The sequence below is a fragment of the Lethenteron reissneri genome, chromosome 23, assembly GCF_015708825.2.
Source record: "Lethenteron reissneri isolate LAM-NWPU_2019-01 chromosome 23, ASM1570882v1, whole genome shotgun sequence".
In the NCBI taxonomy this organism is placed as follows: Eukaryota; Metazoa; Chordata; class Hyperoartia; order Petromyzontiformes; family Petromyzontidae; genus Lethenteron; species Lethenteron reissneri.
In genome coordinates this window covers 16,737,430-17,314,145 of record NC_083801.1, presented here as the reverse complement: position 1 = coordinate 17,314,145, position 576,716 = coordinate 16,737,430, and the positions used below count along the sequence as shown (strand labels likewise).

General features: G+C 48.1%; 12 protein-coding genes across 25 annotated transcripts; 6 read left to right on the top strand and 6 right to left on the bottom strand.

Annotated features, from left to right (window-relative positions):
* Positions 1-34,010: 34,010 nt before the first annotated feature.
* Positions 34,011-78,266, top strand: LOC133346128 (N-chimaerin-like). The gene is given in 14 exon segments (XM_061557564.1): positions 34,011-34,330; positions 35,151-35,189; positions 41,723-41,778; positions 47,461-47,492; positions 48,232-48,345; positions 55,781-56,000; positions 56,002-56,121; positions 61,813-61,890; positions 67,429-67,513; positions 71,378-71,551; positions 73,248-73,325; positions 76,283-76,420; positions 77,154-77,259; positions 78,053-78,266. Coding segments are annotated over 14 exon segments (1,482 nt in total). The 5' UTR covers positions 34,011-34,260; the 3' UTR covers positions 78,225-78,266.
* Positions 78,267-83,757: 5,491 nt separating this feature from the next.
* CHRNA1 (cholinergic receptor nicotinic alpha 1 subunit) lies at positions 83,758-102,262 on the top strand. The gene is made up of 9 exons (XM_061557565.1): positions 83,758-84,038; positions 85,974-86,155; positions 86,773-86,817; positions 87,856-87,965; positions 94,699-94,894; positions 96,031-96,268; positions 97,500-97,723; positions 99,253-99,492; positions 101,217-102,262. The coding sequence occupies exons 1-9, from the start codon at positions 83,996-83,998 to the stop codon at positions 101,346-101,348; spliced, it is 1,410 nt and encodes a 469-aa protein (XP_061413549.1). The 5' UTR covers positions 83,758-83,995; the 3' UTR covers positions 101,349-102,262.
* A 4,097-nt stretch (positions 102,263-106,359) lies between these two features.
* Positions 106,360-109,379, top strand: GPR84 (G protein-coupled receptor 84). The gene has a single exon (XM_061557566.1). It carries the CDS (start codon positions 106,591-106,593, stop codon positions 107,782-107,784), a length of 1,194 nt encoding a protein of 397 aa, XP_061413550.1. The 5' UTR covers positions 106,360-106,590; the 3' UTR covers positions 107,785-109,379.
* Positions 109,380-112,621: 3,242 nt separating this feature from the next.
* LOC133346126 (WAS/WASL-interacting protein family member 1-like) lies at positions 112,622-142,879 on the top strand. The gene is made up of 9 exons (XM_061557562.1): positions 112,622-112,753; positions 127,818-127,943; positions 132,963-133,086; positions 134,137-134,331; positions 134,717-135,563; positions 136,593-136,873; positions 138,110-138,325; positions 139,831-139,932; positions 140,444-142,879. Exons 2-9 carry the CDS (start codon positions 127,878-127,880, stop codon positions 140,491-140,493), a joined length of 1,881 nt encoding a protein of 626 aa, XP_061413546.1. The 5' UTR covers positions 112,622-112,753; positions 127,818-127,877; the 3' UTR covers positions 140,494-142,879.
* A 21,688-nt stretch (positions 142,880-164,567) lies between these two features.
* On the bottom strand, positions 164,568-167,262 carry LOC133346124 (transcription factor Sp9-like). Of its 3 annotated transcripts, none has more exons than XM_061557556.1 (2): positions 167,178-167,262; positions 164,568-165,925 (listed from the first exon to the last, which is right to left on the bottom strand). In XM_061557556.1, the coding sequence occupies exon 2, from the start codon at positions 165,890-165,892 to the stop codon at positions 164,609-164,611; it is 1,284 nt and encodes a 427-aa protein (XP_061413540.1). In that variant the 5' UTR covers positions 165,893-165,925; positions 167,178-167,262; the 3' UTR covers positions 164,568-164,608. The 3 variants fall into 3 exon arrangements, with proteins under 3 accessions (XP_061413540.1, XP_061413538.1, XP_061413539.1); XM_061557554.1 differs by lacking the exon at positions 167,178-167,262 and adding an exon at positions 166,502-167,085; XM_061557555.1 differs by lacking the exon at positions 167,178-167,262 and adding an exon at positions 166,289-166,456 and having other exon boundaries at positions 164,570-165,925.
* An 86,381-nt stretch (positions 167,263-253,643) lies between these two features.
* On the top strand, positions 253,644-262,779 carry LOC133346123 (transcription factor Sp4-like). 3 transcript variants are annotated; one of them, XM_061557551.1, is made up of 6 exons: positions 253,644-253,667; positions 253,908-253,993; positions 254,233-255,712; positions 257,201-257,402; positions 258,794-258,993; positions 260,100-262,779. In XM_061557551.1, the coding sequence occupies exons 1-6, from the start codon at positions 253,661-253,663 to the stop codon at positions 260,363-260,365; spliced, it is 2,241 nt and encodes a 746-aa protein (XP_061413535.1). In that variant the 5' UTR covers positions 253,644-253,660; the 3' UTR covers positions 260,366-262,779. The 3 variants fall into 3 exon arrangements, with proteins under 3 accessions (XP_061413535.1, XP_061413537.1, XP_061413536.1); XM_061557553.1 differs by having other exon boundaries at positions 253,648-253,667; positions 254,473-255,712; XM_061557552.1 differs by lacking the exon at positions 253,644-253,667 and adding an exon at positions 253,785-253,801 and having other exon boundaries at positions 253,844-253,993.
* Positions 262,780-277,269: 14,490 nt separating this feature from the next.
* RAPGEF4 (Rap guanine nucleotide exchange factor 4) lies at positions 277,270-365,883 on the bottom strand. Of its 6 annotated transcripts, XM_061557544.1 has the most exons (33): positions 365,474-365,883; positions 357,529-357,671; positions 356,163-356,251; positions 352,016-352,162; positions 320,610-320,679; positions 319,064-319,128; positions 306,067-306,138; positions 303,799-303,905; positions 301,568-301,689; positions 300,225-300,408; positions 295,747-295,831; positions 295,158-295,218; positions 294,703-294,779; positions 293,131-293,277; positions 292,137-292,252; positions 291,514-291,602; positions 290,493-290,571; positions 289,175-289,331; positions 288,942-289,030; positions 288,795-288,831; positions 288,492-288,567; positions 287,619-287,765; positions 286,621-286,718; positions 285,450-285,575; positions 284,711-284,889; positions 284,044-284,134; positions 283,832-283,882; positions 282,951-283,038; positions 282,776-282,840; positions 282,290-282,344; positions 281,452-281,502; positions 280,413-280,607; positions 277,270-280,380 (listed from the first exon to the last, which is right to left on the bottom strand). In XM_061557544.1, exons 1-32 carry the CDS (start codon positions 365,551-365,553, stop codon positions 280,480-280,482), a joined length of 3,171 nt encoding a protein of 1,056 aa, XP_061413528.1. In that variant the 5' UTR covers positions 365,554-365,883; the 3' UTR covers positions 277,270-280,380; positions 280,413-280,479. The 6 variants fall into 6 exon arrangements, with proteins under 6 accessions (XP_061413528.1, XP_061413529.1, XP_061413530.1 ...); XM_061557545.1 differs by lacking the exon at positions 281,452-281,502 and having other exon boundaries at positions 365,474-365,880; XM_061557546.1 differs by lacking the exon at positions 306,067-306,138 and having other exon boundaries at positions 365,474-365,875.
* Positions 365,884-383,029: 17,146 nt separating this feature from the next.
* BLOC1S1 (biogenesis of lysosomal organelles complex 1 subunit 1) lies at positions 383,030-411,419 on the bottom strand. Its single transcript, XM_061557543.1, has 4 exons — positions 411,303-411,419; positions 409,823-409,895; positions 386,008-386,140; positions 383,030-384,608 (listed from the first exon to the last, which is right to left on the bottom strand). Exons 1-4 carry the CDS (start codon positions 411,361-411,363, stop codon positions 384,501-384,503), a joined length of 375 nt encoding a protein of 124 aa, XP_061413527.1. The 5' UTR covers positions 411,364-411,419; the 3' UTR covers positions 383,030-384,500.
* A 3,178-nt stretch (positions 411,420-414,597) lies between these two features.
* Positions 414,598-450,717, top strand: LOC133346119 (integrin alpha-6-like). Of its 4 annotated transcripts, XM_061557541.1 has the most exons (26): positions 414,603-414,974; positions 427,998-428,125; positions 431,239-431,318; positions 431,804-432,065; positions 432,820-432,951; positions 436,056-436,263; positions 436,835-437,028; positions 437,501-437,589; positions 438,081-438,214; positions 438,326-438,418; positions 438,613-438,674; positions 438,847-439,019; positions 439,525-439,665; positions 440,105-440,217; positions 440,988-441,147; positions 441,856-441,939; positions 442,219-442,298; positions 442,569-442,646; positions 442,775-442,877; positions 443,310-443,486; positions 444,425-444,532; positions 445,239-445,352; positions 446,084-446,191; positions 447,528-447,653; positions 447,860-448,000; positions 448,643-448,811. In XM_061557541.1, the coding sequence occupies exons 1-25, from the start codon at positions 414,811-414,813 to the stop codon at positions 447,968-447,970; spliced, it is 3,222 nt and encodes a 1,073-aa protein (XP_061413525.1). In that variant the 5' UTR covers positions 414,603-414,810; the 3' UTR covers positions 447,971-448,000; positions 448,643-448,811. The 4 variants fall into 4 exon arrangements, with proteins under 4 accessions (XP_061413524.1, XP_061413523.1, XP_061413526.1 ...); XM_061557540.1 differs by lacking the exons at positions 432,820-432,951; positions 447,860-448,000 and adding an exon at positions 433,163-433,288 and having other exon boundaries at positions 414,598-414,974; positions 448,643-450,717; XM_061557539.1 differs by lacking the exon at positions 447,860-448,000 and having other exon boundaries at positions 414,601-414,974; positions 448,643-450,717.
* A 1,189-nt stretch (positions 450,718-451,906) lies between these two features.
* Positions 451,907-485,792, bottom strand: LOC133346117 (neurabin-1-like). Its single transcript, XM_061557537.1, is given in 22 exon segments — positions 451,907-453,675; positions 454,923-455,111; positions 456,095-456,214; positions 457,441-457,482; positions 458,153-458,315; positions 458,608-458,682; positions 459,041-459,140; positions 461,987-462,386; positions 463,403-463,624; positions 463,626-463,690; positions 464,044-464,190; positions 465,159-465,240; positions 465,709-465,802; positions 467,052-467,260; positions 467,699-467,752; positions 468,232-468,381; positions 470,676-470,817; positions 478,570-478,674; positions 480,270-480,390; positions 480,899-481,031; positions 482,935-484,380; positions 485,635-485,792. Coding segments are annotated over 21 exon segments (4,173 nt in total). The 5' UTR covers positions 484,327-484,380; positions 485,635-485,792; the 3' UTR covers positions 451,907-453,507.
* Positions 485,793-489,490: 3,698 nt separating this feature from the next.
* Positions 489,491-506,431, bottom strand: LOC133346118 (N-acetylneuraminate 9-O-acetyltransferase-like). The gene is given in 20 exon segments (XM_061557538.1): positions 489,491-492,269; positions 492,271-492,312; positions 492,454-492,546; positions 492,679-492,756; positions 493,343-493,483; positions 493,584-493,685; positions 494,110-494,189; positions 494,698-494,854; positions 495,819-495,938; positions 496,144-496,233; positions 496,472-496,495; positions 496,497-496,904; positions 497,218-497,438; positions 499,391-499,514; positions 499,825-499,869; positions 500,168-500,230; positions 501,847-501,891; positions 502,522-502,642; positions 503,632-503,728; positions 506,233-506,431. Coding segments are annotated over 20 exon segments (2,421 nt in total). The 5' UTR covers positions 506,378-506,431; the 3' UTR covers positions 489,491-492,044.
* A 13,120-nt stretch (positions 506,432-519,551) lies between these two features.
* Positions 519,552-567,368, bottom strand: LOC133346116 (collagen alpha-1(II) chain-like). 2 transcript variants are annotated; one of them, XM_061557535.1, is made up of 54 exons: positions 567,090-567,368; positions 563,677-563,889; positions 561,276-561,292; positions 560,102-560,134; positions 559,696-559,728; positions 559,522-559,575; positions 555,518-555,616; positions 555,002-555,082; positions 554,752-554,796; positions 554,590-554,643; positions 554,276-554,329; positions 554,097-554,150; positions 553,795-553,848; positions 553,615-553,668; positions 553,454-553,498; positions 553,252-553,305; positions 553,091-553,135; positions 551,419-551,472; positions 545,102-545,200; positions 544,734-544,778; positions 544,066-544,164; positions 543,853-543,906; positions 543,526-543,633; positions 542,203-542,256; positions 540,184-540,282; positions 539,372-539,425; positions 538,811-538,909; positions 537,767-537,820; positions 537,591-537,644; positions 537,064-537,117; positions 536,654-536,707; positions 535,830-535,874; positions 535,591-535,689; positions 535,034-535,141; positions 534,120-534,173; positions 533,724-533,777; positions 533,006-533,059; positions 532,591-532,644; positions 531,068-531,175; positions 530,639-530,692; positions 529,999-530,052; positions 528,966-529,127; positions 527,939-528,046; positions 527,492-527,599; positions 527,313-527,366; positions 525,853-525,960; positions 524,996-525,049; positions 524,742-524,849; positions 524,136-524,189; positions 523,737-523,844; positions 522,910-523,198; positions 522,299-522,486; positions 521,500-521,742; positions 519,552-521,107 (listed from the first exon to the last, which is right to left on the bottom strand). In XM_061557535.1, exons 1-54 carry the CDS (start codon positions 567,175-567,177, stop codon positions 520,961-520,963), a joined length of 4,473 nt encoding a protein of 1,490 aa, XP_061413519.1. In that variant the 5' UTR covers positions 567,178-567,368; the 3' UTR covers positions 519,552-520,960. The 2 variants fall into 2 exon arrangements, with proteins under 2 accessions (XP_061413519.1, XP_061413518.1); XM_061557534.1 differs by lacking the exon at positions 567,090-567,368 and having other exon boundaries at positions 555,518-555,620; positions 563,677-563,801.
* Positions 567,369-576,716: the final 9,348 nt, after the last annotated feature.

Below are 576,716 nucleotides of genomic sequence, written 5' to 3'. Positions count from 1 at the left end.
TGGTCTTGAATGGGGCAGCCCCCTGCTGCTACTGCTGCTGCTGTGTACAGTGTGGCATTAATGAAGCGTGACCCCCTTCGAGGGGACAATGTCACGAGGTGACCTTTGCTCAATTAGACACAGACGAACGCAGGCGATTCCACATCCGCATAATGTGCACGTGGCCTCACCCCCCCCCTCACCCCCCTCACCGATCGTTGACTGTCCCCCGTCAGCCGCATGCATCTCAATATTTGTCCCGACAACAACTATGTTGCAGCAGTTTAAACGTACGCCGTGGTGTGAACGGCGAATGGGCTGCGCAAGTTGACGCTCCCATACACAACGACGCAGGCTATGAAGTCACCTTTATATGGAACCCAAATAACGGTCGCGCACAAATGTCCATCGTTACTTTGTAATATCAGAAGAATATTTGATTGGCAGGCGTTTCGGTCAACGACCTCTTTTTCGGCCGATGTACATTGGCCACAGAGTGTGGACAACTCTGGTGATTGGGTGGTGTGTCAGCGCACTACCCTGTGTCTAGGACATGGTGAGCAGGATGGTTTTTGTCTCCATGCGAGAGCCCCATCAGGTCATCCTTGATCAACTAGGCACCACCAAAGAGAGAGAAGAGAGTCTGTAATGCTGCAACCAAAGGTGGAGTATTATGGCACGGAGAGCTGCAGTATCAGTATTCTAACTCGAAAGCCGGTAGCACCAAAGGCCATTTGGCTGAGCTCTCAGACAATGTTCAGTGCCACAAGCAAGGCCAGATTTGGAGGAAATCACCATAATACTCCAAGATGTTTCGACACACACGCGCCTTGTCTGGGAACAGTGATCAACCGCGTGGTTTCTGAAGTTCCCATGTCACCCATCATCATTGTACTTCAAAGGGGGGGGAGACGCTTCTGAAAAAACTATTTACAGCTTCCGCTGTAAGATGTGTAAATCTAATGGTAGACGATGGCTCTAAGGTTGGGGGTGTACCTGCTGCGTCACGCCGCTTAAGGCGCGCGTATCCTCGGTGTGCTTTGGGAAGTTTCGATGCTGTAGGATTCTTACAGCCAACTCATAGCGTTGGATAGAAATTGTTTCTCTGTGGAACATGTCGTCCTTTTTCCACCGGAATTCAGTGTGCTGCTGATCCTGCATAATGCATGGGCATAATATGACTTTGAAACCCCCCCGCCCAACGCCTACGCATTTTCCATGAATATGCTAAATTCCTCTTCATATGCACATTCTTTTTGTTAAGGCGCTCTTCCACCCCCAACGCAGCTTATATATAAGCTCCTAGTTTGGTAGTGTCTCATTCTTCACCTGAAGACGGCTGCTTGCGTTGTAGCCGAAACGTCGTGAGAATTATTTTATTTTATTATGTTTTATTTTTATTATTTTATTACTTCCCTTCTACGTGACTTTACCGAAAGAACCAAGAAGAAAAAAAAAGTGTTACGATTGTTTCTAGAACAACGGACGCCGGAGGCTAATACTCAAGTGTTAATATTTCTTCTCTTTGTGGTGTTGTACTTTCCAGGGTGCCCCCCGGGTTATTTAAAAGTCGCGCTTATGTTTTGCTGGCGCTGCGTGTTGAATAATAATTAGCAGATGGTCACGGGACGTGCCATTTGCAAGAGATAAGCACAATTCTATCAAACGCATTGTTAGATGAGGCTTCCTCGGCACAGAACGCTGGGGAAATATAATTGTATACGGTCAAAATTAAAACACTGCAGCGAGCTAAAGGGTGTTTCATGATTTAAATCGATGTACGGCAATTCCATTGCGTTGCGTTAAGTTTAACGAACGCGAATGTGGGCACAGGACTTTTGGTTGTGGAGACACGCAGAGTAGGAATCAATTCTCGGAGGTTCGGAGTGGCCGTTTCTACTCGGCCACAGTGAGAATCCTCACACTAATGCCCCCTCGCACGTAAATCTCATCCCGCATTTGCCAATTCTCGTGCCCGGCATCTCCAGGTGGCTTCAGACGACTCGCTTGAGGGCACGCTTTGTGTGCACGCCGCACTGTGCTGGCAGCATCACAATGACAACAGTCAGCGCGTGTTTGGCCCTGATGAGACAACAGAGTAGCTAATGAGTGTGCAGGACGTTGAACTGCACCGAGGGCCCACGGGGTGGAGGGATCCAGACGTCAACAAGGGGGAGGGGCCCATTTCAAACCCTTGCAGCAGGGCCGGTGCCAAAACGTGCTTACGGCCACTTCTATGCAACAACCGCTTGGCAAATCGAGAGCACGTGATGAATGTTGCACCGTGTCGAGCACGCGTGCTTTTGACGCAGCGTCATCGCATTCCATACATTGAGGGGGTAGACGGCAGAGGTACGTTGTAGCACACTCGCGTTCTTGTTTGTGTGGTGCCACCGGTGTAGAGTGGAGGAGGAATCTGCGTCGCCCTCCCCGTGGCAGAAATGCTGCGTGTACATATGCCGCTACTGTAACGCACGGGCATTGCGGAGTCAGACGAGAGTGGGACGATAAGTCACAAGATAGAAACAATGACCCGCTTTCTCTAGTTGGGGGTTTGTTTATAGAGGCACTGTCGACAGCTGCTATGCCGGGTTGAGTGTTCTTGGCTGCTTGGACGTGTGAAAGCCTCGGAGCGTCCTCCGGCTGCGGGCGACTTCGCCGTGATTTACAATGAGAAAAGTTCACTGAATGGCTCCGTTAAATGTTTCAAAGCGTGGGGTTTGCAATTAATCGATTCATCCATTAAGATATTTGTTTTTTTTTACGCTGACGATACATTAATGGTGCATGTAATTAAACTGTTTCAGTGTGTTTTTTTATTCAATTTTTTATGGGTAACCTTTCTTTGGACCAATGATTCTGTGTGAAGTTGACAGAACAAATGAGAAAATACAAACCACAGAGATAGTACGGGTTGGACAACAATGGATGTAACGGGCCATTCGCGCAAGACAAAAATTACGTACGGGCACGCCATATTCCTGTACATATCTATTTATGAAAATATGGCAATTTAGAAAATCCTTAGGTTGATCAAAGATTGCCTTTTTTTGTATGTGCCTCGGCATTGCTGTTTAAAGGCTTTGTTGTGCTACGGCTCAAGTGGATGGGTTTCATGTGCCAAAGAGAGCCGAGTGTAAACACTCAAAGCAGCAGAAACTTCAAGGGCAGTGAACCCAGCGATAATGAGCAAGTGAGAGAAAGTAGCCAAAGTAGCTTCTCGAAAATGTTGAAAGCTCGCAACCCACATGTCTGTTGAAAAAATCACTTGTTAAGTCGAGCCGGCAATATAGTGTACATGTTATATTTATTGAGGTGGCACGTGCGTTGGTCGATCCACAATGTTGTGGGGTTTTTAAATCCTTTATATTAAGTTCACTTGCTTGCTTGCTTACGACCGTGCAAATCTTTCGGTCGTTTTTTAACCCACTTCCCGTGATCCAATCGAGCTGACATTTTGCACACAGACTCGTTGTGCGTTACAATGTATTTTAGTTAAAAAAAAAATCCAAAATTTTACACCTTTTAGGAATTTTTAAAAATTATTTAATTACCAATTGCTTAATGGTGGCAGACAATCATCTGACCCATAGGTGGCAGCCATCTCAAGCCAGAGGACGAGAGGACTCTAGCCGCCCGTTTCAAAGACCAATGTGGGCCGGGTTGTGGCCCATTGAACACGCATATAAAGGATTTATAGTGATAAACTTTGTTTTTACGGGTTATACTTATTTCCTCCTTCAGAGAGGGGGGGGGGGGGTTCGTATTTCAGTTGAATCGACGGAGTAACGCTGAGCGGTAAGTGCGTCTCCACACCCCGTTTGCGTCCAGCTGCCTTGCAACCGCACACGCCGAGGAATTGCTCAGACAGTGATGGTCACATATTTCGTTGACCACGGCAAGGAATAGAAGCATTTAATATTTTGACTATAGTCTGAGTATTTTTTTTCTAAATGCAACAAACATTTTTTTTTTAAACAGTGGCTTGACTGCAACGACTCCTGAAATCTCGACGATTCACTGCCAACGCATCCATTAGGATGATCGATATGCGGCTTGAATTACATATTTGGCGAGAAATTAAGATACTTTTTTCTTGTTCAAAGTAGTGCGCGTCGGTAATTAAAGAGAGAGGCTATATAAGCGGAGTTGAGAACTCTGCCTAAGGAAGACGATTAATCATTAATGAGGTGCACTTGAGGGATGTGGCCTTTCTCGCAATCTGGATATCGAATGTAACGCATTAAACCCGTCGTGCTCTCAAGGAAGCCCGCTCTCGCGTGATAAAGGGATGTGCCCGCTTAAGCCCTCTGCGAAAAACCAACCCCCCCCCCCTCTTCCCGCACCTGTGTTTCCGCCGTGAAATACATCCCAGCCGCGACCCACACACCTCCGCCGCCGTACAGAGGAGAAGCACGCTGCTCGCGCCAACGGTGGGAATTCACCAATTGCAACGATTTTCGTGTTGTTGTGTTGGTGGGTGTTGTTGTTGTTGTTCATGCAAAGAGCAATGCGGAATTTCGCCCGGCAAATTTTAAAAGCCGTTAACAGGGTAAATGTTGACGGTCCCCGCATCGTTTGGCGCCAATGACTCCGTGAGCGTCGTGCGATCGAGGAAGAGTGAACGCACGACGAGGGGTCGTGCTTTGAATGGTGGTGCAGGTGCGCTGGCTAGGGTCTCGCTGAGGGCTGCACAGATGGAGGGACCCGTGGGGTTTTCTTGTGACGGGCTGCGGCGACTCTCACTGGACATGAATTATTCACGGTGTGCGCGCGTGCACACATCGAGATGCCTTCGCATTATCTCCCCCCCGCACCCCCGTCAGAGCTCGAGTCGTAGTCCATATTCCCCCGCACCTCCGATTAGCACGGTTGGCTACGTACGGTGCGAAAGAAGTTCAACACACGTGTGCACAGCGCATACGTGTGTAGGCCGCAGCGACGGCGCGGTGACGCATTTCTCACGGTGTGCGTCGTGGGGTCGTCCATAAATGACGTCACGCACCTGGGGGGGGGGGGGGTCAGGCATGTGTGACGAAGGGGGGGGGGGTTTGAGAAATGTGACGTCACGTAAAAATGCGCAACTTTAATTAAATATAGACAACACGTTCTACTTCATTAAATAGACTTTTTAATAAATGCTTTCTCCTACAACATCAGAGTGCAGCGCCACATTAAATACGCACTACAATGACAATAGTTTAAAGCGGGGGGGGGGGCAGAGCTTTGTGACGTCATATTTGAGGGGGGGGTCTGACTTTTTGTGACGACGGGGGGGGGGGGGGTAAAAAATCGTTCAAAATCGCGTGACGTCATTTATGGACGGCCCCCGTGTCCCGGTGTGCGTCGTGTCCCGGTGCGAGTCGTGTCCCGGTGCGAGGTCTTCGTGGTCTGCTGTGCAGAGCTGATGGAGATAGATGCCTGCTGCGTGGAATTATCTCGGGGGACCTCTTATTTTTTGGTCAAAAAAGAAGTAGAGGCTTCGTCAGAGAAAGTTTTTTTGCGTTTTTTTGACAGCAAGTATGTGTGGCCAATGCAAGACTTGCAACAGGTATTTATTCGGTGTTTGCCACAAAGGGGAAAGCCTTTTCCTATTTTTCATCATGTGTGGAATTACTCGGGTGTCGGAATGAGTTTTTTAATGTTGATTTTACAAGTTCGATGTGACTGACACCGGTGATTTTTTTTTAAATGCTGTGTTTCCTTAGCGTCGGTGTTTTTCTTGTTTCCCTGAAAGCTGCAGTGCAGCATTGTATAAAATCAATACGATAAAGCCACCGTCGGTAGGGCAAAACGTGCGGAGTGTAGTGTGTCTCTGTCGCAAGTGATGTCACTCAAGTCGTCAGCTTGATTTCAGTCTATTATTAGTGCACAGCGAGCCTTCAAAAGCAGGATTCACGTTGCCTCGGTTGGCACAACCATTTTATCTTCTTGTTTCTCGCATGCTTCCTCCGCTCCTGGTATGTTAGAGTCAGATGATACTTCAATCTTGTATCCCCAGCGAGAGTTGTTTAATCAGAGGGCTCTGCAGCTGTCCCACTCGTCACCGCGGATATTTCCAAATTAATCAGCCTGGGATAGTGTGGTTGGGGGCTGTGGCTAGGGATGGCAAGGTTTGCGTCTGCATGGACATCATGGTTATGGGTGCAGGGAGTAGTGCGAAGTGTACGGATGGCTCGTGTTGTTCGGGAGCGGGGCTTGTGACTGCCTGGCAAGTGTTGTTATGGCCAGTGCTAGGGCTGGTGGCTGTCATTGGGCGTAGTGGTAGGGACTGGTGAGTGGGTTGGCGAGTTTGTTCGTAGAAAAGGAACGTTTGAAGTGTGCTCCGTGTGATTTCCTGGTGGACGAGTCGTTAGGATTCGGCGCTCTCAGAAGTGTGCTCCATATTATTGGTTCTTTAGGTAAAGTCACGTCGAAGGGAAATAATAAAATAAACATAAAATTCTCACGACGTTTCGGCCACAACGCAAGGACGGCTGATTGCGTTGTGGCCGAAACGTCGTGAGAATTTTATTATGTTTTATTATTTTATTATTTCCCTTCTACGTGACTTTACCGAAAGAACCAAGAATATGAATCTGTACTATTATCAGTAAATCCGTGATAACAGATGCAATAAGAGCTCAAGATTGTCCAACAATTGGGTTTCAAAGAGGCTTTCATGCAGATACGCAACAATAAAAAAGGACTTGCACTTATCAAGGCTCTTTTGGACTGGAAATCTTGCTCCAGTTCGATAAGGAGCGTCGCTCATCGGCTGTGTCAGGAGCGAAGTTTGCTTGCCAGCTGAGCGGGTGCCTCCGATGGGGGTGGTGGTGGTGGCGGGGGGGGGCTAAGCACGTCGCCATCGTAATTTCCTTGGGCTTAATGCCACGTCATTTCTTAGTTTCTATGCCATTTGATGTCCTTTTGTCCACTCTTGCGTCTGGTACATACGTTTGTTCATTTGTCATATTAGGATGCCTTAGCCGAGCTGTGCGAGACCCCGGGGAACTTTGAGGAGTTAGATGCTGTGCGATGCAGGATGGCAGACCATTTGCCATGCATGGTTTGAGATGGAGATGGGATACGAAATGTGAAAAATAGTCGAGCGTAAACAAATATAAAAACATCCCCAGTGTTAACAGCGGCTGGCGTTAACGCCTTCAAGAGAGTCGTCCACAGCGGCGTGTGGGAAGTTTGAGTCGGGCCCTGCACGTGGGTGGCGGCACATGGGGTGCGTGTTCACGGGCCCTGCTTTGGAAAGCTGTAGTTACACTTGCACGTTGAACTTCTTTTGCACCGTACGTAGCCAACCACGCTGATCGGAAGTGCGGAGGGAAAGGTCGACAAGCTCAACAAGGCAAAAGCGGTTCTCAAGAAATTAATATCGGAAGGAAGAGAGCGTTCCGGACGGCCGCAGAAGCGCATCTGAAAGCGCCACGCGATGCGAGTGACCGTTTTTGTTCAATGAGGTTTGCCAAAAGCTACTGCTGCTGCGAGGATGATCTCACACTTCCGCATAGGCAGAGTGTGCTTATTTAAAGCCCTGGGCCTGGGGCAGTTGTTTTTCATTTTGATGTGGAGGTTAGGGGCCGTCCAGAAATGACGTCACGCGATTTTGGACGATTTTTGACCCCCCCCCCGCCTCGTCACACGGCGTCACAAAAAGTCAGACCCCCCCCCCTTCAAATATGACGTCACAAAGCTCTGCCCCTTCCCTCCCAAAAAAATATATAAAACATGCTTCAAATCGCTTTAAACTATTGTCATTGTAGTGCGTATTTAATGTGGCGCTGCACTCTAATGTTGTAGGAGGAAACATTTATTAAAAAGTCTATTTAATTAAGTAGAACGTGTTGTTTATATTTATTTAAAGTTACGCATTTTGATGTGACGTCACATTTCTCAACCCCCCCCCCTCGTCACACATCGTCACGAATATCTGACCCCCCCCCCCCCTAGGTGCGTGACGTAATTTATGGACGGCCCCTTACGGGCAAAGATCGATGTTTTGTTGTACTTTTTGTGCTTTTAACCGATTCAAAATGAAAGGGTCGCGTTGGCAGCAGAGTACTATCATTGGCGTGAAAGTTGTGCAACTGCACCGCACAGACCTCATAATCATCATCATCATCAGCAGCCATGGTCAATCCACTGCTGGATGAAGACCTCTCCAAGCCATCGCCATCTCACAGGATCCTGCGGTGTACTGCAGAGTACTCATCTGGTCCAACACCATGTGAGACTAGGCTCTAAGGAAAGCTGTCTCGGGTGTGGACCAATCAACTTCAAGGACAGTGCATACATTTCGAAATTCACCGGCCGACTAAAACCACCGCTTCCGACCCTTGCATCCTGGTTTGTTTCTCAGTATCTGCAAGACTCTTTGTCTCTTCTTGGTTTTTTCGGTAAAGTCACGTAGAAGGGAAGTAATAAAATAATAAAAATAAAACATAAAATAATTCGCCTCGACAGACCTGGTTTCACCTGAGGACGGCTGCTTGCGTTGTGGCCGAAACGTCGTGAGAATTATTTATGTTTTATTTTTATTATTTTATTACTTCCCTTCTACGTGACTTTACCGAAAGAACCAAGAAGATGAATTTCTGCAGTCACGAAAGCTTTAAATCGAAAGTGCATACATTATCAGGGTTATGTTTTTTGTTTGCATTATGACTGCAGGTATTGTGGTCTATGCAAACATGACTCCTTGTAAAAAAGGTGTCAGTTTTGTTGGCTGGCAGATGGAAGGGTAAAAAAACAATTATCAGTACTATTCTTGTATATTTAACTTGGTCTTTATTTTAGCCTCCTACACCGGTCTGTGAACGAGCGTCTTGAGGTGAGGCTGCATTTAGATGCCATGAAATTTGTACTATAACAACTCATTTTCCTCTCTGATCCTGATTTTCCGACATGTGATTATTTGTCTCCACGTGACCACCGGCTGTCCACTCCTTCCGCGCGGTCTGAAGAGCTCTGATGTGGAGTCGAATGGTCCTCGGCGATATTTTGAAGGCAGGCGTGGGTTGCGAGATTGTGTTTGTTGTAAAACTGGTTCCACGCGCTGTGGCATGGAAAACTATAGTGTTCCACAGAACGCTATGCCTTGGTGCTATAATTAAAGCATTTGTGAGTCGCTACGGTTTAACACACCTAGTACAGTAATTTGAAACATGTATGTAATCATCATTCTTGACATCATCGTTTTCATCGTCACCATATTTACCAGGCAAAGCCCACTGAGCTGTATAGCTATTTTTCAGAAGCGAGCTGACCACAAATGAAAGCTCAACAAAATGGTTTTTGTGGAGATTGTTTAGCAGCGGCATACTCTAAACGCATGTTTAAATGTGGAGGGAAAAACCAGAGGACCCAAAGAAAAATCCACGCGACCACGGGGAGAACATGCAAACTCCAAATATGCAGGTGTCAGTGTCGGGATCGAATCCACGACCTCCTGTGTCCCGGGCGAGGGAGATAACGTCTCATCACCGCGGCATCCCATCATTGTCGTGTCCCCAAGCACCGCCCGAATCGGTTGGGAGACATCGCCTCTCAGTGCATTTCTCCTTTCCCTCCTCCGTTCTGACTCCATCACTTTTCAGTCTAATCTTTAGTCTCGTGTTAAATGAAATTGAGCCTGAAACCAGTGCCTGAGATAGCATCGCTGTGCAAGCAGAGCTCAACGTTTTGTCGCTGCCTCTGGTGCGTTCTGTGCCAGCGCTCATGCAAACGTCTCGCCGTCCAATGCATGTCCGCTGTGGGTCAGAGGTCGCAAACGGGTTTTGATTCCTTACCCATACCCGTACCCGGCCGCACCAGGGTCGCAAACGGGTACCCGTACCTGTACCCTACCCGATACCCGGCTACCCATACCCGGCTACCCATACCCGGCCGGGTATCGGGCAGGGTACGGGTACAGGTACCCGATTGCGACCTCTGGGATGAAGTCATGTTGCAGGCGCGGGTGGGTTGATTATAGGAACTTGATTTGTGAGAAGAGACAAGACGTTGGGAAATGAGTGACAAACGGTGACTCACCAGTGACTAACGGCCTACCCGTACCCGGCCGCACCAGGGTCGCAAACGGCTACCCGTACCCGGCCGGGTACGGGTAGCCGGGTATCGGGTAGGGTACGGGTATCGGGTACCCGGTTGCGACCTCTGCTGTGGGTGCATTCTCCGTGTCACGCCTGTGGTGTAAAGGGGCGACAAGAAGAGAGGCGGCTGTGGTGTGACCGTTCAAACTCAGCAAGGGTCCGACGGTGCTGGGAAGTCTCGCCCGGGAGCTGTGGCTCTGCCACAAGGGGGTCCTGGCCGGGTTGGGTGAGACGATGGCTCCCCCAGGGCCCTCTTCCCTCACAGCCCTCTTTGCTGCCCACACTTTCCGTTCACACAAAGAACTTTGGAAGCAAGCATTGACCCTCCGTGGTGTTACCTCCTCTACCGGGCACACTGCAGGTCTTGCGTAAATGTTTGCTCCGAGAAATTATAGTAATTACGGGGGCTATTATGGTGATTTGCTTATGATCCTGACTGATAAAAGAGCCGCTTCATATTGCAAATACTGCACAGACGTGGAATAATCCTTGACTTGTTGAGCGTGGCCAACATTTATTCGGTGGCTTTTTTAAATTTTTTGCCGAACAGAGAGGCTTTTTCTTTCGCTCGCATCGTCGGGTGGTGGAGATGGTGGAGGCTCCACTGCGATTCCGCGAGAGGCAGAATGGGCGATGCATTTCATCCTTCACACAAAACCACCATATCTGTTTGCGGACGCCTGTATATCTCTATGCCTGCTCACCTGTTCGCACGCACGTCTGTCCATTTGTCTATCTGTTAGTCGAGCCGCATACGTCTTCTGTCCGCTCGTGTTTTATCGCCAGTATTTTGTGGATATAACGTATTCCTTCAAATAGTTGCTGCTGGATGAAGGTCTCCCCCATGGCGAGCCCTTCTCGGGGGTTGTTTTTACCATACTTTACCACGCGAGCCGGAGCGGGTTGGGCAACTGGGAGACCCAGGAATGGTTCAGGTACCACCACCCCCTCCCAACTGATATTAGCCATTGCCTGGAATTGAACTAAAATAATCAGGTTCATAGGGCATTACACTAACCTCTGCTTCATAGCTCAGATGATTAAATAGAGCATGTATTGACATCCAGGAGTCTTGCTGGTTAAATTAACATGGGGAACTGTTAATCTCAATTGGTGGGCCTGAGATGATAACAAAAATTCCATCTTATGGAAGTTGCTAGCCTCTCTCTATCAGCATGAAATGCACGTGAGTGTTTTGTTGCATTACATGTAATTGCCATGCTTCCGTGAATTAAATAGGCTGCGGCATAATACGCCGTCTGTAATGCGGGAATGTCATTGTGGGACGTATAGTGTTGCATATTTGCTCGGTGTGCCTTTACGCGCGGGCAGGGAAAGATCGCCGGGGAGGATGTCGGTGAACGTGAACGCGTGGCAGCGGCGGCGGCGCGGGCGTTGACGCTGTGTGATTACGCCGGAATGCATCGTTATTGGAGCTCGCCGCGTCTCCACGGCCGACGTCGCAGCTCAGTCCCGGGATCGTCCTCGCGTGTCCGGCCTCCTCCGTGCGCGCCGCTCCCACGGCGCCCTCGGGGAGCAGCGGGTGGGCACGCGCGCGCGAGATCGCCCAAGCGGTGTCCGTGCCTCGTGACCCCGAGCGAACCCTTGGTCGTCATCGTCGTCAAAGGCGCGTTGTGACGCGGCACAGCCATGGTGCGGGTGGTGTAGTGTCGCGGGCCATGTGGTGGTTTCGTGGCGTGGTACCGGTTGTGGGGTGGCGGCATGGCGGGATAGTTACGGTTAAGTCGAGTGGTATGGTCACATGCAGTGGCATAGCGTGGTTGACATAGGCCCTGGTGCAAATAATGAATTTCCCCTCTCTTCCTCTTCATAGCTGATTGCCTGGGCTATTCCGGCCCATGGGCCCTGGTTGTGGCTGCACCGGCTACACCGCCTGCATGCAACAGCTACGCCACTGGTCATGTGGCCATGTCACACAGTGGTACCGATTGGCACGTGCGGGTACAGTGACGTTGAGGTGTAATGGCACATGTCACCGGCTGGTGTGGTGGTGTGATACCGTGATGTGGTGGCACTGGTTGTTGTGTATTTGGCTTAGCAATGGTGGTGAGGTCATTGCGTCCGCAATTTAGAAAATTACACTCCGTCCCGTCGGCTTCTCTCTGCCCCTTTGGTTAAGTTTGGCACGATATTTACCGCGTGTCATGTGATTTAAATGTCGCGTCTGCATCGACAATTGTTTCGTAAGAACAAAAGCTTTCTCAAGCACGTGGTTTTTTTTTATTTGCGTGGTTTGCACCTTGCATCACATCCTCGCCTTGCATCAACGAGTCTCTCCAAGCTACAACAAGGCCCAGTCACCGGTAATGAGCACCTGCTCGTGGAGATAACAATTTGATGTGAATGTTGCAGGGTGGGGGAGGAGGCTGGGGGAGGAGGGTTCTGACTGACGTGATTATTGCGCCGCGCCAGGGCCCCTAATTGCATTAGGCTGCTTTAGCTCACTGGCAGATTAGGGCCTCACAAAAGAGGGGGAGCAGATTGAGGGGGTGCCCTCTTATCAGGGTGTCGGGCCCGCTTGCCCTCCCTTCTCCCCACCCCCACCAATTGCCCTTTCCCCCCCACCCCACCAATATCCCTCCCTTCCCCCACTCAATTGTCCTCAATCCATAGCCCAGCCCCACAGCCTTCAGGGATGCACTTTGTTGCTCATTGTGGGTTGGCGCATTTCATCGCGGTGTCTTCGGTGCACACGGGGGCATCGAATTAAGGTGGTGGTGTTACTGGTAGGAACCTCCTGGTTACGCCAGCCCACAGGGGATTATTGTGTCCGTCCGTCGTGCAGGGAGGGGCTGGGTGGGGAGGGAGGGGCTGGGTGGGGAGGGGCTGGGTGGGGAGGGTGGGGAAGGGAGGGTGGGGAGGGGCTGGGTGGGGAGGGTGGGGAGGGGCTGGGTGGGGAGGGTGGGGAGGGGCTGGGTGGGGAGGGTGGGGAGGGTCTGGGTGGGGGGTGGGGCTGGGTGGGGAGGGGCTGGTCACCCCGTGGTGCCCTCATAAAACTCAACGTTTAACCTACTCACGCCGGCTTGTGCCCGCCCTCACAGTCGGGCATATTTGCGGAATACACCACGCCGCCGTTGACCCTGGCCATTGACCGAGCAACCCAACGTTCCTACCAGCTCCCTCCGCAGGAATGTGTTATTTACCTTCGCTCAGTGGGAGACATTTGTGATAAAGAGCTTCACAGCTCATGGGATTGCTCCGATATAAAATAAATGTTGCGATTCTTGAGAGGTCGCACCGTTTTGCCTCTGCTGCGTTCAGGGACGTGCGGTCAGGGGAGGCAGGGGGAGGCACAGCCTCACCTGTCATAACTCCAATGAAAATAGCTGTTACTAAAAGTAAGAGAATAATGAAATATAATAAATATTCAGATTTTTTCCACTGATCTGTGTTATAAATGTCATTTCTGTACGATTCCAATCATTTTTCTAGTCAAAATCGCCAAATTTGCGGAGCTCCGCTACAAATACAGGAAGAGACGAGAGGTGAGGCAGCGACGAGCTCAGCCTCCCCTCTGATTGCGCAACCCCTCAGTAACTGGATGGAGCGCGGGCAATAAGCGCGTGCCTGTTACTATCTCTGTATGTCACCAATGTAATGTTTGTAGACCCCTTCATTTCATGTCCTCGCCTTCCATACTCCAGGTAACTTATTTCACGTATGTGTATAAAGATATTTAGGCTCGCTGGTCTCGTCATGAACCTGCAATGAAAAAGCACCAGGGGAGGCAGCTATCACACCTGCCTCACTGAGGGGGACGTGTCTAACACGCCCCCCTCCGTGAAGCCACGCCCCCCTCAGTGTGTGAATCTGGCTCTGACACGAGCCAGTGCCTCCCCAGCCATTGACCTCACCGCACGTCACTGGCTGCGTTTGTTATTTGGATTGGAACGCCACTCAGTCCGTCCGTGCTTGTGCACTCGCCGCCCGCCACTGCTCATATCGCAAGCACTTCCTTTTCGCTGTGACGTCCCCATGAAGTTGTCTTCAATCGCGACCTTTGCCTTAAAAAATATATGATGAGATACACCTACCGTACATCGAAACTGGTCAAGAGTCTGCTTGTTATTGAACCACTGGCTGCGTTCCCAGAAGGCCCTGTTGTAGATGGGAAGAGTAAACAATATATACTTTTATTTTTACGTGGAGGGACAGATATTTAGAGGAGATATATTGTCTGCATATTTATTTTGTCAGCTTGCAAATATGCAACATAAACCACTATGTACTTCTGGTGCGCCCCATGATGCACTCCCCCATGTTTGAGTATCTTTGAGATGCAGTTTTTTTTTCTTTCTCTTACAGCTCTTTCATAATCCACTGCTGCACGAAATCATCCCCGTGGTGGTCGCTTGACCGTAGCCTCACCAAGCCGGTCAATGCACATCACTGCGTGATTTTCCCGGCACCGCTCATTCCGTGCCTCAGTTGTGTGCAGACACTGCACAACTACGCCACGTTGTAGCAGCAGCAGCAGCAACTTGTGATCGTTGGGGGAGGGGGGGGGGGTCTCAATCGCTGCCGTCACAACGACCGTCGCGTGCCGATATCACAAGCTCGGTGCCCCAAATCATAAGCCCCTGGTGGGCGTTTCCCGTTGCACGAAAGTTGCTCACTTAACAGCGCGAGGTCTGTTGGCCGATAAAAGTTGCCAGCAACATTGTAAAAAAAACAACTCTTGTCTGTGTGCAGTAAGATTGACGGTGAATGGCACTCACCTGCCCCTTGCACCACCGCCGCCGCCGCCGCGGTCTGTGGGAATAGACAACGGTGCTGGCAGCTCCGCTCAGATTCTCTCACATCCATCCTCAATGCAAATCCTGAGAGCTGTGGTGTCAAGGACTCTTTGTCACCCCACTGCCGGATTAAAAGTATCATTTTGTGTACGCTGAACTTCTTCCGCACCGTACGTAGGCAAGCGGGGGGGGGGGTGAGCGGGAGGGGGTGAGCGGGGGGTGAGCCACTCGTGTGCGTGTCGCATCACCGAGGCAACGGGACGTTACTATTCACTCATTCAGTACAGCGCACTGGACGATGTATTTTTTTGTGATTAGAATTTTTTTTTTTACAACAAATGTCCACTTAGTTGCAGCCGGGGGTAATCGTTAGCCCGATTTTTTTCTGGGTAACAAAAAAAATCCCCACACCCCCCGGGGATCACCGGAGGTCTCGTAACGAGCGGGGGATTTAGCGCCCCCCCCCTCCCCCGTTCCCTTTACAAACAATAACAGCTGGACTTTCAGCAAAGAGAAACATGAGATCATGGTGCACAAGCTGGCAGGGCCACAAGTCCCAGGATTAGCGGGGGGCTTTGAGTGACCTCTTCAGAGCCGCCTGCCTGCACCTGGAGTGGACCCTGGCCCGGTGAAAAAGAACCAACACTTCTTTTTTGACCGACTGCTCCTCGCCTGACAATTGTGGGGCCGTTCTTAACGGCGTTCCGCCTGCCCCCCACTGCCTTTTGAGTTGTGTTCTGTTATTGCAAAGTCAGCCAGTGATCACGAAGGCCACAATACACGAGGGAAAATTTCCAGCAGTTATTGGCAGCAATTATAATCACATGCGGCACATTAAAAAAGTAAACTTTTTATTTCACCAGGTAAGGCCCACTGAGCTATGTAGCTCTTTTTCCCCGAAGCGACCTGGCCGCAAATGGTAGCCCAACGAAGTGGCTTATCGCGTGGAAATTTATAGCGGCCAAATATTCTAAGCGCATGTTTCTAAATGTAGAGGGGAAAAACTGGAGGAGCCGGAAAAAAAATATCCACGCGACATGCAAACGCCAAATGTAAAGGCATTGTCAGAGTTGCAGGTCGAACCCACGACGTCCTGCATACCAGGTGAGGGAGTTAACATCTCGCCCACGCGGCACCCATTTATCTTGGGTAACTGTGGCAGTTCGGGATGGAGTTGTGCCAAGCCGACGATGTCAGGTTCACTTTTGATTAATAACACTGGTCAACACATTTTTTTCTGGCATAAGGTATTCCAAAAGTGTTAAGGTAATTTTGGGGTGCTGATTCCAAATCAGTTTTTGTCTATCACATCAGGTTTTTGAGATATCAAATATTGCATTTTCAATAAAAACTGCAGAAGAAAAATATTTAAAAAATGTGGATATCTACGTAAAAGGATATTATAAACACACTATCCTAAAAATACAGCACCATATTTTAACACTAAAGCAGTCACTGACTCGCAACAACTTGCAATCATAAGTGACAGAGTTCATTTTGGGTAAAATCAATGAAAATTGGGTATGCCGATAGCATTAAAATGAGATGTGATAGAGCAAATCTGAGATCAGATTTGGAATCGGCACCCTGAAATTTGTCTAAAACAGCTGCAAAAGTCCAGGCCAGAAAAAAATGTTTTTTTTGTTGACCAGTGTAATGAATGCCCTACGGAGCTCACAACCTTGGGTTGTCATTTAACTTCTGCCTGCCGTCAGTTTGGAAGTTGCCATCCCAGTCCACTATGGGGACCAGCGATCTTATTGGTCCAATATTTGGGAAACTAATTTTTTTAAGAACAGAATTCTGGTGTGGCGACCATTGATTGCTGGCGGGGATTGTCCTTAAATTCCCCCCGTCTCTCATTGCCTGGACATCTGTGGGGAAAAAAGCTTCATAGCTCATCAGATTCCTCCAGTCTAAATAAACATTGATTCTGATTCTTTAGTGATTCAACATTGATGAATGAACTGTAGGTGTGAGTCCTGTTTATACGATTATTACGTGCACAGCTTTATCGGTCATGCCGGGTCGGTCATTGGAGTAGTTTAACCATACTTCACCACGCTGGTCAGTGTAGACCGGTTCACCAGTCGCCCGCCACTGACGTTCGCCATGGCTAGGAATCGAACTCGGGTTTCCAAGTTCGTAGTGCAAAACATTTCCAGATGATAAGCCACTTTTGTTGAGCTATCGTTTGTGGCCAGGTGGCTTCTGAAAAACAGCTATGCAGCTCAGTGGGCCTTACCTGGTAAAATAAAAAAAAATCGTTTATTACGTTTTATAGTTCAGGCACTTGGGAACAGCATGTGTTAGAGTTACTCTTCAGAGACAAGGCATTAATATGTTCCCAAGTTCCACATTTTTTCCATAATGTATTAATAATGACATAGATACACACGTGGTGAACATGCTTTGGCAGGCTTGTATGTGTAAGAACTACAGGGAATGTTAACCAAGGTGAAGGTGTCTCTTTGCCGGTCTTCAACACGTGGAACCAAATCTTAAATGACGAGAAAACCCCATCGTAGCAGAATAATAGTGCAGGCTTGTAAAAAAAAAAACATGCGGTTCTAACAGCAACACAGAGAAATCTGAAGAGAGCACATGGCGTCCTCTGCGCATATTCCATCAGCACGTCCTAGCGCAGGGCTGTTGATGAAGGCGAGTTTAAGACGCCGCATGTGAGCATCGTGTCTCCTCATTATTCGCGAGGGATATACGTTCCGGAGATGCTCGTGAACAGGAAATTTCACTGATAATGATGATATTGGCCTATGAAAACCTAGATTTTTGTACGAATTACACTGGTCAACACACTTTTTCTGGCATAAGGTATTCCAACGGTTTTAAGGTAATTTTGGGGTGCTGATTCCAAATCTGGCATCAGTTTTTGTCTATCACATCAGGTTTTCTGAGATCAGATTTGGAATCGGCACTCTGAAATTAGTCTAAAACAGCTGCAAAAATCCAGGCCAGAAAAAAAGGTTTTTTTTTGTTGACCAGTGTTACCTTAAATAAATACGTAAATAGCTATTAAATGCAATCCGATTGACGGATAGCCAAAATCGTGGATAGCCAAGTTCGTGAATAATGAATTAATACTGCAGATGAAAGCCCTTTCACTTGATGTCAGAGCAACCTGTTGCCACATGCCACACATCTCGGCGAGCCGACGGCAAGCGTTCAACCAAGCCGACAACACTCGTGCATTGAAAGTGCCGACTGCGCTATCGGTGACAGGTCACGGAAAAAGTGTCCATTCGGATCTCTCACAATGCAGTGCGATCCTTCGTGTTGAAGTGTGACCCCACTTAAAGCGGATGTCACGAAGCTACCTCTGAGATCCCTTCAGGTGACTTCTGATTCACGTAGCCACATGCAGAATTTGAACACTCGCCCCGCTGCAGAGCGTGCTGTTTGTCGCGTGACAGTCACACCGTTGCCGAACCAGATTTAGCGTGATGGGTTTCTTTTTCTGTTGTGTGTTCAGTCATTGGTGCCTGGACCGAGACCATCAACTCGCTGCACTCGAGAACCCGGTTCATTCGCACGCATCTACTACTACTGCTGCCCGGACTCAAACCCAGGGTCTCGGCGTCGCCTGCTCAGCGCTCTGACCACGTAGCCACCAGCTAGGCCACCACTGCACACAGCGGTGTTGCACGTACACGCCCTGTACGCACCTTGGGCTGCCCGATTGTCGCAAACTGAACACTCGACCTTTTTTTTCCCCCTTTCAGTTCCTTTCATCGCCTTTCGTTCAATGTGCCAAATATAGACGCAGACTGTTGACATAAAGCAGTGGCCAACTGACACCAAGCCTGCGCCTTTCCCAGTGACACCTTTGCTTCCGCATGCAGCAGCAGCAGTAGCTGCAGCAGCAGCAGTAGCTGCAGCAGCAGCAGCAGCCGCAGCAGCCGCAGCAGCAGCAGCAGCATGCAGCAGCAGCAGCAGCAACCGCAGCATCCACGTTGCATTCGTAAGGCGCTCTCCTGAGTTCTCTATCCCACATAATAGCTCGTGAGGTTTGTTCCTCGTGAACAGCTCGCGTCGAATGCTTCGAAACTTGGTGATGAGATCCGCAGGTAAAAAGAGTCGGACCTCGAATGCAAATCAGCAGATTGGTGTATTTTGAACTTCTTTCGCACCGTACGTAGCCAACCGTGCCTGGTTGGTCGACCACTTGTTACCAACAGACTGTTGTAGATTGCGGGGCTACACAACAGACAGGGTAGTGCAGCAAAAATCGATTGTTGTACTGTACTGTGGTTATGTGCATCGCACATCTATGCAGTCCCCCCCCCCCCCTCCTTCACCAGCCCACGCCGAGCGGCACGATGGAGTGTTGCTCAAATACTCCGCACGGCGTGGGGAGGCCTCCATCCAGCAGTGGATTGACAAAGGGGCCTGTCCCTTTATTCGTATTCATGAGTCCCATGGCCACGGGGGTGGGGGGAGGGGGGGTGTGCGTTGTGGACGCCTCCGTTGCCGCAAGCCGTTTTCACAGCTTCGGGTCGACGCGAACACCACCACGCGACGGACAATGAAGGTGCGAGTGGCAGTGCAGCAGGGATGACGAGGAAGTCGCTCCTCCGCCCGCGAATTGAAGTTGAACATGCACACACACGCATTGGGCGTGTTGCCTCCTTGGGCTGCCATTCCGTCACAGCCTTGTCCATCTCACCGTGTGAGCTGCCTGAAGCCACTTGCTTTTCTTCACAGTCGATACATCGCACGTGCGTGCGTCTTCTGATGCAAATCGGATCTGAATGAAGATGTGCAGTCTTCGTCCCTTTTGATGGAGGTCGGAGCGCGTGACGGCTAACATGGCGCAGTCTGTCCTCAAGAACACTCGGCACACTTTGCTGCAGCGTAACCACCGGCGCGCCGGCGCGCTCTAAATCAGAGTTTGTTTAACTCTGTCCGCCAGTCCTTTGTGCCGACCGGATGGTAAATGGCGGTGCCAAGACACGAGCGGACACTCGGTCAATCGGATTGTGATTGATCGGTGCCAACGGTGGGTCCCTGCCCCGGCGTGGGCTAACGCACCGCTTCGACTCGCGCGCCCAACTGCCCCACTGGCGCCAGCTCGCATTTTTCATCGAGTTTTATTTTATTTTTTACTTTACCAGGTAAGGCCCCACTGAGCTATATAGCTCTTTTTTCAGAAGCCACCTGGCCACGACTCATAGTTCGAAGCACCAGCGCGTTAACCGCCGTGCCACCCGGCACACCATTTAGCACAAATGGGTCGCCTGGAGCCGGGCTCGGCGTGACCCACGACCGTCGCTGTGACGAGACGGCGCCAATGCTGTTGTCTCCGTGGAAATTGGGCGTCTCGATTTCCTCGGCGATTCTCCGGCGGAGCCTTCGAGCTGCGTCGAGCGTGGGCCGGGCGGCCCGGGGGCCAAGCCCAATGCGAGTGGCTCGCGGCTCGAGTGAAAGTGCTTTCCACATCTTTTTTTGGGGTTTTTCCCACAAATGCTATCCCCATTGTTCTATTGGCGTCATGCCGCGAAACGAAGAATCATTTACTGGAAATCTCTGAAAAATATATTTTTTTATAGCTCGTCGAATTTCTTCAGTATAGAAACATATTCTTAGGTTTTTTCGGTAAAGTCACGTAGGTAAATTTTTTTTTAATTAATAAAAGTAAAATAAAAAAATAAAAAAACCTAAGAATATGAATCCTTGCAGTCACGAAAGCTTCAAATCTAGAATTTATAGAAACATATTCCGATTATTATTTATTCATAGTGCTCGCACAGAGCAGGGCAACCCTTTCTGATCACAAGTTGCCCACGGAAGTGGATATCACAGAACTACCTCTCATTGCATTCAATGAATCTCTGCCAACTGAGAGTAATATTCTTTGCATGACAGTCAAACTAACATTTTTTTAATTCTCAAAGCTGGAATAAAGCCACATTTTGTCACGATAGTTTTAATCTACTTATGCAATTGTTTGTAACTGGGGCTGAGACCTTCAACTCAAGAACCCAGTTTAAGCACAGGTGGCTGCTGCCTTGGATTGAACCCAGGATCGTTGACGGTGCCAGCTCAAAGCTCTGACCTCTGAGCCACCTGGCCACCTCCCCCCTCGCCCCCCGTAATGAAAGTGCCGTTTAATTCATCCTGCGAGTGAGCGCCGCTGCCCGAGTGATTCTGATGAATTATGACGATTGGGGCTGAAGATGATCGTACGCATCATGATGGCGGTGATGGATTTCGTACGTTAAACCGAGCTGACAACACGTGTACAGTAAGTTATATCCGCAGCCAGATTAATTAAATGTCCGCATATCGAACACGAACTTTTGTGTTTGGTAATAAATTCGTACTTTTTCACGATAAAAAAGTTAATATTTTGTTTAATATAAAAAATCACTGTTTGTGTACAAAACATTAGTAGATGTACCCTTCGTGAGGGAACATGTAATGATTTTGCTTCAGGTTAAATCAGGCACGGACTGCTTATTCATTACATCTAATTTACCGATGATTATGGCAACACTACTGAAATGTGTAACGGGTTTTGAAAAACCAATCACTCGGCAGCCACACATTCACGGCCATCGTTAAGGGCTGCTGTGGTGTGTAAAGCCACGATTCGGTGTGCATGTGTGTACAGGTGTTTGCAGGTGTGTACAGCCATGAGTAGGTGTGTAGGTGTGTACAGCTCTGTGTAGGTGTATGCAGGCATAGCTGCTGGCTCCATTCACAGGACCTGCTGTAAGCGTTGGAGCCTTTGCCTCGGTCTGCCACTGCAACATTGACCCCCCCCGTTCTGAAACTCCAAGGATTTAATTTCACCTTTCAGCAGTAGCAGCAAAGTAGTTTATCGAGAGAAACAAAAACATCGTGGCTCTCAGGGAAATTAATTTCCAACAGTGACACCGCGGCCATGTTGTCATGATGCTGAAAATCGACACCTCACTGCTCCTGGGAGCTACTTCGCGCAATCCGTGCCTTGCCACGGACCGTTTACATCTTTCGTTGGTCTTCTTGGTTGTTTCGGTAAAGTCACGTAGAATGGAAATAATGAAATAATAAAAATAGTCGAGTAGACAGAGTCTGACAGACCTGCTCTCCACCTGAGGACGGCTGTTTGCGTTGTGGCCGAAACGTTGTGAGAATTGTATTACTATGTTTTATTTTTATTATTTAATTATTTCCATTCTACGTGACTTTACCGAAAGAACTAAGAAAAGAAGATGAATCCCTGCAGTCACGAAAGCTTAAAATCGAAATCTTTCGTTGGGTTCACAATCACCTGGTCAGACTCCAGTGCGTGATCAGCATCATTTCTGTCTGCTGCTGCTGCTGTCACACGTGTTTGGCTGCTTGAGCGTAGCCACACACGCGTGAGCCTCTCTCTGCGTGTGGGGCTGTTGATGCCGCCCCTGACGGGGTCACAAGCTTGTGACCCCGGGCCTGCTAATGCTGCCAGCTGCCGAGGACAGATGGCACGCTTGGCTCCGAAGCTTCAGAGCGCACACTTGGAGTTCGCCGCTTAAACTGTTCGCGCCGCTCTCGTGTCAGGTTATATCACAAATAGACTTGGTGGTGGGGGGGGGGGGAGACCGCTGCCAAAATTTAAAGGCGATGGAAATTATTTCGATTTTGCAGTTTTTTTTGCCAGCGCTGGTCACGTGGCGTATCAAGCCGTCGCGTTTTTTTTTTGCGGGGGGGGGGGCGGTGGGGGATGATGCTGCTGAATATTTTATTCGTCGCTTTCACGACCGGCGGCGCGATGGTTAGCGGAGGCCACGGAGGGCCCTGTCTGCTGCTCGCTTGGCCGCGCGTTCTCTCCTCATCACCGTCTGGGCACACGACGCTGTTGGCCTTTCCCGTGAGATTCCAGAGTGCTCCCTTTCAAGCGTAAACATCCAGCCCGACCACCCACCGCATTGTGACTCTGCGAAAAGGGTAAACGGTTTATTTGTTAAATGTTTTAGCTGAAAGCTTAGAACATTTTACACGCGAAAATTATTTATGTTGGGTCTTGACACGGGGGCTGTATTATTCACTTTAGGTGCTGTGTTGCTGTTAAATACTTGCACTGCGAGCAGTGTAACTTGCGTGAAATAATTATTGGAGCCACGTGACACTTGATAACGTGGTGTAATGTTTAACGAAATGGGTTGCCTCCACATTGTCAGTGCGCTATACGCTTCATGCAAACGTAGTCAATCACAATAGTGATGTGCTTATTTAGTTTTTGCAGTCTCTGAAAAGTGTCGTCTTCTTCGCTTTATTTATCTCAAGGGGAATACATCACACTTTTTACGACCACGGCGATACGGCGAGCCCGACGCGCTTGATAATGACTCTTTATGTTGGTGCATTTATCAGAGTGGGCGAAATAATGTCTCGCAATCCACGTGAGAAAATGTGCTAGAATGTTTAACTTTAGCATTATCGCGTGCGCTGTCCTCGTGCGGTCTAAACCACAGCGTTCACACTGCCTCGAAGACAACCGACACACAAAAGACAAAGGCCCCCGTATAGCCTGCAACAGACCATTGGAGAAGTGCTGTTAGCGAGCAACTCTGAAGGCCGGAACGGAACACGAGGGGGTGGGTGGCCAACACCAGGTCCGGGCGCAACAACAACAACAACACACATACGCACAGCCACACAAATACGCGTACATTTCTGCACGTACGGCTCTCCACACATGCAGACGCTTACAAACAGGTGCTAATGCAAACAACCGCACAGACATACACTTACACTCGCTCGCGCGGACGTGCATACACCGCACACCTTGCGACGTTCCAAAGGGATCTTAATTAGCCTCGCACAGACCTCACTGACACGTGATGTGAGTGAGGCCTGTGCATCACACTCGGGTGATGTAGCTCGGCTCACGCCCAGCTGTTTTGCAAAACAACCGCAAAGTCAAAGGTCCCCCGCGTAGCCTGCAGAGATTGCCGGGGCAAGTGCTTTTTAGCGAGCGCCCTATTCAGACTGACATGCAGCACGCGCGGGGGGTGGTGTGGCCAGCACCGGTTGATTTTAAGGCTGAGATGACCTAGGTGAGGTTGAGGGATCGGTTCCGATATTTGCAGTGCGCTAACCGCCCGCGTAACAACCGCACGACGCTTGTTCACCGGCACAAGCCCAATACGACGGGACACGGCAACATGCCCACAGTGTGAACGTGTGTACACGTGCCCGAGCTCACGTGCCCAAGCTCACGTGCCCGAAGTTCACAGGTGTGTGTGGGCACGCAAGGAAACGTTGGCTACTGTTCGCGTGACCTTCGCTGCGCGGACCTGGCGTCCGTGGGCTTGTTACGAGCCAGGGATTTCGCCGCTGTTCCTGGCTAATACCATCTGCATACTCTGATTTGTGTTAATTCCCGATGTGAGTTGGCGGGGGTGGGGGGGGGGGTAATTAATTTGAGTTTGCGCATTTCACATCAGCGGGTGTTTTTTTTTTTCCCACCACATCTGTCCCAAACGCATCATGTCTCTCGTTGACACTGATAACCGAGGGCCGCCATAACTGACTCAGCCGGATAGCAGGTGTGCCACGGTGGTAGAGATGTTAACTACCTCGCCTGGTATACAGGAGGACGTGGGTTCAACCCCGACCCTGCCACCTGCTGCTGTATATTTGGAGTTGGCATGTTCTCCCCGTGTTCACGTGGATTTTTCTGCAGGTCCTCCTGCGTTTCTTTCTAAATTTGGAATCGTGCGTTCAGAGCGTCTGGCTGCGACAAATCTCCACGTGATAAGCCACTTTCGTTGCGCTATCATTTGTGGCCAGATGGCTTCTGAAAAAGAGCTGTCTAGCTCAGTGGGCCTTATTTGTTAAAAAATTATAATTTAGACTCAATAATTTCTTCCAGAGAACCTGTCTGAGCGTCAGTGGCGTTTCCAAGGGGCATGGCAGTGTTGCTGATCTGCGGACCGGGCCCGCTCCACCGCACTTTGCATTTCAACCACGTTCGCGATCTGCCCACGATGCGTCGGCGTTGATTACCGCGGAGTTCCGCGTCTACCGCTCAGCACCCGGCTCCCACCGGGCGCGGCGAACGGAGCGGCGCACTTTCTTGGCGAGCGCTCGGTTAGAGAAAGAGAGACAGTTCCAATTCGCTACACCCCCTTCCCCCCCACACACATACGGGGGGGGAGGGGGGGGGTTCACAAGTTTAATGCTAACCGGAAGCACTGCAGACACAGGAACGGGGGGAGCCTGCCAATAATATATTGTCAATACCCGAATAAGGTTTTTAATTATTATTATTATTGAATGTTAATGTTTCATGCAGGCAAATCATTTTGAAGGTTATCCTGGAGCGTGATTGCAGCGTTGGCTTCCGCGCACAATCTTTTGCCCGAGGATGTGAGGGCCCCCTGCGATGATTGTGCGCCGACTGATTGTCTTGGGCAGACGGGCCCACGCGTGGCCAGGAGGGCCCGATTCCTTCCTCCCGAGGAACCCACTCTTTACTCTGCGTACATCCCACACCGCCGATTTCTGCTACCGTCTTTGATCAAAGCACCGAGTCATTCCGAAGGGGGAAACGATACGTCCGCAATTATCTTCTATTGTTGTTCAATTAATCCAACTCGCGATGAGCTAGATTTGAAGCTTTCGTGACTGCAAGGATTCATACTCTTAGGTTTGTCGCGATGAGCTGCTCATGATGTAATGTTTTTCTCCCCCCCCCACCCTCCCCGTGGCAATGTCGCGGACAAGCTTGTGTCTCTTGTTCGTATTGCGCACTTGACAGAGTGGCCTAAGCGCTGTGCGGGGAACGCGGCCATCCGCTGCTCTCCCAGAGTACAATGTGTTCGTGCACGCTGAGATTTAGTGTCGTCCGTGGCAAGGCGAGCGATGCACGGAGCGCGAGGCGTGCCGTGGCGTGGAGAGCGTCGCGACTTTTGCATTCGAGCTGGGAGAGGCGGCCTCTATGCCTGTGGCCTGTGAGTGAGAGCGTGGGGCTGGGAGAGCGTGGGCTGTGAGTGAGAGCGTGGGCTGGGAGAGCGTGGGCTGTGAGTGAGAGCGTGGGCTGTGAGTGAGAGGGTGGTCTGTGAGTGAGAGTGTGGAGTGAGGGTGTGTGGGCTCTGTCTGTGAAGGGGAGCGGTAATGTCGCGCTGCGCTACAAACCCGGCGACCCAAGTTCGATTCCCACTCACGGCCAACACCAGTGACGATTATCTGAACCGGTCCTGGTCCTCTCCTAGGTCGACTTAGCCTCAAATAAGTACCTGATGTGGTGTATGTACATCACCACTAGGGAGACAAAGGCGACCGGGCGTGGAGCTGCCACCCACCCCCTTGTGTGCCATGCCGGCCTTCATAGGTGCTCACTCGCAGCACTTGCCCCCTGCAGTCTGTTGAGGCTACACGGGAGATCTTTGCCTCTGTACTTTGTTCGTGCCTGTGAACCCAGAGTGACTGCGAGATGAAAGAGGCGGCTGCTGATATGAGTTGAGAGCTGCGGCCGCATTCGTTGTGCCTCTGAACAGAGAGTGGCAGCTGTGAAAATAACCCCCAGTATTTATACGCCTCCTTACCCACCACTCATGGCCACGCTTCGCTGCTGCGTACAGATTTTTTTTGGAGATGCGCTGCGATTCGGACACGATACAGAAGTGTTCTTCGCTTAATTTTTAGAGCGGGCAGTGGTGGGGTGTTGGGCACTTTCGCCGATAAGACATCATCAGTGCGAGAGCCGCCACACCATTTGAAACCATTGGGTGTTTGACAGCAGCACGAATATGATGATGGGGGTGGCAGGGGGTTATTTTCACATTTGTGTCTTGCCTGGGGGCCGCACGAAAGGCCACCAGTTGGCTGCCAGTGGCCCACGGGCCTTGCAATGAAGAACACTGCTCTCTGCAGCAAATACAACGGGCAGGATTGTTTGTATCGCGTCGCTAATCTGAGGGCGGTGGTGGTGGTGGTGGCTGCCGGCGAACTGAGGATGGCAGGCAACTGTTTCTGCGAGCTCCGAGGGGCGCCTGTGTCTTCTCGGTTGAAAGCGGTGGCCAGGTCTCTAAGACTTGAACAGTGGCGGCCGTGCCTGTGAGTGGTAGCTGTGTGCATGTGTGTGTGAGACTTGAACAGTGGTTGGTGACCGTGTCTGTATCTGAGACTTGAACAGTGGTGGCCGTGTCTGTGTGTGAGACTTGAACAGTGGCGGCTGTGTTTGTGTGCCTGTGTGTGAGACTTGAAGAGTGGTGTCTGGGTGTGTGTGTGAGACTTGAACAGTGGTGGCCGTGTCTGTGTGTGTGAGACTTTAACAGTGGTGGCCGCGTCTGTGTGTGTGTCTGAGACTTGAACAGTGGTGACCGTGTCTGTGTGTGTGTGTGACTTGAACAGTGGTGGCCGTGGTGTCTGTCTGTGTGTGTGTGAAACTTGAACAGTGGTGGCCGTGTCTGTGTGTGAGACTTGAACAGTGGTGTCTGTCTGTGTGTGTGCGTGACTTGAACAGTGGTGGCCGTGTCTGTGTGTGTGAGAGACTTGAACAGTGGTGGCCGCGTCTGTGCACCATGAGCATGTTGCCATTCCACGTGTCGAGGCTCCCGGCTCCTGGGGAGAGTGGAGGCGGGGAGTGATGCTCCCGTAGTTGGCGCAAACACCCCCTGGTGTTTGCGTCGAGCCAACAACATTCCTGAGCCCAGCGTTCGCTCGACGAGGATAAGGAGGAGGATTTTGTCAGGAGGGTGCTCTCCCTTTGTTTAAGCGAGCTCTCCGCCTACTCTGTAAATATTCAAATCCATTTAAGTTTAAAAAAACACACATTGATCCCAAATATCAGCCGAACGGGCGTACTTGGAACAAGCCCTCCTCCTCTTGCTCCGAACGATGGCCATCGATTACACAATTACCCCTCTGCTATATTTTCGCTTTCGTAAGGCGGAGTGGGAAGGGAAAAGGTGACCATTTGTTTCCTGGGTCCGTCTTCGTAAGCACACGACCGCCAGCACGGGCCCCTTTAGTTTCACCGCCTCTTTGAATATTTATCGGACACACGCCACCCAGACATTGTAGAGTTAAGCGAACGGGCGCTTGAAGCGAAGCCGCCTTCGCCCAACGTCAACATTCCCCGCCTCGCCGTCGCTACGGCGCGCTGGTCGTGGCTGCGTTCATTCGGTGCATCGCCTGGGCTTGTGTCAGCGCCGTCCAACCCCGGCCCGTATCGCCCTGGAAATGTTCCCACCCTCGCCGGCACTCGGTGACCCAGCGAGACCGAAGCCCGTCGTCGCACGGTGCACGCGTGGGGTTGATGCCCTTGCCCAAGGGGGTCTTGCGAGCCACGGCAGCGGGCAGCGGAGGGCAGCGAAGTGTGAATTGTTTTGCTCTACCCTACGCGTGCCCCGGCACTGACCAACGTGGTGAAGTATGGTCAAGTAACGAAAACACCGCCGACCCGCACGGTGTGTGGGGGGTGCCCTCATTGGTTGGACAGAAGGGGCTGTGGATGTGCAGCCCTTTAAAGGCACCTTATCTTTATTGAGACAGGAGAAATCCGATGAGCTGTGAAGCTCTTGTTTACAGATGTCCAGTAGTGGTTGCTGGTTGCCGCTGGCATTTGGTGTGATGTGCCCGTGTGTATGTGTGTGTGTGTGGTCGACTCGGCCTCAAATGAGTACCTGGTGCGGTGTGTAAACATCACCACTAGGGAGACAAAGGCGGTCGGGGCGTGGTGCTGGCCACCCACCCCCTCGTGTACCGTTGCGGCCTTCATAGGTGCTCGCTAACAGCACTTGCCCCTACAGTCTGTTGAGGCTATATGGGGAATCTTTGGTGCTCGCTAACAGCACTTGCCCCAACAGTCTGTCAAGGCTATACGGGGTATCTTTGTCTTTGGTTGGTGTGCGGTGTCCCGGTGTCTGAGCTACACGCCCGGCACCACGGACACCTCGGCCAGCCCGAAACGCGGTCACCGCATCTTCCCTAGCAACAGCCGTGGAGGCATTTAATCCCACACGCCGGTTCCCAAGGCAACCACCACAGCACCTCGGAGGGTCAATGTGAGGGAGGTCACGCGGCGTGACGGAATCTCCTGCGCATGAGCAAATCTCCTGCGCATGAACAAATCTCCTGCGCATGAACAGCAACAAATCTCCTGCGCACGAACAGCGGCGGAGCTATCGAGTGCGCAGGCGGTGCAGCTGCACCGGAAGCCCACGATGTCGGAGGGGGGTGGGGGGCTACGAAGAGGAGGGGGGGCTAGGAAGAGGAGGGGGTGGAATTGGACCTGGATCCTCCTGCCTCCCCCCCATTCTGTTCCGTGCATCAGGTGCCCGTGCCAACCGCGCCATGCCGCTGCTTCCTGCGGCTCGACACGGGCAGGTCACGGCGCAGCACCGACCAAACTCATTGGGCACGCGGCGGAAAATTGAAGCGATCCTCGTTGGTTCTTTCGGTAAAGTCGCGTAGAGAATAAAATCGAATGATAATCGAATGCGACGTTTCAATTGCAACGCAAGCAACCGTCATCGGGTAAGAATGAATTCGAAAACCAAAACATAGTAAACTTAGAAATGTAATGCAATACAACACAGAGAGTCGGCTAACACAGCAGTCAACAACCCCACCTGGTTGATTACGTTCTTCCAAAGATTGCTAAATTTGAGAGCGAGACAAAACACACACCCGGAGACACACAGACGGGCATAATCATGCAGAGAGAGACTCACAGAGATACACACAGACAGACACACAGACAGACACAATCATGCAGAGAGAGACTCACAGAGACACAGAGACACGACACACACCAAGACAAAACAATTTTATTTTCTACGTGACTTTACCGACAGAACCGAGGAGCAATTCCTGCAGTCACGAAAGCTTCGAATCTAGCCTTGTAGCGATCCGGACGTGAACTTGTGGGTTTGCTGTGTTCACGCAGCCGTATGCCAGAGTCGCCATGTGACTGAATCACCCCGAGGTCCCATGTGCTGATGACCACCCACGGTGTGAATGATTGGGCGCCGCGGTGGCTATGAGATGTTAACTCCCTCGCCTGGTATACAGGAGGTCGTGGGTTCGATCCCGACCCTCACGTCTGTTGTATATTTGGAGTTTGCGTGTCTCTCTCTCTCATCATCACGGTGGCTAGGAGATGTTAACTCCCTCGCCTGGTACACAGGAGGTCGTGGGTTCGATCCCGACCCTCACGTCTGCTGTATATTTGGAGTTTGCGTCTCTCTCTCTCATCTTCACGGTGGCTATGAGATGTTAACTCCTTCACCTGGTACACAGGAGGTCGTGGGTTCTATCCCGACCCTCACGTCTGTTGTATATTTGGAGTTTGCGTGTCTCTCTCTCTCATCATCACGTTGGCTAGGAGATGTTAACTCCCTCGCCTGGTACACAGGAGGTCGTGGGTTCGATCCCGACCCTCACGTCTCTTGTATATTTGGAGTTTGTGTGTCTCTCTCTCTCATCATCACCGTGGCTAGGAGATGTTAACTCCCTCGCCTGGTACACAGGAGGTCGTGGGTTCGATCCCGACCCTCACGTCTGTTGTATATTTTGAGTTTGCGTGTCTCTCTCTCTCATCATCACGGTGGCTAGGAGATGTTAACTCCCTCGCCTGGTATACAGGAGGTCGTGGGTTCGATCCCGACCCTCACGTCTGTTGTATATTTGGAGTTTGCGTGTCTCTCATCATCACGGTGGCTAGGAGATGTTAACTACCTCGCCTGGTACACAGGAGGTCGTGGGTTCGATCCCGACCCTCACGTCTGTTGTATATTTGGAGTTTGCGTGTCTCTCATCATCACGGTGGCTAGGAGATGTTAACTCCCTCGCCTGGTATACAGGAGGTCGTGGGTTCGATCCCGACCCTCACGTCTCTTGTATATTTGGAGTTTGCGTGTCTCTCTCTCTCTCGCCGTGGTCACGTGGATTTTTCTCCGGGTCCTCCGGTTTGTTTGCTCCACATTTAGAATCAAGGGGCCGTCCATAAATGACGTCACGCGATTTTGGACGATTTTTGACCCCCCCCCCTCGTCACATGGCATCAAAAAAAGTCAGACCCCCCCCTCCCCTCAAATATAACGTCACAAAGCTCTGCCCCCCCCCCTCTCCTAAAATAAAACATGCTTCAAATCGCTTTAAACTATTGTCATTGTAGTGCATATTTAATGTGGCGCTGCACTCTGATGTTGTAGGAGAAAACATTTATTAAAAAGTCTATTTAATTAAGTAGAACGTGTTGTCTGTATTTATTTAAAGTTGTGCATTTTGATGTGACGTCACATTTCTAACCCCCCCCCCTCGTCACACATCGTCACAAATGTCTGACCCCCCCCCCTAGTACGTGACGTCATTTATGGACGCCCCCCAACGTGATTCTCGAGTATGTGGCTGCTATACATTTCCACATGATAAACCACTTTGTTGACCTATCATCTGCAGCCAAGTGGCTTCTGAAAGAGGGCTATTTTCGCTCAGTGACCCTTGCCCGGTAACATAATAGTTTATAGTTACAAAAAAAAAGTTCAATACTTTTATATATCATCTTTCGATGACGGATTGCAGAGGCCCCTGGTGTCGCGGTGCAGTGCTGGCTGCCGCCAGTGAGTGGCGCAAGACGCCTCGCACTTCGACTGCATGTCGTGCAGAGTCGTGGTAAAGCAAGGTGGGTGGTGGGGGGGGAGGTGTCTTCACGATCGGACCGCTCTGACGCCTGTCTGTGTTGAGCTTCTTTCACACCGTACGTAGCCAGCCGTGATAATCGGAGGCGCGGGGGCAAAGGCAACAACCGGATCGCAAAAAAGCAGTTCCAGCTTTGCGATCTGGATGATTTGAAAGTGCATAGCTCCAGTGGCTTCCGAATACGGTGCCCGAAGGAGGAGCGTTCCAGACGGCCGCAGGAGCGCATCGGAAAAGCGCGCGATGCGGTGACCGCCTTTTGTTCGGTGGCCAGGCAGAAGCCGCTGCGAGGATGACCGGAGTTCGCGCAGTGGTTGATGCTCCTTGACGAAAGGTGTTGCGGTTCATTCCTTAGACGGACGCCAGGCGCCCACGGCGTTTCGTTTGGCAGTGGAATCCACAAGGATGTCCTCTTCTTGGTTCTTTCGGTAAAGTCACGTAGAAGGGAAATAATAAAATAATAAAAATAAAACTTAAAGTAAACGCAAGCAGCCGTCCTCAGGTGAAGAACAGGTCTGTCGCTGTCTTCCCGACAGACCTGTTCTTCACCTGAGGACGGCTGCTTGCGTTGTGGCCGAAACGTCGTGAGATTTATTTAATTATGTTAAAAGGGAATTGGGCTCCCTTTTATTATTTTACTATTTCCCTTCTACGTGACTTCACCGAAAGAACCAAGAAGATGAATCCCTGCAGTCACGAAAGCTTTAAATCGAAGAAAGGATGTCCTCGTGCAATTCTTGTACAATTCCCTTTCCTCATTGAGGTTTCTTGCATCATAAACGGAACGTGACGCGGTGAACAAAGGTCGAGTCTGGCTGCAGCGTTCCCTGTGTGCGTGTGTACAGCACAGTAAAAGTATTTTGTCTTTACCCCCTGGAAGCTAATTATCCAAGCAGCGGGGCGAAGTCTGCGAGCTCCAACTCTATAAATCCCGGGCTCAAACGCACGCCCATAATAATAATAGTACACCAAGGCTCGTATCTAATCCTTATCATGTGCATAAAGGGATGCTAAATAGTTGCCTTCTGTAGCTGTTTTATTCCAAGGCAGCATTAATGGTGAATGTGGTTGACTCTTGATTTGTGCTCGTGCACAACTGCCCATGGGGGGGGGGGGGGGGGGGCACGTGGTTTTTTTCGTGCGCCGCGGTGGCGAGATGTTAACTACATCGCCTGCTGTACAGGAGGTCGTGGGTTCGATCCCGACCCTGACGCCTGCTGTATACTTGGTGTTTGCGTGCCTCTCTCCCCGTGGTCGTGTGGATTTTTCTCCGGGTCTCCCACCCCCCCCCTCCACATTTATAAACTCGCCTTTCGAGTGTTTGGTTGCTATAAATGTCCACGTGATGATCAGTCACTTGGTTGATATTCTTTGGGTCTTTCGGTAAAGTCACAGGCCGGATGACGACCGCTTGTGTTGCGATCGAAACGTCGTAGTTTTTATTTTATTTGTATTAAATTGAACCTATCTACGTGACTTTACCGAAAACATTAAGTCACTAGGTTGAGCCAGGTCGCTTTTGAAATAAAAAAAGGATCGTTTTTAGCTTTTTTGTTCTGCGTAGAATTGGGCTCCCTCTAGTGGCTATTTTCCCTCCTGCACGACTTAGAAACGCGATCCTGTCCCATGACGTTGTGTGCCGGCCGTGGTGATAAAGTCAAGCCTCGGTTATTTGAGCCTCCCCTTATAAAGTGGATGTCTAGACCAGTGTAAATGCTAATGTTTAAGATGTACACGTTCAAAGAAAAATCGCGGCGTCATATGCGAGAAGTTTATTTTCATCCCGCCAATGCAAACTGTCAAAAAAAGGTCACGTCCAAGAATGTGCGCAAAAAAAAAGACAAAACCCGATTGACCGGCTGACGTATTTCATTGCTGAAACCATACTTCACCGCGCTGGTCTGGTGCGGGTTTTTGTTGCAGCGGGGTTCCTCGGACCGTTTCTGATAATCGCTCGCGAAACGATGTCAAACGTGGCCTGGAAATCAAATTGGTGCCACCACCGGGTTGCCGGTGCAGCGCCGCCGCCGCCTCGCCGCGTTGGCATGCCGGCTGCGGTTATTGGCCCTGGTGGTCTGACGGTGTTAAATCGTGCTGGTCGGTGCGCTCGGCAGGGCAGGGCAGGCTGTAACTGTTATGATGTAACTGCAGTTGAATGGAGCGTCAATGGCTGCGGGGCTTTCGGTCCTTTTGTGCCAGTAAAACGGGCGTAATTTACGGAGCAGCACCTTTGTGGTGTGTCGCCACGTACACAAACAGCGACGGTCACGTCCCGTGATTTAGTGCGCGTAACGTGCGCGAGTGACTCCGCGCAGACCATTCGCATCGGGTCACACGTGGTCACTTTTGTCACCGGGGAGAGGCTCCCCCCCCTCCCCCGACAGCCCCCCCCTTCCCGAGCTGTCCGGCCACCGTGAGCAGGAAAACTGGCCATGGCCCTTCACGATGTTAATGCCTTCACTTGTGTCGACTTTCCTTTCCTGTTTGACTTGGGTGCGTGCCAGTGACACACGCCATAAATCTCTTCTAAGAAACCCGCTTCCTTCCACCGCCGGGGTCCCAGGACTCGGAGGCGGAGTGCGGAGAGCGCCGCCTTCGCTGCCGCTCAGAGGCTCCGCTCCAGGCCGTCTGGATTTGCCGAAAGCTTTCGCGAAGCCGGGGAGTAATGCCGGCCTGAAGGTTTCACTCGACGAATCGTCATTAAGGCGATCGCCCCCCTCCCCCGTCCCACCCACAGTCACGCCCGCTTGACAACACAAACATGCGGTGCTAAAAGGCGAAGTTTATTTTTTTTCGTTGTTAAATTCATGCAGCCTCTCGCGGGGCAGATGGCGTCCCGCGCCGTCGTGCTCAAACCCCGACGCAGGACCCGTCCAGGTAACGAGCAGGGCTAGCGTTCGCGCTCGCCTCTTGTCGAAATGCCTTCGCCGGTGCGGCGTGTCCCCCCTTTATTTTTTTCATTGCGGCGTAACGTCCGTGCGCGCCGGCGAGGCTGTGCCGCGCGGGGCCGTTTGCGCTCGCTGTGGGTTCACGCTCGCTGTGGGTTTACGCGCGCGTGTGTTTGCGTCGGTGACAGCACAATGGTAGGAAGCGGTGTCTGTGCGCGCGATTCGGCACGGGGGCCCCTCGGCTCCGCTGCACGCGCCGACGCTCCGCACGGACCTCCGGCGGCTCGACCTGCCGCTGCCACGCTGGTGCCCCCTGGTGCCGTTTGCGCTCGCCTGGAGTTGGGCCGCGCCGCCCACGCTCTCGGTTGGCATTTTAGTTGGCGAGGCGGACGGTTGTCTTGCGCGTAGCTGCAATGCCGTTGTGGCCGGTTGTCTTGGTTCATAGCGCCACGAACGAAATTCACGTGCTGACGCGATTCCCTTTCGTCCGATTGTTGGTGGAGAGTGCGCCAATATCTCTGCCGCCAGTAACGTGGCAAAGTGCTCGGAGGCGGTGATGTGTTTCGGCCGTTTTGTCAAAGCGTTGTTTTACATGTTTTGTGTTAATTGTACGTTGTAACTGTTCGCGTGTTCTCCAGCAATGCCCACCTCAACGTGTGCTTTGCTCTTTGAGTGCCTCAGCCGCTCGACCCCGCGAGTCCACATTGTGTCTGCAGGTAACGTGCGGCGTGTCGTGCAACGGTGAACTTTTGGCCCCCAGCTCAATGCTATGAATAACCAGCGGCTCTCTTCACCTTTGTCTATTGCAGAGAGCGAGGACTACCAGCCGCCCATATGGAAATCCTACCGTGAGTATCTTCACGTTGTCCTCTCTGCCACGATCTCATCGCTCACGCCCGTCGACCTTCATTGCCCTGATTTCATGAGCTTTAATTCCGCACGACAAACAACAACATCGGTTTCCTTTTTTCCTTCTGCGCATAAACCCGAGCGTGTTTTTTTCTGCCAGGAATTCACTATATATATGAAAATAAATACCCTCTTACCCACTGTGGTGGGGCTTCAAGCTACGTTCCTGAGGCCAGGATCACTCACCCTGGACCGGTCTCTGTAGACCGGTCTCCATGTAGACCGGGCATCTCTGGGCGCTGCGGTAGGAGGTGCAGGCTGGGTTACAGATGGTGTAACTTCGCACGGCAATGATGCATCTGGCGCTGCCAAGGCTCGTGTAAGCGTGGGGCGGCCTCCCTGCTCTGTCGATCGTCCTGCCATAGAGTGGCAATTAAAATATCATATTACCGGTCCATCCTAAACCACCGGCAGCACTCTAGAGAGTGTGTGTGTGTGATGGATGGTTTTGTCTGAAGCCTTGAATGATTCATAGCTGTTGTAATCAAATAGCTGGTGCCTGGGCGGGCACGTGGTGAGGCAATGCGTCTAGGTTAGCGCTGTGGCCCAGGGCAGCTGTCTGGACACAGGCGAGTGTTCGGCTGGTCCAGCTGGGGCTGCTGGTGACGTGAGCCGCAAGTGAAAATGGCGACCGAGGGGCGCCCAACACGGGCACCACCACTCTGGATGCCACGCTCCAATTTCTTGGCGGTTGAAACGTACGACAGTGATGAATGAGAAACGGGACGGATTCATCGATTAAAATCGATTTGTGCGCACACGATATGTGAATTGAATGGATCGTTTACAGCTCGTGATTTTATTGATTTATTGTTATTATTTTCTATTATTATAATTTTTTACCGAAAAAACCTAAGAGTATGAATCCTTGCAGTCACGAAAGCTTCAAATCTAGAATTGACACACATTATACGCGATTGTAACTTCAGCCTAAGTAGCACGCGAATGAGACGGAACATTGAGGCACATAGAACTATTAAACAAAATTTTTATTTTACCACTGAGGTTTCTAGCTCTTTTTTTATAAGCGACCTGGCCACAAATAATAGCTCAACGAAGTCGATTATCACGTGGAAATGTATAGCAGTCAAATACCCTAAATGCATGTTTATGAATGTGGAGAGAAAAACCGGAGGACCCGGAGAGAAATCCACGCCACCACGGGGGGAGAGAGAGAGAGAACACGCAAACTCCAAATACAGGCGTCAGGGCCGGGATCGAACCCACATGCTCCTGTATACCAGGCGAGGTAGTTAACATCTTGCCACATAGCACAGGCAAGACCAAAACTAATTTAACCGTGACCCGTGAATTGTTACCTTTGAGTAAATTTCTGGGGGAATTAATCACGTGAGTTACCTGAAAATGAGCCGATTACTCACCTGTCCAGACTTTGTAGATAGATGTCAATGTTGGTACCAGCAAGCACACTTTTTTTTTAAATCATTTACTGAGCCAGGAGTTTCCCCTTCTTGACTCACCAGGAACTGTGAACAAATCTATCCTCTATGCAAATCCTGACAACTGTGAGTGTCAAGGTACTTGGCATGGCAGCTCTTTATTAGTCCAATCCCAGATGAAAGTATAATTGTATGTATGTTGAATTATTTTGCACCGTACGTAGCCAAACCGTGCTAATCGTAGGTGCGGGGGGAAGGACAACGAACTAAACACAAAAAGCACCCACGTGGTGTTGGTCATGAGAGTTGCCTCATCGTGTACATCACCAGTCGGGATTTGTGAAGGGAGGGCCCAGAACTGGTTCAGCTCTCACTCTCACCGGGAATTGAACTCAGGTGGCCGTGTTCATAGTGTGGTGCACTAATAATACATTTTATAACAACACCGTCAGATTTACACCATTGGAACCTCATTTGCCAGTAAAAAATATGATAATTGTTTTTTTACCTTTCTATCTGGCAACAAAACTGACACCTTTTTTTTACAAGGAGTCATGTTTGCATAGACCACAATACCTGCAGTCATGATGCAAACAAAAACCATAACTCTGATAGTGTATGCACTGTCCTTGAAGTTGATTGGTCCACACCCGAGACAGCTTTCCTTAGAGCCTAGTCTCACATGGTGTTGGATCAGAGTTTTGTTTTTTGTTTGCATTATGACTGCAGGTATTGTGGTCTATGTAAACATGACTCCTTGTAAAAAAAGGTGTCAGTTTTGTTTGCCAGATAGAAGGGTAAAAAAACAATTATCAACGTCAGATTTGTTTATAACAAAGTCAGATTTGTTTGTCAGCACCGTCGTTTAGAGCATTGTCAGCCAGAGCAGTAATCGCCCTGTCGTAGAGGCCATGGTTAGGTTGGCAGGTGACCCCCCCCCACCCCCCCATGCCCCCACCCCCGCACCTCCGATTAGCACGGTTGGCTACGTACAGTGCGAAAGAAATTCAACATACATTCATACTAAAGTTTGGTTCAACTAACCATGAATCACCGCGCCACCACTCCACGCCAGGGCGTTTAACACGGAACCCAGTGGACCCTGTTGCACTTTACACACATTTACGATAGCTGTCTTGTGACTAATACAATGCTTATCGATTTCTACCACTCGCACCTACGATTACATGCCTAAGCGAGGTGGGGGTGCCATTGTACAAGCAAACGATAATTTGCACTCATAAAACGATTAAGAGCAACGGAGAGAATGGTCGCAACAGCATGGTTATTCTGTACAATGCACCCTTTGGAATGGGGATTTTTTTTGCAATTATTTTCTGTCATCTGTAGTGTGGAAAAGGACATGGCAGATGACGATTCCGTTCCGTACAGCGCACACGACCGCTGCTGTCCTGCACCATTCCACGCCACAGAATTGCAACTCCCCCCAGAGTCACAACTCTGCCACAACGGCCAGTGCGCAGCGGCTGCTCCCTGTGGCTCAGAGGTCGCAACTGGGTACCCGATGCCCGTACCCTACCCGATACCCGGCTATCCGTACCCGACCGGGTACGGATGTACGGGTAGCCGTTTGCGACCCTGGTGCGGCCGGGTACGGGTAGGCCGTGAGTCACTGGTGAGTCACCGTTTGTCACTCATTTCGGGTAGGGTACGGGTACGGGTAGGGAACGGGTATCCCGTACCCATTTGCGACCCTGGTACGGCCGGGTACGGGTAAGGAATAAAAACCCGTTTACGACCTCTGCTGTGGATAATTCACGGGCCCCGTGGCCTCGTCCCACACGAAGTTCAGTGGCGTGCGCGAGCCGGCAGAGGGCCGAGGAGGACCGCGCTGCACGGAGGAGAGGCGCCCGGGCGGAATGATCGCAATCCAAAACCCCCGGGGGTCTTCCTGCTACTGCTGCCGCTGCCGCAGCTGCTGCAGCTGTAGCAGGCGTCCACTTGGGGCGGTGTGGTTGCACCCCACCCCCCCCTCTTTAAAGTAATCTATGCTGGTTGATGGCCTCAGCCCAGTGTCACCAATGACGACAGCAACATCGCCACCCCCCCCCGCCACATAGTTTTCCCCCGTCTTACGAAATTAGTTTTTTGCACTTAATTTTGGCAAATTCAGGATCTGAGAATGAACAGTATTGCATAATAGAGGTTTTTGGGTTAGATTGCGTAAATATATAAATGTGTCGCTAAAACCCACTACCACCCGACACAGCCAACTAGTAAGGGTTGTCAGATAAACAGAACGTGCCAATTCTTCACATTTATAAATGTTGTGGCTTGGCTCTCCAACACACCGGTGTGCTGTACTAGTGACGAATTGGCATTACGTGACAACCCTTACTAGTTGGTTGTGTCGGTTGTTGGCGGGTTTTAGCGACACATTTATACATTTACGCGATCTAACCCAAAAACCTCTATTATGGATGATATTGGTTGCGAAAGCCTACCTGTTAAAATGAACAGTATCGCTTCGACCGACTGTTGTGTCCTAAGCATCGCACTGTGGCCGGCTGGGTTGGAAAGTGCTGCCTGCTCGCGTGGATACGGGGCCGCTTGAACAAGACTTGAGAAGTAGTTCTATGACATCAGCTTCTGTGGGCCTCGCACTGCTTTGCGAGATTTGAATGGTTTCTTCATCTCATGCCACGGCACCGATATCATGGTTGTGATAAAGTGTGTGTGTGGGGCGGTGGCGGGGGGGGGGGGATATTATTTATGAAAGTTAAAGCAGTACGTGAAGCAGCGCAAATTGCGTGTTTATAATGAGCATTGCAAGTCAAGAGGGGTGACAGGCTATATAGCAAAGGAACGCGGTAAAAAATAGAACATGCGCAGGAAATTAGAAACGTCGCTCGCAGCAAGTGCTGTGTGCAACACTGTTAAGACTGGCGGGATCCTGCCATAGCGATGTGGAATTCTCATGTTTGGCCGAACAGTGCCACCGTGCGTGGCCTATGCCCCAGATTTGGCGGAGCACAGAGAGGCTCGCTCATTTTGATGTCTACCATCTGCACAGCACTTCGTTTGCCTCATTGGTGTTCAGCAATGTGAGTTCATTTAAATATTTTCCAGGCCAACATTTCCCGATGCATTTGATGTGGTAAGCCTTTTATGTAATTAAACAAAACAAATCTTCCCATCGGTATATGAAACAAAATGAGACGATTACGAGATCCTTGATGGAAAGCGCTGTCTAAATGTAATTATATTATAAACGTGTTCAATAATACAGTAACTTTTTTTGTTAAAATGTTAGCAGCTTGCACGTACGCTAACGCTAGGTGTACATGTGGGCTTTGCGGGGAGGGGGGGGAATACGTTTTGGTGAAATGCACTGCAGGGCACGGGCACACGCAGTCTCGCAGACGCCGTGCTTTATTTAGCATCGCGCCCTGCCCCAGCTGAGCTCCCGATGGAGTTCGCGGAGAAGCGGGATGCTCCTGGCCCTAACGAGCTGACACGTGAGCTGCCGGGGCGGGGGGTGGAGAGTTTCGTGCACAGAGAACACAGAAACACAAAGCGTCAGACATCGCCGGAGCACAGGCCCAGCGGACTGAGCCGCGGAGAAGACGGCGCTCGGTGTTTGGTTGTCATCAAAGAAACAAACTGTTGGGTCCTGTTGTTAAAGTGCGGGCGGCAGCGTTGTAGACGTTGATGCTCGGCATCAGCAGGCAGCGAATGACATCAACTGTGCCCTTACAAATGCCAGACCGGACAGCTACTCAAGACGATACCAACAACAACAACCACCATTCACCACTCAGTGGCGGTGATGTCGCCACGGCGCTTGTGCCAGGCTATGTGCATTTTGAGGCCACGTGAAGTGTCGAATGCTCGCTGGCAGGAGGTCATGGGACAGACCCAGGTGCCATGGGTTGGAGGACTGAGATGATTGGCAGATGCACCACCCGTGTCCCCCCATGTTGTGCCAATTTGCTGTGCTTTAGCCGCCCGTCGCCTCTGCACGTTGTTGTGAGCGTTGCTCACTGCCCGCTGACACCGAGTATCAACACACAACCGCTGAACACAACGACCAAATCTCACAGCCAATGAAGCAGCGATGACGTTCCACAATTATTGGGTTACGATGAATGATGAAGATGATGATAATAATCACACGAATCATAACGCGCACAACTCTGAGTGGATTAAAGTTTGAGCGCGACTCGCGGGTGCGGAAATGATCCTGCACACGGAATTCCACGTGACCCAAACACACACTTCATAGTTAATCTTTTAATCTTTGAAAACATTGCAAGAAAATATTTCACACGCTTACAGGGAAAGTTCGCAGAACGTCCGCGTGGGCTCACTTTGTCGTGCGATTGTTTGTTCGTTATTTATGGTAGACTTTCGTAAATTTCCCCGGGCTTCTGAGCAGCTAATTAAAAATCCTTCGTAATTCTCTATGGAATGCTTTTTTTTATCCCCACCAAATAATGAGCGTCGCGCTTATTTAATATCCGCGGTGTGCGTGAGTTGTAAGTGCTCGGCTTCACGTTTCAATTAATGAAACGCGGTTTTCAAAATCTTAAGAGCAGCGTGGCCAGAGAGTGCAAATCATAAATACAAACGACAACAAAATAAAAGACAAAGCTGAATTTACGTTCCAAAAAGAGTTAAGATTGTCACTGGAACACAAAACATCTATTCTACAGGGCATCATTACAAAAATTATCGCGTTACATGAATTAATTTAGCGGCGGAACAGCATAAACTGTAATTCTTCCGTTTTATGTCTGTCTGGAGTGGAACGCTCACATGCACAGGGGCTTTATAAACGGGGCAATAAAATTTTACTCTCCTTTAACTTTCACGCCACAGATGCATTTTGCCAATTATGCTCGCGTGCTTTAATCACTTCCGCTCTCCCGCTGTCACGATGCCGTGGTGCGTGCCGTCTTGTGTGGCGTGACGCGCGGTCGCGTCGCACGGACGATGAACTTCTTTCGCTCCGTACGTAGCCAACCGTGCCAATCGGAGGCCGTTTGTGTGCTGTATCGTGTGGTGTGACGCGCGGTGCCACGGTGCGTTGTGTCGTGTCGTGTGTGCAGTGTACCAGTTGCAGCAAGAGGCTCCTCACCCCAAAAGGATCACGTGCACACAGGAGGTGAGATTACTTTGGCGTGTGTTCTGCTCGTACATTCCTTATAATTTATTACGAGCATCATCACCGACAGTCGTTGTCTATCCACTGCTCTGTGGAGGCTCGACCGCCACCATCCGTCATGGTCACGTGATGCCACAATCTACGTCACTCCTGAGCGTGAAGTAATCTCATTGCTCCATCTCCATGGTAGACGTATACTTTTTGCCGAATGAATAAATGATTATAACGTCGCACTCATTACACACAAATTGCTTGCCGCAAATGAACCGTGATACCTTGCTCATCTCGTCAAGGAGCATAAACCACGACACAAACTCCGGTAATCCTCACAGTGGCTTTTTGGCTAGCCATCGAATAAAGACAGTCGCAGCATCGCTGGCTTTCAGATGTGCTTCTGCGGCCGTCTGGAACGCTCTTCTATCGGATATTAGGACGCCACTGGCGCTATGCAATTCTAAATCTCGATTGAAATCTAATTCTTTATAATTTCTTTTTGTGTTTAGTTTGTTGTCCTTCCCTTCCCCCCCGCACCACCGAGTAGCACAGTTGGCTACGTACGGTGCAAAAGAAGTTCACAGTAAATGCATACGTTGGGCATGTTCTCGCCTTTGGCTGGCATTCCGTCACAGTCCTTGGCCTTTGACCATCTCGCCATGTGACCTGCCCAAAGCCGCTTACTCGTCTTAACAGTCGATACATTGCACGCGCGTGCGTCTTCCGATGCAAGTCGGGTCTGAATGAAGACGCGCCGCTTCATCATGTTGATGGAGGTCCGAGCGCGTGACCGTTGACATGGCACAGTCTGCTGTGATATGGCGAATCTGTCCGATCAAACCCTGGACACGAATGAACCTGCTTCCTATCAGTCAGACGTTTATTTAAAGTCACTTGATAGCCGTGCGAGACCTAAGAAGTCTCTCTTTAATGGTGACTCGGTTCACAATTGTCGCACCGTACATATGAAGGGCGGGTCGAAAAACGAAGCAAATATTAATGCAGCATGAAAGTTAAGCCAATTGTTCGATGCAATAAGAAAGAGATCAAACTCAAAAAAGCACTCCATTGATATTGCTCAAGCCGTCAATCCGATTTTGTTTTCAAACCACAATTGGGGAGAAGCGCTTTACAAGTGTAGAGCAGAGAAATATTAGTTCTGTGTATGTGGGGGGCGGGGTGGGGGGTAAGGATTACGGATTAAGGGAAATGAGTGCCCCTAGCAAGGTTAGCTGGGTGAGCGGTCAGCTGATTGTCACTGGAACCGGATTCCGCGTGGAGCGTCTCGCTCGTGCGCCCTCCGTTTGGCGTGTGCACCTCGCACGAGGCAATCCACCGGTCTCCCGACGCGGTCCTCTGCGTACGACCACTGGGGCAGCGAGAGCCGTGAGTTTGAGGGCCTCGTGTTGCCTCATGCCGGCTGCTTCGCTATAATAGCCGCTTGCTGCTCTTTGTAAGTTGTGGCACGTGGATGTTGAACTTATTTCGCACCGTTTCACACGTAGACTTTCGCAACCAATGTTTTTCACAACGGAGGTGTTTTGGGGTTAGATCGCGTGAATATAAATGCGTCGTTAAACCCGCCACCGTCCTACACAGCCAGTTAGTAAGGTTTGTCACGTAAACAGAACGTGCCAATGTGCTGCTAGTTCAGCACACCGGTGTGTTGGAGAGTAAACCCACAACTCTGGCTGTCCGCCTGATGATGCTGGTTGTAATTACTGGTGAAACGTCGGACTCGAATTGTAAATCTTTTGGGTTTACTCTCCAACACACCGGTGTGCTGTACTAGTAACAAATTGGCATGTTCTGTTTTGCGTGACAAACCTTACTAATTGGCTGTGGTCGGGTGGTGGCGGGTTTAACGGCACACTTATATTTCTTCGCGATCTCACCCAAAATTCTCTCGTGGACTATTTTGCACCGTATGTAGCCAGCCGCACTAATCGGAGGTGCGGGGGATGAAATCCTCGCGGCTAGGCGGAGACGAGTTGGAGCTGTGAGATGGGTGCGAGGCCGTCGCCAGCGTGGTGCCCGATGCGCGTCACCGCACGCGCTGCCTTGATGCCCCCCCCCCCCACCTCCCCCAAGGGGGCTTGCACCGCACAGCCCAGAGAGCAATTCAAACGTAATCGCTCTCCAACAAATTGCCGGCTCCATAATTAGACGAATTAGGTACGTCATGGTTTATAAAACCTTGAGGGCTATCCAGGGCAATGTGGCCCAAACATATTATGCCCTAATTGTGCTCGGCCGTGATAAGAAAAAAACAAATCGTGCAGCAACCGGTTCCTCATTCATGGGATGATCATGAAAATAATTGTTTAACACACAAAAGGATGAGCCTCGCTGACTGAAGATCTTCTAACCCAGCTGAAATTCTGGAGCTCTTTTTAGCTACTTTTAAGGCATCATAGAGTGGGTTTGTTTCACTAATTAAAACTTGACGAATCTGGTTTTTTTACCCCTTCCCGTGCCACATTCACACTCAGCATTGCACTTCGTTAAAAGCAAAAAACAAAACTGTGTAGGCTTCCTTCGGGTCTTAGCCTCGAGATTATTGTGAGCATTTGAGTATACATGATTACGCCTAATTTGCAAGACTCGTTGATGAGTTGGCCAGACATGTGAATGCAGAAGCTCTCTGCAAAGCTGCAAATTAATGGTTCCGATTGTACACTGGGTAAAGTTAATTGAGCACGTATGTACGTACCTATGTGTCCGTTGAACTTCTCTCGCGCCGCACGTAGCCAGCCGTGCTCATCGGAGGTGTGCAGACTGGCGGTATGGTCACCACGTTGTCGCGTGAGACTTCATCGGCGGCGAGCGTGGTGGCGTCGGTGGAAGCAGGGCTGCGAACGGCGACTGCCATCGCCACGCGCCGGCGACTTCTTTACACTTTGCCGCCTGCCATGGCCCCTGCGCGGAGCTCGGGGGCGGAGTCCCCGCGACCGTCCCCCCGCGTGCGCTCTCAGCTGCCCTCCCCCCGGGGGTGTAATGGAATTGGCTGTGCTCACGTCGGTTTTTATTCGATAAGCGAGCGGGCACGAGCTGCGAGATAAGACACGGTGGAGTATACAGGAGGTCGTGCGTTCGATCCCGACCCTGACGCCTGCTGCTGTATATTTGAAGTTTGCGGTGTCTCTTTCCCCGTGGTCGCGTGGATTTTTCCTCCGGGACCTCCCTCCACATTGGGAATGAAAAAGCGTTTAGAGTATTTAGCTACTATAAATTTGCACTTCATTGAGCTATCATTTGTGGCCAGGTCGCTTCTAAAAAAAGAGCTATATCGCTCAGTGGGCCTTACCTGGTCAAATATGTTTATATTTTTATAGATTTAACGACGTTGGCTGCTGCCTTCGTGGACACATCGTCCCTGAGAGCAGGCCCTGCCCTCTCTGTCCGTTCGCAACCGAGCTTACAATTCGCCCCTGGGCACGACCCGCCACGGAAATTAATCGTGTACACACAGGCGAGACTCCTGGCGCATCAGAGGCAGCGATGCGCGGGTGCAAAGCAAAAAAAAAATCTAAATAAAATCCACAAAAAATCGCCCGGGTGGAATTGTGAACAGAATTCGCCTCGCTTGTCATCGTACCGGAAGAAATAGCGTGAGGCTGTCTGACATTGTCAAACTGATCCGCAACACGAAACCATAATGGATGTTGCCCATGTTCCGGGCCGTCACAATCCCCGAGTGCATGCGGGTGTGGGGGAACAGTTCGTCCTGTCGCGTTGAGCGTTAGCGCGTGGCTTGCTGCTTCCATCTGGGAGCGTCGTCAATCCAGCAGCAACCTGAAGCGAGGTGTCCCCTTTTGTCGTTGCCATGGATAAAATTTTTTGGAAGCAAGCGAACTCAGAATCCACCTTGATTTTCTGCAGCTCATCAGCAGAGGCAGGCCTGTTCGGCAAATGCTGCCGCGTTTTCTGACGTTATTGGCGAGATCACTCTACAAAGCGCATGTTTAATATGTCTCTCTCAGTGCTTAAGTTTGAGTCGGGCTTTGGAGCCCAGGGTTTCAGAGATGCCTGCACAAATCTGGCACAATTATAGCATCAACCCCTTGAGCTACCCAGACAGACCCAGTGTCAATGTCCCTGTCTTTGCATGACCTATTTTACCCACAGTGCTGCCGGCGTCGTCTTTCATCATCAGGTGCTTCTGGACGTGCGCATTTATGACCCTTTCTCGGTCCACTGCAGGACGAGGGCTTTCCTCTTCAGTGGACAGTGTTTGGGTCAGTCGTACGAAAAGAAGATCTACCCATCGCTTTCAGATGCGCTTCTGCGGCCATCTGGAACGCTCTTCCTTCTGATATTAGGAAGCCGCTGGGAGCTATGCACTTTTAAATCGAAATGGAAAACTAATTTCGTGAGAACTGCTTTTCGTGTTTAGTTTGTTGTCCTTCCCCCCGCACCTCCGATTAGCACGGTTGGTCACGTACGGTGCGAAAGAAGTTCAGCGTACATACAGTGCATACATATAACCATTCTATGCATTTATGCACGGTTATCTGTGGACAATTATTCTTGGACGGAAAAAAAAATCAACGCCACTGGAATGTATTCTGTATCGTTTACAACCTTTTCCCTTCGCGACCCACTCCCACCCCTCCTCGTGCGTAGACCCGTCACGACTGTCATATTCAAGACCGATGAGGGCCACGACCTCCATACTGCAGAGTCTTGTTTAGTCAAATCTAGGCCGCTGTACCTTGCTCTGCTTGTTTCCGCAGCTGCCGGGTCTGTACTCGCGTGAGCGCCGAATGTTCCCGTGTGCAGCGAGTGCAGCGTTCGCAGTGTATACAGCGTGTGCATGCAGCGAGTGCAGCACATGCAGCGTTTGCAGTATTCGTAGTGTGCATATCAAGTGCAGAATGTGCAGCGTTCGCAGTGTATGTAGCGTGTGAAGCGTTGGCAGTGAGTGTAGTGTATGAAGCGTTGGTAGCGAGTGAAGCGTTCGCAGTGAGTGCAGCATGTGCAGCGTTCGCAGTGAGTATCGTGTGTGAAACGTTGGCAGTGAGTGTAGCGTGTGAAGCGTTCGCAGTGAGTGTAGCATGTGAAGTGTTCACAGTGAGTGTAGCGTGTGCAGCGTTCGCAGTGAGTGTAGCGTGTGCAGCGTTCGCGGTGAGTGTAGCGTGTGCAGCGTTGGCGGTGAGTGTAGCTTGTGAAGCGTTCGCAGTGAGTGTAGCGTGTGCAGCATTCGCAGTGAGTGTAGCGTGTGCAGCGTTGGCGGTGAGTGTAGCGTGTGCAGCGTTCGCAGTGAGTGTAGCGTGTGCAGCGTTGGCAGTGAGTGTAGCGTGTGAAGCGTTGGCAGTGAGTGTAGCATGTGCAGGCTGTGTAGCGAGTGCAGCTAGCGCAGATCCCCCGCTGGTTAGCGCGGTGTCACGCTCGTCACTCGTGACCCCGTGCTCTCTCGCCGCTCCATTACTTGTCCTATTTATGTTACATTTTCAATCGGAGTGAGCGATTGAAGCCACTGCAAAGAGTGTAATTAATTTCCCTCGGAATTCCGAGCGGCCCATCATATTTTGCATCCGAGCGGAGTGACGGCTGCGTTATACGGAACGTTGCCTGTCGCCCCCCTCCTCCTTCTCCCTGGGCTTGATTGCTTCATTTCTCATTTGAGGTGCAAATTGCTGTGTCCTGTCTTTAATCACTGGGATTGTGCTCTCTGTCTCCTCCCAGGTCCCCAATCGCCCCAAGCACTACGGCCGAGAGTGAGTTGCCATTCGCGTTTCACCCGCACAGGAGCCACGGTGGCGAGATGTTAACTACCTCGCCTGGTGTACAGGAGGTTGCGAGTTCGATCCCGACCCTGAGATGCCCGCCGTATATTTGGAGTTGTCTGTTTGGTCTCATTTGTTCCGTGCCATTACGGAATTTTTCAAGGTAATATAATTTCACATAAATGTAGTCTCACACGTGCAAAGTGTCGCACGCACAAATGTATTTTAAACAGATCGTTGCGTCGTCGAATCCTTACATGCACGGATAAGGTATAAACAAAAGCCAAGGGGGAACAAGATAAAAGGTAGCACATCGCCATCGGTAGCACACCGTGGAGTTCAGAGAGCATCGCACGAGTCCTGGAAATGCATTTAAAATGTGATTGATTTAACGGTTCAAATAGCTTCGCTGCTTCTGCATAAAATCCGTCTCCATTGCAGCGGGGCCTTTGCCTCGCCCGATGTTGTGCAAAATGCGTCGCCGTTGGTTTTATGCTCCACCGAAGCAAGCAGAACCCAAATAATGACTTCATCTCAGGAATCTGACCCTCGGCTCTCTGACAGACAGAGGTCATTTTCTCAAGACAAAATGCGCGACGTTTATACGAGTGTGGTAAAAAAAAACTGTAACGAAATTGTCACGTCGTTTATTTTCTCTCCCTCTCTCTCTCACGCTCGCTGTCCCCTGCACGTGTAATCTGGGTGCCTGCACCGCTTGCCTTGCCCCAAGGTTCCACGGGATGGTCTCGCGAGAAGACACAGACAAGCTCCTCGGAGGGCTCGAGGGGAGTTACCTGATCCGGGAGAGCCAGCGTCAGCCGGGCACCTACACGCTGGCGCTGCGGTGAGAGGCTCGCGCCCCACATGGGCGCCATACCCCCCCCACCAACACCCCCCCCCCCCCCCCCACCTCTTAAAACTAAACTGGTGGTAAAAACCAGAGGACCCGGAGAAAAAAAAATCCACACGACCACGGGGAGAACACGCAAACTCGAAATATACAACAGGCGTCAGGGTCAGGATCGATCACACGACCTCCTGTGTACCAAGCGAAGGGGGTTAACATCTCGCCGCCGCGGCGCCCCTGTTCTGTATGCATGCACGGTACATTCCGGTGACTTGTGAAATTTGAATACCTTGACAGAGTGTCTTATGAGACCCCCGAGGAGGTATTTCTATCATATTTACAAGAATCACAGCCCTTCCCTGGGAGTAATGTGGTCCACGTTGTAATCGTGTTAGATCTCGGAGATTGATGCTTTGCATGGCATTTAATTATGGTAATTGACAGTGGGAGCAAGCCTAAATCATTGTGTGCTGTTCACACTTGTCACCGCAACAGAAGACCCGGTGTGAGTGTGCGTGTGCATGCGTAAGTGTACACGCGTGTGCGTGTGCATGCGTAAGTGTACACGCGTGTGCGTGCATGTGTACGTGTGCACGCGTGTGTTTTATTGAATGTTTGTTTGGCGTCTGCGGATTTCCCGACCATGGTGAACATTGTTGCTCGTGACGTCTGGACCAGTCCTGGGCCTCCCCTAGGTTGACTCAGCCTCAAGTGATTTTCTGCTCTTACGTGTGAAACATTAGCACTTGGGACACAAAGGTGGCCAGGAATCATGCTGGCCCCACTATCCCCTCGCACATCACTTCCTCCAATAGCCTGCGTAAGCTATTAAGGGACCTTTAACTTTGTGTCTGTGTCTATGTCTACAGTGTGTATGCGTTTGTTTGTGTGTGTGTGTTTGCTCGCTTACAGTACTTTACCCGAAAGTCTTGGTACGACTATGGGGGGAGTGTGGGGGGAGATCTTTGTCTCTGTGTGCACGTGTGAGGAGCGGTGGTGCAGCGGTTAGCACGCTGCGCTACGAACCCGGCGACCCGAGTTCGATTCCCGCTCGTGGCCAACACCGGTGACGACTATCTGAACCGGTCCTGTGACTCCCCTAGGTCGACTCAGCCTCAAATGAGTACCTGTGCAGTGTGTAAAAATCATCACCACCGGGGAGACAAAGGCGGCCGGGCGGGGTGCTGGCCACCCACTCTCTCGTGTACCATGCCGGCCTTCATAGGTGCTCGCTCAAGCACTTGACCCAACAGTCTGTTACAGGCTATACTGGAGATCTTTATCTTGGTGTGTAGATTGACTCTGCCTCAAATTAGTACCTGGTGCAGTGTGTAAACAACGTCACTGGGGGGACAAAGGCAGCCGGGCGTGGTGCTGGCCACCCACCTCCTCTTGCACTGTGCTGGCCTTCACAAGTGATCACTAACAGCACTCGTCCCGAAAGTCTATGAACGCTATGAGGGGTTATCTTAGTCTTTGTATGTGCAAAAGGCTGCCATCATTAGCACTCTTCATTCGGGGGGGGGGGGGGGGGGATGTGTCTCTCAACAATGAATTCGGTTCTCCTGTCGACCGAAGCTCGTGCAGTGCGTCCATGTGCCGAGCACCCAACGAGAAACCTCGACAGGAAGCCAGACGGACGTGCGTGTGCGTCCCGATTTATAGCCCAGTGCTGCTAATGGCAAACGATCACTCGCTGCAATTACGTTATTTAGTAGCACGCCCACAAATGAAATGGTGAGAAAAAAATGATACTTTTAACCAAGTTTTTATAGCTGCCTCACTCCGTAGATCCGAGGAACGCTTTTAACGTGTTGAAGAAAACATGCATTTGTTCATGCATGGTTCTTGCAAATGAGAGTTCAACACAAAGTGTATTTACCAATGGCTTCTCTCCCCATCAGCCCCATCAGTTTGTGCCATGCTCCGTTCTGGTCAGAGGACAAGCGAAAGGCGTGCCCAGAATCCTGCTATGTCCAGCTGTTGCAGAAGTTTTGCCCTTCCCTGTGAGTGGAGAGGTGTAACCTTGGAATTACACCGAGAGCCAGAAAGAGGAATGCAACGATAAGAGACTATACGCAAGTTAAAGGCCTCATGGGACCTCCTTTGCCCGTACCAAAATAAGAGAATAGGTTTTCCCTCTTTTTTCTGGTAACAAAACAGGTTGTTAAGATGTTAAAACACCAAACTGAAACCTTTTACAAGGAATCATGTCTGCGTTAACCGCAATACTTGTGGTCAGAATGCAAACAAACATCATACTCTGATCATATATGCATTGTCATTGACACTGATTGGTCCACACCAGAGACAGCTTTCTTTTGAGCCTCGTCTCAAAAGGTGTTAGACCAGAGGACGTCTAACACCTTTTAAGACTAGGCTCCAAACAAAGCTGTCTCTGGTATGGACCAATCAGTTTCACAGACAATGCATATATTATCAGAGTGATTTTGGTTGGCAGGTATGGTGGTTAATGCAGACATGATTCCTTGTAAAATGTTTCAGTTTGGTGTTTTAACGTCTTAACACCTGTTTTGTTGTAAGAAAAAAGGGGAAACCTATTCTCAAGTTAAAGGCCTCATTTAGACTCTTAATAGAAACTTCGCGGGCCTGGTTTAGGATGCGTCGTTAGCGTTGACAATGGACGGTGAGCGAGAAGAACAACGGAGCGGCAGGCAAGGGGAGGTAATGCATGCGAGAGTACGTCAACCGAGGAGATGGAGCGACGAGATTAGCTAGTGTGCAGTTGTTGGGTGATATTTTGGCAACACGGGGCCATGAGGGATGCGACCGCTTGATGAGGCCTTAATTCCATCATCATCATCATATCGTCGACGACGACGACGATAACGACGATGATGATAGGTAAAACCCTAGACGCGGCCGAGGGGAGTTTCTCGCAGCGCCAAACACTTCCCTGTCAACCAGGTGCCTCCCGCAAATTGAAGTCACGTGACGGGCAATCGCGGATAAACACGTGCGTGCTCGCTCTTGAGTGAATTAATTAATAAGTGAAGGGCACCACTGCACGTGCCGCGTGCCCGGGATGCAGGGGCTTGAATGGAATGGCAGGAACAGGCAGACGTACAATTTCTAGCTTAACGGACCCCTTAATCCGCAGAACAGCTCTCATCTCCAGCGAGGACTTGGACTGGGACCAGAAATCCTCTTTAGTGGCATTAAGTATTAACGGCAAGGAGCGCAAACACTTGCCAGCAGAGTCTGGGAATAGCCGGCCTCTCTCGCGCATTACGCTTCGTGTCATCGTCAAGATTTCCAGTCCAAAAGAGCCTTGATAAGCGCAAGTCCTTTTTTGTTGTTGCGTATCTGCATGAAAGCCTCTTTGAAACCCAATTGTTGGACAATCTTGAGCTCTTATTGCATCTGTTATCACGGATTTCCTGATAAGAGTACGGATTCATCTTCTTGATTCTTTCGGTAAAGTCGCGTAGAAGGGAAATAATAAAATAATAAATAATAAAACATGATAAAATAATTCTCACGACGTTTCGACAGCGGAAAGACAGCGTCTTTCCGACAGACCTGTTCTTCACCTGAGGACGGCTGCTTGCGTTGTGGCCGAAACGTCGTGAGAATTATTTAATTCTGTTTTATTTTTATTATTTTATTATTTCCCTTCTACGTGACTTTACCGCAAGAACCAAGAAGATGAATCCCTGCAGTCACGAAAGAAGCTTTCACTCGAAAGAGTACGGATGTTGTCAGGGTCCCACGATCTGCAGTGTGTCGTTTATCCCGTCATGCGCCGGCCGTGTATTTGGTTATTATTCCCGGCTGTCGACGCATCTTTGTCTCGAGCTGCTCTCACGCCTCTCCCAAGGGTCCTCGGCCAAGAAGCCGCTGGCATCTCCGTTGTTCTTAATAACGACGAGAGGCAGCTGGACTGCTCACAGAGGCAATGGTAATTACTGTACGACGGAGCGCAATTGGGTCTGGATTCATATCGGCGGCAAGATGCTGTGCGGAAACAGTGAGCGCGTGCTTTTTTGTACGTTGACGGAGTAGGTCATCGGTAGTGGGGGGGGGGGGGAAGGAAAATCTTGAGCCTTGACTTAAACAGGGACAGGGAGTTCCCGATTGTGGGGGCAGCAGAGGGGAATTAGCGTCCTCCCGTTGCGCGCATATCCCGTGGTGTTTTTTTTCCGCCCGCAGAAGGCCTTCGTTGCCGGAGTGCCTGTAACGGTATCGTCAAGCTTGCAACGCAGTCGGCGCGCGAGCGGCAGTGACTCGCACTCAAGCAACCACATCGGAAGTTTTCTTCAACCGTTAAGCGCGTGCGCGGAATACAAGTCAGATTCGTAAACCGCTGTTGGCGATGCTCTCCGAAGCCTCGGCGCTGCACGATGCGGTTGTGCTTGGGTTCGTGCTGACGATTCGACTGCGTGCGCTGGGCAACGGCCTCTTAAGCCGAGGCCACGGCCGATTGCGAGCCCCCCCCAGGACTGAGGCGTGAGCAGACGCGCGCTTATAGTTTGTGTACAGAATGCGTACAGTTTATATACACAATGCATATACGGTAATGCGCCCTAATGGCCCGTGACAGGCGACACTGTGCATTTAAATTGCCGTTCCTGTCCTCGCCGTCCAAGGGCAAATTCAGTTGCCTGAGCTGAAGGCGTGAAATTGATCGGATGTTTCTGACTGATGACGGCACGTGCAATTATGCGCGGACCCACACAGTTCAACAGTTGTGTTCGCAATGGGACTTGGCCCGTGCAGAAAATGACCCCGCTCTCTTGGATGGCGACGGGAGACAGCGGCCGTGCGCGCGGAGCCCCTCGCCGCCGGGCGGTGACGCGCTCGCCGCTCGCGTCCACGACCTGATGAGGTCAGGTGCATTCGTGGCCCCGTGGCCAAAATGCTGGCAGCCGCTGAGACGAACTGGGGTTGCGTCCACTGTGCCCCGTTGTCTTTCTCTATCCGCGCGGCGCGCAGGCCCCGGGGATTGCATCGCGCGAGGGGGCGTTCTCTCGTTGTGCGCCCAACACCGGCCGCTCGCGCGTCACGTTCGCCCGCCGCGGACGGCGGTCCGCGAGACGCCGCCAAGCGATTTCGTGGCTTTGTAAGGGGACCCGCTCGAGGGCCAGGCGAACGGGGTTATTGAGCAGGGTAGCAGCGTGGGAATGTTTCATCCCAGGCAGGGAGGGGGGGGGGGAGAAGGCCTCAGCACCTGGTAAAATACGCTCGAGCTGCTTCATACCACCCCCATTGCTCTCGGCAGCTTGGCTGGGCACGAGATCGATATCTGCCCTGGGTAGTTTTAACAAGCCACGATCCACGAGCGCTTTTGAAGACGCATTGTGGAGATTAGGGCAGCCTTGTGCATAGTAGTGCGGCAGTAGGGGGGGCGGCAGATGATAGCTTTTGCGGTTCAATTCGAGGACCTGGCTTTTACGTGACCTTTTTTTTTGTGCTGGCGAGCGGATTTGTGGTCGCTCCGGTAGACGGCGACACGTCTGAGTGGGCCGTGCCTGCTAAGTGCAGGGAGTTTTTTCTTGTATTGTATATATATGACCGCCATAGCATTCGGAGTGCCCGAGCTTTACATCAAAGGTACGTGAGCTATTTTTAGTCATGCCTGGCTTCCATGGGCTGGTTAGTGAGAAAAACCCAGGAGCGATGTAATCGCTCTCCCCTGCTTACACAGGTGTCACGGGAGATACGAGAGCGCGAGCAAAGGTGCCGCGCGTGTTTATTGCGTGCGGCGCCGAGACGAGCGTGGCGTTGATTGCACAATGCGGGAATGCTGCTGATGCTGATACTGCTGGTGATCAATGATGAGTCAGGTGTTTATTTTTACACTGAATATTATTGGCATCTCCAGTCCTATTTTTCGATTTAAAGCTTTCGTGACTGCAGGGAATTCATCCTCTTGGTTCTTTCGGTAAAGTCACGTAGAATGGAAATAATAAAATAATAAAATAAAGCATAATAAAATAATTCTCACGACGCTTCGGCCACAACGCAAGCAGCCGTCCTCAGGTGCTTGCGTTGTGGCCGAAACGTCGTGAGAATTATTTTATAATGTTTTATTTTATTATTTTTATTATTTCCATTCTACGTGACTTTACCGAAAGAACCAAGAAGATCTCCAGTCCTATTCACCACTACGCGGATTGGCCTCACCCGCTGATCACGGTGCCACAGAGAGGCGATACGCGTCCACGACTTCATCGCGAAGGAGCAGTTGAGAATTCTTCAACACGCTCAAAATTCATCCTCCGGTGTTCTTTGAGAGCGGCAGCAGAAAGGAGACATCCCAGAGGTGTTCTAAGAGAGGGCCTCGCGCTCGTAGACCGCTGCCCGAGAGCCGCTGGCCGTCGCCGTCAAACGCCACTAAGCAAAGGTGCGGTGATGCGTCTCGCCGAGCTGGAAGCCGCGTTGATCCCACAAGCGCATTGCGCTCGCAACCAGACCCCGCGGCCGCCCGCGTTTTGAACCGCAAGCCCGTCCGTTGCGTTCGACGCGTCACAGCTTGGAATTGAACCGACTTAAAAAACAACTGAAAGCCGCCGCGTTTCCGCCATTTAATCAAGACGGCACTTATACGAGCGGCAGCTTCTAACATTACGCCTAATTTCACTGCGCATAAGCTGCACGGCGTTGCTTTGATCACCGTGCCCGCCGAGTTTTCTGGCCAAGTGATGGAATGGCGCGAGGGGCTCAACAATTGCCTCCACATGTAGCACAGCATCAGATTAACTCCATTTTCTTAAAACGGCGGGGGGGGGGGGGGGAGGAGGTGGGTTTGAATGCTCGCTGCAATCGTGGGTTTCCTGAAACGGTAGCGTTGGGCAAAATCCGTGAGGCCCCTTCAACAGAAAATGGGAGTCAGAAGCTGCTGTTTATGTCTAGCCTGCGATTCCTTTCATGTGCAGACATTAGAGATGATTGCGTACGTTTAAATACAGGTACTTTTAAAATCACCGTGTTTCCTTTTGACTTTCGTGATCCCAATTTCATGGCCGCCGAGAATGTTGGGCATATTTATTGTCACGAAATATGACGCCAAATTCTTTTTAAATTACTGCTAATTCGCGTAACGGTTACCCAGTGTGAATTACTACTTGCATTGTGAGTTGTGTTGTTTTTAGGGGGTCTATCAAAATTGAAATCCAGCCAAAGGGTTACCCTGAATTTAGAGACAGAAACCATAGCGAAAGGGACACGGCTTGGCTGTCCGTCACCACTAAGCTCGTGCCAGGCCAAGTACACTGCTTAACTCTGTATGTATGTTTGTGTGCATGTATGTTGAACTTCTTTCACACCATACGTAACCAACAGTGCGGGGTGAAGGGACCGCAAACTAAAACAAAAACTAAACGAACCGAGCCGCTCAACTCTCCGTTAAATTGCGAGCGAGCGCGACCGTTACCATCGCTTTAATCGATGACTTCTATGGGCGCCGCAGGTTCGGGAACCAGACGCGCAACTTCCGCCTCTTCTACGACGGAAAGCACTTTGTGGGCGAGAAGCGCTTCGAGTCGATCCACGACCTGGTCACGGACGGCTTCATCACCCTCTACGTGGAGACCAAGGCAGCCGAGTACATCGCGCGCATGACCATCAACCCCATCTACGAGCACGTGGGCTACACCACCGCCGGCTCGGCGGGGCCCGCGGGAGGCGGCTGGTGGCGGCGGCGGCGGGAGCGGGAACTGGCGCGCCGCGCGCTCGGGCGCCGCTCGGGACGTCCGCGCGGTCACGCCGTCCGCGCCCGCGGACAACGAGCTGAGCTCGCCCGGCGACAAGGTAACAACGGCGACGGTGGTGGTGGCGGTGGTGGCGGTGGTGGTGGCGGCGGCGGCGGCGGCGGCGGTGGCGGCGGCGGCCGCTAAGTCAGAATCAGAATTTTGACCTGAAACTTTCGTGACTGGAGGAATTCATATTCTTGGTTCTTTCGGTAAAGTCGCGTAGATAGAAAATATAAATAAAATTTAAATAATAAAATTTTAATACAAATGTTTAATTGAAATTATAAATTGAACATAATGAAAGCAAAAACCCATGACGTTTCGATCGCAACACAAGCGGTCTTCATTAGGCGAACTTTACCGAAAAAACTGGATGAGCTTTTATTGGCTATTTTTCCCGGGCGTCCAGTAAGGGGCGGGTAAGAGCGCTACAACAACAAACAATCCAAAAGCACGAATGTGTAGTGCCAAGCACAGCAGAGGCAAATGCAAAGTTGCGGCGATGTCGCCGCGGAGCTTTTGAGGGCCCGGTCTGGGTGCGCTGCTCCAACCGGCCGTTGTTTAGCGACCCAGCGACGTCCGTACGTGGGAGATGCGCACGCGCGATGATTTGCCCCGTGGCGTTCTCGCGACCGTTCGCCAGTTTTGCGATGGACACATGGTAACGCACGGAGGTTGGCAATCGCCCGCAATGTAATGCTCGCCACGACAAGGTGACACGCTCAAGGTAACGCACGCAATGTTACAGAAGCCAAGGTAGCCTTTAACAGACTTAGGGCAAGTGCTGTTAGCGAGCACCTATGAAGGCCGACACAGTACACGAGGGGGTGGGTGGCCAGCACCACGCCCGACCACCTTTGTCTCCCCAGTGGCACTAGGTACTCATTTGATGCTGAGTCGACCTAGGGGAGGCCCAGGGACGGGTTTAGATTATCGTCACTGGTGTTGGCCGTGAGTGGGAATCGAACTCGAGTAGCCGGGTTCGGAGTGCGGCGTAGCGCTAACCGCTATGCCACCGCTCCCCACACTACACACACGCGCGCCCGCACCGACGATGTAACGCACACATGCAGACAAGGTCAAATGGCAACGTTCTTTGCGCACAGCCACGGCGCCATGCTTGAACGCAGGAGATTTAACGGAGTGTTTACGCGCATCTGATGAATAATCCAAACACAGCAATTACTCTGCGCTTTTTTTTCACATCTTGATGTCTTAAACTTGAAAGTTGCGTGGGCTGCCTGTGTCATGTCCGGCACTGTAAACATAACCACGGGACCCCCTAAACAAACCCCAACGAGTCATCGTCTGGCTTCGCCGGAGCAGAGATTGGAGATATCCTATTTTTAAATCTACCACAGTTATTGCAACGTCAACCAATTATTGGCCCACCGCGGCAGTGACGACATTGAACATTGGCACGTGATGATGTGACGGTGGTTAATTTTAGCGGTAATAACAATTTTTTTTACGTTATTTCATATTTTCAAACACCTATGTTTATGATTGAGCTGGCGAGGGATTGTGTTTTTGTTGCGTTATGGGTTGCGTTGAGGTTGGGTTAGGGTTGGGGTGTATATTGGGGTTAGGTTTGGGTGAGGGTCTGGTGTTGGCTTGGTTATGGTTGTGTTTGGGTTGTACTCGCGTTGGGGTTTATGTTGGGGTATAAATGAGTGGGTCAAATCAGCGATACTTGAACTTCTCACAGATGTCCTTGATTTACCAAAGCCTGCCGCCGCAGGATTTACTGCACCCGAATCCCATTCAAAGTTCCTCCTTTCATTCTTCCACATTCACTCCCCCTTACAAACATAAACAATAGCCCTGACTGTATAATTCCCCATCACAGTTGGCCATTAATCACACCCCTGGTGTCTCCCCCCTCCCCACCCCGCCTCTCCACCCCTCTCCATCTCGGCCGAGTCCAATTATTCCGCACAAATGGGCTGTGACGCACACGAGGCTCCGGTTTGCCCAGAGGGGGGCAAATGCCCCCAGAGGGGGGCAAATGCCCCGAGAGGCAAGGCGACTTGCCTCTCGGGGCACCTCCTCCTCAAGCTCAAGTGAAAGGTTTGATAAAAATGACCTTTGAGAAACGAGTGGACACAAGTGGTGTTTGTGCGTGCCATTAATTTCTGATTCATGGGGCTGCACTAACCGCGTATTGATGTTTGCTCTGCGCGTGCGCGTGTATCTCGATAGCGCGGTAGCGCAGCGGTTAGCGCTACGCTGCGCTACGAAACCCGGTCACCTGAGCTCACGGCCAACAACAGTGACGATTATTTGAACCGGTCCTGGGCCTCCCCTAGGTCGACTCAGCCTCAAATGAGTATCTGGTGCGATGTGTAAACATCGCCACTAGGGAGACAAAGGCGGCCGGGTGTGGTGTTGGCCACCCACCCCCTTGTGTGCCGTGCTGGCCTTCATAGGTGCCCGCTAACAGCACTTGCCCCAACAGTTTGTTCAGGCTACACGGGGGATCTTTGTCTTTGTACCTCTTGTGTGGCGAGCCGCAGTGTTAGCGGTTGACACATACGGTGCGAAAGAAGGTCAACATGCATAAGAGAGTTTTTTTTAGTTACATCGCATAAATATAAATGTCGTTAAATCTGCAACCACCCGACACATCCAATTAGTGAGATTTGTCACGTAAACAAAAAATACCAATTAGTTGCTAGTTCAGCACATCGGTTGTGTTGGAGAGTAAGCGTTTTATCAGTAATTACAGCTAGCGTTGTCAGGCCTACATACATATCTATTGGCAAGCTAATATTCCGGATTCCTATTCAACGTTATCACGTGCTTGAGGGAATGTTAAAATATATGTGTAGAGTATTTCGATTTTTTAGGAACAAAAAATTAGCCTGTTCGTCCGCAGGAGCCGGAGAGCGGAGCGTGGCCATCGTGAGCGCTGTCACGGCAGTCGCGTGGCTCTGTTTGTTTTTTTTTGACGCTGGAACGCAGTCAAGGAGCAAATGTCGCAAACCGATTACACTAAAAGCACAACTGTCCAAATCGGCTTCGGATGACTGCTGTGATCCCAGCGGCTGCATAATTTGATCATGTCAGGGCATTGGTAAAATCCAACATTCAAATAGTGGGTCGGCAAAGTGCACATTTCTCTGCAGCACGATCAGTTGTGGGGGGGGGGGAGGTGGGGGCATGTGGCTGAGTTGGCGCCCACGCTCGCTCAGCTCCCACACGCGCCCACCTTATGTACCCACAAGAATGGGCGGGTTGTTAATCGGTTCACGTTACCTGCTACAGACACGTGGAGCAGCAGAACGTGGACATTGGCAAAGAAGCGCGGGGAGGTGCATCCTTGGAATTGCACTGAGAGACAGAAAGAGAAACACGTGGATTAGGGACGGTATGCAAGTCAGAGACATCATCTGGATTGTGTTGAGAGAAGTAAGTGGGCTCGGGCCGGACGCGTCGCTCGACCCACTCGACGCGTCCTGGTTGAGACTAACAACGGGAGTGACGGCCAAAGGAAGCAACACGCCCCCGAGGAATTCGCCCGCCGTGGAGATGGAGCGATGGAAATTGGCTCGTGTGCAGGATTGTGAGAGATGGAAACGGCTTGGCCTTCGTCCAGCGGCGGATGGGTTCCCGGCTGATGACGCGTTAACTCCGCATCGAGTCTCGTGCGCTGCAGTGCCGTGGGCGGGCTGCGAGGCTGGCGTCTGCAACACCGTTGCGTTCCTCGTAGTCCCTGGCGGATGCTCCGCTGGGCTTGGGCCGTCTATCAGACAAAAATAAGCATGACTTTGTTTCATCAACACAAGGTCGTTCATTAACTAATTCGACCCGCCGTGGGCAGAGATTCACTACGTGTGTTCGTAAACAAAGTTGCGCTGTTTGAAATCATGCTGTCGTTTTTCTTTGCACCACATCGAAATGCATGGTTTGTTGGGTCACCCGTGTTGGCTGGTGCCCTGAACTGATGCAGTGGAAATTACTCCATAGATGGGCTCGGGTGAAGCGTAATTAAACATTCATCTCACACCGTGATCCTGACGTAAATGTGTCCCCTTCGGCACGGTTACATTTCACGTCCAGTGGACAGAATGGAGCAGTGTTCCGCTGTGGTGAGCAGTGGTGATGGTGAGGCTCGCAGCAGAGCCCTGTCAGCAAGCCGTGTTGGCTGGGGTTGGAGGGCCACTTGAGGATGGGGGAGCATCACTCTGGCCTAGATGTACACACTCGCTGCCCTTCGTCAGACGGCAAGAAGCACTTTCAAATTTACCGGGGCGTCCATGTGAACCTTGGCAAGACAATTAAACATTACTGAACATTTAGGATCTCACTCTGCGTAGCAGCATTTATTATTTATTTATTTCCCACTGACAGACGTTACGTATTGAATGCACAAGGTGCGGTTGTTATTCTGTCGAAGAACGCGTGGAAACATGATGGGATTACACGACTGAGTTGGCCGTGTCGACGGTGAACAGCTCTTGCAGTGGTGCAGAAGGGGGCTTGTGTAGGCACTGGCTGCACTTTCAGAGAGCAGAATAGTGAGCTGGATAAAGAGGTCAGACCCAACATTTCCTCTGCATATCCTAAACACAGTATTAACCGTGGCTTGTGCTAACAGCTCACCGTCTGTTAGTCAGCTGAACTAGTACACCCGAGCATTACTTGTTAATTTTTATTTTTTTTCAATGTCCCGGCTTCTAAAGTTAGTGTTTGTGGTTTTAATTGTAATTGGGCCACTTGTTTATTATTCTGGCAAATTTCCACGATGTTTTTGGAAAAAGCCCCTCTTGATTTACAGGAAATTGTTCATCGGGAAACGTGAGTCACACAAGCGATGCCCTGCGTCGTCGCATTGCGCCGTGAGAAAAAACGCAAAATGCGCTTTAAAAGCCACAGTAGTTCCCAGCCTGTGCTGCTAACCCCACGCTGCTCGCTCACGACCACCACCTTTTCCCTACTTTGCCCATGCTCCGAGCCCATGCTCACTTTCCGCCATTGGAATTGGCTGCTCAAAGCCCCTTGAGCCACGTCTCTTAGCGTCGCTTCTGTGTGCGTGCGCGTGCTTTGGGGTGGGGGGTGTCCGATCGGCGCGTCAGGGCGGTGCGCATCACTGCTCGCTCGCTCTCATCCTCCTACGCCACAGGCGGAGGGGGGGGAGAGCGGTGCCGGGCGATGCGCGAGCGAGCAAGCTGGCGCCTGAAATAAATTAATTTATCCGCGTAGAATCGCGCGGCTTCAGAAACGGTGCCGCCGCTCCGCTCCGCGAAGCCGTTGAACCTCTAGCGGAGAATAGAGGCTGCTGTCGGTTATTCGTCGCGCTTGCGGAGGGACCTTCGGACCCAAGTGGGATGGGCTCGTTGGACACTCCGGCCGGCTGACCACCTGTGCGTGCCCTAATCGCCTTTTGTAAGCGAAACGAAGATGTCTCACTCGCGAGCCAGAGACGACATTTAACGAGCCAGAGTCGGAGGTCGCGAGCCAGGCCAAGCGTTGACGAGCCGGCGCCGCGAGCCGGCGTTGCCTTAGGGAGGCAATGCCGTTACGGCGGCTCGGCCCGGGCGGCAGTGGCGACGGTGGCGGTGCTCGGTCGATGCCCGCGAGTTGCTGCTGGCACACGGCCGCACGCAGCGAGCCGGGCTCGCAGCAGGAGCTGCTGGTGGCGGCGCTGGGCGGCCGCCCCGGTGCCGGCGGTGGCAGAGGCGGCGGCAAGCGGAGAGGAGCCGCCCCCTCCATCTGGCAGCCCCTGAAACTGTTGGCCTATTCGCAGCTGTCGGCGCTGGTGCGACGCGCCACCCTCAAGGACGGCGAGCACACGGCCAAGTACGAGAAGGCGCACAACTTCAAGGTAGGGAGACACTCGGAGACGCTCGCACCCAACGCGCCGTTCCTCCGCCGGCCAACTCATTTCTGCGTGTGTTTCTGCGTGTGTGCGTGCGTGTGTGCGTGCGTGCGTGCGTGTGTGCGTGCGTGTGTGCGTGCGTGTGTTGCGTGCGACCTTAAACAATTAGTCATCCCTCTCTCCACTGACAGCACTTGCTCCTACAGCCCACAAGGGGATATGTGGAATATTTGGGTTTTCTAAATGTGTCTGTGTGTGTGAAGGGCTTAATTTCTCACTTGATATATTCTGGATCTCTGGTAGACTGGAGTAGGCACGTGACTAGTAGCTACGGGCATACCGAGAGGTATACTGGATGTGGTGTGCCGGTCGCAGATATATTTTCCAGGTCTCCAAACCCGGACAGAGGCGGCTGAAATTGAGCCCTGAGTGTGTACAGTGAGGGAAAAAAGTATTTGATCCCCTGCTGATTTTGTACGTTTGTCCTCTGACAAAGAAATGATCAGTCTATAATTTTAATGGTAGGTTTATTTGAACAGTGAGAGACAGAATAACAACAAAAAAATCCAGAAAAACGCATGTCAAAAATGTTATAAATTGAGTTGCATTTTAATGAGGGAAATAAGTATTAAAAAAAAAAAAATGTGACATCGTGCCTTTGTATCGCTCTTCAAAGTGCGATCCCTTCCTCAAGCCGTCCGTTCAGTCCACGAACAGGATTAGCGTACGGGGTGATCAGAACCGCCCACCGCCTCTCCCACCGAGGCCGCAGCCCCCAGCATTACCGCGCTCGTTGGTAAGGAGCTGGCATCAGCTCGTGCCGGCAGCCCCCCCCGAGTCCTCCCACGCTCTGCGAGAAACCGCTGCCATCTTCCTGCTCTGCTATGGGAATTCATTTCTTGCTGGGTACTTTCCCTGGTCTCCGGTCGACCGGAGTAGGTGGTACGTAACTTAAACGATGACTAAAACTATTTTTTATTTAACCAGGTAAGGCCCACTGAACTATGTAGCTCTTTTTCAAAAGCGACCCGGGCACAAATGATAGCTCAACGAAGTGGCTTATCACGTGTAAATGTATAGCAGCCAAATACTCTAAACGCACGTGTCTAAATGTGGAGGGAAAAATTCGCAGGGCCTGGAGAAAAATCCACGTGACCACGAGGGGAGAACATGCAAACTCCAAATATACAGCAGGCGTCAGGGTTGGGATCGAACCCACAACCTCCTGCATACCAGGCGAGGTAGTTAACACCTCGCCACCGTGGCACCTATGACTAATGGCCGCAGCCATAGCAAGAGCTATACGGGATGTGGTGTGCCGGGTAACGGAAATATTCTCCGGGCCACTGACCCAGACAGATCGAGATAACGGTGAGAGCCGCCACTTCTGCAGCTGCCTCTACAGCTGCCCTCCCCATTAGCCCGCGGATCCCGTCGGCGGTCCACGATGGTTCGTATTCTATTGCTGCGGTAAATGTTACACTCTGATGTTTAATTTCACGTGTCTCTTGCCGTTATTTTATGCATTTTTCAGCTGCTTTTATGTTTAAAAAATAATCGCTACCACATGTGCGTGTGCGCGCACGCGCGCGTTACCACATTAACAGCAGCGGTCTGCCGCTGGAACAAATTTCCTTTCACCCTGTTGTTTAAGGGAAAAAAATGCAGTTCTTATAAAATCACAGCCACATGGCTTCTCAATTTGCAGACGCGGTCTTTGCATTGCTAAAATTAAACATTCTCCACTTGCACCCGTCACCCTCGTACAAAATCACCCTTTCGCTCCGAGCGAGCCAGCCAGCCGGCCAATGGCAGGGCTCTCGTCACCGAAGAGACCAGTGCCGCTCAGGCACGTGAAGGGGGGGGGGCTCGTGTGTTTTGATGCAAGCACGGTGCGCAGCCGTCGGGGGGGGGGGGGGCACGGTGGGGGGGTTGTATGTGAGTCACGCCAGTCGCCTTCCATCCGGCCCACTTTCGCTGCTTCCTGCTTCCCAGAACCCATTGTGAGTTCGAGGCTCTAGTTTAGGTCAATGTCACGGGCTGCGTGCATGCGTGGGTGGGTGGGTGGGTGGAGGGGGTGGGGTGGCGTGGGGGGGGCAGCACCTCCCGCGTTTGTTCTGTGGCCGTGACCACGGCTCGGCCCGTGCGGCTCATTCTCAGCTGCCTCTCTCCTCTGTGCCTCGTCCGGCCCCTGCTTATCGCACGCGATGCAGGGCACCGCACGTAGCACCGCACGTAGCACCGCACGTAGCACCGCACGTTTGCTCTACGCTGGATTCCCGGAGAGACTACCAATACTAATCCTCCATAATTACGCTCGATTATAATAACAATAATAATCAGCTTTCCACTTTGGAAATCCTCCTCCGTGTGTTCTCGCGTCACCGATGCCAACCGCGTCCCGCTTGGCTCGTCTCAGTTTGGCGCACGTATTTGGCGAAGTTTCGTTTTCTTCAGGGTACACTCGCGGTGTTGTATGGAGCAGTACGGTTGGCTACGTACGGTGCGAAAGAAGAAGAAGCGGTTGCGTCGTGAAAGCGAACACAGAGATGGGAACGGGAGCGATTGGATCGGAGAGCAAGTACATGTTAGAGACATCGCATTGACCATCAAGAAAAGTAGGTGGGCTTGGGCAGGATGCGCCGCTGCAAGGAATGAGGGCCAGTGATGAAGACTGGCGAGATGGAGGAGAGGACACGCCAATCGGATGACCACGCTGGAGATGGAATGATGAGATCAGCTCACGTGCAGGAGTTCCGATGGATTTGTCCATCCTGGGATGCAACAACTTGTACGAAGGCCTTTTATCCAGCAGTGGATAAATCACGGCTTGTGATGATTTTAAGCATTTGATTGCGTGTTTAGTCGAGTACATGTTAAAACTACTTGTGGACAGATACTTTTTTTTGCCAGATTTTTCATACAAGCATCGTTTAGAGAATTTGGCCGCTAGAAATTTCCGCGCGATTAAACCACTGAGTTGAGCTATCATCTGTGGCCCAGGTAGCTTCTCAAAAACAGCTGTTACAGCTCAGTGGAGCCTGACCTTGTAAAAAAATTTTTTTTATTGTTTTAATAATGTGGAACGGGCGCTTACCAGCTCGGTGTGCCTCCTTGGAATACATTTTAGGTTTATGATCTTAAATAAATGCTTAAAGCAGCATCTGCTCCAACACGAAGCCGCGGTGAAACGAGCGACGAGCTGAGGACATCGCGTTCCTGTCCATTCGTCAAAATTCCACGGGCATTTGGAATTCAGACGATGCCATCTGGCACTGCTTTACATCTTCCTACCTACGGGCACGGTGGGAGTGAAGAGTTTTGCGAAGGGGGAAAGAGGGAGAGAGATGGAGAGAGAGAGAGGGGGAGAGAGATGGAGAGAGAGAGTGCGGCCAGGAGTTTTACGATGTAGGCAGAGATGGCGCACGAGGGAGGCCGGCTGAGAATACGAACACTCAGGACGCTAACTTGCGGCACAATCGACTGATAGTTGAACACATGAGTCGTTTGAACTGCAATACAGAGATGATGATGATGATGCGGCTGGCAAAGAGAGTGTGCGGTGGGGGAGGATGAGAGGCTCGAGGGCAGATGGGTCTGCAAGAGCAGCTGTATGGAGATGAGCTGAATGCGCCCAGCCAAGCAAACGGAGGGCTCATATCAAGCCTGCCCAGAGCCGTTCACACGTGACCGGGAGGCATGAATCGAGGCTTCTGTTTGTCTCCTCGGTGGCGTCTCTGGAGCCGCGTGCCCTTTGTCTCCTTTATCCGATTGCGTAATCGCCTATTCGTAGGAATCGATGCGTGCTTGCCCGGATTTTTTTCCTCCACCACCCCTGCGTTTCGTTTGTTTACAAAGGGAACGCCCGGCGTCTCCGCTTTGCCTGAGCAGAGCGTGTTCCCAATTCACCGAAGCGGACGGTTGAGAGCGGCAGTCTCCTTTTTGATTCTCACGTTTTTTTTATTCGCGAAAATTTAACCCACGTTGTTGGCAGATGCGTGCTATTTTATATTAAGTTCGCTTGCTTGCTTGCGTGCTTGTGTGCTTGCTTGCTTGCTTACGACCGTGCAAATCTTTCGGTCGTTTTTTAACCCACTTCCCGTGATCCAATCGAGCTGACATTTTCCACACAGACTCGTTGTGCGTGACAATTAATTTTCGTGAATTTTACACTGTTTAGGGAAATTTTTTCAAATATTTAATTACCAATTGCTTAATGCTGGCAGACAATCATCTGACCCATAGGTGGCAGCCATCTCAAGCCAGAGGACGAGAGGACTCTAGCCGCCACGCCTTTAAGGATTTATAGTGAAAAACTTTGTTTTTACGGGTTAATTTTTTATCACGTACTTTGTCATCTTCAAATGCTTTCATTTCACGACAAACGCCGACTTGCAAACAAGCTTGCACCACCACCCTTCAAGCCTTATAACCTAAGTAGTACAGAGAAGAATGTTAACCTTTTAAGTGTAAAATCATAGATTCGATGTTATTTACCCAATTGCAAGCCTCAGTCTCTCCAGACGCTCAAATAACCATCGTGCAATGCTCATATTTTCTTAGAAGCTCTCAGCCACTGTTGGAAATTCCACATTCTTATGGTGGAGGCCAGTCCCTTCGCAGAACAACGGCATTGTCCAGCGTGTGTTGCGTGTAACGTTCTCCCAGAACTGCACACGTGGTAGATGCAGTGGTGCGAGAACCATGTACGCATGTACGTATGTTGAACTTCTTTCGCACAGTACGTAGCCTACCGTGCTCATCGGAGGTGCGGGCTTGGGCTGCTCGAACTGAAACTGGGAATTTCCCGATGCGCCGACCGTGATTCATGACGGCGACACGTGATGATGATGATGCTGCAGTAATTTCGCTCCCTTATTGTTGGACAAATTACCCTGAGTGGCAGAGGGGGGGGGGCTGGATCTGTCTCCTTGACAGGCACAGCGCCAACTCGTGCATCGCGCATTCACGCGTCGGGAAAAGAGCCAAAGATGAGGCCGACTGTCGTTGGCTCGGTCGTACGAGACGCACTCTTGGTGTTCTCGTCGTTGTTATTTAATCAAGGACAACTATCTGGATAGTTTGCATCCTCGCTTTCGCCCAGCGGAATGTAGACGCGGTTCTTTGTTTCTCAGTAGTGACCGCTTCTTCAGGGTCAGAAGTTTGTTTCCCCGAGTAGAGGTCATTGAGCTAACAAGCTCTTCTCTGCCAAGGGCTTCAAAAATATGACTTTTGATGGCCAGTTCGCTTCCTAAAGAGAGAGAGAGAGAGATACATAGCTCAGTGGGCTTTAAAACCTCGAGTTTGTTTTGAGTAAATGTTACGAAGAGCTTCTCTGCGGTCCCCTCCACAGAAGAGCGACTTTACCCCCCCCCCCCCCCACGTGCGTTGTCGCGGCCGCGGCGATGTCTGACGACTGCTGCCCCCCCCTCCCTCGTGCGTTGTCGTGGCCGCGGCGATGTTTGCCGACTGCTCTCCCCCCCTCCCTCGTGCGTTGTCGTGGCCGCGGCGATGTCTGCCGACTGCTCTCCCCCCCTCCCTCAGGTGCACACGTTCCGGGGCCCCCACTGGTGTGAATACTGCGCCAACTTCATGTGGGGCCTCATCGCGCAGGGAGTCAAGTGTGCAGGTGCGTCGTCGTCCCGCCCTATTCCGTCACGTCTCTGTCGTAGTTGCGCGTGGAGGTCTGCGGCTGGCACCTGGCGTCTACAGGGGGCCATGCGGCTGCTGTTCTCTGGCTCCACTCCCTTGCGTGTCCTTCCGGAGTGGAACGTGTGTTTTGTCGGTGTGGAGGGACAGTCGTGTGTGTGTGTCTGTTGGGGAGCGGTGGTGTAGCGGTTAGCACGCTGCGCTACGTACCCGGCGACCCGTGTTCGATTCCCACTCACGGCCAACACCAGTGACGATTATCTGAACCGGTCCCGGGCCTCTCCTAGGTCGACTCAGCCTCAAATGAGTACCTGGTGCGGTGTGTAAACATCGTCACTAGGGAGACAAAGGCGGTCGGGCGTGGTGCTGGCCACCCTCCCCCTCGTGTACCGTTGCGGCCTTCATAGGTGCTCGCGAACAGCACTTGCCCCTACAGTCTGTTCAGGCTATACGGGGGATCTTTGTCTTTGGGGAGCGAGCGGTAGTGTAGCGGTTAGCGCGCTGCGCTACGTAGCCGGCGACCCGAGTTCGATTCCCGCTCACGGCCAACATCGGTGACGAATATTTGAACTCGTCCTGGGCCTCCCCTAGGTCGACTCGGCCTCAAATGAGTACCTAGTACGACAAAGGCGGCCGGGCGTGGTGCTGGACACCCCCATCACCCCCTTGTGTGCCGTGTCCACCTTCATAGGTGCTCGCTAACAGCACTTACCCCAACAGTCTGTTACAGACGAAAAAGGAGGAGAGGGGGGGGGGCATTTGTCTCTATCTTTGCTGCGATTCAGTATCATGCGCACAATCGTGCGCCACTCCCTGCTCTCCTCGCCCGTGCTTCTCAATTAATCCGTAATTGTTTTTTTTTTGACGGAATAATTTCAACTGAATGAAAGTTGCCCGGAATGAGTCGGTAGCAATTCAATTCGAAGATGTAGATTTGGTCGAGTGTTCATGTCTTTGGGCTGCAGCGCTGACCGAGTTTTGTTGTTTTCCGGCGGGTCTGTGGCCTGCTTTTGGAAACGAGGTCACGGTCTGCGTGGCGGGCGTCCGGGCTGGCAGGCTCGAGGTGTGCTGCATTATGTAAGCGTAGCGCCTCCTGGGACAGCGCGTCTGCAACGGCGGTGGCGGCTGCGCTATTTGAACGTCATCCCTAGATTGAACATTGAACACTCACTTGATTTGGAGCAATCTTTGGAAGGTAGGGTGTTGACTGTTATGTTAGCCGACTATCTGCGTTGTATTGCATTCTATTTCTAAGCTTTACTATGTTTGTTTTCTATTTCATTTGTACCTGATGATGATTGCGTGTGTTGCAATCGAAACGTCGTATGCTATTATTTAATATATTTTTCTTTCTACGTGACTTTACCGATAAAAACTAAGAGTGAACATTCATTTGTTTATAACTGCTGTTTTGATAATTATTTTTTTACCCTTTTATCTGGCAACAAAACTGACACCTTTTTTACAAGGAGTCATGTTTGCATTGACTACAATACCTGCAGTCGGAATGCAAACAAAAAACAAAAAACATATTTTGCTACTGGCAAATGAGGTTCCAATGGTGTAAATGCTTACCCCGAGCTCTCATACTCTGATGGTGCATTGTCTTTGAGTTGTGCGTCTTTTGGCGTCATCTGGTCCAACACCATGTGAGACGAGGCTCTAAAGAAAGCTGTCTCGGGTGTGGACCAATCAATTTCAAGGACAGTGCATACATTATCAGAGTTGTGTTTTTTGTTTGCATTCCGACTGCAGGTATTGTGGTCAATGCAAACATGACTCCTTGTAAAAAAAAAGGTGTCAGTTTTGTTGCCAGATAAAAGGGTAAAAAACCAATTATCACATTTTGCTACTGGCAAATGAGGTTCCAATGATGTAACTGCTGTTTTGTGTTTAGTTTGTTCCTCCACCCCCCCACCTCCGATGAGAGGGAGGTTGGCTACGTACAGCGCGGAAGAAGTTCAACGTGCACGCGTACATACGTACGTGCATCGCTCCGCAAGCCACGCGCTTTGCTGAATCGGCCGATATCGTTTCATCTCGCGGTTTGTGAGCAGATGAAAGAATCGGAGCTTCCGAGAGAGAGAGAGACAAAAAAAATACGAAATCATAATAATTTCATTGCGATGTCTGAAACTCCCCCCCCCGTTTACTCTGTTAGAGCTCAGCTCATTATCAGACGGTTGCGGAAAATAAATAAATTGTAACCACGCAAGCCCAGGTGGTTTGCTCTGCCGAGACGACTCAGCTGTGCAACAGTGCACGCATCTCGTGCGTGAATGCTTGTCCACTCTTAGCAGTGGAGCGATGACAGTTGCCAAGCGACAGAAGGCGACGAACTCCCCGGACCGCGCTCCTGGCGGTCGACAGGCACCGGGAGAAGAGGCTGAGAAAAGCCTCGGCAATCGGGAGAGGGTGTTTATCATGGGACCTCCTTTGCCAATACCTAAATATGAGAATAGGTTTTCCCACTTTTTCTGGCAACAAAACAGCTGTGTTAAGATTTCGATGTAAAGCTTTCGTGACTGCAGGGATTCATATCTTGGTTCTTTCAGTAAAGTCCCTTCTACGTGACTTTACCGAATGAACCAAGAATATAGGTGTTAAGATGTTAAAACACCAAACTGAAACCTTTTACAAGGAATCATGTCTGCATTAACCACAATTCTTGTGGTCAGAATGCAAACAAAAAACATACTCTGATAATGTAGGTATTGTCTTTGAAACTGATTGGTCCACACCCGAGACAGCTTTCTTTTGAGCCTCGTCTCAAAACGGTGTTAAGACCAATCAGTTTCAAAGACGATGCATATATTATATTCTTGGTTCTTTCGGTAACGTAACGTAGAAGGGAAATAATAAAATAATATAAATATAAAACAATTATATATGAATCCCTGCAGTCACGAAATCTTTAAATCACAAGCATTGTGGTTAATGCAGTTTGTTGTTTTAACATTTTAACACCTGTTTTGTTGCCAGAAAAAAGGGTAAAACCTATTCTCGAGATAGTATTTAGAGAGGATGGAAATCAAAGGGAAAGCAACTTTTATCTGGCTTTCTTGCATCAGTTTGAAGATTAATCGGACCAAAAAATAAACGATCTTCAAGTTATGTTATCGAACCCGAGTGACGTCCCATATTTTTTAATACGTTGGCGTAGTGACATAATTGGAGCTTTATGATGGAGCGCTTGATGGTAACTTTAAAGTCTTTTTATTTATGAACTTTCGAGCGCATGTCAGACGGCCTGGAACACACAGCCTGAGTGTGTGTCTACTGGATAAAAGCAATTTGAGTTTGGATTGCATCAGCCTTCAATGCTCTGTATCCCTTTCATGTGAATGATGGTATCTCGATGGCTGAAGCAATGTGTGGTACGTACGGCTGCCATTGCCATTTGTTCACGTTCGTCATCGGAATGGGAGAGGGTTCAGTTCCAAAAGGGGCAAGCAGATCCTCCCCGGGGCTTGATAGAATTTGCACGTGCTCCAGGCATGAAAAAGAAATGGCGCTCATTAGTTCAGGTGGTGCTGCCGGGCGCAGGCTTTACTTGGGAAATAGGCAACCGGTGAAGATAGAACGTTGGTCCAACTGTTACGACCGAGTACCAACTTTTGCCCATGTTTACTGGGCCCCCTGTCCCAGGCCTTGTCGTTAAATGACCCGCACATACAGACACAACTCTATGGTTCGTGCGTGCATGGTGCTGGCCACCACGCACGCACCCCCCACCCCCCCTCGTGTGCCGTGCCGGCCTTCATAGGTGCTCGCTAGCAGCACTTGCCACCGACAGTCTGTGGAGGCTCCACGGGGGGATCTTTGTCTTTGTGCGCGTGTGCAGACTGCGGCCTGAACGTGCACAAGCAGTGCTCCAAGGTGGTTCCCCACGACTGCGAGCCGGACCTGAAGCACGTGAAGAAGGTGTACAGCTGTGACCTCACGACGCTCGTCAAGGCCCACAACCGCAAGCGGCCCATGGTGGTGGACATGTGCATCAAGGAGATTGAGATGCGCGGTGAGCAGCCCTCTCAGGAGGGAGCACTCCACGCACGCCGTCCATGCGGTCTGCTTGCGTGTGCCTACGTTGAACTTCCTTCGCACACCGTACGTTGCCAGCTGTGCTAATCGGAGCTGCGTTGGGGTGAGGGGTGGCGTAAGGAGAACAAACTAAACACAAAAAGCAGTTTTAAAGAAATTCGTTTTCAATGTCGATGATTTAAAAGTGCATAGCTCCAGTGGCTGCCTCATATGGGAAGTGTGTTCACAGATGGCCGCAGCAGCGCGTCTGGAAGCGCGCGATGCAGTCACCATCTTTGTTCGATCGAAAGCCAAAATCCTGTATATATGTGCGCTCCGTATATACACGACACGCACGTGCGCTCAGAATCACAGCGCGTGCGTAGCATGCGCTGTGATTCTCCATACACAGATGCACCACACGCATACAACACACACCACACACACAACACACACCATACACACACACAATACACCACACACACACCGCACACACTACACACACACACCACACACACTACACACCGCACACACTACTCACACACCACACACAACACACACCATACACACTACTCGCACACCACACACAACACACACCATACACACAACACACACCATACACACAACACACACCAAACACGCCACACACACAAGGGCCTCGCTGCCTCTCTCTGCTGTGCGGTCGTTATTTATCCATAATAAAGTTTTTTTAATTAGATCGCGTAAATATGAATGTGTCTTTAAACCCACCACCACCCGACACAGCCAATTAGTAAGGTTTATCACGTAAAAAAAACATGCCAATTAGTTACTACTTCAGCACACCGGTGTGTTGGAGAGTAAACCCACAACATTGTGGATAATATTTGGTCGCGATAGCCGACGCGTCAAATCGCTATTTACCCGTCGGTTTGTCTGGGGGGGGGGACTTTATTTTTCCCCTTTTCGTAAACTCTTGAGTGTTCAAGCCAGCGACGTAGAAACCTCTCCGTTGATTCGTTATTTTACGAGCAGCAGGGGCGCTCTCGAACTGCAGGTCAGCACCGGGAGGCGACGCCGCAGGCAGAGGAGAGACCTCTGTGCAAGTTGAGATGCGAGAGTCGACATGTTTGTTTTTTTGGGAAGTGGAGCGCAAGGACCCATGTGTCTATTTTCAGTGGCACATGCAGTCGTTCCATAGACAATGCTTGATAATAACTAGGGTTGATGTGGAGCTGACAGACACCACGAACCTGCCACCACAGCCAGACCTGAACGAAAGATAGGCGACATACCATCACTTGTCAATTCACCGCTGGATGAAGGCTTCCCCACACGGCGTTCGGGCATGGAGTTGGATCATACTTCGTCGTTTTTGATCAGTGAAGGTTAATGAAATGGGGGGGGGGGTGTTGGCCAAGACCAATCGAGATATCGTTCACCACCGATGTTCGGTCGCATTCGAGTCGCCGGAGGTTCGTGGTGCAGTGCTGCAGCGAGCACCGCTGAGGCTCAATTACGTTTCATTGTCCTCCGGACCTCCCCGGGGAGGCTCGTGTGTGTACGCATGTGAGCATGCCGTCTGCGTCTATTTCTTGTTTACGATCGCAACGGCCTCCCTCCAGACATTGTGGCCTCATCGCTGCCTTCCCGTCTTCCCCCACATCCCCCCCCCCGCCCCAACTCCGCCACCTGCATCCCTCGGTTGAGCTTAGGGCTGCGCTCCGAAGGCCTCTACAGGGTGTCTGGCTTCAGCGAGCACATCGAGGACGTCAAGATGGCGTTTGACAGAGGTAGGCGAGCGTGGGCCCGCGCGGGTCGGAGGCTTCGATGGGGGGGGGGGGGGGGGGGGGGGGGCGCCCTTGCCCTGCTGAACTAAACTCTTGTTTTTTTATTTCACCAGGTAAGGCCCACAGAGCTGTGTCGCTCTTTTTTAAACGATTTTTATTAACTCACTCTCTGTCTGATGTTGTTGTCTCCTCAATTTTTACCCACTTCCCAATGTGGTATCGACTGCAAACTTGGTATACTTTTGTCATACTGATGACAATACTATATTCTATCATAAAAAAAAATATATAAACGATCTTTTTACACGCTTTCTATTCACTCTTGTCTGTTGTCGTATCCTCAAATCTTGTAACGCAATTTTTACCCACTTCCCAATGTGGTATCGACTGCAAACTTGGTATACGTATGTCATACTGATGACAATACTATATTCTATCATAAAAAATTCAAAACATATATTTTACAACATTTTTATATGTTATGGTTCGGCTTGGCTCTAATTGTCCACGGTAAACTGAAGTTGGCTGTAAATGACCACGGTCCCTTACGTTGTGGCAAGCTTCGGGGCCACTTCCTGGAGTCGTGGAGTTCTTCCATTACTCGTACGGTACATTTCATTAAAGCGTGTTTAAAAAAAGTAATATTACTTATTATTATTATTTCAGAAGCGGCCTCGCGACTACAAATGATAGCTCAACAAAGTGGCCTCGGCATGTGGAAACTTACAGCAGCCAAATAATTTATAGCAGCCAAATAATCTGCACCTGCGAGTTGTACGATGCCAATGAAGTTCAACGTACATACATACGTAATCTAAACGCGTGTTTCTATAATATGGGAGGGGGAAAAAAAAAAGGAGGACCCGGAGAAAAATCTACGTGACCACGAGGAGTGAGAGAGACACGCAAACTTCAAATATACAGCAGGCGTCAGGGTCAGAACCGAACCCACGACCTCCCGCGTACGGGGCGAGGGTGACGACATCTCCTAGCCGCCGCGTCGACCCAGTTCCTTCATTGCCCCCGAACGAGCGGTGCCACAGGCGGTAACGGCTGTGAATCTCGCAAACCCACGCCGCATTCTTCTCCTCCGATTACACGCAGCACAGATGTTTCTGCCCCAAGTGGCAAATTAAAGAGTCCTAATGATTCGGTCGTTGTGGCCGATTAGCATAATTGAAGCGGCTGCTCATAACCAGATGAATACCTGGAAGGAATAGCATCGTTACGCTTCGGCGGGCGTCAAAGGAATGCTAAATTGCTGATGGTCTTTAGCGGAATGTTGTTGAATGTCAAAGCAAATTTGAATATTTCGAAATAAAGTCATTCATTATTAACTGCAATTTGGACCCCTCTGAGCTTTGGCAGATGAGCTGTTGCAATGCAACTTGTGTGAGATACGAATCCATCCAAGAAAATTAGATTAATCATCCCACGCCCCCGCCACCCACCTCCCCCTCCCCCCCCGATTTCCATCACGATATTTTACTGAAAACACCTTCGGGGGAAGTGTGTTTTCTGGTGAGAATGAAGGCATTGAATTCGATTGTACCGAACAAATGGGTTGTTGTGGTCGGGTACATGGACTGGTCTTTTTCGCTGCCTTCATTTAGTGACGCATCCTGCCCTCTGCTGGCGGCAGAGAGACCCCCGACGGGAGAATCTCCATGACACAGGTGTTTTTATTTGGGTTAGATCGCGTAAATATATAAATGTGTCATTAAACCCGCCGCCACCCGACACAGCCAATTAGTAAGGTTTGTCACGTAAACGGAACGTGGCCAATTCGTTACCGGTACAGCACTAACCGGTTGTGTGTTGGAGAGCCAAGCCACAACATTTACAATCCGAGTACGACGTTTCGCCAGGAATTACAACTAGCTTCATCAGGTGACAGCCACGTAGGCTTTTGCGAAATCCTACGTGGTAGAATCTCAATACCAAGCAAAAGACTCCGTCTCCGATGGCTTAGGTTACGTCGTTCTCAGACGGCCACAGTTAGGCGCGTGAAAATAAAGTGGTGAAAGTTCGTCTCCTCTGAAACGACGGGGCTCGGCCTCTGACACCACGATGCACTTACTGTTTTTGGCAGAAAATAATATTTTGGATATCTACAGTTCTCCCTTGTGTTTGATCGACATATTTGCGAACGAAACTCAAGCCAAGTCCGTACTTTCCTGCGAGTCTCGATGCAACACAGTCGGGATTCCTAGAGCTCGCCGATGCAACTGCAGCTCAATACACACGTTCCGCCACACGCAACGGTGGAAGGTGTGCATCTCCGGCGAAAAGAGGTGGCGTGTGTGCACTAGTGGTTTTCGTGTGCGTGTGTGCGTAGTGGTCGTGTGGCGGCAGAGCCGGCCCAGCCACTAAGCGACCCTTGCAATTGCAAAGGGCCCCGTGGCCAGCAGAGGGGGCCCCCTAGAGTCACTGCTAGCTAGTGGGTGAAAACAATCATACATCAAAGGGGCCTCCAACCAAATTTTGCTTAGGGCCCCCAAAGGTCTAGGGCCGGTTTTGTGTGGCGGTTAGCGTGCCGCGCTAGGAACCCGGCGACCAGAGTTCGTTTCCCGCTCGCAGCCAACATCAGTGACGATTCTAGATTTGAAGCTTTCGTGACTGCAAGGATAATTAATAAAAGTAAAATAAAATATTTAACTTTTATTAATTTAAATTTTTTACCTACATGACTTTACCGGAAAAACCTAAGAGTATCAGTGACGATTATCTGAACCGGTCCTGGGCCTTGACTCAGACTCAAATGAGTACCTGGTGCGTTGGTGCGTAAACATCGCCACTGGGGAGACACAGGCGGCCGGGCGTGGTGTTGGCCATGCGCCCGCTCGTGCGCCGTGCCGGCCTTCATAGGTGCTCCGACAGCCTGTTAAGGTTACGCGGGGGATCTTTGCGTATGGAAAGGTCATGTCTGCGCTTTGCTGTGCACCTCGCTGTCCGCACAGATGGCGAGAAGGCCGACATCTCGGCCAACTCGTACGACGACATCAACATCATCACCGGAGCCCTCAAGCTCTACTTCCGAGACCTGCCAATCCCACTCATCACCTACGACGCCTACCCCAAGTTTATCGACGCTTCAAGTGAGAGAGCTGTCACTTCTGTCTTCTACTAACTTCTTCTTTTTCTCCATTTATTCCCATCCTGGGCCATCTCTCCTTCCAATCCGTTGCCCTTCGCATCGCGATTCGCCACTTGTGTGGGACCACCGGCCCTTCACATCACTGGCACATCAAACATGACCTGCCCGGGTGCATTTTGGGGTTTTAAATTCATCCCTTCGCCTTAAAATGTAAACGTTCTTGTTCCTCCAGCAGAACAGATTGTTTAAAATCCATCAGTTGGTCCAACTTTCTCCAAAACACTCCCAGTTGTCTCACACCTTGGAATATATTTGCGACCTCTGCCCCCTTACTGGACATCTGTGTAAAAAAAAGAGCTTCATAGCTCATCGGATTCCTCCTCCAGTCTAAACCAAAGATTCTGATGTATGAATTATTCCCTTTAAATAACAATCCGTGTCCGTCAGCACGACGTACCACCACGGTGTACGAATGGCATTCATTGCACTGGTTATTATTATTATTATTATTATCCAAGATAAGGCACTGTTTCTCTCACCTCTGTGGCATGGCCGTGGGATATTTTCACCGCCGGCTCACCGGCCCGGCAGCCGAGCCTTTACCCCGGGCCCACGTGAGAGCGGGGGTGGCCGCCCGGACGACGATGGCCGTTGTACACACGCTTAGAAGTGGCCGTGGGTAAGTTGGTGGCGCGCGACGGTCTCTGAGGAGAGGGATGGCCCCTGTGCTGCAGAGCTGATGGACGCAGACGAGCGGCTGGAGGGGATCCACGAGGCGCTGCGACTGCTGCCACCCGCTCACTACGAGAGTCTGCGCTACCTCATGGCACACCTCAAGCGGTTAGTCTCGCGCCGTGACACCGCTGTGACACTTGCTGCCAAGTTCAACATACATACGTACATGCATACATTCAAGCGGTTAGTCTCGCACCGTGACACCTCGAGCGGTTGTGCGTGCACCGTGCGACGCCATCGAACTCTCCGTGCAGGTTGACGGCCGTGACGCTTCAACCCGGTGGCCAGACGCCGCGTTGTTGCGTGCGAATGTCAGTTTGCACGCGTGCAGCTCGGTGTTCTTAACGGTTTCCAGCCGAGGTCGAAGGCATTCATGCATTATCTCTGGCCGCTTGCCTGGAGTGCAAAGTTACGTCGCCTTGAAGGAAGTACCCAATTTAAAACGCGGCCAAATTGATTAAAAGCGTTCCCCAACACCTGGAGACACAAACCAGAGCACGAGGGACCATTAGCAAATACGCCGATGCACGTTTTGCCCTCTGATAGCTCCCCCCACCGGCTTCCACACCGCTCATCGAATGCGGACGCACGATGGAAAGCGTCACGCGGTCCACGCGTAGCGCATTATTGCCGTGCAGCGGCATTCTTACCCGAGATTGCGTTCGCGCTGGCTCGGCAAGGACGATGGGCGGTAATCTCGCAAAGGCACGCAGCCCCGCGCGCACACACGCACACACACACGCACGCACACACGCACGCACACACGCACGCACGCACGCACGCACGCACGCACACACGCACGCACACATGCACGCACGCGCACGGTAGGATCTGAGCTGTGGTCTGACGGTTGCCGCCCGCGTGTTTGTGCTCTTGGCTGTGGCGCGGCGTGCCGCAGGGTGACACTTTACTCCAAGGAAAACCTGATGAGCGCCGAGAACCTGGCCATCGTCTTTGGACCCACGCTCATGCGGCCGCCGGAGCAGGACGTCCTCGCCACCCTCAACGACATCCGCTACCAGCGCCTCGTCATCGAGACGCTCATCAACAACGAGGAGATCCTCTTCTGAGGAGCCACCTACCGGCGACGCCCTCGCCACCCTGCGGTGGTGGCGGGGGGTGGAGGGGGTGGGGTGGAGGGGGTGGGGTGGAGGGGGTGGGGTGGAGGGGGTGGGGTGGAGGGGGTGGGGTGGGGGGGGGCGAAGGCCGCCCCCTTCCTCCCATAGCAGCGGGGGGCTTGTATTGTCTGGGGGTGGGGGAGGGCCCCCACTTGAAAAACACCCGTCAGCCGCTCGCTCCCTCTGCTCACCTGGCCACCCGACTCGGCGCACAGTGGGGATCTTGCCGACGTTCGGAGTGCGGGACAAGGGCCCGCCTCTCGGGAGAGGAGGAGGCTCACTCCCGGACCTTCGTTCCTTGCGCCCACAACCGGCCACTTTGTCATCGCCGCCACTTTGGGCTCTGCGATCCAGCTGGGCTGGAGAAGGAGGCAGAGGAGGCCACGGGACTCGCCCAGCTGTGGCTGCTCGCTGTCACGCGGCGTTGCGACGATTGCGCTGGAGATAGTTATCTGGGCGGGGTGTCTCTTTAGGTCTCTGCCTGATTAATAATTTGTTGATATTTTGAGTAGAGAAAAAAAAGTGAACTGGTATACTTTGCAGTTCACCATGATCTGGCATCCTGTAGCTTGTACGGTCGCAAGAGCAAATTTCTCGATAAATGTCACTTCACCGCCACACTGTACAGCATTGGTTATAATGCCAGCTGTAATGTGAATCTAATTTTGTGCACATGTGGGGAATTCAATGGTTTACAGTGCTGGGTATTTATTTTTGTGCCACCCCTTTAATGAGATGGGTAAATCTTGAAAGCTCGAGAGCGAGTGGCGTGCTGTCCCAGTGCGCCAGCGTTGCCTTCAGGGCCTCGGCTCAAGTTATCGGGGCCAAACGTCAGCCAAGCGACTAAACGGCTTTTCTGAAATTTGTCTATCAATTTGTTTCCGACGAAATGATGATTTCGTTCACACTATAGCTTTCGTTATTGTTTACATGCCGCTCCACGCATAATTTATTTGAGCTGTGTATGCGTCACAATGCTGTTGCATTGATTTTGGGGGGGGGGGGTGGGTTGGTAATGGGGTGGGAAGGGTGGGGGGGGGGATCCACATTGGATTCCTGTGTGAAATTCCGGGATGAAGTCGTTGGCGCGGCACCTCTGCATGAAGAGGGGGGGGGGGGGGTTGGTGAGGCTGTTGTTGACACCCGACTGAATTATATTCCGATAGCTATCGCTTTCTGTTGTAACGTGTGCGACCCGTGACCCAGTTTCACTTTTTATTTTATTTCCCACCTAAGAATTGGAAAAAAAAAGTTTTGGGTTGCCGTGCCCGTGTTCATTTACGAGAAGAAAAAACCTAGAAAAAAACGCTCGCTTCATCTCGGGAAGTCCGCAAGCGTTGTTGGTTAAATCCCATCGGAGTAACGCGACTGCGAGACCCGTCACTCGTTTCACCGGCGAGAACGTCCGCTCGGCTACCCCCCCCCCAACCATTCTCCAAGCCGCGAGTTCCGACGCTCTTTGTCACCTCGAGACAAGGTGTGCAGTGCACAGCTGTGATATCACCTGACCAAAATAGCCGCGTTGTGATGCTGGTGAAACTGCCCGAGGCAGTTTTTACTTCTGCCCCCTCCCCGCCGCCGCCCTTCCCTCGCTTTCCGCAGCTGTTAATCTTCCGCGACTGCACTGTGCTATGTTTTACACAAGTGTGGCTGTTGTGAAAAACGCCAAAGCAGGCCTTGAATACGCGCAGCCCCCGACGCTGGACACATTTATATATGTACGTGGCTCTCGAGCAGGTGCTTTAACGATCACGTGTTTACCCGAGGGCATTTCCTTTTCACGTGGAATGAAAGCGGAGTACGCGGAGAAAACCACAACGCACAGGCTCTCGACACTCCACGCAGATAGGTTCAGTCCCCTGTCTGCTGCACAGCTTCTTACCAGGGAACCCCTTTGCCCCCCTTCAGGTCGGCGTCGCACGCACACGTAACCACCTCGGCGCAATCCGTCATACCTGCCTGGTGTAGGGCCACCTCGCCCAAGAAACAGGCCGCCACGGTGCCGTTGCTCTCCAAGGCCCCCGGTGGAATGTTCATGTTCCTGCGGCATGGGATGGACCAGACCCAGCCAGGGGTAGCTATCTAAACTGAAAAGTAAAAAACTCAACTATTTATTTTAACGTCTTGGTTCTTTCGGTAAAGTCACGTAGAAGGGAAGTAATAAAATAATAAAACATAATAAAATAATTCTCACGACGTTTCGACCACAACGCAAGCAGCCGTCCTCAGGTGAAGAGCAGGTCTGTCGGGGAGACAGCGTGTCTTGTTTTTGTTTGTTTGTTGTCTTCAGACGCTGTCTCCCCGACAGACCTGGTCTTCACCTGAGGACGGCTGCTTGCGTTGTGGCCGAAAACGTCGTGAGAATTATCTTATTATGTTTTATTTTTATTATTTTATTACTTCCCTTCTACGTGACTTTACCGAAAGAACCAAGAAGATGAATCTCTGCAGTCACGAAAGCTTTAAATCGAAATATTTATTTTAATTTACCAGGTAATGCCCACTGAGCTTCTTTAGCTCGTTTTTTCAGAAGCGACCTGGCTGTGACAATTCATAGCTCGACGAAGTGACTTGTGGAAATTTACAGCGGCCAAATACTCGAAACGCGCGTTGATTCTAAATGTGGAGGGAGAAACCAGAGGGGCTGGAGAAAAATCCACTCGACCGAGGCGAAACTCCAACTATACGGTGACATGCGTTCTGCCCGAGTCCACTTTGCTTTTTTCCACTGCCGATGTGAGGAGAAGTCGTAGTGCTCCTCGTCACACGTGCTATCACACGACCGCGAACCGCTCTCGTGTGACTGATAAAAACAACAACAACAACATATAAAACGAAACTATGATTTTTTTACCAGGTAAAGCGCACTGAGATACGCAGCTCTCTTTCGCAAGCGACCCTGGCTATTACAGATGACAGCTCAAACGAAGTGGATTATTATCAAGGGGAAATGTTTAGCAGCAGACACATCGTACTCTCCATGCACGTCGATGCTGAATGTGGAGGAGAAACACCGCAGGACCCCGAGACAAATCCACGCGACCACGGGGAGCCAAAGGAAACAGGCAAATTCTACACAGACAGCAGGCGGCAGGGTCGGGATCGAACCCACGACCTCCTGTAGACCAGGCGAGGTAGTTAACATCTCACCACTGCGGCGCTACCGCGTATCGAGCATGCAGGCGGTGTGTAACCAATGGGTGAATCGCAGGCCAGGTACTACGAAGGGGAAATTGGACCGGGTGGGTGCCCCATTCATCCCTGACACCGGGGCCCATACCAGTTACACGATGCCACGGGACCTGCCTTGTCTCCATGTCACGTTGGGTGATGCTACACCAAGGCTCGGCCGAATAACCTTTTCAATGCAGCTCACCAAGACATTTTTCTTTGCACTTGTATCGTCATTAAAAAAAAAATCAGCTTTAAAGAGTAATTCCAACACGCAACTGTATTTACAAAAAGATCCCCTCCCCGAGTATTTGAGTTCAAAGATTTGTGTGACACGGTAATGTGTTTTTGTTGGGGACGAAGTAATACTCTGTCAAATGTGAACCAAGGACATGCATGGCGATCCATGCTGTTTGAGCGACTCGCCACTCATTGCAAGCCTCACATCTGTCACATAATGCCTCGGCAGTGTTTGACGAGTTGACATTTCTGAGCCATTTTGGATGAGGAATGCGTCGGAACAAATCGCTTTGGCGTGCTCGAGATCAGCGCTTCCGTCGCTGTCAAAAGCACAGCAGCGTCGTGGTGCTCCAGCGAGCGTTGTCGCGTTGTTGGGCAGCCCGACACTGCCTGCGTGCTCGCGTGTGATGTGCAGTCTCGACAGAGAGGGTTCCCTTGCAGGGCTCTTAAGAGGCGGAGATGCGTGCCGAGTCCAAAGACGCGGCCGACTCGTCGCAAGCAGCGCGCGCCTTGCCCAAAACATCGCCCCGTTCGCACACGTGTCTTGTTTTTGTTTGTTTGTTGTCTTGTCATTCATCACGGAGCGTCGTCTCGTAAACACAAGGGGGCAGGGGGCCTTTTTGCTCATTTTTTATTCCATCGTGTGATGGCAGCGTCGGTTTAAAAAGAAAAGCTTCCACGCGCCCCCCCGAAAGCGGTCTTCAAACTCGCGTCGTGAATTCAAACCGGCTCGTTGAGTCGCAGTCTTCAACCGATTCGAAACAACCCACGAGCGGGGGGTTGGGGGTGTGGCCACTGAACGTTTCCCACGCTCGTGGCCGTCGTGTAACGTTCAAGGTGTCCAGGCTCTGTGCGAGCACGACGGCTCGCTGGTGTGGCCGACGGCAGTGAGGACTGCACGGTCCGTGCTGTACGTACGTACGCATTTTTAACTTATTTTGCACCGTACGTAGCCAACCGCGCTACTCGGAGGTGTGGGGGGGATGACAACAAACTAAACATAAAAATGTACTTTCAAGAAATGAGTTTTCGATCTAAAAGTGCATAGCTTCAGTGGCTTCCCAACATCGGAAGGGAGAGCTTTCTAGACGGCCGCAGAAGCGCGTCTGAAAGCGCGCGATGCAGTGACCGTCTTTGTTCGAGTCCGTCCGCGTGTGCGCGTGTGTGCGTCCCGTCTTCACGAGCGTGCGGATCTCTGGCTCGGCGTGCCGTTAGAGCCGTGACCAATCAACCCGGTGGGGGCGATTCATTTTGTGTCACTTCTGAAAAGCAAACTCAAGATGCGTGCCACCGTTGTGCAGAACTTGGCTGTACATTCACTGTATTGATGTGCTTTACGATGTAAGTTATTAAATGTGTTTCTCAACACGTTGAGTCATCTTATTTTGTATACATGCAAACTACTTTTTTTTTCAAGAATTATATCGGGAGGTGGCTGGATGGCTCAGGTGTCAAGTGCTGAGCTGGCACCGTCGAAATCCTGGGGTGCAAATCCAGGCAGCTTCGTGTGATTTAGACAAGCGTTTTCAGGTACAGTTAAATTGATGGCATCTGCCTGGTTCACCAATGACTGCACACACACACACACAAAAAACCCTCACGTTAAATTTGACCTTGCATTTAATTTGGCTGAATTTCTGGCGCTGAGAATTAAAAGTATATGTTTGACTGCCATGTAACGTCACTCTTGCTCTGTGTGACAGGGTGTGTGGGTAAACTGTTGTCCCAACTGCGTTGAAGGGATCTCAGATGTGGTTCTGTGATATCTTCTTCAATGGGCTGTTCTCTGACACGGGGTGATGCACCTTCTCGTGACTTGACATCAACAGCACAGTCGGGATAACATTCGGTTCGAAGGCAAAAGATATATTGTTTGGGCATTCACCGCATTGTGGGAGGTCGGTAGTAGTGATCCTATAGAGAGACTGTTCCAGACCATGGGAATTCGGATTTGACGACACCAGTTCAGGTCCACCAATGGGGATGAGTGCTGCCCATTGCCCATTTGTGCAGGGATGACCTTTGACCTTTGACTCAACACACCCCCCTCCCCCAGCCGGTGTGGATATGACCCGGCTGGTTTCGGATCAAATCTCACGGAGAGGGTCTTGCTCACTGTAAATTTCCCAGTTGCATACGCACGTGCCATCATCACGGGGCTCAAGATCGGACGCCTGTCACTTGCTCGCTCGACAACTGACGCGCTTGGAGGGGAGGAGTGGACACGTGGGAGGGGCTGCCAGCTGTTCTGTCACTAGTCGCGCTCAGAAGATCGAGGCTCGGGGCGGTCGGGACCGAGGGAGCTCTTCGGGATGGAGTTCTTAAAGTTCTCCGTCTTCTTCGCCGCGTGCTTCAGTGAGTCGAAGCTGCTGTCCGTGTGTGTGTCGTTGTGTGCCTCGAGGTGCCATTACATTGCTCCACCCCCCCCTCCCCTCCCGCCGCTACCCCCTTGCGAGTGAGTGAGAGGCAATGGCTGTAACGGAGTGCGGTCTCCGCTGTTTGACCGTGAACGCATCGCGAGCAGCAGCGCTGTCACCGCTGGTTGCTTTGCCGGAGTGTGGGGGGGGGGGGGGGGCTTCCAGCGGGATCGTAGCCAAGGGTGGGCAAAGCCAGTCGTGATTTCGCTGTTACTCCGACCGCGTCGAGATTTGCGACGACTGAAGACCGATTGTTGCGTTCGCACAAAGAGTTCGCGTGCGCGCGCCGCGCGTGATTGACAGCGGCAAGTGCCGGGGAAACGACGCCCGTGGTTCTATTCTGGACGTTCGCAGCCGGATGTCGCCTGGCTCAGCTTTCCTGGCACAAAAACACACAAAAGAGACAGCCGCTCGCAGTGCCACTTGTCGCACGAGAGTTTACACATTTTAGTTTCACGAAAACACTTTATAGAGCGATTTTTTGATTATCTCTCTCTCGACGAGTTCGTTCCGTTTTTTCTTCTTTTGCCGCACTCCTCGTGGTTATTTTGTCGCGATTTGGAGAGGCTTCTTCCGTTTGGGTACCGCATTGCAGAATCTCACGATGAGAAGCGATCACCCAACTCGCCCTACATCGACGATCTGCTGCTTTCATCCGCGGCGCGGAGTCATCGCTCCGCCGTGCGTCTGCACAGAATAACCACCGCTCTTGTTGCGCGTTCGAGAGGCGTTCGTTTCGTTCGGCCGTGCGCCTGTTTCGTTTCCATCCACACGAGTGGCCGCAGCTAAAGAGGCCTCTCCCTGCGGTGTCTCTGGTATGGCCTCATGTACCCACTAGCGCGGTCTTATAAGGAGATTCTCGATCAAATCTAAACAATGGGGACGGGGGGGGGGCAATATGCAGCAATGTGGCACTGGGAAATCACAAGTAATCTAACTCGGGGTGTTCTTCATTGCAAGGCCCGCGGGCCACCGGCGGCTCTGGGTGGCCTTTAGTGCGGCCGCTGACAACACACAGGCAGGGAAAACATCCCCCATCATCAGCGCGAAGTCAAACCCAAGTGGTTTCAAATGTGTGACGGCCCTCGCACCCGGGAAGTCTCGTCGGCGAAGGTGCCACCCCCTCCCCCCCTCTGCAAATGAGTGAGGAACACCGGTCGAACTCCTCAGCCTTCTTTAGACCCATCATAGATCCTGCCACGCGATGGCCCGATGTCCTCCAAGCACCGAGTGCACATCTTCGGAAGAAAAAAAAGTCCTCTCCTTGTGTCGTGAGTTCACGGTGGAGGCGAGGTCGCCCTGCGTGAATGCGTGCGGCTGTGCCGAAGGGGGGGCCGGTGGCGCAGTGGGTTATCGCAACTGCACGTGTGTACGTACTATGTTGAACTTCTTTCGCACCGCACGTAGCCAACCGTGCTCGTCAATAAACGCTGCGCGACGAAACCCAGCGACCCGAAATAAATAACCGTTCATGGCCAATACCAGTGACAATTTTCTGAACCGGTCCTGGACCTTCCCTACGTCGACTCAGCCTAAAATGAGTACCCGGTGTGATGTGTAAGCCATCGCAACCGAGGAGACAAAGGCGAACGGGCGTGGTGCTGGCCAACCACAGCCTCATGCGCCGTACCGGCCGTCATAGGTGCTCGCTAACAGCATTTTGCCCCGACAGTCTGTTGGAGGGAAATAATAAAATAATTAAAATAAAACATAATAAAACATTTATTTTTATTTTATTATTATTTTATTATTTCCCTTCTACGTGACTTTACCGAAAGAACCAAGAAGATGAATCCCTGCAGTCACGAAAGCTTTAAATCGAAAAATCTGTTGGAGGTTTCACGCGACGGGGGTCTTTGTCTTGTGCCGAAAGGAGCGGCAGCATCGTCCACGATGCCCGCTGCGGACCTCGGTGAAGTCGCCAACTGGGTGAACGAGACGCGGCTGCTGCAGGATCTCTTCCGTAACTACAACAAAGTCATTCGCCCCGTCAAGAACCACAAGGACCTGGTGCACGTCGTGGTGGGCATGCAGCTCATCCAGCTCATCAACGTGGTGGGTATCACGGAGTCCGTGTGTATGCATAGGAGAGCGGTGGTGCAGCGGTTAGCGCTACGCTACGAACCCGGCGACCCGAGTTCGATTCCCGCTCACGTCCGTCAACCGGTGACGATTATCTGAACAGGTCCTGGGCCTCGCCTAGGTTGACTCAAAATGAGTATCTGGTGCGGTGTGTAAACATCGCCACTGGGGAGTCAAAGACGGCCGGGCGTGGTGCTGGCCACGCATAACCCCGTGGTGCTCGCTAACAGCACGTTCCGCAACAGTCTGTTGCACTTCTTTTGCACCGTACCTAGCCAACCGTGCGAATCGGAGGTGCGGGGGGGGGGAGAACAACAGCCTAAACACAAAAAAACAGTTCTAATGAAACGAGTTTTCAATCTAGATTTCAAAGTGCCGAGCTTCAGTGACTTCCTAATATGGGAAGGGGAAGGGCTTTGCAGACCGCCGCAGAAGCGTGTCTGAAAGCGCTCGATGCGGTGACCGTCTTTGTTCGACAGTTAGCCAAACGTTCGATGGTTAGCCATGGGCGTTGCTGAAACACGCACCGGTGCTGTTGTGTATTTGGTTGCTGCTTGTTGAGAGACTTTTGTTGTTGTTGTGTTTCGCAGGATGAGGTGAACCAGATTGTGGAGACCAACCTCAGGCTCAAGCAGGTAACCCGCTCGTGAAGGATTTGGAGTTGGCCAAGCACTCCCAAATATAGGGCCGCAGAGCTTGGGCAGTGGTCGTCGGTAGCGCCGGTGCTGGATGCCTTCCTGCTTGTCTGCGGTTTTCCGAGCCTCAGCGCGAAAAACTGCGCGCGTTACAAAATTTTACACCGTTTTGAATCGCAATTTGAGAGTATTCGTTGGCCTTCCCCCCACACAGTTCGCTATGTACGATGTGAAAGAAGTTCAACATACATATGATAACATTATTATTCTACATAATGAAGGTTTTTGGGTTAGATCGCGCGAGTAAAAATGTGTCGTAACCCTCCACAACCCGACACATTCTAACTTGCTCCTCTGAATTCTGCCATTGCACCTCTGTGTACATGTCAAAGGTAGTCGGGGTTTATTGGTTACAGAGCTGGCAAAAGTTACCCTTTGTGTGAATTCACTTACGTGTCTTTCACATACTAGTTTCCCTCGCTCTGTGCGGGTTAAGTTTGTGCGATTTCGCGAATATGCGGATAACCTATTTCGACGAAAAATTCTCGATGTTATGCGGTTTGAATTCAGTCACACTCGGCTATGCGCTCGGACGAGGGACAACACTGGAACTCGCTGACCCGCCCCGACATGACATCTGTGAAAAACAGCTTCATAGCTCATCCAATTCTCCCAGGATGATTCTGATTCTGACATTTGTGCGCACTGTGTGTGCCACTCGGCAGGCAGCTGTATCGTGCGGTGCATTGTGGGTTGGGTATGTACGTACGTTGAACGTCTTTCGCACCGTACTTAGCCAACCGCGCTGATCGGAGGTGCGGGGGAAGGACGACAAACTGAGCACAAAAATCAGTTGTAAATAAATGAGCTTTCAATCTAGATTGGGTGACTGTGCGTGCCGTCCACGCTACGCGAATTTGCCTTTTTGCGCGCCCCATTATATATTTTTTTGAAACGCTTCTACCGCACAAAGCGTGCCGGGCCAAAGTTGTCCGGGCGTCATCGCGCCGCCGCTGTTCTCTGCTCGGCGTGTCGCAGCAATGGACGGATTACAACCTGCAATGGAAACCGGAGGACTACGGCGGCATCAAGCAGATCCGCGTGCCTTCGCTGGACATCTGGCTCCCAGACCTGGTGCTGTACAATAAGTGAGGGCTGATGCGCACGCGCACGCACACGCACACGCCACGTCGTTTACGCACCGCCCGAGCTCTTCACACTCACGTCACACGTGGTGGTGGCGGTGGTGACACACGCCGTGGAGGTCGAGGGGTTTTGGTGGGTCGCACAAAATACTCTCTCACCCCCTTCCTCCCCCCACCCCCCCTCCCCCGTGTAGGAGTCGCGGTCACCATACCCTGGCTTGCTAGGAGAAGGTGGGACAGCATTCCCCTCGTTATTCGCGAGGGATACGTTCTGGAAATGCTCATGAGTAGAACATTTCTCGGACAATGAGATAATGATATTGACCAACGAAAACTGATCCTTTTGATGAATGACCTTAAATGAATACGTAAATAAGCTATTTAAATGCATGCAAATTATATCATGATATTATCTCTCACAACTTTATCTAATCACATTACCTCATCACTTTCCTTCTCAATCTCTCTCTTTCCGGGTGCTCCAGTTTGCTACCATTATCATTAATTGCACGAGAACATCATAATATAGAGAGGACCTCGGAGCTTGGGCAATCGTTGGTGCCGGCTCGCCGCCTGACTACCTTTCCCACCCCCCTCAACATTAATATAATACTCAACACATTATTATAATACTCAACATCATTATAATGCTGAACACATTATTATAATACTCAACACATTATTATAATACTCAACACATTATTATAATACTCAACATCATTATAATACTCAACACATTATTATAATACTCAACACATTATTATAATACTCAACACATTATTATAATACTCAACACATTATTATAATACTCAACACATTATTATAATACTCAACACATTAATATAATACTCAACACATTAATATAATACTCAACACATTATTATAATACTCAACACATTAATATAATACTCAACACATTATTATAATACTCAACACATTATTATAATACTCAACACATTATTATAATACTCAACACATTATTATAATACTCAACACATTAATATAATACTCAACACATTAATATAATACTCAACACATTATTATAATACTCAACACATTAATATAATACTCAACACATTATTATAATACTCAACACATTATTATAATACTCAACACATTATTATAATACTCAACACATTATTATAATACTCAACACATTATTATAATACTCAACACATTATTATAATACTCAACATTACTCAAGGTGACGGGCAGTGGCGTGTAGCGCCATGAAGGGCTGTGCACAAACGAAGGCGAGCACTCCCGGGTGCAGCACCACGTGCGTAGTCATTACACGTAAATTACAGCCCTCTGTCAATCCACTGCTGGATGAAGGCCACCCCACGCCGTGTCGCTCATCGGGGTTGTTTGACCATACTTCGCCACTCTGGTCAGTGGGCGTCGGTGAAACCGGGAAGAAAGGGGGAGCTGAGGACCGTTTCATGTCACTCATCGCTGATGTTAGCTGTAGCCTGGAATTGAACTCGGCATGTCGCTGTGGTGAGCGCGCAGTGCGTGAAACCGCTGCTCACCCGCTCCGCCTCGCATTGAGACAGCAGGTCTCCTTCGACGCAAGGAAGAGCTGGGTTCTCATAGCACCAATGCTAAAAAACAAACCAAAGAGAAAATAAATATCAATGGAATTGAGAAGAACAAGAAAAAACCCCACGCGTCTCAGCAAGATAAATATACAAGTAACAAATAATGACGCTGTCACAGAAGTTCCAAAATCCCTGAGTCCCTGTTGACACGAGACGTTGATTTCGTGCGGCTCGAGGCTACACGAGTCCAGTTCATCGCTTGCACGTTTCTTAGCCGCACTAATTGGCACCTTAAGGGCAATATTCTCAAGCTGGGAAAACACGCTTTCTCATTTTATCGCCGCTTAGTCACTTCTGTCAAGGGCCTTCTTATGCTGGGTCAACAACAGGCACATTTTCACACGTAGGCTTTCGCGTCCAATGCTATCCCTAATAGAGGTTTTTTTGGGGTTAGATCGCGTAAATAGAAATGTGTCGTTAAACCCGCCACCACGTGACACAGCCAATTAGTAAGGTTTGTTACGTGAACAAAACGTGTCAATTCCTTACGAGTACAGCTCACCGGTGTGTTGGAGAGTAAACACACACCATTTATAACTTACACAAGACTTGCACGTCGTCTCTGAAGCTTCCACACTTGCTGGGATGCTATAGATGGCCAGGAGATGGCAGTACAGCAAATGCGGCTCCTCTGAGTCGTGATCTCCTTATCAATGGTAGGTCCAAATGTCTTGTGTCTCCCATTTCATTCTCTAAAACGTAAAAAAAAATTAGTACACCAATGGGTGTGTAATATAAGCAATATATATTTGTTAAACAATGTTAGCGGTCAATTAATTTGGGGGTCACAAGACCTCTGAACCTCCTTGCACTGTGGGATTTCTCTGCGTTCTCCACCGGTTTCCTGACACGTGTGCAGAGAACTCGCTAGAAACGAATTGGGCCGTCAACCCAAACATCCCTTCAGAAAAAAAATTCTAACCCTTTGAGCATATGCTGGGTAGTTAAATGACATTACTGTCATGATGATTGTCAAAGTGTATGTCGAGGTTGTAAAGTAATAACACGACTAGAACATATTGATAATGTTACGACTGCGTTTTGTGTTTAGTTTGATGTCCTTACCCCAGCACATCCGATTCGCACGGTTGGCTACGTACGGTGCGAAAGAAGTTCAGAATACATACTGAACACACATAATGTCATCTTCATGCTTAAATAGCTTATAGGGAGTTCGGTGGATTAACTTTGATGATAAATTGTACGGATTGCCTTGTCAAAACTGCTTCATGTTTACCTTGGACCTGGTCAAGTCTCATCCATGTTCACGGTGAACCTACGGCTGTCAATTTGACACGTAGCAGGCTTTCGCGACCAATATTATTCATAATATAGGTTTTTGGGTCAGATCGCGTTATTTATAAATGTGTCATAACCCTCCACCACCCGACACGGCCAAACAGTAAAAATTAACCCGTAAAAACAAAGTTTTTCACTATAAATCCTTTATATGCGTGGCGGCTAGAGTCCTCTCGTCCTCTGGCTTGAGATGGCTGCCACCTATGGGTCAGATGATTGTCTGCCAGCATTAAGCAATTGGTAATTAAATATTTAAAAAAATTTCCCTAAACAGTGTAAAATTTTGGAAAAAAATGTTCACGAAAATTAATTGTCACGCACAACGAGTCTGTGTGCAAAATGTCAGCTCGATTGGATCACGGGAAGTGGGTTAAAAAACGACCGAAAGATTTGCACGGTCCTAAGCAAGCAAGCAAGTGAACTTAATATAAAGGATTTAAAAAATGAACCCGTTAAAACAAAGTTTTTCACTCTAAATCCTTTATATGCGTGGCGGCTAGAGTCCTCTCGTCCTCTGGCTTGAGATGGCTGCCACCTATGAGTCAGATGATTGTCTGCCAGCATTAAGCAATTGGTAATTAAATATTTTAAAAAATTCCCTAAACAGTGTAAAATTTTGGAATTAATTGTCACGCACAATGAGTCTGTGTGGAAAATATCAGCTCGATTGGATTACGGGAAGTGTGTTAAAAAACGACCGAAAGATTTGCACGGTCGTAAGCAAGCAAGCAAGCACGAAAGCACGCAAGCAAGCAAGCAAGCGAACTAAATATAAAGGATTTAAAAATGTGTCACGTTTTTCAAAGGACAAAATAATTCACTTCTTTAGCCCACCGGTGTGCTGAAGAGAGACTCAACAGCATTTTAAAATTTGAGTAGTACGACGTTTCGCTGATTATTACAATCAGCTTCATCGGGCAAGAATGGTGAAGCTCTCCTGTTGCTTCCGGTCTTAAATAGAGCAGCATCAGGGTGACGTCATCATTTAATTCAATTCAATCTGGTGCAGTGATTCGAGGCAAGAGGGGGAGGGTATTGTAATTATATAGATTGGTAATCATTCAATTGTTATTCATTGATATTTGTTTCCCTTATAAGGAATTGTAATTGTATGTATTTAATAATACGCTTCCAGGCCGTACGAAGCCTGTAGCTGTCAGAGCGATTGAAGTTATTTCTGTTTCTCTCAATTTCAATGGATTCTCTAATTAGTCTTGGCCAGTAATAATTAGTTTTACCTGTTCCCCCCGGGTTTGACCAGGGGAGTCTGGGAATGGTCACCTGTATTTAGGTGGCCGACATTGATTTCTACCTCTTAAGAGTTAGTGCCATTACGTTGAACTTCATCAGAGTGCACTGCAGTTTTCGTAGACCTGGGATGACTTAAGAAAACGAGTCGAGGTTTGATCTGGGAGCACTCAGCCGTACAGCTGTTGGGCTGTGGCATGTGGCTTGTAAATTGAATGTTTAGCTCATCTCACGAGGCACTGTGAAACATGACATTTTGCACGCGCTTCTGTTATACGTGTGTAGAGGTGATACGCGCTGGGATTAGGGATCGTATGCCAGCGCGTAATGATTGGCTGTGTAGGTGGTGACGCGCGCTGACGGTGGAGGATCAGGGGTCAGCGCGGGGTCGTGGGTTACGGGGTACTGATTGGCTGTGTGCCGGTGACGCGCTGAGAGGGAGTGATCGGGTGGCAGCGCGGTGTGATTGGTGGAGTAGTGTTAACACGCGTTGGGGAAAACGGATCGTAGAAAGAGTGCGTCGTGATTGGTTCATTAGGGAACGATGCTCACGTCGACGTCCGGATCAGCTCCGTCTCTCGTGAGCAGGGGCTATAAAAGGGGATGCACACAGGCGTAAGGGCAGTATGTAACCAGCGAAGAATGAAGACGGGGATGAAGACCTAGGGCCCTGCGGTACCTAGTCCCGCTGTCCTAACGGGACCGGGACTCTGTGTAACCCAGAGGCGAGTGTAGTGTGTGTAGCCATAGGCATAAGGTCTACACGAGCCGGATGCATTGTGTGTAGCCAGAGGCGTAGGGTCTACACGAGTCGAGTGTAGTGTGTAGCCAGAGGCATAGGGTCTACACGAGTCGAGTGTATTGTGTAGCCAGAGGCATAGGGTCTACACGAGTCAAGTGTAGCGTGTGTAGCCAGAGGCATAGAGTTTACACGAGATTAGTGGAGTGTGTAGTCGGAAGAAGGGAGACCACACGTTGTATTGTGAACCGTAAAGATTTAATAAAAGTGTGTTACCCGTCAAGAAGTTCCTGCCGTCAATTCACATACTTCACGTGTAACGCACATCTTTGTATGGTGCTAATTGCCTTGCTTGTTGTAGAGTTGAACAAAACCGACGGCAAGGACTTATTTGTGTCGTGCGCGATCATGCGAGCCCTGGCGTTATTCGTACAGGACATGAATGCCTTTTTACTGGAGCTGCTGTGCCACTATCATCAGTACGTGTGTGGGTTGCGAGCGAATGATGATGAATCTAGGGCGACAGTTTGGCCCGGGCCTGACTGCGTTAGTATCCTTACGTGTCTCAGCCATAATCCACAGCTTCCATGCGACAAACCTTCCATGCATATTGTGTGGGTAACTATGTGGGGAGTGTGATCTCACTGAAGTGTGTGTGTGTGTGTCTGATTGTGATGTCCCAAATGTGACGGGGTCAGGGGCCTTAACATTTATTGGTTGGCTGGATTAAACAAAGTAATGTATTATTACGAGCAAAGAACTTTGCTCTGCAGCAGAAAAATAAGAGCCGTCATTTTCACTCTTCTCACAATCTCGGAGAATTAAAAGTAATCTGTTTTATTAAATGCAAGAATTGTCAACAATAGGTATTGTGAGGTTTTTATTTATGCTGTCAAGGATTTAAAGAATATTCCACCGAAGTCATTGCGTTAATAGGAGCACAAACGTTAGAGCAATATTCAATGAACCGTGCCAGTTTTCTGCATTCGTTACTCCCACCTCTTTAGTGTCTCTATCTATGATCTCGTCTTCTGAACTTTCTTTCGCCGTTTCAATGTGATGTTTGTTACACGGAATATCCCGTTTTGGCCAGTTACCCAGCAAGTTTCGGTGGTAACGGCGCGCAACAGCCACCAACAACATAGTTATTCATGATACAGGTTTTTTTTTGGTTAGATCGTGTAAATATATGTGTCGTTAAACCCGCCACCACAGCCAGTTAGTGAGGTTTGTCACGTAAACAGAACATGCCAATTCGTTACTAGTACACATTTATATATTTACGCGATCTAACCCAAAAAAGCTGTACTCTGGATGATATTGGTCGCCAGCAGCCAGCCAGGAAACTTGAGGCATACATTATGTTAATAGTACAGTAGAACCCCTCTTAATAACAACCCTTGTTAACGACTAATCGCTTAACTCCGGCCTCCTTAGAGCCCAATATGTTCACTTACCCACCACTCCCCTGTTAACGATGGGCTTACGATGAGCACGCGGCCATCAATTTCGGCCAATCGGCGAGCTCCAAAGTGATCTGACCAGGCCTCGGCCAATCAGCGACGTCCATTCATGAGCGTCGGGGCATTGTTTGCATTCGGTGTCTGCTGCGCTTTGAAGTGGAAACATCTCTTTTTGAATTCTTGGTGTACCATATTGTCTATACTCGCTTAACGACCGGTTTCGTGGAACCAATTACCGTCGTTAAGAGGGGATCTACTATACTATAGTGTACATTATCACAGCCACATTAGTTTGTGTTCATGTCGCTGATGTTCAACATCGGTGTGTGTGTGTGTCTGATTAATTGCGTTGATGTCACCGGTGTGATTTTTGCGATTGTCCGCAGTGCGGATGGCGACTTTGCCGTTGTGCACATGACCAAGTTGCTGGTGCAGCACACTGGCAAGGTCGTCTGGATGCCACCGGTTATCTTCAAGAGCTACTGCGAAATCGTCGTCTCCCACTTCCCGTTCGACGAGCAGAACTGCAGCATGAAGCTCGGCACCTGGACCTACGACGGCAGCAAGGTCACCATCAAGCAGGTGTGTGGGTGCAATCCTGTAGATCGTCGTCGTCGTCACGAGGGCACAACGACCGATTAAACCAGGGACTGATGGCAACGTGCTCCGGGTGTCGACGCAGATCCTTCGCGCGGTTCACACAGATGCGTGGCGAGTGATTGAGCAAGCGAAGAATGGTTGGAACCATTGATCTCTTTGTGCGCGGTGGTCACCCATCACGACGGTTTGCCAGTGGGCTTGCGGGGAGCTAACACGGCAGACAATGCAGCAAAATGCATTGTTGTACTGCACGTCTGTGCTCCCGTGTCTTAATTCCCCCCCCCGTATTCACTAACCCACGACTCATGACGAGACCCTCATCCAGTCGTGGAGTGATTAAGATGACGGGTACGTGCACAGTATGTGCAAGACACGTGCCCATACCAGGGAACGCTGGGGCGAGGTGGGTACAGGAGGCTCTACCGCAATGGGCCCCGTGCCGTGCACGAGCACTGCCCTGCGAGGCACCCCAGGGCTTCACTTCGAGCCAAGTTTGTCCGAGTCAGCAACCTGGAAAGTTTTTCCCGCAGCCGGCACACCACGTGCAGTATACCGTACCTCTCACCACGGGCTGTGTCAACGATTCGCGTGCCTACAGCCAGTCTGCTTGTGACCCAGAAGATTCGTCGGTGATAAGTGTAAGTTATAGATCAGCGGTCGGGAACCTATGGCTCGCGGGCCATATATGGCTCTTCCAGTGACGGCATATGGCTCCCAGACAATTTTGAGTAGAAAAAATAATTTTTAAAAAATCTGTTTGTAACTGATTTTAAAATACTTGTGATATTACTTAATAATACTGTGTCATTTTAAAGTGAACAGAAATTAGTTTTGAAGATAAATTTCACGGGTCACGCCTGCATGAAGCTCAACCTCACCACGTATGCACCAGACTACAAGGCCATCAGCAAAACCATGCAGCACCAGACGTCGCATTAAAAGTAAGACATATTTAATTTATTATACGTTAAAAATACTATATGGCTCTCAATGAAATATATTTAGAAATATTTGGCTTTTATGGCTCTCCCAGTCAAAAAGGTTCCCGACCCCTGTTATAGATTGTTCCTGGTGTGCCGAGACCTGTCCTCCCCCCCGCCCGCCGAACCTCTGCCCAGGAGAGCGTCCACCAGGACATGAGCAACTTCATGGAGAACGGAGAGTGGGTGATGAAGGAATACCGCGGCTGGACTCACTGGGTGAACTACACCTGCTGCCCGGGGAAGCCCTACCTCGACATCACGTACCACTTTGTGATGCAGCGGCTGCCCCTCTACTTCATCGTCAACGTCATCATCCCCTGCCTGCTCTTCTCTTTCCTCACCGGACTCGTGTTCTACCTACCCACGGACTCAGGTGTGCAGTGATAGCACCACCAGACGCATCATGATCCCGCTGGGTGATGATGATGATGCTGGATTTGGTGGTAATGTATTTATGATGATGGTGGATGTGGTCTTGATGTAGTATTGAAGATAGTGGTGATGTTTCGATTTAAAGCTTTCGTGACTGCAGGGATTCATCTTCTTGGTTCTTTCGGTAAAGTCACGTAGAAGGGAAGTAATAAAATAATACAAATAAAACATAATAAAATCAAATAATTCTCACGACGTTTCGGCTACAACGCAAGCAGCCTTCACCTGAAGACGGCTGCTTGCGTTGTAGCCGAAACGTCGTGAGAATTATTTGATTTTATTATGTTTTATTTTTATTATTTTATTACTTCCCTTCTACGTGACTTTACCGAAAGAACCAAGAAGATAGTGGTGATGGTTTTGGTTGTGTTGGTGATTTATTGATGGTCGTAGTGTTGATAGTGATGATTATGATGGTCATTCTTCGGTGGTGATGTAATGATGACGGTGATGATGGTGATCGTGATGGTGCGTGGTTGTGGTGGTGATGTATTCTTCATGATGATGATAAGGGTGGTTTCCGTGGATTTAGTCGTGTTTCTTTTGAGAATCTATTAACAGTGGTTGCAGTGGTGATATATTGATAATTTATGATGACGATGGTAGTAGTAGTAGTGGTTGCAGTTGGTCGTGGTGATACACTGTTAATATTGATCATGATGACGATGGTAGTAGTATTGGTGGTTACGGCTGGTAGTGGTGATACACTGTTAATATTGATCATGATGACGATGATAGTAGTGGTGGTGGTTGCGGTTGGTGGTGGTGAAACACCGTTAATATTGATCATGATGACGATGGTAGTAGTAGTGGTGGTGTTTGCGGTTGGTGGTGGTGAAACACTGTTAATATTGATCATGATGAAGATGGTAGTAGTAGTGGTGGTTGTGGTTGGTGGTGGTGATACACTGTTAATATTGATCATGATGAAGATGGTAGTAGTAGTAGTGGTGGTTACGGCTGGTGGTGGTGATACACTGTTAATATTGATCACGATGACGATGGTAGTAGTGGTGGTAATACACTGTAAACATTGATCATGATGACGATGATAATAGTAGTAGTGGTGGTTGTGGTTGGTGGTGGTGATACACTATTAATATTGATCATGATGACGATGGTAGTAGTGGTGGTAATACACTGTAAACATTGATCACGATGACGATGTGCAGGCGAGAAGATGACGCTGAGCATCTCCGTGTTGCTGTCCCTCACCGTGTTCCTGCTCGTCATTGTGGAGCTCATCCCGTCCACGTCCACGGACGTGCCCCTCATCGGGAAGTACATGCTCTTCACCATGATCTTCGTCATCATGGCCATCATCATCACCGTCGCGGTCATCAACATCCACCACCGCTCACCCAGCACCCACACCATGCAGCCCTGGGTCCGCAAGGTGAGCACATCGCGCTTGGTTCGTCATCGTCATCCATGGTCTATCCACTGCTGAATGAAAGCATCATCGTTCCATGGTTTACCGCTACTGGATGAAGGCATCATCATCATCACCATCATATTTCATGGTCTATCCACTGCGGTGTATGTACTGCACATTGAACTTCATTCGCACCGTACGTAGCCAACCGTGCTAATCGGAGTTGAGGTGAAAGCATCATCATCATCATCATCGTGAGCCATGATCTATCCACGGCAAAGTGAAGGGTTGCCCGCACCATCATCATCCTTCACAGTCCCGTGATGCCACATCCAGCTCGTCGTGCACATGAACTGATCCCGGTGCTCCATCTCCGTGGTCGTCGTCCTTCACATCAGCCATCCTCCTTTCGAGTCGTGGATGTTTCCTGCCCAAGCCCACTTACGTTTCTCAACAACCAACACGAGTGCGCTGGTTCTGTATGCAGGAGAGTATTGACCTTGAGCTTGACATTGACCGTCGTCTCGGCCAGAGATGATGAATTCATTACCGCATACGATTGATTAGATGATTCAGTTACGTTGTCGTTATGCCTTACAGACAAATCCCCCCCCCCCTCCCTAAAGTGCTCCAATATCATGGATCTCGTAAGCGAAGCAGGGTCGACCCTGCTTCATTCGACGAGGTTTTGCCTCTGTAATGACAATACCGCGGCGTTGTGGACACCGACGGTGGTGGAGTCTGGGCCAGAGGGCGACAGTGCCAGGTTGCTTCCAGCCAATCAGCTCGTCCCTGAGGGCAGACTGATTGGTGGCACGTGATGAGGTTGGCTTTTTAGTGTCCCTAATGGGGCCTACTTCAAAGAAATGTCAACGCTGAACCATAGAGGCATCCGTCGGGTATTCGTGTAAGTATACAGCAGTAAAGTGTCCCATGGTAGAGAACGACAACAGTGACAGCAGCTACAGAGTTGGATGCAGAGCTGCTACAGGTACCGTTTGTATTGTATAACTACTGACCAATGGCCAAATTAGACTTGACAATAACAAAGACAAAGATCATCTTTATAGCCTTAACAGACTGTTGGGGCCAATGCTGTTGGCGAGAACCTATTAATGCCGGCACGGCACACGAGGGGGTGGGTGACCAACATCACACCCGGTCACCTTTGTCTCCCTTTTGGAAACACACCACACCAGGTACTTATTTGAGGCTGAGTCGACCTAGGGGAGACCAGGGCCAGTTCAGATAATTGTCACTGGTGTTGGCCGTGAGCGGGAATCGAACTCAGGTCACCGGGTTCGAAGCGCAACACGCTAACCGATACACTACCACTCCACACAATGACCACTTTGTCACTTGCCGTTGAATGTGGCGTCGGTCTTCATGACTTCCACTCCTTGTGAGGCGCCCTTCCTTCAGTGACGCTCAGACAAACGCCTCCCACGTTACGGGCGAACTTTCAAACTTTCGAAGATCGCACCCACGTGGAGCCGCGCGGCGCTCGTCCATGACGCACCCTTTTCCTTTTCCCCCGTGCACTCTGACAGCTCTTCATCGAGACCATCCCCGGCATGATGTTCTTCTCCACCATGAAGCGTCCCTCCAAGGAGCGCCAGGACAAGCGCATCATGGGCGAGGGGCTGGACATCTCGGAGATCTCGGGGAACCAGGAGCCGCCGGGTCAGGTGTACCACTCCGCGATCACGCGCAATGCCGACGTGCGGGCCGCCATCGAGGGCATCAAGTACATTGCGGAGCACATGAAGGGCGACCAGGAGTCGAGCAACGTGAGTGTGTATGGGTGTATGTTGAACTTTTTAAACACCACACGGAGCCAGCAAGCGCTCATTGAAGGTGCAGGGGAAGGACAACAAACTTAGTACAAAAAGCAGTTCTAAAGAAGTGAGTTTTCAATCGAGATTTAAAAGTGCAAAGCACCGGTGGCTTCCTAACATCGGAAGGAAGAGCGTTCCAGAGGGCCACAGAAGCGCATCTGAATGCGCGCGATGCGATGACCGTCTCTGTTCGACGGCTAGCCAAAAGCCGCTGCCGCGAGGATGACCGGAGTTTGCGTGATAATTTACGTACCGTGATGAGATCAGCGAGGTATCGTGGTTCGTCTGTGGCAAGTGTGACGAGCGTGACCGTACAGCGATGTCACAGCGCACCGTCCCACGCAGGCACCACCAGCCCCGTCCCCCGTTGCCAAAGCCCGCTTCTCTCACTGGGTTGTTGATAGGGCTGGGCACTCCGATTGACTTACGTGATCGATTCCTCTACCGATCATTGGTTCCATTCATCAGTTTGATTATTCAACTAATCGGATACCCTCGAACATAGTCGTGGGAGGCGAAATGAAAGTCGCAATTCTGTTCCGGTACGTGTCGCTGGACGGGAGGTGATACCGTCGGTATCATCAGCCGCGTCACCCTGGGCGTGGCTTGCAAGGGGTTTCCTGCCTACGGGAGGCAGGGGATGTTTGGGGCACCGCAGTATTTAAAGGGTTCTGAGTAATTGACGATAAAGCTGTCGATTATATCATTTATAATTAATTAATCAAGGAATTGCCCCAGCTCTGGTTATGAACATGTGTTTTAATCGGTAAACTTGACGCTGATAAACTTGTGATGGAATTTGTTTAGAAAATCCCACCATGGGACACTTTCATGGCCTACGTTTTCTATTTAGTAATAATCACAACAATGACCCTAACGTGCATAGCAATCGAGTCCAGACCACCCTTAAAAAAAAGTGGATGGTTCTGATACAGGGGCTGAGGAGGCTCTAAAAGAGATACGAGTTGTTCAGAGGGTGAGATCATTCGCAGCAGCAGCAGCAGACAGTGTGGCAATGTATGGCTCAATGGGGGGTCAATGAAGCTGCGATCAGGAGAGAAATTTCAGCAACGGAGAAGTGAAAGAGCCAGATGTCGAGTGCGGAGGAAGGAGATTTGGGATCCAGAGGAAGTTGGTAGCAGAGAGGCAAATGTAGACGTATGAGTATACGGTGGTCGCTTAAGTGATGGGCAAAACGGTTGTAAGAGCGACGGAACTCAATGTCAGGAATTACGACGTCAAATGTTTGGCCATGGGATTATGTGGGACGTGAGATTAGTTGGGAGAGATCCATAGATTCCAGCAATTACTCAACTCCTTATCTCACTGAAACACAATGGGGCACTGAAACACCTGTGATCAGGGCTTAATTTCTCACCGAATTACTTCTGAGTCACCTTTAGAATGAAGTAGACACGTGACCAATAGCCACAGCCGTAACGAGAAGTGTAATGCGGTGCAGTGTCCTGGATGCATAAATACCTGCTGGGCCGTGTCCTGGACAGACCGGGTTAAAATGAAGCCCTGCGTGTAAACGACTGACCAGGGCACGTGTAGCGTGTCTTCACGAACAGCGGCTGTCGAAACGCCTTGGTGCCGCCACTCACGTTGGCGACCCTCTGCCCCGCGTTTTCCCCTTTCCGTGCCCCCCCCCCTTCCCCCGCCACCCGCCACAGGCAGCGGAGGAGTGGAAGTTCGTGGCTATGGTTCTGGACCACATCCTGCTGGGCTTCTTCAGCCTCGTGTGCGTCATCGGCACCATCGCCGTGTTTGCGGGACGCCTCATCGAGCTCAACATGAACAAATAGAGCCCCGGCCCTGCAGGGCGCCAGCAGCAGCGGCAGGGGTGGCGGTGGCAGCAAAAAAATCCGTGTACGACCCATGCGGCGACGAGTCGGCTTGGTTCCGAGCACAGCCGTGGCTAATGTGGACTGTTGAGCTGATTTCGAAACGAGAGTCTTGATCTAAATGCACTGGTGTGGTGTGTGTGTGTAGTGGTTGTTGTGCGTCCTCCGGTGAAACACCTGGATTTCCACGGTGTTGGGTGGCTTGTCGATGTAGATTATTACCTGGGTTGATGAACAATCAGCGTGAAGACCCTCCGAGCGATGAACTGCTCACTGGGATCATGTCCTGTAACTGTGCAGGGGACCTCACAGATGAATAGCAATAGCCCGTTGCTCCTGTACGCTCAGCTGTGCTGTGTGAATGGTGCGTCCGGGCGTTTGTGCCATTGTCTCAGTGTCCACAGTTGTCGTTGAGGATTGACATTATGAGCCTAACATTACCCTGTAAATTCACCTCTTTATCCTATGGTTCATTTCAAAACCAAAAAAATGTGTTAATGTGTTTTCCCAAGAAATAAACAGATACTGTAAATGTGTTTACGCAATCCGTGTGGAAATTACTTTTGCTAAGTCGTGTAGGGTCACGCAGTGTCACCCACATTTAACAAGAATTCTTGTAAATCCAGTAATTGAGGACACCAGCTTAAACGGAACGCGTGTTGCAAGGCAGAACCGGATGGTGTGGGGACAGTCATGAGATAAACGTGTGGGGAAATAATCACGCGGTGAAGAAAGCCACCTGCAGTTGCTCACTTCCCCACGCGTGTCTGCGTGATGTTGTTGCGTCTCCTATGACGAGCAGGGATAAAGCAATTCCAGCACTTTCTGCCGATGAAGAGAAACTCACCAAAACAGAAGAGGGATTCATCTTCTTGGTTCTTTCGGTAAAGTCACGTAGAAGGGAAATAATAAAATAATAAAAATAAAACATAATAAAATAATTCTCACAACGTTTCGGCCCTTCTATGCAGTCACGAAAGCTTCAAATCGAGAAGAGGGCTTGTTGGAGGCTGGAAACAAATTCGCGTGATGATGGTGATAATAATATTAATAAACGTAAACATTGTGACCATAGGATTGGCCCCTCCATCGTGCTTTGCATGTTGTCACTTGACATCACCACACTTTGTGTGCAACGCACACAGCTTTCGTTTAGCATTTGCAGTGTTTATTGGGTTCTTAAATTCTGCACCGTCGCAAAGTGCCATACATCACCCGTTAATCATTCCGATACCTAAATGTAGGTTTTATCTTTTTTTCTTCTAGTCGATGAGATCCCGTTTTGACAGCTGTAAAACATGCATCTAATCATCATTCTTGACATTATAGTTGACATCCTCACCATAAACTAAACTATTTTATTCACCGGGTAAAGCACACTGAGCTCTTTAGCTCTTTTTTTCAGAAGTGACTTGGCCACAAATGACACTCAACGAGAGGTGGCTTAAATTTCGATTTAAAGCTTTCGTGACTGCAGGGATTCATCTTCTTGGTTCTTTCGGTAAAGTCACGTAGAAGAAAATAATAAAATAATAATGTTTTCTTTTTATTATTTTATTATTTCCCTTCTACGTGACTTTACCGAAAGAACCAAGAAGAAGGTGGCTTATTCAGTCGAAATGTACAGCAGCCAAATGATCCAAACGCATGTTTCTAAATGTGGAGGGAAACACCGGAGGACCCAGAGCTAATTCCACGCGATCACGAGGAGAACATTCAAACTCCACATACATAGGCGCCAGTGTCGGGGTCGAATCCACGACCTCCTGTATACCAGGCGAGGGAGATAACATGTTGTCAACGCACCTCCGATTAGCACGGTGCGACAGAAATACAAGATACACATACACACTTTTTGGTTCTTTCGGTAAAGTCACGTAGGTAGAAATAAAAGTCACCTACGTGACTTTACCGAAAGAACCCAAGAGTACGGATTCCTGCAGTCACGAAAGCTTCAAATCAACACACACACACATGTGTTTATTTATTAATCCATAAGTCGCCGGGTCTGCGTGTGTGTGTTTGCGTCACTCGATACGTGTCCTGTACACCATTGTCCTTCATTCGTCGTGCACATCGCTCGTGCGAGTCCCGTTGTAATAAGAGGTGCGCCTGTGCCGAGTGTGTGACTGGGTGTGAGTGCGCTCTTCCTGCTGCGTGCTGAGTGTGCACCTGATGAGGCCACACGCAGTGCCGTGCCAGTTTATTGCTCCTCTGTCTGGCGATGCGACTCGGCTGACGGGCTTCGTTGTGACGCTCTCGTGGTGTCGTTCCGAGAGAAACGGACTCCGACGATGAACACATGACCCGGACCCGCGGCGCAAGCCATAAATAAGCGTTTGCGTTACAACCCCCAAATCAAACAACTAATATCGACCCATCCGCCCACTCGCCGATCACCCGCGGGTAACCGAGCAGATGCAGGACTCTGACCCCCCCCCCCCCCTGTTGTGCTCGTGTTTAGACTCCCTGAATATCAACGACCAAGGGTCAGCACCCCCACCCCCCCACGCACAGACGCACACAAGAACTCCGCCGTTGAGCACACGCAGCGCTGTGATTAACACGTTGCCATCGGACTGCCGCGGTTCGAGAGCCGATCGGTGATTTGACCGCATGTATCGTAATCAGAGTGACATACAGAGTCAGTATCTTTATCCGGGAGATCCGATCAGCTGTAAAGCTCTTTTTCGCAGTAGGGGCGGGTCAGAAATTTCCAACAAAACAAACAATACAACAACAAAAAACGATAGGAGTGCAAAGTATAGGAAAGATAAGCAAATCACAAAAAATAAATACATTTCAACTAAACAATTCGCAATTTGTTTAATTTGACCAGGTACAGCCCACCGAGCTATTAGTTATTTTTTAGAAGCGACCTGGCCATAAATGATAGCCCAACAAAGTGGATTACCATGTGGAAATGAAAACCAACCCATGATGAATCTGAATACGATAGTGCGCGCACTCACAAACAAAACAAGAGATGGCTTTTGTTTACCCATCCTGGGTGCTGGTAGTTGGGATTAACTCGGAGGGTACTCAAGCGAGGCACTGAGACATGTCCAACTCCCAAGGGAGTAGGGAGGGGATGTTGCAGAAACGCCCGGAGGCGGTTATCGGCCACCCCACAAAGCTGCCTCGAAGCAAAGATGTTCCGGGATTTCAGGTGCTGTGTCACCGAGGAAGCCTTACATCATATTCTTAGTTTTTTTTCCGCTAAAGTCACGTAGGTAAAAAAATAGCTGTATCAAGTACAGGAATCGTGCTGTAACGGTTCCACCTGAAGAGGGAAGCTTGTGTTGCCTCCGAAACGTCGTGATTTGTATTTAATTTTTATTTTACTTTTTATTAATTTTAATTTTTTACCTACGTGACTTTACCGAAAATAAAATCTAAGAATATGAATCCTTGCAGTCACGAAAGCTTCAAATCTAGCCTTACATCATCCCTGCCACTCTCAAAATGAAGAAACGGGAGCTATTAAACGATGAAGCTACTTTGATTCTAAGTGGATTTTTGTTCTTTTCCAGTTATGAACTACGACGTTTCTGTTGAAGGTGCTGACATTTTTTTCAAGGGTGGGGGGGGGGGGCGTAAAGGATCTAACACGTGGACAACACCAATTTAGGAATCGGTTCATGTTTAATATTGTGATTAATATAGCAGCCTCTGGAGGCTGGAGAGATCACGCGAAGCCATTAACTTACACCATATTCGATTTGCATCGAACGCGAATTTAAAAATCGGTATTGATCGATGCATTTGCATATCGTCACAGCATTCCAATGCACTGTCCGGCACCGCTATATCCAGTAAAAAAAAAACAACAAGAGTAACTTGGACACATGTCAAAGCAGGTATTGTACACACTGATTAAAATGTTGCTTCTTTAGGGACACTGGTCTGTTGGTTTTCATTAGGCTCATCCACCTTGATCTCATGCACCTTAATCTCATGCACCTTTATCTCATGCACCTTTATCTCATGCACCTTTATCTCATGCACCTTTATCTCATCCACCTTTAGCTCATCCACCTTAATATCGTCCACCTTTTCCTGGCATCATTTTGATCCCGGTTCCCCTTCAATGACCGCCCTTAGTGGTATACAGATTATTTTGTTTTCCAATTGTGTTCCTCTGACAGATATCTTCAATATGTTTACAAACTATATAAACTGAGTTTAACACGTAGGCTTTCGCGACCAATATTATTCATAATAAAAGTTTTTGGGTTAGATCGCGTAAGTATAAATGTGTCTATTATGGCAAATCACCCGATGATGCTGGATGTAATTGCCAGCGAAACGTCGTACTCAAATTGTAAATGTTGTGGATTTACAACACACCGGTGGGCTGAAGTAGTAACTAATTGGCGTTTTGTTTACGTGACAAATCCTCTACTAATTGGCTGTGTCGGGTGGTGGAGGGTTAAGACACATTTATACATGCGATATAACCCAAAAACCTTTGTTATGAACTATATTAAAAAAATTTGCCACTTCGTTGAGCTATCATTTGTGGCCAGGTCGCATAACTCAGTGGGCCTTACCTTGTAAAATTAAAAAGGAGTTAATGTATTACTTTAGTTTGACTGTTAATAAATGGGCTTGGGCAGGACGCGTCGCTAGAAGCGAGGATTGTCGGCGGTCAAGACTAACAACGGAGTGGCTGCCAGGGTAGTAGTAGGTACACGCCCGGGGAAATGAACCACCGCGGAGACGGAACGATTAAATCAAATAATGTGCAGTAGCCAGATGGCGAGTGAAAGCCTCTATCTAGCAGTGGATAGATCGTGAATGACACGTCTCCTGCCAAGTATCTGAAGGCAGTGATGAATGCTCATTTGGCCCAGGTGTTCAGACTTCTTCGCTTTGGTGTAAAATAGCAGAATTTCGCAAATTATTAACGCGGGTTTCCCCGCTCACGCGTTTATTTTGCTCACTACGTTTTCCGGGCTGTGGTCAGCCCACAGTTCCAGTGGTCTGCGTGTGTGATTAGCACGATATGATAAATAATGATGGAAATTCTAATAAAGAATATGTGTTTACTGTTAGTGTGTTTTTTCGAGAGAGAAAGAGTCGCAAAAATAATCGAGTCGAAGCTTTAACCACAGGAATGAGGAAACTCACACCCAGCTACCAGGGTTAGAGTCCAGCAGCTTTGCACTCGGGACTCCGTGCTGGCGAGACGACGCGAGCCATGGAGAACTTCACCTGCAGCGACCCATCCATCGAGAATTATCGCTACTTTGGAGCCGCGCTCGGCGTGCTGGTCACGGTGGTGGGTACCCTGGGCAACTGCATGACCATGCTGGCGTTCGGCATCGAGAAGAAGCTGCAGACCAAGCTGAACGCGCTCATCGTCAACCTCTCGCTGTCGGACCTCCTCTACTGCGCCTTTCTGCAACCGATCACCGTGGACTCGTACATCCACTTGAGATGGAGGATGGGAGCGGACGGCTGCAGGGTGTTCGGCCTGCTTCTCTTCATGTCCAACGCCGTGTCCATACTCAACCTGGGCTCCATTTCGGTCAATCGTTACTTTCTCATCAGGGACAAGCGCCTCTTTGACCGGATCTACACCAGGTACACGATGCCCGCGTTCCTGGGCACCCCGTGGCTGATGGGTCTCGCTTCGTTTGCGCCTCTCTGGACGAGCTTTGACTTCTTGAAGCAGGTGTGCACGTGCAGCTTCCATCGCGAGAGAGGACGCCCGTACACCACCGTCCTGCTCGTGTTCTACTTCGTGGCGGGCATCGCCTCCATCACCGTCTTCTACTGCCTCATCCACAGGAGGGTGGCCGTGTCCGCCAAGGCGCTCCACAAGTACCGAGTGCGGATGAGCGCGCATGGGCCGCCCGGAGCGCAGGGGAGGGAGACGGCGGTGGTGGCGGCGCCGCAAGAAGCGAGCACCTCGTGCAGCCTGGACGCAGCGAACAGCGCCACCGACACCACCGCGGCCACGTGGACGGAGGCGCTGCGGGACGAGCCCAGCGCGAGCAGAAGTCACGACGAGGCGTCGGCGAACTCGAGCGACCTCGACGCGGGTGAGAATGTCACCAAAAAGAGGAGGGATAAGAAGAAGAAGAAGAAGGAGAAGTCGGCGGCTTCTGCGGTGAAAAAAAATCTGGACGGCGAGTTTAAGAAAGTCACCAAGATGTGTTATGTGATTTTTTTGGTCTTTGTGGTTTGCTATTTGCCGTTCTGCGTGCTCAACGTCATCGATCGAAAGGGAACATATCCACCGATTTGGCACATGATGGCTGCCAACTGCACGTGGCTCAACAGCGGCATTAACCCCATCCTCTACGCGCTGATGAACCGGCAGTTCAAGGACGCCTACAAGGCGATCGTTCTCTCTCCGCTGCGTTTAATGCGGAGAACTCGGCACTGAGACCCGCGTGTCTCCCTGCGAGGTGTTCACAAGAAGTGTCAAGATGACAGACAGCCGCGCACGTGTGTGTGTGTGCGGTGTTGCGAGCCAAGAGCGTCAGGGCACGCGTCTCGTGGTTTTGTACAGACTTGTATTCACAATTTAGAAGCAATGTGTGGTTTTTAGAAGCAAAGTAGTGCGTGTGAAAGCTTAACCAACGTTGGTTTTTTTTTTCTCTCTCATTAGTTTAGAAATGTAGTCGTGGTGATGTCTCAGCAAAGTTGTCGCCATAACTAGATAAAGACTACGATGCAGGGAATAAGTAAAGCATAATAATAATGCCTGCGTTATTATATTGTTCACGTGTGCTCTGCATTGCTATGCAATCACACGTGATGAGTAAGTTGCTCTCACGTGCACGACAATAGGCAACGTTTCGGGCAATGGCCCTTCTTCAATAGCACATCAATGCAAAGTGCTATGAAGAAGGACCATTTGCCTTGAACGTTGCGTATTTTATATATATAGTTTCCTATTAAGGTCAGAGTGTTGTTGACGAATGTTTTGATTTATGTTATCAATTGTGCGTGTTCACCATGTGCCAACACAGCAGTAGCAGCATCACCAAATAATAATTAGTTTTAAGTTGAACACAATTAAACGATTTCTCTCTCCCCCTCTCCCCACGGCGCGTCTCACGCCATCACGAGTCAATCTCACGGATTCTGATGGGCACTCGCACGCACCCCCATCTTGAGAGGTCCGGTGGTCAATGAAGGGGTTTTAAACCACTTATGTGCAGCGTTTACATTCGTGGGTTACAGTAGTACTATTAAAGTAATTAGCTCAGATCTTTTTAAAATTCCCCAATAAAAATTCTTTCTCTCACCAGCACGAGACTCTACACCGTGGTTGGCTACTAACATACGTGGTTATTGGTTATGATCGTGAACCATGAACGGGCTCTAACGGGGAAAGTCACATAGCCATTAATAGGTACATATGGTCATTCAAAACGTAAATCTTGCACGCGCGACACGTTTGGAAATGGTGTTAGTTACGTTATTTCAAGATATGTATTTATACGGAATGGCATTACTCTTACACTTGAAACGGAATTGTGTTTTTTTTTCTTCCTCCAGGGACATGTGGGCCCCCGTTGTAAACCAGACACGTTGTACGTGCAGCGTCAACGAAACATAGCGGCTGTTATTGCGCCAGGCACGAAATTAGATCCTTTTTCTCGGTTATTCAAACTGCGTCTGGTTGCTGTGGCCGTCGCTGTAACACTGTGACAGTCCTCACTGTCGTTTGGAATCATAACAGGAATAAATAACTCAACAAATGTGTTAAATAACACTACCTTAAAAAAGGAAAAACGCATCATAGGCAATGGTCATTTTTCCTATACATTATATATTTGTTTTTCTATTCAGACCACAATGTTGTTGACAAGTGTGTTGAGTTGCGTTGTTATCTGTGCACCGCTGCCAACGCAGCAACATGCTCACCGTAATGTTTTGTGCGTGGTATCGTTTTTTTAATAAACACTTTTTGTAATGAAAAACACTGCACGTGATCTCGTATAGCTCGGAGCTGATATCTACACGTGTGTGTGTGTGTGTGCTGGGTCAGCAATGCTGTGGTCGTTGGTTTGAGGTCTGGCTTTCCAGGTTGTGCGTGTACGCGGATACGAGAGTCTCATTTTGCCGAGGGCCGAATTACGAAATAAATACACAGATAAAGCGGGCAAGAGCAACAGCGCGCCGCGTCTGAATGTCAAGCAAACCAGGAGCATCTTTGAATGGATACATTAACAATTCAGTTTACAATTCATCTCTAGACTGATTTTAAGTAACGTATTTGATTGTATTCTTGCGTATGACAATACAATGTAAAACACTCTTGATTTGAAGCTTTCGTGACTGCAGGAATCCATACTCTTTGGTTCTTTCGATAAAGTCACGTAGGTATAAAATAAAATAGATCACGACGTTCCGGGCGCAACACAAGCGTCCGTCATCAGGTGGGAAAGCATGGCCTGCTGCTGACTGCATCAGCAGCAGAAACCTTTTTAAAGAAGTCTGCATCAGCAGCAGACCAAGCTTTCCCTCCTGATGACGGACGCTTGTGTTGCGCCCGAAACGTCGTGATCTATTTTATTTTATACCTACGTGACTTTACCGAAAGAACCAAAGAGTAATGTAGAACACGTGTATACTCCCTTGCAGTTTGCGTGTCTCTGCGGACATTTCGTGGCAGACTGTTTGGCAGAATAGGTTACCAGAGGAAGAAGGGTGTCAGTTCCAGTGTTCCAGTTACGAGGCGCATTGCGTTTTTGAATTGTGCATCTACCAGTTGTGTATAAGAGCTCCTGGACCAGGCTGGAGCGCAATGAGTAGATAAGTGATAGGGTGGCGGTTCGCAGCACATAAACTAAAACTTAATTACTTTTCATTTTACCAGGTATGGCCCACTGAGGTATAGATGAGCTGTTGAAGTCACTGGCGGAGCTAGTGGAAGGGGTGGGGGGTGGCACGTACCCCCCCCCAATGATCCGATTGAAATCCCTAATTTCGATCGGATCATTGGGGTTTATTAGTAATAAATCGGCATTTTGCGACCCCCACTGCCACTGTGTAGCATATTATTACGTGCCAGGGACTCTATGAGATGAAAGGACAATAGTCTGAGTCCATAATTGGCAATAAGTAATGGCAAAGCGGTTATAAGTGACTCATAGAATTGTGCGCAGTTGCGTATACAGTCCACGACTTCCCTGAAGGCATTCACCTTCAGCGAGCGCGATGCCGATCACACAACGCGGTTCGAATTCGACCCTCGATCGATGGCTGCACCATCGCCGCACACGCGTCGGATTAAAAGCAAGGGGCAAGTCCTCACTTACTAACAACTCCTCTATCATTTTTCATTGCTGGAGGGTTTGCCACCTCCTCCCTGAAAATCCTGGCTCCGCTATTGGTTGAAGCCACCCACTTATATCAGAATCTTTATCGGAATCTGTCTGTATCCTGGAGGAATCCGGTGAGCTATGAAGCCCCTTTCGACAGACATTCAATGGGGGGCGGGCCATCAAATTGCAACAACAGCGGCTGCTGGCAGCGGTCGAGATGTCCATTCATCATTTGGGGACTTACGCTGTGTACACTGATGACTATGAGCGCGATCCAACTGTGACGGTCAACGACATTGAGGTGGTGGTGGTGGCCTTCAAAAGCATGGTCCTTTAGGCCTTGCCTGATGAACGTGGCGAGGCCACGTTTAGGCGGATAGAATGCAAGCAACAAGGATAAATATATCAATTCATCCCGTGGCGTGGCATCGGCGTGCACTCCTCAACGCGCGTCTGGTGTGAGTCAACGAGGTCAACGTTGGTCAGCGCCACGAGACCCCCACAAAGCAAACACGTGGTAAATTTCACCAGCAGGAGGCGACAAAGCTACTGGAATTTCCCACGTGGGGAATTCCAGTTGTTACCATCAGAGGGCCCCCACAACTCACCAATAGAAACTCCAGAGTGACAATTCCCATCACCACGGGACATCCAAACCTCACCTCCAGGGACATGACACCTCGTCGTCAGGAGGGGGCCCAGACCTCACCACCAGAGACTTCAGATCTCATCGTTCGGGGCTTCCAGAACTCACCACTTTGGTGCACCCAGACCTCACCATCAGAGTTTCAGTTTTCAGTTTTTCATTTATTTCGTATAGCCCTGTGAGCCATTCGGCTCTTGAATCGGGTGCAACCGCAACAAACAAAAAACAAAAACATGAACAAGAAAACATCTTAAAGTGACTATGCGCAAACAGAAAAATCCAGGAAAAAACTGCAAAGTCTTCCAGAATAAAAGCACCGTACACCAACGCTGTGCAAAAATCCCAGTGGGATGCAAGTCAAACAACAACAACAACCACGAGAGAACTTAGATTAAAGCCATCATTTTAACTCCGTACTACAACACACATGGCCAAACCAAAACACTTTTCAAAATCACCAAAATAAATCCATAAGCAATGTAAGAGACCTCAGATCTCACCACTAGGAGGGGTCCCCAGAACTCACCACTAAGGTGAAGTAACCCAGACCTCACCCCCATGGGCCTCAGATCTCACCACTAGGAGGCTCCAGAACTCACCACTAAGGTGAAGTAACCCAGACCTCATCCCCATGGGCCTCAGATCTCACCACTAGGAGGCTCCAGAACTCACCACTAAGGTGAAGTGACCCGGACCTCACACCCATCGGCCTCAGATCTCACCACTAGGAGGCTCCAGAACTCACCACTAAGGGCTACTTGGACCTCACTACCAGAGACCTCAGATCTCACCACTAGGGGGGGGGGGGCTCCAGAACTCACCACTCAGGGGTAGTAACCCAGACCTCACCCCCATGGGCCTCAGATCTCACCACTAGGAGGCTCCAGAACTCACCACTCAGGGGTTGTAACCCAGACCTCACCCCCATGGGCCTCAGATCTCACCACTAGGAGGCTCCAGAACTCACCACTCAGGGATACTTGGACCTCACTGCCAGAGGCCTCAGATCTCACCACTAGGAGGCTCCAGGACTCACCACTAAGGGGTAGTAACCCAGACATCACCACTAGGGGGGCTCCTGAACTCACCACTAAGGGGTACCCAGACGGCCAGACCTCACCCCCAGAGACCTCAGATCTCACCACTAGGAGGCTCCAGACCTCACCACTAAGGTGCAGTAATCCAGATCTCACCACTAGGGGGGGTAAGCTCCAGACATCACCACCAGGGGGCCCCAGACGTCACCCTTCATGCCGTCCCCCCCACACTAGAGGGCAGTACGCGCGCCGGTGGCCACGCTAAAGTGCCGCTCAAAGCAGTGACGGAGCGCAGAGAGGAACAGGAGGAGGAGGAGGTGGTGGTGGTTAGCAGTGAGTGTGGAGGCGAGCGAGCGAGCGAGCTGTGACCGGCTGCAAGAGCCCCGAGGCGAGGTAAGAGACCCGGGGGCGGAGGGAGCGAGGGAGGGAGGTGGGACCCCGGCCACAGGCCACAGAGGGCCCCGCAGACCCGAGGCAGCCCGGGGCGGCCCGGGGCGGTCGCTGTCGGCCGGGTCGGGGCCGGGCAGCCGCGGCCGCGCAAGGCGGACAGGGCCGGGCAGGGCCGCCGTGGGGTGGGGGGGGGTCTGGTTATTTGCTGGTTATTTGCTGGTTATTTGCTGGTGATTTGCTGATTATTTGCTGGTTATTTGCTAGTTATTTACTGGTTATTTACTGGTTGCTTGCTGGTCAAGTATGGGGGGCACACACACACACATACCCAGTCTGGGTAACCCGAGTACAAGTGTCGTTTGCGTGGAGGTGGTGATCGGTGCGGGTCTCGGGGTTCTGTTTTGATCTTAAAAGTGTATCTCATTCCTCGCTTTCGGTTCCCTAATATGCTGTTGCGTGGAGTGTGCTGTTGCACGCCTGATGTGTGTGGGGTCACTGTGCAGTATGTGTGTGGGGTCACTGTGCAGTATGTGTGTGGGGTCACTGTGCAGTATGTGTGTGGGGTCACTGTGCAGTATGTGTGTGGGGTCACTGTGCGGTATGGAGGCTTCCAGGTTATCTGGGTGTGTGTACCCTGAGCCCCTCCAACCTCATCCTTCACTGGGGCGAAGGAGGCCACATTGCTTGTCAATTGGGCCATCATTATGCTCCTTCCCTGCCTCCCAACCCATCCACCCATCCATATCCCCCTGTCAAAAAAGAGCGAGCGCCTTTTCTCGTGAGATCTGCATGAATGTTAAGTGGTGTGTTTATCCGGGAAACCTCGCAGAGTCTCAATGATGATTGTGCAGGAGGGTCATGCGTCGGGATGCTTGGACGGTGACGTTTGTAGGTTGTTTCGTGTGTTTGGCGAGGCAGAAAAACCGGAGCACCTGGAGGAAACCTCACGCTAAACGTTGGGCTAACACTAAAATATGCTCATGAACCTACTTGTTGTACTGCCATGTCTTGGTCACTACGCGGTTCATGCGGTCGGTGGGGCTGGTAGGGATGGGTCGTTTAATAAATCTCGATATTGTACCACCAAGCTCTGCCTCCAGAAGCCGAGGGTCACAGGCGTATGCCACCCACACCTGATTGGGTCACCAACTCCATCCCAAACTGAGGCATTGAGGTCCATGACCTTTAGGGTTGAGGGAGGAGAAATCCCATTTCTAAGCTCCACCTACCTGGACGTGTTCGTGCTCCGTTGGAGCTGTGTTCGTGTCAGATTTGAAATGCGACATTCGAACCCTGTTGGTGATGCGGTCTCCTCAATATTCACCCGTGGCTATTTTTTTCAGTGACAGTTGCACCCTTATAGAAGTCTGCTCAATGTGATGTTCTGCAACATTGAAATCATTGGCTGCAATAAGCGCCTGTATCTACAAACAGAACGTGTGCTGAACCAGAGAGTGTACCCTCTCCCGAGACTTGGAGTAAACACATGTCCGGGTGTTTGTTGGGATTTGCGCTCAAGTGAAGGAGAGACATGGCCATGCTTGAAGGCCCCAGTGTGCGTGGGTGATCCAGCATCTGGACATCAGACGTACGCCACGTTTATATAAATGATAGGCATGTGGGGGCACCAATAGCACAAGCTATGTTTTTGCACAACACACACAAACTGCTTAGTAACATTTGAAAACTAACAGTGAAGCCGTCTGTTCGGGTTAAACCAATCATACAAATTATTAAGTTTCCATTGGCAATTCACATGCTGCTGCGTTCACGTCTACGGTGTTTATTGGTTCATGGATGCGTGTGTCTGAACGTGTTTGTGTCGTGTTGGCCGGCTTAGGTGCTCGCTAACAGCACTTGCCTTGACCGCCTGAAAAAATAATACACGGAGATATATATTGTTTTTTTTATTGCGCACACACACACAGCCGTTTCATGGCAATATGCCTCGCAATCTTGTCTAGTATTTGTTCCGGACACCATTGGGTTGTGCGCACAGCTTCCATATTGATCCGACCTGGAGCACATTTGTTGAGGAATCTTGTCAGATCAGAATAATATGAAACACGTGCCACTCCTTCATGAGCCATGTCGTAGGCAGGAGGATAGTATGAAGGATCTCTGCAATGGGAAGTGAGCTTGGGGCACCCTGCAAGCACATGTTACTTATCAGGCGCGGTGCGGGAAGCCCGTCACGGGAACCGCACCTGCTCGCTTCTGTGCCGACCTCGACAGAACGCTGGAGTAGGTCCCAACAATGACTCGATTATTAATAATACCAAGGTAGTTGGAAAAAATATAAGCTAACCTCTGCGCTCGGCATGGCTTGTAGGAGTTTCCCCACCTTCATGGGACAGGATTTGGGGATGGCCAACAATTTTTACAGGGGTCCAAGTATAATGGACCAACAAAAACCAACTCTATTCCACTTTTAGTCCATTGATTGACTTAAGCGTATGATCGTCCCGGCTCTCCGTTCGTGTTGGTGATGCTTGGATGACTTGCAACAGTCCAATGATGTTGTGTCAGCTGCGGTGTCGTCGCTGCCCAAAGAACTGCGTTGACAAGATTTGTCAAAAACTTGGTCACAGGAGTCGACAGGAGCCGTTCGCAACATGTTTATGCGAATGTGGTACGCAAGAAAAGTGCCACTACTCTCATTAATTTCCTGCACTTTTGAGGAAGTGGAATAAATGTAGTCACTTTACGATGTGTCACTTCTGTGTTTATGGCGAGGATTTATGGTTCTCGGACAACGCGAACACTCATTTTTAGACTTCATTCAGTAATCTTAGGACGTTTTCTCTCGATTTCAGAGAATCCTCCCCCACTCTGCGTCGGTGACCATGTGTGTACTCGTTTCCTGTCACCCCCTACCCAGAGAGAATTACTGCTTTTTGACCACAACCACTCATATTTTCTCTCCTCCAACACAAGTGATCACATTTTTCTCATGGTTTTATATATTTTATTTTGTAATGCTTCCGGAACATGTGAGGTGGCTGGGCTCAGATAAAAAAACTGGTCAACCGGAAGTCAGTATAGTAATAGGGTTTTACCCAGTTAAAATGCAAACAAAAAGAAAGAAACAACTCTGATAATGATATGCACTGTCCTTGAAGTTGATTGGTCCACACCCGAGACAGCTTTTCTTAGAGCCTAGTCTCCATTGGTGTTGGACCAGATGACGCCAAAAGGCGTACAACTTTTTTTTGCATTTTGACTTCTTGTGTTGTGGTTATTGCAAACATGATGCCTTGTATAAAGGTGTCAGTTTTTGTACCAGTTGAAAGGGTAAAGACCTATTACTATATTTTGCCACTGGTAAAGGAGGTGTTTCATAGCGGAAATCAGTAGTCACATGCACTGTCACTACGACTGGCCCATTTCGGCATACCAACTGTAGTTGTGTACTACACTGAGAAGCACTTTAAGATTTTCAATGTTTTTCGGTGAATAACTGATCTTAATAATTACTGTACCGGACTGAGAGTATTTGCCAAATCTCACAATGTTAGTTGAGTAACCAGACCGGACATGATGCTGGTAATTTGTGAAGTTGAGTGCTAGAAAAGGAAACGTATCTCTTATTTTCTTTAAAGATAAGGAAGGCACAATGTTTATGTTAAATGGTGTTAACACTGCAAGTTATTGCACACTTGCGGTCGTGGTGTTTGTGGGTGAATGTAGCCAGTATATTGAGCACGGGTTCTCACTGACAGCATTGCGATGTGACCGTGTATGGTTGGGCAGCATAGCTGATTGGTGGTGGCGTCGGCCCTGAAATCTCTGCCACGTATTTGCTTGCGTCCGCTCTGGTCAACATGTTTGATTGAGGTGCCACAGCGATTAAACGTACGCTATGTTTATTCTAAGTCGCTTGAAATGTGTGTGCGCGTTGCACGGTTGGCTACATGCGTTGCGAAAGAAGTTCGGCATGCATACATGCGTACAAATATTTATCAAGAATATTTCAGTACGTTTGGTATTCAAGCCCTATTATCATCACCCAAGGCTATCAGTAATATAATCACCGTATTCGAATACTTCCTGCGCGTAAACAACGTTGAGCGTTTCGGTATGTACCGACGCATGGGGTGTGGACGGCTATTGACGTGGGGTGGGCCCCCTTTTGGTCACTCTGATGAGAGAGGCCCTCTGTGGCCGGTCTGGCGTCTTTCTACCCGTGGAGAGCCGAGTTACATCAACTACTTAGGGAGGAGGTCTCCTGGGTGAGGTGACGACGTGGAGGTGGCAGGCCAGGCATCGTCTGGGGGCACGAAGGGCCTGCGTCGCTTGCAAGCAGCTCGTGGAAGGTGATGTTTGCGTGAGTGGCGGTCGTCTCTGGCATTGTCTGCGTGGCTGCTCGAGGGAGGGGTTGGTATTGTTTACTGGGAGTTTGGAGGGTGGCTAAATGCGAGAGCGAGCTATATATATCGTGGGGTGTTGCTTCCTTGCACGCGTGCCTGTGACCTGGTTGAGAATCTGGCCGATCGTTTTTATTCATTCCAATTGCATGTGTTTCGTTTAGAGAGAAAAAAACATTGCAGTTTGTAACAAGCAGGGAATGAGGATGAATAATGTCGTGAATTTTTCACATTTTTCTCAACGCGTGTTTAAAAATGTATGAGACTGCATGCTGGTGAGTGTGGGTTGCTGATGGCATGAGAGCATAGTAGTACTGTACAACAACGGATACTGCCGCGTTGCTTTACGGTGCCCACGGCAGAATCAACCTTGCTTGACCTTCGGAGATCTGACAAAGTCGAGCACGTTCCAAGCGATTTGCTCATAGATGGGGGGGGGGGGGCGCATATACAGTGCACGCGAATTTGTCATTCACCCCGGCGAGAATAAGTGCGGTAACAGCCCAACCATTAAACACGCTTTTATTTTCACTGGCAACAGCCAAACAAGTGTTTAAATGAAAATCTACTGAAGTGGCAAAACAGTATAAGGAAACAGGAAACTGTTTAAGGATGTGGAAACCTTAAAGGAAGGCACGGAGAGTGGATTTTGTACATGGCTGCCACTCCGCCTGCAACACCGCTGCTGTGATCATTGGCCCCTCGTTGGCGAGAGAGATCTCCGGTTTGACGCGCAACCCGTGGAGATCGTCGTGATTAACGAGCACGGGAGGACACCTCGTTTGAGATCACGGTGGCGTAAGGCCCCCCCCCACCACCCTACCTTCTATCAGGTAATACAAAATATGATGATGATCACGATGTAAATGGTGGCATTTACCGAATGCCCTTTTGCGGTGGGAAATATTGACCTGTCACGACGAGAACATGTCAAATTAAAACCAAATGTTTTTTTTATCGTACAGTATTTTAAATGCAACAATGTCTCGGCGTTATTGGCGGTACATTCATTGTCATGATCATCATTTTTTGAGCCGTGCTCTATCCACCGCTGAATGAGAACCTGCCAAAGCTGCCGCCTATACCTGACGGTCCCGCGGTGCAACAGTCGATCGAGCCGCTGCGCACGATCCGATTGAATCGCTCCATCTCCACAGTGACAAACAAACCTGACGGACGCGTCCTCTCATTTTGGCTTCCCACTCCTTCTTCATTTGTCTGAACCAGCAGCAGCAGCAGCCATTCACTCCAGTGACACGTTCACCCAAGGACCACTCGTCTTAACAGTCGCGTGAACGCGTTTGACTTGCCTATGTTTTTCTCACGCAGTCATAATTTAACGTCTATGGCGCTTTTCAGTGCATGCCGTTTTATGATATATGCGATGACTGTAAAACGTGTAGGAGCAGCAACGCCCAGTGAGTAGTGAAGCACCCACCAAGTACTGCTGTTACTATAAATCTGCGATGCGGTGAACGATTGTGGCTTCAGAGCCCATGTTGATCATGAATTCTGTTTAGAATTTAGTAGATCCATGTGTCCTGCTGTGGACCACCGTGTTCAGTGTGGCTGGGAGATGGGATCGTGACGTGTTCACAAACACACTTTCAAATGTCTCCCTAATCCACCAACCTCGCGCGGTGATCATCCCTTTGGGCGGCTCTAAGCTAGCAGCGAAAATTCCACATTCCTATGGCAGAGGATAGTCATCACCGGACGTGTAGCAGCGCTGACTTCTGAAATGTGGTACTGCTTGTATCGATCCTGGAGGCTATGATACGCACTAATACAGCAGGAGTGCATTATTACATACTTTGTCGTTTTTTATTTCTCGCATTGTGTGCTATCGCTGTGTGTAATTGGATTGAGCAGAGTCGGACGTGGTTGATATTCATAAATGGGATTCTTTCCAGGAGCTAATTCATTTGGCGTGTGTGTATATACCAGAGGCGACCGGTGTAAATTCAGTCTCGTTGTATCGGTCTTCTGTTCGGGGCGATATTTTTTTTCGTCCTTCCGTGCAAATTGCTCACGAATCAATGCGATGATCACGTTGGCCGGCGTGCCACTGGTCGATATTGTTCGGCAGGCCCCCCCTCCTGACTGTGCTCGCCGCGGTGTGTCGATACCACTTCGCTCGTGTGTCGTGCGATAACATGGTCCGTCGCGATAGTCGTACATTTACGACGAAGGCACACAAGTATATTGATGCAGGTTTTTAGCATCTCGTAACTGCCTGAAGATGCCTCCGACGCTGGAGGCGAAACGTTCGCTGAAGGAGACTGATCAGCAGGCAATCCCAAAAGATTCGCTTTTCACAGCATATCTTATAACTTGCTCAGCAAACATGTTTTATAATGTAGAGATGGTTTACCTGTTAGACATGCTTGTTTTCCCGCATGAAAAGCTGCAGTAAGCCTAGATTATTGTACAGTAGAAGTTACGTCGATTATTTCTTGTGAAACTGAAAGCTTGCGCGCTGTGGAGCGTTATAGATTGTAAAGTCGCAGCGATTAAGAAGACTTGAGAGACATGATTTGCGTTGAGTAATCTGCAGTTGAAGAACGCTTAAGTCATCCTTATCCCGTACTTGAAGTCCATGCAAGCCACAAACAACAAATCAGTAGACCCGTGACGTACAATCACAAAAGTTATGGTGAAATCGATATCGCCAAAATCATTATCGATATCACGACAACGCTACTCGTGGGGGGTGTGTAGTGGAGGTGTGTGGGTCCACGTGTACAACACAACGAAGTTGTTTCGTTGCCACTGCTGATGAGCTCAGCAGAGTGCAGATGTCGCTGGTGGGATGGGACGTAGCAGCACAGGGAGCGCGCGTCCGTGCGGGTGCCGTACGACAGCCGTCAACCACGGACGACCCCCCCCCCCCCTGCTGCCCCTGCTGCTGATGCTGCTTCTGATGCTCCTGCTGTTGATGCTGCTTCTGCTGCTTCTGCTGCTCCTGCTGCTGCTGCCCCTGCTGCTACTGCCTCTGCTGCCCCTGCTGCTCCTGCTGCTGCCCTTGCTGCTGATGCTGCTTCTGCTGCCCTTGCTGCTGATGCTGCTTCTGCTGCCCTTGCTGCTGATGCTGCTTCTGCTGCCCCTGCTGCTGCCCCTGCTGCTGATGCTGCTCCGCGTGCGATCGCGCTCGAGGCTGGGGGTCGTGCACCGCCCACCGCCCGTGCCCTGCCGCGGGGCGCACTGTTGTCCATCAACGAGCTCCCGCGCCTCTTGGCGGCGTCTTCCTGCCGAGGAATTCCCACGTGGCGCCGCTCCCGGGAGCGGCGCTCGCCCAGCCTCGTCGCATAGCAACACGCACTGTCAGGAGGGGGGGGGGGCCGCACTGTCTAGAGGGGAGGGCCCGCACTGTCTAGAGGGGGGGCGCACTGTCTAGAGGGGGGGCCCGCACTGTCTAGAGGGGGGGGGGGCCGCACTGTCTAGAGGGGGGGGCGCACTGTCTAGAGGGGGGGCCCGCACTGTCTAGAGGGGGGGAGCGCACTGTAGAGGGGGGTTGGGCGCACTGTCTAGAGGGGGGGGGCGCACTGTAGAGGGGGGGCCCGCACTGTCTAGAGGGGGGGGCCGCACTGTCTAGAGGGGGGGCGCACTGTAGAGGGGGGGGCGCACTGTAGAGGGGGGGCCCGCACTGTCTAGAGGGGGGGCCGCACTGTCTAGAGAGGGGGGCGCACTGTAGAGGGGGTTGGGCGCACTGTCTAGAGGGGGGGGCGCACTGTAGAGGGGGGGCCCGCACTGTCTAGAGGGGGGGCCGCACTGTCTAGAGGGGGGGCGCACTGTAGAGGGGGGCCCGCACTGTCTAGAGGGGGGGGGGCCGCACTGTCTAGAGAGGGGGGCCGCACTGTAGAGGGGGGGGGCGCACTGTAGAGGGGGGGGCACTGTAGAGGGGGGGGCACTGTAGAGGGGGGGGGCGCACTGTAGAGGGGGGGGGCACTGTAGAGGGGGGGGGCAGTGTTTCTACAGAATCTGCGCTGCTGCCTCTTTCTTGGTGCTGACGAGTTCGGGGCAGGAGGCTGTGTGTGGATCGCCGCCTGCTGCTGTTGTTGTTGTTGACTCCACTGCTGGAGGGGCTACCTATCCGGCGAGCCTCGTTCGATTCCCGGTCGCGACCAACATCAGTGATGATTACCCGAACCAGTCCTGGGCCTCCCCTAGGTCGACTCAGCCTCAAATGAGTACCTCGTGTGGTGTGTCAACATCGCCCCTCTCGTGTGCCGTGCCGGCCTTCATAAGTGCTCGCGAACAGCTCTTGCCCCAGCAATCTGTTAAGGCTGTACAGGGGGGGGGAATCTTTGTCTTTGTGCTCTACATCACAGCGCTCTGTGTGTGTCCTCTCGTGTTGTCGGGTGAGAAGAGCTTCACAGCTCATCGGATTCCTCCTGCAGTGTGAATGGTGCTTCTGATCCTGCGCCCCTTGGGAAAGAGGAATTGGAGCGCCTTTGCCCCCCCGCCCCGCCTCTCCTGCATATCCGTGAACCCGTCCGGTTTGTCCGTATTCATGTACAGGGGAATTGAGTTTCAAAAAAAATTGTGTTTGTGTTTCTCCCTTGTGCTGGGACTTTGTAGGGTGAACGTTGAAATTTATAAGGACACGGGTGATCAATAAGGTCTGAATTGGTCTAATAAGGTAGGCACTGGTAGTAGTGTAGTGTAAAGTGTAGTGTATAGTGTCGAGTATAGTGTAGTGTATAGTGTAGAGTATAGTGTAGTGTAATGTGTAGAGTGTAGTGTCGAGTATAGTGTCGAGTGTATAGTGTCGAGTGTAGAGTGTAGTGTATAGTGTCGAGTATAGTGTAGAGTATAGTGTAGTGTATAGTGTAGTGTATAGTGTAGTGTGTAGTGTATAGTGTCGAGTATAGTGTCGAGTGTAGTGTGTAGTGTAGTGTATAGTGTAGTGTCGAGTGTAGTGTATAGCGTAGTGTATAGTGTAGAGTATAGTGTAGTGTATAGTGTAGTGTGTAGTGTATATCGTAGTGTATAGTGTAGAGTATAGTAGCATACTCGTCAATCCATACGGTTTTCCCGTATTCTCGTACAGGGAAATTGAGTTTTAAAAAATGTCCCTATTTGTTTGTGTTTCTCCCTTGTGATGGGACTTTGACCATTAATGTCTGAATTGGTCTTAATAAGTTAGGGCACTCATAAGGTGTTGACAGGTAAACGCCGTTGTGTCATGCCGATACCAAACCCCCCGCTCTTAGCTTCGGCACTGCGAGTGGCTGTGTGAGTGTTTGTTTTAAAGTTGTCGCCGGTCTTAGTGTGTGCCGTATCGTCAGAGGGTAGGGTGCTGTGTGTGTGTCTTAAATCCAAAGTTTATATTACAGTATTTACATGAATACAATTTGCATGCGTGACTCCGTGTGTCTTGTATTGCCTTCAGGGGGGGTAGTTCATTTTTCTTTTAAGCCACGTGTCCCGTTTTAGCATCAGGGCGGATTGCCATTAGCTGTTAAACGTGTAATTCTGCCCTATGTATATGTCATTGCAGTACAGTAGCAGCCAAGTTATACAAGTGCATTGGGTATTTATACATATTATTAGTAATTAATCACTTCCATAATAGAGGCGTTTTGGGTTAGATCGCGTAAATAAATGTGTCGTTAAACCCGCCACCACCCGACAGTCAACTCGTAAGGGTTGTCACGTAAACGGAACGTGGCCAATTCGTCACTAGTACAGCACTAGTGTGTAGTGTATAGTAGTGTATAGTAGTGTATAGTGTAGTCGTAGAAGGGTGGCCAATTCGTCACTAGTACAGCACACCGGTGTGTGTGTGTTGGAGAGCCAAGCCACAACATTTACAATCTGAGTTCAATAACTTAGCGTGCTCATCTGAGTTCAATAACTTAGCGTGCTCATCCGATGGAGTTTGGAAATCGGAGGGATTATGAGTGGCGGTGGGGCGACACTCCACTTTTAAAACATAACGCTGTTATTTATCATTTAAAGAGAGAGAGAAAAACAATCCCCATCTCGTGGAATTGTTTTTATTATCTTCGTTGCATCCTTTAGTGCGAGTACTGCCCAGCACCCCCATTTTGTCAATCCGCTGCTGGATTAAGGCCTCCCATACCGTGTCAACCCATGCGGTTTACCCTGTATTCTTGTACAGGGAAGTTGAGTTTTCAGGTCCATACGGCGTTCAGCCGTTTCAATACGGGCAAACATAAAATTGTCTCTTTGTTTGTGTATCTCCCTTGTGATTGGACTTTGTAGGATGAACGTTGAGGTTGATAAGGGGTTGACAGGTATGGCTATCCGTGCGTTTATCACAGCCGCTCATTTGCGGGCTTCATTAAGAGATGTTGGGAGCACAGTACAACAACAACAACAACGGAGAGTTGCTGCAACTTGCCCTCTGCTGGCAGTGTTATCCCACCAGCGGCAGCCTATGACAACAACAACCTGCTTGTGCGTGATGGTCACCACCCATCAAAGCACAGTCCAGGATCTGCCTTGCTCTTAGCATAGGCTGTCCCCGTAGGAACCAATTCATTTGTTTTCTCTCTTCCATACAGCACTATAACGTGGCCGCACTACAGGCTGAGTGAGTACATCCCCAGGGCGCGTTACCAAAAACAAACCCCCAAATACAATAAAAAACATGCGTTTAAAGTCTGATGTAATATATGCCATTTGTGCCAGCAGAGGTACACCTCATATTCTTGTTGCCCCCCCCCACCGCCGCACCTCCTGTAAGCCACGGTTTGGTTACTAAGTACGGTGGTGCGAAAGACGTTCAACACCGATACCTCTGGCAGGAGGGTTCAAGAGGCGCGGGGAGTGTAGCGGTTGCGTGTACTGTCGAGGCCCTTTGCCCTCCCTTGCCGATGTGACGAAGGTTGCACACTTCAGACATGCTTCTGTCCTTGTGTTTCACGGTGACTTTCCGACCAAATCGATGCCTCCCGTGTGGTGCTGTTGCCCAATGCGTTTACCTGCTGCTGCTGCTGCCGCCGCCGCCAGAGCAGACAGAGAGGGAGGGCTTCGGGGCTCGCTTCCTGTGTGATTTTTTTGTCTCCAGTGCCCTGCGAGTGTGGCCACGGGGAGCAGTGCGCCAAGACTGACTCTGACAACATCGCCAGTGTGAGACATCGCTCGAGTCTGACTGTCTGAGACATCACTCGAGTCTGACTGTTCTGTCTGTCTGTGTGACACCACTTGAGTCTGACTGTTCTGTCTGTGTGTGACATCACTCGAGTCTGACTGTTCTGTCTGACTGTGTGAGACATCGCTCGAGTCTGACTGTTCTGTCTGACTGTGTGACACCACTTGAGTCTGACTGTTCTGTCTGTGTGTGACATCACTCGAGTCTGACTGTTCTGTCTGACTGTGTGTGACATCGCTCGAGTCTGACTGTTCTGTCTGACTGGTCTGTCTGACTGTGTGTGACATCACTCGAGTCTGACTGTTCTGTCTGACTGTGTGTGACATCACTCGAGTCTGACTGTTCTGTCTGTCTGTGCGATACATCACTCGAGTCTGACTGTTCTGTCTGACTGTGTGTGACATCACTCGAGTCTGACTGTGTGATACATCACTCGAGTCTGACTGTGTGATACATCACTCGAGTCAGGCTGTGATACATCACTAGAGTCTGACTGTGTGTGACATCACTCGAGCATGACCGTTCTCCCTGCGACTGTGCCTGACGGCCACCCTGTCAGGTCGCGTGTGGCTGGTGTCGACTGCTGCACCGTGTGCGACGCCTCAAGGCCCTCCCTGCTGAGTTGCGACCTCGGGCGCTCTCCCCCAGTGCTGGTTTCCTGTGGCGGGGTGCGCTACCGCCACCACCACCTCTGGGTTTTTCCACGCGCTCGACAGCAGCTGAGTCGGCAGTCACCGCATTGATTCGTGCAGCCACCATCTACCCGGGGCTGGACGGAGGCCTCCCTACGTTGTGGTCGTCGTCGTCGTGACCTCGCGATTGCGACAATTCGTCCAGCTGCCGCGCGCACACGAGCTCTTTTACCGCTCCGTCTCCACGGATGTCGTCCCTGCCGGGCCGTGTTTCCCCACCTTTTGGCTGCGACTCCATCGTTAGTCTCGACCACCGACCGTAGAGACAGACTTGCTCTTGCGCATGTTTGTGTCCTCGTTCGTAAATAGAGCAGCTCTTAACGTGCGTGTGTTCTGTTCCACGTGTTGCTGTGTGTGCACTGTACCTTTAATTGTGCGGAGCGGTAGTGTAGAGGTTCGCATGCAAACGCAGCGAACTGAGTTTGAATCGCCCTCACGGTCAACAGCAGTGAAGAATATCTGAACTGGCCCTGGGCCTCCCCTATGTCGACTCAGCCTCCAGTGAGTGGTGCAGTGTGTAAACATCGCCACTGGGGAGACAAAGGCGGCCGGGCTTGGTGCTGGCCACCCACCCCCTCGTGTGCCGTGCCAGCCTTCATAGGTGCTCGCGAACAGCACTTTCCCAAAAAGTATTTTCAGGCTATTACGAGGTATCTTTATTTTTTTACTTGAATTTAGTTCTAAGTCATTATGAATGTAAGGTGAAACCGATGGAGGCTTACTCTCACTCCTACTGTTGCAACAGAGGCAAGGGTAATGGGCCATTATCACTTTTGTATTTCATTATTTATGGGTTCAAACTAGATTGGAAGCTTTCGTGACTGCAGGAATCACTCTTTGGTTCTTTCGGTAAAGTCACGGAGAAAATAAAATCAAATAATAATCGAATACGACGTTTCGATTGCAACACAAGCAACCATCATCAGCTAAGAATTAATGAAAAAAAAACATAGTAAACTCAGAAACGCAATGCAACACAACACATAGAGACGGCCAATACAAGAGCCAATAAAGTCATTCTTTGGAGGAGGAGCGTGGTCAGCCAGATGGGGTGTTGGCAGTTGTGTTGGCCGGCTCTCTGTGTTGTGTTGCATTGTGCTTCTAAGTTTACTATGTTTGTTTTCTCTCATTCATTCTTACCTGATGACGGTTGCTTGTGTTGAAATTCAAACGTCGTATTCTATTATTATTTGATTTTATTTTCTACGTGACTTGACCGAAAGAACCAAAGAGTATTTGTGGGGTATTTAATTTTTTGACATTTGGGTCTTTGACACCGCCCCCCCGTAGCTGTACGACCTCGCCAGTAACGCGGTGAGCACGTCCCTGTGATCCAGCACTTCGGCCGTGAGGGGGATGCGATGTGGGAGTGCAGCAAGCAGATTTGTGAATGCATCTCGGTGAAGAACCTTGGGAATGTTTTCCCCTCGTATGTGGGGTTTTTTGTCTGACTTTTTATCTTCTGATATGCAAATTACACCCTTCAAGCGAAAGGAATGATCCAAAAGTCACAGTTCAGTATTCTCGCTGATGCTTTCCTAGACGAATAAGTGACATTATTGTTAATATAATGAAGTCATAGCAATACAACCCCGTTTCACGGCAGACTTTTATTTCACACCGTCCGTTGCATAGCAATTTTAAACTTTGGGCAATTTCCGTTTGATAAATAACTGGTTGGAAGCGAGAGTAAAACCAATGACCTCGCACAAACGTGGTCAGTGGTGATCGCATCGACCACTTCACTAATCTGCCACTTAAAAACGCCTTACAAATACGGTCTATTAAAGCCTTCCAAATAAGGTTGAATGCGTTCAGCTGTGTCCGTCTGTAACAGGCGGGCAACGATAACTCGAAATGATGATGATGATGATTCAATGGGAGCAAATGCTTCGGATTGCGTTGTGTTACTATGAGGGACTTCCCCGAAGGAAAGGGTTGCCCATAACTAAGAGACACAGTCAGAGTAAAAGCCACTGTATGCAAATATGTAGATACATGTTGCCCTGACAGCTCCATTATGGGCCTCCGCACTGCTAATGAAATACTTCCGAAGACAAACACACATTGGAGAGTGTTCCAGAATTCTTGTGTATGCATAACTGTTCTTTCTTATTCAGCGAGCAACAGTACATGGTTGTTTGTGTTACGATGAAGAAGGGTCAATGCTTGAAATGTCACCGTTTATCTATTTGAAAATTTCAGGTAATGATGTTGACGGATATGTTCAGTTTGTTGTTTTATTGTGCTTGTGTACCACTGCCAACGCAGCAGCATCACCAAATGCATCAAAACCATTCGCGCCAGATTTCTTGAGGCACAGTTTGCCGATCGCGACCCCCGTATGCTCGACCATTCGCGGTTGACCACGAGCTGATGCAGCCGCGGAAGAACACGCACGCACCGTCTTGTCTCCCATGCAGCCCATCGCGGGTCACAGGTCACGTGTTGTCCCCAGCGTCCAGTGAAGAGGCAGTGAGGTTGAAGCTGCCTGCGATTTTTCTAACGACATTTCCGCACCCCCCCCCCCTCCTTCCGCTGCATAAATTGACTATATTAGTTATATTTAAGACCGTAGAAAATACATTATGTAAAAAAAAGCCTTCCTGTTTCATGTTTGGGGTTCATGTACGGTAACTGTGACGCTCCGAAATGCCCGTGTGTCATCCTCCAGCGGATATTTTTTAACCCCACCGTGCACGCTCGGTCTGGCTCCCATCCAGGATGCGCTGAGGTTTTAGTTTGATGAACACGTGGGTGCGCCGCGCCACCACTGGGGGGGGGGGGGGGGGGGGGTCGTGTTTGCGGTGTGGCCCGCGCGGCCGCATCCAACGTTGTTTACGATTCTGTACCCCAAATTCTCTCCCACGTGCTTCGTGTCACAGGAACCGCAGGGTGGGGACGTCACGACTGGAGGAGGAGAATCCTCTCTCTGAGAGACAGCCATGCCGGCTCCTCCCCCGCCCCCGCCGCCGCCACCAGCGGCACCGCCACCACCGTCATTCTCCAAGGTGCGTAGATGTTCTCACCCCAACTTCCAGGTGTGTGTGGAGGGTTCACCTGAACTACAGGTGAGTGTGGAGGGCTCACCTGAACTACAGGTGTATGTGGAGGGTTCACTTGAACTCCAGGTGTGCGTAGAGGTTCTCACCCCAACTTCCAGATGTGTGTGGAGGGTTCACCTGAACTCCAGGTGAGTGTGGAGGGTTCACCTGAACTCCAGGTGTGCGTAGAGGTTCTCACCCCAACTTCCAGGTGTGTGTGGAGGGTTCACTTGAACTACAGGTGAGTGTGGAGGGTTCACCTGAACTCAGGTGAGTGTGGAGGGTTCACCTGAACTCCAGGTGTGCGTAGAGGTTCTCACCCCAACTTCCAGATGTGTGTGGAGGGCTCACCTGAACTGCAGGTGAGTGTGGAGGGTTCACCTGAACTCCAGGTGTGTGTGGAGGGTTCACCTGAACTCCAGGTGTGTGTGGAGGATTCGCTTCTCCTTGATGCGCTCGATGAACCAGCGGGTGTCAATAGCCGCGGCGCAGCTCGTTGTGTTCCTGCAGACTTTGACACAGGAAGGCACCGTAGGGGTTTTTGTGTCTGCACAACGTGTGCGACATGACGGCTTCGTGTTATTCTGATTCATTAAAAATACACGTCGCGTGTTTCCCATTGTAAAGTACGTAAAGGATTTTACAGTCTGCCTTGTTAGGTTCATAACGGTATGTCTCGTGTAAAGTCACAAACTAGGCGCAGCGTCTCCCTGCTCAAACTAATTTGGGATGTCTCTGGGGGGGGGGACAATGGTGTAAATTCTGCATTCCTATGACAGGCGACCGTTTGTGTACAGGAACAACCGCTATGGTTGGCCTCTCTCAAACATCGTTACGATAATCTGCCGAGTGCTCATGCCAACAGACCATCGGCCGCTGCCGCCTGGCCTCGCATTGGCGCAGTGCGACATCCGTGGGAGCAGTTTACGAAATCGGCTCCAGCCCCGAGACGAATCCTCCAGGGGAAACAAACGGCGACTGTTGCAGAAAAATGCATGGGAAAAAAATCCACGTCTATATTTGGAGACGTTTTGGTGTTTAACCTAATTTGGAATGAAGCACAATCATGAGATGATGCAACTGTACAAAGAAAGAACTCGTGAGCAAAAGCAGAAGCTATTTTTGTCTGAAAGCAACAAATATTAGAATAATAAAAGTCTGTTTACTTTTGGATTCTCTTGTCTCTCTCTAAGCCTGTAGGGTCCGGTTTTTAGATGGGCGTGATCTGGCCAAATGATAGCGAGCTCGCTACACGACCGCTTTGTTCACGGTTCGAATTCAGCAGCCGCCCCGATTTATCACCGTCGCCGTAATAACCATTCTAACACGTGCCACTCTGCTTGACAGTGTGGATGTTAAAGATCTCCTAATGTCATTATCAAGAGTAGTGTTGTAGGCCATTCTGTTGTGGCGTTGGGGGTCAAAATTTGCCAAAAGTGAAAATTGCGCTGAAAATCACACAATTGATATCATGCGTAGCAATCGCTACCCCCTAGGGGCAGGCTCATGCCTCAGGTCACTCTTACAAATGAGACTTAACCTGGTCTCTTGCTTTTTCACCGGCCAAATAGTCTTGAACTTGAACGAGTTCGCCTGCATTCTACCATAAGACGGTCTGCGAAAGACCCGTTTCTACGAAGTGACGCTCCGGTGCTAGTGGATGTTTATGTGGTGGACTCGGCCCCAAATGAGTGCCCGGTTTTGTGCGTCAACTTCAACGCTAGGTAGACAAAGACATTAAGATGCGATCCTGGCTACACGACCCCATCGCATGCCATGCTGGTATTTTAAATCGTGCAGTTGTCTGGAATTCTCAACGTAACTTTACGGACGTGCATCAGGTGACCAGATAGACAAGACAATGGGCGGCCACTGACGTAGTGTGTCTACTGACCAAGGAAGATGAACATATGATCATCGCAATCGTTTTGTAGACAAAGATGTGCACTGTGTAGAAGTTTCTAAACATCGTATCGGAAAATATTTCACAGTCATGGCGCGCGTTTTTAGTAAATTTCTTACGTAACTCTTAAGTGTCGGCTATAAAAGTCGTTGTGCATACGTCACTGATACGGAGGTGACTCGCGTTTACGGGGTGAGCCTGCGTTGGGCTTTTATTGCTCACCTTGAGGATTAGCACATCATCAGCCCCTTCTCCGGTCCCTGTCAGGACGTGCATGCCATCATTAAAATGCTATTGCTGGACATTGACCACTCATGGTCACCCTTTTCAAGCCGCGTGTGCTAATGCACGTCGTTCGTTTTTCGGCAGCACGGTTGCCCGGCCGTCAGGTGTCGTTTGCGCTGCATGATTTTTTTATCATCCTACTGTCGAATAAAACATAAAATCAACGGCAGCAGAGAAGCTGCGTCAGTAAATCTCGCCCGCTGCTCTTTCCACGGCTCGTTCGATTGCAATCGCAGGGCGGCGGTAATGGCCACCGTACCACTACTTCCTTCTGCGTGGAAAAAGCAAGTTGGCAGCGGAGCTGGTGCCGCGTGCCAGCGAGCGGGTGGCTTGCCGCCGTCAGCTGACTCGAGGGCCCTAATGAGAGGCTTCCTGCGCAGGGCGCGCCGCCGCGGAGTTGCGCCGTCGGGCATCGACGGTTGACGCCAGACGGAGACCGAGCGCCCACTCGCGAGTGTTTGCTTGGGAATGAAATATGCGCCTTTGGCCCGACTTTCCCCCCCCCCCCCCCCCCCCCCCCAAGGAAATTTCCACAAGTGTTTTTTTTTTTTTCAAAAAAGCCGTATCGTGTCTCACAAAAGTCGCGTTTTTATCCCAGCGTATAAAATATGTATGTGTAAATAATCACGCCGCTACGTTCCATTAAAAGCACGTTTAAATACTGGCTTTCTGGCCCGGTAGGTGGTGATTTCTTTTTTGGTTTTTACCCCCAGAGTGAAGGGAAACAGAGGCCGCATTGTCGCACGTTAAATGTGCTCGTGGCAAAAAAAAAAAACCCTGCGATTTTTAAATAAAGCTGCACTCGCGTTCTCAGGATCTTATTCTCTCCACAGTGCCGAGCCCTGGCTTTTAACTTCCTTCCTGTAGAGTTTCCTTTTCGCTGATGTCTACGGTCCCATCGTGGTGCAAAACCAGAGATACTGACTTAAACCCCGGCAAGTTGTGTGAAGGATTCTGGCTTAGGTTAGGTCCCTACTTATGCCAAGGGTTGTGCGTGGCGCTGTCAGAAACGTGCATCGGTTACTTTTTGTTGCCTTCAGTTTGTTGCCAGTGACCAGTGCAGGCCTTTGCTTCACGTGTCTTCATGTTGTGCAGTGTGTGCGTCCGTGTGCCGAGTCGAGGCGGGGATGTGCTTTGCCTTGCTGCGAGCCGATAGGCCGGCTTGTGCCACGTTTAGAAAGGGCTCGCTGCATGCTGCTGCGCTCCGATAGCGACTTCCTTGGAACTTGAAACCTCGGTGACCTTTGCTGTAAATGAGATAAGGGCAGTACGGGCCGATCTGGTGTTCCTCTGCACGGTGAATCGAACATTGGCCCTGTCGGGGGTTTACATCGGGACATGCGTCCGATCGCATCGGATGATGAGCCTTGGGAAGGGATGACAAATTATTTATTTCAGCATTTTCAGAGGCATACGTCACTAAAAAATATTATCGCCTACTATTTGGCATTTGCCCAATATTAATATACTTATAAATAGCTTTTCTCGTATTTTATTGGCTTTAACATCGCATTCCACGGGAGGCAAATTGTTGACCCTTGCCCGTATGAGTAACACCAATCAACCTCTAGGCTGTAATTTTATGGAGCTAGCATGTGAAAATGTTTGTTTTTGGATTCTTGCGGTCATAAGCGTAGACTCATTTTAGCTCTGTGTAACCCTCCTATAACAGCACAAGAATTAACATCGGTCACCGCCTCCGTCACGGTCGCCTGTGCGCATTTAATATGGGAGCTTGGGGAGAGACCCTTATCCAGCAGTGGATTTGACGGAAAGGCAATCGTGCACACGTACGTGTCTCACGTCGTGAAATCTCACCGCTTTGAGGGTCCTTCTGCTTTACTTGCGGTGTCGAGTTCATCGCAGCCTCCCGGTGGCCATCCACGTCACCAGCGGGACCAGCAAGGGTGGCGGCGTCTGTTTGAGAGGCGCCAGCAGCCTCACCGTGGCCCCCCCCCCCGCACCGGCGGAGCACATGACTAACGAGGGCTGGCGGCGCGTATAAACAGACTGCTGCACCGCAGAGGGTGGCGAGTCACTCCCAGTGGCCTTAAAATGGTATGCGCATTGCGCAATTACAATGATTGAGCAAAATAATACCGGAGCCGGCGGTTTTGTATTTAAACCCGGTAGCTTTGGACTTAGAATTGATCGCGTCACCTCGCAGGTATGTCACTCCTACCCCGGCGCGTTGTGTGAAAGAGGCGTTGTACATCATAGCTGCACGTTCTAGCCAGTCGGGGTGTTACAGCGTGTTACAGACCACTCTCCCCCCCCCCCCCCCCCCACAGTCTGGAACTCCCTGGCCCCAACCATCAATGCTGTCAGCTCCCTACCTCTGATTTAAAGCCCAGGCCCCTTTTAGTTTATCCTCCTCTGCTAATGACTGCTTGTATCCACAAGACAAATCCGCACGAAGATTTCCGCACAGCATCTCGAGGTGCCCGTCACATTTGCAGACACCGGTTAAATACGTACTGAACTGCGTTTGATGGACGGCCTCTGAAAACTGCCCCCTTGCACGGCGCGCGTGGCTCGGCACGCGCAGCTGCGTCCATGCACGTCACCCGCTGTCCACCTGCAAAACCCGTGGGATACGTGGCGCCGCGAATGCAAACATCCGTCCCACCCGCGACATCTCGCCGTGTCGGTCGCGGGCCCTCGGGGGGGGACGCGTGCGAGGATGCGACAACTCTGCCTGGCGGGAGCGAGGCGAGGGTTACGGGCGAGTGACCCCCCCCCCCCCTCCACGTTATGACTCCCGCTTCCCTTTCCTGTGCTTCCCTTTCCGATGGCAGGCAAACGCTCCGAAGCTCTCCGGCTCAGTGCAGAAGGGGAGGGGGGCCCTGCTGTCCGACATCCACAAGGGAGCGAAACTCAAGAAGACGGTGACCAATGACCGGAGCGGACTCATTGTGGACAGTGAGTGACTGGTGACTACCCCGTGCTCCCCGGCACTCCTCGCTGTGCGTGGAGGAACCCGTATGCACCGAGATGCAGATAAGCGTACTGTTTTCCGCTGGGCAGTGGCGGTCACACCCTTACTTTGCCACAAGTTGCTTGCGGGAGTTTGACTGCAGTTTTTCCCGTCGTTCCGATGGGTGGGCAGTAACGGGTAACGTTTAGTTTCGCGCTAGATATTTTCTGGCCTATCCGTGTAGACTGGAAAATTGGCATGTGACTAGTGGCCATCGCCAAGAGGTTTACTGGATGTGGTGTGCCGGGCTGTGGAACTATTTATTGGGTCGCTCACCTGATGACACCTGGCTGAAATTACACACGTGGAGTACAGGGCAGTGGTTGAGCAACAGAGTGGACGTATTAGATTTAAAGAGATGGGTATAGAGGCTCCTCGCCACACCTCTATGCAATACGCACCCATGAAACTGCACCCTTGACGAATGTTGATTTTTAACGTTTGCATTAGCACCACAAGGTGTCGCACATTTGTCGTAGCCCTCGGCATCTAAACGATTTGACATGCTGGATGTGGGTCCCCATATCTCGTGCGGGTCGTGGTCGGTGTAGGTTGGTGAAGGTGGGCAGCAAGGCCGTGGGAGCACAGGAGTACAATACAGCAATGTGTTTCGCTGTACCGCTCTTAACCACCGCCCGCAACGCAGCCTCGCAGCCCTATGACAACGTGTTTGTGCGTGGCGGCCACCCATCGCAGGGGCCATCCAGGGCTGACCCCACTGAGCTTGAGATGCGGTCGGGCAAAGCTCCCCAGTGATTTGGTCATCCGATAGCTCAATGAGCGGGGCTCGTGAGATGACCGATGAGCTCGTTGTCCCGCACGCGACGGCGGTCGCTCTGTGTCCGTGTCCCCGTGGACCGTGGCGAGCGAGAGGTCTGTGCGCCGCTGCCGCCGCCGCCCGTGAAGGAGTGGGGCTTGGGGGCTTGGGGGCTGGGCCTGCCCTGAGCCGCAGCTGTCGAGGTGCGGCTGACGAATTGCAATCCGTGTCGCGGCAGAGCCGAAGGACAGCGGCGGCGGAGGAGGAGGAGGAGGAGGCAGGATGGGGGGCGGAGGCGGGGGAAGTGGAGGTGGGCCCATGGGGGGAGGCGGCCCAGGACTTGGGCCCATGGCGGGGGGCGGCCCAGGACTTGGAGGGCTCTTTGCTGGTGGAGTTCCGCAACTGCGAGGTGCTGGAGGACGCAGCAGCGGAGGTCAGAGACTCGCAGTGACTCTCATCGATACTCTCACACGCTCATAGATACTCTCACACTCTCATAGTTACACTCATAGATACTCTCATACGCTCATAGATACTCTCACACTCATTCACACTCTCATAGTTATACTCATAGATACTCTCACATTCTCATAGATACTCTCACACTCATAGATACTCTCTCATAGCGACTCCAATATAGCTACTCACAATGTAGCACTGCACACACAGGCAGCTCTCGTAGCTACTCTCGCACTCGCACATCCCACGCTGTCACGGCTACTCACACAGCCGCTGCCTACGTGTGCGTGTGTGTGCGCATTTGTGTTGCAATCGGCCTTCCTGTCGGAAATGAACTTAAACCTCCCCGACGTCGGCAGACTCGGGCGGAGCACGGGGCCCTCTGCTGCCGCCCTCTGGGAAGCCGTCCCCCTCGGGGTTCGCTCCCAGAGCCGGTGGGCCCTCCTCCAGCGCAAGCCCACGGCTGCCGGCCTTCGCCCCCTCCCGCCCCAGCTTCAATGCCCGTTCATCGTCGCCGTCGCCGTCGCCCTCTGCGGCCGCAGAGCCTCCGCGCTTTCCCAAGCCTCTGCGCTCGAGCAACCACAGCGGCGGCAGAGGCGGCGCCGCGAGCCCCGAGCAGCCGAGACCTCCGCTGGGCCTCCAGAAGCCGGGCTTCCCCAAACCGCAGCTGCAGCCCCAGCCCCCTCCGCCGCTGGTGCCGTCGCAAAGCTTCAAGCCGACGCCGTTTGGCAGCAGGCCAGGCCTCCCCGCTCAGCCCAACGACAGCGCTTCGGCCACTTCCTCGCCTCCCAGAAGGTCCTCTGCACACAGCAACTACAGATCCCCCGGACATGGGCACACTCCGGAGAAGCCGTCGACGGCGTCATCACCCCTCAAGCCTCCGTCGGCAATGCATGGTCTGTCGTCGGTGCCGTCGCAGTTCGGCGGCAGCCGGCCCGGTCCCTCGCAGCCGCCGTCGTTGCCGGGCGGCCGGGACCGATGCCCGCCCGTGCCCAGCACCAGCCGTCCCCTGCCGAGCCAGGACAGCGTGTCCAGGGAGTGGCCACCGGCGCCGTCGAGGGAAGTGGCCAAAGAGTGGCCACCGGCGCCGTCCAGGGACGGGGGTAGGGAATGGCCGCCCGCGCCGTCGAGGGAGGCGGTGAGCAACCCTCCACCGCTCCCTCCTTCGAGCAGCAAGATGGGACCCCCAGCTGCCTTCCTGCCCAGGCGAGTTTGACCCCCAGAGGTGGCACGGCAGTGCGATGGATGCCAAGTGGCACGGTGGGGAGATTTTAACTACCTCGCCTGGTATACAGGAGGTCGTGGGTTTGACCCCGACCCTTGATGCCTGTATATTTGGAGTTCGCATGTTCTCTCCGTGGTCACGTGGATTTTTCTCCAGGTACTCCTGTGATTTTTTTTATATTTCGAAGCCTGCGTTCAGAGTGTTTGGCTGCGATAAATGTCCATATGATGATAAGCCACTTCCATCGAGCTATCATTTGTGGCCAGGCTGCTTCTGAACAAGAGCTATATAGCTCGGTGGGCCTTACCGGGTAAAATAAAAAAGTGTTCGGCCTCGTGTCCGTTCTGGTCAGAGTCATCGACTGATAATTATAAATGTGCGAGTTTAAATTCCCGTAGGGTGTTGACGCAGCCCATCATTCCTACAGGATCAATAAAATCAGTAACGCTTTATGGCAAATTCAACAGCGGTTGTCCCGTGGGAGATAGGATTATCCCTCCGCTGGCTCTGGGCCACCACTGGTGACAAGTGGCTCCCCCCACTGTTCATGTGAGCAGGGGGACCCTGTGACCTGTGAACATATGAGGCACGGCATTACACTTTACACACTGATTTATACATTCGTTTTCATTATCCAGAAAGATGTGACTCATGGAATGTGTGTTAGGCGTGTTTCATTTGTTGCCCGTCCTGCAATGTTGTCACCTATGCAGCATGAATGTAGCTGAGATTGGAGCTATCTTCCAGCAGCCATTTTACAGGTTTTCTCAATCCACTTCTGAATGAAGACCATCCCTCATACCTTTTCCGACGTGGGGGTTGTTTGACCATACTTCCCCCTGGTCGGTGCGGGTCGTTGAAGGAGAGGCCCAGCAATGGATTTGATATCACTCGCCGCTGATGTTAGCCGTGACCCACAGTTTAAATTCAATTCGCCGGGTTCCCATTGCCGCGCGTTAACCGCTGCACCACCGCTTCCCCATGTGCTGTGTGGAACTCGCGTGACGCAGGTCTGAGAATCCACCCACGCCGCCGTCGCACAGGAACGGACCCCCCCCACCACTGCCCCCCTCCTCAAACAGGAGGAGCAGCGCGGCGCCTGCCATCAGATCGGATCGCTTTGTGCCGAAGATCCCCGACGGGCCCTCGCCCCCCTCCCTGCCTAAGCGGCAGAACTCGCTGCAGATATTGGCCCCGCGTGGAGGGGCGCTGCCTCCCCCTCTGCCCACGAGCACGAGGCCTCCGACTCCCGCCCGGGATGCCCAGAGTCGCGGTGGCGCAGCTCATGCAGGTTGGCATGTGCGACCTCTCGCCCGTCTCCTCCATGTCCCATAATTCTCTAGTCGCGTAATTATGTTAAATCTTAATTTTAGAACTTTCGTGACTGCAGGAATTATTATTTGGTTCTTTCGGTTAAGTCACGTCTAAAGATAAAATAATAAATTAAATTAAATAATAGCATACGACGTTTCGATTGCAACACAAGCAATCATCATCAGGTATAATGAAATAGCGACATAAAATCTAACCAGAAAACTATAGACAGACATATTAGCAGACAGATATCACCAAGATACATAGAGGGAGCAACACAGGAAACAGAGAGGGGTGATCATCTCTGTGGGGTGGCCTTAAATAGACAGAGGGGGGAGGAGGCAGAGAGAGGGAGGGGGTTAGAGAAAACATTTGCATATCAATGAGTGGTCAAAAAACAAGGTTCTGCAAGTGCGATGACACGGCAAGCAAGTCTGAAAATCAGAAGGACAAACTAAAATTCAATAACCTAGTAAAATATCGAAATGTAATGTAATACAACACAGAGGGTCAGTCAACACACAATTAACGCATAGCCTGGTTGATTACGTATTTCAAAGATTGCTAAGTTAGAATTTAAGTGTGAACATTCCAAAGAGAAGACACAGGCAGAGAGAAGAGAGAGAGAAAAAAAAGGATAAGCTCAAAACTTCCCCGTAGAAGTGGTTCAATCTTAATTTTAGAACTTTCGTGACTGCAGGAATTATTATTTGGTTCTTTCGGTTAAGTCACGTCTAAAGATAAAATAATAAATTAAATTAAATAATAGCATACGACGTGTTGTATGTGTGTTGTTAGTATTGTGGTATGTATGTTGAACATACGTAGCCAACCATGCTAATCGGATGTGCGGGGGAAATACAACAAACTAAACGCAAAAACAGTGCTAATGATTTAGATTTGTAAGTGCTTAGCTCCAGTGGCTTCCTGATATTGGAAGGAAGAGCGTTCCAAACGGCCGCAAAAGCGCATCTAAGAGAGCGCGATGCAGTAACCTGTCTTTGTTCGACGGCGAGCCAAAAGCCGCTGCGAGGATGACCGGAGTTCGCGTGATGATTTTTGCTCTTCGACGAGATCGCCAGGGTGTAGTGTGGTTCATTTGTGGCAGGCGCTCTTGTGTGTGATGATCGCCACCATAAAAGATGCCGATGGGATACCGGCACTGAGCGGCTCTGACCTCTGCCCCCCCTCCCTCTCCGCTCTTCCCTTCCAGTCGCGTCCAGCGCCTTCCCCCCTCCGCCGCCTCCCAACAGGAACGGGCAGATGAGCGCGCGCCCGGCACCGCCGGTGCCCACGACGGCGCGTCCCTACGCACCAGGGGACCAGCCTCCCCCGCCGCCCCCCCCCAGTAGGCCCAGCTCCAACTTCCCCTCCGCCGCTCCTCCGCCCCTGCCCTCTCGCAACGGTCATCTCAACTCGCCCACGTCAGGTGCGGTCGGGCATGGCTCTACTCGGACTCGCTTTGTTTCGACATTTGACGTCTAAAATGTAACCGGTGGAACGCGTGTGGGGCCCGATGGCTCAAGAGGTCGGAGTGCGCTGAGGTGGTACCACTGAGACCTGGGTTACAATCTGGGTTTCGTGCCGCCTGCCACGAAATCAAATTCTCAAGTGAGTTGATGGTCTCAGGCTGGTCAACGGTGAGCTCAATTCTGGCTCTTGAGAATAAAAATGTTGGATCGTCCCCCCTCATGTGACAAACATTACTCTGTTTAACACGTAGGCTTTTGCGACCAATATTATTCATAATCAACGTTTTTGGGTTTAGATCCAGCATCATCGGGCATTCTGGCGAATTGCCCGATGATGCTGGATGCAATTACCAGCGAAACGTCGTACTCAAAAATTGTAAATGTTGTGGCTTCACGCTTCAACACACCGGTGGGCTAAAGCAGTGAACTATTTGTCTTTTGTCAACGTGACACTTTTTTACTGATTGGCCGTGTCCGGTGGTGGAGGGTTACGACACATTTATAAATAACGCGATCTAAACCCAAAAACGTTGATTATGAAAAACATTACTCTGTAGCAGGGTGCACGGGAAAGGGCAGCAGCCTCCATTGTGTGGGCCCCCCTATGATGGGCCGTTCTCTGCCATGAAGGGTTGGCACTGCTCTACGATTGTTGAATTTATATAATTTTTCTCATGCCAGGATTTTGATAGCACAGTCGGGATAAAAATGGGCATGTGGCAGAATACTCCATCGGGTTAATGTTTAATGTCAGCAAAATGATTCAGCACCGTTTCTACAGACGAGCTCGCCGCATTGACAAAATTGACGTAATGTCACGGATCATTCTGTCGTGGTTTCATCTCGAGTTTGGAGAAACCGACTGGACATCTGTGAAAAAGAGCTTCATAGCTCATTGGATTCCTCCAGTAGAAATAAAGATTCTGATCCACCCATAGCAGAGGTTGCAAACGGGTTTTGATTCCTTACCCGTACCCGGCCGCACCAGGGTCGCAAACGGGTACCCGTACCCGGCCGTACCCGTACCCTACCCAAACCCGGCCGGGTATCGGGTAGGGTACGGGTACCCATTTGCGACCTCTGGGATGAAGCCATGTTGCAGGCGTGGGTGGGTTGATTCTAGGAACTTGAATTGTGAGGAGACAAGACGTTGGGAAATGAGTGACAAATGGTTACTCACCAGTGACTCACGGCCGACCCGTACCCGTACCCGGCCGCACCAGGGTCGCAAACGGGTACCCGTACCCGGCCGGGTATGGGTAGCTGGGTATCGGGTAGGGTACGGGTATCGGGTACCCGGTTGCGACCTCTGACCCAGAGGGGTTGTTGGAGCTGCCCCTCTGAAGCAGCATTTGGCTGAGGAGGAGGTCGTTTGCAACGGTAGCCTCGGTGCACGGACGGAGTCACGTGCGACTCGTGAGGTTGTTTTTAATTTACGTTCTCGTTTCTTTCTCCTCCGCAGATGATTTCGAGTCGAGATTTAATTTCCACCCCGTCTCCGACTTCCCCATTCCCGAGCGCTTTCAGAACATCCACAAGACGTATCCCAGCCAGGCGATGAGAAGTCAGTAACTTTTAAGACGTATAAAAATTACAGCTTCTGTGTGTGTTTTTTTTTTAATGCGACATGCCTGTAGTTTCGTACGATGTTTAAATTTGCAGTTGCTCTCGATTATCCCTGCGTGGTTCAACCGGGTTGGGGATGAGCCGCGCTCGTTCAAAACGTGGAGCAGAAGAAAACGTCGCGTTCCACGGTCATCCGCGCGTGCGTCGCTTTCATTATTAGCTACCTCTCACTCGTGGCTTGATGAGCCATTACTTTGAGAAAAATAAACAGTGTTCATATTCACATCCTCATTCTACATAAATGTATGTGTGTCATGCGTAATTTATCTATTTATTTTGGCATTATCTGTGTTTTTATTCTATCTCGGCCATCCTCCCCGCATGACCCCCGATAATCGAGAGTTGGCAACATTTCGCTCGGCGTGTTTAATATACATTTTCTTAGGATTTGAACGCTAAATTGAGCCGACCCGACTGACGAACCGTTCACATTTTTCCATTCTTCCCAGACGACTCCGTGAACTCGCGATCGTACCCTCCACCCCTCCCGTCTCGCTAGCCGAGGCCCCGGCGTCTCGCTAGCCGAGGCCACGGGGGGCTGGCTACAACTCGACCCCACCAGAGAGCGGCCTGGCGCTGCTGTGCCGGACATCGCACCGGACGACCCCGAGGGGTGCGCGCGACCTTGCGCTGGAGCTCGCGCGACGTGCCCTGACGGTGCTCCTCTCGGCTCGCACGCTAGGGGAGCGTGCGAGAGGATCCGATCACCAGCCCGCGGCGTTTCCGCGTCGAGTGATGAGGCAGCAGCAGCATCAGCAGCGGGTTGCGGTCGTGTGCCTGGGCAGCCTTGAAATGCCCGGCCTGTGTAAAGGTGCCGCCCTGGGGCGCACAGACCTAGCTCAGACTCCTCAACTCCACGTGCCCAAAGTGCTAAACGTCACATGCATTAATGCCTCCAGTCACACGAGGCATCTTGCTGCATTGAGCACTTGAAATCGCTTTCTTGTTGTTGTATTCTTCTTACATCTTCACAGCTCTTAAAATGCCACTTTGTTTAAAACTGCGGCGTGCTGTTACGAGACACGGCAGTGTCGCGTATAAGAGGGCGCGTTTCTCAGCCAATACAAATGTCTATTGGTTGGTTTGTTTGTGCCTTACCAGTTGAGGTTTCTTCACCGACGTTTCAGGTGTTATTGTACATACAGTATGCAGTCATCCTCTTAGAGTTTACCTTGTAGTTTGCCCGTGGGCATTTTTAATTGATCGTTTGCTGGTTCGCAGCCGTTTACAAAGACACATTGTTTAAAGTCGTAAAAGTAACTTGTATGGATACTTTGAATACTCTGTTATGTATGTTGACATTTTCGTGATTGTTTTTATTCTTAACTCCTCACATTTGTTGTTACCAAAGTACCAAAGGAATGCAGTGGCCATATGTACTTGACGTTTACAATGGGCAGATATTGATATTGATGGATTTCTTTTGATATAAGGAAGAATTAATTGATAAAATGGGGCACTTTTTTGACATATGCATAAAAATCAAATATGAGACAAGGCTCTATGCAGAGTTCTTAATTTCAGTCTTGGAGGTCAGTGGTCGTTATGCCACGGTTAATCAAGAAGGTCAGACAATTTCTGGCAGAATAAGCTGCGTATTTTAAAGGAAACTTTATTTTACTTCATTTGTATATTATATATTTTACAGAGTTGAACTTATTTGCCGAAACAACGGCGGTAAACCCGACGCCTGCATCTCTGTCGCATTGCTGGGTTAGTGCGTAGCACGTGAGGGGCGTAGAGGTGTGGTGCAGGCTTGCCCGTTTTGCACACCCCTGGGCGTACGTGATCATGCAAGGAGATGGCAAGCCTTGAGCATAATGAGCTCGACAATCATGGAAGACGCCTTGGAGAGCAGACAGACCCCCCCTCCCCCCCAGCGCACCACACTCGTGGAGGTGCGAGTCTCTTGACTAAGCACTCCCCACCTCGTGCTAATGTCGGTCCTTTTGTGTGTAGTTAGTTGTCCTTCCTCCGCACCTCCGAGTAGCACGGTTGGCTACGTGCGGTGCGAAAGAAGTTCAACGATCGTACAAACGTGCACCACGTGTCGCGGAGGTGCGGGTCCACCGCGGTACAATCGCTCCACGCGGAATCCGCTCGCGTGCGGAGCGGCGGGGCCGCGCTTGAACTTGTTTGTCGGTTTACAAAGCCCCGCGCATTTACCCTCTCCGCCGCAGCATCGTGCTTGTGGGGCGTCCGTCGTGAAGGATGCGCCTGCGATCATCGTGCAAAATGAGCAACCAAAACTTCAGAGTTCGTCGGACCGTGTTGGCACCGTGCTGCTGCGGGTCGCTTCGTTTCGCTGTCTGTCTTCCGTGCAGAGGTGTCGGGAGTGCGTGTTCGCTCAATCCTCGTCCATTGTAAAACAAAAGCTTACTCCGCTACTTAGTGTATGACGTATGTGTATAAGGGTCGCTTCCCCATGTAATCCTCTCGTTATATCGTCGGGTATTTGTGCGCGAGTCGCACATTCCGAATGAAGTCTTCGTCGTGGGCACGCGTGCGTGTTCCCGCGTGGCCGTGTCTCTCATCCCCCCCCCCCCCCCCCCCCCGGTGCATCAGGTACGGGTGAGTCGAAGGTGCCTCTCGCTCGTGAGCTTGGCACAGAGCAGTGGGCACCTGTCGCCCGCCAGCTCCGTCGATGGCCCTGCCCTCGGTTGGCGGAACGGTTGTGGTGGTTTTGTCAGCCACGTGTCCTAAGTCGAAGTTTCCATTGGGCACGGAGGCGCAAAGCCATCGAGGAACGGTCTGACGACGTCGTCGTGGTGGTGAGGGTGAGCGAGGAGAGTGGAAACAGCGCCGAAGTGACACATCGTCATCCTCGTTGCCCTGCATTGCCCCACGCGGAGAGCACACGCAATAAAGGGCTTCTGCATACTCGAGTGATGTGGTGTGTCGTGCGTTCCTGATGTCTCGTTAATATTTTACTGGGGCTAAAGTCGCACGCTTATTAATCACCGTGTATAAACAATGTCCTTCATTTTGCTACAAACAGAATTGCAAATGTTATTTATTGTTACAAGCTGACTTTTTGTTTTTCAGCGGAACCAACACCGTGAATAATGTATACACATTCAGCTCGACTTGGAGCCAACCAGCAAGCTGGAGCATTGGCAACGATTCCGATTGTCCGCTTGTTAAATCCTTTATATTAAGTTCACTTGCTTGCTTGCTTAGGACCGTGCAAATCTTTCGGTCGTTTTTTAACCCACATCCCGTGATCCAATCGAGCTGACATTTTGCACACAGACTCGTTGTGCTTGACAATTTTTTTTCTTGAAAAATTTTTTCCATAACTTTACACTTTTTAGGGAAAAAAATTATATTTAATTACCAATTGCTTAATGGTGGCAGGCAATCATCTGACCCATAGGTGGCAGCCATCTCAAGCCAGAGGACGAGAGGACTCTAGCCGCCACGCATATAAAGGATTTATAGTGAAAAACTTTGTTTTTACGGGTTAATTTCTTTTTTAGTTAATGCTCTTCCTCCAGTGATGTAACGTTTGGTCTTGTGGCGAGGCTCGTAATCCCGAGAGAAGCTTATGCTGCTCCACTTGTCACCGCCTTGTGTCTCGGAAGGCTTGAGAAGTTGAGCCGTATTCCTCTCCCGCGAATGGAGTGACAACCCCCCCCCCCCCCCACTGTTATTGTCCGAGTCGGAACGATGGCGTGGTTTGCCCGCGGCTCCCGCACGGCGCGTGTCGTTTGTGAGAATACCGGGGCAGGCCACGTGCTCCACTCACAATGCGAAGCATTCGTGTCCCCGGCCTGGAGGCGACTCGGTCCATCATTGGGGGGGTTACTAAAATGAGTGCCCCTTTGTGGGAAGGCAATGTTGGGTTTCCCATGAATATGCTGATCTCTGTCACGGGAATGTGGCATTTTCACCACTGCTTCAGATGAAGGCTGCACCAAGCCCGTTCTATCAGGGAAGATATGTTGACGTTTTTTGCTTTCTGTCATCAGCAGCCATGATCAATCCACTGCTGGATAGTTTTTATAACCCGCTGCAAACTCTATTCTGTGATGTAACAATCCATTCAGCACATGGGTCTGCAACAAAAATAACAAGAAGAGCCTGTTTTTTTTCGAATTATGTATATATAAAAAAAAACTATTTCAAGAGCCGCACTACACGCTAACACCACAATGACGCAGCAGTCCTTAAGAGAGCCGCATGCGGTCCCAGACCCCCAGGCCGCCGGCCCCTGGTCGAGCGCGTGTATTACGAGTTGATTTAATTGCTCCATCTCCCTGGTGGTATTTCTCTCGGGGTCGTTCATTCCACCGCCGCCTTGCTGAGTGGAGTTTTAGATGGATTTAGGTGTGGCTGGCTGCCCGGTCCTCACGAATCCTGACCACATGCCTTGTTCACAGGGCTTGACAATTGGAACATCACAAACCGCGGGGAGGGAGGGGGGGGTATGGCCATTGGGGAGGATAGTTCTCGTCGTGCCTGCTGCGTTGGCCAAACCTCTCCAGGCACTCCTCAAGTGCCGTGTCCGCCTTCATAGTTGCTTGCTGACGTCAACTCGGTTTGTCAAGTTTGGTGACTTTTGGGTAATGCCGATGCGTGACACTGACCGGCTGTGTGTGATTGACGGGCTGTGTGTGTGTGTGTTGAACTGTTTTTTAGCACAGTACGTAGCGAATCGTGCTAACCGGAAATGCGGCGGAAGGACAACGAAGCAAACAGAAAACAGTTCTAAAGAATTGTGTTTTAAATCTAGATGATTTAAAGTGCGTATAGCCTCCAAGCAGTGACGTAGTGTATCCTAGTAGCAAAAGCTACTTCACGTGTAGTAGCTACGGGCCCCGCACTTTCAAGGGCCCCGCGCTAAATGCTTTCAAACTATCAATTCCGGTTCAGTGATTCTGCACTTGCTCTATTACTATAGTACTATACTGCCTTCAACTTTTATGAACGACTGGGTGTTTAAGGTTAGCGTATTATCTGGCTGTATAGCAAATGAAAAAAATGCAAGTACTTTACTATGCAAGCAACAAAATTATGTTTTAATATTTGTGGGTTTTTTTTATTTAGGGCCCCTTTATAACATGCTACAGACACCGTGCTTGCTTAATCCGGCACTGGCCCCAGTTGCTTCCCAATATCGCAAGGAAGAAGAGCGTTTAAAAGCGCGCGATGCAGTGACCGTCCGTCTCTGTTCGATGGTGAGTGCGTGAGTTTGCGAGTGCGGGAGACTTTGACTTTTAAACAACTTTTATTGCCGCCAGCAGCAACATCGAATGCGGGAGAAGCCCTCCCCCGCATGTCGGCGTGAGCGAGCCAGGGAGACGCGGTGCAAATGCTCCCTCCATCCCTCCCCATTAGGGCTGAACGATTTGGGGGGAAATGTCTTATTGCGATTTTTCTGACGGATATTGCGATTTGATTTGCGATTAATTTTTTTAAAAGTCAAGCTTCAGTTCAATATTCACTGTGTAATAGATTTAAAACATGCGATGGAGTATTATCACATGATACCATCAATATGAACTGCTCTATATATTCTAATGCAAGGATGAGAACTTAAAAGATATGAATTGCTTCCAAAATGTATTTATTAAAATGTTTTAAGTGAAATAGAACAATCAAACATAGAACAATTGTTAAGTTAAATAAAGTTATAATAATAAAAAATAAAACAATTCCAATAAGTAATGACTTTTAAAATCGCAAAAAAATCGCAGCTTTTGCCATTTGCTAATCGCATTGTTTCAAATTGCGATTTCGATTTGAAATCGATTAATCGTTCAGCCCCAATCTCCCATCAATCATCCGCGAGTCCGCGCTCTGCCGCGGTGCGATCCCAGCGCCGTCCGCGGGGAGGCGCTGGCGGCGCGGGCATGGAGCTCGACGCTAATTCTCGATCCACCCCTCGTGGTGGAGCTCCCAACTCTCCCAGCTCCACCCCCCTCGTGGTGGAGCTCACAGTTCCACCCCCCTCGTGGTGGAGCTCCCAACTCCCCCCCAGCTCCACCCCCTCGTGGTGGAGCTCCCAACTCTCCCAGTTCCACCCCCCTCGTGGTGGAGCTCCCAACTCTCCCCCAGCTCCACCCCCCTCGTGGTGGAGCTCCCAACTCCCCCAGCTTCACCCCCCTCGTGGTGGAGCTCCCAACTCTCCCCCAGCTCCACTCCCCTCGTGGTGGAGCTCCCAACTCCCCCCAGCTCCACTCCCCTCGTGGTGGAGCTCCCAACTCCCCAGCTTCACCCCCCTCGTGGTGGAGCTCCCAACTCCCCCAGCTCCACCCCCCTCGTGGTGGAGCTCCCAACTCCCCCAGCTTCACCCCCCTCGTGGTGGAGCTCCCAACTCCCCCCAGCTCCACTCCCCTCGTGGTGGAGCTCCCAACTCCCCCAGCTCCACTCCCCTCGTGGTGGAGCTCCCAACTCCCCCAGCTTCACCCCCCTCGTGGTGGAGCTCCCAACTCCCCCAGCTTCACCCCCCTCGTGGTGGAGCTCCCAACTCCCCCAGCTCCACCCCCCTCGTGGTGGAGCTCCCAACTCCCCCAGCTCCACTCCCCTCGTGGTGGAGCTCCCAACTCCCCCAGCTCCACCCCCTCGTGGTGGAGCTCCCAACTCTCCCCCAGCTCCACCCCCTCGTGGTGGAGCTCCCAACTCTCCCCCAGCTCCACCCCCCTCGTGGTGGAGCTCCCAACTCCCCCAGCTTCACCCCCCTCGTGGTGGAGCTCCCAACTCCCCCCCAGCTCCACTCCCCTCGTGGTGGAGCTCCCAACTCCCCCCAGCTCCACTCCCCTCGTGGTGGAGCTCACAGTCCCCCAGCTCCACCCCCCTCGTGGTGGAGCTCACAGTCCCCCAGCTCCACTCCCCTCGTGGTGGAGCTCCCCCCCCCCAGCTCCACTCTTCGTTGAGCCTCTCGGCTTCTGTCGTTCCCAGCTCTCCCTTCTTCCGGAGCTCCCAATTCTGATCACTGAGCTCTCGTCTCCCTCTTCCTGCAGCCTCCATCTCCTCCCCCCTCGTGTACCCCCTCCCCCCCCCGAGTTCTCCCTTCTCTTGCCCTGAATCCCCAGCGATGCACACCTTGCCGTGTGCGGAGCTCCCCGCGGGACTTTGCAAGGTGGTCCGGGCGAGAGACTCCACGCCAGAGGTCGCAAACGGGTTTTGATTCCTTACCCGTACCCGGCCGTACCTGATTGCGACCTCTGGGATGAAGCCATGTTGCAGGCGCCGGTGGGTTGATTCTAGGAACTTGAATTGTGAGAAGAGACAAGACGTTGGGGAAATGAGTGACAAACGTTGACTCACCAGTGACTCACGGCCTACCCGTACCCGGCCGCACCAGGGTCGCAAACGGGTACCCGTACCCGGCCGGGTACGGGTAGCCGGGTATCGGGTAGGGTACGGGTATCGGGTACCCGGTTGCGACCTCTGCTCCACGCAGCTTTCCCCGCGAGTCGCCACGAGGCGGCGTCCGTGGCCCTCTGCTCGCCAAGAGCAGCGAGAGGAACGCGCGTGTCCCTGCCGGGACCCCCCCTGATGATGGGGCGAAGGGTCCCGCCGGGTCGTACACGACCTCCCCCCCCCCCCCCCCACGTCGCAGTGACTAACAGCGGCACCGCTGCGATGCCTTGAGCTGCTGCTGATGACGGTGACGGTGATGCCGCTGAGATGATTAATTTCGTATTTTTGGGGTTTTTCGGTTAAGTCACGTAGATAGGTTCAAAGAAAATAACAAACAAAAAACGACGACGTTTCGATCACAACACAAGCGAACGCCATCAGGAAGAAAATAGAACCAAATTATTTTTTTTCTTCCCGATGACGACCGCTTGTGTTGTGGTCGAAACGTCGTAGTTTTTGTAGTTATTTTTTGCTATTTTCTTTGAACCTATCTACGTGACTTTACCGAAAGACCCAAAGAATACGAATTGAATGCAGTCACGAACGCTTTAAGTCACGATTCATTTCGGTTCGTTCGCATCATCATCATCATCATCCTCGCCACCATCAGCGCTGATCAACACTCGACTGGACGGTGGTCTCCTCCCCGCGTCCCTGCAACGCAACACGTGGATCTGCCTCCGTGGCTCACCAGTGTCGTCGTGTGGTCGCTCCGTCTCCCGCGGCGGACGTTCTCTCAGGCACGTTTCATCACCATCGCACCGTACCTGTCATCAGTGCCCTCCCTACCTTATTACGGACCAATTCAGACCGTATCGGTCACCCCGTGCCCTTTACACATCTCGGCGTTCGGCCGACAAAGTCCCATCACAAGGAGAAACACAAACAAATCGACAATCACCACTAGTACACTCACCACCAGTACACTCACCACTAGTACACTCACCACTAGTACACTCACCACCAGTACACTCACCACTAGTACACTCACCACCACTACACTCACCACTAGTACACTCACCACTAGTGCACTCACCACTACACTCACCACTAGTGCACTCACCACTACGCTCACCACTAGTACACTCACCACTAGTATACTCACCACTAGTACACTCACCACTAGTACACTCACCACTGCATACCTGTCAACCCCTCATCAGTGCCCTCCCTACCTTACGACAGACCAATTCAGACCTTGCTGGTCACCCCGTGCCCCTCATAATTCTCAACGTTTATCCTACAAAGTCCCATCACGAGGGAGAAACACAGACAGACAACAAAAATTGTTTTTCCCGAATTGAAACGGCTGTCCGCTGTATGGACCTGAAAACTCTATTTCCCTGTACAAGAAAATGCGGGGTAAACCGCATGGGTCGACACGATATATTTTACTGACGCGCAATGATTAGTGAACGCCCACTAATTAGTCCGGGTTATTCGCGACAGATGTGTAACATCGCACAAATCTGGCTGCTCTATCGAGGCGAGCGCATTGTGAGCAGACAGATTTCGTCTCGGCAAGAGTTTCGCAATTGGTCAAAGTTTTTTTTGTTGCTTTTTTCAATATTGTTCAGAGGTAATGCGTCGTAAGCGAGTGTATTTACATTCATGCGGGGGGGGGGGGTCCGTAATTGTTGTGCAAATGTAATTCGTGAACTGCTGCAATGGGTGCGTTTTGTGGTCATTGCAACATCCGATTTTCGCACCTGCGACGAGCCCGGTTAACGACGTACGGTGCGAAAGAAGTTCAACGTAAATAAATTACTGAGTGTAGCCTATTGCAATCGATGAAGAGGGTTCATTGGGTCTTTAAATAAACGTAGGTTATGTAACTAGTGGGGTGTTGTAATTAATTCACGAGGGTATCATTAGTGTTGTTGAGGGTATTGTTGTCAGTGAGGACATCGTAATTAGCGAATAATTAGTGAGGATATTATCATCGATGTGTTGCTGCAATCAGTAGGGTTACGCAAATGTGGTGTGTGTGGTGGCCGGCGGGACAGGCGGCCTGATTCCACGTGTGACCGATGAGTCGCTGTTTGTGTGAATGAGTCGTTGAGTGAACGAGTCGCTGTTTGTGTGAACGAGTCGCTACTTGAGTCTGGTTTTGAGTCGCATCAGTGCGCGCTGGAGGAGTTCTCGGCTCGACGCTTGCTACAGGCGAATGAATCCATGTAGGCCACGGGTGCCCCTGTTATTATCCCCATCATCATTATCGTTATTGTTACACTGTGAGGATCGGTAATGTGTTTTTTTAAGTATGTACGTTATAATACATCGTGAACATAATGATCGTGACGATGTCGACAATATATTCATCACGCTCATCAATATCATGAACAGATGATGACGATAATATTGATGGTGATGATGTTTTCAAGGATGGTACTGATGTATATATGTTGAACTTCTTTCGCACCGTACGTAGCCGACCACTCTAATCGGAGGTGCGGGGGAAGGACAACACACTCTGCACAAAAAGCAATTCCAAAGAAATTCGTTTTCAATCCAGAATTCAATTGCATAGCTGATGATGACGACGATGGAAGCGATTGCTGACCATGATATAGACGAAATTCCCCTTGATGTCGATGAAAATGATATTGATGATCGTAGTAATAATAATGATATTGATGACGACGATGTCAATGATGATGATATTGATGATGACGCTAGGATCATGGTAGTGTGGGACGTGTCGCACACACATAGGTGTACAACATTTACACACAGGTGTATCACACACACAGGTGTATCACACACAGGTATATCACACACAGGTATACCAGGTGTATAGCATACACACAGTTATACCACACACAGCTATACCACGCACAGGTGTATCACACACACACACAGGTGTATCACACACACACACAGGTGTATCACACACACACAGGTGTATCACACACAGGTATACCAGGTGTATAACAAACACACAGCTATACCACACACAGCTATACCATGCACAGGTGTATCACACACACACACACAGGTGTATCACACACAGGTATACCAGGTGTATAACATACACACAGCTATACCACGCACAGGTGTATCACACACACACACAGGCGTACCACACACACACACACAGGCGTACCACACGGACACAGCAACACACAGAGCGTTGTGCGTTTCACGCGGTGATGTTCCAACGCCAAACACAACAGAGACTTTATTCCGATGACGGAACCCGGATGCGGCTCACCATGGAGGACTTCCCTCGTTGGCCGGGTGGGACGCACCGATCATCACGAAGAGGAGTATAAACTCCTTGACGGGTACTCTCTGGAGGTCACGAGCTGTCGCCAGAGTGTGCCGTGAGGAGCGATTCTCCCACCCCGCCTCCACGACCCCCCCCCCCCCCCTTGCCGTGCCCAGCAGCTGGTGGTCACCTCGCAAGCCTCGAAAGGCGAATCAACAACGCACGTGGTCGGGCAGCGCGCGTGGGACACGTGGCGTTTGGGATGAAAATGATGATGATGAGATGGTGGTGGAGGAGGAGTGTATGTGTGTGTCTATACATGTGTATGCATGAGTTTGTACTGGACATGTATTATGTATATTGGGGGAGTGGTCGTGTAGTTGTTCGTGCACTGCGCTACGAACGCTGCGATCTGAGTTCCTTCAGAATCAGAATGTGTATTTATACTGGAAGAAGCCGATGTCCAGTTGGGGCAGGTTAGAACGTTACAACAACACCCAATACAAAAAAACACGGCAGGAGTGCAAAGTATAGAAAAATATGTATAACCAGGTCAAGCCCACTGAGCTATTAGCTTCCTTTTCAGAAGCGACCTGGCCGCAAATGACAGCTCAACGAAGTGGCTTATCGTGTAGCAATCTACAGCAGCCAAACGCTCTATACGCGTGTTTATAAATGTGGAGGGAAAACTCAACAGGAGTACCCGGAGACCAAAATCCACACAACCACGGGGAGAGAGACACGCAAACTCCAAACTTTCAGCAGGCGTCAGGCACGAGATCGAGTCCACGACTCTGTCCAATAAAAAGTGGGCCAATATTTGAACCAGTTCTGGGCCTCCCTGAGGTCTACTCACGCCTCGAATGAGTAAATCCGGTGTGGTGTGTAAACATTTCCAACGGGGAGACAAATGCGGTCGGGCGTGGTATTTGCCACGCCACCCCCTCGTATACCGTGCCGGTCTTCATAGCGGTTCGTCAACGGCACTTGCCCCAACAGTCCGTTAAAGGCTACATCGGGGATCTTTGTCTTGCTTATGCGTGCTTTGTTGTGTCCGTATGTGTGTGTTTGTAATTGCGGGTAAGCATGTGTGTTTATGTCGACGTGTATCTCAATCAGTTTCAATGACAATCCATACATATTCTTGGTTCTTTCGGTAAAGTCACGTAGAAGGGAAGTAATAAAAGCAGCCGTCTTCAGGTGCTTGCGTTGTAGCCGAAACGTCGTGAGAATTATTTTATTATGTTTTATTACTTTATTATTTTGTTACTTCCCTTCTACGTGACTTTACCGAAAGAACCAAGAAGATGAATCCCTGCAGTCACGAAAGCTTTAAATCGAAAAATCCATACATAGTTATCAAAGCACGTGTGTGTGTGTGCGTGCATATTGTACCATAAGCACGTGTGGTTAATGCAGACGTAGATGCATTGTGACACGTGTTCATTTGGTGTTTGAACATCTTCTTAACACCTCCTCTATTCTTGCGGCAAAGGGTAAAGCCTATTCATAATCTCCTCGTCTTCATATGTAATGGCATTCTAACGTGCGTGTAATGTATTTATTTTTCCGTCCGTCCATGTACAGAAGTGGGACCATTGTATGGTGATGAAGAACAATTTACGCAGTACAAAATGTATCACACGAACAAAATAAGTTGTCACGGGTCAAGCTTATTCTCAATATTTTGTTTATTTATATACAAAAAATGTGATTAATGTTACAGCAGTTGGGAAATTCTCCTCGTCGTCATGGGCAAGGGCGCTTGTATTTCAGTCATCGATTGCGCGATACACCAGTCAGTCTTTACTGTTCACGATCATTCGGATCGATGGGGTATTTACACAAATGCGTATTTTGTAATCGCGAATCTATAGATGTGTTTTAAAACATTGTGTTGCCACGGCCCATTCTGCCCTGCAAGGTGGTCGCTTCATCGAGCCACTGAGTTCAGTCCACGCTCAGCCTTGACCGGAGGTTATCCTGTGCGCACTTTCTCGCGTCCTGTCGACACTTCTTCAACATCATACCAACACTGGTATATTTAAGTATTGATGTTGAACTTCTTTCGCACCGTACGTAGCCAACCGCGCGGCTAATCGAAGATGCGGGGGTGGGTGGGGGGGGGAGAAGAACGAGTGTGTGAACCTTAAATAAGTGTGTACACCTTAAACACGAGTAAGCAGCAACAGCAGTGGTGGGAAGACAAAGGCGGCCGGTAGTGGAGCTAGGCCGCACAGCCCCTCCCGTGCGTCCTAAAGTCAGCGCTTCGTAGTAGTTCGCGAAGAGCACTTGCCCCAAGCACTCCACGAGGCTACACGGGAGCTGTGTGAGTATTGGTGGGTGGATATAGGTGGCTGCACTGTGGGTTGTGGTATGTGTGTCTTTGTTGGTGTGTGTCTGTGTGGTGTGTGTATGTCTTTGTTGGTGTGTGTGTGTGGTGTGTGTGTCTTTGTTGGTGTGTGTGTGTGGTGTGTGTGTGTCTTTGTTGGTGTGTGTGTCTTTGTTGGTGTGTGTGTGTCTTTGTTGGTGTGTGTGTGGTGTGTGTGTGTGTATCTTTGTTGGTGTGTGTGTGGTGTGTGCATCTGTGATGGGAGCGGTAGGATGGAGGTCAGCGCGCTGCGCGACTAACCCGGTCACCCCGAGGTCGATTCCAGCTCACGGCCAACGCCAGTGACGATTATCTAAACCGGATCGCGGTCTCCCTTAGGTCGACTCAGCCTCAAATGAGTAACCTGCTGCGTTATGCAAACGCCGCCACCGGGGAGACAAAGACGGCCGGGCGTGTTGCTGGCCGTCAACCCCTTCGCGTGCCGTGCCGACCCGCGTGGGTGCTCGCTAACAGCACTTGCCCCAAAGGTTATACGGGGGGTCTTTGTCTTTGTATCTGTGTTGTTGTGTCTCTGTGTGTTGTGTCTCTGTGTGTTGTGTCTCTGTGTGGTGTGTCTCTGTGTGGTGTGTCTCTGTGTGTTGTGTCTCTGTGTTGTGTTTCTGTGTGTTGTGTCTCTGTGTGTTGTGTATCTGTGTGTTGTGTCTCTGTGTGTTATGTATCTTGTGTTGTGTATGTGTTGTGTATGTGTTATGTATATGTGTTATGTATATGTGTTGTGTATATGTGTGTTGTGTATCTGTGTGTTGTGTATCTGCGTGTTGTGTCTCTGTGTGTGTATGCAGTATGTGTTATGGGGCGGGGGGCGGGGGGCGGGGGGCGGGGTTGTCGCGACTTCTGTCGGGAACGAGGCGCGACACCCGCCCGAGGCGACGATGCGTGTAACACGTGTGAGTGTGCACTAGTGTGTGTGTGCTAGTGTGTGTGTACTTGGCCTGGCACAAGCATCGTGGTGACGTCACCGCCACTTAGTGGCGAATGGCGGTTGTTGTTCTAGTGTGTGTGTACTAGTGTGTACTAGTGTGTGTGTGTACTAGTGTGTGTGTGTGTGTGTACAAGTGTGTGTGTGAACTAGTGTGTGTGTGTGTACTAGTGTGTGTATGTGTGTACTAGTGTGTGTGTGTGTACTAGTGTGTGTGTACTAGTGTGTGTGTGTGTGCACTAGTGTGTGTGTGCACTAGTGTGTGTGTGTGTGTGCTAGTGTGAGTGTGCACTAGTGTGTCTGTACAAGAGTAGTGTCTGTACTAGTGTGTGCACTAGTGTGTCTGTACTAGTGTGAGTGTGCACTAGTGTGTCTGTACAAGAGTCTGTGTGTGTGTACTAGTGTGTGTGTACTAGTGTGTGTGTGCACTAGTGTGTGCACTAGTGTGTGTGCACTAGTGTGTGTGTACAAGAGTCTGTGTGTGTGTACTAGTGTGTGTGTACTAGTGTGTGTACTAGTGTGTGTGTGTGTACAAGTGTGTGTGTGCACTAGTGTGTGTGCACTAGTGAGTGTGTGTGCACTAGTGAGTCTGTGTGCACTAGTGTGTGTGTGTGTGTGTCCGCGTGCGTTGGGCGGCGCCCCGCGGTTTGCCGCACGCGTCACGAGTCCGGCACTCCCGGGTTCGATTCCCGTCTACGGCGACGACGTGGTTCGAACGCTCGTGTCAGAAACGCTCGCGGGCCTTCCCCCCAGGTGGAACAGGCCTCGAGAGCGAGTGCCTTGTCCACACATGAGAAGACAAAGGCGGCCTGGCGTAGCGCGTGCTCGCTAACAGGACTCGCCTCTCAGTAAAAGGTCGGTGCGTGTTGTTGTTGTTGTGTAAACACGTGTTGTGTAAACACGTGCTGCAGTGGTGTACACGTGTATAAAGTCAGCAGTGTATAGATGTATCACATCTGGGGGCGCCTCGGTGTCGAGATGTTAACTACTAACTACCTCGCCTGGTCTACAGGAGGTCGTGGGTTCGATCCTGACCCTGCCGCCTGCTGTCTGTGTGGAGTTTGCCTGTTTCCTTGCGCTCCCCGTGGTCGCGTGGATTTGTCTCGGGGTCCTGCGGTGTTTCCCTCCACATTCAGCATCGACCTGCATGGAGAGTACGATGTGTCTGCTGCTAAACATTTCCCCTTGATAATAATCAACTTCGTTTGAGCTGTCATTTGTAATAGCCAGGGTCGCTTGCGAAAGAGAGCTACGTATCTCAGTGCGCTTTACCTGGTAATAAAAAATAATAGTTTCATCTTCTTGGTTCTTTCGGTAAAGTCACGTAGAAGGAAAATAATAAAATAATAAAAATAAAACATGATAAAATAATTCTCACGACGTTTCGGCCACAACGCAAGCAGCCGTCTTCAGGTGGAGAACAGGTGTGTCGAGAAGGCAGAGTCTTCACCTGAAGACGGCTGCTTGCGTTGTGGCCGAAACGTCGTGAGAATTATTTTATCATGTTTTATTTTTATTATTTTATTATTTTCCTTCTACGTGACTTTACCGAAAGAACCAAGAAGATGAATCTCTGCAGTCACGAAAGCTTTAAATCGAAATAATAGTTTCGTTTAATATCTTGTTGTTGTTGTTTTTTATCGGTCACGCGAGAGCGGTTCGCGGTTGTGTGATCGCCCAACGTGTGACGAGGAGGACAACCACTTCTCCTCCCTCGACTCGGAAACCATCGACATCATCGGCGTTGGAGAAAAGCAAAGTGGACCCGGGCAGAACGCGTGTCCACGGCTCGAGGCGACGATGGTCACGCTTGTCGAAGTGACAGTCCGTGAGAGCCGAACCAAACAACCACTTAGAGAACGCGCCACAGAGATGTGGGGGAGGCGATCATTGCGGAGATGGAGCAATGAGTTCAGCTGAGATGTAGCAGGAGGAGATGAAAGCGGCATCTGCGCGTACAGATGCTGGAGAGCATTATTTTTTATTTTACTTTAATTAATTTTAATTTTAATTTTTTACCTACGTGACTTTACCGAAAAAAAACCTAAGAATATGCTAGAGAGCAGCCGGTGCCTGTGGGTCCGTGGAACTTTCTGGTGGGTCCGCGAGGCTACGACAAGGGGGTGAGCGGGGTGGGGGGTGTGGTTCCGCGGAAAATAAAAACAGACGGATAATCATAACCATCCTCACGAAGCAAATGTACAATTTGAGATAACTAACAGTAGCGTGTGGTGGCCCGCGAAATGTTTGGAGGTTGAATAAGGGTGGTAGGGGAGGTGTGTTCCGCACACTCGACAAGATGCGTAACCGCTGCTGTCGAGTAAACATTGAAGGTGGCACCGTCCTGACGCGGATGACCCTCGGCGGCAGTGAGGTGGCATTGTGGCAGCGTCGTGCCCGGCTGCCGTGAGTGGATGGCCGTGCGCTCACGATGAGATGTAGCAGCAGCAGCAAAAACAACAACAACAACAACAACAGCAGCAGCAACAACAACAGCAGCAGCAGCAAACGACGAGCGAGCGAGCGAGCGCACGAGATGCGCCGGCCAGCATTGCACGCGTCCTGTGATCGATGCGAGTGACGAGACGAGGCGATTGTTGTCAGCGAGGCCACGGGGGCCCTGGAGTTGTCCAAATCTCGAAGACATCTCGAGGCGGGGGAGGGGGGCGGGTTGTATCCACGTGCGTTGAACAGATAATGGTGGCGGTGGTGGTGGTGATGATGATGGTGGTGGTGATGATGATGGTGGTGATGACGATGATGGTGGTGGTGATGATGATGGTGGTGGTGGTGGTGATGATGATGATGGTGGTGATGGTGGTGATGATGATGATGATGGTGGTAGTGGTGGTGATGATGATGGTGGTGGTGGTGATAATGATGGTAAATGTGTATATATTTGTGTATGCACGATGTTTGTGTGATAAGTACAAGCCGCGTCACGCTGTGGGTGTTACGTGCATACAATTGTATGTATGTGTGTATGAAGTATACAAATGTGGGTTGTATACGCGGTGTGCAAGTCCACGTGTGCCCATTTATGATTGTTTCGTGTTATTTCAATTGTTTTGGGAAGCACCACTGCAACAACAAACTCAACACATGCATATCATAGGCGACGTTTCGGGCAATGACCCTTATTCATAGCACATGCATGTATAGAAGGTGTACGCGTGGTACAGCATGTACGTGTATATTTGTGTGCAGATGTGTTCCTGTATTTATCTGCAGTACAATAGTAATACTGTTCCGCGTGAGGACGACCGCTTGTGTTGCGATCGAAACGTCGTGATGTATTATTTTTTGTTTTATTTAATGTTTTATACCTACGTGACTTTACCGAAAGAACCAAAGAGTATGGATTCCTGCAGTCACGAAAGCTTCAAATCAAGAATAGTTAATACTGTCGTTATAATCTAGGTAGAAAAACAGCAACTGTTTTACGTCAAAAAGTGACTTCGTAACTTTGAAAAGTGCCGAGTAACTGTAACGACAGCTAAAAAAATAACCCAGTGGCGTTATAATGCAAACGAGTCACTCGTAACAGAGCTCCTCCGCGCTTGGTATCGTCCGTAGAGAACATCTCTTTAAAAAGCGTTGCTGCGTTTTATTCAAAGTATCATTTATTTAAAACGTGACGGCATATTTTGAGTTGCAACCCTTCCAAACACAAACTGTCGTGGGTCTGCGTTGAATAGCGAATGAAATAAACTTTTTTTTTTATATATCTGCCCTATCCCTCATGCCGAGTTACGGTTTACATCTGTGCAACTTTCCTGCTTTCAACTTAATTTGATATGTTTTCATATCAATCACTTGCGACCGGCTTTGCTATCCACACATGTGACATAGGCGTATGCAAGTGTGCCGTGTTCTCGTGTCAAAATCTACATAAGTGTACATCAATGTGCGCGTGTGCAAATCTACGTACTGCGTATGTGTGGTATATATAAGGGTGGTTATTGGCGTCGTTTTGTATCTTAAGTTCTCTCGTAGGTGTTGGCTCACGGAAATGTACCAACAGTCTCGAAATGCCGTACAGAGGAATGTGTGCGTACGTGTACGAAGTGTGTGTGTGTGTGCTAAATCGTTTTGGGTAGATTCGCATATTTACCTAAAATTCATTTTTCAATCAGAGTTCATCGTGAAACTACCCGTTAACCTCCGGTGATAGACACAGATTCCCCGTGCAGCCCGTAACCATAAAAAACGAACATTGGGGTGCAAATGATGTTCGCGAGTAGCAGCAGCTACGAAGGCCAGCACGACACACGAAGGGTGATCGGTGGCCCAGCCCCCACGCACGGCCGTCTTTGTCTCCCGCGTGGCTATGTTCTACACACCACACCCAGGTACTCATTTGAGGCTGAGTCTACCTAGGGGAGCCTCCCCATCCCCCGAAAACCGGTTCAGATATTCGTCACTGGTGTTGGCCGTGAGCTGGAATCGAACTTCGGAGTTGGCCGATTTCGCGGCGCGCTCACCGCTACGATGGGTGGGGAAGTCTCCGTGATTGTGTCCGCGTGCGTTTATAGATGCGTCGAGATGTGTACATTGCAGACACTGCAGTGTGCGTTTCAGTGTGTACACTGTGTGTGTATACAATGTGTGTATGTTCACGAATGATGTATGTTCTTACAGGCTATACAACGGGCGATCTTTGTGTGTTTTTGCGTAAAATGTGGCTATTTTTTTAATGTGTGTGTATATGTATACCGCATATACATAAGTACGCGCGTATGTGCGCGTATGTGCGCATACGCGCGTGCAGTCACGGATACATTTACCCGTGCGTGCATTTAAAATTGTAGGTATGTCGGGTTTGATGCGTGTGTACTATGCGTACATAAGCGTTCGTATCACCGCCGACTTTCAGCCGGCTTTGGCGTCACACTCCGCGGCAGGCGACTTAATTTGCGCACTGACTTGTTCGCATGCTCTGTGTTCTGTAAGTGTTTAGCGCGAGCTTTGGAGAATTGTAGAACTTCGCTGACCGTTTGCTCGTTCCTTTGGGAGCCAGGTTTTAAAGACGTAGTTCTTTTTTTTCAAGTGTACGTCATCGCAATCGGTAGCCAAATGTCAGATGTCTACCTCCGGTCGAGACGTATTAGAATGTAAACAAAAAAAACTCAGTCCCGAACGGGGGAGTTGTGGTGTAGCGGTGAGCGCGCTGCGCTAACCAACACCGGTGACGATTATCTGGACCGGCCTTCCCCTGGGTCGACTCAGCCTCAAATGAGTCACATAGTCACTTTAAGATGTTTTCTTGTTCATGTTTTTGTTTCATGTTTTTGTTTGTTGCGGTTGCACCCGATTCAAGAGCCGAATGGCTCACAGGGCTATACCAAATAAATTAAACTGAAAAATAAATGAAAACTAAAAGTACCTGGTGCGGTGTGAAAAACATAACCGCTAGGGAGACAAAGGCGGCCGGGCGTGGTGCTGGCCACCCCACCCCCTCGTGTGCCGTGCCGGCCTTCATAGGCACTCGCTCACGGCACTTGCCCCAACAGTCTGTTAAGGCTACACTGGGGAAGGGGGGATCTTTGTCTCTGTTTATTTTGTAAAGTTGGAGTGGCGTCCTTCCGTGGCCCAGCGCAATGCGACTGTGCAAGCAGAGACGTTCGCACGAGTTTCACTCCTGGCCACGGCTAGGGCGTCCTCCCTCTACCCCTTCACCATCCCGCACACTGACCGGCGTGGTGAAGTATGGTCAAACGACTGGCCGACACGACGTGGCGAGGCTTTCATCCAGCAGTGGATTGAGAGCGTTATTATTTACAATCGTGTAATTGTAAATGTATACTGCGTGTACAAGTAGTGTACAATGTGTAGGTGCACATCGACATCAATGCTGCGCTACGAACCCTTGCCGCCCGAGTTCGATTCCCGCTCACGGCCCACACCAGTCACTATTTTTCTGAATCTCCCCTAGGTCGACTCAGCCTCAAATGAGTACCTGGTGCGATGTTTAAACGCCGTTACTGGGGAGACAAAAGGGAGGCCAGCGATGGTGCTGGCCACCCACCCCCTCGTGTGCCGTGCCGGTCCTCATAGGTGCCACTCGCTAACTTGCTCTAGAGGGGGGGGGGGGGGTCTTGGCCACGAGTGTCAGCGTGTCACGTGTTAGATGGTGGTGTTGCACCTCTCTCTGTCTCTTGTCCTCGTGCCGCAGTCTCTTGGCTCAGCGGACAACGCTCGGAGACACGGGCTCGTCGTAGAGACACGGGTGGTTTGTGGAGACACGGGTGGTTTGTGGAGACACGGGTGGTTTGTGGAGACACGGGTGAACGTGGGGACACGGTGAATGTGGAGACACGGTGAGTATGGAGACACGATTGGTGTGGGGACACGGTGAGTGTGGAGACTCGGTGGGTGTGGAGACACGGATGAGTAGAGACACGTGCAGAGGCTCGACTCTGTAGATGTTAACATGTACGGGATATGCGTGCCTGTGTGTGTGTGATGCCACGTGGTGCCTGTACGTGCGTGCGTGTGGCGGACAGCGCTACGCTGCGCTATGAACTCGGCCACACGGGTTCGATTCCCGCTCACGGCCAACACCAGTGACGATTATCTGAACCGGTCCTGGGCCTCCCCTAGGTCGACTCAGCCTTAAATGAGTACCTTGGTTGCGGTGTGTAAACATCGCCACTGGGGAGACAAATGCCAGCCGGGCGTGGTGTTGGCCACCCACCCCCTTGTGTGCCGTTCCGACCTTTATAGGTGCTTGCTAACAGCACTTGCCCCTACAGTCTGTTAAGGCTACACCGGGGATCTTTGTCTTTTGTGTGCGATGTAACGGGTTGCCTGTGCGTGTGTGCGCGATGTAACGGAGTTGCCTGTGCGTGTGTGTGCGATGTAACAGGTTGCCTGTGCGTGTGTACGTGTGTGCGTGTGTGTGTGTGATGTAACGGGTTGCCTGTGCGCGTGTACGTGTGTGTGTGTGATGTAACGGGTTGCCTGTGCGTGTGTGTGTACGTGTGTGTGTGTGATGTAACGGCATGCCTGTGCGTGTGTGTGTGATGTAACGGGTTGCCTGTGCGTGTGTACGTGTGTGCGTGTGTGTGTGCGATGTAACAGGTTGCCTGTGCGTGTGTACGTGTGTGTGTGCGATGTAACAGGTTGCCTGTGCGTGTGTACGTGTGTGTGTGATGTAACGGGTTGCCTGTGCGTGTGTGTACGTGTGTGTGCGATGTAACGTGATGCCTGTGCGTGTGTGTGTGTGATGTAACGGGTTGCCGGTGCGTGTGTGATGTAACGGGTTGCCTGTGCGTGTGTACGTGTGTACGTGTGTGTGTGTGTACGTGTGTGTACGTGTGTGTGTATATACGTGTGTGTGTGTACGTGTGTGTGCGATCGTAACGGTTTGCCTGTGCGAGCTGTGTAAAGACCGCCCCGCCGTCTCCGTGACTCCTCCACGCGCCCCGCGCTCGACATCATTGTGAGCCGCGTGCCGGGGCCAACTCCAGCTGATCAATGCTCCGGCTACAAAGTTCCCCGACAGATCAATGCGCCTGTCTTATATTCTGCACAACGACGCTATATCATGATTATTTAGTGTTATACATTGTATATATATATATAATCTTGATTTGAAGCTTTCGTGACTGCAGGAATTCATACTCTCTGGTTCTTTCGGTAAAGCCACGTGGGTAGAAAAAAGAATAAAAGAAAACACGACGTTTCGGGCGCAACACAAGCGTCCGTCTTTATATAGTTTCGACCTCGTCGTCCTTCCTTGTCTATGCACATCCTGGCAGTTAATCAGCATCGGTTTGGAGCAACACCGACTCTGCCGACGAGACACAGCATGTCGAATCGTGGCTCGGAGTTTTCTCGTATGAAAAGAAAGCTGCTCGAAAAATAAAAAGACAGCTCTCGCCCAAGGCCGTGTGGCCCATGGGATATGGGTAAAATAAATATAGATAATGATTGTTATTTAATTGATGTTGAGAGATAGATATGGGAAGGATGTGTTTCGTCTGCCTGTGGATGTTGTTACTCGACTCGTCAGTCCACGGCACTTGTTAGAGCGCGCGTCTGATGGACGCAGCTTAGATTTGTTGTTGTTTAATATATAACTACACCTCGGATCTAAACGTTGCTTAAACCCACATTTTACATGCAGTTGTGCTGTTGCTTAAACCCGAGCGCATCCCAAGATGCGCCGCGCACAAGACGTGCGCGCTCGAGAGGGCTAAACTTCAGGCGAGGAACTGAAGAGGAGGCGGAGGCTACGGCAGAAAGGGAATTGAGAGTGAAGTTTCCTTTGAACGAAGCCTCTTCACGGACACAGAGGGACTCCTCATCCGGGCACGGGGAGGAAGAGTGGAGTCGTTTGGAGCCCCCCTTGGACGGGAACGCAGGGAAGTCGCTCCCCAGAGAGATTGGTCAGAGCGAGGGGCACAGCGCACAAGAAGGGAGCAGCCATTTCCCGCGACGGCTGCGGGTTTGCGTGCACGTCATGTGGAACTTCACGTGGCCTCAACGTGGCCTCGACGTGCACGTAGCATGGCACAAGCGCCGTGGTGACGTCACCGCCACTTGGTGCCATGTAGAACTTCTTTTCGCACATTCGATGAGCACGGTTGGCTGCGTACGGCGCGTAAGAAGTCCACCGTAAATACAAAACAACAACAAAATATCGCGAAAGTACCGTGCCGGTATGATCAATGTACCCGCCATCGCAGCTGGTGTGATCGATGTCTGTGTTAGAATACATCTCGAATGATGTACGCGTTAGAGAAGCCCGTGCAATATAAGCATCAAAGTGACCGTGGCGTATTAGCGTACCTGCCATGAATTGTGCCTATCAGATTGCCCGCGCCACGCACGTGCCCGCTGGAGTGCGTGACACGTCTGCGGCAGACGCGCCACGTGTCCCATAGCCCGCAGGTGACCCGATAGCCACGAAGCAGACGCCGGCACGAGGCACCGTTCTGTCCAAAGTCGCCGAGAAAACCGCAGAGACCGCCCGCGATAGAGCGACGAGTGTTGCGGCTGTCAAGGTGGCCACGAGGCGTGGAGACGGAGGGCACGGTGTTGCCGACCAGAAGACACGCGGAACGCAAGGTTCGGGGATACCGGGAAGCAACCAAGTGTGGGGGAGACGCGGGGAACGCGCAGGCACGAGACATGGGGGCTCGCACATTCGTGAAGACACCGATGAGCGCGTCTCTTCCGCAGGGAGCGCGAGGAGAAACAGGGAGCACGGCGAAGTATGGGAGCAACGCGGGGGGGGGGGGGTAGCACGTGGCCGTGGATGAGCGAATCCGTCCCGGAGTTTCGCGCCTTCGTTACAAATCCGCGCTGTACCCGCTTTTGATCCTCGTGATAGGCGGCGCAGCGGTGCCGAAATAATTAAACGTTATAATTGAAAGGAGGAAAGCCACCCCCCACCACCACCCCCACGCGCATACACAATCAATCGCCTCGCATTTTCTTTTCTCGATTGTCGTTTCGGGTTAAGGGTTCCAAATCCAGACGACCGATGTGGGATTATTAAAATGTACAAGTTCAAGGGCTTTGCTCTTCTACCCCAACACCAGGTGTCGTGTTCCCGCAGACTGGGGCTAAGAAAAATAAGCAACTACACACACGCACACACACGCGCCGAGACTGCGGCCTCGTAACAAAGTGAAATCGGGTGCACCCACAACCCCATCGCGTTGCTTCACCGAAGCGAACACAAAGGCGCCGCGTGGTGTCTTACGCTGCGACGACGGCGTGAACGAGTTGAACATGCGCGTCGTTGTGCGGTTAAAACACACGCACACACACACACGTGGGCGCGCGTGTGTGTGTGTGTGCATGGGGAGCGGTGGTGTAGCGGTTAGCGGTACGCTGCGCTATGAAACCGGCGACGCGGGTTCGATTCCCGCTCACGGCCAACACCGGTGACGATTATCTGAACCGGTCCTGGGCCTCCCCGAGGTCGACTCAGCCTCAACATGAGTACCTGGTGCGGTGTGTAAACATCGCCACTGGGGAGTGGGGAGACAAAGGCGGTCGGGCGTGGTGCTGGCCACCCACCCCCTCGTGTGCTGTGCCGGCCTTTATAGGTGCTCGCTAACGGCACTTGCCCCAACAGTCTGTTAAAGGCTATACGGGGGATCTTTGTCTTTGTGTGTCACCTCACGGAGAGAGACTGGGAGAGGAAGTTCGCGCGGCGCCAGTCGCGACAGCGGATCGCGACGCGACACACGACATGTAAACGGCGTCTTAGTGCACATCTGTGTTTAATTCTTGTCGCCAAATTGATACATACGATTAAATTATAAGGGAGCACAAAATATCTTACATTATTGTTAATTTCCCAGAACTATCGATTACCGCAAAAAAATATACAACTATTGTACAAAGTGCGATATTGAGACTCGACACAGCCTATGGGCGTCACGACCAAGCGAATCTTAATTTAAGGAACGAACCTAAAACAAAAACAAAACTTCGCTATTTTTAACCGAACAGGAAGGAAAAAAAACCCGTCGCAAGCAGCAGCAGTCACCTCGTGAACCCGAAGTCACAACGCGCAGATTTTTTTTGGTCTTCAACTCACGAAGCTCCTCACCTGTGCGCCCAGCCGGCACCGCCGCGGCCCCACGAGTTCTCCAAGAGCGCGCACCGCTCGCGGGAGGGGGCCTCTTCCACCTGCCCCCCTCCTCCTTCTCGGCTCAGAAGCCGCTGCCGCACACCCCCCACCCACCCCCCCCACCCCCGGCTCAGGAGCCGTTGCCCCCCGGCTCAGGCCCGCACGTCTCGGGGGAGTGTGGGTGCGGGGAGCCGGGGTTGCTCGTCTCGTCGCTCTCGCTGCCCGCCTTGCCGCCGCTGTGCGTCTTCACGTGCTTGCTCAGGTGGTCGCTGCGCATGAACCTCTTGTTGCACACGGGGCACGCGAAGCGCTTCTCGCCCGTGTGCGTGCGCAGGTGCCGCTGCAGCTCGTCCGAGCGCGTGAAGCGCTTGCCGCAGAAGAGCCAGTTGCACACGAAGGGCCGCTCGCCCGTGTGCCAGCGCAGGTGCGCCTTGAGGTGCGACGTCTTGCCGTACACCTTGCCGCAGCCCGGGATGTGGCAGTTGTGGAGGCCTTTGCGCCTCAGGCTGGCGCCGGGTCCCAGCCGCTCCGCCTCTTGGCAGTTGGGGCAGTCGCACGTGGCGCGCCCCGGGAAGCGTCGCGCCAGGGCGCGCGAGGAGCTGCTCAGGGTCGGCGGCCCCGAGATCATGGGCCCCGGGGGCAGGCCGCCGCTGCCGCCGCCGGGCGACTCCCCGTACGAGGGTAGCATGGACTTGAAGCCGTCCTGCGCGAGCAGGTGCTGCGTGGCCGGGAGCAGGTGGGGCGAAGAGGCGGAGATGCCCGTGGAGCTGAAGGCCGAGTGTCCGAGGCTCGAGAAGTCGGAGCTGTAGCCGCCGAGCTGCGAGTGCAGCGCGGGCGACTGCAGCGGCGCCGAGTGCAGCGCGCCCTGGAGACTCCCCGCGGGGTTCTGCACCTCGAGCCAGTTCGAGTTGGCGTGCACGTCCCACCAGGCGGACGTCCCCGCGCTCACGTCGTTGCTGACGCCCGCGTGCGCGCCCGCCTTGAACCACGACTCGTAGGGGTGGGCCATGCCCACGCGCGAGTACATGCCCTGCAGGCTCTCCTGCACCGACGTATGCACCTTGGACACGAAGGCCGACTGCGAGCACTCGGGCGAGCTGACGCTCGTGGCGACGACGGGCGGCGCTTGGTAGAGCGCGTAGTCGCCGGGGAAGCCGGGCGAGGAGGACGAGGATGCGGTGGACGAGGAGGAGGAGGCGGCGAGGCTGAAGGCGCTGGGCCCCGCGGCGACGTGGCCGCTCGCGCAGTCCGCGAGGTCCCCGCGCTGGCCCGGGTTGCCCAGGCCCGGGTGCCCGGCGCCGCTAGACGTGGGCCGCTTCCACGGGTAGAAGCCGCCCTTGCCGTACGCGGGGGAGTCCGCGGCGGGGGACAGGGCCCGGGCGCTGCCGATCTTATTGCAGGTGGCGGCCAGCATGGCCAGCGGTGCCGAGGTCAGCTTGTGCTCCTCCTAGGGCCGTGGTGGTGGGGAGGGGGGGTCGGGGTGTGGAGACGCACAGGGGCGGCGGGCGAGCGTGAGTTTCTCGCGGCGCTTACCGTGGCTAGGCGGGGCGGGGGGGGTCTCACTCGCGACCCCGAGGCGAGGGCTGCCGCGGTCCGGCTCGGCGGTGCGGTGTCGTAGCGGTTGTTGGGAATCACGAGATGCAACCGCGAAGTGAAACCGCGTGTCACTCTCTCCACCCGCGTGATTTCACAGAACTCCTCGAGACGCGGATCGCATCGGGCTAAAGTCGCCCCAAACTGATCTGCGCCCGGGACCCGCGTGCAACTCCCCTAGAGGCGGCGACAACTCCCGTGCGCGCGCGGGACGTACCTGGTGCTCTTCGCCGCAGAAACGCTGAACCGCAGCCGCAAAGAGCAACTTGGGGCGCGCCGGAACAACCCGGGCTCGCTCGGGGAAGCCGCGGAGGGTGAAGCCGAGGCGCGCCTATGGGGCCCCGGGGGCACGGGGCAGAGAGGCGGAGAGAGCGAGGCCCGCGACAGCAACGCACACAGCCATGGAGCAGCGGGAGCAGAGCGCACTCACCCCCGGGATGGAAGCTGCCATCACAATAAGTCCGCGCTCCTCCAGCCTCGGGGTTTTTATAGGGGGTGCTGGCTCTCCGTGGAGAGGGACAAAGCGGAGTGGGCGAGGCGCCCCCTCCGCGCGCGTAATGTACTCCGCGTCGCCTTTGAAGAGCCGCCTCGCCCCGCGCGCAGCCAATAGCGCCGCTCTCCCCGCGGGGCCGCGATGGGGAGCGCGGCACGGCGCGTCGCCACGGGGGTGGCCACGGGGGGACCCACGGGGGGCTCCACGGGGGGCCCCAGCTCCACCGGCATCAGCGGCGGCGGCAGCAGCAGCAGCAAGCGGCGGCGGCGTGAGTCCAAGCGCGATCATACAACCAATCAATCGCACGTTTTGCCCGTGGACCCGATATGCAATCGGTGTGTTGTTTTGCCGATGGATGGAGCGAGCCGAGCGCATTGTTTTGTGATGGACGCTACGGTGCCACGCACCAGGTGAGGAGGTGAGGGCTACCCGCTCTGAACGCCGCCCCCCGGACCCTGGAACGAACTCATACAAATCCTCATTTTCAGCTCCACTTCACCCATTACATCCACATCGCCCCCCCCCCCGCCACTCCACTCCACAAGCCCGCACGTTAACTTCTGGTCATCCGAGCTGGGCACTCCGCCCCCTGCAGCCGCTCGTTGAGTCTTACCTGGCGCGCTCACCTCGTCCTCACCTGCTCACCTGCTCACCTGCGCGGGGCTGCTTTCCCGCAACAAGGGCGCGAAGCGAACTCGGGAAACTCGCGATACGTTGCAAAGGTGAGTGGTTGTACGGGGGCGTGTAGTAGTGATGGAGTGATTGGGTAATCGTGTGGAGGAGGCTCGTGAAGGACGCTGCTACTGGGCAGTTGGAGACAGTCGCCCTCCAGCAACAACGGAGGACAGAGGAGCGACGCTCACAACAACGAGCGGAGCGCCGGGCGGTTAAAATACCATGGCATCTGTTGGGTTTGTCCCGTGACCTCCCGTCAGCGAGCCTTCGACACTTCACCTGGCCTCAAAAGTGCACCTGGCCTGGTGACGTTACCGTCACTTCGTGGCGAATGGCGGCTGTATTTGTGCGTGTGCTTCCGTACAAGTTGGTAACACGCTTACCGTGTGTGTAAGGAAGCGATGTGTAGGTATAGGTGTGTCTGTATGGCGGGCGTGTGTCGCACGGTGACCCGCGGGTCGGGGCGATCAACTCATCCCGTGTTTTGCCGCAAGGCGCACTCAGACAGGGGTGCGTGGCAGCGAGGTTCCGTGGTTCCTGTTCTGCGCGTGCTGCGTGTACTCTTACAGCATACGTGCGTGCCAGTCTCGCTCTGTCACGTGCTGGTTTTGGCGATGTTCACCCACGACGTTTAGTTTCGTGTGGCCATAGCGCTCGGTGCAACAACAAAAAAACAGAGTTGAGCGTCTCCCCCCCCCCCCCGCCGCCGCCGCGGACTCCCCCATGGAGGTGGCTCCCCTCTCCATCCCCCTTCCCTCCCCTTCCATTCAACTCCCTCCTCCTCCCTCCTCGTTGATTCTCCTCCCTTCTCCTCCCTCCATCCCGCCCGCTCCCTCCCACTTGCCCGCCCCGGCAATGAATCGCGGGGCGGGCGATTCCCGTGCCAGAGCTGCCCTCTCGCCTCTCGTTAATTTCATTTAAATGTTAAACACGGGACCCTTCGGAGCACGCCCTCTCCACGCGCTTTTACTGCCTTGTTTAGTTCCCCGCTCCTCCCCGGGCGTCTGATGGACTTCATAACCATACAGACTCCCCTGACACCACAGCAGCAGCAGCACCACATGCACTGCCGGCAACTTAACAAATAAAGTTGCGCATTGCTACTGACACGGGTTGATGCCGGTGGCGTCGTGGTGTCCGTGTTGATGTGGCCGCCGTTGGTTGGTGTCGGTGATGGGTAACGGTGGTGATGGGATTTGGTGATGGATCTCCATGGCAATAGCAACAGTGATGATTGGTGTCGGTGATGATGGGATTTTGTGATGATGGGTGTCCGTGATTATGTAATTCTGTGATGATGAATGTCCGTGATGATGGGATTTTGTGATGATTGGTATCCGTGATTATGTGATTCTGTGATGATGAATGTCCGTGATGATGGGATTTTGTGAAGATGGTATCCGTAATGATGGGATTTTGTGATGATTGGTATCCGTAATGATGGGATTTTGTGATGATGGGTGTCCGTGATTATGTGATTCTGTGATGATGAATGTCCGTGATGATGGGATTTTGTGAAGATGTGTATCAGGCAGTAAATGTGTGGCGCTCCTCACTATTCACCAGGGCCATTCTCTCCGTTTTTACGAACGTTCCGCCTCCAAACAGCAAAAGTGCTTTACCGATTCAAGCATCGCGTCCCTCCGTGGCGGTTGAAGTCTGACGCCGATTGCATCATCCTCGCCCCCGCCCCTCACCCCTGGTGATTGTCGTTGCGTCATATCGATCATCATCATCGATCATCAACCACAACCGTCGTCATCGACCGACGCGGTGATTTTGAGATCCCGGCAGTAGCCGTCACCTCCATCCACTTTCAGAGTCGCGGCATTCACGGAGAGCCACGCGATTGAGCCGCGTGACAGGAAATCAAGATTTTAGGAGGAGGAGGAGGAGGAATAAGAAGGAAAAGCCCCGTGCCCGCGTCTTGCACCACCACTTACACAGCAAATCGACAAGTCCCGGCTGTTTCGCTCGTTCGGTCAACACGGCCCCATATAGCTTCTGACACATCTGTTCAAACCCACACTCAATACGGTATTACTATTATTATTGTTATCATCGCCCGCACCTATGTGTGTGTGTGTCTCCACTCGCATCTCTACAGCGGTGTAGAGAGATGCACGGTTGGCTACGCACGGTGCGAGAGAAGTTCAACATACATGCAGTGTTGTCACAACTCCCGCTGTGGCCTCGCGCCGTCTCAACACACGTGGTAACCCCCCCACCCCCCCGAGCGCATCCGCACGCTTTATTAAACGCACCTCAGAAGCTGGTGCTGTGAGTATCGCGTGTAGTGCGCGCGCGTGTGTGTGTGTGTTTGCTCGGCAGTAAATGTGTATTTATTTACAAAGCGGCTGAATGCGACCGCGTGGCAAGCCGCTCTGCATATACGGGAGCGTGGCCATCTAGACTCGAGAGAGTTTCAAGAAGTTGTTGTTGTTCCAGTCAACAAATATTCTTTCGACATGTTTAAATATCAGAGTTCGTATGTATCCAAATCAAGTCGAAATCTGAATGTGTTATTACAGGGTTTTGTGCAGACCACCGTGTAGTCACTGGGTTGAGACCACCAACTCGCTACACTTGAGAACCCGGTAAAAAATCACAGGCGACTGAGTCCCCGGGTGTGAACCCAGAAACTCGGCAACTGGCGAGGTGAGCCACACCACCACACCAGCCTGGCATTCAACAAGTGAGGTACATGTACGACAAGGAGGAATCTCAAATTTCCACATTATAATAATAATGCCCACAGTGTCCTTAACGTGACGGAAGCGTAATCAGGTGGTAAATAGTCGAGACCCCCCCTTCTGGGATTGTGCTGCTGTCAATCATCCGAGAATCTCACCCAGATCCGGAAGAGCGCTGCTGGCTGGTGAACATAGTGGAACAAAGCGGACGTCCAAAATAAACACACACCCCCCCCCTCCCATTCGAGACTCAAACATCGCGTTGCAGGACATTGGCAATGCTCGAAGACGCTGGTGTGACCGTCAACCGCATCGTAACACCGACGTGCCGATGCACCAAGTCTCCTTCATACGTTGAAAATGAATGACAAGCCACATTAGTGCGACTGTGGTCATGCAATCCAAACTATGGGACGGTAAAGTCAACTCATTGTAGTCAGGGCTGGCTTCGATGGAGGAGGGGGAATAGCAACACTCCATGAACTCTCTCCCGAAGCACACCTCGATAATGGCTAGGAGATGTTAACTCCCTCGCCTGGTATGCAGAGGGCCGTATGTTCGATCCCAACCCTGACGCCTGATGAATATTAGATTTCATGTCACTCTCCCCGTGGTCGCGTGGATTTTTCTATGAGTCCTCCGGTTTTTCCCTCGAAATTTAAAATCCATGTGGCTGCTCTACATCTCTACGTGATAAGCCACTTCGTTGAGCTATCATTTGTGGCCAGGTCGCTTCTGAAACTAGCTATACAGCTCAGTGGGCCTTACTTGGAAACCAAAAATATACTCTTTGTTTTTTTCGTTAAAGTCACGTAGGTAAAAAAAAAATCAAATTGTTTTCATCATTTGATTTGATTTGTTTTTACCTACGTGACTTTACCGAAAAAAACAAAGAGTATGAATCCTTGCAGTCACGAAAGCTTCAAATCTAGAACAACAAATATTTATGCTTTATATATTACCCGCCACCTGTCACGTAATTGTAGGAGCTGCCCTTCTTTAACTCGTCCATAGCCTCGGGGGAGGCGAGGTTCGCGCACTTTGAACTCGGAGACCTGAATTCGGTCACGTCTCACAGCAACAACGAGTGACAGCTTCCTTGGTCCTCTTCGCAAATGCGCTCTCACTGACCAGCGTGGTTGAGGAATGGTCAAACAACCGACATGACGAAGGGGGAAGACCTTCATCCAGCAGCGGATTGACAAGGGGTTGCAATTATCCTTAGACACAATACGTATGCTTTTGTATGAAAAAAAATAAGAATATGTTTGACACTTTCCGGCAATAAAATAGCAGGTGTTTAGATGTTCAAACACCAAATAGGAACCTTTTGCAAGGAATCAAGTCCGCGTTAACCGCACGTACTCGTGGTGAACATGCAAACAAAGATGCTCTGATAATGTATGGCATTGTCTTTGAAACTGATGCGGAGACGGGAGGCTGGCAGATCGGCGGTGCGCGCGTCCGAGTCCGTGGGTCCTGCGTTATCGCTCACGCGCTCGCAAAGATAGCATCAGTAACGTACAGAACTTGGTGATGCTGCTTTGGCAGTGGTGCACAAGGACAATTAACAACAACAACAACAACAACTCAACAATGACCCACCCCATCCTCATTGCTGCGAGAGAAGGATCACCGTCCGAAGCGTCGACGATTTATATATTTCTGGAGTGATCATCTCGGGTTGCTTTCTGTTTTTTTTGTTTCTGGAAAAAGAGTCACTGCCCGACACTTTAGCTCACCGCGTTTTGTTTTGGTTATACAACGGTGGTAATGACGAAGGTGGGAGGTGATTTTGATCATTAACTCACGCAGCTTCTATTTACATATATACGCGCGTGTGTGTTTGTGTGTTGGCGTATGTGTGTTTGTGTGTGTAGGAGTGGAGGCTGTGGTGTAGCGGTTAGTGCTACGCTGCGCTACGAGCCTGGTCGACCCGAGTTCGATTCCCGCTCACGGCCAACACCAGTGACGATTATCTCAACAGGTTCTGGGCCTCCCCTAGGTCGACTCAGCCTCAAATGAATACCTGGTGCGGCGCGTAAAAACATCGCCACTAGGGAGACAAAGGCGACTGGTCGTGGTGCTGGCAACCCACCCCCTCGTGTGACGTTCTGGCATTCATAGGTGCTCACTAACAGCACTTTCCCCAACAGTCTGTTAAGGCTATACGGATCTTTGTTATTTGTTATGGAGGGATCTTTGCCCCAATGTTACGGAGAGATATTTGTATTCGTGTACGTACACGTGTATGTGCGTACGTATTCCGAACAGCACTTAACAACTACTACGAAACTATTGTTTTATTTTACCAGGGTAAGGCCCACTCAACTATATCGTGACCTGGCTGCATAGTGGGTCTAAATGTGGAAGGGAAACCCGGAGGAGCCGGATAAAAAATCCACGCGACCACGAGAAAAGAGAACATGCAAACTCCAAATATACAGCAGGCGACAGGGCCGGGATCGAACCCACGGGCTCCTGTATACCAGGCGAGCTAGTTAACATCTCCGAGCCACCGTGGCGCCCCTTGCCACCAAGAGTCCGTGAACATCTCTACAAGAGGGACATTTAATTGTCTACTTGCACGTGTCTCGAATGGCAGCTGTGACCTCGTCGATGACCCAACTAACACTCGCTTGGTGATTCGATCAGCCCGTGTGTGACTGTTGCTTTAAAACGTCGATATACGCCGCACGTGTTCCCGTGACTTTGTCAGGCGACGGGGAGCGCGAGAAGAGTGGGGGGGGGGGGTGTCCTGGCGGGGGAGGGGCTGAGACCCCCCCCCCCCCCAGCTCCGCCTCCCCTTCACCCCCCCTCCCAACCCAGGCTACCCCTGGGCTCTGATCTCACGGAGTTGATCAAAGGCGGCGGGGAACTCCGCAGATCCGGAGTCCATTCACAGCGCGGCGCTCTGAGATCCTGGCGAGGGCTGCTTATCTCCCCGGGCCCGGCTAATCCCTAAATTGCCTCCCCCCATTCAATTTAACGAGCAGCCAGCGTGCGGCCAAAGACAATGAAGGTCGTGCAAACCGCGTGCGCCCGAGCCAGCCGCCTCCAAGTAAAGTTCCTTTCCTCCGCAACCACACAAACACGCGCGGGCCCAGGTAAAGTTCGTCTCCGCGTGGTTCTATGTGTGTGTGGTGGTGGGGAGGGTAGTGGTTAGCGCATTGCGCTACGAACCCGGCGGCCCCGAGTTCGATTCCCGCTCGCGGCCAACGCCAGTGACGATTATCTGAACCGGTCCCTGGGTCTCTCCCTGGGTCGACTCAGCCTCAAATGAGGTCCCGGTGTGTAAGACGTCGCCACTGGCCGAACACGCCCTCGTGCGCCGTGGCGGTCTGAACATGTGCTCGCCAACAGCCTGTGTGGACTATGGGGCGGGGGAGGGGAGGGAATTCTCGCGTGTAAAGTGATAAAGCGTTAACCGAGGCGCAAACCTCTCCATTATATATATACGGAGTGGTATCTCTTGTAATCTCTCATTTACTTGATACAGCTGTCGGGCTGTGACGGTTCCACCTGAAGACGGAAGCTTGTGTTGCCTCCGAAACGTCGTGATTTTTTATTTTTATTTTACTTTTATTAATTTTAATTTAAATTTTTTACCTACGTGACTTTACCGAAAAAACCTAAGAATATGAATAAAAACCTCTACCCGTGAAACTCGGTGCCTTGAGTCAAAATAAAGGAAGCCGTTGGATTTTCCGTCCGCCGAGAGGAAAGTTAATTGCGTGTCAATCTAAGTAGCCTTAAGCGATTTGGAGCGGTTGAAAGTGTTTCTGCTGGGGGCGGGGGGGGGGGAATTCTAACATCGACTTTTAATCTGAATGCTCTCACCATCACCACACAGCACACGAGGTCTGCTTCCACCCAGCAACCCTGCCCCCCCCCTCCCACACCTCCGATTAACACGGTTGGCTACGTACGGTACGAAAGAAGTTCAACATAGATACACACACTAAAATACCACGCCAAACAGCAACTCTCGACTCGAGCGCTAACCCTACCACGAGTCGAACTGCAGTGCACACCACAGTGAACTTACTACCACCCTACCACACCCCCCACGACACCACCGCACCACAATTAACGAGGGCTGAACGATGTGGGGGACATATCTAATTGCGATTTTTCTGACAGATATTGCGATTGGGATTTGATTTGCGATTACATTTTTTAAAGTCAAGCTTCAGTTCAACATTCACTGTGTAATAGATTTCAAATATGTGATGGAGCATTATCACACGGTACCATCAAAATATGAACTGCTCTGTATATTCTAATGCAAGGATGATAACTTAAAATATTTGTATTGCTTCCAACATGTATTATGTTTCAATTGAAATAGAACAATCAAACATGTAACGATTGTTAATTTAAATAAAGTTATAATAAAAAAAAAAAAAATCACAATAAGAAAGTAATCGGGCTTTTCAAATCGCAGCCTTTGCGATTTGCTAATCGCAATGTTTCAAATTGCGATTTCGATTTGAAATCGATTAATCGTTCAGCCCCACACTAAACGCACTCTTCACCCCAACGGCTATTAAGCTTCGATTTAAAGCTTTCGTGACTGCAGGGATTCATCTTCTTGGTTCTTTCGGTAAAGTCACGTAGAAGGGAAGTAATGAAATAATAAAAATAAAACTTAATAATAAAATAATTCTCACGACGTTTCGGCCACAACGCAAGCAGCCGTCCTCAGGCGAAGAATGAATAAAGCTCTTAAGCTACCACCACCACACACCGCTCTCCAAACCGGGGCTATGCCCACTAACCAAACGTGCAGCACAACCACCACAAAGAACTGGCTCCACACCACACCGGGCCCCCCTGACATGTATGAACAATACCACGGCCTTACCCCAGATCCTGCACGGACTGTAACTCAACCAGTGACTGTCACTGTGGCCACCGCGGTGGCTAGGAGATGTTAACTGCCTCGCCAGGTATACAGGAGGTCGATGGTTCCATCCCGACCCTGACGCCTGTTGTATATTTGGAGTTTGCATGGACTCTCTCTCTCCCCGTGGTTGCGTGGATTTTTCTCCGGGTCCTCCGGGTTTTCCCTCCACAGTTATAATAAACTTGCGTTTAGAGTATTTGGCTGCTATACATTTCCACGTGATAAGCCACTTCGTTGAGCTATCATTTGGAGCCAGGTCGCATCTGAAAAAGCTAGAAAGCTCAGTAGGCCTTACCCGGTAAAACAAAGATAGATAGACAGATAGCTTAACACGTAAGCTTTCGCGACCAATATCAGCCATAATAGAGGTTATTTTTGGGTTAGATCGCGTAAATATAAAGAAAAACTATATTATGGACGACAGATGGCTGTTAGTGTCACACTGTCAGGTGTTTTATTTGCTGTTGTTTGTTTACGTGGAGGTGTTCTCGTTGTTGTTGTTGATGTTTGTGGGGCGTGTTCTTTGACCGCCCGTTTCGCGTAAAGTTGGCGCGAGAGACCGCGCAAGTATTTATCTCCAGAGGTGGCCATTGCGAGCCCATGTGGGTGCAATAGGGTGCGGTGGAGTTGTAGCGGTGGAGTGAAGTTGGGTGCAACTGGGTGGAGTTGTATGGAGCTGGTTAGAGTTGAAATGGAGTTGGGTGGAGTTGCGGTGGAATTGGGGTGGATCTGAGTGGAGTTGGGGTCGAGTTGGGGTGGAGTTAGGGTGGATCTGGGATGAAGGTAGGTGGAACTGGGTGGAATTAGGGTGGAGTTGGGGTGGATCTGGGATGAAGTTGGGTGGAACTAGTGGGAATTTGGGTGGAGCCGGGGTAGAGTTGGGGTGGAGTTGGGGTGGATCTGGGATGAAGGTAGGTGGAACTGGGTGGAATTAGGGTGGAGTTGGGAAGAGTTGGGTGGAGCAGTGTGGATTTGCGGTGAAGCTGGGTGGAGTTGAGATGTAGTTGGGGTTGAGTTGGGTGGAGCAGTGTGGAGTTGCGGTGGAGCAGGGTGGAGCAGGGTGGAGTTGGGGTGGAGCTGCAGGCGGGCTCCAACCCCGTGCCGCGCTCCCCTGTGGAAGATCCTCGCCTCTCGATCCGGAAGTACCAGTCAGTGTTACCGGCTACACCTGGGCACACGCGGCCATGGACACTGCATCGGTGATGCACGCGACAAATTTTATTTTTTTAGTTGTTGTTCTCCAAATATTAGATTTTGTTTCTGTTTCATTTACACATTTCAAAATTGTCTTTCCGCTGCGCAAAACGTATTGAAAGCCGAGGTCGAAAAGGGCTCTCACCTGGATGAAATAAAGATGCTCATTAAATGAGCTCTCTCTCACCTGCTCACGTGAACACGTGGCTCTCGACCAATGCAACTTGTAGAACACCAGCTGCTTAGACCGATAAGCACGGGGGCACGGTGGCACTGTGTGTCACCTCGTTACGCGTTACCCGGTCACCACGCTACCTCGTCGCGCGTGACATCGATGCAACTCGTCGCGACCCGGCGCGAAGAGCAGTTGCGGGCGGCATTAGCATGCAGTTGGCGCGAGTACAAATCACGCACACGCACACGCGCGCGCGCGCGCATTTGAATTTCTAATTTAATAAACTAGGAGGCTTTTAATCATCGCGTTTTTATTTGTTTGTTATTAACGGACCAATTGACCCGGTTGTTAACCGTTCTGATCATTACGGCGCGGGAAAGTTAATTAAAGCGAGCGAGCGAGGCGGCTCCTCCCCGCTATGAGCGATTGCTCCCACACATCTCGAACTCCTCATTTCGATTTCTCTCCGCTGATTGCCGATATTTAATTTATGTTCGCGCCTACATCTCCTACATCTCTTACAACCACTCGCACATCTCATGCATCATCATAGGGGGAGGGGTGGGGCGGGCAGGGGGTGGGGGGGCAGCGTGGGGGTTGGGGGGTGGCGTGCACGCGCGCGCGCGCCCGCGGTAGACGGGGTTGTCATCACGTAGGTGCGCGCGCGTGTCCGTGTGAGGTCTGCGCGCGTGTGCGATAGGAGTTTGTGTTTAGCTTGTTGTCCCCCCCCCCCCACGCCTGCGATTAGCACTGTTGGCTACGCACGGTGCGAAAGAAGTACAACGTACGTACATGCATGCAATGTCCACCCCCTCTGAGTGGCGCGGCGCCTGCTCCCCTGTCCGATCCTTGGGGCCCGTGTGCAGTTGCACCGCCTGCACACTCGCTAGCCACGCCGCTGCCTGGAGGCCGTGCGCCCATCTCCAGGGCTCGTCTCCAGCTTCGCGCTCTGCCTCTCAGTGCAGAGCGTGGCCCCCTATCGAATACGAGTCTCCATGGAGACTCGCGTTGGATGGCTACGTACGGCGCGAAAGAAGTTCAACTCACATACATACGTACCCAGAATAAATGGTTCCAAGCAGCGTCTATTAAAACTATTTAAAACGTCTTCTTTTAGTTTACCAGCTAAAGCCCACCGAGCTGTATGGCTGTTTTTCATAAGCAACCTGTGCCGCAAAGGGTCGCTCAGCGAAGTGATCTATGGTGTGAACATTTATAGCAGCCAAATACTCTAAACGCGTGACGTTGATTCTAAATGTGGCGGAAAAACTCGGAGGACCCGGAGAAAAATCTACGCGACCACATGGGAGAACATGCTAACTCCAAATATACAGCAGGCGACAGGGTCGGGATCGAAGCCACGACCTCTTGTATAACAGGCGAGGTAGTTAACATCTCGCCACCGCTACGTCTGCCATGGTGGGTGGCAAGGATTCTCGATGGGGCTCGCGTGTGACCCCCTAACCTCTACTCGGCCCCACCGCTCTGGGTGAAGAGGGACCGCCCAGCACATTAATGAGCGATGCCCAATAATTATTGAATGGCTCTCGCCGCGTGGACCCTGTTTTCTTTCCGGCAGCCCCTGTCCATGGCGTCGATGTTTGCCGCGTCTCCGTGTGCGTGCGCGCGCGACGCAGGTGAGCGTGGGATGAGATAATTGCAAGGCAACAATTAGGTGACTGTAAAACAGAAATTAGTTTGTTCAATGCGCTGTTAACAATCTGAACCGATTTGGTTGCAACAGAATGCGTTCTGAATGGGGCCGTGGCGAGCTTTTCTTTTTTTAGCATTGCCCTCTTGAGAGGGAAGCTCTCCCGTGGTGTTTGGGGTCAATCGTGTTGGACACTTCTTCCCCTTGGGAGGTAATTGTCTTTTTTAGGCGTCGTTTAGTGACATTGTATTTTATACACGTAGGAATTCGTGTTGCAACGTCGTGCTTTGTGATTTCTTAAACCACGAACCAAAATCCTGCAACGGGGCATGGGACAAACTGTGGCCCAGTGTACAAACAGGGTTTTTCCCCTTTTTTCTGGCAACAAAACTGACACCTTTTGCAAGGAATCATGCTTACATTAACCACAATACTTGCAGTCAAATGCAAACCAAAACAATACTCTGATAATTTATGCATTGTCTTTGAAACTGATTGGTCCACACCAGAGACAGCTTTCTTTAGAGCCTAGTCTCATATGGTGTTCGACCAGATGATGCCAAAAGACAATGCATAAATTATCAGAGTATTGTTTTTTGTTTGCATTTGACTGCAAGTATTGTGGTTAATGTAAGCATGATTCCTTGCAAAAGGTGTCAGTTTTGTTGCCAGAAAAAAGGAGAAAACCCCTATTAGTATATTTTGGTACTGGCAAAGGAGGTCCCATGATGTGGCCCAGTGGTTTCGCAAACTTGACGACGATAAATCCATCGAGCCGAGTTTGATTCCCGACCACAGCTCGCATCGGTACCCGTGTGATTTCTGCACCGGTCCTGGTCGCCGCCCGGTCACCAATCCACATTTACCGTTGTGGTGAAGTATGAACAAACAACCTCCATCACTAACAGAGCCTGGGGAGGCCTTTGCCAATTTGTGGAGTAACAACGGGCTGGAAAGGAATACATATTGTCTTGCTAATGGCCACATTGTTACGAAGAAGCCCTGTTATTGTGTTAAGATTTAATGTCACGGTATTTAAAATCCCGTTTGAAATATCGTAGAAAATAGTAACTAAAATAACCGCGCCTTGCTGTGAATACGAGCTTTATCGCTCATCGAATTCCTCCAGTCGAAATGGATATTCTGATAAAGATGAGGTTTTCACACTGAGGGCCATGTTCTGCTTTGGCATCATCGTCACGCCACTTAAGCGGGACCCGGCGTCACCGCTGCGTTCCGGGGCAGATGGGGTTCACGCTTCAGAAGCAAGCACCTCCTCCGACCCTGTGAGCCTCCTCTACACGGTGACGGGAAGCATTAGCAGGGCCACAGAGGTGGGGCAGTCTACCCTGGGCCCCAGGTCTAATGAAATGCCAAGGGGCCTCACAAGGGGGCCTCATCTGGCATTTTGGACCCAGGCCTCTAAAAAATTAACCCGTAATAACAAAGTTTTTCACTATAAATCCTTTAAATGCGTGTTCAATGGGCCACAACCCAGCCCACATTGGTCTTTGAAACGGGCGGCTAGAGTCCTCTCGTCCTCTGGCTTGAGATGGCTGCCACCTATGGGTCAGATGATTGCCTGCCACCATTAAGCAATTGCTAATTAAATATATATTTTTTTACCAAAAAGTGTAAAATTTTTGAAAAAATTTTTCACGAAAAGAAATTGTCACGCACAACGAGTCTGTGTGCAAAATGTCAGCTCGATTGGATCACGGGAAGTGGGTTAAAAAACGACCGAAAGATTTGCACGGTCGTAAGCGCGCAAGCAAGCAAGCAAGTGAACTTAATATAAAGGATTTTAAAAAGGTTTCAGCAGCACTGAGCATGATACATCAATTGATGTGAGCATGCATTAAGGCGAATTAATGGTGACAGGAGCAGGACGTGACAACCCTTACTAATTGGCTGTGTCGGGTGGTGGCGTGTTTTAACGACACATTCATATATTTACGCGACCTAATCTATTATGGATGATATTGGTCGCGAAAGCCGACGTGTTCAAAGGAGCAGGATAACCTGAGTTCAGCCTTATACCCGGGGAAATTTGGTTTTTCTCGCTTTGGAGACACCATTCAGATGCTGTCCTACAAGCCCTGTGCTGCATTGTGCCATATTGTGGCTTAATTAGCGCTAAATTTCAGCTGAGTTTGTCCGGGTGAATGAAACGTAAACAATGTCTGCACCCAGCAAATATCCAGGATGCGAGGAAAGAGGAAAAGTACAATGATCACATGACGCGTACGTTGAGCCCCCTCAAGTAGTTGTCTACATGACCAGGTACTCTGACATGTATGTTATATGTATGTTATATGCATGTACGTTGAACTTATTTAGCACCGTACGTAGCCAACCGTGCTAATTGGGAGTGCAGAGGAAGGATAACAAACTAAACACAAAAAGCAGTTCGACAGGAATAAGTTTTCAATCGAGATTTAAAGTGCATATCTCTGACCGTGGCTTCCTAATATCGGAAGCAAGAGCGTTCCAGACGGCCGCCTAAGGACCATGGTCATTACGGTGTCGTTTGCATTTTCCTTACTAGACTCCTGTCTCGACACCTATGAACATGCATACGTGCACAGCTACTCCAGTCGAGAAGTGACCTAGAAAATATCCCACGAGAAACTTGAAGCCCTGGGCCTAATTAACCAAATCCAATCAGGCAGATTCACCCCGAAGCAAACGGCGCCTTGAGAGCCGTCTTTATGCAGCCATGTCGCGCTGTTCTGTGTAAATATTGAATAATAATGGGAGAGCGAGGGGGGGGGGGCTATATTGTTTAAATACCAAGAATAAATGGCACACAGCTACCCGAGCTTCGGGATCACAGTAGTTTATTAACAGTCGAATTGCCGCACAAAGAGCGTATTAGTCTCGTGTCGAATCGCTCCTTGCTGCGCGCCCCACCACACGGACCTCTTAGTGCTCTAGGCTAATAATTATGACACCATGTGGTAGACTGAAGTCCTGCTGTCATTAGCGATGTCACGCTTAATGATCACGCGCGTGATTGCCGGTCCCGCGCCGCCGCTAGTTTTTTGTGCACAAGCGGCGCCGATGGCGCACGGACAGCACCTACACGGACTCGCAGAGACGCAGCCGACTGGAGACAAGACAAAGATTCCCCACGTAGCTTCGACATACTATATTCTATGGTTCTTTCGGTGAAGTCACGTACATGGAAAAAATAACAACAATAAAAGAATAATCGTCATCGACCGATGACGATTGCTGGTGTTGCGATCGAAACGTCGTGATATTTTTCTCATTTTATAATTCACTTTATTTTAATTTTGATTATTGTTATCTTTTTTTTTCTATCTACGTTACTTTACCGAAAGAACCATAGAATATGAATTCCTGCAGTCACGAAAGTTTTAAGTCAACACTTTAACATACTATTGAGGCAAGTTCTGTTAGCGAGCACCTCTGAAGGCCGGAACGACACACGAGGGGGTGGGTGGCCAGCAGCACGCCCGACCGCCTTTGTCTCTCCAGTGGCGATGTTTACACACCGCACCGGGTACTCATTGAAGGCTGAGTCGACCTAGGGGGAGGCCCAGGACCGGTTCAGATAATCGTCACTGGTGTTGGCCAGTGAGCGGGAATCGAACTCAGGGTCGACAGGGTTCGTAGCGCAGCGTAGCGCTAACCGCAACGGTACCGCTCCGGACACACAGAGGCACCACATCTCAACGGCATCGCAAGAGACGCTGTCTCAAAGAGACACGGTGTCTCGCCCGGCCTCACAGAGATACAATATTCCCACTGCACTTGCTCGCGGGGTTGTCTCTGTGGTTATTGTCGACTTCCGTGGACGACGGAGAATTGTGGAAAGGCACTACGTGTCACGAGTGTCGTCGACACGCCACGCAAAGCGACCAAGGAGTCTGTAGTCGCCAGATCTGCTTGAAGTGCTCTTCAACGTGAGCTGAAACAATAACAATTAATTGGCGCGTTGAACGGCGGTGCAGGTCACGGTTTGTTTCGGTGCGTTGGATGGTGGAGGGTTTTCGACGACACAGATTTGGTCACGTCGTTAAGTGGCGAATCCCAATGGGTTTTTTTTTAATCGAGGAGTCTGTAGTTTACTCACCTCTAAATGATGCAGAGTGGAGCTCCATTGACAAGACTAGCGACATCAACAGGCCGGCAGCAGAATAAACTCACGGCACGAGAGGAGGAGCAGGGGGGACTGCAGGAAGAGAGGGCCCACGCTGGCGTGACTTGGGGAGTAGCAGCTCCTGCTGCTGCCGCTGCTGCCGCTGATGCTGCCGATGTTGAAATATATCAGCCCACGAAATGCAGACGCATTCAGGCAGCATTCTGTTCTTCTGAGTAAAGTTTGCAATTTGCAGCGCTTTCATCAACTAAAATCATCAAGTAAAAAGAAATACCATGGACAGACTGACTCCACTCAGTGTAATTTTACTCCCTATAATAATAACACACAGAGTAATGGCGACAGTCAAATGGTATTTGCAACATGCAAGCAATGTTCGTCCTTCATCGCATGCGGCATTTTTCAAAGGTATTTAATTGACTTATAGCTTTCGTGACTGCAGGAATTCATATTCTTTGGGTCTTTCGGTAAAGTCACGTAGAGAGAAAAAATAATAACAATAAAATAATGCAAATACGAATGAAAATAAAGTTAATAAATTTTTAAAAATATGTTTTATTCATTTTACTAATACTATTTTATTGTTCTCATATATTCTATCTACGTGACTTTACCGAAAGACCCAAAGAAAAAAAATTTCATTGCCGATGCACCATGAGAGTGTCGGGGCAAATCGCGTCTCTTGTGACCTGCCTGTGACCTGCCTCCGAGTTTAACCGCGGGCGCTTGCGCCAAACGCCGCGGCACACGAACCCACAACTTCATCTTTCACGAGGGCTCACAGCCACGTGAGTGCCGACCACTTGGCAAGATGGCCCACAGACGATATTCATCTGTCATGGCAAACATGTTGGTCCGCACCACTCGCGACGAGGTTGTGCACGTTCGTGGTGATTCGATGAGGTCCGCCGTTGGCTACTGCACGTACGTAAGTTGAACTTCTTCCCGCATCGTACGTAGCCGACCGTGCAAACCGGAGATGCGGCTTCGGTGCGTGACCGGGCCCTGCGACGGGCCGGGTGTCACGAGTGATGTTCGCTCCACGTCGCGCGTTCCCCCCCCGCACTGCGGCGTCAGAGTTCAAGTCCGCGGCTCGCCGCCTCTGACCGGGGGGGGGGCTCTCCGAGGAGGTGTTTGGGACGCGTCACGAGGAAGTGGCCAGGAAACGACAGCCCCCAAGCTTCCTTCACTGTGAACGCCGCTCGGTCCGACGCTCGCGCGGTGCGAGACACGACTAGTGGAGAGGTTTTTTTTACACACTTTTATTTAACTCACTCTGTCTGTTGTTGTATCCTCAAATCTTGTAACTCAATTTTAACCCACTTCCCAATGTGGTATCGACTGCAAACTTGTTCTCCTTCGACAGAGTTCTCATCTGTGCCGGGGTAGACATCGCGGGAAACGTGTTAAAAGCATCCACTTTCCTTTTTGCGAAAAAGGGGGTTGTGAAAACGCCGCGTTACTAATACCCCTCTTAAGAAGTTGCTAACTGTGAAATTACTTAGTGGTGGGGGAAGGAGGAGGGGTGGTGGGACCGATTCGGAAGTGATCAAGGAGTGAACTGATAAGATCTGTTATCTCGCGCAAAAGCCAGTGACTAATGTTAAGTGTGACGTTCTTGGCACGTTAATCACGAGATGCGTGCACTGTGCAGCCTCTTGCCAGCGCGGTCCGTCTGTGGAACTGGTCATTTACCTGCCACCCGTCTCAGCTGATGGCCCTGGAAGTTGTCTCTGCTTCTGCCGGGCCCAGAAAGCAGCATCAAATTAAGTGCGATAATTCAACGTGCATTTATAAGTTGATGGGTGATTTTAAAATTGCATTATTAGGTAGTGGGAAAGGACCTTCAGCTTATTATTGTGTCCTTTGGGCATATGTTTGGCAAAGTATGCATTCTTTTTTTTATGTAACGTGAGGATCGAAGATTTACTATGAAACAGGAACCGGATGCGATGCCAACAATAACAACGAGTTTGACAAAGGCCAATTGTGCTTTTAGCAAAGAAAACCATAATTTGGCCCAAATTAAAATGCCAATGTTTTTTAACTGTTATGTCAATGATATAACAACATTTTTATTTCAAAAACAACATTTCGAGCATTTGTAAAATAACACGAACATTTGAGAGTGGTCTTGAACCGATGTTCACAGCAATATGCAGTAACTCTGGCCGATAGACATCTGCGTAAAAATCCTTGCGCCGGTCTACGCTGCCCAACGTGCTGCGACGCCTGAAGACACCCATCGATTCTAGCGAAGCGTGACTCCCAGCCGCCGTCCACACCTGGATTCAGGAGCCAAAGCTCGGGCGTCGGATGTAAGACGAGTCGCTGGGACAGGAGGAGGAGCGGAGGAGGAGGTGGAGAAGGAGGAGGAGGAGGGGGTGGAGGAGGACGAGGAGGCGGCGGTGTGTCGCGTTGCGCGTTGGTGCCCCCGGGGTCTCGCGTTTCCCCCGGGAGGCCGCTTTGAGTCGGCGCCAAATTAAATCTGCCGGCTGCTAGCGGCTGCTTTTAATTCCTGCTCCTGCAGGTAACGACGGCCAATTAACAGCGGTGGTGACGAGGCGGGCAGGCGGGCGGGCGGGCGGCACGGAGGGAGGGAGCGAGCGACGTGGAGCGGATCGCGTGAGTCATCACGGCCGCACCCCCCCTCCCCTGCCTGCCTCGCCCTGCGGTGCCACACAATTATAAAACAATTATTAGTATTACTACGGCTGCTTAGTTGTAAACGTTAATCCGTTATAAGAGTTTGCGCGGTGAGAATTTGCGCAGTTTGTTAAAGGCCATGCGATTGTTGTGGTCCGCACGGTGAGAACATTCACACGCAGAGGTGGCTGGCGCATACCGTGCGCGTCATGTTATTGGCAACGTGTTTCAATTCCTCATTATTGCAGGTCCTGCAATTTTCCTTTCAGGGCTCCACGACACGTTCGACCACTATTGAGTCTCGATTTAAAGCTTTCGTGACTGCAGGGATTCATCTTCTTGGTTCTTTCGGTAAATTCACGTAGAAGAGAAATAATAAAATAAAATAGGTCTGTCGAGAAGACAGACTCTGTCTTCTCGACAGACCTGACGAGGCTTTGCGAGATAAGCAAACGGCATTATTATTATTATTCATAATACAGGTTTTTTTGGGGTTAGATCGCGTAAATATATAAATGCGTCGTTAAACCCGCCAACACCCGACACAGCCTGATGAAGCTAGTTGTAATTACTAGCGAAACGTCGTACTCGGATTGTAAATGTTGTGGCTTGGCTCTCCAACACACCGGTGTGCTGTACTAGTAACGAATTGGCCACGTTCTGTTTACGTGACAACCCTTACTAGTTGGCTGTGTCGGGTGGTGGCGGGTTTTAACGACACATTTATATATTTACGCGATCTAATCCAAAAAAAACTGTATTATGGCTGATGTTGGTCGCGAAAGCCTCCTACGTTTTAAACTTGCATTATTATTATTAACACAACCTCGGTGGCTTTGCACCCACAAACTAGGGCCGATTCAGAATCAGAATATTTATTCAGACAGACAGTCCCCGGGGTTGCGGAAGATCATACTTACGGAAATCCGACTTACGGAAATCCGACCTTACGGAAATGCTCGTGCGGCACGGTGGAGGTTTTGTGGATTAAATACCGCGGAGCGAGGCGTAAGGCGGCCGGGCAGCCTTACGCCCTGCTCGAGCTTGACTAGGATTCAGGTAAATGTAATTTATCATTGATTTTGGGGTGGGAAATTGTTCAGTTTCCGACATACGGAAAATTCGGGTTATGGGTCGTTCTCGGGAAACTAACCCTCCTGTTCTCTTTGGTTTTTTCGGTAAAGTCACGTGGGTAAAAAATTAAAATAAATAAAATCACGACGTTTCGGGCGCAACACAAGCGTAACACAAGCATCCTTCTTCTTAGCGAAAGCTACGTTGTCCCCACCTGAAGAAGGACGCTTGTGTTGCGCCCGAAACGTCGCGATTTAATTAATTTAAATGTTTTACCTCCGTGACTTTACCGAAAAAAACAAAGAGTATGAATCCTTGCAGTCACGAAAACTTCAGATCTAGAATTAACCCTCTTGTAACCCGGCGACTGCCAGTACCGGAGGAATCCAATGAGATATGAAGCTTCTTTTGTCCACAGATGTCCAGTAGTGCCTGATAGCTGCGATAGCTTGTGGGCGAGCGTCTGCCCGACGCGTCGTGTGTCCCCTCGGCCGTCACAGCTGCTGAGCCGGGCTCTGAGTTCCCGGGCACAATTCGCTCTTCTCCCTGGGAGTTGGGGGAGTTTTCGGTGCCGTGCGAGCGCGTTCCAATCTTGCCAAGCAAGGTGAGAGAGAGAGTGAGAGAGTGAGAGAGCCTGTTTGGAGAGTGCGTCTGTGTGTGTTAGACAGACAGATGGCCTTTGGTTATAAACCACGTAAACAAGGGGGCCCCATTGAGAGCGGAAATCTCTTTGTCAAGGCAGACCTGGCGGCAAAGGGGAGGAGAGCTGTGCACGTTCAACAAGGCACGCGGTGCGGTGAAAGTAAAAGTGACCGGTGACGTCACCGATCGCTGCGATCACGCTGTCGAACGATGGCGATGACGTTTATGAATATCGCTGACAACGACAGGACAAACGGGGTGGGTGGGGGGGGGGGGCGCAAGGGCGCCGTGCGACGTTTCGTTTTTTTTGCGACGCTGACGAAACGAAACCGCTGCAGGGCCTCCGGTCCCCTCGCTCCACGGCGGCGGGGGGGGGGCTGCGCTCGGGAGGGTGGGGGGGTCCACGTGCGACTCAACTTTACGAGTCCCCTTTTTGTCTGTCGCGGTAGCGTCATCGCGACGTATTGTGCGCGCCCGTTGATGAATTGCAACTGAAACAATACGGAAAAAGGGGGGGTGGGTGGTGGGGAGAGGGGTGTTCCTCTCCGAAGCCCGTACATCAACCGCTGGTGTGTGAATAAGGCCGGCGCTGATTTCCCCAGTGTCCAGTCCTTGCCGCCGTCGACTTTGTTTGTTGCGGAGGGAGCCCTAATTGCGCTAAACTGGAGGCTGTCCCTAAGCGTCAGTGCGCGTGGCTGCGGAGAAAGCAAATTGTGCGACAGCGGCAGCAGATTGGAGTCTTTCATTGCCCTAATCGTTGTGTGCAATCCCACCTCACTCAAGGACACCTCGTGGGCTTATTGCGCTGACGAATCAATCGGGTTTGACTTCTTCACTCCTCTTGTGCGCAACTGCTGTCCGAAGCAACCCCGAGAGCGAGGTCAACCCTGGGCGACGGTTGAACCCGGCACCACGGACTTCGAAGCTCGGACCTTGCAGTGCCCCGAGAATTCTGCTTTTGGAACTACGTCTGTGGTGAAGAGTTGTTTTGCTGTTTTGTTTTGTTTCTCGCGTGCGTTATTGTAATAATAAAAAAAAATGATGGCATGGCCCCCGCTCATGGAAGACGTGCTCATATATAATAAACGTAACGTAACGCGCAGCGCCTTCAATAGTTCACTGCTTCGATAAAGGCTTCCACCCACGTCTTTCAGACATGGGGTGCTGGTTGACCATACTTCACCATGCTGGTCCAAGTGGGTTGATGAAGCAGAGGCCCAGCAACCGGTTCGGGATGCCTCACCGCTCACGTTCGCCGTGGATATTGAATTTCGTCCGCCGGGTTCACAGTGCGGTGAACTAACCCACCGCGCCACTGCTCCACCCCCTGCAATTCCAAATATATTACACTAACATGTTCGTCGGCATTTCGATTTAAAGCTTTCGTGACTGCAGGGATTCATCTTCTTGGTTCTTTCGGTAAAGTCACGTAGAATGGAAATAATAAAATAATAAAAATAAAACATAATAAAATAATTCTCACGACGTTTCGGCCACAACGCAAGCAGCCGTACTCAGGTGAAGACCAGGTATGTCGGACGCTGTCTCCCCGACACACCTGTTCTTCACCTGAGGACGGCTACTTGCGTTGTGGCCGAAACGTCGTGAGAATTATTTTATGATGTTTAATTTTTATTATTTTATTATTTCCATTCTACGTGACTTTACCGAAAGAACCAAGATGTTCGTCGGCACTGTATCGTGCGCTTGGCAGATTTGCCGCCGCGATGTATGATTCTCTCCGAGACGGGAACAGAGGTGGCGAGTGCTCACTCTGCTGGGCCTTGACTCCCGACCGGAGCTTCGGAACCACGGCGAACAAATTTCGGCTTAAAGCTTTCGTGACTGCAGGGATTCATCTTCTTGGTTCTTTCGGTAAAGTCACGTAGAAGGGAAGTAATAAAATTATAAAAATAGAACATAAAAAAATTGTTTTATTTGATTATAACATTTTATTTTATTATTATTATTTTATTACTTCCCTTCTACGTGACTTTACCGAAAGAACCAAAAACACGGCGAACAACTTCATGCGCCGCGCGTTTTCGCGAACGGCCGCTTCGCTTCCCTGCGGTTCCGTCGTTTGGGGAGGGGAGGCCGATCTCGGGGAGCCGCTCGGCCGAGATTCTCCTCGAAGAGAGCGGAGAGCGATCTTCGATGTCTGCCGCCTTTTTTGTTTTGTTTTTTTTTCCCTGCACACTTTGACCGGTTGCAGACGCTGGGCTCTTGAAGCCGCTCACGGACGAGCGGACGTTTATTTTAAGTGCGGTCATCCCCGATATGAATTTGCACTCAGTTTGTTTATTTTCCGTATTCCCACGGCCACTTTGAAGTGAGCCGATGCAGTTTGTGAATCGGGGCCCCATTAGACTTGAGCCCGGATTCACGTGGTGAGGGTGAGCCTTACAGGGCTGACCTCCCCCCCCCCCCCGACTCGCATGGCCCGGTACACTTTTGCTCTATTTCACAACTACGCAGTTGGCGTCGTCACCCGAACCGACATCAGGACCCACGAGGCCAGCAGGAATGAGCAACTCATCCCGCACGTAGGTCAACTCACAACAATCTCGGACTTTAGTTTGGGATAGCGTCATAATAATTCCTGCCTGTGTGAAAAGTTTTCTTTTTTTTACAATTCATTATATTATCATTGTAAATGTTTTAAATGACAATTTGTTTGCTCTGGCCAAGGAGGGAAGGCAGGGAGAGGATGGGAAGTAGGGGAAGGGCTGAGCCCACATTGCTGAGTGTTGTCATTTAAGGCTGAGACAACCTAGGGGGAAATTACAGGGCAGGTTCAGATGCTAACTGCCATGGCCAGGCAAATAACCCGGGCCAGTTTTAAATCCAGCACATTACCCACGATGCCACCACTTCTCTTCTGGACATCTGTCAAATTTTTTTTGTATATATATATATAGCTCATCGTATTCCTCCAGTATAAATAAATATTGTGATTCTGATACACACACACGTACAAATATACCGTGACGTGCACGCACCTGCGTAGAGACCATTAGGCCTGTAAATGCACCGCTGGGCTGCGCTTCGTGATGTGACCGGAGCGGGGTTTATTTATGCACAGGGGGCACTTTGAACATCGTACCCGTGGAAGTGATTCACAAATCGGAATCTTTACTTGAGGCCGGAGGAATCCGATGACCTGCGAAGCTCTTCTTCAGCGCGTCACAGCAGCGAGGGAAGCAGCGCACGCCTCTCGTTGTCATGCCTGGACACCGATTGGGGTGTAGTGGGGGGGGGGGGGGCACGGTGGATGGGTCCTTCATAGACAAGCACCAGATTCTGGCCGAGGTAGACGCCACGTCGCCGGCCTGGCATGGGAGGCATCGCATGAGTGAAGCGGATCTGTGGGTGACACTTGATGTGTTTTATTTTATTTTTAATTAAAGTCGCCCGACCCCCCCACCCCCTCCTGCCCCCGCTCTGACCCACACGCAGAACCACCACTCCCGTCGTCTCTTGTAACGTCCTTCGCCTTCGTTGCGTGGTGTGTGCGCTTTTTTTCGGGGGGGGGGGGGGGGGTGAGGTTGTTGTTTCGTTTAAACAATGAAGCCCGACATTTACTTCGGAAATGAATAAGAGCAAGCCCGTCGACTTCCCACTCGCAGCCCCGCTTGTTGAAGGACCGGCGGCGGGGCAGACGAAAGGACGCGGAGAGGTGGGACGGGGGATGATCACCAGATGCTTATCTCCTCTCCCAGGCAACGGCGCCGCGGCTTCGCTCTGCTGATCACTCCCGACCGGAGCGCCATGCGGCAGCGGCGGCGTTCCCACTGTGATCGTCCTCCGCGATTGGTTTGTTGTGCGATGGGGCAGGGAGGGGGAGCGGTTGATTTCACCTCCGAGCAATGTGGTGCCACATTCAGTTGTTGTGCGAGATCTTCCGATGTCCCCTCGTGTGTATCCCCACCCCACCCTCCCCCCCCCCAACACGTGTGTCGGCATCTCGTGCGTGGCCTTCCCCACGTTTGATCTCACGGAGGAGCCGTGCGGGATGAGGCTTCGCGAGCCATTCCCGGGGCTTGGGGCCGCGAGCTGGGGGAAACCCAAACACGGGGGCTCTGCTCAAAAGCGACATTTACGTTGAGCCTTTAAGACCGAGCCTGCAGTGCAACGGCGGGTGGCTGCGGAAGGAGGGACTTTTTTTCGAGGTGCTGTGTTTTTTTTTCTTCCACTCGTGACCTTATCCCAGGTGGGGGTCACCCCACCTGTTCCCCGCCGGTCTCTCTGCAGACGCTGCGCCACCTGCTAATGGTCTCCCCCCCCCCCATCCCCGGTTTAATCTGAATTGAATTTGTACACGTGGAGTAGTGCTGTGATAGATGAAAGGGAAGCTTTCAGCATTATTGCCTGGTGCATTTAACTAAATAGCCTCCTTCCCTGTTGCTGCTAGCCTGTAACCATCATCCCTCCTCCCCTGCATCTCCCTGCCCAGTCAGACACCCTCCCCCCTCCCTCTTCCCCCCAGTCTGCCCCCCCCCCCACCCCTCTTCCTTCTCCCTGCACCACCGTGCACCCCTTCCTCCTGCTTCGACTCCCAGCTGCCCGGCGCAGCGGCAAAACCCGTAGGCCCCCCCAGTCACAGTGGCAGCCTAATGGCCAGATTATCCTGTCCTTTCTTATGCAGCCCTGGTCTCTCTCTGTCATTTGGGCTGAAAGGTAGTTTGGAGCAGTGTGCGCGGACGCTAAAAGACGGGCAAAATTGACAGCAAATTACCTTAGATTGCGACACTGCAGAAATATAAATTGCCAGCTAGAACATTAAAAAAGAGCAAAGGGACGTATGTCCATCTTCCGCTTTTGGGCCCTCAAAGGGCTCCTAATAGCGACTCCCAAACTTAACTAGGGCATTTTCCTCAAGCGTGAAAGAAAATTGTTGGAGCATTCTTTTTATATTTAGTTCCTTTTTGGGGTTTTTTTGTTGTTGTGAATTGCCTTTTTCCCGTGCAAGAAATGTGTTATTGCCTTTTTACTGCATCATTCAATTCATGTCAAGATAAAGTTGTTGTGTTTTTGTATGGGGGGGAAAAATACTGAATTTTCAAACGGGGCTCTGTGGTGTAATTGCACGCCGTACGAAGTAAACCCAGAGTGGAATAATGTCCCTCGAGTCGGTTATAACATCTGCAGCACTGACTCCAAAAAATACTTGATCAATTCTGCGGGTTTTGTTTTTACGTGGATTTTGTTGATGCTTAGCCAATGACCTGTAAAAGGGCCTTTGCCGCCGGAACCGCTTTGAGGATCGTTTAGGCCGTAATTATCATCGACTGCAGATGACACCAAAGTGGAGAGGACTCGCACACTGGTGCTGTTGCTGGGTCTCTGTGTCACTGCTGGTTTCCTGCTCAGAGGGGACTCTGCGCCTTGGTCACCGTCCCACGGTCCCAGGTTCTAAGAATGTACACATTCTTAGAATCTAGTACCGCTTACACCTGATGAAGGAAGCTTGTGTTGCCTCCGAAACGTCGTGATTTAATTTGGTTGTTTTCATTTATTTTATTTTATTCATTGTTAAAACCCACGTGACTTTACAGAAAAAAACCAAGGAGTATGAATCCTTGCAGTCACGAAAGCTTCAAATCTAGAATGTACACAGACTTTCTTTTTTGCCATTCCACCGCTGAATGAAGCCCTCCCCATGCCGCGTCGGTATGGGGATTGATTGTTTGTTCCACGCTGGTCAGTGCAGGTTAGCAAAGGGGTGGGGTGGGACGTGGGGATCGAGGGGAGGGGGGAGGGGGGCAGTTCCACTGATGTTCGGGCGCCGTGGTGGCGAGATGTTAACTACCTCGCCTGGTATACAGGAGGTGGTGGGTTCGATCCCGACCCTGACACCTGCTGTATATTTGGAGTTTGCGCGTCTCTCTCTCCACGTGGATCCTCCTGTGTTTCTCTTCACATTTAGAAGACGCATGCGTTCAGAGTGTTGGCTGCGATACATTTACACGTGATACGCAACTTTCGTTGAGCTGACGTTTGTGGCCAGGCCGAGTCTGAAAAAGATCTATATAGCTCCGCGGGCCTTACCTGGCAAAATAAAACATGATTTTTGTTTAGTTTTATCTGCAGCCACGGAATTTAATTCCTGTAGCTCGGATCGTAGCCACCGCCCCCCCCCCCCACCACCTCTCCCTCCCCTCCCCCGGCCCCCAGGCTCTTATCGAAAACAAATCCTGAGATGTGTTTCGGTTTTTATATTTTAAAAACACTTGCTTCAAAGATTGAATGTTAAAAAAGGCAAACAATGCATCTCGGAATATTGTTCCGTAACCAGTCCAGCGATGCTTTGCAGTGAATATTATTTCGCCGCGGAATAGAGCTGCATGCTCTGTTGCGACGGCTTCCAAGGCATCGACAAGGCGCTGTTCCAATTGAAACAAAATTCCGACATTACCATTATACAAATAGTAGTGATGCATATGATTAAAGGAAAAGTTGCGTCACCTATTTGTACGTTGGAGGAAAATCAACAACCACGCTTTAGAATTTCGATCCCGGATTGGTATTCTGTAATATCAAGAGGTTTGTTCACGAATATCGGCAAAATCTTGACGGTGCTGCTTGTAGATTTGTGTGGTTGTGTGAGGTGGGAGAATGGGGAGCGGTGGTGTAGCGGTTAGCACGCTGCGCTATGAACCTGGCGACCCGAGATCGATTCCCGCTCACGGCCAACACCAGTGACGATTATCTGAACCGGTCCTGGGCCTCATCCCCTAGGTCGACTCAGCCTCAAATAAATACCTGGTGCGATGTGTAAACATTGCCACTCGGGAGACAAAGGCAGCCGTGCGTGGTGTTGGCCTCATGTGCAGTGCCAGCCTTCATAGGTGCTCGCTAACAGCACTTGCCCCAACAGTCTGTTAAAGGCTATACGGGTGTTATTTGTCTTCGGTGGGAGAATGGTAGGGGGATTGTTTGTACTTGTGCGTGTGGTGTGGTATTCATGTGCATGTGTGTGGCACACTCAGCGATTACAGTATTCTGAACCAGTCCTGCGCCTCCCCTAGGTCAACTCAGCCTAAACTTAGCGCCTGGTGTGGTGTGTAAACATCGCTACGAATGAGACAAAGACAGCCCGGCGTGGTGCAGGCCACCCACCCCCTCGTGTGCCATGCCCACCTTCATAGGTGCTGCTCGCTGACAGCACTTGCCCCGACAGTCTGTCAAGGCTATATGGGAGATCTTTGTCTTTTATTTTAATGCTATACGGGGGATCTTTGTCCTATCAGTATGTGTGAATGCAATGCATACATGTATATACATGTCTGTGTGATGGTATATGTTTGTATTCATATGCACGTGTTTTTACAGTACGTGGCTTGTCTGTGTGATGGTATGTATGTGTATGTATGCGGTAGTGTAGCGGTAGTGCATTGCGCTACGTACCTGGTGACCCGAGTTCAATTCCCGCTCACGGCCAACTCCAGTGACGATTATCTGAACCGGTCTTGGGCCTCCCCTAGGTCGACTCAACCTCAAATTAGTATCTGCTGTAGTCTGTAAACATCACCACAGGGGAGACAAAGGCGGCCGAGCGTGGTGTTGGCCATCGACCCCCTCGTGTGTCGTGCCGGCCTTCATAGGTGTTCGCTAACAGCACTTGTCCCAACAGTATGGGGGACCTTTGTCTTTGTTTCTGTAGATACGCATGTGTGTGTATGCATATACACGTGTGTATTTTAATGTGATAATTTCCAAGTAGTCTTCCTCAAGCGCGAGCAGTCATAGCCCTGATGGATGCTGGCCGGCCTGTCGCTCCGCGCCGGGACTGATTGCTTCGGAAGGAGTTGCCAGATTAGTTTGCTGATAACTCCATCCGTCATGCGCGCGCGAGCGCCACCCTCCTCGACGTGGAAACATAGAATTTCCTTGTGAATCCGGCAAGATTAACTCTGCCTGATGAAACAGTGCATCGGGCGCTGTCGAGATTGGAGTGGGGAACGTATTGATGGATTGTGCCGGGGAGGCGAGGTTGCTGATAGTTCTGGTAATAGGTAATGACCGGTGAAAACAAAGATGATTTATTGGCCGTAAGAGAGCACATGTATGACCTGGATCGATCTCGTGGAATTGATCAAGAGTAATTTCATCTCGGGCGTCAGTAGTTTTGGCAGTGGCTTTTGTTTGCCGGCGTGAGATTGTGTCTTAACAGATAACGATGATTTATGAATGAGCGCGGACTCAACACGTGCACGGGCCCGTGGCACTCGGTGTGGTGGGCAGTGTCTGTGCCCTCACAACCGCGGGCGGCCACGCAGCGTCACGATGGCACGCAGCTTCACGGGGCCACGTGGCTCCACGCTGCACACGAAATGACCGTGCCCTCTGCTTCGCGCGCGATGCTGTGCCCTGTTGAGATGTTCCTCTGCTGTCCGTGAATTGTAAGCGATGCAACGTCGTGTGTGTGTGTTTTGTTATGCTTACATCGTGCTAGATTTAATATTTACTCGCACGGCTCATTTGCTGCTCCACTGCTGGATTAGCACTTCCCTGCGCACGCTGTGCGGCTCGTGCAGATTATTTCACCATGCTTCACGCGGTGATTAAAAACAAAAACTGCCTTTTATCTCTCGTCACAAATGATCTCATTAAAGGTGAAGGCATACTCGGTGGTGTGGCGTCGTTGGCATGGGACCTGACGCAAGGAATAAAATGGAGCCCTACCCCCACGTACAATTCCCCCCCCCCCCCCACCTCTTTTTGTAGCCAGGGCGTCTCGGCCTCTCCCGACCCCTTAGTCTCTGGCGCAGTTGCGCTGCCTGCGCCACTCGACAGGCACACCACTGGGCCATACCATCTCAAGCAAATCCCGGGCAGCTTTATCTTTCCATATAAGATCGTTTTTTTAGTAGTTGGAAAACACAGAAAGAGAAAAAAACAGGAACCCCCCCCCCCCCCACCACAGCAAATCTTTTTTTGTAAGCTAAGCGGATAAAGGCGATGCCGAACCAGTTTTCTGAGAAGGCCGATGCTGAGAAGGCCGATGCTGAGAAGGCCGATACTGAGAAGGCCGATGCTGAGATGGCCGATGCTGAGAAGGCCGATACTGAGATGGCCGATGCTAAGAAGGCCGATGCTGTTTGTTGCCCGAGGAGGGCCTCTGGCCCCAGGTAGGGAGTTCCGTCAGCCCCGCCGTGCGTTTCGCCTCGTCGCCCGTGCAGCGCGAGTGAGCCGTGCTCCACGAAAATGCGCTGACACGCCGAGTCTCTACCCCCTGCCACCGCGTCCAATATGTGTCCCTGTCACCTTATTGAGAGTCGCGACGCCGTGTGTAATGGTCAGGAAAGCGAGAAAATGAGCCACCCGCTGAGCAGAGGAGCATGGCGATGCGCGCGTCACGCTGTGCTAACCGGCGGAATACGCCCTGGCCGCCGGCGGGCCCGCGTGACCCCACGCTGGTGGACACACTTCAATTTGCAGGGCATTGCTCATCTCACCGAGAGAGAGAGAGGGAGTGAGTGGCCGTGCTCCAAGCGGAGGCTGGAAGTTTGATCGCGTTGCTGGACTGGACGTCGCGCGCAGCGCAATCGCCGCACGGGAGCGGGGCAGCCGTGGTTGGCTTGCGCGCGAGTGTGTGAGAGTGTGTCAGAGTGTGTGAGTGTGAGAGTGTGTGCGAGTGTGTGAGAGTGTGTGAGTGTGTGTGAGCGTGTGAGTGTGTGTGAGAGTGTATGTGAGTGTGTGAGTGTGTGTGAGAGTGTGAGTGTGTGAGAGTGTGTGAATGTGTGTGAGAGTGTGTGTGAGTGTGTGAGTGTGTGAGAGTGTGTGAGTGTGTGAGAGAGTGTGTGAGAGTGTGTGAATGTGTGCGATAGAGTGTGTGATTGTGTGAGTGTGTGTGAGAGAGTGTGTGATTATGTGAGTGAGTGTGTGAGTATGTGAGTGTGTGAGAGTGTGTGAGTATGTGAGTGTGTGAGAGTGTGAAAGTGAGAGTGTGAGAGTGTGTGAGAGTGTGTGAGTGTGAGAGTGTGTGAGAGTGTGTGAGTGTGTGAGAGTGTGTAGTGTGTGTGAGTGTGTGAGTGTGAGAATGTGTGAGAGTGTGTGAGTGTGTGAGAGTGTATGAGTGTGTGAGAGTGTGTGAGAGTGTGTGAGTGTGAGAGAGTGTGTGAGAGTGTGTGAGTGTGTGAGAGTGTGTAGTGTGTGTGAGTGTGTGAGTGTGAGAGTGTGTGAGTGTGTGAGAGTGTGTAGTGTGTGTGAGTGTGTGAGTGTGAGAGTGTGTGAGAGTGTGTGAGTGTGAGAGTGTGTGAGAGTGTGTGAGTGTGTGAGAGAGTGTGTGAGAGTGTGTGAGTGTGTGAGAGAGTGTGTGAGAGTGCGTGAGTGTGTGTGAGTGTGTGAGAGTGTGTGTGAGTGTGTGACAGTGTGTGAGAGTGTGTGAGAGTGTGTATGAGTGTGTGAGAGTGTGTGAGTGTGTGTGAGCGTGTGAGAGTGTGTGTGAGTGTGTGCGAGTGTGTGAGAGTGTGTGTGAGTGTGTGCGAGTGTGTGAGAGTGTGCGAGTCTATGAGCGTTTGCGAGTGTCAGTGTGTGAGTGTGTGAGAGTGTGTCAGAGTGTGAGTGTGTGTCAGAGTGTGTGTCAGAGTGTGAGAGTGTGTGTGAGTGTGTAAGTGCGGAATTATTGGGAAGGTCTCAGCAACGTGTGGCAAGACAAGCACGACTGATGACTGCCCGCTTAGATGATTAAATAATCGCTCTTCACTGGATTTTAAATCACACGTTATAGTGATAGCTATAATGTGTGTGTGTAACATTGCAATATTTATGTACGTGAAGAATCCTTAATAACCACCAGAAATAAACGGTACATTTTGAACACGGATCGCTGCTGGATCTTCTGTAATTGACTCGCTGGGTACAATTTAGCCGTGTGTAGTTATTGCGGTTTTTTTTCTTAACACCAACACATCTAGAGCGCATTACTGCAGCAGCGGCATCAGCAGCATGTCTCTTCGTCTCGCATCTCCAAGCAATCCTTTCATGTCCCCGAGTTCCCGTGATCGCACCATTGTGGTGGAGGTGGTGGTGGAGGTGGTGGTGGTGGGGCGAGAAGCAATGCGTAACGGGCAGGTGAGCGAGCCGACAGCCTCACAGGGACACAGTGACACGACATTCCGTCGTGTTGGCGAGCCGCTGGAGGGACACGAGTTAAGCGTAATTACGTTCATTCTCCACCCTTCACCCCACGGCGTAAGCAAATCTCTCGGCAAAACCTCGGGCAGCCGCGAAGCAGTTCACGCTCTGCTGCCGACCGTGCCGGCAAGGAGGCCGTGATGCAGCGCCACTCTCCCCCGCGTAGCACCAGCAGAGCACCAGCAGAGCCCCGTCACCCACAAAGACAAAGACCCCCTCCTCCCCTCCGTAGACTCTATGAACTGTTGGGGCAGGTGCCGTGAGAAAGTAGCACCTTTGAAGGCCGCCACGAAACACGCGAGGCGGCCAGCACCACGCGCGGCCGCCTTTGTCTCCCTCGTAGCGACATTAACAGACCGCGCCAGGTACTCAGTCGAGGCTGAGTCTACCTAGGGGAGGCCCACGACCGGTTCAGATAATCGTCACTCGGTGTTGGTGGCCGCGAGCGGGGGGCGGTCTCGCCTTCCGACGTGCCGGCAGGAGCCCAGTAAACCCATCATCATCATCACCACCATCATCATCACCATCACCACCATCACCACGTTCACCACCATCATCACCACGTTCACCACCATCATCACCACCATCATCACCACCACCATCACCACCACCATCACCACCACCACCATCACCACCACCATCACCACCGCCGCCACCACCACCATCACCACCACCATCACCACCGCCGCCACCACCACCATCACCACCATCACCATCACCACCATCACCACCGCCGCCACCATCACCACCATCACCACCGCCACCATCACCGCCAGCATTGCTCTTCCACCGCCCAACGAGGGCGCGAGAAGCGGTTCGGCCGCTCCTGCCCCCCCCCCCCCCCCCGCTTCGTCGCGGCATCGAGCGCAGAGGCGCGCGGCTTGCCGGCTTTGTCCTCACGACGCCACCACCGGCGGCGGCGGTGGCGGAGCCGGAACGCTCGCCGCTCTTTCAGCGACGGTTTTAATCGTGGCTTGTGCCTCAAAACCGCCTTTGTTGTGATAATGCCTCTCTGCCTGTTTAGCCTCGTGCTTGCCATGCCACATTTACAATTCAGATCCAAAGTGTGGTTTAGCTGCGCGGTAATGACACCGTTCACTAATGAAAGCTGTGTTTTTAGTTCCCCATCACCCCCCCCCCCAGCTGTGTCGCTCTCTCTGCTGACAGCACCGCGTGCGCTGCCGGGCCCCCAGACTGGCAGAGAGAGCGCGTGGGGGGGGGGGGCCGGGAGAGCGAGGAGGAGCTGGTGGGGGGTGGTTGGGGGGGCAGAGGGAGAGAGCGAGGGACAGAATTCTCCAACCACTCGCATTAAGGGTGGAATTATTCCAATGGGAAAGATGGTTCGGTGTGAGGCGGGGAGGAGGCGGAGGGGTGGAGGGGAGGGGGTGAAAAATTGCCACGGCTGAATGACTCATTATCTAATCACTGTCAGAGATTGCGGGCGATCAATCTGCCTGATTCCGGGCGGTACTTTGCTTGACAATTTCCCCACTCAGGGTGAACTGATTACTGCCGCGCGCGTGGCCTGTCACGCTACCTTCCACACCCGGCGACACTCCCCGCTCTCTCTCTCTCGCTCTCTCTCTCTCTCTTCGCTCTCTCTCTCTCTCTCTTCGCTCTCTCTCTCTTCGCTCTCTCCTCGGCAACGAGTTTCGCTCACATTTCTTCTTGCCGCTCGAGGCCTGGAGGTCACGCGAGCCCCCTGGGTTCATGCGCTCCTGGACGAAGCGAATCGGATGTTTGCAGAGGCGGCGGTGACGACAGGCCCACGGAATACAACATAGCTCTTGTTCAGAAGCGATCCGCATGGCCACTCCGTTGATAACTCAGCGATAGCTCAAAGAAGTGGCTTATCGTGTGTAAATGTATAAATGTCGAGGGGGGAAATCCGAGGACCCGGAGAAAAATCCGCGCGATCACGTGGAGAACGTGCGAGCTCCCAAAAAATTACAGCAGGCGTCAGGGTCGGGATCGAACCCACGGCTTCCTGTACACCAGGCGAGGTGGTTAACATCTCCTTGCCACCGTGGCACCCATCGTCACTTGCCGTTACCGCCGCGTGAAAAAGGCTCCACCACCTTGGCACCAGTGCCACCCGTGCCGGCGCCTCGAGTGGCACCAACAACCTCGTCCCACACTCGCCCTCTCCCAGCCCGTGGCATTGCTCAGTTTGAACGGTGACAACGCGCGGTCTATTGCATCGTTATTCGTGAATGAATAATACATGGAATGTACGCCAAATGACAGTTGGAATGAAATGCACGTCATGTGAAACAGATTTTGTTCTTTAGTTCTAATTCGTGATTTATTTACCTTCGATGTGCCGCCGGTGGACGCGTGTGGTGGTGTTGAGGGTGGTGCTGGCGTGGAGCTCGGTGTGTGCTGGTGCGATGGTACCCGTGGTGCTGATGTTGGTGATGGGTGGTGGTGGTGCTGATGTTGGTGATGGGTGGTGGTGCTGATGATGATGTTGGTGATGGGTGGTGGTGGTGCTGATGTTGGTGATGGGTGGTGGTGGTGCTGCTGATGATGTTGGTGATGGGTGGTGGTGGTGCTGATGTTGGTGATGGGTGGTGGTGGTGCTGCTGATGATGTTGGTGATGGTGGGTGGTGGTGGTGCTGATGTTGGTGATGGGTGGTGGTGCTGATGTTGGTGATGGGTGGTGGTGCTGATGTTGGTGATGGGAGGTGGTAGTGTTGATGTTGGTGATGGGTGGTGGTAGTGGTGCTGCTGCTGATGTTGGTGGTGGGTGGTGGTGGTGCTGATGTTGGTGATGAGAGGTGCTGATGTTGGTGGTGGTAATGAGTGGTACTGATGTTGGTGGTGATGAGTGGTGCTGATGTTGGCAGTGGTGGTGGTAATGGCTGCTGCTGCTGCTTCTGCTGGTGTTGCCGCTGCCAGTGCAGGGCGTGCTGCGTGAGTGTGAGCGGGTCCGGCTGCCTTGGCCGGGCTCCGTGCACCTGCTGTTGGTGCACAGGCCCTGCAGGTGCCTGCCCCCCCCCCCATTAGCCACCCGCCACCAACACTGACCGCTCAGCCCACGCAGGTGGCTCGTGACGGACATAATTACCAATAATTTCCCGCCTTGTGCCGCCAAATTGCTTGCTTTGTCCTCGTCTGGTGCCCGCCTGCCGGGAACGACCAGCCCGGGGCCTGGGGCTAGAGGGGTGGGCGGGCGGGCGGGCGGGCGGGCTGGTGGGCGGGCGGGGGGGTGGAATGGGGATTGGTGGGGCGGAGTGGAGTTGGTAGGGGATGGAGGCGGCAAGGAGTGTGTGGCGCGCGTCGTAATAAAATGTGGGGTTTGGTATCGGAAATGCGTATGCACGCAGACACACATGAAGGGGGGGGGGGGGGCTGGTGGGCGCGCGGGATGTTTAAAGACGCGACTGGAGCTCTTGTGCTGAAATCGAGACGAGTCGTGGTCATATAGCGGAGTGCAAATGGGAGCCCTCCCCCATGATGACGATTCTCGATCGAGCGTAGATGTGAGCACGAATTCTGATCCTTCGGTATCATTTAAATGTCCGCTTTCGCACTCCTGTAAAAAAGTGCGGCGTTGGCACAAAGGCGCCCATTTATTCGCGGCGACTGTCCGGGCAAGTGCCGTTGGTGAGCACCGATCGAGGGGCCTTGAGTGAGCAGCACACTCGAGCATTGTGCCAGCCATAATGGGCGTTCACTTGGCATCACTCGAAACTCACAGCTTTAGCGCCTATGAAAAGGAATTATGGGATGATGAATATTGAAAAAAAAAATTAAGTCGGGCAGCGGCGAATCGATTTGTCTGGCCGCACGTGTGAAGACCCTGGAGCCCTGCCAGTGTGCGGCCCCGCGTGCAGGCGCGTTCAGGGTCGGTGCCTCGGTGTGTGTGCTCATTCATCGCACGGCCGCGGCCACTCTTCAGCCGAGGGACGCCGAGGAACGCCGAGGGTCACCCCCCTTCCCCCGTGCCTCTCGGCGGCCCGCCTCCGGCGGGTGTCCCGTGTCCGCGCCGCGGCGTCCCGGCACCGCGCTGCGTAACGAGGCTCGCCACGCAGCGTTAGTCTCACCTCGTTAGCGCGAGCCGCCTCCCTGCAGGATGTGTTTAACCGAATTGTTTTTGATGCGACGGTTGTTTGTGGAATACCCCGTTGTGTGTGTGTTTTTTTTGTCTTCATTTTTCTGAATGCTTTATTTTGAGCGTGTTATAACTACCCAGTCGGAAAAAATATGAATAAGTTTTATACTTTCCGGCAATAAAACAGCAGGTGTTAAGATGTTCAAACACCAAATAGAAACCTTTTGCAAGGAATCAAGTTCGCGTTAACCACGCAACATGCAAACAAAGATGCTCTGAGAATCTATGGCATTGTCTTTGAAACTGATTGGCCTACACGAGAGACAGCCTTATTTAGGGCCCGGTCTCACCAATGCCAGACCAGAGAACGCCGAAAGGCGAACAGTACGAAGACAATGCCACGATCAGGCCATTTATAGATCGGGGTTTCATATTTCCAGGGCCTCTGTGTAACTGTAAAGTAGACATATAGGCTCCGTCTGTACTGTTTTTTTTATTTTTATAAACTCAGAAAGTCGTCACCGAGAACATTTACCGCTAATACGGCCGACACGTTTTAAAAACAAATGAGAGATTGTTTCCTTCCAGCCACACGGGTCGTGGAAATTTCCGTTGCGCAAGTTTCGACGCAAAAAAAAAACCCACCAAATGCGCCGCAATCTGAGAAGCGAAAGAGAACATACTTGCAATCGGAGATTTTAAGTGATCATAATCAGCAATACTCTGTCCAACTCAGCTGCAGAGGTCCCTTCTCTCTCTCGCTCGTGCTGACATCATCGCGACGCTGTCTCCCCTTTGTCCGTGCCTCGTGCCCCTCGTGACCGCCGTTCTCCCTCTGGTTCTGTCACCGAATCCTGCCTATTTACCTCCACCTGTCTCTCCGCCCGTTTCTGTTTCTCTTCCTGTCTGTCCGCCCGTTTATATGCTTGTTTTTCCACCTGTGTATCCGCCTGTCTCTCTGCCTGTTTTTTTTCTGCCCTTCTTTTCCGCCGGTCTCTCTGACTGTGTCTCCCGTGTATCGGTTGTTCCTTGAACATTGCCGTGTTATTATCGCTCTCCGTGTTTACTGCCATGGATTGCCATGTGGTTTCGGCGGTTGGGTTTCAGATTATTAATCGTCATTTTTGGTTCAGATCGCGTGAATGAAATGTTGTGCGTCGTACACCCTCCTCCGCCCGACACAGCCAATTAAAAGTTGTCGCGTGATGAACAAAGGTACCGAATTGTTATTTATTTGGCATCCTGGTGTGTTTGGAGGACAGCGTTTTGGAATAATTCTCATATTTGCCCTTTTGTCACGACGTTTTGTTTTAACGCGAAGCCACGCCAACGCGGCTGCCATTCTTCTCCCTGTTCCTCGAGCGTGATCTTTGCCTCAAGCTGATCGGTAGTCCCGGAGGAGAAGCGGCGTTTCCCCGTCGCTGCGCGCCCCACCAGCGCAGCCCGTGGCGCTGGCAATTGATCGTCGGTGACCGAAGCACGTGGCTCCTGTTTAGCAAGAAGCCCTCCCCCCCTCTTGAGCCTCCTCTCGTGCCACTGCGTGGTCGTTCTTGCGCGTGCGTGGATATGACATCGTCGGTGAACTTCGTATTCAAGTTAAAAGCGGCATCCTGATGAAACATACTCGAACGTTTATGTTATTTCTTATGAAAATCATCATCATCGTCGTCATCGTTGGCCATGATAAATCTGCTGCTGGATAAAGGCCTCCCCAAATCATCGCCATCTCTCAGTTCTGTGATGTCAACAATCGACTCCGTTACCATTGCCGTCCACGGGCTCATCATCAATATACTCTGTCGCGTAAACTAAATGACAACTAATGATCTTCTTGGTTCTTTCGGTAAAGTCACGTAGAAGGGAAGTAATAAAATAATAAAAATAAAACATAATAAAATAAAATATTATAATATTTTATTTTATTATGTGAAGAACAGGTCTGTCGAGAAGACAGACTCTGTCTTCTGTTCTTCACTTGAGGACGGCTGCTTGCGTTGTGGCCGAAACGTCTTGAGAAATATTTTATTATGTTTTATTTTTATTATTTTATTATTTCCATTCTACGTGACTTTACCGAAAGAACCAAAAAGATGAATCCCTGCAGTCACGAAAGCTTTAAATCGAAATTTGGTATACAGCAGTTCGTGGGTTCGATCCCGACCCTGACGCCTCCTGTATATTTGGAGTTTGCATGTTCATTTTTCTCCGGTTTTCCCTCCACATTTAGAAACGTGCGTTGAGAGTGATTTCAACATAAGCCACTTCGTTGAGCTGTCATTTGCCCCCAGGTCGCTTCTGAAAGAGAGCTATACAGCTCAGTAGGCCTTACCTGGGAAAATAAAAAAAATAGTTGTAATATTAAGAAAGCCGTGCAACGATAATTCACTGTTGCGTTCTACCATTCTCCATTGTCTATGCGCCTCACTTTCACCATCCCGCAATTGACCGGCGCGGTGAAGTCGTGGTCAAATAACCCAGACGGTCCGCACGGTGTGGGGAGGCCCTCCCCCTGTAGTGGATGGACAATGGGGCTGGACGTGCACAAGACGGAGTCTCAAGCCACGTTTGGGAAGGTCCTGCCCGGGATGACATGTGGCCACATGTGAAAGTTGGTGGGGTTGGGTTTCTTTTGCATTTGGGAAGATTCCAGAGTACCCACACAGAAAGAAACGAAAAACAACCCCGCGCATGTGAGATGACAGCGCTCATAACCCAATGGACGTTTGCTAAGAGCTCTGGAGTAAAGCTGGCGTGGGTGTTGGCGTGACAACGAGGTTTCCTCCTAAGAGATGTTTTGCATCAGCGTCTCCCGCGGAGGCTGCATCCTTGGCATCCCACGCTTCGCCTCGCGCTCGTCCCGACCCCTCGCTGTGCGCTCTGCCCGCGCGTTGTTGCATTGGCGATGCTCAGCGGTGGCTGCTGTAGCCCTGGCTGGTGCCCAGATCCTGCTGTGTAGCATTGCCGTGCTCATAATGCCTGCATCGCGGGGTAATTAGGTCCCTAATTCAGGCTTGTGACCTACAGTACTGGGTCCCCATGACGTCCGGCAGCCCGGCCCGGCTTGGGGCCTGCAGCTGCCTTCCCAGCTTCTCTCCCAGAACTCGAGTCGCGCTATTTAACCAAATAAAAGGTGGAGAGGAGGAGGAGGAGGGGGGGGATGTCAATAATGTGACGGAGGAGTTTTTTTTGGGTGGGGTGTGGGGGAATGGGGAGAAAAGAAACTGCGTGATGCGAAAGTTCGTTTTATTCAATTATTCGGTTTCTTCTTTTCGCACACTTTCACGCAAAAGCGTCGGGGGGCGGGTGGCCTGGAAGGGAAGGAGAGGGGGGGGGCAGAAAATGGCAACCACCTGGTGCTGCATGCGGAGCCAAGCCCAGCCCTCTGGCCTTTCAGGAGCAAATGTCACTGGGAGATTTATGGCGGCCTGTTCAGCAGGTTGAATGGCAGCTGTTTGCAGGCAAATCAGAGGGTGCAAAAAAAAAAACACTGGCGAAGCCCGCTCCAGGAGTGGGGGCCCACGCTTTGTGCTGCAAATTTACTGCTGTGACGTTTTGTATTTGGAGTGTAATGATGCGTACTAACACGCGCACAGACATTGGGGAGCCCGGGCTGGTGGAGGGAGGGGGGTGCGGTTGGGTGAGGGGTGTGTGTGTGTGGGTGAAATAAAAATGCTGTCTTGACCGAATTTCTCAAGTGTGTAGCAAGTGCTTTCCCGAGTCCCACGACTCATCTCCCTCCGTCACCCCTCCACCGCACGCACACCTCTGCTCATCTCGCCCCATTTATCGCTGTTGTTTTAATGTAATTTGATCGGCGGCGTTCGGGGAGCGAGAGAAAAAAAGACCTCCGTTCAAGGGAAGAGGAGAAAAAAATCATCAAATCAAGGGAGACGTGCGGAGGAGCTGCCCCGATGGGGCAGCTCCCTCGGCTGCGTTTAAACTGTGAGACGCCGCTCGCCATTTAAACGAGCAGGTCACACCCGTGGAAACGATTCACATATTTAAAGAGCAATTTGTGCCATCATCGTGCTGTTATCGTTAGTTGTGCTCTGCATCAATTTCACAGCGCCAGCGTGAGACCGCCGCCAGTCCATGGCCTGGCAAATCGCGGTGTCAATCTTCCACACAATGGTGCAGCTGTCCGGCACTGGGGATAGGGCACTTAAGATAGCAATTGATGTGGAATGTCAGAATAAATTACTACGTTTTTTTTCTAAGGCAGCTTTTTCTTTCGCAGTAATAACCGTGCACAAAATGAATAATGTAATTCCCCTTTCGACTGGGGAGTTTTCACTCATTCATGCCTTTGCCTTTCGATCCTAATCTTTACGAAAAAAAAATATAAAGCTTCGCACCAGAAAGGGTAATGCCAGTGTTTGGCTGCTGGAGTTTTCCCCGTTTCAAAGGAGAACGCGCGAGGGTGTTTGATATTTGACTCCGATGACCACTTTCCACCTCGCAGCAACAACAACACAAAATTCGTCCAAGTGGGCTCCCTCCCAGAGCCAGTTGCTGTTTAGCCATCGCCGTGCGGGTCCGGACTGAGCCCCGCGCGGCCCCGTTCGGCAGAGTCCCCAACGCTGACTTTTTTCCCTCGGGGCTTTCTCTGATGATACAATCGAGGCGAGACAGTGAACTGGGGGCCCTTAACTCGGCCACATTCCTCACGGCATGTGAAAAGGCCGGCGCACAACGGCCGCGGTGAAAGAACCGCTACTGAAGGGGGGGGGGGGGGGCTTGCACTGAATGAGGCTGAATGCGTTTGTTCACCAGTGAATTCACCCGTTTGTGGGTCAACACTGACACTCCAGCTTCCTTAAAGCACTGCTGCCACAAAGGGACGGAGCAATCGGGCTAGAGAGCTGTGCAAATGAAGGCCGGGCATTATATACACTAAACTGTTTGTGCCACGGATCCCGCCGTAAACACGGGCAAGGGGCCCTCTCGAGACTGACTGAGTGACTTCGGAGTCACTGGACAAAAAGCGCAGGTTTAATGAAAATACAAACAAGCGTCGCGATCGCTTTCACGTGAAGTCGCGTTGTACCCGTGTGCGGCGAGAGACGCGGACGGATGCACAACGCCGCTGCCGAGCCTCGCGGTCACTCGGGCGCCCATCTGCTCAGCGATGTTTAAATCTCACCAAGTTATAAATATATATATATGGTGCTTCAAAAGAAAAAAATGTTCACGCGTACGCGGGACTAATCGTTTTTGATGGGAAAAGAACGGATGATACACTGTAACATGATAACAAAAAGTGCGTGAATAGCTTTGAAAAGTTAAAGAGACTCAACTTTTGCTCGTCATCATTGTCAACGCGTGGCCTGGAATCTTCTGCACGTGGTCTCCAGAGCCCGGAGGGCACAATTCTTGTGGTATTGTTGCAAAAGTTCTGAGAAGCGTTAAACAAAAAAAGTTGGAGCACCCTCTATATCCCCTTCGATCCGCTTTAAAGAGTCGCGCGTTCATCATTGGTACGAGCGTCAAGACTGGAAGGGAAAGAGAGAGAGAGGGGGGGTGGGGGGGGGGTACCCCTCGAAGTTTATTCCGCCGTCGCGTGTGCAGCGAAACGCGCGGGGCCAAAACGGACACAACGACCACGCTGGGGTGGCAGAGACGGTTGTGTGCATGCCGATATACTTCCGCGCGTACTGTTTGGAACAAGTCTGTGATAAACAGGATTAAACCCTTCGTAAAAAGAATGAAAGAATGGGGGGAACGAAAGGCAAAGGAAAGAGAAAAGGCAGAGAAAAGGTTTAAACAGCATAGCCTGCTTACACATGCTCACTGATCAAAGCGTGCGTTTGGAGTGCCAGCATTGTCTGAAGTGTGCGCGTGTGTTTGTGTGTGTGTTTGTGTGTGTGTGTTTGTCTTTGTTTTGCCTGTGCTATTGTGCGCTTTTACTTATACGTGTGCACGTACACACGTGCATATGTGTGGCGGAGTTTGTGACCATATGCACATTAGTATATGTGTGTGTGCGTGTGTATGTGCTTGCTTTTGTGCTTTTCGTGGGGAGCTGCGGTGCAGAGGTTTAGGGTACTGCGTTACGAACACCAGTGGCGATTATTTGAACCGGTCCTTGGCCTCCCCTAGGTCGACTCAGCCTCAGATGAGTACCTGGTGCGGTGTGTAAACATCGCCACTGGGGAGACAAAGGTGGCCGAGCGTGGTGCTGGCCACCCACCCCCTCGTGAGCCATGCCGGCCTTCATGTGCTCGGGAACAGCACTTTCCCCAACAGTATGTTACAGGCTATACGAGGGATCTTTGTCGTTTGTGTAAGTGTGTGGGGAGCGGTCGAGTAGCAGTTAGCGCGCTGCGCTATGAACCCGGCGACACGAGTTCGATTCTCGCCCTCCGGCAACACCAGTGAAGATTATCTAAACCGGTCCAGGGCCTCCTCTAGGTCAACTCAGCCCTCCTGAAAAACAGTCTTTGGGCTTGGTGTGGTTTTCCAGTATAAAAAAATATTAGTCATTATAACGATACACTCGTAATTCCACTATAAGTTGCATTTCATATATATTAAAAAAAACTATCATTTGCTGTATAAAAATACATAGTAGAAGAGACAAACAAGGATACTTGCTTTCATACAAGATGTTTTCCAAAAATATTGTATTTGGAGAAACGAAGTGTGATGACACGGTCACTGTGATGCGCAATGGAAATGAGCTTCGGGAAGGAAAAAAAAAATTGAACAGCAGCATCATGAACGAGGCTTAACATCGTGGGGCTCCAAATAAACACGAGCAAAACAAAATGCACGCAACAACACGTTTCACTAAACGTTCAAAACAGGTTCGTCAGTTGGACACAATTTGGAAGAGGCATCACGCTATGTGTAGTGCGAGAGCAGGTCGTTGAAGGCGGACCGGGATTGAAACATCTGGCGGTGGTGAGACGTCAACTACCTCCCTAGTCCTCAGGACGGCGTGGGTTCGATTCCGACCCGAACGCCCGCTGTATATTTGGAGTTTGCGGTGTTTCCATCCTCGTGGTCAGATGGATTTTTCTCCGGGTCCTCCGGTTTTAACCCTCCACATTTAGAACACGTACTTTCAGAGCATTTGGCTGCTGCTATACATTTCTGGGTGATAAACTACTTCGTTGAGCTATCATTTGTGGCCAGGTCACTTCTGAAAAGAGCTAATTAGCCCAGTGGGCCTTACTCGGTAAAAGAAAAGAAAAATAGTTTAATCGTTTTAAGTTTGAAATAAAGGGACAGATGATAGCTGGTTTGAGTGCTTGTGAAAGACGGAAAAGTAATCATTGAAAGCAACATTGTCTCGGCTTCGCTGTGTGCTGCGTTGCACCACTATCCGAGTAGTTAACCTCGCATTCAATACACTTTAAGAGCCAGGGTGAACATCCGACTCCAACGTATTTAATTAATGGAACAAGGTAAAACTGATGGAAAACACAGCACAAAATACAGCATACAGCATCTGTTAATACTTGCAACATCAATCTCTCTTTCTGTGTCTCTGTTTGTTAAATTTCACACTTATCTTCAAATTTAGCAATCTTTTGATGATCGTAATCAACCAGGCTACGCGTTAACTGTGAGTTAGCCGACTCTCTGTGTTGCATTGCATTACATTTCCAAAACATTTTCTAAGTTTGTTTTCTCAAACGACCTATTTCTCTCTCTAAATTGTACCAGGCTCCCATAGGTCCATTCGCTCTTTCTCTCCCCCGGCTGCTTCGGGGTGGATTTCCACACATCTCTCTGTGTATCTCTGTTTGTCAAATTTCACACTTAACTTCAAATTTTTTATTTTTTTGGAGATCGTAATCAACCAGGCTATGCGTTAACTGTGTGTTAGCCGACTCTGTGTTGCATTACATTACATTTCCAAAATATTAGCGAAATTTAGTTTTCTCAAACTATTTCTCTCTCTAAAAATGTACCAGGCTCTCATAGGGCCATTCGATCTTCTTCTTTCTCTTGGACGCTTCGAGGTGGATTCATTGACATGCTAATTTCTCTGCTCCAGCAGCAGCCACCAGCAGACCCACCTCTCTCCCTTCCCACCCCCTCTCTATTTAAGGCCTCGACATAGAGGCATTGGGTCTCTGTGTGTCTATGTTGTGTGTCTCTCTCTGTGTGTGTCTGTGTTGTCTCTCTCTGCTTGTGTGTCTGTCTGTGTGCCTCCGTGTTTGTGTTTTGTCTCTCTCTCAAATTTAGTTCTACCCGATGACGACTGCTTGTGTTGCAATCGAAAAGTCGTATCCTATTATTTAATTTATTTTCTTTCTACATGACTTTACCGAAAGAACCAAAGAGTACAATGAATGAACGTTGCAGCATCATAACATTGTCTTAGATAACATGAACTACAATAATAGGTCCTGGATGGACCAGGCACCTACATTTGCACTGAATACTCTATCTACGTGACTTTACATCGGAAGGTGGCAGGATGGGAACATCACGGCCAGTTATGACTTAAACTGGTTGATGACGTCTTTGCAATGATTGCTGAGTTATACCCATCCTCTCGGTTGAAATTATGTCTGTGTCTGTATATATAACAAATCTTTGTTGATAGCCAATGGGCTTACAAAGTACCTTCGTCTTAGAGGAATTTATTTCGTGTGAGCCAACCGCATTAAAATAATGATCAGCCACGGCCGACGTGTTGGTCCTAACGTGTTTAAAATATGCCTTATGCTCATGAAGATGGTCCGAGACATGTCGCTTAGTTTCCCCAGTGTAACTAGTACCGCAGACACAGCTTAGGTTGTAGACGCCAGGGTATTGCATATCAGGGATCCTATCCTTCACAGATGGGATCAGACCACAAATTTTATATACTGTGTTAAATCGAGCCTGGATATTGTGTTTGCTCAAGATTTTTGGAAATCTTTTTGGTGACCCCTACTATGTATGGCAAGGTGATGGTTTTGATTGGGTCCTCAGATGGTTCTTTCCCACTGGGTGGGGTGGTAGCTTTACGGATTGTGTGGTCCATATATCCATTCATCTTGAGAGCTTGGTGTACGTGTTTCAGTTCACTGGCTAGGTGATGATAGTCGGAGATGCATCGAGCTCTATGGTGTAGAGTTTTGATGAGGGAATTCTTCTGGAATGGATGGTGGTGGGAGTCAGGTTTTAGGTAGGCATCCGTATGAGTTGCTTTCCTGTAGACAGAGTGTCCCATTGAGCCATCTGGTCTCTTTTCGATTAGAACATCCAAAAATGGTAGCTTGCCATCATTTTCCACCTCCATGGTGAATTTGATGGCTGGGTGTATGGAATGAATGTGGTTGATGAACTGGTTCAGAGCTGGTCGGACCATGTGGCCAGATGACGAACCTGTCATCTACGTACCTCTTCCACAAGGACGGACGGAGAGTGGATGCCTGGATGGCGTCTGTCTCAAAATGTTCCATGAAAACATTGGCTACAACCATAGATAAGGGAGAACCCATTGGGGTGCCTTCAGCTTGTTTGTAAAATGTTACATTCCAGGTGAAGTATGTATCTAACCAGGACCGGTACATCAGCATTCAATCCTTGTTGGACTAAATCTTCATTGATTGCAATGGTGTCGGGCACATACACTTTGGTGAACAAAGAAACTACATCTAAACTAACGAGCAAATCAGCTGGAGATAGTGAGTTGTCATTAATTAAGGATACCAAGTGAGCTGAGTTAGTACAGATGAGGTGGTCTTACCAGTGAATGGTTGCAAGGTTTCAGACAAAAACCGGGCCAGTTTGTAGGTGGGCGAGTCAATGGTGGAGACGATGGGACGAAGGGGTGTACCTTCTTGATGGATTTTTGGTAAGCCATACAATCTGGGAGGTCTTGCAGCAGAGGATTTTAAGGAAACCCGTTTGGTTTGTTTAATTAATGAAGCCGAATCAGTGATGATGTTGTTGGTTTTTGTGACGAGGCTGTTGATGGGATCTCATTTAATTTTTGTGTAGCTACCATCATTAAGTATGTGGTATTGTCCATGATGACCGTGGCATTGCCCTTGTCAACTTAGAGGATGACGATGTCATCCCTCTTTTTTTAATTGAGATAGTTCAAAACGTTCAACCTTACTGATGTTGCAGATCACGTGACCAAACTCAACACCGTCATATCAGCAAGTTCCTGTGTAAGCACACCCCCATATCTGCCGCGGGGCAGAACAAACATGCCGATGTGCATAAAGACCGGGCGTCATTAATCAGTGCACATTATGGATCGTTAACATGGACATGGACGAATAACATGGAATAAAATATGAAGAGCGTGCGAAGCGGCATTGAGGTGTGCACGCTTGGCATTAGAAATAACACCGAGAGGCAGGAAGGGGAGCACAGATGCAATGTTAGAGAGGGAATGAAGCCCAGGTAGAATGGAGGCGGAGTGCTATGGAGTCTCCCGTGCCAGGTGCCACCGACTCGGAACAGGAACACAGCCCCCCGCGCCCCCCGCCCCCCCCCCCCCACTGTCGACCGCCCAGGTGTCGTAGTCCCGCTCATCTGCAAACAACGATTCGCTCATGTTGCGTTTTGTTATATAATTGAAACCCCGTAATGGTCTCTATTATTTTAAGATCGTTGGCTGAACAGGGGGCTGCTGATGACGATGATTGGCACTTGATGTATGTTTTTTTTATCACGCTGCTCTATAATGGCAGCGCGGTATACTCGCAAGACTGCGTTGAAACATTAGTAGCAACTGTCCAATTAGCGCGGTTGGCTACGTACTGGTGCAAAAGAAGCTCAACGTACAATTAAGTCGTGCGTTCCCAGCCTTCAACATTTCCTGAACCCTGTGTTAGTGTGTACACACTCATCCTGTGGCGTAGCGTGGTTGGCATCGGCCACACTGCACGATATTAAATGAGGACCTCCCCCCCCTGACCATCCCCCTCCTCCTACTTGACTTGGGGCCCCTCCGGGCTGTGGGTCCTGGTGCAGTTTCACCGCCTGCACACTCGATCACGTGTCACCAATGGCATCGCTATTATGCTTGCAACCCTTTATTGCACAACCCTATTGTAAATGAATATTACATCTCTCGCAATATTACACTTGATCTTGATTAGGATGCGGCAGTGTGTTCCAGTCACTTTTGCTGAATGCTTATTTGTGCACTGTGTTATAAATGGGACAGTGCACTCTAATTTTATTTAAAATGTATACAAAGTACACATTTAATAGTCTTGGAAGAAATGGCTCTGTTTTATTCACTTTGAATATACGGCATTTGCTATTCAGAATTACCGCTGAAAAGTGGGGGATTTACATCCTAAATAGATGATTCTGTTGATTAAAACAATTCACATTTTAGATTGGCTTTACGGATAATTCCGCGTATGCGACTGTGTCTGCCTTATTGATCCCAGAGGGCCTATTTGTGTAAAATACAGCAGAGTCAAAGATTAAAAGGACTTTTATTTTTTTATCTCTTCTCCCTTTGTCTCATTACCGAGCACGTCTTAATATATCCCATGCGGTATGTTTAACCTTCATTTCTAACGCAGCCCTTTGATGCATCGCTTGCAATTCAAATGGCCACATTTCATCTTTGATACCCAACTTTGCCGTGCGGTGCGCACGAACGCGGGCGGGTTTCGCCCATGCCCTCGCCCGTGCCCAGCCCCACTCCCACGTCTCCTCCCCGCTCCCTCCGTGATGTTTTGACAGTTGTTAACCCAACAGTATAATCCCAGCAGCTTCGCAATTAGGGTCCTGTGCCGCTCTACGTCCCCTGTGGCTCTCATTTGCTCAACTCGGCAAAAGAGCAAAAACACTCGCTGGCAGAGCCATGTATATTAATGCGAAGCCGCTTAAAAAAAAAAAACCGCGAAAAAAGCTTATCTCGTGTTTCTGTGTCACGAATTTTCGTTTCTCGGTGCCGCTGTTCAACTGCAATGTCAGAACGAGATTGGGGAGTGACGTTCTGTGTTGCGCCCGAGTGTTGTTGACATTTTACAGATAGTATTGTGCATTTTGCTGTGAAGTTATTATGTTTTGGTTTATTAAATAGAAAGAAAGGATTAATTTTGCGCACCCACTGAGAGAGCGTCTCACAACCATGTCGGATAGGAATCGCATGCGAAGGGAATTTCGTACGAAAACAGAATTACAAAAGAGTTGGGCTTCCATTATTCTTCGATCTATGTGTGCTAAAATAAGACCGTTTCTGGATGAGCGAAAGCAACACGTATATAATCAAATTTCAAGTGGAATTACTGATTTCTCGCGATTCGTGTTGAAGCGCAGGAGTGGTGGAATCTACTGCCTGTCACTTCATTGGTTACGGCCACGCGAGGCCGAACGCGTCGAAAAGGCCTCCCAGCAGGCCTTGCCACGCTCATCAAGTGCTCAGAGGGCAACAGTTGTGTGACCTGCCAACGTCGCGTTTCAAATTTGAGCACCCTTAGACACTCCTGTCGCTGCGTCGGTGGGCTTCTCTTGGTGCGATAAAAGTGACTGAGCTGTGTGAACACGGCTTTCGATTGCCCGCCACCGGCAATCGAAAGCCGTGTTCAGCCCGAGCGAGATAAAGATTCTCCCCACCCCCGTTGTGGAGGAATGATGCCGTGCAGAGAGCGGTGGGTTGTGAGTTCTGGGCATGCGGTCCCAAGTGGCGGTTGAGTGCGCAAGGTTCTACCGCTCCGCTGTGGTGATGTTGCGTCTGAGTGACGGCGCACGGATCTAGACATTTTTTTCCCCCTCCACATTTAGAATCAACGTCACGCGTTTAAGAGTGTTTGGCCGCTGCAAAACATTTCCACGTGATGATGATGATGATAAGTCACTTCGTTGAGCTATGATTTGTGGCCAGGTCGCTTCTGCACAAGGGCTATGTAGCTCAGTGGGCCATACCTGGTAAAATATAAAACTATATATTTTTTTTAATGAAAATATATTTTGTAAATTACGACCAGGTGTGGTGCCTCTCGCTGCCCCCTGGGCCGCTGTGTGTCCCTCGTGAGCCACGGTCCAGGGGGTGTACACTCGTCACGATTGCTCTCATCTTGTGCGCGTTGTATGCAAGAATGTTGAACTTCTTTCACGCCGTACGTAGCTAAACGTGCTGATCGTAGTTGCGGGGGAACGACAACAAACTTAACACAAAAGGCTGTTCTAAAATGCGTTGCGTGCTTCCCCTGTGTTACCTTATCCGCGATCCCTCGTGCGATTGCTCAAGTCACTAACGGCTAAGTGTGAAAGAGGAGGATGGCCGAATTGTCAGATTGTTTTTTTTCCGGAGGAAATGTTCAAATGCTGGGAAGGCAACAACAAGCAGCCCTTGAACCTATGAGAGATTTGTTGATGTGGGTTTTCACGTGAACGCAACCCATGCGTGGGTTTTCTCCGGGCGCCCCGGTTCCCTCCCACATATGAACTCTCCCATGAATTGGCCGAAACCGCATTACTATATAGAGAACCACAGAGCTTGGGCAATGGTTGGTAGGCGCGGGCCCACCGCGTGGCTGCTGCTGCCCCCTACTCCGCTCGTCCGTGGTTCCTCCTCCCTCGTCGAGAGCGAGCGAGCACTGTTCGGCGGCGGCGGTGCGGAGCAAGTTGAAATGATTATCTCATAACTGTGAAACCTAAAACTCTTCATAATGCTACGCACACGCATGCACAAATACAGGTACGGAATGCGTGTCTGCGTGTGTGGGTGTGAACACGTATTCCTGTACCAAAAGACATACCTCCTCTCAAACACAGGGTCATTACGACGTCACCTCTTTCATGCGCCTCCCCGCACTGTTTGTAAACAACGTGAAGGATTCTTTTTTTACCCTTCTGTCTTTCACAAGGCCTTCCTAGAAACATTGCGCGCGCCGGACATCTGGCGGCGTTCGTCGCCGTGAAAATCCCAGAAAGGATTAATTTCGGACGCAGCAAATGCGCTGTGGTTATAAACATCTCGGGCAAGGTAGACGACGGGTCAGGTCGAACAAAAGACGCGGCTGAGCCCCCGGTGCCGGGCTGCGGCTGAGCGGCACCTTTTGGCGTCTTAAGCCCCAGGCCCCGCCAGCGAGTCTGCGGGCTGGCTTAGCGCAGCGCACGCCAACGCGCTCCCTCGTGAACGGGAGAGGTCACGCCGACGCGTTCGCTTCACAACATCGCCGCGCGCGCTCTCTCTCTCTCTCTGTCTCTGTCTTTCTCTCTCTCTGGTTCTCGCCCTTCGAGCCTCCTCACTCCGAGCCGTCGCGTGGAGGGGACACCGCGACACCGACGCGGGGGAGTCGACTTCTCAAATTGGTTGCACTCGGACCAGGGGGAAGAACGTCGCGCGGTTACCGGATACGCGGCTTATATTTCGTGCGCGACGATTCTAGGGGTGGTTTCTCGAAAAGTTTTCTCGTGAATTGTTTCGATTGTGGTGGGGACAGGGAGGGGGGGGTGGGGGGTTTCGGCGTTGGCTAAACGAACTCCGAGCCACGGCAAGCGTCTCTTCTCGCGTTCGCGTGGGGCGATGTCGCCACGACAACGCGAGCGTGGCAGATGTCGCTGCCCCCTCCCCCCGTGAAGGGCTTCAGGAGGACCTCGCCCATTAATCATCCTGACCCTATTCCTGCGGTGGGCACGGAGAGGCTGACTTTTGTATTATGTACGCACGTACTGTGTGTTGGACTTCTTTCGCGCCGTACGTAGCCAGTCGTGATCGTCAGAGGTGCGGGTGGGGAACAACAAATTAAACAACAAAAAAGCAGTTCTAGAGAAATGAGTTTTCAATCTGTTGTTCACATTCAAACGTTTTTTTCTGCCCGCCGCCGCTGCTCGCAACAAACAACGTTTGTCAACGGCGATGAGATTGTTTATTCATCGGCCAGGCCACATATCTGATTGAACAGCCGATGAATTATATCCACCGACTCCACCGTTAAGCGCTTCGTGACTTCCAAAGAGCGATCGACGCGCAACAATGAATCCTCGGGAGGGGAGCAGACGCGGCTTGGGTTGAATATTTCAAGCGGGAGTGCGGCGACGCGAACGCGGACGCAAGGACCGCCACCACCACCACCAACAACAACCGCCATTCGCCACTAAGTGGCGGTGACGTCACCACGACGCTTGTGCCAGGCTACGTGCACCTTGAGGCCACGTGAAGTGTCGAACGCCCGCTGGCACGAGGTCACGGGGCAGACCCAGGTGCCACGGGTCTACTGACTGAGACGACTGGCTGATGCACCACCTGTGTCCCTTACTGTGCCAACTTGCTGTGCTTTAGCCTTGTTGTGAGCGTCGCTCCTCCGCCCTCCGTTGTTGTTGGAGGGCGACTGCCTCCAACCCGCCCAGTAGCAGTGTCCTTCACGAGCCTCCTCCACCACCGCCCTCCCCCCCTCCCCCCACTGCGTAGGCGCGAGGAGGAGCGCGAGACGCGTCCGTGTCACGCGAGCGCCGCTCTCGACGCGTGATTTACGGCGCGGTGGCTCCACGCAGGCTGGGGCCCCGCGCGTCACGTTATTTACCGGCAGGTGCTCGCCAGACAAGCCAAGCCCGGGTGCTCCGTCCCCCCCCCCTTCCTCCTCCTCCTCCTCCGTCCCCCCGCGGGGCAACTGCACCGCGACAGTCAAAATAACAAAAAAATATCCTCGACCCGTGACAGTCAGGATTCGCCGCCGCCGCCCCAGCCGCAGCCTGCGAGGTCGTTCCCGCGGTGGAAATCCCCATCGTGCCTCTGCAATAGAACAATGGAGCAAGTTTTGTTAATCCGCCCCCCTCCACCACCACTCACTGCCTCTGCCCCCCCCCCCCCAGCCGTATAAATGGGTGGCACCGCAGAGAGTTGATCGCAAAGGTCGCGACTGGTGGTGTAAAGCGCGCGGGTTACTGCAACCTCTTGGCGAGCATTGAATAGTCGGCCGAGGTGCTTTCGAGCGTGGCTTTTACAGAACTCCCCCTTAGCGAGAGCCCTCGTCTCCGAAGCTGGAGCGAGCGAGCGAGTGAGCGAGCCGTTGCGGGGCTGCGCCTTCTACGACGAGAGAAACAGAATAAAAAAACGCGCCGAAGCGCACGGGGGATTCGGGACCTTAAGATGCTCTTCCTTCTTGGATGAACGTCCAGGGGGGTGGGGGGGGGGGGAATCATCCTCCATGTCGCGAGGGGCTCCCGGGGTCCGCTGCGATGCGCTCACGACTCTCGCCACTCGAACGCCGCGCGGGTGACGCAACTGCGCTCGTGTGGCAGCAACAAAACTGGAATTCAACTCAAGTTGGCACTTCGAGACGAAGCGCTATTGTGTCAGCAAGAGGCTCATGAATGCACAAGTGCTTTAATCCTTGATTACAATCGACTTGTGCATAATACATGATGCCCCCTTTCTAAAGTGAGCGTAATTCAACCGATGATTGGCTGCTCGTTTACCTGTCACTTGGCCACCGAGTTTACATTCACAACGCCCATTCCACGGAACTTACCGAGCTCCGGGAAGCAACGCAGTGAAAACTCGGCCAACATTTTGTGCTGCTTGCGAGAGGGAGGTTAGGGGTTTGGATGGACAAAACACCCACCGCACTTACCCTACACCTACACCCCATACCTACATCACTTACCCCACAGCTACACCACTTGCCCCACACCTACACCACTCACCCCACACCTACACCACTTACCCCACACCTACACCACTCACCCCACTCCTACACCACTTACCCCAAACCTACACCACTCACCCCACACCTACACCACTTACCCCACACCTACACCACTTACCCCACACCTACACCACTTACCCCACACCTACACCACTTACCCCACACCTACACCACTTACCCAACATCTACACCACTTACCCAACATCTACACCACTCACCCCACACCTACACCACTTACCCCACACCTACACCACTCACCCCACACCTACACCACTCACCCCACACCTACACCACTCACCCCACACCTACACCACTTACCCCACACCTCCACCACTTACCCCACACCTACACCACTCACCCCACACCTACACCACTCACCCCACACCTACACCACTCACCCCACACCTACACCACTTACCCCACACCTACACCACTCACCCCACACCTACACCACTTACCCCACACCTACACCACTTACCCAACATCTACACCACTCACCCCACTCCTACACCACTTACCCCAAACCTACACCACTCACCCCACACCTACACCACTTACCTCACACCTACACCACTTACCCCACACCTACACCACTTACCCCACACCTACACCACTTACCCCACACCACCTACACCACTTACCCCACACCTACACCACTTACCCCACACCTACACCACTTACCCCACACCACCTACACCACTCACCCCACACCTACACCACTTACCCCACACCTACACCACTTACCCCACACCTACACCACTTACCCCACACCACCTACACCACTCACCCCACACCTACACCACTTACCCCACACCTACACCACTCACCCCACACCTACACCACTCACCCCACACCTACACCACTCACCCCATACCTACACCACTCACCCCACACCTACACCACTTACCCCACACCTACACCACTTACCCCACACCTACACCACTCACCCCACACCTACACCACTTACCTCACACCTACACCACTCACCCCACACCTACACCACTCACCCTACACTTACACCACTTACCTCACACCTACACCACTTACCTCACACCTACACCACTCACCCTACACCTACCCCACTTACCTCACACCTACACCACTTAGCCACCACCTTCAACACTTATCCGGCAAGCATGTTAATTTTACGAAGCATAAACATTAAACTTTTTCGCATCACATACATTTTTTTATATATATATAAAAACACCATCCTAAAACTGCGTTTTCATTTGGAATAACGCTTGGGGAGAGAATTCGTGTTGACTCGATGGAGCGAGTCGAGTTTGTTGAAGATGGAATCACAGATGCTCAACAGTACCGACCCCTAGACCGCCACTCGCTTCCTCAGAGCGGGGGGGGGGCGGAGAGCGGCGGTGACGAAGCAAAACAAAAATTTCTCATTCCGGGGAAGTCTCCGTCACGTCGCTGTCGCTCGAACGCCGCAAGCTGCAAGCCACTCTCGGGCACAGACGTAGCGAGATAGATCTCCGCAGCAAATCCCGGGGGCTTTACGGCGCGATGCTGTACCAGTGTAAGATGAGGCGCCGCAGATTAGACAGGTCACAACACAGCCGCGGCTCGCTCTCTCAACCACGGCAGCCTGGGATTGAGGTTTTGGCTGTTAACTAAAGTGGAAGGGCTTGGGGCTTTGCGTGGGCTCCACGGCGGTGGTTATCAGGCTGGGCGCCGGGGTGTCTGCGTGCGCGCGCGCGCGTGTGCGTGTGCGTGCGCGTGCGCGCGCGCGCGTGTGCGTGTGCGTGCGCGCGCGTGAGGAGCGGCGGCGTAGCGGTTAGCGCACTGCGCGACAAATCCCCGGAGTTCGATTCCCGCTCGCGGCCCAACGCCAGTGACGATTTACCTGAACCGGTTGTGGGTCTCCCCTGGGTCGACTCAGCCTAACATGAGTTCCTTGGTGCGGTGCGTAAAAGCATCGACACGAGGGAGACAGGAGCTGGCCACCCACCCACTCGCGTGTCCCGTGCTGGACAGCGCCGTCACGGCCGCAAGCTGTACAGTTGTGAAATTGCCCCCTCGCCAATCAATTCCGTGCAATGGAAGGGAAATCTTCCTAAACCGTCCATTTAGCGACCACTCGATTGGGAATCGCGAGACTGGGGGGCGGGATTAATCGAAGGCCCTTGACATTAATTGCGCCGTCGATGTTGAATTCGTTTTTTACGCGCGCCTATTGTCGCATTTACGACCTGAGCCTTGCACTACAATTCAGTGCTGTTAACGTGTTTTGTAAAGTTCATACATTTACTATAAATAACTTGTTGGTTTTTTTTCGTCCAAGACGGGTAGAGAAATGTTGTTTTACACATTGCAGCCACTGAGAAGGAGCGGGTGTGCCGTGGTATTCGCACATATCGAGGCGCCAGGTCAGAGGCTGCCCTAACGAATGCTCGGTCTGAACCCGCGTTAACTGAAGTCGTTTTTTTTAAATCGCATCCATGATTGTTTAAGGAAATTACAAGGTGATAAAGGCAAGATACAACGGAACCGTTTTATTCGTAGTCATTGTTTTTTTCGCCAAATTAAGTCTCGGGATATGAATATATATTGTTGTTAGAATGATGGCAATCGAAGGGGTAAACCTGTACAATTTTGTAAACAAACATTGTTTTTTCTAGTCTATAAGCAGAGGCCGAAAATGCATTTCTTTAACATGAGCGCTGCTTATAGCAGTTAATGATTGTGGGCTGGAGGATTTTCAGCCTGCTATTGTGTATGTGTGTGTGAGTACGGTAGTGTAGCGGTTAGCGCGCTGCGCTATGAACCCGGCGACCCGGGTTCGTATTCCCGCTCACGCCAACACCAGTGACGATTATCTGAACCGGTCCCGGGCCTCCCCTAGGTCGACTCAGCCTCAAATGCGTAGCTGGTGCTATGTGTAAACATCGTCACTAGGGAGACAAAGGCGGCCGAGCGTGGTGCTGGCCACCCACCCCATCGTGTGCCGTGCCGGCCTTCATAGGTGCTCGCTAACAGCACTTGCCCCAACAGTCTGTTAAGACTATACGGCGGATCTTTGTCTTCATGCAATGCGTGCTATTAGGTATATGTGTGCTGTAGCTGGATATTTCTGTAGGTATGTATCGAATTATATTGTGTGCGTGCATGCGTGTATTTCGACGAGAAAATACACCGTGAGAAGTGAACAGCGGTTGTCCTGTCAATATACTGGCCCCCACTTTTGGAATGTGGAATTTCCACCGCTTGCCCCATGGCTGCCAATGGAGACGAGCGCCTTGGAGTGCTCATTCGAGTGTTGTCGGTGCAGTCGCGCAGACCGCACCTTGCCACCTGGCACTGGACCGCATACCAGGCTCGCCTCCACTACGCAGGGCTTAGCGCTTCTCGCTGACGATCTTCACAGTCGACTGGTGGAGGTGGCACGTGACTTGTAGCTCACGGACATCGCGAGTGGTATACAGGATGCGGTTTGCCGGGTAACATTTTCCGGCTCGTGGACGAGGCCAAAATAGGGCAACTGCCTCTTCGGCAAGCAAGGGCCCAGAGTTTGCAATGTTTACGGTATTGTTGTTGGGGGAGCCACGGTGGCGAGATGTTAACTACCTCGCCTGGTATACAGGAGGTGGTTGGGTTGATCCCGACCCTGACGCCTGCAGTATATTTCTGAGTTTGCATTTTCTTCCCGTGGTCGTGTGGATTTTTCTTCGGGTCCTCCGGTTTTTCCCTCCAAATAAAAAAACACGTGCATTTACAATATTTAGCTGCTCTACATTTCCACATAATAAGCCACTGCGTTGAGCTATCATTTGTGGCCAGGTCACTTCTTGATAATAGCTATATGGCTCGGTGGACCTTACCTGGTAAAATAAAAAAAACTACAGTAGTTCAGTTTTCGTTCCGTTTTTTGTTGTCGTGTTGCGCAGAGAACTACGCATTACGATGGATGCGATCGGTAACTCCAGCGCGCATCCACGTCTCATCTCGTGCCACGCACGCGGTGAGGCTCCCGGCGGCTGTGGCTTGCCGTGCTTCCTGCTGAGTCATCAGTACGATCGGCGGCGGTGCCGGCGCGCGGGCCATGAACCGGACCCTGGCAGCGCCAGCGAAAGCTCCCGGGGGCAGGTCCGAGTAGGGGCGGGGGGGGGGAGCACGCGACACCCGCTGCTTCGAGAGGGGATCAGGGGACAATTGTCTGGCTCCAGCCTAATTGACAGATGAGTACGGCAGGTTTTACCTGTCTGCTGGACGGATTGCGGTGGGTAAATTGCTTAATGAGAGGCCTCGCGTTTATGAGCGAGCGAGAGCTGCTACCTCACCAGCCCGGCCTGTGCTCGCCTCCTTTCGCCTTCGCCTGTGAAGTCGTCTCCACAAATGGCTTTTAGGGCTGTGAACGTTAAAATAGATAATCGCCGTCTTGTGGCCGAGGGTGATGTTGATTATTTGATGTGTGTCCTTTTAAGGTTCAATACAATCGGCGTTAGTGTGTACCCTCATTAGCACGTGATTATAACGCCGGAGAAGCAATGCCGCGCTTTCGTTGCGTTTGTGTGTGTGTGTGGGTTGTTTTTTTTCCTCTCCTCCGTTGGAAATTCTCCGCACGGTGGATCGACGCAAAGTGGCGTTAGGCGCGATGATCGTTGGTGGGATGCCTCCTCCCCGGGCTTGTCTGCAAGGCGCGCTTCGGAGGAGTCGGGTTTCAGCTCCTTCGCTCGCGTCTTCCCAGCGTCGGTCCGAGGTGTTCGCAAGGACGCGGCACCGGCTGAGCTCCCAGGCGTTGCGCGCGGCGGCGAAAGGTTTCGGTCACGTGCCACTTTCTCGTCAAAGTTCAAATTTAATTTATTAGGTATAGCCCTGGGAGCCATTCGGCTCTTGAATCGGGCGCAACCGCAATAAACAAAAAACAAAAACATGAACAAGAAAACATCTTAAAGTGACTATGTGCAAACAGAAAATCCAAGAAAAGACAGCAAAATATTGCAGAAAAAAAATCACCGTACACCAACCCTGTGCAAATATCCCAGTGGGTTGCAAGTCAAACAACAACCACAAGACAACTTAGATTAAGGCCATCCGTCTAACTCTGTACTACAACAAACAAACATGGCCAAACCAAAAAAACTTTTCGAAAATCACCAAAATAAAGCCATACGCAATGAAACAATGGTCATAGGAACTGTGACCGAATTTTCACAATAAACGACGTGAACAACTTGTACTACCAAACTCTGCAGCCATAGCTGGCTGCATGAGTCACTCCACAACAGTAGGAGCATCAGTCGGAGTATCAACATTTTTCAATGCACCTTTAAAATCAGCGCACTAAGTCGTCGCCAGAGACGCCGCAATGCTTTCTCCCACCCGGGAAGTGTCGCCCTCGCGTCTGTTTTTTTTTTTTGCGTCGTGCTCAAACGAAGATGCACATCTGATGCAAATGTAACGTCACGCGTTTGAATTAGCGGCGGAGTGGTGGGAACGGTGATTCGGAGTCGCGAACTTTTCACACAACAGTGGTGTCGTGGAACGGCGTGCGGTAATTTGCTGGACGCGCCCCAACTGAAATCAAATTATTTTATGTATATTTTTAAATCCTTGTTTGTGTTATGTAATGTGGCTCTCCTCATTGTACTGCCCAGATTTGTAATTCCCTCTCATTGCCTATTTTCCCAATGTAAACCTTGATCAAAAAAAAAATGATCGCATATTTTTTGCACCTTCAACAGTGATGTTTCTTACTGGCCTTTGGGGTTGTGCTCGAGCAAAGCGCGATCAACAGTGTGCTGCTTGCTTCTTGTGTACATCACTTTCCTTCATTTATCATAAATAATGACAAAAAAGCAGTTTTTCACCAAAATCATTACTATTTCAAAAGAATCGATTAAGTTTAACAATCATTTGAACATTACCATTTCGCAAGCGCCCGTTTTTTTTCTTTTTCGCATAAGTTAATATTCAAGCGTGCAATAACGCTCAACCACGAATGAGACCAAGACGGGATATTCTATGATGCTGACAATAATCACGGACACTTCAAGGCGTTCCATCTCTACGCACCCAACGGGGAAGCCCGACGTCGCAGGGAGCGTCCTGCTTGAGCATCTCCCGCTCCCTGCGGTGGCCTAACTCACTCCACGCTCTCCGACACGTTCGGCCACGACCGAGTCGTGCCACAGCCAACACGGTGGCGTGTGGCATAGTAACCGACGAGTCTCCATTGATTGCAACTCGCTACTCTACGGGATGTCTGGCAAAAAAAACACATTTACAAAGCTGCAAGCGTGTACAACATTTCTCTGCCACGTGTCGTGATGGGTACTGCAAGATCTGACCGTGTCCGTCCGGTGCTCGCTGAGCCGCATTGGCTTCTGGTTTACCGGACGAATACATTACCGTAGAATGTCGCAGTACATTGCACACAAAGTGCTTGCCATATATGAACCACAACACGTCGCTGATCTCGTCAAGGTGCGTAAACCACCATGCGCACTCCGGTCATCCTCGCAGCGGCTTCTGGCTGGCCATCGAACAAAGACGGTCACCGCTCCTGCGGCCGTCCGGAACGCCCGCTCGACATTCAGAAGCCACTGGAGTAAGCATTTACACCATTGGAACCTCATTTGCCAGTAAAAAATATGATAATTGGTTTTTTTACCCTGCTATCTGGCAACAAAACTGACACCTTTTTTACAAGGAGTCATGTTTGCATACACCACAATACCTGCAGTCATAATGCAAACAAAAAACATCACTCTGATAATGTGCACTGTCCTTGAAGTTGATTGGTCCACACACGAGACAGCTTTCCTTAGAGCCTAGTCTCACATGTGAGACAGTGCACATTATCAGAGTTATGTTTTTTGTTTGCATTATGACTGCAGGTATTGTGGTCTATGCAAACATGACTCCTTGTAAAAAAAGGTGTCAGTTTTGTTGCCAGATAGAAGGGTAAAAAACAATTATCAAGCCACTGGAGCTTCGCAACTTGTTACGCTTAGTTTGCTCTCCTTCCCCCGCACCTCCGATTAGAACGGTGGGCTACGTGCGGTGCGAAAGAAGTTCAACGTGCATGCGTGTGTCCGTGCGCGCACCCGACGTGAACGTCGGGCTTGCTGGGCGGCGCGAGGAGCCCAGCGTTGCGTGATCGCCCCTTTTGTGGCAACGGCGCGGCAGTCACAGCCGCTCATTAAGCGATGGGGGCAGCAGATGGGACCGTTTTGCACAGAGTCACGGCCGGGGTAGGTGTGCGATTATGCCGTGCATTGTGCCACTGCAGCAGCAAAGAATCTGACAATGAATGAACAGCAGCAGCAGCACGTGACGCGACGAGAGTGTGTGGTGGCGGTGTGAATGGAGTGTGCGCTGGGGAGAGAGATCCGCCCTTTCACACACACAGGATGATGAAACAATAAATTGTTATTCAGAGTTAATCATTAACGACCAAAGCTTTCACTTTCTCGCATTCAGTTCTCCGTGACAGAACCCTTTTCCCACTGAGCTGCTGCTCATCTGAGCTTTATGTAAATTCGCTTTATCCAAAAGTTAGTTTGCATGCTCTTGATTTTGTCCAAATCCTCGAAAACACATCTCCTAATGCGGAACACAGAGTTGAGGCTATTGAATGCAGGATGGACATCTGCAGAGATTGGTGCCAGAGTAACTGTTTTACCACAACTTAGCTTTCGCATCCGAACCTGGAAACTTAGCATCCTACATGGCTAAATACTCTCAACATATGTTTATAAATGTGTAGGGAAAAACAAGAGGACCCGGAGAAAAATACATGCGACCACGAGGAGAGAGAGAGAGAGAGAGACGCAAACTCCAAATATATAGCAGGCATCAGTCGGGATTCAACAAACGACCTGCTGGTAAAATAAAAACATATTTTTTTCGTGTAAAAGTTTGACTGCTGTGATGATGACCTCATGGCCATCCTTAATGGCAACTCCACGTGTGCTTGGGGTTGCTTATTATGTAGTTACAGAGCAATGCTCCGTATTACACACACCTCTTATGGTGCTTCTGCTGTATGAGTGTGCAATTCTGGAAGTGACTTGGGACTTTAGATGTAAAGTCCTCCGATTAGCACGGTTTGCTATGTACGGTGCGAAAGAAGTTCAACATACATACAAATAAACCTTTATTGAGAACCAGTATAATATCCGTTGAGATTATTGTCTGGTGGATGATATTTCGTTGCGACGCTTTACATGAGAATGCAATATTCCCCTTAATTCCCTTCACGTGCAGTCACATTCGCTGGCAACATGAGAAGCTTTGTTGGGATTTCTGTTCTTTTAATAAAACACTTCCTTTAACAATTATAACATTTAAAAGTTGAGCATGAGGTGAGGGGCACGTGTGCAGTGCATGGCGGGACAAAGCAAAGCCTCCCAAAAAGTTCAACTGAAATTATACTTTTAAAAAAACATTTGGGTATCATGTATTTCGTCATAAATTTCTTGACTAAATGTGAGTATTCATTTAAAAGTTCCTCGAAAACAGAGACGCATTGTGCAACGATTCAAGACAGAGCATATGTGCACAGAAATACCTTACATTATAATTATGCATGCGGCATATGTGCCTCATGTTCTTACGACAGTCGCTAATTTAGGAGGGGGGGGGGGCATAGAGAAGTAGGGTGGAGCCTGGAGACTCTTGACAATTTGTGGGAGAAGGCCTCTGGGGTGGAGCCAACACAATCGTCCCTCCCTTGCACCACAGGCCATTTCACGCCCCTCAGCGCGCTCTAAAGCGGGGACCCCGCGTGGCGGCCGTCTCCCTGCGGGCCGCCACAAATTGGCCACATCCTCCCACGCCGCTCACTGTGGGCCCCCCCCCCCCCTCCTCTCTTTCTCTTGCTGGTCCCGGCCACCGCCGCCGCCGTGCCGCCACCACCGTTCCCGTCTCGTCGTGGACACGAGCCGAGCCCGTAGCGGGGTGGGTGGGATGGCTGAGCATCGGCAAACGTCGCGAAACAAAGCGCTGCTGGCTGGCTGGTGCCCCGACTCGGAGCTCACTCCGTCTTCCCATTCGCAGCTCCGCGCGCAGCTGTAACAGAACGCCGCAGAGCATCGCACCGATTCTGCTCGCGCCTCCTCCGTCTCAATGATTGTGCTCCCACGCTGCGCGGTTTTTTTTGTTGTTTAACGCGAAGCGCTGAGCACCTGAATGGCAGCAACAATGAGCCAACCTCCTCCCAATGTCCGGTGTGCACACTACAAATCAACAGCTTAACACAGATATGATTAAGTGGTTTGAGGAAGCCAGATTATTCTTAACACCCCAACGAGCCCCACCCTTTATGTTGATGCTTGTCTTCTACTGACAAATGTTAACAAAGCACGGCATACCTCGAGCAGCCCGCTCCGTGGGGAGTGCGGCTGCGCTGAGGCCGGGATTGGCCGTTGAAAGGAAACCTTTGGGTTTTGCCCACAGGGTCTTCCACCCCATCTGGTACGGTGCTGTCTAGGACGTCTACATGTGTGCGTATAATACAGCCCTTTGGATATGCGAGAGCTTTTCCAATGCCACCGTGGGTCGTGGTGCTTATTTGAACATACTTCACAATGCTTGTCGGTGCGGTTTGGTGATTGCGGGGAGCAATGTGAAGGTACAAAACAAGAGTTGATTAAATATTTTCATGACGTCAAACGTCATTTAGTTAGATGTGTTATGTAATCGCTCTTAGAATGCTCATATAACTTTCCAAGAATGAGATCAGTGTGTTATTAGCAGTGACATTTAAATCGTCTGGTAAATAAAACAAAATAAAGCACTGTAGTGACCTATAAATAATGTAATTTTTAAATATGTCGACTCGAAAAAAATGAACTCAAAATAAAGTGTTTATATACGGCACACAATTTGTTTTCTCGTCTACAGCGATTTCGCACATTAAAATTTCTATAGAAAACTTTCTCGTAAGACTTTGCCACGCGTATTGTGCATGCGTGGCACCACTCAAAGAACAATGTACGAGCTTTCCATCAGCATCTGACAAGAAATGGAAATTGGCCCATTACAGTCCAATAGATATTTCAAGCACTCAATGGATTTTTCAGCAGGAACGGGTCGTGCCCCAGGAGTTTTTTATTCATTTCTTTCCTGACCCATCAATCAGCCATTATGGCCCGGGATTACAATGTGCAGCCGTGACAAAGGCAGGAGGCAACACCCGCCGAACGCGGGCTTTCTGTGGCCACCGGAATCGCAGGCCGAGGCGTGCCGCTGGGCACATGAAAGCTCCCCCGCCGAGCGCCTAACTTCCTGCCAGCGCTTCACACCCTGAGCTCATAGGGCCACTTTGCACCGCGGGCCGGGCGGAAAATAGACGGAGCGTTTTGAGGGCCTTTTATCCCCGCCAGCGCGAGCGCCTCCTCTGATAAGAATTTATAAAACACAAGCCTGGATGTGGGTTGTAATTTGCGCCATCAGCCCTTCCCTGCACCTCGCAACCCTTTAAGCTCAGGTATTTACAGCCTCAATGGCCCCATCTCCCCCCCGTCCCTCTGCACTTCAAAAGGACACTGTGGTTTCTGGAGAGTTTTATTGGACGGAAAAAAATACATAGAAAAACAATTACCATTCTCACCAGTTCATTGAATTATTCACATTTTTGCAATTGCTTTTCTTCTGTCGTGATGTTTTTTTTTACTGCAAAAAGGATGCACAGTCGTATAACTAAAATTGGCTCGGTCAAAAATATATTCACTTCGAATTACAAAATACCAAAATAATTGCACTTTCATTTCCTAAATTAATCACGCTTTTATAACGAGAACGCGTGCTCGTAATTATCCCATTAGCTCCTTTTTGTGTAAAAAAAATTGCATTCAGCGGCAATTGTATACATATGTTTTCTTTTTCCGCAAATACAGAGCGCACAGGCTTTTTAAGATGACCAGGGGTACAGTAGCCATGCCTGTACGGTACTGTCATGTAACACTGGCTGTCGTACGAAGACCTCGGGAGAGCTGCTCCTTTCAGGCCAGCTTAGCGCAGATTACACATTAAGGGATTGGCAGACAGTGCAGTACCTGCGAACCAAAGGACACGACTGGGGGATGGGGATGGGAGCAGACAAAAGGGAATTATTCCCAGCCGTTTATGACCCCCCCCCCCAAACCCTCCCCCTACAGACGCTACACAGGACGCCTCCTGCTGGGTTTTTAATTTCCTCCGCCTTTAGCCGCATGCGCAGCAAGCCCCCCCCCACCCCCGCTCTGGCAAGGTGCGGCCACTCCTTTGTAGTAGCAGCAGCGGCATTGAAGGTTTCCTCCGGACCCTCATTAAAGCGCACTTTGCATGTGAACTGCATTATCTTCCCTGAAAGGGGAGCGCGCGAACACACAAGAGTCAGAGATAAAAAAAACTGCTCTCACCTGTGCGGAGCCGTTAAACGGATTCAAGAATAAAAATCGCACAAACAACTTCAGCACTCCCTCCTCCTGTGTGCGTTCACCTCTCCAGTAAGCAGCGACATCAAAGGGCTGGACCTCGGATAACGAGAAAACGAGACAAAATGATGGAGCCAATTTTTTTTCCCAGGGGATAATTGCCGAGGCATTGAGAAACCAGCTGCTCTTCCAATGTCTGTGACAATTCAATTACTTTTCACAAAACCAACAGGATGTTCGTTGAAATTACAATCAGAGTGGATGACATTCTTCACGTTGGTTTTCATAAACCGTGTTTACGATGCCGAGACTATAGTTGGGGTGCCGCGTGTTTAGCCGTGTGAAGACACGGGGCCCCTGGCAGGTGCGTGATGCTGCAGACCGCAGGTATGCCACGTGTCCTCTGAGTAGGCCCCACACGGATAGTAAATTGTTTTTTTTGGAAGCCTAAATGCACTTTGAAGCCTCAATATTACAAGGTAGGCGACGGAAAGTTGTTTTATCTTTGCCGGCGAGACGAGCCCCGGGCATCTGCCCGTGGATAACAAATGAGCCCAAAAATCCAACGAGAAAGCGTGAGTGGGCCAGGACGCGAGCTTGTCGTGGTCAGGCTGGTCGAGTGAACATTTCTCAATCACACTTCGGTGTCTCACCAAGCCCCAGGGCCCGGCCGCACCACTATCATTCTTTCGTTCTAGATTTGAAGCTTTCGTGACTGCAAGGATTCATAATCTTAGTTCTTTCGGTAAAGTCACGTAGGTAAAATTTTTTTTTTAATTTTTTACCTACGTGACTTTACCAAAATAACTAAGAGTATCATTCTTTCGTTCACTCGCATATTTGTTTCTTTCACGTTCTTGCCCAGATGCCCCCCCCCCTCCATGGGATAGTCCTTCGCCGATGGTGAGGTCTCTGTGACTAAACGCCATCGCATGCTGTTTACGAGATGTCTCGCAGTGCTCTCCACGCTGACACATCGGCAGTCTTCACCGTGGTAAAAATGCCCGCGTCACAGGTGCCTTGGCATTGTAATGTAGGAAATCGCAGAGAAGCTCGATTTACGGAGATGGTCGTGGTTCGCGTGCCACAACGACACCACTCGGGAACCAACAGTTTTCGACCTCTCTATAAAAATATATAATAAACTCGTGCGACTCTGGCGGTCGTACAAGAGGTTGTTATTGTGAAAAGCTGAATAAAAACGTGACTCGTTTGGCAGTAGCTTTGAGGACAGTGGCGAAAATATTTGGCAGAGTGACGGTTGAACGAATGTACATATATTTATATTTACACATACAGCCCTTTTTGTCAATCCATTGATCGATGTCCGTTTGGTTCATGAGAGCTCTTCAACCAAACTTCACCACCCCGGTCTGTACCGATTCATGAAGTTGCGAAGAATTGATAGTAAATAATGGGAAGAATAAAAAATAAAATTGTGATTTACGCGACCTCGCACAAGACTGGATGTGCATTGTCAGCTTCTGCTGCCTCCTAATGTCCGCTATATCGCTCTCAATTTTATTTTAGGAAACCAAATTGGGGATGGAACATCTGTGCTGATAAATCGGCAAGTTGATCGTCTTCTCATGATTCTTCCATCGTGTCGCCTCCTCCTCCTCCTCAGCCAGGTCCCCGTGACGCGCGGCGCGATGATGGGTCCTTATCGAAGTGTTTGTGCTTGTCAGGGCACGATCGCGACAGCCAGCCGCCGCTGATGGGCAGCGAGGCGTGAGAGAACCGCGCAGACGAAAGAACAAGCACCACTATTTCAATTAGGCCTCCCCGTTTTTGGGGCTCCAGAGGGTGGAATCATAATCACGACCCAAATGTCAAACAGGCCAAGCCGGCAGCTGCAATTCTCATCATAGCACAATCAATAGCGACTCACAATCTCTCCAAGAACTGTCCCCATTTTAAACCGAGTCTTCGACGCGCTGAATAAAGGCAATAAAACAACATCCTCCGCAGATCAGGGGGTGCTCAGGCGAGCGACGATCGCTGATCAGGAGCCTGAGCGCGCGCAGAGTGAGAGCAGCAATGACCCAGAGTCGTCTTTCACCCCAGTCTGTAATATATTTCTTGCACTCGGCACACCGCATCCAGTGTACATCTTGCCATGGCTGTGGCTACGAAGCACGTGCCTGATCTGGCAATGATTTTGCGAGGAGGGAGTTGCGGCTCCCGTCCGTTGCTGGCGCCTGCCGATGCGGACGCTGGTGCCGGCGTGCTAAAGCCACGCGCCGAAAAGCTTCCGTTTCACCGCGGGTGTAGATCAGGCGCTGCCGCAGTGCTCCGCTTCAAAGGGGGACGGAGCCAGCGATCTCCACTTCCCATGCAAAGAGCGTTTTTGTGCAGCGTTGAACCCATGAGACGCAATCGTGTTTCTTTGTTTGGTTAATGTTGCGTCTGATGTAGACGTGCCGTTGATTAAATCTGTCAGAGAACATCCCTCGTAATCATTTGAACCAAAATTCACCTACGGTTACAGAATCAGGATGTTTACGTGTTTTGCAGAAATATGATGAGCTATGAAGTACATTTTTTTGACAAAGGTGTCAGTTTTGTTGCCAGATAGAAGGGTAAAGAACCAATTATCATATTTTTACTGGCAAATGAGGTCCCCATAGTGTAGATGCTTGCCCCGAGCTCTCATACTCTGATGGTGCATTGTCCTTGAGTTGTGCGCCTTTTGGCGTCATCTGGTCCAACCCATATGAGACTAGGCTCGAAGGAAAGCTGTCTCGGGTGTGGACCAATCAACTTCAAGGACAGTGCACATTATCAGAGTTATGTTCTTTTGTTTGTATTATGACTGCAGGTATTGCGGTCTATGCAAACATGACTCCTTGCAAAAAGGTGTCAGTTTTGTTGCCAGATAGAAGGGTAAAGAACCAATTATCATATTTTTACTGGCAAATGAGGTCCCCATAGTGTAGATGCTTGCCCCGAGCTCTCATACTCTGATGGTGCATTGTCCTTGAGTTGTGCGCCTTTTGGCGTCATCTGGTCCAACCCATATGAGACTAGGCTCGAAGGAAAGCTGTCTCGGGTGTGGACCAATCAACTTCAAGGACAGTGCACATTATCAGAGTTATGTTCTTTGTTTGTATTATGACTGCAGGTATTGCGGTCTATGCAAACATGACTCCTTGCAAAAAGGTGTCAGTTTTGTTGCCAGATAGAAGGGTAAAGAACCAATTATCATATTTTTACTGGCAAATGAGGTCCCCATAGAGATGTCCAGTTATTTAAACGTTTCGCGTCAACACCCCTGCCTACTCCAGTCTTTGCATGCGGAGAGCCGAAATACTACAACGCGTGGGAAATTGTTTTTCTTATTCTTAAATAATATTGCATGCTTTTGTTCTTGCGAAACGTTTGCGTCCTTGTGTATTTGCACATCTTGATCGTGTAAATGAAAACACGCGAGATGCTATACGTTACATTGTATGATGAGTCATAGTTATCAACCATTCTCGATCCACTTCTAGATTAACCAGTGAGTTATATTTATTCTAGACCTTTGCAGCTAGGCAGATTACTGTAGAACGTGGATCATAGGAATGTCAGTGCTCTACATACATCGAGTATTTGTATTATATTTGTATCAAATAGTATTGTACAAATTATACAAAAATTTAGTTTTATATTTATACATCACAATATTCAACTTGCAAGTGTATACAACTATTACTCCAGATCACTTCCAGCTCTGTGCCCATAGTCTGAAGGCGCAGAGGGTGCCGGGGGGCATTAGAAACACGTTCAGAGTGAGACACGAAGAGAGAGTCACACAAATATACCGCTCTGGTTAGTGCAATGCTTAGTCCTTAAGCACCACTGACGGAGTCAGTGGGGGGGGGGGGGCACATGCCCCCCAATGATCTGATCGAAATCCCTAATTTCGATCGGATAATTGGGGTTTAATAGTAATAAATCGGCATTTTGCGACCCCCACTGCCACTGTGTAGCATATTATTACGTGCTAGGGACTCTATGAGATGAAAGGACAATAGTCTGAGTCCATAATTGGCAATAAGTAGCGGAAAAGCAGTTATAAGTGATTCACAGAATTGTGCGCAGTTGCGTATACAGTCCACGACTTCCTGAAGGCATCAACACCTTCAGCGAGCGCGATGCCGATCACACAACGCGGTTCGAATTCGACCCTCGATCGATGGTTGCGCCATCGCCGCACACGCGTCGAATAAAAAGCAAGGGACAAGTCCTTACTTCTAGACTTGGAGCTTTCGTGACTGCAAGGAATCATATTCTTAGGTGTTTTAGGTAAAGTCACGTAGGTAAAACATCAAAATTAATAAAAATAATAAAATAAAAATAAAGATCACGAAACGTCCGAAACGTCGTGATCTTTATTTTTATTTTATTATTTTTATTAATTTTGATGTTTTACCTACGTGACTTTACCGAAAACAGCTAAGAATATGAAGTCCTTACTTACTAACAACTCCTCTATCATTTTTCATTGCTGGATGTGTTGTCCCCCCTACCTTAAAGTCCTGGCTCCGCCATTGTTAAGCACTAATCAGCTCTGAGAATAAACGTGTTGGATGTCTCGTATTTTATTTGACAACAAAGCTACACAGCTGTACATACTTTTGAATGTCCCGTTTTACACGTATAAATTTAAATCCGACTGTTTTTCATACTTACAATGGTATGTTTTGCGTGGCTCTAAACGCTCAAACTAAGTTTTAAAGAGGACCTGAGAATTTATTTCATTTTATTTGGCCGCATGAAATGGAGGCTAAAAATATTGCATAACAAGCGGCGAGCAACCCAGTGCTGCTCCTGATTGGGCCAGGATTGAGCTCCACCAGCTCCGTGATTGCGTCCTCTCCACCAGGGGTAATTGCCACCCGAGTGCACGGGGAAGGCCGTGAATGCTGATACCATAATTGGCGGAAACACGGTCATCGTGCAAGAAATCACGGCACAGAAATTACGATGGAACTATTTTCTTTAAGACGTATCAATAAAACAATTTGCGAGAACTTCAGCATAATAGTGACAATTTACTTTGAAAGTGTAATTGTTATACGGGAATTTCTATCGAGGAGCCGAAAAAAGCGTTCGGTGATATGGCATATGTCATTAGCAGCACGGCCAGTGTTTGGTATTTAAATGATAACGATTTCAAGAGCGGCACGTGTACCACAAGGGATAAAATCCCGCGCTGAAAATGGGAAGGAGCCGCACACTCAGGGCTGTCAGCGCCGCTGAAGGGATGCAGGACAGAGCTGTCATTACCGCTGTCATCCCCAATAACGCTCTGCCCCTCAACCGTCACTCAGTCACCACTCCCGGCGACGCCGACGCCGCCGTCCGACGGAGCGCCACGGGGCCCACCGAGCCTCGAGTGACAGCAAAACGAGCGGTCACCCCGGCAAATCGGCGCGCGCGCGGCCCTCCCTCCGCCGGCCACGGGCAAGCGGACGACCGAGCCGCGTCACAGGGTCATCACGGCGGTGCCTCCGAGAGAGAGAGCGAGGAGAGAGAGCGAGGAGAGAGAGAGCGAGAAGATACTTTTTTTTTTGCTCAAGTCAGCGAGAAGAAAGAGAGCGAGGAGAGACAGAGAGAGAGCGCGCGGCAAGGACGCGAGGAAATTATTTGGTAAAAGTTTCAAACGAAACTAAACGACGTGACCCGCGAGCTTACTCTGTGCCATTAGAGTGAAGCAATAATGCGGGGCGCAGCCTTAGCGCCGCTGGGAAAATTGCAACTTTCTTTTATTGCACCTTTGGGAAATAACATACGTGCAGACGGTTATAAAACACACCGTGCATGTTCACAGGTAATCTGCCTGAGAAAGTGCTCTGGAAATATTCAGTCTATTGCCAATTTTAGTGGAAACTAGGCAACTGATAAAAAAAAACACGTAGAAAACTTGCCAAGAATTCTTTTGAACGATTTTTCAAACTAACCGACGCAATGTGCTGAAAGTTTTCCCTTATTTTCCAAAATATGTATGTTCCTTTTATCGTGAATAAATCATGACACAATGTAGCAGCCTGACTGGATAAATGTAATCAACGTATTGTCAAACCGTGTTTGTCTTTAAATTAGAATTGAGCCACTTAAAATTGAAGTCCATCCTCTCCCTCCAGCATCTTCACACCGACCCTGAATTCCACCACTTAATGCTCTGAGATCCAGTAATGATTTCATCACAACCGTGTCACATTATGTTCTGCCTATTTGATTAGACGATGCCAAATTCATGAATGACACGAGTGTTATTACAGCATCAACACACTGGGTCAGCACAGTGTTGAGGTGACAAGTCGACGTCAGGATGGTAATACAGTTGACTCTTGCTATTTGGGTGAAATTACAAGATAATGCACTGTCATTTTCACGCCAGCACCGTACAAGCGCTGCACGCACGTTCATCTCCCTTCACTCCAGTGTCTCGGCGTCGTTAATGTTACGTAATCGAGCAACCCTCCCGTGCGACCGTGGCGCTGTGCTGCCCCTTGGAGGGCAGGGTCGGCTCACGCCACTTGCCCTCCCCCACCAGCCAAGCCCCTTCACACACAAAGCCGCCGCTGTGCCGCTCGGCAGGGCGGAGGTGGGCAACGCATTCTTTGCAAGGAGTCTCGAGTGACTCCGAGGGTGCCTTGCGCTGCACGCGCAGAGCAAGCCGTTGGTTGCCAAGCTCGTCCAGTTAAACTGGTTTCCTTGTGGAAGGCTTGGGGAAGTTTACTGCGCCGAGTTGCCACGCACGCTTTCTCCGCTTTTGCAACCCCACGCCGCCGCTCAACGTGCCAATTGTGCCACCCCCCCCCCCCTCCACGGCTACGGGAGAGCCACGGTACACACATCGGGACATCATCGGAATTAAGCGCCCTCTCCCCAGCAAGGTGGCACTTTTTGTGAGATTTTGCTTCTCTCTACCAAAATTAACCTTGCGTATCCATCAGCGCTTACTCACAAGCGCCCCCACCCCACCTACCCCACAGTTACTCACAAACCCCCCATGAATACTTACAAACACGACGTTTTCATCCATAATAGAGGTTTTCAACCGATAAATACACTGTAATCTTGCACATCTTTTTGGCTTGGGCCCTTCTTCTCAGAGCAGGAAAAACGGGGGCATGAAGAGCTGCATCTGTGGTTTATGTGGCATAACGACGGTGGTGGTTAAAAAAAATCATCATTTTGTGATGTGCAGTTTTCTCTAGTTTCTTACCCGCATGCGCCAATTGATTTGACGTGCATTCAATAACAAATGCAGTCCCAGCTCAGTGTCAATGGACATCTGAGGTAGCCGCAGTCTTCTTTATCTCACAAGACGAAGCAAATTAACACATTTTCGTGAAATGTCAATACAACGTGTAAATATGCTGCCATGGTCGTATTCGAAATGTTAATGCGGTTCACGTGACTGGACGTGCAGCTTCCACTGCACGTCGTTAAGCCCCGACTTCTTCTACAATTTTCGTCTGATGGGGTTGACATTTAATTATCGCCGTGAGGCTGCATTCTCCTTCCCCCGCAAAGCTTGTTTAACCTGTGGCTATGCATTCATCTGACATGCGGCTAAATGAGTCTTTAGTGGACATTAACCAGAAACACGACCAAAAATTGCCCAGGAGCTACAACGCAGGCGCCCCGTGCTCATACCGAGCGACGCGTTCGGCGCGTATTGGTCACGTGCTCGCAACCTGGGCTCATTCCACCCCGGTGTGGATCGTGATGGAGATTGTGAAGGTTCGCGATGCTCAGCAGTCGCACACAGCGCAAATCACTGGGAGGGTTCGGTTCTCCGGCATGCAAGGGACGGCCCCAAGGTGAGGCGCTCGCTCTCTCTCTCTCTCTGTGCGTGGGCGAGAGAGGCCCTTTTGTGGGTGGGCCATGGTGTATCGTGGATGCACGCTGCACAGGCGACCTGCCGTAGACACGAAGTGACACAAACATCTGCTTCTACTGTACCACAGGCGCCAATTGCTGCACCTGGCACAACTCCAATCCCCTCGGCATTCCACCATAAATGGTGTGCCCGTTGATGTAGCGTGGTTTGGCTTGGGCCCTGGTGCAAGAAATGAAATTGGGCCCGCTTTACAAATCCCCCCGTTCCCACCCCCCTATTTGTAGCCCGGAACCCAGGCCCTTGTGGCCCGCAGTCTCAAGTTCAATTGCATTTGCAGAACACTCGATAGTCATGCCACCGGATGTGCCTGTGTCAAGCAAATGAATGTGCACTAAACTGGGAAAGAACGCCATTCTGTCACTGTTTATTGTTTGTAAATTGAGCAAAATATTTTAAACAAAGTCCTCCAAAAATCCGCCATGATGTGGAATTGTAACTGAAAGTAAAACTACTGCAATCCTGGGTGTATTTTTTTAATTAGAACATTGCGGATTATTCCAACACGCATTTGGGACCCCACTGAATCGGTCATGGCCGTAGCTGAAAGCGGTCGTGGCTGGTACGACCCTGGCCACAAGGAGGCGCCAGTGTTGCACCTAACCTCCCCAACCTCCTCACTCATCTGGTTGAGTCACCCATCCTGAGCAGGAGCTGCTCACACAGAAAGCGTCAGTCATTGTCCGTCAAGTCATTTACCAATGTTCAAGGGGGCTTTGGTTAAAGACAAACTGTCTCCCTGCTCAAGCGAGTATTTGAGTGTGACTCCTCTCCCTCGGCGGGTCCTGAATCAGTAGCGAAAACTCCACATTCTCATAACAGGGAACATTCAGTCCTCATGTTTTGCGGAGTAAATGTACTTGTACTATGTTTTCATAGTCCAATTAATAGAACACGCAAATTACAATTCATGAAGTCTACATTTTAAATCATAAGTTGGGGGTTGACTTAACCCATCGTCCCTCCTGGGTGGACAGAAGAGCACCACTTTGTGGGAAGTGCTGTGGACTGACTTGCTCCTGCCATAACAATGTATAAGTTCCACCACTGACTCAAGGCTGTAATAAGTATAACCCGTAAAAACAAAGTTTTTCACTATAAATCTTTTATATGCGTGGCGGCTAGAGTCCTCTCGTCCTCTGGCTTGAGATGGCTGCCACCTATGGGCCAGTTGATTGTCTGCCAGTATTAAGCAATTGGTAATTAAATATTTAATTTGTTTTCCCTAAACAGTGTAAAATTTTGGGAAAAAAAATTCACGAACATTAATTGTCTCGTACAACGAGTCTTTGTGCAAAATGTCAGCTCGATTGGATTACGGGAAATGGGTTAAAAAACGACCGAAAGATTTGCACGGTCGTAAGCAAGCAAGCAAGCACGCAAGCACGCAAGCAAGCAAGCAAGCGAACTTAATATAAAGGATTTAAAAAAGATGAGCACGGGGCCCACGCTCTGAACGGGAAACCGCATTGATGGTTAATTTATTTATTTTAGAAATAAAACCACTTCTGCATATTGTAATTACATATTTTAAGCGTGTACGTGGAGTTTCAGTTTGTTGTAACGTATATGCACATTATACCAGGAAATTCCGTGTAACAAGCTGCCTCACTGGACCAAGAAGATAGTTTTGTAAATATCTAAATATATATTTTAGATTCAATGTGCGTGTACACTTTTTCATACAGTGCAGCATATGATAGCATACGTCGGTTTATGATGGCGACACTGCAGATGTAGTCTTCCCAGAAACACATCATGAAACGATGTGTCATCATTAAAAACATGTTGAAAAACGTTAACAGGATTGAGATATTGACAAGGCTGTATCTGTGTCCGAAGCAGTTTTCAGAAAGAGTTGAATTTGCCATCTTCATGGAGATAAAAGTTTCCATAATAGCCTGATGAGGCTGGTTGTAATTACCGACGAAACGCCGTTCTCAAATTGTAAATGCCGTGGGTTTACCCTCCAACACTCTCCAACACACCAACACTCTCCAAAACACCGCTGTGATGTACTAGTAACGAATTGGAATGTTTTCTTTACGTGACAAATCCTACTAATTGGCTGTGGCGGGTGGTGGCGGATTTAACGACACATACTTACGCGATTTAACCCCCCAAAAAACCTGTTATAGATAATACTTGTCGCGAAAGCCTACGTGTTAAAGAGATACAAGTTTATCACAACAGTTTAATGTTCTGAGTTTTTAAAATACCATTAACGTTGCGTAATGGGGATGACGTTCAGCTGCATGAGCTCATAGTGCCAACTAAACCACACTGTTTTTGAGGAAACCAAACGGAACGCCACTTAAACGTTCCTTCCTCAGTCAGTGGTGTTGGGAGGTGAAGAGACGGATTTGGATCGAACGACACAGGAGGGATCTTGAGCCATGGATCTGCCCTTGGATAAAGCACTTTATTGTTGTAAAAAAAATCTATGAAATGTTAGAATTGTATGTACTGTACATGAAGACATACACAGTACAGAGCATTCTGTTTATCGTCAGAATTAGTGTGTGTTACAATCTGCAACGATTGCCTTAATTTGAATTCTAATCCCAGGTTGTCATTTCCATTCGAGGAACACCCTCCCCCAGTGATGTTATTCCTCCCCGATCCCTCCTCTTCCTCTCCGTGGTATCCACCCTGATCCCTACCTCCCTCTCCTCCTTGCCACGCCCGTCCATCCCACTTCCCGCCTCCTGTGTCCCTCCTCTCTATCATCCCAGCTCCTCTCACGCCCTGTTGTTAAACCCACTCCATCCACCACTCCCCGTGTCTTTGCCATACACTTAATGAAGTGCATCCTTCGTGCTGCAGTGTTGCGTGGTGCGTCGTGATGGGAGGAATTGCCCGTAAGTCGCCAATACGAATCTGCCGCACGAAACCTCGTGGTTGATTGCGACACGATCACATGAGCACGCTTATCTCCCCGTATAGCAGCCAGCTGTGCGCCACGAATTCAGGGATGGGCTGGCTTCACTGATACAATCCAAAGGCGTCTCTTATTGGCTAAATTTAAATTTTTAAAGCCTTTATAATGTTTATTGCTGGTATTCTACCACTTTAGTCATGTTATTGCGTTACAAATAATGCACTACTATAGTTCAAATAAATACGCATTTTTACCAGTCGTAAACCAACCAACACTGTAATGTTAAATCTTTCAAAATAGCCAAATTCTCCAAAAAACGCATAAAGTATCATTTATATGTTAAAAACCAGCTAAAGCAACCCTTACGGACAAAATGCAGGAATAATTGAGCAAAGCACCTGGTGCCGCTCCCCCGCGCATCCGATATTGTGTTTCGTGTGCGCGGCGAGTCGCGGGCGGCCAGGTGCGTCGCATCAGAACGAGACTGATTGAGCAGATGAAGAAGCAGCTGACTCATTGCTGCGTTGGCGTGCGTGCGTGCGGTTCTCCCTGTGCCGTATCGCTCCAGGCACGCCCCCCACTCCCCGTGAATTTTCTCTCAAGCACCTGCAGCCATTTTCCTATTTGTTGCCTTTATTAGTCTCTCATCACCCACCTTCATGCGCCTTTGGGAGTGTGTGTACATTGGTAATAGACGCATTCATTAAGAGATATAGACACATTCAGTAGATTGAATGTTAATAGCTTTTTTTTTCTATTGAATAGTATTTTAATCACGAATTTTAGTGACGGTATTGCATGCAAAAGAGATCTGGTGTTGACACTCGGCGCTCATTCCGATATATTGAATCAATGCGGCTATTCTGGTCACATTCGCAAACACTGATGAGGACTGAGCTTGCTGCATCAATGCAGGAGGAAGTAACCAATGGTGGCGAGATGTTACCTCTCTCGCCTGGTATGCAGGAGATCGTGGGTTGGATCCCGACGCCTGTATATTTGGAGTTTGCATGTTCTCTCTCTCTCTCTACTCGTGGTCGTGTGGATGTATTTCTCCGGATCCTCCGGTTTTTCTCTCCACATTTAGAAACATGCCTTTCGAGTATTTGGATGCTCTAGATTTCCACGTAATAAGCCAGTTCGTTGAGCTATCATTTGTAGCCAGGTCGCGTCTGGAAAAGAGCTATAGAGTTTAGTGGGTCTTAACTGGGAAAATAAAAACAGACATCGTTTTTAGTCTTAACAACTTCCCCTACCCCACTGCCGATTCAAAGTCACAATTTCAAACAATGAGGCGGGTAAAGCAGGACCTTTCACGAGGTGGAGCTACTGCCAAGTATAACGCACGCTGCTGTTTCCAGGCACAGGGCTGTGCCACATTGGGTTCCCAGAGTACAATTGATTTTAAAGCGCTACACTTCCTACACAGAGGCGCGCCAAGAGAGGTGGAAGTCTTTGGTATGGTACTGCAAATGTAGGTTTGCGCACAAACGTGTCCCAGAATGCGCCCGATCGTGTTAGATCTTGTAATCTAGCGAGGTCGCGATCACCATGCACCAAACAGGTGCCTGAACCAGCAGAGGGCAGTGTTCCCACCATCTCTCTACTCCCCCACCCTGCATCCACCCGCACCGATCAGCGTGGGAGAGTGAGGTTTGATCAAATAACCTCCACGACCCACACTCATCCACCAAATGGGTTGCTGTGCATGTACACATAAACAAAAGATGAATCTTTTACAATGACACAAGAGATTTCATGGGGATAAAAAAACAGACAAAATGCAAGAACAAATGTTGTGCAAATAGGGAGGAAGAATACGCTGCTGGGTAAGGGTTAAATGTCACCCTGCACAGTGCAGCAGGGAACCCGTTGGGCTTCTGGGGCCCGGTATGAGAGCGGTCCCACAGGCGTGAGTGCCCGCACGACAGCTCTATGAACGCTTAGTATGTCATGCCCTAAAACAACAATACGGTGGAATATTACACTTTCGCCAGATGGACCCGTGAAAGGTCACGCATGTACATATGCGTGTTGATGTTTACCATTTTGGTTTTTATAATTAACTCGGGTAAATCTAGGTCACGCAACGCGGGTGTCAGTGTTTTGTGAAATTGTAAGTGTGTACTCATTTTTTAAAATGCATATTAACTTCAAATGAGATTATATTCTTAGGTTTTTTCGGTAAAGTCACGTAGGTAAAACATCACAATTAATGAAAATAAATTAAAACAAAAATCACGACGTTTCGGAGGCAACACAAGTCTCCGTCACAGCCGAATTAGCTGCATCACTTGATGCAGCTAATTCGGCTGTGACGGTCCCACCTGATGACGGAGACTTGTGTTGCCTCCGAAACGTCGTGATTTTTGTTTTATTTTATTTTCATTAATTTTGATGTTTTACCTACGTGACTTTACCGAAAAAACCTAAGAATATGAATCCTTGCAGTCACAAAAGCTTCAAATCTAGAATTCAAATGAGATTGTATTGCAATATTCCACATTCGTAACAGCTTGCAGTCAGAATAGGTTTTGTCCCCTCTTTTTTCTGGCAACAAAAAAACACCTGTTGCAAGGAATCATGTCTGCATTAACCACAATACTGGTGGTCAGAATGCAAACAAAAAACATACTCTGATAATATATGCATTGTCTTTTAAACTGATTGGTCCACACCAGAGATAGCTTTCCTTTGAGCCTTGTCTCAAACGGTGTTAGACCAGAAGACGCCAAAAGGCACACAGCACAACCACAAATGCACTATCAGAGTAATGAGAGCTCGGGTGAGCATCTACATCATGTACCAAAATATGAGAATAGGTTTTTCCTCTTTTTTATGGCGTTAAAAACACGTAAAAAACTATTCTCATATTTTGGTACTCGCAAAGGAGGTCCCATGGTGTAGATGCTCACCCCGAGCTCTCATTACTCTGATAGTGGATTGTCTTTTGGCGTCCTCTGGTCTAACACCGTTTGAGACGAGGCTCAAAAGAAAGCTGTCGCTGGTGTGGACCAATCAGTTTCAAAGACAATGCATATATTATCAGAGGATGTTTTTGGTTTGCATTCTGACCACAAGTATTGTGGTTAATGCAGACATTATTCCTTGTAAAAGGTGTTTTTTTTGTTGCCAGAAAAAAGGAAAAAAAAAACCTATCCTCATATTTTGGTACTGGCAAAGGAGGTCCCATGATGTAGAAGCTTGCATTCACTGTAGAATTAAAAGCGGGAGATGTCATTTGAGCCAAAATGAACAAAAGCCATAAAACTTACGTTCACATATATATGTATTAACATGGTGCGTCAGACACAAACGGCATGTTTATTATTTATAATTTAATTTCGTGCTTGACCACGTGAATGATCTGACCAAATATGAGTCGCTAGTCCTCCGTCCACCCGACATAGCCAAACCATTTCAATTGTCACGTGTACAACAATCGTTTTAACACGCTATCATTTTCAGCTCACCGGTAGAACATTATTTTAAAATGGTATGCTTCACACAAGAGTAGATTGCCAAGAAAGGTAGTCAGATCATAATGTGGCATACCCCAAAAATCAATTATTAATCGTATTGGCTACGAAAACACGTGTGTTAAGCATGTTTATTCATGCAGACACCTGGCCTCTGGAGCATTTGGGACAGTGAACCCTGGCAAATGCAGCGAAAACCCTGAGGGCGATGGCTCATGCGCCTGGACAAATAAAAATTACATTGACAGCAACACGCATGGGCTGAAACCATTTTCCTACATGGAAAATGTAGCATATGGTTAGCCAACTAACCCTTACATTTAAGACACGTGACACGTGAGCTTTTGCAGCTGAGAGATGACATATGGAGAAGGTGAGTTTAAAAAAAAATTTAATCAGCATTTTGAATGGCATGCTGTGATGCTGTACATGACAAAATATATTAACCAATTAGAAAATGAATATTTTTTATATACTTTGGAAATTCACAATTTTACTGTGATCTTGATAATGGGTTCATACAGTGGCTTCGAAAGATGTACGCTTTCGACATATCCCTGGCTATTATTAGCACGAGGGTATGTAGTAGTTTGTTGTCATGGTTACAGCAACGGGTATCTGGAAAATCCCAGGATGGGACCGAGACTTCCAGCTGCTCCTTCCCAGGAGAGGTTGTGTTTTGGAAAGGTGGTCTGGTGAATGTGGCTCTAATTTAACACGTGTTTGCACATCGTACCCGGATCATTTCTACTTTTTTTTTCAAACTCTTCTATTATTTACACGTATATTTCGAAATTCCAAGAAAAATGCACATTTCGGAAAGGTATACTGTTATGGCACCATGAACTCAGCGAACGGAGCTTAAATCCCAACTACAGCTAACATTCGTGGCCTCCCCCTTCACCAAGCAGCACTGACCAGCGTGATGACGTATGGTCAAGCAACCCCTACGACCGACAAGACATGGATAGACCTTCATTCATAGCAGTGGGTTGATAAACGGCTGTACATTTACATGCCTTTTCTATTTCGTTACCTTTATTTTACCAGGTGACAACTCGCTGAGACTGCACGTTTCTCCTTACACGGGTGGCACGGATCAACAGGTGACATCAAAACTAAAATGATTTCATGTACGAACAGCCTTGCAATAGGTGGTGTAGGTTCTGTCACATATGATCAACAGCAGCTATTGCTCCCATTATCTGGAGAGGTCAGTGACTGCCACACTCCCACGGTGTGGCTGTGGATTCAGCAGACCACACCAACGGAGTGAAATTGGGGTGGAAAATAACCACGTTGTGAATTAGCATGAATCAAACATTTTTTATGATTTTAAATGTCGTAAAATACTTATCCACCATTCCACGTGGTTATTGCCTTACGGTGACTGTCCTCCATAACATAATGTACTGTCCATTTGTCAATCCACAGCTGGATGACAACCTCTCCATGTTGTGTTGTTCGCACCTCCGATTAGCGCGGTTGGCTACGTACGGTGCGACAGAAATTCAACATACATAGGGGTCTTTTGACCATACTTCATCACGCTGGTCAGTGTGGGGGAGGTGGTGGGATGGCGTGTCGCGGGCCAGGTGAGATATTTCCTGCCGCCGATGATATTGGCATAGGAATGTGTAATTTGCGTCTCCGGCTCTTGGGGTGCCAACGTAGAAGAGCATCGTCACACACTTTGCTGGGCGCCAGGGGGAGAGAGATGCTCGGTTGGGACTCGTTCATATCAGAGAAAATCATCTCTGTTCAAAACCACCAGACAGAGATGGACTCGAATGACTATATTGGCCGGCAGGTGTTTTGTGCATCGACAGAGACCCCTTGCGAGCTGATGTTTTGCCGGTCCCTGACCGGTTCAATTCACATTCTCCACGCACCACAAATCCATTCTTCTCGTGTACGCATGTTTACCCAACCGGCATTACTCCACACAGCACTGTACTTGTTCCAGCAAACGACTCCTGTGGGACGGCCTGCAGTGGTTTCTGGCAAGTGGTGTCCTCCACCTCCTCCCTCCACCTCCTCCTCCCACCTCCTCCTCCCTCCACCTCCTCCACCAACTGCGTTCTCTTTGTAAAGAGAAAAAACACAGATCGTCCGAACCTCTACAAACACGACCGAGAGCTTTCCACAAGTGGCCGTGCTGATGGGCTCCGTGCAGGACATGTGGGTGTTAAGGGCATCGATCATTTGGCCTTTGTAAATTGGTGTTTGAGCAGCGTTACGGAGTTTTGGACGTGTGGGGTACAATTAACAAACCAAAAAAAATACAAGCACATAATAGTCATCAACCTCCATGCCCCTTCAACACAATTAGTCATGCGCGTTGTATAATCATCGAACGTTTGCGTGTTATCCATAATACAGGTTTTTTTTGGGGGGGCGGGTGTGGGTTAGATCGCGTAAAATGTGTTGAGTTAAACCCGCCACCACCCGACACAGCCAATTAGAAAGGTTTGTCACGGAAACAGAACGTGCCAATTCGTTGCTACTTCAGCAACTCCGGTGTGCCGGGAAGGAAATCCACAACATTTACAATCTTGAGCACGACGTCTGTGCGTTATATTGCACTGTTATCGCCCAGAGGCATCTATAAGCCGCATTGCTGCTGGAACAACAACAACAACAAGACGGACTGTACAAAGTGGCGATGGGAACCGAGAGAGGCGACGCAATAAGCGAAGCGGCACGGGGTGATTGAGCAGCAGTGTGAGTGGGGTGATGAGAAACTACACTGATGTTTACTGGTAGGAACCACCTGGTTCCACCAGCCCACAGGGGATTATTGTGTCCGTCCGTCCGTCGTGCATCCAAAAATGGGAGTGGTGGGGCTGGGTGGAGAGGGGAGGGTGAAGAGGGGCTGGGTGGGGAGGGTTGGGAGGGGCTGGGTGGGGAGGGGAGGGTGGGGAGGGGCTGGGTGGGGAGGGTTGGGAGGGGCAGGGTGGGCAGGGGAGGGTGGGGAGGGGCTGGGTGGAGAGGGGAGGGTGAAGAGGGGTTGGGAGGGGCTGGGTGGGGAGGGGAGGGTGGGGAGGGGTTGGGAGGGGCTGGGTGGGGAGGAGAGGGTGGGGAGGGGCTGGGTGGGGAGGGTTGGGAGGGGCAGGGTGGGGAGGGTGGGTGGGGGTGGGAGAGGTGGGGCTGGGTGGGGGGTGGGAGGGGCTGGGAGGGGTGGGGCTGGGTGGGGAGGGGCTGGTCACCCCGTGGTGCCCTTATAAAACTCAACGTTTAACCTACTCACGCCGGCTTGTGCCCGCCCTCACAATCGGGCATATTTGCGGAATACACCACGCCGCCGTTGACCCTGCAGGCCATTGACCGAGCAACCCAACGTTCCTACCAGCTCCCTCCGCAGGAATGTGTTTGTTTGAACAGGTAATGTCCACTGAGCTATGTAGCTCCTTTTTCACAAGCGACCTGGCCACAAATGATAGCTCAACAATGTGGATTATCAAATATATGCTAAATACACGACGACCACGGGGGAGAACATGCAAACTCCAAATACAAAGGGGGTCAGGGCTGGGATCGAGCCCATGGCCTCCTGTATACCTGGCGAGGTAGTTAACATCTCACCACCGTGGCGAGACGTTCACTAACTAGCAAGACGAGTGAGTAGTGATTATGATGAGTAGTGATTGTGATGAGTGAGGAGTGATTGTGATGGCATTGTGGGGCGATTGTGATGATTGAGAAGTGTAAATAGCAATTGTAATGATAGCGATTGTGATGAGAGTGAGTAGTGAATGATGAGTCGTGAGGGTGATGAGCAATAGTGATGATTCTCATGACAGTGGCTGCGATGAGCGAGTGTGATTAGTGAAGATTATCATTGGAGTGGCGGTGAGTACAGTTCAGTATTGTGGTGAGTGCAATTATTCTGAGTTCGTGAAGGGTGATTCTCATACACGAGAGTGTGATGAGTGTGAGTAGTAAGGAGTGGTTTTTATTGGAGCGTGGGGTGGTTATGCTTTGGCCGAGTAGTAGTTTGGAGTGATTTAAAGCTTTCGTGACTGCAGGGATTCATCTTCTTGGTTCTTTCGATGCTGTTAATCCTGCATAATGCACATGCATATGCAGTACTAATCACATTCCTGCATTTCCCATAAATATGCTAAATTCCTCTTGATATGCAAATTCCTTTGTCAATGCGCCCAGCTTATATATATATGCTCCAAGCTCGTGTGCTGTTTCATTCAGACTCTGTCGCCTCGACGGACCTGGTTTTCACCTGAGGACGGCTGCTTGCGTTGTGGCCGAAACGTCGTGAGAATAATTTTATTATGTTTTATTTTTATTATTACTTCCCTTCTACGTGACTTTACCGAAAGAACCAAGAAGATAGTTTGGAGTGGTTACGATGAACGAGTCCACGCAGCTCGGCTCGCACTGTACGGGACGCCGGTGGCCATGGCGAGTAAACAGCGACACGTGGGTGGGCGCGTCCTGCCCGTGGAGGCCGCTGCCTCCCACTCCCGCCCCCTCATCCCCTCATCCCCTCCCACTCCCGCCCCCTGCACCCCCTCATCCCTCCCCCTGTCGTCTCATCCCTCCTCTTCCCTCCCCCTCTACCCCCTCACCCCTCCCATCCCCTCCCCCCGTGTACTCTCATCCCTCCCACTCCCTCCCCCTCTACCCCCTCACCCCTCCAATTCCCTCCCCCTGCACCCCCTTACGCCCCCCTTCCCTCGCCCTCCCACTCCCTCCCCCTCTACCCCTCATCCCTCCCACTCGCTCCCCCCCTCATCCCCTCCCCCTGTCATCTCATCCCTCCCATTCCCTCCCCCTCTACCTCCTCACCCCCCTTCCCTCCCCTTGCACCCCCTTACCCCTTCCCCTCTCATCCCTCCCCCTCTACCCCCCCTCTCCCTGTACCCTCACCCCTCCCACTTCCTCCCCCTCTACCCCTCATCCCTCCCACTCCCTCCCCCCTCCCCCTGTCATATTACCCCTCCCACTCCCTCCCCCTCACCCCTCCCCCTCTACCTCTCATCCCTCCCCCTGTACCCCCTCACGCCTCCCCTTCCCTCCCACTTCCTCCACCTCTACCTCTCATCCCTCCCATCTGCATCAACTCATCACTCGCCCTTCCCCTCCGCATCCACGGCACCAGCCTCGCGTCCCTTCCCCTCCGCCTCCTCATGTCACCCCTCTCGCAAGAGGGGACGACAGTCGAATGGACGAGACGAGTTGAGGACAGTGGTGGAAGCCGCCAAAGGATCCGCTGGAGACTGCGTGTGTAAGATGGAAGCGATTAGATCAAGCCATGCGCTGGAGTTGACACGTGCAAGTGCTGCACTGGGTTGGCATTGAAACAAACAATCGCGAGGAACGGCGGCGACGTGTGAAGGCATCCATCCAGCAGTAGATGGACACCGAATCTCGTCTCCCCCATACGCAACCTCTGGCATCTCCGATTAGCACGGTTTCCTACGTACGGTACGAAATAAGTTCAACATAGTAGAATCCCGCCCCTTGGCTTCCGGCATCGACTTCTCCCCGTTCTCACCCCCCCTCCTCCTCCTCCCATCAGTCCCCTCCCACTGCCTCCTCCCTCCGTGTTATCCTTCCCACACCTCTCTCCTGCATGCCTCCTCCCCTGCTCCCCCACGTGTGTGTGTGCTCTCCTCCCCATCCCTTCTTCCTTGCCCCCCCCACCACCTCCCTCACGCCTCCCCCTGGCTGTACTCTACTCCTCCCCTGCTCCCTCCCTCCCCCCGACGTCTCCTCCCCAGCTCCCTCCCCGACCTCCCCAGCTCCCTCCCCCCCGACCTTCTTCCCCCTTGGCCCTCCTCCTCCACTGCTCCCTCCCCCCCCCGACCTTCTCCCCCCTTGGCCCTCCTCCTCCTCCTCCACTGCTCCCTCCCCCCCGACCTTCTTCCCCCTTGGCCCTCCTCCTCCACTGCTCCCACCCGCCCCCACCACGCCTCCTCCCCCCCCTCCTACCGGGGCAGCTGCATCGGCCACGGACATTGTGTCCGCCTATCGCCAATAGGTATTGCGGTACACGCGTATACAAAACCATACGTGAACACGTAATGATATGCACACACACGCCGAGTACACACACCGCTACACAACCACGTGCACACGTCACGCACGTATACACACATAACCATCACGTGTACACGTCACGTATACACACATCACCATCACGTGTACACGTCACATATACACACATCACCATCACGTGTACACGTCACGTATACACGCATCACCGTCACATTTACACGTCACGTGTACACGTCACGTATACACACATCACCATCACGTGTACACATCACGCACGTATACACACATCACCATCACCTGTGCACGTCACGTATACACGCATCACATGTACACGTCACGTTACACACATCACCGTCACGTGTACACGTCACGTATACACACATCACATGTACACGTCACGTATACACACATCACCATCACATGTACACGTCACGTATACACACATCACCGTCACGTGTTCACGTCACGTATACACACATCACCATCACGTGTACACGTCACGTATACACGCATCACGTGTACACGTCACGTATACACACGTCACCATCACGTGTACACGTCACGTATACACACATCACGTGTACACGTCACGTATACACACATCACCATCACGTGTACACGTCACGTATACACACATCACCATCACGTGTACACGTCACGTATACACACATCACCATCACATGTACACGTCACGTATACACACATCACCATCACATGTACACGTCACGTGTACACACATCACCATCACATGCACACGTCACGTGTACACACATCACCATCACCTGTACACGTCACGTATACACACATCACCGTCACGTGCACACGTCACGTGTACACACATCACCATCACGTGTACACGTCACGTATACACACATCACCATCACATGCACACGTCACGTGTACACACATCACCATCACGTGTACACGTCACGTATACACACATCACCATCACATGCACACGTCACGTGTACACACATCACCATCACGTGCACACGTCACGTATACACACATCACCATCACTTGTACACGTCACGTGTACACACATCACCGTCACGTGTACACGTCACGTATACACGTGACGGTGATGTGTGTACACGTGACGTGTACACGTGACGGTGATGTGTGTACACGTCACGTATACACACATCACCGTCACGTGTTCACGTCACGTATACACACATCACCGTCACGTGCACACGTCACGTGTACATACATCACCATCACGTGCACACGTCACGTATACACACATCACCGTCACGTGTTCACGTCACGTATACACACATCACCGTCACGTGTTCACGTCACGCCTATGCCCCTCCCCTTACCCCTCCCGCCGGAAATGCTCCGTGGCAGGCGGAGGCACAGAGACCCCTCCCCCTCCTCCCTTTGAGCACCTCCCCCTAACCCGCCCCCCCATACACAGCCCCCTCCCCCCCATACACAGCCCCCTCCCCCCCCCATACACAGCCCCCTCCCCCCCCATACACAGCCCCCTCCCCCCCCATACACAGCCCCCTCCCCCCCATACACAGCCCCCTCCCCCCCCCCATACACAACCCCCTCCCCCCATACACAGCCCCCTCCCCCTATACACAGCCCCCTCCCCCCCTATACACAGCCCCCTCCCCCCCCATACACAGCCCCCTCCCCCCCCATACGCAGCCCCCTCCCCCCCCCATACGCAGCCCCCTCCCCCCATACACAGCCCCCTCCCCCCCATACACAGCCCCCTCCCCCCATACACAGCCCCCTCCCCCCCCATACACAGCCCCCTCCCCCCCCCATACACAGCCCCCTCCCCCCATACACAGCCCCCTCCCCCCATACACAGCCCCCTCCCCCCATACACAGCCCCCTCCCCCCCCCATACACAGCCCCCTCCCCCCCCATACACAGCCCCCTCCCCCCCCATACACAGCCCCCCCCCCCCATACACAGCCCCCTCCCCACCTCTCCCCCCACTTCTCGATCCCCGATCCTTGTGCCCCCCCCCCCCCCGGCTCCTCAACCCCTCCCACATCCTCCCTCCCCCAATTCGCCCCTCCCCCACACCCCAGGCCCCCCACCCTCCCCTACTACCCACTTCACGAGCCCCCCCTTGCCTACCCCCTGTCCCCTCCTCCCACTCACCGCCCACTCACCACCCACCCACTCACCGCCCGCCCACTCACCACCCACTTCCCGCACGCGCCCACAGCAGCGCTGACATTTGAGCGTTAGCTATGGCTGTGTAACAACAACAACAGCAAAACACACGCGCACAGCCAATCCGCGTTTGCTTTGGGGACCCAGGGGACGCGACGATGGTGCGCGACATGCCCGTACATGGGTGGCCAGGGGGGTAGGGCGACGGTGAGCAACAAGGGGAGGCAATGAGAATGGCCCTTCGATGTGTTGTAGGAGAAAGGCAAATGCTCGAAACGTCGCCTATTTTTTTTAAGAGGCCACAGTGTTGTTAAACTTTTTGAGTTTGTTGTTAATTGTGCTTGTGCACCACTGCTAACGCAGCGGCAGTATCACCAATTTTTTTTCAATAATAAGTTAAATTCCCGTTTAAGATTTAATATTTTAATCCAGTAACTGCCCTAGATATGCATGCAAGTACTTTTAATGTTCTTTCCAATTGTGCCCCGCTAACAAATATTCAATTGGTCACAAAAATCTTTTTGTGTTCATGACTTTAGTTTCGCTCAGATTGATCTCGTGCCCAAATTTGTTTGCATTCTTCTTGATAAAGTTATTTAATACATTTCCCGAGGATAATTTCCATTGGTTGTGACTATAAAGGAAGGCTATGGCATAAATATAACATGGCAGACTATGAAATTGCATTTGACTCGAAGCACCCAGTTGAAAATGGTGCAGTCATCCAAGCTGACACCGTCTTAGATTTAAATAAACAAAATATATTTAGAATTATTACAGATAACATACAAAAATGGAACGGCCTACATTGAGACCGCAGAAAGTAACTGAATACAAATCGGAGTTAAGCTGACGAAGCCCTCGTCTTTTATTCACGACCACATTGGAAGATGTTTTGTGAAATTTGGAAGAAATTTTTTTATAAATACAAATGGAAATAATTATGACCCAAGCCTCCTCTTTTTATAATCTTGCATCACCCCCCCCTCCCCAGTTCCTCCCCCCGCCCCCCCCCCCAGATATTCGCGACCCCCCCCCCCCTCAGTATTTCGCCCCCCCCTCATTAATTCGCCCCCCCTCAGTAATTCGCCCCCCCCCCCCCAGTTACCCCCCCAAGTTACTCGCTCCCCACCTCCCAAGTTAGTCGTCCCCCCCTCAGTCACCCCCCCCTCAGTCACCCCCCCCCCTAGTCACCCCCCCCCCTCTGTTACCCCCCTCAGTCACCCCCCCCCCTTAGTCACCCCCCCCCCTTAGTCACCCCCCCCCTCAGTTACCCCCCCCAAGTTACTCGCTCCCCCACCTCCCAAGTTAGTCGTCCCCCCTCAGTCACCCCCCCCTCAGTCACCCCCCCCTAGTCACCCCCCCCCCCTCTGTTACCCCCCCTCAGTCACCCCCCCCTTAGTCACCCCCCCCCCTCAGTCACACCCCCCTTAGTCACCCCCCCCCTCAGTCACACCCCCCTTTAGTCACCCCCCCTCAGTCACCCCCCCCCTTAGTCACACCCCCCCCCCCCCTCAGTCACCCCCCCCCATCAGTCACCCCCCCCCTCAGTCACCCCCCCCCCCCTCAGTCACCCCCCCCTCAGTCACCCCCCCCCCCCGTTACTCGCCCCCATACCCCCCCCCCCATTTCCAACTCTTTCCCCTAGCCCCTCCCCCTTTTCCTCCTGGCTCCTCCCCCTTCGGCCCCGCCCCTCTCCGCCCTCCCTTCCTCGCCTCCTCCTCCTCCCCGCCATGACCGGTACTGCTCTCGCCGCGTCTCCCGCCCTCTCTCCCCGCCTCCATCGCGCCTCTCTCCTCCGCGCGTCGCCTACGGGGTTTCGGGGCGGGATCTGGGATCGGGGATCGCGAGGAGGGATCTGGGCGGGAGTAGTAGTGGTGGTGGTAGGAGGAGGAGGTGGGGAGTAGGAGGAGGAGGTGGGGAGTAGGAGGAGGCGTTGTCGGCGAGGCCTCGCCTCTTACTGTTGTTTTTCCCGCCCAGAGCTGGAGAAGGGCGGCATGGCCGCCTCGCTGGATGCCGCCGACAAGAAGGGCGACTACCTGCAGCCCAGCAACCCGGCCAACAAGGTAAGCGGCGGGGCGAGCGGGCGGGCGGGCCGTGCGAGCGAGGCGGGCGGGCGGGCAGGCAGACGGGCGGGGTACACGGGGCCCGGTGCTTCCTGGCGGCGGGCGGGCGGGCGGGCGGGCGGGCCGGGCAGCAGCGGCAGGCGGGCCAGACGGGCGTGGGACGGGCGGCACATTGAGGGCGTGATGGAGGCCGGGCCTGACGCTCCCCTCCCCGATTTCGCCGATCCCGCCCCCGGCAGGAGTCGCAGCCGTCCCCGCTGGCCCTGCTCGCCGCCACGTGCAGCAAGATCGGCTCCCCCCCGGTGCTGCAGCCCGTGGAGCTGAGCGCCGCCGCGGGTCCGGCCGCGGGCACTGCGTGGCAGATCATTGCGGCCGGGCCCGGCTCCGCCACCATAGCCAAGGACGCGGCAGGGAACCTTGTGCAGCTCGCCCCGGCTTCGGGCTCCGGGGGCCAACAACAGTTCATGCTGCCCCTGCAGGGACTTTCGGGCCAGGCCGGGGGCACGGTGCAGTACCAGGTGGTGCAGGCCGACGGCGGTCAGCAACATCTGGTGGCGGCCCCTAGCGGGGGGCAGCAGCAGGAAGCTTCGGGCCACATCCACATCATCCCCGCCTCCAACCAGGCGTTCATCACTCGGGGGTCGCAGGCCAGCATCATCGGCACCACGGCCGCGGGACAGAACGTCATTCATATCCAGCCGTCAATGCAGCTCCAGGGCGTGAACCTGGGCGGGCAGGCGCAGATGCTCGCCAACCTCCCCGTCAACCTGGCGGGTAACGTCACCTTCGCGATGCCCTTTGCCAGTGTCACTCCCATGGCCGCGGTACAGCAGCAGCAGCAGCCTCAGCAGCAACAGACAGCGACGACGACGACGACTGCGTCGTCTACGACAACTACGAGCAGCAGCAGCAGCAGCACGAATGGAGTGGCGAACGGCGGTGTCTCTGCGGAGCCAGGCCCCGGCGGGGAGGATACGGCCGAGTCGGCCTCGGAGGATGCCCCCGCTGACAACTCGGCTCTGGAGCAGGGTGCCGAGGAGTCCGAGGCAGCAGCCTCTCCCAGTGGGGCCTCCTCCCCCCTGACTTCCACCACGTCCACGGTCAACGGGATGGCTTCCTCCACGTGCTCCACGTCCGCGCAGACGCAGGCCGGCATCGTGCAGCTGGTGTCGTCGCAAGCCCAGAGTCAGCAGTACCAGCTGGCTTCAGGGCAGGCCGTATTCCAGCAAGTTCAACTGCAGCAGCAACAGCATGGAGGCCAAGCTCAGATTATCCAGGCCTTTCCCCAGCAGCAGACATTCCAGATCGACACGCAGGGGCAGACCATCCAAGCACAATCCGTGCCGCAAAACATACAATTTCAAAACGCGGTCCCCATAGTCCTGCGTGTCCCGACTCTCAGCGCCGATGGGCAGATCACCTACCAGACCATCCAGATTCTGCCCAGCCTGCCCAATATGCAGATCCAAAGCGCATCGCCGCAGCAGCTGACCCTGGCCCCCATGCAGACGGCTGTGATGACCCCCGTGAGCCAGGCGGGCACGGCGCAGCAACTCACCTCGGGCACCACGACGTGCGTGGCCATGAGCTCCCCACAGGTGTCGGCGCTGCCCAGCTTGCAGACAATCAACCTGAGCTCCTTGGGGGGCACGGGCATCCAGGTGCAGCAGATCCAAGCGATGCCCATCTCCACGACCTCGGCCAGCACAAACACTGGCGGTAAGGACTGGGCCCTCGGCAACAGCTGCACACACACTGCCGTTCATCTTCGCTGAATGGCACTTGCACAAGAGGAGGTTGTTTTTTTATATTCTTCCAATTCTGGTATGCCTCACTGCGCACAGAGAAGTAGTCGTTTGAGGAGTTGGTAAGCACAAGCGATCAATACGCCGCGGTTTAAAAGTTCAAAACTAGCATCTTTGGCGGTACTTCAGGGCTGCGGCTGTTAAACGCTGTTATGTAATAATGTACTTGTATTCATTCTGTAGGTTATTTAAATATAAAACTTTACAATGAAAAAAATGTTGTTCATTCATTTGAGCCCTTTTAGTGGAAACATGTGTTGCATCCAAGACAACTGTTGCGTAACCACGTTGGTGAAGGCCGCCTTATGTAGTCGCTTTAAAAAAAAACTCACTTAGGTTTATAATGTGAAACTGAAAGCATGTCGCCTTGTTTGTTGGGTGTTGGAACAGCTGTGTAGGTGTCACATTGTAACCGGGTTGGAGGTCACTAGAGTCTCGCATCCCCTTGTGAAGTGTGGGCTGCGTGCAGGCGTTTCACGTACAGCACTTAAAGAATGTTTTTTTTCTATTTTCATGGCCTCGAAAATGACTTGTGGAAGTCGGCGATGTGTTTAGCAGGATAGCATGAATGTTCAGTCTATTTCTGAGGGCGTTTCACCAAATTGTTGGTGCTGATTACTACTTCGTTACCTGCCAAGTAATTCAAGCCAAACTTTAGGGTTGCTTTGTGAAGCCTGCTGCTAGGGAACACTGCATAGTTTAATACACTTGCGAATGATTTTGGTCAAAGTGTGTGTTATCGCAGCACAATGGCTGTGCTTGTAGGGGGTAAGAAAGATTATTTCCTGGTGAAATGCCAAATGTGGAAACTTGTGCTAGTGTGCTCACTGTATAACGTATTGCTAAACCGAGCTCCACATTTTCAAGGCTTGTTGTGCTTCTGCAAGGGCCAACTTGTAGATCTCTTCAATCGATTCTTTGACCAGCATGAGCACACATGTGTTGTACATATTTTAGAGCCTAGAATTCCTGGAGAGTTAGGAATACAACATAGCATCAGTTTTGTTAGTTAAACTACCAAGTTCAAACTTCTCTTTTCATTCAGTTGGTTGTGGGTTTTTTTTTAACAAAATGTATCTTACATCTCGGCGTGCCATCACAAGCCTGAAAGTATCTAAGGGAAACGCGTGGGTGACCTTAACGTTTCTAGGCATTATATAACACCTAGTAATAGCAATAATGATGCATTTATATTTAAAGTATAGCATGCCCAACCACAAAAAACTATTTACGCTCATTTCATCTCACTGCGTTACGTAGTATGAAAAATGCAAGACCCGTCGCACGCCTGTTGTTACACAGCGTTGTTTGACCGAACTCTGCAGCGTCAACCGAAGGGGGGGTTGGGGGGCGCAGGAAAGCGGTGCATTTCAGACCGGTGCGTTTTTGTTGACGCGAGCAGGCCAGCACCTGTCCCAGGAGGGCAGCGACACGAAGTGGCAGCTTGGAGTGGAGGCGGTGACGCCGATGAGCGTGAGCGCACTCACCGCCGAGGAACTCAACCAGGTGGCGGCTCAGGTGAGCGGCGAGCAACCCGCCGAGCCGGCCAAGCGCATCCGCCGCGTCGCCTGCGCCTGCCCCAACTGCCGGGACGGCGAGGGCCGGTAAGAGGCTCGTGGGCCGGTTGCACCCGAGGTGGTTGAGAGATGGGGGGAGGCTTTTACTTTGAGTTGGGTTTTTTTTTTGTGGATGGGTGGGGGGGTAGCCTTGAGCGCGGACCGGACCGAAGCACGGTCCGTGTTGAAAGCATCAACACGAAAAAAGCATCAACATGAAAAAACGAATCAATCGTGGAATGTGGGAATTAGTCCAAACAACCGCAGCTGATTTTCCTTAACTCAATTTTTTTTATATATATAGAATTTTCGGTAACTGTAAGCAATGACTTCCTCGTTACAAGTGAAGTCACCAAATAACTGCCACTGATGTACTGATAACGTTGTAGCTGTTGGCTTTGTGAGCTGGTTTGCACTGGGTCGTGGGGAGACCAACCAGTCAGTTCATTGATATGTTCTTGGTCGATTATTTAAACGTAGGTTATTTGGTACTTTGTTTGACTTTGGATTTTTTTTATATATTTTAGTTGCATACATCTGCATAGACGATTGGTTGGTTGCCATCTATCCCTCACAGTGGGTTTCGAAGCGTAAGTAAAACTCGAAAACGTGATGAACCAGAGCCACCGACAAAAAGGTCGCCACTTGTTGTAAAGCCTACACAGAGGCCAGCACTTGCTGTTAAACACCTCCGCTTAGCACGGTTGGCTACGTACGGTGCGAAATAATTTCAACATTCATACAAACAGCCTCACTAAACTCGACTATCACAAAAGCCGAGTTGCAGTGGTGCAAGCACATGCACGTCGCACTAACTCCCAACACGTTTATCAAACCCACATTGACATGCCAGTGTGCTGCAGGTTTTGTGGACAAGGGTTTGGTTATTTGTGATAAGTTACCCAAAACACATGACCTTGTATCACAATGGAAATTTTTTCCTCTTTGAAAGACCTTGCAATAAATAAATACGTGTAGTTTTAGGGCTACGATTTATGTGGTTGCTAATTTGTATGTTGCTCAGGTGATGAATTATTGTCACTTCAATGTTGCCTGTATCGTCCTGTAAAGTAATGCATTTTGCTGCAACGCCCCCTGCTGACCACATAGCAATGCAAATCAATAGCCTCTAACAAGAAAACAGTTGGCTCCAACATTCTGATAAGCTCCTCCCCCTTAACTTGTATTTAAGAACCTGCATCTTGGAATCCCTGCCTCACTTGATACAGCAAATATAGCTGTGACGGTCCTACCTGATGACGGAGACTTGTGTTACCTCCGAAACGTCGTAATTTTTATTTTATTTTTGTTTTACTTTTATTCATTTAAATTGTTTTACCTACGTGACTTTACCGAAAATAACCTAAGAATATGGCTCCAACTATTTGGTTTTGGCATCAGGGAACTTTGTCATCTTGGATTATGTTTTGCCCCAGCAGGAGTGGGAGTGAGCCTGGCAAAAAGAAGCAACATGTGTGCCACATCCCGGGCTGCAGCAAGGTGTACGGCAAGACGTCGCACCTGCGCGCGCACCTGCGCTGGCACACGGGCGAGCGGCCGTTCGTGTGCGGCTGGCTCTTCTGCGGGAAGCGCTTCACACGCTCCGATGAGCTGCAGCGACACCGTCGCACGCACACAGGTTGGTTTGCGGTGGCTTGGCCTCGCGTTGATGCTTGCGCAGCCCTAGCCAATCGTGCTGTGATGTTTACGTTACCTCTGCGTACCCCTGTTTTGAGTGTTTATGCGTACATAAACATAATCATTGTGTTAATAGCAGCTAAATACTTTTTACTTATAAACCTTTGTTTTTCATTCCGCCTTGTAAATATTGGTTTGTATAATGAATATATTTTCAGTTTAACACGTAGGCTTTCGTGACCAATATCATCCATAATACAGGTTTTTTGGGTTCGATCGCGTAAATATATAAATGTGTCGTTAAACTCGCCACCACCCGACACATTAGTAAGGTTTGTCATGTAAACAGAACGTGGCCAATTCGTTAATAGTACAGCACACCGGTGTGTTGGAGAGCCAAGCCACAACGTTTACAATCTGAGTAAGACGTTTAGCCATTAATTACATCTAGCTTCATCAGGCTATTTTAGTGCACAGAATCGACAGGAAGTACAAGAACAATGGGCTTGAATAATGCGCATGCATAATGTACGTTGATTACCATATCAATAACCCAAACGGCAATGGATACCCATAGTCGTTTATGTGCATTCATTAATCCCCACCCCCCACTTCACGCAATAAGAGTGCACAAGTGTTGTCATCACATCTACGCCTCTATTTAAGGAATGAAACAGATGGACTTGTCCACACATCTGGCTGTCGCCTAATGAATCTAGTTGTAATTACTGGCAAAACGTCGTACTCCAGATTGTAAATGTTGTGGCTTGGCTCTCCAACACACCGGTGTGCTGTACTAATGACGAATTGGCCACGTTCTGTTTACGTGACAACCCTTACTAATTGGCTGTGTCGGGTGGTGGCGGGTTTAACGGCACATTTATATATTTACGCGATCTAACCCAAAAAGCCTCTATTATGGAATATATTTTCATTTTATTGTTATAATAATACAATTGTGCTGTGTGGTGAATTAAGAAATGAGATCTTAACAGGGTTTAAACCACAATTAGTGCGTTTATACAATAAGCGACCAGTAGCTCTTGTCTCGCACTGTGCATGACCTTTGACCAGGCTTGTCGCATGCACGTTGTCGATGGTTTTCAGGTGAGAAGAAGTTCCCGTGCCCTCACTGCAGCAAGCGGTTCATGCGAAGCGACCACCTCTCCAAGCACATTCGTACCCACCAGAACAAGAAGTCGAGCCTCGTGGGAGGGGCTTCTAGCGTGGCGGTGGTGCAGAGCATTGTGACTGCCACGGAGGTGATGGAGATGGCGGTGTCGGCCGACAGCGACATTATGGCAGCGGCGGGCATGGTCAACCTGGGCCACTTCAAGCAGGAGATGGGAAGTGCCGGCACGGGGGTGGTGTAGCCTCTCACGTCTCGCGTGAGCACAACGGCGGCGGTGTGTGAGTACAGGTTTCGGTAAAAGAGGCAGTGTTTATTTTGAGTCTCTTGTTTATTTGCTTGCTTTAAAAGAAAGGGAAAACTTACATTCATGGAACTTGCTGTTATTCTTTTGTATTTTTGCAATACAATTGGGTCTTGACTATCCAGAGGAAATGACAAGCCACTTAAGTACACTCAGTTAAGACATGTACTTTTGTACACATCACCAGCTAAGGCTGTTCAACAAAACAAACACAATGCAGCTCAGAAAAGCAACCAGGACAAACTGCTTCACCAGCAATACTTAAGGTGTGTATTCCATTACATTGGAGTGTATGGAAGCATCTAATTTATAAGAAAAGAAAAAGACAAAAATTACCGGGATCCAACATTGTTGACTGTGCCTTTAATAAACAAGAACAGTACATGTGCATTTATTGCACTTAGTTGTATCACTTTCTTAAAATACAACTCGTACAACACGGTAGTAGAAGTATGTTATTAAGGTGACGAAGCCTCGCCCTCACGAATTGTCACGTGGGTTTTTTTGTAAATGAAGGCAATGAAAAATGTGTTCTTTCTTGAATACAGTTTTACTAACATTTGTTATATGTGTCAACAACTTGGCAGATTTCTACCCGAGTAAAATTATAATCTATATAATCACAGTAGGCGTTTATTTAGGCACGCTTTTTGTGAGGTCAGGTGAACAGTTTAACGGCTAATATGTTAATTGTAAGCTTAAATACAATATATTTCAGCCCAACTGACTTACATTTTAATTGTTCTGGATTCCAGTAAAGCATTAAGTAAAGCACATGCACACGTTGTGGCTGTCGACTGTAAATGCCATCTTAATGCATTTTCAGCCTGGTCACTTCAATCATCGCATCCGGTTCCTTCAATCAGACATGGATGTTGCAGTCACATCCAACGGGGACACTGCATATAGGTCAGAGTAACATGAATGCAGCATTGTGTGTGTTTTTATGGTTGGCCTTGACTTTGGGTAATTACCCGTATGTAGGTTTTAGCTACATTCTCAATTTTGCCCATCTGTCAACACGTACAGCAAGTGCTGTACGGCAAATCTATGATGCAGATCCCTTTTTTACCCAAAGATCAGTCTCATTTTACCAAAAAATGTTTTGTTATACTGGATAATTTGCTTGTCCTAAACATAATTTAGGCCATGGACAAATGTAGAATTACCAGTATGTCTGCTTTCAAAATATTTTCAAAACATAATTTCAGCATGCATTGAAACAGCTGGCAAATGGCTGTGGGGCTAGTTTTGAGAATGAGGCATAATGTTCCCTTTAGAGTAATTTTACATTGCATTATTAGTGAGGTCATATGCTATTGAAATAATTATATATGATGTGTGCATACATGAAAACAAGAAACTTTATACAATGCCTGTATAAATACATGTCGAATGCAGCTTGTCCTCCGGTGGTCAGCAAATCTTTTTTTCTAGCATAGCACAATATAAACACAGCTGATGTATTAAATGTGTAAAAAAAACAAATCTCATCCGAAAAGATCTTTGGTGGGACTGGCCTTAAGACATCAACAAGTACTCGGTAAAAGCGGAGTCTTAAACATTCAGCACTATCATTTTTATTTTTGTAATTTTATTTAAAATTTGTATTCAGACAATTTGGTATTTTGTTTGTTTCCCCTTGGAATAAATCCCCCCTTTTTTCCCCTTGGAATAAATCCCCGCTTTTCATTGCATAGATTGGTGCTAGTTTGATCCTAATGTGCGTGTTGGATAGATGCAGAGGCCACAGCTGCCCAAGCTCCATTGCTTTATTTCTAATGGGTGTTTCGTGTAATTTCTATTCACATTTACTTTAGTATTTTAGATGCTTTTATTTATATATTACCTTTATTATATATTGCTGTGGTTGGGGGTCTATAATTGTTACTGTCATTGGCATGTCTCAATAATAATAATTGTTTGCTTTCCTTCATGTAAAATATGAAAAAATGTAAATATTAAAAAGTTAATATGGAGAAATCATAATGCTTTAGTCGGTGATTGTACTTGGGATGAAGCTATAAATTGTTATTTGTTAGCATAAACATTTTTACACAATGTTAGACAACTTAGACTTTTAAAAAAAAAAATTGCGTTTTTTTCAATAGGTTGTATAAGAATGCGCTTCTGAGTAAAGCCCAAACCAAAAGTAGTTGTGTTGTAAGTCATGAATATCTGGTTTGTGTTAATTAAAACAATCATATTGCAGAGCTTCGGTTAATTTAGCTTCTAAATGTAGGTTTGCTTGTAAGTACACAGCTGGATAAGGGTACAATATTCCTTTTCTGGCCCTTTTCTAATGTTTTTCAATATTGTAGTCTGTTGTAAAATAAACCTCATTGGTTCAGTTATTTACGAGAGTGACATTTTTTATTTCACGCTTTCGAATGTTTTTTTTTAATAAACTGCTCAACTCGTACCATGTAGACTTTCACGACCAGTATTAATGATGACGTTTTTTGAGTTTGATTGTGGAAATGTAAATGTCTCGTACAATTCTGGAAATCACCTGATGTTGGTTGTAATTACCGGTGAAACACTCCATTGCAAATGTTGTGGGTTTTCTCACTAAAACACCAGTATGCTAAAGTGGTAAATTGACATGTTTTCTTCACGTGACAAACCTTACTGATTATATATATAATTATCGGGTGGATGTGGGTGTACGACACTTATTAGAATCAGAATATTTATACTGGAGAAATCCGATTATCTATAAAGCTCGTATTAACATGTCCAGTAGGGGCAGGTCTAACTGAAAAAAAACCGTCACGAGTTTTTCGGCTATTGTCGCCATTCAAAAACTGCATACCAACACTACTCTACAAGCATTTGGCCTCCTTAATCAATCTACAGCAGCCCCCGCTAAGAGTCCTGCGAAGCTGGCATCTGCTGTTCGAGGGGCTTTCTCTTCCACGTCTAATAAAAAAAAGACTCCGACACGTTTATCAATAACACTGCCTGAAAAGGAAAAGTATATACTAGGTGACGTTTTAAAAAATTAACCCGTAAAAATAGTTTTTCACTATAAATCCTTTATATGCGTGGCATCGGGGCGGCGAGAGTCCTCTCGTCCTCTGGCTTGAGATGGCTGCCACCTATGGGTCAGATGATTGTGTGCCAGCATTAACCAATTGGTAAATAAATATTTACATTTTTTCCCTAAAAAGTGTAAAATTTTGGAAAAAAATTTTCACGAAAATTAATTGTCACGCACAACGAGTCTGTGTGCAAAATGTCAGCTCGATTGGATCACGGGAGTGGGTTAAAAACGACTGAAAGATTTGCACGGTCCTAAGAAAGCAAGCAAACTTAATATAAAGGATTTAAAAATAATTATCCATGCTTCCAGTTTTTTTTTCTGGCTGGCAGCTGACTGGGCTCCTCTCAACCCCGACAATAACTGCTGTTGGTGGTTGCTGCGGTCCCTTACCACCGAAGCTCGTTGGGTAGCTGGATTGACGGGATTTTGCGTGTCGCAAACATTGGATTGGTTTGAAACGACGGATGAAGTTCGGAAGACGAGCAACACCGAAAAGGCAGGGAGTTGCAAACACATGAGACTTGACATGGTTAATTTTACATTGCTTTAATTTTCCAAATGTGCTCTTGTTAATGGAATTACATCCCCGGAATTTGTTTTTATCGTAGGGAATATATTTAACATGAAATCACATTTCATGAATATTAACATTTTATTATGAAACGGCATTACTTTTAGTGTATATTCTTTGGGTATTTCGGTAAAGCCACGTAGATAGAAAATTAATAATAAAATAAAAATATCACGTTTCGATCGCAACGCAAGCAATCGTCATCAGGTGAAAAATATATAGCGGGAGAGCTGCTGAGGCTATATTTTTCACCTGATGACGATTGCTTGTGTTTCGATTGAAACGTGATATTTTTTTTCTTTATTAATTTTCTGTCTATGTGGCTTTACCGAAAGACCCAAAGAATATGAATTCCTGCAGTCACGAAAGCCTTAAGTCAAGATTTTAGTGTATTGAGTACGGGATTATGAGAAGTGAAAATGACAGCTGTCATATATAATGCTCGGATTATATCAACATTTACAAAGGCACGGCTGTTGTTGCAGAGCCAACACTCAATCGATAGCAACCTTGTCCACTTTCCAGAATATTAACTTTAAACCCTTTCTACATCATATACACCTGTCAACGACGTATGAGGAGGGACCTGCTTTTTTCATCATCATGGCTTAAAATGTACGTGGACAAAAGGAAAACATCGTTGTTTAGATGTTATCGGAGGGATCGAGATCGTTGGCAAAACATCAATGTATGTGTTGGAAATAAAACATCGATGTTACCGATGTGTATCAATCCCAGTTCTACTAGACTTGCACAGCCACGAGAACCCGCACAAACCAAGGGTTCGCGGAGTCCCCCAGTCCACAGACTCTTTTGACACCTGGTTCGACACCGGGTGTCAAATGTCCTCAGGGCAGAGGTCGCAAACGGGTTTTGATTCCTTACCCATACCCGTACCCGGCCGCACCAGGGTCGCAAATGAGTGACAAACGGTTACTCACCAGTGACTCACGGCCTACCCGTAACCATACCCGGCCACACCAGGGTCGCAAACGGCTACCCGTACCCGTACCCGGCCGGGTACGGGTAGCCGGGTATCGGGTAGGGTACGGGTATCGGGTACCCGGTTGCGACCTCTGCCTCAGGGCGTGTGCAGACGTTGAGATGTTGCTCGGTTGAGGCCAAGAGGCGACTTGGAGTTTGGGGACCGCAGCGACAAATCCCACACAGCCGAGGGTATGACAGGGTCAGGGGCAGCTCAGCTTATCTGGGTAACCCGGGACACTGAACCCGGGCACCCTGAACCCGGGCACCTTGCACCTTGACCCAGGCACCCTGCACCTTGACCCGGAGACCCTGCACCTGGAGCTGGGGGGACCCGAAGGTGAGTGCGACACAATATTCGTTGCTTAAGTCTCTCGTGCTCAACACTATCCCCTCATCAGTGAACCAAGACATTCGCTCCCGTTTTGTGTGGAGCTAAAGCCGACGGAAAGCGAGTAAACACCCTTGCTGGGCATTCGTAATGTCGGCGAGGACATTTGTTATGAAATTATGTTTTCTAGTCAATGTTTTTCAAAACCATGGCTGCCTGTGGGTTTGGATCCTGGTCTGGTTTTGACAATGCCGATGTCCAATGGTCTTTAACGTGCCACCGTAATAGTCACATGGGAGAGTCAAATACAATAGGCGCCTTGAGACATTAGTGGAAGGCGCTTTACAAATACGTGTAAACTATCATTATTAATAGAGAATTTGTCAAGGCAGTCAGACATGCATATATGTATGTAGAATTTGTTTTCGCACCGTACGTAGTTAACCGTGCGAAGCGGATGTGCTGGGGAAGGACAACAAACTAAACACACGAAAAAGAAATCAGTTTTAAATAAATGAGTTGTCAATGCTAGATTTAAAAGTGCATGACATGACCGAGTGCCGCATTGCGTCTGGGATTGAGCAACTTCCGTCCGAAATCTCGTGTGAGCTTAACAAAAGCCTCTTAAGCGTATTAATAAGTAATACATCTTACAGTTATAATTCCTTATAGAGGAAACATACTAATTCACTGATTACTAATCTATTATATAATTACAATACCTCCTCCGCCTGTGATCTCTGCACCTGATTGAGTTCAGTGATGACGTCGTACTGCTGCTCTATTTATTTCATTTGAGTTTCAGTTTCATTTATTTGGTATAGCCCTGTGAGCCATTCGGCTCTTGAATCGGGTGCAACCGCAAAAATAAAAACATGAACATTATGACCGCCAGCAGGTGAATTGCTTCACTCTTCTGGCAAATCGCCCGATGACGCTGGATGTAGTTACCAGCGAAACGTTGTCCGGCTCAAATTGTAGATGTTGTGGATTTGCTCTCCAACACACCGGTGGGCTGAAGTCGTAACTATTTGGCGTTTTTTTGTTTGTTAACGTGACAAATCCCTTACTGATTAGCTGTGTCGGGTAGTGGAGGTTTACGACACATTTATACTTACGCGGTCTAACCCAAAAACCATTACTATGAATAATATTGGTCGCGAAAGTCTAAGTGGTAAACTCTTCAGTGTGACTTTCATCTCAAGACGCTGCACAGGCACGAGCTCCCACGTGCATCTTAGGAACAAGGGAAGGAGGATTTTTGTTGTTGTTGTTGTTTCTTCTGTTTATCGTTAGACGGAGAATGAGGGGTTGGAGGCCTCGCGATAGTGAAAGACGAAACTTCACGTGGGGATAGCGAGAGATTAAGGGCCTCACCGGCAGAGGGACCAGAGGATTTCAGCCACAACGTGGGCAGGTCACCGTGCCTGCAGTATGCACGGTCATGGGGATGGAGGCAACTTCACACCGAGGGAGCAGCAGCGAGTGGGGAGTGACCTCCCACTAAGCGCGTGTTGAGCGAGAGTTTCGATACGAGGCTTCGGATTCTGGTTTAGGGATAGGGTTGGCAATGGTCATCAGGTACGAATGCTTGTGTTGCAATCGAAACGTTGTATTCTATAATTTAATTTATTTTCTTTCTACGTGACTACCGAAAGAACCAAAACGTTATTACCGTATTTGTTACACATCCCATGGGTTACACGGCCTTCTGCATAATTTCAGCAACATTAGCAAACTGTGGACCGGTTTCGACATGGTGAACTGGCCAGATTGGACTCTCCCTCTTTAGATATCAGCCCTAGTTCGATTCAAAATTACACATAATATCAATTGCTTGTGTTAAATCCAATGCTGTCATTTGAAGAAGGGGCATTTTGTTTTATTATCAAAGAGCTTAAACCATATTTTGGCCTTTTTAAAATTCCGATTTTAACATAGGGATCTACATAATTACGAAAAAAAATCAAAGTATCGAAACCAAATCGTCGACGTCACCGATGCATCCGATGTTTTTGTTCCCCATCTATAATTGACCGCGAGGGTGGTATAGGTTTTGTTGTCTGCTGTTACGCATGCTGTGTGTGCTTTGCGATCACAAAGAATGATCGATCGAAGCTCGTTTGTTTGAAATTAATGGCGTGCATTTCACACTCGCCACAAACATAATGACGTGTGAAATTCCAGCATGCAGATATTTAATTAGAATTAACTGATGGCATGTTACACAGCCTGGCAGCACTTGGCCTCGGTGAACTTTAATTTATAAATGTGCCTTTGCTGCCGATCTCATTATGATGGGCCCTGGTACGGAAACAGCAAACACAAAGCCAGTAGTAGTCTAATCGGCCAGCAGGAATCGAAACACAGTCTTGTGGAGCGCACTTGGCTCACTTGCAGTCAATAGTTTCACGAGATTTGACTAATTACAATTTCTGTTTTAATTGCAACTTGTTATGTTTGAGTGTGACTTGGCCTAAATCAACATCTCCTCTGTTAATAGGGGGTTTCCCCTTTTTTTGGCAACAAAACTGACACCTTTTGCAAGGAATCATGCTTACATTAACCACAATACTTGCAGTCAAATGCAAACAAAAAAAACAATACTGATTGGTCCACACCAGAGACAGCTTTCTTTAGAGCCTAGTCTCATACGGTGTTCGACCAGATGACGCCAAAAGGCGCAAATTATCAGAGTATTGTTTTTTGTTCGCATTTGACTGCAAGTATTGTGGTTAATGTAAGTATGATTCCTTGCAAAAGGTGTCAGTTTTGTTGCCAGAAAAAAAGGGGAAAACCCTATTAGTATATTTTGGTACTGGCAAAGGAGGTACCATTATCTCCTCTGTTGTCATTGCAAGCGCTAGTAAATGGCACATTTTCTCCGTGAAAAAAAATGGGCAGAGGGCATCCTAAATTAAACACTCCTCGGAGGAATTTGTCTCTAGATGAATTATAGCGATATGCCACGACAGCGGCTGCATTTATAATTTAAATACAAACACATGATGACCGTTAGGGTGTTAAGATTGTGAGAGCATTATACATATATCGGGCTGCCCAAAAGTCAGGACACGTAGGGTTATTTTAATTTAATTTAGCACTGGAATTAAAACAGTTTAACTGTTTACTCTTTCAGTTAATATTTAACCGATTATCATTATTAAAACATGTTTCTTCTCTCTGTGAGGGTAACTTAAAAATTCGTTGTTTCAAAAAAACTCGACCAAGAACCCTGTAGATCATGTATGCATGTGGAGTAGGTCCAACTGAGTCACAGAAGTTCTTCTTCAGAGGCAACACATTTATTACACAACACTTATATACTAAGGGGGTAGCTGCCCCTTTACCAGATACAGCCTAGGGTGGTGACCACCGCAGCTAACCACACGACCATACAGGAGTCAGGGCTACGGCGGAACGAACCCGGACTCGGGTCCGGGGCCACGTGTTGGTGCCCCTTCAGACGTGGGACGTGGAGCTTCCAACTTGCAGAACGTCGCAGCCCCGGTCCCTCCCAGGGACCCACCTTATATCCTCGCGGGTCGGGGCCGGCTCCGCCCTTGGCCCCGCCTAACTTCGAGAGCGTTCCAGCTCTCGATCCCTCCCGAGAGCTCCCCCGGACACGTGATCACCCCCTAGCCCCCCCGCCCCGCTTGGGGGCCTTCCGATGGACACTCCGGATCACGTGCCTACGGGGTCAACCAGAGTGCCATGGCCCGGGTCAACCCTGTCCCTGGGCTAACACTCTCCCGCTCCCTCTAGTGGGAGCCCGCACTGCACGTTATGCGTGGTGCCCTCGCTATCCCAGCGCTCACCAAGCCCCGCTCGGGCTCGTGCTACACCCACCTACGGGGTGTACGCGATGACAATGCATCGCACGCCGTGCTCTGCTAGAGCCGCATCACTCTGCAACACACACGATACCGTCCACGATGTAAGTGCATCGCACGCCATGGCCGTCTAGGGCCGGCACAATACAGTGATGTCACTACACATGCATTCGTGTTAATGGAAGTCAACTTGAAGCTGTTAATATAAATTAAATAGCCCTGTGTGATTTATTAAAATAAATATAATAACCCGGTGTGTCCTGAATTTTGGGCCACCCTGTATAATGTGAGGTCACACGCGTTGGGCCACGTGTGCGGTGCTGCACCCCCCCTCCCCCCCCATGGAAATCTCGGCAAGCCTACAGAGGCGGCCGACGAAGAGAATTATTTAGCCCAGGACACGCCGTGCTTACAGGCGCGGGGAGGAGGGCGGGCAGCAGGCAAGCGTCGGTGTTAGCGCGCGCGACTCGCTATTCCGGAGCACGACAAATTGCTGCAATTACTGGCAGCAAACCGGACTTAATGCAAGCACGGGCATCTGGCTCCCGAATAGGTCGCTCAAACCTTACAGAAAATCGCAGTCGTATTTTTCATGATGCAGGTAATACAAAAAAAAGTTTCCTGGGCGGTGTGATTTCAGTGGGTGAATTACTCATGGCGAAATGTATGCAGATATAGAGCGAGGATTCGATTTTCATTTCCAAATTTTAGAGAGAGAAAAAAAATAAGACAATTTTCTGATATTTGTGGCAATTTTACATTTTCGGATAGTTTCCATCGTGCGCTCATGTATATTGTATTCTTGCTAACAATAGTGACGTTAACGATACCACGTGACACCACTTTTGACATCACATTAATTCTCGGTTTTGGATCAATCCGGATTCTCGGAAATGTATCCGGGCTTGATTTTCTGACAGATTTTTTAAACAAAAATCTGAAAGTTTGGAGAATATATCGAGGAAAAAATACAGTATATTTGTAATCTTGACATTCGATCTATTTGTACAAAAGTGTTGTGAAACATACAAGTTTAAGAAAAATATTTCCAACAATAATTGAAATCTAGTTGTACGACATTTAAGGACAGAGTACGAAAGTAAACACTGTTTAGTTTTCCATCAGCACAATTTCATCAGAAAGTTATCTTGATGAAATCCATTATATCTCTGTATTGCAATTTATTTCAGCTGGAGTATGATGAGCGTGATGAACTAATTAAAAACGGATGGTGCACGCAGGGTGATTAAACGTATCTGCATGTTTAAATAGCTGTCTAATTAGACTCACAATATGCACGGGCCGAGCGCCCTTTTAAATCTCTCGCTTGACAAGCAAAACTACTTTCATTTAACCTTGACTTCAGAACTGGGAGTCTATCGGCCTTAATTGCTGACATCATTTAACGAGGCAACGCAAACATCCCCCTTATCTGTTCTGGTCGACGCTTATTGTCACGTGCCTGGTAATTAAATCTGTGGTGGGAGCGTCCGCGATATAAATTGGAAATCATGGCCGTGTGATGCGCTGCAGGCTTGGGAGTGGCTTTGCCGGAATCTCGTGTAAATTACGCCCGTCTGTCATGCGACAAGGCAGCGTGACAAGAGACGCTCGCCGCTGCTGATGCGGCCGTTTCATTAGATCCCAAATGCGGCGGCGCGTCTCCGTCGGCGATTTAAAGCCGCTGGGGAAAAAAAAATCTGCCGGGAGACCGGTCGTTTAATGGGATCTCTTTAAGAAGTGGATGCTGGGGCACTCGGTGATGGACGGGGGGGAGGGGGGGGGGCTGTCACGGGCACTGCTCTCTGGGGAATATCAAATTAGGTGAGATGTACGTGGAATCGTTAAACTCTTTATGCGTGTGATGTTCTTCTCCGTTATGTGCACGTTTTATTCTCCTGTTGCACTCATTAAGTGAGGGAGACGTTCACGGGAGGTTGGGTGTAAAAGTGCCGTAAAAGTTAAACGTCAATTGTGAACGCGGTGCACGCGTACACTGCAGCAAGGCTCGACTCCCGTTGTCGAACCAAAATCGGGAAGTGAGCCACTGCTTAATTTTGGAGCTTTCGTGACTGCAGGAATTATTGTTTGGTTCTTTCGGTAAAGTCACGTATAAAGATAATTTTCAAGCTTGCGTACCGTACCACGTCGTCGTCCACTCATTGACATGCTAATTTTTTCTCTGCCCTCTCCCTCTCTCCGCCCCCGCCCCCTCTCTATATTTAAGGCCTCGTCACAGAGACGACCTCTCTCTTTGTGCCGATACGTGTTCTCTCTCTGTGTATCCTTGTGATATCTATCTGCTTATATGTCTGTCTATAGTTTTCTGGTTAGATTTTTGTTGCTATTTCTTTTATACCTGATGATGATTGCTTGTGCTGCAATCGAAACGTCGTAGTATGCTATTATTTAATTTATTATTTTATCTGTAGTATGCTATTATTTAATTTATTATTTTATCTTTATACGTGACTTTACCGAAAGAACCAAAGAATGAGCCACTGCTGTTTACTCTTTAGCGACACGCGTACCACGTCCTGCGAGTCTTATTAATGCTAATAATAGCCACGCTAAATTAATGTAAATCGGTATTCAATTAGAATGCAATGTTCTAACTAATTAACTTGAAAAAAGCCGTCAATGTTCATTATAATTGTCGAGTTAATGGTGTATAAAATGATCACGCGTGCAAAAATAATTGTACTCCCAGAACGTATTTGTTTTTTTTTTGCGGATCTGTCGAACCAAAGCAAGCGAAACATCTAAACCCGCCGTCCTTCGCGCTCATTTGCCGAGCCAGGATGTGGCGCACCGATCGGGAAGCCCGTTTCGCCAAAAGCACAACTAATCACGGGCGGGTCCCGGGCAGGTCACGCGACACTGGGAGACGAGTGTGGAAAATTGCGATTGTGTTGTGAAAACAGCCACTCAGGCGTGCGAGTGAAAATGAACAAGTAATTTAGCGGAGGACAGCTAGCAGCAATTGGCAGCATGATTCATCCCCAATCTGCCTCCTTGCATAATAAGAAATCAGCGCCTGCCACTGAGGAATTGTCTGTTCGGTTACCGCTGGGTGACAGCCTAATGTATTCATTTAAGTACAGGCAACACAGAAATATGCAATTACTTCAATCAGCCGCGCAGCCTTCAAACTCCAGTTAGTGCTGTTTGTCAGAGGAAGCAGTGCTCATTTACATAGAGTGCAACTAGCTATAACCAATTACAGCGGCTCGTAGTAGTACATCTCACAATTTCATTGCAAACAAATATTGCTCGAGTTCGGTTTGCAAAAACAGCTGACGCCCATTCACATAGCAGCACGGGCCGCGAGCGTGCGTCTGTATAAATTGGTCAAACGAGGCAAAATGTCTGTGATGGTTTTTGCAATATGTCAGGACACCATTTCATTTTGCACATCCCTAATATATATACAGTAATATATGATTCGTATGTGTGTGTGTGGAGGTGAACGGAAGTGTAGCGGTTAGCGCGCTGCGTTACGAACCCGGCGACCCGACACTGAATCGGTCCTGGGCCTCTCCTAGATTGACTCGGCCTTAAATGAGTGCTCGGTGCAGTGTGTAAACATCAGCACTGCGGCCTTCATAGGTGCTAGCTAAAAGCACTTGCCCCAACAGTTTGTAACATGCACCAAGTTCCTCTTGCTTGCCCACGCTGCTATCAAAAAAAGACATAAAACACACAAAATGTTTTTTTTGTGGGCATGTTCCGTGCCCGTCACCCTTTTTTGTTAGCATTTTAAAACAATTATGACAGATACTGTCAAGTAAACATCGACACCCCCCCCCCCTTGCTCGGATGAGCAATGCCGCTCTGCCATGCAGGTCGTAAAGGCGAGTTCGCGTCTGTGCATGTGCCGCGTGCTAACGAGCTGGGTGAGTGGTGTACCTCACGCGCAGGAGACTTTGATCATTAACGAGTCGTCAACGAAACGTCGTGATTTGTTTTATTTTATTTCTAACGACGTGACTTTACCGAAAGAACCAAAGAGTATGAGTCGTCAACGCGCGACCTTTGCCGGCCCAAGGGTCGCTTAGGAGAATGGCTCTGTCTTGCAGGGTGACATTTTCAACAGCCAATTTGGCCATTTTATGGACAATAAGCGATTGTCAGAAGATATATTCTTAGGTGTTTTCGGTAAAGTCACGTAGGTAAAACATCAAAATTAATAAAATAATAAAATAAAATAAAGATCACGACGTTTCGGAGGCAACACAAGTCCCCGTCATCAGGTGGGACAGTCACAGCCAGATTAGCTGCATCAAGTGTTTTACCTACGTGACTTTACCGAAAACACCTAAGAATATGATTCCTTGCAGTCACGAAAGCTTCATGTCAGAAGAGAATTAATCAGTAGGCAGCCCTATCCAGAAGCGCTGTAATAACGGCGAACGCAAAAATCCATTTTGTTTGGGATTTTACCGGTCATTCCGTGGTTGCAGGTAACATTACAGAGCCCATAGCTTTTAATGACCTGTTGTTCCTTTGGTGTGGTTTTAGAGAGCTTTGCGCAACGCTTAAACTCACGAAAAACTCGCTAAATTCACACCGTTCGCACTGATGAGAGTCGGTACTACATGTCCGTTCAGGACCGTTCACGAGGACGTAATGCAATTATCACCCCACATTTGGTTGACTGCCTGAAAGCTCCAAGTATTCGCTCGCTTTCCAGGAAACGACAGTGACATCGACAACTGAATATTATCTCACGCGCACAAACCTTTGGACTTTCATAAATTGCAAAGTTGTCAACAAAAGGCGAGGAATGTGAATTAATATATCAGGATCAACCTAGCGTGCCAGAGAAGCGCTCCGTCTCACTGAGCCTCACGCTCTCTGATCCGAGGATTGAGTTACCAGGCTAGGATTTGGACGAATGACATTCGTTCACACAGGTACGGCGCTTTTGTCAGTCCACTGCTGGATGAGGGGGGGCTCCCCACGCCGTGCGGGTCGTGGGGGTTACTCAACCATACTTCGCCACGATGGTCAATGCCATTTGATGAAGGCCGGGGAGGGGGGGGGTATAGATACGAGAACTCAGAACAATGGATGTTCCTGACGCACCACTGCCCTCTGCTGAGCGGTAGTGTAAGTGGTTAGCGCGCTGCGCTACGAACCCGGACACCCGGGCAACACCAGTGAAGATTATCTGACACCGGTCCTGGGCCTCCCCTAGGTCGACTCAGCCTCAAAACGAGTACCCTGGTGCGGTGTGTAGTAAACATCGCCACTAGGGAGGCAAAGGCGGTCGGGCGTGGTGCGCGGCCACACCCACCCCCTCGTGTGCCGTGCCGGCCTTCATAGGGTGCGCTTACTCGCTCAGGGCAACTTGCCGCAACAGTCTGTGAAGGCGACACGTCCCTGACAGCCACTAGACTCCGTCGTTATGGGAGGGGACGTCAACAAACCGGCGCTCGTGTTGTTGTTGGAACGCACGTGTTTGCACTCAGCTTGGTGCGGCAGGTGAGAGAGAGAGGAGAGAGAGGGAAGAGAGCGCGCGCGGTTAGCGGGCCACAGGTGAGGAGGAGAAGGGGCGGAGGAGGTGGAGCAGGAGGGAGGGAGGGATGGAGGGGGCCGCGTGTGGGAGCCGATACAAAAAGAATCTGCCGCTCGGCGGGGTCGCCCCTCTCGCGCGGCATGAAGACTCCGACCTGACGCGGCTTTTCCCCGTCGCCCACGCCGAACAATCGCCGCCACCGCGTGCGTCGAGACGCAATGGGACGTCGTTGATTCAAGTCCAGATGTGGATCGGCGACTTGCGCGCAGAGTTCAGCCAGCGGCGTCGTCTCGCTCGCTCGCTCGCTCTCTCTCCGCTCGCTCCTGAAGAAGCCCTCTCTCGCCGTGGCCACCAGACAACCTCGACTCGCTCCCGCCACGGTGTTGCGTCGCTGCCAAGAACGCAAGGAGTGGAATCGACGCGCGCCACTGGCAGCGGCGGTGAAGAAAACCCCCTCTGAGGAGTCAGAGTTCCACCGCGACAGACACAGCAGTTTCACCTCGGAGGGGTTTGGCCGCGAGCGAGCGCCTTGCGGAGCAGAGAGGGCCCGTGGGCGCGCCCCTGCAGCCCCCCCCAGCCCCCCCCCCTGCAGCCCCCCCCCCAGCCCCCCCCCCAGCCCCCCCAGCCCCCTGTGGTGGATTCAGAATCCGCGTCGTTTAATCGGCTCCCCAGTGGGGGTAGGAAGTACAGAGTGGTCCAGATGTCTTGTGACCGCCCCCCCCCCCATTTGAATTTTGTAAAACGGAATATTTTAGAAAGTAAGGTTTATTTAAAACAGATATGAGTATGCAAATAGAAAAATGTGTTATGGGTCGATTAATTGGGGGGGGAGGGAGGGGGTAGTCACAAGACATCTGGACCAGCAGTACCGTACAGTTGTTGGTATAGAGCGATAACCTCCCCCGCCCTCATCCCACAAAACAACAAACTCGCATCCACATCCTCCACGCCGGTTGTTGTGGCACATTCCTCCCTGGGGACTGCACGGACAATAGGTGCAGGTGCCGTGGGAAGTGGTACAGCCAGCATAAGCCAGCACCGCTTTAACACGCGGGCTTTCGCGACCAATATCCACGACAAAGGGTTTTGGGGTGAGATCGCGTGAATGTGTCGTTAAATCCGCCGCCACCACCACCACCCGTCGCGACCGATCGGTCAGGTTCGTCACGTGAACAAAACGTGCCATTTGGTGACGACTTCAGCACCACCGGTGTGTTGGAGAGTAAACGCACAACATTTACAATTCGAGTACGACGTCCTCGCTGGTGAATTACAACCGGCTTCATCAGGCGGTTAGTCAAAATTGTGAAGAAGTCTTTCTGTTTCGCAGCAGCAGCAGCAGAACGCCACGCGATGTTCTCAACAAAGGTGGCACAGTCGGGTTTTTTACAATCGGGTTTAATTGTCGTTTTATATTAAACCCGATCATCTGAGATTGGGAGAAATCCGGTTTCATTGGTTCTAATTGCAGAACCGCACTTCTCAACGATGGGCTTCATCCATTCCAAGCTAAGGAACTTCACTGGCGCCCACGATTGTGGAGGAGAAGCTCGTGTTCATCAAGACCAACCTGCCCGCCGCATTCTACGACTACCCTGTGCCCGACGGCCCCCCCGAGTACGATAGCAGCACCGACGAAGAAGCAGCCTAAGCCTCTCAGAGTTTCGTATTCATTAAACCAGGTTTTAAGTTCCCCGAAATCGGGTTTAATTATTTTAAAGAAAAAAAACCCGATGCCTGCCGCTGGAAAAAATCGGGTTTTTTTCCACCCATGGTTCTCGAGGCGACTGCGAAATGAACGAGGCGGTGGAGTTCATGAGCGCCGCACGGGATTCCTGGTGCGATTCGGGGGGGTCTTGGCAAGGAGAGTGGAGATAAAGGACGCTGCGGCGATTATAGCAATGGCCAAAACAAGAATGTAATTTATCCTTCCGCGATGGCAAGGTCTTTTAGTCCAAGCCGAGGCAAGACGACAGTACGGTGACAGTAATGGGCTTAAAAATGGCCAATTGTGGCGAATGCTTTTGAAATAATCATGCATATTTTATTGGGGACGTTTATTGAACACAAACTACTAATGCGGCCGGGAAAGCGTGCTTTTGCTAACGCAGTTGGATATGGGGCAAGCGCATAAAAAAAAGGCGCTCTAACGACGTGAAAGCCCCTCGGTTGTCATGGCCGATCCAAAGCTCGGCATCGTCGTCAAAAGTTCTCTCGCCTCCTCTACCGCAACGGGGTCTTAATTGCCCCCTGCATCTGCTTTGTCTTTAATCTCGCTTTAACTGCCGGCATTTTTACAGAGTCATTGGTGTGAGTGTCCAGAGTGAAATAAATCATTGAGTTGGCCAGTCTAGTGTTTTCTGTTTTACTACAGAGCCGGTCTTCAGGAGGGAGGGAATTCAGAGAGGGCCTTCTCCACTTGGGCAGTAACGCCACCTGACATCGTCACAACTCCCACGGTTATTTCTGCCACGTCCCAGCAACGCGTGGAGAGAGGTCTCATCACGTTAAAATATATATATTTTTAAACGTCAATAAAACACCAGAGCCATGCCACGATCATACCAACACTTTTTGTATTTTTTTAAATGAAATACATGCACGACAAAGTGACAGTTGTATATATTATTGCAAGAACCCACTTGCTGCTTTGCAAGAGCATGGCAAAGAGATCGATGTATAATCCAAGGGGCAACTCAGGCTTAAAACATGTTGGCATGTTTGCGAGGGTGCTGGAGATACGCTAGCAGCAAGTAATCAGCACGCTTCTCCGTTTAATATACGACTAAAGACGTCTAATTGCAGGGAGACATGTACACAGTTAATTATATTACAATATAGATGTGCATATAAATTAACAATAAATACTGGGCTATACAAAAGAAAGTAACAGGTTCGTCATTTTCAAAAATACTTTTGGCAAAATTAAACCCTAATTATAAGAACAGGTGAGAGATTAATAAAGCTTGCGCCATAGTTTAGTAGGACTTGCCAATTCAGTAGTTGCAATGAGATTGCGCGTTTAAAACAAAAAAAACGCAGCGCGAAAGGTAATTGTATCATAGTGCGTACTGTGTTCATGTGCAACACATTTGGTTGACGACAGCAAAAACACATTTTGGCCATAAACAATACAGTACACAGTGTTTGGATACCTCCAACAGTTTAACACTTGGAATAAAGTTGACCGTTAAATGCATGAACATGGTAAATTGAACGAAACTGGGATTTGCACAGCAGTTCAACAACACGACCCATGTCTGAGAACTCCTGGGCAGATTTATTCCTGGGAAGCGCCAAAGTTACTGTTGCGGGTGCGGGGCTGAGCAATGCGAGCTTCAGTATCCCTCCCCTGTTGCCTGGCCCTCCGAGTCATCAGCACCACCACTCACACCACTTCATCACCACCGCCACGCGCACCACTCATCAGTAGCACTGCTACACCACTCATCACCACCGCCACGCGCACCACTCATCAGTAGCACTGCTACACCACTCATCAGCACCGCCACACGCACACCACTCATCAGTGCGGTCAATTCTCCCTGCTCAACAGATCACCATGCATATGCACATCACTAATTACTATTGACAAATAAACACTTGTCAGCATATGACCCCTGCCCCACCCCCACACACACACACACCACCACCTACATTTGAGTGCCTGAGCATCAGCCACAATCACCACTGAAACAGGGCGATTGCTCCTTTGGAGCCAGTGACATTTACATTTCCCAAGTTCATATCAGGGAACTGGTCACACCACGGCTACTTTCCTAGCGCCGCACTACACGAATTGTAAGCTCGGCTAGCAGGCGATGAAAATGCCTAAGGTGCTGCTCGCCAACACCACTCGCCCCAACAGTCTTGTCAAGGCGACACGGGGGACGGGGGGGGGGACCTCATGTCTTCGGTGTAAAGTTGCCGTTGAGAAACAACGGCAAATCGCTCACGGCTCGTACAAACGCGGAGCCGCGTGCGAACGCGGCGCTACGGGCTCTTCACGTGAGAGCTCTCGTGAGAGTCTCACGCATGAGGCTCTCACGGGGTGCGCCTCGCCGCTGTGCCACCCCACGCGCCTCGGCGTGCAGCTGGCGCCGCGGCGCGCTGCCGTCGGCGGTCACTCAACGTTGGTTGCAAGCGCTCCGGGTGCGTACGTCGGGTTGAGACGCGTGGTGTTGTTCGTTCGACACGATGCACGTACGTACGGAGAACTTCTTTCGCATCGTGCACAGCCGACGTACGCCAATCGGAGGCGCTGATCGCGATGGCAGCCACTTCAGAGACGTCAGGCAACATGCTGTACGGCCACGGAAATACACATCGGAGAGCTGCAGAAGCAAAACCGCGCAAACCTCCTCCGTACGCAGCTTTGTCTTACTCGACGCCGGTGTGCGCCGGGCATGGACTGTGGCACGAACCGGGGCACAGCGGAGACGCGGGGAGGTCTCATCTCACACCCTGCAGGCTTGCAGGCGTCATTTAACAACTGCAGCCGACGAACAGTGACCATGAACGTGGCGCGATGAACGTACGCGAAGGTCATGCACGCAACGCGTGACCGAGCATGTTTCTGAAGGGAGTTGGTAATTCTGCAGTTTTACACCGCAAAGCGGCATCCGGGAGAACGCGCGCACGCGGCTCTAAAGGTTTGGGCCGCTGCAGGTCGACCCTAATTTCAATTATATAAAAATGCAAAAATACCATCTCTTCCTTCCCAAGAGAAAAGCAAAGAAATCGCTCCGTCCGCACGCATTCCGTTTGTGTATTTTACTACACAATCTTTTTTTTTGTCCACAACATTTTTAAAAAGCATTCGGTGCTTTGCTTGGAGCGTGTTTTTTTTCTTTTTTAGGCTGGAAACTTAGTTAAGCCCCTTCTTTGCAACAGGAAAAACAAAAATCATTAACAAACGGTTAAACTTCGCTGCCGCAGAAATTGTGAAGCACAGGCGGCGGCTTCCTTTGCAGTCAGCGCAATGCTTCGTCGACGAAGAGACAACAGCGATTGAAAGGGCGGTAAAATCGGCCACCTCGGCGTCATGATTTTTACAGAAATAGTATACAAGTGCCGTGTTGACACGACCTGGGGGGGGGGGGGGGGGGAATGCAACCTGATAAATCGGCGGCCAGGTTTTAACGAGCGTTTTAACGAAAGAGAACAGAAGTCAACCGCACGGTGCAATGGGGGTGCCTCACAGGGTCATCATTCAACGCCACAAAAAAACTGTCGAGAAATGTCAGGAATAAAAACATTCAAAATCAAATAAAACCAGCGATAAAAAAGAAAATCACCAGAATATAACGAGCTTCACTAGCTGTAGAAAAAAAGTACAAATCTTAGTGAACGTTTTTTCCCGCTGCAAGTCTGCATGTGCGGAGATTCACATTTCCGTGTGCTTCAAAAACTTTGTGCAATCGAGACGAGTGCCATGCGGCCGTTGGGGTCGTGGGTCGTGGGGTCGCGAGGTCGCGGGGTCGCGGGGGTCGTGGGGGTCGCGTGGCGGTGAGCGTAAACGGATCACGCTTCGACTCGCGTCGGCGTTGCCGGTGCCGGAGACGTCGGCGCTTCCTAGCACCAACGCTGCCACCGCTGCCCCTCACTGGGCGCAGCGGTGGCGCCGATCAGAGCGACCTCGAGGGGCAGCCACCTCGAGGGGCAGCCACCTCGAGGGGCAGCCACCTCGAGGGGCAGCCACCTCGAGGGGCAGCGGCGGGGGTTGGGGGCGGGGGGAGCGGCGACGGGGCGCTGACACCAGGGGGGGCTCAGGGGCGCCGCGGCTCCAGCTTGTTGGAGAGCTGCGAGAGCGTGCGCTGGTTGTCGATGACAGCCAGCTGCCGCACGTAGGCGCGCACGTCTGCGTGGTTCTTGGCGGCGAGCGATGGGTCGGGGCCTGGGGGCGGAACACGCACACAGCATTCACGTCATGTACGGCCCTCGGTAAATGAGCTGCTGGACGAAGGCCTCCGCACGCCTTTCGGTCATGGGGGTTGCTTTTGTTACTTTACTTCACCACGCTCATCAAAGCGGGTTGGTGACGCGAGGGAGCCTTGCACCGGTTCAGATATCGCTCGCCACTGATGTCGGGCGTGGCCAGGAATCGCCGCAACTCCATTTTTAACTCCACATTCACAAACATTACAACGGCATTCTCATGATAATATCACGATGTCGCAGCCTATAACGCTCGTTAGGCATGGTGGCCATACATCCTAGGACACTTCCCAGGCCCAACCATGCGAAGCTTCCACGATCTGACGAGATCGGTCGAACTTCACGTTGATTCGGTCATCGGTTACGTTGTGAGCCCGCAGAGGGCAGTCCAGCAAAAATGCCACTGTAGTACCGACAATAATCTGAACTTGTCACGTGCACAGTGTCCGCTCACTCAGCGCGAGGAAAGCAGCCAAGGGGGAAAGGCAGCCAGGCAGTGATCCAGCGCCAGATTTACCTCCATATATGAAAGTGTCATTGGCCAACTTAATGAGCGTTTACATGTGGGAGGAAACTGGAGCGTCGCTCCAATCCCGTACAGATGGAACAGGTGGGATGGTCCCCATTCTCTGTACCGCCTTCTCCTGGCGAGCCGGGGTACGGCAACTTCCTCGAGACCCTCGCCGAGCGAGTTTCACGACGTCCGTGTGTGCTCCACCAGCCCTCGCTGCCTCCACAGTGCTGGATTACAGGTGTGTCTCGTTCTAAGCCCCCCATGTGTCTATGCTCCAAGCCCTACTTACCAGCGAGGGGAAGTATGGACAAATAAGCCCGGCTTGTGGAGGCGATTTCATCTAGCGGTGGATTGACAAAAAAGGGCTGTACATGTACACACACTACGTTTGCGAGCATGAGAATGAGCACAGATGGATGTGTGAAGGCTTGTGTGCATCATCGTAAGTGGGTGGGGAATGTGGCTCAAGATGCAGACAATCACCACGTGGTCGTGCGGCGCTACCGTGCGCGCGAGACGTCTGCCCCACGTCTCACATTAAACACAAAGCGATCACGACACAAGGGGCTTTAACGTTAAAATCACCCTTTGCGTCAAGGTGACCGCGGTATGTGCAGTGGCTGACGAATGGTAGGCACGTGTTGCTGGTGTCTGTATTCATGTGGAACTTCTTTGGGACCAGCGGAGATGCGGGGTAAGGGCAACAAACTGAACACAAAAGGCAGTTCTGAAGAAATTAGTTTTCAATTTAAATTTTAAAAGTGCATTGCTCTCGTTGCTTCCTAATATGGGAAGGAGGAGCGCATTCCGGGCGGCCGTAGAAGCGCATCCGAAAGTGCGCGATGCAGACGCCGTCTTTGTTCAATGGTTAACCAAAAGCCGCTGCGAGGATGACCGGAGTTCGCACGTTGGTTTGTGCTCCTTGACAAGATCGGCAAGGTGTTGTGGTTCATTAATTTATTATTTTATCTTTAGACTGTGACTTAACCGAAAGAACCAAATAATAATTCCTGCAGTCACGAAAGTTCTAAAATTAAGATTGTTGTGGTTCACTCGTGGCAAGCACCTTGTACGCAATGAGTGCGACCTCGTATTGTAAGCGACGTGTGAGGGCGTGCGACGCTTACTGAAGGAGCGGCTGCGACATACCCGCACCGTCCGCACCGTCTCGGCGATCATGTGCTGCGCAGACACAAGAAAGAGGGGGTTTCACCACATGCACGGCGGTTTTCAGTTCGTTAGACATGTCTCCGCCATTTCGATTTAAAGCTTTCGTGACTGCAGGGATTCATCTTCTTGGTTCTTTCGGTAAAGTCACGTAGAAGGGAAGTAATACAATAATATGTTTTATTTTGATTATTTTATTACTTCCCTTCTGCGTGACTTTACCGAAAGAACCAAGCAGATGTCTCCGCCATGTTTGCCTCAACGGGACAATGACGGCAACCGCTCCGCATTGGTCCGGCCACCGGGTGGAGAAGCGCGGCGTTACAAGTTCGAGCGTGAGGTCGGTGCCGTCGATTACGTCGAGCTGATATATGGCACCTCACAGGTCGTCCAAGGTGTTTGCAATCAAAATAAATGAATGAATGAATGAATAAATGGGTGCTCACCATTTTTTCAAAATTCACCAGGCTGTCGATGAAGGTCTTGTTCCCCTCGTGCGTAAATGTCATGTCTGTAAAGGAAAGATCACTTAGTCGTGAGATCAGTGCAACACGAATAACAACAACGATGATGATGATGGTACTCGGTGAAGTATAGTGCCGATCGTGTGGCCAAACTCACCCTTCATGAGCAGCGGCATGAACGGGATGTACGGCGGCTCGAGCTTGGACACGGCCATGCGGTACGCGCGGTGGTTGCGGGAGGGGTCCTGGCGTGCCAACGGCAGCACAACGGGGACATACTGATGAGGACCAGCGGGGTGGAAACGCGGCGATGAGTCTCTCTTTAGCCGTTTGTAGCTCAGCCGGGAAAAAAATAAAATCACGTCCATGTGGGGGGTTGTCCCCACCATGGTGACGGCCACAGCTCTGTCACAGGTCCGGGGCCCACTTGAGGATTGTATTATTTTATTATTATTATTTTTTTATTCCAGGCAAAGTCAGAGCCTTCCTGCTCAAGCACTCATCGCCATCTAAAATGTAACTATAGACAATTTTTTTTATTTTACCAGGTAAGGCCCACTAAGCTATGTGGCTCTTTTTCAGAAGCGACCTAGCCACAAATGGTAGCCCAACGAAGTGGCGTATCGTGTGGAAATCTAGAGCAGCCAAATACTCTAAATGCATGTTTCTAAATGTGGAGGAAAAAACCGGAGGACCCGGAGAAAAATCCACGCGACCACGTGGAGAGAGACACGCAAACTCCAAATATATAGGCGTCAGGATTGGAATCGAATCCACGACCTCCTGCATACCAGGCGAGGGAGATAACATCTTGCACTGACATCTGACACTTCTGCAAAGTATATGACTTCTGCAATCAGTGCTGGAACCTCCAAAATTCCTATGCCAAAAAAACTTTTAGCCGTCCGCTAAACTGGTACTCATTTAACAAATTCCCCGCTGACATGAGTGATTAGTTCTGTTGACCGCTGCCTGATTTTTTAAAACTCGCAACTTTCCGAGTGCTCTGACCACATCGAACCTGGTCGGTTTCCTCACCATGAGACTTTCAAATTCCGAGTAGATTTTCTTGAATTTTCCGGGAAGTTTCTAAAGCCACGCAAAAAAAACAAACACAGCATTGTCAAGGCGTTAAACTCAAGGCGTCGGGGTAAGTTTCTCGGTGGCGCCAATGCTGTTTGTCACCGAGCGGCGCCGTTTTAGGCCGGGCCGAGACGAGAAACCGCGGGCGCGCGCGGTGTCAATTTTACCTCCCAGGTCTGCGTGAGGCGGCTCACGGCAACGTTGCTCAGCCCCATCACGATGGCGAAGAACGAGTTGAGGTTGCGGTACTCCTTACAGCTGGGGAAGCACAGCACAGGAGGGGGAGGGGGGGGAGACGAGGACACGGGAGCGCACGCAAGCCAGCTGTAGCCCCACAGTGCCGCTGCGGTGACCGACGCAGGCCGAGGGTGTGTGGGTGGTGGTGATGTTGGGGAGCGGTGGCGCAGTGGTGAGCGCGCCGCTCGCCGAACCCGGTGACCCGAGTTGGATTCCCACTCACGGCCAACGTCCGTGGAGAATATCTGAACCGGTCCTGTGTCTCCCCTAGGTCAACTGGGTGCGGTGCTGGCCACCTACCGCATCACGTGCCGCGCCTGTGCTCGCTAACAGCGCTTGCTCCAACAGTCTGTTAAAGCCTATATGGGGGAACTTTGTCCTTGTGGTGATGCTATGTTGGTGACATGTGATTGGTGATGCGTGCTATGGTGGCGGTGTGTTCGTGGTGGCGGTGGTGGTGCCAGGTTGGTGATAATGTGCAATGTGGGTGGCCGCGGACGCGTGTGGATGTTGGCGAGTGCTGCCCGTCTCGATGGCGCGTGGCTGCCCTCTGCTGGCCCGTGTGCTTCATCTCGCCCCGTCGTTCGGGAGACTTACTGTGCGGCCACCTTGATGAACTTGCGCAGCAGCTGCACGCGCTTGCTCAGCTGCTGGCAGAGGCAGATCTCGGTGAGCACCCAAAACTGCAGCTCGTTAAAGCGCCGCAGGAACAGGTCCAGGTTTGCCGTGGTCCTTCTGAAGTTGTGTCGCCCAAACGTGTGGTATATGAGCTCCAGCTGGGACGCGAGCCGCGTGGCCGCAGGGGAGAGCGGCGGGGATGGGGAAAATCCGGGCAGATGAAAGGAGAGGATGGGAGGGTCGGAGAAAACGCTCAGCGGCAGCGATGTGTGTTTAATCTGCAACAACGCTTTAAACATTAATTTTGCACGTATTTATAGCTCGTCCAACGCCATTGTAACTCTTAGCACATTGCACCGCAGCCGTGCTTTTAACTCGGAGAGACAGTCTGTCCACAGGCTCGAAAGCTGGATGTAGGTATTGCAAATTAAAATTATAAATTAATCGTAATGTACTGCCCTCTAGTCACTCCACCGCTGGGTGAAGGTCTTCCCGACATCACGTCGTTTGTTGGGGTTTATGTGGCCACACTTCACCATGGTGGTCATTGGGGGGGGGGGGGGGGGGGGGGGGTGAAGGACAGAGGGGTTCCCAGGACCTATTTTGGTTATTACCCGGCACAGATGCCAGAACTTGAACTGAGGTCGTGGGGCCTCACCACGGGGCCCTCACCTCGTGGGGCCTTCACCTCGGAGGACCTCAATTCGTGTGGCCTCACCTCGTGCACGCAGTGGAAGAGCTCCCAGTCGTAGACTGTGAGCTGGTGAGCCAGATCCTTGGAGCCCATCACCTCGAAGGTGCCGACCGAGCCCACGGCGGGGCCCTCCTGCTCCGCCAGTGGCGTCTGCGGCCACACGCACACACGCGGCCACACGCACATACGCGTGACGACACGCACACACGCACACACGCGGCCACACGCACACACACGCGGCCACACGCGGGTACAAGCACACACGCACACACACGCGGGTGCACGCACACACACGCGGGCGCACGTGGACACACGCACGCACGCACACACGCGGACACACGCACGCTCGCGTGACGACGCACACACGCGGGCACACGCACACACGCGGCCACACGCACACACGCGTGACGACGCACGCACGCGGGCACACGCACGCACGCACGCGGGCACACGCACGCACGCGGGCACACGCACGCACGCGTGACGACGCACGCACGCGTGACGACGCGCGCACGCACGCTCGCGTGACGACGCGCGCTCCCTTACACCGGCCCCAGGTCTCCGGCAACCAAACCCACCCGCAGGGAGGCTGAGCCCGGTAAACGGCAAAAATGAAGTAAATTCATTGTAACGGGTGCAGTGAAACACACGCGTGCACATGCACACACGACGGCTCGCTTAATATGTTTTATAGTTACGACATAGGTTTAATTGCCGATGACCAAATCACTCAGAAACCTTTTGCAAAATCATCTCAGAAGCTAACCAGGGTTTTAAAGGCTGGTTAGTGCTCGGATGGGCAACTCCCTTACGTAAAAAGGCTACTGTGTGGCTACATTGTCAGCAGAGGGCAGTGCTGTATCACACTTCAACGTTCTTGTTCTTGACCCAAGCTGAGCAGCATGGTGAAGGATGGTGGAATAACCCCGTGACCCCGCACAACGTGAGGAGACCCTCACGCAGGGGCGGATTGACCGTGAGTGCGTGCACACATATGCAGGCACAGTCCCACGCGCATGTACTACGCGGCAGTTTAACGATTCAGAAAACAAACTGTGCCCCACAGACACGGAGCGCTGAAGCAGAGCAGCGCTCCTCCTCTTCGCCGCCGCACAGGGGGACAAACGCAGGGCAGAGTGCGGAGAAACGTCGGCTCAGGGCGGCAGGGGGACGGGCAGCAGGAAGCGGCGCCCACCAGCGAGTCGATGAGGTCGCGGGCGCACACGAAGAGCCGCCCGTTGACGCTGAGCGTCGTGAACACCGACACGTCGTTGGGCTTCAGCACCACTTTCTCTGCAGAGTTGGAAAAATGACAACAACAACAACAAACATCGGTTAATTTGAAAGGGAGATTTCGATTTAAAGCTTTCGTGACTGCAGGGATTCGTCTTCTTGGTTCTTTCGGTAAAGTCACATAGAATGGAAGTAATAAAATAATAAAAATAAAACATAAAATAATTCTCACGACGTTTCGGCCACAACGCAAGCAGCCGTCCTCAGGTAAAGAACAGGTCTGTCGATAAGACAGAGTAACGAATTGGCATGCTCTGTTTATGTGACAAACCTTACTAATTGGCTGTGTCGGGTGGTGGCGGGATTAAGGACACATTTATACATTTACGCGATCTAACCCAACAAAAACCTGTATTAATGTGATTATTTTTGTTACTTTTTTTAAATGTTTTTTTTGGGGGGGGGGGGGGGAGTAGGCGAGTAGCCCCCGCCCAACCCCCCGCTGGCCCCAACCAAGGGAGAAGATGAATATTTCAATGAGGGGGGGGGGGGAAACAGGGAGGGGGAAGACAAGACTAATAACGTGCTAAGGAAGGAAAAGCCAGGGGTGGGGTGTGCGGGTGTGAGGGTGGGGGGGTGGGGGTGTGTGGGTGTGTGGAGGTGGGGGTGTGGGTGTGTGGGGGTGTGGGGGTGTATGGAGGTGGGGTGTGGGGGTGTGGGGGTGTGTGGAGGTGTGGGGTGGGGTGGGGGGGGTGGGTGGGGGGGTGTGGTGTGAGGGTGGGGGTGTGAATGTGGGGGTGGGGGGTGTGAGTGTGGGGGTGTAGGGGTGAGGGTGTGGGGGGTGGGGTGTGGGGGTGTGGGAGTGTGAGGGTATGGGCGTGTGGGATTGTGGGTGCACGTGAGTATTATTTCAAGAGAGGGGATCCCCCTCCGTGCACGTGCCCCGTCTCGCCGTCTCACCGCCGGCAGAGCTGACTTTGACGAGCACTAGGTCCTCAGCGGCGCCCAGCTTGTCGGTCGTTGGCGCTATCGCCTCCCTCACGGTGGCGGCCATCGGCACCCGGATCGTCATGTAGGTGTGGTCGGTGCAGTAGACCTTGAAGAGGACTGCACGTCAACCGGGGAGGTGCGGGGGGGGGGGGGCGCACAGAGGGAGGCAACGGTTAAACGCTGCGCGCTGTGTACGCGTGCGCGGGAGTGCAAGAGGCATGAGCACGTAGAGAGATGTGGGGGGGGGGGGGGTCAAGCAGCAGTAGTTAGGGCCAAAAACGGGAGGACAGGGGAAGTGTCATCCTATAATCATCTTCATGATGCACACTTAGTGCACTCAAGATAGTAGGGTTTTATATATATATAGTCCCGCAATTGTGCACCGAACGTCAGAGACTTCCACGGTAATTGTATATCACGTAGCAAATAAAATGGCTTGGACACTCCATTAAGGCCCCTTTCATATTTAAACCGGGATAAAATAATCATGTTTCTCATCGCAGCAGGTAACGGGCACAATCTTGAACAAACACTCTTTGAAAGGGCACTATAATATCCAGGTCCCAATTGCCTGTGGTCTCTTTTGATATTTCATTTGCGGTAAAAAAAAACTTTACCCCACCTGTGCGTCTTTAAGCCCTGCAACATCAAATTTAGAGTCGCTTCTACCGGGGACGTTTCCGACAACGCGAGGCGCGTTGCCGAAACTCGGCAATCTGGCACGCGCGACACAGGCGACGCAGGCGACGCAGGCGACGCAGGCGACGCAGGCGACGCAGGCGACGCAGGCGACGCAGGCGCCGGTCGTGTGTTGATGACGGCTGCGTGTGGGGCACTGCTCACTCTCATCAGTCCCTCGGATGGGCTGACACTTCTGCAGACGCTCCTCTCCGATGCTGAACTGCCGCAGGAGACGTTTCTGTGTGGGGGGGGGGGGGGGCAGACATTAATGTGGAGCACGGGGAAAAGGCGACTCGTATCCCCGCCGCTCCCCTCAAAGCCGTGGTGCACAGGGGTACAACAGGGGAGAGAACGTGTCACGCGAGACCCACGGAGGCCAATGATGACATTATTCCGTAACACCGCGCATCGCTGAAGTATTTCAGTCGTTCGTGCACATACGCATGGGTCAGTAAGGACACTTGCCTTCGGCGTGGACTTGTTTTGGATGCCGTTCGATAAACTGAAAAGCAAGTACGTAACTTCGTTAATAGAAATTCATAAAAACACAACGACTAAAACAACACGCGGACATGTGCTGTCGTGTTTAGGCCTTTGCTCGGCCGTGCTCACGTCTTGGCTTTGAGTTTCTCCAGCTCGGTCAGGTCTTCCTTGAGGCTGGGATGCAGACGTGCGTCATCCAGCACTGAGATGTGGAACTCCTGCAGAATCAGAGGCACACCCCGCTCACTCAGTACCCTCACCTCCACTCATACCCCACGCGTGTACATGCGCGAGTGTGCGTGTAAACGCGCGTGTACATGCGTGTCTACATTTGCGTGTACATGTGCGTGAGCGGCTGGAACCTCGAGGAAGGCGGTGGCGGCGACGTCCTCATGGAGGAGTTCCGCGTAAACGGTCGCCCACTGCAGCACGAGCCGCACGACGCGCCGCTTGGTGCTCAGCGAGTAGTCGGCCTTCTCCTGCTCCGAGCCCTGCGACCGCGTCGACTCGGCGTGGTACGTGCGGCGGCCTCGTCAAGGACACGCACGGGAACCCCCTGCTCGCGGTGTCTCGCCGAACGCGACGCGCGCGGCCGTCGCGTTCGGTTCGCCGTCGCCCACGCTCGGAGAATTGGCCGGCCGTACACCGCCCGGCGGCCGGCGGCTGGAGTTTGGCAAGCGTTCCGAGATGTCGAACGGCGGCGATTTGTTTAGACGTTCCCCGGCGCGTGGGGCGAAACGGGGGACGTCACGCCGAAAAACACGCGGGCACGATCCGGAGAACGCACCGTGGAGCCAGGCGGCGCGGCGGCGGAAAAAAACCCTGCCGCGGTGACATTACCGAGAATCGTGTCAGACATCCAACGAGGACGGGAGCTGTGATCGCGGCAGCAGAGCACCAATCACGTGGGCAGTTAACAAAGATCAATGGCGTCCGTGCCGGTGCTCCGATAACGCCGGACGGCGACGTCACACGAGGGTGTGCAGGAGACCGGTGGCTACATCGGTCTTCATTCCACGCAGCGTGGCTTAGCGCGCGCAATCCAAGGCGTTGACGGCGCCGATCAGGCAGGAGGGTCTTCACCGTGGAGGATGTTTAAAACGCCAACGCTCAATCAGCAGCGAGTGCAGAGCGTTGTGTGTAAAGAGGGATTTCGACGCTGTGTACAAATGTGATACAAGCGCGCTCATCCGTGGATTTTGACTTCTACATTTGGGGGGGGGGGGGGGGGGAGGAGGAAGAAGTTCGCTGTGTCCCTCACATTCGAATCGTGGGTGCATTTCATAAAGAAATTTACATAATATAAATACATTTATTATAAACTACTAAAAATAATTATTAATGAAGGTGCCCAGTTTGGGCGGGGCATTGCCCCCCTGTACCCCCCCACCCCCCACCCCTGCAAACTCCGTCCATGCACGTGCGAGCACGGGCGACGGCGATTGTTGCGATGGATACGTCTCGCCTCTCCATGCGGTAAGACGCCCCCCCCACCCCATTCATTGACGGAACTTCTAAAGCAGCTGCGTCATTCAGTCAACTTAAAATTGATTTCAAAGAAGCCGCCGCGATTCGGCATCGGCAGCGTGCCATTAATCCGAGCTAAGCGCCCGTGTGCGCCATCGTCGTTGTTCGTGACGCGCGCGCGTGTGCGTGCGCTTGCGCGGCAGGGCAGGATATTGTCCCATGAGAGCGGGGCACAGCTGGCTGCTCGGCATGAACGCCACGTGGGTGAGCAGGAAGTCTCCCAGGAAGGTTTCTGCGAGGAAACACGACGGGGCTGCCATCAATCTCCACGCAGAGCGAGGGGCCGGGAGGAAACCCGTGACATGATGCGCGAGTGTGTGTGCCGTGTGCGCGCATTGCACAAGAGCGGCTCGCGTGATCCCAACGGGACCGCACGGACTTTAAGGGAACACAAGCGACCCGAGTTAGATGAATCCCAGTGGATACCAAGTCGCAGTTGTGTCTTATCGGTCTATTTACATTGGATAATGTCATTCAGTGGCATTGTTCAAGTAATGGTAGGAACCGGAAAGAAAGAGTAGACCTCGTAGAGAATGGCTTGACGAGATTGGTGCCAAAGAGATGTTGCACTTCTTGAGCATATTGGCACAAGACTGAGGAAAAAATGGCGAAATGTGCAGTGGACACGTACGGACTATCTACCCCATGGGTCGTGAGGATGATGATGATGATGATGATAATTCACATAAAATCCATAATACAGATTTTTTTTTGGGTGAGATCGCAATCTACCCCAATAAACCTGCATTACTGATGATATTACTCTTTGGTTCTTTCGGTAAAGTCACGTAAGGTGTAATAATAATAGATCACGACGTTTCGATCGCAACACAAGCAATCGTCATCAGGTGGGACAACCAGAGCAAGAAAAAAAACTGCTGAAGTAGAACAGTTTGTTCTTGCTGTGGCTGTCCCACCTGATGACGATTGCTTGTGTTGCGATTGAAACGTCGTCGTGATCTATTATTTTTCTACCTACGTGACTTTACCGAAATAACCAAAGAGTATGGATTCCTGCAGTCACGAAAGCTTCAAATCAAGATTGAGGATGATATTGGTCGCGAAAGCCTACGTGTTAAACTCCACGTACAATGCCTTCAAACGGATTACAAACGGTCGACTGTGGCGTTGGGTTTTAGAAGCGATGGAGCGCGCTGGTCGGGGAGGCGGCTACCCTTCGTGTCATCGAACTTGGTGTCGGGCCGCATCGTCTCCAGCAGGTGCTCGAGGATCTTGTCGGGGGTCCCGGACATCACCGAGTACCTGGGGCGTGAGAAAGACACAAGTGCCGTTCAGTGGCTCGCCTGGGCCCTGGCGCACGGAATGAAATGGGGCCTCTTGTTCAATATCCCCTCCCTCTTCAGAGCCAGCCCGTGGGCCCCTCTGGCCCATGGGCCCCACGGTGCAGTTGCAGCGCCTGCGCACCCGGTAGTTACGCCACTGGAGCCGGCGGGTGGTCAGCAGCTGGGGTCCAACAGCGTCACGGCGAAAAGTTCACAAGCATCGTGGCTCACATTTTCCTCTTCAGCATAGACAGAGATATTGAAACATCGAGAATCGTCGCCATGACAATGATGTTTAACATTCGGAATCAAAACATCAGAGTCGAATTCGGGATCTGTGTCTTTGGCGGTCGCCGCACCACTAGGTGAACGGCTCGTGTTCGACTGTGTGGGCATGGAACGATTCACATTTCAAAATGCAAACTTGATGTTGGTTGCGCGTGTGAATGCCCAACGGCGTTGAGTTTGTTGCAATGCGAGGATGGGTGCATCTGGGCCGGGCAGCAGGGCTTACTTGTAGTGCACCTGGGAACCGCCCTGCAGGGCCACCCTGCCTCCCGACGGGATCTTCTCGAGCACCAGGACGTCTTGGCCGTGCTCCTTGAGCCGCACAGTGTTGGCCTCCACATCCTGCAGGGAGGGGCGGGGGGGGTGCACACGGTGGTGATGGTCGCAGCGGTTAGCGTAGCGCACTGAGTAACGAGCTGCACTACGCTAACTCGATGACCCAAGTTTCCATTTTCGCTCATGGCCAACACAAGTGCCGAATCTCTTAACCGGATTCTGGGCCTCCCCTAGGTTGACTCAGCCTCTCATGAGTACGTTGTGCGATGTGTAAACATCGCCATTGGGGAGACAAAGGTGGCCAGGCATCATGCTGGCCACCCACCCACCCCCTCGTGTGCCGTGCCGGTCTTCATAGAAGCTCGATAAAAACACTTGCCCCAACAGTTTGTTAAGGCTATATATGGAAGAACTTTGTCTTTAATGGTTGCTGTACCGTTAGGCGAACGGCTCGTGTTTACTGTGGGCATGGAACCATTCTGCCCTCCTCCTCCTCCTCCCAGTGATGCTATTGTCACAATTTGGGGTCATAATTCAAAACGAGAACCAATTATCTTGGCGACTCACCTTTAGCGAGTAATTTGTATCATTTCTCATTTATTTTCATCTCGTTTGCGTAGTTTTGTTTGCGTCATTCACCCAAAGTAGCAGCGTATTAGTGGGATATAATTGTCATGAATAATACATAGATAATTATGAAATGCATAAGTTTATGTATGTATTATGGGTGTAAGAATCAATCTCAAGTAATTAATAAATGTCTAGCTACGTACCCATTGCCGTGGTATTGATACCAATATTAAAATTGGCTCGTTGCACATATGATTAATGCTTATTAATACCATTCATCCGATGCTAGAGCCCTCATCTCCTGCCACCCCCTGTAGCCCAGATCTCTGCACTTTAAAACACCCCCAGAGATTGGCTGCAAAGCGAACACATACTCGCAGGATTCGGTTGAAGTCCTCTTTGTCCACACGGAGGAAGTGGCAGTTGTCTTCTCGCAGGACAATGGAGGCCGCCCGAGGAGCGTCGTTCACAAGGGCCAGCTTGCCAAAATCATCGCCTTCGTGGAGCGTGCACACAACGCCCTGCGACGCACACACCGCCATGGACAAGCCTCTGTAATCCACCCGCCGACGTACCCCACACACCTCACGGGACCACGCCTTACAGGAGACGTCAGCCTTTACCGGAGTCGGCAGACTTACAGGAGGCAGCCTGGAGTGAGAAGGGTGTTTGGGAAGCCTGCAAAACTATTTATATAAAATTATTATTTTACCCGGTTAAGTGCCCACTGAGCTGTATAGCTCTTTTTCAGAAGCGACCGTGGCCACAAATGATAGCCCAATGAAGTGGCTTACCAAGTGGAAATTTCATAGCAGCCAAATACTCTTAAATGCATGTTTCTAAATGTGGAGGGAAAAACCGGAGGACCCGGAGACAACTCCACATGGCCACGGGGAGAGAGAACATGCAAACTAAAAATATACGGGCATCAAGGTCAGGATCGAACCCACAACCTCCTGTATATCAGGCGAGGTAGTTAACATCTCGCCACCGCGGCGCCCGCAGAGGCTGGACACTCGCGAAGCGCAGACTCACGCACGCTCTTCTCTGCCACCCTGACACTCATCTCCTCGTTCACACAAACATCATTCCAGAAATGCTCCACTGTGAACAAAACGGAGGCCTCTGTGGTCAGTGAAGTTGCGGCTTCCTTAAAACCATGAGAACGGACGGTGGCCACAGAGATGGCCGCACACAGGAGGAAGGCTCGCGTTTCACCATCGCCTGCAGAGACCCTCAAGTGCACAGAAGTGCAACGCGCCAATTTCCACAATTTCAGGGGTAGGGGGAGGAATCACCCCCATCACCCTCACCCCCTCCTCCCCCAACATCCTAGGATCTGCCAGTGATTCTGCCATGCAACATTCTCAATATTATATGTATTTTTAATCCTTTATATTAAGTTCACTTGCTTGCTTGCTTGCGCGCTTACGACCGTGCAAATCTTTCGGTCGTTTTTTAACCCACTTCCCGTGATCCAATCGAGCTGACATTTTGCACACAGACTCGTTGTGCGTGACAATTTATTGTCGTGAAAATTTTTTTCCAAACTTTTACACTTTTTAGGAAAAAATAATTATATTTAATTACCAATTGCTTAATGGTGGCAGGCAATCATCTGACCCATAGGTGGCAGCCATCTCAAGCCAGAGGACGAGAGGACTCTAGCCGCCACGCATATAAAGGATTTATAGTGAAAAACTTTGTTTTTACGGGTTAATTTTTACGTATCTAAATTATATTTAACATTCGTAATTGATGTAAAAGAGATGTTTAACATTAAATAATCCAACACAATGTTAATTCTACTGTGTTTTATTATTATTATAAATTTTACATTTATACCATAAATAAAAGTGTCTCATGGATTAAGACGCAAACGGGTTAGGGTTAAGTGGCGCAGGCTTGAGTAAGGGAGGGCTGCTCTGCGCCTGCAGCTCCATTACCTTTCCATAAATGACGACGTTGACGGAGCCCTTGAGGATGATGTACCACGAGGTGCCCTCCTCGCCCTGGTTAAACACTGCGAAGGGCAAATGCAACCGCGAGTCATTGCGAGCACTCGCACGCCCTTGAATTTAAATAAAGTAAATCGGAGCGTCCAGAAGTGTTTCATCTGTGCGTGTTACCTGCCAGCAAATATGGACGAGAAACATTGACAAAGACATTCTGTTGGTTGGTTTACTTGAACTGTAAACGTATTCATGTCATGCTTCCAAAGATGGAATTTGGATGCAAACATCGGTAGAAACTGAATAATAGTTGAAAGAAATGCAGATCAAGTCAGATAAACTGGAGTCACAACAATCTCCTCATTCGGTGTCAAGGTGAAGTATGGGGAATTAAATAACGCACTTAGTGGGTTAAAGAATTGCTTGGAAGGACGCCCGTGGCCACTTACAGATGGTGCCAGCTTTGGCGTGGGATTCAAATATCAGTACGCTGGCCAGCTCCCGCCTCACCTGCACCCGCGACATCGCACACACGCGCCGGACGGTGAAACAGAACAGTGCGGCAGCACCTCCATATCAACACGAACCGCTCGAACCCTAACCCCTCCAGATGAACACGAACCCCATCTAACACTAACCCCTTCAGATGAACACGAACCCCATCTAACCCTATCCTTCAAGTTGAACTCTAACCCCCGTTCACACTGGACCGCGTGACTCATTTTGTAAAGAAACCTCAGCACTCGTGGGTTGTCTGGATTCTCATAGTGTCAATGGCACGGTTTCTTAAGTAGTTACAGATTTTGCATTCAATTCGTTGAATTCACAGCAATAAAAAACACAAACACTCATGCATACACCTCAATGCAGCTTCTGCTCGAATAACCTAAATGTGAAGCATCACTAAGAGTCGAGTGTCAATGCTGCCTTGTACCGCTAAGCTAATGCACGTAAACATTGCTCCGGGTAGACATACATTGTTTTCCATCCATCGAGTCTTCTGCTAAACTTGAGCAGGAGTCGGATCTGTGCACTCACCGTGATGGAGAGATGGGAGAGAGCCTTGATGTGGAGAAGCTCCTCGTAGATTATCTCCAGGTCGTCCGGCCCCCGCTGGCCGGGTCTGCATCGGTCAGAAACAACCGCGCTCACTCAGAGACCGTCCTGTATTGCAGGACACCCATGCCCTTGTGCCAATCCACTGCTGGACGCAGGCCTGCCCATGTTGTTTGGGCAAGCAGGACATTAGTTGACCACGTTTGGTTTGAGTGGGTCGAAGATGGCAACAGATCTTCTGTGGATGGCAGTCACCCATCCATCCAACTGCCTATCCAGGCTGAAATATACTGCTTCGCTTCCGAGATCTGACGATATCTTATCTCATCTTAACGGAATTTATATAGCGCCTTAACGAAGGCACTTTACGAATAATTAACAGCGGTACTCGTGACAATAGGGTTTTTCCCATTTTTTCTGGCAACAAAAAACATGTGTTAAGATGTTAAAACACCAAACTGAAACTTTTTTTACAAGGAATCATGTCTGCATTAACCACAATGCTTGTGGTCAGAATGCAAACAAAAAAACGCACTCTGACAGTATGTGCATTGTCCTTGAAACTGATCGTTCCACACCAGAGACAGCCTTTCTTTTGAGCCTCGTCTCAAACGGTGGAGATAAGGTGAAAGAAGTAGATGAGAGGAAACAGTGGGAACATCTGTGATGCGTGAATTGGGTGAAAGCGAAATTAATGACAGAAAATAATAATGAATGGATTGAATGAATGGGGGTTAATGAGTGATAGCGATGTAATGCGAATTTGAAGGGGGAACAGTGAGGGTGGTGGTTATGAGGGGGAGATTAAGAGGTCGTGGGGTGAGCTAGAGAACAATAAGAGAGTTTTTAGTAAGGAGCAGAAACGAGCGAGTGAAGGTGACTGTTTAATGTGGAGGGGAAGTTTGTTCCAGTGAAGGGGGGGCAGGAAGGGAAAAATAGCGACAGTGTGGATTGAGCACACGGAGGAGGAGGCACAGAGAGAGAGAGAGAGACAGCAAAGATTGAGAACGCGTGCATTTGTGGGCGTTTTGTTCTTCCACGCAGAGCACCGATAAATAGCCAGATACACAGATACACCGATACAGAGATACAGAGATACACAGGGATGCACATTCGTAACGCTGCCAGCCCCTAACGGTCGTCCAAGACTCGCGCGCGCGGGTTTCATTCGCCGTCGCAGAGAACAGCTGCCTCCGAATGCTCAATGCAAATCAGTTGCAGCACGTGCACGGGGAAGACTCGGTAGAAGAACACCCTCCCCGACCGCACGGCCTCCGCTCAGGGCGGTCAATGTCCCCTTCGCTAATGAAAGACTCCGCAGCCCGAAATCCGTTCCTTCACGGAAATAGCCACACTGGTAATTCCTCCAGGCAGCGGCAGTGTCAGCGGCATCATCATCAAGCGTGATCGCCTCTGCCTGGACATTACACAGCGTGACACACTGGCTCCGGCTGTCATCCATATGTCAGAGAGTTTATGTAATCTGTGTATGTATGTTGAACTTCTTTTGCGCTGTGCGCATCCAACCGTGATAATCGGAGGTGCGTGGGTGGGGGGCCAACAATCTAAACACAAAAAAACTGGTTGATGAGGACAAAAATATGTTTCGGTAATACACTCGATGGATTTTGTCAATGTCATCACAAGTCATGTTCAATCCGCTGCTGGATGAAGGCCTCCCCAATGCGTCTCCATCTACTACGGTCCTGCGCACGTCCCAAGGGGGATGGTCCAGATAGTTTTAGCTTTTTAAATATGGGTTTGCATTAATGTATGTATGTATATATATATAAACAACATTCCACGTATTTTCTCTGGTTAATATTAAAACACCCCCCCTACCCCAACTCCCTCGGATCTGCCACTGATCCTGCCATGCAACATTGTCAAATTTATATATAAACAAAATTATATGTAAATAAAATTGTACATTCGTAATTGATGTAAAAAGATGTTTGGCATGAAATAATCCAACACAATGTTAAATTGACAGTTTGTTTTCTTATATAAAAGATATATATGTAAAAAGTGTCTCATGGACTGAGACACAAACAGGTTAGCGTCAAGTGTCGAGTTTTGCCGTTTGCACTCCAACCGCACAACGTCACTCGGGTAGCTGGATATCCCGATTCTGGGTGCAAAACAGGAAACACCCCCATCCGCCGGGAACATGCTGCCAGCGAGCACCTGTGAAGGCCGCTGTTCCAAGATGAGGCGTTCACTCCCGGCAGCTCAATCTCTCAGCTCCCGGAAACAACAACAAACTCGCTCGTCCTCGCTCCCCAATCCGCCACACTCTGCATGGACCACATGTGCTTGTGGCAAAACATGTGAACAAACACGCTCCGATAATATATATGCGTTGCCTTTGAAACCGATTGGCCTACGCCAGAGACGGCTTTCTTTTTGGACTTGTCTCACAAGTGCTAGAGACCAGAGAACGCCAGAAGGCGAAGAGTATACGACAAATTGATTGGCGCGTTGGGATTAGAAAACATTGGCGGGCGAGAGCAATTTTTATTTGGCCGTTGAGAAGAGTGGAGTGGGCTCGCGCGGGACTCGGCATGGCTATAAGGGATGGTGGGGGGCCCAATAGGACGTCGACCATGGAGACAGAGCGATGGGAACAGGCTGTGTGCAGATGCTAGACGGACCGTTCGAACCTGAACCCCTCCATATCAATACGAACCGCTATAACCGCTCCAGATTAACATGAACCCCATCTAACCCTAACCCCTCCAGATGAACATGAACGGCTCTAACCCTAACCCCTCCAGATGAACATTAACCCTTCTAACCCTATCCTTCAAGTTGATCATGGTTGATGACGATGTTGATCGCTCGTCAAAGCGTGCGTCGGTAAATTCGAGTGCATCAGTCACGAGAGTGCACGTGCTAGAGCAATGATAAAGATCGCATCAGTCATGCGGTGCAATCGTCACAAACAGCCTAACTCAGTAGCAGTAAGGAGTGCGTTCTAAGAGAGTAATTTGGTGGTTAGTGGCACAGCACGAGGCCACATTGTTATGGGGACAACAAAACCACACACACGCTACACACACACACGCCCTACACGTCACACACACGCACTATACGCCACACGCACGCCATACAAACACGCCACGCACACACTCTATACTCCACACACATATACACCACACACACACACGCCACAAACACCACACACATGCTTTACAATCCACACACACACACACATATACTACACACTCCACATAAATACGCTCCACACATTATACACTCCACACACCATACACTCCACACAACAACGACCTTTGCCACTTAGTGTCGTTACCACAGCGCTTGTGCCAGGCTAGGTGCACTTTGAGGCCCCGTGAAGTGTCAATGGCTTGCTGACAGGAGGTCACAGGAGAGAGCCAGGTTTTTTGATGTGGTTACTGACGGGGAAGACTGGCAGACGCACCACTTGTGCTCCCTACTGTGCCAAGTGGCTGCATTTTAGCCACACGGTGCTCGCACTCGTTGCTTCTCTGCACTCCGTTCTTGTTGGAGGGCGACGGCCTCCAAATGCCAAGCAACGTCCGCTGCTACCAGTCATCTGCGAGTCCAATTAGTGCCACGTCTTTCTGCACAGCATCAACTCCATCTCTCCTCTAGTCCGTTGGGCTGCCCAGTTAGGCCAAAAAGAAGCTGCTTGGCCATGCGGTGCCCAGGGATGCGGGCGACATGACCCAGCCGACGCAGCCTTGCCCGCCAGCAAAAACTCAATGTTGGGACTGTGTCCAGATCTTGACACTCCACACAACGATCGCCATTCGCCACGAAGTGGCGGTGACGGTCACCACGGCGCTTGTGCCAGGTTTGGTGCACTTTGAGACTACATGAAATGTCGAAAGGCTCGCTGGGGTGGGAGGTAACGGGACGGACCCAAGTCCCATGGGTTGACTGACTGAGATGACTGGCAGATGCACCAGCTGTGCTCCTCAACAAAGACAAAGATCCCCCTATAACCTTAACAGACTCTTGGGAGCAAGTGCTGTTAGCCAGCACCTATAAAGGCTCAGAAAGCACACAAGGGGGTGGGTGGCCAGCACCATGCCCGGCCGTCTTTGCCAGGTACTCATTTGAGGCTGAGTCGAAGTAGGGGAGGCCCATAACTGGTTCAAATAGTCGTCGTCGGCGTTGGCTGTGAGCAGGAATCGAACTCGGGTCGTTGGGTTCATAGCGCAGCGCGCCAACCGTTGTGCCACTGCTCCCCACAAGCGCACACATACACACGCCGAGCGTGCGGCGCTGTGCCCGTGACTCACGAGCACTGACCGAGTCACCTCAGTCAGTCAGCCCATGGCACCTGGGTCTGCGCCGTGACCTCCTGCAGGCGGGTCGTTCGATACTTCACGTGGCCTTAACGTGCGCATGGCTTGGCACAAGTGCCGTGGTGAATGGCGGTTGTTGTTGTGGTTGTTGTTGTTGTGACTCACGGCTTGCGCAGGATCATCCTCATGAGGGCGTCGGGGCCGAGCTGCGACAGGAGGATGAGCGTCTCCTGCAGCTCCTCCTCGCTCTCGCGCAGCTCGTCCACCAGGGGGAACAGCGGCGTTTCCGCCTCGTCCTCCAGGAAGCGGTAAAAGAGCAGCTTGTCCTGGAAGTTCTGCTCCTGGTCGACTGTGTGAGAGGCGACACGTGACACGGAGCAAAAATAACTTCGACGCCGGTCGATTCATTTTAGCGGAGGCACTTGTTTGCACGGACGAACTTCAACAAGGAGCTGTGCAAGCCAACCATAAATGACATGGACACTAAGAGGCAAAGAAATAGATACATTGTATAGCCTATTAACAGACCGTTGGGGCGAGTGCTGTTAGCGAGCACCTATGAAGGCTGGAAAGGCACTCGAGGGGGTGGGTGGCCAGCACCATGCCTGGCCGCCTTTATCTCCCCAGTGGCGATGTTTCAACACCGCATAGGTACTCATTTGAGGCTGAGTCAACCTAGAGGAGATCCAGGACCGATTCAGATAGTTACAAGTGTTGGGCGTAACCGGGACTCGAACTCAGGTCGCTGGGTTCGTAACGCAGCGTGCTAATCGTTGCACTGCCGTTCCCAACTCGTGGACACACACACACGTGCGTTGGATCATCATTGGTAAGTCAAGTATTTATTCAGTATTTATTATCCTATTTATTGTCTAGGAATGTTTTTTGTATTGGGATTTTACGCATTAATTTCAATCATTTAGATTTTAGTCTGTTTGGTACAGCACAGTACTCATTTCAAATGTGATGCGTCTATTTTTGGTTGCCGTGTACCTAAGCCCATTATTTTTAGGTCAGGCTTAAGTATTGAATATCGCGTTTTTTGCCTTTCATGGTACTTTACAAGAACGTAACCTCTTTCCCACTCCTCCCGGCGATATTCAAGGGTCTCCTGCAATTCATTCCTCGCCAGACAAGTTTGGAATTCCTCACTGCATAAATGTCATTTGTGAAAAATCACCAATGAAGTACGCGTGGCCGTAGTAAAATAGTGGAGAGCACTTGAAAAAAAACCTTTTCTTGTTGATATTTTTGATCGGTGATCAACAAGAAACGGGGGTTTCCCTCCTCCCACTCACAGCCTCTACACACAGTGGGGCCCTGGTGAAAGAGACTTAAAATGTCACCCGGCTGTCCAATTTCCTGTCTCTTCAATAGCCCAGCACGCCGGTGCAGTTGCAACGACGACGACGACGATGCTGCCGCCACTGCCGGCACACTCGATTGGCGTGCGACCACCCCCTTACATGCGGCTACGCCGCCCCGGCAACGGCTGCGACGGCTATTACCATGATTGAGGACGCCCTCCTCCAGCAGCACTTGCCACATGGCGACGGCCTGGGTGCGCGCGTGCACGCTCGGACTCTGCTGCATGAGCCAGTCGACGAGCTCGGCCCCCACGCAGCACCGCCTGTCCCACACGCACGCACACCAACACAAATTAAGATCCCCCGTATAGCCTTTAACAACAGGCTGTTGGGGCAAATACTATGGACTCTTTATTTTACAATTTTTTATTTTGCCAAGTAAGGCCCACTGAGCTATAGAACTCTTTTTCAGAAGCGACCTGGCCGCAAATGATAGCTCAACGAAGTGGCTCATCACGTGGAAATGCACAGCGGCTAAATACTCTGAACGCACGTTTCTAAATGTGGAGTGAAAAACCAGAGGAGCCAGAGAAAAATCCACGCGACCACGGGGAGAACATGCAAACTCCATATAGACAGCATGCGTCAGGGTCGGAATCGAACTTACGACCATCTGTATACCAGGCAAGATAGTTAACATCTCGCCATCGTGCTGTCCTAAGTGAAGTGCTGTTCGGGAGCACTTATTAAGACTGACTGAGATGACTGGCAGATGCACCAGCTGTGCTCCTCAACAAAGACAAATACCCCCTATAGCCTTAACAGACTCTAGGGAGCAAATGCTGATGTTTACAGAACACACCAGGTAATCGTTTAAGGTTGAGTCGACCTAGAGGAGGCCCAGGACCAGGTTCAGATATTCGTTACCGATGTTGGCTGTCGGCGGGAATCAAACTCGGGTCACCGCCGATTCGTAGCACGGTCCCGCTAACTGATACACTACCGCTCCCCACACACATACAATTAAATTAATCTCGAATGGTTACAACTTCAGCCTCATCAACACCCATGAGATCATCTCCATCAATGTTAACGTCAACATCATCATTAACTGATACATATTTAGTATAAAAGTGGCTAAAATGTGTGTTAGCGTCAATATGCTAAATTCCTCTGTTGATATGTAAACTCCTTTGTCAAGGCGCTCTGCTCCTCCCACCCAACTTAAAAATACGCTGCCAAGCTTAGCGGTGTTCATTGCGACGCTGTCTTTTCGACAGCCCTGTTCTTCACCTGAGGACGGCTGCTTGTGTTGTGGCCGAAATGTCGAGAGAATTTTATTTTATAATTTTTATTCTTTTATTATTTCCCTTCTACGTGACTTTACCGAAAGAACCAAGAAGATGTGTGTTTGTGTATGTCCGTCCGGAGAACTCCCCTTTGACTCCTCCACCAAGTACAACGAATGAGGTGCCGTTTGAAAGCTCATCTTATGTATCTCAGGTCCAACCTATTACATAAAGAGGATCCAAATCAGCTCATCAGCCCTGATAACTGCTTATCCACTCGACCATCTGCAATAAGTCAGTCCCATTTCAAAACCATACACCGGATACGTGCGTGCGAGGGAGTGTCAGCAAGTACCAGTGCTGGATTATCCTAGTAGCAAAAGTAGCGACGTATGTAGTAGCTACGGGCCGCGCACTTTCAAGGGCCCCGCGCTAAATGCTTTCAAGCTATCAATTCCGGTTAAGTTATTCTGCACTTGCTCTATTACTATAGTACTATACTGCCTTCAACTGTTATGAACGACTGGGTGTTTACGGTTAGCGATGTAATCTTGATTTGAAGCTTTCGTGACTGCAGGAATCCATACTCTTTGGTTCTTTCGGTAAAGTCACGTAGGTGATGACAGACGCTTGTGTTGCACCCGAAACGTCGTTATTTATTTTATTTTATACCTACGTGACTTTACTGAAAGAACCAAAGAGTAAGGTTAGCGATTTGTCGTATTATCTGGCTCTATAGCAAATGGAAAAACACAATTACTTTACTATGCAAGTAAAAAATTGCGTTTGAATATATATGTGTTCTATTTATTTATTTTAGGGCCCCTTTATAACATATGCTACAGGCCCCGCACTAGCTTAATCCGGCACTGGTCATCAGCCATGAAATCTCCACGGGCTTCCCACTGTATTGTGTAAACTGGCGAGTGGCGAGGGTCAGGTGAGCTTTGGTGAATGTCTGAGAGGGGTCGCGTGAATGTCACGTCACTCCGTCCGTAGGATGCGGCACCCACGTTTAATTTATTTTTATTTTCTGTAGGCCTTTAAAGTACATGGCAATATCACAATTATTTCGATACATTGGCTTAAAGTTAACACCGACGAGATTTATAACAGGTCATCGGATGTTGAGCTCGGACGCACCTGTAGGTTTTCAAGTGGTACTTGCGGTCCCTGATCATGTGAGAGGCTCTGCTCAGGATCACGTTCCTCAGGACGACGCCAGCGTGGAGAACCTTCTCCGAGGGGACCTGCGAACCAACCGGCGTCGTTTTAACATCGCTCGTGGGTTTTTTTTCCGCGTGAACGCGACGTCGCGATCAGACTTTAACGACACGCACGCAGGTATGAGCTGCGTGCACTGAAGTCCCCTCACTTGGTGTTACGCAGACCACCGGCTTACTACTCCTGTGGCCATTTTGTAGTGTCTTATGTGACCAACTAATAAAAAAAAGAAATATGTAGCGAGCCGACATGTTCTTGTTAAATCTAGTTGCGTTCCGGCCAGAACTACGTTTTGTGTTGTGATGGCTGTTCTCGTCAGGATTTAATTATCGTTGCCTTGAGACGTAGCTATTGGAAACTTGATCTTGATTAAAATTGTGCTTACGCATGCACGCGCCCCAAGAGTAAATACCAATTGAGTGGTGCTGCTCAGTAGCGGAATGATAGGACCGTGTACCATCCCAGGACGTGGCAGTATCAAGCATATGCGACTGAAGTGGGCCTTGAAAGCCAAACGTCTCTGCTGGACTGCCGATGACCGAACAATATCATAGAGCGAGCGAATTTCTTATTGCACCAGGATGGCTACTCAGCAGGGATCATGGCACTGTTGTTGATCCTGATGTAAATGTCAGTCGCCATGTGCAAAGATGGACTACGATCAAATATCACCGTGAACTGGGATGCACCCATGCAACTGACTTTTGACTCCTCCATTTGAAGAGTTAATCTGTCTTCAGGCAATACGGTTTCACCCACTGAAACAATGACACATTATACTTTTAGCATTGGAAAAGGCAAAGAGGTTAATTCCAACAATGTCAACGTACACCACATTGCATTCCATGGTGGCCTGACACAGAGCTTCACAAAGTCCGGTACTTGTCACGTAACAAGGTCAGCTGACTGTGGAATTCAGTAGCAATATCCACGCACAGACACTGACAACAATAACAACACGTGGATATTTTGTGTCACGTGTTGTGGTCAATTATATGCGTTGTGTGAAGCTGCACATAGCAGCCCACGCCAGTGGATTCCTGACCGACACAATGTTGCGGTATGGGCTATATGAAACTGTACTCTTTGGTTTTTTCGGTAAAGTCATATAGGTAAAAAATTAAATAAATTAAATCACGATTTAATAAATTTTAATTTTTTACCTCCGTGACTTTACCGAAAAAACCAAAGAGTATGAATCCTTGCAGTCACGAAAACTTCAAATCTAGAATTATATGAAGCTGCTATTGCGAGCGATACGATTTTACAATCACCGAGTGTGCACGTCACGTGCTCCAGAGGCACATGGGATAACAGCCTTGAGTCAACGTGAATCACGGTGGACTGGAATGAAAGAATCTCTGTGCTAGCATCTGGATGTCAGTGCACAGCGATGGCAATGCGGTCCGCTCATCCCACCCTCCCATAGCGCAAGCCAGCTGAGTTAAGGCAGCTTACACTTCTACTCGGGTAGAGTGCTGGCATCGTGGTTAGCACACTGCATGATGACTCCAACGATAGGTAGAGTGTGTGTGTTTTACCGTGGAGTGGTGGCAGATTGGTTATGCACAGAGCTATGAACTCAGCGAACTGAGTTCCATTCCCGGCCATGAATAAAGTCAACGCTGAGCGATTTCTCAAATTGTCCTGGGCCCCCCTTTGCCAACCAGTGTGATGATGAATGGCCAAACAAACCTCCATGACCGAAGAGTGTGGGGAAGCTTTCACTCATCAGTAGATTGACGAAAGGCTGTAAATCACTATTGTTGTATTTGATACCTCCATTAGTCAGCATTGTGTTTGAGATAGAAATGGACAAATTTGTCAGTGTCTTTAATTATTGCATCTGCGGAGAAAAAAACCCGTCGATTTTATTGCGTCTGGTTACGCTGCAACCTCTGTATTATATTTCTGCATGTCTCCTTTATTGAGTGGTGCAGTGTAATTGGCATAGGCCCTGATGCAAGGAATGACATATGGGGCCCCCTGTACAATTTGCCAGCAATGTTTGTGGCTTGGTGCCTGGGCGCACCCCTCCAGCTCACGGCCGCTGATGCAACTGCACAGCCTGCAACGCTCTACGGCTGGAACACAAACCCCGTGGGAGAAGGTCAAGGTTCACGTCCATCCAGTGCCGCGGTGCGTGTGGTGTGTGTGGCGAGCAAACAGAAGGGGTGGGGGGGTTACCTGGCTCATGAGCGAAACCTGGCCCAGAGGTTTTAATGGACGGTGGGAGACTGTGGTCTCTATTATAGGAGTCTGGAACAAAACAAAAAAATACAAAAAACGGAATATGCATGCATGGCAAACAATGCAACAGAACGAAAGCAAAAAAAACCCCATTAAAATCAATCAAACTTTGAACAACAAAACAAGACGTGCACCGAATACAATGAATTACAGTACGTGGCAAACGAACGGAACTGTCAATTAAATTACGTGGCGAGTAATTAAATAAGCAATAGGAAGCGTTTGTAAAGAGGTGCCTGTAAATACCACTGCAGGTTTAGTGTTCCAAAGAGTGGCAACCGTAAGCACCACGGCCGTGAGTCACAACACAGCAGCTCAGGTGACGTGTTTACGGCTCTGTCGCCTGACACGGTCAGGCTGGAGGTTGCCGGCACCTGGCAGGTGTTTCCAACGTCACGCGAGGAGGGCTCGGTTCCAGCAGCGCATGCATCGCGTTCAAGGGCCAGGTGACCGTGCATGTGCACAGGCCCGCTTCCGCCGCAGTGAAGCTGAACGCAAGTGACGAATGCGCAATGGGCTTTGCCGAGACCATTACGGTGATCGCTGCTGCCCAAATAAAGCTTTAATCTCTTGCCTCTGTGAATCTCCGAATGCTCCATTTACTCGCCGCTCTCGCGATTGCCGCTCCTACCGAGTTCTCTTAGAGAGCTCCCTTCTCACTCCCGCACATCTCCGAGATCGTCATCGGCCACGGTCAATCCACGGTTGGATAAGGGCCTCCCTGAGCTATCGTCGTGACGACGCAGCAATATGGAATGAGAATTAGTCCACCGTAAAACTGTGTCCGAATTCCCAGCTGGACAGCGCTACACTTCCCATCAGTAAATCTTCGTTTCTCTTGAATTTTGCATTGTTACTCAAGCGGACGTCAATGCGTTATATCGGTCGGATTTCCTATTCTACTACAATGTTGTAAAGTGGTAAATCGTCATCATTTTGAAATCTACTTTTCACTGCACTTCATTGCTTTAATTCAAAATAACAGCTCAGATTTTGTTATTATTTATTATTGTAAAAAGGCATGTGCAGTTACAAATTGTTGTCAGTACTGTGATGGTTTATTGTTTATTTCATGGTTACAAATGTATTTTGCTAAATGCAATGCTTGTATGTTTAAACCGATATTTTACTGTAAATACAAAGTTAATTAAGTCGACTATCCATAGAGATGTTTTGGGTTAAATCGCGTAAATATATAAATGTGCCGTTAAAACCCGCCACACATTTATATATTTACACGATCTAACCCAAAAAACCTATATTATGGATAATATTGGTCGCGAAAGCCAACATGTTAAACTAAGTCGACTATACGCTTCGTTCTTTCCTGCACCTGTCCCTCCACATAAAACAAACTATTGTTTTTTATTAATGTACAAGTATTTACACGCATCCAATCGGCCCCATGGCCTTCTGGGAGTAAACTCTTCCAGCATCTTTGATTTAATACTCGTAATCTCTGGACCGGTTTCAACATTCGGTGTCTCATTAGCAGAGTCAGGCTTTCTCAAGCCAATGCTGGCCAGCCACCACATGTTTTAGATAGGGACCTCTTTCATTTAAATCGGTCTCAATCCTATGGCGTTCATGTGACACTAAGAACAAACACCGTGGATCATTTGAGCCTCACCGTTCGTTAGGGCAGCTTCGATAGGTTTCACAACAATGACCCCCAGAGGAGGTGTTCTCCAATCCGAGGGGTCAAGGTTTGCAGAGACTACAGGCTTCCAATGAGCCACGAATATCAAAACTAAGCTCATCAGATTTAAAATGCAATTCGCTTAAATTTATCCGCAAGCTGATTTTCCATGCAGTTTGCAAAACAGAAATTGGGTGCAGCATTCTGCGCTCAATCTTGCCTCTAATATGCGCTCGATCTATTATTAGCCGCTCCTTATTCGTGACTCAGTGACCTATTACTTGAAGAGAGAATAAAAACAGACTGACATCGTCTGGATTCTTCACTCCCTCCCCACCCCCAGTCGACATATACTTCACTGTATAAGCCAAAATTATGACTGTATAAACTAATTTACAAGTGTCTGTGTACAGTATTTTTTTCCGGGGACACAACTATGCCCCCATTACATACGGTGTGAAGGAAGTTCAACATGCATGCATACATAAATCTCAGAGAGTTGATCCGAAGGTAGAAAAACTACTCTGTTAATTTACTTTGTTTTTGCTGTACTTCAATTATATCATGGGACCTTTTTTTCCAGTATCCAAAATGATGAAAAATAGGAATAGGTTTTACATTTGGTGTTTGAACACCAAATACTGTAGTGAGACAAGGTGAGGCAAGGCCATAAAGAAGGCTGTCTCTGGTGTAGGCCAATTCGTTTCAAGGACAAAGACAACGCATTAACAGAGCCACAATGTACTTAAATTAGTTTTTTTAACCACTTGAAAGAAAAGAGTTTTCACCTGAAACACTTAAGATATTAATCCTGTACACTGTTTCCTCCTTCCCTATCCGAGTGATTATTGCAGGAGCACACAACCGCGAAATTTTACATCTCCATGGCCGAATTAAGCACACAAGCACGCCTCTGACACGATCAACTTCTAACTATGGTTGCGCAACACGGTCGCCGCGTGGAAATTGTGTCCATTTGCAGTTCGTGACCCGGTCCTAATGATGTCACGGACAAATGAATTCCGCACAATGGGTGTGATGAAGCAAAAAAAAAAATGTATAATTGGCAATTGCGGCAAAAAATCCGGCAGAATGAGCAGTCGACACGAACCGCACAAACAAAAAAGTGAATCTCAATCGGATCATCGCGACTGAAACGCACAGCGCCCGCAACTTGGAGTACACACGTGTGCGCTTCGCCGTTTGTATCACACAGGTACGATCTAATTGGCAGGCTTTTGCTTTCGCGTGGTATGATATTTGTAAGAACATTGGAATTTTATCTTATTTTATATTCAAACAAAATATTGAGAGCTCCAGAAGGGAAGGTTTGCGTGGTCGAGTGAGTGCGTGGTAGGGCAGCAATGGTAGTTTGATGTCCATAGTCATCAGTGCACTGGAAAAAGGTGCCTTCAGGAAAGTCGTTGAACTTGACTATCAATAACCACATTGTCAAGGCACTAGCATAATTTATATCCCCGAATTAATTATACACCACATGCAAATGGGGCACTTTAACCCCCCTCAGGCCATTCTTTGTTAACTTCAATTTAAAAAGTTGCTTATAAACTCAAGACTCAATCAGCTGACTCATAAGATAGAATTACTCACAAGCTATACTGTAAACTGCTCCAAGCACTGCATTTTACCAACGTGTTTGCAACATGAAAACAAGAAATGCTGGTAATGAGAATAATCGAGGGAATGAACGCGTTTGACGAGAATTCCTGCCAATATTAATTAAAATGAACATTTAATTGTTGTGGCATGGGCGACAGGGGAATAGAACATTCTAATGGTGCCGCAAAACAGGTGTGCCATGAAGAGAGTGCGGACCAACCCGTGTTGCAATACGTTTCGCGAGAAAGAACTATGAGAAACTCATCAACAAGAGTAACGATATACACGCAAAAGGCCGTTCAGAGGCAGCAAATGCCGCGATTCAAGAGACCGAAATGGAGTCTCTATTTGCAAGAGAGACCTGGCTCACAAAAAAGTGACAAAAGTACGACAATGAAGATAAAGGCAGTCGGAACAGATTGTGACCGTGTGAAGAAGTGGACAAAAAAAAACTATTCCCCGGGAGGATTTCATTGCAAGATGGGATAGGTGTTTTACTTTCCCCTGTATTGTGAAGGACAAAAACCAGAAATTGCATTAGTCCGCCGCCACTGCCGACGGTGAATAGTCGCATGGTAGCGAGATCAAGGCACCCGGCATCTAGCGGCATCACGGTGCTTTGTGTATAGCAACAACCGATGTTGTGTGATAAAGCTGCTGACATTACAAATAGAGTCATCTACATGGCCTGTGTGCCGGCTCAAGGTTATAGAACTCGCAGTGCCCGGGTACTGAATGTACGCTTCTATAGGGAAATTCTCAGTGGCAATGTTTAACTGCGGTACGGCCACGAGCAGGCAATGCAGTTCCCACATCGCCAGTGCCAAGTAGGCACTGCCAAGAGGGGCGATTACTGCAAAAATCCGGAATAACCAATTACAATTCTTATCTATTTAAAAAAAATCACTGTTATGCAACTATAGGAATTTGCGTGGAATAAGTTGGTTTGACCTTTATGATGCGAAGCCAATTTCCAGAGCTGGCAATGAGCCAAGGATTCTAAAGCTGCACGGAGTGGGGGGGGGGGGGTGTTCTGCTCACGCAGAGAAGTTACGTGGCTTAACAAGGATCACTTCGGGATGTCTCCACCACTACCAAAAAGCACCTTTTGAAAGCGGAGTTAATCTCCAATATACACAGCACAACACTGAAGTTCCAGATGACGATCGGCGTTCTGCCAAATATATACGTCCTAAAAAAAACTTTCTGCCCTCAAAATATCACGCAGCAATAGAGGACACATTTTGTCAGGATACCCGGCATTGGCTGAATCTATTGAGCAGCTGCCATCGTGATTACAAGGGAGGGAATTTTTCGTTTCATGGACTGTGTTGCAGGTCACAGAAAAAAGAACTACCAGACAGCGTGGGTGTCCGTCGACATCGCATCGACTCAAAAGGGCCGCGTACGCACAACAATGCAGACAATGTACACGTTTGACAATTTTAAAAACAAAAAAAAAATAATACCAAAGCAAACGATTCTATTTACCCATCGCAATCCGCGTATCGTGAAATCAAGACTGTTGCCGTCGGGAAGTTCGTATCTGCGTCCCAGCGAATGGTGCGACAGATTCGGCCAGTTAAGCCTCAGCTCTCGGTCGGCGTTGAAGGCGCCGTCGGAGAGTTGTCGCCGCAGCGTCCGTTTCAGCATCTCCATGGGACCGCGGACTTTAACGCTTCCAGCCGCCGCGTCTTGAGTGGGGGACACTTCCATTTGGAAGCGTCTCCGAGAGACTCTCCCGACTCTTCGGACAAGTCCAGTCGAGAGAAGTTCAGCGGTTGCCGAGCCAAGGTCTTTCGGACGCGAAGAGCATCGCGGGCGGAGCGGATCGAACGCGCGCGCTCGAGCAAGGAGCTTCGAAATGAAAGCAGAGATCGGATGAATTTAGTAAGCAAAAGGCGTCCGCTTCATCTTCATTCGGCGGTGAACCGAGAGACGGAACCCCGCGCCTCTTCCCGGCACAGTGTTCTGCCGAGGGTCCTCGGCTGCAGCCGTGGGTGATGATATGAGAAATCTCAGCAGTGGCAGACTCGCGCTACAACGCTGGCTCGTCCGGGCGGTCGCCGTCTCGTGAAGCCCACGAACCGGTTTGCGGCAAGGGCGGTCGGCTCCGACTGCGCTCTCAGCGCCCCGATAATAACCCACGCGGGCTGGGCGGCGAGAGGCCACGGTAGCGCCTCCCACAGCGGCCTTTGGCACGCTCGCGGCGATAATAAAACGAAGGCGTGGGGGAGAAGGTGTGTGCGAGGGAGGTGCACAGACTCCTGGAATCGCGGCGACGATTGCTCCTTGACGGGACCCGGCGGCCGCGCAGAGCGCACATTCCGATCGCGCACGCATCTTCACGAATTTCAACAGATTCTCTTTACTGGCAGACAAAACAAAAATCCTGTTCGAGATTCCTCGGGCAATTAACAATAACGAATGTGGCCGCGTTAGTCGTAGTTGTTGTTCCTTCCCCCACTCCGTACCTCCGATTATCATGATTGACTACCGACGGTGCCAAAAGGTCGACGTGCATGCACGCAGGTGCATTTTTTTTTTCATTTTAAACCAAAAATGCCAACAAAGTCAAAATATGCGGCTGGTAACCCGTAAGCAAAAGAAATGTGCCGGCACAATGCTTTCATGAACGTTTCCACAAAATGACAAATATCCGAGCACTTCAGAGTGAGGTATGTGGGGTGTGGCATTTTAAAACGCACCTTTTGGACAAAAGTGTGTGCGTGTGTGTTTTTTTTCACGATGGCTTTGTGAACAGGCCTGTAAGGAGATGCGTGCACGGGCTGTGAGGCGAGGGGGGGGGGTGTTTTCGGTACTTCACAGACTTTTGTTTAACCATGGGCGAAACCCAAGAGGAGGACATACACACGTGAAATACATCATCTTGACCTTAAAAGTGGGTGGACTTGGCCAGGACACACGTATCCAAGGGATGGATGATGGAACATTCATCAAAACCCATGACAGAGTGTCAGGCGGGGGGAGGTGGGAGGGGGGACACACACGCCTGAGGGTGATGTCCACCGTCAAATATCGAGCTGCCGCTATCAGCATATCAGAAGATGTCAGCATCTCATGCTGATAGCGGCAGCTCGTGGAGAACTTCATCCAGGAGTGGACTGATCGTGGCTCGTGACGTCTCATGAATATTCGCCAACGATCGATACCGTGACTGCACCTTCACGCGGCTTTGCGTTTGGTCAGCATTTGTTCATGCATATTTGACGGGGATGAAAATAAAATACTACGTTGTCTCAGCATTTGCCAAACAACAGCTTCCAGAAACACATAAGCGTTCCGCTTAAATAAGGAGAGCAACTTAAACACCGATCATTAACATGCCGGAACAACGCCGTGCACACCCACCTCTAATGGTAACCGATGGCCCTGGCTTAAGAGTTGGGGGTCTTAAGGTGAACGCTGATGTAGGGGGTGGCATTTGAGCAACACAGATGATCAGGGATGTTCAGCGATAACCGAGGAGTTCCCGCCCCCACCACACACACACACACTCGACCACACAAGCGATTAGAACATCACCCAAAAGGGCTCGCGGCCAATGGGTGGTGGAGATGGGTGGCACTGCCCACGTTGATAATTGACGAGCGGCGTTTTCTGCAAACCTCTCCCCACCCACCCGACCCTCCTGCGGGGTGTTTTGGAAACAGGTTCTACCGAACGTGCAAGTTCTGTGCACATGCGGGTGATTATACAAACACGCCTGCCGCCGCATGATCACCATCAATGCGCGGCCAACCAATGAAAAAGCTCGTGTCGTGTTCAAGGTGTCGTTTCTACCGGGTGAGAGAATTTCAAACAGATGGGAAGCGATTGGGGTTTATGTTATTTTTCAATATATCTGAGCGGAGTCAGAGAGTGAGGCACGATGATTACGCAGACAGCTTTTTGGTGGACGATCACTTTCAGCAGTGGCCCTGGGTTACCTGTCGTTCCAAAAACGGCTCGGAGCGACGCTGTTGCGGCGACTGCACATTTTTTGTACGATACGTAATAAGCAAAGTTACATAAATGAACAAGCTGCGCCTGACCCATACGTAATGTGCATTAGATAACGGTGAAGCGATGCTCTTAATAAGATAGCGTTAAACAAGACGTGTGTTACTCTTTGGTTCTTTCGGTAAAGTCACGTAGAAAGGAAATAAATTAAATAATAGAATACGACGTTTCGATTGCAACACAAGCTACCGTCATCAGGTAGAACTAAATTTGAGAGAGAGACAAAACACAGATACGGAGACACAGACAGACACATAAGCAGAGAGAGAGAGACAACACAGAGATACACAGAGAGCGACAGCCAAACATAGACACACAGAGACCCAATGCCTCTGTGTCGAGGCCTTAAATAGGCGTAATTTGACTTCTATTTTTTTTTGGGGGGGGGGGTTAGCTTTGTCCCTCACATTAAATGTAAACTACTCAAAATAAATTAAGGTGTCCAGTTTTGGAATGGGCATTGCCCCCCCCCCTCCCGCAAACTCCGTCCATGTTTTTGTTTTTTGTCGCAGCAGTTTGCGAGCACACACACGTGGCAGCGCTGCTTATGTCATTGCATTGTGGACGGGGTTTTTCTTTCTTCTCCCAATCGAGTCGCCCCCAGGGGCTGCGGACAGTGCCAGTGACGACGGCTCAGCATCTCTCGAGATACAATCGCAGCCGCCGCACGGACACATCCCTGGGCTGAGACGCCGAAAACAAACGCCACCAGTGATAACACTGGTCAACACACTTTTTCTGGCATAAGGTATTCCAACGGGTTTAAGGTAATTTTGGGGTGCTGATTCCAAATCTGGCATCAGTTTTTGCCTATCACATCAGGTTTTTGAGATATCAAATATTGCATTTTCAATAAAAACTGCAGAAGAAAAGTATTAAATAAATGTGGATATCTACATAAAATTATATTATAAACACACTATCCTAAAAGTACAGCACCATATTTTAACACTAAAGCAGTCACTGACTCGCAACAACTTGCAATCATAAGTGACAGAGTTAATTTTGGGTAAAATCAATGAAAATGGGGTATGCCGATAGCATAAAAATGAGATGTGATAGAGCAAATCTGAGATCAGATTTGGAATCAGCACCCTGAAATTAGTCTAAAACAGCTGCAAAAGTCCAGGCCAGAAAAAAATGTTTTTTTTTGTTGACCAGTGTTATCTAAGGGATCCTTTTTTTGCCAGTATCAAAATGATGTGAGAACATATATATAATAATGGGTTTCAGCCTTCCTGGCAATAAAACGGATGTTAATGTGTTCAAACACCAAGGCATCAACGATCTGCATTCGCCACACATATACTTGTGGGGAAAAAACATGCACACACAAACATGCCGTGATAATATATGCATTGTCGCTGATGTCTTGCCATAGGTATCTATGTGGTGTTTGAACATCTTACCACTTGTTTTTATTGCCAGGAAGGGTAAAGCCTATTGCCACCGGTGATATCTTCAATGTGTGTGAGCCGTGAACACTTGCTCGATTCTTCTTCGTCTGGCTGGATGACCCGCAAGTTTCGGTCGACGTCCAGATGAGTTACTCAGGAAATTGCTTTGGTCGATGTGCAGTGTATTGCTTCAATATCTTCGTTGAGTTTTCAGAGTTTAGAATTGTTCACGACTGTGTGATCTCACACTGAGAGTCACACTCACATACAACCTCATAGACATAATAACCCATAGACTTGCGTAGAATTAACAGTGGTTCACTACTTTGTGGTCAATAATGGTCTTTTCGATGTTTCTGAAATGACACGCCGGGCTTTATTTGAATCTCTACTTGTGAGGGCCGTAGTGGGATGATTGATCGAATGTCGTATCTAGATTCAATCCTGAAGGTTCCTTAATGGGATCGGTGATCAGGTGCTGGTTCAGGATTACATTCGCTTGCAAGGATATTCATGAAAGCATCACGTGGGCAGTCTTTTCACTCTGCACAAAAGCCTGCTTATTAATTCTAACCTTACTCCCTCACTTTGATACTGCTAATCCTACATAATGCATGGGCATAATGACTTTAAACCCCTCGCCAAACTTCCTACGCATTTCACAAGTAGTACTAATCGCATATCTGCATTTTCCATAAATATGCTAAATTCCTCTTGATATGCAAATTATTTTGTCAAGATGCTCTTCGCCCCTCCATCCCAGCATAAATAGTCGCTCCAAGCCTGCGGCGTGCCATTCAGACTCTGCCTTCTCGACAGACCTGTTCTCCACCTGAAGACGGCTGCTTGCGTTGTGGCCGAAACGTCGTGAGAATTATTTTATTATGTTTTATTTTTATTATTTTATTATTTTCCTTCTACGTGACTTTACCGAAAGAACCAATAATAAAAAAAAGCCTGCTTCTTGCCATTGGTGCCTTCTAAGGCCTCTTCCGAACAAAAGTTTGGTAAATTTTGCACGACTGCACGTTCACAGCCAGTGGCACGGCTGGTGTGTGTTCGGAACCGATCTAAACATCTACGAATATAACTAACGTTAAAACCATGGAGAAAAACCTCGAGAAACTTTGAAAACCAAGATATATTTTTCAAACCAGTTTTCTGAAAACACAACAAACTCACTCATCAAGCAAGGCGAGTGCTATTGACGTTCTCTGGAACCTAGAGAAATCTGAATTTTAAAAAACGCTCAAAGTTCACCACGAGACAAACATCTGTAAAACTGTTCGTACTAAATATCTTGTCAGTGCACGTTCAGATCTGAAGGTAAATACTCTTATCCAGCATCACTTGCCTATCTCTTCTATTTAAGAGCGGTAGTGACGGTGATAATGCCGCACAAAGGTCACAACTCAAGCGAGCACACAGAGCATGACCTGGGCCCCGCTGGTTTAATTACGGTTAACTATTGGACATTGTTTAAATATACAAAACACACATACCCATATGTACAGTGCAACAACAGTGGTACAGATGCCCCATAGCCTTTACAGGACTGCTGTTAGCGAGCATCTATTTAGGACGGCATGTATGCATGTTGAACTTATTTCGCACAATAGTAGCCACCGTGCTAATCGGAGGTGCGAGGGAAGGACAACAAACTAAACACATTGGCGCGCGAGGGGTGGTTTCACTGGCACCATGCCTCTGTCTCCCACAGTGCCGTTATTTTAAAACCTCACTGGGTGCTCATTTAAGGCTGAGCCAACCTAGGGGATGCCGGGGAGCATTTCTCCAATCACTCGCCACTGATGTTGTTGGCGTTGGACTTGGCCGGGAATTGAACTCAGGTGCCGGGTTTGTTGCACACTGCGCGAACCATGCCTCCACTGCTCTCCCACTGTACCACACTTACATACACAACACAAAAACAAAGAATCCTCCATATAGCCTTAGCAGACTGTTGGAGCAAGTGCTGCTAGCGAGCACCTATGAAGGCCGGAACAGCACACGAGGGCGTGGGAGGCCAGCACCACGCCCGGCCGCCTTTGTCTCCCTAGTGGCGATATTTAAACACTCCACCAGGTACTCATTTGCAGCTGAGTCGACCTAGGGGAGGCCAGAACCGATTCGGATAATCGTCACTGGTGTTGGCCGTGAGCGGGAATCAAACTCGATTCGCTTGGTTTGTAGCACAGCGCGCTGACAACTGCTACCCTACCGCTTCCCTACACAGTATACAGACCACACACACGCACACCAACATTTAAGGTAATTTGTTAGCGCAGTCTACTTTTGTGGTGCTGCGAGCGAGTACCCACGATGGCACAAAGTGGGGATGATGGGGCCAGCGCCATACGACGGAGGCCATGAAAAACAGACATGTCCTACATGAAAAGAGTCGGGAGTTTGATCAAGCAACAATTCGATTAAGCAGGCCAAGTGTTGTGTTTATACCGGGTCAGTCAAAAAGTGTTTCAGCACTGTAAGAGAGGTGTGTGCCATGGTGAGAGAAGTTTAAACATTCTCTGTGCCTCCAGCGCAGGTGGAGTTTGTTTTGCCCGTGTGCACTTTAATCAAATGCCGAACCCAAAAAACTGTTTCGTTAAAAAACATCCCAAACCCTACCCTCACTAAATCATCTCAATCATCATCAACCATCGTAACGTGGAACCAAGGGAAGTGGATACAAAACGAAACCAAACGAACAACAAAATCTAAAACAATAACATCAACAGCAGCCATCGCGGGCAGCAGTGACATTGACCGCCAAGGTGATGGGCCCTCCCGTGGCACGCGAGCCGACCGTGAGAGGGCACCTGGGAGCCACGGGCTCAGAGAGCGGCTCGGATTGCGCCACGTTTGGCACAGACGCTTTATCCAGGTCATCGGAAACCCACGCGGCTCCGCAGAGACACCACCGCCCGCTCACGATCGATGCAACGTTAAGAGGCGGCGATCAGAGCGAGGGGGTTAGTGGCGCCCGTGGAGACTTCTCACCATTTAAACCCGGACGGGGCAAAGTTGATATTGTTTACGTGGATATTGGTCTCGCATTACCTCATAATTAACACACCGTTCAAAGTGGCCTCTTTGAGAAAGTGACAAAATGCTTTTTTATTTTTCTGCTGGGAGTTGTCTTCGTGTGTGGCATTTTGGAATGCGGTATTTGTCGGTAGTTCGTGACGCAGGCTGTTGTTGTTTTTTGACGTTACGGAACACAGGCCTGATCGGGCATCATTTCAGCGGCGTGAATTCCACAACGGCAGTCTGTTAACGGCATGGCCCATACCCGCACGTTTATATTCTTATCCGATTTCTGCCGCGAGACAATTTTAATCGACCACGCAAGGGGGCCCATCTCTGGCAGGGCTTTTTCAGCACGATGCGAAGTGTTAACGAGGCCACAGCTTGCGAGCGATGGCTGCATGCCACAGCTCCGAGCGCAGATGGGACAAGCTACTCGAATGCCATGACATTTCGATCAGCAAGTTGTTTAAAGTGCGTCATGCAGATGTTCGAGGCCTGCATAGGCCTTAATATGTCCGCCAAATACAATCCGAAAAGCATTGCATGTGCTACTATTCTATTATATTTCGGATTTATATAGCGTCCTTTTCAGGGTGCTTTAAAATGCTGGATTAACTCTCTTCATGATCAGAATGTGATGTTGTTATTGTTGACATTTCCATAAGATTAATGCACCACTTGTAATCTGCTGAAATGAAATGTCTCGGCTTTTTCGGTTAATCCATGTCTGACGTTCATTCAATAGCAAAGGTAACAGCCATTCGCCTCCAGAAGTGCTCAAGTTTCCACTTTATCTACGTCTTCTCTTTATCTACGGCTTCTCATTACAACGGTTGCAGACTACACCAGCCAGTTTGACGGTCACAATGGCGACATGCCAGGTCCATACGTGGCATCGCTTTGTGTAATGTTTAAATACCGATGGTAAAGCGAACAATTCACTCCGTGTCTTTTCTATGGTGCTGAGCTCCAAGGCTCAAGTTTCTACGATGTTTGTGACACAAATATCGCGCCGTTGAGAGTCGTTTCACAATCGTAGTTTTTTGCCCGATTCTGTTACGTGCCTTTGGAACAATGGCCAATGACGACAATTCCGCTGCATTCTTCTCACTTAATGGCAACTGTTCCGTTGTGCGCAAAGCGAGGCAGGGGGAGATGAGTGATCCGAACTTCTCATAACACACGCGGCACGGAGGACACGCGGTTCGGACAATGACACACGCACCTTGCTCGGAAGCTTGGCGGAGGCGTACGAGGCATTGCCGCTGATATTTTCTTTGTCAGCTATGCCTGGACAATTAAAATAGTAGGGGAAAAAAACGCTGAAACGTTAGAAACAGTCAATATTTTTAATCCGTGTAAAATGTTAATTTTCTCACCATTGCATGGCTGAAGCAGGAGCAATATAAATGATTTAATGCATACAAGGGGAATGATGCTGCGGTGGTTCGCACACTGTGCTATGAACTCCATGACCTGAGTTTGAATGCCAGCCAGGGCTAAGATCAGTGGCGCGTGATCTCTGAACCAATCCTGGGACAGCACTCCCCCTCCCCCACCCACCCACCCACCTTCACCAACCTGCACTGACCAGGATGGTGAAGTATGGTCACACAACCCCCATGACCAACAGTATTGGGAAGTCTTCTTCTAGCAGTGGATTCGCTGAAGGGCATCATATGCATTGACACCATGGCTGGAAATTCCTTTTCATCTGCCACGGATTCTCCACAGTTACCAAATACAACTATTGGAACTGGCGGCACGTGGCTTGTATTGGACTGTACATTTCTCAACATACAAGTGGGTTTAATACAATTTATTAATCAGAAACATGAGCCGAATGCATACAAAACGGTGGCGAGTTTTCTTTGTCAAATCAACATGGGAGGGAGCGATGCTCATCTCTCTTTGCAGGGCTGAGCCAGTGGTGTAAATGACACATTCTTACGGCAGGGACTAGTCACTTTACAGGACAACCACTGTCAGCTTCCCACAGAGTGGTATCGATTTTATCAACTCCACGAGGAATATAAGCATATACCAATTCAAAATAAAGAAACAGTCCTATTTCCGATCCCATAATTGGTCCAAATAATCAACATTGTACTTTTAAAAAATCGTGGTGTAAAACTGCTAAAAATACGATCGTAAAATTAGTTTCACTCATAAATGAATAGAAAGACACAAAAAACACGGAATAACGCGGTTTTGCAATGTACATTCCGCGAGCACGAGAGGCAACACCGCGTGTCTATGAGCGGCGTCACGGCCTCGCACGTCTCGAGCCAATTCTCGCGCAGGTAAGGACAGGTGAAACAGCTGCCCAAGCAATGCCCGCCGATCAAATATTCAGCAACGGTCCCATTTTGCGAAAAGACAATACAGAAAACATTCATAATGAATGGTTTTCAAGGAAGGCACACAACGTGTGAACGGCCCAAAAAATGTGGGCAACAAAAAAAGCACTCTGCAGTCGTGTTTCAAGTGACCTCTAATCCTTCCCACAGTAAACACGGGACTCTAAAACACAAGGCTGCACGGAAACCATCCCATGCCAAAACGCACAAGAGATGTCAACCGGAAACTTATCGCTGGCAAAACATCGTGCCCACGATCGCTGCAGCCCATAATAGCACGTGGCCACAGAGACCAGGCTCACTTGAGTGGAACCGACGCGGATAAATCTGTTGGGCTGAACTGTGCGCCGTCTCCGCCGTGGATGTGTGGGCGAGCGGCCATGACAGGACGAGGGAGAGAGGAGAACGTACCGTTTCCAGGCGTGGCTTCAGTCACCCCATATGGAGGAGCGAGGAGTCCAGCCATATATTGTCGATATTTCTGCAAAGAAACACAAAGACGTCGTGGCAATGTGAAGTGTGAATCGTGGAGACATCCCGTGCGGTCGTCGGCCTGGTCTCCGCAGTCGGTCACACGACGGTAACGGAGGCTTGGTGAGGGCCTGGTGAGGGCCAGGTGAGAGCTTGGTGAGTGCTTGGTAAGGGCCTGGTGAGGGCCAGGTGATGCCGACGCTCGTGCGAGTTGTTCTTAGCAGCGTGCGATCGTGTCTCATGCACGTGGAGACCCGTCGCAGAGAGAACGCACGGACAACCCAGTTTTACGTTGGTGTCTCTAAATCAATGGACATTCAATACCGGCTCCAAATCCAATCCCAAATACATTTGAAGATCGCACTCTATGGACTCACCCCTGGCTACGTCCCCCTTCTCATCTCACTTTATTCAATTAATTCTAGATTTGAAGCTTTCGGGACTGCAAGGATTCATACTCTTTGTTTTTTCTCGGTAAAGTCACGTAGGTAAAAAATATAATAAAATAAATGAAAACAACTAAATAAAATCACGACGTTTCGGGCGCAACACAAGCATCCTTCTTCAGGTGGAGACAACGAAACGTTTGTGCTTTCGCTACGTTGTCCCCACCTGAAGAAGGACGCTTGTGTTGCGCCCGAAACGTCGTGATTTAATTTAGTTGTTTTCATTTATTTTATTAGATTGTTCTACCTACGTGACTTTACCGAAAAAACCAAAGAGCATCACTCTACTGCCCTCAATGCGATTAGCGCGGTTGGTTACGTACGTTTGCGAAAGAAGTTCAACATACAATAGATACATGTGCTCTACACTGCATCAAGCAAGGCTTTTTTTATTGAAGTCCCTTCCCTTGACAACCTGCGCTCAGTTGTAGGTTACTCATTCTCCTTTGCTGCTCCCATTGTCTGCAGCTCCCTTCTGGTCAGGGTCTTCATTCCCCTGCGCCTTTGGTTGCCTTTCGCTCGGAAATATATTTCCCCACTTTTCTGCACACCATCTTGAGATCCAGTTGCACTGACACGCTATGTACACATTGTACGGTTTTGTATTTAATAATAATTTCCCTCTGCTGCAGCTGCTACAGTCATCGTGATATTTCATTTTAAATATTAAGTTTGCTATTAAGCGCTCATTATATTTATTTTAACACTGCTCGCCTTAATTAGCTCGTCTTATTTCTGCTACACAAAAAAGCGTTTTGAACGTATTTCACAAGAAGTTAAGACCTGACGAGGGCGCTTTCAAGCATCCACAGGATACGCGGCTTGCAAAGAACAAAGATTTCCCAGCTTGTCAGAGGCGTGTGAGGTTCAGTGGGATTGAGAGGATTAGTGAGCCCGTGTCTCTTCCACGTGAGCCGCGTTCTCAATCGCCTGGACTACCACCCAATCCGTGCATGGACACGAGTGGCCGCCACGGTGGCCAGGTGTTAACTGCCTCGCTTGGTGTACAAGGAGGTCATGGATTGTTGGATCGCGACCCTGACGTCTGTATATTTGGAGTTTGCGTGTCTCTCTCTCCCCGTGGTCGCGTGGATTTCTCTCCGGGTCCTCCGGGTTCTCCCTCCACATTTAGAAACATGCGTTTTGAGTTATTCTTTGGTTCTTTCGGTAAAGTCACGGAGAAAGAAAATAAATTAAATAATAGAATACGACGTTTCGATGGCAACACAGGCAGTCGTCATCAGGTTGAACTAAATTTGAAAGACAGACACAGCTCTATCATCGCTAATCTCTCTGCTCCAGCAGACCCACCTCTCTCTTTGCCCCCCCTCTCTCTATTTAAGGCCAGACACAGAGGAATTGGGTATCTGTGTGTCTATGTTGTGTGTCTCTCTCTGTGTCTCTGTGTTGTCTCTCTCTGCTTGTGTGTCTGTCTGTGTGTCTCCGTCTCTGTGTTTTGTCTCTCTCTCAAATTTAGTTCTAACTGATGACAACTGCTTGTGTTGCAATCGAAACGTCGTATTCTATTATTTAATCCATTTTCTTTCTACGTGACGTTACCGAAAGAACCAAAGAGTAATTCCTGCAGTCACGAAAGCTTCAAATCAAGTTTATGCGTTGAGAATATTTGGCTGCTATAAATTCCCACATGATAAGCCACTTCGTTGAGCTATCATTTGTGGCCAGGTCGCTTCTGAAAAAGAGCTGTGGAGCTCAGTTGGCCTTACCTGGTGAAATAAAAATAGTTAATAATTTATAAATACTCGTTTTGTAATTTAAAGATAATACCCCGTGTGGATTATCTGTACAGCCCACACATGCATTTCAACGATGGAAAACTGTTTATTTTCGCGAATAAACGTTAATTTATTGATTCTTCTCACGGCTATTTTAGAGCTTTACCGAATCGCCAGGGTTTCCGCTGACTTTTTGGGTCGGAGGATGAGACTCAGCGGGCCGCTATGACACCTTGCATCGCCCTCGCTCCGTCTCCCGCTCCCTTTGCTTTCATGCAATACAGACACGTAAGTCTTCTATACACGATGAAGGTCCACGCAATAAAAACACATTCCTGCGGAGGGAGCTGGTAGGAACGTTGGGTTGCTCGGTCAATGGCAAGGGTCAACGGCGACGTGGTGTATTCCGCAAATATGCCCGACTGTGAGGGCGGGCACAAGCCGGCGTGAGTAGGTTAAACGTTGAGTTTTAGAAGGGCACCACGGGGTGACCAGCCCCTCCCCACCCAGCCCCACCCCTCCCACCCCCCACCCAGCCCCTCCCCACCCTCACCAACCAGCCCCTCACCACCCTCCCCTCCCCACCCAGCCCCTCCCTGCACGACGGACGGACACAATAATCCCCTGTGGGCTGGTGGAACCAGTGGGTTCCTACCAGTAACATAATGTAACAGATGACAATTCGAATGGAATTAACGTCACCAAAAATAATTAAAAAAAACGGCATTGCACACGAAATCGCACCAAAACGTTCCGGATATTAAAGCCACCTGTTCACCCTGCACACAATGATCTGCATTGAACATTAAACGGATGAGAGAGTGGCAGCCGCCCCTCGTGGTTTCAACTTTCAGTGTTACTGTGGCCGTGTGCACCGTCCCCTTAACTCCCCCCCCCCCACCCCGAACACGATGAGTCTCATATTCTTGGTTCTTTCGGTAAAGTCACGTAGAAAGAAAATGTAATAAAATTAAAAAAAACTTTTTTTTATAAAAATCCAAATTTACGATGATAAATTGAAAATAATAAAATAAAAAAACCACGACCTTTCGATGGCAACACAAGCGGTCTTCTCTCCGACTGATGAAGGCCGCTTGTGTTGCGATCGAAACGTCGTGGATTTTTTGCTTTTAATATTTATTATTTTTTACTTTAATTTTATTTTCCTATTTTTTTTTTATTTTCTTTCTACGTGACTTTACCGAAAAAACCAAGAATATGAATTCCTGCAGCCACGACAGTTTGAAGTCAAAATTTTAACGACGAGTCTCCTCCGCATTCCCCTGCACGAGACACGTGGCAGGCGATCTGTTGACAAAGCAAGCCACGGAGAGACGCCGGCTCGGTAAGAGAGAGAGAGAAAAAATTAACCCGTAAAAACAAAGTTTTTCACTATAAATCCTTTATATGCGTGGCATCGGTTTTAATTTATTATTCATTTCTGTTTTTCTTGAGTAAGAGTTTCATTTTTATCTTTATCACATTGGTATTTTAAATTAAATATGAATTATGTTTTCCTAAAAAGTGGAAAATTTTGGAAAAAATTTTTCACGAAAATAAATTGTCACGCACAACGAGTCTGTGTGCAAAATGTCAGCTCGATTGGATCACGGGAAGTGGGTTAAAAAACGACCGAAATATTTGCACGGTCGTAAGCGCGCAAGCAAGCAAGCACGCAAGCAAGCAAGCGAACTTAATATAAAGGATTTAAAAAGAAAGACGGCCCCCGTCACGTGATCTGCACGCCGGACCTGCCGCTGTGTCTTCCTCGGCGTCGTTCTTCACGCCGCGCGTTTATCTGTCATGGCAGCGCTGCACTGCATGCGAGGTTATTCACGGGGAGGCACTGACGACGCTTGCGGCGGAGGCCCGCGGTCTCGAGGGAATTCAAAGTTTGGTCCTAGCCCCCTCCCACACCCTCTCCCCCGAGTCGGATGCTGCCACTCTGCCCAGGCTGTACATGGAACGCACCTGATGACGAAGACTTGTGTTGCCTCCAAAACGTCGTGATTTATTATTTGATTTCTATCATTTTATTTATTTATTTTTATTTTTACCTACGTGACTTTAGCGAAAAAACCTAAGAGTATGAATCCTTGCAGTCACGAAAGCTTCAAATCTAGAATACGCATATACAGCCACATAAGCGAGCTCGACGGCGCATCATCGGACACAGCACTGAGTTTTTTCCTTCAGAATGAGTCACCGAGGGAGCAGTGTCATTATAAGACATCACAGCCTTTGGCCCGGCTGACGGTGATTAATATCGAAGGTGACAAATGTTTCTATCCTCATTCCCTCCAATTGCACGGAAAGCACCCTCCTCCCGACACATTTCGTACAACGAACGGCACAACCCCAGTGGCAGAACGCACCGCTGGGCCGAGTGCGCGCGCGCGTAACCCCGTGAGTCCACGTGGCACGCCGCCTGCGAGGGCAGCTGGGAGGTAAGTGGGGGTCTCGACATAGTCCCTAAGGGTTGTAACGTAAGCAGCTTTTAGCTCCGGCTGTCCCATGCTCTCTCTGAAATTTCAGATCACGTTGTCGCGATCGTACCTAATATGCGGTTGGCTAAAAGCCATCTCTGCGTCGGGCGAGCTCGTAAAGCATTCCCTGTCAATCTCGTCGTTTTTCACGTTTCCTCTGACATGCCTCCTGCATATGTCACTCTGCATTTACAAGCATGTCACGAGAGACGGGCGTGTAAGTGTAAACGTTTGTGCTCTACACTTGAACTTTTTTGGAAAACAAGTGTGTTTCACAAGTGCCCATTCAATATCTGCTGAAATAATAACTCTACTCATATTGTAGAATGGATTTATCACTATGACGTCGCACTAAAGGGAATAAATATATTAAGAGAAAGAAAACCTACCGTTAAATAAATGAAACTGATATACGACATTTTTAAATACTATATCACAAATCAAATGGATCGTGATACCTTGGGGTAATTACAAAGTTCACCAATAGTGATTGACCTCAGGTCTCCGTGGAGTTTTGGGCCCTGGAAAAATATCCATTTGCCCCCCAATTCCTCAACTAAAATTGGGCCCTGAAGCTGCCATCAGTGTCCATGCATCTCTGGCTTTAAAGCACAAAGGATAAAACAAATATCACGCCTCATCACGGACAGAGGGGTGGGTGGTGGGGGGCTGGTCATGACAACCTCGCTTGAATAATCCCAGTTAAGAGCGCGACGCGCAGTCGGGTTACGCTGCTCTCGAGCTCACGTGACCAACCGTGGCAGGCATCAAAGCCGAGCCGTCTCCCCCCCCTCAAGCCACCAGGTCCCCGGACACATGAATTTCACATGAGCCAGACTTTTCATTCCCGTACATCTCCTGTGTTCACGCTCTCCACCAGATGTTCTGCATTTAGCGCCCTCTCTTCTAATGATAATAACAGCTCACAGACCCATTTCTCAATCCACTGCTGGACGAGGTGCCTCCGCACACTGACGAGCCCGCATGAATGTGTCTCTCAAACGACGAAGCACAAACACAGCAAGTTGTGGACAAACAGTTGCCACAATGAGCTCTTATGGACGATTTTCTCACTCGTGTCAATATTTACCAGGTGATAAATAATTCCAACACCTCAGCAATATATTCCGTTGTCACTTTACAACGGATGATTATATTCCTATAAATGCTCCGTCTTGCTTGACCTCCGTGCCACCTTTTGACACGAATCACCGCGCTCGCTGCTCGTCTGCCTCGAACGCTACGGTGACTGCCCCCGGTGAAAATTCCCCGTTGGGTTTAATTTATAATCTTCACTTTGCCTTTTCTAGGCCATGGTGTTTCCCGGGGCACTTTTGTCTCATTCTCTCTCTCTCTTTAGTCCTCTGCCCGATGGCGGGTCTTTGGCTCACACTCCCTACATCCTGTTTGATCTTCACTGTATACTCAGCCCCCCCCCCCTCTTCCTTCACGCTGTCTTTATTTTTCTGCCACTTGGCATCCTTGCCAACATCTTTCCAGAACTTCATTCATCGAACTATCAACCTCTGAGTGCCCAATACATATCTGTTGTATGTCCTGCATTGTTCATCTCAATCCCTGTAATATATCTCGCACCATCTCCTTCCCCTTGGAACAATAGATGTGCTCTATATCTCTCCTTCTATTCACTCCCTTGTCTATGTTTATCCACTCTGTATTCTTGTCTCTATCCTGTTTGTTCCTGGATTAGCTAAGACCGTTTTTTTTTTACTGAACACACAAGGAGCCAATGTTCTTTCGCTTCGTAAGCAATCCATTATTTTCAACGACTCCACCATTTCGGACCTTTTCCTTAAACTCTGACTTTACAGCCACTGACCCATTCTCCTCGTCCATGAACCACTATAATTACACATCTTAGTTCCGTTAAGTTCTAGATTTGAAGCTTTCGTGACTGCAAGGATTCATATTCTTAGGTTGTTTTCGGTAAAGTCACGTAGGTAAAACATTAAAATTAATAAAAGTAATATAAAATAAAAATCACGACGTTTCGGAGGCAACACAAGCTTCCGTCTTCAGGTGGAACCGTCACAGCCACCACTTTCTCCGCGGACTCTTGTGTTATATTTTGCCTCCAATCCGCGGCATGTGATTCCGAATGCTGAAGCTAGCCTTGCAGCCATGCAGCCCCGTAGTATCGGGAGGGTGGGGAGGGGCTGTAGGAGGCAAGACCCCCCCCCCCCGCGCCCCGCCACCCTTCCCACCGCTGCTAAAGGCTCAGCTCTCTAAATTGGGAAAATCAGGTAAAAAAAATTAATGTGGTACAAAATAAAAAAAATTCTTACAATTTACGTAATGAGCATCTCAGCCTTACCCTCATGTACACAGCAGGGGGTGGGAGCCAGAGCAGAATGAATGACAGACAAAAGCAGACCATGTCAGTGCTCATTCTGTTCAGGGTTTAACATTTGTTTCACGTATATCTAACATTGACTGTCGTGGCCCCCATTGTGAGTTTGTGTACGCCCCCCATTTAAATAAGGCCGTGCTACAGGGAAACATATACCACGTCTCTTTTATCATTTGCAAAATCCTCCATTGGCTTGTGTTTGGCATCCTCTCCCATCGTAGCTTCTTCCAACTCACTGCCACTCGGGCAGACACTTCTCACGACTTCCCGTTAACCTTTGCACAACGCAAAGGGAGACTTTTTTTTTGTCCGTCATTCAAATTGTCTGGAGAAATATTTGCTTCGCTGTGGTCACTTAATACCGCACCCTCAACACTCTGTTTCACTCCGCGCCAAAGACTTCTTCTGTAATCTTTGTAGGACGGATTCTATAGAGATTCACGCGCACCAACTGACTACATTTTTTTTCTATATAATTTACATGCGATTTCATACGTGAAAAATTCTGGCTCACAACAAAGCGCGGCAGGAGTGAGCGCGTGAGTGCGCGTGTGTGCGAGTGTTTGAGAGCTTGGATTTCGTGGTTAAAAGCAATCAGTCGCTGCGATGACCATGCTGACCACGTCGTCGTTCTGTCGGCTTTGTGCCACAGCCATCAGCCGAGACCGTTTGGCGCAGGGGAGACCGGGACACTCCGGCTCTGGCAAAGTGAAAATTACAGCGGCGCTTGCCACCTCAGTGGAGTGGGCGGGCGGGCGGGAGGCATTTTCCTGCGGCTTCCGCGCCCTCGCGACGGCTCTCAGAAGGCGACGTCTCTCCCCCTCTCCTTGGAGCAGCTCCGGCGAGCGTGCTCAGCGTGAGCGCAAAGTCCGGGGGGGGGGGGCATAGCAACTGGCCTGGGGCTGTCACATTCGTGGAAGCTTTCTGGTCTTGTCGCGCTGTCACGATAATTCGCGATAACTGCTGCTGGTCCTTCTCGGCTCGCAGCAAGAAGCACCTGGGTTCGATTCTAGACTCGGGGGGCGCTTTCCTGCGTGGCGTTTGTTGTGTTCTCTTCTTGTTGTACATGGCTTTCTTCCGGCTCCCTCGGTTTTCTCCCACAACTAACAACCCCCCCCCCCCCCAATGCTACAGGGTATCGACCAAACATCCTCATCCTACAACATTACCTGCAAGTGACCCAATTGGGAGTTACGCACCGCAGTAACATCGCCTGATAAAAATCCGAAAACGTGGCATGACCCTCCTGAAAAGGAGCCCCGAGACTCAGTAAGGCTTTCCTGCATAAACAAGCAGAGCAATAATAACAACAACAACAATAATAAAATAAATACATTCCATGTTCTCGCATCGCCACTCACGACGCGTCATCTGTTTTGGTCCTAGCTTCACATTCGTGTTGTTGTTGTTAAAAAGGGAAGTAAGTGACTAACAGGTCACGGATAAAGCACAGCTCCTTCACACTCAAGCGTCCAGAGCGGGATGGATTGAAATGTGAACCTTCGTGCATAATTGATCATCGGCAGTGACCCAAGCGTTAACCTCTTGCAACAACAGCAACACGTCCAACGGGCACCTGCTCCAGGCGTGAATCACGCGCGCGATACGCTTTGTCTGCACGAGCCACAGGCCCGGCGACACTTCTCGTCCCGAAGTGGCCTTCACTGGGTGTCGAGGGGTGACGCCACAGCGCCGTACCGTGACGAACGATGTCGGCACCACGCGTGCTCTTGGCATGCTATGGCATGTGGCAAGTATGTCGTTTGTAGCAGATATATATTCGTGTCGACGCACGCACGCACGCACGCTGCATGCGCGGAGTGTACGCGCGTGGAGAAATGTGTCAGAAAAAAATACTCCTGGAGAAGAATCAAACTCACTAACGCATGCTTAACGTTTGGTTAAGATTAGCTTCGAGTGCGGGCTTTGAAAGAGTGTTTGGCTTCCGCAGAACTTCGCCTGTTATGATGCAAACACACGGTCATGCTGTAGGGTTAAGAGTTAACAGTGCGGAGCAGCTCCAAGCACAAGACAGAACAAGAGAGCATGGACTGAGTACACGTGACAGGAGTGAGAGTGGGGAGTGAGAGTGGTGAGAGTGGGGAGTGAGAGTGGTGAGAGTGGGGAGTGAGAGTGGTGAGAGTGGGGAGTGAGAGTGGTGAGAGTGGGGAGTGAGAGTGGTGAGAGTGGGGAGTGAGAGTGGTGAGAGTGGGGAGTGAGAGTGGTGAGAGTGGGGAGTGAGAGCAGGGAGTGGCAGTAGGGAAGTGAGAGTGGGTGGGGCGTGTGCACGGTGAGGGTGAGAAATCATTTGAAGCAAGCCACACATTAACCATGATCATGCTCCACAACGAGAACGATGTAACACAACGTGCGTTGCAACACAAATTATGTAATCTTAGTGTTTGCAAAGATAACAATGCGAATACGCGAAGAGACAACGATTATAAAAAGGATAAAATATTCCAGTTTCCATTTAGCGTTGTTAACTCGCACTGACCAGTGTGGTGAAGTATGGTCAAACAACTCCCATGACCAAAACGTACGTGGAGGTCTTGCTCCAGGAGTAGATTGTCAAAAGGCTGTATTCATGAAGGACTGTGCTTACAGCCAAGAGTTGTATAACCATCGTGATAGCAGTCATGCTATGTAACATCGTCATCGACATCATCATGGGATGTGCGTGCCTGTTGCGTGTCCAGTGACAGTGCGGCTTTGACAGACGAATGAACAGAGGAACCCAAAACACGGTCACGCGCTGCGGGAACGTACGTGGATCGCGCTGCACAATCAGCATCGACGCTTCCTCCGTACACGTACAAGCACTCACTGCTCAACTGCAATTTGGAAGGCGCAGAATATTTCACAGACGAGCCTGAGGCTCGAAATCGGCACGTCTGAGACGCTTGTTAAATCGCGCTGCAGTGAGTAAAGTCCTCCAGGCAATGCACAGCGCTCTGCTGAGCTGCATTGGCTTCCTGTTGCCAAACGGACACGTTATACGAGGTCGCACTCGTCGCGATCAAAGTGCCCGCCGCAAATGAACCACAACACCTCGGCGATCTTGTCAAAGAGCTCAAACCAGCGCGCAAACTCCGGTCATCCTCGCAGCGGCTCTTGGCTGAACCATCGGACAAAGACGGCCACCGCATCGCGCGCTTTCCGGCGTGCGTCTGCGGCCGTCTGGAACGCTCTTCCTTCCGATATCAGGAAGCCACTGGGAGCTATGATGCACTTTTAAATCTATATTGAAAACTGATTGCTTTTTGTGTTTAGTTTGTTGTCCTTCCCCTGCACCTCCGATTAGCACGGTTGGCTACGTACGGTGCGAGATAAGTTCAACACGCGCATACAATCAGCCGCTGTAAAGCATTGATGGTATTGACATGCCCTGAACAAGGTCACACGGTTGCCAGATAGTGCAGCTGGTCACACAGTTTTACAAGGACAATCTTTTCACCTTATCGTGCAGTGACACACATTTTTACAACATAGAAAACGGCTTAACACTAATAAGAGATACCTTGAATGATGAACGACTCATTTTTATCCTAAAACTGAGGTATTCATTGGGTATTAGGTTATTTGAGACTGCAACTAATACGTGTAACAATAATTCCAATTCAGAATGCATGCAATTAATATATGTGTAGGAAAACAACATTAAACATTTTTTATGGAAATTAAAATCACAAGGAAAAGGAGTTGTTCCAACCTGCAGGCTTCCCTCTCCTCTCAGGACGGAGTCTCCGAGAAGATGGCGATGTGGAACTTGCTCATCCTCAATTAAAAAAAATTGCAGTAAAAATGAACAAAATGCTCCAAACGTTCAAACCCGAAGAGAGAGCGAGAGAGAACAAAACCAGCACGCAGCGGCCAAGAAGTGCTCCTCCGGTCTCTTCAGCCCGACTCGTGCTCTCCTCCTCCAGCCCCGGGAGGAGAAAAAAACACCACCGGAGTGGCTTTTATATTCGGAGTGGTGGGGGGGGGGGCGCATTGGGGAGGGGCCAGAGGAATTAGCTACAAAGGACAGGCGGGCAATGAGGTTTTGGAAGGACGGACGACGACGAAGAATAATCACGGAACTTTGAGATGTCTTGTTTTAACAGCGACGATGGATGATGGGTCTCCATCGGATTTTCCAAATGTCCACCACGTTTTTTTTTTAATTGTGAAATGCCAACTTAAACTTCCGAAGAAGTTGTCCAAAAAATGCATTCAAACGATTGCTGGAGATTAGTAAAATGTAATCATTAGTCTCAAAGTAGAGCAGGAAAAGCTACAAATGAAACAATACGAATTTGGTTCGTGATCACCCCAGCGTGAAATCAAGCTGCCAGTATTTCTTTTAAAAAATGTTTGTTCTAAAGCACGAACGAGCAAGCTGTAGAATGTGCATTTGTATCGGTAGCTCCAACCAGAACTCAGCCCGACGACAAACCGAACGAGGCCAGGATGCCCATCTTGTCATGCCCCTACGCCGGAGGCAATGCAGGTGTCGCGCGACGAGGAGACGCACACGCGAGCAATATCCACGGTGCCCGCGAAGACCACGGAGGCGGCACCTCGTGGCTACGAGAGGAGCCGTGGCGAAGTCGCTCACCACCCGCCCCCCGCGAGCGAGCGAGTGAGTGAAAGCGCTCTTCCGCTGGCTCACGCAGCGACCCTGCCCGGCTTAAACACAGCCCGGCTTAAACACAGCCCGGCTTAAACACAGCCCGGCTTAAACACATCCCGGCTTAAACATAGCCCGGCTTAAACATAGCCTGGCTTAAACACAGCCCGGCTTAAACACAGCCCGGCTTAAACATAGCCTGGCTTAAACATAGCCTGGCTTAAACACAGCCCGGCTTAAACACAGCCTGGCTTAAACACAGCCTGGCTTAAAACACAGCTCGGCTTAAAACACAGCCCGGCTTAAACACAGCCCGGCTTAAACACAGCCCGGCTTAAACACAGCCCGGCTTAAACACAGCCCGGCTTAAAACACAGCCCGGCAACAATCCTCACGCCGCCGCGGTGGCTCCGCCAGGAACGGCACAGATGCGCATTGGCTGATTGTTACGGGGAATCTAATAAGGAGGAGGCATGAATAACCTCGGGGGGGGGGGGGGGGTAAAAATGTTCACAGCAATTTCCTGAATTGTTTTCTGGACCAAAGCAGAGACGGAGGCTCAGTGGATACGCGAACTCCGCTGCGCTCTCTCATCCTGGCGCGAGGACGGGAACGTCAACAGCGACCCTCTGACGGCGCCAATAGATTCTAGATTTGAAGCTTCGTGACTGCAAGGATTCATATTCTTAGGTTTTTTTCGGTAAAGTCACGTAGGTAAAAAAATTTAATTATTAAAAGTAAAATAAAAATAAAAATCATGACGTTTCGAAGGCAACACAAGCTGTCGGGCTGTGACGGTTCCACCTGAAGACGGAAGCTTGTGTTGCCTCCGAAACGTCGTGATTTATAATTTTATTTTACTTTTATTAATTTTAAATTTTTTACCTACGTGACTTTACCGAAAAAACCTAAGAATATGGCGCCAATCGAACCACGACGATGGCGGCTGCTCTGCAGCCACCAACGTCTCCCGAGTCGTCGCTGTGCAGGGGTACAGCCGGAGCTTAACTTGAGCAGCGGAGCCGGGGAACCCAGAACATCGTTCCGCACCCAGCACCCGAAATCCAGTATGCCTCCCGCTGCGGTTGTGGCAACGATTGCCGTGCCACCGCTTCCAGTTTACCAGTGGCCGAGGAAATATTCGGCGAGAAAATGAATCCTTGGCCACAACCAAAGTGAGAGTGAGAGCATCGAGCAAGTTTAGTCGCATTGAGGGCATTGCTATCGCACGACCGAGTCGGTTTGTTTTATTCTTTAAAACACTTTTGTCTTAATAATGAATGTGATTAACAATTTAGTAAACCCCCTCGTAAGAGTCAAGTGGTGAGCTGACACACGTATTTGACTACCGAAGTCAAATATCTTCATTAAATTTGCAGGACAAATACTGCATTGCACATCTGCAGGGTGCGATGTGCTTTTGTAATAACCCTGAGGGAAGGCCCTAATCTAGCAGTGGATGCACAAAAGGCTCTACATTTACATCCTAAAGCATGTAGTACAGACACATTGTGAAGCACACTGTCATGCAGTAATGCAGGGTGCTCTTATGTTTATGAATGATTACTGTTTGCGTCATGTATCTCTTATCATTGAATGTATTCGGCTTAATGCATACCTTCAGCCAACGGTACACTAAAAGGAAAAAGGAGTAATTTTCCTTGACTCACTGGAACAAATGTGTTCTTCTTTTTAAGAGTTAGGCTGCATGAAAGTTAAAGTCGCAGGTCGCTTCACGAGCTTGATTCTAATGAAGAGAGAAAACTACAGTAATTTCTCTGTCACGAGCATCTCTCGTTCTCAGCCGCAAATCGTGTCTCTGGCTCTCCACGAGACGAGAACGTTGTTCTTCCCGAGCGAATTGCAGACAGAGAAGCGGGGAAATGGGTCACGGGCCAGGCCTTCACGATGGTTGCTGTGAGTGCAAGGAGGGAAAACCCAGGCCCCTGGGAGGGAGTGCCACTGGCTCAACAAATGTTCTATAAATACATTGCAAAAAAAATAGTCGAAAGTAAATTTTTTTTTTAATCCGCAGGAGCAATGCATTGCCCAATTTGTGAGAGGGTGGGGAAAAATGGGCAACTTATTTATTTAGAGCACTCTTTAAGGCCTTACAGCACTTACAATGAATTTTTTATACTCGTTTCACCCTCCATCTGTAAAGCCCGGCGATCGGAGGGGAGGTTTCGCTCGAGCCCTCCTGGGTGAAAGCTCTTGCCGTGGCTGCTGCCTTCCCCCGCACAAGCCCACGAGCACTTCCACGACACTGCTCGCTTCATCTCGCACGCTGCTTCAGGTGGTGCTTGAACTTTGCGTGCGCGCTGCCTACCTAAACTTAGCTACAACTCTTCTTGGTTCTTTCGGTAAAGTCACGTAGAAGGGAAATAATAAAATAATAAAAATTAAACATAATAAAATACAATTCTCACGACGTTTCGGCCACAACGCAAGCAGCCGTCCTCAGGTGAAGAACAGGTCTGACGCTGTATTTCCGACAGACCTGTTCTTCGTCTGAATGATGCTGTCTTTCCGACAGACCTGTTCTTCCCCTGAGGACGGCTGCTTGCGTTGTGGCCGAAACGTCGTGAGAATTATTTTATTATGTTTTATTTTAATTATTTTATTATTTCCCTTCTACGTGACTTTACCGAAAGAACCAAGAAGATGAATCCCTGCAGTCACGAAAGCTTTCAATCGAAACTTAGCTACAATGTTTTGTTATTTTACCAGGTAAGGCCCACTGAGCTATGTAGCTCTTTTTCAGAAGCGACCTAGCTATCACAAATGATAGGTCAACGCGGTGGCTTATCGTGTGTTAAATATCTAGCAGCCAAATAGTCTAAACGCACGTTGATTATAAATGTGGAGGGAAAACCCGAAGGACCCCAGGGAAAAAAATTCACGTGACCACAGGGACAGAGGCACGCAAACTCCAACTATACAGCCATCTTAAACTGGTACAAAACTGACACCTTTATACAAGGCATCATGTTTGCAATAACCGCAACACAAGCAGTCAAAATGCAAACAAAAAGAAACAACTCTGATAATGATATGCAAACAAAAAGAAACAACTCTGATAATGATATGCACTGTCATTATCAGAGTTGTTTTTTTTTTTTGTTGCATTTTGACTGCTTGTGTTGCGGTTATTGCAAACATGATGCCTTGTATAAAGGTGCCAGTTTTGTACCAGTTTAAAGGGTAAAAACCTACTACTATATAGGTCTCATAGTATACAGCCATCGTCAGAGGGCCGGGATCGAACCAACGACCTCCTGTATACCTGGCGGGGTAGTTAACATTTCCTAGCCACCGTGGCGCATACCGAACGAGTGCGGTTTGAATCGCGGAGTGCAGGGACGAGTGGGGGGGGGGGAGCGCCGGTGAAGCGTGCGCCGAGATCTGCCCCACCACCACCACCACCACTGTCCCGCTTCTCTTCACGCCACGGAAGAGAGGATCCCTCCAGCCAACATCGCGTTGAGCGCCCCTCTCGTAACGCGGCGACGCTGAACGGAGCACGGGCAGACGACGCCACAATTTTTTTGTTGTTGTTCAAACTTGGCGCAGTTTGGCACGGGAGAAGAAAAAAAAACCCCAGCCACAAATTTAGCGAAACGTCTTCGCAATGTTCTTTAGATTCAAAAGAATATGTTGGGTACTTTTTGAGTGTACGCATCCAGAAGGCAGATATTCTTTTACACATCCAGAGCACAGTCGATGCATTTGCATGCCTTGTGTAAGAAACAAGGTCATTAATTGAGACACCATGGATAGTGTAAAAAAGGGGGCAAAATGCTTTCCTAACAAGACAATAAAAGCCAGAATATAAAGTGTAAAATACACATCAGAGCAATATGTACCTGACATTACATAAAGAGGGACAAAATGCTTTCCTAACAAGACAATAAAAGCCAGAATATAAAGTGAAAAATACACCTCAGAGAAATATATATATATAACATTGCATAAAAAATAACCAGAGCCATACAGCAATAAATAAAAGCAGAGCGCAGCGCCCGTAATACCCCTACCTTCATTCGAGTGACCTTTCCACGCCACCAAATCCACGTTCATCACGCCACTCTGGCCGCCTTCACGGTCATTTCAGCCACAGTTTTAGCTGCCTGACGAGTACAGGGTCCTCGGACAGAAGTCACCAGCGGCACGGGGATGGGGGGGAAACCGCGAATAAATCTCACCCTCGCCTCTGCTCGCATCACCGAGCACCGTGCGGAGTAAATAGCGTGCGACGTTTTTAAAAAAAAAAAAATCAATGCTGTGATTTCGACGTGCGCCCCAACGGTATTACATAATCGCTGGAGACGCGTCCTGCACGGGGCGTCTTTGCGGCGCGTACGTTTGCATTTTGAACATCGTTCTTGTGCAACGGTTGCGAAATAACGCGATGAATACAGCCAGTATTGATCCTGCAAAGCAATCCCCAGCTGTCGTCGTCGGATGATTTCCTTGTCAATGATTGTTCGTATCTGCACCCCGTGGGGTGTGTTTTCCAGTATCAAAATGATGAAAAATAGGCTTCTTTCTGGCAATCAAACAAGTGTTAATATGACCGCTCAAGCCGAGCTATGAATACTTTGATACTTCCATTGCCTTTGTATTCTGTTCGCCTTTTGGCGTTCTCTGGTGAGACCAGGCCATGACGAAGGCTGCCTCTCTGGTGTCGGCCAATTAGTTGCAAAGACATCGCATATATAATTATCAGAGCATGTTTGTTTACATCTTTTGCCACAAGTACGTGCAGGCTAATACAGCTCGTAACGCCTTGTAATAGGTATCATCTATTTGGTGTTTGAACATCTTAACAGCTGTGTTACTGCCAGAAAGGGTAAAGCCTATTCTTATTTGTGTACGTCTCTGCCTGTCACGTGTGGTTGCACAGCGAGCTTGGGTCAACTGGCCCACACAGTTCAACCCTCACCTCCATCCCCGCTTCCCCCCTCCCCTGCCCACCACCCACACGCCACGCCAGTTTCCTTCATCATCACGAGCAGGTGGCACTGGCAATGGAAAGCGTTTCCATCTTCACGGCAGCGTTATGCGTGCTTTGACTTAACTCCATTAACCACGCTTTTAGTCGTACCACGGCTCAGCCTTGAAGGGCATGGGGACAAAAAAACACACATCTGGGAAATCGTCCACCGTTCCTAACAAGGCACTGACAGGAGACGCCACCGTGTGACCATCAGTGGTCCACAAGTAACAGTTTGCGAGCCGGCCACGGCACCAGCAGTCACCTCGTCCACAAATGGCGTGCGACGGTTGTACACCGCACTGAACGATGGAGCCCATTGTAAACTGCCGTCAGTTCCTGGAGGTACACAAGTGGCATGCACTCAGTGTCTTCAGAAGCCATCAAGTGGATTCAAATTGGGACATCCGAATTATGATTGTTACTCAAACCATGTCCACGCCAAGAAGCGAGGACCCAGCTGAGTGCTGGATACGTGTGTGGCACTGCACAGCCTCCCATTTGCCACAAGGCAGTCGACTTTGGGGATAAAGAGCGATTCAGAGAACTAGATTTGAAGCTGTCGTGACTGCAAGGATTCATACTCTTAGGTTTTTTTCGGTAAAGTCACGTAGGTAAAAAAATTTAATAAAAAAATTACTAAAAGTAATAATAGAAATAAAGTAAAATAATAAATCACGATGTTTCGGAGGCAACACAAGTCTCCATCATCAAGTGGGACCGTCACAGCTAAAATTACTGCATCAAGTAATTTTAGCTGTGACGGTCCCACCTGATGACGGAGACTTGTGTTGCCTCCGAAACGTCGTGATTTATTATTTTATTTTCATTACTACTTTTATTAATTCTTTATTTTATATTTTTACCTACGTGACTTTACGGAAAAAAACCTAAGAGTATGATTCACAGAACCTCTGTTGTCTTTATGACACCAAATGTTTTGGGTCGCTCAACGTATGCCACGACTATAACAATCACATTCGTCGAATTGCCCAAAAATGCCTCGTTAAGTAATGGTTAGAAAGTGTGATCGGTCCTTTTCGAGTATTTCTGAAAAGCGACTTTAAACCAAATCTGCCAGCCAACTTCGATATCTGTACTGTGCCAATCCCTGCACATCGCTGCCTCTGCAAATCTCAATGTGTGACACCCCGTCTTTATTGTGGACACACATCTGCTCAGTAGAAGAACGATTTCTCACAAATATGAACACAAAAAAGACACATTTTACAAATTATACCAGATTATTATAACTCAAAGAATGGCCTCATGCGTTTCCGTTACGGTTAATAGATGGCATTGCAGTATCCTCCATAACTGCCGTTGACACAGTGTTGCAACTGCACCGATTCATGACTCTATGTTATTTCTGAGACAGAGATTGGAAGAATCGTAGCAACTTGCATCCTTTAGTCGCAAAACAACGATGATATCGTCTCTGCTTCTGCAACTCAGAATCACAAACCAATACAAGCCACCACATCTGCTGTCCATTACCTGTTCACGGCCTTTGTTTTGCATTTACACGGACAACTAATTCTTGACTTAAAAAAGCAAGACACGCAGCAACATATCACATTGGCGTTCCCGTGTATGTAGGGATGATCTGAGTCTGAATCGTTCATAATTTCTCGGATAATGAGGATTGCTCTCTTCAGTGTCAGGGCAGCATGAATAGTCAATCTAACCACAAAAATTACTTCTTTTATTGGCATTCATAATCACTGCACGTCAGTCACTGGTAATTATCAATCATCCTTGACGCCCAAAGCTTGGCCTGATCTCGCGAATCGGCGGCACGCGCGAAAGGCCAAATCTGAAATGGGGTGGCGATACCATTTTACCCGTGAGTTTGTCTTGTTCAACCGTGTTCACAATGCACATCCTTTATGTATGAGAAGCCGCGCAGTAGACGCTCATATGCACATTGCGGCGTACCTTGACACTAATTGACTGAGACAAGTCATTCTATTTATAGTCTGCTGTATGAAAACAGCCATTACTGCCCTCGTGCGTGGCCCAATGAGTGTGGTAACATGTCAAGGGCAAATGCTTTTTCATCGCCATTAGCGTGCCACAAATTAAATTACAATGAAGCAGACATGTTCCCAATTTCTAATATTTCCAGGGAAATTATACTTAAGAAACCCTTAGCAGAGCTTCTGGACATGTTCGTCCTCAATCTGTTTTTTGCTCAGCGCAGGGTCAATGCGTCCATTCACACCGATGCTCACGAAGGCTCCATCATTAAACTCAGCGCTGCGGGTTTGTCGAGTGTGGTGCGTGCGGTGTGAGCTCTGCGCGCCGGACACAGTTGACAGCACGGGCAAGGTGTTATGATGACACTGGCAACGCGCAGACTGCATCGTAAAATACGTAAACAAGTAAGTTAACAGCCAGCTTACGTTGCCGTGTATTTATTCGTTCTGTAATTTTCGCAGATTAATGTTCAGCATCAAATGCGCGTGTGTTTATCCCTCACACGACATTGCCCCCCCCTGATGGAAGCAGCAGCAGGAGACCTTTGCGCCGGCGTAGCGGTGTGAAATGTGCGTCAGATCACCCTGCTACGGTGGCTAATTATATCAAACTACCATCATCAGTCTCCTCGGCCCATCGCCACCATTCACGGTGTCGCGACGCGACAGCCTCTCTGCTGCTCGCAGGACCCATCTCTCGACTCTTCCATTTGCACGGGCAGGAGATACTGGTGAGCGGGTCTGCTGCGTCGACTTGCTGTACCGTCGTTAGTCTCCGACATCATCCATACTCCCGTCGAAGCGATGCCTCCTGCCCAGGCCCACTTTACTTTAACTCAACAGTCACCGTGACGTCCCGAACTTGCACGTGTCCTCCGATTCATGGTTTCCTCTTTTGTCCCCTCAGTGCAATCGCAAGCGTGCTTGTATATGTTGCGTTGCGCTGTTTTCCAGCTTTCTTTCCATTTAAAAAATCAAAGCTCATATTTCGTTTCAAATCTCTACGCCATAGCTGGTAACACACACCGATTAAAACCTGCTCTGCTTGAGGCAACTGTATTTTGTCATTCATCCCGGTCCACCTTCAATCATGTCCTGAAATTCATTTTCCACGAGCAGTTCTCAGAAAATCTGAAATTGTGTCAATAGTTGCTGCAATTGTGTTCATGTTTTCATTGCTCCAATCCAACTTTTTTGTGTAAAAGCTTCTCTCCGTAAACAACGTTGGCTAATTAAGGACAAAAACAGGAAAGATAGCATCAAAATCTAGGTCAAGAGGCAGCAAGATTTAGACGAAGTCTAAGCAACAGATTATAAGTGTCTCGAAAAGCAAAATGAGGAAATGGATGGAATACCTAGTATAGTGATGGATTGCGCGTTGAATATTTGGGGGGAGATGAACAAGCAAACAGAAATCAAGTTATCTAGAACCGCAACAGGCATTGAACAATGCCAGCGATATGAAAAGAGGCAAACTTTCTCAACAATAGATAGAAAAAAACAAAACTCTGTAAAATTGTTGGGAAGATAATGAGAAATAAATCAGAGAAAAGCGCAAACATGATTGATGACATTATTCTGGGCTGTGGGAGCAGGAAATCAGCAAAAGGAGGTTAGTGCTTGGCAATTCACAAATGGGAACTGGTAAAAATATAAAACCATAACACATGTAACACATACAGTAGAACGTTTAACATTAGTGGAAGGATAATATATCTCCCAGGAATGAACTGCTTTTCAGATGAAAAGGGGGAATTTGAAGAAGCACACTCTGCCTTTGGCCCAGATGGCATAGCTGTGGACATCATCAAAGAATTGGGACCAGCCTTAGTACAATATTAGTGAACCTATTTACTAAATGTTTACACACAAATTACATACTTCAATCGCGTAAACATGCCCGAATCATTCTTCTATTCAAATATTCAGACGAAACTAAGTCGAAGAATTACAGACCCATTAGTAGGCGCTTATCGCACATGTATAAAATTTTCACGCAAGATCTTTATCTTCGGGAATAGCGTAATGGTGACTTTCGAGGCCAACTCCCCAAGGGAGTATGCAGGGTTTAAGTGAAGCTTTTTCTACAATTGATCACGTACACACTTGCAATCAGAGTCAATAAATATAAATATATGAAAATCAAATGCCATTATGCCTCGCCTCTGTAGGCGATGGATGACAAGGCATTTGACTCGGTAGAAAGTGACTCAATAACCAAAGCTATCACGAAAGCATTATTACGTCACCTCAAGTGACGTAACTTTAGCGATTCCGATTTGTCTATGCCGCCGATATTAGTTTATTCAGTGAAAACAACTTGAAACGAGCGGGTTATCAAATAATTCACCGTAGAAATATATCAGCATTGTTCAAGTTTTTGCTACCTTCGGTGGTACCATTTTTTTGTTCTGGCTCATGCACTCGTGTCAGAAGGTGAGTCGGGAAAGGAGAGGCGCTTTTTGCCAAATTGTTATATCGGTGTATTGAGAAGAGAGAAGAAGAAAAAAACACACAAAACAGTGAATTGCATGCGTAAGGCGGAAAAGTTGACTAAAATGAATGAAGAGCAAAGTTCATAGGGCCAGGATGTAGACATCGCTTTAAGTGGACTCGGGACGCCAGTCAGGTGCTTGCTCAGCAGATCTCTCATCCTCGTGATAGCCGAGTTCGGTGACATTGTCCCCGTCACCGCATTTTGAGCAACGAAGAACGAGTACCTGGGTCGTCATTCGTATAAAATCCCAGTGCTAACAACGTGCTAGCCACCGCCGCAGCATGCAGGCCCCATGTGTACACCGATTCCCATGGTCAACGGACGTCAAAATCTATTACGGTATCGTATTACCTTACAGTATTACATTGTTCTAAATATCAAAATTCATGCAATCAGTAACATACACATTGGATATGTGTATTTTTTTTTCTATAGCCGAGGTTCGCAGTTTATGGCATTCAGAGGCAGGAAATGTGGTACAATTACCAACACAACTCCAAAAAACAAAAGGACAATACCTCACCACCAGATTACACACCCCACAGCTGTTAGTTCATGGTTAATGTTTTTTTTTCGAGGTGCAGCTGTGGGAACAAATTCAGGCCACACAGTTCCTAGACACAGCAGTTATCAGAGTAAACTTTGAAACGTACGGTCCGTTGTTCAATCTGACGCTGCCTGAAGGCCTCCCAGTGGTGGTCGTAGATGCTATAGGTGCCATCTCTGTGGGTTGGTCATGGGAGCTCAGGGCCAGTTCATTCATCACTCGCACCTGATCTTAGCCGTGGCCAGCAATTTAACTCAGGTCACCGGGTCCATTGCCAAGTGTGCTAACCACTGCGCCACTGCTCCATCCCGCCGTCGTGATAGTACGTGTCCAAAAAAATAGGAAGCAATCTCATTGAATAATCCATGGCTGCTGTCAGTGTTCGGTGAGGCAGCAGCAGCAGGAGCAGCAGCAGGAGCAGCGCCACGGTGCATTTGCTTAATTGTTTGAGCCACATTACCACTTTGATTAAACGTTGCAGGCAGAGGTAAAATCGTCGCTTTCACGGTGTTGTGGAAGAGACGCTTTTGGTATCCATTAATTCCCCAGACACAACCTCCAAGTGTTTACTTTTCATCCCAGTGATCGGCATATCGAGTTTATTATGCACAGCCTGTAACCGTCGGGCCTCAGAAACTTAGCACAGTAGCACCAGGCCCGGATAGTGCTTGGATGGGTGACCACCATGCACAAGCAGGGTGTGTTAACTGCCTGCAGGTCTACTCAGTGGGCAGACAGAGGGGGCGGGGGGGGGGGAAACCATAAAAACCCCATTGTTGCACTTTACTATCTATGGTCTCCCCGCACTCACGTGCTTGGTGAAGTACGTTCAAATAACCCCCCACCCCCTGCAACCAGCTCAGAGGTCCCCCCAACTGGAAGTGACTTGACAAAAGTGGCTGCGCCCGTACAATCGGTATCTTCGGCCGGGGATCAGATCGCGTAAATATAAATGTGTCGTAAACCCACCACCACCCGACACAGCCAATTGGGTAAGGTTTGTCGCGTAAAAACACAACGTGCCAAGTCAGTTGCTACTTCAGCACACCGGGTGCGTTGGAGAGTAAACCCAGAGCAACATTTAACAATGTGAGAGCCTTCTTCTTGGTTCTTTCGGTAAAGTCACGTAGAAGGGAAATAATAAAATAATAAAAATAAAACATAATAAAATAATTCTCACGACGTTTCGGCCACAACGCAAGCAGCCGTCCTCAGGTGAGAATTAATTTATCATGCTTTATTTTTATTATTTTATTATTTCCATTCTACGTGACTTTACCGAAAAAACCAAGAAGATGAATCCCTGCAGTCACGAAAGCTTTAAATCGAAATGTGAGAGCCGCCTACCTCTCACGCCCTGTGCACGTGCACCCAGTTCCAAAGAAGAGACCCCCGGTGGACGTCTCCCGGACAATGGGGTTATTTTTCTGGGAACTGTCCCCACTAACGCGGATTGCGTAATGCGATTTTGAAACCAAATTAACTCGACACTCCATCGCAACTATCGCGCTGAATCTCCGATCGACGGTGCATCACAGCGGGAGAGTGCGTAACGGGAACGCTGGGAGATTTAATCTTATACAGTACGTTGCACATGACGAAGAGCGCAAATTCTGTAAAGGATTCCTTTCGTTTGTTCCACTTGATGAATTATAAAGCCATTTAGAGACAGGGACGAAACGCGAAGGGGTACGTCGCCAAAACAGAAATGCACTCGAAGGGGCTTTTCTTAAAGTTCACTTTAACACATCCATCAGCGATGACCTCTGTTTCAATGTAAAATATTGCCTGTGTGTGGGCAAAAAAAAAATCCATGATGCAGGAATAAGGATTGAATTATGTTTGAGTCCACATAACAAACACAAAACAGCACACGATAATAAATTGATGAGGGTGGTATCCCAGAACTATGAATACTGGAATGTACAAACACAAGTCAGTGGCTCGTGCCATACGCTACAAGTTGATGTGGCTACTGGATTACTGCAGACACTGCCTTGTGAATTATAAGCACAAATATTATTGTTGTTATTTTAAGCACAGTGCATTATCTTGCTCCTCCTGCATGTGTAGGGGGTCACCACCTTTCCCACCAGATCCAGACATGTCTCTCAGTCAGCGGAGGTCCATTAGAACGGTGCATTGTACCGTAACAAAAGTTCCAACACAACGCCCGTACCGAATATCGGTACAAATCAACGCCTGCCACCCGAACGCGGATAGCTGCTAAATCCCAGACTGTCCGGGTTCACGCCCGGAAAGGTGGCAACCCCAATTCGTGTGCTCAAAACAGTTTCTGGCCTGCAGATTTAAAATCTGCGCTTAAAGTTCACTTAAGACTGAGGGCCACATGTGACTTCCCGACTGCGGGTGATTGTGCCGAGTTGACATTTTACCGCAGAACAATTGGCAGGATGCTTATTAAGGCGTGCAGAGAGGGAACAGGCAGCGCAGGAAACGGGGGACAGCCACGCCCCGTGCGCTCTCCCCCTGGGGTCACTCAAGAGTCGAGGTTGTTGCTGCGCAATAATCCCGGCAAGGAGGCAACCGGAGACGAATCGAGAAACCTTCCCAAGCGGGCAGAGGGGACTAGAAGGGAGGGAGGTCGTGATATTTAAAGAGTTTTAAATAGGGCCCTACGTTTTATATATATAAAAGTATTAAGTATTTTCATGGCTACAATTAACAACAGCACAAACTCTACACGCCGTGCTAGACCGGGACCAATACCATCGTGAAGTCGCACACGCCGTTAGGCAGCACTCAAGAAGAAGAAGTGTTTTCTCCGGTAACTATCAATAAAATACCAATTTTTGGGGTCTCAATGGTGGCGAGTGGGGGGGAGGCAGTAGTGCCCCCTATCGCTCCTCGGATTCTGCCACTGCAGGGCAATAGCAACGAAGGAGTGAGCAGCTCAAGACGCCCACGCAACTCCACAAAGGCACGAAGCTGACGTACACTTTGGATGTATTCGCTCCTGGAATTTAGTTTTTGTCCACACTAAATGGCATTGCCTGCATCCCCTCAATAATGATCAATGTCGGGTCCGCTCACCATGAGCTTCCGAAACGCAGGAGCGAGGCAGGAGTCCTGGTGTGACTTGGCCCTGGTGTGAGGAGTAGGAAGCTACTGGGTGCTGTGCACTTTTGAATATAGATCGAAAACTCAATTCTGTAGAACTTATTTTTGTGTTTAGTTTGTTGTCTCACCCCCCCGCCCCCGCACCTTCGATTAGCACGGTTAGCTACGTACGGTGCGAAAGAAGTCCAAAACACACATTGGCCTCTCGGCTCATTTACACCGCCCGTCTTCCACAATCCCGGTACGAGTCGCGTGGTGGCAGCCATGACGGAACTTGTGGATTGCGCCCTTCATACCCGAACCCGTTCTCCGCCGTCTCCCTCAACAAAGAGCAAGCGCCACGCAAGCGCACGTCACTGAGGCCCCGTTCCGGCTCCTCCGGCATGAGAGGATCCAGTTGGAGCTGCCCGTGTGAGCCACTGTGACAGCGATTCACTGCTCAGGAGAGGGCACTTGGTGGGCCAGAGAGAGACGACGTTTGGATGGTGCAGGGCCCCCCCACCCCCAGCCCATTTAAAACTGGCCCTGATGTTACAAACGACCTCCCATTCCGAAATTTGCGAAGTTGTGTTTCACCAGGAATTTATTCGTGCGAAATAGGTGGCATAACGTCTTATCGGTCATTAAAATGAAAAAAAAAACATTGAAAATGTGTTGAATGGTATAGCCGTGGTGTTTGACTCCAGCTGCTGCGATTTGGACTTGGTAAACAAGGAGGTCATCTTCTTGGTTCTTTCGGTAAAGTCACGTAGAAGGGAAATAATAAAATAATAAACATAAAACATAATAAAATAATTATCACGACGTTTCGGCCACAACGCAAGCAGCCGTCCTCAGGTGAAGAACAGGTCTGTCGGAAAGACAGCGTCTGAATGAAACACGCTGTCTTTCCGACAGACCTGTTCTTCACCTGAGGACGGCTGCTTGCGTTGTGGCCGAAACGTCGTGAGAATTATTTTATTATGTTTTATTTTTATTATTTTATTATTTCCCTTCTACGTGACTTTACCGAAAGAACCAAGAAGATGAATCCCTGTAGTCACGAAAGCTTTAAATCGAAAAATAAAACAAGGAGGTGTTCAATAAAAACGCTGTACGATGGCGTGCTATATAAAGTTTAAACAGCACACGCGTTGCCTACACTGGAGAGCTCATTTATTGCATGACCATTACTCGAAAATTATTCTTCGCGATTTGTTAAACAGGCCATCATTCTTGACTATATATTTTGTTTAAAATTGTGCTGTGAAGTAAACGCTGTCTTTCTTCGTTTGTACAAAATGTGTACCCCAATCTTGACCCTGATTTCCTTTTACATATAATGATATCTTTGTATTTTATTATGTTTTATTTTTATTATTTTATTATTTCCCTTCTACGTGACTTTCCCGAAAGAACCAAAAAGATATAATGATATCGTTTCTCACTGCCCTCTTGCACCACCTTAAGGCATTTCTTTTGAGAAAGGCATGCCTTCTCTTCTGAGCTGTACAGGGATAATAATCTCGAACATTAGCACCACTCCTTGCTTGAATGCACCATCACAATCCTCCAGGAAATCTGTATTTTTAATACAAGGCCACATGCAAGCAGCCATGGCTATGCGATGTGAAATCTGGTACACAGAATAGGCATTGGCATCCGTTGCATAATCCAACCATTGACCCAATCACCCAGTTTTTTTTTGTCCTGCTAGGTTTTATGCCATGGCGGGTTTTATAACAGAGAGTTCAAATGTTAAGCACTGGATTATAGTTTAAAATCTGCTTAATATGATTACAGCACATGGTGCACATACACGTTCCATCAGCACAGTTTTCTGATTCGCTATAAAACACGCTTCAAATACGGCGTATATATGTGTATGATGGATTCATGATTATCGAGTAGCGACTAGTGATCTGCAACTTTAAAGCTACAATCTGTACAAATCAGACACCTTAGCCACTGTTGCAGTACGTCATTTAGTGCAAACAATCATTCGTGTTATCTATTAAAATACCAAGGACCGCAATCATACATCGGATAAAATTATTAATATTGCGCGTAACCTTTCCGCTGTAGAATCATGGAACAACTCCGAGGAGGGGAAACGGCCTTTGCGAAACATTTCGGCCTTTCAAAACGCACCTCACCTATTGTTACTCTGGCCACCTATCGAACGTTTAAAAAAAACATGTTCTGGGCTCCGACCGAAGTTTGCCGTGCGATCGTCGTCGCTCAAGCCGCCTTAGAAGGCGAGAGTGGCTACTCACGGCCAGAAGCTCGGACAGGCAGCGCAACATGGAGAGAGGTTCGTCTTGCCGCGCGCTCTGCGGACGAACTCCGGCGCTGATCGCGTGGGGGGCCTGCGTCTGGAAGCGTCGCGGCCGCGTGGTTAAGTATTTAGCACAAGGTTTATCCGGCCCGGGGCCGGGCCTGCCACCACCCCGCTTCCAAACTCGAGGAAGTTTACTTTGGCAAGTGTGGAGGAAACACCCCCCCCCCCCCGCCGCCGCCAAATCGCACACAATGCGTGCGAGCGAGCGAGCGCACAACACAGCAGTGGCCTCGCGTAATCTTGTGACACTGTATGTCCGTGCGCATTCAGACATTCGATTGGCAAAGCCGTCCGAAAAAAACCGGTAGGTGTTCCCACCTAAACGTGGAAATGGATTTACATGATTTGCATCATTACCTGCATGGTAATCCATAGCGGTTTAACCCTGCTGCCATCACTGCCAATTATAAAATCGACAGACACTGTGAAACGGGCCGGCAACTGATGTGCGAGACTCCTGGGATATCCACGGTACAGCAACAACAACAACAACTTGCATTTACAAGGCGCTAAATCACGTAACCACACGTCCCAAAGCACAGCAACGACGGGGAGAGTACGCATCGGATACTGAGCGGGAGAAAGGTAAAACTAGACAGGGTGGAAATCGCGGTCCAACAGACGAGTTTTGAGCTGTGAATTTAATGTGGGAAGCGAGGAGAAGAGCCGAGGATGAGTGGGGACTGAGTTCCAGAGGGTGGGAGCGCAGTGCCTGAACGGGAAGGCCACCGATAGTCAGCCGGAGAGGGCGTGAGTTCAAGTTTATTTATTAGGTAGAGCCCTGTGAGCCATTCGGCTCTTGAATCGGGTGCAACCGCAAGAAACAAAAACATGAACAAGAAAACATCTTAAAGTGACGATGTGACTATGTCCAAACAGAAAATCCAAGAAAAGACAGCAAAAAATATTGCAGAAAAGCACCGTACACCAACGCTGTGTGCGGTGAGGAGGAGGTGAGGAGGAGGCCAGAGTTGGTCAAGCAAAGAGGGCAAGCAGGACTGGTTGCAATAGGTCACTCAGATAAGGGAGAGGTGGTGGCAGCAGGGGGGAGGGGAGAAGGTGACGACACCACGGAGGGACTTGTGAGGTGCTGGGGACGTCTACAGTGCAGGTGGCTCCTCGGCCTCACCTCTCGGGTTATCGCCGGAAACACGCACGTGAACGAAACGGAGCAGGATGGAGCGCAACACAATATCGCAACGCCAGGCAAAAAACTGCGGCATCATCCAAACATTCATCTTCTTGGTTCTTTCGGTAAAGTCACGTAGAAGGGAAGTAATAAAATAATAAAAATAAAACATAATAAAATAATTCTCACGACGTTTCGGCCACAACGCAAGCAGCCGTCCTCAGGTGAAACCAGGTCTGTCGAGGCGACAGCGTCTGAATGACCATCAGTATACAACGTGACTTTACCCGAAAGAACCAAGAAGATGAATCCCTGCAGTCACGAAAGCTTTAAATCGAAATTCGTCCAAACATTGCCAAGTGACAAGAGCCCCTCAATTGCCACGTGAGGCACACACACCCAAAACCTGAACACAGGAATGAATGTGCAAAAATAACAAAGGAATAAAACCAATCTTGCATGTGGTTGGATTCTGTAGCGCGTTATGAACAATTACTTGTCAAGTCGAGCAAGGCGGTCATGTCGCGTGGCACGTGACATCATCGGGAGTGGAGGAAGATGGAAGGCGAGGCGCGCTTCCTTTTAGCGCTCCCGTTGGCAAAATCCTTTCCACGTCGGTTTCCGCCTCTCAGCTTTGGGCCACCCTTAATGGGGCCCGATTTGGCTGGATTTGAATAGAGTGAAGTCCCTACTGGCAACACAACTTTAAGTCTTGTTCATATTGGATCATCTTTATGATTGTAATCGTGCCCCCGCCCCCCCCCCCCCCCTACAGACGGACAGAGCTCATGTATACATTCTTCAACGTTCGTTGTAAAGCATTATTAGGGAGAAGAAGAAAAAAAGTAAAAGCAGCATGTTGCTCTACGCCTGACCAACTAAGCACTCTCCACACCACAGTTGAGAACAGATTTCCTGACGGAAATCACGAGAGTTCTCAGTGCCACCTGGGGCTATTCACCCCTTGAGATAAGGATACCGCTGCGGATTCCAACACCCTAAATATTTGACACCGTTTAGCATAAATAGTCACCATTAAATGCCTACTAGGCGCGCACACACACACACGATCGCACACACTCGCACCCTTCCGGATTGAGGCTAACCTTGCACTTTTATAAAACAGCCCCTATAGAGCTTGATGGGAAACACGAACATTGGCCGACCGAAGAAACGCAGAGGTCAGTTCAAGGCTTCACGTTTTCCCCCTCGAGTCACGCTGCTTAGCGAGGTCCACTCCATTGTTTTCTCCTCTGCTAGAGTGGTAGAAACGCTCTACGCGGACGCAGCAGCTGTGTTTACCATTTTGCTGCGTTAAGCGGTGAGGAAACTAAGCAACCTTTTCAAGTACATCGAAAGATTATTTCTAAGTATTTATTACCACTTTGAATATTATCTTAAGACAATAAAGTCAGGTTGTAACGCAACGTACACCTGCAAAACAAACTTCAGAATCCCACAAAAAAGCAAAATTTTCACTCAGTGTTAAAGACCACGAGGCCAGATTGAGCTGCGTTGTATACTGATGGTCAAAGATGCAACACCGAGTCCACATCTAAGACTCTGAAGACATCATAAAAAAATTGAATATAGTCGTACACTCCGAATGAGAAGCGTTGCTCAAACTTCACTTCAAAAGCCTCAGGGCGAGCGACGCATTCCCTTTGGCAGAATTGCATGTATTCAATCATGTCTTCAAATAAAAGAGCCAATGGATTTTTGGGGATGAGCAAAGATTAAAAACTTCACATTTCTACATTAATTTTTTTATATAAACGAAAGACCGAGAGATTTCCAACAAAACTCCAACCGTGCGATATGAGCATACACGTCCTCTATACAGAGGGCTCTGAGAGATTAGGCGTCAACACCAAAGCCGAACACCGCCCCCCACCCCCCGCCCCTCGCCCCCAGTCCCCCGCCCCCCGCCCCTCGCCCCTCGCCCCCTGCCCCTTGCCGGAACCCGACACGAGCGAGGGAGCCAGGCGGGCGCCCCTCTGTGTGTCCCCGGCGCCACCAAGTGGCGGCTGTGACGCCGACTCACGAGTTGTGCACGTGACCCACCGCGTCCCCACGAGTCGTGCACGCCCAGCGGAGCCTTGCGCGATACTTCTTGACGGGCCTTCAAAGCGCACCCAGCCTGGCACGGGGAGCAGTCGGTGACCGTCGCTGTCGCCGAGTGGCAAACGGCGGCTGTCGTTGATGTTTTTTGACCGCTTTCGCGACCAATATCGTCAATATTACAGAGGGGTTTTTTGTTTAGTTATATCGCGTCGATTTACGCGATTTAACCCAAAAAAACCCACTGTATTATAGATTTGTCTCGACCAGCGGTTGCCAGCCTTGTCGAGTGTGCGGACCTCTTTTCAACCTCCACACATTTTGCCGACCTCCACCGCTAGTTATTTGAAATGTTATATTTCCTTGGTGAGGATGTTAATATTTTTGTTTCTTCTTTTCCGCAGACACACACCGCCCCCCCCCCCCCCCCCCCAGTGTTGCCAACTTTGGAAAACCATCAAACAAACCTAATTAATGGAACTTCCAAAAATGTTTTAAATGTCACTAGGCTATTTGCTAAGAATTGCAGCAAATGTCGTAAACTGATACAGGAACTGTAATACACGCCTGCAATTACTGCTAAATCTGCACCATGTCCTCATTTAACAAAAGTCGCTATATCTGTGACTAGTGACATCGATCAAAAAATTTACCAGGAGGGAAACCCAACAATTCACAAGATCTAGCAACAAAACCCCTAAACTGGCAACTACTGCCTAAAATATCTTCGCAGCGACTTTTGGCTCAACACCGAACAAAGACGCTCACCGCATTACACGCTTTCAGATGCGCTTCTGCGGCCATCTGGAACGCTCTTCTTTCCGATAATAGAAAGCCACTGGGAGCTATGATGCACTTTTAAATCTCGATTGGATACTCACTTCTTCAAAACTGCTTTTTGTGCTTAGTTTTTCGTCCTTCCCCCGCACCTCCGATTAGCACGTGCGGTGCGAAAGAAGTTCAATGTACACACACGACATGATGATAGGACTCGATGTTGACGCGTTGACCGACCGCCGGCCCCCCCACCCCCACCACAATGCCCCCCCCCCCCACCACGCCACCCCACCAGGCGAGCCACGTACCTCCCAAAGGGCCCTGAAGTCCTTCTGCTCGATGCGCAGGAGCTCGCTGCGCTCGCGCGTGAGGATGGTGGCATGGCGCGGCGTGTTGTCCAGGATCGACTCGCCGAACGCCGTGCCCACGCCCAGCGTGCACAGCGTGACCGAGTCCTACGAGCAGAAGCAACAGCGTTTGGTGAGGAGGCTGTCGCTCCGAACGCGCGACGGTCATCGGCTCACGCGACCCGCCGCTGCGCGGAGAAACTAACACGAGGCTTAAACAACGCAAAGCCTCCCTCTTTTCAATCGCACTGCTCGGTGAAGGAGGGCCCTTCCCACACCGCGCAACCCGTGGGGGTGATTTGACCATATTTCACCGCACCGGTCACTTCGGATTGAAAGCGGGAAGCACAGTATTTATATTTGGGAGCATCGTACGGTTTGACGATTCCTTGTCCTTCACTGCTGCTCTGTGCGTGCTGGCAACGAAAGCGCAGCAGCAGCCTAACAGCAGCCTAACAGCAGCACCTGTGTGCGTTGTGCCTAGCTCGCTGCCCATGGTGGATTGCCCATCCAAGATCCCCGCCAAATGCGCGTGCGTCGCGCACAGCGCACAGCGGCAGCACTCCGTGGGCACGCACAGAGTAGCAGCAGCACCACGTGGCCATGAATAGAGTAGCAGCAGCGGCAGCAGTACCCTGTGACCACGCACAGAGCAGCAGCAGCACCCTGTGACCACGCACAGAGCAGCAGCAGGAGCAGCACCCTGTGACCACGCACAGAGCAGCAGCAGGAGCACCCTGTGACCACGCACAGAGTAGCAGCAGGAGCAGCACCCTGTGACCACGCACAGAGCAGCAGCAGGAGCAGCACCCTGTGACCACGCACAGAGTAGCAGCAGCAGCACCCTGTGACCACGCACAGAGTAGCAGCAGCAGCACCCTGTGACCACGCACAGAGTAGCAGCAGCAGCACCCTGTGACCACGCACAGAGTAGCAGCAGTAGCACCCTGTGACCACGCACAGAGTAGCAGCAGTAGCAGCAGCAGCACCCTGTGACCACGCACAGAGCAGCAGCAGCAGCAGCCTGTGACCACGCACAGAGCAGCAGCTGTCCTGGTGAACGGGCGAACGTTGGAGCTCAGGCTGATTGGCGTCTGGCACAAGCAGAGCTGTCAAATCCACGTGTGAACGGATATCTCTGTGTTTAGAGGGAGTCTGCAATGGCAAAATATTTACTTGACAAGGTAATGCACTTGAAAATATATAATTGATCAATAATTTTGTATTGCCTGGCCGCCCTTTGATTGGTGTAGACCTCCTGCCGGTGTCGTTGTTTTCTCCCACATTAACATGAGCTGTCTCGCCCATGCTGCTGACACACTTGGGCTACGCCCATCTCTAAACCTTTATAAACAGTTCGCCTTTAGAGAGCTAACCCTCCTTTTCCTGAGGACGACCGCTTGTGTTGCGATCAAAACGTTGTGGTTTTTGTTTCTATTTGTATTTAATTTTTATTGCATTAGTGGGGATTTTTATTTTATTCATATTTGTATTCACCTTCTTTTTGTATTATTTTTCTATCTACGTGACTTTACCGAAAGAACCAAATAATATATATTTTTTTACTAATTTTACGTTATATTACTTTTGTAAATGTGTTACCTTACAAATATAATTAAAAACAATGGTTTTAATGCTACACTAATTGAAGCCACATTTGTTCACGATCGATAACGGCAGAGCTGTTCTCATGCTGGAACAGAGCGGAGCTAACCTGCTAATTGTCTGTGCAGACTACACCTGCCATTGGGGAACGTGCAAACCTGGCCTGGATCACGTGATAGCCTGGAGCTGTCGCAGCAACCAAAGCCTACATTTGCAGCAGAGTAATTTCCGTCGCCAGAACCGAAATGTAGATTGCTCTGCTGAAACAGCCTCAAAATGCCAAAGCTGTCATGTTGGGAGCCCGTAATCGCCTTAGAAGACATTTAATAGAGCTTGCTTTTTTTCTTTCCTCGGGTCACTGAAGGATGGAGTGAAAAACACACCCCCCGGTTTTTGACGCGGTAATTTCTGACTTCAGAGAGAATGAATGCAGCCCCCCACCCCGCCGCCCACGCCCCGAGCCTGCAGGCAAAGTACATCACGATGCATTGTGACACCTTTTGCTTTTTATTTCAATGCCCCCTACCGCACGCTGTGACAGCCCCGCCACGCAGTAACGTGGCCCTGTCTATCATTCATCTCCTTCGGCGCGGGGCATGCGGCATGCGGGCAAGCGGCGCTCGTGCGGATCGCTCGGGGTTCACGCGCATCTTCTCCGGCTCGTCCATCGCGAACGATGATGACCGCCGAAAACAGCGAGCAGCAGCAGCAGCGGCGGCGGCGGTGGCGGCGGCATTTTCCTGCACGCTGCTGGGACGAGAGTCCAGCCGTTGAGCGGAAGCATCGGCCGCAAGGTGCGCAAAGAATTGCCGCTTCGTCCGCTCGATGGGATTTGTGGCGTTGATGCTGCTGCTGGCGTTGATGCTGCTGATAGTGATTTTTTTCCCTCCCCCCTTTGTTTTTTTCCTTCAAACCCTCTTGACCGAGTCGGCTACAGCAGCACCCTTCTGCACTGGTCTCGCGCGCACACACCGTGGGGTTGGCGACGCGTCCGCGTTCACGGACCGCTTCTGCCTGCGTCCGTGAATGTGTGCCCGTGACGGGGAGCGGTGGTGTAGCGGTTAGCGCGCTGCACTACGAACTTGCCGACCCGGGTTCGATTCCCGCTCACGGCAAACACCAGTGACGATTTTATCTGAACCGGTCCTGGGCCTCCCCTAGGTCGACTCAGCCTCAAATGAGTACCTGGTGCGGTGTGTAAACATCGCCGCTAGGGAGACAAAGGCGGTCGGGCGTGGTGCTGGCCACCCACCCACTCGTGTACTGTTCCGGCCTTCATAGGTGCTCGTTAACAGCACTTGCCCCTACAGTCTGTTAAGGCTATACGGGGGATCTTTGTCTTTATCTTTGTGACGGAAAGCGAGCGCAGGCCGCCTGTGAGACCATCGTGCCCAGGCATTGCTGGGTGGCGTGTCGCCTCATCTCTGTCGTTTGAAGGGAATGACGTAGGCCTCGTGCGCATGTTTAACTTGATCCGGCATTCGATTAGGGTGGTTTTTCTTTTAACGAAAAAAACCTACTCTAAAAGTTACGCTGTCACATGTAGGAACAAACAAACCGCGTTGGTGATGCTGCTTCTACTGCTGCTGCCGTACAGACAGGACACTTTCCTTGCACTCATTATTTGTCTGTTCTTCTTTCCCTTGCGACGAGAAGCCAGACCTTGATGCGTGCTTATTTATTTTACACGCCCATTGACCGAGTGTAAAACCGTGCCGATTTCTTCATCATTTCGCTCGAGATGCTTTGTGTCCCTGCTGTGGTTGTTTACACTTGGCCGCTGTTCGCACGCGAGTCTGGGGGCGCGTTAATGAACCAAACAGAATTTTTAACTCAACCCCGCGACCACGCACTCACTGCTGCTGATGCTGCTAACGTCATCCCCGTCCTTTGGAACCCGTGTGTGTGTGTGTTTACAGAGCCCTGTGCGTATAACAACAGCACGCAGAGCAATAGGTACCGCTCGCAGCCGTATCTCTGGCTGTAAACACACACCATATGGCCACTTGAACACGTCATTGTCATTGCACAGTACGGAACCGCTTAGTGGAAAAACGCCCGGTCATCGCTGAATATCGTGTTCTGTCGTAACGGTTTACTCCGGCCGGTGAAGAGAGTTTCTATCGGTAAACGGCGACCTCCGTGGGTCTGGGCTCTCCCTCAGCCAGCGCTGCTCATCTTTGCTGCCTGACATTTGTCGGAGGCTCCCAGCGGCGGCAGCCCCTTTGTGGGCGCTCCTGAGAATCGTTGAGCACAACGTGGAGAGCCGCTTCGAGCGGTGAACAGCAACAGCGCGAGGTCCACGCGTTTCACCGAATGTCTAAAACGCAACTTTTGCGGAATGTAATTCAATTCGGGGGGCAAAAACCACGTTGCGTGAACGTCGCGTCGTCGAGTTACACAGCGATAGGCGGCCATTCACGCTTCTCCTGTAAACGTGATTGTTTGGCGAATTAAATGACAATGCAACAAACAGCGGAGGAGGAGGAGGAGGCGGCGTTACCTGGTGGCTTCCTGTGGCCGACACCTTGACGTCGAGGGAGCCAGACAGCACGGCGTACCAGCTGGTACCGATGTCTCCCTGGCGGAAGACTGCGCGGCGAAGGTGAACAGTTGGACGGACGTAAAGCAACGGGGCAGAGCAAACGCAGCAACAATCACGGCGAACGTGGCTCCTTTTGTTGGGAGGGGGGGGGGAGGTCTTATAAATAATGAAACTCACGTTTAGTAAAGCAGTGATTCTCACTGTGTTTTTGATATTTAACAGTTGTATTTTTATTTTACCAGGTATGGCCCACGGAGCCATAACAGCTCCTTTTCAGACGCGACTTGGCTATCACGAATTCATCCCCCAAAAAGTGGATTATCGTCGTGTGGAAATGTATCAGAGTCAAATTCTCTAAACGCGTGAAGTTCATTCTGAATGTGAAGGATAAAAAGCGGAGGACCCGGAGAAATATCCACACGACCACGGGGGGAGAGAGAGAGGGAGAGCACACAACCTCCAAATAACCAGGTGTCAAGGTTGGGATCGAACCCACGACCTCCTGTATACCAGTGGGGGGGGGGGGGGGGGGGGGGGTAGAGCAACCCCTTTAAGAGACATGCAGCAGCAACCCTGTTGTGGGAGGCGAGCGAAGGGGGAATGCAGGTGCCGTTACTGAAAAAGAAGAAAGTGCCAGGCGAGGAGAGAGCGCAAGGAAGTGGCACTGAAATGTGATGGTTGGAATGTGAGCAGTGTGAATGGTAAGTGAACAGGGCGGTCGAGTTTAAATAAACCTTACTTTAAAACGTATTAAGTTTGAGATCATTAAATGGCGGATGAGGGGTGTCACAAGACATCTGGGCGACCCTGTAGAGAGATCGTTGACGTGTTGCAGGACGAGAGAGAAAGAGGCACAGAATAGAAGAACGTGGAGTGAGAAAGTGCGAGCAAGCTGGGCCCATGCGATGCCGGATGGTCCACTCCAGCATTGGCCTAAACCAGGGGTGGGGAACGTCCGGCCCGCGGGCCGTATAAGGCCCGCGAAATCATTTGGTGTGGCCCTGCCAAGGCAACCGCAGGCGGGACTCGAAAGTCAACAAATCTAGGAGCAATCCTGGAAAAGCAGTTGCGAGTAGCAGCAACATCATCAATAGCCAGCTAACATCACAGCGCTCGCCAAAGAGAAGCAGTTCCAGCCCATCGCATCAGGGGCGAGTCAATTAAATGTTTGACCGAATATAACGGGCGAATTTTGAAGTTGATAATTTTGTATGGCCCGCGAATGATGTTATAAATATCCAAATGGCCCTTGGCAGACAAAAGGTTCCCCACCCCTGGCCCGGACGGAGAAGGATGGAGCGTGCGGCGAGCGCCGGGCACGTACGAGTGATGCCCCTCTCCAGCTCCTCGTAGTATCCCAGCAGCGAGATCTGCTGCAGCAGGTTGGGGTGGAACTCCTCGAAGGCCTTCAGCTGCTTGAGGCGGGCGGCCACGAGCTCCACGTCCTCCATGCTCCGCTCAGACGGCCTTTTTGTCCAGCAGCGCAGAGCAGAGGGGGGCGGGGGGGGGGGGTGGCACGGCGAGGCTAGCTGAGCACGGGGCAGGCAGGCAGCACGCAACGCGGAGAACGCAGGACGGCACACAAAGGCGACCGAGAGGGCAGAGAGAAGACGGGAGAAGAGAGTGCCGCACGGGGTGGACACACACAGTGCACGTGAACACAGAGTGCACGTGAACACAGAGAGCAGACAGGGAACACAGAGTACACAGAGTGCATGTGAACACAGAGTACACACAGTACACTTGAACACAGAGAGCAGACAGGGAACACAGAGCACACACAGTGCATGTGTACACAGAGCACACACAGTACACTTGAACACAGAGAGCAGACAGGGAACACAGAGTACACAGAGTGCATGTGAACACAGAGCACACACAGTACACTTGAACACAGAGAGCAGACAGGGAACACAGAGCACACAGAGTGCATGTGAACACAGAGCACACACAGTACACTTGAACACAGAGAGCAGACAGGGAACACAGAGCACACAGAGTGCATGTGAACACAGAGCACACACAGTACACTTGAACACAGAGAGCAGACAGGGAACACAGAGCACACACAGTGCATGTGAACACAGAGCACACACAGTACACTTGAACACAGAGAGCAGACAGGGAACACAGAGCACACAGAGTGCATGTGAACACAGAGCACACACAGTACACTTGAACACAGAGAGCAGACAGGGAACACAGAGCACACACAGTGCATGTGAACACAGAGCACACACAGTACACTTGAACACAGAGAGCAGACAGGGAACACAGAGCATACAGAGTGCATGTGAACACAGAGTACACACAGTACACTTGAACACAGAGAGCAGACAGGGAACACAGAGCACACACAGTGCATGTGAACACAGAGCACACACAGTACACTTGAACACAGAGAGCAGACAGGGAACACAGAGCACACACAGTGCATGTGAACACAGAGCACACACAGTACACTTGAACACAGAGAGCAGACAGGGAACACAGAGCACACAGAGTGCATGTGAACACAGAGCGCACAGACAGGGAACAGCACGCAAAGCCGCTCTCTCGGATGCTCCGTGGCTGTCGTGCCCTCGTGTGCGTGCTGGAATCGTCAATCTCCCACGTGTTCGTCACGTCCCTCGTTCGTTGCTTTACATATTCTTGATGTTCCCCCCCACCCATCCGCCTCTCTTTGCCCCTTTCTTGTCCGGGTGATTTATTTTCGTGGCTTCGTGTTTGATCAGACACTTCGAGATGTGACGGCATTTAAGCGCCAAATACATGCCAATCTCCATCTTTGTACATGGCACAAAAGGAAAACGGCAGCTGTGTGCATACATTAACCGGCAGGTTAGAGAAACAGCTCGCGTTTGCCTGGATATACAACATCACCGACAGGCCGTGTAGGTATCTGTGTTGAATACTCTTAGTTTTTTCGGTAAAGTCACGTAGGTAAAAAATGAAGTTAAAATTAATAAAATAAAATAAAAATTCATTTTTTACCTACGTGACTTTACCGAACAAACTAAGATTATGAATCCTTGCAGTCACGAAAGCTTCAAATCTAGAATCTGTGTTGAACTTCTTTCGCACCGTACGTAGCCAACCGTGCTAATTCGAGGTGCGGGGGAAGGACAACAAACTAAACACCAAAGGCTAAGAAGGTTAGGGCTAAGAGCTGGCATAGCCAAGCACAGAGCTTTGCCAATGATGCCTCGCACAGAGGCTTCTCCCAGAGGAAACCTTCTTCCAGATGACCCTCACAACAGAAGATTCACCCCACGAGACTGCCGTCAGAACGCAGTCCATGGTGTCTCTGACACGCGGTTCAGCACAGGGGCATTTCTCTGCGGTGCCTCGCAAAGAGGAATGAATCTTCACAGAGCAGAGTCTTGTGAGGCGTGCCCCCTTTTGCCCGTGCGCGACACTTTTACTCGCTATCAGCACCAACGCAATGGAACGTCGCATGCCTGGGGTAAAAATAACAGAGACGGGGCAATGAATGTCAACTCGCGTCCAGCAACAGTACTGTGGCTTGCGGGTGACAGGGCCATTAGGGTGCAATGCCGATTGCGCGACGTTTGTGCATCGCATCTGGAGATCGCGCAATGCAGCGTGAGCCGGGGGAGCTGCGTTCGTCCAAGCATCTTCAGCTGGCGCTGAGTTGGGGGGGGGGGGGGCTCTGCTGCACGAGGCCGAGGGGAGGGGCCCAGGGCTACCCCCCCCACTCCCCCCTCCCCCACTGACCTCCTGTGATTTATTTGGTTTCAGTGGCACCGACTGCGCTATGGTATGCGCGTGTGGGCTTGTTTATAATTTATGGAGCGCGTTTCGTCGACTCAATTGATCACTCCGTCAAGAGCAGCTAGGAAGTTTACGATATACGACCGGTGTTGCACAGACGTTAACCTGCATCGTTTAAGGCCACATAGGGGATCTCGGTAAGTTATTTGCTTCGTAAACGTGGCATTAAATTGCTACGGAAATTGCTACAAATCCTGAGGAGCTGGCGTGTCAAGAACGGATAGAGCAAAGATTAGCGAGGAGCACAATTTTTCGTGAATGTATCCAAAGTATCTTCAAGAGTAGTTTATTTATTTTTATCATATTGTAGGAGCACATGGTGTGCGATGAGGATATTATCTCGAGAACGATTTGGCTTTGTCAGAGCATTAACAGCCTTCTTGCAGAAAGCATCCTCGATGGAAATGAATGACGTGTCAAGGTGAATGGCCAGCAAGAACAGGGAACAGCCTTTAGCTGAGAGCTTCTGGGAAAGGGTGAATCGATCCGTGCTTTCCACAGCTCAAGTGCGGTGCGCACAGTTGGCACAGACATCAAGTGTGCAGGCGGTGCACCTGCACCAGGGGGTGCAATGCCGACCGTGCTGGCACGAAATGCTGCACAGTTCCGCGGGACCTTCTTCAAACGGCCACTCAAATGTCAGAAATTCCCAGCAGCGCCAGGAGATGGAGAAAGAGCGCATGAATTAATGACACGAAGTTGTTTGTTTTCCAGGTGACGCTGTGGACGCGTGTATCTGTGCTGCGTTTTACATCTTCGTGCGTGGGTGAATCACAGAGTGTGTGTGTGGCGCCGACGTCATTGATTGCCTTCGCTGTTCCTCTGCTACGATGATAATAAGAATAATAAAACGTCCAAAACAATAAGGTATTCAACAATTTGATCGTTTTCTATTTCAGTCTTTTGTTATGTAACGCTAACCGCGAATGGCTTATGTGCAATGTGCACACACACACACGTATGTATACCTTGATATAACCACCTCGGCTTGTCACTCAAATTCGCAGAGTGGACCACATTACATGATTAAAGCCCCTCCGCGGATTCCCATTCACCTATGTATGAACATTAAATCTCTCTCACGGTCTTAGATGTTTTGTTATGGCCCTGCTACTGGGAAACTCTCTCGCCGCATTATCCTCCCCTCCGTCTCTCTAAATATATCCTTCCAAAATAACCTCGATTTATTTCAGCCTTTCCTCCAATCCCTGCATAGCACTCACGCCACTCACTGCTCTCTATCTCTTTTGAGACAGTAAGTACGTAAACATTGTATTTGTATTTTACCAGGTAAGGCCCACCGAGCTTATTGTTATTTTTTTTCGGAAGCAATCTGGCCACAAATGATAGCTCAACGGAATGGGTTATCACGTGGAAATCTATAGCAGCCAAATACTCTAAACGCGTGACGTTGATTATAAATGCGAAGGGAAACCCCCGGAGAAAGAGGAGAAAAAAACCCACGCAACCACGGAGAGAGAGACACGCAAACCCCAAATATACAGCAGGCGTCAGGGTCGAAATACCAGGTGAGGTAGTTAACCGTGGCGCGCACGGTAATCGTGAGCACGCGCTGCGAACGCATAGATTGAATGTGCTGTAAGAAAACACATCATGCACTTGTTGACAACGCATAGTCACGTGCTCTGGCTAAGGTTGCATGCAGTGTCTCGAGCTTGAGCTGGGTGTGTGTGCGTGGTGAGCCTATGGGCTGCGGATCGTGCAGTGGTTAGTGCACTGCACCTACGAGCCCGGCCACCCAAGTTCGATTCTCGCTCACGACCAATAACGGTGGGGACTAGTCGACTGAGCGTTAAAGGAGTACCTGGTGGAGTCTGTAAACATTGGCACTCGGGATACAAAGGCAGCCGGGCGTGGTGTTAACCACCCACCCCCTCGTGAACTGTGCCAGCTTTCATGGGTGCTCGCTAACAGAACTTGCCCCAACAGTCTGGCAATGGCTATACTGCACAGGGGATCTTTGTCTTTGCGGTGAACTTGGCTGGGGGATGCTTGTGTTTGTGGGAGGCTTTGTTTAGCGAACAGCGCAGGTGTCACAAGTGCCAACCCAGCTGCGCAGTTCCCCGTATTCTATGAATCGCAGATTCTGTAACCACATGAATCAAGCATCAGCTACCCACATTTTAAAACAAAGTGCACTGTACGTATGAAAATGTAAAAATATATATTCGGTGAATAAATAATACATCGAGTGATTGAAAATATAACTTTCAATGTGCTTATATTTAAAGAATCACGTAAAAATTACGACGTAAAAAAACACACTAAAAACGTAGAGCAAATGTGAAATGTTGAATACTGTATTCCAAGGGTTCCTGATTTTATTTAACTTTTAAATTACATTACTGCGCTGCTATTTTTGGACTATTCTCTGGAAGGCCGATGGCACGGACCCACTCCCTGAAAGCTACATCAAACGACGGCTCATCCATTCCCACCAGCTGATATTCTAAACGGCTACGGTGCATTCAATTTGCGTGTTATACGTGTCGCCACCAAGCATCGGGGGGTGCACACCAATAAAATCACGCTGCTTAAAGCCAGGAGGGTGAAGATTTCCACCTGCAGTAGATGCAGACACTGTACATCACGCAGAAATTGTCACTCCGATACCTCATTTGCATTTTGCAGCAGTAAATCCATATTCTAGAAATATTAATGTTGCATAATTGAATGGGTGCGATTTTTAATTGATTATCATTACGATTTCTGAGCGCGCGTGTGTTTCTTGCTAATTAATGTCATTCTTTCCGACTTGGAAATGTGGCAATAGACAATGCATTTTTTTTAAACCGCCACCCGTAAAAAACATTAGTGCCACTTACAGAAGATCAGGCTAATGAGGTCCACGCTTCAACACTGGTTACGAAATTACCAATATTCTTGCTGAGCCATCTGTACGGAATGCATCCCCCTGGACTCGACAGCACTGAGCACTTTACCCAAGGCCAGCTGTGCCTTCACTGACCCCCCTGCCTTGCAATCTGCGCAATGCATGGGAAACACTCTGTTTTAGCATTTTAATGTATCCGTATATATATATATGCTATTTAAAAATAGCATATATATGTATACGAATAGCATATGTGTGTGTATATATGCCATTTTCTTAAAAAGAGCATATATAAAAATAATATATAGCCATGATCTGTCCACTGCTGGGCGTCACCACCCATGCCGTATTTCATGATCCTGCGATACTACAATCCACCTCGCTCATGTACGCAAGCTGATCTCATCACTCCATCTCGGGGGGGTGTGTTCCCTCATTTGTCTACCCCTCTGTCGTTAGTCGTGACCACAGGCCATCATCCTTTCTCGCAATGTGTTCCGCCAAAGTCCACATCTCCTATTTGGATTGATTCTCCGATTGACGAGTTATTATTTCTATCTCACAAACACGCACCGATCCACGTTTCTTTCCACATTTTTCAGCACCCCCCCCCCCCCCCATTTTCTTTTTATCAGTGTTCATGCTTCCAATCCGTATCGTAACAGGTAACGTCCAGTGATTGAAAACGCTCCTTTTTAGACACATTAGTATGTGGCTTTTTATAATCAAGTTCAGTTTTCCATAAGCATTTCACCCTGCTCTCGCTTGCCTCTTGATTTAATAATTTGTTCCAGGGCTACCTTTAATAAACGCCTAAGGTAGACGTCTGTATTTTGCAGTTGCGTTTCTCCAAGAAATATATTCTTTTGTTCAGTGAATTTATGGAACGTGAATTAGTTTTTTTAAATAATTTTTATGTTTAGCCCAATTTTGTTAAGTTCATCAATAACTTAACTTGTATCTTCTTGTTTCTTTCGGTAAAGTCACGTAGAAGGGAAGTAATAAAATAATAAAAATAAAACATAATAAAACAATTCTCACGAGGTTTCGGCTACAACGCAAGCAGCCGTCTTCACCTGAAGACGGCTGCTTGCGTTGTAGCCGAAACGTCGTGAGAATTGTTTTATTATGTTTTATTTTTATTATTTTATTACTTCCCTTCTACGTGACTTTACCGAAAGAAACAAGAAGATGAATCCCTGCAGTCACGAAAGCTTTAAATCGAAACTTAACTTGTAGTTAATTTCCAATGGCTGTTTTAATGCCTGCGTTAACACATCTGAGATGGTTAACAATGTATAAATCAAGGCTAGCGTTTTGAATCGGATGAGTAATTAATTTTCTTTATGTATCTAAGTGAGGGGCCAACTAAAATGAAATACTTTACAAGAAAGGCCTGGATGATGGTAATAGTCACACAGGGACAGTTATCGCTGCAAATTGTTATCATTGCAACAATTTATGTGCAGATAATATTTCAGACATGATTCTGACTATGGCAATGACACAGTATGGCCTAATCTTGTGAATAACAACGTGGTTGGGCCTTTAACGTCCGCAATATATATAGTTTTCATTATAATAAATGTCGTGGCAATTACCTGGGAACTGTTATCTCAAACTGGCACACAGGCCAACTGATAGCAAACGTCATTATTTCTAAATCAAAGCAAAATACACCATCATAAATTGAATGCAAGTTGCATGCTCGTTATCATTTCAGACCACTCAAATGAATCATGACATGCATTTACTTGAGTCTTAATATGTTCATGAATTGCATTTCTTTTATGCATGACCAACACTGAAAATATAAGATACAAGCATAAAAAATGTATTTGTACGTGTTGAGATGCATAATTCCGTTTAAACATTCCTTGTTACAGGCCATTGTCTATTTTGCACACTACCCATAACAAAAGGTTTACATAATCGCCAGAGTCCCTCTCGCGTTGTGATCACCATTAATGTCCTAGTCTCACGTGCGATCATCAGCACCGTCATTCATCATCACCATCATCATTACACATCACACGTGCGATCATTATCACCATCATTATCACCACCACCACCACCACAACTACCACCACACACGCCTTACATGCGATCATTCTGACAACCACCATCATCACCATCTCAAGTCTCATGTACAATTACGGCCACCACCACCACCATCATCATCATAGCGCACGTGTGGTCACCCCCACCACCACCATCACTCACCATCAGCACGCTTCACGTCGGAGCCGTCTGCGGGCAACGTGGACTGACAAGAGCGGAACAAAGACGACCCTACGGGTGCAGTACCTCATCACGAGCCCCCGTCTCCTCGTGCATCACCGCGTCATCCCCCTCTCGCGCCTTTGTCTCTCACAGCTGAGGACACCACCCGCACGCAGCGGATCGCCGGAGCCGGCTCCGCCGCTCGGCTACACGATGCATTGTCCTGCCGTGTGAGTCTCCGCGCTCACCCGGCGGGCGCGGCAGGGAGGGGCCGGCCCTGCCCCAGCTCCTCTCTAACCTCTGCCCCCCGTCTAACCCGGCCCTGCCCTGACCCGACTTTGCCTACCGCTGCCCCCCACCCACCCCCCACGTCCACCCGACCCTGCCCCAGGCGTACCTTTTGTCGAGACAGGGAACCCAGTCGCAAGGCACCGGGTGCGCGCCGCTCCGCGCCGCCACCATCGCTGTGGTCGGCATAGGCGGAGAGCCGCCTCCTCTCGTCCCTCTCTCCCTGCTCGCTGCTCCTCTCCTCCGTTCCTCCTCGCTCCTTCTCAGCTCGACCTGGGGAACCCCTGGGCTGCGAGCGCCGCCGCCCGGGCGGGGTGAGGGGGAGGCCGGGCCGAGGAGGAGTCTCCACACTGGCCCGGCTCCTCCCAGAGACGCGAGCCGAGTGACGACAGCCGAGCGGGCCACGACCCCCTGAACTCGAGAACCACGACCCCAAGGCACCACGACCCCTTTACCTAAGGCACCATGACCCCCTTACCTAGGGCGCCATGTCCCCCTAATTATCGCGATCATGAACCCTTCACCCGAGGGACCTCGACGTCCTTACCCCCACGGGGTCACGAACTTCTCACACCGACAAGGGGGAGGGGGGTGCCCTCACCAAGAAGGTTGACCGTGACCTTCTCACCCATGGAATCACGACCCACTCGTCGAGAGTGTCACTAATCCCGTTGGACACCGCACCCAGGGGGCCACAATCCAAGCGACGTTTTTCTCCTGGCAGACTCGCTCTCACGAGGCGCTTTCTCAGCACCAAGGGCGGGTGGACAGCTCCCGGGTTCTCTTCTGCCGCGGTGGAGTTCATCCCTCTCTCTCCCTGCGCCGCATACTCCGTCTCGTGGCTGGGGTTCTCGTGCGGATGCGTCCACTCGAACACATCGAGGCGTCGTGTGGCTCAGTAAGGTTGGCGCACTTTTGCCGAGTCAGATAATGGGTGAGCGTTTATGCGCAAATGAGTTACACGCGAGCCGTCATCCGGGACTAACTATGGGCATTGTACAAGATAGCACTAATTGACGAACACGAGGCGGTTTCGTTTCAAATGATATCTCGACGGCAACACAAGGCGGCTGTGTTATAACGAGTCTCGTCCCGTTGACACCCACACGTGACAAATCACTGCCGCTCGTGCTGCTGCTGATCGCGACTCTTCTGGGCACGCGATCTGCGTCACTCCCAGGCTTTGACGCAAGAGAGCGCTGAAGGGCAGCGCTTGTGAATTTAATTTTGACCAAATTATTTGGCGATTACCCAGTTGGCTGCTCGCACAAGCAACAAAACAACGACACAAATCAACAGATTCTTCAAAAACACTGCCTTAAATGAAAAAATATATATAATAGCAATTGCCCAAAAACTCAATATTATAGCTCATCTTCTTCTTTCGTATGAATTAATATGAGCGGATTAAAGATGCAATTTTAGATTTGTTATCCACTCAATTTAACTGTTCAGACGCAGAGTGGATCTCGTCCATTCCTGCTTTGAAGAAGTGAAGACAGCAGCAGCAGCGGAGTATTTGAGATGTGGACCGATGGTTTGGGATTTGTGGCCCGGAGACGCGAGCCTCCGGATCTTTGACGCCCTGTTTGTGCATCAGGTGGCCGCATTGTTCTATCATCTGTGCGGGGCAGTGATGTCATATTCTGGGGGAGGGTCGAGGGGGGTGTCATCTGTGGGGGGCAGGGCTGGAGGGCACGGTTTCTGTTGAAACTGCAACCCAACACCAGCCACACAGCGGCCTCAACCACTCTCAACTTTCACCACTCTCACCATGCATGAATGATCACGGTATTTGGACAAGCGTATTCACCACCATATGATGTTGGGGGGGAGAAAAAGTTCCAAGCATTTAAACCATGGGAAAATGTTGACGTTCGAGTTCCCACGGATATACTGCATAAATTGATTATTATCTTATAATAATCATCGCTAAGAAATCGAGTGTTGGTGCTAATCACAGCTCCTGCAATCGGGAAATTGCATCTTACAGTACTGCCTGTGTGTAGGTGTATTATACAAATCCGCGTTGTGATGCGCGATTGTATTCAGTGTCCTGTGATGCATGCAGGCGATAAGGTTACATTGGGACGACTGCCACCTTTAAAAGCAAACCGCTTTTAATATTTAAAAAAACGGTGCAAAGAAGACGGAGGAAACACATTGTCAAGCAGCAGCCGTTAAAATATACCCCGAGTGTTAGTTGCACAATATTCCTTCAGGACGCTCTACTCGTGCGTTTCGATGTTGACGGGGTTGTTTTTAAATCCTTTATATTAAGTTCACTTGCTTGCTTGCTTGCGCGCTTACGACCGTGCAAATCTTTCGGTCGTTTTTTCCAAAATTTTACACTTTTTAGGAAAAAAACAATTATATTTCATTACCAATTGCTTAATGGTGGCAGGCAATCATCTGACCCATAGGTGGCAGCCATCTCAAGCCAGAGGACGAGAGGACTCTAGCCGCCACGCATATAAAGGATTTATAGTGAAAAACTTTGTTTTTACGGGTTAATTTTTGTTTTGCCTCTTGGTTTTGCCGCTGCTACTGTGATCACGCACGGCGGATCTCCCCCGGGAAACTGGCAAAACGGGATCACCCGCGTAACAAATCCAATAAACTCAGCAACGTCGGTTACTTCCCCTTTTGCTGAGTTTGTTTCAAATGTGAGCAACTGACAGCTGCTGCTATTGGAAGAAAAAAAAGATAGCCTATCTAATTATGAATTAAACTCTAATTGTAGGGGATATGCTCGCCTCTCGCCGGTGGTGCCGGTAACCAGCGAGACACGGGGGGACTGCCCAGGTGCCTCAGCTCGTCGCTTTGTCCGTACAAAGAGGAGCGGCTTCACACTGTCGGGCATGCGTCAGCTGTGAGCTGTAAGCTGCACCAACACCTCGCACCAGACTGCTCAGTTGTAATCTACCGTGCAATCATCGCTCCCCCAACAGCGATAACTGCTAAGGACCCTCCTGGAAAAGATGGATGAGACTCAGCCAAGGCTTTCCTGGGTAAACATGTGTCCTAATAATACATACACACACACTCAGTGTGGGACACATGCGTCATCATAATTAAATACTCAGTGGTGTCTGCACGTGGTGCGTAGACCGAGTGATCCATATATCTTGTGACCCCCCCCCCCCCCCACAATTATTTGACCCCGAAATGTGTCTGTACCCTTTGCACGTTAATTTATGTTTCAAATACACCTTACTTCAAAAACAATATCAAGTATTAGGAATTAAATGTGGGTCACAATACATCTTGACCACCCTGTACATTGCCCACTTTGTGATTACTGCTATCGTATAAAGTTCTTGAGGTCGACATGCTACACATGTATACATTAAATACGAATGCATTAATTACTGAAGTAGTGCAGTGGTTAGTAGCCTGCGCGACGAACCCGTCACCTGAGTTTGATTCCAGGCCACGGCAAACATCAGCGACGAGTGACATCTGAACGAGTTCCACCCTCCCTCCCCTTCACCAACCCGCACTAACCGTTGCGGTGAAGTATGGTCAAACAACTTATACGATCCGTGGGGAGGCCGTCATCCAGCGGTGGACTGACATAAGCGCCGTACCTGTACACATATATGTCGGCACGGCTAAGGCGCGTTTCGCTGCGCAGTTTAAATATAACCACTTGTTTTAAATGTTATGCAGCCAGCCTGACCGCGTGTTAACATGCACGAGGGCATAATACAAGTTGCAAATGTCCGAGGCGTGACCAGTGCAATAATGACCTTTGCAATAATGACCCATAAGTGCTGTAGCTAGCACGGCAAGAACAACAACAACGAATAGCATGAATATTACAATCACCCATTTGTCGCCACGTGAATTAACAGCATCAACTCGAGTAAATGTTTAACACTGGTGCCGTCATTTGGCGACGCGCTTGTTACACGGTCACATTTGGGCTGCAGCTTATTCTAACGAACACGAATGCATCATGTAGAGAGCACCGTTCGTGGAGCATATCCTGGCTGCGCACAGCAAGACGGAGTGCATATGTTCATGTCCACGCTTGGTTTAAGTCCGAGCATTTGTGTAACCGAGCACCAGCATGCTGGTGAAAGTGTTCGAGTGTTTTTCCTACAACTGGTAAGTGTTTTGATTTTCAGTTGTGTTTGGGATTGTTTGATAAGTGGGAGAGACTTAGTCTCCATGTTCTACAACCTGCATACGACAAGCCTCGATTATGTGACTTCAGACATTAGCGGTTCGAAGGCGCAGATTTACCTGAACTCGGCTCGTTATAAAATCCCCGTCTGCGATTGCTCGCATTACATTCGCTTCGGTGCCTAAACAGCCAAGTGACGATGCCAGAGACACGCTTAATTAGGCGTCGGATTAAACATCTCAGGAGGGTAAATGAACGCATCTGCTCACAGATGCAACTCATGGGATCAAAAACGCTGCTACCAAGTCACACCAACTTTCCACGTTTCCGTGGACTCCCGCGCCGAGTCATGCTGATCTCAGTGCAAATGTCTCTCATCGCCCGTGAGCGCTCACGTGTATCCATCACACCGGGCGCCGCGGTAGTGAGATGTTAACTACCTCGCCTGGTATAGAGGAGGTCGTGGGGTCAATCCCGACTCTTGAGGCCTGTATATTTGGAAGTTCGCGGTGTCTCTCTCCCCGTGGTCGCGTGGATTTTTCTCCGGGTCCTCCGGGTTTTCCATCCAGATTTATAAACGTGCATTTTAGAGTATTTAGCTGCAATAAAATGTCCACTTGATAAGCCAATTAATTGGGCTAACATTTGTGGCCTGGTCACTTTTTAAAAAGAGCTATATAGCTCCGTGGGCCTTACCTGGTAAAATAAAAAATAAAAGTGTCGTTGTCTGCCCGTCGCAGGGCCACATTGGTGGCCCCAGTGCTGGCCCTGGTCTTCGTGGTCTGGTGCGTTTGGAGGGGCAGGACGTCAGGTGCCATCACGGTGGTTTTTGCAGAATTTTCGACCTCGGAACAGCAGGGCATCTCGTCTGTGGCATGCGGTGCCAGAGGGCACCGCCCTGCAGGCCCGACGCCACGGGCAGCAGCGCCTTGCCATCGTTGCTTGTGCACCCAGGCCGGTGAGACACCAGCGGAGACCCAGTCATCCACTGTCAGCTGATGCCAGGCACTTATTCCTTGAACACCTGTAAGAATGTCGAAATTGTGAAGCGATTGATGCTGAATTTTCATATATAATTCATCTTTTTGTTTGATTCATTTTTTTGTTGATTGTGGTTTTTTGTCCTGGTGCAATTTATTAATTCGTTTATTCATTTTTTTATTTTGTTTGGTAATAGTGTGTTCATTTGCTTGCTATGTATGCGTGTGTGCTGGGCTTCTTTCGCACCGTGCGTAGCCAACCGCGTATATGGGTCCTTATGTATAATTAATGTACAGCGTTGTGAGATTCTGTTGCCATAAACGACGCGATATAAAACTAAAGTATTATTGTAACTGATATGCAATGTTGCACATTTACAACATAGTATGCATCACTGCACACATTGCTACAGATTTTTAACTGGCGCGTTATGGCTGCCACTACAGGTTCATCGACTGAGAACGCGGTTCATCGGGAGACCTTAAGCTGGGCAGCTGTGCATCCTCCCAGAACCCCCCCTCCTCCATACTCAACCCTCCGGCTCCCACAGACACGTGACTCCGACACACTCGTTTTACCAACTCCCCCAAACTCACCCCAGGAGCTCACCTATTCACCCGATTCTCCCACGCGCACCTCTCTGACTCGCATGTGATTTACGCCGCCAAGGACCGAATGAAGCAAACGCAAAAGGACATTTACCGTACGGAAATAATTAAATGAAAACTCAAGTTATTCCTCTAGGTGTATGCCGAGTACTCATGTATGTATACAAACTTCAAATTGGAAATAACTATGGACCGAGGCATTCTACGATAGATTTGTAGGTGTTGGAATTTGTCCAGGAATTGATTGAGAATGAATGGTTCGTGATGTTGTTGAAGACATCGTATCGGGGGGGGAAAAAGTTATGAAAAACTGCATCGCACATTTTAATCAATACTTCACATTCATTACACGATTGTAAAAAAATCATATTAACAGCAGAGGCATCGACACAATGTGAATGAGACATCGATGTAAAAAGGCAGCGATTACTCTGGGCAAATAGAGCCCAGTAGATGGTGCTGGTATGCAGCATTGTGACATGAGCTCATGCGGTTGAGTAGAAGCACATGGTCATCGAAGGGCAAACGAGATGGGGCTCATGCAGAGCGTGCTCCGAGCGAAAGCAACGAGCCACCAAGACCTCACTTTCACTCATCATACAACAATTTAAAAAAAACGACAGCACTCCAAGTGCACTGGTGCTGCGCCAGATGCGGACGTGTGCACAGTGGGATAGCGACTGTGGGAAATAAAAAATGTAAAGAACAGCTTAGAAAATGTGACGTGTCATGCCTCTGCAACCAGTCAAAACAACGCGGTTGTATCGTCTATGGCGTACACGAATGGTCATAAGTAGCAGACTGGTGGCTATACATTTTACTGAATGTAATATTGTATATGACAACTTCTCTCCAAGGTCGCCAGATAAACCACTTTATTATGTATGGCCTGTAACCAGTCTCCCCTATCAGGGTGTCTGGATTTACGGTTATCGGACACTTTCGTGAGCTGGGCCATGCATCACGATCGCATGGCACGATAGGGCATGCACATACAACTGCTCGATCCCCACCTCGACAGCTGTGGCTTTAACCCAGAAGAAAATAAAAATGCCCCCTTCCAAACATTATCACTACCCAAAGTGTGTACTGTATATTGTATGTGTTATAAAAAAGAAACCCAACGTAATATGTGGCGCTTGGCTGGGCCGTTCATAGGGGGGTGCCGGGGCACACCGACAACCTCCAAACTAAACCGAAAGCACAGCCCCCCCCCCAAGTGCGGGGCCCCGGGCGGTTGCCCTGATTCGTTGTAACCCTAGGGACGGCTTTGGTGCTTGGTATGCTTTAGCACATAAAGCGTGGACAATGTAAAGCGCTCTATCAATCCTCTGCTGGATGAGCACATCGATCCCACGATGTTTCCGCGTCGTTGAGAGCTATCGGACCATATTTCAACCATTCTGGCCAGTCTTCTTCTTCGTGTGGGCGACGAAGAGCGAGTATCATCGATCCGGTGGATGTTGTGAGTCATCAGTATTCTTTTGCGATGCTCTCACTTCGTCCGGGAAAATACCCCTCGAAGTCGAGTTGACAAATCCGTGCGCGGATTGTTTGACCCGCGAGAAGTCGGACCTTTTCGAGGGCTTAAACAAAAACAAAGAGATTTCGAATTAAAGCTTTCGTGACTGCAGGGATTCATCTTCTTGGTTCTTTCGGTAAAGTCGCGTAGAAGGCAAATAATAAAGTAATAAAAATAAAACATAATAAAATAAAAAATATATAAGTATATTATATTAATTTATTATATTGTTTTATTTTATTATGTTTTATTTTTATTATTTTATTATTTCCCTTCTACGTGACTTTACCGAACGTTTAGGTGACATTCGCTGTAGTTGTCCACGTCGCAAATGGTTAGTATAGACGTGCGGACACTGACGTGGATGTGACTGCACCCTGCAGACACACACGTGCACTACAACAATGGATGTGACTGCACCCTGCAGACACACACGTGCACTACAACAATGGATGTGACTGCACTCTGCAGACACACACGTGCACTACAACAATGGATGTGACTGCACTCTGCAGACACACACGTGCACTACAACAATGGATGTGACTGCACTCTGCAGACACACACGTGCACTACAACAATGGATGTGACTGCACTCTGCAGACACACACGTGCACTACAACAATGGATGTGACTGCACCCTGCAGACACACACGTGCACTACAACAATGGATGTGACTGCACTCTGCAGACACACACGTGCACTACAACAATGGATGTGACTGCACTCTGCAGACACACACGTGCACTACAACAATGGATGTGACTGCACCCTGCAGACACACGCGTGCACTACAACAATGGATGTGACTGCACTCTGCAGACACAGACGTGCACCACAACAATGGATGTGACTGCACTCTGCAGACACACACGTGCACTACAACAATGGATGTGACTGCACCCTGCAGACACACGCGTGCACTACAACAATGGATGTGACTGCACTCTGCAGACACAGACGTGCACCACAACAATGGATGTGACTGCACTCTGCAGACACACACGTGCACTACAACAATGGATGTGACTGCACCCTGCAGACACACACGTGCACTACAACAATGGATGTGACTGCACTCTGCAGACACAGACGTGCACTACAACAATGGATGTGACTGCACCCTGCAGACACAGACGTGCACCACAACAATGGATGTGACTGCACTCTACAGACACAGACGTGCACTACAACAATGGATGTGACTGCACTCTGCAAACACAGACGTGCACTACTACAATGAATGTGACTGCACTCTGCAGACACAGACGTGCACCACAACAATGGATGTGACTGCACTCTGCAGACACAGACGTGCACTACAACAATGGATGTGACTGCACTCTGCAGACACAGACGTGCACTACAACAATGGATGTGACTGCACTCTGCAGACACACACGTGCACTACAACAATGGATGTGACTGCACTCTGCAGACACACACGTGCACCACAACAATGGATGTGACTGCACTCTACAGACACAGACGTGCACTACAACAATGGATGTGACTGCACTCTACAGACACAGACGTGCACCACAACAATGGATGTGACTGCACTCTGCAGACACACACGTGCACCACAACAATGGATGTGACTGCACTCTGCAGACACAGACGTGCACTACAACAATGGATGTGACTGTACTCTGCAGACACAGACGTGTACTACAACAATAGATGTGACTGCACTCTACAGACACAGACGTGCGCTCGTGCAAGAATTACGTCCGGAGAATACATGACCATACAAAAGTGCGAGGATAGTTTAAGCGTAAAGGGTCAACCGGCTTTAACTAACTCCCCAAATAAACAAGGACAGCGGCATCCCAGTGCGTCTCGCTGTGCTCGGGACACCTGTTGTATGGACTCGGCGACACGAGGTCTGGACACGGGGTCACGTGCCGGGTGCGCATCACTCCGACGGCTCCTCCTCGACCAGCCTGGCACCATTTGTTCAGCAGACAGACAGCGCTGCTCCACCCCCTCCACACCTCCTCCTCCACCCCTTCGGCACGCACATCCAACACATTAATGAACAAAGATAAAGTTCCCCCGTATAGCCTTTGACATACTGTTGGGGCAAGTGCTGTTAGCGAGCACCTATGAAGGCCGGCACGGCACACGAGGGGGTGGGTGGCCAGCACCACGACCGACCCCCTTTGCTTCCCCATTGGCGATGTTTACACACCGCACCAGGTACCCATTTGAGGCTGAGTCGACCTAGGAGGAGGCCCAGGACCAGTTTAAATAATCGTCACCGGTGTTGGCCGTGAGCATGAATCGAACCCGGGTCGCCGGGTTCGTAGCGCAGCGTAGCGCTAACCGCTACACCACCGCTCCCCTCCTCAACCCCCTCGGCACCCACAACCCACACATTAATGACCACACACACTGCTGCTGCTGCTGCTTTCACATGCCACAGAGGCTTTACTCCGCCTATTGTGCAGCCATCTCGTAAACTCGCCCTCATCAACGTTCCACCACTGGGACTGTGGCTGCTCTTTGTTCATATATAATTAAAAAATGAATTCACCGATGAAGTTGCATGTTCTATTCTATTCAATAAAATACAATATACGAGGCGTTAGGTCATTCGATGCAGTGGAATCCCACGTCAATGAGTGTGTTGCTTTACCACGTTTATGAATACTTGCCCAAAGCATCAGTTCGCCTTTTGGCGTTCCACGGTCTGACACTGGTGAGATGAGGCCCTTAAGAACAAGGCTGTCTCTGGTGTAGACCAATCCGTTTCAAAGACAATGCCATATGTTGTCAGGGCATGTTTGTGTTTGCATGTTCACCACAAGTACGTGTGGTTAATGCAGACATGAGTCCTTGCAAAAGTTTTCTATTTGGTGTTTGAACATCTTAACACCTCCTGTTTTATTGCCAGAAAGGGTCAAACCTAGTGTTATGTTTTCATACAGAATCATTCATGTTGCGGCCAATGAAACTTTCATTGCCAAATAACGAATGCCAAAATGGTGAACTTGTGAGACTGAATCACACCCCACAATTGCACCCCACTCACATACCTCATAGTACAAGACAAAGATCCCCGTATAGCCTTAACATACTTTTGGGGCAAGTGCTTTTAGTGAGTAACACCTATTTAGGCCGGCATGGCACACGATGGGATGGGTGGCCAGCACCTCGCTGGGCCACCTTTGTCTCCCCAGTGGTGATGTACCTGGTGCTTATTTGAGGCTGAGTCGGTCTAGGGGAAGCCCAGGACCGGTTCAGATCATTGTCACTGGTGTTGGCCGTTACCGGGAATTGAACTCGGGTCACCGGGTTCGTAGTACAGCGCGCTAACTACTGCGCCACCGCTCCCCCACGTAGCACATCCATAAAGCACCGGCACTCACCACCCACCCAGCATCACTTCTACCCTGAAACCACAGCCCACATCATAAGCACTCCCACCACTCATCACTCGCACCCCCAAACCAGACCCCATTAAACACTCTCCATTCGCCGAGCACTGCACTACTGTTCCATGACACTGGTGTTTCGACCCATGGTATATTCATATTATTAAAAAAAAAACACAAACCCTCTTCATAGCATCGTTATGGAACATTACAAAAAAATGCCCTTTGAGAATTAAATATAAAAAGTACACTCAGAATCAACCTTTTTATATTGCATCCGCTGGCATTAACGTCCGACTTCTATGATTAACACATCACGGCAGCGCTTCGAATTCCTTTTCCAGTATTCATCGGCGCATATTTAGAAGCCACCGTCACTGCTTTCAGAGCAGAGGGCATCGCCGTGACTCGATATCTCATTTCATGCCAACGATGCCAACTTCATTCAGCTCCTAACAGTCACGACCATCCATCCACTCATGCTCCAGCGCCTGAAACTGACCTCAAACTCGTGGGAAGAACCTGCCATTCCACACCGCATAGCCACATGGCGACCACATTCGAGTAAATCAGCAGCTTTTACATTGGCAAAAATATGAGGTTTTGTCTTAAACGTTTAAAACGTTGAGATCTGATCCTCTGATGTGATATAGCCTAAACCTCTATCTTATGTCATCTCCTCTTATTGCGAATATTCATTGTGCAAGCAGCTGCAGAGCATTATACTGAGCTTCTTCATTTGTGGAACCAAGCGTTTGTCTCTCCACAGTTACCGCCTAGCCTTCGGTTCTTGAGCAGTTTGTTAAAATGTGTCGATGGCACGTAAATTCCGCCGTAAATAATCATTTAGTCAACAAATGAATCAACAAACCCCACGTGTGAGCTACAGGACCGGGTGGGCCCTTGTCCATTTTAGGAGTGGCACTGTCGCATCCTGCATAAGCAGATTCCAGCCTTGGAAGTTGACTGTTATTTATAGGGGCAGCCTCTCCACTTATCTTTAGGATTGCTCGGTAGGGTGTGAAGCCTGGCAATGCTATTCATACACATTGGAGGGAGAGAAAAAAAACAACACAAACTGTACAAATAAGTAGTTGTACACACACATTGCCCACACAAAGACATGTGGAAATCGGCGATCACAGACTCTGCTCATTGTATCCAGGCCCGGTTCCAGCTCCTCTTGGATTGGGGGGGGGGGGTATAAGAGATTTTTTTTGCCGGCTACCATAACAGTGATTCACCACGAAGGAGAGTGAATGTTGGGTGGGCCAAAGGGCCAGTTGGGTGGTGCAGGGCTCCTATCCCGGTGCGCGCCCCCCCGCCCCCCAGGACCGGCTCTGATTGTTATTGGCACAAGGCCATGCGAGAGAAGGAAAGGAGGGAAGGTGAGGCTGGAGACAGCCTCCCGCTGTCCTTGTCTGTTGTGTTGTTTCATGGCCCCACCAAGAAAGAAAAAACCACGGCGGTGGACAGGGCGTGGCACAGCGCATGAGTTACGGCTCAGGGTGTTTTCCATCTCGCGTTTGAGCTGCACACGATCTCCCGTCCGGGCCCTCCGTTCACTTTTTTTTGTGCCCTTATTTTTTTACAATTCCATTTGTTTTAAGTGAAAGACGTAAGTATGTTGTTTTAAACGGCCACTGAAGGCATTCATATCTGGTATATAGATGACCGATCACCGAGTCAACTTTTTTTATTTCGATACAATCAGTAAACTTTGACCGTCATCAATGGCATTGGATAATTATCAAAGACGTGTGTTAAATAATAACTGGCTACACGTCGCGCCATAGTTCATACGGAAACGACATCGACGTGCCAAGGTTGCAGAGTAATCATCGTTCATGATGGCCAATATTGGCGAACTCTAACAAGTGTGCCTGATGAAATCATGTAATGAAAGTTAGTCATGTGTCAATACAGTGTGAGGGGTACCGGTTCCTAATTCAACAACCCTGAAACCAAACATTCCCAACTTGGTAATGAATATATCTTCTGCAAAGACTCCGCCATTAAATCGTTAATCTCGCACCCGCTTCAAACTTGATAAAACTGGCTGTGATCTTGACGTCTGCTTTGACCCTCGGCTCATTTCCTCCCATCGTATTTTTCATTTGCAATGAAACTTCCTATCAGCACCCTCGCATCTCGTGGCTGTGCCGACACCTTGCCCTGCCCATGGCTGGAGCTTTAATTTATACTTCCACAACTTCCTGACCCGATCACTTCAGCTGTCCCCTATGTCTGTCCAAGTAATTCGTCTCCCACACTCGCATTATCATGCTGCCGCTGCTGCTGCTGCTGAGCTCTTCCTTGAACACTGAACAAGGGACCAGACCCGCACCTCCTCCCTCGAGTCCACAAAACCTCGACCATCAAATTCACTGCATGTGAGAATTTTTGTTTTGTTTTGTACTCCCACGCACCCAGTCTTGAAGCCCCAAGATTCCAGAAGTGATATGGCTCAGCGACTGTGTGTGGACTCTACATCACTATTTCAGACAGCCACCTCTGCGAATTCAATTTTGAAGGCTTACCAGTAATATGCAGCGGAAACCAGGAATTTGTAAATGGGTGTGACAGAAATCCTCCCATCTTGAGGTGCCAGCCAGCAATGGTCTGTGGCCTGGACTCAGAATTAAATATGGAATGCACATTTGTGACCATAAGTCTGTAAAGGGATGAGACAATTTTCTGCAGCACAGATTTAAATACCTAAAGACCACAACGTATCCTTATATTCGCCCTGTACTGCAGATTAATTGGCATTTGATCGAATTCAAACGAATATAAAACTCATACTTTATATCAGAAACTTGTTATTGATCTTTCTTAACGATCCATCCACTACTGGATGAAGGCCTCGCCAAGCTATTCTCACCTCTCATGGTCTTGTGATGCAACAATCCATCTAGTTCTTGCACGCGACCCGATTTCATTGCTCCATCTCATGCACGGAGGTCCGCTCGGATGTGTTCTCGATTGTGGCTTGCAGAAACTTGCAATTCACAAACTCAAAATTACAACTTGGTTTGGTAAATTCAGAATTCAAAAATCATGGATTGTATTCCACTGTTGTGCATGCCGATGCAATCACATGCAAGTTCTCTGTGAATTATAACGCTGTAACATTTTGGTACCATCACCACTCCACATGGTGCAGTGTGGCCCTGTGGAAGAGCAGTGGCACAGTGTGTTCCAGGAGATGCAGGTGCTTTTGATGTGAAACCATACTGCTCTGGCTACAAGTTCAAAGTGAGACCTGGTCTGCCGTTCCATGAGATTTATCTGCTGCTTCAACCCTTTGGAATTCTCTTAAGCAGAGCCAGGCGCTCGCATGGGTGAGCATTTATTTTTTTCAAACAACAAAACATAAAAGGTAAGAGTGTAAATAAGAATTGCTAAAGTATTGCAAATTAGGGTAAACCACATTGGTAATAAGTATGACGACATTTTATCCGGTAGAATTTCCTAAAATATTGTTTCTCTATCAATTAAACACCCCCCCCCTCCCTTCCCCCTTTTTGACAACCCTCCACAAAATACGTTGCTTATCAAGGTACACCTCACAACTCTCCCCTTGCAAATGTTCAAATGTTGTCACTGAAAACATGTGCATGGCACCTGCTGCTGGTCATCCTCGCACGCTGGGCGCAACGTTCAAAGGCTGCCAAATGGATGCACGCAGCTGCGTGCAAACCGCTCCCCCCTCACTCCGGTCCCAGCTCAGACCACGGGCTACACAACCCCAGGCCGTTGGCAGTGCCAAGGATATTTCTCGATATCAACCGCCGCCCATCGTTGCATCGTCACCACTGAGCTACCGACTTGACGTTTGCTCGTTTTATAAGGATGCTACTGGAATTTATCTCACTTGATACAGCTATCGTGCTGTGACGGTTCCACCTGAAGACGGAAGCTTGTGTTGCCTCCGAAACGTCGTGATTTTTATTTTATTTTTATTTTATTAATTAAAAAATTTTACCTACGTGACTTTACCGAAAAAACCTAAGAATATGAATCCTTGCAGTCACGAAAGCTTCAAATCTAGAAGAAATGAACCTTGTGTGGACGCTGTTTTGTTGAGACAATGTCCCCACTGCCGGTGCACTAAATGTGCTCAAGTTACACAGTATTAGCGAATAAATCTAGTAAACTTGCTCCGATTAAAATAATACAAATGCCGCATTACATTATGCGCACGTGTGTGTGTATGAGAGATTATCCACAAATGTACCTGAGCACAGACAACTGGGTGTATGAATGGTTGTATGTATGTTGAACCTCTTTCGCATCGTACGTAGCCAACCGCACTAATCGGAGGTGCGGGGGAGAGGACAACGAACTAACAAAAAAAACCTTGAGCAACCTTCATTACCAGATTTTGACACATGCTGACCAGATTTGACACAAGACGCACAGATGCCATCCTGGCCACATCGTATTCGAATTATCCGAAGTTCATGGGTCCCATTGTTCCACAGGCCATGGACACCCCGACAGGTTTATACCCGATGCTGTCCTCCCACTGCTGTTTCTGTCGAGATGTGCAGCGCGTTGTCCTCGTGAATGTTCTGCTGTTCAGCCCTGTTGACACCCCGTGCTCAGGTATGCATACTGCAACCCATCAATAACGACCTTGTAAAACCACAACCCATTAGTGTCAAAAAGAATTGGACTGGAAGCCACGTGGATTTTGTCGTTGCCTAAACGGGTAGAAATTATATGAGAATAACATTATAAAAAAAAGAAGTTACAACCGTATGTTGCCTTTCTATAGGGTAGCAAATTCCATAAAAAATTGTATGGCGAGCTGCGGTGAGTGCTCGATTATAGCTGCCGTGCATGGTGTGTGTGTGTGACATTAAATGCACTTAGGCCAAATTGACACCGTCATCCTCCGTGTTATAGCAACTATTTCTGCGATGCTATTTGTAAAACCAACGACTGGAATTACGCCCTTTGTAACGCACTCGTGCCAACATCTGAACGCTGGCTAATATTAACACGCACGTTGCAAGCTCAGCAAGTTAACAATTTACTTGATAACGATGCTTTAGCAAACGTGATGTTACGGGGGTGGGGGGGGAGAATCTAAACAACGCTCACTGTAAATCCTACACAGCTCCCATGCAATGAACTTGAAAACAAATCGCCAGCCACTCGCATCAGAGACGCGACGTTGCCCGTGACACGAGAGCAGTCTCGGAAGACTGTCTCGCTGCCTATGAAAGGCAGGATATCCTTTTTTAGGAAAAACGCGTGGCGTTTTAACCCAACAGACGGCAATGGAAGATATTTACAAAACACGGGTAGCAAAGGTCACCGAGCGGTCTAGCCCACGATGAATCTGAAGTCGCCACTATTACTCCACGCTGCGTATTACAATATGCACATCAACGCTGCGCGACTTAACACCGCATGTAACAATTGATCAACTACACGGTAATCAAATGTTGCATTCACATCGCTACGACTGACCAAAATCCGGCCACATGGTGCACTCTGCAAAGTATAAAATGGAAAATGAGATATATATTCTTTTAACCATTCTGATTCTTATTTATGGTGGTATCTTAGCTATAAATATTGTAGCAACATTTTTTCATTTCTTGGAGGAAAAAAAAAAGATTTCCCTAGCCTGGGCCGGCTGCAATTCCTGCCTGTAATCCCTGGCCTGGCTTGTGTGAGCTCTTTGGGCTGAGCCGTCTCTTCAATGAGATGGAGAGTAGTAGGAGGGAGATGGGGTGCGAGTGGTGGGGGGGGGGTAAAATCTCGGGTCAGTCACTCATGTGGACGGACTGTAGGAACAGTTGAAATGTAAAAAAAACAGCAGGAACAAAGAAGGTTCCGTTGAGATTATGGAACGTTGAAGGCAAAAGTTGGACAGAATGTGACGCAACAAAGAAACGCAAATGCCGACGGTGGTCAAGACTTCGACGCAACTGCAGTCTTGCGGCACCGCTGTACAAGGCGAGTCGAGCGTGAGACGAAGTGAGGACCGCTTAAAGTTCTGTACAGCTGAAGGCCACAGCGTTGCGTCCTTGTCATGACAACCACTGGTAAAGGGCATTCCATTTTCCACCAGCTCGTCGGGAACCGTCTATACAATACCGTACTTAAGCGGAACAACACACGTAGACGTCAAAAAGCAACAACTACACACCTCTTCGATCGTAAAAGACCTTCAGCAACTTTACTTTTTTGTTCGAAAGGTGCGCGCACAGGACAAGGCCACCTTGGCTTCCAACACAAGCGAATACAAAAAAAAAGACACGTGGCGGAGGAATGAATAATTTAGTTAATTCAAACTTTTAAAAAATCCCAACGATACTTAAACCTTACGTAAGACTGGAATGCAAAGGTAATCCATGTCAAGCACGGTTTCACAGAAGAACAATTTAAAGGGATTAAAAATTAACGGCTGCTTGCTCGGTCAGGGGCAACTGAGCAGAAACAGCCAAAAAGACAAACATGCAACTATCCTCATGTGTCACCATGCCCGACTTAAAGAGGGCACTTTAATTACTTGCGACTTACTCAAACCGTAGGTACAAAGTGTATTTTTGGTACAAAAGTTTAGGTTTCAAAACGCCTTTTATATTTTGTACAGACCATTCTGGGTTTACTTTCGTGGTGGGTACTGTAAATATTTAACAATCCCCGTGTATTTACCCGAGCATAACCCGAGGTCACCCAAATACGCCGAAAACGCTTAACATGGAAATGACTGTACCGTATTTTATATTGCAAGCAAAAAACCTATTGCATGATACACCTAATAACATAAAATATCTCGTTAGATTGTATTTGCAAGTGTATGTGTCTACGATGAACAATGTGTAATTCCGATCTACTGCCAATTAGGACAGCAATGTTTGATTAAGAGAGTACATAACAGAGACCCTTGTCAGCCTTGTCCTCTTCACCTCCTGATGATGTAAGCTTCTCACTGCTGCTCATCTTACCACACACGTCTTTCATTGGTGTGCTTTTTAATGGAATAACCAACCAACGACACAATTTGTAATGTAATGTTTTATTATAATATTGTACATATGTTACAAAAAAGCATCCACTGCACCATGAGATGTTGAAAAGAGCCCATGATATTCTTGGTTCTTTCGGTAAAGTCACGTAGAAGGGAAATAATAAAATAATAAAAATAAAACTATAAATTATAACGACGTTTCGATTGCAACACAAGCAATCATCATCAGGTGTGAAAACCACAGCAAGAAAATTATTATAATTGTATTATTTCCTTTCTACGTGACTTTACTGAAAAAACCAATAATATGAATACCTGCATTTCGATTTAAAGCTTTCATGACTGCAGGGATTCATCTTCTTGGTTCTTTCGGTAAAGTCACGCAGAAGGGAAATAATAAAATATTAAAAATAAAACATAATAAAATAATAAAAATAAAACATAATAAAATAATTCTCACGACGTTTCGGCCACAACGCAAGCAGCCGTCCTCAGGTGAAGAACAGGTCTGTCGGGAAGACAGCGTTGTGGCCACAACGTCGTGAGAATTATTTTATTATGTTTAATTTTTATTATTTTATTATTTCCCTTCTATGTCACTTTGCCGAAAAAACCAAGAATATGAATTCCTGCAGTCATGAAAGCTTTAAATCGAAATTGAGCCCATATGATGTTACCGATTCACAAAATCACAGCCACAGGCTCGTGTGTGTAGTGGGGACTTAGCGCCTACTGTGCAGACTGACAATTCAAGTGGCACAGAACACTCAATGCCCAGACGCTGCTACTCCGTATGGCACCATAAATCAAGACTGCATTTACACATACGTCACAATCACATAGCAAACGTGAAATCATTTTATAGGCATACGTAATATCGCCGCAAGTTCACATGGCATTTAGCTAATTAGAAGTAGATTTATGAGACGCAATTGACAGACATGTGAAGGACAGTCACACACATTGGTCTGCTGTATCAATGACCTTATATATTTGTGAGGTTATCCAGGGTGTGGCAAAGCTCAATATCACTAATGCATGTACAACATAGCTTTTTTACCGCAAGCATTACTTCGACACAGATGCTAGTCTCAAATCGTATTTTAATTTAGCCAAGTGCTTATATGCAAGATATCATCCGCATTAGCAAACGGGCAAAACTTAATTTATGTTGGGAAAAGGAATGCCATGCCAACCAGGCCTTTCATACAGTGTCTGAGACCACTTTTTTTTTAAGTTGTTCCAAGTATTTAGATATACATGCCAGATTTGGAGCAGCCAATTGAGCATCATCGCACTGCATTTATACTATCTGTCTTGATTACATCTCCAATAACAACTATATAACCACCAGCTTCACCTCACGGATGTTACAAATAAATATGATCGTACAAAAAAAGTATCCGAGTGTATTTTGACATTACAATCCAATGCGTGGCTATGCTGCAGCAGCTCAGTATTTATAAACAGACCAGGAACCACCTGACGATTAGCATCAGCCTACGATGAAATGAATGGTTACGGCACGGCCGGAGTTGAGCCCTTGTAGGCGTACTCCAGTGCGGTGGCGATGGTCCTCATGTCCATCTCAATGCTCCTCGCCCAGTTCTCCACGTCTCCAATCTCCTGTGATGGCACACAGCAGTGTCAGGCACATACGTCAGAAACACGCTGCCATAGCTTTACCATGCTCACCGTTCAGCTCCAACGTTCTACTCTTATCCAGTATTATTGTTTTGTATCGGGAATTACGTTAGGATGTATATTTTGAAAAGAGACCATTGTCGATTTACGATAGTGGTGGATAAAAAAAAATGTAAATTATGAAACGACGTGGAAGATAAAGCTATGTAATTTTTGTTCCATTCAAGTAACCTTGGCTAGGAGAAAGAATGATGCCACTGACATTCAAGCAACGTAGCGATGAAAATTACTCAGGTATGAAATGACAACTGCCTACTACACAACAAAGCTCATCTTCTTATTCATATTCTTAGGTTTTTTCGGTAAAGTCACGTAGGTAAAACATCAAAATAAATAAAATTAGCTAAAATAAAACAAAAATCACGTTTCGGAGGCAACGTCGTGATTTTTGTTTTATTTTATTTATTTTTATTAATTTTAATTTTTACCTACGTGACTTTACCGAAAAAACCTAAGAATATGAATCCTTGCAGTCACGAAAGCTTAAAATCGAAAAAAAAACAAAGCTCATCTTCGCACCACAATTGCTACCGTGGATATTTTATAACACACTGCGGTTTTCCATGGGCTCTGAAATGGCAATAGTCCTGGCAGCCAAAAATATTCAAATGCAAACATGCCAAGCCCGCTTATTCAGCTGGAAAAGGTTCCAACAATTGACAGATAATTAAATGAAAATGCAGTCATAACTCAGCTCGGGGAACAGCAGCCATTTCTCTTCGGCAGGCAAATTTGAATTTTTTTGCCCAGAGATAACTTGAGCCCAGCCTAACCCAATGAGGATGTTTGTTGCCTATAGCTATTTAATCTGTTTATGAATAACTACAGTTGTTTCATATCACGATAAACCTACTACTATATTAAAAATACGCAAAAATGTTGGGTGTGCATAAGTGGATTTAAATTTAAATGAACAATAGATAATAAATGATGCGCACATAAGATTTCGTCATAATTGTGCCGGTGGAATTATTGATCCAAGAATAAATATTTTACGTCAACAAATTCAAAGAATTATGGAGATGCAAGTGCTGGGCACGAGGAGTTCAGGGAGAATGGAATGTTGCGGTAGAACGACATATGAGGATAATGTCGGGGACGTGAGAGGCTCAATGGAATATAAGTACATGGAGGGAGAAAATCCAAGAAGGCGACCTCATGCAACAACAGGATCTTTGAATGATAAGAAGAATATTAAAACGTTAAATGAATCACAAAAGGGCTGGATTATTTAAATCCCAATTGCGCGACGACAGTTCCCTGAGCTGTATCCCGCGGCGTCAAGGGTCACAGGATGTGTGTTCGTGTGTCTGGCGCATACTTTGAGAGCTTGGTTGAAATTCTCCACCATGTTCAGCCATTGCACCGTCTGCTTGGCAAACTGCGCCGCCTGCACCTGCAGCGTCTTGGCCTCGGCATCGAGACGCCGCTGGTTCTGGTACGCCTGGGCCACTCTGAGCACAGGCGAATAAGACGGGAAGCAGTTTTAGGTACTGCAAGCAGTGCAGCACTGCACGCAGCGGGAGCTTCTGTGAAAGGCATGGAGTGGTTATTTCACAAGGCAGCAGTCCCTTTCACTACCTAATCCTGCACGACACCAACTACAGCGATAACAACCAGAACCAATAAATTATTCTTACTTCGCATCATAAAATCTACGTGCTAGGGCCAGCGCAAAACAAGGCCTACAATATATATCCATACTTATTTGCTTCATGTGAAAGTATATATGTGTGCAGTAGCCAGTCATGCTATCCATTTCCTCGGACCATAATTCCAAAGGATTACTCTGGATCATGGAAATACGTGACCCAACATGCCACTATTGATCATAGCCAGAGCACATATGCCTGCGCCAGGGGCCCTCGGCAATCACACCCGTGCTACACACGACCATCAGAGACACAGCGCCTTTAATATATTTTTTTTTGGTACTTCTTATGAGGAAACGAGTTTTCATTATTCTAAGCACCCGACTTACAATTAATCAAGTGTGCGATCCTTACAAAGGCAAGAGGACCCATATAGTATCGACACGGGATGGCTATCAAATGAACATTTCATCAGTGAGATGAATTCAAAGTCATGAATCATATGCTCAGTACAGTGCTTTGTAAATCATCGAGAGAATGCTGAGAGCCTTGAAGCAGGGGCACAGTGGCTGGCCTCTGCTTGTATTGACTATACAGTGCTAGCGTGGAAAACAAGGTCTATTGTGGTGAAAATCCCCTCCAGTGAGCCCCCCCCCCCCCTCCAACACACTTCAGTAGCAAAACCCACACAGCAGGCGCTGCTGTGCTGCTCATAGGAGCACAAAGCTCGAATTTATGATGGGAGGGAAAGTGTCACTTCGTGCAGGGAGACCGCACGGTCTAGACACGCTAATAACCTTCTTCAATGCTGCTGCATCGAGTCTCTGAATTGCTTAAAATGTATAGTTTCAATTACCCAAACGCCTACACACTATGAGCGAGCACGCACACGGACATCCATTTATTGTTAGCGCACCAATATCCAAAAACGTGTTTTATTTGCACAATTCACGAATCACCTTTGCACGGAAGAATTCCACCTCGTGGATCATGCGCGCACACCTCCCCGCATTGGGCGCTTCTTCAAAATGACGATTTCACAAGGCACACGCTGGACATCCCAGTCAGGGGCGGGATGAACGGCATATAGCCAGCATGCACTTTTTGTAGCAGTGGATTCCCCGAGTGAGGCAGAAACACTAGTTGTCAGATACCACCCCTCTCCCTATTAGGTTACCCCTGGCTTAGTGCAGGGATGTTGAGGCACCTGCACCCCAGAATCTACAGATCTCAGCTGGTCGACTCAAGCCGGCCCACAAATCGGCTCAACGCGAGACTAAGGCAAGCACGCCTCTCACGGATGCTCCCCTTTGATATCAACAAACTATGCGACGATACACAAAACAAGATGTACTTCACTAGACTCCTGTCTTGAAAAGATTAACGCACGTGTTCTTTGTTTGGCCTTGGTCTCTGATCTGGAGAAAGTAAGGCTTCAAAAGGGCATTACGGGCATCCGTTACAAGACCTTACATACCTTCAAATATATAAACAGACCAACTAACTTTGAATAAAGCCTTCCATATCATACACTCTTGAATCATTCCTTATATAACCGGCAATGTCGCTGTTATTTTATACTTTGATCTCGATATGATAGAGTTACTGTATTACTGCCCGATTTTAATAATGCCATATATGGCCACAGGACAGGCCAATTATCCTACCAAGCAAAAGTTAAGTTTAAAAATCCATAATCATTTTGTTTAACAAAAAAAGCCAATGCAATGTTCTCATATAACAACACCTTTGTTATTCTGCATGGTACTTCCTGTAGAGAAGAAAATAATTCTTGACAAAGTCAGACTTAATGTGCGAGTAAGTTTAAGTTTGTTTTTGTTATGTTTGTAACGCTCCAATTTTATCGCTGGCTGAGGGGGGGTTTGGTTAGAGCGTGTGACTCGCTAAAGCGGATAATTGTAAGTTCAAATCCCGATCACAGAGCGGTCAAAATTTGAACTTAAAAGGCAGAGTACAAATCTGCACTACACAGTCACCAATATCATCATCAGTTTAACACGTAGGCTTTCACGACCAATATTATTCATAATCAACGTTTTCGGGTTTAGATCGCGTTATTTATAAATGTGTCGTAACCCTCCACCACCCGACACGTCCAATCAGTAAAAAAGTGTCACGTTGACAAAAGACAAATAGTTCACTGCTTTAGCCCACCAGTGTGTTGAAGCGTGAAACCACAACATTTACAATTTTTGAGTACGACGTTTCGCTGGTAATTGCATCCAGCATCATCGGGCAATTCGCCAGAATGGTGAGGCACTGCTGTCTCCTGTTCTTATATCATCAGCCATGATCTATCCACTGCTGGATGGTGGCCTTTCCTTTCTGATGTCGTCCCTCATGCCACAATGCGTCTCTCGCTTCTGCACGGACCATCACTCCATTTCTGCTCTGTGGGAAGTCATTACTGGTATTTCTGTGGAGTATATCATATAGCATTTCCACCATTAATTCAGGGTGATAAACTTGAGATTAGCATTTCCCGATGCTGATTTTAGTGGGAAAGTACTAACCGATGAATACAGCATAATAAATACTACTCCTAGACATGTATTTAATAAATGAATTACATAGCATAGCAGTGTTACTGTGAGGGTAGCGGTGGTGTGTAGGCAGTGACGCTGTGGGAAGGGTAGGCGCTGGTATCTAGGGACATTTCGTTAGGACCACATGGCCAACGTATCCCAGCTGTGGTGGCTGCTGTAATTCCCCCTAGAAAATTCTAATTACTTACTGCTCAAGATCCAATTAGCCAGACCGAACTGTTGCTGTTGAGGCACCAATTATGTTACCACGTCTACTATAAACATCTTGCCTTCAAGGATACCAATATTTTATTTATGGCTTATATAAAACAAATAATTCTTATATATTTCGATTTAAAGCTTTCGTGACTGCAGGGATTCATCTTCTTGGTTCTTTCGGTAAAGTCACGTAGAAGGGAAATAATAAAATAGTAAACATAAAACATAATAAAATAAAAATTCTCATGACGTTTCGGCCACAACACAAGCAGCCGCCCTCAGGTGAAGAAACAGAGCTGTCGGAAAGACAGCGTCCCAATGTTGAGGACGGCTGCTTGTGTTGTGGCCGAAACGTCGTGAGAATTTTTATTTTATTATTTCCCTTCTACGTGACTTTACCGAAAGAACCAAGAAGATGAATTCTTATATAGTATCCTCATTAACATTTACAGTACCCGAATGGAAGATGAAATGCTGGGAAAATATGAAGTTTCCCCCCCCCCCCCAGCTACACACTTCTCAATGGACAATGAACATACATAACATGTGCGACGTGTGACCGGAAAAGATTCACAGCCGATAATGCACAGGACATAGTGGGTGACAATGAAAATACAACTTCCTTTACGTACAGGCATGCCCCATGAACATCTAATTGAAGGGGACAAGGCTGAGAAAAGCTAGGGATAATTAGATACACTGCACACGTGAGCATTTATAACGGACGAGAAAGCCCCTGCACACTACAGTAAGAAATGTACGAACGATATAGCGGGCAGAGTGGAATTTTAGCCTGGGATCATAACGCAGTAGAGAACCTATATGCTAAGAGGGCATTATTCATCACCAATAATTTTAACTGCACCGCAATAAAACATTCCCTCCATCCCACTGGGATCATCAATCCTTTGAGACACTTGGCACAGGCCTGAGAAAATCCGTGCAGGGAGACTGTGGGAAGCAGGGCTCCCCCTTTAAGAAGGTTCCCGCACGGCGAGCGTGGGACCTGTGAGGCCAACCGGATCGCCGCGTCTGCTATATTTGTACGGAGCGTTGCGTCCAAAAGGAACAATAAAATAACAACAGTTTTTTTAAACTCAACCACAGCTCATCATGAATTATAAATAAATACATTGCGTGGGTTACCGCTGGGAAAGCTTTACCTTCATTAATGTAATCAAATACTGCTTCATGAGAAGATATGTGTTTTTGTTATCATCTAACAATTCCCAAAAAACTAAAAACCAAGCTGGTTTCGACACAAACACTTGTGAACGAGTCGCAGTGATGCGATTGATCTGTCTTAAGAGCACTTTAGAATCAAACTCATCTTTTCACAGCTTACAACATAGTGGGTTTGTCTCTGGTATTCCATGGGTTGAATCGCCGATTACATTCTCTTTGTCATGAAACAGCCACAAGTAGACACATGGAATGTTCCATATCGACCTGGACATATTTTATCCTTCCTTTGAATATTCGATAACTCCAAATTTTGCAACATCATTCTTTAAAGCAACGTGAAGCAGGAATCTGGAGGTAGATAATATTTGTGTTGCTTTCGTGTGCCAATCTGCCAGCCACATGTTTCCGTTTTGTTATCATTGGCCACACCTTTTCGGCCATGAGCTTCATGCATTACTCGAAACGAGAGCTAAAGGAAGATCAGAAAAGGGTGGTTGCAGTAAACCCCTTTGTGCACTGTCAAACACCGAAGCCGATTCCCGCATGGAGGGAAGGCCCATGTCAGGGCGTTTACCTTACAATACAATAAACAAATGGAACCTGGGACGCAAGCGTAATACATTTTCGGACTTCAAATACTAAAGCTTCATTTTGAAACAATGACATTTTTAGTGACCATGAATCTGTAGTGGCTGAAGTGTTCTGTGGAATGTTCTTCTAAAGGTTAGGGTGAAGACTCCTTAAGGCCTGGGCACAAAAGAGGAAAACATTCCAGCATGCCACACTGAAAAGGAGAAAAAAATAACAGGTGGCCACCATCCAATGAAGTTAGCCAGTACATTGAAATGACTAACGGAACTGGCACGAACATAAAAACACGTTTCAGCGGGACAGTAGAAATCGTATCTGCTCTGATACCAGGGGCAAGGTTTATAATGTATACAGTATCCGGAAAACATCACAAATTGCTTTGTTAAAAAGGGACGGTCTTATAGTCAAAGAGTACAGGAAAGTATTACAGTACAGTGAGCAGTAGAAGCCAGAAGAGCAATATATATATGTTTTTATTGTATTGTACTTCTATGCTCTCGCGTCTCTGCTCCCTGTCTTGACCAACACTGACTAGTGTGATAAAGTGTGGTCAAATAATCCCCACGACCCACGCAGCGTGGGAGATGCCCTCCGTACACTGCAATAATGAGTTATCCCTAACAGCAATTTTAAACAAGTCAAGGACTTTACGTGAAAAAAAATTCCTTCGCTCTTTCAGCGCAGTGCTCATGCTAGCGATTAGCCTTGTAAGCACAGAACACGCATCAATAGGGGCCAGTGTAACTCCACAACACTGTACATTCATGCCACCAAATAAGGTAAGGCTGGACATGTAATGGAACGCTAACTTTCCATTTTGCTACATTTCCAGCAGTAATAGGTTTTAGGGACGAAAAAAACACGTGAGTTACTGCAAGTGCACAAATGCAGCTTAAAAAACTGATTTGGCTTTCCCTTCAAAGAACACCACGTTTTAACTTTTCTTCTGCGAAATAAAAAATCAAGATTGAAATCTTAGTGCTGTTTGCAAATTGCATAAGCGTCTTTGAACATTGGTGGAAACCAATCTATATTGGTTTGCTGCTTTTCAATCCACTTAAATAAGAAATGTGTGCACGGGAATGAGAGCGAAAGTGCCATTTCCTGTTTTCCCTCTAAGTTCACAACAAAACTTAGCATCCTACGGCATCACCGGCATCATCATCATCCAGGGTGGAAGGGTGGCACAGTGGTAACGTTTGTACATCACGGTAAGAAGAGCCTCGGTACAATTCCCGACTCGGGCACCTTTCTGCATGGACTTTGTATATTTCCCCCCCCCCCCCCCCCCCCCCGTTCTGCATGGGTTTCCTCCAGGTTCCCCAAGTTTACTCCCATAGAAATCCAAAAAACGTACAATGCAACTGATATTGGTTTAAACATCCCAATGATGATGAATTACCTGTAAATTAGTGAATTGACATTACATGTAGCAATTTCGGCTACTCCTGCCAAACACTTGGCAGGACCCTCATGAAAATGAGTATTGAGCCTCAATGGAGGCTCTTCTGGGTAAACAAGCATAATTATCAGTAATAAATGTATACTATTGATGAACATAACGTAAGTCCGAATGCCCTTTAAAATATATATGTACTCTCGGTCTGCGTGTCAATAAATTACATAAGGTAGGCGGTTCTATCTGGAACCCACACAAGCATAGCAATGAAGGGATTAAAATCTTTGTGAATATTTTAAAGGTGGGATTTGTTGGATCATAATGCTAATTTTATTGAATGGGTAAGCCCCTGCAACTTGTACACACTCACACATCTCCACTCATTGATCAGTCACTCCTAATGAGGCAAGCAGGCTCAGCATCATTTAACATTTCACAGTATTTGGGTGACTGATGCTGGGGAGAACATCTTTGATTTGTCTCCCACAGAAATAATCTATCTTAAAACAACACCGTTTTAAACAGTGATAGAATATTATTATTATTCATGAGAAGTTCTTGAAAAGATCACCCAATGCAAAAGATCCCTGGCTTGGTCCTTCCTGGAAGCTCATGGGCACAACCCTAAACCGCAACTGAAATTTAAAACCTCTCCGGTGTGCGATTGTGGTCACGCAGTACAGACCATGGGACATCCTAAACGACTCAATGCCCGGTGCATAAATAACGAGACGGTATAATCACAGCTGAACACCGCTCTACTACCCACCCCGTAATAATCTGGTTCAACCACCTCAATGTAAAGATGATAGTTGTTGCTCTCCATCAACATCAACCACGTGAAGAAGCAGAATAACATGATCTGGCCTGTCAGCACACTATTTTTGAAATTAATTATCAGCTTTCGAAACCTTGAGACAGTTCGGTTAGGTTAAATCAATGTCACTTTACACTTCAGGTGACGAACTAAAAGATTTGTAATGTTTTTGTACACATTCCTGAATGGCAAGGGAAATTCCATATGCCACCAACAGCAATGAAATAACCAATCATTGCGAGCCCGAATATTGTGAGGTTACCTCCTTCTGCACAATGAAATGGAGGACACAATCCAGTATACGTAAACATATCTATAGAGGTATGTCCATGCACCTCCGAATAGTACTGTGGGCTACACAAAGATGTTCAACATACATACGTAGTGTGACAAATCTTATTTTTACTGCAGCAGCTTGAGAGCAGTGCAGCGGCTATATATATAAAAAACACGTATATAATTGTGAATACAATGTGCAACTCAATATTACCGTGTCCATGCTCTGCCCAACAAAGGTAATGCCTGGTACTGTCCAAACGAATTCGTCCCCCGCAGATGGCCCCTGAGCACCCACCAACCTGGGGGCTGCACTCGCTCACGGCCCCAGCCAGCTAGGGAATGTGTCATCACTCCCTGGAGAAAAGCAGTCACGAGCTGGACCAGTGCCCAACTCACATTTCCTGAAAGTGACATCCGCTCATACACAAGAGAGGATCTCGCTTGTGATTCACTTAGGGTTGGTGCTCCGTGTAGCCCTGGTCAACTAATTTGGCAAAACGATTCAACGATAGCTTAACGAACACAACACTATGTCATATAACTAGTGAAATGCATGAAAAAGGGGTGTGAAAGGCACACCGATTTACCATCGGTGTGAATCTACTGGACATTTGTGAAAAAGAGCTTCATAGCTCATCGGATTCCCCCAGTCTAAATAAAGATTTATCCGATTCTGACCATGGCATTAAGCAAAATGATCTATTAAATGTAGCGTTCTTTACTGTGCCATTTATCTCTGGTGAAATAATGAGAAAAAACTGGTTTTAGTGGAATGTGTTCTTGGGCAGATTAGATTACCTCTGACCGACTGCGTTTAGAAAGCGCACAACACTCTTTGTCACTATCAATTACAGCGAGGTCAACTTTAGGAATTCTGGGAAGGTAAATTACGCTTACACATACGACAGTGATAATGCATTTCTCTAACCTATTTATGAGACTAGGCCAGACTACAAATGCTGCTCATTTTCAAGGTCTGTATTGCAAGTTCATTCAGCATCACACCACCCTGGTGCCCATCACGATTTCGTTCACCATTACACCGAACTCAAGATCCTTCTTTATAAAGTGGTGGTCACTAGCAGCAGTTGTGCCGACAATTCAAGTACAGTACATTCATGCTACACATACAGTTACACTATAGTGCATTTTTGGATGCACTTTATGGACACCCCCATTTTTAGCCTGGTGAAATTATTTGGCTAATTTTGTGCGTGAGCAACTATTAAGCCTTATATGGAAATGGAACAGGGTGGTGTAGCCAGCAGCATTCTCAGTTGCCGGTCTTCTCTACGTGTTGCCGAGACGGCACCACTTTGAGCTCGCTCAGGTCAAACTAGGAGGCCATGCAAGGTAGTGATTCAAACTGCGAATGGTGCACATGTCAAGCTCATGAAATAGGTCGCAGGGACTGCATAGCACTGCACCAACCACCACAGTCATCACTGCTGGATGAAGGCCTCCCCATCTCATCACCCTCAGGTGCTGCAATGTCACAATCCAACTTCCTCCTGCACATGAGCTGATCTCATCCCTCCCATCTCCTTGGCGTGTTTTCTCTGAAATGTGTTCCTGCCTTTGGGTGACATTTCAGAACCACACTTGTCCATCAGCCATTAAACACATTCCTGCGGAGGGAGCTGGTAGGAACGTTGGGTTGCTCGGTCAATGGCCAGGGTCAACGGCGGCGTGGTGTATTCCGCAAATATGCCCGACTGTGAGGGCGGGCACAAGCCGGCGTGAGTAGGTTAAACGTTGAGTTATATAAGGGCACCACAGGGTGACCAGCCCCTCCCCTCCCCACCCAGACCCACCCCTCCCACCCAGCCCCTCCCCACCCAGCCCCGCCCAGCCCCTCCCCACCCAGCCCCTCCCTGCACGACGGACGGACACAATAATCCCCTGTGGGCTGGTGGAATCAGTGGGTTCCTACCAGTACTAATCTAATGACATGTCCTGCCCACTCCCCATCTACGTAACGTCAATGATGTCTGCAATTTGTGTTTGTGCTCCGATCCATGTGTTCCTGCTTTCTATCAGTGTAATTCCAAGTGGGAACCTCTTTATACCTCTTCCAATCATTTTTAGATTGTTCCATTTTCTTCATCAGTGTTCACGTTTTCCATTCATGTTGGGCAGGTAATATGCACTCCTTGAAAACGTTCTACTTTAGGCACATTAGTAAGTTGCTTTTGATAATTATAATCCAGTGCAGTTTTCCAAAAGCACTCCATAACCAGTTCTCACTCCCACTATTAATGAATGAATTTCGATCAATGATTGCCAAAAGTATACAATCTCTGTTGTGTTTTCCATGTGTCCTTCAAACACATTTTATTTTGTTTTGTGAACGTATTGTACTCAACTTTTGTTTTGCCCATATTTATCTTTAGCCTCACTTTGCTGCCTTCTTTGTTCAGCTCTTCAATCATTTCCTGCATTTTATTTCCATTGTTTTCATGGGAGCATGGAAACAGCACAAAGGATGTTAATGACTGCCGATTCACAAATGGTAGCCCTTAAAAAGCAACGTTGAACCATAACGCATGAAACATAATCTTAAAACCACTTTAGGTATTTTATGCAGATCTCGATCACGAAAATATATATCTCAGGAATCGAATAATTTGTCAAGTGAAGAAAAGGTTCCAGATGTCACGTGTGAATAAGCAAGCACTGCTCTTCAGAAGTATAAAAAAGCGAAAGCTTCTGGACCAGATGAAATAAACTATGGACAGTATTAAAGAGCCTTCCACAAAAGAACACACAGATGAAATGTCAACCACCTCCAAACCACTCCTGACTCCTGGCACAACATACAAATCGATTGTTAGGATTAAATTTGATTACTTTGTGGGGGATGCAGTCTCGTAACAGCTGTGTTTTTTAATCAGTTCATCTTCCTCATTAATGGTTTACTTTGTTGGCTGCTGCTGCTGCTCAAATATAAAATTAAAAACAAACATCCCCTGCATAGCCTCAACAGACTGTTGGGGAAAGTGATGTTAGCGAGCACCTATGAAGACCGGCACAGCACACGAGGGGGCGGATGGCCAACACCACGCCTGGCCGCCTTTGTCTCCCCAGTGGCGATGTTTGCACACCACACCAGGTACTCATTTGAGGCCGAGTCGACCTAGGACCGGTTCAAATAATCGCCACTGGTGCTGACCATGAGGGAGAATCGAACCCTGGAGCTGTGTTCGTAGCGCAGCTCGCTACCCGTTACACTACCGCTCCCCACATATATAACTACAGCTCCATCACACACTCCCCTTTCGCATGGTCACAGGTCAATATTCAAGTATTCACACACCATCGCCTCCCACACAATCACATTCTAGCAGTGGGAAGGTTGCAATAAAGCTCCAGTAGCTCCTTCCTTTGTCCCCACAGGCTCCAGCACACACCACGAATTCCTGTATACGTTTTGTTTATCAAAAAAATATTCTGCCTTTCTAGGACACTGCACAAGACAAATAGGAAGTAAATGTGCCTAAAATTTCACGTTGAAATTCATAAAACTGTCTCCATGATAATAAATTCCAAAGTTATAAACAAAGAGAAAATTAAAATCTGACAATGGAACAAAACTATCATCAGTGAGTAAGCAATATGCTTTCGCCACTATGTGCTTCACTGTGCAGACGTGCAGGGCTCTGGGAGCCCTCTGTGTGGCTCAACACTGGGTTGTTCTGGGGAAAGAGAGTGCCTGGGTGACCAGTAGTCTGCTGCCTGTGCCACACCGGTAAGCGGGCCCCAATGAGAGGGCCCACGTGAACACTGCTACCCATCTCCATCACTCGTGCCAGAAGCATTTTCATGAAGCAAAATTGTATTTTTTGTCAAGTAAAAAACTTTTACATAATGTCGAATACGAAACTGTATGGCGATGGCTTAAAATGTGAGCAGGTTTCAGGCTAAAGTGTGGACTGCACGAGTCATTTTAGGTCAACATGTCTTGCATCAGAGTAAAGAGCAGTGACAGCTGGCAGTTTGAAATCCTCATTTTAAGCTCCCCCCACTGATTATAGAAATGTAAGTCACTTTGAAATGCTTAGCATGCCTGGCATAAAACAAATGATTTCAATGCAGAAATGTCATCAACATTCCAAGCTATCAGTGCATGTATCTACATTATACTAATCATTATCATCTCCAATGATCTATCCTGCTGCTGAAGCTCTCCTTACATTTACATAGGCATCATCCCTCACGGTGTTTCATGATCTTGCAATGGCATAAATCATCTGGCTCCGGCATCAAAGCAGATCTCATTACTCCAGCTTTGTCACGGTTGTAACTCCTGGGCAAGCTCCCTCCTTTGGCTGATATTCTATCACCAGTCTCCACCATCAATTACCAACATTTCTTGTCGTGTATCACCTAAACCAACTAATTTTCCTTACCAGTCAAGATATGCCTCTAATTTGTGTTTGTTCTCCGATCCAAGTGTTTTTCGTCTCAATGCAATTCCCAACATGTATAACTCTCCACGCTTCTTCCTTGCCCATTTTCAGCCTCGGCCCCATTCTGTGTGAGTGTCCATTTATTTCATCCATATATTCACTACGCACTGCTTGAAAACACACTTTGAACATTAATTTGGAATATTAAAAACCAAAGCGTCTCAATGACCACCCTGCGCCCATTACAGTTCTCGCCAAGCTGGAGGAAGAAGTCTGCCGTGAATACAATATGCCGTCGTGCATTGGGAAATTCAAGGAATGCCACACTTCATTTACCAATAACACTCTGAAGCCACTCTACACATTAAAACGTCTTCGGCATTTATCCCCGAGCAGCTGGTAACACTGAGCACGCGGAATGTCTGGCAGTTGGTCCGCGCACCTCATGAAACAGCACTGCTGTCACACAACCAACGCCAGGTGCTACACCAGGGCAATGAGTTCTAAACTCGAGAGAAAACACACAAGGCAATAGAAGAGCTCGTAACCTAATTCTTTATTTAGTGCTGAATAATGGTAAAGGCGTTCTCGCATTAACCAAAGCTAAGCATTAGTGCACATAGCTTACACTGTGCACAGTTTCTACCTCTGACTCAGGATAAGACAGCTGTCTCTTTCTCAAGCAGCTGCTCATGAAGAGACAAATGTGAAACCAGACCCGGACTGTGGCAGCCACAGACCCCAGGATTTGGCTCATGCCCTGCTGTTTCTATCACTACCCACTCATGCACTCACACTGGTGGTGCACACTCGTAAGACTATTACAATCTACTTATTCAATGCACCAATAATTCTATGTAACAAAAAAATCGATGTTCTTTATGTTATTTTAAATTACTCAGCTGGAATATACATGGTGAGCATCACCGCCTACTGTGACCACTTGGCAAGAGACCCTCCTAAAACAAGAGTCGTTAGACTTGGTGTGATTTTTATGAGTAAAAAAATATAATAATAAATAACAATCATGATAGCAAACATTAAACGTAATGCCATTATTAAAGAAACACAATACTACCATGTAATGTTACAATCAAACCAGAATGTATCGATAACGATCAGGGACTACAGCCATTACGCTGTTGCTTTGTGCACTTACACAAATTAAATAAATAAACTGAACAAATATATATCAGGGATAAGACTAAATCACATTAATAATGCACCTGACCTTCTCAGATCTTAGCAGCCAAGCAAGCTTGAGCCTGGCTAGTACTTGGTTGAGACTGCCTGGGAATATAAACATTTCAAGCTTTGGGATGTAAAATGACCAGGAAGAGATGGAAATGCAGCAATGGATTCTTGAATGTCTCTTCGAGGAGCACCGAGCGTTAGCCACTCGTCACGAGTGGCATTTCTCTGGGCAAGTAGGTTCCCCCCTGCATGCAAAAGAAAACCCACGAAAAGAATTGTCCAAACATCCCCATTGCAAGACTCTCTTTAAAAAAGTCTTCGCGTTGCAAAAAGAAAGTCAGACTCATTGAACCTTTAACCTGGGCAAGTCAAGAGCACTCGTATTATTGCATATTGTAAAAAAAAACTTGGAATTTCATTGGGACAGCACTCTTGATTGCCATCTTTCTCATTGAATATTCTTTGAGTGAACACTCGGAGGGGGAGAAACCATCCAATATCCATCATTCGCTACCAAGTGACATCACCACAGCGCCTGTGCCAGGCCAGGCACACTTTGAGGCCACGTGGAAGGCTCGCTGAAAGGTCTTAGGACAGATCCAGGTGCCATGGGTTGGCCGACTGAGATGACTGAAAGATGCACCAGCTGTAACAACGTGCTACATTTTATCTGCCCGGCAGTCCACTCGTTGTTGTGAGCATCGCTCCTCTGCCCTCCGTTGTTGCTGGAAGGCCACTGGCTCCAACTGCCCAGTAGCGTCCTTCACAAACTTCCTCCATAGATGCCGATCTTGACAACGCTGGTCCAAGTCGTCAGCAAGTCCATTTAGCTCCACATCCTCCTGTACCGCATTAGTCCACCTCTTCTCCAGCCCATGTCATGCCCATATAACCGCTCTATGCGGCCAAACACTAGCTGCTTGGGCATGCGGGCTACATGACCTTGCCTGCCGGAGCTCACTGATGGGAATGTGTCCAGATCTTTCAAGGATTTGTGAGCTCCTCACACAATCCAGCCTGGTTAAACCCAGGATAGATCGTAGGCATGCCAGCCTGAATTTTCAAATCGGCGCAGATGTTCCATTAGAGGGGTCCACATTTCACGCATCAGCCACACACACACGCAGCTTCGCATGCTGTTCCTGTGGCAACGAGAGTTAGCGAGGGACAGTGCAGGGCGCTGCCGTCTTGGTCTGCTGCCCGTTGCCTCCACCCACCCACCCCACCAATCACCCACCCACACCCCCCCACACCCACCCACCCCACCACATCCACCCACCCACCCCTACACTCACAGCCACACCACCCACCACACCCACCCCACCACCCCCCCACACCCACCCACATCCACCCACCCACACCCACCACACCCCACACCCACCCACACCACCCCACACACCCACGCCACCCACCACACCCACCCCCACACCCACGCCACCCACCACACCCACCCCACCATCCCCCCCACACCCACCCACCACTCCACCCACCTGCCAACAAAGCGCCACAGAACGACGGTACAGTGTGCATGTGGACAATGCCGCTTGGCTCGGCGAGCTGGCGACACACGCGTACCGCTCAAGTTCAGCAGTCGCACGTTCACTTGAATTCAATGAATCTCTCCCACGGCGTTCACGGTCCCATACCATAACCAGGCTCCATTTAGTCAACCCATAAACTCGGATGCAAATTCGACGGGAGATTTATGACCGAGCCGGCGGCATACGTAGTAGGCTCTTTACCGAACTTTCTATTTACGTGTTCTTCCTCTATGAACAATGGTAGACTGACTACACCGTAAACACGCCTAAGAGTGTGAAGCATTCCGGAGCAATCACATGCGTACCTCAGACTAACAGCAGTGTGCTTCAATGAAATATGCACCAGATGCTTGTCACAAAGTGGCATCTTAATCAACTTTACAATCGTAAAAATAGCTGCTTCTCACAATAACCCACTGCAGTGTCGGTGACAGGACTGTATATTTTAAAACTCTTAGCAATTAAAACATCTTTAGGAATGTAGGCCTCACTCATTTACAGCAACTTATTTACCACGTGACGCTTGGGTTCAGTGAATACTTTGCATCCCAAACTTTTCTTCAGAACAGTACTATCAATGGCAAACAGACAATCTATCCCAAAGGATCCCCCCCATGCCCACCTGCCTGTACTATTGAATCATGTACAGCATTTTTTTTTCATCAAACTTGAAACTCATTTGGTAATTTTAAGCAATTGCAGCATTATGCTGCATCGTCCAAACCAACACTACAGCGACGATCGTGTTTATTTACTTACCACGAGGTCACACACTCGCCTCATGGTAGGACTCCAGGGATACAAGTTACAACAGAGTGAAGATTTTCACAAATAACCCCTGTGGCCTTGGGAAAATAATGATGTAAGTTAATGAAGGGTTATGTATTGATTACATTGATTTCAACTAGATTTTTCCCCAGAACTTTTGGCATCACAAACAAAGCCCTCATTAAACGGTCTGCAGGGAAAATTGTTTTATTGACTTGGTGAACATTTGCAATTTTTTTTTACCATATTTGGAAGAGGCTACATTGTAGAGAGAAAGGGTAATGAAAGCCAGTAGAGTAAAACCATGTTGGTTTAAATGAAGCTTTGGAAACGAATAAGCCCCAAAAAGGTTACCAAACATTTGGCAATAAAATGAAATGCAAAAATACCAAAATCTGTACACTATACCTTTCAAACAAGATACAGAAAGTTATAAAAAGCAGACAGCTATTGTGCATATGCAAAAAAACCCAAGGAAGGGCATTGTGGTCCTCTCGTCTTAGATCACCATGAAAAATAAATCTGAGCAAATGTGACGGATGCAGTGAAAGTCAACTGTGGACCGGTTTCGTCAAAATTAAGACTCATCAGTACAGTATAGTCATCAATGCTCACTGCTGTAACGTCTGCTACTGGGAACAATATCCGATATCCTGTAATATTGCATGGAAGTTGGATTCACGTATGACACATTTCTCATGTAGATTCCTCATGCAGATCACTTTGGCTTTAATAAAACATTGTGGAATAACGTCAGAACTAGAAGTAAACCTAATAATACTTTTTTTAAAATATTCAGTCAAATACCAATGCCTTTGGTCGGTTCATAATAAAGGTTTTTTGGGTTAGATCGCGTTATTTGTAAATGTGCGCCGAGTCTGTAGCTATCACAGCGGTTGAAATTATTCGAATTCTTCTCAATATCGATTGATTCTCTAACTAGTCTTGGCCAGTAATTTACTTATTAATACGTCTGGAAGCATATTAAGTAACTAGCCTTTTGCCCGTCCAAGGACGGGTGTATTGCAGTAAATCTGAAACTTGCAAGCGAAAAGCAGACCGCGACGTGATATTCATTGCATCCATTCGTGTGCAATTTGTAAGGGCGCGGTGACACAGACCTATTTCATTTTAAGGCTATAATCCCTTGTTCATCATGACATCCTTTTTACTTTGATGTCTCAATAGCGTTACGGAGATCGCGTGACGTGAGGGTTCTGCCTTGTAGTGAGGGTTGTAAGTTGACGCCGAGGAGGGGGGGAGGAGGTGCCTCGGCCCCCCACGTGGAGTGACGTCAGCCGCTAATCATTATGAATGGGGGGAGGGGATGTCCATTTGGAGGACATCACCTTATGATTATTAATGAGGGGGGCTGTTCGATGTGGAGTGACCTGCTGATGATTATTAATGAGGGTGGCTGGTCGATGTGGAGTGACGTAACGAGCGTTAAGGACAGACATTCCTGGGTGATTGCAGTAGGTATACGCAACACATATTGCAATTTCTTACAGGTGGGTCACATGCTAAGTGGCCGATTACTGATCTATTACATAATTGCATACAACAACCGCCATTCGCCACTAGGTGGTGGTGACGTCACCACGATGCTTGTGCCAGGCTATATGCACGTTGAGGCCACGTAAAGTGTCGAACGCCCACTGGCAGGTCACGGGGAAGACCCAGGTGCCACGGGTCGACTGAGATGACTGGCTGATACACCACCTGTGCCCCCTACTGTGCTAACTGGCTGTGCTTTAACTACCCGGTGCTCCGCTCCTTGTTGTGAGCGTCGCTCCTCCCCCCTCCGTTGTTGTTGGAGGGCGACTGCCTCCAACTGCCCAGGAGCGTCCTTCACGAGCCTCCTCCACAAAGGCCGATCTTGACACCGCTGGTACCAGTCATCGGCAAGCCCACTCAGCTCCACATCCTCCTGTACCACATCACTTAATCTCTTCTCTAGCCCGTGCTGCGCCCGTTTAGCCCCCTCGATTCGGCCGAACAAAAGCTGTTTAGGCATGCGGTGGCTGGGCATGCGGGCTACATGACCCAGCCAACGTAGCCTTGCCTGTCGGAGCTCACCAATGGGACTTTGTCCAGATATTTCAAGGATATGTGAGCTCCTCACACAAGCCCGCCTAAATGTTTCTAACCGGCGAAGATATTCCATTAGGGGGGTCCACGTTTCGCAAGCGTAGAGGAGGGAATGACTGTGGCCGAGAAGACCTGAAGCTTCGTGCGGAGCGACAGACCAGGTAGCTTCCGATAAAAAGATAATGCTGCTTGACTGATTCAGCGAGACCTCTGCTGTCAAACCGGAGCCGGTCATCAGCACCTGCCAGGTATGGGAAACTCTCCACTCTCTCCACAACTGCCCAATCACCAATTGGGAGTTGTGGGGGTGGAGTGTTCGATGGTACAAAATACCCAGGCAGGTGCTTAGTTTTGGTGGGGCTGATGGTAAGTCCCCACCTCTTAGTGGCAAGCTACATGCTCAGCAGCAGCGCCTCCAACGCCTCCTTCTGAGTGAGCAGCAATTACCAGATCGCCAAACATAACATGGTTGAGCTATAGGCAGCCATCCCTTGACCGCACCCAGGCATCGATCAGCCTCCCATTGTATCTGTACCAGATGGAAATTCCTCCAGTACAGCTATTGAACGCTTCACAAACTACGTGGTCGAAATAGATGTTAAATAATGTGGGAGCGAGAGGACATCCCTGTTGCACCCCAAAGTGAATAGGCAATGGCTCAAGACTCCCGGCCACGTAGTTTTACCCGGGCCCGCTCACCATCATGAAGGTCCTTAATGATCGTGAGCAGTGGGTCAGGGACTCTGAAAGCACGAAGAACAACCCAGAGCCCAGGCCTACTGATGGTATCATAGGCCTTGACCAGGTCAATAAAGCAGAGATGTAGGTTTTGTTGGAATTCTCCACACATCTGCTGTAGCAGTAGGACAGAAAATATGGCATCTGTGCAGGACCGCCCTTTCCTGAAACCACATTGGGGCCCCGCAAGCCTCTCCTCAGAGTGTCTGGCAAGGCGATGTTGAATAATCCTTGCCTGAATAATCCTTGCCTGGCAAGGCGATGTTGAATAATCCTTGCCAGGACCTTTTGCAGCACACACAGAAGTGAGATGCCCCTGTAGTTGTTACAGTATGTGCGGTCCCCCTTCTTAAAGAGGGAGACCACCAGGGCATCCTTCCAATCCTGCGGAACCCTTCCAGAGGTCCAGACTGTTATAATGTCATGTAGGGCAGTCTGTGCACAAACGCCACCCTCCCTCAGCATTTATCTTGGGAGATCATCTCTGACTGGTGCCTTTCCTGATCTCAAGCTCCGAATCGCCGTCGGTACTTCCTCAACAGATGGCACCTCAGCCAGCCACTGACAGGGTTAACTTTTTCTTCCAATATTTGAGGCACCCCAGCCTCAGCAGGGTCATCCCCACTTTGTCCCACGACGTTTTCCAGGCTGAGGGATTTCCCCTCCCCCAAGACCCGGCAGAAATGCTCAGCAAATCTGCAAACCTGTTCCTGGGGGTCGGAGATTGGATCACCGTTCTTTCCCCTAATGATGGTAATAGGTGTGGCGCTGCAGGTTACTTTTTAAGGAATTAAAGAGCGATTTGTGATCTGCCGTTGAGGTAGACTCCATCTCCTCAGCAACCCGCGACCACCCACCATCCTTGCAGCGCCTCACGGCTCTCCGAACCCCCAAGCGAAGGCTGCGGTAAGCCTCCTCGTACTCTGACGTGGGATGCTGTAGACGATGAGAGTGGGCCTGTCGCTTTTTTCTCATCCAGCCTGAACACCTCTGTCAGCCAGGGTCTCTGAAGAGGTCTGCACCGTGAACCCAAAGCAGCCATTGTAGCTGCATGAGCCACAGTCCTAAACCTCGCCCATTTCCCCTCAACATCAGGAGTGGGGGACGATGCCAACCCCAGCCGCAAGCGATGATGAAATTCTCACTTGCAACTTTCATCAGCTAGCTGAGACCATGCCACTATGGGTTTGAATGGGGTCCTGGGTGTACACCCACCACCGGAGTGGAAGAATGGCAGGTGCATCTTACAGATAACAATTCGATGGTCAGTGGGCAGATCAGCTCCACGGTAGGCCCTGGTGTCAAGGACATGGGCCCGCATCCGATGTTCCGTCACTATGTAGTCCAGCAAATGTTCTTGCTTGGACCCGGCATGCATCCATGATGTTGTGTGGATGCACCAATGCCAGAACAGCGTGTTGGTAATTACAAGCCCATGGGGCTGCACAAAAATCTAGCAGCCTCCTACCGTTGTTATTGAGCTGATCTGGCCCATGTCTTCCAATCATTCCAGACCAGGCGCTAGCATCATGACTAACTTGGGCATTGAAGTCAGCCAACAAGATGACTCTATCCCGAGGGGCCACTTTAGCCAGCACCTGTGATAGGTCATAGAATGCATATGACTCATCGGCCTTGCCTGCATCCCTCCACCGATGTTCGTCTTCGGTGGGGACATAAGTAACCACGACCACCACTCCTCGCCTCTGGTTGATGGGAAGTTGAGTCCAAAGTAGCCTGGGGCTTACAGCTTCCCACGCCTCACCGCCATGCTCCCACGCCCCTTCATTCTTTTGTTCAGAAGAAGAGACACTCCCTGTTGCTTGGCAGTCTCCTGCCCCGAATAGTGGACTGTCCACCCCTCATGGTGGCAAGAGCCAGAGCCGGTCCACCGGACCTCCTGAATACCACGGAGATCCAGGCGGTACCGGTCCACAGTGAGTGTTCGAACATTCCACGTGGCAATCCGAAGTTGCTTTTTGTTGTTTCTGGAGGAGCCCCAAGGGTAAGGATTCAGTCTCCTGGCTCTGGGGAGACGTCATAAACACCTGTCTCCCCGGGGCCTCTGGCACAAGCTCAATAAGTTTTTTGCATCGTAGTTTAGTGGTAGTTAATTGAAGGTGAAGGGGTTACACCCCCACCTCTGCCTGTGATCTCGAAACGTGATGGGGTTCAAAAATGATAACGTCACCCTGCACTATTTAAGACCAGAAGCAGGTGGATGGCTTCACAAATCTGGCAAATCGCTCGAAGATGCTGGATGTAATTTCCAGTGAACTGTCGTACTAAAATTGTAAATGTTGTGGATCCACTCTTCAACACACCGGTGGGCTAAAGTAGTGAACTATTTGTATTGTCAACATGACACTTTTTTTACTGATTGGCCATGTCGGGTGGTGGAGGGTTGCGACACATTTATAAATAACGCAATCTGGTCGCAAAAGCCTACGTGTTAAACTGCCTTTGGTAGGCATTGCGCAACCTCAATCAAAGCAGATTTTTTTTACTTTGAATGCATATTTTTCAATAATAAATTGGCAAGTCTGTCCTTCGCCCTCCGCCTTGCTCTCTCTGTATATATCCGTATTTCTCCCCGTGTCTGTCTCCTCTCTCCATTGCCATGGATGGGGTTGTTGATGTTGTTGCCATGGCAGCTGCCATCCATGGCCCCTATGCACCTCTTTTTCCACTGCTCCTCTATCGTGGACCATAGAGATCATGTGATTATAGTGATCCGTGCTCAAAAACAATGTATCTGGTCTCCCTTTTTTCTTCTGTTTGGCTAAATATGCTAAAACAAAAGCAAACACAGGCGTTTGCCTCATCCAAAGTAGAAGTAAATAATTAGTGAACCCCGAGACCTAACTTCCATGTTCGTAACTGTACTCTTGAAATAAGGAAGCACTTTTATAACAATTTATTCATGTAAAATACATTTTACTTCATATTCTTTCTATGGCAATATCTGCTTACACCAATGAGCTACATATTCCACTTATGTGATCATTACGTATTAGTTTGTGTCAAATTGCAACGTTTTAGTTATTCTGTATATGTTGCGATAACTCCTGTGTGGCCCTGACAAAGGCATGTGAAGGAAGTGACGTTCACAAATTATCAGCAAGGATATTGAACGTAGAACCAAGTTATCTTTATAAACACACTCACAGGAGGCATGTGAAGGGGGTCTTTTACCAGACCACAGGCAGCTGCAACCGCACTATTGCTCATTTAAACGTATACTCTTTTTTTATTAACCAATTGGTGCAAGGCATTCGTAATATGATGTCATTATAACATTATCAAAACTGAAAAATCAAGCAGCATAAATGAACAAATTACATCATCTTCAGTTGTAATAAATGATATCTGGTGGAATGGTTGGTGACACAAATAAATTACTGAACAATGGAAAATAATGCCGTGAATCAAAGCTTGGTCTGGGACAGAAGAGATCATTTGTTTGGCTTTCGCCAAGTGAAGTGAGATTTGTAACAATCCGTTAGCAGACATCTACAATAGCTCACACATTTCCAGGCAACTGGCTCAAGGGGATAATCCATGTAACAATTCAACTCAAACTAATTTCCGATAAAATTGTGCACCATTGTCAGTAAATATTTTAATAACAGTCCTGTATGGCATCACGAAAGAGTTAGGCCATAGAGAATCTTTGTTATGTGCAGACATCATCCCTAAGCCTAACAGACTTTTGAAATACACGTAAATCTGTTCACTCAACAATGTTCTGATGACTTATACAATAGCACCAAGTAAATCCAAACATGCAATGTAAACATAGTAAATTACTAAACATGTATTTACATTCAAAATATTATAATAAATAAATTATATTGAGGGAAAAAACATAACATGGACATTACCAGCATAAAGTGGTGAGAGAAAATGCCAAAGAGATTATATCAATGTGCAGTAAACTGCAGTATATATAGGATGAATTGTACAATGGCCATGCAGTAGCAATTACAATATTAGTGTTCTACATTCCCAGACAGATTACCTCAAACCACTGAACAAGCCCGAAGCAGCTTCCATGTGTAAAGTGAACAGGTGTCAGACATATCATAAATGTAACCTTCTGCCGCTTGGCTGACACTCACTATTTCACTTACTGCTACTACTACAAACTTTCACTTTATTTTCCTACATACAATAAAATAAGCAACACAAAAAAGTGACTGATGGTTCAAGAGTTAGTTACATACATGATGCATTATACGGTATATTATAAAACTGGAGTTTTATTTTCTTGCTCGTTCTAAATTATTTCCGTTTTCCCTTCCTGTAGAACTTCCTCTATCTATTCCAAATGCTTATCACTACATTGCTTCATGGAAACTGTCTTGTTAGCAGATGAAATGTTTTTAATCACGTTTCGGTGGCAAAGGAAACACAATAATCGCATGGAAAGCAATATCATGGTAATGTTTGAGTAATCTTCACAACAATACAATTTCCAGTGCTGCCCTAAGCTCTTTAGCTAAATTATATATGATCTTTGTTGTAACGAACAAGTCAGCCAAATCCATAAAAATATAATGTCAAGTCTAAGTGCTCAAACGACCAAAATATAACATCAAATCAAAGTGCTCAAACGACCATTGAGCTGCTCATCTCCAGTGCTGTGAATTCCACATTCCTATGGTGGTGGAAACTCTATGAAAATGTCCACCAGTGTTGACGTCCTCCTGAATAGTAATTAACTCGCAACTTCCCAACTGCGATGCACTTTCTCAACAGAGCCACAATGCTAGCATATGAGGAAGTTGCCACGGACAAAACGTTTCCTCCTCCTCCTAGTAAGCAAGTGTTCTCACTGACAAAGCCATTGTGATTCATGACTGAAATGTCACTGGAGAAGAGGGCCTTGACAATTTCCATAATTCATTTTCAATAGAATTACATCAGATTAAAAACAACCTATTATCATCAACATGCCAGTCGTGAGTCAAATATTAAGTTGATACATTAATCTCCATAAGCAACTAGTAACAGCAGTAACCACAAATTTTCATGAAAATTATTATAAACATTAGGCTTTTAAACAATCATCCTCAAACCCCACCACAAAAGTCATAGGGTCACAAATTCTATCATTAATATTTTGGCTTATTTTCACTTTCTCATTTGTATTGTTTCTCATGGGTTCAGTCTCATTGATTTCATTCAACTAAATGTTACAATCGATTTTAATCAATGAATTGTACTTGCCCAAAAGCTCAGTAATTGGCATCTGTTCAAGTGACAGGCCCAGCAGCCCAGGTAGGCATGCAGAGGAGAACAGATTATTAAATGTCATACGCTTTACAACAGTAGAAACTGCACTTAGACAAAGTGCAAACTTGTTTTTATATGTCGGTTGAGAGATGGCAGACGTAAGTTATTTCACGCCCAAATGCACAGAAACGTTTATTCGCTCCAAGAATGTCAAACCCCCTTAATAATATACCCAGTGCCAAAATTATTGCACTCAAGTCACTGCACCAGTTGTTGATAATAACTTTGTTGAACAATAGTCCTGACCATGAAAAACCTCAATGAAAATGAAATTCAATGCACTTTAAAACGAATATGCAAATACATTATTTACAACACAATGCACTGTTTGCAACAAAGGAAAAATGAGACGTAAGATACATTGACTGAAGATCAAATTGAACAAATTAGATTGACATACATTCACACTATTCGCGTTGTGGAAAAGTGTGACAGTTCAGTAAAAAGTCACAACATCTTGGCCACTTACCCAACATTAAGCTGATCAACCATAGCATCCGCAACACGCATAGCTGCTGCCACAGCCTCTTTTTTTCTATGCTCTGTAGGGAAATTGCACAAAAAATTGCACAATGACAATATCCAGCATTCGGCTTTGTTATTTTGTAATTTTTTTACAATATAACCTAGGACTTTAACATCTTATGCGTACACAATATCGCGTTAAAATGTGCCCATTCGTCCTTGCGAGTACTGTAGCTCCTTATATCACGAAGTCAAATGGGCCATTAGGGCACAAGGCATCCCAGCATGCGAGGTCACAGTACAGTCGGGTTTGGTTGAAATACCGTAACATCTACCGGCCAAGTCAGCCACTCAGGACTTGAGGGTGCCTCCAGCTAAGATAAGGAGAGTGGAGGACTGACTGCCACTACAGCTACAGTATGCAATTTCAACGGTTTGCCTGTAGTTAACGTGCCATAGTATAAAAACAGGGACAACTCTACAAAATGTGAAAAGATTTGGAGGCATGATTATAAGGCATTTACTGTGCACCAGCTGCCAAACATTAGTTGCACTTGCCAAACTCATATATCATGTGAAGTATTACACAACATACACGTGCGTAATGCTCGACTCCTTCTCCGAGGTTGAGATGAACCTTGAACCAAACTATTCACGAAATAAGTTGTATTGACACAGCGTGTGAATTCAACCACATCTCACGACGCTGCATGTAACATTGTTATAGAGACAGTCAAGCAAAGTTTTAAAAGAGTCTGGGCTTGAACTGTGGTTCTCCCACTAAACGAGTTGATGGTGGTGGGCCTTCCACAGCAGGGTCTTGGGTTACTGGAGCAGAGTGCGTGGAGGAGAACAGAGTGAGTGACATGCGAGGGCCAAGGTGGGCAGATGCGATAGTCATCGTTCGATCACGTGCAACTGTGAGCGTGGTGGGGGGAGATACTTCTATGGTTGTTGTAATTCCAGTTAATTATTATCCATGCGGCGGGCAAAATTACATTTACTGACCGTGTTAAAACCATAGCAGGCATTATTGCTGGCTCAATGCGGCACAATGCTGGCGCAGTAAGCATCTACTGATGGGCACTTTGGCTGGACAAGTCTTGAGCATTTCCTCAGCACGGCCAATCCGCAACACGTCTGAACCACATCAGCCATGGTCAATCCACTGCTAGATGGACCCCCCCCACCACATCTCTCGCGGTCACGCCATGCAGCACTAACCACTGCCGTTCTATCTCTAGCCCAGCACACGTCTCGATCTCTACGTTGGCAGGGTTCGGCAATTGACCAAAGACAGACATTGGGGGGGGGGGGGGTGAGTCCGTCCTTTGGGTGCCCGGAACGAGACCGGCGTCGCCGGTTACCGGGAGGGGGAGTGTGTGTGGGGGGGGGAGTTCGTGATGCGAGTAACGCTCCTAGTTGCCCGGGTTAACCCTGCTGTGTCTCAGTTACCCCCGTGTTGTTATCTCCGGGGAAGTTACCCTGCGCCTCTCTGCGCGCCGCCTGGCCCGCCTGGTGCTCCCGCAGCAGAGCCGACAGCATGGCCGCCTCTTCTTCTTCTCCTGCTGCTACTGCTGCTGCTCCAACCGCTTCCGGGACCGAGAATGCCACGTGACCGCCAGCGCGACATCTGATTGGCTCGATCTGGGTTGAGAGGGGGAGGGGGGAGTGGGGGCAATAGCGCCCCCACCCCCTTTTTCCCTAAGACGGCCGTCACGTGACACCTGGCGCGTGAGAGTGTGAGGGGGGGGGTGTTTGGGGGGGGTGGTCACGTGGGCGCCACCTGTTCTCGACTCCACGTGCAACCCAACCACCACGTGGTTTATACTCTTTGGTTCTTTGGGGCCGTCCATAAATGACGTCACGCGATTTTGGACGATTTTTGACTCCCCCCCCCCATCGTCACACGGCGTCACAAAAAGTCAGACCCCCCCTCAAATATGACGTCATAAAGCTCTACCCCTCCCCCCCCAAATAAAACATGCTTCAAATCGCTTTAAACTATTGTCATTGTAGTGCGTATTTAATGTGGCGCTGCACTCTGATGTTGTAGGAGAAAACATTTATTAGAAAGTCTATTTAATTAAGTAGAACGTGTTGTTTAAATTAATTTAAAGTTGCACATTTTAATGTGACGTCACATTTCTCAACCCCCCCCCCCCCCCCCCCTTGTCACACATCGTCACAAATGTCTGACCACCCCACCCCAGGTGCGTGACGTCATTTATGGACGGCCCCTAAAGTCACGTAAGTAGAAAAATAATAGATCACGACGTTTCGATCGCAACACAAGCAATCGTCATCAGGTGGGACAACCACAGCAAGAAAATAAACTGCTGAAGTTTTTCTACCTCCGTGACTTTACCGAAATAACCAAAGAGTATGGATTCATACTCTTAGTTCTTTCGGTAAAGTCACGTAGGTAAAAAAATGAAATTAAAATTTATAAAAATAAAATAATAATCTCACGACGTTTCGGAGGCAACACAAGTCTCCGTCATCAGGTGGGACCGTCACAGCCAGATTTGCTGCATAAAGTGCTTGAAATCTAGAAAGAGTATGGATTCCTGCAGCCACGAAAGCTTCAAATCAAGAGTGAACCACGTGGTCTGTTGCACGTTATGGGTGGCCGCTTCCCAAACGTCGATGGTCGAGGCGTACTACGGCGGCGACAAGCCCCCCCCCACCCCAGGGTGTGTGAATGAGGGGAGCAAGGAGGCGGGGCGCAGTTTTGTTGTTCCGCTCGTGCTGAAGGAGGCTTCTGTCACACGTGGAGCCAACGTCTCTTGTGGGCTACGTGGGGTGACGTCCGCTCACGCTTCACGTTGACATACATTTGTGTGCATTTAAACACATTCCTGCGGAGGGAGCTGGTAGGAACGTTGGGTTGCTCGGTCAATGGCCAGGGTCAACGGCGGCGTGGTGTATTCCGCAAATATGCCCGACTGTGAGGGCGGGCACAAGCCGGCGTGAGTAGGTTAAACGTTGAGTTTTATAAGGGCACCACGGGGTGACCAGCCTCTCCCCACCCAGCCCCACCTCTCACACCCCACACCCAGCCCCACCCTCCCCACCCAGCCCCTCCCCACCCTCCCCACCCAGCCCATCCCCACCCTCCCCTCTCCACCAAGCCCCACCCCTCCCATTTTTGGATGCACGACGGACGGACACAATAATCCCGCGTGGGCTGGTGTAGCCAGGAGGTTCCTACCAGTATTACTTGTTTTGTGTAACTTGTGCTCTGTGTAAAAGCATTCGCTAAATAAAATCGCATTCGACTGCATCATCGTCGTGATCCATGGGCAAGGTAGCACCGTCAGTGTCCAAAGCAGAGTTCGTCATTTGTTTCCACTTCTGTCTTGTGCCAATATGATCAAGTAATGCACATCTTTCTGGCACCACTGAGCCACCACTTCCCCGCATCTCTAATGACTGCGCAATTCCGTTTGGCCTATGGCATAATGCACCTCAACTACACTTAATTTGCACTGATGTAGACCGATATAACTAATAGATACTTAAGTTGCATACTCTTGGGTTTTTTCGGTAAAGTCACGTAGGTAAAAAATAATAAAATAATAAATGCTAATAAATAAATCCTTCATTATTATTTTACTATTTTTTACCTACGTGACTTTACCGAAAAAACCTTAAAGTATGAATCCTTGCAGTCACGAAAGCTTCAAATCTAGACTTAAGTTGCACTTGATTCAACCTACCACTGCATCCAGATAATGTGATCCTGGAATTCCCAATATTAACTCTCATGCACCGATCTTCATTCAAATAGACAGCCTTGCTCTTCAGCTGTGAATACCACTAGAGCCATATGCGTAACAGCTGTTATAGGTTGCTACGGTGCTACGTTGTGGACAGCAGAGGGTTGTGCAGCAGCTGTTCGCCCTTCAACCCGCACTCGTCCGCAGTGGTGAAGTATGGATAAATAAACCCCCCACACAAGGAATGTATATGCGCTCGAAGAGAGCCACCCATGCGCTCAGCATCCTCATCCCCATGTCCTCGCCTCCACGTGGACAGCCACTGCCCTTCACGCTTTCTTTCCGAGCCCGGCCATCTGACCATTACTAAAATGTGCGTGGTTACATTCGCCATGGCAATGTGTGTTCGCACGTGGGTGCACGTTCAATACGATGCACACAACAAAAAACTCAATACGCTACGGTATCTTTTAACCCTCACCCCTCTAGCGAATCGTTGACTTTCTTTTCTATCCCTCTCCGACTCATGATGCCACGGAGGGGTCCGTTCCGATCTCTCGCAGAGAGCGAGGACATCACTCCGCGTTCGAGAAGGGCACGCGGTAAGGAGTCGGTCGCGACCTCTCGATCATCAATCACCGAGTTCCACTCGAGATCCCAGTTCCATCACACGGGGAAGCAGTCGCGGCCCGGATTCGAACTCGGGTGAACCGATGCGGTTGCCGGCTCAGGGCGCTAATCCCTTAGACAATCCGTCGATCTCCCCCCCCCCCCACCACTTCCTTCCCTTCTTCACCGTCCAACTCTGAATCTGCAGTGGACTCATGCCCTCGGGGGGAGCTCAGCGCCACCGCGCTACGACGTGAGAGCAAGCAGCTGGGCACGGGCAAGCAGACACTGCGAGGGGCAGTGAGTGAGTGCGACAGATGACGACGGGTGGTTGATGTTTATGCGGGGGCGGTGGATGGGTAGGTGGTGATGGGTGGTGATGGTGGTGGTGGTGGGGGGGGGAAGATACGACGCATCCATGGCGACACCGGGAAGGAGTGGTGAATGAGGGTGGTTGTGTGGTGGTTGCGGTGGTGACGCCGTGAACGGGAGCCTCGGTGGAGGCGGGGCGAGAACAGCCTCCCACCGAGCCCGGTCACAGCGCCACGGGCGGAGACACACAGCCGGACAGCCCGCGGGACAGCTGCTCCGGGCTCACTAGCCTCTCTTCGTCATCCTCCTCCCTCCTCATCATCATCCTCGTCCTCCTGGTGTCTGCTCCATGGCCGCCCTCCCGTCGCTGTCCGCGCTGCTGCTGCTGCTGCCGCTGGCCGCCGCGTTCAACGTGGACACGCGCCTTGCCGTGGTGAAGGAGGGCGACTCGGGCAGCCTCTTCGGGTTCTCCGTGGCGCTGCACCGGCAGCTGAATCCCATCGATCGGAGCGTGTGAGTGGCGGGCGCGCACTGCACGCCGCACACCTGCGCCGGGTAGCACGTACACAGACACACACACAGGTGCAGCAGGCACACACAGGGCAGCAGACACACAAGGAGAGCAGATATACAGGGCAGCAGACACACACACAGGGAGAGCAGATATACAGGGCAGCAGACACACACACAGGGAGAGCAGATATACAGGGCAGCAGACACACACACAGGGAGAGCAGATATACAGGGCAGCAGACACACACACACAGGGAGAGCAGATATACAGGGCAGCAGACACACACAGGGAGAGCAGGCAGATATACAGGGCAGCAGACACACACAGGGAGAGCAGATATACAGGGCAGCAGACACACACACAGGGAGAGCAGGCAGATATCCAGGGCAGCAGACACACACACCTGCAAGAACAGCATCCACACACAGAGCACGGGACACACGCAGTGTAGCGCACGCACACGCAGGACAGCAGCCACATGCCTGCACTGAGTGCAGACACTGAGTGGAGCAGATAGCGACAGACCTGCGAGATAGAGACGCACTCGGGGGATAGAGACACACCTGGGAGATGCAGTGGTACACCTCAGATGGAGACACACCTGGAAGATGCAGTGGTACACCTGAGATAGACACACCTGGAAGATGCAGTGGTACACCTGAGATAGACACACCTGGGAGATGCAGTGGTACACCTGAGATAGAGACACACCTGGAAGATGCAGTGGTACACCTGAGATAGACACACCTGGGAGATGCAGTGGGACACCTGAGATCGAGACATACCTGGGAGATGCAGTGGTGCACCTGAGATAGAGACACACCTGGGAGATGCAGTGGTACACCTGAGATGGAGACACACCTGGAAGATGCAGTGGGGCACCTGAGATCGAGACATACCTGGGAGATGCAGTGGTGCACCTGAGATAGAGACATACCTGGGAGATGCAGTGGTACACCTGAGATCGAGACATACCTGGGAGATGCAGTGGGACACCTGAGATCGAGACATACCTGGGAGATGCAGTGGGACACCTGCGATCGAGACATACCTGGGAGATGCAGTGGTGCACCTGAGATAGAGACACACCTGGGAGATGCAGTGGTACACCTCAGATGGAGACACACCTGGAAGATGCAGTGGGACACCTGAGATAGACACACCTGGGAGATGCAGTGGTACACCTGAGATAGAGACACACCTGGAAGATGCAGTGGGACACCTGAGATAGACACACCTGGAAGATGCAGTGGTACACCTGAGATCTAGACTGTTGTACAGACACAAATGGGAGATATCGACACACATCGAGGAGATAACATCGCATGTCCGTGGGACAAATAGCGGTGGCTTTGGGAGTTCCTTTATCCAGCAGTGGATTGATCGTGGCTGATGATGATGAGGATGAGATAACTGACACAGACGCACACCTGCAAGATATAAGATTGTAGATTGCTAACGCGTGTGTGGGTTATGTACTTATATGGCATTTCCCCTGCGTGGAATCATAGCCTGACTCTGCAGATGCCTTCTTTAGACCGACCATTCAAATATGTTCCGCATATATAGTTTCAGAGGCACACTTTGCAGCAGTGAGCATTGGTGACTAAAACTACACCTCGGTCCACGTTTGCTCTGTCTCTTGCACCACAGTGCACTTCTGAAATAAATGTTGATGGTGTGTGCATAATGTACAAAGGCTGAGCGCGTTTTACACCTTTCTGTGTGTAAGACGGACCCACTGCATCGCGTCCGCTTGCAACCACTGTCAGAATTCCCGTGAAAAGCATGCTGACATAGCACCCACGTATATGTGTGCTATGGACTGTCGCAGCACTTCGCCTGCTATAGACTGACAGTATGTGATATTTGTTCTCAGCATACCAGCGTTGCCAGCATGCTATTGATTGACGTGGCATTTCACCTGCGTTCTTGGGAGTCTAGGCTATAGCTGAATGCGTGCGAGCGAGCGCGTGTGTGTGGTCAAATAATTCCATCGTAGTATCACCGTGTGTTAGCATTTAATCAAACATAGGCTTCCATAGCCGTGTGTTGCTACAGGCTACACCGCGCGGATGCCTTACTCTGATGTTGGGGGCATGGGTGTGTCCAGTTCGGCACGGTGCGCTCTTATGGAAAAATGTGCGTCTCGGGGCGTACTGTGGGGGTGATGGTCTGGGGGGTGTCTTTGGCAGAGTGTCGGGGGCTGCAGCGTGACTCACGTTTCACTCTGCAGCGCTATGTTGAGCAGCTCCGCAATCGTCACCCCTCTTGTCACGCTAGTTTTGTTTTTTTTCATCCCAGTTCAGTCTTCCACTGTTCTGTTGCATGTATGCAAGTTGAACTTCTTTCGCGCCGTACGTAGCCAATTCTCCGTTCTGGATGTCTTCATCCTCACAATCCATCCCCTGCCCCCCCCCCCCTGTTTGTTCCTATCCATTCACGATTCCAGGTAAAGTGTCGCTCAGTAATCTGCATCCTCAATCAAACTCCCAACAGTTCCTGCTTTCATCCACATTCCTCCGCTGAAAGTTTGCGTCTGCTGTCCAGACTTGAGACGTTCACTGTTTGCATTCGAAACACTGAGAGCAATTCTGTCTTCTCACGAGCTTCGGACTTTGAAATGGAATGGAAGCGTCTTGCATTGGCCAACGATCATTCATCACTGACTCACTTCTGGACTGTTCACGTTTAGCGGACCTGTTCATCGCGAACAAGTGCAGCAGAATTGCACAGTGTACACAGTGGTTTAAAGCACGTGTCAGTGTATACTGCCTGCTCAGAAGTGTTTATGTAACTTTACTGACTAATCCCCAATAAACTGCACATCCATGCTGTCGCGCATCGGTACGCTGCTGCGTTCCATGAGATCGTGATCACGAGCCATGTTCTATCCACTGCTGATTGAAGGCCACCCCATGTTGCCATCCCGTGTTCCCACGACGCCACACCACAATGCATCTCGTCACTCCATCTCCGCGGCAGACATCCTCTTGACCTTGCACCGTACTTCAGCTACCATTCCGTCACCACTCTCATCCGTGGGCCATCCATTCCTTCTCGCAATGTGTCCAGTTTGATTTAAAGCTTTCGTGACAGCAAAAACATTTTCTTCAAGAAAAACATTTTTAATCTGTGTGTAATACCAACTGTGGTATGTGGATTTGAACCATCGACCCCCCCCCCCAAAAAAAAACGATGAAACAATATTTTCTTGCTGTGTTTTTCACACCTGATGATGATTGCTTGTGTTGCAGTCGAAACGTCGTGAGAATGTTTTTGTTTTATATTTTTGTTATTTTATTGTTTCCCTTCTACGTGACTTTACCGAAAGAACCAAGAATATGTTGTCTCCAGTTTGGAATTGTTTCATGATCTATGTGTTCCGATGTCTGTTTCTCAGGCGTAATTCAAATCATGCATGCATGCATTCAGAATGCCTCTTTCGCATACTTCTTAAATATTGTTTCATCGGTTTTTTTGGGGGGGGGTCGATGGTTCAAATCCACATGCCACAGTTGGTGATACACACAGATTAAAAACGTTCTTCTTGAAGCACATTGGAATGTTATTTATCACCATAAAATCACATTCTTCAAAGGCACTCCTCATACCTGCTCTTGGCCATCACTTTATTTAATATATACAGTATATGTATATATATATTTTTCCTTTCCTTAGGACCCCCCTGCAATGACCGTCATAAGTATATATGTTGTGGTTTCCAGTTATTGTATTATATTATTTTATTACGTTTTATTTTCATTATTTTATTATTTACCTTCTACGTGACTTTACCCAAAGAACCAAGAAGATGTTTCCAGTTGTCGTCGTCGGAAGTCCCTCGGGGTTCGGGGATGACGTCCAATCAGGTTGAGGGGTGGCTATTGAGGTGACTGAGGCAGTCCAATTCTGGATCCGCAGATCTTTGGGCATTAGGGGCACGTGGTCCCAGATGGAAGTGGGGAATCCGCAGTGCCGGTTGGTTTCCTTTTCCTTTCTGAAATGGCAATGAAATGGCAACGAAAATCTATTCTGTGTCCTGGGCAGTATCTGTTGCCGGGCGGCACCTCACTGGGAGTGGCGCGCAGGGAGCTAAGTCACTGGAAAGCTTTACAAGTGTCCGTGTGCTGTGTACAGTGCCAGTAATCTTGGCTCAGACAAAAAAAAATGCCCCTCACCTCTTCACATACATGAACTGTGCTTCCATTGTAGTTCGTGACCAAGTGAAACGGCATACAGTTTTGGGGGTAGAGGAAAACTGAATTGAAGTGTCGTCATTTTTCACATTTATCTGAGAATCCTGACAGACAAGAGCAGGTGAAAGTGCTTAAGTTTAACCAGCTGTCGGGTCAGTTGTGTTGCCTGTTATGGCTATTCCTTCGTAAAAGGTAGGGACAACCGTTGGCTGAGTGCATTTGCAAAATATAGCTGTGAAAACAAGTATTATAAATACAGGCTCATAAAAATGCACTCGAAAAACCACGTAGACGTTTCAAGTATTTGCGACGCTTCACTTGTCCAGATTGTGGATTGGGCTCGTTGAAGTCTTGACTGGTATTGACAGATCCACTTAGCCGTAAATGAAATGACTCAATCATTTTCTGCACAAGGCCGAAAAAAAAACTCATCAGCAGTGTGATCGAATAGAGCAGACGGCAGTGCACATCAGTCTTTTAAGAGTGAGCTGTCAGACAAAAGACACTTTGCTAGAACATTCTGTTGCAGGATAAAAGTGTCACGATTGCATGTTTTGCTTATTCATTTTGTACGTTGATATCCTTAACAACCACTGACTTTTTTTACATTTGAAAGTATATGTGAAAGTTTTTTTTGTTAGATATTGGGCACAACAGAGATTGCCATTTTATTTATGCTAGTTCCATTGATAGAGATACATGTTTTTTTTTTTATTAAACATAAGGTGCTATACCAATTCCACATCTTAACAATAGTACTTGTCCGATCATGGTTAAAGACTTTCTTAAAGATCTGAGCAGATGGCTCAGCAGTTAGAGTGAGCAGCTTGCAATCGGAAGGATGCGAGTTCAAATCCCGGTTGGGTGTTGACTCAGTCCATCATTCTCCTGGGGTCAATACAATAAGTACCCCTTAATGGAAAGTCAACAGTGGTCGCCCTATGGAATCACTTGCCTCTACTATAGGAATGTGGATATTTCCATCACTGGTTCAGGGATGTAAACAGGAGGCGAGCACTGCCTAGATAAACTAAAGTAGAAACTATTTTTTTATTTACCAGGAAAGGCCCCCTGATGCATTTTTTTAGCTCTTTTTCAGAAGCGAACTGGCCACAAAGAATAGCTCAAGGAAGTGGCTTATAGTGTGGACATTTACAGTAGGCAAATGTTCGAAACGCATGTTTCATTTGAGCAAGAAATTACTTATTTGGTTAAAGACTTACAGTTCACAGGTTTGGGATGTGTACCAACATTAATTAAACAGTACTCTGGCAGCGAGGGTGGAGCATTTAATTTTCCTTAAAAGCTACCATTTTGTACGTGTGGTAAATAATAATGAATACTGTATAGGAATATGTCATGTAAATATTTAATGTCTTATTTGTAGCTTAATGTGTTTAATTGCATCCATTTATTTACGGTAGTTAAATTATGTAGTGCAACACATTCACTCTGATGTTGTGTTATTTATGTTTAAGTGATTTTTTTAATGCACGTTGTATGAGTAATCGTCTACGTCGAAATCACCTGGAATATGCCCATCAGATATTGGAATCTAAGCAGGGCTGAGCCTGGGCACTGCTTGGAATGGTGACCCCCATCCATCGCCAGTGTTATGGGCTGCGGGGTCATGCTTTGGGCACAAAAGGGCAGTGGCAGCAAAACACATTGTACTGAACTTCTATGCTTTCACCAACCCTGCACTGACCAGCATCGTCGTGAAACATAGTCAAATAACCTCCGGGACCCACAAGGCATGGCAAGGCCCTCATCTCGAAATGGAATAAACCACCAATATGGAATACCACCAAAATGGTTTAGGCACTGCTGGCTAGTAATGTGCATGCGATGCTATGCCAGAGTTATGCATATGCTCTAATTTAGTGAAGGAGTGCTATATTTGGACAGTGCAGCGGTATTCCAACACACTGAGAATAGCTTCTTATTTGGAAAGAGGAAAGCAAGCGTAACACATTCATCCCGCCAATGGGGCTGCATATACCAAGTAACTTTACATTGGCTGTGGCTTGAGTCCCATAGAAATGTTTTCTGTGCCATGTATGCTTACAGGCAATTCTTCTGCTTTTAATCCCGAACTCATTGGTGGGCTTTTTACAATTTGCACTCATTCTCCCCATTGTGCATATAAGCAGTCCAGGCTCTTAGGGCCAGGTGGGTTGTGGGTTTGGTGTGCAAAGTTTAACTATTGACTTTACTTCTTATAAAAGGTTGTGTGCGGTGACTGTTATATTATATATATTTGAACATTTTACATAAATGTCATCGTCTCTTTCAAAAAGGAATATGTAAATGCCAAGGGGGTTTAAATTTATAAAGAGACTTTTAATAATCCTCTAACCTAGGTCAGTACGATTTTGGGAAGAAATATGTTATAAATGGCATATAAGTTATACCAATTTTGCTGTTAGACGAATCATGTGATCAAAGATGGTGGCACAACTGCACATTGAAAGAGCTGCGAGCTGTTATGGTTTTTCCTTTTAGGATGTAGAGACAAGTGAAGTGTATCGAGATGAAATATGGTAATGGTTATGAACTGTGGCAATATTGCAAATGTATGGAATTGCTGCAATTAGAATGTGACCATCTGTGGTGATGACGCCGTAAATGATAATCAGTTGATGCTTCACCTCCTGCCAAAAATGATCACATCGAGAGGTCGATTTTGAACCACAGGTAGGAATCCATTACATATCAGCGGTCTTTGTGATAAGTGTGGAAACAGTTTAGTCAGTCATCAACGAAACAGTGGAATTACCAAATAAGTGTGTGCCGAGTTGTATACCAAAATGTTATTGGACGATCATTAAGCAAACAGCATTCACATTTGCTGCACCTGATTGACCAGATGCATATGTGAAGAATATGCATTTGTCTATCAATGCAACCATTCCATCTTTTTGTAAATCTTGCGACAATTTGAACAACTATCTCCATATTCCAGCAACACTCCTCAATACATGTTAATTGCCTTTAAACCCTCAGGGAACAAATAATAGTAATTATTATTTCACTGTACAGGGAATTCTCTACATACGAACGAGTTAGGTTCCAGAGGTCTGTTCGGAAGTCGATTTGTTCGTAAGTCCAACTTTACTCCTGTCGATTATAAACATGTTGTACTGCATGTACACTAAACACGGGGAATGGCTTTAAAAGTTGTATAATCACCTGTAGATGTAGATGCGACTGATTATTCATGTTCTGCAGATGTAGATTCCACCACCGCCATCTATTGCGCAGGCGGTTGAACTTCCGAACAGGAGACTGGACATACGGACAAGTTTGTTCGTATCTCTGAAAGTTTGTAAGTCGAATGCTCGTAAGTAGACGAGTCCCCGTATTTCTTATATGCAGCTGTGTAAGGGCACTGGTATATTTTATAAAGTGAGAAAAACATATCGCACGTGAGTATCAGGGTCATATCATATTCACAGGCTCTTGTGGTAGGGACTTGCCAGCCTGTAAGGTTAGGTAAATATAGGAGCAGGGCAGCACGCCCTGTGAACAGGAGGTCCTCCAGGGTCGGTCCTGCGCATACAACTGTTAGTCTCTTGCGATTTAAACACGAATAACATTTTCTATCGTGATATGCAGCACGTGTGTCTTAAGTAAAACTCGAATTACCTGCACCGTGGTTGGTAGTTATCAGTAAATATGATTTCGTGAGGGGACAAAGTTAATCAATAATTTTCCGAATTTTTTCGTATATAATAAGTAATCATGTACTTGACTTAAAGCTTTCGTGACTGCAGGAATTCATATTCTTTGGATGTTTCGGTAAAGTCACGTAGATATTTTTTGTTATTTTCTTTGAACCTATCTCCGTGAGTGTACCGAAAGACCCAAATAATATAATCATGTACTATCATGTTAATAAATACACACTTCAGGGTCATTTACCACTTCCAGTAATTGCAATGTTTTCTTTGCATATTAAAACCACACAGAGCACTGCCAATAATTAACTGTACTTTCTTGAGAAGGTTAAATGCATTTGGTGTAAACTTGTAATGAAGCTTTTTGAGATTGGGGCTATCACAATGCGGAACAAGACAAATCATTGTGATGTGTAAGAGCAACAGCTTTGCTTTGATTAATAACCACAGGCGTGACGACCTTCCAATGAAATTCAGTCCACGCTTGAGATTTTTTTTTAAAAATCCTCGATCGGTGTCCGTTTGTTTGAATACAGTTTTGTTCATTATTTATATAGCACCTACGATTGTTCTTATTTACCGTGTTGTTTTGAGCCAGACTGCTGCATTTTACGAAATGGAATGCTCAAAACGGTTGTACAAATTGCATAACACTTTGAAGACGAGAGTGGGAGCTCGTGGAAGGATGTTGCACACAGGGCGCGTGTTGTTCATTGTTTGAAGTAGCACAGAACTGAGGAATTCCGTGCTCGCCCTTTTACATGTCAGTCCAATCGTTTCAACATTTTACTAAAGGTGAGGTACACATATCTAAAGAATCCACAGAGGGATAGTTCTTGCCAAATGTATTTATATATATATGTGTGTGTGTGCATTCAGTTTTTATATAATTTTATTGTGTTTTATTCCGCACATTATCGTTACTAATTAAATACTTATTGGTGGCACTAACATGACCACCAGCCTTCGCTTCCCCCATAGCTAGGAGTTAATATTTGGTATCAGTTACGGTTACTGACTGTATAAACGTAATGAATTCCTATCTTTGGCATACATCATCAGTGCTAGCATGTGGCTGGCATTTGGGTTCGAGTTAACTTCATACTATATAGCCTTAAAAGACAATAAAATTTAGAAATCTGTATTTTCTACGAAATTCAGTGAAGCCATGAGCTCATGGCTGATGGAAGCCAATATCATCTAGGCAGCGTTAACAACGCTTAAAAGATGATTAATTAACTATGTTTTTACCTGGATTTATTTAAACCATCAAACAACATTTTGCCTGTGAAAGTCAGAAAATAATCAAAAAGACTAAAATGGTCAATGAAGTAATCATACTTTCCCTCTAAGAGAACTCAATATGTTTCCGCTGGGGGGGGGGGTAGCTATGTTTCCAGTGAAGTTTTGAGCAATGTGGGCGTGCGAAATCGTTACAAAAGCGCACTAACACAGGAGCATGAAAGGCCGTTTCCAGCGAGATGACCTTTTTGCTGACCCCACGGTCGCGTCCTGACGTCGCAGCTAATGTGGGCTGGGTCACGTGGCAGATCGGACGCACTTGGTGATCTAAAGACGTTATTCCTGCCCGAAAATTCAGTTTCTGAGTGAATTTTGTTAAGCTTGCAGTCTCTTGACAATGTTTTTCTTCTTCCCATGTTAAATGTAAACACAACTCAGTGTGTATGTTGCAATGTGATTAAAATAAATGTAATATTTTTAGACGCATGGCATACTAAAGCCCTGTAAATATAATGGGGAGAATGGCATCACTCGAACAGATGTGTGTTGCATTAGTGCTGTATGATAATTATCAAAATGCATTGGTCACATGATGGACGACCAAGGAATGTACAGGTATTGTCCCTCAAACATACAATGCATGCATTATACCTGATTAGTTTCATTTGCATAATCTTCATGAGAACTGCTGCATCGTAGCCAGGCAGAAATGAACACACGACCATATTTACTCATAAAACGCTTCAAACTTAGTTATGTTTTTAAAGTAACAAGTGGTGGGTTTTAAATAAATGGATATTGATGCTGCGCTTGCTATACACGAGGAGTGTTGTTTGGAATATTTTAAAGGGGAATGCTTTGTTGAAGCTATAAATATACTGAGGAGGATGAATGCAGTCCTTTCACATCGTCAGCCACTAAACTGAGAATCTTTGTCTATACCAATGGTCTCTAACTGCTAGACCGGCCTGTTAATGGTCCAGCCTTGAAATCACTATGCTCTTGTGTTTCCGAAGATTTATGGTGCTTTATAGTGTAGGCTTTCTCATTAAAACAATGTGATCCCGTCTTGAGGAGGGTTTTCAATCGAATATGTAATTCAACAACTTAGCACTCGCCGTGTCGAATATTCACACAAGCACGATTTAGTTTCATTGTAATTTTAACATCGATCATCATCCACGATCTACCGACTGCTGGATGAAGGCCTCTTCAACTTTTCATCAAATTTAAACAGTCGGGCAATGCAACACGCCATCTAACTACTGCACATGAGCTGATCCCATCACTTCATCTCCTCAGTGATCATCCCCTCAGATGTGTTCTCTACTTTGGCTGCTACTGCATCGTTAGTCTCGACCACTGCCCGTCGCCCCTTCTCACAATGTGGCCTGTTGAAGCCCATCTACTTCACGTCAACGACGTCTGTAGTTTGCGTTTGTGCTTTTGATCGATGTGTTCTGCTTGCTGTTTCTCAGTGGAATTCCAAGTGGTAACCTCTTCATACTTCTTTGATTTTTTTTTATTTTGTTCTTCTTTGGTATCAGTAAAATGTTTTACTTTTATTTGTTCACTGATCCACATGTGATCTCTCTGCATCTCAATATAATTCCAAGCATGGAGTGCTCTGCACACATTTCAGCTTTTGTTCGATTTTCTATTCTGATTCGTATGCCACTCATTGAAAACGTTCTTTTGTATTGGTTACATTACTTCTCACCGTTATTAAGATCAATATTACAAAAGGATTGCTCTTGCTTGCTTTATTTAATCTCGTTTTATTCATGACATTGGACATTGACGAGCTGACATTGAGAATTGAGAAATGAAATTGACTTAATTAGAACAGACAAATTTCATATTTTCAAAGACGTCTTTGTCCTCAGCAAATTCTGCACAGGAATTGATCAAAGGCTGGTGCGATGTATGTTGCAGTTCAACATAGCCAAAGAGATGGCAAAGATAATTGCAGACAGAAACAAGATAGTTTAAAATGACTATTTAAAATCATACAAAAAGTTTTGAATTTGCAATACAAAAATGTTTTTCATTCTCCCTCTCCATATATATGACCGAAACAATAACGTAAAGTGTCATACAGAGCCATGGCTATTAATATAACCGTAGCTGCAGAATATGTAGTGGTCAATGATACCACTATATACAAAGGAAGCCAACAGAAGTGGATTGTAGAGGACCATATGTCCCGTGAGGCGTGCGGGCTTCACAAGACGGACGGTGGCAGACGACCAATGCTGCATTCAAAGTTACGGACTTCCTCAAAAAGGCTGAGCACTCTCACTCACTTTATGCAGCCACAGCACGGGCCGGCCCTTTGTGCTGCACGTGCCCTTTGCTGCACTGGGATATTGACCTTTTCATAGCGATGTTTTCAGATGTACGTTAAAACTATTTTTTTTATATTCCTGAAACGTTTTATGTTTTGCCCTTTCACTGTTGCTCACCGACTAAAGTCCGTTTGTTCTAGAAACGAGTTTTGACTCAATAATTGCAACGTTCTATATTTTAAAAAAAAATGCTTGAATAGAAACATTGTGGAAATTACCCTTATGAAAAACCATCGAAATATCAATGACGGCCATATTTTGCAACATTGAAACATTGCGTTTCAGTTTAATCATGGCTGTCTGGCTTACACTGTAAGCCACTGTCCAGTAAAATACATGTCAATGCATCGCAGAGTATTTCCAGCATGAACCAAAAGTTTTAATTTAGAGTGTGATTCTCCAATGACTGCAGCATTATTATTATTTGATAGAATGGAACAACGGTACCTGGGAAAATGATTATGCGACCTCTACAGCAAAGTACTGTACCAGGAGTATATGTTAAGCATAAGAGTAATATTAACATTGACAAACTTAACTATCGATCAATCAGTGTTACAATTAGCGGTGGTTTCAGCATGCCAGAAATCACACTGGACAAGAGAACGATTCACCTTTGTTGATGTCTGATCCTCACAGACCTGGTCCAGCACTCTGGGGTAATTTGATTCACTGCTACCTCAATAAATAAATGTCCTTGTCAATACAGTACAGTGTTGCTCAATACTGACTACATGCTCGCCTTGTAAATGTAATTGCGTGGCTGATCTGTGGGTGTACTGATGCTTTCATGTGGGTACTGTATTGGAAGATGTAAAACGAGCAATTGTGCTTGTTTAATCAACGCCAATTCATGCATTTATATTTGTGTGCAGGAATTTGTTTTATTCTTGTATCTCCTACCATTGAACATGTATCCCTCTAACGGAGCGATGGCAGGATAGGGATGTAATGAACATACATTTGGTGGAGGTTTTATTGGCAAAACAATGCGACCGGTAATGTTTCATTGATTCTAATTACACTGTGGTATGATGTGCAAATGACAATTCGTAGCAGCTTAAAAATATTGAAATTTCGCTTTGATGGAACCTTGTGCATGGTTAGCGAGCCGGGATGTGACTGGTGACCCAGAAAATCCTTCTTGAATGCAAACGGCATTCAAATGATTAAGTACCCATACCATGAGTGGATGTCATCATTTACTGAGAAATAAATTAAATACAGAATCGCTTCTGCAATAATATACCTGCATCATCGTTAGCATTACCTGATTGTTAATCAACATCCCTAGTCGTATGCGACAAAGATTAGGATACTAGACTGTTTCAACAAGCATTTCTGGAATGACGAGGTAATCTTTATGCCTTAATTTACATGACTAAATACTGTAACCAACATCGTGGCCTTCCAATAGAAAGAAGTTATTTTAAAGGCACACAAAAACGCGTTTGCTATAACGTATCGCTACGGATTGTCATACCTACTGCGTTAATATCAATTATTCCTACCTGTTCCTCACTTATGAAACCGTTTTTTGTTTTTGTATACAGGTTACTGGTGGGAGCTCCGAGAGCAAAGGCCCTTCCCAATCAGCACGCCAACCGTACCGGCGGGGTCTACCAGTGTCCCTTCACCACCAACACCGACGACTGCCAGAGGATCATCTTCGACAATGACGGTAGGGAAATGGCGTCCCGTTTTACGCACCCGGTTGAAAAACGTCCTCCTACGGGGCAGATCGGCGTGTCACTTTCGTTCATCGGATTCAGTTTTTTTCCCACCCGATCTCGCTCCTTCCTTTATTCCATCGTTTTCATCCCAGTCCCAAAATGGAACGAAGGCTTAAAGTTGCACGAAGAAGTATGAATCGGTGGATTAATGCTTACAAACTACACTGAGGTATAGAAGGAGGGGCTCATGCATCGGGGAACAATTGACAATGAGAGACACTTGTTCAGGAACGTTTGTAAAATTTGGGCAGACCATATTACGATGAAGGGATTATAGCCGATGGATGAGGCTAGCAATGGAAGGAAAGCCTATGGATAGGACTCATCCAAGAGGGTGACAACTGTGATCAGATCAGCTTGTGTGCAGGAGTGGGGTTTGTGGTGGCATTGCAGGACTGTGTGGAATGCTGACACTGTGGGGCAGAGTTTATCCGGTAATGGATTGACTATAGTGATGATGATGACTGCAAATAAATCTCACGTTCATGTTAACATGCCTTTGTGATTTATTTTATTCCAATGTATGTATAATAAGTAGAACAAAAAAATGTTGCTTGCATTCATTCTGGATTACCCAATCTTCAAATGTTAACCAGTCAGGCCAGTTTGTGTCTTTAAAATCAGTGGCTGAGTGCTGTCAGGTGACCAGCTTGAATAATCCCATGTGACCCAATTACCTGGGTCACTGCACGGCAAACCCTTGCGGCTGCTGGTGTTTGCCGTAGGTCATTCAGTGTCCTTAGCTTTCTACCTCCTTTCTAGTGCTCTTGGCTGATAATGATTATTTATAGACATCATAAGCCTGTTTATTACAATGTTTGTAAGGTATTTATACATTCATCATCCTTAAATGCAGTCGAGAAAAGTTATAATGGCACAGAAATACAAAATATGATGTAATTCTCCATTGTATTTATCTAATACATTGTACAGTCTTGGCATAGGCTTTATTTATTAAATACATTTTTGGATATTGTACAGTTCCCGTGTATTACTTATGCTAGCATTTTCTGTCATACATAAGCTGGTATCTAAGGGTGAACATTACGTCCTCTGTGTTATGGAAACACGGATGTTACATTATAGTGTTATCTCCTTTCCTTTCACGCGAATGCCTTTTGGATGTGTCATTACAGGAATTCAGAATGTCACAAACTGCCCTTGATCTGAATCATTGCACATGGGGGGAGGGGTGGAGCAGTAGTCAGTGCACTGTGCTATGAAATCGGTGACCTGAGTTCGGTTCCTTGTCATGGCTAACCGGTCCTGGGCCTGGCCCTTCATCAACCATCACTGACCAGCATGGTCAAGTATGGTCGAACAACCCCTCATGAATGACCCAGCATGGGGAGGTCATCAACCAATCGTGGGTTGATAAATGATTGTAATTATCATTTAATTGAAAATAATTAAATTCTGTTTTTTGTTCTAAAAAAATCAATGCTTACCTCCAGATATCACGTACCTAAAAAAAAATCTATGTTGATTTTCACGAGTTTGGATATTTGGTGCTGGGTTGTAACTGAGTAAAGACCCAACAGAATAACCCTGGCTTAGATATTTCACGAAGCCTATGGGGTTATATTCTGTACGAACCATAGAAGATGTGGATACTTGCAGTACAAAGGTCAAATTAAAAATTCTCTGGTGTGTGTCTGTGGTCACCCAGAACGGAACCATGGAAGATTTAACGACTCAATGCCCGGTTGAGAAACATGAAAGAGGCATCACAGCCATACACCCAGCTAATCCTGATGCAATTATCTGGCTCAACCACCTCAATGTATAACATCATACACCTCAATGTATAACATTCTAACAATGTATAACAATTTCGATTTAAAGCTTTCGTGACTGCAGGGATTCATCTTCTTGGTTCTTTCGGTAAAGTCACGTAGACTGGAAATAATAAAATAATAAAAATGTAGCATAACAACAATGTCACAAAAATGTTATAACAGTGTTATAACGTTATAACAATTATAAGAAGAAACATAACAATGTATAACATTAAACACCTCAACATTATTACACCTCATTATACACTTCAATATATAACATAATAGTTGTTGCTCGACATTAACATCAGCCGTGCGAAGAAGAAGACCAGTAAAATGTCCAGCGTTCTTTCAAAGCCATTTCAAATGTTTTGGACAAAGGCTTCAGTGGTCGGCGTCCACACTCGGGCACTGCAGCCCTCCTCATGGGGGATGGGGCCTAGGCAGGGGTAGGAAACAAAGGCCCTCTTGGCCTTGCCATGGGACCCAGCAGGGAATTTTAATCAGCACACTGGGGTCAATGGAGTGTCACTGATAAGGGTTACGGACACTGCTGCTCATCCGCCGATAAGTGTTCACACGTACAATGACCTGCTCTCTTGAATTCAATAAAATACTTTGGGAAAAGAATATTGAAAGGGTCGTGCTCATATTTTCCTTCCAATCGTTACATTGTTTTGCTATGTTTAATAAATCATTAATTACACGTTTTAACGAGAAAATATAATTAATTCATAAAATTGTATACATCTTCATTGCCCTAAGCAAGTGATTTTAATGTGCAAGTGCACACGTTATCTTGAAATTATACTATTAATAGTATATTATTATTCCAGCCACGTTGTCAGTCAACTGTGCTATGTCGTGGGCAGCAGAGGGCAGTGTAGTAAAATCAACTGTTGTACGGCATTTCTATGCTCCCTACTTTTACCAATCCACACTGAACAGCCTGGTGAAATATGGTCAAACAGCTCCCACGACGTGCACAGCATGGAGAGGTCCTCATTCAAGAGTGGTATCACAAACTGGACTGTGCATGTACATACACATTTCAGCACTCATATGCCAGTTTTAATTGATCACTATTTCATTCTTAGTACGATAGATGTTGTGCATACATACATACATATGTACTGTCTTTTAAAATAACTGCACCTTTATAATGAAGAAAGGGTATGGACCAGCCTGCAAAGACACTGATTTCAGAAGCTTTGCTCGACCAATTTTCTCCACTGCTTACCCCGCTTTATTTCTGGGTGTTTTGTCGCTTTTTTGGTTCCCAGCTGATCCGATGATTGAAAGCAAACAAGACCAGTGGATGGGTGTCACTGTGAAGAGTCAGGGGCCTGGAGGGAAGGTGCTGGTAAGTGCTGTTCTGCCCAAACACATCCTCAGATTGATCATATTAAAGCTGACTCTTACACATTGTTCGTTATATGGTGTACATCAGAATACAATTTATGTATGCAGAGAGTAACATTTTATATGAAAATTATCCTGTTGTGTACAGATACAAATGTAGCATAGTGATGGAGCATAACTTCATTTCCATATAGAATTTAGGAAGTTTTTTTTTTTTTTCCCCTGGCAAGTGTATGTGAATGAATTAATATCTGATTATAGAGTGTGAGTGGTATCTCATTGAATGCCTGGATTTTCTCCAGACACTCCCACTTTCTCCCACAAATATACCTTCAACAAAGAATGTACTGTATGCCAAAACATCCCAAGCGTAGAATTGGTGGAGCATCCCAAAGCGGTGCCCTCTTGACAAATTCTTGTCACTTGATAAATGACGATTCGTTGTTTGTTGTTGTTGTTGTTGCCGTCTCGTGTTGCGGCCTCTAGGCTTGCGCGCACCGCTATGAGACGCGACGCTTTGTGGGGCAGCCCGAGGAAACGCGGGGCATGATCGGTCGCTGCTACGTGCTCAGCCAGGACCTCATGATGAACGAGCAGGATGAGATGGACGGAGGGAGCTGGCAGTTTTGTGCCGGCAGGCCTGATAGCCACGAACAGTTTGGAGTCTGCCAGCAGGGCCTCGATGCTGGGTTCACACGTGACTTCCACTACATCTACTTTGGGGCTCCCGGCGCTTACAACTGGAAAGGTACTGGGCCCCGTGAGGGAACGGTGAATAAAAAGCACACGTCTAGGCTACTGATGTGCACATTTCAAACTTGTGATTGTAGAGGTTTAAAATCAAGGGAAAACATAGAGCCATCTTGTGAAATTACATGTATTTTTTGGAAACAGCAAAGATGGCTGCGTTGTTATCCTACCTGTGCAATTAACAAAAAAAACCGAGGGTATTTCTCCAACTAACCGCCAAATAAGCCTATAATCTTACAATAACCCAACCTTCAGTTACATCAGTAGTGGAATGTATGAGCGTGGAGGTGAAAAGACTCGCAGGAGTGCTATTTCACCCGCGTCGGTGCTAGCTGGCTGTGAGTCCCTGTTTCCATGGTGACATGCACCTAACGGAATGAGACCACTGAAAAGCTGGGACGTGGGAAGCAAAGTGAGTAAGCACCAGCTGAGCAATGCCCCCCGCATAAAGTGGAATAATCGAGCGTGTGTGAATCTACAGGGCAGGGTACCTCTGCCTGCTGGGAAGCAGTCTGGTGACGAATTGTTGTTTTGCTGATTTCTTTCAGACGAGATTATTGATTTGGACAAAGAATTGTCTGAAGAAATGCATTGCGTTCATAATTGTTGCGTAGTGTGTGTATACAAATGGATGTTACAGTATAATGGATAGAAATTGCCGTTTGTAATTGAAGTGTACGGAATTTATTTTCCGAAACAGATCGCTCTTTGCTATTGTTTTGGTGTGTGTTGACTGTGCGTTTTTTCTTTAGGAATTGCTCATGTTGCACAAAGGAACTCGACATTTTATGAACAGGGCATCTTTGACGACGGACCTTATGAGACTGGAGATGAAAGGTGGAAAGATGAGAAACTGGTCCCTGTGGCCTATAACAGCTACTTAGGTAGGACGGTCCTGATACTGGAAAGGGCAGAGGTTGCTGGAGAGATGTTCAATTGGTCCAAATTATTCGAAAGGTCCAAAACAAGATCCTGGCCTTGCATGTGAATGTCAATGCCCAATCTCTCCAGCTTCATCTGTCCACGTTTCTGTCCTTTTCCCACTGTTCTTAATCTGCTCTCTCTCTCTCTCTCTGTCTGTCCTTTACGGTGCAGGAATCATGTTTTTGACCAGCATCGATAGTTCAGGCGCTGATCAGAATTTGTACAAAACCGAAGAGGCAAAAGACAAGCCACCTGGGAGCTCTCTCAGCCTGGAAGTGTCCAGGAATAGTTATCTAGGTTTGTAACCGCTGGTGCGGTGCTAAGTGTGCAGTGCTTGACCACCTAATGTGCCATGTGCATGAATCCCCACATAGTCGATTGATCAGTGATTGATTTATTTTGATAACCATTGCCCCCCTCCATAATTATATTATTTTATAGACAAGATTCATAATCGAATCGTCAAAGGGCATCTCTGCTCAGGTTTGATACGTTGAAACGTTATTATATGCCAGTGTGTGTAAGATCATGCTCGTTGGACATCTGTGAAAAATAACTTCATCGCTCATCGGATTTCTCCAGGATACAAAAAAGATTCTGAAAGCCTCAGACTTTTTAATGAGTGCTTAACAAATTAACCTGCAAGAATACAGATCTGGAAATTAATTAGCAGTGATGGGAATTTTCATTGTTCTAAACTTCCAATAAGACTATAGCGATTGAGATATGAAAATCCATAACCATAACACAATACATTTTCTGATCAACAATGTCAGTAAAAATTGTGACAATTTTAATCGACAAATAATAAATGTGTGCATTAGTTAAATCGGTTCCTTCCAAGCTTCTGGCTGTCACCTTTTATTTCTGCTCGACTTCACCTCCCTAACCTCCATAACCTTCCCTCGTGGCCGCATGCTCTGAGCCAGAACATTGCCTGATGCGTCGTGACGTGAACCTGCACGCTCCCACTCTACCCGTGAAAGTTTGCAAATGCGGTGCCGTGTGACATAACCGAAGTCTCGTTCGATGTCTTTAAGTTTTGCTGGTTTTCCGTACGCGTTAAATCACAACTGCATCACACAACACTCACGTGGATGGTGACCTTGGGCATGGCGGGCAGGTTTCGGAGCAGCAAAACAGCTGCCCCCTCCACGGCACCTCGCACCTTACTGCCTCTCGGTGACACCAGCGTCGCCCCGATTAACTCACACGCTTTCCCTTGAGAATGTGTGGCATAAGTGTGTGCACCACGTGCCTACCTGCGGTAGGCCACGTAATTAATCACAAACAATGACGTATACATTAAACTGACATTCTATAGCCGTCTGTCGCACCGCAAGTGCTTAAGTAATGAATAACAAGATTGAGGATTACTACTGATATCCCTTCATAACGATGAGGAGTGTCTATCCCATTTTGACGATTCGTTTCTGAAAAGCACATAGCTAACGGATAACAAATATTAATGGTCAACTGCAGTCAAGAGTAGTTGAAGGACATTCATTACATTAGTTTTGAACGCATACATAATCTGCCTACTTTCAGTTACAGTAATTTTGAGTGCAATTTTAAGAAGTTGCCTCAAGGTATACATGCAATAATTGTTTACAGAATAAATAAATAAAATGGCGGGGTTTTGCTGACATTTCACTTTAATCCACAAAACTGCTTCGTGCACTGTTGCTGCTGCAGGTTTTATTGCAGTCAACCCTCTCCCTGCTTGCAAGTTACGCTTCACATAATTTCTTATAATTGGCAGTCACGGATTTTATTTCCTACGTGTTTGGCTTCTGCATTTATTTCAATCTTTTAGCTTTCACTACAAGCACGGAATATGTGTGCCAATACGATTAATTTGAAATGCACTCAGCCTATTACATAATGGCCTTCTCATTATCCATTGTCAAAATAGGTCGTAAAAGGTACGCTTTATTCATTTATTCATTCAAGACGAATGAACATGATAATGGATCCTCCTATACATGTAGTGTATAAGAATTTTCATAGTATAGTGCTCATGTTACATTCATAAAAGCAGGGTCCTGCAAAGGACTTCTCAGCTTCTTTGCTCAATTCAGGAAATTCACACATAGGTGGTGAAAAGCTACTGAGTGCAAAGTTTGGGGTGACTGTTTCTAGTGCCTATGGTGGCTGTGTTTTACGAGAGAAGTGCGGAAGCCATCAGGTTGATCTCTCAATGCCATTAGAACCCATGTCTAGTGGCGGTGCAGCAAGGATATTTACCCGAGGTTTGGGTTGGAGTTCTCTGCGTCTCACCAGCATCCACCGTTTTCCAGTTGTCGTTTTGTTTTTTTATCAACTTCATCTTGGGTCCAACCGACTCAAGGTAAATACCATCCTATACGAGTGTTAAACGCCACGGCAGGTAATACGCACTGGTGAAAAACTGTCTTACGTAGGCGTATCAGTATGTTGCTTTTATTATCAAGTTTAGTTTTCCAAAAGCACTCCAACCTGCTCTTGCGCAGGTCTCTTATTTCATCATCATGATCCCAGTCACAGACAATAATTGTCCCAGATATATCGCAACATTTGACTGAGAAAATCGAATGAAAGCTGAAAACAGAACACAAGAGCATGGAGAGTTGCATGTTTGGAATTGCACTGAAATACACAGAAAAACGCATTACGTTGACTCTTAATAAAAGTGGATTTGGGTAGAACACATTTCTCAAAGGGACGCTAACCGATGGATGAGATGGATGAAAGAGGGCAGCCAAAGGGGAGAATATGCCTGAGGTGATGTCCACCGTGGAGAAGGAGGGATCAAATTGGCTCACGTGTAGGAGCGAGATGGATTGTTGGCATGATATATCCAGCAGTGGATAGATCATGGCTTGTAATGAAAACATTGAAATCACATAGATGGTATTGCTGAGTCAAACACCGATTCGTGAAAGCAGTGTGCTCAGGCATCTTTCTTCCTCGTTTCATGTTACATTCCTGTCCTGACAAATGCCATTCGGTGAGGACGTTGGAAAGAGGATCTGTGAATTTTGAGAAAATCTCAGCACCAGCTCTCTCATTTCCCACATCGCAGGGTTCTCCATGGACTCCGGCAAAAGTGTTATGGTCAGAAACGTGCTGAGCTTCGTGGCGGGAGCACCGCGGGCAAACCACACGGGAGCCGTGGTCGTGCTGAAGAAAGACTCGCTGAGCAGCCTCACGCCGGAGCAGACCATCTACGGCGAGGAGCTCGCCTCCTCCTTCGGCTACGATGTGACGCTGGCTGACCTCAACAACGACGGGTAACCGACCGCACGCACCGTGACGCTTCGGGGAAAGAAAGACAAAAACAAAACCTCATCACGAGTTACGGTTGTGCAGAGAGGGACGACGTTCTTGGGAGAAAAACGATGCTCAAACAAGGGTTTTGAAGCGTGCAACGTTGCCGTGGTCATGGCCGCCCTCGAATTCTTCTGAATCAGTAACACTCGCTAACGGGAACAAACTGGACACAATTCAGTGAATGCAAAAAAGCAAGCTGTTTTCCATGCAGCGCTAGTTGGTGAGGTGTGCGTGTGTGTGTGATTGTGGGGAGTGGTAGTGTAGCGGTTAGCACGATGTGCAACGAACCCAGCGACTCAAGTTCGATTCCTGCTCACGGCCAACACTCGTGACGATTATAATCTGAACCGGTCATGTGGAAACATCGCCACTGGTAAGACAGAGGCGGCTAGGTGTGGTGTTGGCCGCCCACCCCCTCGTGTGCCATGTCGGCACTGATAGGTGCTTGCTAACAGCACTTGCCCCGGCAGTCTGCCCAGGCTATATGGGGAATCTTTGTTTTTTTTAAGCGCGAGGGTCATGTCGTTGAAGGTGGCTGGACCTGGTCGTGGGAGCTCCTCAATACTTCGACCGGAGGGAGGACATTGGAGGGGCAGTGTATGTCTACATGAACCAACAGGGCGGCTACGATGAGCACAACTTTATCCGCCTCAATGGCACCAAGGACTCCATGTTTGGCCTTGCCGTGGCCAACATTGGTGACATAAACCAAGATGGCTTTGAGGGTAAGTAACGAGAAAAATAATAACATACCCCTGTCTCTATTCTTTGTTTAATTATAATTCGTAACGTGTTGCCATATGCAAGAATGTCATTCATAATGCAATGTATGTAAATGGTTTATCAATATTTCACAAGCTTTGTAGACTTCTCTCAAGTCAAGTAGATTTTAAATGTAGTTAAACTGTGGCACATTTCTGGAATAGAACTCCCTCCAAGGCACCATTACTTCGAAAGCAAAATAATACAAAAAATTGTAAAGGTATACAATCCATTACTAAAAAATCTAATTTAAAAACACTAACATAGATCTTAAATAAAATTATCACCACCAACATTACCATCCTCGTCACAACCGGTGATGGTTGTGGTGAGAAGTAAAAAAAATATATATTTTTAAAATCTAATTTTATTCAACTTGGTGAATGAAAACCTGAGGAATTCTGCAGTGACACGACTGTGACCGGCTTTTTTTAGACATCGCTGTGGGCGCTCCCTACGATGGATCCGGGAAGGTGTTCATCTACCACGGAGGCAGGATGGGCATCAACCCGAAAGCTTCTCAGGTGATCGTCAGAACGGTGACCCAGGTCACTCTTGCAAAGAAAACTTCTATCCTGGTCCCCTTGAGTTCTCTCACCCGGTGGAACAGAACACACTTGAAATCTTGACAACAGCCCAGATGTGATCCGCTAAAAACACGATCGCCCACATTGGTTACGGTGCACATTATTTACCCATTGCAATATTGACGGCTCTGTCAGCTTTCACGGCCGCAGTGACCGGTGGAATATCCATTGGGTGGGCAGGAGCAGAATGATTAAAATGAAGTACCTGCAAGCAAGAGAAATCAATCTACTGTATTTTAAATAAATTGCATATGTTTCCTGTATGTTTTCAGGCTCAGGTGATTGTAAATCAGTACGTGCCATAAAATAAAAGATAAAATAATTGACACCGTCGTGTGTGTTGGGTGCTTGTCGTTAGGTCCATGGACATGGTTAGTAGTTGTGTGTCCCAATTCACGTGCGTCTGTCTGCTCCTCTTTCCATGCCAGGCAATAAGTGGGGATGACTTCAACTACAAGGTGGAGAAGTTTGGTTACTCCATCACCGGAGGGATGGATGTGGATGGGAACACATACCCGGATCTCCTCATCGGTTCACTGTCAGACAAAATTGCTCTGCTCAGGTAACGTGTGTAGTGGTGTGAAGAATTTTTTTTTAAATTGGCTGTGCCGTGGAAAGAAATTGGTTTCACGTTGTCTAAATTGTCTTCCTTATTTGTGTTTTCGTATAAAAGGGCTCGTCCTGTCATTACTCCCAACATCCTGGTGACATCTGACAAAGACATCGACATCAACGTGAAGAACTGTGACAATGACAAGAGAATTTGGTAAAGTTACTAACGGAAGCGTGAGCAAATCATCTGTCAGCCATTACTTATTTACTTACTCAGTTGTAACGTGTTGACATTTTCAAGTAAATGAGTCATTACTATAATATTGCACTCGAATACTTATGCATTTATATTTTTCAAACATTAGTTGCGTTTAAACACTTTACATTGTTGTTTTGTTTCTCCCGCAGCATAAAGGTGAAGGCTTGTTTCTCATATAGAGCCAAACCTGTGAATTACAACCCGATCATTAGTGAGTATACAAAGTCTGCACCCATGATAACGCAATTATGAGCACAGTACTGATAATCGCACACTTGAAGACCATCGTGTTTTGTAATGCAGAACCGCAACGTTGACATGGCGAATGTAACGGTTCTCGTTGTCAAAGAGCATCGGTTGACGCCATGGCTCCCCGCCCGCAGACTTGACGTACACGTTCGAGGCGGAGATGGACCGCAGGAAGCAGGGGCTGGGCTCGCGCGTCTCCTTCCTACACCGGGGCTCGAACTCGCCTGAGGAGTACGTACTGAGCGGCTCGCTGCTGCTGATGGGGCAGGGGCGGGAGAGGTGCGCAGAGAAAACCATGCAGCTGCAGGTGAGGACGCCCGCCGCCCCGTGCTTCTCCGTGCGTGCTGTGCACTCTCCCCCCGCCCATCGCACCACCGAGCGTCACAGAGGCACGCTGTCATGTAAAGCCGTGGCGGTCTGCTGGCCAATGGTGACAATGTGTGGCCTAAGTTCGAGTTGCATTTACATCCGAGTGACAAGAATGTGCAACTCCTCGGTGCTGGTATTGTTATTTCGATCAAATCCCTTTCGACATATGGGGCAATGGAACAGGGATTTTTGTGATTCGCGATGCTGCAATGGTCCCTGGTGCTGCAAATCATGTATCGTGCCTAGCTGCAGCTAGAGTTGAATTTGCGAACGGTGCAAGGGTGGCAGTAGTAATCAGCTGAATACTAACAGCCGACAAAACATGAACGGTGATCCCTGTGCTGACCCTTTTTTGCCTCTTGATGCAACTGTGAAAAAGCCTTATAGAGGGCAATACCCTAACTGCTGATTAACTGCGGTGTTTCTGCCACTGGCGTACACAGGAGAACATAAAGGACAAGCTGAGACCAATCCCCCTGCAGCTGACATATGAGATCAGCCAGGTTGTGAAGACGAAGAGGCAGGCCACCCCATCCCTGCAGCCTGTGCTGGACGCCCAGGTTCCCAGCCGCATGAAGACCGAGGTGAGAGGGGACCAGGGGACCAGGGGCCCAGAGGCCTGGCACCGCTCCACCTTAAACATGGCCTGCCATTGGCCACAGGAGAATGCTCCGGGAGCTTCGTAGGCCACAGGGGAAATCGCGTCCCTGGGCAGCCAATTAAAATCTGCTTTTAACCTGTCTTTCATAATGTTTCCATGAACAAAATGTTTTTGGTTTATAGTCAAATGTCTTAATATGTTGTTTCTTAAGCTGGAAAACTAACTATGGAGAGGACGTAAAGCGAGGTTATATAGTTCCAGTGTTGGATTTATTAAAGTTGATTCTTTAAAGTGACACACACGCACAGATGGCAGTTAGTTATAGCTTACTCAGAGAGAACAAATTGCAGAAGTGATGTTGAAGTTCTAATAAATAAAATTGACCCGTTATTCTTGTATTGTATTTTCTGCTCACGCTCCAGATAAACTTTGTCAAGGAGGGTTGCGGTCCAGACAACATTTGCCAGAGCAACTTAATTCTCAAGTACAATTACTGCTCCAGAGAGGAAAACGACAAGTTTAAATCCCTCAAAAGGTGACCATTTTTAACTTGTGTCCATGTCTCACCGCACAATGCATACGTGGGGAGATTTCTCACGAGTGAAGAAGGGACGTGGTACTGGTGACCAAAATGCACAAATCTCAGTGAGCAAATGCAAACGCATTTCTCCTCACCGCTTCTTACCATCTCGTGAAGCTACAGCAAAGATACATTTGTGCTGGTTTTGGGGGTTAGTTCCATGCACAGCCTTTCAATATATGTGATAATATCACCACTGCATTTATACTGCAAAAGTATCAATGAAAAATAAACTAAACTTTACTCATTGTTAAGCACATACTAAAAATACATGTGGCTCAATGTGAGGGGCATTATGGTAAAGCCATCAGAATTTCCTGATTGAGTGCATTTTGGTCCTCAAGTGTGAGATCAACATCAAAATAAATCAGAGCAAATGTTACCAACTGACAGGCAGTGATCGATAAATAAATGCCGCATACATTGTACACATTCGTGTGTGTTTTTTAAACTTACAGTTTTCCAGCCAATACAATGTTTCTATTATGATGTATTATGATGATTTCGCACCGTACGTAGCCAAACGTGCTTATCGTAGGCGCGGGGGAAGGACAACAATGATGGGGTTTATCTCATCATTTGCAGATTTGATTCATTATGAGTTTAAATAATATCCCTCTAATTCTGAAGTCGCGCTAAGCTAGAGCGTGAAGCCGTTGCCCGCTGCAGGTGCTGTCATCCGCCGCTCAGACCGGTGGTGGTGCTGCTCGCGCGTGCCTGTGCAGCATGTCAGGCCAGCAGGTGTTCTCCCTGAGTGACCAGAAGGACCTGGCCCTGGAGGTCTCCATCAGCAACACGGGCGACGACGCTCACGAGGCGCACTTAATCATGAACCTGCCTGACACCGTCAGCTACGGAGGCTTCCGCAAAAAGACTGTGCCAGAGGTGGGTCCTGTGGCTTTTGTGGTCATCGCAAACAAATCATTGTAAGCCTGTGCTTTGGTTCGTCTCGCTTCGCTGGCTGCTGCTCTTGCTCCCCGGAAACCACTGCCTCCCGTGTGTCTGGTTGCTTTGCTGGTTTGTCCGTTAATTTATGAAAGGCCGCAAATGTAAATATAAGAACTTTTCTTTTTTGCACATTGTATATCCCTTTTGTCAATCCTTTGCTGGATGAGGACCTCCCCACCTCGTGCAAGTCATAGGACCTCCCCACCATAATTCGCCGCGCTAAGCAGTGTGTGTTGTGGAAAGTGGGGAACATAAATGCTAAAGCATACAGTACAATAGTGGATTTCGCTGCACTGCCTCTGCTGAACAGGTAGCGACTTGAAATAAAAGCACAGTACTGTGTTTCTCTCAATGTAATACTGCCCTTTTGATAGAGAGAATGCATCACGGTAGACTTTAGCTTCGGAATAAATAAAAAAGGCAAACTGCTGCTTGATTCCTTGCAAAAGGTTTCTATTTGGTGTTTGAACATCTTAACATGTTATATTGCCAAAGGGTAAAACCTGTTTTTATTTGTTTCATAGCTGCTGCTTTGATCGTGCGTACTAGCCCGCGCACACACACACTCACCTGCCAGTGTTGAGCATTGAGTGTGTGGAGGAGAAACGGTGGTGATGGGGGCTGGCGTGTGCTGTCGTTGTGCAGGAGGTTCAGCTGGTGTGCGTCGCCAACGCCAACGGCTCGCTGGCCGACTGCGAGCTGGGAAACCCGCTCAAGCGCGGCCAAACGGTAACCGCTCCTCTTGACCTCCCGCGCGCGACCCTACGTGCCTCGACAAAGACGACGCGTGACGTAACGTTGCGGACGTGATTTTAAAACATTCCGGTCACGGAGGGTCGCGTTTAATATCGTGCTTATCGGAATAAATAACTTGGCAGTTTTAAAAATGGGACAACCGCATTTACATCGAGCTGGATATTTGCAATTCAACTCCGAGTTACTTTTACCAGATCCAGTTGAATTAAAATTTGAATACAAATGCTGAATAATTATGTTGTTTTCCTTCAGGTGTCATTTTACCTGATCCTCAGTACCTCTGGAATAACTCTGGACACATCGGAAATCAGCACGGCTCTGCTGCTCACCACGTACGCCTCCACTCACCGCATTTAAAAACGACTGTTGGTTTTGGAGCGAATGCGTGCAGTCATTCACCGCGGCTGTGAATTTTTAAACCAAAGCGACCGCATACCCTGCCAATGGCCTTTTGTTCCCGTCGCTGTTATTTAAATGATACGTGAGCGTGGCACTGAGTGTCATGTTTATGAGGAATCTAGCGCATTAAAACACGAGTCTGTAACCTGCCGGGTGGTGCTCAGTGACAATGGTAGTGACGGCGACATTGGTGTTCCCCCCAGGACGAGCGAACAGCCAGATCTGAGCGCGTTGTCGGCCAAGCTGAAGGTGGTCATCGAGCTGGCGCTTACGGTCACGGGGTTCGTGAGCACCGCTCGCACTGCGACGTCATCGCCCGCGCCGCGATCGCGATTGCCGAGAAAACCTCGCGGGATGTTCACCGACCAAAGCAGGCTCACTCACATGCACGCGTCCTTTATTTCCTCAGCTTCACCAAGCCGTCCCAGGCGAAATTTGGAGGGGAGATCAGGGGAGAGTCGGTGATGAAGACAGAGGAAGACGTGGGAAGCCTTATAGAGTACGACTTCAAAGTGAGTGCTGTGGTGTGTCCCTTGTAAGCCACAGCGGCCCCGCGGTGCTGATGGGAGCAGCACCGCAGAGGCACGCACGTGGCACAGTTGCAAATGAATCCGTGCAGTAGCTCGGAGTGTTGCCAGCACTGAGCCTTGTTTCACCCCCACATCACTTGCTGACAACCCCTGGCAGCATTTTTATTATTTCACTTACGTCGATTTATTTTTTATACTTAAGGTAAAACAAATGCTTAGTGTAGGTTAAATAAGCTACCGCAGTGAGAGCGTATTGATACGTTGGATTTACATCCAAAACCTCATGCCTTGCAGTATGTAAAAAAACACTTGTAATTTTTTGTTGTTTCTTTTTTTGGTTAAGTTTTATTAGCCGTAAACTACAACAGCTAAAACGTACCACGTACGATCCTGGTTTTTCTTTTCATGCCAAAGGTTTTAAACTTGGGCAAGTCTCTGGGATCTCTGGGCAGCGCCTTCATCAGCATCTCGTGGCCGGCTGAGATCCCCAATGGCAAGTGGCTGCTCTACCTCGTGAGCGTGGAGATGGTGGGCACGCGGGAGACGCACTGCAAGCCATCGGTCAACCGCATCAACGAGCTCGGCCTCCAGGTAGGCCGGCCGGCTGACATGTCGTTGTCAACGACACGATGATGAGATATCGATTTTCATTATACGTTTATCGCGATATAGTGCTCCTGTAACTTTGCAATTGTTTTTCTGATGTTTTTTATATTTGTTGGGCGCCGCGAGATGTTAATTACCTCGCCTGATGTACAGGAGGTTGTGGGTTTGTTCCCGACCCTGACGCCTGTATATTTGGAGTTTGCGTGTTCTCCCTGTGGTCGTGTGGATTTTTCTTCGGGTTATCAGGTTTTTCCCTCCGCATTCAGAGACATACGAGTTTTTGGCTGCTATACATTTCCACGTGATAAGCCACTTCGTTGAGCGATCATTTGGGGTCAGGTCGCTTCTGTAAAAGAGCTATATAGCTTCATGGGTCTTACCTGGTAAAATAAAAATAGTTTAGTTTAGTGCTTTGCTCTGCTTGTAGTTTGGATGGATATTAATAAAAATCTGTTCAATTGTAGTTCACTCAATATAAGACTCCCCTACATGTTATGGACATTTTATTTAGGCTCGAAGAATACATATTCATTGCAACCTCTTATTTTATAAAGCTTACAGCGCACTTTGTCGGTGACCCCAAAATTAAATAAATAACCAACCAAATAAATAAATAGTGACACCAATTATGTGATATGACTGACGTTTCCATCAATGGCTTCTGAAAAAGTCTTGCAAATCACTAATTGAATGGGTTTCGATCATTAAGACAGTAAAAAAAAAGCTAGGCTATTAACGACATGTCAATATTTTCACTTAACGGACGATAACATTATTGTGCAGCTTTTGTCACACAATGTCTCGTCGAATTGCCATATCGAGGCAGCCTCATCTCAGGCAGCCGCGGGCAGTGCCACGCGGTCGCTTCCTTCTGCCGTCCGCTCGCAGCTTGCGCCCCCCGCTCACCGCGTTTCCCTCCTCAGAGCGTGCGGCAGAAGACAAAGCGACAGGCGCCAGAGCCGTCACCCCCCGCTCAGAAGGTGGCTCCAGAGATAAGTCCGTCCAACGACAAGCGGCGATCGCTCAAGCTGGTAACTGCCTGTGCACGTCTCCCCATCTGTGCAGATTGCCGCGTTGATGCGCGTCGCTATCTCATTTTCTGTGCAACACGAATATATGCAAAGTTTACACGTTGAATTTTGATTTAAAGCTTTCATGACTACAGGGATTTATATTCTTGGTTCATTCGGTAAAGTCATGTAGAAGGGACATAGTAAAATGATAAAAATATAAAACAATAAAATTCTCACGACGTTTCGACTGCAACACAAGCAATCATCATCAGGTGTGAAATCCACAGCAAGAAAATTTTCTTGTTTTATATTTTTATTATTTCCCTTCTACGTGACTTTACCGAAAGAACCAAGAATATTTACACATTGAGTTCCAATGTTTACAATTCCAATGGCAATATAGACCTCTGCTAGCGATGCGGGCTGCAGGTAATTGAATGGCCATAGTAATGATAAGGAATGGTGACAGTTGTGATAAATGATGATAACGTGATGGTGATGTGAATTTATGGGGAGTGATTGCGATAGACGCGTAGCGAAAGTATTTGGCAGTGACGGTGTAGATGGTAAGAGTGATGCTTGGCGATTGTGGCGGTGACAGCGAGGTATGGTGGGTTTTTATGAGCAATGGCGAGCGATGGTGATGGTGAAGTAGACTGTTGTGGTGATATCGATGGCGAGTGGCTGTTTGCGCGGTGTGCGTGCGTGTCCTTGTCTCCGGCAGGACTGTCGGGACGGCACAGCTCGGTGCTACACCCTGCAGTGTCCGCTCACAGCCATGGACAGTGTCGCTGAGATCAAGCTGCGGGCGCGTCTGTGGAACAGCACCTTCCTGGAGGTGCGGGGCATGCGGCTTGCACGCTGCATACACACGGCGATGCGCGCAAACTAGACACGCGTAAACCGGACACACGCAAACTAGACACGCGTAAACCAGACACACGCAAACTAGACACGCGTAAACCAGACATGCGTAAACCAGACACACGCAAACTAGACACACGTAAACTGGACACGCACAGCGACGCACGCAAACTAAAGATGAGCAAACGAGACACTCGCAAACTAGACACGCGCAAACCAGACACTCGCAAACGCGACACGCGCAAACTAGACATGCACAGTGATGCGCACAATTAAAGCTGTGTCCGCACGCTCACTGTGTTGGAAGTGCAAGCAGTTCAGATAAGTGAGATACACAGGTAATATGATTATAAGTGTGCTGCTTAGATATATTTGAAGTGAAAACTGTATATTATTGATGTCAATAGGCATGCAGCACTTTCTGAGAACTCTCTTGAAGCTGTTTCTACTTTACCAAGAACCCATTGAGATATTAAGCCTCTTACAAAGGTGACCTGGTGCTGTATATTTGCAGCTTTAATCAAATTGAAAAATAAATCACTCTGACTTGATCGGTATGAATGACCCAGCTGCTTTAATACATTTGTTGTTATTCTTGGTTCTTTCGGTAAAGTTACGTGACTTTACCAAAAGAACCAAGAATATGAATCCCTGCAGTCACGATAGCTTTAAATCGAAATGTGTTGTTGTTGTTTGTGTTCTCAGGAGTACTCCCACCTGGACCAGCTGGAGATCATAACGAGAGCTAAAGTTGGCATCTTGTCTCAAAGTCCCAACATTGTGATGAAAGACGCCAGGCCTGATGGCTATCCAGTAAGTTAACATATATGTAGTCTATTTATGTCTGCACAAATTACAAACACTGCAACGGTATTCAGTCTACGTAATATATTACACATGTATCTTGAGCCCAACTTTACATCTTTCTTTGTTAATCCATATAATCCATAATTGGTCGCGAAAGCCTATGTGTTAAACTTTCTTTGTTAAGTTCTTCAATAATTTCCCCTGTAATTTATTTCCATTGTTTGCTATCAGGATTCTCATAATAAATATTCAGACGGTTAACAACTTAACCGTTTATGTTTGTGGATTTATTAATACAATGCAATTTCACAAAACATTTCCAACATCACTGTGGATAACTTTAGCGGGGAGCATCTCATCTTAACCGACTCCCCCGCTGAAATGTATTTTCTTGACTTCACGCAGTCTTAGTGCTCTATTTTAAGCAATGCGTCGTATTTAGACCTCTGTTTGCGATGACCGCTTCAATGCTACACTGTTTTTTTTGTCGATGGGAGCGACGTGATTTCAGTGCGATTCTGGAGAGGCACGGCATGAGTTGCACGTGGGACAGCGATTCTCCCTGGTTTTGTTGTGGTTTTTGCCGTGGAAAAGATGTCCTGCCAAATGAGGCAGGAAATCTTGGTGGTTATAGCCAGGCTCGTCCATGGGGGGGGGGGGGCGTGCAGAGCCCGGGAAAAACTCACACGGCGTGGGCCCCCTGACGCCTTCAAACTAAACCGGCAGTATTACATCTGACACCGTCAGGTCGAAGCGTGGGGCCCCCCCAAAGCGTGGGGGGTGATCACCCCGATTTGCCGTACCCTAGGAACGGCTTTGGTTATATCACGATGTAAGCACGATTTGGGGGGGGGAGGTGGGGGGGGTGAATCTAACGGGCGTGGTTAAGTTCCTGATAAATCGTGGGTATGATGACGCCCTCTAGTGACGAGTGTGCCGGGATTACATAACAGCAGCGTGGATGGCGCTGGGTCGCCGAAAGGGGCACTGCGATTTTGACGATCTCATTGACAACCACTCACTCACTGCATTCCGAGTGAAAATCGCAGCCAGGAAAAAAAAACCGAGACTCGTTGGGCACGCGTTGCATACACATAGTCCGCTGGTACAGCCAAACATCTGTCTCGAAACCACATTTTTAAACCCATCAAACTGACCTTCAAAACGCACGCAAATGCACACAATTGTTTGTCCGCCTGAACAGCACGCAACTGAGGTTTGCATCGCGACGCAATTCACAACGAACGTGTGCGAAGGGAGCGATTCCAGCCTCGCCGTCGTTCGAGACGCAGCCGCTTCACGTTTGTCGGCAAACCCCCCCCCCCTCCTTTCCCCGGTGCAGGTGCGGCTCACGGTGTTCCCCGAGAAGACGGCGCCGCTCTACCACAGCATCCCGTGGTGGATCATCCTTCTGGCCGTGCTGGCAGGCGTCCTGGTGCTCGCACTTCTCGTCTTCCTCCTGTGGAAGGTGACGGCCACCAGCGCCACGGTCACCAGCTGCATACGGACGCTCTTAATCCATCGGCGCTGTTGTTTGCGCGACTTGGGGGGGTGGAGGAGGAGGAGGGAGGGGGGGGGGTGGAGCGAGCGGGTGTCCAGCACGCGCTGTGAACTCGCGAGATGTGCGCGGTCCTGCTCATGTGCCACCCACCCCGTTGCCCTGTCCCTTTGCAGTGTGGATTCTTCGCGCGCAAGACCACGGAGGCGCGATACGAAGCTAAATATCACAAAGCTAAGATAGAGGTCCAGCCTTCGGAGAAGGACAAATTGGCTACTGAGGCGTAGGGCTAACCAACCCCTTCTGTCCCTTCTTTGGTAAAGGTATACAAGCATACAGGTGCTCGGCTTATGTGCTGGTGATGGTGACTTTGGCTTGGAGGCAGTGAATGAATCCGAGAGGCACCGCTTTGCTCCTAAACCTCGGGCACTAAAGGCGTCTAACTGGCTTGTCTTGTCCCTCAGACAACCTCACTGCTCCTTATGCCAAAACCACTCTTTTTCGGTACTTGGATGTATGCGGTGTGCCGTGCGTTTCCTCTTCCCGCTGACGATGGTCTTTTTCACAGACGCTTGCCGTGACGGGTGCCACTAAACCTGTCCTGTGAATGTGCACGCTCACTTTCCTCACTGGCAAACGGTGGTCGTTAAGGTGTCACCATAAAATCGCGGTGCAAAGTATACTAACAACGACTGTACTTCAACCGAAAGCTTGGCAGCTGAAACAACCAAACTTATTTGAATGTAATTTCCCAAAGGTCACGTGAACTCACGCCTTCAGGAATGCTTATTGGCCTGCTTAACAACTGCCACTCTGGCAAGGAGAACTACACAGCCTTACCTCTGTTAAACAACGCATGCCAATGTGACCGACCGTCACGGACTGCTCGCTGGACGGTTTTCGATGTTCACGCTCATTTCTCCTCCTCCCTCGCCCGCCCGCCCGCCCGCTGCATGAAGTGTGGATTTTTCAAGCGCTCGCGTTATTACGACACGGTGCCGCAGTACCACGCCGTGCGCATCCGCAAGGACGAGCGGCAGCCGCGCGAGGCGGCGGCGGCGCCTCATCGACAACACAAGAGAAGGGAGTGGGTGACGACCTGGAACGAGCGGGACACGTACTACTGAGCACCCGGAGGCCATCCCCACGGTCCCGCCAGCAACCACCTCCTGCCCCACCCCCCACCCCACCCCACCCCCCCCATTATACAATTACATAAGGGGGCAACACCGATGCGGCGCCCCTTCTCAATCGGAGCCCCCTTCAACCCCACCAGTTGCTCTGTCTAAGCACCGGTTAGCAGTCGATAACTACTGTCAAGGGCGATTTCTCAGCAATGGCTTCAAGAAAATTCAAAGCTGCACCTCGTCGTGTTCCCTTGCTGACCTGATGCTTCACTGTTGCTGCAAGAATCGCTGGGATGGAAACTGCTCGACTCCACACTAGTTGGCCAATTTCTTTGGGCGCTTTTTTTCTGTTAAATTCAGCATAAAAGCTGCAGAGGCAGTTTCATCTTACACACGTGTTAAGAAATTTCCAAAATCTGGTGGATATTTTGGGATTTTTTTGTATTACGTTGGGACGTGTTTAGCTGGGCTGTCACCAGTATTTTGCTTAAATGAACACTACAAGTGGTCATTTTGACGAATGTGATTAAAGCTTCTTCTTTGACAGGCTAAGAATAATAATAGGTTAGTTGTATCCAGAATTACACCATTAACTGCGTTGCTTTTTTCTCTTATATATACAAGATAGAATATAACTGCCAAAGGCTCTTTTTTGGGCCGAAATCTTATCACAATGTTTTGTGAAAAAATTGTGTATATTTGTGTTAAAAGAAATCCAATGGTTGCAGTTACAGGCTACTGTGGTATAATTTAGAGGCTTGGCTTGTACGATCGATACGAGGGGACACGTAATTGGCTTTGTTACTCATGAGCGATGAAGTACTTGGACGTGTGCAATAGCAGACATGCCACTAAAGTTGCCGTGCCTTTGCTTACCGAAGACTTTACGTGCCGTGGTACTGTTCCTTTCGCTTTAGTCATACAAATGTAGAGCCTAAACTTTTGTAAATATGCTACCTTAGGAATTAAGAACGCGTACGGTACTTCTGGGCAGGCAAAATCACAGTGTGATCAACTACATTGCATTTTTGATGTACAATAATGCGGCACTGCATTGCGTAAAGTGTAATCCGATGTCGCACAATTGTTAAAGTGTAATAATTATACGACGTCGATGACAGCAGCAACGTAAACGATTCTTCATTTCGGCTTCACTACTGATACCCACCTACCAAACACACACACGCACACTTAAGACGAGCTATTATACGCATCTTCGTGGACTGTTATTGCAGCAGTGCCGAGCCGTTGCCATTAACGTGGATTCATGCAATGGACAGTGGAAATATCGAGCTGTTGTTTGAAAAAAGAAACCACGGGAACGCAAGGAATGGTGAACCGTGTTGTTGAGGTACAGTGCAGCCGACACGGCAAACTGTGCTGGAATGTAAAGACGAACGAACCCTCCTTATCTTTGTGCGTCCCAACAATACGAGGGGGGCTCGGCCGGCACTGTCAGGCAAACGTGAAAACAGCAGAAATAATCCCAGCAACGTTAAACGCCGTTCATTGTTCACGAAGCCACGCCACGATGTGGCTTCGCAGCCCGGTTAACACCAACCCGAGCAAACAAAAAGCGATGTGCCTGAACTGAAGGAAATCCAACATTGGTGCTATGGGGACAGCACTCGGTGTATAGAATGCAACTTCATGAATGTAAAGTTTTGACCTAAATGTTGTAACTTACTGGATTTCTTTTTTTACTCTTAACTGATGTGAAACTGTCAGCAGTTCACTGGTATACCTATAATGTATAATTATAGCGATGGGATTTCACGAGCTTAGCACGAGGGATTTCAATTTGCAAAAAACATTTTATTCAAAGTGTAAACTTTACGTTATGCACTGGTTAAGCTGTTTGCTGTTTAAATGTACAGAATAAATAAAGTATTTGTATGATTAGTATGCAGAGTGGTCACGTCTTTATTACTAAACCAATCTTGTTCCTTATCTTGCACCATGGACATTCTCATTCACCACCACTCCTGCCAACATCCCAATCATGATGGCAAACTACTACAGAAATACATTGTGATTAAAATGGATTATCGCAATTGTTGTGGTCAACTGCATTCAGTGTTGTAGTAAATTGCTATCAGATGTATTATTTTATGAATGGCTATGGTTGTATTGTGAACTGTATTGCAATGATACTGTTGTGGTTCAATCTTGATTTGAAGCTTTCGTGACTGCAGGAATCCGTACTTTGTAGTCGTGGTTATTGTTCTGCGGATGCTGGTTATGTTATTGCTTTAGGAGTATGTTATAGGGATTACCCTGTTCTCGTTCTCTTCCCAGAAAATACTGCAGGGCCTCGTACCGCCATCGGTACACATTCACCATTTCCGTATTCCAGCTATTGCTGAGACACTTGTAAATGTTTAGTCACAAACGGACCCAGACTATTGCAACTCTTTTCCTCTATAGCCTCCCCAAATCCCTCCTCTGCATCTATAAACAAAATCACATCACTCTCACATTGCTCCGCTGGCTCCAATACAATCCCAGATACATTTAAGATCATACTTGCCTCTTGAAGCGGAGTTCTTATACGCCTGTGGAAATGTATTGCCCCAAGTTAATTGCAAATATGAGAAAGGATATGATTTTATAGGAAAACGGGCAGAATTCCACCAAAAAGTGGCAGAATATGGTCAAAATATCTCTACAAGTCCGGACTGGTGTCTCAAAAGCACAACACCCCCCCCCCCCCCCCCCAATATTGAGTGCAACTTCAGAAGATTGTGACTTAAAACTTTCGTGACTGCAATAATTCATATTCTTGTTTTTTTCGGTAAAGTCACGTAAATATAGAACAAAAAATCTAAATAATTAAATTTAATAAAAATAATAAATTGAAAATAATAAAAGCAAAAACCCCACGACGTTTCGATCACAACACGTGACTTTACCGAAAGAACCAAGAATATTCAGAAGATTCACCACGTAATGCGTATACCGCCCTCTGCTGAGCAGACATGCTCAAAACCAGTTGGCTGTAACTTTTAATGAAACACAGCACTGCATTTGTTTTAAGTCAAATCCTCGAGCTTAGGTGGAATTAAAGACAAATATTCACAAAAAAGAAACATTCAGCTGATTTAACCAGTTTATTATTTTACTCAACTCGTGGAAAATATTACACATTTTTAGATGAACTACTCTTATCTTCTAAAATCAATGACAAGATACACAAAAAATGTCAAATACCAGCAAAGCTCCTAAATAAGGTCACAAAAGCAATTTCACTAGTCCAAATAACTTCAAAAAATGGAATGTATCCTGTCTGCAATGTAACAAATTAAAAATATATATTCCAGTAGTAATCCCACAATTATAAAAATCCAATGTCGAATGTATTTCTAAACCTACTGAAAGTAAAACTGCTTTAGATGAAAACCCGTATTTGCTAGCAAGTCATTGCAGCAGCCGGGCTAATGTTGTGCGTCAACATCACAGAATGTATTTAAACTCAGAAGTTAAATCAATCAATGCTCGAATAAATGGACAGTAAAGAGCGCAATAATCCGGGTTAATGAAAACAAATGCTTCCACAATATATACCCTTTGTTAACAACAAAATCCACAACAAAATAAAATCCCAACAAAAGCAGACATAAAATAATTACAGCCCTCATCAGATCAAGCTACACCAGTGCACTTGCAAGATATTTCTCAAATCCCAACAGTTTAAAATCTATCCCAGCATAACAGCAGCATCGTGAAGGCGAGCGAAAAAAAACCAACGCTATACTGTGTCGATTGTTTAAAAAGGATACATTAAATGCGTTGATCAAAATTACGCTTGAGCATAAAACCAACCTTACATAATTAAGAGTTTCCAGTGTTTTGACGGCAACGGTAGTGCTCTGTAATAAACAGTGGTTCACATTCAACGCTTGGCAAACGTACAAACATTTGGCGGGTGGCCCTAACTGATCACCGCTCAGACGCGCAACAGCGAGCGAGTTGCTGTACTCATCTACTTGTTCTGCACGCGGGGGGCACCTCTCCCCTCTGCCCCCTGCGTGATGACGACGCGCAGAGTGCGAGGAGGTATCACACCCACAGTTAAAATGACAACGGTATTTCCTTGTAAAAAGCACACGCCAGTAGTAATTACGAAATCACACCTAATTTGTTTTCAAAGTGCATTCCTTCATTGTTTACATTGGTCCCACAGTTAAAATATGAAAAAAGTTCATTATTAGCAAGCGATCATTAAAGTAGAGCCTATATTTACAGGAGGGAGTGACTTGAGTTTTTTTTGGAATCCACATTAATACAAAATATAATTCGAGTAAAACCCCTCCCCCCAAATCACTCTCATATAAAAAAAACTCATCAATAAGAATGAATAACAGCTAAGATATATCAGGTACCCTGCCAGTATCCCTGTTAGCTTAGGGGCCCACGAGGTCCATGTTATGTTTCACAATTCAGCTGTCGAGCAGACACTACATTCGTTTGACGGAACTACCTGCACACCTTTTGTAAGGCCGAACAACAACAAGACACCACTGCGCTCGAAGACGGGCGTTTCAGCAACTCGGGTATATGAAGGCACTGCCTGGACAAGGCTACTCCCGGGGCACCTGGAGACACGAGGTTAACTACATGTGGCTGTGCCCAATGGCCTCAAAGCGTGGCCGTGCGGTGCCTTGCACGTGACACGCACACGCATTTCTCGGTTTTGTTCATGCATCCGACTGGCCACTCGGGATGCCGTCAACCTTCTTCCTTGACTTTTCCTTCAGTTTTGCTTGCTTATCTTGAGCCTTGCGCTCCTTCTCAATGGCCATCTTGAGATCCTTCAGTTTCTTCTTGATAATGGTTCGGTCGCTTACATCGGTAACGCCCAGAGCCTAGGGATCGTTCACAACCCACATTGCCGTGCAAGTTAACACACAACAAGTCAGAATCGCGTATTGATCATGAAGGTATTTTCTTTACGGAAACCATTAAATCCATGCACAACGTATGGAGCATCCCTGTCACATTCCCATAATAATATGGAAGGACAATATTTCGCACAAATCAAATGGGGGTTGTTTTGTCCTATTTCCCTAATTTTATTACAACTGTTCTGTTCGTGTCATGCCACATGTGTTAATTTCACAACGGTTGCAGAGGTGTGCATTAACTAACATGAAAATATCCCACGGAAGTTGATATCACAGATATATCAAGAGGTGACCTCTTATGCACACTAGGAGGAGCTGTTTCATTGCACCCTTAAATAAGTTGGTCGCTAGTGAAACTAAAAATTTAGTTTCTGTCCCACCTAGGCTTACCAAATTCAGTAAAAAGAATACAATTTATCTTCATATAATTGCTTTTTTTAAAGTCATCGGTTAGCAAGAGCAATAATTATCGAATGTGATGTCTCTATCTTGTGTGTGTATGCTCTCCAATCTACATGTCCTCTTCCTGTCTCCAAGTGTAATTCGAAGTATGCACCTCCCTCTACGCTTCTTTGCACACATTCATCCAGCAGTGGATACATCACAGCACGGTTTGGCTATGTATGGTGCGAAAGAAATCCAACATACGTACATATATCACAGCTGACAATGGTAATTATGCATAATCATGATTTAAAGCTTTCGTGACTGCAGGGATTCATATTCTTGGTTCTTTCGGTAAAGTCACATAGAAGGGAAACAATAAAATAATAAAAATATAAAAATATTTTTATTATTTTATTTAAATAATAAAAATATAAAAATATTTTTATTATTTTATTTTATTTGATTGTTTCCCTTCTACGTGACTATACCGAAAGAGCCAAGAATATGTCTAATCATGTTATTAAGTCACGCGCCTTAAGAAAATCGCTATAATCTTTAAAAATAGTTGAACGTTGGTTGGCGGATGTGGTGGAAGATGCCAAGAGAGGTTGACTACCGACACTGATAGGGGCGTCTCTGGCAACACCCCCGAGCACTGCTGATGACAAGCGCAGGCCCTCTGAGAGCAAGGATTTCAAAATAGGAGGCCGATGTCACTTGTGCCGATATACATGCCCTTTAGACTTCCAAACGCGAAAAAATCGCGTAACAAACGTTACGTTCGTGACTCCACGTGCCAGGTGTGATGTTTCTCCGCACACCTTCAGCTTGTTGATGTCCAGCTGCAGAAGATCCTCCCCACTCACATTCTTGTCCTCGAACTGCTGTGTGTACTGCTGCATGCCCAGCACCATGAGCCACTGGCACACCTGCTGTGACGTCCACTCCACCACCTCACGGTTTTGCCAGTGGTGACCCCGAGATGGGGACGGCTCGTCCTTGGCTCCAGGCTGACGACAAAAGGAGTTTAGGCACAAGGTTGATGCATTCAGTCCACTCTCTTCATAATTGTAAAGGTAGCACAAATACAGAACAGTCCGGTCTCACATCCTGCCTTGATGCAGTATCAGCTTGGATTGGTTATAACCGCAGGTAAATGTATCCAAAGAGATAAGTACTTGCTGTAATTGGCAAAGAAAGCAAGAAACCCAGTTTGAGTGTAAACCTCCTAACCTGTGACATTACTCAGTGGAAGAGAGTCCAAAACTTTGGAATTATCATTGATTACAAGCTTTAATTCTTTCTCCACACATCACAATCTGCAGGACTTCTAACTGCGCAACAATTCCCACCTCTGTAATTTATTTACCGCAGCTGCTGCTGAGACCTTAAACCATGCCTTCATCACATCTTGACTGAACTATTGCAACTCTCTCCTATGCGGCTTCCCCAATTCCCTAGTCTCCGAACTCCAGGTGATGCAAAATGCTGCTGCTAGTCTTCTCACCCACACCTCTAGACACCCTCACACCAACACACCAATCCCTCCACTGGTTCCCAATCCAATCCCAGATCGAACTCACCATCTTCAAGATCCTCCATGGACTCTTCCCCCGCCTACCTCTCCCCGCTCATCTCACTCGGCTCCCGTCCATTCACTCTACGCGTCAGCAACCAAGGCTCTCTGCTGAAGCCCCCAGTCAACCTTCATTAGGTGTAAGGTCGATCATTCTCGTTTACTTCCCCTTAGTCTGGAACTCCCTTCTCCAAGTCATGCACGCTGTCGACTCTGCGTCCCGATTCAAATTCAGGATTAGGACTTGAATTTATTTTCCTCTGGCTATAGCCGATTGCTGTCCCTATAAATAAAATACGGCCACTGTTTCTGTACAGAGAGAGCCTTGAAAGAAAGACACTTTGAGACGATGTAAATCTAGAAGTGCTGTACTCTTGTGTTTTACAGGCTTGTGTGTGTGTGCGTGTGTGTGTGCACCTGGCTGGCAGCAAGAACGAAGGTGTGCGAGTGGCCCGTGGCCTTGGGCTCCGTGATCATGCCGGGCAGCTCTTCCGATGCGCCACTGCCGGGGCTGAAACTGCCACTGCCGGATGACCTCTGCGGAGCAAGCAACCCCGCCGCCCCCACCAGCCACACAGGTTCAGTGCTCACCTCGTCCAGGTTACACTATCCACAACTTCATTTGATACATAAAAAGGAAACGGCTAGGAGTATAATTCTGTGCAAAAAGTGCACGAGACTCCTGCAATGTTTTACAAGCTCATCACCCTTCTACACAATGCAGATGCATTCAAACACAAACACCAGAGAGAAAGCTAAACAATTTGATCACAGCCTTGTCACACCTTCCTAATAGATGGCCAGATTTGACATTAACTCTTGTCAAAATTTTTATTATATTCGAATAAATGTAACATATTGTGATTCTCAAAACAAGAAGACCACATACATGCCATGTGGTATTTTAATTAAGCAGTCTGGTTTGCAGCTCTGAAGCCAAATTAAACCCCTGCAGTGCTAATTATTTAAATAGAAACTAAGTTGCCTTACAATTCCACTTCACTTATACATTCAATCCTCATGGGATCAGTATGACAGGGGCGATGTGCACAAACATTACATATTAAATAATGGGCGATGATTAAAATGTTACCTGCTGTTTGTACATGTGTATCTCACACGATATGGTTGTTGCAATCCTGAGCAACAAAGGATCAATCGACACTCATCGAGATCAGTGCGAGTAATCTTTGATTGAACGCAAGAGTTAAAACATTGAATATATCTCTCCAGCTTTTTAAACGCTTGAAAGACGTGAAATGGTCGTGGTTTTGTTTGCCTAACAACGTCCATGCTACGGCTGTGATTTATTGTTGCTTTGTCGGCAAAGAGTTTAGGAATTCCACAACAAAAGCATGTGATCCACCACAGATCTCCTTCTGCCAGTTGGGAAATAACCACATTCAACAGAACCTGTAATGCTTCTCAAACGGTGTTTACGTACACACACAAAAAATACAAAATTGAGAGACATGCCCAGAGGGTGTAACAGTTAAAGTTAGAGCAGTAACTAGACCCCGCTTATTTTCAGCCAAACCATTTCTGGGTTTCAGCTGCCGGAGGGCAGCCACGGTGAATGTAAATTGCACTGCATGCTGGTCAAAACTGCCTCATTAAATGGCCAACTATAAGTCGATCCCAAAATGGTTTCAGGGCTGATAAACGGAGTCTGTTTATGCCCCAAAGTATGTTACAAGCTGACCATGCACATCACAGAGCATGCACGAGTGTATAGCAACCGCACGGACATCTGTGTACTATACCCTCAGTGAACGTCTGAAGAAGGACGTGAGAGCTGAGGTCGTCTGAACGAAACAACCAACATGGCCACGTCAATTTGGATTTGAGAACGGTACATCCTGAGCTCTCAGTTTAACGGCATAATGTACAAAACAACTTAATAATAAGACATGAATATCACTTTTAAGCAAATGGCAACAACTTTAAAGAAACATATATAAAATCTATGAAACAAGACACATGTGTAAGCATTATTTAAATGTCTCACAAAAGTCCATACTAATGGTGTACAATACCAGACATTGAATGCATAGCCATATTCTCTCATCCTTGGATTTATGACACAGTGACCCCCCCCACCCCCTAACCCCCACCTTAGCGATGAGTAGGAGAGGCTGCACTTTGGCCTTGCCTTGGCCTGCTGTTGCAATCTAGCAGGGCCTGCTGCTTCAACCCAGTGACTCTACAACTCTTTGACTAGATAGGGCTGCATTAATCTATGACATGATGAATGAAACATAATAAAAGTAAATGTATCCCAAGATGCTAATAACTCGGAAATGTAGTTAGGCCACATTAATCTTAGAGAAAAACGCATCCATGATCTTCACACACAAAAAAACACTAGTTCATGTTGAATGCTGCCACTGGAGAGTGAACCAATGAGTGTGGGGGCCTTAGTAATCGTGGCACGCCCAGGGGAGGCTGTGCGCTTGCCCAGGACTGGGTGGGCACCTTCTGCTGACTCCCCGCGGTGGCAGGGCTGCTCTCGGTGAACTCGTCCGAAGAACCGGAGCCACGGCGGGTCCAGGGCATGCGCATGCACGAGGTGGTGACGGGCGGCGGCGGCTCGCGCTCCAACGTCGCGCTCCCCGCCCCGAGGCTCTCGTGGGAGTCTCTGCACAGGGGTCAGGGCGATGGTGGTGAGGTCATGTGAGAGGGGGTCACCCCGTGAGAGGTCACAGGAGGAGAGTGGCACGTTTGACACGGGGTCAAAACTGAAATGGTAGTGAAAAGGGGTTACGTGTTCTGCGTCAAAATCACTTGGGAGTTACTCTTCTCACATCACAGACCGACGATATGAGGAAACTTTAGCTGATGTATTAGCTTCTGTTTGTTAGGGCACACAACTGTGTAATATTATCCTGTTGTAATCTTGAAAATCCAATGTAGTTTATTGGCATGCTCACTTGCTCGTTGCAGAGTAGCGGTTGGGGTGTCTTTCAGACTTCTTTCCTTTGCCCATGGAACGTCGCAGTGGGGCCCTAAGTCACGAGAGAATATACGAGGACAACATGAGAGATGGGAGTACGAACCACAATTCACACTGGACTGGGACATGTTATCATAAATGTAGTCTTGGTGCATTTCCACAAATGTTTACAAGTTGTGTACCTACAGACAAAAAAAACATCGCTTATAATTTACATTTTTACAAAGCATAACACTCCTGTTCGCAATGTTACGTCCAGATAAGGATTTTAAAAAATTAAAACAGAACAAATTAGCTTGTTATGATAATAATTACAACGTTACGTTATTTATTTGAGTTATTTATAATTACATAGCAATAGACCTTGCGCACTGTGAACTGAAACACCACACGGAATGCCACGGACTCACCCGAGGAACTTGAGCGGCCCCTTCCCCAGGGAAAGGCGCTCGCGGGAGCCCACGCGCAGGGGCCCTTCTTCGCTAGCGGCACCATCCTTGTTCCTCTCGTCTGCCAGAGCAACATCAGAAGCACATGCAGCACATGCAGCAGCATACAGCAACAGCAGCATGCAGCAGCAGCACACGCAGCAGCAGCAGCAGCACACACAGCACACGCAGCAGCAGCAGCACACGCAGCACACACAGCACACGCAGCAGCACACAGCACACGCAGCAGCACACGCAGCACACACAGCACACGCAGCACACGCAGCACACACAGCACACGCCACACAGCAGCACACGCAGCACACGCAGCAGCACACAGCACACGCAGCAGCACACGCAGCAGCACACAGCACACGCAGCAGCACGCAGCAGCACACAGCACACGCAGCAGCACACACAGCACACGCAGCAGCACACACAGCACACGCAGCAGCACACAGCACACGCAGCACACGCAGCAGCACACGCAGCACACGCAGCACACGCAGCAGCACACACAGCACACGCAGCACACGCAGCAGCACACACAGCACACGCAGCACACGCAGCAGCACACAGCACACACAGCACACACAGCACACGCAGCAGCACACACAGCACACGCAGCAGCACACGCAGCACACGCAGCACACGCAGCAGCACACGCAGCACACGCATCAGCACACACAGCACACACAGCACACGCAGCAGCACACACAGCACACGCAGCACACGCAGCAGCACACACAGCACACGCAGCAGCACACACAGCACACGCAGCAGCACACACAGCACACGCAGCAGCACACGCAGCAGCACACACAGCACACGCAGCAGCACACGCAGCAGCACACACAGCACACGCAGCAGCACACAGCACACGCAGCACACGCAGCACACGCAGCAGCACACGCAGCACACACAGCAGCACACAGCACACGCAGCACACGCATCAGCACACACAGCACACGCAGCACACGCAGCAGCACACAGCACACGCAGCACACGCAGCAGCACACACAGCACACGCAGCACACGCAGCACACGCAGCAGCACACGCAGCACACGCAGCAGCACACACAGCACACGCAGCACACGCAGCAGCACACAGCACACACAGCACACGCAGCAGCACACACAGCACACGCAGCAGCACACACAGCACACGCAGCAGCACACACAGCACACGCAGCACACGCAGCAGCACACGCAGCACACGCAGCAGCACACACAGCACACACAGCACACGCAGCAGCACACACAGCACACGCAGCACACGCAGCAGCACACACAGCACACGCAGCAGCACACACAGCACACGCAGCAGCACACACAGCAGCACACACAGCACACACAGCACACGCAGCAGCACACAGCACACGCAGCAGCACACACAGCACACGCAGCAGCACACACAGCACACGCAGCAGCACACGCAGCACACGCAGCAGCACACGCAGCACACACAGCAGCACACACAGCACACGCAGCACACGCAGCAGCACACGCAGCACACGCAGCACACGCAGCAGCACACACAGCACACGCAGCAGCACACGCAGCACACGCAGCAGCACACGCAGCACACGCAGCACACGCAGCAGCACACACAGCACACGCAGCAGCACACACAGCACACGCAGCACACGCAGCAGCACACGCAGCACACGCAGCAGCACACACAGCACACACAGCACACGCAGCAGCACACACAGCACATGCAGCAGCACACATAGCACACACAGCACACGCAGCAGCACACAGCACACGCAGCACACGCAGCAGCACACACAGCACACGCAGCACATGCAGCAGCACACGCAGCACACGCAGCAAGAAGAACCACGCAGCACATGCAGCAGCATACAGCAACAGCAGCATGCAGCAGCAGCAGCATGCAGCAGCAGCACACGCAGCAGCACACAACAGCAGCAGCAGCACGACCACATCAGCACCAGGTGATCTCACCGCTCCAGCAGAGCGAGCTTTCAAGTTACTTGATTTGGCGCTTTCGTGACTGCAGGAATTACTCTGGTTCTTTCAGTAAAGTCACGTAAAGAGAGAAAAGAATAAATTAAATAATAATTATTTAATAATTAATTAATTAGTTTTTTACTCATTATTTTCTCTTTGTATGTGACTTTATCGAAAGAACCAAAGAGTAATTTCAAGTTACTTGTTTTAATTTACTTGTTTATAATTTTATTCAGCAGAGGCGAGCTGGTCCCGCTGAGATCCTGAGTTCTCATAAGGGCTGGCCGCCGTTGCTTAAACGGTGTTCTCAAGCATGGCAATTTGCTGGCCTCAGTCCAGTCAACAATGACAAAACCGTCGTATTAAATTTGGGTTTGTACTTAATTCGGCTATATTCTAGCGCTGAAATTGTATAATGTTAGTTTGACTGTCATGCGATGAACAATCTCATAGCAGAGTGTATTGGAAAGCATGTCTATTGCCTATTGTCTAAATAATAAATAGGCCACTGGAAGGATGTTTGCTGATAAGGTCTATGAAAATAATAATAATAATAATCTTCTGCAACTCTCCTGTCACATCAGATGCATTGTTTCTGTCACATTTCTGAAGGGATTATTTGTCTCATGATTTGGAATTGGAGAAAAGACAAGCAACACAATTTCACTCAGCAAAATACATTCCCTGAGGTGGTAAGGGTGTCCGTGGCATGCTTCCATGAATGCGATGACTCATTAAAGGGCATGCTCTTTAAGTAATGTACAAGTAGGGATATTTAAATAAATATATATTACATTATAAAAAACACTTGCTGTCCTCTGAAGTATTTTAGTTTTGAGAACATTGAAATCAACAGAAATATATATATACACTTTCCTCTCCAGTCCTTCCCGCACCTCCGATTAGCATGGTTGGCTACGTACGGTGCGAAACAAGTTCAACATACATACATACCCTTTGACTTTTTCTTCTTTTGCTGGGGTGTGGTGTCACCATTCTTGGCCTCTGCTGCCGCTGCGGTTGTTTTTCCAACGCCGAGCGAGGCATCGGCGGCAGTGGCAGATTTAGCCGACAGCTCCCCCATGACACGCGTGTACACGGGCAAAGAAGAGAGCGCCTGGGCGGGAGTGTACCGTGGCACAGCCGTCACTTCTGCCCCTGCCAACTCATCTGCAGCTGGGTTTGTTTCTGGTGCAGTTGCCCGCGCCAGGCCAGGCTCGAGGGAGCCCGTGGGTTCTGGTGCCTCACGCTGGGCGAGGCTCGAGGCCGACATCCCGATCGCCATGACTGCTGAGAGCATGTCAGAATCCTCCCCGCCAGTCTCCCCGCGTGTCTCGGAGCCAAAGGTCTCGTTCTGCGGAGAAACTGGGCTTTAGTTGCTCGCGCTATGCCAGGTTTTCGAAGGCGGCCGTCGACGCGATCCATTCGATCGTGAGGAAATGGAACGTGTCGACAGCTGCCGCAAGAAACACAGCTGTACATGCAGATTGTTGTGAAACGACATTCAATAGTGACTCGAGAAATCGGTTTAAAACACAAGTGTGGAAAGTTGGTTTACAATTTATAGTTTATGATCACCAACTCCTGGTTTTCAAACCAAACCCAAATAATGTTAGCAAATGTCATCCATCTATATATTTTTTTCTGGCAATGTCTGTTTCAGAAATATTGTGTACTTAGCAGAACAAGCCCCCTCCCTCCCCACTCGGGCACCACTACCATACTTGTTGACCCAGGTCACCCTTGTAAAAGAGACCAATCTAAATGGGTTCTCATGTGGTTATCCACTGCAAGATGAAGGCCTCCACACAACATCTGCATCCTTCACAAACCTGCGGTGCCACAATCTATCCCCGTTCCGGCACACAAGCCGATGTCAATCGCTCCATCTCCGTGTTAGCTTGGGCCTCCATTGGCTGTCATTGCAACGTCAGTCTCATCCGTCGGCCATATTCCCTTTCTAGCAGTGTCCTGTTCAAGCCCATCTATATACCGTCCTTAACAGTCAACATGTCTCTTATCTGTATTTTTTTTCTGTGATCCATGAGCTCTTCTCTTCACAATGTCTTTGAAGTTAAAACTGATTTTTTTTTTAAACACAATGGAAGCCGCTGGTATTCCTCATCAAGACGATTTCGGATACGTTTCGATTCGATTATCTGGTTGCTCACGTGAAAACATTTTAAACAAAATGGATTCAGCAATAGGTTTGAACATGATAAGTGTTCCAAAAAACACACAGATCTATTACAGCAATATACACTGTAAATAAAGCTAATGGTTACTCTTGGAGAAAAATGCATACAGCGGGATGAATTATTGAGCAGGCACATAATCTCGGCAATAAAGCGGAGTTGGCTGCGCACTCACTGCTGGAAGGACTGCATCCTCCGTGCGACCGGCAACCTGCTCCGGAGTGGCGCCCTCCAGGGTCACCCGCAATGGGGTCATGCTCTCCGGGGTCGCGTGCCCTGCGTTCGCCCGCACCGGGGTGGCCCGCTCTGGGGTCACGCCCTCCGCGGTCGTGCCCTCCGGGGTCGCGCCCCGCAGCAGAATACGTGTTGGCTGCTTGCGCTTCGCCTTCACCAGGAGCTTGCACCTTGGACTTGTGAGCGCTGCTGTCCAGACGTTGTGTCTGGGGCACGAGGTCATCGAAGTCTGCATGCAATCCCACACACACACACCCCCAAGCGTACTAATGTGTACCTTTTGGTTCCGGTTCTGTTAATCTCACTCGTTTCTCTTGCTCTCATCTCGCTAATCAGTATCTCTAAGCCCTGGTGGGCCATGGCTGAATGGGCAGCTGCAACAGCCTGCACAGGCCACATCTGGCCCCATGGGCCGCTGGTTGAAAAAACATTTCTATAGAGCAGAGGGCACCCAAAACAAACTAGGATACCTCAATGCAAACCTTCATTGAAACATTTAAGACACTAGAATAAAAAAACTACTTTTTGAATATAATTTCTAGATAGCATCTGAATCAATGGCAGCTTTGCTTCGTGTCGTACCTGTGACTGGAACAATGGATACAGTTCCAGCTGTGTCTTGCTTATTTTCTCCTTGGGCTTTCACAGCTTCTTCATGAACCGATGGTAGGATATCATTCTGACCAACGTTAGAAACCTCTAAAATCTTGACATCAGAGATGCCAATTTCTGTAAAACAATCAACAAGCATAGTGTATAGAGTATATATTGTAAAGTTTAGTATACAGTGTCATTGCTTATGTAACTAAATCAAGATAACACCAGGGATCTGTATTTTTTACCAAATGTCCATCCACAATCGGCAAGAGTGCCGATTAATTAGTCGGGTCATTGACAAACTCTCAATCTCTTCCCATCCCAAACAACACACTCACCTTTTACACGACCGTCCATGGCAATGGTACGTTTCATTACCGTCGGCAGAAGTTCTCACACGCGCATAAAAAGCACTCACAGTTTCACGAGACTGCTGAAACATGAAAACATTGGCAGCCGATGCTGCCATGGAGGCCTAGCAGGGCGAGGCGTACAGTGTAAGGTGAGATCCACTGTAAGGAATCACGGAGCAAGCAGTCTGCAGCGAGCGCAGATTCCAGTATAGCAGCGCACGCTGGCGGCATGCGCCGGGTGACGAGCCCAGGGTCGCAAGCGCGGAGTGGGCGGCCACAGTCATCAACATCTCCTCAGGAGCAGGCATTTTTTCCCCTTAAGGTTTAAACCAAAAAGTGTTACATCTTATTACGTTGTATCATTCTTACGGTAGTCTGCCCAGAAAGCCTCACTTAAGAGTCAAGACTCGTTTTCTAGGGGGTACTGCCAAGATGGGAATCACAACCCAGGCCCCCTTTTGCTGCGAGGCACGAGTGGTGACCGCTTCTTGATCGCATTAACATACCGGAGCATAAGCCATATCACGTCGCATCAAACGCCAGGTAAATACTTTCAGTAAAAAATTACGCTAGCATAATATTCATGCAAAAGCACAGAACACATTGCAAAGCACGTATAATATTAGAGGCTGTTTTCTTCCAATACCATGGAAGTAACTTTAAATTTAAAAACATATCACTTTGCAATGCCATTAAATATGACACTCAGAAGCATAAAAATAAACTGCAATAAAAAAACACACACACCACTGGGGACTGCTTCTCGTGCCTCACGGGAGACCTCCGGAGGCTTCATGAAGTCAGCCTTCGCCTGGTGCAGTGCTGCCATCTGCAGGAGGCACACAAAGCGCAACTCAACGCAACCGCGCGCAAAAAAAACAAGAAATTCGAGGCTACAACAGAGGTCGCAAACGGGTTTTGATTCCTTACCCGTACCCGGCCGCACCAGGGTCGCAAACGGGTACCCGTACCCGCCGTACCCGTACCCTACCCGTACCCAGCCGGGTACGGGTATCGGGTACCTGATTGCGACCTCTGGGATGAAGCCATGTTGCAGGCGCGGGTGGGTTGATTCTAGGAACTTGAATTGTGAGAAGAGACAAGACGTTGGGAAATGAGTGACAAACAGTTACTCACCAGTGACTCACGGTCTACCCGTACCCGGCCGCACCAGGGTCGCAAACGGGTACCCGTACCCGGCCGGGTACGGGTAGCCGGGTATCGGGTAGGGTACGGGTATCCTGTTGCGACCTCTGGGCTACAATTGGGACGACGAAAGTTGTTGCGGCCCTTTTACCTTCTCCACGCGCCCCTGCATCTGCTGCTCTTGCCTCTCCTTGAGCTCTTTGTTCGTTTGATCCATAGCCGTCTTGAACGATGCCGGCAGTGTGCTGCAAACCACAGAGCAAGGTTGAACTCACAAAGCAGAAGCGTTGTTACAAGCAACTAACAGCCGCGGGGGGAAGAGATCGGAGACGGAGTTTGCATCTGTCCGCTTCGTTCATCTGCCTCCAATCGCAGGCATTTTTTCGTTTCTCATTTCCTGAGAACTGCTTTTTGTGTTTAGTTCGTCAACCTTCTCCCGCACCTCCGATTGGTACGGTTGGCTACGTACGGTGCGAAAGACGTTCAACATACATACGACGACGTGTTATATACATGTCGCAGAAAAATAAATGAACACATCATGTCAACACGAGCAGTCATCGGGGTATCCACCAAACGTGCTCGGTAGGGCTAAATTAGCGATATACAGATTTCAATGCCGATTCACATTCACACCTGTTAAGACAGCAAAGTTGCTTCTCTTAAAATGTACGACAAACACCTCGTTCTCATTATCTAAACTTTACATGCAGAGATTCCTACTTCTAAGATCTTTTTTCTTTACCTCTGTTGCGATAACTTTCTGTTGTTGTTTATACCCTTTGTTTTCATACCACTTCTTCATTTGTTTGTTCGAGATTTAGCCTTTCAGGTGATTATGCATAAAAGTATTGTACAGCACAGATGCAAATAGCATGAACGACGCTGAAAAAAAAACTGAACTTATGATAAATACCAATAGTCGCACGAAGGCTCCCCATTATTCACAAGCAACATTTTTAAAAAGCAAACATTAAAAAAACAGATCCACTTGGCTACAATGTGCTATACCGGAGACAAAGGTCTAAAGGATTAGTTTAAAGCAGTTAATGCCTTTTTGCTACTATGGGATTAGTTTAAATCCTGAATGCCTTTCCGATACAATAGAAACACATCCACTCGGATAATATAAAGTCTGGGCTCAATTCCCGGGGCATTTTATGGAATGTATACCTCTCCAAGTTTCACGAGCATGTGCTAGATATGTAAAGTATGTGCTTTTTAATGGTACTTGCTTCATGCATTCGTCATGACTGTACAACAGCCAGATAAATGCTTTCGGGTTACTTTTCATTAAGACTGTAATATGCGTTTCTGTAAAAAAATTATTATGCAAGCCATTTAGAGATGCCATGCCATTTAAGCGCCCCATAAATACAAAACCTGATCCTTATTGCGAGAATTAACACCCCCCCTCCTTGCTGACGAGTGCCCAATTAAACCCGCAGCGTGGTCCTCTTTCTAACTCCGTTGCTGGCAGGCTGCGCTTCATACCCAAGCAGCTCCTGCGGCAGCAGCATGACGAGGTGCGTGTACTTGGAGCTCAGATCGTCGTAACGCAAGCGGCTCTCCTTCAGGAGCTCCTCGGCATCTCGGCTCTGGCCCTGCAGCCGCCCTGCCTCCTCGCGATTGTCCTGGATTGTCCCGAGAAGCATCGTCTTCTCCCGCCCCCACTCCTGCTTCTCTTTCTCCAGTTCTTTTATCTTAACGACAAGGGAACATGTCACTTCAGTAGCCCCACGGGCCTCCAGATGACCTCGATTTGAGCCTGCTGGCACGCCGAGTTTTGCAGCGAAATACAAATCAACTCAGTGCAAGTGACAAGCCTTGATGGCCACCACTGTGTCAGTCTCACACACAGCTTATTTCGTTACACTTATGCTTTTCAGTTACACTGTGTGTATGTGAATGGCAAAAAAACTACATCTATACGCCCAAAAAACAAGGTGATGTGGCACAGCATCTCTGTTTGAAGGACCGCAAAGGAATATTTATGTTAAATTGCACATCATATTATTACATTTACCATGGTCAGATGACTCATTTTTGACAAAACGTCTACATTTATCACAGCGGTGGTATTCATTGAATGGCTTCTGTACTTGTGCAATCAAATAAATTATCTCAATATAAATGTTTACCTTTTGCATCAGTCTTGATATTTCTCTTTCCTTTGCAGAATGTGCATTTTGCAACTGAGAAAAAGCAATGCATGAAAATAAATGTTTTCATCGTGCACAGTACTGCAATGAAACTGGTTTCTGTTTCAGTTTGCATAACAAGGGCTACACATTGCGATGTTATCATCATCATGCACATTGACTTTTCAATGTGAATAGTTGTGGAGACAATGACCACTGTCCAGCATCGACCATCGCAAACAGCCCAGTGCTTCTCTGCACACCTCACAGCACACGGTATATCCTCTCAACAAAATCAATTGGGAGAACAAACTCTCTCCATGTCATAAACAATTACAGAAATATTAAAACATTTTAAAGAAGCCTTCATAAATCCAAAAATCAATCCCATTATCAACTAGTGCACAACGCCGCATGCAATGACAAGGGTGCAATGGTTATCCAAACTCATTTCCACGGTTAAAGCCAAAGCCAAGCAGGCAAGAATTGGGGAGGAGGAACGGCTGCTCCCATGGACGCCCCGCCGCACTCACATCTTCCAAGGCATTCGCCTGCGACGCGACCTCCATGTCCGGCGGATGGAAGAGCAGCTCAGTGGCGGGCAGCTCGCTGAGCTGGGTGACCATGCTGACGTGGTGACCGCCCAGGATCTCCTCGGCTTCGTCCATAGGACACGGCTCAGCCTGAAGGCACATTGTGATGCTGCTCAGCCTGCAAGTGAGTCACAGCCACTGTTCATATCTAATTGGCATGCAGGCACGGGCAGCGCAGCAGCTCACACATTTCAAGTGCCTTAGTGCTGTACCTGCGCGCCACTGCAAATTGTTCAAGCGGCACATAAATCAATGAACATGCGCGCAAGCGGCGTTCGTGCGGGGGAGGGGGGGGCGTACGGCACGTGCTGCTTCTGTCGTGCTCAGCTGCGGGAAATGCGCCCTGCGATGGCTTTTTCCCTTTATCGCACGCCCACACGTGTGCTGGCGACTGTGCTAATTTCCCAACGCCGGGTGGAAGTGTACACCACGGCCCGGCAGACTGCACAACGCCACTGCCGAGCCTTGACAACGGAACGGGCCAATCCCCACCATTACTCTCAAAAGGCACCGAGATTGTTTGTAATGTATTGGTGAACTGAGAATCCATATCTCCAGGCCAGCAGCTCCAATTTTACACCCTAGCATGCAAGGTATGGTCACAAACATTTCCTGTATTAAATGTTGTACGTAAATAGGATTTTTGGCATGCAAAATGTTATGCTAATTATTCAATATCGCCACACAAATACATTTTGCAAGGCATGAATGGATAAAAATAAATCTGACACTTCAATATGTAAACTGGAGTGAAATGGCATGGCCTAAGGGAGATTAGGCACATAAACAGGGAGAAAAATAGAGATGGGGGGGGGCAGAGGTAATCAGCGAGATGCAGAGAAAGATTAAAAAAGGGAGTCAGAAAGACAACGCCAGACAGAGGGGGAGCGATAGGAAACTGAGAGACAAAGAGACACAGAGAGGGACAAACAGAGACAGAGAGACACGGAGTTAGTGAGGACAGACTAAATGAGAGAAACAGAGACATCTCAGTTAATAAAAAAAAATCTGCTTCGATTTAGAAATTCGGCCAAATACATCACGAGTTATTCGATATTCATAATCGTAAAATGTGCTTTTCGCTACACCCCAAGTAACTAACTACTCAATAGGAGATGTAAGAAAACTGCAGAACAAGACAATAATTGATCATGTAGATGATGGATATAGTCCAATTTGGTTATAAGATCATAAAAAGGTGTTTATACATGAAATCCTCTACAACATGTTCGACGAGTTTGCCAAAAAAAAACGAGGAGGTCCGTCGGAGGTGACTGGAAAACAACACGGTTTGTGTACATAGGGCAGTATTTATTGTATTGTTTGCTGCTGTAACTTGCTGACCCACCAATACTGGATATCTGTGAAAAAATATCTGCATAGCTCATCAGATTCCTCGCGTTCTGATTCTCAGTACTTGAATACGGATCAGGAACAAGACGGTCAAAATAAGAGATGGAGCGAGTGAAAGTCGGAGGGTTTTTTTGGGAAATCTGAAACTAAATAATGAAAAGCTACATACCGATGTGCCTAAATAACAACGTTTTTAATTGCCGTATATTACTTACTCTGCAATATGAATCAGACATGGGCAGTGAGGGACACTGAACTTAATCTGATAAGTGTGCAAAGAAGCATTGCCTGTGCATGTTTCATTCATCTTTTAAACAACATGTTACATTCACCACCAGACACCAATACGAAGTATGTTATGTAATCTACACATTACATGTCAATAGTCAACTGTCACCACTCTAATTTAGGTCTCCCAGCAATGTCTATAGGTCTTCTCAAAAAGAGGTCTGATCAGAATGACGAGATTACAGGTTTTTTTTATTATCATCGTGCAGATGAGAGAAATTTAATCTTTAATCCTGCAAAAGTCAGCATCGCTATAGTCATCTGGAGCTCCTGCTTTATCTTGATAATGAAACAAACATATTATTCCGCTAGATATATGCAAATATGCTGATGGTAAGTCATGCGGCTACAAGAGCACGCAGGTTATGCAGTAATTAATTCAAACTAAGGGCATGGTTTGTTTCTCAATACGCTATGAACCCGGCAACCCGAGGTCGATTGCCGGCTAACATCAGCGCAGAATATCTGAACCGTTCCTGTGGCCTCTCATATGTCGACTCAGTCTGAAAATTAGTTATCCGATGTGGTGTTATAAGCATGAGCATCGAGGGGAATACAAATGGGGCCGGGTGGGGTATTGCCCACACCACCCCGCTGTGCGCCATCCTGGCCTTCATAGGCACTTGCTAACAACACTTGCCCCAACGGTCTGTATTTGTTTCTCAACAGCCAGCACCTCGATGTGTAACGCTCTACAAGTTTGGGAGGAATTACTCCTCCGAAGCAGTTGCCCAATACCGTACTTCGTTGTCTTGCCCGTCTGAATCGTTCGAGCTGTGATCCTGCTGAAGCGGCTCTTCTTGCTTCTTCTCGGCCGGCAACGTCTGCATCAGCATACTGCACACGCTGGTCTTCTGGCCTTCTTGCTCACGGCCAATGAGGAACCTGCACACAGCCAAAAACACGGCACTGTTTGCTACTGATCCACTACTGGGCAGCCCATTGTGTTTGTGCACTGCATGTGCACACGCATGCACTGTAGCCGTGGCCATGACGATACATTGGTGAGAAATGACATATCACGTAAGCAGTTCATGGCATATACTGTATAGTATAAATGTGTTATATATGATAAATACCAAACACATTTATGACAGTATGTTGAGACGCAGTGTGGTGGCTAATGCATGCAGTATGAGATCGATGCCATGCCATGCACATTTGTTAAAATTGGTGTTTGTACCAGGAACAGGTCTCCTCTAGGTCAACTAGGTCTTAAACGAGTACCTGGTGCGGTGTGCCAAATCAGCACCGTGAGAACTAAGTAGACCGAGTGTGGAGCTGGTCCCACGATCCCGTATGCTGGGCTGGTCCTAACAGGTGCTCGCTAGCAGCACCTGTCCACAATATAACAATGGTAACATTTACTACGGTATGTGTTTACGTATACGGCACTGTCCTGTGCAACTCACGACGTTAATATGAAACATAAACCGCTCGTAATGTGCGGGATATATAGATGTAAACACTTTGAGAGCATACTAAAGGCCACATTGGGAAAACAATATACGATACATAAAATACTGGGCTCTTAATAAATAATAACAGTTTTTTAAATAAAATTTTCACTGAGCCGATATGAAGATAAACGTGTTAATTGTCTGGCCTTCTTCGGAAAAGAATGAGGTATTGAGAGACATCATCTTAATTCTTCTTGGTAAGTGGCATTGCATGCTGGGGGAAGTGTCTGATAGAAATTAAATTAGTTTTAGAATTGACCGACTGAAGGGCAATGAGTGTTCTCATTGTATGGATATCCTATTCAGACTGCTGGTGTAAATCCTGGAACATGTAACCGAGGCCGTGTGTAATTCTGATTGCATCTATGTATTAATGTTATGTCATATATGTATAGACACTCCTCACATTCCAAATATGTGGAAAACAGCTATTCCATACTCACTATTCCTCCTTCCACACACAGAATGCAGTGATGGTGAGGACTTTAAAAGGCAACCACATTTAAATGAAACGCTTTTTCTCAAACGGAAGACATCCAGACACGTACCGCTGAGTGAGCAAACAAGTGGGGGCTTGGCACATGACTCAGACTACAGCCGGTACAAGAATGCATTTAACTGCACAACCTTCAACACCACCCCACTCGCCCTTACATTTCCACCCAGTATCCAATGCTTTTCATGTCTGCATCAACAACTTCTCAATTATACAGGTTGCTGCAACTAAGGGCATATTCTTCGGTTCTTTCAGTAAAGTCACGTAGGTGAAAATAATAACAAAATAATAAAAATTACAATTACTAAATTTGCTTATTTTCATTTTTATTACTTTTTTTATTAAAATAAAATAATAAAAATGAAAATAACGAAATTTAGTTACTTTTATTATTTTTATTTTCACCTACGTGACGTTACCGAAAGAACCAAAGAGTATGGATCCTTGCAGTCACGAAAACTTCAAATCTAGAATTAAGGGCATATTCCCAAACCACTACGATTTGATTCCTGGTGCTCTCTCTGAAACCACAAATCCTGAAACAAGATCATGCCACTGCAGCCAACGTAAAACCCTGCACACGTGTCGTCAGGTCCCACCTGTGTGCAGAAACCCAGCGGATATTTTCACGTAACCACAAACAATGTGGTGACTACATTTCATGCAGAATAATGCCCTGCCTTGTACGTCATCGGAAACCAGAGAAAGCCGGCAGAGATTCGCGGAAACACCTGAGAGATGTTTGGCAAGTGCCAACTTCACTAAACCAGTCACCGGACATTTTATATGCACATTTCACAGCCTCTGCGGCAGGAGCACACTGACTCTGTTATCCGACTTCACGACTCCTTCTGTCTCGAGCAGGCAGAGAGGCAAGGCTCACATTGAGGCTCGGAACCACCAAGCAACCCTGGGCCGTAACGCATAACTTCTGCAAACCACTTTGCACAGTTGACGTCCTTACATACACGTGCGGGTTTCCACACAGCCCCATATACACACAGTATCTGGTAAGGCCCCTCATGCATTTGCTCGAAAACACTGTTAGGAGAGCTTGTTTAAAAAACCAGTTTCATTCATTGATTGCCTTTTAAAGTCCCAATCACCACAATTCCTACATAGGAGGAATTGTAGGCATGGAATAGTTTTTTTGTATATACATGTATGGGACATGAAGATTGTTTATCCACAAAATGAATACTGTAATATCATAGAAAACAATTGTCCAGCATTACACATAGCCCATTTTACACATGCAGAACATCAGAATACATCTACTGTTCTGACCTTTTGTCTTGTTAAGGCGTATTCATATTAATCCTATTGTAACAACTTTACCTAAATTGTCACATTCGCACTCGTTACACACAAAGTGCTCGCCACAAATGAACCACAACACCTTGCCGACCTCGTCAAGTAGCATAAACCACCATCACGCGAACTCCGGTCATCCTCGCAGCGACTTTTGGCTGACCATCGAACAAAGACTGGAGCAATGCACTCTTAAATCTAGATTGAAAACTAATTTCTTTCCAACTACTTTGTTAAGATTTCGATTTAAAGCTTTCGTGACTGCAGGGATTCATCTTCTTGGTTCTTTCGGTAAAGTCACTTAGAATGGAAATAATAAAAAAAAATATAACATTATAAAATAATTATTTTTATTGTGTTTTATTTTTATTATTTTATTATTTCTACTTTGTTTAGATTGTTGTGTTTCCCTACACATCCGATTCGCACGGTTGGCTACGTAGTGCAAAATACGTTCAACATACGTAGACCTGCTGAATGGAAAAGTCCACACAATAAAAATAACTCAGCACCACACTCAAGCGAGTGACACAATAATAAAGCTCACGACACTTCAGTCAAAACAGTCACACAGGCAATGAAACGTGTTGCACCCAAGTCATACAATACAAATATGCACCCAAGTCATACAATACAAATATGCACCCACTATAAACCCCACCGACCTCTATGTACCGCACATCTCTCTGTAAAACAATTTTTCTCAAGGACAGATATTGAGACAGATCTTCCCTTCCTATCTGTGACTGTAAAAGAACTATCTATTTGTTTTTAGTTAATCTGTTATGTACAAGCTCACTGAAGAAACAAGTCCATACATTATTGTGCGCAGTGCATTGTGTCCAATTGGTTTAAGAAAATACAAAGTTCTTGCTTCAATGAACTTAAAGAATGGATAACACGTTAATTAAAAAAATACGTCCTTGTCACTGCCACAAAGGGAAAAATAAATCTTAACAATACGTCTTCAATGTAATAGTCTGCAAGATCTACTTCGAAGATTGACGATTGACAAGACAAATCATTATAAAATTTACAAAAATAAACGCACATCAAAGAGATAAGGGGACAAAAACATTAAACAATCTACCTCAACGGGTACTTTAAATATGCCACAAGATTATTTGGCTCTACTTAATTTACAAAACCACCTTGTTTTCAAGTGCAATATTTAAACGTGGACAGGAATTTCAATGATAATCTTTAGTTAATCCCTGAGAACAGGACAATTCATTTGGATCACTCATCGGTAAGAGTAATGTAGTAAATCAACTCCTTTAAAAAAATAAATAAACAACGGTTTTATTTTAAAGTGCACTAAAAAGTGAATAACTCGATTGGACACCGGGAAGTGGACTACAACTTGATTACCAAGATACACGTGGCGCCTGCTTCTTGGGCGAGCCGACAAGTTTAGGGACCGCGGCGTTTTTTCACCGACACAAAAATATATAATTAATAAGCCGTCCATGGAAAATTTGTAATTGCTTGAAAGGAGGCAATTAATTGATGAATGATTTTACTACAGGCATGCATTGTCACCGGATCTGGGTACGTGTGCAAAATTTGGAATTGATTGGACTAACAGGAAGTCGGCTAACGAGTTTCAAAACACGTGCCTTCATTTGGCGCCGCGTACCATAATCTCTGCAGTAAGATAATTAAAGCATATGGTCACTGGTTTACATGGAAAACTGAATTAGCAATTTATAATTTGACCTGATGATGCCAATATTTTTTAAATATTTGTTTTGTAATTAGTTGTAGCACTCACCTAGATAAAAAAAAAACCCTGGTAATGTATAGAAAATATTTAGTGTGCTGCTACCCTTCCTCTGTACCTGCTGGTCTGTACGATTTTTTAATTAGTTTTAATGACACGTTAAGACAGATAACAGGGTCAGTTTGTAAGAGGTAATTAAACAAGGTTCTGGACAAATGACATTCCAAGGACTTCCTCGTGCGTTTCGCCGACTCGAAAATACGTCACGAAGAGCTAAAAAAAGAGACTCAGGTTTCCACCCGCACATCATTGGAAAGGGTGGCACCTTTCAGATTGATCTCCTAAGCACCGTTTTGACTTTTTGACTCTTTAAATATCTGCCACGATTTGACGCTGTTCCAAACACCTAATTGCAAGTACTGTGCTTTGTGCCTGATCTTTGTTCATATAGTATTTAGTTAAATCAATGGAATGTGGAATAGGGAAGCAACCCACAATTTTGTAATTGTACATTTTGTGATTTTACTCTCCAACACACTGTTGTGCTGTACTTGTAACGAATTGGCATGTGTTTACGTGACTAACCTTACTAATTGGCTGTGTCGGGTGGTGGTGGTGGGCACGTTTAACGACACATTTATATTTACGCGATCTAACCCAAAAAAAACTCTTATGGATCCCACAATTGCAAATATTTCCCCTAAACTGTTTCATGAAATATGTTATGCTATGTGGAAAGATGACACGGCTCCGCCAGAGTAGAGGGCACAGAGAATTTTGAATTTAATACACTGAGTACCTGGGAGTCAAAAAGACATTGAAAAGCTTCTTTACCTCCCTTCATGTAACCCAGGACTGGTATGCAGAGGCGGAATGTAAACCAAGACAGTGATGACAGTTCAGTACAGGGAAACAAATAGAATATCCTACTTTGTGTTCTGAATTGAACTCTTCAGGCTATAAAAAGTACGTGTGAAAATGAGTTTGAGTGCGTGTATAAAGTAACGTAAGATAAGCATGTTTACACATTGATAAACTGTTAATCGTGATAAATTCTGATGTCCACAGCACCGTACAGTGCACGGTAATGAAAAAACAAACTCTTCCAAGGTTAAACGAAAGGAAAAAAAACAAGCACTGTACAATCACAGGGTATGGTCAGAGACCAGGCAATGAAGGAAGCAATCATGTACGAGTCTGCATGTTTACCCTCTTGTACTGTTTGCTCTTCAAATTGCACCGGCCTGTAATTTCAAACCACACCTGTACGAATGATATGAATCGACTAAAATGGCATGCAGTTCCATCCCCAGGCAAACTCAAAACATCAGTTTTCAGCCACCAACTTTACCTACTTGTGTCCAATTTTCAGTGAAGCAAGTAAAGTGTTACCAAGCAGAAGCGATGGATGGGATTGTTTAACACCACAGCACACGCCACCCCAAATTCTACAAAGCCACTTCATTGCACAAAAGGGTCCTGTGCCAAATGCCTAAACCACCGTTTCGGCCTGGAATGTCTGCTTAATTGGTTTTCGAGTTTGATAACTGGTGGCTAAATATGAAATAACTATCATCACGCAATACATATATTTTGTTTGTCTAGTTCACTTTAACAATGGGGAGCTAAAAGCATGGCCCTCAGTTATTACCAGAAGTCGTTTGATGGCTTTATAGCTGCTTGAGCATTTGTTACATTTACTATGCAAATTAAAAGCTCCATTTATAGGCTTCGAACAAAGAGTGTCAAATGTGCCACTTTAAAATACATAATTGACCAACACATTGGATTTAATAAACTTGCATGTTTAAAACACTGTCTTAAGAGATTACTGTAGGCAGCATGTCTTTTGTGTCATCAACCAAACTAAAGGAAGAGACTTTAAACGTTTAGTGGAACTGGTCTGAGCTGTTCGTAAACCACAGCTTGGAATGGCCTGCTGTGATGAAACCTCCTTCGCTTGGCATGCGTCTCTGATTGGGGTTCTTCTATTATCAGGTCACAACATGAAATGTCAAAATAGTTGACATTCACACTGCTTTTATAAATTAAAATGCATATACAGTTGATCAATGATGATCCGACAAAACCACTCCAAAGGCTGTAACCAGTCCAGGCGATCGTCAAACTCATCAATGTTGTTGTTGATAAAAGAGTAACTATGTACATCACCCTATGCAGGGTCTTCGAGATTATAATGGTAAGTACGGTACAGTAAATACGGTAACTTTTTACAGTAGGAGATTTATTTGTGTCGATTGGTATGTTCATTTATGCAGATTTCATCTAGGGTACACATTTTTAAACACCTAAAAAGATGTTACGCAAGAATGTGCATAAATAAGCTATTTTAAATAATGATGTAGTGAAAATCCGGTGGGCCCTTCCCCTCGAAGCCGCCAGATAATCGATGATCTATTGTAAATGTTTTTACTACTTTGGCATATATTAGGCGCATTATTATTAGGAACAAAAGTTGTGTGGCTAAATATATTCAGTGTATGGTGTTCCCGATTTACTTTTCAAATAGTATTAGGAAGATAGGGTAATATAAAAAAATGCTAATAGTACACGAATCACATTGCCGGAAAAAATGCGTGCCGGGCTTTATATTGATGTTTAAAGCGGCACAAGACAAGGCACATCTCATTTGTTTACAAAAATGTTCTTGCAACTAACGGCAGATATAAGCTCCTATACGCATGGAGCATATGCGTCTGCTTGCAGGCTGCACTTTCAACAAAATCAACGTTTGCATGGCACCGTTAATGTTTGCCGTAAAGTTAATGTTTGACGTTGCACACATGCACGCTGCATACTCCAAACACTGCCACCCCCCCCCCCCGTTGCTCCACGGACAGAACTGGCTGGAGCCATGCGTGCTACTTGACAAGTGCCAAGGCACAATGGGATGGGTGTGTCCCGTGGGGTGGTGGCGTTGTGGCTGAAAAACAACACCACCACTTCACGAATGGGGTGGTCGTCGCCACACTGCCCATTGCACCTGGGTGGGTGGGTGGGTGCGTGTGAGTGAGCAAGCACATTGTGCAGAAAAGGACCCGGGCAGTGCTCAAAAAGTGCGAATCCAGCTACTGAGGCTTCAAAATAAAATGTGTCCAGGGATGCGAACACAACACGCGCTTTTTTGAAGTTTTGCAAGTTGCATTTTACTCAACCAGAAAGTACACTGGCTTAATGATTACACGGCACTGCATATAATATATTATCATGATAATATTAATAATCGGCTCTTATTCTAATACAGTGGTTCTTAACATTTAATGCAGCCTTGCTACCCCCTTGGCTCTCAATCGTTAAAACGTGTACAATTTTAATAGATACATAAGGTTTGATTAAACAAAGCAGTTAAACTTACGTGCCAGTGCTTAATTTGCGTTACGATTTGCCTTCTAAAAAAACATCTGGCCATGTCTCGCACCCCAAGACAGGGCATCTCGCACTTCCAGGGGGTGCTTGCACCCCAGGTTAAGAACCACTGTTCTCATACATACTCGAACATATTTGTTCAAACGTACGATCTTGAGACAGCTTCGATCTCCAATTTCAGATGATGTCGATGAATGCATAGCGATGTACAAGTGCTGTACGTGCATTTAAGAAAACACCGTCGTCATAGATCTACTCACTTGACAAGGCCTTTGGTGTTCTTCAAGACACTGGCAGCAAAATGTTGCGAGACGCCCACCAGGCTGGTTCCATCCACTTCCACAATCTGATCATTCTCCTTGATGCTAATGCAGCAGAATGTCAATATCTTAACAAGGCATGACAACATCGACATAATTTCTGATTGGAGAAAAAACTGAAAATAATTTACTCAACTCTGTATTTAGAGGGTAATTGCGGCGAGTAATCTGCAAACACTTAAGATGGCATCATTACAAGCGTGGATGTTTAATTGGGCCGGCAGGAACTGAACTTCAGTGTTGAGATCAATATTTAAAGATAATTTATCATTCAAACTATGCCAAAATTTAATATCAGTTGACAATATACTGTACAGTATAAGGAAAACAACTAAAACATATAATGGGCACATTCCAAACAAGCACCCAATACGTGTTTTGTACTTATGCTATGAGGAAACATTTTTTTTCTAGGATCCATAAATGCAATTACATTCTAAAACATAATAAAATCTAATTAAGTATCGATCGCAGCATGAAACACATCAAACACTGCTGTTTAAATAAAAGGTTCAACATCTTTATTTGCATGTATTAAAAAACAGTTTTCGTGATTTTAAATATACTCGAATGTAAAATAGTTGCGTTAAATTAACGATAAAAGGAAGCATTTTCAGATGTTATAGAAATTCATGGTATTATCGTTCTTCTGCTGCTGAAAAAACTAACATCAGTGTCAAGTGGTATCAGAACCAGTCCTGGCCCCAACCCCTTCAACAACAACACGTATTTGGTCAGAGTGGTTAAGTATTTTCAAACAACCTCGATGGCGGACATGGCCTGCGGAAGGCCTTCATCCAGCAGTGGATTAACGAGGGGATGATGAAAGGGAACTCTTGATTTTAATACTCGCACCAAATGATACTGCTAATATTTTATGTTCACTGCGTTATAATTAAATACATGTTGAGAATACATGTACTTTTCAATCAATTTTCCATTATATTACAAGTATAATTACCAACATTTCACTCTCAATAATTGATTTAGTTCACGGAAGATTTAATCGAATCTGACAAAAAAATGCTGGACACATAAGTGAAACTTAACCGCCATCATCAAGTTGTTTACACAACAGAGACATTGTTCAGAGACACTGCTGTCCCACGATGATGAGCGTTTGCGTGGGATAGGTGCCAACAGGAGGGATAATCACACAATGCTGTGCAGAAACACATTCATGCAAATGTGCTTGGCTCAGGACAGTGCTGGACCAGTGAGACGGGTCACTGTCCGCGCCTCTGACGTGGGCCCCGTGTGTCTTTTCTCCTTTATTTTGAATGTCATTTGAAAAAGCAAAGGACGTATGCATAACTTGTATGTTGCGTTTAGAAAGCCGTACGATGCCGTCTGGGATTGCCACATGGCTTCTGTTTGTACCTCGTGGAAACGTGTGTTTTGGGAAATGATCGGGTGGGAAGGGGGGGCTTGCGAGCAATTAGTCGCATTTCTACTGCATTCGCAAATTTGGCGACTCCTCAATTCCTCACTGATGGAGGAGGCAGCCGGATCTTCGAGATGAGAAGCCAGGTAGTTTCTTTGTTGAATCTTCAATACGTGACTTGTAGGGACATTGCACGGCGACCAAATCTCCTTCCATTGGCTAACGATATAGGCCCCTGTGTGTATTGTGTGCTTACCGGCCATCCTTATGTGCTGCTCCACCATCAATGACCGACTTCACAAAGATACCCAGCTTCTCAATACCGGAATCTATTCCTACTCCCATGCCAATGATACTTATTCCAAGCCCTCCATCTCCTGCAGCAGAGCAACAAGGCAGTCAGTTTTTAAATTCCACCCTACCCTGCATGTATTTTTGCATATTTCATTTTGTTACACCATTATTTTAGCACCTCAGTGGTGAGCTAAATACTGTTCCCAATGCCCGTGCAAACAATTACAAGCTCATACATCCGCATTTCCGATTAACACAGTTGGCTACGTATGGTGCGATAGAAATGGTGGAACTTCAAAGAAATCACGTGTGACATTTAACCTGCCAAATACGTAACGCTACATCTTCCACTTTATTATACACGTGCATCAACTGTAAAGCCGAGTTTGCATATCAACGTGTGACGCAGTTACACAAGCTTGGCAAATGCAAACGGTACCACCCAGTGAACTCATCTTGGGGTGATTTGAGCACCAGTGTGGGTGTTGTTGATGCAATAAAAGTCACAAAAGAGTGTGAAGATTCTACAGGCACGCGGTATTAGATATTAACGTGTCATTTGTGCAATCAAAAGCATTCAGTTCTCCTCACCTTTGTTAAGTTCCACAGGAAAAACATCCATGAGCTCAATTTGCTTTTCAAGCTCGTACTCTGCCGAGGACGCAATTGGGTCCACATCGTCATTTGTCCGGTCATACTCTCTGTTCGTAAACATTGGAAACACCTGCAAAAATATTGACGCAATTATGTCGTTAAATATACGATATCAGCTGTACAACCCATAAACTTCTAGTTTCAAAACAAGGCCATAATTTTGGTTGAAAACTTCCCAATTCACGGTTGGCTACGTACGGTGTGAAAGAAGTTCAACACACAGTACATACATACAACAACAACAAAGCAAGTCACTTCAGAATGTGGCGCTAATTAGGCTATGCGGATACATTTAAATCGCGTTGCCATCGACGGCATGTGCATGGTGTAACCAAAGTGCTCATGATCGTTTGTTTGTCCTTTTAAATGCATACAATTGAATACATATATCGTATTTATCATCATTAGACGCTGTACTAAAATGGTGTACATTACCATACTGTACAAAGTAACCATGGTGCTAAAGTGCAGAGTTCAAGATGGACAATGGGTATCAGATTGTCATCAAATTTTGATAATTTGTTCAAGAGTTGAATAATAATATAAAAGACTGTAGAGTGGTATAGCACATTTCTTTTTTGTGGCAGGGTTAATACGGCGAGACCAATGTAGGATCCGATGGTACACCAAACATTCAGCTCAAATTAGAAAACCATCAGAGGTTTTTGGGGTTAGATCGCGTAAATATAGAAATGTGTCGTCAAAAACCCACCACCATCCGACACAACCAACTAGTAAGGGTTGTCACGTAAACAGAACATGCCAATTCGTCACTAGTACAGCACACCGGTGTGTTTGAGAGCCAAGCCACTACATTTACAATTAGTAAATGTAGTGGCTTGGCTCTCAAATTAGCAAATGTCACTGAAGTCCAACACTAGTAGTATACACATACCATGTAAGTGTAAAATATTTAAAGGAATTTCCCATCATAAAAGTGTTATTTCTATAGCAAGGTTCAAACACAAACTGCTCTGGTGAATCTCTGTTGCGACATGTTACAACTCTGTTGTGTGGGCGTTAAATTCCCAGCATTAGTAATGTACCCGACTAATGCCACACGAGCCAAGTACGAGTTAAATACCTCCCTGAAAAGTTAGGTATGAAATGCAATGCCATCTGTAGCCCCCCCCCCCCTCCTCCTCCTCCTCGACCAAGGTGTATACGCGTGGTTGTGCACTTTTTTACGATAACTATATAATAGTTTGGCCCATGTATCTGATAATGGTGTGAAATACACCCACATTGATCCGATGGTTCACGTTCGGGAAGCCAGAAAATTCAAGTACCACGGTAAAACCTCAGCGCACACACCAAATAAACCACCGTGACCACTACTGCATTAACTGTTGCCTTCAATTAGTAAAGTGAAAACTCTTTTCTCACAATACGCCGTTAGCAATGGGGGGGGGGGAGGATCAAGTTATGTTGCTGGCGTAGGATTGATTACACGGTTTTAACTCCACAGAGCCAAGATCGACTCTAATTACATCCATATGTTACAGGGACGCTATGGCAACTGCGGACTTCCCAAGTCTCGGGATATAAACCATTGTGACCAGCTGTTCATCAACATACAGGTCAACGGTGCCAGGTTGCTTAATTGGAACACCAGATTCGTACTTAGGAATGTTGCCATTTTTGACAAATGCTTGTAAAGTGGTGGCAACACTTTAAAAAAACTACATCACTTAAAATTTAAATAGAAAATTAGTGTCGAATATTACAAACAATGTTGGCATTCATCTCTTCTCAAAAATAATGAGAAAAAAGTCCAATGCCATTCATGTTGACCTTGAACATTTTAAACATTAATATTGGCAACAAGGCTTTAATAGCACTAACATATTGACCAATACAGTATCTTCATCGTGCTTTGTGTGAGCCCACGTCAATACAAAACGTTATAAGTTAGAATACTGGAAATGCACATTTACAGTTCTGAGAAAGAACGAAAAGCAGGCCAGCATTACCTTCATGGGTGCTGTGCTGAAGTGTACTTTACGCTTTTCCGATGGAGGATCATCATCATCTGAAAGACCTGGGATTTCATTACAGTGATGTCCACCACCAACAACACCATTTTCTGCCACGGCCTCGTCTTCTGATTTGCTATCAATATCTTGATCGGCCGTATCTTCAAAAGCTGCATTTTCTATGCCGACACTGATAAATCGCTCACGTGGCCTCTTGTCATCGCTGCTGTCCGTCTCGTCACTGTCATCGTCACTACTGCCCTCCTCATCATCATGATCAGAGTCATCTGTACTGGACGAGACGTTTTGGTCCAACAGCAAATCCTGTTTCTTGACTTGAGCTTCATGGTCCTCCTGATGACTAGGTTCTCTTAAATGTGCAATCTGTGGCACCATCGACAAATCCTGGTCTGCTTTCCCAACTGTGATGTCTGCCTTAAAACTGTCTGATGTCTTATCACTGCTGGAACCTAAAATAACCAAACATTCCTTCTGTGGATAACATGGACTGGGTAAAATGTCTCTTCTGAATTCATTCACATCTTCAATGCCAGTGCTAACAACCTGGATCTCGGCACTTTGCACATTTTGAGTATCATTGCCTTCAAGAACAGGGTTCAGTTTTAAAGGGGAAGTAAACAATGGTGATGATACATTTTTGTCTGGGCTGCCAAACACTTTAGTTGAACTCGTGGGTGTTGTGCGTGTACTTGGACTTTCTGCATTACTCTGGTCTGAAAAACTGAAAGTTTCTTCTGCATTAGCTTCAATTTCATCTTCATCGTCATCAAGTAAAAAGCTTGACAGCCTTTTGGATATTGGTCCAGAATTGAGACGTGATCGACTTTTAAAATCTGAAGATGTGGAACTAACTGAACTTGATACAGATGACTCTCTATATAAACCCAGCTGTTTTTGCAGTCCAGACTCAGCCTTTGGGCTTGTAAAATACTTTTCTTCGCCGTCTTTCTCCGAGGGAGAACTTTTAAGATATGTCCATTTTGTATCTTTCATGCTCGACTGTGGTTTAAAATTTGTCTTTTCAAAAACTTTCCTCGTTTCAGAAAATTTTTCCGCATGATTTGGAACTGCAGCGGTGTCACCTTTTTGTAACACATACGGGTGTCTAGCAGTCTTCATGTGCACATCAGGTGATATTTTACGCTGGGGTTCCGTGAAAAGCATATGTTTAATTCTATCAATATTTGAGCTTTGCTGATCGCCGTCTGTCATGTCAGCATCCGCAGAACCATCGTCACCATTCTTACTTTCTTCAGCGGGTTCCTCAAATTCAATCTTGGTGCAGCTTTGAAGGCTACCTTTGTAAGCGACCTGGTGAGGAGAGTCCTTACGTCCTCCTGTCTCCACAACAGTCTCCGCATTCAGCATCTCCACTGGCTGTGGTTGGCCTCGACAATCAACAGGTGCCTATCAAACAAATATCTGCAATAAACATCACAATAAAAGAAAATGACGCGTTTGATTTACACTCAACAGTGACAAAGATCACTCTTTACAGGGAGTGTTTGACTATTCTGAAATACACTCCATATTTAAACGGCATTGATGTCTTCATCAGCATGATATTGTATCAACTAAATTATCCTCGTAATTTAAATGCAAACTTCATGCCAAGCGACTGGTTTTATTAAAACACATTGGGTTTGTATTTCAGGCATATCTAATGTTTTAAATTAGAAATTAACATAAAACTCCACTTAACATATTTTATGCAACCAATTGTCCATGGGGGAGATTGCCATTTATATAATGTACGTAAAACGATCTTTAAATGTGGACACATGAACAACTATGCCACCACTTAAGTGATAAAGAAAACACTGCAACACATTACCAAAATAACTCGTTTATCTAAGCAATGTTCAAGCACACGAGGCATAACATTTGAACTGCTGTGCTCACTCCAACAAGGGGTGGCAAGCCCAGTGGTGGATACGCAGTCACACACATACACACACACATCCCTTATAGCCAGGGTCGCCCACAAAACCACTCGTCGGAGGATCTATGGTTAAGGGAAGTGCTGTGATGGTAGATTGAGTACCGGGAGCTGAACTTTTTTTTTTTAAACAAGTAAACTGAAGGAGGTGCGATTGTCTAGTACGAAAGCAGAGGAACATAGCCGAGATTGAAGTTGTGCGAGGAGGCAGCTCGGATGGAGCAAGTTGTCTGGGATTAGGGACGAGGCGCAAAAGAAAGGCAGCAGTGTCCCGAGAAGATTCGGAAGAGTGATGATGTAGCCGAGACAGTTTTCTAGTAAGGCACGCGCTGAGAAGAGTAAGCACGGAGCAGCGGGGAAGAGGAAGGGGAGGAGATCTGGGGTGGAAGAGCAAAGCTGCTTTCGTCGGGAGTGGAGTAGCAAGGGATGGAGGAGGCGAGAGAGGAGCAGGAGGAGGGGGTGTGTGTGCGTGTAAGGAGCTATGACGAACGTGCCGAGTTTTACGTTGTAGAAGCCTGAGAGAGGAGGAGGGAGGAGCTGTGATGGAAGAGGAGGAGGAGGAGATGGGAGGCGGAATCTGCGATGGAGGAAGGGGAGAGAGAGAGAGGGGGGGGGCAGGAGGGAGCGGTCCACCCGCCCGCACGCACGACCGACCGACCTCGCAGGTACTGCGCTCGGACCCAAAAACTCGACCGCGTCCGCCACTTCGGGAGCGCAGTGGCACGGGCGGTCCTCACCTCGAGGCGACGCTTTGACGGGGGAAGCGCTCGGGGCCGCCGTGAGTTTCACGGGTCGGAGAAGAGAGGGCGAAGTTTGCGATGAAAGCAGCAGCGGGGGAGGCGGAGGGGAGAAGAGACGCGGCCAGGAAGCGCGAGGTGGTGGCAGCGCCTGAAGGTGCGCGGGGAGGAGCGACGTGGCGCGCTCCGCCCCGGTCAAAGGCTAATGCATGCGTGCCTGTGTGGCACGGTGTGTGTGTGTGTGTGTAGCACGGATACACCACACTAATGCATGCGTGCCTGTGTGTAGCACGGATACACCACACTAATGCATGCGTGCCTGTGTGGCACGGTGTGTGTGTGTGTGTGTAGCACGGATACACCACACTAATGCATGCGTGCCTGTGTGGCACGGTGTGTGTGTGTGTAGCACGGATACACCACACTAATGCATGCGTGCCTGTGTGGCACGGTGTGTGTGTGTGTGTGTAGCACGGATACACCACACTAATGCATGCGTGCCTGTGTGGCACGGTGTGTGTGTGTGTGTGTAGCACGGATACACCACACTAATGCATGCGTGCCTGTGTGGCACGGTGTGTGTGTGTGTAGCACGGATACACCACACTGATGCATGCGTGCCTGTGTGGCACGGTGTGTGTGTGTGTGTGTAGCACGGATACACCACACTAATGCATGCGTGCCTGTGTGGCACGGTGTGTGTGTGTGTGTGTAGCACGGATACACCACACTAATGCATGCGTGCCTGTGTGGCACGGTGTGTGTGTGTGTAGCACGGATACACCACACTAATGCATGCGTGCCTGTGTGGCACGGTGTGTGTGTGTGTAGCACGGATACACCACACTAATGCATGCGTGCCTGTGTGGCACGGTGTGTGTGTGTAGCACGGATACACCACACTAATGCATGCGTGCCTGTGTGGCACGGTGTGTGTGTGTGTGTAGCACGGATACACCACACTAATGCATGCGTGCCTGTGTGGCACGGTGTGTGTGTGTGTAGCACGGATACACCACACTGCATGCGTGCCTGTGTGGCACAGGTGTGTGTGGTGTAGCACGGATACACCACACTGATGCATGCGGCCTGTGTGGCAACGGTGTGTGTGTGTGTGGTAGGCACGTGATACACCACACTAATGCATGCGGCTATGTTGTGGCCACGGTGTGTGTGTAGCACGGCTTACACCACACTAATGCATGCGTGCCTGTGTGGCACGGTGTGTGTGTAGCACGGATACACCACACTGAATGCATGCGTGCCTGTGTGGCACGGTGTGTGTGGTAGCACGGATACACCACCTAATGCATGCGTGCCTGTGTGGCACGGTGTGTGGTGTAGCACGGATACACCACACTGATGCATGCGTGCCTGTGTGTGGCACGGATACACCACACTAATGCATGCGTGCCTGTGTGGCACGGTGTGTGTGTAGCACGGATACACCATACTAATGCATGCGTGCCTGTGTGGCACGGTGTGTGGGTAGCACGGATACACCACACTAATGCATGCGTGCCTGTGTGGCACGGCGTGTGTGTAGCACGGATACACCACACTAATGCATGCGTGCCTGTGTGGCACGGTGTGTGTGTAGCACGGATACACCACACTAATGCATGCGTGCCTGTGTGGCACGGTGTGTGTGTAGCACGGATAAACCACACTAATGCATGCGTGCCTGTGTGGCACGGTGTGTGTGTGTAGCACGGATACACCACACTAATGCATGCGTGCCTGTGTGGCACGGTGTGTGTGTAGCACGGATACACCACACTAATGCATGCGTGCCTGTGTGGCACGGTGTGTGTGTAGCACGGATACACCACACTAATGCATGCGTGCCTGTGTGGCACGGATACACCACACTAATGCATGCGTGCCTGTGTGGCACGGTGTGTGTGGCACGGATACACCACACTAATGCATGCGTGCCTGTGTAGCACGGATACACCCACACTAATGCATGCGTGCCTGCAAGGCACCAGAACGCAGTGTCCTAAAAAAAGGGCCACACGCTTTAGATTTACATGGCATCGAAATGCGACAGCATCGTTCGACACTACATAGAAGCAGCGGGAACGTTAATTTCATTGAAGATAAAAAAAAAAGGTTATTGAAGCCTGGAGTATAACAATAGCATGGACCGAAGGGGGAAGGGAATTACAGACAGTGGAGGCAGCAGAGGAGAATGAGCGACCTCCCACTGAGCGGAGGTTGACTGAGGGCTTTGACAAAACGAGGCAGGCAGTGGGACGTCCTGGGAGGATTTGAGTGGCATCATCAAATTGACCCGGTATTGAATTGGTTGGAAGTCAGTGGAGGGGTTGGTGCATTGATGCGATCTCGTTTATTTGGTGCAAGTAGGTGAGCAGTTGCATTTTGGATCGTCTAAAGTTTAGAGGAGGGATTTGTACTCACGAGGAAGGTCTAAGAGATAGTTGCAATGGCCGAGCCAGAATGTGATGAATGAGTTACAGCAGCAGAGTGGTAAGGAAATGGCAGGTGCAGATGTAGTCATGCAGAGAATGAATAAATTTAGGGTTTCACACACTGCCAGTGTCATTTCAGAGTTTAGGAGATAGTCAAACTGGAGTTTGTTTCCCAGAGTGATATTTGTTAATAAACACTGCCTACATTTAGATTTGAAGTTTTCGTGACTGCAGGGATCCATACTTTTTTATTCTTTCGGTAATCACGTAGGTATAAAATAAATCACGTTTCGGGCGCAACACAAGCGTCCGTCACCAGGTGGGACCACAGCAAGAAACAATTGCTGAAGTGGACAAAAGGGCTTGTGTTGCGCCCGCAACGTCGTGATTTAATTTATTTTATACCTACGTGACTTTACCGAAAGAACTCGAGTACTGCCTACATTTTTGCAATATCTAGTTGGAGGACGTTAGAACTGATCCAAAAATGTACCATGCCTAGGCAGGTTGTTCGTATAGGCAGTGAGATTTAATTTGTGAAGTCAATAGTGATCTAGAGCTGCGTGTCACAATCACATAAATTAAGGTTGAAATTAAAACTGGAGATTATTTTGCTAAGAGGATATAAATTGAGATGAAGGGGCCGAGAATGGCACTTTATTAAAGACATTACAAAAAACGTTAAAAAGTTGCACAAGTGCAATGGAACATTGGACCTTAGCTTGCAACTAAAGCAATATTTGCAACAGCCAGAGAGAAACCCAAATTACAACTGTTTTAATATTTTTGTGCATACATTAGCAAATAACGGTTATTTAATATTATCTGAGTAAACCCCTTTTGTCACAGAAGTAGGAAAACAATAGCTTTTCAGATAATCCATTACAACTTGGAATGAAAATGTAGCATCAATGCTAGATACTGATGCCACACATTGGGGACACGTTACAACAAAAACACTGTTGTCCCCTTTCAAGTGCGCAAATAGGTCACTACGTTGACATTCTGAGCTGAATTACTATTAGGGGGAGGGCATTTAATGTTATGGTCATTATTTCAACGAACAAGTGCTCTTCTGTTCCCCATTAAACAAGTGTCCCGAATACTGTAGTGAAATAAATGCACGACGTGCTTCTAATTAAAATGGTCTTTGAAACACTTTCTGTAAATGACGTGTCGCGCAACTTGAATGCTAACCTCATTTGTCACATTCCAAAGGAATGGGTTTGCATGGAATTTGGCAAAGTCAAATAAACGACATGCAATTTACTATCGTGAAAAATGACCAATCCCAAAAAATGTGATCACATAATAGTTCTTCTGTTTCCATTGTTTAATGAGTTAACGAATCGACTATTAATATGAGAGCAACGGACAGTAGTACAAACTGCACACTGGAGTACAAAAAGAGACGCCACGCATCAAGTCTTCCACATTTAATATTACAGTAGTCTGGTTACAATTGCAACCTGAAAAAAAATGTAATGTACAAAATTACTTCCATACATACACGCAATGGATATACATAATTGCTTCCCATGACACTACTCCAGTAGGCAACCAAACTCGTATGTAAATTCATATACTTTAACAATAACCACGTAGCCATAATAAATTACCTCACAATAATTCACATCTCCACCTACCAATGTGCAATGTCATGTAAGCGGTATTTTATTTATTAAATAGAATAAGTTACGCATTTCATTTCATGCTTTTAAAAAGCTTAATACAAATTCGATTTTACGCTGTTTAAATGTATAAAACACCTATAAACACTTTAAAGATTGAAATGTAAAACTTGCAATTATCTTTTCAGTGCACATCAGTTACAGTACAGTTATTAGAATGCATCTCTGTATTCAAATGTACTTTCAACAGAAACGAAAGACAATAAAATAATGCCAATTCTGCACTGCAGACTAAACAAAAATAATGAAAATGTACAAACTGTAATTCGTTTTCATAGCCTGTCCTTTTAAATAGTCCAAAAGCAACTTGATCAATAGCCTAGAAAATATATAAAGCTTACACATGTTTACATCTCCAGGTGTAACATTTGACAAATTATCAGCGATACATACAGTACTATTCAGAGCATAGGACGCAAATGACATAACATGTGCTACATTGACTATAATGTACATAGTCAATGAAAAACACATGAATGTACTTTAACAAAGTACAATATTATTGAAGCCTTTGTTGAGGGAAGCATATACAAGTTAAATGGCTGCTCCCATAAACTATATAAACCTATTGTACATTTTTCAGGGATCTTGAGAAAGGGTAAAGATTGTGCACAATGGGACACCAGAGCACCCAAAAACCATCAACTGACCAACCACTACAATTTGCCCCAAGGTTCTCATAAGCAATTTCCTTTGAAACCGACGTTTAAGACCAGAATATATCATTAAACTCTTTATGTTCATCAATATTCTAATCACTCTGCCGACGTTCTTGCATTTCAGTAGCTTTGTAGTTTTACAAATGTGCCTCAAACACTTGTGTTGTGCACCATCGACATTCAGGGGTTCTCAACTGCAATCCTCGAACTCACCGCCCCCTCCCCCCCCCCAAATAATACACTTATTATTCAACAGATGCATGCAATATATCATTAAATAACATTTCAATGGATACATTGGTAAACTGGAAAATGTGGTAGGGTGCAAGAACCAGAAGTTGAAAACCTCTGAATAGACCCTATAAACACAAAATGTAAAAATAAGGCTCATATACAATTAGTTTTTTGTAAATCTGTTTCATCGATAATGGCATTCACATTTATTGATCGTTAATTATTGGTTTATGCACAATGTAGATAAAACTAGTATATTCCAGTCATTTTCAAAAATGGCAAGTGTTCATGATGTAACCTATCTTTAAGTAGGTGTGGGGCATGATGAAAACTGTCAAAAAAGTTTGCTTCAAAATTTCAAAAGTCAATTATTTGGTTCATGGATGCAAAAAAAAAATCAAAGATGGCATTCATGAATTAAACATACCTTTTCTATGTAAGCAGAAACACTTAAAAAAACAGGCTAATTGTATATTAGGAAAATAAGTGTATTTTACTCTTACTAACGGGGTTATCTTACAACGCTCTTCACTAATGCCCTTTAATGAATGTTGTTGCAGAAGTACATTTTATTAATTTATTATATTGCCATAAATAGGTTTGGCTGTGTGTAGTATTTCAACACACAAGAGGAGTCCAATGAAGCCTGATCACGTCTGACATGCCTGCTTTTGCATTCGATTTAAAACACACCAAGCTAGCATTTATCACTTGATGGAAACATAGCTATCAGAAGAATGGTTGGTAGTCTCTCATAAACCTGACGAGCATTTCCATAGGTCCAGTAACTTGCCAATCAAAATATTAATTCAAGTTTTGAAGCACAAACCTATTAATGTACCCAACTCCATATTGCAATGGAACGATGGATGGGTCTGTATATCGCTTGGGCACAGGTGAACAACAAAGTATACTTGGTCCCCTGTTAATAATTTTACTTGTGCTTTACATTTAATTATCTTGCCATTTGCTTAGTGGGACATGCAGTCACACACATCATTTAAAGTAATCTCTCATGTAAAGGTAAAATTTTTCAAACAATGCAAACTGAATTGCAACGTTTTCGAGTGAGGGATGATAATAATACGCACATCGAAATGTTCCACATTTAAACCGAACATCCTGTAAAGTCATATTTTGGGATATTATTTAATTTCAAAATACTATAAAGTAGGGGATTCTCAACCAACGATATCTGGCTCCCTCGGGATTTATAGATATACTGTTGTACATAAAAAGACGAAGAGGCCCTGACATTGCAAAGGGATTACTGAGGAGTTCCGTGCTCACTCCTTGACATTTGTATTGCCCTTGTAAAGAGATGCCAGTTCAAAAAAGGTTGAGAATCACTACTACATAGGACACATCTGTGACTGGAATCAAAAGCCCCATCAGACTGGCAACCGTTGGTGGATCCAGTGGAGCAAGAGGAGTACCAGGAGGACGGCACCGACACACAACAACTTCTTGAACAGTACACCACCCTCCTTAGGAATAAGCACATGTGACAGTGTGTTGGTGATTTCAAAGATCTCATGGGCCGCACAAGTAAAGATGAACGTGGTCACAGTCAAGTTGAGGAAGGGGATGCCTGGGATCAGAACAAGGATTCCCTTTAGTGTCTGCTGCTAGCCAGATGTGGCACTGGCATATGAACAACTGGAAAATAAAAAGGGGGGGGGGACAACAATATGAAAATGTATCACATGACCCGCTTCTCATTTAAAAATGCAAACACAGTTTTTTTTTACATTTGTGTGTTAAAACAAATGTTAGCTTTCTTTAAAAAAAAAGTCTTACCTCTAATGACAGTTTTCCAAACCAAGCAAAAAAAGTGCTGTACTTGTGACGCAAGCATCCTGGTAAATTTCTTATAAAAATAAAGGCCAAAATCTATAAATGGGAAAGAGTTGCAAACTTAACAAACAATAAATCCACAACACACATTTAAAACAACATTTTATCAACAGTGCATGAATACAAATTTAGTAATTTGAAAAATAAAGCATCAGAAATTTTACTCACTGGTACAACAGAGATGAACGGGTGAGCTTTGTTGCACTCAGTCTTATTCTTACATTTGCTTGCCCAAACTGAAAAACCCTGAAAATGGACATTAATCATATCCTTTATGTAGAGAAGAACATTTACACTTCTGTAAAAGACTACACAAAAGGGATACATAAAATTTCACTCCTTAAATATACCTGCATGTATGTGTAGAACCAAACACTTTAGTGTAAACTAGTGGTTCTTAACTGTTCTGGGGACCTGCAGACCAGTCAACCCTCAACATTTTTCGCAGACCACCACACAGTCAAACATTCGGTGTATTATGAAAAAAAATATCATATCTGTAACAGTTTTGTGGACCACCAGTTGTGTACAGACCAGAGTGGGAACCCCTGGTGCAACAAATGTACACGTAGGTCTATTTTGAGTTAAGGAAAGATAGGTTTATAATCAACTGCCAATCATACATTTTCAATGCCTAGTAATGAGCCTAACTAATCTCTAAAAGTGACCTAACCATTCCATATTTTCAATCGGGGATATAAGAGGTTGATATTTATGCAAATATAACTTTTACTGTATTTAAACAGATTTTAGAGGTAAATCCCACACCTCTGGTGAGCATGGTTGGCTACATACGGTGCTAAAGAAGTTCCAAATACATACAATTGCTCACCGTGAGGCTGGCAATGGCCAGGATAAGCAAAGTAAGCGAGAGGCGTGGGGGAAGCAGTCCATCTCCATAGGAGTCCCCAAGCAGCTGCAGCCGTCGCAGGGTGAGGTATCCGAAACCAAAGAGCATGCCCTGCACCACCGACTGACAAAACAGGAGTTAATACGGTGCTCATATCCAGATCTGTCTGAATGTCAAATGCAAAGGAAATGAGGCTTTTGAAAAACTTGTAAAAAATACTTACAAAACGATCTAGCTGCCAGCGGAACCACCATTCATTTAGATTCCCGTTAAGTTCAAATAATTCAGACAAAGGCCAGAAGGAAAACATCTTTTCAAAAAAGTCCTGTAGGTAAAAAGAAAATGTTGAGTTAATGAATATTATATTTTTAATAATCAATTCACAACATGACTACTTCACTTTAACTGTGGTCTTCATTAGGGGTTAAACAAACACAGTACTATATTGACAAACAGTTTATGAATGTTGAACCAAAGAGTATTCATGAATGTTGTCATAGCTATTCAGTCATTGCTTCAAGCAGTCAAAACTAAAAAAAATAAGATTTTAAAATTGATGTCATCACCTCAAACCAAAACACAATCATTAACACAATACTAAAGCTAAATCTTTACACACAATATATATCAAAGATGTGAATTTATTGATTTTAAAACTTTGACAACAGCAATGGGGATATGTATGACTATGTTCTCAATAACTGCCTCTTTATGTTTATTTAAAATGTTTAGGTACAAAAAATGGAAACCTTTGATGATGAGAGGAGGACAATGCAGGTCACGAGTCCACAAAACTTCAAGATCAAAATTACGTAAAAAAATACACTTCCTGCAAACACAATACAATGATGTCACAGTATAATGCAGTGTTATAGCACCACAAAGCATTAATACATTTATGAAAATAGGCAACCAAATGGATACCCACATAAAAAATCTATGAGTGTACACATTATTAGCCACTCACTATTATTGCAGTGTTGCAATGTGGTTGCTTTTATACACCATGTAAATACACATTTTACTATCGAGTATTATATGATTGTACAGGCATGTGTATGTATCACCATAACAAATCCGGTGCAATTAAATCACCAAGTTGAACAATTTTAGTTTCCCTCTAATGTGTGATGCATTTTCTCAGTCATGTGTTCATTTCAGTAAAGGCAACAAATACAAGATGTAACATCCGGATTGTCACAATATTGACTTACATATTTATGACAAATCAACAGTATTGTATATTTACGAATGCCTTTGTGCATCTTGATATTAGCCGACTGCATAGTGCATTTAATTTTTATTCACAAGGATGGCTTACATTACACTATACTGACCATTGGAAATCTTGGCACTGATCTGAGGCCAAATGGAGAGAAGCAGGAACATGACGATAAACCACACAGTGACCAGCGGCACAAAATAGTAAAACTGGTAAGGGCGGTCCATCACCAGACACAGGATGACCACCAGGAAGTTAAGGCGGAAACACACCTACAAACACAAAGCTCATTACTGTACAATATTTCTACAGGAACACAGCGAATCTGGAAACAATGAATATGAATATCATACATAACAATTTTTTTGAACTATAATTAAAACATTGAATTACAAACATTAAATAAAAAAAACTGAATTACAATGTATTTAAGTGGATGAGGTTGATGCTTAAAATTTTCAATAGCGTTTGGTTGCAACATTTATCGCAACTATTTTACTCATTGTTGGTTTCTACCAAAAAGGTACCATGAATAACAATGTAAAAATAATGTTAAGATACTCCGGTTCATCTAGCCAGCAGAAACTATTTGAGGTATAAGTGAGGTCCATTTTTATTTTTTTGTACATACGTCACCACCTTTCTGCCACAAATCTGCCATTCAAACCACCATCACATTAAAACGTTAATATAAAATTATGAAGACTAAACAGCACACCTCTGGAGATCGTTCCACATGTGTGGTGCTGCATATGAGAAAGATTTGTCTCCCATGGTTTTGTGTTTGGTTTTTGGTGGTTGGAATAAGTGTTTGGGTTCAGAGCCAAGTGAGGTGTTGTTTTGCTTGATCTGCATGAGGTTTCTGTAAGGTGGAGCTGAATTGTGTATTGCTTGTATGCTAATAGGATAATTTAAAAGCATATTCTGTATTGGATTGGTAACCAGTGTTAGTTTGTTCGAGTTTGTATGATGTGGGATGATTTCTGGAGGTTGAAAATTAGTCTAGAGGTATTATTCTGGATGATTTGAAGGCATTGTAGCTGTGTTTGAGGTATGCCAAAAAGTAGTGAGTTGCAATAATCTAGCCAAGGGGTTATGAATGCGTGTATGAGGGATGACCTGTTTTTAATGATGCATGAGGTTATCCATCTGATGTTGCGTAGATGGGCGTGTGCGCTTTTTGTGATTTGAGATATTGTTCTGAAAAATGTAACACATCCATAAATATTTCCTTACCTGAAGGAGACGGTGCAAACCCAGATCTCCTTTGCTCCAGAAGTAATAGAAGTGTCCATATCCAGTGAGAAATAGATAAGCAGCCACCAATACTCGAACATGCATGTACACTGGGAGAAACTGTACACACAAGGAACACCACTTTAGTTTTCTAGGAATCCTAACAATTTTTTTTAAAATGTATGAAAGCATATCAATTGTACTGCATGTTAACTGCAAATGTGTTGGTGTTGTTATATAAGCGGAATACGCTGTAGAATAGAAATATGAATTTAGTTTTAATGCAGTGGACTTCTAAGTGGCATTATTTTTACTAAACACGTACTGCACTGGCTCCAGAGATGTGGTATATTAGGATGACGAGCTGCATCCAGCCTTTCCACTCATTAGTTTGTTCTCGGTTCAGCATGGAACTCTGTGGAGAATACAGTTCAGCAAATGTAAATTGCAAAACCAGCGATTATATTGCTGAAATAACTTTTAAAATATATACAAGCTTGAGCCTGATGCAATGTTTTGCAGAGGTGTCATTATTATTGCAGTCTGAAAAATGTACAATTCACTTCATTTTAATTATATCACTTTATAAGTTGGACACTCATAATGCCATTCAACAAAAATGAATTTGCACATTGCAACAAGTGTTAACTTACATCTTTGGCAGTGTCAGAGTAAAACTATTCCAAGTACCATGACGTAAATCACAGGCACAAAGAAGTAAGTGTGGCTGTAGTGCTTCTGCTCTTTCATAAACAGATTTGCTCGATCACAAAGATAGAAGTACGCCATGATAAGGCCAAGCTTGGCGACAGGCCGAACCACAGTCTCCAGGGAGAGTGAAGGTGACAGTGGGCTGATGACAGGCAATTTCTTTTCTTCCCCACTCTCCTCATCTGTGCTGGGTCGCACACTAGCCCTGCGTGGACGATGGCACGTGCGCAATACTAAGCTAAGAAAAGCGCACAGCACAAACACACAGGCGACGACCTGCTGCACAAGTGTTGTGCGTGGCTTTGGCAGGCAGCACGAGCCATCCACCGGCTGGATCACTGGGTTACACAATGCGTTCAGTAGAATCATGGCATCCTGGCAGGTACACATACACAACGTGCATTCAATTACAATATTGTACGTGCATTTAATCTCAACTAAATGGAAGTTTCTATGCATGCTTGTTCAATTAACATGTTCGTTTATGTTCGATGAACGTCACCAATTATAAGCAGTGTTATATCAGTGTATTGTTGATGATGAGCTGTTCTGCACTTGTAGCAAGATTTACGATTAAAGTGCATTTATTTTTTAGGATTGATTTATCTCCCAAGACGAGTTGCAATACAACAATTATACATTTATAATAACTCGAAAACAGAGATTAGAGACAATAAAAAAAACTCACAGTGGTTAACACACTTTCAGGGAGGTGCAGTCCATCAGAGCATTTATCCAGCCCTGCCTGCGCTATTAATTGCGACGCCTTCAACACCAACAATTTGCCACCACTACCAGAGTTAGTGCCACTAGAACCAAACATGTTAAGGACAGCTTCATTGTAAGAATCAATTCGAACATTTGTGATCATTCTTCGACGTTCCGAGAGGATAGCTTCATTCACAGGGTCTGTAGATGACAGCGAACCAATAATGTTGCAAAACACATTATTTTCAAAATATACAACTCAAATGCCAGTATCATTATTTTAAAGTAGTACTTATTAAAGAGCACTACATTTATTTCCATCTCACATCATCATCAAAGCAAGCCTTCTGTTATAATCTCCCATAAACCTTCACTCAATGGGAAAATGAAAACATTGCATGGATTTCATTTCCTCTGGCCACCCACACTGCTGAGATCCACTGCTCAAGACTCTCCCTCCTCTTGTCTGATCTACAACTGTCTTTCCATATCATGACATTTATTAAAAACTAAACTATAAAAAATTTGTATTTTACCAGGTAAGGCCCACTGAGCTATGTCGCTCTTTTTCAGCAGCAACTTGGCCACAAATGAAAGCTCAACGAAATGGTTTATCATGTGGAAATGTATAGCAGCCAAATACTCTCGACGCATGTTTCTAAAAGTGGAGGGAAAAACCAGAGGACCTGAAGCAAACATGACCACGGGGAGAACATGCAAACTCCAAATATACAGACGTCAGGGTCGGATCGAATCCATGACCTCCTATATACCAGGCGAGGTAGTTAACATTTTGCCACCATGGTGCCCACAACCTCCCTCTGTGGCCTGTAACATTCCTTGTTAAAAATTGTAATACACAATGCACCCCCCTTCCCTTTTCAAAATTCTTGAAAAGTAAATGTTTTCCCCCTATGTGTACAGTAATTTAAGATGCAGTTGCATTGTAAGAGTTGTCAGCAATAACATTTTAGTTAAACAGTAATATATAACAAAGTAAATCCTTAATGCACATTCATTTAACGTGATGCATTTGCACCTTTTCATTTATTAATACTCATGTATCCTCTGTGAAGGATACAAAACTAGACTAAATTGGGGTTTTCAAAAAATATTTTATATCAATGCAAGATACATAAAGTGACATGTTTTGACTAATACCATTAACATTTGGATTTTTAGAGCATCTAAATATAACTGCATTTCACTTGGAATATTGTCAGCGTAATATAATGGTACCTTCTAAATTTACCTATGCCTGTTAAAACATGATAAAAGGTCATATTGCAATAACGTACATCTAGAGGTGGAGTGATGTATCACTCCCCTAAAAACTTGATGACTTGTAGTGATTCAGGAAAGCACCTCAATTCAAGAATATATTTTTTTTATAGTCGTGAACGTCATCATAATGTGAACGCATTATATCTTATACAAATAAACGTCTCTTCTTACACATATAATTCGATTCATATATTATGAGCTTAAGAATATATATTAAATCATGCATTGTTATACCTATGATCAAGTCAGATTAAACGAATCTATATTGGAAACACATATGAACTGGTCCATCATGATGTTCATACTAAAGAAGTCTGTTAAGTAAGATATCACAAAATCATAACATATTTTGGAAAACATTGGTTTAAAAATGTCTCTAAACATATCTGGAATAATAGTCCGTTTAGATATAAAGCACTGTCGGATGGGGCCTCCAAGGGCAAGCCTGGCATCACCCCCTCCGAAACATTAGCAGTACTGCAAGTGAATGAAATGCATGTTGCATTCTAGACACTCCTATAAGCTGCAGATACTTATAACGGTGACACGAACCCCACAGGCATCCCCACAGTATGTAGGAAGAGACTCGAATTACTTGGCCTACACATTGTTTTCAGATGGCGGTATTTCTCATGGCATGTACAGGATGTTTAAGATAAAAAAAATAACTCAACATAACTGATTGTAATCAGACTAAACCATGTGAGCATTAAAATCCTCTTGATGATTTTGCAGCTGTCACAAGCTAGAAGTTATACACTAATGCAAATAAAAAAAATGCCAGCATCGTTACCACAGTTGTATTCACAAACCAACATTCTTTCTGCATCACTAATTTTACAATACAATGCCAATAAACAGAGCTCTACCTTGCAGGACCCAGTAGACAGGGCTGTCAGCTGCCAGTTGTTTCATGTGAGGCAGTAAGGCAGTGATATTTATTTTGTATTGTGTCAATGCCTCTTCACTCCCATTGTTTAGTTTGATTGACCACTGCAAAGCATACAATTCATCATGCATTTGAGAAAGTGGACTTGGTAGTGCATGGTTAGTCTGAACATATGGTGTAAGCAGTCTGTGTTGTGGTGTTCAGAAAGTCGGAGAATGAACATTAATAAATGAGCGCAGTAATTTTAGCACTGCCTTATCCAGACAAGATTGATTATATATCCTAAAAAGTATTAATCACCAAAAAGTTACATGATGTGCACATTTTTATTGACATATAATATAATTATATTAACAAATTGCATAGGAGGTCTAAAAATGTGTACTGTACTTTAAATTCATGAATTTTACTTACAGTTCCGGCAGCAATTACGGTCATATCGGGCCTTGGTAGACGGTCCTAAACAAAACACAAAATACCAAAACAGGGTGTGCTTGTGGCTCATTTAAATTTACACTTATGTTTTTCAATTAACTCTTTAATAAAAACAGTAAATGGTCCCACAACAACGTTATTGTCATTTACAAAAAGATTACACGTACATTTTACAGTACTTTATGGGTCCATTACGATGGTTGTATTTGTATATTTTATTAGACATTAGATTCAATAATCAGGAACAGATATTTATTTTGAAATAATTCGAGTCTTCTTTTCGTAGGATTTATTTTTTTAGATTATTAAATGATGTGCTCACCTCATTCCATGCTTTGAAAAGGTTATTGACGGAGCTGTTTATTTCCGGGTACCAAAAAAAGTTCTGGAAAAACAATGTATAAAACTTTAGATACTGGCATTTTTATTATATTTATATATAGTGCCCAATATGCCAGGGCATCCCAAGAGAGGTTTACATCATATCTCAACTCAAATATTTGAAGAGGGCACCGCCAGTAGCAGATATCTCTGTGGGCACAAGATAACTCAGCAACTGGCCTGCAAACTGACATCAGCTTGTCAATGAGAGGGCGATGATTACAGTGTAAACCAAACCGAGTCATTTACACCGATTATTTATAACACGAAATTCGAATTCAATGTTTAATTGTAACGTGGAAAATGCTGTTTAGCCAGTTGCCCAGCTAGTTTGCAAGGAAAACCTGTGGTGCATCAGCACAGAACAAGAACAACAACATGAAAGTGATCCGTAAACAGAACAGGCAACATCGGATTATAATGCTTTCATCTTATATAGTGTCATTCATGGTAATAGCATTCCATAACGCTGTACAATAATACCTACTATCACCCAGGAATGTCTGTCCTTAACGCTCGTGACGTCACTCCATATCAACCAGCCCCCCTCATTAATATTCATGAGCAGGTTACGTCCTCCAAATGGACACCCCCCACCCCTCCTGATTGATAATCATGAGCGGGTGACGACACTCAATATGGAGTACTCCCCCCCCCCTCACTAATAATCATGCGCAAATTACGTCACTCCACATCAAACAGTCCCCCCTCATTAATAATCATGAGCAGGTGATGTCCTCCAAATGGACACCCCCCCCCCCCCCCCATTATTACCTACTATAATGAGCCAAGAATGTCTGTGTGCAATGCTCGTGACGTCACTCCACGTCGACCAGCCCCCCTCATTAATAATCATTAACAGGTTACATCCTCCACATGGACCCCCCCCCCCTCATTAATAATCATGAGCAGGTTAAGTCACTCTACATGAACACCCTCCCCACACATGAATAATCATGAGCAGGGGACGTCACTACACATCGAACAGCCCCCCTCATTAATAATAATTATAAGGTGACGACCTCCAAATGGACACCCCCCCCCCCATTCATAATTAGCGGATGACGTCACTCCACATGGGGGGCCGAGGAGCCTCCTCCCCCTCCTCGGTGTCAACTTACAACCCTCACTACAAAGGCAGAACCCTCACGTCATGCAATCTCCTTAACGCTATTGAGACATCAAAGTAAAAAGGACGTCATGATGAACAAGGAATTATAACCTTAAAATGAAATAGGTCTGTGTCACCGCGGCCTTACAAATTGCACACGCATTAATGCAATGAATATCACATCGCGGTCTGCTTTTCACTTGCAACTTTCAGATTTACGACAATACACCTGTCCTTGGACGGGCAAAAGGCTAGTTATATATGACAACCAAATCCCATATACAGCCACTACCAAGCAAATGAAAATCCTACTACCAAAAAAACAAGTTAAGAAATGGCACCAAAAAACAAAAATGCGTCGAAGGCAGAGGCACTGCTAGGCTGCAAGGTGGCACGGTTAGAATATAATATAGACAAGTGAGGTTTTATTATATGTACACTTTTATATCAACGCAAACTTTAAATCTGACCAATCACTTGTTAGAAACGTTTAAACAAAAGAAACTTACCACTTTCAGTTTTATTTGTTTTTCCTCAAATGTAATATTTGTATGCTGTGGAAAATGGAAAAAAAGATACGTGACTTAAAAATGCGATTTGATAAAAACATTCCTCAATGGGAAATCATATTTAGTCAACAAAAAGTTTTACATTTGTTTGGTACTTAAAAAAAAACAATTGTATTATTGGCATTTCTATTATATTTGTATCCACTCCTGAATGACGTCACCACAATCCAAACCATCTCTCAGTCCTGACAATGCTTCAATATAGCTCGCTTCACAGCACAACAGCTGATCTCATCACTTCATATCCGCACGGCTAAGCTCTTAGTCTGAGTCTCATCCATCGGCCATCATCTTTTCCAGGTGGCCTTCGCAAGCCAACTTACCTTCAAAGTCAATATGTAATTTTCCATTTGCTCCCTAATCCATGTCACTCTCTGTCTCGCAATATCATTCAAAGCCCATGCTTTTTTTTATACAACTTTCATCTTTGGTTGCATTCCAAGTGTTAAAGCAGTTACTGCATTATGAATGTAAAAAAGCGGCTACCATGGTGCGAGTAAAAAATTATTGCTATGGTGTGATTATAGTGTAGTTTCATATATCACTGTTCTTTATTGTTGCTTTCAATTAAACTGCATGACTATTAAAATTGTATATTACTACCAAGAGACATACCTTTTTACCTTCATCTCGCCTCTGTGGGTTGATCAGCTTTGTGAAGGCATAGAAAAGCTGCCTAACTCTTGAATCGCCCACAAAAGTCACTTGCTTGCTTCTCAAACAATCTGATATCTCACTGCAAGGTGCGAGACACAAATTATATGAAAATGTTACAAAGTGTAAAACATACAGCACGACGAATATGCAGAATTGCATTACAGGTGTAGTGGCATCCATGGAGGCAACACGTTTATTCCAACACCCCGACAGGTTAACTACATACACGTACGGGATAACGACATAGGTGGTAGCTAACTTCCACTAGCGACTAAACCAGAACGGGCAACTACATAACCGGGTCAGGTCAGAAACGTACTGCCTGACCCACGATACCGAACGTGACGACCCAAGATTGAGGAGACGTAGCACGGCGGGTTGATTCCAGAAGACAGCCTGGATCGGCGCTCGGGACTTCCCTTTTATGCCCCTGAGCGTGGCCTGGCCCCACCCTAGGCCACACCCCCTTCTAGATCCTACTCGAAGGTTCTGAACCTTATGTCACGTGTCGCTCTCGCCACCCCTTGGCCCCCCTTGCTACCCTCTCCTGGTCACGTGCCCTCTCGGGTTCACCCAGACAGTCATGTCCTGAAGTGCCCTCTCTCTGGCCGTCACCAGCAGCATGCCCCTTCGGGCTCGCTTCTGTGCCATGCACACTCTGGTGCCAGAGAGACGCTAACATGCACAGTACCACTCTTCTTCCAATAGCTGGCGCTAGATGCCATAGTGACTCAATATACATCACTACACGTGTACAAATTCGTGTTGAAGGTGTAAAAAATGCAAAAACACGAGGAATTACGTTGATACATATACATGTTATGAGCTTATATATAACAAGTATAGAACTATGTTGGAAATAAACATTGATTGTCATATGGCAAATGGCTGAATATGTAATTGTCACCACTGGCTCAGCTACCAAATGAAAACACTGCCCAATGTTCATTTAAGAAGCGATTCAAAACACATCCGGAGTTGAACAGTCTTTACCACAGAGGCAGTGTACACATCCGTGAATCTATGGAACACCACAGTACAATAAGCATGGCGTGATAAGTGCGTCACCTTGTCCTATACGTGTGCATCATGCAGCCTCGTGGCTGCCAGACTTCATCTCCAAGGAAACGACCATCATTGAGCAGCCCTGCACACGTGTCTCCACCTGCACACAAGCAGCTCTGTCATGGGCCGCTAAACTGTGGGCTGTCCAGGCTTTGAAAAAAAAGCCGGTTAACTTCAACGGGCTAAAAAAACACACAGTGACAATAAAGCTCCATAGAAATTAGATAGCGGTGCGAAGAACGGGGAGCCCTTGTCTTGTGGGGTCATGCCCCTGTACTCTGAGGGGTATGGCCAGCATCAGGGGTGGGGTTGCTAAGACGGGTGGCACCATGGATGGGGTGGTGATGGTGACGGTTATGGTGGTGGTGTTGTTGATGCTGTTGTTCAGGCAGTGACGATGGTGGCGATCGTGGTGGTGTTTATGTTTATAGTGTTGGTGTTAATGGTGCTCATGATGATGTTTGTGGTAATAATGTTGTGTTCATAGTATGCGTTTTGATGGTGGTAGTATTGTGATAGTATTGACTGTATTGATAGTGATTATCGATGGTGATTATATTGTAGTTATTTTGATATTGTTCATTAAGCTGCTGATGTTAATGGTACAGCATTAGCATTACATTCTTGTTGATAGTGTTGAGGATGTTGGCAATAATGAAATTATTGCTGATGAGACTATTAATGCTGATGTCATCATTGTTCTTGTTTACCACCGAAAGCTTGAGTCTCAAAACTGTTTCAAGAGGGTTCGATTTTCACAGTATGATGTTGCCGTGTCATCCAAATTGAGATTTTTTTTTAAGCTATGGGAGTAAATCAATGCACAACACACAAACTCCACACAAAGGCACTCGAGTCGGGAATCGAACCCAGGGCCTTCTAGCAGTGAAGCATTCAGTGTCACATTGCACCACGCTGCTGCTTGCTGCCAAGTGATGTTTTTGCTATGTTGATAAAATAAAAGGCAGATGTGAGCGGATTGAAGCACTTTTGGAATGCTGATCTTTGCTCATGTCAAGCAACATACCGATGTCTCCGGAGGAAATACCTGCCGAGATATCGGGATGGACTGACGAAAAGGAACAAAAGCGTCCAAAGAAGTATGGAGAAATGCATGTTTTGAGATTACACCGAGATACACGGACTACGGTAAATAGAAGTTAAATACAAACATTAACAATCCTGATTTGAAGCTTTCAACATTAACAGTTAAGAACCGTGGGCTTGGACCGAATACGTGGCTAGAAGTGCTGATGGCTGTTGCTGGTGGTCGTGAATAACAACCCGTGTGGCAGGAGAAGGCAAGCGCACACGGAGGAAGGGAAAACGACTGCGGAGAGACGAGGGCGATAATATCGTCCCGTGTGGACGTGCTAGGTAGATTGATTGGTGGATTATGGGACCGTTGCCCAACTCCGTGCGCCGTGTTGGGCCTGACATTTGTGTTCAGCATTGGCGTACATGTGACAGTAAAAGTAGAGGTTTTCATCCGTGCAAATAGCTTGTTCGTGCCACTGCTGGCGAAAGGGCCTCCCCACTCGAGGGGGGTCTAGAGAGATACCCCCCTTTAAAGGATGGTGACATGGCCCAGCGTTTGCGCGTTCCGACGCCTGTTGCAGAGGTTCCAGATTATAATCCAGAGACCATCCTGTTTATTACTGGGGGGGGGGGGGGGTAATCATCATAATACGGGTCGTCTTTCTCACAGTGGACGTTAAACATCCCCTGATGCCTTTGGCAAGAAAGAGTCGTAGGCCAGGGTGCAAATTCGTAAACGAACCGCATATTACTCGAGATGTTTGATACGCAGCATTGATTACCCCCCTTAATTGGCAGACAACTGGCCCAGGTGACTGCTCTTGCCAATGGGACGAGTCTGGTTTCTCGAGTTGTCACCTGGTTACACAAATTAACCTGAAACTTAATACTCGAACGTATGCGGCTCTCTCTTCCACGCTGGCCATAGGTCTTGGATAAATACAGGTGGAAGTAATGTAGATATACTTGTGAACTGCCGTGCCGGGAGATCGCACTGGCGACCTCGGGTATTGCCAGTCCAACCTGTCAACATAAAAGACAACGTCTCCCTCCCCACCCCCATTAACACAACAGCGGCGCTGGCGTTGCTGTGTTGTTGTATTGATGGTATTGGTGGTATCGACGCCCTGATTGCGAGGGCATTGCAGCGTGTCGGTGAGGTGGAACATTTGGCTGCTAAGTGTTGTTTATTATTGTCCACGCTATTGCTGCGGTGTCGCGTTGACAGTAATGTTGACTGTACATGCGACGGTCATCGTTCCCTTGTCGAGGCTGTCGATGCGTCGCTAACGATGTCGGCATATTTGACGCGTTGGTGCATTTGTCTGCAACGGAACATCGCCGATGATGCTGTTTGCGCATCTGACGTGACGGTGCACTATCCACCACGTGGCAATGAAAATGCTGGTGATGTGGGGAACAACGTCTGGCGTGACGGTGCCGATATCATCCTCGTGTGTGTGTGTGGAGATGTTGAAATGCGCGCATCAACAGCGCGTACGGCCTCCGTTGCGTCGAGTCACATCGCGTCTCCCCCCCACCGCCGCCAGGTCAATCCCCTCCTACCCGTGAGGTGCCTGTCCGCGCCGTGGAACAGCGCCAGGGCGATGGCGAGCACCGCCGCCGCTCGCTTCGCCCACAGACCCGCGGCAGCCGCCGCCGCCGCCTCCTCGCCGCGCCGATGCGGCCTCCGCGCGGCCGAGGGCGCCATGCCGCGTGACGTCACCGCCGCCACCACCACCACCGCTACTACCACGTGACTCTCCCGAGCGCGCGCGCGCCCACCCTCTTGCCCACGTGACTCCCTCCCCCTGCCCGGCTCGCGCGCGCCTCTCTCCCCCCCACCCACCCTCTTGCCCACGTGACTCCCTCCCCCTGCCCGGCTCGCGCGCGCCTCTCTCCCCCCCACCCACCCTCTTGCCCACGTGACTCCCTCCCCCTGCCCGGCTCGCGCGCGCCTCTCTCCCCCAACCCCCTCTGCCCACGTGACTCCCTCCCCCTGCCCGGCTCGCGCGCGCCTCTCTCCCCCACCCCCCTCTGCCCACGTGACTCCCTCCCCCTGCCCGGCTCGCGCGCGCCTCTCTCCCCCACCCCCCTCTGCCCACGTGACTCCCTCCCCCTGCCCGGCTCGCGCGCGCCTCCCCCCCCCCTCTGCCCACGTGACTCCCTCCCCCTACCCGGCTCGCGCGCCCCCCCCCATCCCACGTGACTCCCTCCCCCTACCCGGCTCGCGCGCGCCTCCCCCCCCCCCTCTGCCCACGTGACTCCCTCTCCCTGCCCGGCTCGCGCGCGCCTCCCCCCCCCCCCCTCTGCCCACGTGACTCCCTCTCCCTGCCCGGCTCGCGCGCGCCTCCCCCCCACCACGTGACTCCCTCCCCCTACCCGGCTCGCGCGCGCCTCTCTCCCCCCCCCACGTGACTCCCTCCCCCTGCCCGGCTCGCGCGCGCCTCTCTCCCCCCCCCCACCACGTGACTCCCCTACTCGCCCATCACCCACCCCAAAAGCAAAGCCGCTCCAACTTTTGTTCAACATTTTTATAATTTTAGGTCCCTCTGCAATATTAAGGGGCCATCCAGTTAGTACGTACGCATGGAGGGAGGGTTTACCCAAATGCGTACCTTGCGTATGGGGGGGTCTACTGACACGTTACGTACGCATAGGAGAAAGGGGCCGTCCATAAATGACGTCACGCGATTTTTGACCCCCCCCCTCGTCACACGGCGTCACAAAAAGTCAGACCCCCCTCAAATATGACGTCACAAAGCTCTGACCCCCCCCCCCCCCCAATAAACTCTGATGATGTAGGAAAAACATTTATTAAAAAGTCTATTTAATTAAGTAGAACTTGTTGTGACGTCACATTTCTCACCCCCCCCCCCTCGTCACACATCGTCACAAATGTCTGACCCCACCCCCCCTAGGTGCGTGACGTCATTTATGGACGGGGGGGGGGTGAAGCCTCGATAATAATTTGTCTACATTGGCCTTCAAATGAGTTAGATAATCCGGCAGTGGACTATCTGTTTGCTTAAACACGTTAAGATTATTCATCCTTGATCGTTTATGCGTGAATTGAATATCGGCCGTTCTATAGGATTCGGGGGGGGGGGGGTGTAAACATTCCGCGTGTGTACAGAGAGGGGAGGAGGGGTCAAGTTTTGACAGATTTTTGCGTACCTACTAAATTGATGGCCCCTAAATGACCCAATACCCAAGTGATTTCCCCCAACAGCATCTCGTTCGGCTACGTACGGTGCGGAAGAAGTCCAACGTACCCTGATGTGAAAACTAAATTTAATGACGAAAAGCGAGACATCATTGTACATCGCTGTAAATAAGAAAGGGTCATGTTCGTTAATCTGCCTGCTGAATATGGCAAATTAAATACTTACCCGGAATAGGCTAAGCAGGTTTGAGCTGGGCGGCGACTTGCTTGCGTTGGGTGACATCCGCATAAATTATCATTAATGGCTTGCAGGGCTATGTGATGAGCAGAAGAGGGCAGTGCACCAAAATCTATTTTCTCAGAACAGCAAAGTATGCACTTCTACATCTTTTTATTAAACGCTTCTTGCTTTTAATCCCACTGACCAGCTTGGTGACGTTTGGCAAAATAACAGCCACGACCCGTACAGGGGTGGGAAGGCCATCATCTCGCAGTGGATTTACAACAGGGCTGTGCATGTACAGGGTGGTCTATATGTTTTTTGACACCCTCTATGAATCGACCACAATTTTGTTATTACTTACATATTCCTGTTTCAAATAAACCTTACTTAAAATATCTATTAAGTTTTAGAGAATTAAATGGAGGTCGCAAGACATCTGGACCACCATGTATATTGATATGACATGGAATAATGGTCGATGGTCAGGAATAATAACGGAGAGGCAGCAAGGCATGAACGCGTCCGAGGATACGGTACGTCCCCTGCTGAGATGGGGTTGCAGGATCTACGGTGTAATTGTTGCATCTCAGAATCACGATCGATGGCAACGACTCAGGGATGCCTTCACCCGGCAGAGGATTGATCATGGCTGATGATGATGATGGATCATAATTGTCCTCTGGATTACAAAGGGTTGAACATTGTGTTCCACTGTGTGAATGAGCACCTGGCAGGCACCAGTGTTTTGCTAGCAGGGCATGTTTGTAAAATTTTTAAAGCCTGTTTTGAAAACATTGCACCGTCAGTGTATTTCATAAACACACGTTTCATGTGATGGCAACAGTTGTGATAAAACCGAATTCGATCTTTGGACCACAGTCTGCATTGACGAGCATGGAGTTTGTACTTACTGGAGTTTCTGCAGCAATGCCACAGTTACTATTTTATAAGTAGCAACATACCTGGGTTTATACCCGGGTTTTCGTCTGGTGATCAGTTGCATAAACCACCTTCACGGGAGTTTTCCAATTAGTATGCCAATGTAAAGCATCACTAGAAGGAACATCACTTGAGGTGCTTGCCTCTCTGCCTGGACCTATTAGTATCTACTGCCTGGTGCAATTGTGGTGCCACAACGACGGGGCCGCTCTGCCGAACCAGGGAGCCGCCCGGCTTCCCCCACCGCACTGCCCCCCATCACCCGCCCCACATAAGCACACACCCGCACGCATTCCCCCCCCCCCATAGAGCTGGAAGGGAAGGTCACCTGATCGACCGGTTTTTATCCGAGAGACCCTTATCGGGATTAATTCTCACGGTTTCCGGCGATCAGGGAATTGGATGACCTCCCCGTGCTACGTGGCACCGCGGCGCTGCGGCCGGCCTTAATATGGTAGGTCGTGGCGTGGGGCATTCGGCCACCGCGGTTGAGGCGCATTTCCCCCCACACACACTCCCACGGGTCGACGGGGCGAGCAGGGGAGGCACGGGACAGCATGAATAGCGGGGTCACAGGGGCTGTTGCGCATAGTCATGGAGGGTTGGGATAATTGCGCTTGAGCGCGCAAGCCCCATTGGTAGGAAGGGTAAGGGAGTAATTAGGATTTACGCCTTGCACGCAGCACACTGATTAGCATATCAACAGCGCCTGGGGACTGCCGTGCGCGGGCTTGGGGTGCACGAGCCCATTGTTCAGCGCAGCATCCCCTTTGGGAGGTAGGGAGGATAAATAGAGGAGCGCAGAGGGGAAATCGCTCTCTTACTCCAGCGCCAGGCGACCAGACGCAGCTCGAGCCAGCGACCCGGACGTCCGTGCGACGCACCGAGGCACGCGGTTAACACAAGGATCAGCGGACCGCCGTGGACACTTAACAGTGAGTAAGAAGGGGAATTAGAATCATAGCCGATAAATAGGGAATAGGTGCCGGTTTAGTGGAATAGGCCAGCCTCGTCGACTCACTAATTCAACATTAGTTATCAGGTAATAAATCATTAATAGCGAAGCGTGGTCTCGCGTGATCTTGTCGTGCAGTGTGAGCGTGTGGGAACGCGTGTGGTACTGTGTGTGCGTAAGCTCGCAGCGTGCGTAATCGGCGTCCCCCAGGTGCGCGATCATAGCGTAATCGGCTGCGCATTGTTGTACGGTTTATCTCGCGCGCACGGCGGCGGCGACTTTAGTCGTTGTGTCGGCGTGTGCCCCGCTTGCGTGTGCTCGTTACGTGTTATAAGTGTGAACGCGTGTAGTACGGTGTAGGCGTAAGCTCTCGTCGTGCGAAATCGGCGTACCCCAGGTGCGCGATTGTAACGTGAGCGGCCAGCGCGGCGCAGAGAAGCGCAAGAGTGAGTGCCGTACGGAGCTGTGTGTGTGGGTGTGCGCGTACGTAATTAACCATGCCTGCTACGCGGACCCGCGGTGGAGTGGAATCCTCGGGCGACGGCTTCCACCCCATGGGTGAGGAACTTAGCAGCGGTTCGCTTAGCAGCGGGGGGGCGATTGATGATGCTAGCCCGGCCGTTAACATTATCGAGGGAGGGATCTCGGGGGCTAGCGACCCCCACAAATTGGTGTCAGAAGCGGTACGGACCCCCGCGTTACCTCACGCTAAAATAAGACTAATATTTACCGGCCGGGGGGCCCCTTCGTGGAAGGCATTCGCCCGCAATCTCTTAGGGGCCAAGGAAATTAATGGATGGACGGACGCGCAGGCAGTACGTCAACTTAATATGAATCTTGATGGGCGGGCAGCCGATTTTGTAGAAGCGTTACCCGCGAGCGCACAGACACAGCTAGAGGAGCTGATGCGCCGACTCGATCAGCGTTTTGGCACGCGTGACGAGGAGGAAGCAAAATCGGCCTTAGAGGCGCGCCGGCGCCAACCTGGCGAAGATCTACGTGATTACGCCGAGGATGTGCGTGAGTTAACAAAGATCGCACGCCCGGGGTACGCAACTGATGTTATTGAGGAACTGGCCGCCGAGAAAATCCAGCGGTACCTGTCTCGCACGGCGTGGTGGCAGCCAGACATGAGCTGCCCACGTCTTCCGTTTAACACCCTTGTCGAGCGCGCACGTAAGTGTGAAAGAATTCACAGCGAACGCGCGCAGCTCCGGGGGCTGGGACGAGAGCGCGCCATTGCGAGCCTGCTCTCGGAAGACGAGGAGGAGGGACAGGAGCTCGCGAGGACGGTAAGGGGCCGGGAAAGAGAGCCACAGAGACCCAGCGAGACGACCCCGGGGTGGGTAGCCGGGTTACAGGCCGGCATGGGAGATATGATAACCCAAGTAGGTGAGAGGGTAACTCACGTAGGTGAAAGGGTAACCCAGGTACGCGAGGAAGCAAATAAAAATATGACCAAACTGCAATCCTCCGTTGAGACCATCCGATCCGAAATGGGGGACCTACGCGCCACGGTGGGAGGGTTATCTGGGAGGGTAGCCCGACTAGAGGCGGAGGGTGGACAGCGGCGTAATGGGGGGGGAGGGAGCGGACAGGGGACCCGCTACGGAACCGCCCCCCCTCCCCGGGCATGTTATATGTGCGATCGCCGAGGGCATCTAGTGAGGGACTGTCCTGAAATCACCCGAGCGAGACAGACGCGGGGGTTAAACTCCAACGCCCCCTAGAGAGCGGACCAACTAGGGGTGCAATCGACGCGGTCCCGATACAAATGGACGATAATGAGAATAATGGCGAGCGAGTGATCTCCACACAGGTTCCAGCAACAACGCCCACGGAAACGGTGACTCCTGGCGACTGGCTACGGGAGCTGGTGGCGGGGATCACGGGGGCCACGTCGCTGGTGGAAGGGGAGGTTAACGGAGTGCGTACCCGAATCCTGCTGGACACGGGGGCGGTGGCCTCGCTCGTGAGCGCAGCGCACTGCAGCGCGATCGGGGTCGACGTGCGTCACCTGCAGGCACCGGACCGCGCGCTGCACACGGCGAGCGGAGCCGGAATGGGGCTGCTGGGGAGAGCCACCCTAGAGGTCCGCATAGGCAGTCAGGTGTGCACCCAGGAGTTCTACGTGTCGAGTGCGTTGTGTCACGAGTGTATCGCAGGTACCGACCTCTTAGAACGGCTGGGACTCAACGTGCAACCCCGCCAGCGATGCGCCACCATGGAGAGCAACGGCGAGCGGATACCGTTCCTGGGACGAGAACCGACGCGCCGCCGCTTTGCACCTGTGGCCGCTATCCTGACGACGGCAGTCACCATCGGCCCGCTCACCGAGATGCTGGTGCCGGTGGCAACATCCCCCACCGACCCCGCGCTCCGACCATCAGGGGAGGTAATGCTAACTCCTCACCCGGAGTTGGCAAAACGGTATGGGGTTGTGGGATCCGCCACGTTGGTAAACGCAGATGGGGACCGATTGTTTATGCGGATGTTTAACCCCCACAATACCCCCGCGATACTGCGACGGCGCACCCCGATAGCCACAGTACACCCCCTGCACGCACGCCACTCTAACGACTCGGTGTTCGCACTCTGGGCTGAGGACCCCGGTCGTCCTGAGGGTGAGCAGGACCTGGCCTGGCGAGTCGGCCCGACTCCCCGAGCCGAGGTCGTTCCCCTGCTCGACGCGTTACATGTACCATGGGCGGACTTACCTAAGGGAGAGGCCGATCGGCTGCGCGAGTTACTGCGGGAGTATGCCGACGTGTTCAGCGAACACGACTCGGACGTGGGTCGGACCGACCTTGTTAAGCATCAAATTGACACCGGTGCAGCCCGACCCATCAAACTCCCTGCGTACCGAGTGGGCGCACCCGAACGCGTCCAAATCAAAGAGGCAGTTGGGGACATGCTTCGCGATAACATAATTCAGCCCTCGGCGAGCCCCTGGTCAGCCCCGGTGGTACTAGTAACGAAAAAGGATGGGTCAACCCGATTCTGCGTCGATTACCGTAAACTAAACGCAGTCACGCTCGGCGATGCCTTCCCCATACCTCGCATCGACGACACCTTCGACAGTCTCGCAGGAGCGCGGTATTTTTCCACCCTCGATCTGGCGTCCGGTTACTGGCAGGTGGAGATGACGGAGGAGGATCGGCCAAAAACAGCATTCACCACCCCGATGGGCCTGTTTGAGTTTCGAGTGTTGCCGTTCGGACTCACTAACGCGCCCGCGACGTTCCAGCGGTTGATGGAGTTGGTGATGCGGGGCTTGCAGTGGGAACAGTGCCTGATTTACTTGGACGATGTGATAGTGTTCAGTAGATCTTTGTCTGAGCATTGGTCCAGGCTTCGAGAGGTGTTCCAGCGGCTGCGAGCGGCTCATCTCAAGCTCAAGCCACGTAAGTGTTACATCGCACAACGCGAGGTGGGGTACCTCGGGCATCGCGTCAGCGAGGCAGGCGTGCGCACCGATCCGGAGAAGGTACGCGCCGTAGTGGAGTGGCCACGGCCAAGGAATCTGACGGAGATCAGATCATTTTTGGGGCTCGCCACCTATTATCGTCGATTTGTAAAGGGATTCAGCGAGATTGCACGCCCCCTCACCCAACTCACCTCCCCTAAGCACCCCTACCAGTGGACGGGGGCCTGCCAGACGGCCTTCACCACTCTCAAAGACCACCTCACCCACGCCCCCACCCTCGCTTTCCCCGATTTTACCACCGATTTTATTTTGGACACCGACGCCTGCAGCAGCGGGCTGGGCGCGGTGTTGTCACAGGTACAGGATGGGGCGGAACGAGTCATCGCGTACGCCAGCCGGACCTTGAGTGGGGCCGAGCTGAACTATTGCGTGACCCGCCAAGAGTTGTACGCCGTGATTTTCGCATGCAAACAGTTCCGACCGTATTTGTACGGCAGGAGATGTCGCGTACGCACTGACCATTATGCTCTGCAGTTTCTTCTTACATTCAAGGAGCCGCGGGGGCAGATGGCCCGGTGGTTGGCGCAGTTGCAGGAGTACAACCTGCAAATCGAGTATCGGGCTGGCCGGACGCATGCAAACGCGGACGCCTTATCGAGGCGACCCACGGTGTACGCCGAGACGAGGGCGGAGGAGGCCTGCCCGTGTTTCACGGCGGGACGCTGCCGGCAGGCAACGGACCCCCGAGAGGCCGCGGCCACTGACCCCCCCCCAGCGAGGGAGAGTGCAGTGTGCGCCACAGAAACCCTCACAGGTGGCACTGAGGATCCCGTCGACCGCCCGGCAAGCGCGGGACCCGCGGCTCGGGACCCGATCGGACGGATCCAGGAGGACGTCGGCTGCGCCTTCCCGGGCCTAAACGACGAGCAGCTGAGACAGACCCAGCAGCGAGATCCGGATCTGGCGGCAGTGGAGGCGGCACTGCGGGAGGAAAAGAGCGCCCTACCAGGACCCTGGAGCGGTTTGTATGCCCGGTTGTGTGTGCGGAACGGAGTGGTACGGGAGTTAACCGAGGCCGGCCAGCCGGGGGGCATCTGTGTTCCTGCCCAGGTGCGACCCCAGCTGCTACGGCTGGTGCATGACCACCCACTCGGGGGCCATGATGGGGAACGGCGCACCCGGGAGACCCTGCGTCGCCAGTATCTCTGGCCCAAATTGGCACAAGATGTGGCCGCCTGGGTGCAGGGCTGCCGGGCCTGTCAGCAGTGTGGGCAAAAGCCGGCGAGGTACCAGGTACCCCTGAGGCCGTTCCGAGTCAGTCGGACGAATCAGTTGGTCGGAATCGACCTGCAGGGGCCCTTTCCACGATCCCACCGGGGCAACCGATATATTCTCGTAGCGGTGGAATACTTCACCCGCTACCCCGTGGCGGTGGCTATCCCAGATAAAACAGCCCTTGTAGTGGCCCGGGCCTTCGTGGAAAACTATGTACTTAAGTGCGGGATCCCCGAACGAGTCATTACCGACCAGGGTAGTGAATTCGAGGCCGAATTATTTCAGGCGCTGTGCCGAGAGTTCGGGATCCAGAAGGACCGAACCACGGCGTATCACCCCCAGGCGAACGGGATGGTAGAGAGGATGAACCAGACTCTGGCCGGGAAGCTTAAATGCATGGCGGCCGCGAATCAACAGGACTGGGACGAACACCTTCCCTATGCCCTGTTCGCCTACACCACCGCCGTTCACACCTCTACAGGACAGACCCCGTTCCTAATGATGTTTGGTCGCGAGTCTCGCCTGCCCGCAGATCTGCTGTTCGGTGTTCCTCCGCCGCAACGGGAGGAAGGGAGCCACCCCGTGGAGCACTTGCTGGAGACCCTGCGAGGGGCCAGGGGCCGAGCCTGCCCGCACGGAGAGGCCGCGCACCAGCGGCAAGAGCAGGGCGCCCGACCCCGTATGGAGCCCCCCTTCTACACTGCGGGCTCCGAGGTGTGGCTGTACACTCCCCGCGTCGGTGCCGGACAGGTGGGGAAGCTGACCACCTACTGGCGAGGACCCTGGATTGTGAGACGGCAGATCTCACCATGGACGGTGCTGATTCAGGGAGGAGAGAGGGGCCGGGAGATGGTGGTCAACATCCGCCGACTGAAGCCGTGGCGAGCAGCCCCCGAGGGGGGGAGCCCCGCCGTCCAAGTACCCCGAAACCCCGGGGTCCCCCCACCCCCCGTGCCCGGGGGCCTCGCGCAGTACATGGGCCCCACGGAGCCCCGGGCTCCGAGGGGCCCCGGGCGGGGCCGGGGGCGACGAGGACGGCGACCCTTAAACCCCACCGCCTCTGAGTTTGTTCCCCAGCCCGCAGGTGCCAGAGGCCGAGGGGAGCCGTTGGAATGGAGGAGGAGACCACCGCCGGAGCCCCAGGAGACGGAGCCGCCACCCCCGAGGCCAGCCACAAGGGCCGGGCGAATCCCGCGGACCCCGCGGCGATACCTCGTGGGGGCAACCCAGGCGAGGTGCTCCAGTCAACCCGGGACGGGGACTGGCACCCCGGGGGGCTATGTGGTGCCACAACGACGGGGCCGCTCTGCCGAACCAGGGAGCCGCCCGGCTTCCCCCACCGCACTGCCCCCCATCACCCGCCCCACATAAGCACACACCCGCACGCATTCCCCCCCCCCCATAGAGCTGGAAGGGAAGGTCACCTGATCGACCGGTTTTTATCCGAGAGACCCTTATCGGGATTAATTCTCACGGTTTCCGGCGATCAGGGAATTGGATGACCTCCCCGTGCTACGTGGCACCGCGGCGCTGCGGCCGGCCTTAATATGGTAGGTCGTGGCGTGGGGCATTCGGCCACCGCGGTTGAGGCGCATTTCCCCCCACACACACTCCCACGGGTCGACGGGGCGAGCAGGGGAGGCACGGGACAGCATGAATAGCGGGGTCACAGGGGCTGTTGCGCATAGTCATGGAGGGCTGGGATAATTGCGCTTGAGCGCGCAAGCCCCATTGGTAGGAAGGGTAAGGGAGTAATTAGGATTTACGCCTTGCACGCAGCACACTGATTAGCATATCAACAGCGCCTGGGGACTGCCGTGCGCGGGCTTGGGGTGCACGAGCCCATTGTTCAGCGCAGCATCCCCTTTGGGAGGTAGGGAGGATAAATAGAGGAGCGCAGAGGGGAAATCGCTCTCTTACTCCAGCGCCAGGCGACCAGACGCAGCTCGAGCCAGCGACCCGGACGTCCGTGCGACGCACCGAGGCACGCGGTTAACACAAGGATCAGCGGACCGCCGTGGACACTTAACAGTGAGTAAGAAGGGGAATTAGAATCATAGCCGATAAATAGGGAATAGGTGCCGGTTTAGTGGAATAGGCCAGCCTCGTCGACTCACTAATTCAACATTAGTTATCAGGTAATAAATCATTAATAGCGAAGCGTGGTCTCGCGTGATCTTGTCGTGCAGTGTGAGCGTGTGGGAACGCGTGTGGTACTGTGTGTGCGTAAGCTCGCAGCGTGCGTAATCGGCGTCCCCCAGGTGCGCGATCATAGCGTAATCGGCTGCGCATTGTTGTACGGTTTATCTCGCGCGCACGGCGGCGGCGACTTTAGTCGTTGTGTCGGCGTGTGCCCCGCTTGCGTGTGCTCGTTACGTGTTATAAGTGTGAACGCGTGTAGTACGGTGTAGGCGTAAGCTCTCGTCGTGCGAAATCGGCGTACCCCAGGTGCGCGATTGTAACGTGAGCGGCCAGCGCGGCGCAGAGAAGCGCAAGAGTGAGTGCCGTACGGAGCTGTGTGTGTGGGTGTGCGCGTACGTAATTAACCATGCCTGCTACGCGGACCCGCGGTGGAGTGGAATCCTCGGGCGACGGCTTCCACCCCATGGGTGAGGAACTTAGCAGCGGTTCGCTTAGCAGCGGGGGGGCGATTGATGATGCTAGCCCGGCCGTTAACATTATCGAGGGAGGGATCTCGGGGGCTAGCGACCCCCACACAATCCTCCCTCTTCCGCTCACCTTTGCTATCTCTTCTTTCATGGCTTTTTTTTTACTTTGTTCCTTGGTGGTATTGCTGGGATTTCTTTAGGATCTGTAGAAGTTGTGCCAAGGCCATACTGGGACTTTTTCCTGATGTTCATTGGAGCTGTGCCATGCCTTTCTTAGGTCTTGATGGGTCGAAGCCATGATATGAATGGAGTGTCTTCCAGGGCCCAGATTTTCGCCATGGCTTTATAGTAAATATTGTTAGCGCCAATATTTCTCTAGAATGCACAAGGACTACCTAGGCCTACTAAAGTCCGCCTGTGGTGATGCCACCACTTTATTGTGACTTGTTAGGACTGTGCCTTGGTGGTGCCTGGAATTCTTCGCAGGCAACCAGGGATGTGCTTTGGAAGTTATGGGGCCTATCTGGGGGGACTTTCTGAGATGGATGGCATGATTGTGGCAGTTGTTTGGTGGCCTAGAAGCGACTTTAATTATTTCTGGAGAATACGTTTGCTGGCGACTGAAACCTCTTTGCCACTGAACAACTGAGCAACAATGGGGCTGTTACAATCAGGCCGGTGCAGCTCAGGAAAAGTTTTTTTTTAGCCACTGCAAAAGCAGAGCCGTGTCGCTCATATCAACACGCAAAGTCGTGAACGCATATAGACGACGTGGAGGTGTTCTCAGTGTACTGACAATGAATGAGTCGAGAGTCCACTCGAGATGCCTGTAGCAGATGCACTGGCGCTGGGTATTCACTCACATTGCACCGATTCAGATACGATTCCAGCCGATCGCAATTTGGTTTTGACTCGGCACAACAAATTGCCATTGGAAAAATTACTTGTACCATGAAGGCCTTGTACTGGCTCGGCTTCGATGTGCCAGGGGAAAAGGGGTTTGTGTTTTGGACTGAGTGGCTCAAGCATCCCTACAGGTCATGCGCCATGTCATCATGTACCCTTTCTCCCATGTTTTCCACCACCATTGATTGCTATTGTTTTTATTATTCGTCACCAGTGCCATGCTCATATTCTGTAAGGTGTTGAGTGATGCAATTGTACTTAAGCACTAATTCAATATCAATTCTATTCGTAACTGGCTAGTCCCGAGATCCACACCGTAGTCACCGATGGTTAACGTTGCCCATGATCCTGTGTGCTGCACTCACTGAGAGAGATCCATGTACCGTCTCAGAGCCCAGTGAGCACTTCCGGATGTTTCTACCAGAACATGAGGATACCCTAGTGTTTTTTTTTGTACATTACATTGGCAAACGCACATGTATGTTGGCAATAAATGCTCGTGAGGGTGGGGGGTTGATAACATGGGTTATCATGTCAAGTGTTTAAGTACGGAGCGGATTTGGAGAGGCCATAGGGGCCGTCCATAAATGATGTGTTACAAGGGGGGGTTGGAGGGTTGAGAAATGTGACGTCACATCAAAATACTCAACTTTAAATAAGTATAGACGACACGTTCTCCTTAATTAAATACTTTAGACTTTTTGATGTTTTCTCCTACAACATCAGATTGCAGCGCCACATTAAATACGCACTACAATGACAATAGTTTAAAAGATTTGAAGCATGTTTTTTTTTTTGGGGGGGGGGGGCAGAGCTTTGTGACGTCATATTTGAAGGGGATCTGACTTTTTGTGACGCCGTGTGATGAGGGGTGGGGGGTCAAAAATCGCGTGACGTCAGTTATGGACGGCCCCATAGGCTTGGGGTGTGTTTTATCTCTGTACTCAGAAACCGCCACTGAAGGGATGCAAAAGGGACATCTTATATCGTAATCTATGTTGAGCCTAGGGTTTACTTTGCAATGTGTGTAAGCCACTTAGTCACATCACGTGTTAATGCTTCACTCTGAGCTCGTTGACTTGATCAAGGTAATAACTTTTCACTGCAGTAGATATTTATAAAATACTTTAAATAGCTTGTTTTCCAGTCCCAAACAGAAATTCACTCCAGCGTGATTACCATATTTATCGTAGAATGATGTACCTGAGAATGTAACTACACTGGAGATAACTAGTGTATTTTATTGTTACCACAGCTATGATGCTTGCATGTCCATTGCAATTGCTTTGCTTGCACTGAGACCAACATAATTTGGTTTGCATGTGTTTATTTTCAAACAATATTTTATTCTTTGTAAATGGTGCAAATAATGTTTGGAAGCAGGGGATTTTTAGTAAATGTTTATTTCCATACTTTTCCTTTTTTGTCATTATTTATCCCAAAAAAATGTTAAACATTCAACAATGGTACATCGTATTAAAAAAAATACAAATTAAAAACAAACGCATGGGAGTTTTCTTTTTTATAGAAAAGCTTTCTACCTTTATTGCCATGGAAGAGGGGGAGCTGGTGGGGGAAGATACAACATCACAGGCGAAAGAACACTAGATGTTAGTTCAATGGAGTGGAGGACAAGGCTGCTACACCTACCATGCTTTTAAGGGTCAGTACTGAAAAAATGCAATTCAAGACATCTGAACTATTATACATATACAAAATAGTACATATCCTTGTGGTTGCCCCCAAAAACATCCACCTCTTTGCCATTCCCCTCTAATTACAAAGAAGGATACTGCATAGACCAAGGACCTTTAGAAAAATCAGTGAAAAAATTTAAAAAATAAAATAAAAATAAAACTGATGCAAAACACTGTTATCCACATGCCTATTTTTTGGAACACATTAATGTGCAGTGAAACTGTTGGTTCACTGAAAGTTACCACAGATCCATGTTGAGCACAAAGCCATCACTGCTTTTTACGTGAATGGACGGACGCTCCATTAATACTGCCATTTGTCACACAACATTCCCAACTTCTGACGTGTTTGGAACGCTACATGTCAGACAGGGACCAAGGAACAGATGAATGAGCACCATAGATAAAGGTTAGTGGGTTCTTCAAGTTTAAATTGTAACTCTTAATAGAATATTTTATCATAGGAGAACCCAATACAAAGTAGCACCATTATGAAAAGAAATATTTTTTCTTTAAAAAATATCAAGATGGAATGCTGAAACATCAGACCTGTCCCAGTACTTCATGCTACGATGGGTGTACTGTCTACATGAGGTAGCTTAAAATTGGGAACAATTAGGTGTTGCAACTTCCTTATCACATACAAAAACAGGCCAAGGTTGATGCTTTTAGTATTATCAAAAATTACATATTAAAAAAATCAAAATACAGGTGGTCCATAGATGTTATATTTTTTAGAACCAATCTAATACAAGATCTTGACAGGCCACGTTCCAAGGCTCCCACAAAAATATTCTGGATGTTACCATTGTTACATACTCAAATGGCACTGGCAGTTTATCGGGGTGTGGCATGCATCCAAGGGACTTCTCAGCATGACACATATTCAGCACCTCCCTCTGCCATGGGATTTTACAAGAGCTACACACAAATAAATAACAATGGCGGATTCCTTCCTCACTTTAGATGTTGTCTTTATTTATTTTTGGCCATGAGATCCAAAAGATAAGCGTGTGGATGGACCAGAGCAGTGTTGGTATGGTCAGCCTGTCAGTGCAAGGGTCCTTGAGATGACGGGAAGATGGTCAAGGTCCATTTTACAAGAAGCAGACTGGGCCGATGTCCACGCCGAACTCCTGATCCACACCACCGATATCCAGAGGAGCGATATCGACGATAGGCAGGCGGGATGTCTTCTGTGTTCTGTATTCCAAGACTGTTTGGCCCCAGTCCCCTGTGTGTTTCTGTAGAGAAAAAAATCAGCATTAAAGCATTTGTTTATATTTGAGAAACCAGAGTTCAATGAGCAAATGTGACAGAAGTACTATCTCATTACAGATGCCCATCGTCGTTGTGATGATCATCATTCGACATGCTCTGATTTGTAATGCCATCACATGTATTTCATCCATGGTATTTTATTCCATTACTTGCTTTGTCTGCCTGTTGTTACCCTTTCAAAGGCTGGCTCAATTAAACTTTGTAGAATAATTATTGCAATATTGACCCTATTTGTGATCCATATCTCTTTATATAACTGAAGGCATAATGTGGGAATGTATAAAATAAAATCCTGTACTTTATAACACAGATTAACAGCAGGTGCCACAATCGTGTGTAATGAACGGCCCCTTACCGTGCATCCATCCTCCAGCACATTGTAGGTAAAGCGAGAATTGCCCTCGGCGCGGATCTCGATGTCGTTGGAGCCCTGGAGCAGAAGCGCCTTCTTAAGATTGCCGGCCTGTTCGTCCATGTAGGCAATGCTGTTTTTGCAGTGGTACGTGATGTTCTGAGAAGCCTCGGTGGACAGCAGGCGCAGGAAGGTCATCTGGATGGCCGCTGTGTTTGGTGGCAGGCTGTCATCGCCGTAGTTGAACTGTGCAGATGAGAACAAACGCCAAGGTTAGTAAACAACCTCCACTGTGCACACCAAAGTCCCGCGGACCATATCGTTAGTTTATGTTGCAAATGCTGAGTATTGTTTGAGCATTTCCCGCATTTTTATTCCTAAACAAATATCTAGACCAAACTACAGCAGCGTGATTGGTCTATATACAGTTATAATATAGGAATGTTTACATGTTGTAGAAATAAAATGTCAATCAGGTACGTGAGCAAGTTGTATATATTCCAGGTGTAGATCACATTCTGATTGATAATCGTGTTATTTTAGTCCTGGGAAAGCTTTTCATATAAAATGCTACACCGAGTTCTAATGCTATAAATTACCGAGAAAGGCAATCGGTAATGATTTATGTTGCCTCCATTATGACTTTTTACAGTCAAATAATGAAAATAACCTATTTATTTATTTTACCACTGATACATTGTGCCTGAAATGTTTACGGAAGGTAAACCATGCTCTGAAACCGACGTTGTGAGAGATTATGCATCGATGTTTGAGCGAGACCATTTTATAGCCATGAACGTACTTGTGAACCGCTGTTCATGGTCTCTCCGAACCAGATGTGCTTGCGGTCCTTGCTCTTGTTGGTCCACCAGCTCTTGCGTGGAACGTTCTGTGGGCTGGCATAGACGCAGGTCTCGCCCGACTCCATGTTACAGAACACCTTGATGGCATCCAGAGTGCAGCCCTGGTTGGGATCGATGAAGTAGTCACCTGGAAAAGAATACACGGAACATTAGACGTCAATTTTTCTTTTGTAGGAACATTAGCGTAAAAAAAATGTTCACAATGTTGAGATGCAGGAAGATGATTTCTTAGCTAACCTAGGTTCCAGAAGCTTTGATTGTATGTATTTATGTTGAACTTCTTTAGCCAACCATACTAATCGGAAGGACAACAATGCTTCAGCCGATTCCACCAGCCTTAGCATTGACTGTGAAGGTTTTATCGCAGGGGGTGCTTGGAATCTCTGAATATGAACAAGATATCTGGATTTGACTACTACTACGTTTAACATACAGACTCTGTCTGGTGATTCAAATCGTGTCAATTGACTTTTGTCTTCTACCTTTTTTCCCGATGAAAGTGGAATATTCAATGCAAACTGTGAGTGTTGCAACGAGTAGACCCACTCACCACTCTTCCACTCGGGGTGGCAGAGCTTCAGGTCCCGGCAAGTGCGTGCTGGGTTCTTGCGAGAGCCCTCGGGGCTGCGGATGCTGTCAATCTGGTTGGTGAGCGACTTGAGAGTGGCATCAACTTCAGCGTCGTGCTGCCTCAGATCAGCTGAGGCCTGATCGCCACGGTAGAATCGCATTGGATCCGGGGCCTTCTCCTGGGATCCCATCATGGACATGCCAGACATATCCATCCCAGGGCCAGGTGGACCAGGAGGACCTGGGAGGCCAGCGGGACCAGATGGACCCTAGAGCACAAAGCCAGTTCAATCATAATATTACTACAAAGAAGATGGAAAGTGTTCAACAGAGGGTATTTCGTGCAAATTCACATGGAACATGTATACTTAATTCAACCACATAACACCGTGGCTTTTGTTGTAATAATTCAAGCCTTACACTTCTTGCATGTATTATGATCTCATGCACACGAACGTGCAGCCTTTTTGTGGAAGAATTGTAATTCTGACTTCAGCAGCTGAGATCATATTCAATGTTTAGCAAGTACATGTCATTAAATCGCCCAATCAGCATGGAGTTTTTTATTTTGTTTTATCACCTTTATGTCCGATAGCCACTTCAGTAACGCTCAGCTGTAGTAGCATGTCGCTGGTAGATTTAAACGGATGTAATTTGCGTCAGTGGCAAATATGTTAACGACTGAGCTGTCTGCTTCTTTAAATAGCAGGTAGAAAAGACGAACAAAAAATGACGCTTTAGCTCTTCAAAATGCTTTCATTGAGTGTGAAAGCAGACATGTAAAAACACCACAAAACTCTGACTTACAGCAGGGCCGGTTTCACCAGTGCGACCACGTGGGCCGGGGGGACCGATGGGGCCGGGGAGACCATTAGAGCCATCCTTGCCTGGAGGCCCAGTAGGGCCAGGAGTACCCTGTGGACAGAACAAGAGACTTTACCTGGCTGCTCATTTTACCAATTCACGTTGTCAACTCCACCTTCCTATAGCAGTGCTACGGTAACGCAATAAGGTAAGCAAGTGTCGGAAACAAAAATATCGAATGCAAAAACTGAGGCTACCGAAAGATGTATGCACAGGATAACAAGAAATTAACATTTAGTTAATGGCATTAAAAGTGAATGGATTTCAGAGTCAATAAAGTACCACTGACTATTTACATTCAGCGTCTGGAACAATATAGTCGAGCACAGGACATGGACTCACCCGAGGACCAGCAGGGCCCAGGGAACCAGCAGCACCTTGGTCACCAGATGAACCCTGTGGCAGATACGATGATGGCACATCAATACCAAGCCAGTCCTCAGCAAATACATAACCAAAACTAAACTCTACAAAGTCAATATTACAAACATCTTCTCGTTGTGTACACATATTTCGTGGCTAATGAAAAGCAATGTGTGCTCACAAGAACTCCGTTGCAGTCATCTATACCGCAATAATAGTAACAACTTGCACAAACGACTGTCTTTTTTAACTGCATGGATACTAGTGATAACATTGTCACAATGTGAAACAGCAGTTACATATGCATCACGATAACGTTTTGCTACAAATATATGTGGAAGCATTTAAAAAACAAAACGTTGGTAGATATCTCGGGTCAACATCCTTTCATTAAACGTTCTTACAAATTTAGCGTCACTTTCATGACACGGGATTCATGCAAATGTTGACACTGCATGGCTAATGTTTATTTTTGATGCAGGATCAGTGTCGCTGTCCACACACACAGTAATTTGCCAGTTTGTATTTGCCATTTTGTTTGAACTTAATGACAGTATCTTTAATTTCATTTGCATAACGACTTACCGGGGGACCAGGCAGACCCTGGAGACCGGTGAAGCCTCTGTGTCCCTTCATGCCCCTCTCACCGTGCTCGCCGTTCTCACCCTTGTCACCACGAGGACCTTGTGGGCCCTGTCAACCAAACGACAGTGCAATCAAGTCTACAGTGTAATAATAATTCAAGGTTACTCCATTCACGACGACAAATATGCGTCACGTGTAAATATGTGTGTGGATGAATATGTGTAAGTGCCGGCACAAGGCAAGGAAACACTTACAGGCAGACCACGAGCCCCAGCTGGGCCAGGGGGACCTATCGGGCCTTGAGGACCCTAGAAGAAGCACACATCACACAAGGGCCACAATCGTTTAATCCTGTACAAAATACGTCCATATACATTGCCACTGACGTGGCATATCACGAATAAATTAATATATATAATGATATGATAAACCTTTCATGTAAGTACAACAACGTTGCAAATTTATATTACAAAATTAAAGAAGATTGTATTGATTTTATTGTGTAGCATAGCTTCGAGTGGCATAGCTAAAGTTCAATAGAAATACCTCTGCAGGTCTCAACTCTATGGCCTCCTCAAATCCCTTACAAACACCAGATGATCACATCACCCCAATACTTCAATCCCTCTGCTGGCTCCCATTCTAGTCCCAGATCAACTACAAGTTTACACTCACCATCTTAATGATCATCCATAGATTGATCCCTGCCTACCTCTCACCTCTCATCTCTACTCCCCTTCATGCACTGTCCCTTCAAGCCCAGACTAAAAACTTGTATATTCTGTTCCGCATATGACTGAATTTCTCATTTTACAAACTGTATGTAAACTATATAAATACCCTTTTCCCATGCCGAACATGTTTCCCTGTTGTGCGTATATTCTTGCGATGCAGTTGCATTTAGACACTTTCATAAATACAAATTGTATTTCACTGGCTTTTAAATCGTACGAAATTTTAGCCCAAAATATTTTATAGACTCGCCCAATGTTTGTAACATTGCACAACGCATGAGTCCACTCTTGTACACAGGATCGCCACTAGTGACGGCTACCATGGTTACACACACAATCCGCCTAAGTACTGAGGCCTACACAGTGGCCATGCTCACCGACTCTCCCCTCTCGCCGTTCTTGCCGGTAGGCCCAACTGGTCCGGGGGCTCCTGGGGCACCGGGTGCACCTGGCTGTCCTGGCGAGCCATTCTCTCCACGCTCACCCTGCATGGTGACACACGGCCTCGCGTTAGCGCTCACCACGCCTGACACTCTGGAGCAGTATCCCCGAGCGAAAGACCCTTTCGGCTCTTCCACGTGGACATAATACATGCAAACATCTCAGTTACTAACATGAGTTTTGTTTCTATCTGTAAAATATGAATAACGCCAATGGCTTGTGTAAAATCGGCATACAACTTTTAGTTGGAACAGTCGCATTCTTTTTGTCACATCATCATTATCAGCCACTATCATTCCACTGCTGGATGAAGACTATCCACAATATTTTTCATTGCTTATAAGAAACAATCCATGATTATGACAACCAATGGAAATTAACTACAGGAAATGTCTCACATGAGACATGGCAAATAGGAAATCACTTGAATAACAATGGCTTCACTCAATGCCTCACTAGACTTTCTTAAATGTCAGTCATGCCAATTGTTAAGCTTCATATGCATTCAAAGAAAGTTTATCATTAATGTCATGATTTTGGTTTGATAAACCATATTTTACTAAATATGTATCAAAATAATATGTAGAATTCTCAATATAATGATTACACTCATCACAAAGTTTCACTGTAGCCTATGCTACTTTGTCTTGCAATAATTTTTACAAAGTCATGTCAATTTCCCCTTTGCTGTGCCAACATATATCAAGTTGTTAATGTCATTATTTATTAACTTCGTGCAAAACCGTAAAGCATTATTAGGTTCATCTAATATATAGCCGTTCATGGCATCGTAAACATTGTACATTTTTACAATGTTCTAGCAGGGCCGGAAAGCTGAAATATGGCACTAATAAGTATCGGAGCTTGAATTTGGCCAAATTAAGTAAACATCCAAATGTAATAGACGTTTTGGTGCAGTCACATGACTGACAGGGTTGAGATTGTACCCAGGATTTCAGCGGTACCAGCTCAGCGCTCTGACCTCTGAGCCACACGGCCACCCTATTTGGAGATTTTGAGAGGCGTTAAAGCCAAATATGTTATCAGATTTTAAAATCTTAAAGAAGATAAAATTCATTGAGGTCCCACTTTTGGAGGTATTTTTTATTGTCGTGTTTTTAAACTAAGGCTTCAGTATATTTGTACCAGGAAGGTTTGAGGTGTGCTGAATGCAAATACGACATCTTCAATAACTCAATCTGTCCTGGGCCAAAGCTAATAGAAAGCAGACAAAGTCTGGTACCAGTTTCCTGGAATAATAATACTCCTGTTTGCTACTAAATAGAACTGAACCACAGCATAAGTTTCATTGTAAAGATAATGTTACACAATTAGAGTTAAGGTGACAATATACTTTAGTTCTGTCCCTATACAAACCAAGTTGCTTTGTGCTCACCTTCTGTCCAGAAGACCCATCACGGCCGGGAGGACCATCAGAGCCAGGATTGCCCTACGAGAACACAAAACAGATAAACATCAAGAGATATAGGCAGTTCGCTATTACGCATGGACAAAACAAAAACCAAGCCCTTGAACTTGTGTGCGACAGTGTCACGTTCGTCAGCCATCACTTACATCACGTCCCTGCTCGCCAGGGGGGCCAGACAGGCCAGGTGGGCCATTAGGGCCAGGGGGCCCTCGTTCTCCAGATGGCCCAGGGGACCCTTGCTTACCAGGCTCGCCCTAGTGAAGAGAAGTAGACACAAGGGGCCACAGGTGAGATGTTCTCCATGTCAATATGTAAGGTTAAGTCGCATGAACATGGCTACGAAATCGCACAATTACGCGGTAAACAGTGGAGTAAAGTTGTAATAGGCTTTTTTGTATCACCCAGGCCCCAAAAAAAAATCATTATCCTTTAATATAATCAACTTTCATAGCTAATGGATGTAGGTGGTATCCATAATTCTAATATATAATGTGTAGTATCATGTCGGACATGTTCAGAATGAGAATTGTCTGTGTATGTTCGGTGAGCTTGTGACATGCTGGTGTTGGCAATGGAGGGGTGGTGATACTCACAGATGGGCCAGGGAGGCCGGAGAAGCCCCTCTCACCACGCTGGCCGGGCAAACCAACAATACCACGCTGGCCTGCGAGACCCATGGGGCCTGGGGGACCTTCAGGGCCCTGCACAGCAACAACAACAACAACATCACAAGTCACGTATCTCCAAATCATACGTCACACAGTAAAGAACGTCCCGTACCCCTTACCAATGTGCTTCCATTGTGCCTCTGACCAAATCATCCAGAATGCCCCAATCTCATCAGATCACGGAAGCTAAACAGGCGTGAGCCCGGTTAAGTGCTTGGTTGAGTGAACACCATGCTGCGGACCACTGCTGGGCTATGTGGTGGGCATTAGTACTAGTACAGTACAACATCAAATTGTTGTACTGTACTTCCCAAACTCCATAATCTATGTTCTCTATCTTCACCAATCCACACTGATCAGTGTGGTAAAGTGTGTTCAAATAACCCCCGTGAACCACACGCCATGGAAAGTTTATCATCCAAACAGTGAAATGACAAAAGGGCTGTGTATGTACATCATGACATAATCCTTTCCTAGTTTAATGTAACCCTTGCCACATAGCAAGCAGGATTCACCCCACTGCACAGGACATAGTTTTGTTATTTTTCAGCTCTGCTGGCTTGGTGACGAGCATCACATAAACAATCAGTGTCAGGGATATTTGTTTAAAGTGTAAAATTAATGGTACTGTTTAACCTAGGAAAATATACACTACAGCCTTTACCTAAGGTAATCAATGAATAGTTATGACTTTGGCACCATGTCTGTAGCCTTGACAGACCGGAACAATAAACGCACAGCAAACCTGTACAGAATACAGCTGCTAGAGTGTACAGACAACATGCTTGTGCTGGGGGCAGGTACACAGGCTGCACGTGAGGTACGTACGAACACAAGCGTGCGCGTAGGGTCTGCATTGGACATCTGTCAATAAGAGCTTTATAGCTCATCGGATTCCTCCAGCAGTAAAGGAATATTCTGATTCTTGCGATTCTGCATTCTGGGCACTTACAGAGGGCCCATCCTCGCCGGGCTCGCCCTTCTCGCCAGGAGGCCCAGAGGCTCCCTGCAGTCCAGGCTCGCCAGGGCGGCCAGCAGGGCCAGAGTCTCCACGGATTCCCTTGGGTCCGTCTTTGCCTCCTGGGCCAGGTGGGCCAGGGGGACCAGGGTTGCCCTGAGCACAGTGCACGAACACAGGGCACAGTCACCTACGGAGCAGAGAGATGGGACAACCGCCCAGGGTGCCCGCCTTGTGCTATGTATTCAGAATAAAGGTCGGTTATACAACGCATTATTACGTGCAGTTCAAACAGTGGCGGATCTAAAACTTCCCAATGGGAGAGGTGTCCTGATATTTAAAGCTTTTTTAAATAGTGCCCTACGTTAATATAGAAAACATTAACCTACACTATTTCCTCTGGCAAATATCAATACCAATTTTTGGGGGTCTCAAGGTGGTGGGAGGGGGCGGGGGGAATCCACTCCATCCACCCCTTTCTTGGATCTGCCATTGGGTTGAGATATATTTAAAATATGAATAGTGAATAAACATAGAACACATTTGTAACTGCTAATGCTTACATTAATCATTACAATGTCAGTCCGGTTGTGCATCGGTAGTGGCAATATGAAGTCCCTTATTTTTCTATGTCATAATTCTCAATTGCCATATCTTACTCTCTCTCTTGAGCTAATGACATCAACGTTTTGGCCACGAACAAGGTGATGGGTGCATGCAAATTGCTCAATTGAGATTACACATTGCAGCAATCATCGCCTCCTACTGGTCGACTAATGCCTGCTTGCAGGCCTGGTGCCGAGTGGAACATGTGCTTCACAGAGACAGTTGCCACTGATAGTACTGTTCCAACTGTTTAAGGTTAGATGTGATGTAAGTCGTGCATCGCATGCGAAGCGATCTGAGACACCCCAGTGTAAAGGGTGCTATTTAAAAAAAACTATGATTGTACTCTGTGGATTTTCACCGCAAACTTTGCTACCCACGCTCCTCATCGCCAAGTATTCTGCCGAAGAGTGGTACTCACGTTGGGGCCGGGTGGGCCGACTCTGCCAGCAGCTCCAGGGAATCCAGTAGCACCCTTGGGGGATGGAACGGAGAAATTACATTCATTAATAAACACCGAGGATAAGCAAACCAAAACGTACTCGTGTGCAACTGGTGCACGCGTGCATCTGTGAGTAAATAATGACCTCAGTCGGATGTAGCCAAGATGACGGTCTGAATTGCTTAACTATTTCTTCGTGAACTTCACTGGTGTGAGTGCACACACTAAAGATATGCATTGGTTTATATCAATTATGGTACGCTTGAGTTAGCTAATGCCAACTACAATGATGTTGCTTTTGCTGTATTGGCTGAAAGATAATTGTCAGAAATATGCACGCTGCAAATAAATAACTGACTTTGTTTACACACTTAAAAACAACCTGAACCTAATAGTTCAGAGACGGTCACAAAGTCTTTGAATGAGTTGTTCAGAAAGGTCCTGCTTTTGAGATGTTTGACTAATTGCATGACCAAACCATAGTATATGGAGGAAACATACACACACGTGTAGACAAGAGAACGCTCACTATTCCACACACACAGCATGTCAGAAACATGTAGCCTGTCAGGTGAGTGTCTCATGCACATTGCAGATCACATCCTTCAGTGGCACTTACAGATGGACCTTGTGCGCCACGTGCACCTTTGGGACCAGGAACGCCATTGGGACCCTGAAACAACAGCAACACAAGACCGAGTGATTAACCATCACTTGAATCGGCAGGTAAGATAAACACACGGCCATTTATAACGGAATGGGATCGGTGGCACTCTTAATTTCAAGCTGTTTGTAGTACAATACTTTACCCATGTCAATATGTCAACATTGAAAGGCGTTAAGGCCACGTCTTTATATCTTTAATTCACCCATTTTAATAATTACCAGTTAGACTGATTGGAATTAAGCAAATTATTACGAGCCTAATGGGAGTCTATTGTGTCAAGTACAAGTTATTCAAACAATAAAACAGTGAACTCGTGTGTGCATCTCTGCGCTGCTTAGTTGTGATTCGAGGAGTGGTCGGCGCTGGCAAGGATGAGGTTACCTGGGGACCGGGGGAGCCCGCAGGACCCTGAGGACCAGGGGCACCGGCATCTCCCTTCTGACCCGACTCTCCCTGCTCTCCTTTGGCACCGGGTTGTCCATCTGAACCCTAGAGGAAGACAGCAGCCGGGGGAGAGAGGTCTCAGAGCAGACACACACCGTCAGCAGGAAGAGCTCTCACTCCTGGCTCCTGGGGTCGTGGCGATGGCACAGGAGGAGAGTCTACGTTTGGGAATGGGGAGGCGCACTGAGGCTCTGCTGCTGTTGCTGTGGAGAGGGAAGAGGAGATAAGTGGCCTCTCTTGTGACTACATGTGGGGGCCCTCATAGAAGCCCAGGAATCAAAAATCCAGGACATAATTCCATATTTCCACCCAGCCATGTCCATATCTGAACCTTAAACACAGCCACAGTATACACCAAATTATATTTTTTAATTAGCATAAATATGCGTGTGTACAAGGGATAGTAGGATGCCTTAAGAGCATACTATTAAAATATGCACACTCATAAATTGTTTAATACATCTTGATAATAATTAATGTATCATGTTGCATGCTGCATTTGGATAATGAAGATGATACTTCAAAATATGACTGAACAATACATTTGTAAGTCTACTGAACTGTTAGTGGGTGGGTGAGTGAATGAGCAGGTCAGTGGGTGGACGAGTGAGTGGGTGGGTTAGTGAGTTTGTGGGTCGGTGGGTGTGTGGGTCGATTTGGGTGGGTGGATGGCTTGAGTGGGTGGGCGTGTGGTAGAGTGGGCGGGCGGGTGGGTATGTTGACAAATGAATGAACCAGTGAGTAATATATGAGTTAGTGCACGAGTGAGTGAGCCAGTGATGGGTGAGCCAGTGAATGATCTAGCGAGTGGGCAAGTGAGCTCGTGTTCAGTAGGCAGGTCTGTAAGTGAGCAAGTAATAAATGATCATATAGTTTGGTTGCATGGCGATATTTATAACTCGGCTAATCGGATTACACAATCAGAGTTGGGCCAAAGTCTTGCCACTGTACCCATGTGAACCATTGCATGAGAGGTAATGGGCGGTGCTTGGTGATGTCATCAGCATAAGTATGCACGTCACGTGGGGCGTGGTTTGTCGAGGGTTTCCTGCCTTCGGGAGACAGGTTGAGGTGGCTGCCATTTTTAAAGGGGCCAGAAATATCGACCACGAAAATAAATTAGTCGACTATTATTATTTTAAGTTGTTTGATTGACTTAATCGACGAATCATCCCAGCCATAATAACATTATATACTGCATATGTCCAGAGGATAAAGTATGTATAAATATCCTGGTTTGTTTCATTGATATTTAACTATTTTTTATTTCCTCTGCTTATATCCTACATATATTCAAATAAGCAATATTGTGCGAGGTGCAGAGCACCCGTACCAGTGCTGTTAGGTTAATAATAATGATCCAGTGGTGCTATACAAGCAGCACATAGTGGCTGAGCGTGGTTTACTGGGCAGTGGCGTAAGCGGGCAGGAGTGTGCGCGTAACAGGAGACGACACTTACAGGAGGGCCAGCGAATCCAGCAGGGCCGGGAGGACCGGTCTCTCCACGCTCGCCCTGGAGCACACACAACAACACACACCTGAGTTCCCACCCAGAGACACACTCCTCACAGCAGACACCTGGCCGCCGCTCCTTGACCGATCATGCTCGAACAATCCTGGTTGGCCATTAATCTTGCACCACCAATACACGCCAAACGAAGTTATGCTGCGAAGAGGGAGTTATTTTTTAAAAATGTTACACAAGTTACATTCATTTCTCAAACTGTGCATGCAAACTGATTTGAAATCTTCAGAGTCTACCGCTTTAATCTTCTTTGCAACGACGCAAACCTGTCGACGGTTAACTGCGACGATTAACAACGACAAGTGCGGTGTGTGAAAGTAGCAGGATGGAGGACAACAAGCTCACGTACAGGAGACCCACGTGTGCCAGCAGGGCCACTAGGCCCAGGAGGTCCGGCTTCACCCTGAAACACAACAGCAGAGGGCAACATTTGATGGACACACTCATCAGTGGACGACATTAAGTGGACAATCATTGATGAATGGCGTGAGATGGACAATCACCAGTGAACAATTTTTTGACGGATTATGTTAGGTGGACAATCATTAGTCAATGATGTTGGGTGGATGATAGATGGGCAATCATTGGTGGACGATGTTTAGATGGACGATGGTGTATGGAAGGTTGTTGATGATGTTGGGTGAACACTGACCACCAGGAGGCTCCACTGTCCACACAATGCACTCAGGCGGATGCAGTGTGAGAAAGCGGGATGTTTGTGTATTTATGAATCATTTAATGTTAATTTCATGATTTATGGACATGTTACCTCTACATAACAAACACAGGGACTACAGAGATGATGCACATTGCAATTGTGCAGCTCGATGGTAAAGGGTATGGCAGAGAAATGTATGGAACATCAAATACAGAAACAACAAAAATTACCTCGGTGCTTCAGACGATTACACCTTGCTACAAATTGGTTCGTGAAAAAGGTATTTGAAGTTAAGTGTGTAGATTAATTTAAACACAAGGTCAAGATTTAAATAACATTTGTTTTGAGCTGTGAAATGATTTAGCCCAAAAATCTAAAAGCGTGTGCGTGAAGGAAAATTATTCTTTACCTTGTCACCAGCACTGCCTGATGGGCCGGGAGGACCGATGGGACCAGTCAAGCCCTGCAAAGGAAACGGAGAAGCGTTAGAGTCAGACCTGAAGCACGGATTGAGCCAGGCAGCACTGCACACGGAAACCTTACAGCGTGACAGTGCCTCTGTAAACGTGTGCCATGTCGTAAGTGAAAATCTTGCTTGCGATACATAATTTGCTGTTTATGATCTCTATCGTACAATTATTGCTAGGGTATAATACTATACACTTAAAACCCTCATTAATATATAGTGCATTATTTTACATTATTATAATACTAGACTAAACATTACACCGTGATTCCACACATGTAGAGTAAACAGAGTAATCATGATTTTTAAACACGTTTCCAGTTTTAAATAATGACTTACTCGTGAACCATCCTTCCCAGGAGCACCTTCCGGTCCTTTCTCTCCAGCATCACCCTGTGAGGCAAAGGTCACACAGGTTGTTAGTAATGTGGTCCTATTTAAAAATAAATGTCATCTTGGATAATCCCTTGAGATGGAACGTCTCCATCGCAAGGGCATCTAGAGTGTCGTTTGACAGATACACTGCAAATACGTTATGACACATGGACAAACATTTTAAATCTATAACTTATCCAGAATGCATTTATGCAGTGAATCGTAACATCCAGGCAAATGCATCATACATGCAAAATTAACTGGTGCACACTCCCAGTTATATAGAATGTACCCTGAGCTGTAACAGTTGCATGCCAGTAAGCATGGAACAACGCTGCATGTTTACTGGAACGTGAGCAATGGTGGCGCATGATGGAGATATGAAACCGTAACCACTGGCACACAGACACGAGGCATGGGACGGTTGGCAGGTGTATACAGCAAAGACAGATCATATCCCAGTGTGTGCCATCACAAAGTGCCGTTTTCTGTTCATCAGCATATACATACATAGTATTTTGGGGGCCTATATGCAGAATACGTACACATGCCATACACTGCAGTCTATATTAAAATCATCTTCACCTAAAATAATGTGTATATTTGCATTACGTAGTGTTGATCAATGTATGTATGTTGAACTTCTTTTGCACCGTACGTAGCCAACCGTGATAATCGGAGTTGCAATCATGGCACGGAGATGCAAAATAAGATGTTCGTGACGCCTACCATAAAAAAATAGATCCAGAAGCACGTGGTCATGCTCAATTAACACGTTAGCTAAGAAACTTGGCCTAAGACCAGAATAATGTGTTTGTTCATCTCTCGGGTTAGTCGTCAGTGGAAGAGCCATCGAGTGTAGGCGCTGGCAGTCTCACTCTGTCTCCCTTGGGACCAGAAGCACCAGCTGTGCCGCGCTCCCCAGGCATGCCCTGCAGGCCAGGTGGTCCCTGAGCCCCAGATGGGCCTGAAGGACCGGTGGCGCCCTGTGGAATCACAACAGAACGCAACAGCAACCCACGGGTTAAAAATTCCGAATACAAACTTCGGGGGCTGGTTTGGCGGTGACGTGGAGGCACCGGCTGAAGATAATTCACTGGCTCCGATTGTTAACAAGCACTGCCTCACAAATTAAGCATGTATAATAATGTAACATTTCAGACAAAGGCTTTCATCTAGTAACTTTGAAAGCCTGTGGAGAAGTAGCACACTGTTATTTAACTGATTGTTGCTTACTTTGCTTGTGTTTTTGTTGTCAATTTGTTTTGTTTTATTCTGCAGGTAATTTTTTTTACCACTTATGAGATGAACGTGTAATGTGTCGATATGTGAGCTCATCGAGCAATTACAGCCCAATGGGAGTCTGAGCTGTGCTGCTGTGGACGGAGTGACACTCGCCACGCTGCCGCTGTGCGTGTGTGTTTGCTGTGCCCACCTTGGGGCCATCAGAGCCAGGAGTGCCAGGAAGCCCACGGCTTCCCTGGAGTCCCTGAGGCCCAGAAGCGCCACGCTCACCAGGGAAGCCACGCTCTCCCTGTGAAGTGAAGCCGCCACGCAGAGCTCACATCAGCTACTATATCACACGCACACATCTCAGGATGAAGACAACCATCACTGGCAATGTCATGAGCAAAGCCTCGCGTGGCGTTGCGCACATGAGGGGCGAGGACTTACTCTGGGGCCGGCCTGTCCAGGCTGCCCAGCCTCTCCGGGAACACCCTGTGGAGAGACAAAACACAGATGGCACGAAGCATTAATATATCGTTAAAAAACTACATTTGAAGAACGTTGGAGCAATACACCTAAAATTATATATTTGATAGACGTGTAGTAAATATTCCACAGCCTTTTCGTTTTCCATGGGAAAAAAATAGTTCTTCGACGTTTAAACATACTATTCACCCATTTATATGCCTTGAAAAAATGTCGGCCTATAATATCCAAATGTTATGGTAATTAATAACAAAAATAAATATATTCCATATACCATATATTTGTATGAAATGATGTTAATATAATGTGACTCTTAGCCACGTCAGCCAACCCTGAAAGTTGGCAGGTGGCCTCCTCAAGTCAAATAGAAACCAGAGCAATAGCACAATCTGCAGCCTGACTAGGGGACATGAACACCCACCCCGAGTCTACCACAACATGTCCATACCCACCACAGGTCACACCACAACACATCCACTACCCACCATCGTCACACTACAAGAATGTCAGCACTCATCCTGGCTCACACAGGAACAAGTCTGTACCCAGCTTGGGTGACACCGAATTGTGGATCACAGCACAACACTTCCATGCTGTAGGGCAAACCGAAAGTTGGTACACATACCCACTGGTACACAACTGTCTCTTGGGACCCATGAAGTCCTCCCATGGGGACCCATGAAATTACCCCTGTGGCCATGCATAACAGAAATCTTCGTCTGGCCCATGAGCGGTATGTTTGACTTCCCCGGCCTAAAGAATGATGTTGGTTGAAGAAACCGTACCTGGTCACCAGGCTTGCCACCCTCACCAGGGGGACCGGGAGGCCCAGGCAGACCCTACACAGTGAGACAGAGATTATTAGTTTCATTTCCCTGCAACTAAACATGACAAAACAACTCACATTAGAAATGGAAACCCGTGCATGCGTGTGCATTTTCCCTCGGCAGCAACCCGATGTGCATTGAAAAAGAGCGCACAGGTTTGCACGTAGGTTCATTGGTCACAAAATGGCGTTGAACAAAATGTGGGTATATAAGGTATGTTTTGATTAAGAGTAAGATTGTTACGGCCAATCCTGAGATGTGTGAATAAGAACGCGTACGAACTGTATCGCCGGACTGTATGTTTCATTATTGTAATGTGCCATGCGTGTAAAATGTAAATTAAGAACATTAAAAAATATATGTTTTACCTGGAAGCCAGAGGGACCTGGGGGACCTTGCTCTCCTCTCTCGCCAACAGCGCCCTGCAAGTCGTGAACAACGAGGACACCATTACCCCACATACTGGGAACGAGACACTGACTGATTCCACAAAATCAAGGCCTTCATTCTGTAATGCATGCTCACTATACTGCAGAGTGTAACCATTCATACTTACAGCAGGTGCTCTATTGGTCCAGCATTGTACAATAGACACATTTTGAGAGCAGATAAGAACAATGCTTGTGCTGTATTTCTGTGTATGCTTGAGTGTTTTTGCTACCAAAACTACATCATTGTCTATGCGTGATCGATGATTCAAATAATAATATTTACATTTTCAATATATTTCTAGACACCTTTAGCAGTAGGAAGCAATGGTAAGGTGTGGTTGCGTTAAGTATATTAACTATGATGACCTTTTAACATTGTTTTTTTTTTCTATTAAAGAAGGTATACCATTTTCCTTGCTGGTATGAATAATTATGATCGTGTCAAGCACTGCAATTGTACTCACGGCTGGGCCAGGTGGTCCAGATGGGCCGGTCTCTCCATCTTTGCCAGGCAGACCCTAGCATATAGGTAGGCGGAAGTTGAAGGTTACATCTCCATTGCAACAAAGACAAGAACAACAAACAAAATCCTGAATGTGAATTTGAGGCGCCTTGTGAAGGCTCTGCCACTGCTGCTTACCCTCAGGCCAGCGGCTCCAGGGATGCCCTTCTCGCCAGGCTTGCCAGGCTCTCCCTGCACAAAGACAGCAGGCATGTTACATACTGTGGAATAACAACACAACGCCCTCTGCTCAAATCACTCAAAAGTGTACCTGACATGCCATGCAATTATGTATTGTTTGTTGAAATTATTTAGCACTGTAAGTAGTTAATCGGAGGTGTGGAATTATAACAGGTTTAGAACTGGCTAGGCTTATGTATTCTTAAGCTCATGGTAAATAAATCATATCCGAATGTATTCGGCACTTAAAAAATCCCATACCATGCAAATAATGTCACCTAAAAAGGGCCCATGATAGGCTGTGGATTCATGTGATGGATAGTTCTAGTCGATATTTTTTTGCTTGTGTGTATTTTCACGATGAAAACAATGTGGCATTAACTTCACACGCGCATGCAAATATAGGGTGGCCAAATATTTAAACTTGTTATGGTATCAGCACATGGGCAATGTACTGCTCATTGAAGGATCTGTTGCATTTATGCTCCTAGAAACCTCGAGATACCATTGTTTGTTTCCTGGATAACAACATTTTGGTTAAATAAGGCAGAGGTGTAATTTATGTGTTTCCATTTAGTTTAGCTCACACAGTATGTAAACTATACCACATCACAAACTTGTCTTGAATTGTAACTGAACTTGTTAAAACATGGAAGCTTTGCAGGTATACGCTTGGTTGGGAGAATACCTGGGAATACCAGGCATTGTAGGAATGGGTTGTGAGATAACAAGGCCAGGAGATGGCAGTTGTCTGTACGGAGCTTGTAACGTGGTTTCTTGCCAATTTCCTTTCACGTGCCAAACACTAACGAATGTAAATGGCCAAACATCCCAATATAGTGCCATTCTGGAGAAGTTGTAATTCTCATGCTTGCTTGAACAAATGAAATTATATATTCATTATATATATTTTATTATTTTAAATAGATTACTGTATTTAAACATCTCCGAGGCCAAGTGAACACGTGAACAGGAAAGATCTCAAGGAGGAGGAGTGCTTACAGATGCACCCTTGGGTCCAGGGAAGCCCATGACGCCGGGTTGTCCACGAGCTCCCTGGGGACCTGGGGGCCCAGGTCGCCCATCTTCACCAGGGGGACCCTGGGCAAGGCAAGTCACAGATCTCACGTCATGAAACGTCTCGGTGAGCATCACTGTTTATAACACTCCCAGCCATTTGCATTACATCCACACTGGTGCTCTAGCAAAACCTTTGGTCAACAAATTGAGATAAGCAGGTGCACGTTACTACGCAAGTTGGGAGGCATCGGACAAGTGAACCCTGATATGGGTTTCATTATTTTGGCCCAATTTTGGTACTTTGAGGCTTGATGAACATAAGCCTCCCCAGACCATTATCCTCAATTTACTGCCCTCCAGATCTCCGGATGGATATTGATGTGCAAATTCAACCAGTAGAGGAGTAACGAAGGAAAGATGCACGCTCATGAGTAAAGTTTAATACGAATCATTTATGAATTCTAAAAATATATCAAGAGTCTACGCTTCATGACAAACGATACGTTTCTGAAATGAGACATGGGTGCATTGCATTGTACTGACCTGAGGACCAGGCTTTCCTTCAGACCCAGGGCTTCCAGGGCTGCCAGTAAGACCCTGCAAGACAAACGTGTGTGATAATAATCTGTCAACATACGCACAGCAAGACAAAACTTTGACATTCTTGCTAAACAATATTCCCAAAAAATGACATACATTGAGAAGCACTTCTGTACAATAGAGAGCAGCCAGACTGTGTAAGTAACATTGTAGAAGTAATGCTGCTATTAAATGCAGTAAAAATTTCAAGCCAATCAGTAGAAATGCTAATTTTATATCTGTACATATGGATGTAACTGAAGCTGGAAGAATCCAATGAGCTATGAAGCTCTTTATCAGAGGTGTATCCAGCCAAAGCTGCGGTCCACAATGGTGGGACATTACAGAGGAAGTTAGAAATGTCCGCACTAAAATGGTTGTAAATAAAGTTTTTTTAACTTTTTGTCAATAGGGTGGACCGGAAAAATTAGCATAGTATAAATGTTGATGTTTCGACAGTCTCAGCTGGTGAGCATAAGACCGGTGTATTCACAAATTCCAGATTGTACGGTGGTACACCATCATAGTTTCTGTCAGTACTGTTTTTGATTTGTATCCGTGAACATTTAGAAGTGGCAGATTTATGATTCATCTCATCCCTGGCTAACATTTATACGGTCGGTGTGATGGAGTCGCTATCATTTATTGCATTATTCTGCCTAGATCATTCTGGTGACACAAGGTCACTCTTGAAAATGGGGCTGTGCAAAGTCTCTTTAATTTTCACCTGGTTAAACAAATCAAACCGAGTTTGGGTGACTCTGTGGGACACTTACGCGAGCTCCAGGGAGGCCAGCTTCGCCAGGGCGACCAGGATCACCGTTGGAGCCCTTGGGACCAGCTGCGCCAGGGGGACCGCGCTCACCAGGGGCACCCTGAGGTGTGACGCAAGAAAACGGCCGTCACAAATCCAGCCCGACGACGATGACGACAAAAAGAAAACCCGGCGCAACCCCCCAAGACAAAGCGAGTAGCCCAGTGCCAATTGGTAAACAAACAACAAAAAGTGCTGCTTTACCAAAATGTTAGGCTCGGTATTCAAGTGAGCAAAAAATGATGCCAAGTTGCTATGGAGTCCTGCATCCATTAGCCTGCGGGGTCATGATGAGGTCAGCTTGAGCAGTTGAATGCACCGGCCTGAATGAAGGGTTATTTACTGCGCTGTAAATCTGTTAACATCTATATATTTAATGGAAAATAGAAACACAATAGTATTCAGACTTTAGTTACCATGAAAAGTACCAATTTTTATGGATGGAACATTTTTGAGGAATAATTTACGTAAATGGCCAGTGACTCACAAAAGCCTTCTTATAAAGTACAGTCTCTTTTTGAAGAGATACTTGAGCTAATCCACCTTAAAAATAATAATGAACAAGTAATTATTGTGGACCATTTAAAGATAACTGTTACAATTACAACACACTACTCTTAATGTAAATTACAAATTGTTCCATCTTCATTAATATATTTGCTATATTATATCTATAGATGCTTTATTAAGGCCTGGGTTTCTGAGAGGTTGAATGAGTGCACCAGTTTCCACCAAACTAAATGCTTTATTATAGTCTAGAAAACCCAGGCACATTTTAAAAAATGTAATTGCCTTTTCTAATATCTGGTTGATAGTATGTGGCCAATGGTAGAAAAAGAGTTTTCTAAATATATTTTGCTTGTATGGTTGGTTGGTCTGTAAATTGTTCATTATTTGGTTTTATATGCGCTTTGGAACAAAACACAACCGTACATGTATATCGAAGGCAATAATACTAAATGCCTAAATAGGGGTGAGTGAGAGTGGGTTGGAGTCCTTTTGAACATTTTCATTTGATAACAAATATTTAACTATGCAAGTTTTCAACTGGTGAATATTAATTGCTATGATAATTATGAATCCGACACTTATAAAGGAAATTTAACAAAAGATTAAAAAGATACGCAATGCAGCATAGGGAGATTCATGCTGAGAATGAGACTGTGTGAGTGACAGACAACATACAATTATCGAAGACATTGATTTAAAAGAAAAGTAAGTGGGTTTGGCTGGTACACATCGCTAGAGTTACAGAACTGATGGTGGTATGGCAATGGCAGCCAAACAAGAGACCAAGGATGAGAGCGTCACCACTGCATGAGGGATGACAACGATGTGGGGAGGCCTTCATCCAGCAGTGGATAGAACACAGCTGCTGCTGATGCTTTTATAATGAGCATGGTAGCTTTTTTGTGTTGATTTATGAACCACAATCAATGTCTTTAACTCATCCAGTGCCCACTACCCCAAATAAACATAGCATCTTGGATTTGCACCATTGTAGCCATTTCATGTATGTCAGCCAAAACATGGTACGCGTGCCGTTAGTCGACTGTATATGGTGCTAAGTCATTGCTAATGAGAGAGATTGTGATTTGTGCGAGTACACCACTGCCAACGGAGTCCACTGTGTTATTTTAATTTCAAAGACGGTTTTGCATGAGTACACATACATAATTAGTTCAATGTTCCTGTCCATGCAGCCTCCACATTATTGTTTTATGGTATGCTGCACATCTTATTTAGCTAAACGTTCGACTCAAAGTGCAATGCTTGTGTTGAGGTGTATTGGTCACGTGCCATTATGCCAAGAAAGGCCATACTATGAAGAAGGGCCATTACCTAACACATCTCCTGCTATACATATTTTCCCCTATTAGGGCAGTGTTATCGTTTAGGGCGGTTGTGAGCTTTTTTTTATTGATGCTTGAGGACAACTTTCCAAGGCAGCGATTACACAAAAATACCCAAGCGAGCTCACCTTGGGACCGGGAAGGCCATCCTGTCCTGGGAAACCACGGTTTCCAGGGCCGCCCTGTGAACAGGAAGAACGCCGCTTGAGCAACAACACATCACAGTTTTTCCTGTGTACACCATTACAAAGACAACCCAGCATGGCTTGGACGTAATGATACATGGTGGGTTTTTTCGTGTATATTTAAAATCTATGATAAAATACAATTTCGATGTATTCAGCAAATAAATAAATGTACCTTTATCTCAAAATGCAGTACAGAACAGTGGGCACGTATGTTTTATGGAGAGAAAGACAATTATGTATAGGCAGAGGAAAAAAACAAGGGATTGAGCCTGGACATGAACGGGACCAGGGTGTCGACACCACAGATGACTGCGGGAAGGAGTTAAAGATTATAGATCGACTAGGGGTTGATAGAAGGCCTTGGTTGTGTGCAGGGGGGTACAGTGAAATGAGAGGGGAGGAAGAGTTAGGCAGGGATGGGACTGTGCAGGATCTTGGAAGACAATAAGTGCAATCTTGAAATGTATCCAGAGTTGAATTTGGAACTTGTGTAAGAATTGAAATATTGGGGTGATGTGGTCATATTCACAGGTGCAGGACAGGAGCATGGCAGGGGCATTTGGATCATCTGGAGCTTGGATATAGTGTATTTTGGGGGTGGCGCATAGAGTTGCAAACGCTGAGTTGCGATGCATTGAGTTGCGATGTGATGTTGGTAAGATGGAGGTATAAAATCCTTAAGAGTTGACTCATGTACATAGAGACTTTGGGACCAGTGACAACGCCAAAGGTTTTGCACACTCTTTTTTGAGTGTAATGTTAAAGTTTGAGATACATGCTCAAACTGGAGTCTTAATGTGACTTTCTACTGATAAGGAGTTCTTCAGATTTGGCAACCTTTACCTGGAGGAAGTTAGAACCAATCCAATATGGGACCGCATCAAGAGTGGATTTGAGTATTAAGAGTGATTTTGGGTTCATGGAGTCAACGGAGAAATGTCATTTTCAGAGAAGTGATGGTCGATATGAAAACTGGACATGATTTTACCAAGTGGGAGGGAGATGTATTGAATACAGCAGAGGGCCGAGGATGCAGCCTTTCGAGACACCATAGTACAAAGGTTACTGAAAGTGAGTCCTTGCGTGGAAATGTAGGAGTGATTTGAGAGGTGAAATAAGAACGAACTTTGAATATAGCCCTCACAGTTGGACAAATCTCTCCCAGGTGTATCATTTCGTGATGTATTAAAAAAAATTATCGCGTGATGTTCCAGATGAATCGAAGGGCGCTTGTGCATCGGCAGGGAGACAGGGGGAGCTCACTCTCTCGCCAGGTGGGCCACCGGGGCCAGCTGCTCCGGGTTCTCCACGAGCACCGCGCTTGCCTTCCTCTCCAGCTGGGCCGGGTGGACCTTGAAGACCGGCAGGGCCCTAGTGGCAAAGCACAGATAGATCACTCGCTTTGCTACAAGCACACAGCTACCCACTCTACCCACCACCACCCACCCACGCACCTACCCGCCTCTACTTACATCCCTACACACGAGCATAAAGTACAGCAGCAACAACGTCAGCAGGGAATTGTGCGGCATGACGGAGTGTGTGAGCAAAGTTCCGCATTTGTTTTCAAACAAGAGGTGTGATGCTCACAGGCTCGCCCTTGGGGCCAGGCTCTCCCTTGAATCCATGAACACCTGGGTCACCCTGGAAAGAAAATACACTTATATTATAGCAACATCAAATGCAATTTCAATATTTTATTGTCAGTACAAATATTTTATAAGTGATTAACAGCAGCGCTGTGGTCATGTCCAACAGATGAGCTGCTAGTAAATCTCCGCTGCTCGTATTGGGGGGACTGACCTGCTGTCCCTTGGGGCCAAGAGGGCCAGTCGCACCCTGGGGCCCTGGAGCTCCACGGGGGCCTGGGAATCCGGGGGCACCAGCAATACCTGGCGAACCCTGCACAGGAAGGAGGCAGCCACGACAAAAGCAGGAATTACACACAGGCACATACAGAGACAACAACTCATATCGTCTGCCACTAGGTATGGTGGTCACGCCACTGCCATGGCACCTTAGCCAGACTAGTTGACCTTTGAGGTTACATTGAGTGGCAGAGGGTTTTGAGCTGGAGGTCACCGGCTACGCCCAGGTGTTATTCGTAACACAAATGCATCACAACCATCAAATGTGTACAAGATCCCCCGTATAGCCTTCACAGACTGTAGGGGCAAGTGCTGTTAGCGAGCACCTATGTGTACACACACTACAGCACGCGCATCACAATACATGCACGTACCACAACATATGCACACATGCCACAACACACAATACATGCACAAACACAAAAATACACACACAACAGGCGCTGAATTAAACTATGTGTCGTATAAACTGACATGTAACTTTATATAACATCTGAGTTACATAGTAGAATAGTTATTTCGGAAGCTCCCCCCACCCCCCCACAATAATTATAGCATTCCATATATGTCAACAAACAACAAGCAAAGGAGCATAATACTTACAGATGATCCTTTGGCTCCAGGAAGTCCATCAGTGCCAGGGTTACCCTGTCAAACAAACATCACAATGACACAAGCACAGCAGTGGGTGAGATATGTCCTCTGCAGCGGCCATCAACAATGGCTGCAAAAAAAATGGAAATTCGTAGTACACGGTGTTCTGATGTTCTTTATTGTATACGCAAAAAAATATATCGTTCATGAATGTCAAAAAAGTTATAATAGTGTAAAAATTATTGTAAGTTACTGTTTGCACGAGAAATTGCAACTGTGTAAAGTGCCCGGGTCTGTCTGGCAATGACTCGAGGCCACTGAACGCAAAAAAATCGCGTGCGGGTGGGAGCCGCCTGCGATCACGCGAAGAAACTCACGGGGGAGCCGGACGGCCCAGAAGCCCCAGCAGCACCGGGCTCTCCGCGAGAGCCCTGGGCACCTTCTGGCCCACGTGCTCCGGTAGGACCAGCTTCACCCTGCCAGGGACAGACAAGAAGAGATTTGCGTCACCACCACCCACCCACACACAGACAGCAGCAGTCCTGGCACTGCCCGCCAGCTGTCAACACAAATGAGGATTTGTATTTTGAACTGAGGTGTGGCCCAGAGATAAAGCACGTGTCTTTTTGTATGTTGTTGCTTGTACAAGCTGCAGCGTTTGTGTTGCTAATATTGACATCGTGAGATGTGTTTAAAGCTGTATTATTTGAAATGTGAAGTTGAAAGCATGGCAAATGTACAAACCTATCAATACAATTCGGGAACCTATCATGCAAGAGGGATAATGTGGAGTATTGATAATTTATCTCAGTATTTCCACGCTCTTGAAACAGTGAAAGTACGATTTACCAGTGAATGTTCCCACAATACAGTAATGAAGCATGTAAATGAGTTACCCGATTGCAATATAATGGTCATGATTCCGTTCAGGATTCGATGCAAGGATTCTTGTTTTAAACATTGTGGTTAATGTAGCGCCTCTAGTGGCCCCAGAATCAGTTCTTGCACGATTTTATGCATGTATTGTGAAGGTAAGCGTAGGTTGTAATGATCAGATTGACGCATTGTTACCTGTATAATAGAATCTACATAATGTGTGAGTCATAAAATCCTGGATGAAAGAATACAATGTGTAGGAATTATTGCTTTTCATGAAAAGATATGAAACACATGCCATTGATGTAAATATCTGTATCGTGCACGGAAAATTGTCGATACAAAAGGACACTGGCAAATCAATTTTAAGAGCATCAACAGATGTTAAATTACACTTGAAAAACATGAAATAACACAGTTTTATCGCACGAAGTTTCAAACATAGGTCATGGATACTTTTCCCAAGAAATGCCATATTTGCACGGTCGTGAAATGCACTAGTTTGGGTAATTGTGTTGAAACAAAGTGATTTTGGTGTATTTCACCACTGTGCTTTAAATATCACTCCTATTACATATGTTGTTTTGCCTTCGTATAAATGTACGTATGTATGTTGAAGTACTAGTATATAGCATGAAACCCAGTTTGATTATGGGCAGCCACCCATGACAAAACTGAGTTCTCAAGTCTAGAATGAAATTGATGGCCTCAACCTGGTCCACTAATGACTGCGCAAAAAAAACACTACATTTAGTTTTGCAGTTGCTTTGGCTACCTCTTAACTCTGGTAAGTAAAAATATTGTGTTTGACTGTCATACTCCAAGCTCTTTCCAGAGCTGGGAAAGTGCATCACCGCTTCTGTGAACACACTAAAAACTCATCTTCTTGGTTCTTTCGGTAAAGTCACGTAGGAGGGAAGTAATATTATGTTTTATTTTTATTTTTATTATTTTATTACGTCCCTCCTACGTGACTTTACCGAGAGAACCAAGAAGATGAATCCTGCAGTCACGAAAGCTTTAAATCGACACTAAAAACTGTCATTTAAAGTATTTTTCAGAGCAGATGCGGTGGCACACTGCTCTTAGTCCATGGGCCAGGACCAAAAATGTCACTTGTTGGTACCACCTGAGATGACAACAACAACAACTTTAAATCGCCAATCAAAGTAAATTATGAAGTGACCTTAGCTAAGAAGTATGTCGTAATAAATACGTTTTATCTCGCTAAATGTTTATCATCCCCAGTGCCGCCAGATTTCGCTGTGGCTCTTAGACTACCGGTGGCATTTTCAAAGAAATTATTGATCTCATGGCATGAAACTAAAAATATTCCCATTTAAATTTCTAAAGTTTTAGAAACAGTGCTATAACATCGACAACAACATAAAACATTGTAAAGATCACCCTTGACATAATAAAGGTAGAGACTAGTAATTATAATCAAGCTCAAGTAAAGATGAGTTCTGTAACAATTAATTATTCTCAATGGTTTTAGCCAGGTTACATGCAGATCAATAGTAATATTGGATTACATTGAAGGTAAACCCTGTGAATTATAACGTAAAGTCAGCATGAAATAATATGAAGATGAGCCGTTATATTGATTAATAATATACAGGTGAGCCCTGCAATAATAATAGTAGTATTGTGAAGGTGAGCCCTACATGTGTTGCACATGCCACTGCAGAACATAAACCCTGACAGATGTTAGACATAAACACTCTCTTTATATCGTTCGCTGAGCTTCCCCTACGCTCCAATAATCACCTGAACGTTGTAATGTAAAACACAGTGCTTTCCGTGGGCATCCAGCCCAGATAAGCTTTTATTAGAACATCCATCTTCTCTGTTATAGCCTGTTACTGCCTGTAAGTTGAGTTGTCGGAAATAATAAAAAATTATTGTGCTGCAGGTGTAATGCTATTCTGAGTGGGTTGAAAGGTGCTGATGTGCACGATGCAAATTTTTCCTCACAGGCACTGGACTTGCATTTAATGCTCAACATCCACGTTCTGACGGCAGCCAGCGTAACACATGCATTATCCTGGCCACGACTTGTCTAAATGATTTTCACTTAAAACACTGTCAACGTGTTCACAGTGGTTAACGGAATATTATTGATAAAACAATTGGAGTGCATGGACGATTAACGACGTTGAGATTAGGTGGAGAGAGCAAATACCCGCAAAGGGCTTTATGGAGTTGATATGCCAGACATGACATTAACACATTAGCACAGTCGTGCCAGACATAATGGTTTGGGCACCACAACTTGTGTAACTCCAGACAGCTTTACTTACATGTGTTTCCAGGGATAAAGGAAGGTGTATATGGATTGTGACAATTGAATACATTTAACATATTTCAAGTGTTTCCAGCTCAATGTTATTTCCATTGCTCTTCCAATTAAATGATGAAAATGTGAAAAAAATTGTTTTTGGAAACGGGCAATTAATGGCCTGAGAAATCTATTCAGAGATGTTAGTGGTGATTATTGGAGATCGGGAACGATTCAGAGTCGTTCCTCGTGATGCAGCAATGCCATGGTAACTCATCACGTATGTGTCCAACACCATCATACAGAGTTGCTATGGTGATCCATCACAACGCTGTTTAACATTATGGTGGAGTGTTGCTACTGGGACACATTATGTCCCTCTCTAACATCATGATACAGTGTTGCTATGGTGATTCATCATGTCCTCTAATATGCTGCAGCATTGCCATGGTGATTCAACTTGAAACTTTGTAACATGACGATGCAGGGTTGCCATGATGATTCACCACATTCCTCTTTTTAGCCAGTCTCGCTGTGGGAATCCATTTGGTCCCTAACGTTATGATGTAGTGTTGCCATGGTGATCTATCACGTACCTCTCCGACACCAACACTGCAGTCTACTAAATTTACTTTAGGATAATGTGTATGTCTTTGGCGATAAAATGTTGCGACTTTGTGTTCATTGTTTAGTCGTAATGCTTGATAGAAATTGTAAATGTCATAGCAAAAATGTATTTCGTGTCACTTAAATATATGAACAAACTGTAGCTCGTGTATCTCTGGCAGCACTCACTCTGAAACCTGAAATGCAAATAATCGACTATCGCATCCAAGGTATTGCGAGGTCTGGGAACCTCGTTATGGTTAATGTTCAGTTGGGGAACCTTGCGATGAGTACAATTTCAACGTAACACAAACTCTAAATGGGTCGCATATTTTGCAAAACTGCTAGTGGCGCAGTCCAGTTACACTTTGGCATGTTATGGTCAGTGCCCTCAAGGCTTGTCGAGCACCAGCGAAATGTATGCAATCATGACAACTACATTATTTTGGAGAAGGTTATTCCATAAAAGAACATTTGCATCAACCTTTGTAAGACTAGTGTACGAAATGGCAGCAAAGTAGAAGATGTAATGTCCCAATAATATACACTTCATCTGAAGTAAAGGAACACTGTTGAGAATTGCCTATTGGTATCAGTGTTGCCACACATTTTCATTTAACTATTTACAGTGAACCAAAGAAAGAATTTCAGTCGTGGAAACACATCACGCAACTCATCACCTCAAGCTCGGTTAATTAACGTAATCTGATTGGATGCAACTTAAACAAAGTTACGCAATTACTGAGTGCTGTGTTGGAAGCCATCATTGGAAGTGAAGGGGGTAAAGAAGTCATGGCATTGCCAAGAAACGATGGGGAAAGAAATCTGCAGTTGAATATTGCACCCCGATTGACAGCACCAAAGTGACACTGTCTGTTCTTTATCTCGGACTCCTGCAGCTTCCGTGCTATGTGACGCATACACCGGGAGGTATTCGTATTGCCAACAGGAAGTATCATAGAGCATTGATTATAAGATGCACTTTTTTTCCCACTGCAAAAGTTGGGGGTGCATTTTATGATCTGCAAGATCTGTGTGTGTGACTAGATTTGTTTTAACTTTGTTGGGGTGCTTCTTACTTTTCAGAGCACCGAATAATCCGGAGTATATGGTCAATGTACTTTTACGGACTAAAAGTACACAGTAAACGGTATCTAATGCCACTAACACTTACGTTTTACTTCTCAGAGGCAAACGTAATATCCTTCACTGGCTCTCTGCCTTGCAACTAAATTATATGCTTTTATTTATGCTGGATGAATGTAGTCAGTTTAGGAGTACACTTTTTACATGACTATCGTAAATGCATTACCACCCAAATGATGTATTTCTATTTGTTTGGCTCTGTTCAGATGATTTCCCATGCCATAGGCATCCAACTGCCCAGTACATTTTCACATGTAGGAGGAAAACAACCCTCAGCATTCAAACAAACCCAACCCATCCTGTTCCAGTATGCCATCTAGGCCTGTTCCATGCTATGATAATGAATTAATGATTTAATTATAATTACGGAAAGATATGTTACATTGTCTCCAGTCTGGACATCTGTGAAAAAGAGCTTTATAGCTCATCGGATTCCTCCAGCATAAATATTCTGATTCTGTCTCCATCCCTCTCTACTCACTTGACAATGATGAAGCTCAAAGCCAGGTCCCCATGGCAAGCCACTAGACGTAGTCCTAATGTCTGTCGATTGCACTCACCTTGTTTTTATCTTTGAACAAAACCGAGTCGAGTGTAATTTTGTAACGACTATTTTGTTTCGCTTTGGCTTGCATAACTTTGTAGCAAATTCCTTCTGTAGCACGACAGAGTGAAGTCGACGATGCCAGGCTTTGCCAAAAATGTCTGCTGTCTGCATTGTGCTGCCCCCCCCCACCCCATCACTTAGTTAGAGGCCTCCTTGAAAAAGGGTGCATTCCTTGCCTGGTGCATGCATTCTCTCTGCTTCTCTACTGCACGATCCACCCAAGCACAATTGACTCCCTTTGTGAAGTGAAAGAACATAAAGCTTTGTCTGCGAATGTTTTCCACGTGGTCGTAGCTTCGGGCACAGGTGCTGGCGAGACAGCTCGATGCATTGATTGAGGTGGGCGTGGAAGCTTTGCACTTTTCCACCCCACGTTCATCTGTCGACCGAAAGGGATCCTATGGCTGGCATAAATCACTGTCGCAGAGTAGATATTTTTCTTTTTTAATGAAAACTACAGTATTCGGAATGTTGGGCCTTTGTGTAATATGTAATTACCCTATTACGGTTTACTACTTTAGATCATGGAACAAGCTTTAAAAAACGCATCAATCAAGGCTACATAACAAATGTCTGTATTTTACACACTGTATAAATATTCAAGCAATCTACAGTAAATTATGTACAGCTTTTCACATGATCACATCACCACATGTACTAGATTTGTACGTATATTTTGCGATAGGTTTAAGAGGGAGACTGCCTGGAGAGATTATATTTAATGAAATCATTATCGGTCAATTGGATCGCACTGTTATGGGAAAATTAGCTCGAGTAATACTAGTGCATATATATAATTAGTCACAAACGTGCGAGAGAGAAACATTGTGCGGCTACAGTTTTATTTTCTTCTTCTTCTTTCTGAAGCATCAATAACAGATGTTGACCTTTTTCCTGTTTCTTTATTTAAAGGGACATGTTTTCCATTGATTGACAGCACCGACTGCAGTGTTCTGAGATGTAGACAGACTGATTGTCTCCAGCAGACGTAGGATCATGTGCACTGTGTACGTGTTTGTTACGGGGGGGGGGGGGGGAGTTTATTCATGTGTACATGTGACAATTTCATCATAACGTACCCCAAGGCTAAAGTGAACAGACAGACAGACAGGCAGACAGACAAACCTCCTGGCTGTTTCGCAGGAGCGCACGAGATACTCGCAAGGAATTTAGCTCACCTTAGCACCTGGGGCTCCAGGAAAACCAGGGGAGCCAGATGGACCAGTGGGGCCCTGCAGGAGAGAGAGAGAGTGTGTGCACTCAGCATGAACAAAAAAAACCGCACATTTTATGGTAAGCCTGCCTCCCACCCCGTACCACCCCGCCTCTCCCAACCTTTGTCATGCAGGTCAGTCCTCGACATGCACAGCAAGTTTAAATTACACAGCTTCCATGTACGTCAGCCATGCTTTTTTATGTTACAACCTAACTTTGGGGCGTGTTGCATTACATCTGCCCTTTTCCTAATTGTGCTGAATTTCCATGTATGCATATCGTTCGTGGTTTGTTGTGCGGGTCATTTATACCAAAAAAATGATACATATTTGGATCAACATGATTTGAAACAAAGAGTCAATTTTCATTTAACTTTCCTCGTAGAGAAAATAAAAATCTGAACACATCCTTTACAGTATCACATCGCCACAGTGCCTTCGTGTGAAGAACTAATAAACGATGAATCAACATGAAAAGGTGAGCTGGAATATGTCCTCATGCAAGCATGCATTCGCAATTTCAGCGATATTTAACATCTTCACAAAGTGCAATTTTTTTACCGTAAGAGTCAATTGCATGTCGATGTTTTAACAAACTTTTTTTTATTAAAACGCAACAATTATAAATTCACCTGAAAGAGGCTTCACATATATTTTTTTATACTTAGGTTACATCACCAAATGCACTCACGTTAAATACACTTTTTTTGTTTTACTTCAAAGCAAGGGGATATGTAAGCGAAAAAGGTGTTATATGAATTGATAATACATTTTTTTGGGTTAGATTGCGTTATTTATAAATGCGTCGTAACCCTCCACCACCCGACACGGCCAATCAGCAACAAAATGTCACGTTGACAAAAGACAAATAGTTCACTACTTTAGCCCAAGAGTGAATCCACAACATTTACAATTTTCTAGTACGACGTTTCGCTGGTAATTACATCCAGCATCATCGGGCAATTTGCCAGAATGGTGAAGCCCTCACTTGCTCTCGGTCTTAAATAGAGCAGCGTCATCATTTAACTAATTCAGGTGCAGTGATTTGAGGTGGAGGGGGGGTATTGTAATTAAATAATAGATTAGTAATCAGTTAATTATTATGATTAGTAATAAGTTGTAGATTAGTAATTCATTGTAATGTGTGCTATTGTAATTATATACTACGTTAGTAATCAGTTAATTAGTATGTGTTTCCCCTATAAGGAATTGTAATATGCATTATTTAATAATACGCTTCCAGGCCGCAATAAGCCTGTAGCTGTCAGAGCGATTGAAGTTATTTCTATTTCTCTCAATTTCAATGGAATCTCTAATTAGTCTTTGCCGGCAATAATTGGTTTTACACAACACTTCAACGTTATCAAAATCAATTGAGTGTCCTTGTTGGCAAGCACTGATCTGGCCACTGCCAACAGTTGTGTTTGAGATAATTGAATATTTCTTTGGTGTTCTTTCAGTCTTACGCCGATGTTACGTCCCGTCTGTCCAATAAAGCATCTGGTGGAGGGTTACGACACATTTATAAACAACGCGATTCTAACCCTAAAAACCGTTTATTATGAATACTATTGGTCGCGAAAGCCTGCTACGTGTTAAACGTGTTCTATAAATGTGAAATGAACATTGTACTCACGGGAGGGCCAGCAGGACCAGGGAGGCCATCGGAGCCACGTGCTCCCTGTGAGGGATCACACACAGAGGTCAGTGCACACGACCCACACGCCTCTGGAGGACGGTGCTGGTGGCGTGTGGTGCATTGTTTGGAGGTCAGCAAGTGGAGGGGGTTTTACTCACAGCAGGACCAGAGGCACCAGGACGACCTCTCTCACCAGGCAGGCCACGTGGACCCTAGCAGACGCAACAACAAAAAACGCAAGCAAGAGTTGGCCACTTTTTAGCGAGCCACACATGTGGGTGCGATGATGCATTCAAGTCGATTATACGTAATTACTTGGTGGTATGGGGAAATAAATATACGGAGAGTACGGGTACATACCAAGGGCCCAGGGGCTCCGTTCTCACCGGAAGCACCAGATTCACCCTGCAATCAGGCGCATACACGTTGTGTCAGTGAAGTGCAAATGCAATGTTATTGTATAAAACACATTTTAGTTTTTTTTTATATTTTATTCAATCTTCGAGGTTTCAATTACATACCTTGGCACCAGCAGCCCCAGCGTCACCCTTAGAACCATCTAGGCCAGGGTAACCCTGCAATGAAAAGTGACTGCGTTAAAACATGCAATGTAATAACGTAACTTTCGTCTTACGTACGTATGTACAGTGCCAGCAAAAATATATATTTCTGATAAAGGATACAATTTTAAAAACACTCACCCGGTGTCCCTTAATGCCTGGAAGGCCAGGGGTTCCTGGGAAACCACGAGCACCCTAAAGTAATAAAATGAGAACATGTGAACATGCAGTTGAGAACTCTGGTTTTTTTGACACTTTGAAACAAGATCTATTAAAAGATAGCGCATCCCTTAAACACGCTTCACGCTTAATTATATGAAGCGTGCATTACGTTACCTTACGTGGTTATGTGCATGTATGTGTGGGCATACAACGTAAAATAACATTGCAGAACATTTCTAAAGATGTTAGTGAAGCGAAGAGGCGGCATCGTTGATCCTCACCTGCGGTCCTGCGGGACCACGTTCACCTGGTTTTCCTGACTTGCCAGCCTCGCCCTGGAAGTGAAGACGCACAGTGTCATAACTTTAAGATATTGTCCCCGTGAAATGTGTTTCTTGTAAACGTGTTGCCTTCATGTAAAAAAGTGCATTCAACCGAGCAGAAAGAGCTTTTTACTGACATCATCGCCGGGCTTTCCAGCTGGGCCTGGGGGTCCTCGTGGGCCAAGCCCTCCCTAAAAAGACATGGCAAACAAAGCTTAGAGTCAGTATTCTGCATCTGTTATTCAAACATTAATTTCAGTGCTAGCTACTTGCAAACACATAAATACAATATATATGGTATGTCTTCATTTCGTTCTTTGTGAACAAAACAATGCAATTGGTTGTATTTACAGAAATGTATAAAACTGGATAAGTCTTTATTCATGAACACAGGGTTTAAAAATGATTGAATTCACTTGAGGCTTCAAGGGAACGGCGCAGAAATACTTACAGAAGGTCCAGGCTCGCCGGGCTCTCCAGGGGAGCCCTGGAATCCTTGTGGGCCCTGAAGAAAGCACACAATGACACTTAGTGGCATGTCAGAACAAATTGACGGGAAATACGTATATCGATGGCAAGTTTATGGGCTGAAGGGTGCAATATTGAAACTTACAGGTGAGCCTGAAGGCCCTGGAGGTCCCCTTGGTCCCATAGGTCCCTACAAGAACAAAATAACATGAACAGAACCAATTATATTGTGTTATTCATTAACACACAACTGTCTTCACAGCCTGAAAGTTAAAGTACAATAGAGAAAAAGGATATGTTGGGCATATGTAGAATGTGTTTTTTGTAAACTTGGTCAGAGTAATTGCTTTGGATATAACAATGTCTCTTATTTCATATGACGAATGCTCCCGTACCATTGGTCCTTGAAGAGCTCCCATTTGAGCACCACCTCCAGACTTCTCATCAAAGCCTCCGGCCATTTGGGCAGCAAAGTTCTGTTGGGCGGCAGTTAAACAAAATTACAAATTGTGGTCACACATAAACACCTCTGTACGTATATGTATGTACGTTGAACTTATTTTGCACCGTACGTAGCCAAATGTGCTAATTGGAGGTGCAGGGGAAGGACAACAAACTAACCACAAAAAGTTATTCTAGAGAAAAGAGAATAATTCTATTACTGTATATACTGCATATTTTTACAAATGATTTACCCTTTAGTTTTAAAGTCTAAATAAATCAGCGTAATCGGTTCATTATACATATTTAACCCCCCCCCCTTCCCCCCGCTCTGATATAATGAAAATGTTCCATTGAAGTTCACTGCTCGTTCAACTCAGACAGACATGGCAACAATCTCAGGTGGCAGGAAGAGTGACTAATTCGTGGAGTTGTAGGAATGGATCAAAGGGAAAATGTCTGATACTTACTCCACCAAGGCCAGGGGGCCCAGGAGGGCCTGGGGGTCCGGCCATGCCAGGGTTTCCAGGAGTGCCAGGCTCGCCATCCCTGCCACGAGGGACCTTGCCCTCCCTGTCAAACAAGGGATCAGCAACAGCCGGTCACGTGATGATGATATGAGCAAGCAACGAGAGACAAACGCAGCAAGCCAATGCACCTGCTTCATTAAACGGTCCATTATTATATTTGGTATTGCTGAAGTGGATGCTACATGAGAATATTTCAGTAAAGTGCCATTTTATTCCAACGGTGTTTTCAAATTCCTGTACATGTTTCTCGGTTTTGAAAAAAACAATAAGCAATTTATACGAGGCGATACATTGACTGAACCTTCCAATATAACGATAATAACTATACATTACATTGTTTATTTGCACCTCGTGCACCACAATGTAAGGACAACTCCTATACTTAACTCATTTAAATCCCACTGACACACTGAAAAGCCTAGATACACCGTGCGATATCAGTGCAACTCACGGGATGTGATGCTATTGAGGGCTCATGATTGCATCACCGTTGACACACCATCTCGTGATTATTGCACCACGCAATCAGTTGTGATGTTGTTACATGATGTTTCATCCGTGTTATAATATTTGCAATCAGACAAGACTGCATTCATCCAATCAGTCAATGCGTTTTAATCATGTGGCCACATAGATAATGAGTATTTGTGTGTGTGCACATGTGTATGCATCTTTATATGTATATGCACGTGTGAGATTGAACGTATCTGAATGTGTTCATGTTTGTTGAGTGCATATGTGTGTGTATATGTATGGAAGGTGTGCTTGTGTGTGAATGTGTGTCTTTGAGTATCATTGTTTGTATATGTGTGTATGTTTCTAATGTTCCTGACTCACACCATCCTTTGTGGCAGAATTGTACTCGAATGCATTGCACGCTGTGGCATAGTGCCTCAATATGATTGCTTGGGATTCGTGGGGTGCAATACTGCGTAATCCAATTTCCCAGTTGATTGTGACAAAAGAGCATAGTATCATGTATCTAGGCCTTTATATTACACAGCTAAATAGAACATGGCTTTGTCCAAGAAAGTCAGCAGACTGACGTAACAGTCACTCCATTTATTGACTTAAACCTTGATGAGAATCGGTTTAGATGTGAGTAAACATTTCATGAAGAAAATGTAAATTAGCAGCAGGATTAAAGTATATTTGACCATTTTAAATTTCAGGAAGGGTCACCTCATGGCTAAATGGTCACAGCTATATACAGAAAACAATAACACAGGAATCTGTATTGAGAGCCCAAGCTTACGACTAGATTATGTGTAAAAATAGAAACTTGAATATCTAAGAGTAACAATTAAATATAGTACAGGACTAAGTGTATAGCCCAGGTTCCTTGCTGGATTTTGAAAAAAATACCTGAATGTGTTTTTTTCAGTTAAGATTGTATTAGCACAGGCAATATGCACAGCTGTTTCAGCGCTCACTACAACATGGAATGCAAGATGCCCTAAGGTCAAGGGATGGGGTCAGTTGGACGCAAAAAGACGAGGAATACTGTGTTACTGAAATGTTCATAAGTAAAAGGCAATAGCAGAGGATGTCATATCTCCTTTGCGAAAACAACAACAACAACAACTCATTGCTGTGTGGGATTAATGTATTGGAGGGAAGATATATTTGGATGTAAAAACAATGGCAGCTATCTCAACATTAACTTTTAAAATATGTCAATAATTGTTATAGTGGCTTTGCAGACTTCAAACATGAAAATGTTTTATATGGCCTAATCATATAGTATATTGCACTCCAAAAATGATGTACTCTATAGTACTGGAAAGAAACAGCACTTTATTGCAGTGTTATTACAGTACTGGATATGAAATGTGTTATTGTAATGGATTGACTTGTCATGGGTCATGAATGTCTGATTGGGTGGGTGGTAGGTAGGTAATCATTAGGGAGGTGGGTTATAAGTCCATGAGGTACTGTATTTAAGGCTGGCTGCTGAGGTAGGGCATTTGACTGAGTGGAGAAGGAAACAGGGCCTCCATTCTTGGTTGGGAGGGGTGGACAAGTCTATTTAGGCCTCTGCTGTTGTTGAATATAGCCGCTGTACAGTGAGTGAGTGTGCGTTAATATAGACCCAGGGAATTAATTTTAGCTGGGTCTGCCTTGGTTAACGACCCGGAGAATATATCCGCACCCAAAACACCACATCTTGTATGCCTCTGATGTAGCTACTAGTCCACGTGTCTATCAGCGAGCAGCAAAATATTCAGGGAGAAATTAAGCCCCTGTATAGACCAAGTGTAATCACCATATTGATGTCGCGATAAAGTGTTCATGTAAATAAAGTGGACCAGAATGAATTACTGCAGTGATTTGAGCATAGCAGTACTGTTATGCAACACGAATGCAATGTGTAAATTGTTTTGGTAAACTGTGGTTGTAATACATTTATGATTTAACTGTGGTATCATCAACTAAAAGACAAAGGTGTTCATCACCAATGGTGGCCTTTAGCTCGTGATGGAAATTCCATTTTCTCATGACAGGGGCCAGTTTCCCCATAGGAGAACTGTTTACTGCAGAGTGTTGCCTAATATTACCAACCCCAGAATATTGAGAGGCTGAGATCATCCTCCAGTGGAATTTAAACTCTGAACTCTCAGGTTTTGAGTGAAGCGTTCAAATCGCAATGGCCCAAAGCTAGATGAATATAATCAACTACAGTAGCTACTTTGCGATACAAACTCTCCTTGTAATACATTCTAAACAAACAAAACTACATTGCTAGTGGTGTACCAGCCAGAGTTTCTTTAAAACCACCGTATCGGGTATATGCCCTACTCTTCCACCCTGGCTGGATGTCTTGAAAGAGGTAGGAGTACCCCATACTTGACCCCGCCACACACACAGCCTGCAGCTTTAGAAACTGTGCAATAGCCACTGATGCAGCTGGGAGATGGAACCGACGGACCTCTGGATTGCAAGTCCAGCATGCTGACCATTACCACGTGGCAGCAGGCGGATATGTCAGGCAATGGCCTTTCTTTGGAGTTGAGTGCAGAGAGATTGACTGAAAAAACTATGGTTGGAAAGTGTATTTGCTGTGGGATGGCATGAAAATGGTACAAACTATGACCAAAGCTGACATTTATGAAATAACGACTTGTTCAGCGGCTTCAAACTGGGAGCTGTTCACTCGTCAAAATATTCCAGTCTTCCCAGGCCACCGCAGTGTAAAGTGCCGCCTGTAACTGTGAGTCAGTCAAGCTCGATTAAGTACTTTGATGTTCAAATTGTTACAACTGATACGCTAGGTTTCTCCAATTAAGTTACGTGAATTCAAAGGCACCTCTGCTCTTGAAAAGAAAGTAAGGGAATGACATCAATTGTAGATGTCATATTGTGAACAGAGAAGACTTTCAAAAGTGTGCCTTTTCTACATGAACAATGTAAGATGAAACCTAAAGTGGTCAGAAAAGAATGAATAGAATGTTTGTGAACAAGCGTGATTATAAAGAGACGAGCAGACACACATCTTCATGAGGAGTAGCAATGGCATAACACTACCAGGCCTTAGCACCTCAAATACAGGTCTGCACCACGTGTGCAGTACTGTAATGGCCAGCCATTTGCTCACATTTTATAAAAGGAGTGACTGACGTTAATGTTGATTTTACACCGTGCAATCATCGATATTTGTACAAGGTGACATGCTGTCATATGTTACACCATGACCAAAATCCTATGCACTGTACAACAACAATTGTGGTACATTTTTTTTCAGTAACACATAGTGGCAAACAACCTACCATGACCCATGAATGTAATGAGTGGCAGTGGACAGATTCCATGTATGTATTTTAAACTTCTTTAGCACCCTACGTAGCCAAGCGTGCTAATCGGAGGTGCGGGGTGTAGCGTAATGGTTAAACTGCAGGATATGCAGAATGTCGTGGGATGAGAATAAGTGCCAGTGTAGAGCATACCTTCTCTCCCTTGTCTCCACGATCACCCCTGGATCCCTGCTCGCCAGGTGGACCCTAGACATGGGGTGGGGGGGGGGCACAGCAAAGGTTTAAATCGGCCACGCTCTGCGTGAACACCTATTGTGACAATATCAAATGTGTGCGGCGCACCAATGCAGAAGTGCGTTGCCTCACCTGGGCTCCGGGTGGACCCCTGATGCCATTGGTCTAGAAACCGAGAGAAAAGAGTTGTTCGTTAATGTTTACGTGACAACTGGGCTTTCTCACACGTAACCGCAATCATATATAATTGTTTCAGTGCCTTGCTGTGCCAGATTGCAAATGCACAAATATTTTAAGAAATTATTTGTAATTCAGTTTTTATGTCGCTTTGATATTACTGCACAGTAAAAGTCAGAACCCATATAAATTGAAGCAGATGAAATAAAATAATGTGGGCACATGACTCACTTAACGATCTTTTTATTATTATTATTCTGAAAGCAGATATTATTGTGAGACTGTTGTGTAGTGTTTACAGCAAAAGCATGGTACAGGACAACGATCAGCGAGTTAAATGTGACAACAGAAAGCTGCCCACCTGTGGTACGTCCCCAGGCTCCCCCTTCTGTCCCTGTGGGTTATGAGGTCAAAGTGCATTGTTATCACCGGAATTGTATATTTTGTATTGAAACAGAAATGTTCAGTTTATACGTTTATTTTAGAAATAATTCTTCAAGAGCAAAAAAGAAACCCACACTAACAATTCAGCCAATAGGAATGTCTCAATGTGTTTCAAAGGAATTATGCATTCTGACAATTATATTTTATTAAGGTTGATAAGTTAATGCGTGGAGCAAGTATTTGCTTTATTAGCTTCCAAGCCACATCATCATCTCTTTTTTAAACCACAAAACACAAAGTACGCAGCAACAACTCGAAAATATAATAAACATGTCCAAGTTAGACCGCACATTTTAATAATCCTAATTGTTTATCGCATTACAAAACTTGTTTTTTTAAGTCCAAGAAACATTGTTTATTAGAAGGAATTGAAACAAATATCATAGTTAATTCCCAAATGTATTTTCCTCAAATGTCGGTGTGGAAACGCACACGACTCTACGTATGGACCTACACGGATACAAGAGTGAATATTGGATGTCAATCTCACTGAGGAGCTTTGCAAAAAACATCTTAACAATAGCTTCAAAAGGTCATAGCTAATACCAGGCATGTCTAAAGTGTAGTAATCACATTTAATACAAAAAAAAATTAGTTGCATGAAACTGTGGGTTTGAAAACAATGTATTGCCATGTAAATCTAGGTAATAATGTTTTAACACAGTTGTAGTACCCTAGTTGCAAACTGCTGGGCCATCACAGGTGTGTGCATATTGAGTTCGGGCTACACACAGTCTCTATGCAGTATTGCAGTGCTGTTTTATGCTACAGATGATACACATTACTGTAATAAATGTACAATAAACTGTTGTAATAGAATATATTCTTTCGAGCACGGTATTTCATTCGTGGTGGTCTGTGCAGTGCAGTGAATGCTAATCTTAATTTTAGTCACGTAGTAAATTATACATATCACTCTATGTTACAATACAATACATTGAAAATACATGATAGGCATACATTATAAATACAGTTTCACAATGCAATGTAAATATACGTAACACATGAAGACAATGATGTTCATCCAGTTGTACAATGTGCTAATACAGTAATATAATAACAAGGTAAGTGGGAAATTCATTCATATTTACCCTGGTTCCAACACGTCCTGCAAAACAAAAACATCACATGCTGTCAGTTACCCCCAAGAGTGACAACTGGGCCAAGGACAATCGATGACATGTCTCCTATCCTTGCATGAGGCCACAAGGCAGCTAAAAATGATCGAGCCTGATGACAGCTGTCACTCCTGTCCTTGCTGCCATCAGAACCTAATGAACACGACTTGGACCCGAGTGTGCAGCAGCGTTGCTACAGCAGATGTTTCACCTCAAGCGATAACGGATTTAGGGTGCATGATTCCACACTTGGGGAAATATTTTTTGTAAGAAAGAAGCAGAGCCTCTGTGAGAGTGGGAAATTTAAAGGGCTCTGAGATGACATGGCACTGGGTCAACCCCTTGTTTGTTCTGCTCTGATGCTGGCATAAAGAGTGAAGGGCCCAGTGGCAACCACGGATGGTAAAACACACCTCAGCACTTTGGGAGAAAAAAATTCTAAAGCATTTATATTGACATGAACACAACAGACCATAGAAGAGGTGATGAGCGCATGTGCTGAACCATAATTTGCTGTCAAGGGTTCTCGAGAGGACATTAAGTATTTAACACGGTTTACAAAATATGCAGTTTTCTTTCAGCAGTTTCACGACGAAAGCTGGGCCCCCAACATTCCAGCACTGGTCCACATGCTAAGAGGCGCAGGGGGAGAGCGCCTATAGCTTTGTCCAGCATGGCCTATAGCACGAAGCGAGTGCTGTTTCATGCTCTTTGTGTTTACCAACGTGTGTGTCACAAGCTCTTGCATTGGAGAAGGTAATATGCAAACATTTATACAGTATACAATCTTAAGCTATAGTGTTATATGTACTGCATTGCATAAAACACAACGGTACTGCAGTACAATATATATGAAGTATGCACGTATAGTATAAACATGACATAAACAGAAGAATGTATTAGGAATGTGAAATTCCAAAAATTGTAACTGGAAGTAATCTAACATGGCCATATAGAGCTTAGGGTCAGAGGTCTTCAAACTTGAGACCGGTGGAGAGACTGCTATTGGGTTGACTCGGAGCTGGAGAATGGGCCCATCATCTAGCCTGAGTCAGGCTTAATCAGATTGTGGCCTCGACTTTCCATCACAGGACTGCACTACTCTCAGCCACGTGACACAATCGCTTCTGACCAAACTTTTCACGAACAGCATAAACATTTTCAAGTTAATTAATATGACTTCAGCAGAGTTGGGCGTGTATTTGTGCAACACAGATGGAATCTGTATTCGTGTTAAAAGATATTGAACACGAATCAGCATAAAATGCAAGTTTGGCTCAGCAGCAACGTCATTCACGCTGTCTGCTTGAATGTGTTCTGTAAATGGTAACAGGGATGTGGCGTGGCTCCACGTCAGGTATGCAGTGGGTTCTGCCTCAGGGTTTTCCAGCCAAGAAATCCATGCGGCCTTCTGGGAGAAGAGGTCTGCCTGCAGCCAAGCAGCACCCAGTGGTGCATTTAAACATTGCTTCCGCTCTCCTATTGAACTCGAGTTTATACCCGCTCATTGCACATGCAATTAAAAAGACTAACCTGTGGTGAAAATAACAATGCCTTTGAAAAATAATAATTATGAAAGCCATTCCTAATCTCGCAACGTTCTTGGGCGACTAAAGATAAAATCGTGTCACGATTGGCATGAAGCCATTGCAAGCGGCCATGCAAGGCTCTAACAATTTGAGCTGTAGGCATGCATCCTAACAGCTTGTAACTCATGCACAACATTAAGTTTGCACACATGTGTCAATTTAATAGTTACAGGTACAAAAAACAACAAAAAACCCTAAGCATGTGACATACTAATATGCATAGAAAGTAACACAGCATAATACAGAAATGACTGAACAAATTACAACATACATATTTTCTGAAAGAAATGATGATACGTAATGTTTCACTCGTGTGAAAATATTAGTGTACAGTGATTATAATACCTCACTCGATTTTGCAAATTTGATTGGATGTGGTTGATAGCAATAATGATGGAATGATCAGTCTCCATGATCGTCAAGGTCAGGGCTGGCAGATTGTTTTTCGGTAAACAGTATCAAAACCTCTGGACAGCAGAGCTCAATAGTCCCCCATTTACCAGAGTGGAGTTAAAAAAAAGAGCACATATTTCAAAGAATTGGTATTCTCAATCATATCTCACAACGCCTTAAAAAACCCAGCCAATTGTGCATAAAATCTCCTAATCTCACAGTCCTGATCAAGGCACTATGTTGTGGTTACTCTGAGAAGATGGCATCTTAGTTTTGCACCGTAACTTTTTGATGATGGAATTTAGTATGGGCAGTGGCTGCCCGAAAAACTGTGGCAGTTGCTGGATCAGCGTGGGTTTGTTTCGAAATCGTGATGCAGGGGGGCCTCTTACTGCCGTTGCCGTTGGACTCGGACGTCGGGCAGGCGGGGCAGCACTCCCCGAAGGGGATCTCTGGGTTGGGGCAGTTCTTCAGCGGCTCGCAGATGATGTCATCGCAGAGGATGTTCCCATTGTCGCAGACGCAGATACGACACGGCTCAGGCTTCCAGACGTCCTTGTCACTATACTTTTGTCCATCCTGTGTACAGCTTCCTACGTCTTCATCTGAAATGAAAGCATGCGACGGGGGAATGATGAAACAATAAAAACATAACGGTTCGACAGCAATTGTGATGAAAAGCACTCTATCATTCAATATCCTGCCTCAGAGAGCTATTACAGTTTTATTTTGACCTGTCATCTTTCCATATAAAGAAGCATATGAGAGGGCATGTCTAAATTAGAAATACTACACAATATAATATAAATAGTTCCACTGTAAAATGGGTTTAAATTTGTTTAAAACATTATTCTTTATGTTGGGGGCCAGATGATACGCAGAGTCACTTTTCCAAGGGAGACCTGGGTCCAAAATAAATTGTTAAAAATGCAGGGGAAACAACTGCAAAACTTGAAATCCACTTGCTAAATGATGTCAAATATGCTGTAATGCAGCGGTGGCACAGTGGTTAGCATGCTGCGCTATGTACTCAGCAACCCGAGTTCGATTCCTAGTCACGGCTAACATCAGTGGCGGAAATAAATGTCAGAACCGGTCCTGGATCGCGCCTTTCAGCAGCCTGCACTGACCAACGTGGTGAAATATGGTGAAACGACTCTCATGACGGACAGGGCATGGGGATGTCTTCATCAAGCAGTGGATTGAAGTGCTTTTAAAAATTATGCGACATACAGAAAGTTAACACCTTATTATCACAAAACAAAACATGAAATGCACACAATGAATTTCCCATGGAAGAGTAATTTAAACGGTGTGCATATAGTAAATTGCACAAATAGGTAATGTGCAGCATTATAACGTCTTACTATAATTCAATATGCAAACCATTAAGATTTTGCTTTCTATTAACAGCGGAATGTGTTTGATCGCATATCCATATGCAAAGAAGAACATTTAGTTAAAGAAGTGTCAAGTTTTTAATTTAAAGACGTAATTATTTTAAGTAAATATATTTACATCAAGAGGTACATGCAAACTCAACTTGTAATCATAAAGGTAAATAAATTTCCACTGGGTTTTAGTATTGCATCATAAAATCACTGATACTAAATTAGTATTTCACTTATATGATTTTTACCATATATTGGCTATTCGATTAAATATAGCGGAGGATATGAACGTGTTATTTTGGCTCTAAACACTCAACCAGCCCTGCAAGACACAATTTCCATCCATCTACAAAATGTTGTAGTATGAAGGTGAAATCTGCAGAAGAGTGTACTTATGATACACTGTAAGTGCGCATGGTATCATGATGCCAGGTTCTGGCATGAGACATTGCAAACGCATTATTTGAGAAACGAGGCAAGTCATTCATTTCCTCGCAGGTGTTGAAACCATTTCAGACATTCCTTCTGTATCGCCTCAGAAAACACGCTGTGTTTCTGTTTTACAGACGGCTGTTAACATTGAGTGTTCTCCCCTTGCATAAAAAAACACAGATGTTGTTGCATTAAAGAGGGCACGGCCCTCTATAAAAGGGCCCATTGGAACCCCGTCTGGCCTCGGTAAAAATGTCAGATGATCCCTGCTAACCCATGCTGTATTGAGCCTCTACAAAGATAGTTAACGAAAGATGTTTTGTTGCAGGATAAATTCCTCCTTGCAGACATCCTCTGAAAACCGGGGCAGCTAAGCTTTTCCAGTTTAGAGAGCGGTACGCTTGCTTCTTGCTCGAGTCTCTAACTTGCTCGTAGTCACCAAGCCAACAAAACATGACAAGACATTCCAAGAGGTAGCGTGCCAAGCACTTGCAAATCCCAAGAGATCTGACGCTGCCACAGGTCACAGCAAGGTGCCAAGATGACCAACATCCCTCCAGCAGTGTGCGCTTGGCAAGATGTCAGTATTTTAAGCACCAGTATTACCAATAAAGTGTTACCATTAAATGCGTTGGGCAGACGGCTCACGAAGGAAAAACACAAACGTATTATTTTAAATTAATATTTGTCTTTCTGTCTGTAAGTTGTTCCAGGTTCTCTTTGTGCATGGTTTTAAAAGATGCATAACTGTTTGCAGTATAAAACAGTGAAAACCCTAACACATACACTTATTTAATGATGAAAAATAATTATTCATACTAAACATATGCAAAACATACTGTTTTATATTGTGCCAAAAATAATTCCACTGAAAGCTGTATTCAAAAGTTGTTTGGAACTCCAGACTACAACGTGCCACAACTCTAAAACAGGCCTTCAATGAACAAGATCAAAAGCTGCTAAAACTGCGGAGAGTTCCTGCAAACAAAAGTATACTGGCAGAGGAGTCATGGAAACTAAACTTGTTGGAACATTAAAGAATGTGACCACACCACTTTTCTTGAAGACCAAAATATACGTCTACAAAGAATTATGTGAACAGTTCGCAGATATTATTCCACATGGAAATTGCTTTTTGTCCATGAGGCCAACACATGTTTTCTGAAACATATTATCTAAATCTTGAAAGCAAGCCACTTTGGGCTACAGTCTGCACCCCATGTACGCACAGGAACTACAATTTGCAGAAACCCAACCAAAAGAACAAACACACGCACAGCCATGCCTTTATCAGGCATGGCACTCTTAATTACGGACGTGAAGAAGCTGGCTGGCTGCTAGTTGTGTATCTCTATCGCCCTTTGTATGGCGGATGCACGGCGTTGCCTGCCAGAGCCTTGTGACAGATTCTTAATCACTGGGGACATTCCTGCTAGGGGACGGCGGGGGGGGGGCGTGCCCCACGCAGCCCGCTGTGGAGAGGGAGGGAGGGAGCGAGGAAAGGAGCACGCATCCACAGCTCCCTCCGACTGAACCCAGCGGTCGGAGGTAGCTGCCCATCTCACATTCCAGTGCATTTTTTCTTTCCGCAAACGGTCGACGCGTAAGTAGAATGCATTCCCAGGCCAGTGGCGCAGAAAATAACTGGGTTTTTTTTTGCACTTGTCGATTCTCTAGCAAGATATGCTTACGCATTCCGCCCCCACCTCTTTTAAAACTTTTGATGCAAATGCATCACTCGTACTGTTTGCAATGAAGCTGTCGGGTCTGTTTTTCAGCTGCTGTCCTGCAGAAGCACGTTACCCATACGTGACACCAGAACATCCTTACAATACAAACAAGAGTGCTACATTCGTTCGCACGAACCGCAGGCATCGTGCCCCAACGCCCAGAAGCGTTCAAAGCATTTTACAACAATCCCCAACGTCGGGTGTGACAACATGCAACACAGACACACACGCGCACAAAAACATGATCCTTACCATAATCATCTTGACTTCTGACCACCGTTATTATCGCCTGCGTTGCCACAAGCAGCAAGAGAGTCCTTGAGTGCACAAAGCTGAACATGTCTAAATATTAGACATGTAGACTTTGTGTCTAACTGGTGAAATCCTTGTTTTACACTCCGGACATGCAGCGAGCAAAACCGTTTCTTTTTGTCTCCCCCAAGTACCAGGCCCCAGCAGAAACTCAACTACCGCCTCCTAAGGGCCAGGTACAGCCTTTATGTGGCTAAACGATGGGGCCGTCCGTCTATATGGGCGGTGAGTAAATGGCATTTGACCATCCCATCCCCCCTGCGAGGCTGAAACTCGAGCCATCCACCGGCCACTCGCTCCCGGGCCCTCTGCTCCCTTCCGTCCCGCCTTCCCCACCCGTTATTTCCCCTCCCCTCCACCAAGAGCAGCGTTCCCCTCCCCACCCACCCACCACCCCGGTCCGGAGAATTCTTTTTAAAGAAAATTGATTCATGCTGCCTCGTCTGAGAGAGTGCACGAAGCGTGCGCAGTTGGGGGGGGGGGGGTGTACCTCTAGCGTCGAGAACGCAGAGAGCTCTTTTTTGATGAAAAACCACGGGGCCCCAATGCTCCCTGTCGAGCACAGGTACGGGATGAGTTTCGACGCAATGCCCGCGACATATTCTGACCTATGCAACACCAACCGCGGTACACCCTTCGAATGCACCGCTAACTTGTAACAGCGTAGAGATAGGTAGTAATGTTCCTGAAGCTAGCAGCAACAAGAAACTTATCTTCCAAATAAATTCTGATTTACTTAAGCCATATTAAAAGCATGAAGTTTGTATAGCGCTGGTGGAGGTGGAGTAATTATGCGTTTTAGCTTTTAAACAACATCGACATATTTAAAGTTTCAATCGTGGCTTTTCTGCAGTCCACAACAGAGAATATGATTTTCCCTTGAGGAAGATGGGTTTGGCCCAGCACGTATACATGCACAGTGTTCATCGAAATGTTTGCAGATGGCTCGCCTTTTCTTGTTTGTACAGCTGGTTTATGCGTCCCTTCACTTCTCACATACTACGTATCCAGCGTGTATGATACTCGTATGCATACTGTCGAGGGCAAGCAACATTCATAACACAAATGATAAAGTTTATATTTCTAAATGTTCATGATAGTATTTCCACCACTATACGGCTTCTGCTCAATATGTGCCTTTAAGAGAGACACAAGAGGAAATACCACAAGTCTCAGCTAAACCTTTAACAGATGTCTGATGTATTTTCACGACATGCCTGCTTTCGCATGTGCCCAGTTCTTGTGGTAAGACTACATTTCCCCAAACACAGTGCAGCACCCGCGAAACACTGGTTATTCAGCGTCTGGGACAAATGGCAGATTCCACCCAAAACCACATGTTTCCCTGGCCATTGTAAGACAGTCAAGCAAGAGAGGGCACTCGTGTGGTTGTGGGAAATGGAGTTAACCCTGTGCTGCTGTTCATGTGGGAGCCACATGCTGTGGACCTCCATCAAAGTGTGGCGGACCTCTGAAACTCCATCACGGTTAACGTGTAGAATGTGGGATATTTGACTTGCCACATAGATCATTAAAACGTCCACAAATCAGGGATTTGTCTACTAGTCGATGGGAGCAAAAACAGTTTTTTAAAGTAATGTTGTAAATAAAAAAATACATAGCATTCAGAAATCTTCCTTCTGAGGTTAAACAAAAGAGTATTACATTGTCATAAGTCAACATTGGTTGTCATAAGGCTCCCACGATGAAAATGTGGAATTTCCACCACTCATGGCCATTTATGGAGACAAGCAATATCCCTGGTCCTCGTTTGAGCATGGAGACACCCTTTTACCTGACTATGCATACGCGTTTGAACATCTGCAGTGTAATACACGTGTTTGATACGTACTCAACATGTGTATGCACTGCAAATAATGTGCAATGCATGTTAGCCGTAGGCCCATGTTGCCACCCAAAAGTCAGTGATGTATTTGCTGATACGAGCGTTCTGGTGGTGCTGATCTCCCGCTTACAGTCCCGAGCCAGTGGTGGACATTCATATGATGGGGGTGAGTGTCCATAGGACTACCACTGTTAGGGATGACCACAATGTTGACACTTGGAACATTTTCATTGTAATGGTAAAGAATGTAAATTGTATATAAATAGAAAAATTAATTCTGAGATGCCCAAATGTGCACATGCATGCTTGATTTGGAAGCAGAGTAAGAGGTTAATAAAATTAGTCTGGTTGTTGTCATAATTTAAGTCATCTCGAACAATACCAGACAAACCCCTAGCAATACTTTCCCTCAGAAGTTGCATCAAAGTTCAACCCACAGAACAGAGGCATGTCACATTGAAATCCAGATGATATGCGGTTAAATTACTACAATGGGCATTTTTACACAATTTAATCGCAAACAAATTTGCAATTTACTTCCAATTGCAATTACAATTCTTTTTTTTATGTTTACTGGCATATATACCATAACGTGGAAAAAGTAATGTGCGCATCACCAGTATTAAATAAAGCAAGCCATAATTTATTATGTTTAAATTAGCCCACATTTTGTGGCTAAAATCTAATGTGCTGAACAAATGCTTGGCATGAAATCTTTCCTGTTGGCTCTGCCAAGCCATTCATCACGAGTGAACCACCATAAGGGAGAGTAGTTCTCGTGTGCAAGGCTCTCCATGTTGAATGAATTAGTATCATCCCTTGTAGAGGCCTCTGCAACGCAGACGTATTCGAAATATATGTCCTTGAGCATTTTAGGTGTAAAATCAAGTTGTCTTTGTGCTCGATTGGGTTAATGGGGCAGTACTGGTTTTGGTGGCCCAACAATGAAGCCCTCAATGCTATCCTTCACTGGTGGATCTGACCCGGCAGTAGAAATTCCACAACCCATTGGTGGGGACAGTCTCTCCATAGGACAAGCGCTGCCGACTTCCATTGACGTGATACAGTACTTATACCATGGACTCTGTAAGGATGATCCCCCATATCTACCCAAGATCGGGATAAAATCTTGCAACATTTTGATTGTGAGTCAATTGCTTTAACTGCAACTCCATTCAGAGAGATGTATTTGAGGTGTTATATGTGAATACATTATTTATTTTAATGGAAATTTTTTTAAAGGAATGAGTGTAATTACCCACCATCTCCAGGATATTATATGAAACTAAACACTATTAGACTATTTTCATGCTACCAGGTAAGGGCCATTAGGCTATTTAGCTCTTTTTCAGAAGTGACCTGGCCACAAATAATATCTCAATAAAGTGGCTTATCATGTGGAAATGTATAGCAGCCAAATACTCTAAACATTACACTTTCCTAGCCCATGCATTATAAGCACACTCTCAGTGCCTTATGTTGTGCTTTATAACACACATTATTGTATCTTATGAAGGATGTTCAAATGTTAGGGTTTCATCAAACTTCCCTACATTTTCCTTTGCTGTGGTTGTGGAAATGATAACTGTATGATCACCAGAACGCTAAAAAAATCCACACCTATGTTTGGATAAAAAAAGAACAAACGCTTGATCAGTTGATATGATTGACATGGAATGGTAACTACATATCCCTAAGTGTTACAAGGTCACTTTCACTAAAAATATGTGCGTTTTTGAAGGAATGTAGCAGTTCCACGGGCCGCCACTGCCTCTGGGGTTAGAGCAATGACTATAATACAATTTAAATGGCACGCCTAACGCATAGCAATCGTATTATGAGCAATGTCAGATACATATGATGCCATAAATGTAATAAGTATGCTCACAGACGCATTCTCGTTTAAGTAAAAAAAACACACGCAAAAATAAGCACATATGCAATTATTAATCAATTATAATTTTAAGTAGTTGTGGTGAATGCATATATGTCAACTGTTACGCCGACTAGATACATATAGAAGCAGGTGCAGTCATGTGTATGACACGGACTTGATGTTTGCAGTCCAACATTCTAACCTCAATCTCGTTTTCATTTTTCCACAGATAACACGAGGCCCGTGGTATCCTAGAGCATGCACACACATGCCCCACCTTGGTAAAAGCCCTGCTGACAGTCAAAGCAGAAATATCTGCAGTTCTGCCGAGGGCCCTCCTCCAAATGTCAGCCGGGCGTGGTAGCACATGCCTGCAATCTAGGGACTTGGGAGGTGCGCTTGGTGGATTATGGAGAGATACCTACCCACTCTGCACTGACAATGAGTGAAATTGATAAACGTCACGGACGAACAACGCCATGTTCTAACAATGTGGAAAATGATGATTACCGATTATAAACAACACATAAGTGGACAATATGTCTCCTTCACGTATGTCCCTCGACGTAAAATATAGAAACAAAATGTACACATCCCATCAGCAACACGGCCTTTTTTGGGGTGCATGATTTCAGTAACTTTGGTTCAATGCAAGCAAACTCTGGACTGGTAGTCAGGCTTACTTGAAACAATGCTGGTGAACTGCCAGATGTTTATATGCAAGGGCCGTCTCTTTTAGATGTCGGCACTAGTTCAATGCAAAACTATATTCTAACCCAAATTATCATTCGCGTCATTGTATATAGAATGTGACAAAATAAATTAGCAAAGAATATGCCTCCTTCACATATCTGACCCTCCACGCAATGTTTAAAGGTAGCTTTAGTGGAGTTTAATGGAAGTATTTTTGGGACGGAAAGTCTGGCTGTGTTTCACAGTCTGTAACAGATGGAAAATATACTCTGCTTCTCATGGGATTTTTAAAATGACTCACAAAGGAATGCTGACTCGGAGCAAGTTTCCAAAGAAAATAAAACGAGCTGCTGCCGGTGGCGAGACCTCGAACTGACCATCTTGCAACCACAATATGAACATCACCTAGAGCATACAGGGAGTGCGCACACACACACACTTTCACACCTGTCAGATGCACATGCACGCACGCATTCTAGACGACACAGCTTGAACCCAAGCGGCCGGCTTGACTAAAGGCACCAACTCAGAAAGGTCACCAAAATTCGCCATCGTACCGCGGCGAAAGGAGCATGCACGTAGCCACTGGATGTGCGGCGGCTATTCGCCCTCACGGCCAGAAACACAAAATTCCTCGACGCCCGTGGTGCGTTTGCCCACGGTCGGCATAAAACATCCTCAGAACTGCAATGTCTTGCAAGTAGCCATCGTCCGCACAAACAGCACCACTTGCATCCAACCAACAACGCAACCGCACGCACAGAGCTGCGAATAATACAATCACTGGATCACCCCAACATTTATTTGGCACCGCGGTTTTTAACGCGTTACATTTTGTGTTTCTCCACAGCAAAATAGAAATGTCGATTTTTGTTCACTCTTCTTGCTTCGGGCAATATGTCCAGGAGTCACATTCCAATGTCGAGGCCTGCACGCCACGAGAGGGCTTCAGACAGGGGGTTCGTGAAGTTTTACTATTCCCCTCCATAGCAATTTGGAATGAACGATGCCCGCGGAGGCTTGGGTGTGCGTTCGGTTCATCCGGTTGTCCTGGGGGCTACTGCCTCGGCTGGAAGATGCCCTGTGCAAGCGATGGTTGTTGCTCACATATGGTACAGTTTAAGACAAGGACTCCAGGCACTGTACCGATGGGGGAAGGGCCGAGTGGGGAGAGGGTTGAATAACAGGGGGCACGCAAGGGGGCACCACTCCGTTTAGGGGTGGCCTCAGCATATTTCTCCTGAAACACCATCTTCGGCACCACCCCCTGGCCTGTCTTGTGTGTGTGTGTGTGTGACACAAAGGAGCGTGGCACAATGCATGGCACTGAGAAGGCATCTCACTGCGCACACAGTAATACAGATCTCAATGGCTTGCATTTACATCTTTTCGAGGCATACACACCAGAATGTGCATTTGACATTTGTTTTTTTACAACAAAACTCCAAGCAGATGTATGATTATATTAGTGCCCACGCTTCATTTTTGAGTCGTTTAATAGAAATATTTTCCGTGCACTAAGTCCCAACAGTAAGATATAATTACGAGTTATTAATATTATTTGAAAAGAATGCTTAGAAAATAGATGGGTTTCATAAATATTATACATTTCTCAACACAGCTGAACTGGATTTAAAAGAAAAACTACACTGGTAACAAAAATGTATGACTACCGCATAAAATGGCAAAACAGTAAGAGAAAGCGTCAAATGTGTTTCAGACGCGTTTGTTTTACCGTTGGGTCTCACAAATAAGAGACGATGAGGCTGGATGCAGATGAGGCAAGCAATTGGAAGACCTCAGTCATACCAACCTACAGACGATATCTGTGAGACATTCCATCCCACCAGTCACCACAACCATCCACAGTAACACATATGATATGAGCAACACTGGCAGCTAATCCGGCTGTGACGGTCCCACCTGATGACGGAGACTTGTGTTGCCTTTGAAACGTCGTGATTTTTTGTTTTATTTTATTTTTATTAATTTTGATGTTTTACCTACGTGACTTTACCGAAAAAAACCTAAGAATATGAATCCTTGCAGTCACGAAAGCTTCAAATCTAGAACTGGCAGCTAAGCTAAAATACTGCATACAAATACAAACTCAAGACAATTTAGTTGTGCCCCACAATCCTCGATTACCTTGAGAAAGCATTTGGCTTGGTCATGAGATGTTTACGGATGGCTATGAAGAGCAACAATCCTCTAGCAGCAATAGCACATTTTGCAAGCAATTGGGCAGTCATGAATTATGGCTCACTGGCTGTTCACTTTAACAATGTATTTACCAATGAAGGGGTGACCATACTCAATGTTTAACAATATGCTTCCTAAAACATCCACTGGAACTGTACATACATCACCACTCTTTTTGCGATCATACCACAAGAATATATCTAAAATCTCACAAGTACGGTAGTTATATAGTTGCAAGTGCATATCTCAAAATATTTACAACATGAAAAACCAATAAAACCATGACACTTTCCAATTATGATATGATTACGGGACATCCTTGAGAGAGTAATTTAGATGAAGGAAGTAATTATGGGCATTAGGTGTAATTTGTCCAGAAAGCTCGACTGCAACAGTGACGTATCTTTCCATTTACAGTTGCAGACCTTTGGATGGGGCTTTAATCTCAGCCCTGACTTTATTTTGCTCCAGTTTCAAATGTAAAGTCTAACATAGTATTAACCCAGTGCTACTGAAATTTCAAAATCATAAGCAAGAGGAGCTTTTTTATCTACTCTAAAATATATATTTAATCAGGAATTGTCAGTGAATTCCAATTTCTGTTCAGCACATTGTAACTGTAATTTATCACGATCTTTACATCAGGCGAGGGTTGCATTTCAGATTGCATTTCGGATTTTTAGAGCATCTACAAACAAACCTATCTTAAGATGCCACACAATACATCGAGAAATAAGTAGCAATCGTGCTGAAGGAGGTACTGGGGTGTTTGGTACAACATGGCCATCTTGGTATTTTCCACAGCACGGGAGGGGAGAGAAGCAAATGCACAACAAATAATATGAAATCTCATGGCAACAGGGTGGCGGAGAAGTCATGCTTGTGCCTTACATCAGGAAGGTCCTGGATTAGATCCCTGGCTCGGGCGTCTTTCTGTATGTATGTTGAACTTCTTTCGCACCATATGTAGCCAACCTTGTTCATCTGTGTGGAGTTTGTATGTTCTCCTTCTGTTCTGCATTGTTTTCTTCTGGGTCCTCCAGTGTCCCCTCATATATATGAAAAAGGTAACTGGTATTGGCCAAACATCACAATACTAAAAAAATACCTGCAAATTACTCAAATGGGCTTAGGCATAGCTACATAGTCCCCGACTGTAAAAATCTGGTATGAGCGTCCTGAAAAAACTCTTGATATTTAGCGAGGCTTTCCTGGGTAAATAAGCATCGTAATAAAAACATACAATACCAATTGGTAGAGTAAAACGAGAAAGGCTCTATTCAGGACGTGAACAAGAGTGAGCTGTATTAACAATTGGAGGGAAGGAATTCCAAATATTGGGAAGCAGAAGAGGAGTAACCTCGCATCAGGTGGAGGTTGATAGGAAGAATTTAGTGGATGACAGATGTGTGCTTGCTGGAGTGGATAGCAGGGGTAAGAAAGAAGATTAAGACAACATTGAAAAGGCACAATGGGGGAAAACCTATTGAGTACAATTAAGACAGTGAGAATAATCTTGCAATTTAAGACAATATGACGGATCTGATTTGTTTTTGAAATATGCTCACAGAAGGGGTGAGAATGCTGAGAGCAGCATTCTGGAGCATCTGCAGTTTGGCGCTGAAAAATATTGGGAGGCCCTGGAAGATGGAATTGTGGCAGTGACAGGTAAAAAGTAATGGCATCAATGCCATTGGTTGTTCTACATCATACAAAGCCTTGCTATGAACTGCTACCCTCAGCATATTGAGGTGACAGAACTCGAGGTTTTGAGCACATAGACCAGCTTATCATAGTCACTTTGGGATACATCCGGAAATATCTGAGCTGTTACAATGAGTATCTTTTAGTCATATAAAATAAATGTTTGATGGTGTTTTTTGGCCTTTATCACAATCATATTCCATTTGTGCTATGGACACCATGTCAAGGAAATTTGACATTTATAGTCACAACTTTGCAGCGAGTGGTTCGTCAACTTGTGGCAGAGAACGTCCGCAAAAGATGACATCGCAAGAACTACTTCTGAAGAAGTCCTTATCAGTAGACATTTCAATCGACACAAGGCACACATATGTAACTTCCTGTAAAAACTGTTTATTACATCAAACCAAACATTTTTAATCTCAGTGTGTAATAATAAGCCCAATTAAGTGAAGAAAAAAAATTAATTTATAGTGATGGATTTTTTTTTGGTCCAGTCATCAGTGACCAGGCTGAGACCATGAACTCACTCCACTGGAGAAGCTGCTTTAATCATTGGCCGTAGCCTGGACTTCAACCCAGTAAGCCAGCAATGACAACTTAGTATGGCTGACTCCCTGAGCCACCTGACCAGCTGTGAAATAAATACGTCAAAAGATGTACAAATGTAATGTTTATTTAAACGAACTCCATATAGAATTATAAAGTTGTATATCTATGCATACGGCATATACCACGTTTTTCCTAAATTCGCGTGTAAAGGACTCAACGAAACATGGAGAGGTACTTGTTTGGAGAACAAAACGAGGAAACATTAGTCAGGGAACAAACTCAACTTTATTTTATTTTACCAGGTAACACCCACTGAACTATGTAGTTCTTTTTCAGAAGCGATCTGGCCACAAATAATATCTCAGTGATCACGTGGAAATGTATAGCAGCCAAATAATCTAAACGCATGTTTCTATAATGTGGAGGGCCCGGATAAAAATCCACACGAACACGTGAAGAACATGCAAATTTAAAATATAGTGACGTCAGGGATCGGATTGAATCCACAACATCCTGTATACCAGACGAGGTAGTTAACATCTCGCCACCGTGGCACCCCAAACACAAATTAGAGACATCGTATTGACTTTCGATTTAAAGCTTTCGTGACTGCAGGGATTCATCTTCTTGGTTCTTTCGGTAAAGTCACGTAGAAGGGAAGTAATAAAATAATAAAAATAAAACATAATAAAAT

Bases quoted from the DNA above. Each gene is read 5' to 3' on its own strand.
- CHRNA1 (XM_061557565.1), top strand. From the start codon at position 83,996: ATGGAGTTCTTAAAGTTCTCCGTCTTCTTCGCCGCGTGCTTCA. The intron at 84,039-85,973 runs GTGAGTCGAAGC...TTGTGCCGAAAG, and splicing joins CTTCTTCGCCGCGTGCTTCA to GAGCGGCAGCATCGTCCACG. The intron at 86,156-86,772 runs GTGGGTATCACG...TGTGTTTCGCAG, and splicing joins TCATCCAGCTCATCAACGTG to GATGAGGTGAACCAGATTGT.
- GPR84 (XM_061557566.1), top strand. From the start codon at position 106,591: ATGGAGAACTTCACCTGCAGCGACCCATCCATCGAGAATTATCGCTAC.
- LOC133346126 (XM_061557562.1), top strand. From the start codon at position 127,878: ATGCCGGCTCCTCCCCCGCCCCCGCCGCCGCCACCAGCGGCACCGCCA. The intron at 135,564-136,592 runs GCGAGTTTGACC...CGCGTGACGCAG, and splicing joins CCAGCTGCCTTCCTGCCCAG to GTCTGAGAATCCACCCACGC. The intron at 138,326-139,830 runs GTGCGGTCGGGC...TCTCCTCCGCAG, and splicing joins TCTCAACTCGCCCACGTCAG to ATGATTTCGAGTCGAGATTT.
- LOC133346124 (XM_061557554.1), bottom strand. From the start codon at position 166,939: ATGCGCTCGGCTCGCTCCATCCATCGGCAAAACAACACACCGATTGCA. The intron at 165,926-166,501 runs GTGAGTGCGCTC...CCACGGCCCTAG, and splicing joins TGGCAGCTTCCATCCCGGGG to GAGGAGCACAAGCTGACCTC.
- LOC133346123 (XM_061557551.1), top strand. The intron at 253,994-254,232 runs GTAAGCGGCGGG...CGCCCCCGGCAG, and splicing joins CCAGCAACCCGGCCAACAAG to GAGTCGCAGCCGTCCCCGCT. The intron at 255,713-257,200 runs GTAAGGACTGGG...TGACGCGAGCAG, and splicing joins GGCCAGCACAAACACTGGCG to GCCAGCACCTGTCCCAGGAG.
- RAPGEF4 (XM_061557544.1), bottom strand. From the start codon at position 365,553: ATGCCGACCACAGCGATGGTGGCGGCGCGGAGCGGCGCGCACCCGGTG. The intron at 285,576-286,620 runs GTGGGCGCCGCT...GTGTGGCCGCAG, and splicing joins GCGACCTCATCGACTCGCTG to ACGCCACTGGCGGAGCAGGA. The intron at 280,608-281,451 runs GTAAGTAGGGCT...TTCCGCCCCCAG, and splicing joins GTCCATACTTCCCCTCGCTG to GCCCCGACCCATCGCTCGCC.
- BLOC1S1 (XM_061557543.1), bottom strand. From the start codon at position 411,363: ATGCTGTCGGCTCTGCTGCGGGAGCACCAGGCGGGCCAGGCGGCGCGC. The intron at 409,896-411,302 runs GTAACTTCCCCG...ATTTCCCTACAG, and splicing joins GGCGCGCAGAGAGGCGCAGG to AGCATAGAAAAAAAGAGGCT. The intron at 386,141-409,822 runs GTAAGTGGCCAA...GCCTGTGCTCAG, and splicing joins GTTGATCAGCTTAATGTTGG to AGTGGCCCAGGCGTACCAGA.
- LOC133346119 (XM_061557539.1), top strand. From the start codon at position 414,811: ATGGCCGCCCTCCCGTCGCTGTCCGCGCTGCTGCTGCTGCTGCCGCTG. The intron at 438,675-438,846 runs GTGAGTATACAA...CCCCGCCCGCAG, and splicing joins GAATTACAACCCGATCATTA to ACTTGACGTACACGTTCGAG. The intron at 445,353-446,083 runs GTGCGGGGCATG...TTGTGTTCTCAG, and splicing joins GGAACAGCACCTTCCTGGAG to GAGTACTCCCACCTGGACCA.
- LOC133346116 (XM_061557535.1), bottom strand. From the start codon at position 567,177: ATGTTCAGCTTTGTGCACTCAAGGACTCTCTTGCTGCTTGTGGCAACG. The intron at 559,576-559,695 runs GTGAGGCAACGC...CCCCATGTCTAG, and splicing joins GGGGTCCACCCGGAGCCCAG to GGTCCACCTGGCGAGCAGGG. The intron at 540,283-542,202 runs GTGAGCTCGCTT...GTCACACCTCAG, and splicing joins ATGGCCTTCCCGGTCCCAAG to GGTGCCCCTGGTGAGCGCGG.